Source organism: Seriola aureovittata, chromosome 9 (assembly GCF_021018895.1).
Source record: "Seriola aureovittata isolate HTS-2021-v1 ecotype China chromosome 9, ASM2101889v1, whole genome shotgun sequence".
NCBI lineage: Eukaryota > Metazoa > Chordata > Actinopteri > Carangiformes > Carangidae > Seriola > Seriola aureovittata.
In genome coordinates, this window is record NC_079372.1 from 13,228,202 (window position 1) to 13,804,917 (window position 576,716).

General features: G+C 41.3%; 24 protein-coding genes across 73 annotated transcripts in view; 10 read left to right on the forward strand and 14 right to left on the reverse strand.

Moving 5' to 3' along the window:
- The first annotated feature begins 211 nt into the window (after window positions 1-211).
- LOC130174982 (oviduct-specific glycoprotein-like) lies at window positions 212-16,562 on the forward strand. The gene is made up of 14 exons (XM_056385240.1): window positions 212-236; window positions 449-475; window positions 622-820; window positions 1,510-1,675; window positions 1,801-1,933; window positions 8,583-8,609; window positions 8,734-8,938; window positions 9,741-9,906; window positions 10,016-10,140; window positions 10,231-10,354; window positions 10,440-10,622; window positions 10,745-10,861; window positions 10,976-11,108; window positions 14,034-16,562. The coding sequence occupies exons 1-14, from the start codon at window positions 212-214 to the stop codon at window positions 15,047-15,049; spliced, it is 2,646 nt and encodes an 881-aa protein (XP_056241215.1). The 3' UTR covers window positions 15,050-16,562.
- pm20d1.2 (peptidase M20 domain containing 1, tandem duplicate 2) lies at window positions 3,301-30,364 on the reverse strand. Of its 4 annotated transcripts, none has more exons than XR_008828591.1 (14): window positions 30,040-30,364; window positions 29,820-29,906; window positions 27,588-27,823; window positions 27,395-27,481; window positions 27,160-27,293; window positions 26,850-26,969; window positions 26,660-26,735; window positions 26,511-26,572; window positions 26,355-26,433; window positions 26,181-26,252; window positions 25,924-26,089; window positions 25,739-25,838; window positions 18,146-18,282; window positions 3,301-3,638 (listed from the first exon to the last, which is right to left on the reverse strand). XR_008828591.1 is itself a non-coding variant. In XM_056384203.1 (13 exons), exons 1-13 carry the CDS (start codon window positions 30,257-30,259, stop codon window positions 18,213-18,215), a joined length of 1,509 nt encoding a protein of 502 aa, XP_056240178.1. In that variant the 5' UTR covers window positions 30,260-30,364; the 3' UTR covers window positions 17,966-18,212. The 4 variants fall into 4 exon arrangements, 2 of the variants coding, with proteins under 2 accessions (XP_056240178.1, XP_056240177.1); XR_008828592.1 differs by lacking the exon at window positions 3,301-3,638 and adding an exon at window positions 9,644-11,052; XM_056384203.1 differs by lacking the exon at window positions 3,301-3,638 and having other exon boundaries at window positions 17,966-18,282.
- LOC130174416 (acidic mammalian chitinase-like) lies at window positions 18,295-24,436 on the forward strand. Its single transcript, XM_056384211.1, has 5 exons — window positions 18,295-22,086; window positions 23,020-23,202; window positions 23,328-23,444; window positions 23,565-23,697; window positions 23,894-24,436. The coding sequence occupies exons 1-5, from the start codon at window positions 21,985-21,987 to the stop codon at window positions 24,151-24,153; spliced, it is 795 nt and encodes a 264-aa protein (XP_056240186.1). The 5' UTR covers window positions 18,295-21,984; the 3' UTR covers window positions 24,154-24,436.
- Window positions 30,365-30,587: 223 nt separating the features above from the next.
- Window positions 30,588-44,936, reverse strand: lemd1 (LEM domain containing 1). 6 transcript variants are annotated; one of them, XM_056384207.1, is made up of 14 exons: window positions 44,774-44,936; window positions 43,928-43,987; window positions 38,739-38,770; window positions 38,355-38,496; window positions 34,669-34,780; window positions 34,383-34,529; window positions 33,955-34,016; window positions 33,615-33,662; window positions 33,342-33,497; window positions 33,046-33,132; window positions 32,840-32,932; window positions 32,612-32,701; window positions 32,231-32,304; window positions 30,588-31,340 (listed from the first exon to the last, which is right to left on the reverse strand). In XM_056384207.1, exons 4-14 carry the CDS (start codon window positions 38,415-38,417, stop codon window positions 31,028-31,030), a joined length of 1,245 nt encoding a protein of 414 aa, XP_056240182.1. In that variant the 5' UTR covers window positions 38,418-38,496; window positions 38,739-38,770; window positions 43,928-43,987; window positions 44,774-44,936; the 3' UTR covers window positions 30,588-31,027. The 6 variants fall into 6 exon arrangements, with proteins under 6 accessions (XP_056240182.1, XP_056240180.1, XP_056240179.1 ...); XM_056384205.1 differs by lacking the exons at window positions 38,355-38,496; window positions 38,739-38,770; window positions 43,928-43,987; window positions 44,774-44,936 and adding an exon at window positions 37,217-37,549 and having other exon boundaries at window positions 33,615-33,638; XM_056384204.1 differs by lacking the exons at window positions 38,355-38,496; window positions 38,739-38,770; window positions 43,928-43,987; window positions 44,774-44,936 and adding an exon at window positions 37,217-37,549.
- Window positions 44,937-51,223: 6,287 nt separating this feature from the next.
- Window positions 51,224-55,715, forward strand: mfsd4ab (major facilitator superfamily domain containing 4Ab). Its single transcript, XM_056384707.1, has 10 exons — window positions 51,224-52,412; window positions 52,551-52,749; window positions 53,009-53,245; window positions 53,354-53,516; window positions 53,659-53,774; window positions 53,909-54,082; window positions 54,563-54,710; window positions 54,801-54,871; window positions 55,011-55,131; window positions 55,234-55,715. The coding sequence occupies exons 1-10, from the start codon at window positions 52,183-52,185 to the stop codon at window positions 55,326-55,328; spliced, it is 1,554 nt and encodes a 517-aa protein (XP_056240682.1). The 5' UTR covers window positions 51,224-52,182; the 3' UTR covers window positions 55,329-55,715.
- A 95-nt stretch (window positions 55,716-55,810) lies between these two features.
- On the reverse strand, window positions 55,811-59,145 carry LOC130174655 (acidic mammalian chitinase-like). Its single transcript, XM_056384708.1, has 11 exons — window positions 59,071-59,145; window positions 58,862-58,891; window positions 58,543-58,744; window positions 58,351-58,407; window positions 58,098-58,263; window positions 57,725-57,849; window positions 57,445-57,568; window positions 57,100-57,285; window positions 56,806-56,925; window positions 56,407-56,548; window positions 55,811-56,304 (listed from the first exon to the last, which is right to left on the reverse strand). The coding sequence occupies exons 1-11, from the start codon at window positions 59,093-59,095 to the stop codon at window positions 56,012-56,014; spliced, it is 1,470 nt and encodes a 489-aa protein (XP_056240683.1). The 5' UTR covers window positions 59,096-59,145; the 3' UTR covers window positions 55,811-56,011.
- Window positions 59,146-61,669: 2,524 nt separating this feature from the next.
- Window positions 61,670-63,864, forward strand: LOC130174656 (CMRF35-like molecule 3). 2 transcript variants are annotated; one of them, XM_056384710.1, is made up of 4 exons: window positions 61,670-61,703; window positions 61,826-62,191; window positions 62,604-62,661; window positions 62,776-63,864. In XM_056384710.1, exons 1-4 carry the CDS (start codon window positions 61,682-61,684, stop codon window positions 62,918-62,920), a joined length of 591 nt encoding a protein of 196 aa, XP_056240685.1. In that variant the 5' UTR covers window positions 61,670-61,681; the 3' UTR covers window positions 62,921-63,864. The 2 variants fall into 2 exon arrangements, with proteins under 2 accessions (XP_056240685.1, XP_056240684.1); XM_056384709.1 differs by having other exon boundaries at window positions 61,674-62,191.
- Window positions 63,865-65,402: 1,538 nt separating this feature from the next.
- LOC130174657 (cell division control protein 42 homolog) lies at window positions 65,403-70,809 on the forward strand. Of its 2 annotated transcripts, none has more exons than XM_056384712.1 (6): window positions 65,403-65,522; window positions 66,056-66,196; window positions 66,312-66,384; window positions 66,468-66,577; window positions 68,141-68,338; window positions 69,208-70,809. In XM_056384712.1, the coding sequence occupies exons 2-6, from the start codon at window positions 66,092-66,094 to the stop codon at window positions 69,295-69,297; spliced, it is 576 nt and encodes a 191-aa protein (XP_056240687.1). In that variant the 5' UTR covers window positions 65,403-65,522; window positions 66,056-66,091; the 3' UTR covers window positions 69,298-70,809. The 2 variants fall into 2 exon arrangements, with proteins under 2 accessions (XP_056240687.1, XP_056240688.1); XM_056384713.1 differs by lacking the exon at window positions 69,208-70,809 and adding an exon at window positions 68,516-69,105.
- A 111-nt stretch (window positions 70,810-70,920) lies between these two features.
- Window positions 70,921-74,895, reverse strand: LOC130174771 (F-box only protein 6-like). The gene is made up of 6 exons (XM_056384972.1): window positions 74,441-74,895; window positions 73,257-73,506; window positions 73,027-73,141; window positions 72,832-72,927; window positions 71,893-72,028; window positions 70,921-71,788 (listed from the first exon to the last, which is right to left on the reverse strand). Exons 1-6 carry the CDS (start codon window positions 74,546-74,548, stop codon window positions 71,642-71,644), a joined length of 852 nt encoding a protein of 283 aa, XP_056240947.1. The 5' UTR covers window positions 74,549-74,895; the 3' UTR covers window positions 70,921-71,641.
- Window positions 74,896-77,852: 2,957 nt separating this feature from the next.
- On the reverse strand, window positions 77,853-85,854 carry dnajc11a (DnaJ (Hsp40) homolog, subfamily C, member 11a). Its single transcript, XM_056386128.1, has 16 exons — window positions 85,717-85,854; window positions 84,305-84,434; window positions 84,106-84,179; window positions 82,934-83,035; window positions 82,676-82,804; window positions 82,429-82,551; window positions 82,203-82,276; window positions 81,914-82,103; window positions 81,718-81,803; window positions 81,439-81,555; window positions 80,764-80,919; window positions 80,574-80,643; window positions 80,252-80,309; window positions 79,007-79,149; window positions 78,641-78,770; window positions 77,853-78,304 (listed from the first exon to the last, which is right to left on the reverse strand). The coding sequence occupies exons 1-16, from the start codon at window positions 85,786-85,788 to the stop codon at window positions 78,279-78,281; spliced, it is 1,680 nt and encodes a 559-aa protein (XP_056242103.1). The 5' UTR covers window positions 85,789-85,854; the 3' UTR covers window positions 77,853-78,278.
- A 2,089-nt stretch (window positions 85,855-87,943) lies between these two features.
- On the forward strand, window positions 87,944-372,533 carry camta1a (calmodulin binding transcription activator 1a). 10 transcript variants are annotated; one of them, XM_056383860.1, is made up of 24 exons: window positions 87,951-88,051; window positions 91,949-92,050; window positions 103,250-103,353; window positions 214,006-214,073; window positions 250,454-250,589; window positions 310,706-310,777; window positions 334,998-335,151; window positions 339,888-340,028; window positions 340,678-342,992; window positions 345,284-345,410; window positions 346,114-346,248; window positions 359,538-359,725; window positions 359,921-360,117; window positions 360,226-360,304; window positions 360,470-360,818; window positions 360,962-361,437; window positions 362,224-362,402; window positions 362,736-362,979; window positions 363,881-363,952; window positions 364,132-364,152; window positions 364,285-364,484; window positions 364,585-364,659; window positions 365,039-365,069; window positions 367,336-372,533. In XM_056383860.1, exons 1-24 carry the CDS (start codon window positions 88,027-88,029, stop codon window positions 367,366-367,368), a joined length of 5,523 nt encoding a protein of 1,840 aa, XP_056239835.1. In that variant the 5' UTR covers window positions 87,951-88,026; the 3' UTR covers window positions 367,369-372,533. The 10 variants fall into 10 exon arrangements, with proteins under 10 accessions (XP_056239839.1, XP_056239835.1, XP_056239836.1 ...); XM_056383864.1 differs by lacking the exon at window positions 91,949-92,050 and having other exon boundaries at window positions 87,944-88,051; XM_056383861.1 differs by lacking the exon at window positions 365,039-365,069.
- A 138-nt stretch (window positions 372,534-372,671) lies between these two features.
- On the reverse strand, window positions 372,672-374,176 carry LOC130174227 (urotensin-2-like). The gene is made up of 4 exons (XM_056383870.1): window positions 373,846-374,176; window positions 373,431-373,556; window positions 373,219-373,262; window positions 372,672-373,119 (listed from the first exon to the last, which is right to left on the reverse strand). Exons 1-4 carry the CDS (start codon window positions 373,949-373,951, stop codon window positions 373,006-373,008), a joined length of 390 nt encoding a protein of 129 aa, XP_056239845.1. The 5' UTR covers window positions 373,952-374,176; the 3' UTR covers window positions 372,672-373,005.
- Window positions 374,177-377,658: 3,482 nt separating this feature from the next.
- ccdc187 (coiled-coil domain containing 187) lies at window positions 377,659-394,573 on the forward strand. 3 transcript variants are annotated; one of them, XM_056385066.1, is made up of 13 exons: window positions 377,659-378,012; window positions 378,386-378,512; window positions 384,434-384,496; window positions 384,945-385,083; window positions 385,343-385,433; window positions 389,590-389,668; window positions 390,302-391,651; window positions 392,152-392,273; window positions 392,391-392,462; window positions 392,555-392,689; window positions 392,773-392,882; window positions 392,968-393,062; window positions 393,146-394,573. In XM_056385066.1, the coding sequence occupies exons 2-13, from the start codon at window positions 378,464-378,466 to the stop codon at window positions 393,292-393,294; spliced, it is 2,454 nt and encodes an 817-aa protein (XP_056241041.1). In that variant the 5' UTR covers window positions 377,659-378,012; window positions 378,386-378,463; the 3' UTR covers window positions 393,295-394,573. The 3 variants fall into 3 exon arrangements, with proteins under 3 accessions (XP_056241041.1, XP_056241042.1, XP_056241043.1); XM_056385067.1 differs by having other exon boundaries at window positions 392,788-392,882; XM_056385068.1 differs by lacking the exon at window positions 390,302-391,651.
- A 60-nt stretch (window positions 394,574-394,633) lies between these two features.
- Window positions 394,634-399,130, reverse strand: LOC130174844 (tumor necrosis factor receptor superfamily member 9-like). Its single transcript, XM_056385069.1, has 7 exons — window positions 398,759-399,130; window positions 397,791-397,910; window positions 397,525-397,662; window positions 397,373-397,442; window positions 397,161-397,264; window positions 396,899-397,060; window positions 394,634-396,763 (listed from the first exon to the last, which is right to left on the reverse strand). Exons 1-7 carry the CDS (start codon window positions 398,901-398,903, stop codon window positions 396,648-396,650), a joined length of 855 nt encoding a protein of 284 aa, XP_056241044.1. The 5' UTR covers window positions 398,904-399,130; the 3' UTR covers window positions 394,634-396,647.
- Window positions 399,131-419,863: 20,733 nt separating this feature from the next.
- LOC130174920 (segment polarity protein dishevelled homolog DVL-1-like) lies at window positions 419,864-442,843 on the reverse strand. Of its 2 annotated transcripts, none has more exons than XM_056385162.1 (15): window positions 442,414-442,843; window positions 437,167-437,236; window positions 434,650-434,771; window positions 431,928-432,046; window positions 427,913-428,051; window positions 427,437-427,530; window positions 427,217-427,286; window positions 426,951-427,090; window positions 426,335-426,411; window positions 425,743-425,810; window positions 425,508-425,636; window positions 425,288-425,422; window positions 424,429-424,596; window positions 424,104-424,319; window positions 419,864-421,985 (listed from the first exon to the last, which is right to left on the reverse strand). In XM_056385162.1, the coding sequence occupies exons 1-15, from the start codon at window positions 442,581-442,583 to the stop codon at window positions 421,465-421,467; spliced, it is 2,238 nt and encodes a 745-aa protein (XP_056241137.1). In that variant the 5' UTR covers window positions 442,584-442,843; the 3' UTR covers window positions 419,864-421,464. The 2 variants fall into 2 exon arrangements, with proteins under 2 accessions (XP_056241137.1, XP_056241138.1); XM_056385163.1 differs by having other exon boundaries at window positions 425,559-425,636; window positions 442,414-442,842.
- A 1,130-nt stretch (window positions 442,844-443,973) lies between these two features.
- Window positions 443,974-454,085, reverse strand: LOC130175159 (matrix remodeling-associated protein 8-like). The gene is made up of 10 exons (XM_056385464.1): window positions 453,931-454,085; window positions 449,662-449,688; window positions 449,237-449,545; window positions 449,018-449,119; window positions 448,459-448,920; window positions 445,784-445,942; window positions 445,566-445,596; window positions 445,399-445,478; window positions 445,261-445,314; window positions 443,974-445,128 (listed from the first exon to the last, which is right to left on the reverse strand). The coding sequence occupies exons 1-10, from the start codon at window positions 453,956-453,958 to the stop codon at window positions 445,103-445,105; spliced, it is 1,278 nt and encodes a 425-aa protein (XP_056241439.1). The 5' UTR covers window positions 453,959-454,085; the 3' UTR covers window positions 443,974-445,102.
- A 724-nt stretch (window positions 454,086-454,809) lies between these two features.
- aurkaip1 (aurora kinase A interacting protein 1) lies at window positions 454,810-457,634 on the reverse strand. Its single transcript, XM_056385465.1, has 4 exons — window positions 457,519-457,634; window positions 455,981-456,086; window positions 455,377-455,840; window positions 454,810-455,144 (listed from the first exon to the last, which is right to left on the reverse strand). The coding sequence occupies exons 2-4, from the start codon at window positions 456,030-456,032 to the stop codon at window positions 455,028-455,030; spliced, it is 633 nt and encodes a 210-aa protein (XP_056241440.1). The 5' UTR covers window positions 456,033-456,086; window positions 457,519-457,634; the 3' UTR covers window positions 454,810-455,027.
- A 1,242-nt stretch (window positions 457,635-458,876) lies between these two features.
- Window positions 458,877-502,361, reverse strand: LOC130174376 (rap1 GTPase-activating protein 1-like). Of its 25 annotated transcripts, XM_056384126.1 has the most exons (26): window positions 502,180-502,346; window positions 492,325-492,360; window positions 481,732-481,825; window positions 476,755-476,790; window positions 475,529-475,576; window positions 474,974-475,012; window positions 474,637-474,828; window positions 473,363-473,466; window positions 472,819-472,897; window positions 472,657-472,710; window positions 472,197-472,280; window positions 471,007-471,107; window positions 470,708-470,837; window positions 469,482-469,637; window positions 469,325-469,396; window positions 469,128-469,214; window positions 468,856-468,996; window positions 465,488-465,619; window positions 463,900-463,977; window positions 462,757-462,866; window positions 462,448-462,567; window positions 462,112-462,247; window positions 461,894-462,005; window positions 461,248-461,327; window positions 460,907-460,954; window positions 460,558-460,649 (listed from the first exon to the last, which is right to left on the reverse strand). In XM_056384126.1, exons 1-25 carry the CDS (start codon window positions 502,221-502,223, stop codon window positions 460,946-460,948), a joined length of 2,274 nt encoding a protein of 757 aa, XP_056240101.1. In that variant the 5' UTR covers window positions 502,224-502,346; the 3' UTR covers window positions 460,558-460,649; window positions 460,907-460,945. The 25 variants fall into 25 exon arrangements, with proteins under 25 accessions (XP_056240092.1, XP_056240090.1, XP_056240091.1 ...); XM_056384117.1 differs by lacking the exon at window positions 460,907-460,954 and having other exon boundaries at window positions 458,877-460,649; window positions 462,112-462,229; window positions 462,448-462,564; window positions 502,180-502,360; XM_056384115.1 differs by lacking the exon at window positions 460,907-460,954 and having other exon boundaries at window positions 458,877-460,649; window positions 462,448-462,564; window positions 502,180-502,355.
- A 12,228-nt stretch (window positions 502,362-514,589) lies between these two features.
- nt5dc2 (5'-nucleotidase domain containing 2) lies at window positions 514,590-524,308 on the reverse strand. The gene is made up of 14 exons (XM_056384141.1): window positions 523,844-524,308; window positions 521,538-521,722; window positions 521,371-521,445; window positions 521,202-521,257; window positions 520,871-520,964; window positions 519,871-519,999; window positions 519,149-519,209; window positions 518,960-519,062; window positions 518,764-518,865; window positions 518,534-518,615; window positions 518,237-518,323; window positions 516,998-517,138; window positions 516,364-516,428; window positions 514,590-515,211 (listed from the first exon to the last, which is right to left on the reverse strand). Exons 1-14 carry the CDS (start codon window positions 524,220-524,222, stop codon window positions 514,950-514,952), a joined length of 1,821 nt encoding a protein of 606 aa, XP_056240116.1. The 5' UTR covers window positions 524,223-524,308; the 3' UTR covers window positions 514,590-514,949.
- Window positions 524,309-526,910: 2,602 nt separating this feature from the next.
- zgc:162200 (uncharacterized protein LOC558638 homolog) lies at window positions 526,911-566,774 on the reverse strand. Of its 3 annotated transcripts, none has more exons than XM_056384926.1 (11): window positions 566,550-566,774; window positions 563,653-563,706; window positions 542,895-543,227; window positions 540,376-540,588; window positions 540,001-540,153; window positions 537,392-537,901; window positions 535,238-536,119; window positions 534,338-534,517; window positions 532,811-532,962; window positions 530,728-531,088; window positions 526,911-529,585 (listed from the first exon to the last, which is right to left on the reverse strand). In XM_056384926.1, the coding sequence occupies exons 3-11, from the start codon at window positions 543,144-543,146 to the stop codon at window positions 529,580-529,582; spliced, it is 2,709 nt and encodes a 902-aa protein (XP_056240901.1). In that variant the 5' UTR covers window positions 543,147-543,227; window positions 563,653-563,706; window positions 566,550-566,774; the 3' UTR covers window positions 526,911-529,579. The 3 variants fall into 3 exon arrangements, with proteins under 3 accessions (XP_056240901.1, XP_056240902.1, XP_056240900.1); XM_056384927.1 differs by having other exon boundaries at window positions 566,546-566,774; XM_056384925.1 differs by lacking the exons at window positions 563,653-563,706; window positions 566,550-566,774 and adding an exon at window positions 544,946-545,102.
- On the forward strand, window positions 545,295-548,705 carry apex2 (APEX nuclease (apurinic/apyrimidinic endonuclease) 2). The gene is made up of 6 exons (XM_056384929.1): window positions 545,295-545,549; window positions 545,675-545,758; window positions 545,978-546,158; window positions 546,387-546,530; window positions 546,878-546,947; window positions 547,393-548,705. Exons 1-6 carry the CDS (start codon window positions 545,435-545,437, stop codon window positions 548,548-548,550), a joined length of 1,752 nt encoding a protein of 583 aa, XP_056240904.1. The 5' UTR covers window positions 545,295-545,434; the 3' UTR covers window positions 548,551-548,705.
- Window positions 551,095-563,599, forward strand: LOC130174746 (sodium-coupled neutral amino acid transporter 3-like). 2 transcript variants are annotated; one of them, XM_056384934.1, is made up of 16 exons: window positions 551,095-551,243; window positions 554,858-554,976; window positions 555,064-555,148; window positions 555,269-555,384; window positions 556,650-556,723; window positions 556,819-556,911; window positions 557,047-557,128; window positions 557,240-557,322; window positions 557,522-557,580; window positions 557,679-557,819; window positions 557,997-558,076; window positions 558,174-558,274; window positions 558,457-558,581; window positions 561,685-561,829; window positions 561,961-562,064; window positions 562,189-563,599. In XM_056384934.1, exons 2-16 carry the CDS (start codon window positions 554,936-554,938, stop codon window positions 562,291-562,293), a joined length of 1,434 nt encoding a protein of 477 aa, XP_056240909.1. In that variant the 5' UTR covers window positions 551,095-551,243; window positions 554,858-554,935; the 3' UTR covers window positions 562,294-563,599. The 2 variants fall into 2 exon arrangements, with proteins under 2 accessions (XP_056240909.1, XP_056240906.1); XM_056384931.1 differs by lacking the exon at window positions 551,095-551,243 and adding an exon at window positions 552,819-552,974.
- wasb (WASP actin nucleation promoting factor b) lies at window positions 563,727-569,549 on the forward strand. Its single transcript, XM_056384930.1, has 11 exons — window positions 563,727-564,004; window positions 564,832-564,972; window positions 565,181-565,267; window positions 565,441-565,537; window positions 567,261-567,290; window positions 567,402-567,437; window positions 567,526-567,715; window positions 567,835-568,010; window positions 568,126-568,697; window positions 568,850-568,961; window positions 569,074-569,549. Exons 1-11 carry the CDS (start codon window positions 563,903-563,905, stop codon window positions 569,130-569,132), a joined length of 1,602 nt encoding a protein of 533 aa, XP_056240905.1. The 5' UTR covers window positions 563,727-563,902; the 3' UTR covers window positions 569,133-569,549.
- The window catches only part of LOC130174742 (semaphorin-3F-like), an 11,208-nt gene continuing 3,805 nt past the window's right edge, over window positions 569,314-576,716 (reverse strand). The window contains exons 3-18 of the mRNA XM_056384928.1: window positions 574,772-574,932; window positions 574,609-574,671; window positions 574,361-574,480; window positions 574,066-574,159; window positions 573,827-573,946; window positions 573,561-573,706; window positions 573,340-573,454; window positions 573,168-573,237; window positions 572,876-573,020; window positions 572,546-572,768; window positions 572,373-572,461; window positions 572,241-572,282; window positions 571,982-572,139; window positions 571,821-571,888; window positions 571,602-571,729; window positions 569,314-571,118 (exon numbers count right to left, since the gene is read on the reverse strand). Of these exons, the coding sequence (XP_056240903.1) occupies window positions 570,741-571,118; window positions 571,602-571,729; window positions 571,821-571,888; window positions 571,982-572,139; window positions 572,241-572,282; window positions 572,373-572,461; window positions 572,546-572,768; window positions 572,876-573,020; window positions 573,168-573,237; window positions 573,340-573,454; window positions 573,561-573,706; window positions 573,827-573,946; window positions 574,066-574,159; window positions 574,361-574,480; window positions 574,609-574,671; window positions 574,772-574,932 (2,120 nt within the window). The 3' untranslated portion in view covers window positions 569,314-570,740. The remainder of the gene's footprint in view (window positions 571,119-571,601; window positions 571,730-571,820; window positions 571,889-571,981; window positions 572,140-572,240; window positions 572,283-572,372; window positions 572,462-572,545; window positions 572,769-572,875; window positions 573,021-573,167; window positions 573,238-573,339; window positions 573,455-573,560; window positions 573,707-573,826; window positions 573,947-574,065; window positions 574,160-574,360; window positions 574,481-574,608; window positions 574,672-574,771; window positions 574,933-576,716) is intronic.

The window sequence follows — 576,716 nt, forward strand, 5'->3', positions numbered from 1 at the left end:
GTATACCTTTTACTCTGAATTTATTCACTGATTCATTCTTTTATCACAGATGTCATTAGCTGTTCCTATGTATACTCTTATACCTGCTCCAACGTACACTCTTTTAACTTGACGTGCATTTTTAAAGCTCATTGTGGGAAAATTGTCATGTTGCAAACTAAAAAGTAATGTTTTGATTTCTTCTATTTCTTTTTAGTTACATAATGACAACATGTGCAAGATAATTCTGACCACAGGTAAGTAACACTGATTAAACAAATGCTTCCTTAAAGGCTCAGTTCACCCAAATCAGTTTTGATTTGTGGATTATAGAAAAATTATTGTAGAGACTCTTTTTTGCTGATGTGTAACATGTAGATTGAAATTCCATTCACTTTTTTTTTGTGCGTGAATTGACCTGTTGATATTTGTTTTCAACCTCATGCTTACCAACTCTCTCACTTTGAAGGTCTCTGTTTGATCATCGCCAGCTTGGGTAAGTTCATAACATGCATTCATTAATCCTATTCAACAGTCTTACGAACAATCAATAATGTCCTTAAGTCGACAATTGTTGGTTGATAAAACTTCTGGCTTCAAAAGCTAATTAAATCCATTTAAAACAATTGTTCTATGTCGCAGCTTCTTCCTCCAGGCTGGTGTGTTACTATGACAGCTTGGCTTACTACAGAGCGGAGGGCGGGAAGTTCCAGATTTCAGACCTGAACCATTGTACCCATCTGATCTTCGCCTTTTCTGACATTAACAGTGTGAACAGACTGGTCCCCAGCAAAGCAGCTGACGTACAAAGCTATTACTCCTTTAATGCACTCAAAACCAGGTCAGACCCATGGCCTCCCGATATTTTGGAAATTATGTTCAATTTTGTGTTTTGTTAAAAGTCATTACTAAACTTTGATGCTCCCACAGAAATATCCCCTGCTCAAAACCCTGTTGGCAGTTGGTGACACGCAAAGCCAAGTGACTTATAAGAGCATTTAGGCATATTTATATAAGCAAACAGCACTTAAACATGTTGGTCATTTCTGCGATGCTTTGTCCTTTAATGCCGTATTTTTGTGCATCGCACAACATGTATGATATATGGTTTGACACAAATTAGTTTATTTCATAATTACATCAGATACAAAATGTGTGATGTAAATTCGAAGACATGGCTTTGTGTTTGTATTAAAGGATTTAACTGGCAGTATTTAATAATATGTAAAATCTCAGTGCTTGTTTCATGGTATTTAACTTCACTTCTTCTTTTATTTTTTCTTATATTGGAGTCAACCCAAAACAGACTTAAGGTCGAATACAATTTAAATAAATAGATTTTGTTTCAAACCATTCTGTGTTTGTATCTATTGTAACTACAATTTAACACACATTTTTACTTTCTATTTAACTCATACTTGTTTCTAATACTTTAAAAAAAAATTGATGGTAGCCTACTAAAGATGTCAGTAACTACAAATTATGCTTCTATAGATGATGACAACACTGTTTTGTACTAATCTTTACCAGATTCAGTACGATGGTGTCAACACAAACAAGAAGAGCAATGTTCATCCAGTCTGCTATCACACTACTGAGAACATATGGTTTTGATGGGCTCAGCCTGGACTGGAGGTTTCCCGCAGCAGCAGGAAGCCAATCAGACAACAAGCAGAAATTTACACTGTTGTGCCAGGTCTGATCCTTTCTTCTGGGACTCATTATCTCTTTAATGCAGTGAACTTTTCAAATGGCTGGTAGTACGCAAATTTGGTTAAACAGATATTTTGTTAACATGACTTCAATTGTTTTCATCCTCAGGTCAGTTACCTTAACACAACCAAGTTTGGAGGAGCCTTCGTCTGGTCTCTGGACCTGGATGACTTCAGTGGAAATTTCTGTAAACAGGGCAAATATCCCCTCATCAGCCACCTGCATGATCTCCTTGTTCCAGGTGACAAAATGCCACAAGTGTCTGTTGAATGCTGTGGTGAGGTGGTGGTTTTTCCATTCGATTTAATGCCATCACTGTTAATGTTAACACCTTTTATTGTCTCTACTAATTTAAGTTGATCATAGTGAAATTGTGAGCTCTTTCTCTTTGGAAATCTAAGTAGTCATGCTCAGTGATTTTAACAGACGATATGATTAAGCAGGGTTAAACAGCAACTAACCCAATATTTGATTTTCATTCTTTTTCAGATTTTCCAACCCTTCCAACATTTCACAATTACTGCAGTGGAAGGGCAGATGGGGTTTACTTCAACCCTTATAACCGACTTACTTTTTTCCACTGTGTCCATGGGATAACGTACATCAAAAACTGCGCCCCAAATCTCATCTTCAACCCAAATTGCTCTTGCTGTATCTACCCCTAAAGAGTTGCACATTAATCATATTCCTCTACATAAGTGGTAATTCTTACTAATTCAAGTGGGGCACTGTCAAAAGGTGTTATACGTATAATTTCTTATGACTCTTCACTGTTATGTTTAAAAAAAATACTTAACAGTGGGTTTGCTTGATCTTTCTAGGTCTCACTCATCTACATGTCAATTATGAAAACACCATTTACACGTGTCAGCATCAACATTTTCAGATGAATCATTCAACACTACCCATAAGCTCACCATTGTTGAAGAGATATGCTCCCATACATATTTGTCACTAGACAATATGATTTAATCTATATAATATGGAGTATTTGTACTGTGTATGTACAAGTGTTGTCCTATTGCAGTCTTTTAATTGTAGGAATATATACATCAGTTGTGAGTGAAGGTTCTTGTTCTCTTTTCTGCCTTAATTTAATCCGACATATCTGTTGTGTGAATTGAACCTTATTTTTTTTGGATGTGTGCTTCTTGGTTTATATCCAGCCATCACATGATTGGATTTGTCTTTCAATAAAAGTTGTTTAGCTGGTGTTTATAGAAGACACGAAATACTGTGCAAACACGCCACCTACCTGGCACTCAAAGAAAAAACATTCAAATGAAGTTATGAAGTAGAAAGGGAAGGCAAAGGTCAGCCTCTTTCAGCTACCCAAGAACATTTTGAAAATTTTTCCTATGGGTACAATCTTACTGTGGGTTTTATCTGCACCCAGCACAACCTGAAGTTACCCCAGAATAACCACTCACACACACAGACACACACACACACCACAGTCTTTTTAACCAACCAACCTTTGACATCAATAGTAAAAACATTTTAAAAGAAGTTCTGCAGTGATCAAAGACATTCAAAACAAAGCCAAAGCAACAACAAGATTAAAAAGATGTAACCTGAGGTAGTTGTTGTAGGTCAGACACAAAAAAAGAAGTTGTGTATGTAATTTATTGGTAAGCTACAACAAATAGTGATGCTTTATTTTAAAGGAGCTAACACTTGCTTCATAGCATATAAGTAGGTCAGAGATGTATTTAGTCCCAAGACCATTTAGTGCTTTATAGACGAGCCATAGCATTTAAAAAGCTATCAATTGATGCAAAGGAAACCAGTGCAGTGATTTAAGGACCGACTGATGTGATGTGCTCTACTTTCTTGGTGTTAGTGAGGACTCTGGCAGCAGCATTCTGGATGAGCTGCAGCTGTCTGGTTGAGGACACCGCAGCTAAAGTTGTTTGTCAAACATTTCTTGACATCACCGTCACCTTCTGCAATGAGAGATAAATTACTGTGCAATGTAAAAAGCATGTTGGTTGGAAAGAGACTCTTTACTCGTGACACGGAGTGGAACAACCTGTGCACTGTGCTCAATAAGGGTTTACGTAACATTCGTTTTGCTCACTAATGTAGGTTGGGCACATTGGGAGATATTTTAACAAAAAACTAAATAGCTCCATAATTTTTTTTTATATGAACAATGACTAAAATGACTCCCTATAATGTGAAAATGCTGCTAATATTGAAATGCTTTGAGAATTAACACTCTGATCAGCAGGACTACCAGAAAATATTGTTTCCCACTGTTTCCAACTCACTATTTCAGGGAACATCTTACCACAACGTTCAGTATCAACATATTTGCGATTTGCAATAGAAGTAAATGAACATTTCCTCATTATGTTACTTAAAAATATGATTTGTTCCCAACTACATTTCCTTCATCTTTGCTGTTGCAAATTAGTTCTATATAAAGGTACTTTACATGAGACACCACTGTTTTTTTTCAAATTTGTCATTACTGTTCAGTAGTTTGTCAATACAGTAATAACCACAAGGTGGTAGTTAGGTGTTTCTCACTCAAACGGGTGTGTATGCTATTTGTGTGGTTGTTTAAAACAATGTTTTAGGACATGACTTATGTCATGATACTTTCTGCTATGTAAATAATTGCATCCTTTGTCATAAAAGCTTACCTTTTGTGTGGGTGTGTTCTTCTTGTTTTTTTTTTTTACACTATGTAATTAGATGTACCTTAAATGATGATGCTGCTTTAAAAATTCTAGCCTTGTTCCGCCCACTTATTGTTTCTTTGTCTTTAACAATTGTTGTCATTTGGAAGACCTTATATCACATCATGACTTGTTTAACATAGTTGTTGATTTCAGCTAGTTCGTTAACTACTGGCAATGAAAACTAGCTTTTTGACTGATTATGTGAGAGAGAAAACAGTGCCTATAATGACAATGTGTCTGGTTTGAGTTCACCTAAGGGCCTTTGTTGCATGTCATTTATCCTCTATTCCCTAAGTTTCTGGTATCTCTTTACTGTCACTACCAACTAAAGCCAAAAACTGCAGACAAATTATTAAAGGTTGTCTTTTGTACAAGTATTTCCATTTTTCTGGTTCCCCAGTATAGATTTCCAGTTTTATGCTACTTGCCACTGACAGCTTAGAATGATAATATTATGATAAATACAAAGTTGAGCCACTGTGTTGTCTTCCACTGTCTTCTTATTTTTCATAAGCTCAAAAGGATTCTGACATGAGGTGACAGTGTACTTTTGTCTCTGTTTCTATAAGTGCCTTAATTGCTTTGGACATTGTAACCCTGAATTAATTATCTCCACCCTGTTTAACTACTACCACACCCTGTAAGAGCTATCTACCCAATTTAACAGCCAGAGACCCATCAGTCATTCTTCATTCGTCACAGCGGAGAGACAGTATATGCTTCTTTCACCTTTATCTTTGTAAGTAACCATTTTGCTCACATTTTATTGAATAACATTTACACAGATTTAGTTGTTTCTATGTATACCACTATACCTACTAAAATGCTTTAAGTCATTCGCTAAACTAGACATATGTCATGGGTGGTGGGGTGTCAAAGCAGCAGGCACTGTATAGTAGGCTAATGTTAAGATAACTTTGTGCTTTACCTGTTATGAGCATGTTGTGATTACTATCAGGCATAAAGCAGTGTTGTTTCACAAAACAGGAAGTTAATTGATCAAACTTGATTGATTATAGGCATATAGTAACCAGTCTGTTCAGATCAGACCTGGTGCTGTATTGTCAGGTCTTCTGTGATTAAACACATACAATACAACAATAGATACAATAAAAAAGAGAAACCTGATATCCAAGCAAGAGCTTCATTGAGAATGCAGAGCTGCAACCATGACTGTAAATAATTTACAACGCAGCAGTTGTATCATTTGTCTGGAAATGACATTTTTCACTCAATTTGGATCACTTTTCTTTTATTCTTTTAATTACACCAACGTGTTTTAAAGTTTTCTTTGTGCATTGTAATACAACAGCTTGCTTTGTTCTTCAAAATTTCCAGATGCTCTTTGGTCACTGATTGAATCATAACCTATAACCCTGATAAAGGTAAGGGAGAACATCATGTGTTTAAAAAAAAGCATATCTTTGGTTTTGACTATGTGTTGGTACAGTTGCATTTTCCTGCCAGTATTCTCACTCTTCTTTCAAACTGCCATTGCTAAAGGAGATAATTAAACAATTCTGCATAATTGCTATCATCACCATCCTGCTATGCAACATTTTTTTCAAACCACTAATTATCTGCCCTATCTTTTAGTGGTATGAGGAGCATGTTAGCTGTGGCTTACATCTTAAGTGCAAAACCGCACCAACTATGTACAATGCACATCAAAATAATTGTTCACATACTGTTCAAAGTAAACCTGGGTGTGTAGAGGCACAGGTGAAAATAAAAGGAATCCTGAATGCTATATCAAACTTCATGCTATCTTGTGTAGTCTTGTTGAAATTACATGTTGCGTCACATTTGATTTGTGCTACAGGCATTACAATTTACATGATAGGGCAGTGGCTGGTGTTCTTAAAATGCTAAAATAATTTGACACAATTCATTTTTAATCAGTAAATGTAAAATGTAAGTTTTACTAACCACATCACTAGCAAACGTCCATTTCTAAACAATGCTTTCTGTCTCTGATTTATCCAGCTGTTAATATAGTCATTAATCTCTGCATACAGGTTGTATTAAGAAATCTGTAACCTATATCAGGGTGAATTAAAAGCGTTTTGTTGGCTCACTGTCACAGGGGTTGCAACAGCTGAACTCATACTGGGTATAGAGCTTACATGACATTATACATTACAGACCATCTTGAAATGGAATCACACCAGCGGCGTCGCCCATCAACCTGTTGACATGCCAACTCATGAGTCATTAGTATTCATGTAATAATGCAGTCATTACTACATTATTAAATGAGTAGTCAGCACTCATGGGTCAGACCACACCCATTTTCGAAAACGAACTTAATTTTGATCTCAATAACACACCTGTAAAGTTAAACACCTGCCAAAGTCCTAAACCAAACTTTGTGTGGCAACAAATAATCATTTCTCAGAAATCTCTCAGAACACTCGATATAAATACCCAGTATTTTGGAGAGAAATGTTTTTGACTGAACTTTGACTGCTGGTAGAACTTCTAAGTTTTCAGTTTTGCCGTCTCAGATCAACAAATGTGTGTTTTTGACATTATAAAAGAAACCAAATACAGAATTCTCCTAAACCTCATGGAATCTAACTACACAGTCTCCTTGTACAGACATCGGTCCAATGTGTTAATGTCAATGAAGACCTTCATTACATTGAAGAAAGGGCTTGCCCATTAAAAATAAAATTTTAAAAAAAGCTACTGAAATGCCTTTGAAGCTGTAAATATAATGGGTATTGATTGTATTAAAAATGTCCAGTTTCCTGCGTTGAAATGCTTTTTGGGTGCCCAAAGTAAAGATTTGTGTGAAAATGATGTTCATATTTCAAGTTACAATGATTTTGAATTTCTTCTATTTCTTTTTATCCATATAGCATCAACATGTGCAAGCCAATTCTAACTGCAGGTAAGGCACACTGATCCAGTAAATGGTTTCTTAAATAATCAGTTCACCCAAATCAGAAACACATTTTCACATTTATATTGACAAGAAAAAGTAAGTTAATGCGCTGGAATTACTTTTATATGTAAGATTTGTCTTCAAATATGGTCACAAAGTTACAATTATCAAGACAATCTATAACTAACACAGAACTAATAACACACAAATCATTGTATTGTTCTCATGCATCTTGAATACATTATTCAAATATTCAGTGTAGGTTGGAAAACCTGTGAAACCCTAATGCTAATGACACAAGCTAACTGGAGCCAGGAGTTAGAAAACGTTGAGTCCATACAATGAAAGCTTGGAGGTGTGGGTTAGAGCTACTTTAATCTCAGAAGACTAATAAACCAGACTTGTTGATTTTCATAAAGCTGGGAAGGGTTACAATGTTATAGGGTTGTCAAAAAAATCAATACTCAGATACTAATCGATTATAATCATTTGCAACATTATCGATACCGACAGTGCCGTCTTCACCTCCTCCAGTTGACACACAACTTCATACAGCCCCTCCACTCACTTGCAGCTGAACACATGAATGCTAGTTGATGTTCACAACACTGAGCTGGTGTCACCAGCATAAAACTAAATTAACATGGCAAGTGCTGCTGCTGAAGGGCCTTTGTGACCTGTTTTAGCTGAAATTGAAAAAAGCAAAAGTGCCGTTTGGAATTATTTTGCGTTATTATTTTATCTGGCCGGCAGAACACATAAATGTTAGCCGTTTAACTATTATCAATTAGCCGATAGCCACATTAGCTGTTTTTTTAAGTTATCATAAAGCTAACGGCTAGCAGCTGTGGCTAATAATAAAATGACTGAGTCTACCATACACAAATCATGGAGCATGGCTGCACGGAGCATGGAGCATGGAGTTGATGGCAGGAGAAGCGAAGCAGTTTGCCAAACAGCACCTTAGCAAAATACTATGCTACCAGGAAACTCTTTGGTGGACTGATGAAACTGAGATTGAATTGTTTACAAAAAAGATGAGTGGAAAGTTGTTTGTGTTGCTTACAACTTTGAAAGATTAAATTAAAAAAATCAACAGGAATCTGTTTTTCTGTGTCTCCATTACACTGGATAATTCACAAATTCACATAACATGTACAGTGAGGTTTGTGGATTATCAGTAATATTGTAGATTGTTTGTTGCTGATTTTTAACACGTACAATTAAATTACATTCACCCCTAAGAATAAATTTTTGGTCATTTGGATGAACTTTGTTTTTAATCTCATGTTCTGTCATTCTCACTGAAGGTCTCTGTTTGATCATCGCCAGCTTGGGTAAGTTTATAGCACATACATTTATTCTAATCGACAGTCTAACTAGAAAACAAGAGATTTGATAAACCTTCTGTCTTCAAAAACAAATTAAATCCTTTTTAAAACAATTTTTTCCTTGTCTCAGCCCATTCCTCCAGGCTGGTGTGTTACTATGACAGCTTGGCTGAAGATAGAGCGGAGGACGGGAAGTTCAGGATTTCAAACATTAATCCGAACCAGTGTACCCATCTGATTTTCGCCTTTTCTGACATTAGCAGTGTGAATGATCTGGTCCCCAGCAGAGACACTGACGTACAGCTCTATCAGTCCTTTAATGGACTCAAAACCAGGTCAGACCTGTAGCCTCTCAATATTATTATGTTCAATTTTGTGTTGTTTTTTTTTTATTTTATTTTTTTTTTAAATAATCATCACTAAACTTTGATGCTCCAACAGAAATCCGCTGCTCAAAACCCTGTTGGCAGTTGGTGGCATAACATTTAACAGACAAAAGTAAGTTAACATGCACAAGAGCATTTGATCATTTTTTATAAGCAATGCAACATGTTGGTATTTTCTTGAATTCTTCATGCTGTATTTGTGCATTGCACAACATGTATGACACATGGTTTCACAAAATTGAGAAGGTAGCACAAGGTGAGGTGCTGTAATATTTTGATTATATTAATAAATTTAGTAAATTATTACATAATGACATACAAACGAAATGTGTGATGTAAATTTGAAGCAACTGCCTAATAATGCAAATAACACTTCAATATAGTCCAGAATGTAGACAATTTTGACTTACAATGATATTCACTACCAACCCTAAATTAGTTTTGTGCAAAATAATCAAATATTAGAGTGTGTGCACATAAAAGTGGTCAAAAAACTATAATTATATGTTAATTATTTTACTTATGTTACAAAAAGAATGAGAATTAAAAAATGTATTGTTTATGTGTTACTCCATTCCTTGTTTGAATGTAATCTGAATAATAATTTAACACACATTTTCACTTTTTATTTTACACCTACTTGCTTCTAATACTTGTTAAAAATTTGATGGTAGCCTACTAAAGATGTCAGTAACTACAAATTATACTTCTATAGATGATGACAACACTGTTTTGTACTAATCTTTACCAGATTCAGTACGATGGTGTCAACACAAACAACAAGAGCAATGTTCATCCAGTCTGCTATCACACTACTGAGAACATATGGTTTTGATGGGCTCAACCTGGACTGGAGGTTTCCCGCAGCAGCAGGAAGCCAATCAGACAACAAGCAGAAATTTACACTGTTGTGCCAGGTCAGATCCTTTCTTCTGGGACTCTCATAAATATTCTATACATTACATATATATATATTTTAAGATTTTAAACTTGATTGAGACTGAACCGTGCTTTCTTCTTGTGCAGGAGCTCAACGCTGCCTTTGTGGCTGAAGGAACCCAAAATAACCGTGACAGATTAATCCTCACTGCTAGTGTCTCTGCTGAGAAGGCAGTCATCGATGCCAGTTATGAAGTCGCACAGATTGCCGGGTAAACTATTTTAAAGTCATTCTTGACACTATATTTGTGATTAGCTGTTGAAGTTCTTTGGTCAACGTGATCTTCTCTGCATTTTATCAGGAACCTGGATTTCATTAATGTGCTGACATTTGACTTTCGCGGCCCCTGGGAAAATGTAACAGGACATCACAGCCCCTTGTTCCGGGGATCCCAAGATACTGGAGACAAAATCAACTCTAATACTGTAAATACCAGGATTCATACTTAAACTGTCTGACCCCATATCTATTTATAGTTGTCATCCTAATTGTTTTTCCCTCACATTTTAGGAGGATGGCATGCAGTACTGGAGGGACCAGGGAGCACCAGCACAATTGCTAAACTTGGGACTGGCAACGTATGGACGAGCTTTTACCCTGTCTTCTCCATCCACTGATGTTGGAGCACCAGCCAACGGCACTGGTGAAGAAGGTTGCTACACTGGTGAAGATGGATTCTGGGCCTATTATGAGGTATTATTATATTATTATGCTGTGTACATATATTTTAATTAATAATGTATACTAACGGCTTTCACTGCGTAGTGTGACAAATTTCATTAGATCTAAATATATTGTTTCCCCGTTCCTTTCAGACTTGTCTTTATATTGAAGGGGCTCTAATCCAGCTGATTACTGATCAGAAAGTTCCATACGCCCTCACAGAAAATCAGTGGGTTGGATTTGATAACAAAGAAAGCTTTGAAACAAAGGTAATCATCTGTTTAATTCCATAATAACTTTGCAAATGAATGATAGTTGATGGACAGTTGATGGAATGATGGTTAAATGATTTCAGCTGGTGTGTTTTTTCTTCATCCTCTCAGGTCAGCTACCTGAAAACAAACAACTTTGGAGGAGCTTTTGTCTGGTCTCTGGACCTGGATGACTTTACTGGAAAATTCTGTAATGATAGCAAATATCCTCTCATCAGCCATGTGCATGATCTCCTTGTTCCAGGTGACAAAAATGCAATAAGTGTCTGCTGTATCCTGTGATGAGGTGGTGGTTTATTGTTTGATTTAATGCCATCAGCATTAATCTTATCATCTTTTATTGATTTTACTACTTTTAGTTACGCATAGCGCAATTGTGTTCTCTCTCTGTTTGAAAGTCCAATTGCTCATGCTCATTGATATTAAAGTATGACGTGATGATCAAGTAGGGTTAAATAGCAATTAACACAATATTTGATTTTCATTCTTTCAGATTTTCCAGACCTTAGCACAACCACAACTCCCACTACTACAACGACAACTTCTACTACTACAACCACAACTCCCACTACAACTCCAACCACCACAACTCCCACTACCATAACCACAACTCCCACTACAACTCCCACCACAACTCCCACCATCACAACTCCCACTACTTCAACCACAACTCCCACTACAACTCCCACCATCACAACTCCCACTACTTCAACCACAACTCCCACTACAACTCCCACCACCACAACTCCCACTACCATAACCACAACTCCCACTACCATAACCACAACTCCCACTACAACTCCCACCACAACTCCCACTACAACTCCCACCACCACAACTCCCACTACCATAACCACAACTCCCACTACAACTCCCACCACCACAACTCCCACTACCATAACCACAACTCCCACTACAACTCCCACCACCACAACTGCCACTACCATAACCACAACTCCCACTACAACTCCCACCACCACAACTGCCACTACCATAACCACAACTCCGACTACTTCAACCACAACTCCCACTACAACTCACATTACCATAACCACAACTCCCACTACCATAACCACAACTCCCACTACAACTCCCACCTCAACTCCCACCATCACAACTCCCACTACTTCAACCACAACTCCCACTACTACAACTCCCACTACCATAACCACAACTCCCACCACAACTCCCACCATCACAACTCCCACTACCATAACCACAACTCCCACTACAACTCCCACCACAACTCCCACCATCATAACTCCCACTACTTCAACCACAACTCCCACTACTATAACTCCCACTACCATAACCACAACTCCCACTACAACTCCCACCACAACTCCCACCATCACAACTCCCACTACCATGACCACAACTCCCACTACAACTCCCACCACAACTCCCACCATCACAACTCCCACTACTTCAACCACAACTCCCACTACAACTCCCACCACCACAACCCCCACTACCATAACCACAACTCCCACCACCACAACTCCCACTACCATAACCACAACTCCCACTACTACAACTCCCACTACCATAACCACAACTCCCACTACAACTCCCACCACAACTCCCACCATCACAACTCCCACTACCATAACCACAACTTCCACTACCATAACCACAACTCCCACTACTTCAACAACAACTCCCACTACAACTCCCACTACTTCAACCACAACTCCCACTACAACTCCCACTACTTCAACCACAACTCCCACTACAACTCCCACCACCACAACTCCCACTACCATAACCACAACTCCCACTACCATAACCACAACTCCCACTACAACTCCCACCACAACTCCACTACAACTCCCACTACCACAACTCCCACTACCATAACCACAACTCCACTACAACTCCCACCACCACAACTCCCACTACCATAACCACAACTCCCACTACAACTCCCACTACCACAACTACAACTCCCACCACTACAACCACAACTCCCACTACAACTCCCACCACACAACTCCCACTACTATAACTCCCACTACCACAACTACAACTCCCACTACTTCAACCACAACTCCCACTACAACTCACATTACCATAACCACAACTCCCACTACCATAACCACAACTCCCACTACAACTCCCACCTCAACTCCCACCATCACAACTCCCACTACTTCAACCACAACTCCCACTACTACAACTCCCACTACCATAACCACAACTCCCACCACACAACTCCCACCATCATAACTCCCACTACCACAACCACAACTCCCACTACAACTCCCACCACACAACTCCCACTATTACAACTACAACTCCCACTACTTCAACCACAACTCCCACTACTATAACTCCCACTACCATAACCACAACTCCCACCACAACTCCCACTACAACTCCACCACAACTCCCACCATCACAACTCCCACTACCATGACCACAACTCCCACTACAACTCCACCACAACTCCCACCATCACAACTCCCACTACTTCAACCACAACTCCCACTACAACTCCACCACCACAACCCCCACTACCATAACCACAACTCCACCACCACAACTCCCACTACCATAACCACAACTCCCACTACTACAACTCCCACTACCATAACCACAACTCCCACTACAACTCCCACCACAACTCCCACCATCACAACTCCCACTACCATAACCACAACTTCCACTACCATAACCACAACTCCCACTACTTCAACAACAACTCCCACTACAACTCCCACTACTTCAACCACAACTCCCACTACAACTCCCACTACTTCAACCACAACTCCCACTACAACTCCCACCACCACAACTCCCACTACCATAACCACAACTCCCACTACTACAACCACAACTCCCACCATCACAACTCCCACTACCACAACTCCCACTACCCCAACTCCCACTACCCCAACTCCCCCTACCACAACTACAACTCCCACTACAACTCCCACAACCACTACTCCCACTACCACAACTCCCACTACCCCAACTCCCCCTACAACTCCCACCACCACAACTCCCACTACCATAACCACAACTCCCACTACTACAACCACTACTTCAACCACAACTCCCACTACAACTCCCACCACCACAACTCCCACTACCATAACCACAACTCCCACTACTACAACTACAACTCCCACTACCACAACTCCCACCACCACAACTCCCACCACCACAACCACAACTCCCACTACAACTCCCACCACCACTACTCCCACTACTACAACTCCCACAATCACAACTCCCACCACCACAACGCCCACTACTACAATCACAACTCCCACTATTACAACTACAACTCCCACCACCACAACTCCCACAACCACAACTCCCACCACTACAACCACAACTCCCACTATTACAACCACAACTCCCACAACCACAACGCCCACTACTACAATCACAACTCCCACTATTACAACTACAACTCCCACCACCACAACTCCCACTACCACAACGCCCACTACTACAATCACAACTCCCACTATTACAACCACAACTCCCACCACTACAACCACAACTCCCACTATTACAACTACAACTCCCACCACCACAACTCCCACAACCACAACTCCCACCACTACAACTACAACTCCCACTACCACAACCACAACTCCCACTACAACTCCCACCACCACTACTCCCACCACCACTACTCCCACTACTACAACTCCCACAATCACAACTCCCACCACCACAACGCCCACTACTACAACTACATCTTCCACAACCACAACTCCCACCACAACTCCCACTACCATAACCACAACTCCCACTAGTACAACTACAACTCCCACTACCACAACTCCCACTACTACAACCACGACTCCCACTACTACAACCGCAACTCCCACTACCACGACCACAACTCTCACTACCACAACTCCCACTACCACAACTACAACTCCCACTACCACGACCACAACTCCCACTACCACAACCATGACCACAACTCCCACTACTACGACTACAACTCCCACTACCACAACCACAACTCCCACTACCACAACCACTACTCCCACTTCAACAGGAAATTCTAGAGGTCTCTGTGGAGGTAAAAACAGTGGGCTTATCAGCAACCCTAAAGACCCACAATCTTTTTTCAACTGTGGTGATAAAGCAGTGCACCTTCAATACTGCCAAGCAAGGTTGATCTTCAAGGAATCTTGCCAATGCTGTGACTACCCCTAAAGAGTGGCAAGATATGTGTTAATACTCTTATCAACAAAATGGGGTTACTGTCAACAGATGTTATATGTATCATTTGTTATGATTCTTCACTGATGTTTTGTGTGAAAAATTACTTTACTCTTTTTAGGCCTCAATAAGGTACATGTAGGTTTGAAAACACCATTTACATGCTTGCATTAACACTTTCAGGTGAATCCGTCAAGATTTACAGATTGATTTCCATAAGCCAATGAAATGTCCTCCCATTCATGTCTGTAAATATACCACATTATTTATTTTATTTATTAATATCTAATATATCTAAACCAGTTGATCATGTATGTTCTTTTTATCCTTTCTTCCATTATTTAGTCTACCATGCCTTACTTAATTATATGGTTGTTGCATAAATATTTTACTGTTGGTGTATCTTACCCTATTGTATGGATGTGTTTTTTTGTTGGTTTATATTTAGCCCTCACATGATTGCCATGCACCTGTTACATATAGCATATATTTATACATTTAAAGCTTTACTTTGATAAATTCTAATAAATATTACTGAATTGATAAATCAATAATAATAAAATGATAAATTACAAAAATTTTACAAGTTTTCCATGTTTTGTTGGAAGATTGGTTATTATGTTGTTGTTGGTTGTTCTTTGTCTATCAGGTGCTTATGGGATAAAAGACACAACATAGTGTTTTAGCGCATTACAAATAAAAGTGAACTGAATATGCTATGAAAACAAGCTACCTAACTGGTTATCATCAATCTATCCCCAGATCAACATCTATCTATCTATCTATAACAAGTGATTTTTATCAGAGTTGTTTCACAACACACAAATTTAACTGATCAAACTTGTAAACTTCTAACATGCAGCTATTCTGTTTAGTTCAGATCAGACCAGGTACTATATGATCAGATCAATGCAATTAAAACACAAAATAAAAATATTAATTTGATATCCAAGCAAGAGCTTTACTGACAATGCAGAGCTGTAACCAAGACTGAAGTTAATTTACGACGCAGTAGTTGGATTATTTGTCTGGAAATGTTTTCCAAAGTAGATCTTCTTTTGTATCTTCAAATTTGTACCTACAGTATATCTATACATCTATACATTGGGGGGCTTTTTTCCGCTTGAGGGCCCCAAGCATTTGCCTGGTTTGCCTGTCGTGACGATATGCCTCTGGCTAAAACAGATAATTAAACAATCCTGAGTAACAACTGTTATGAGTTATAAGGATCCTGCTGGGCAAGATTTTTTTACAACACAAATCATCTTCCCAAACTTGTTGTATGAGGGAAAATGTTGTAAATGTTTCAGTTAAATCAGCTGTGCACATTATGTTCTCGTTCTTTTGTCTGACATGCCTCTTTTTTTTCTATGCTTATTCAATGGGTATGTTCTGGTGTATATTTAGCATGATTGGTCTAGATGATGCAGCTAATGACATGGCTGATGCATATTGCACTTATTTACATACACTATTTGTCTAGCTTTAATAAATACTGACTCCTTATAAACATCTTCAAATACTGCAATTCTGAGAGAATTCACACCATGATCAGAAAGACTACAAGAAAACGTCTTCAGCCATTTACAGCTAACTATTTTGCTGGACCAATAGACAATACTATTTCATATATAACAGCTACTGTAAATACCCTCTCTGTGTGTTAAAAAGTATGCAACTGTAGTCTCTTCAGAGCACAATGTGTTAAACATCTAAAAAAAATACTTTTGCAGAGGGAAAACTTTCTTAACTGTATCTAATAATGAGACCGCATTGTCCTGAGTAATAGGATTTGTATGGTCATCTTTTTTTCATAATAATTATTTATTATGATATTAATATTTTGTTATCATTGGGATAACTGTTCTCCTCTTCGTTGTTGGTTATTTAATTATGCAATGCAATGTTTATTTCTGCCACATTGTGTATAAGGAGCACCAGGTGTAAACTTTTTTACAAATTCCAGCCTGTCAGGTCAAAGCCAGCCAGCATTTTATTTATGCTTAATTAGATAAAGGCTTTTAATATAACTTTTTTGCTTGCTCTAGCTAAGAGTGCCCAAAGAACCTTTTATTTTCGGCGAACATCTTCAAGAACACCTAAAGGTTGCCTGGACTTACTGTATGTGAAAGCCATTGAGCATTCTGCTTCATTTGGATTTGCATTTTGATGCAGGACTCCAGAGATATCCATGCCAATAAATAATCCATAACATAACATAATGTTTATATAATGCTGCTATATTCGTATTATCAAGGTTTCTGCACCTTCCTTCCTTCCTGATGTTTTGATTAGTCTAAATGTACTGTTTGTTCCAGAATGTTCTAATGTAGCTCTAGTAAGACAACAGGTTAGAGAAAACCTTTACACGTGTATGTCTTATAAAGGAAAACATCTACAGCATACATTTTCACACACACAAGGTATAAACCAGGTTTGGCAAGTGTGTGTTGGCAAACAGCAGGACTTTTTAACTGCATCATCAAATTAGTTGTCTGTCCATGTTGATTATGACAAGCTGCAAGAAAATAATCTGAGATGATGGACCGATTGTTGAGTATGTTTTGATTTATTTAAACAATCATTACATTAGAAGCAGCACAGCATAGGTTTTAAGGAGGGATTTGACGCAGGTATGTCGGTACATTCCGCACCATGCTGTACTTACAGCAACAAGGAGGACCTTCATCACGTGTCTCAATAATAATAATTTGTTTGTTTGTTTTTAACTCTTTCTACTTCCTTACTTACTTTCTACAAACAGAATATTTAGTTTCACTCAAAAACTGTCAAATAACAACTAATACTTCCCACACCCTTGTTTTTTAAAATCTTGTACCTACAACTTTGTTTATTTTTTTACTTTTCATGATTTGTCAAAATAGTCTGATAAGAGCTTATGTTACCATACTTGATACCGTGTGAATTTTAATATAAAGCACATTGAGTTTCCTTTTAAAATTCCCCTCCAGATACATTTTAACCTATGTAAAATTAATATGTTGTTAAACACAATTTTCCTACATAAAAAAAACTAAAAAAACTAAAGTGAGTTTGTAAAAATAAAAACAACTGAAAAAAGCTGCTTACTTCCTCATTGAGAAATTCTGGATCAAGCCTTGTGCCTCAGCCACCACTGCTGCTTGCTCGGAGAGACTCAGCCACATGTTTGACCCTCAGTCAGACCCAGACTTAGATGAAGAGTCTGTTGTGACCAAAACTGGCATCTAGCAGACATATCAGAATGGTAAGCGTAGTTAGCATCTTTTACTTTACTAAGTAGTTTGTTGGCTTGTAACTGGCAGTGGCTGACACACTGTTAGGGGTTGTGCTGATGCAAACTCTCGCTCTCTGTACTAGTACAAGGTTTCAGGTTTATTTTGCCTGGTTCCTTAGGTTTGTGACATATAAAACCCAGGATGTCAGAATCCCTTTTTTAGACTGCCATTGGTTCACTGTAGCTCCAAGGATGACAATACTAATTCATGCCACTGATTGCATATTTCACTCATGATATGTCTTGTATTATATAAGTAACACCTTATGGACATTTTAACAAGGTTAAAAAGTTGATTTTCATCAGAGGGGGGCTTCAAAACATTTTACATCATTACAATTGCCTTGTCACCCATAGATAAGTTTCTGTACTCATCGTTATATCTAGTATAAAGTAATGAACTGTTGTGGTATCTAATAACATGTCTCACATTCTAATAGTTTAGCCATCCATGATTGGCAGTTAGCCATTTAACTCCACAGATCAAATCTGGTAGTAACATATATCTTTACTAGTAGGAGTGTCTTTATTTAGTCGGATTAGCAACATACCACAAAAATTTGTTAAGCCACAATGACATATCAGGATAAGAGAGTATTATGGTGTTAATCAATTAGCCTGAATTAGTTAATTAGTTTGATTTCTTTCTAAAGCCATTGCCAATAGTATAGGCAATAGTAAACTCAAAGAAAAAAAAAGGAAGTGCACATGTGTCAAACGTACATGTGTGACCTTTAAAAAAAACAATTACAGCATGACATAAATTCCATAATAGAATGAACTGGCTTAGGTGTGACTGACATTATCCAGGTATGCATGGCAATTATGCTGTTAAATTAACAGCACAATCTATAATACAAATGTCAATAAAGATGTAACCCTTCAACAAGGAAATAAAACACAAGACTGAACCTCATGGTGATTCAGCAGGTTTAAAAATAGTTAATATAACATTTTATCAAGGTTTGTTATACAAGTGTTTAAAAAGGTTTAAATAGATTTGTATTTGAAATTGCAATTGATTCTGAAAAACAAAATTGATGACTCTGTATATATTATGTGAGCCTATTCTATTATGTTATCATCTAACTTTTAAAAAATTAAGACAACATAGACAACATTGTATTAACTGTCCCTCTAAATATGCTCCACCTCCTTTAGCTGTCTACTATAAAGGTTCATCACCACACATCCTCAGCCACAGTAAAGAGAGACTGTAGTAGCCTCCATCTCCAACATACTTGTAAGTATTACCCTTCTTTAATATTATTAAATTATTTTTAAAAAATTTGAGAAAATCTTGCAGTAATTTTATCAAACTAAACAAACAGACACATTTTGAGGGTTGCTTGAACTAACAGGGAAGTGCCTGCATTTTCTATTTTCATGTTATACCTCATGTCATTTTCATTGTCAGACATGCTGCAATGAAGGGGCCAACCATAATAGGTTGATTAAAGGCGATGCAGTAACCAATATGTTAAATCAGATCAATTCTGGCAACACCTGAGACATGTAACATCCTATGGGATTAAAATAGTATAAAATATCACAATCTTCTAATCTCTTTCAAGAAAGAGTTTAATTTAATTCAAATCTCAGTGGATACATTTGTATTTTCAGCTGCTGAGTTTGTCCTTTACAGTCCTTACAATTTTGATTTATTATGGAAGTCCTTTTATTACATAATTTCTTGTTTTGTTAAATATTGTTGTAGTAATTTTTGACTGGATGTTGTAATAAAACATTCTAATCTATATCTTCTGCCCTTTGCTAATTCTACAGATGAACACACAGCGTACATATTTAGTAAATACACAGTCCTTCAAGGATGAGGATTAATAATGGGTATTTTAGTCCATTCTTATCTATTAGTATTCTTTGGTAGCATATCAAACTAGCAAATAAATTTTCAATCCTCGCTTCAGTGAATTGACTTCACATTTGACATGTCATGACATTCACAGTATCTGGGAGTCTCATCAAATGATGTTTATGCCATTAGCACATACAGTCAATGCATTCAGTAGGTTGTTTCAGAGTCATTGGGTTCTATAAATGTGGAACAATACAACAATGTGTTGATACTAAAAAAACTTTACTTCTGAATAAGTATTTTTAAAAGCAAGTACTCCAGTACTTTTACTCAAGTAAATATTTGACTGAACAATTTTCACTTGTACTGGAGTAATATTTCAGCAGGCATATCTAAACTTTGACTCAAGTAAGTTATGAGTTATGTGCTTTGTCCACCTCTGTTAATTAAATACAGCAACAAACTACTACAGTGAAATTATTTGTGTCTGAGTAATTATTATTATGGTTTGCGTATACTTTTTTTATTAATAATATAATTAAATTAGTTTTTCTTTTCTTTTTTCCAATTGTGTTTTCACACAGTATAAACATGAGGGCACCAATTCTAATTGCAGGTAAAGGACTTTTTAAACCGATCAAATTGTTTACAAAGGCTGTTTTAACCAAATACTGACTGAGTCTCTCTCTTTGAAGGTCTCTGTTTAAGCGTCATCAGCTTGTGTGAGTTTGTATTTTGCTATAACAAAAAATCTTAAATGTAATGCCTAAATAATTAATGTTGTTAAACAATGAGATTCATCTCAAAGTAACTCACTGATGTCTTAAATATTTCAGCTTCTTCCTCCAAACTGGTGTGTTACTACACCAGCTGGTCCAAATATAGAGCAGCGGAAGGGAAGTTCACGCTCTCAGATATTGATCCAAACCTGTGTACCCATCTGATCTTTGCTTTTTCTGGCATTAATAATGCCAATCAGCTGGTCCCTTCTGACAGAGGTGACACACAAAGCTACAAAACCTTTAATGGACTGAAATCTAGGTCAGTGCTTAATTCATTAAATATGCTGAAAACTGTCTTTTATTTTGGAGTATTAAATAACGCCTGCTTAACTTCTATTCTCACATAGGAATCCAGATCTCAAAACCCTTTTGGCAGTTGGTGGCTGGAACTTTGGCACACAAAAGTGCGATACGTAAATACAACATACCTAAGAATATCTAATTGAATACATGGCATGTCTACTTCAGCACCATTTCTGTTTTAATGTCCAGATTCAGCACCATGGTATCAACAGCAGCCAACAGAAGAAAGTTCATCCAGTCATCTATCGCACTACTGAGGACATACAGCTTTGATGGGATAAACTTGGACTGGGAATTCCCTGGTACACGAGGAAGCCGTCAGCAGGACAAACAGAGATTCACGCTGTTGTGCAAGGTCAGAAATATAATTTCTTTGAGACAGTCATCATAAATATACTATATATGATGGATATGGTTTTGAATACTCATTTATGTAATTTGACATTTAATCAAGGCAGACTGACCCATGCTTGTATGTTGTACAGGAACTCCTATCTGCCTACAAGGCTGAGGGAAAAGCAAGTGGCCGTCCCAGATTAATGGTCACCGCTGCTGTTTCTGCTGGCAAAGGAACCATCGATGCCAGTTATGAAATCGCAGAGATTGCCAAGTAAATTCTCCGCTATTTTTATATTTCCAGTGACTAGCTGTCATGTGTTGCTGCACTTGATTACAATTGTGTTTGTTTGTTTGTTTGTTTGTTTGTTTGTTTGTTTGTTTTTTGTTTAGGTACCTGGATTTCATTAATGTGATGACATTTGACCTTCATGGCACCTGGGACAGGGTCACAGGACATCACAGCCCTTTAAACCAGAGATCCCAAGACACTGGAGGTCGTATTTACTTAAATACTGTGAGTAGCGGATTTCATACCATCATTTGTCAATTGATTATTATTGGGCTAAAACTGATGCAGGGTTAAGAGGTTATTTTAATACAACAAATTTAATTTAATATGAATTTGTTTCAATGTATTAATTTTCAGATTGAATTGGTCATGTTCATTTATGACCAAATGGTATTCAATACCATTAAAGTATCATATCCCAGTATGAATGTGACTTGAATGTGAAAGAAACATAACTACATGCCAATAGCAGCATTGATATAAAGTAATGATAGTTTCCAGCACAAATAGTAGTATAAATGACCAGTTTTAAATGGAACTCTGCCAGTAGGAGGCGGTACCTTTCAGTGACACACAAGTGGCATTCATTTATTAGTAGCATATACTTTTTAAAGGAGCTATTTTTATATTTTGCTACTGCTGCATAGCCAACATTAGCATTAAAAACTGTTTCCTTACCAGCCTAGAGGACACTTTGTAAGTTGAACATCAAAAAATCTTTCCTTTATTCATCAAGAGCTGTCTCAAGTTGTTGAAAGCAACCCTCTTGTTTTGCTTTTATTTCTATCACTCCTTTTCTTATGCTGAAGTTAGCATGCTAACCAGCTCGCACCCGCCTGCTTGGCCCATCTTGTAACTTTCCAATACCGAGTAACTATAGCATCCAGTCTTACCTGAAGAACTAGCAGAAAGAGTAATCTAACCTCTTGTATTATAAATACAATTATGCCAGAAGCTCTTGGCAAAACCGGTAATGTTAACGTTGGCCATGTAGAGTCGAAAACTGTAGAAAACTTGCAAATAGCTCTTTTAAATTACATAATCTATTTATAAATGGTATATGCCAACAGAGCCACAAAGTAATAACTATAATCAACAGTGACATATGCCAAACACTACAGTTCCAAAAGCCACTTTTTTATTCTTTCCACATTTCAGGCCTTTGCAATGCAGTACTGGCGAGACCAGGGGGTTCCTGCTGAAAAGCTGATTTTGGGATTTGCTGCATATGGGCGAACCTTTACCCTGTCGTTTCAATCCAGTGAGATTGGAGCACCAATCAGTGGTGCTGGTAATGCGGGTCGTTACACCAAGGAGGCAGGCTTCTGGTCCTATTATGAGGTGAAACTAAAATCTCTAATCAATCTAAATAATAGGCTTAATCATACATACAGATTTTATGGTGTGGTGGGTCATGTTTCTTATTATGCTAATATGTTGGATTAAAATTTGACTCTTCTTTTCAGGTTTGTCTTAATCTTGAGGGAAAAACTGTCCAGTGGATTGCAGACCAGAAAGTTCCATATGGTACCACAGGAAATCAGTGGGTCGGATTTGACAATAAAGACAGCATTAATGCTAAGGTAGCCATTCGTTTCATTAAAACTATTGTTCAATAATTCTTTAGAAAATTATTAATTGTAGAAACATCCAGTTAAACCATTTCTGTGTTATCATGACTATGAACTATCGAATTCTCACAGGTCAGCTACCTAAAAGAAAACAACTTCGGAGGCGTCTTTGTCTGGTCTCTGGACCTGGATGATTTTAATGGGCAGTTTTGTAAACAGGGCAAATACCCCCTAATCAGCCATCTGCATACTCTTCTGGTGTCAGGTAAACCGAAACGTTGTTAAAAAAAAAAAAAAAAAACTATCTATCCTATCCTGCAGAATGGTAGAGGTATAAAAATGAAATTTTGTGCAAAATTTCAGCAGTTAAGCTCAGTCATAGTCAGACCATGTAATGATCAGATAACACTACCTTACAATATGTGACTCATTTTTTCCACACCTTCCACAAACCTCTCTAGATATAGGAGTTCCCACCACTGATGAGACTCCACCTGCAGTCACCAAAGATGAGCCTACCACTACTACTACCACCGCCACCGCCGCATCCTGTGCTGAGCAATCTGATCCAAATTTCTGCATAGGAAAGACCAGCGGGCTCTATCCCAATCCTAGTAACTTAAATTCTTTTTACAATTGTTTCAATGACATTACATATGTCCAAAACTGTCCCTCTGGTTTAGTCTTCCGAGATAGCTGCAAATGCTGTGGACACCCTTAAGTGGGAGTCTATAATTAATACTCCAGGAGTGGTAATATAATTAATTAAAAATAAAATAATAAAATAATAATTAATAATAATATATACTATCGAAAAGGATGCATTACATAAAGCTTTATGTGTTCTCATCCTATACTTCACTATTCAGAATAAGATTTTAAAAATGCTTTGCTTCATTTTAATGTCAGGTTCTTGTTATGCGGTGTTATGTAATAAAGTCTAGCTGAATGCCTCCTATTAGATAGTAGAAGTGTAAGAATAAGCTTTTTTTCTAACATAAAATACAGGGAAATTGTGATGTCATGATTGTGTACTATTTTCAGAATTAAATAAAATATATAACATAACCCTTAGATCATCACTTATGTTATTTGGTGTAATTGTTGTTTTTGTTGTATGTTTGTGTCAAGCTTGTGTGCAAATTCAAATCCCCTGTACAAATCAGGATTAATTTTAATGTGTCAGTCAGTGATACTACAGCATTCTTCAAGAGATAAACTACTGTACTTGATTCAACAAGAAGTAATAAAATACTTTTTAAATATCACAATTCAGAATTTCTTCAGTAAGCAGCATATTTTTGTATCGTCTATCATCAGCAGCCAAAAATATTTAATTATTTCTTAGAAGTTGATCATTTTAAGTAATACAGTATTATTCAGCACAACTGTATTTATTCAGTCACTTCATCAAATTATAACATAATAATTTGGTAGCAATCTTCATCACAAACACAAAAGGAGATTCATATACTTGACCTGTGAATATTTCATTGCAACAAGATCAAGACTATGTATCTGATCACACAAGATTGAAATTAGTAAGTTACTGTAACTGTTTTACGGTAACCCTAAAATTACAGGCCACTGAAAAAGTTTATCTTCTGGCTCTAAAATGTAGAATCTCTCTCTGTAGAATCATTTGCTTTTGAAAAAAAAAAAAGAGGAGTAAGTCAGGCCATGGTCCTGTTGAGTGCTTTTGAAATTAATCAGACTAACATTAACATAGGTTTGCATTTGTTTGACTTGTTATCAATATTGTCAATTCCTTAGAGTTCATGGACAGAGCTGTGAGGCTCAGGGAGGTTCTGAATGTCACAGTTTTGAATCAGGCTGAAGTAAAATAGTACAAGCTCCTCGTAGTTCTTTTTGGAAATCCTTTCATTGATGCCATGGAATCTAAGAAAGAAAAAAAAAAAGTTTTTCCCGCTAATAGCATTCATTCACAGTATCTAAGAAGAGGAAAATGTGTTTCCTTTATTCGATTGCCTGTCACTGTTCTTGCAGGATAATGGCTTTTTATTACCAAAGCTGAGGGATAAACTGGGCAAGCTGTTAAAACTCTTCTTATTGTATTTGTTCCAGAGGAGCTCAACGTCTGTACTGTACAAGTAGGTCAGATATTTACATCACAAGTTTGTGATGCAAACATGTGACCAACAGCAGAAAGCACTCTTTTGTTCAGGAAGTTGTTTTACAGTTTGTCAATCATTACACTGCACAAGCATTTCATTGTAATGACTGCAGCAGGTTTTGTTGAGACTTCTCCTAAGAGTAATTATAATCAGGGTTAGACACATTCTTACCTCTTAGCATCACCTGGTTTAAACCAGACAGGGGCAAAGCGATAGATATCACTGGTCAGGTCTTTGAAGTGTCGACTGTCTGTGTTCCCAATACAGATACCTGCACATTATATCAAAACACTTATGGAATATTTAAATACCTTAACAACCTAATTTTTATGCAACTAAATCTGTCTGGACTCTACCTGGAGCAACTGTAACTGTTGGAAACATGTCCAACACAGTTTTCTTAATGATCTGGAAGCCAAAGGACTGTTCATCAGCTGAGCTGACAGGCAGAGGGTCAAACCCATCAACAAGCTCGATCTTCACTCGCTGGTCACCCACTGTGGAACGGACGAGGTCCAGTACCTATATGAGATAGCACACATTTTATTCAACTCAGAAAATTCATGGTGACATCAGGAATTCTCAAAAAGGAGAATTACTTTTCTGACTCTACCTCTTGTAATGACTGCGCTGAGTGGATTCGTAGATTTACATAAGCTTCAGCTAGGGAAGGGATGACATTCACCTACAAGGTGGGAAAGAATTTAGGATTTTTTGAAGGCAAACTGAATTGCTTTCAATCTAATTTCCTGTGAATAACCTTCAATTTTATGATTATTAACTGTACCTTAACTCCTGCATTAAACATGGTAACTGCTGTGGTTGTCCTTACAAAAGCATTAGTGTCTGGTTTTCTTTCCAGTACCCTGAAATACAAAACTTTCTAATTAGACACGACACAGTCAGAAGATAACATGCTGAATAAATTTTAGGATGTAATTACCTGCCAAGGAGTGGGGAGAACAGCCACAAATTCGACATTATGAACTTCATTGGAAGCCTGAACTGAAGTCAAAGATCGAGTTAAACAGGGAGAGATCTAAAATACTACAAGTTGTGATGAGTAGTGGACAAGAAGCTGGTTGTCCTTACCTTATGGGCCAGGTGTTCAAAGGTTCCACGCTCAGGCCCATGACCAAATAACCTTGGCATGGGGTTCTCCTCTAGTCTGAGGAATCAAAATGACAGTCAGAGTCTGATGGTATATATAAAATTTGTAGTCAAACATATGGTACAGCATGAACACAGAGACTAACCACAATACATTGTATGTTCCTCTCACCTTTTGACTGCGGCAGCCAAGATCCCAATGCTGGTCTCTCTGGGAGGCATTGAGGAGTGACCAGGGGCCATAGACACACTCAGCTTTACAGTGGCCGAGCCCTTTTCCGTTATCCCAATTCTGTAAACAATGAGCACACACGTAAAACACAGAATGTCAATCAGTCACCTGCGCAATTTAAAGGACACATGCAATTTTATAATATGCTTGTGAGTTTTGTTGTGATGTCAGGCTTGGACTTTTTACCAAGCCAAAGCTGTACCGTAAATATCGTGCTGAGTTGTTACGTTAGAGTATGGCAGGAACTCACAGAGCAGCAGGTACTTCAAGACCACTGATGACATCATCCAGTACAGCAAGGCCCTCGTCTAGGACAAACGACAGCTGCACACCATGCTGCTTCAGCATTGGCACTATGTTCACTGCCCCCTTGTAACCACCGACCTTTAAAAAGAAATACAGAAGGATTCAGATGTTCAAATATAGTATTTTAATTCTTGTTTAAGTTCAAAATTTCAAGAAAGTTGTATGAATAGTTGAACTACTTCTTCGTCATGACCAAGACCAATGTAAAATCCTCTGCGTGGAGCATAGCCTTTTATTAGCAAGTATTCCAGCGCCTGAAGTATTCCCTGGGAGAAATAAGGCATATTAGTTTAGCCTTGCTAGCATGTGAAAGGTAAATAAGTATGTAATTCAATTCCATGAGATCACGCAAAATACCACTTGTTCCCTCACCATTACAGAGCCCTTGTCATCGATGGTCCCTCTACCATATATGAAGCCATCTATCTCCTTGGCAGAAAATGGCGGTGCCTCCCAGCCATCCGACTCTGAAGCAGGTACCACATCTATGTGGGCCAGCAGCAGGTATGGCGCCAAGTCAGGCTGTGATCCTTGTACCCAAAATAGGTGGCTGTAGTTGGCCACCAACTGATGATGAACCAATTTTGAAGAGAAAACTGTTGGGAAAGCTGGTACAGGAAGAAGAGCGCAAGCTTAAAGGTGGAACTCTAGTTGTATAAAACCTGCTGTGGCTCTAGTGGAGCACCGGAGTCTGTGAAAATAATCCTGAAGATGCCATCAGCATTATCCTCAAAACAAAGGCTATGTTAGAAACTGGTGTCATAAAGGTTGAAACACGACACTTTTGACATGTCTGACTTGTTATACTATATAGAGAGCTGGAAGATAAATCAATCAGCAACTACTTTGATAATTAATCTACTGTCTGAGTCCCTTTTCAAGCAAAAATGCCAAAAATTTGCAGTTTCCAGCTTCTTAAGTGTGAGGATTTGCTGATTAACTTTGACAATAGTCTCGATATCTTAGGGTTTGGGAGTGCTGGTAACAAAAAACAAGGGAAGAGAGTATAATTGTGATGGGCATTTTTCACTTATTGTCTGACATTTTGGAGACAAAAAGGATTGATTAATTAATTAATCGATTGACAAAAGTGCCACAAGATTGGCAGATTAATCAATAATAAAAATGACTGTTAGTACAAACCCTATTTCATATTTTAGCATTGGAATAGAGAGTAATTAATATATCATATGGCTGGGATAAATCAATACCATAACTTGAAATATTTAAAGTAAACGTAATCTAAAGTCTGTATTAAAATTTCACATGAAAGACTGTAAGCTGTCTAAAGGAGAAGTGGGCAACTGGCCAGGTGTCGCAAAACCCCTATGTTTACGCCATATTGTTTAGGTCTGCATAATTTGATAAGTTTGATTGTTTAGGAATTACACTTTATTTAATAATTGAATAACTGAATCCACCCATTTATAGTCACACATAATATAGGCCTAATGAAATATGTAGCATATGCATTTGAAAAGTGATCTTGGAATCTAGGCCTTTGTTATTAGAGGTTTAGCTGCATTATTGCCTGAAGCTCTTTGTGGCTAATGTAAAATCGTAATTGCACAATGTTTTGAGGGGCAGAGGCACAGACATTGCTCCTGATACTTTGGACTGGCAGTGTTAGTGTCCTCTTCATATGATGTCTATTTATGTTTATGTTATGTTTATTTTAACTGCAAGGTAAAAGAAACTAATAGTTTTTACAGGTATCCAGTTCTGTAATTTGGAACAGGTTCTAATTTGGATCCCCTAATCTAAAATTAATATATTCAAATGGCTTTTTTTAATCGGACCAACAGTCTACAACCAAAAGATGTTAGGATTAATATCAATGAAACCAAATAATATATATGAGTTACCATAGCCTCTCTGTCAGCTCGAACCAGTCTGGTTATTCTCCTCTGAGCTTTCTCATCAACAGCAAAACTGCGGTTCACTGGATTTTTTTATGCACGGTTCTGAGTAAATTCTAGAGACTGTTTTATATGAAAATCCCTGGTGATCAGCAGTTTCAGAAAACACTCAAAGCAACCAGTCTGGCACCAACACTCTAATGTTTGACATGAACATTAACTAAAGCTCCAGACCTGTACCTGCATGACTTTATGTACTGCACTGCTGCCACATGATTAGCTGATTGAATAATTGCATGGATATGCTACAGGTGTTAAAAAAATTTAGATAGAAATACAGAATAGGGGAAAAAAACATTTCTGGAACAATCTATCCACTCCACTTCACAACCCTAGGGTGCCCAACAACAAGTGTTTGCCCGAAGGCCCCATAGGAGGTTAATACGGCCATGTTACCATTTGTCTCAGCACAAAAACCCTGCTGACACCACGTGTCTATGTGTCAGCTGCGTGGCTAGCTAACGTTAGCTGAAATGTAGCTTAGTAGCTGTCTTCATACATGTTCGGCATTCAATATTAACGTTAGCTTAACTATTAAACATTAGCTATTGGGTAAAGTTAGCTGGAACTGCTCTGCTAAATCACCGCAACTTTGTGGGTGTGTGAAGCCACTGTTAACTACCAAACACAACCGTGACTGTACAATACAAATAAGTCTCTCATAATATTTTAGTGCCAGCTTTACCTTTACGGAGGAGCCTGTTGAATTCAAGCAGCGCAGTGTTGTTGCTCTCCGTCCCGGAGAAAGACACAGTGGGGATCCGAATAGCCTCTGGATGTATGGATTCAGAGACACACTGTCCGTTAATGGTGGCTTCTCCACATTTCTTTAACGTGCTTTCCACCCAATGTTACGAGAACATTTAACTAGGTAAGGTACTCGTCTAAAACACGACTCAAATTACCTTTAAAATTTGCTATTAGTTCCTCTCTCTGATGATGGTCTATGACGAGCGAGATGTTCTTCGTCTTTTCCCAATTTGCGAGTTGAAGACCGGCATTTACATCCAGTGAGAAAGTCCTGATAGATGCTACAGTAAATAACAATAATATTGTAATGAGGAAGCTGCTAATCATAATCTTTAAAAACTTGAATATTTTGAACTTTTGCCCCGACTCGGTCATTGTTTATTTGTTGTGACAGCGGAACTCGTTCACTGTGACTGAGTGCAGACTGAATTAGTTTGAGGATGTTGAACGAGAGCCACCTGCTGGTCAGAAAGCGAATTTACTGTTACTACAAAATAATGGTATCAAAGTTTAATTACCCTCTCACCTGGTTCAGTCATTCATTCAGAGCTACCATTATGTTAGAAAGTAACCTGCAGTGGTAATGTTCCTCATGTAGTAAACGTACATTTTACTATGTGAAAAATACCTTCTTTTTTTTTTTTTTTTTTTAATATCTGAATGTATTCTTTCTCACTTTAGGATCATCAGTTGCAAAAGAAAGTATGAAGCAAAACATCCTTTAATGAAATATGATTCAACATTTTTTTTAAAAATTAAGGCACATCAAAAATACCAATTCCTTGAAAAGGCACCATCAGGTTACACAAATGGGATTAGCAAATTACACAATTCTCATTTTTACATTTGACAAAATATGCAGCTCTCTAAAGTTTTAAGAGCACCTCAATGCTTACACAATTGTTTTAACTATAGGGACAAGATTGGTAAAACATCCATAGGCAAAACATAAATATAAAACTTGACTTTGAGGTTTGCTCCCACACAGACACACAAACACACAAACACAGTAAATAACAAATCATATTTAAATTAACACATGCTCCCTGAAGACATCCTAGGACAAAGTCATTATGGTTGCATCAACAAAAATAAAGTAACTTGACATCTCATCATCAATGTAGACAGTTAAAAAACACACAGTTATTCCTGTCCAGAAGGTGCTGGTGTATCCTGTACCTCCGTCTGAAGCAAAAGGCCCTCCTCACTGTCTGACATCTGGTTTAGACTGTCCAGTAAGGCCACAAACGGACTGAATGAGGTGTCCCAAAGACAAACATAAATGAGGTACAGGACGCACACCACAATGAGGAAGACCAAAACCTGTATGAGGATGGGCACAAGGCGGCGCTCCACCTCTCGTCTCTCCAGGGTCGTGGGACTGACTGCTGTGTCTGGGTATGCGTACTGCACAGGTCTCCCTGCTGCCCCCTTGATGGGTCTCCGACGAGTGGCGCTGAAGAAGAAGGATATATTAGTGATGGTGAGATGAAGCACTGAACCCTTCCGATGCAACCACTTTGCTAGTGGTTGGAGTGCGACATCTACTGGCCAGAATGTAAAATAAGCAAATAGAAACATTTGTATATTACAAATTAGGCATCACTATAAAGGGAAACCATGACTGTATTTTTTAGTCTAAGCATACCTTTATAGTAATTACTATAAAAGCAATCAAATACATTTTCTATGCATCAAATATATAAATATGAGTCAGGTTAGGCTCACTTTCTGTGTTTTAACTTGAAGTGTGAAAATCGAGTAGTCAATGTTAAAACGAAAGAACATGTATAATGGTAAATGCACTGATCATTTTCAAGAAATAAAAACTGCTCAACTGTGTTGGGATTGAGATGATTTCATTATTTTTTTACGATCTCTCCTGCCTTTGAGAACTATCTTTCACAGGGCACAGATGAGGCTGGGTTATACAAAAACCCCAGCATGTAAAGGCTAAATTCATTTCCGTCTTTCCTACTATTTCAGTGAATCCTCAAGCCATCCAATATTTCTTTATACAGTCATTGGGGAGAAATGAGATCAAAGCAGTCACATGGTACAGATGAGAAGTGAGGCTTCACACATCATCAGTTACATCATAACGTTTAAAATGGCACACACATCGACATGCGCTTCACCAGAATAACTCAGCTACACTTGACTCACACTTCAAAGCCTCAAACTCTCATCACCAGCATATACTTGTTGATAATGCAATCACAAAACTTCTACCATGTTGTTGTCCATGTGTCACCCATCACCAATTAGAATTCCTGTACTTCAGTGAAATCTGTTTCTCATTCAACAACAACTCACAAACCTGTGAAGAGGAGTAAGAGCACTTACTAGATCCCTGTGGGTGTGGTCTCAGCATTTGAAAATATGTCCTTGAAAGTATCTTTCACAGGCTCCTGAGGAAGCTAAAAAAGAAACCAGAAATTACTCCCAGAAACAACCAGGCAGAAAAATATCCTAGACAGCAGTGTCCCACAGAGAGGCCCAGCCACTCTGGTAAAAAATGAAAGAAAAGGGTGATCTGACACATTCTGACAAAATATTTAAATTGAGCAACTGTTGGGGTAATTGTGTCTAATTTTCTAGTTTAACACTGACATATGCAAGGAGTTACACCAAACATAGTGTGTTGTTGTAGGAAATGCGCATGCTCCCAGCAAGTCGTATGGAATAAAAACAGAAAAACAAAAGTCAGCAAGAAGATGCATGTGCCTTCATTCCCCATTCATGAGGGGAAGCCCCGGGGGTGTAGTACACGGACTGGTTCGTCATGGTGCACTTGTCCACAACTGGCACGTCCAGCTAAGGAAAGGAGACGTAACAGATTATGACACACTCGATTTCTGTAGAATATCCTCCCGCCTCCAGTGAACCGCTCCAACACTTCAACCACCAAAGTTTGACCTCAAAGTGTGACTGAACAGTGTGAGAACTACTGACCCTGTTTGAGCGTGACCAATGTTCCTGCACATTGCTCCATTTCAACTCTCTCTCAGTGTTTGTTCGAGTAGAGAGTGACCTCTGACTCTCCATCTGTTGTTTAGAGTGAGAATGTACATTACTAAGTGATTACTCACACTCAGAAATACAATTAAATAAAAGGGTGATTTTTAAAGAAGTGGAATGAGGCTTTAAATACAACTTTCCTCCTCAACCATTTCAGTGATGCTGAAGGTCTGAGAGGAAGATGATGAGCAACTACTGGCCATTACTAACTGTGATCCAGACGGAACCTGCAAGGATTAACATTATTATCATATTGACAGAAACACAAACCATGTATCGGTCATCACCCAGTCTCTACACCAGTGAGATACCAACGGCCATCACTCTGAGACAAAACATATCCCATTAGTGGCTTGAGAAGGACACACAATAAAGCCTAAGCAAGGAATGCAGAGAATTTAAAACCCACAAGAGATGTAAAGTGAGACCAGCCTACCCCTGATCCTAATCCTGAGCGTTGATCTACAGAGGATGCTCTACTAATTCCTGCGGGAATCTGTGACCAGCGAGACCCACTCGGCTCTGATGATTTTAACGCATTCCCTGAATTCCACTTGACACTAGGTTCCCCTTTTCTAGTAGGCCTCGCATGCTAGAAAAGGCCAACCCAATCCAACACAGAAATAAGACACATTAGTTTCCCCCCCCCCCCCCCGAGACTCAGTCTGACAGAAATTTGAGCAAACACACAAGTATCTGTGGTATTTACCAGTCTTGATGAGGGTAAAAAGCACTGTGGGTAAGCAAAAGCATCATTCTGGGGAAGAAAAACAAAACAAAACAAAAAAAAACACTAACACTCAAAATGCCCGTGCTTAACATTTAAAACCCTATTTTACAGTTGTAATCTGTAACCACTAAGTGGCACTGTAGGGAAGACTGATTTCAATTTGGCAAGTGAAGGCAAAATGCAATACGAAGCTCTATTAACCATCAAAAGTATAAAGATAGTGTAAGCTCCCAGATTTCAGGCATTTCAAGAGGTTCATGTAGACAGAAACTCTAAATCATATACCCAAGATATCAAGAACGTCCTACAGTTTTCTCACCTGGCTGCTCTCTTGCTGGCCCTGATCCGACTGTTCAACTGTTTGTTTTTCTTTTTCAGCACCTATAAAAGTCAGACAATAATACACACTCATATATATATATATATATATATATATATATATATATATATATATATATATATATATATATATATATATATATATATATATATATATATATATATATATATATATCTGATACTTTTTACTGTATTTACATTCAAGTGTGCACAAAGCCCCAGTAGTCATATTCAACACACCCGCCTCCGTAGTTCTCTTTTTGTTAGTTTGGGCTGTTTTCTTTTTTCTTACTACTTTGACATTTCTTTCAGCCCTATACTTTTTATGTGGATGAATGACAATAAAGTTGACTTGTCAAAGTATATGATTATGTGACAAAAAATATATATTATTATTTCAGGTCATACCTGACTCTGCATCCTCCTCTTCTCCATTTTCCTCCTCCTCTTCACTGTCAGAGTACAAGATACCTTTCTCTGCTCCATTAAGTTGGTAATGTCCATCAGACTGAAGCAGTTTGCTGAGCTTCCTCTCATACAAGGCCCTGGTGGATGCTAGCAATAGGCAAACAATATTACGGTAATTTGTTTTGTTTTTTTTAAGACACAGGGCAAACTGGACGTGAACATGATGACAGGAATCCTATTTCTATGATGAAATATAACTTGAAGACAGTATTAAGTGCAACCTCACCAACTATGGGTCCGGCTTTAACCCCGTGCACAAGCAATGCGGCCTTGAGGTCATCATCAGTCAAACCACTCGGGTCGGGCATCTCTGCATCCTCTGGTTTCTCCCGCTCGTCCTCAAAAGCAAAATTTGCAGAATTTACTGAATGTTGTTCACGACATGACAAAAGCTGCAGCTTGAATGCCAGTACTTTCACAGTGTGAGATATAGAGCATAAAAAACAGCTGGAGGCTTTCAGCTCACAAATGTTTATGTGTAAATCTTCTGCTTTCACATCTACCTATTGTGATTCCAAATCAACAACCACAGAAAAATAGGAAATGAAAGACAGACCTATAGTGAAGCCCAATCAACATATAAGAGGGATTGTTGTTGATTGTTTTAGCAACAGATAATGGTTTATCACATATTAGTATTTGCATGAAACGGATCTGGAATAAGGCAATCCACATAAAACACAGTTTCCTTATCAGTGTCATAAAACAGTGTTTCACAGTCGGCTGCTTTTAATGCTACATCAATCCCTGGCTTCATGTTACATAACCGTGGTTCCAATTAGTTCCACAAAGTGGGGTACATAGATTTTTAACGTGGGAAAAAGAGAACAGATCAGTACTCAGTATTGGCATGTAGCCTGATATGAAGTATCAGTATCAGAGGAGAAAAGGTTGGTTTTGTGTATCCCTAGTTATATGCAAAAAAAGATGTATATAACACATCTGAGAAAATATAGGAATAGCCATTTACAAAGCATGTCAACATTATACTATATTTTGTTCATCAGACCCTATTGTATACATTTCCTACAACACAAACTTACAGAGTGGCATCTTCCAGCTAAATCAGTATTGATGCCGTCTGTTAAGAGTACTAATGTGATTATTCTTGAACTGTAAGGTACTATAGATATGTTTTTCACAGCTCTCACCATAAGAAAAACATGAGTTATCCTTTGTGGGAAACAATCTAGTATCAGTACAGCTGCAACTAACAATTATCTTTAATTGATTCATCTGCCAATTATTTCAGGATTTACTTGATCATTTTGATCTTGAAATGTCACTAACAAAGTGGAAGAATGACCATCAAAGCTTCCTGGAGCACAGTCTTCAATTTGCTTGTCTTGCCGGACCAATAGTTGAAGAATGAAAGATATTCAATTTACAGTTATATAAAACTGAAAACACAGCAAATCATTATATTTGAGAGATTGGAAACATAATATTTCACTTGAAAAATTACTTAAAGTATAAATTGTCCATCAATTTAGTTGCATTTTCTGTCAAGTCCCTTAATCTAATCATTGACTAATCATTTCAGCTCTAAATAGCAGCATTGGGTCTAGAGAGCAAATCTTGCAGCAATTTCTAAACTTTAAACTCTACCCCGACTTAAGAACACAGTTGTGTTTATGCTCTCTGCCAGTCTTTCCACCCCATGACACGGCACAGAAACAACTTGCTGAAAAGTGCAGCAAGTTGTTTCAAGTTGCAGTGCTCTTCCTTGCACACATAAATGAGTGTGACAGGTGCGGCAAGCATATGCACACGTTTGTAATGGCAGCCCACTGACTACAGAAACGTCTCATGTAAATCTATACCAACTATACAGCAGGTGGCTAAATGGTCAAGGACCTCCAGTGTGCTACAGCAAGCTGAGAAGACTGTTTGGTAGCAGTGACCCAGATCTCCCCCTCCTCCTTTCCTCAGCTGCTTACCAGCAGTATTGGTTTAAAATCACTTCTAACTAATCATTATACTGCCGTAATAGCCCTTAAATATTAAATTATAATGGTGAAGTCCTTGGAGACCACTTGATTGATATATATTTTACCAGGAAACATATTTACAACTGCAGTGGGGGGAAGTAACTAATTACATTAACTCAAGCACTGTACTCTGGGGTACTTGTTCTTTTCTTGAGTATTCGGCTATAATTGAATGCTACTTTATACTCTTTACACCACTACATTTATTTAACAGCTTTAAATACTTTTTGAGAAACAATTAGTTGTTTAACATTAAAGCAGCAGCTTGAACTTTATTGGTTTGTGGGCTTAAGCAAAAAAGGTGTAACTATGTGGAGCCCCATGTCACATTCCAGATGTGTGGGTTGTTATCAGTTCCACATAAGCATTTCCTCTCTTAACTTTTCACATGGATTCATTTATTTTTTTATTTGTTTTTTTTATAAATTCAACTATAATTTCAAATGATCCAATATTTCACAACTGAAAAGCAGATTTGTGTACCTTTAACTCAAATAGGATTTTGAATGCAGGACTTTTACCTGTTATGGAGTATTTACACATTCTTGTTCTGGTACCTTTATTTGGGTAAAAGTACTTCTACCACTGTGCAAAGACGAAAACTGATTTGATCATTTGTGCCCTTTCTCAGTAGAGTAAGTTGGAAAACACTTTTTTGTCACTACTGGTCTTTCAAATTAGACTGACAGCACAATATTATACTCAAGTTATGCATAACGTTTTTATCTCTCTCAAAAAAAAAAGAACAAAAGAAAAGAAAAACGGTGCAACAACACAACTCACAGCTACATCTTGTACTCGATCCTCCTCGTCGCTAGAGAAATCCGCTGCGTTTTTCTGATCGATGTGTTTTAAATGCAACTGCACATAAACCTCCTTTTTGCTCTTGCCAGGTGGCAGCTCGACATTGTGGGCAACTAAATCTGATTTCAGTCTAGATTTAGAGAGATGAGCGGGGTCCTCCACAAACACGGGCATGTCACAAGGACGACGCGGGATATAACAACTAGTTAAAACTTCAGCGCCTGGCTGTCCCTTGTAATTGTGGAAAGACGTGTTTAAAGTCGGACGTACCCGGCGGAGCTGCTCGGAGAAGCCCTCTGCCTGTGGCCTGAGAATAACACGGACTCGATTGAGAACAGCTGCAACCGATGACTTGATTGACAGTAAGTAAGTCGCATTGAATGGCACTAAGCAAACAAGCACTGCAAGCTAACTAGCTACTAACAAGTTTGGCTAGCTTTGAGCTTCATTACAGATAATGATCAGACTTCATTTAAACATTTATGAAATGATGACTGTAGGATACAAAACTTAGAAGGCATTATATATTATCATATTTTGGATTATAATTAGCTTGCAAGCTAGTAAGCGGAATGTGTCCTTTGAAATGTTAATCTTTAACCGCAGTTATTCAGCTCTTCAACATGTATGGAAGTCCGGAGCTGTTAATGTTAAAAAAGAAATGATCTTAATCAATTTAGAACTACTTAAATTGAAGAAGGTAATAATATAATCTAATATTAACCCATGTTTTGACTTGTCATAGCAGGAAAACACGGTATCATCATGTTTTGAAAAGTTTGAAAGTTTTGATTTCAGTTTTCTCAGAGGAAGGGTTTGAGAGGTTTTACATAATCTTTAATTTACAAAGGTCTTAAATATATTTTTCTAGCTGATTATTAAATATTTTTGGATCTAATTTATATTTTTAACTCTAAATGAATGGTAATGTTTCTGCTGAATGTGTAAATAAGCAACTATTTGCAAAAAAGTTCACCATATCAACTTAAACTGTGACAATATGTCAATTCTGTGTTTACAGCTTATTTCTGCTGCCCCCAAGTGGCCAAAAAACATCAGCTTTTGCAGTTTTAAGAGCCAGTTCCTCCAGCCAAGCCATTGCCAGTTGACTGTATACCTTTGACCTCCAGGTTTGACCCGGGCTTTGTTCGCTGATGGAGTTGCAGCGTCTCTGGTGCATTCTGCTGCTCCATTTTTACTGGATGCAACCACCTAGTACAGCACGTAGAAGAAGTGGTAAGTAGTTCCTCTTGTAGCACCTGTTAACAGATTATTAAAAAAAAAAAAAAAATTTCAGGTCATTGCTTGTAAGGCAAGGAGTGCCACATGTGCCATTAAGGACTTTTCTCCAACAAGACTTACATAAGGTATTTGCTCCAACAAACACATTGATTGTCTGGTTAAGTTGCTTTGAAAATCAACAACTCCAACTCATTAAACCTTCTAGGAATAGGCCTCAGTATTATCAGTATCAGTATTAAACAAGTTTGAATAAAATTACCTGGATCATGGTTACATACACCAGGGGTCTACCTGAAAAAGAAAAAAAAGGTTATTGGACCCCAGGTGGCTGTACAAAGTAAAACTCATCACCCGGTACCCCCCTAACATCTGGTAGGTTCTGGAGTGACGAGAAACAGTTCCCTGTTTTAGGGTAAAACAGTTTGTACCATGAATAATAAAAGTTAAAGCGGGGGAGCTTTTAAAGCAAATGGTCCCTTCCCAAGGTCCAGAGGTGAAATAGAACAAAAAGAAACAGGATAAGATGGTCAAACAGGATTGCATTACATGAGTACCACTTAATGCCAATCAAAACATCAACGGATGAAGCAAAATGGAACCCCTGAACAATAGATAGGTTGTTTGTCTTTGCTGCAAAGCAATGAAAATGTATTTAATTAGATGACAACTTTGTTATTTTGCTGCTCTGCAAATGCAAATATGAAATGAAAAGACAGCAGGTGTTTACATCGCAGTGCATTGATATTTGAGAGTTGAATAGACTTGATCACCTGCTGTGCTGTTTACTGTTGTGAACTTTGTGAACTGTACCATTTTTAGATTAGATCAACACATTGTGATGTGAGAAAAACAACATTTGTTTGCAGTGGGGATATCCAGCGGGTTGAGGGGATTGGAATTGCCTAATTGGCATTCATCAGTTGTGTACATGTACACTGTTTTATTATTAGTTAAAAAAAATACTTGCATACTTGGACTCTGAATCTTTTTTTGTCACATTTTACCACTGAACAGTGGAGGGCCACCTTTCCCTATTGATTCACAGTGTTGTACTTGTCGCCCAGCAGGTTTAGCCAATGATTCAGAGAAAGCAGGTCAGGAAACTGTATGATAAACTCACACGGTCAGTGCATCACTGTTCCAATGAATGAAATATTTTGTGATGCCCTTTGTTGGCCTTAAGTGTTGTTTTACTGTTGTGGTTTGAAACATCAAGCATGCAGCAAAGCATAAAATACACACAGTAGATTTATAGTTAAGATTGTGGCTTTAAACGTTGATACACAGATTGTATCTGAAATGCATACACAAAGTTTTATGATTAACATAAAACGTCTCAAATCAAAAGCACTCAAGTCATCTGAGACCTGACTTGCTTATATTTGCTTTGCTCTGAGAAATACAATTTTATTCAGTAAGCCTGATATAGATACTTTCAAGTTCAAAGTCATGAGATATTCAACAGAGAGGTACTGCGGTTAGAAGACTGAATGCTCTTGGAATCCCTTTGAAAAATCTACTCAACGGGGAGGGTGGATGAAGCATGAGAGGCCACATTCAAAAGGCTTTATACAAGTGCTATGAGAGCTCAGTAAGCTAAGGGATCTTTATTGCATGGTATCCTCTGACCTCGATCAAAAATCAGCAATAATAATATTAAAATGCAAAGTACCATTAAACAGGCAGCTCTATCACTAATTTAAGCCAAAATGAGGGATTAATAACTGTAAATTTTTCATTCGACAAATGTTATAATTGTGACTGCGGTTAAGTACTGCTGCAGGTCAGCGCATAATCATTGCTTGAATTTGGATCCCAGTACACTTTAAGTTAATGAGAACCATGAATACTGGACATCCAATAGCTCTTATTTTCAGGCAAATTAACAAAGTAAACAAGATGAATGAAAATACGTCTATTTAAATAGACAGGTCAAAAACTGGATCACCACAACATTGCAACTAAGTAATGGAGAGGAAAGTGTTCTTGGATCGAAAAGATGTAGACAAAGACACTTTGCTTACAGGAATTTTTTTTATATTTCCCTTGATATAAAACATCTTTTTTTCAAGTATGAATATATTTCTATATATATTCCAGCTGTGGCATAACGTGCTCTTCATGTTCCTAGTCTTCACATGCTGCTATCCTGTTATCACTGTTAAGTAATAATTTTCTCTAATAGAACTTCTCTTATAACCACTGAAATGTTAGCAGCCTTTTATAGGCAACAAGATAAACAGGATTTCGCAGTTGGTCCATATCATAATTCTGGTGATTAGCTATATTTTTCCTATAGGAAGTAACTACTCTATCACTGGAGTGATTAATGTTACTTCATTAATTTTATTGATAGGGAAACCATAAGGCCATTACCGGTATATATTTTTTTTTAAATGCAAGAACACAAAGAACATTACCACTGTATCAGCATCAGTGACGTAGGTCTAATTCTTTCAGGATCAGTAACAATTTGTAACCGCTGTTTGTGGTAGATTCAGGATTTTTAGAGCTTTATCTTTTTCAAGCTCTGTTAGATAGTAATGATGTGATACAACTTAAACTTTAACTTACATTGGTAAAACTAGACAGGTTGTCCTTACCTGAGGAAATGGTGTGAAAAATCTTTAATGCCCTGACAAGCTTTAAAAAAAAAAAATCCTGAACTTCCAATTAAAAATAACAGGTGGCATAGAATATTTTACAGTGATTAAGTGAAACACTCTGAATGCATGAGTTGTGACTTCCACATCAAACTTCCCAGATGAAATGAGAGCTCCAAGCTGTTCGTGGAAGTTGTAGAACGGCTGACAGCAGCAGGAAAAGAACTGTTTCATTTCCTTGACCATCTGCAAAGCCACAACTTTTATGAAAACCAAGCAGTCCCCCCCCCCCCCCCCCCAAAAAAAAAGCTCGAACTCAAAATATCTATATTTGTTCCACAGCTCCAAAAGTCTGATGCTAGGAAAGATGCATGGTGTATGACAGAAAAGAATAGTAAAGACATCTTAAAAATAAAAGTATGTCAAAAGGTCAAACACAGTTCCTCAGTTGACCCTCCACTGTGTATCCAATGGCTTTAAACCCTACATGACATGTTAGAAAGAACTCACATAGGAATAGAAAGCCATAAGACACAGCTGTGGTTTGATTTGGAAGACAATAACACAAAAAACGCAGCCTGAGAATACGGTTAGAGCTGAAAGCTTGAAAACAAAAGAGGAAAAAATAGGGGCAGGTTTCAGACAGCATTCAGGATTTAAAACTCACATCCGCATGAATAATTAACCAAAGAAACTGGAAGTATTCATCTGAGGCCCGGGGGAGTAGAATGAAACTGTCTTGTGAGTCTTTAGACAGTAGAAACTGTATTTCTCACAGCACAATCTCAAATAAATTGACCCCCTATCCAATGCTTGAATCTACCAGCAATATCCTATAAGCTATTCAATTCCTTAGGGGTTTTGTAGAATAATCTTTGATTAAAAATGCAGTTTTAAATCAATGTCTACAGGGAGAAGGTACAATGTTAATCAAAAGGATTTTATTTCTGAATTCAAAACAGATTACGTAAACTCTTTCTATATTCTGTAGCAACCCCCTGCTTGACTTCCTCAAGCACAAAGGAGATCATTACCTCAGCATTTTAATTCAACCACTGAGCACAGAAAGCTTAGCAGTGTTTATTAATAACCAAAATATTTTTGCAGCTATAAAGTTAACATTTTCCTGCAGTAGCCGTCGTGCCTCTTAAATCAAAGCCATCGTGCTGATGAGCCGTGCATCATTAATGCATAGAAACACTATTAGTATGCTTGATTGATTTCATTATAAGTTTTTTCATACTCCCATTGATTACATTATAAGTTTATTCATACTCCCATGACTCTTTAACCTTTAAAGGAGTCAAATAAAAAGTGTAACTTTAATTTATTCAGAATCCTTTCCATACATTGAACTCAAACACCAGACTGTTTACCACAATTTTTAAGCTCCAGACTGTTGGAAGTCCTTTGGAGCCTTTTCAACCCCTCAGTGAGTAGAGACTCAGCACTCCAGCTATGCAGGCCAAATCTGCTCACCCAGATGTCTGCTCAGAAAACAGTAGCCTTTATAACAACATGAAAAAATCTTGTGGACAGAGAGGAAACAGGCTACTATAGAGGACAGAGGAGGCATTTGTTGACATTGTATCAAGTGCAACGCAGAGGTATTTGAGGCACAGAGGGGCCAGGTATTTGTCAGTCAGTGTTTCTTGTGCTTTTGCTGTCTCCAACTCAAACAACAAAAGCCCCATTGAGGCAGCCTCCCTTTTTTTTCTTCTCTGAACCAGCACACAAAGCTTCCTGTACTACGCTGCAACTGTCCAGTACTGAGAAAACCACTTCTAGTCATCTTTTTTATGCACCTGTTTCAAGTAATTCCGGCAGTGCAAGGAAGTAGAACACTTTGTTAGATGGTTTCACATCTTTTCTCATAGCTGTGTTACATTTCACTGAGATTTTTTTTTTTCATTCAGTCGCATAGGTCCAACATGTCCTAACTTCTATCATAAGACATCCTAACTTTACTCTAAAGAGGCAGAAACACAGTGAACCCCAGCATGACTTTAAGGTTGTCAGCCCAACAAAAAATCTAACCATTAACACACTTAGATAAATATCTGGTTGGCCTGATATAAGATGGATATTCGCATGACCTCTGACAGAGAACATTATCCACTGATAGAGGAAAAGTGTTTCAGCCTTCTCCAGGTTCGAAAAAAGACCACTGCCACTGAGCTCCAGGGAGCCTGTGCTCATGCATGTCTCAGCATAAATTAGTAAAGCCCCTGTGTCAGACTCTGTCCAGACAAGAAGGTGAATCTCAGCCACAGGGAGGATTAGCTTTAATCCCTAAACATCGCGCATGGCCCCTCTCTGCTGGGAGCCAATTCAGGCAATCGTCAGTGGCCAGATGTTTTTAATGACTTTAGATTATGGCCATGTTTAATATATTTGAATATATTCATCTGTTCCTTTTTGACAGGAGAATATGAGCATTGTGGACATTTTATCTAAGAAATTGTAGATACAAAAGCTGAATCAATATTGCAAATGACTATCCCGCAATTTGACATTTAAGGACCGGTTTTGGGGGTTAGCACCTGATTTTTTTTTTTTTTTTTTTTTTTTTTTTTTTTAATCCTATGCAGTACTCCCCTTTTCATCCATTAAAAACACACCTATAAGCACCTTCCACCAGGCAGACTAGACAACCAAAACACATTGAGGCACTGCATACAACACATGAAAGCTTCAGAGCATCATTGAAGTTGCTTCTTATCCTCACTGTCAGTCTTGATGAAAACAAACAGCTATTTTGACCAGCACACTTTACACTTCTGAAAGTAACGGTGACATGCATTTAGGGCCAGATGCGTTCTTATGCTATAAATCTGACTCTTACCTCCTTCTCCCTCTCCTGCGTCCCTCCCTGGAACGAGTATGGCATCCCGTCAGCCTAATACTGTATGGAGAGACAATGGGTAGTGGGGGGGAGGAGTTACTATGTGAGCAGGAGCTAGAGTGGGGAGACAGAAGGGAGTAAAAGCAGAATGAAAACTGGGAGAGAGAGAGAGAGAGCGTGAGAGGGAGAAAAGGGGCTCAGAAGGGAGATCACTTGCTCACAATACTCTCAAACCATGAATCTGACGAAACGTTACATGAATGGCAATTCTAGAGCACCCCTACCAACCCCCCCCACCCCCACCCTCCCCCCTATCTTCCCCCTCGCTCGCTCTCTCTCTCTCTCTCTCCTTCTCCACTCTCCCCTCCTCAGATGCGATGTCAGAGAAAACAGCAACCAGAAATCCCTCTTCACGTGGGAAATGTAAGGAAAAACAAGAGACTGTGAAAGAATGGCTCCTGATTTTAAACAAGCCCCTTTCTTTGGCTTTCTTTGAATGAGTTCTTAAGATTCCAAGTTGGCAGAGTGCCCATGGGTCCTGGATGGAAAAGGATAAAAGAGGGGCTGAGGTAGGGGGGCTGTCTATTGTGTTTGTTCCCTTCCTTTCAGCCCTGGCACTCCAGTTGATCTTTGCAGCCAGTTGCTGAATATTCCAGTCACTTATCCCTCAGCAGTGTACTGTGAAGCTCACATTTCTATCATTTTCCTCTGGATTCATGCAGACGCACACGTTTTCTCCCAAATGATGACACACACTTTGCTTTGGTCACCCTGCACACACAGTATTGACAGTTTGGGTGTAAGTTTTAAACAGAAACCCAGCACCAAACAAAATAAAACAAATACCAGTTGAGCGGTGGCTTGAAGTCAGCACTGATCTGAGGATCGTGGTGTCTTTAGAGTCTCTTAGTCTTTGTTTAGGCCTCTTTTCTCCCTTCTTTGTCTTCCTAACAGTCCATCACTAGCACAGGGAGAATGCAGTTTTGCCTGGTGAATCTGGGATGAAGACAGCAGGTGTTGTTGCCCCTCTGTGAGTCACATTCACTTACAGCTTTCTCCCCCTCTACTAATACACCCTCCTCCCCCTTTTTGTGTGTGTGTGTATGTGGGGGGGGGGCTTTCGATAGGGAGAATGAGGTACTGTATAATGAAGCACAAGCAACACACCCAGAGAAAAGATACAGTTTGCTGAAGGTTTAAATGAGTGACATCACATCGGCCTGGTCAGAATGGTTAATGAGCTGTGTGACACCAGGCAAAGGCGATCGTGTAAAGGATTAATGCAACTGCATCTCTTGTCAGTCACCGCTGCGCTTCTCTCCACTGCTTGTGCTGCATCAGTGCCGCAAGAGAAGCCCTGTTTTCACTCAGTCTTACCCCCCCCTCCTCCTCCTCCTCGTCCTCCTCCTCCCTCCCCTCACACCCTTCCCAACCCTCTCTCTCTCTCTCTCTCTCTCTCTCTCTCTCTCTCTCTCTCTCTCTCTCTCTCTCTCTCTCTCTCTCTCTCTCTGTCTTCCTCTTGCTTTCCCTCAAATAGACACACTGGCTCGGTTCATTACTATTCACCAGGTTTCACTAAGACACGCATCATTGCTCTGCTCTCTACAACTGTGTCGGGAGAGGCGGGGGAGAGGAGGACAGGGAGAATGAGAAGAAGGGAAAAGCAAGAGACATCTTATGATAGAAAAAGAATAAATCACCATTGTGTTTTCTGTGTCCGAATGTGTGTACGTACATATATAACCTGACAGCTGCATGCATGAGTTGTTCTTTTTCTGGCTCTGACAGAAAAATCTTCAGGGGAACAAAGCTGGTTCAGTCCTCAATACAGATATGTGTTATCTTTTGTGGGGTTTCAAATTCATCACTTGCCTTTCATTAAATCCACTGAGGTCGTACACTCTATCACAGCATTCAAATTATTATCTCTGCTGATGTACTGACAAAGCATTTCATCCATGAAAATGGGCACAATGCTTGATTTATATTCCTGTGTTGGCCCGCTGTAAGCCTTCTATACTCTAGAACACTCTGTCACATCCATTTCAGGAAAACCATACTTCACTATGAAACTAATCCTTTGTTATGCTACTTTTAATTTTACTCTTTATTCAGATGTTTTCAATAGATTACAATGACTCCTAGAATCACAGCAAAATCACAAGCAAGGAGAAGCCATGCTGCCGTGGTAACCTCCACATACAATCACACACATTAGATTCTTTAGATGAGGTAGATGATAAGAAGATGATATCAATTGCAAAAGGCTGTGGCTGTGTTTTTCACCCTAAAACATATGAAATGTGCAGTAATATAAGAAGAACATCAGTGAAAATACATTTCGAGCACCTCGGATAAAACCTTAAAAAAGAGGGTGTAGATATGCTCTACATTTACAGCCGTTTACAGACAATTTCTTTGGGTTCAAGGGTGTTTTAGCAGATTCCACTCTGCAGAGTTTGTTGCACCTGAACTCCACTTTCTCTTTCTGGAGGTGTCAAGGAAAAAAAATGATTCATCTCTGTGAGGATTTGAGAATAGAGAGGATGTGTATCCTCTTTTCTTTCCTGATAACATCAATGAAGAAACTAAACTGAAAACTGACAAAGACATTTAAGATGTTCCTATTGTATTTTCACAAAAAGTGATCTAAGGGTGGTTTATGATAGAGGTCAGTCAGCAACTAGAGCTGCAACAATTAGTCGATTAACATAAGTAATTGGCAGCTCTTTTGATGGCAATTGATTAATCATTTGAATTGTTTTTATTGAGCTGAAGTGACAAAAATTGTCATTGTCAAAATTCTATGATATTATGCTAAATATCTTTATTTTACTGTTGTTCAGACAATGAAAGCAATATGAGTAAATTAACTTTTGGGAATTGTGATGAGCAAAACTGAAAATCATGTCAGTTGTAGCCGTTCTGTAACACCTGTGAGCTGGTCTTGAGTGGCATTTGATGAGTAATATAGTCCAGGATTTTACAACATTTTAGAGCAGAGCCCACCCTACACACTAAAATCCAACTGAGAGGAATTAATGTCAGCTTCACAGCATCAAAAGAACAAATTAGACCAGTTTTTAAACCAAAAACCTGAACGTGATGTCTGAGTAAAGTTTGGTGTGAAATGCTGAGCCTTTAGAAAATATGTTCTATGTGTTATTATCAGTTATTTGTGTCAGTTTCTGTATATTTTCTTGAAGTTTAATATGATGCTAGACAGTCATATAGACAAGAGATTATGCAAGACAAAATGTAGAAACAGCAACAACTGGCCGCTAATATACAATTCATAGTAAGTCTGATCAGTCCATCACTGAGCATTGGAGTATAGTTAGCCAGTTTAACAAGGATCAAACGATGCAGCATTGCTCCATTCATCTGGAGTACAAAGTGGGGACTGGCTGACAGAAGCCATTATCTTCAGAGGGCTCCAGATGTGATCGGCTGCTGCGCTTTTAAGAATCCTAGGTGGGAATTCCTGACTGAAGTCTTTGGATAAGCATCAACGCTTCACTGAACTTAAACTTGTATTCACATAATATTAAAGGCTGGACTGTTGGAGAAAAAGGCTTTGTCCCCAGTCCAATACACTACAAAACTCATTATATTCTGAAAGACTTAATGTGGAAACATTACAATGAAAGAACAGCATTCCCATAATAACTCTGGGGATGATTAAAAGTTCTCTCCTGCAAGATCAGCCATTTTTTTCTGCTTTCCCTGGCATGTAGAAGTTATTCAGAAGAAAATATTTTTAATCAACATAATTAAAGAGCGTTGAGATTGAATGTGTTTGCCAGGTTGCAAAATAATGATACTGGATGTACAGTATCTGCTAAATGTTAATTGACAAGGTGAATGCAATTCATTCATATCCCTTACAATTTCTGCTCTTGAAAGACGATACGTGCTTGTTACTAAAACATGATTTAACTTTTTTATGGTTATGTGTTAGTTGAATATTGAATAAGTCAACAGTGACTTTAACTCCTTCCACAATCCACTGACTACCTCCATATGACTTGTGTGCAGTACAGAAGCATAGTGATTCCTTCAGTGGAAAAAAGAAATGGCAAAACAAATTAGTAGGCTGACATACCTTCTAGACAGGTACGTGCTATCCTGTGAAATAATGTAACTTTAGTGTATCTCAAAAAAAGAGGTCGAGATGTTAGGTAGTGCTAAAATGAGATCACTTTCATCTCTGTTTTAGCATCTTTGGACTGCTTTCTTCTTATCTCTAAAGTAGAAAGAGTTTGCCTAGAGAAAGCTCCCTATAATCAGTTTCAAAGAAATGATTTCACATGAAAGTGACTCTTCAAATTTCTCTGAATAATTGTACCCATTTTTGATCTACTCATGCACTTAGTTTAATAAGTGCTTTATATCTTAACTACTTCACCAACAGCTAGTTTGAAAGCACAGAGCTCTGTAGAATTAGCACTGTTTCACCCTGCAGACTTGTCTGTTTGCATACCACATATCCCTGCTCTATTTTGAGCCTGAGGAGATGTGTTGGGGGGGGGGGGGGGCACTGCAGGGCATTTCCATCCAGGGCTACGGGGACTGACTGGAGAAATGTGGATAGGTGCGGATAGGCTACATTTATTATTGCTTCAAGCTGTGTATTGTCTACTTTAGCCAATCTCCTCACTTGTACTGAATGTACTGAATCGTGTATAACTGCCTGAGTTGACAGGTAATAATTCACAAACATATTGTGCCTTCATCCTTCTCAAAGACATTCAAATGTTTGTCTCACATATGATTAAATATACACACAAGACTTAAGAAGAAATGTATCTCTGCATGTAATTCAAGGCTTTTACTCCACTTTTATCATACCTGGCAACATGTGCTTTGCTCTGCGAGCTAGCTGGACCCTAAAGAAACGCAATATATAGATAAAGCAAACAGCAGGGGTGGGGAAAGAGCAGTGAGGAAAAATAGAGCAATCAGATTATGATTCCTGTCACATTGTCCTGGCACTGTCTCAGGCTTCTGATTGAGAGTTGGCTAAATGTCAGCCTATGGAGATGAGATGGAGAGGAGCAAGGCAACACAGCTTTTGTCCACTTTAAACCCTGTTACTGATGTCTTGTCTCTTTATGTGGCTGCCATCAGCAAACCATGTGTCAGACTGCAAAAGAGATACTGTGCTCCGAGCGTGTTTCTGTGTGTGTGTGTGTGTGTGTGTGTGTGTGTGTGTGGTGTGTGTGTGTGTGTGTGTGTGTGTGTGTGTGTGTGTGTGTGTGTGTGTGGAGAGAGAGAGAAAGCAACAAGAAGTAACATATTCAATAACAGTGATAGTTGTGTATTATAATTACTTTGTTCCTTTCATTGTTTTGTGTAAAACGCTGATTAATTATGTTTATATAAAAATATATATAGCGGCAAACCTTATTGATTTTGCTTTGAATTGTGAATGACGCAATACTTTAACACCATCTAGTGGAGAAAATAGCTCACAACTTGTAGTCCCCCTCTACACTGCAATGTATTTCGTTACTTTGTTACTTCTCTTGGATGTTCAACCTGGATTCACTTTGTAGAACGATGTAGAGTTTGACATTAGGTGGATATTTTGTGCATAATTCTGTGACATTGATACACAACTAGTTTGGAGGCCAATTGTGGTACAATATACAATTTACACAAGTTTGATATGCAGTGGTGGAAAGAAATGACAGATATCTACTCAAGTACTGTACTTAGATACACATTTCTAGTTGTACTTTACTTGAGGATTTTGATTTTATACTGCTTTATGCTTCTACTTCACTACATTTGAGGCAAATATTCCATTTTTTTACTCTGCTACATTTATTTGACAACTTTAGTTACTAGCTATCTTTTAGATTGATATTATAAATACTAAATGTAATCAACAAATGAATAGATGGAGCTCCCCAGTAGTACCTGCTGCAACATTACAATGATTTTTACACATAATGGTTCAATACTTATACTCAAACAAAATATGATGTTATTTGAAATATGATGATTCTGCACTTTCACTTTTGGTATGTTATGTATATTTAAATGTTAATATCCGACAAACTTTGATATAAGTATTTCAAATGCAGGACTTTACATGTAACAGAGTATTTCTCACTTTGATATTGCTGTTCCTCTTCCAGCACGGGTGATATAGAAACTTGCAGCTTCCAGCAAAGATACACTGAGAATTGACTTTTCCTGTGTCCAGCACTTAAACTTTCAAAATGAACAATATTTGCTTATTCATAGATGATGGATTTTTCATTGAGAAAGACGGCATAGGTGTAATTTTGTGAATTCCCAATTCCTCTTCCTAATCTAACCTGTGTAAAGAAGTTCATTCAAAAACAGATGTCCTACTTCAGTAACCAGAAGTTGCTGTTGATTTTTAACATCCTCTTACACACCTCTAAGATTGCGTTAGTTGACAATTACCTGAAGAAGTCATCTTGTGTTGCTATATCTCCACAAGAGGAAGTGGATGTTAATGAATGCCTTTTGTATAAACACACATTTCTCAGGGTTTAGTACCTGACCAGCATCTCCACCTTGTAGGTGATGTTGGCAAATCAGTTACACAGCTTTTCTCTGTAGGCTGTGTGAGTCATGCATGCATGCATGCTGAAATCAGTGCAGGTATTGAATCATGGCAAAGGATCATTGCAATATTTTTATAGATCTGGATTACATTTCTGTATTGTGGGGGAAAAGAAATATCAAGTAAAGTAAGATTTGTCCACTGCAACAGCAAGAGCCAAGCAAACCTTCTTTCGTTAAAGATAATTCATTGACTACTGAGAGCATAAAATCACACATGTAGTAACATATAATGCATGTTCACAAAATTTGTAATAATAAGCCTGTGTCAGGATTTGCCGGAAGCCCATATTTGGCCACAACCAGTAAAGCTTTGCTTCTCCTCTGCAATCATTAAGGGGATTAGGTATTAAGACCTTTCTTTTATTCATACCATTGAGATCCTGGTAATACAGCATACTACTCATCATTATTCATTATAGAATACACATTTCTAAACCCAATTAACAGTTACATGTAAGCCTCCCACATATCTAAATAATTCAGTGGCTTTGAGATGCACAGCTTCTGCTGGTTTATTGGCAGGTTGACATCCATTCTGAAATGGGGTCAAGCTAATCATTGAAGTGTCATATCACACATATAACAATGCTAACATGCTGATATTAAGCAGGTATAATGTTGTGTCAATGTCAACCTCATGGTGAAATCCATCCTCTGGGAACCATGAATGTATGAACAAAATCCATCTGGTAAAAGTGGATGTATTTCACAGGATAACTGAAAACTTGGACCTGTTGGTCATTATTAAATGAAGAGTTAGAGAATAACCAAAATCATCCATCTTCTGGGACCGTGAATTTTTGAACATAATATCATGGCATCAAATAGTTGTTGAGATATTTCAGTCTGGACCAAAGTGGTAGAATGACAGAGACCAATACTGCCATCAATAGAGCCACTTTGCTAGAGTGGCTAAAAAGAAAGAATAAACAAGTTCAAACATTGTGGACACATACTGGATACTGGACTTATTCAATAATGAGTTACTGTACAAAATCCTATGCAAGGAATGACAACATTAGATTTCTTGCTGGCAAGAAAAAATAAAGTAATATTCACAGAGCTGGGCGAATGTATGAGAATAAAGAGGGATTGATGGTTCTACAACATTGTTTCAGTTGTAGTCACGGCTTTGTATTTATATTTTCATTTACATTTTTATAGCACATTATGTAATTTGTAGCATACAAGCTTTTTTTTGTAATAAGTGCCATAGGGTTCTCCAGGTATGAAAGAAAAGACAATCTGTCTTGTTACACCCTATGCGTCATCTCTTCCTGAATGATACATTTTCCATTCATAGGGTTGGAAGTGCCATGACATATAAATAAACACCTTCTGGTAGCATTTCAACACAAACTCTTTTTTTTTTTCATTGACAATCATTGACGCAATTCAAATAGGCATATTATTGTTGGAAGGTCCTCCACTTCACCCATTAACTCAAGAGGACATCCTTTTCAGTTAAGCAACACAAAGAGGAGGGAGCTAAAAGCTTTAAAAAGAGATTGCGGAGCTCATTATACTGCAACAAGCATCCACAAAACTTCAAGTGCTGCTGTGACATTTTTAGATTGTTAAAGTAAAAAAAAAAAAAAATTATTGGCAGTCTGTGTCACTGAGCTACATCTATATTTATTGTGGCCAAGATGTTTATGGATGAGCGGATTGTAACTCTGTTCAAAAGGAATGCTCATCACACATTGACCTACTGGAGTGTTTTCTTCAGCTTTGGACTCTGCATCGCTTTCCTTGGACCTACAATTTTGGACTTGCAATGTCAAACTAACTCAACACTCAGTCAGATTACCTGGGTATTCTTTGCCCAGCAGTTCTGCTTGTTGATTGGCAGCTCTGTTGGTGGTGTTTTCAAGCGGACGTAAGTATCATGAACTCACAACTGGAATATTATCTCCCAGACTTTCCTGTGCAGTTGTTTGGTGTGCATACTATAATAAAACTCTCAAAATGATTGTCTGTCATTATTACTGGTATTTGTTTCTTTTCTCTCTTAAAGGTTGTTCAGTGCTCTTGCTGCTTTATTTGTCTCTGCTCTCGTCATCTCTGTAATATTTGCCATCATCCCTCTGTGCAATAATGTTCTCCTGCTGGCCATCGCCATGGCTGTGTCCGGTTTGGCGATGGGTGTCATTGACACCATTGCTAACATCCAACTGGTGACCATCTATCAGAAGGACTCTGCTGTTTTTTTACAGGTAAAAAAGCCTGCAGTACCAACACCATATCTATAGAGATACTGACATGACAGCTTTTGCATTCAATTAATAATTAATAGCAGGTTCAAGCAAAATAAAATCTATAGTTTTTGTCTTCCCACAAATATGCGAAGACAAATTAACTATTATTTTGTGCACATGATCTTTAGGAGTATATTGTCAAGTTAGGATATACTGCATTTTTGAAAAGCAACAGTAAGTCATGTCTCTGGTCTTTGTCTTTGTCTACATTTTGCAGGCTCTTCATTTCTTCATTGGGTTTGGAGCCCTGGTGAGCCCACTGATTGCAGATCCCTTCCTCTCAGAGACGGGCTGTGGGAATCACACGGGGAATGGGACTGAGATGATGCATCATTTCAGGAACATGCTGAGAAACAGTCCAATTGCAGAGCACAACATAACTCATAGCGAGGGAGGAGGAGGGGAAGAGGAGTCCATTGTGCACTATGCTTTCTGGATCATGGCACTTATTAATGTACGACACTGAACAAACAGATTTAGAACCATGTTTTTAAGTCTAAATCTGTTTTTTAGTTGAAATGACAAAAGTGTAAAAACAGAATATTTCTTTGTGCATCCTCAGCTGCCTGTACCCATTGCAGTCCTGTTCCTGATGTATCGGGAACAGCTGATCCCATGCTGCCCCAGCGGCACTCCTCGTCTTCTGGACAAAGATGAATTAGCAATGGAGAACCAGCAGGGGGCTGAGGACCCAGACGTGGAACCGAAGGAACATGAAGCTGGAGGTAAAGAAGTGATTTTTATACTATATTTCAAAATGAATAATGCATACTTTCTTTAAATTTCAGTCAGTTAAGATGAAAAAAAAACAATAAATGCCATGCTATGTGCACAATCTGTTATTTGTGACTTTTCGCTCTGTTACAGGTCACGGGGATATCTTCAGCTGCTGTCAGAATGATAACCTGCGCGGCCTGCCAGTATCCTTCTTTATGATTCATATCCTCGGCGGGATGGTGCTCTTCATGACCGATGGTATTGTGGTGAGTGAGGAGTACAGATAAATAATATGATGTGCACTTTGCAAATTATGTTCCGCATAAAATTTTATGAATGTGTACAAAATCTGCTTCACAGACAGTAGATCACATTAAAGGACACGCTTTTTCTTTTTCAGGGTGCATATGCCGGCTTTGTGTACACCTATGCTGTGACACCACCAATGTCACTGCCTCATAAGACAGCAGGTTACCTGGCCAGTATCTTCTGGGCAGCGATCACCGCTGGACGTCTGGTGTCCATACCGCTCTCATATCGTTTCCAGCCTGTGAGACTGCTCATGTTCAACCTGGTAAAGCCTATAAACTTTATTTATACACACTTTTCTTAACAAAGTTACTAAGTGCTTTACAAGAAAAAAGTAAAACCAAATAAAAATTCTAAATACCTGAGCAAAATAAAAGGAGTAGAACAGTATAAATAAAAAAATCTCAAATCAACATTATGCGAAAAGATCTGACAGTAAGTGAAAAGAGGCAAAAAAATATGTAAAAACAGTAATTAGAAATAAAACAATATAAATAAAACACGTATCAGACATTACCAAAGGATAAGACAAAGAAATGCATTTTAAGAAGAGATTTAAGGGCGGTTAAAGAGTTGCAGTGTCTGATTTGAGTCAGAAGAGAGTTCCAGAGCGTGGGGGATCTAAAAGCGAACATCCAGTCACCCGGTCTCATTATAGATGAGACATACACGATGAAACTTCAAGGCCAAAAAATTGATATCAGCACTAAATTAATCATACTGTCTTCTCTTTATTTTTTTACAGGCAGGTGCTATTGTTACCGTGTTGATGCTGCTTATTTTCTACACCAGCAGCATCTTTTTGTACGTTGGTACCTGTTTATGTGGGCTGTTCCTCAGCAGCATCTTCCCCTGTATGCTTGCTTACACTGAAGACATCCTTGATTACCAGGGTATAATGAAGTGTTTATAGTACAATAATAATAATAGACAAATAGAAGTGAAGCAAGGAGAGGAAATAAACCATCCATTTCCTTTTGCAGGATGTGCAACCTCAGTCCTGGTGACAAGTGCGGGGATGGGAGAGATGGTAATGCAGGTTCTGGTTGGCTCAGTAAGTCTGATGAGTAACTTCATTATTATCGAAATAGGGTGTGTGTCAAAGAAGTGAAATAGGCTCATAATTGCAGAAACAAGACCAGTGGAGATTTAGATTCATGTTCAGTAGTTTAATGTTGCCGTCTCATCCCTAGATTATCCAGACTGAAGGCAGCTACAGCTTCCTGCTGTGCGGAATGATAATCGCCTGCATTGGATTTATCCTCTTCATTGGTCTCCTGCTGTTCCATCGAATGCACAGAAATTACCTCACGGGTACAGTATCAACCAGAACCTTCAAACACTGCTGCTGAAGGTTTGTTTTCATTCATTTAACACTAATCATCCCCAACTCCACCTCCCCATGCAACCCAACAGGAACATCGAAAAAGTCTGCCATGGTGGAGGAACCAGTGGCAGAGCAGAATGGATCTGCCAAAACAGAACAGAAAGAGGAGAAAGAGAGCAGCTGAGGGGACCACCAGCTGTGTTTTATCCTTTACTTGTTACTGTGTGAGACGATTTGTCATCAAAGACTTGTGATTTACCAAAAGCCTACCAAAATGAGCGCTGTGAAATGACTTGGTAGATGCAATGTAGATAGTGTGCTACTCTTAGAGGTTAGGGTTCAAACTCTTAGATTGTTTTTCTATTTTGTGAATCGCAGACAGTGTTCATCAAATTGTGTTCTGTTTTATATTACATTAGGGTTTGAAATTTACAATACAAGGATAATGATTATATCAGCAGTTTGCCACAGAAACTACACCTTTTGTTTTCATATTGTTTATATGTATTTTGGCGTATGTAAAGGGAAATATACATACTGTATAATATGTCTATTAAAACGGTTATACTGAGACAGTCAACATAGTGTAGTTTTTTTTCATTCATGAACAAAATCCTGACACCTCATTTTGTAACTGATAACAAAGAAAAGACTGGATACATACGACACAATTCAAATGTTTATTTGTCTTTGCTTTTAAAAGGAACTATTCAAAGCGACAGCATCGGGGTTTACATTGTTTAACACCCAACATGTGAAGGGATGTTCTTTGTACTCAAAGTAGTTAGGCTCTGAGAACTAAGAACAAATGTAAAACAGACTCAACCCGCCTTTGAGCAGTTAACCAGTCAATCTATAACTTCAGCTTTAGGACCAGTTGCAACAAGAACAAGAGCTGTCAAAGACCAGACCAGCAGCACAGTTCTCAAAGTAGGTTTTTCCCCCGCTGCAGTTGTAGAACTGGTTCTTGTTTGTTGGGTCAGCATACATGCCGTTGGCCTTTCCAGCACAGAACCCACTGTCCATGCCGCTGGTGCCGGAGCCCCCACCGGAAGAGCTGCCGCCACTGGAGCCCCCGCCGGAGCTTCCTCCAGAGCTGTCTCCAGGAGTCGTGCTCACTCCGGCAATTGGAGGAAGTCGTGTGGCAGGAGGGGCGCAAGCTGAAAAACACCACAAATTAATTCTTTAATGAAAGGATTTTTTGGTAAAAACCGAATGGATTTCACCTTGATTGTCAACAATAAGGGTATTAAAGGTCTTACATGCTTGTTCCAGATTAAGGCCCTTTTTGAGAACATTAATCAGTGGGTATTTTCCCTGGTTACAGAAAGTGCCCAAGTAGTCATCCATATCAATTGTCCACACCATGGCACCTCCGAAGTCACTCTTCTTCAGCCAGTCAACCTACAGACAGCCAGGAGGGGGTGTTGTAGACAGCTTTTTAATCGACATAACCTTATCACAAGGCCATGACACAGTGTTTGCTGATAACTGCAGCAAGGCTCCACATACAGAGAAGGGGGCATCATTTTATAATAATTAATATAGGTTTTGACAGGTTATGGGGATTGGGAAGCATTTTTAGCCCATAGGTAATTCATCACATCCAAACAGATTGGCCTGAGAAATGATAAAACAAGTATTCTGTGTGTGTCTGCTACCTTGATCTGAAAGCTCTTGATGTTGTCATAGCCCACCCACTGGTTCCCCTTGTAGGCATATGGCACATCCTGGGCCTGGTTCCAAACCTGAGTTGCTCCATCTTTCAAAAAGCCACAGATCTGCAATTTCACAAAGCAATGTGTCAGTACGACAGAATCGGAACTCATTCACGTCTTCATCTGGAGTCTGTGATAATATGATAAACCAACCCAGAAGGATATGAGTAACAATTAGCCACCATTAACATTCAAGCTTTTTCTTTTTTTTTTTTTTACAGTAGCAAGAAAGCATACCTCAAAGTAAGCCAGTTCTCCAGCCTCTTGTGTGTACTTTCCTGGAGTTCCAGCACCAGAAACAAGTGCTCCAACACCATGGTTAGCAGGGTTCCTTAGAGTGAATGTGTTACCATATGTGGGGAAACCAACAATCAGCTTCTCAGCTGGGGCTCCCTGGCTCTTCCAGTAGTTCATGGAATAGTCCTGGAACGAAGGAATTGTTAATATACATAGCTTTGGAACTATAGATTATGTAGTTGCAGATAAAAGTTGCAGATGTGGATTTACTGACAGGTATATTCTTTCCACACATCCAATTTTGGCAAATTAATACAATTTCCATGAGGATGTTCAAGTACTCACCACATTGAAATAGATGAAGCCACCATGGTCCTCAGGGCCTCTAAACAGGGGGCTACATTCACCAGTAATAGGGTCCCAAGAGCCATGGAAATCATAGGACATGACATTGATCATATCCAGGGCCCTGGATGTGGAAAACAAACATGGCGAGAGGTTACCACACCAACTTTAACAAACTTTAAATAAATAATTTTAGAGTATAGAGTTGTATTTAACAGGGACCCATTATGCTGCTGTGTCTAAGATTGGAAACACCACAAATATTGCTTAAAATGCTTACTGTCCAAGCTTGGGAATCTGATAAGCAGAATCAATGGTGTCCTTTCCAGCCGACACAGCAGCAGACATCAGAAGACGAGCCCTGTTGCTCTGCTTGGCCTCATTCTCAAAGGCAGCTCTCATCTCCTGTTGAATGCCAACACATATAAAATATTTAGTGTTAACTGAACTCCAGGACTCATAATCCATGATTTGTAACATGGTCAGATTGTGAATTGTTTTGCTTTTGTGTATCTTTTATTCATCAAGGCTCTGTGGAAACATTTAGCCTGGCCGAAAAAAATTGAGACAAGCTTCAACAGTTTTATTAGTTAAGAGAGAAAAAATAGTGAATAAGTGGAATCTAAACAGAAAACAAGACGTGGCAAACAAACCTCCAGGAAAACAGCGTAGTACTGCTTATCCTCAGGGGGGCTTCCTCTGTTGGCTGGATACTCCCAGTCAATGTCAAGCCCATCAAACTCATACTTCCTCAGGAATGAAATTACTGACTTGATGAAGGTCTGACGGTTGGCAGGACTTGACACCATTTGTGAGAAACTATAGTGCAGGAAGAGAAATGTATTAAAGCGGATGATCCTCATTGTTTAGAGTGCCAAGTGTGCAGATTTCTGCAGATTATCTCACCCTGCAGAGCCAAAGTTCCACCCTCCAACAGACAGAAGAGTCTTCAGGTTACCATTCCTGCCAAGGAATCAGAAGTTTTTACTCTTTAGTGGCAACTAAAAACACTTGTGCTTTATTGTTCTAACTTTATTGTTGTTTATGGGAATTATTTCCTTTTATACAAGAGAAAACATATTTTTTTTATTGACTCACATGTTCTTGAGGCCATTGAACTGACTGTAGAGTTCCACATCATTCCACTCATAGGTGGCCAGTTGGCCATTCTTAATGGTGGCGAAGGCATACAGAAGATGGGTACACAGGCATGGGTCGATGTCATTGGGCATATAAATGGTTGGAGGTGGTCTGTACTGTGCCCAGTTTGTGAAGTAGCATGACAGTATGAAGGATGAGCCTTTGATACATAAGAAATTCATTATTTATGGACCAAACACACCATGCAATGCAATTTTCCAACCATAAAAAGAAGAATAAATATATGCTCTATATATCATATTCATAAATCACTTACCAAGCTGTGCGTGCAGCAGCAGGGCCAGAGCTGTAAAGTTAAGAAAATACACAGTTATCTTGGGCCAAAGAAATAAGTGGTGAAAAAAATGCTAAAATTGCAACCTAAAAATTCATGTGATGTAATGTTCATCCAAATCAGAGAAATAGCAATTTTTAGGAAGCCATCTACGAAATATAAAAGAGAGAAGCATTTCAGCACAGACTTACCCGTCACAAACACTACTTTGCCCATGACTACCTTGTACAAGGAGGTCAACTAACTGGGGCACTCATTTTTATACACACCCAGTATGTTCAAACATAACAAAAATGGGACATATGCCAAAATAGGTGTTTATTTGCAAATGATTGTTTCAGAGAAGATTATAAAATATGCTCACTTAAGGAGTAATATGTGATTACTTATCATGCTTTCAGGCATATTCTGCACACGCACACTTTCTCCTTGTGTGAAGGTCTCATTTATCCAGAGCAAATACAGTTTAGAGTACTGCAGCAAATAGACCTGACACATGTTTAAATAAAATCCCCACAAATTGCCCAAAACAACAATGTCAAATGTGTCACAAATATTTGTTTGGGGAAGTAGATACAGTGTAGTTCCCCAGTTATGCCTTATTGGTCAAATTGTAATGAAAATCCTAATCCAAGAGCTGATAAGAAAGAACAAATTTTAAATGTTGAAATTTTGTATATATCTTTACCATGGAGACGCAGCAAAACAAGAGGAAATACAGATTTTCTTTTGTGATTTGACTAAAGAGAATGAATCAGATCAATCAGATCTTATCAAATGTGCGTTTCATGTCATGCAGTAAATTTTTCTGTTGAGTGGTGACATTAAATGTTCGCAGTCGACTGACATAAACACTGGACAAAATTGCCTTTGGAAAACTATTAAGACTGTAGACGTGATGGAAAATATGTTTGACATCACTAAACGACATCATGTGTCGGGATTTACATTAAAATCAAAACCATTCACAGTGTGAATGGAGAACTTATCTAATCATTTTTGCTTCCATTATCATACAGCCTTGTTTGTCTTCAACAGTTTGTGTAATATTTGAAGAAAGATATGCTGCTGTCAGCGGAAAAAACGATTCGGCCTTGCCAAAGCCTAGCAGTAGAAGTAATGTCATTTACTTTTATGAAACAACTATTTCTGCTTTTCATGGTGTGTCTCAACAATTAAATAAAATGTATGGGCATATGTCAAGGGTACTGGGAGTGGGATGTTTCATTGACCGCCTGATTTTCTTAGTTAAATGTGAATTAATGATGATCCAATTTAAATTCTTACCAAGGTCACTTAATCATCACAGGACAGTTCATTTAGTAGCTTACTTGAGAATTCCTTCTCCGAGGTGTAAATCAAAGGCTAATCCCTCACATATCATATGAAAGAATACTAACACTGTGATCTCATTCATCAGTAACTTAAATACTCGCAAACATAATAGGAGTTTCATATTAAAAAAGAGACGAACATGTGCACATTTTGCACAACTACTTTTGCAGAACTACCCTATGTATAGGTTTTTGAAAAAAGTCATAGTTTTCGAAAACAGACTTTGGTGGCTGGGTGTGGCAACATCTGTGCTATTTCATTTCATGTTTCACTAGCACAGTTCTGTTTTTTACCTCTCTGGACTGACCCCTTGACTCAGGCCACATTAACGTCATTCAAGTTCCATCTTGAGCTCAGAAAATCTATTCTTTATACTATTGTGATAATTCATTAAAAGTGGAAAATCATCCTGAAAAGTTTATAGATTTCAATAAAAAGTAATGTTTTTAAATATGTTGCATGAAGTTGAAAGACATGTCAGTCTAAATGCAAACTGATACAATCTCACACCATGGCTGTCTGACACAATCAAGACATATTTCTCAGCTGTGATATGTCTCACTTTGTTGTTTGTTATCTACACGATTCTCCTGTTTACTGTTGCTACACTTACATCTGCATCTGTAGGACTAGTTTTAGGCCAGGTAATTTGGTTTTATAGGTCAGATAAAAAACATTTATTAAAATCAAATTAACATTTCCTCTCATAGATACTATAATAAAGAAATTTGTTAGCAGAAATAAATATCTATAAAGATCAAGATGACGTAAAACAACTACAATACAATATGAACTGTGACATATTTACACCTATATAAAGACCACTCAAGTATATTAGACTGAACTGCACCTCAGAAAGACAACAGCTGTGAATGGGATAACTATGTGAAATATTGAAGCATAATGTTTAATAATAATACTGGCATCAAATGTGCTTTGTTGCAAAATGGCAAAGATTCAAATCACAGGAAGGAAGCCCTGAGAAAATACTGAGGGTTTACTACATACAGATGCAAAGGATGTAAAGCAATGGGCAAAAGATCATATTGTTTGTCCCACAGCAAATTGTACCTGCAAAATGGATTTTCTAAATGTTTTACAAAGTCTGATTAGGCTATGCTACACTGTAGTAGATATTCTGGAAAGGAAAAAAAAATCCTTCTGACAGTTTGGACTTTAGCGCCACCTGCTGTTGATCTAAATAAACTGACTTTATAATTCTCACTGCAGTAGTTTACACAGAGGGACAAGATGCACTGGGGAAACATTAACATAGGATGTAAACACAATAGTTCCCATACAAAAATAAGCTTATGCAAATAAACACTGACAGCATACTGATTTTCCTCGCAATTCTATCTATTACCTGATTGCACAACCTTACCACATAGAGGAAGAGGAACATGAAGTGTCTAATTGTGTCATTTTTCTACTTCACATTACTTTCCCATCATGAAGACCACGGGGATGTTTGTTGGCTTCTTTGATGGTAATTTTTTGAAAACACTTCTATAGGTTTGTAATGGTGATTTAACATGGAAAGAATTGGTGGTTTTGATTGACGAACATGTTGCGAAATGTTTGGTTGTTTTTTTTCTTTGCATTTTGCAGTCACAGTTCTGTGTCTTATCTGGCTAACAAAGCATACAGTGGACTCGGTTCAGCTGTCAGCCCCAGAGAAGATAACTGCACCATACGGAGGATCTGTGACAGTCTCTTGTCAGTATGAGCATCAGTTCAGAGAAAACACAAAGTACTGGTGCAAAGGGCCGGTGTATGACCTGTGTACCATAGTGGTGAAAACACCCAAGAACCGACCCGGTAACAGAAGCTCCATTGCTGATGATAAGGAGGCAGGAGTCTTCACTGTAACTATGACTTCACTCAGAGACAGTGATGAAGGTTCCTACTGGTGTGTCGTCGCCACATCTGGAAGGAACATCTACAGTCGTGTCAGGCTCTCAGTCTCCCACACAGGTATGCTTCAGCTGGGTTACCTCAAACACTTCATCAGATGAAATACAATTCTTGCTTTGTTAGTACTGATTTAATAACTCAGAAAGACAAAAGCTCATATAAGTGACTCCATACTTGACTAATTTAACTTAAAAACATTTTGTTTGGTTTAAAATTATGTTTTTACATTAAGTTTTTCAAAAATGAGTGTAGTGTTTAATTGCATAGTTGAAATGTACCAAAATGTATTTCATGTTCTCATGTAAGCAGAGCAACATGATATTGAATGAAAAAAGTTCATATTGGCCCCACATAATGGGAAATATTAGTAGTAGGGCTATATAGTTGTTGTTTGATATACATATGATTTCTCTGAGACAGGTTTGATCAGTCAGTGTTTAATATTTCATACCCAGTGTTTTTTCTTCTGCAGTGGTTACAACTACCGTCACTACACCAACCAGTTCCTCATTGGAACATGATGAAATGCGGTGAGTGTGACACACTGATAAAACACTGAGTAAAGTAAATGTACAATAATGTGCCATGTACATGAAAAGTAACTGGTTCTTATCCCAGGTCATCTCTTTTTTTCTTTTAACTAGATGGTGGGCGACTCTACGTTGGATCCTCTTTATTTTAATGTTGTGTTGTCTGGCATCAATACATATCGCTGTGTGGAGGATAAAAGGTACCAGGAAAATATGTGTGCAACAATTTCAATATCAAAACTCAAACATTTATGACTGAAAGTTAGGCAACACCATGAGTGTAAATCATGGGTGAATTATAAATGCGTTAATACTAAGGTTACAAAACCGTTCCTCCAGAAGACTTTCTATCAGTGTGTGAATTAAACCAAAAAACAAACCAAGTGAAAAACTGGCTTTCAGACACTTTTTCCCCTTTTATTTAACTGATTAAAACCTCATTAATTTCAGTGTCCAGGGCCTAAGATAACTTTGGGCTCAACTTCTGAATATCCAAAATTAGTACCTCTGGAGAACTGAGGCTCTTGGCCTTTATTTAATTTATCTGCAGATCTTATATGAATGGTCATGAAGGTGGTGTTCATTTGCATTTAACCACCAGTTTCTAGGGGTTCTTCTAAATCTGTCAGTGTTGTACTCCAAAGATCTGAAAATAGAAGGCAGAATAAAAATCACTTCATGCATAAATGAAGGCCTGTTTTTTGTGAAATGTTGCTATGACATTGAATAGTTGTGATGTACTCCCCTATTTTTCAGTAATTTAAGGAAGGATCACAGAGGCATAGTTTCCTCACATTAATAGACACACACACACACGCACATACACACACACACACACACAGACTGACTTAGAAAATCACATCTACATCTGAGATGGAGTTTTTCTATCCAAGATAATTTATGTAAACTGTTGATTTTCAGTTACAATCATAGGTAAATTATGTTTTAATTCCCCTGAAAATGTTATATATTATATTCTCAAAGAGAGGCGGTGATGATTTATGATCCTTGCCAAGCAGATTGCATTACCCTGCTGCAAGAAGTTGGATAATTGTGTCTGCTGGTCAGAGAACAGCATACAGACTAGTATTAACAGTTTATTATCCACACTTGTATAATATAATGCAATAACCCTGCATTTAATCTTATTTCTGTGACGCATGTGATGTTCAGTTTATGCATATCAGAGAGGTAGTGAAGTATTTAGTCTGTGGTGATGCTGTATTGGTTTGCATTATAGATTGTTTTTGATATTTCATCATCCTCGTATATGTAATTGGGAGTGGGCATACTTTAGAAACAACCTTGACTTGTCATAGTAGGAGAAGAACAGGTGTTACTTGTAACATCAACGATGGCTCAGTTCTGTTCAAGTGTCCCAGTAAGCCACAAGAACAATGGCAGGACCCTGAAACTGAAGCAAGTAAATGGAATTCAGCTATCATTATCGATTTTATAATTTACACCTATGCTTTTCCCTCTGTGACATTTCAAAACATCTTCTGTGAAAAAGGCCAAAAGCATTGTAGCTAAAGTCCAAACATATTATAGAATTATGTCAACAACCAGATAACAAAACTGGTGTAAAGAAATTGTAATGTATTCATTTCGGCACTAAGACATATGGGGAACAAGGGAGTAACAATTGGCTATTTTAGAGCAAAGGATAAATAAATCATACTCTTATTTTTAAAGGTACCCTGTATTTTGTAAATACAATGAATACTACTGGAGAAACAAAACTGAAATTTGTGGAAAACTGTGTTAACAACCTTGTTCTTAAGGGAGAGCAGTCGACACTTGATATTACAGCCCAAATACCTTGTTCTTACTGTGTAATGTCAAATAACTGTTTAAGTTTATTAAGAAACATTATTGCGTGTAGAGAGGAGAAAATACAATATAATAGAGGGGTAGCTACTCAAATTTTACAGGTGACAGTTACACTTCAGGGATTTATTAATGCCTCTTGTACTTTATTGTATGCGTTAATATTCAAAGGACATACTGCATGTAATCATAAGGACAAGTCAAGAAATGGATCTACATTTATGAAAATTTGCTCCTAACAGGATTGTTAGTCCAGAACTGCAGCTGGTCATAACATTGGCGTAGAAAACAAATATATTCTTCCTCAAATGAACAACTATGGAAGGTTTTTATTGTCAATCAAGGAGACAAAACGAATAAAGTAATGTAACGTAATGTTTTATGTTCTTCTAATGTACTTACATATATCCTAAGTATAACTAGGAACCAGTAAATATTTTATAAGTATGTAATTTGTACAATGAAGGTTTTTTTTGTCAGGTCACTCAGACCTATTCAGCTAAATTAAAAGTGAAATTTCTCATATCCTTTTCTATCTAATCTAAATCTATAAACCATATTAATAATATACAGAATAGCTTGATATACTGTGTGGCAGAGCAGATTCAGGAGAAGATGCAGGATATGAGGGACTGAGAAGGTGATGTCACCACTTCTGCAACCTCAACTTGTATCAAGAAAGCCAACATAACCAGAGGATTTTAGCTTTCAATGTAAAAGCATAAGGAGGAAAGAAGTGAAGACTCGTATGGATAAGAGCTATAAAAACACTACATACAGGGTACAAATACCCTGAATTAATAATTTTAGATTGAACCTTGACTTCATTATATCTACATTGGTGCTTATCTTGTATAATATATAACGTCAGATTTTGCTTTTGATGTTTTACTTTGAAGGTAATATCCGGTGTTATTCTGTCTAGCTTGACAGTGGTAGTGGAAGTACTGAACCAAGTTGCTGCTCTCTGGTGCCAACGCCCGGCGAAATAGACAGCTAACGTTAAAGAGCAGAAATACGGAGGGACACTGGTACGTACTTCAAACATTTTTCCGACATCTATGTGTGTGGTTACTTACCAAATACCAGTTATGACATTTGTTTCAGGCTTCATCTTGTTAGTTGGAACTCGTTCGTTTACAAGCCAGCGTCCGGCTGCTAACTGGCTAACTAGCTAGCATTGTCTAGTGATTGCTAGCACTGTGTTAGCTTAGCTTGCTAGCCAATACACAAACAAATGTTCATCTTCATTACGGTTACGCGGTTGTTAAAGTGGATAGTGTCACACTGTGTTATAGTCCTATTGTTCTATCCTATCACTAAAGTTAGTAAGGTAATTAAAATTGACCAAGCGTCAGCTAGTGAGTAACGTTGTCATTAGCCAACGTTAGCGTCCAGACAGTGTTGGTGGTGGGGTGTGACACTTAACTAGTTAATGATAGGAAACAGCTTCTCCCCTCAGATTAATCCAAGCTGTCATTAACCCTTAATTAACCTGAAATTGTTTCAGGGCTAACGTTTGTATGGTTTGAAAATATTAATGATTTATTACCCCTCCCTGCAGCTAACGTTTCTTCCAGCTGAATCAGAAAGCACAGAGATGCAGACTATCAAATGTGTGGTGGTGGGTGATGGAGCAGTAGGAAAAACCTGCCTATTGATTTCATACACCACCAACAAATTCCCCTCTGAGTATGTACCAACAGTAAGTAAGTTTGGTGTATTTTCACAATTGGATGCATGGTGACAGCCAACAAAACAGTCAACATGGTCAACACAGTAAGAAATATTCCTGAATGCCATTCATTCTTTTGTCACAGGTGTTTGACAACTATGCAGTAACTGTAATGATCGGGGGTGAACCCTACACCCTTGGCTTATTTGATACAGCAGGTATGTTTATTTATTTCTGTTCAGTGTTCAGAGTTATTAGTCTGTCACGAGGTAAATTAATTTGTTGTGTGGTCTCTCTATAGGTCAGGAGGATTATGACAGGTTACGACCACTAAGCTACCCACAGACAGATGTCTTCTTAGTCTGTTTCTCAGTTGTTTCACCTTCCTCGTTTGAGAATGTTAAAGAAAAGGTGAGTACAAAATGTGTATTTAATGACAGTGGTGTTACTTACCTACAAATCTAAGAACTTAACTGATCCCCAGAGGGGCAGTTAGTTTGATTCCCCATGACAAATAACATGAGACACAGTCAGTCAGGCCACAGCAGACAACACATGAAAGACATGATGCTATAATAGTGGTAACACAGATAACACTAAATTATACATTCTTCTAAGAACACATTAGTGTAGCTCAGGAGCCCACCTAGACACTTAATTAAACATACAATATTCAGGCTTCACTATCTAGCTGCAAGTCATGTATATACATTCCTAACTGGCCAGGCAACAGACTATTTACAGGTGTTTGAGCAGCATCGGTAGAATACCAGGCATAGTCAAAATTCAGTATTTTTTGGATCTAAATTCTTTTAGTGTTTGGGGCTAAAATTTTAAACATTTTACCAGCTGATGTGTGATCTTCCCTATCCATTACAGTTTTTAAAAATGGGTGTGAAAACTTTTTGTTCAATGAACAGGAAAGAGGAGAGACGGATGACTGTATTTAGAATGTATTTTAGTAAATTTGTACAACTTGTAGTACAGTATATTCTGCATGTCACAACTTGCAACATTAGGCAGGGGCACAGCTGTCCTTCCTGTCATGATTTGGGGCAGGTCAGGACCACAAAGGAAATAAATTATTTAAACTTTGGTTGTTTTTTTTTAATTCTGTGTCGTGCTTCAATCTAATGCATAACTGTTGTCAGTGTTAAATGCTGTTTACAGATTGTCTTTTTTTTTTTTGTCTTGTGTTTCTACAAGGCCATGTTTTTGCATGGGTTTGAATATGTGCAGAAAACTGAATGACAAAGTGTTGTTTGATGTACGCTCTAACTGCAGCTCTTATTGTGCTGTTTGTTATTTCTTCTCGTTGCTGTGTCCATCATAAAAACTAGAAAGCATTTTTTATCCACATACCAAGGAAAACAATTAAACCTTGTGATACTGTTTTAAATATGAAGAACAGAACATGAGTATTAGGTTTTGGAATAAGATTCAGTCATGCAATGCATGCTTTCAGAAGGCAGAAGGCAAATCTCTGTCAAACCTGTGTATCCTGTTTAGTTTCTGACGTAGTCATAGGAAGTTCTGTTCATGGTGGATACAGTCAATTTGTAAAAGTTTATTTATTTGTTGTTGTTTAAGACCAAATGACATAGAAAAAGGGAAATAAATAAATGAAACTAAATAATGATTTATACCTGACATGAACAGACATACAGCTACTGACATGTTCACATATATACAGTATGTACAAATTGTATTATAATATTGTGTTCCATTACCGAACAAGTTTAGTACCATGTCAACAAAGGTTTTAGTTAAGTAAAATGTTCTCCTTCTTTATTTTCTCTATCAAAAACCCATAACCCCATCTCTGCTCTTTCATCTTATCTACTAATATCCCCTCCCCTCAATCTACAACAATGTAATTTTTCGGACTTCATAGCGTTATCATGCATAGTTGCATACATGTAGCATCATTTGTCCTTTGTTGATGAGTGTTTTGTCCATTTTTTTTTTCTCCAGTGGGTTCCTGAAATAACTCACCACTGTCCCAAGACCCCGTTCCTGTTGGTAGGCACTCAGATCGACCTGCGTGATGACCCCTCCACAGTGGAGAAGTTAGCCAAGAATAAACAGAAGCCAATCACCCCGGAGACAGCAGAAAAGCTGGCTCGTGACCTTAAGGCAGTCAAATATGTTGAGTGCTCAGCCCTAACACAGGTAAGGTCTCCCATTAAACAACCCGTAAAGCTGGTGTGACAAGCATGTGTTTAAATGTGTTTCCTAACAAGGGTGGAAATGCTTTGCCTTGTCTCTTGCTAACAGCATTTAGCTACAAACTCCATCTAACTCTGTGTTGTGTGCCTGTCTTTCTTTCCTCTTTTCCTCTTTCTGTAGCGGGGACTGAAGAACGTATTTGATGAGGCTATCCTAGCCGCTTTAGAGCCCCCTGAAACTCAGAGAAAGAGAAAATGCTGTTTGTTCTGATGTCTTCGTGCATCTTGCTTTGCCTCTTGATCGTCTGCTGCTTACTCATTGTAAAGATTTGTCTGTCACTAAAATAATCACAACGCTCTTTTAAACTTAAAAACTTTGTGCCCATTAACTTTATTCCTTCTGTTCATGTGTGCTTTCTTTTCAAGTTGGCCTAATCACAATTGTCCATGCTGCCTAATATGACAAAAGTGCCAATCTTTCTCCTCCCTGTTGTCAGCACCGTGTGTGCAAGGTTGTGTAACTGGACATGACTGAGTTTTGTTTTGTTTTTGTTTTTTTATTGATATTCTGTTATAAATTCAATATTGAGCTCTTCAGCATCAGTTGTACCCTACATAGCATTTATGCTACATTCTGTCTTAGACAGTAATCATTTTTTTCTACTGCAGCATCTAAATTTTCCATGGGCTTTTGTCTTTACTCAGACAACTTGATCATAAGGAGAGTCTTGTATAATGTTATTTGAATAAAGGAAAATTTTGATCGCCCTGCTCCCTTTCTACTCAGCGTTCTTTTGCAATTAGTTCCCTGAAGATGTTAATTTGTGTTTGGAACATAGCTCTGTTTTGAATATTAATATTTTGTTTCCACAGAAAGGATTAAAGAATGTGTTTGATGAGGCAATACTGGCTGCCCTGGAGCCTCCTGAACCTAAGAAAAGACGTAAATGTGTTCTGCTCTAAGTTTCATCGCAGCCTTCTCCACACCAGTTCCCAAATCTAGGTTAACAGTACAGTAAGAGGTTTCCTGCACAAGCACATTCCAACATGAGTTGAGATATCATGAAATATTTGCCTTCTGACTGACTTAACCTAAATACATAGCCAATGTGCTGAACATGATTTTAAGATTGAGTAACATTTGATGCTGTTTGTGATGATTTGATACCATTGAAATGGTCTTATATGATGTCAACACTGAATACTTAAAAGTGTATCAGCAAACTGTGGGCAACATCATTAGATAATATTTCAGTTTGACCACATGCTGTTAAGTTTATTTTTCAGAAGAGCTACTCTGAAAGAACTGACTATGGAATGGTATTTTAGTGGATCTAACTGTTGTATCGAGTGCCCTGTAAAACGCAAACAAGCTTATAATGATTGGTTAGTGAGATGCTGAAATTCTGTATTAGAGCAACCCATATCTGTTTCTTTCTTTTCAAGTAATTTCCTTAAAGTTAATCATTTATACTGTATGTTCAACCCTGGCACACAAGACTGCCTTTGGTCGACACTGCGTTTTTCTTCCATCACTGATGAAGTATATAGCAATACAGATCCAGCTTAAGTCATAGAACTCAGATGTTTTGTTTTCCAGGCATTTTTAAGAATTGACACAACTTTCAAAGGGTTAGTAGGAGCCCCTATGTTTCACTCTGTCAGTGTCAACATAGTCTCCTAGAAGATCTAAGAACTATCTGACGTAATATGACATTTCTAGGCTATGCTCCATTGTAGTTCTAGTTTGCTTAAAGAACACTTGATAAATTGACACCTGACAAAGCAGAGATCCACAGAGCCTGACGAGCAAGTAGGAAATACATGGAGCTTGAGTTTTAAATACAGTGTGAACATTCCATTGGAAGTCATCTATCACAAACAGTAACTGTCATTTTAAGTAACGACATGCACAGACTTTGAGCACAACGATTTCTCTGTCATTTCCTTTTTGTAAGATATGAGTTAACAAGAAGGTGATGTATGCCCTTAACACTTAAAAGTTGCAATACCAGAACTTTGTCTGAGCTTTTCAGTTTATAACCCCAGGCTAATTTCTTATTTTGTAAACTGAACATGCTGCTACTCTGCAGCATCATTAAGTCAAATAGCACCACATTGTGACAGTTCTTATAAAATGCTATACATAGTTTGAGATCCTGTGAAGATTGTGAAGATGACTGAACTACAACTATTTGCATTTGTCTTTTACTCTATCCATGCCTAGATGGTGGGCTTGAATTTGATTTGTAAATATAGTGAGAATATACTTATTGACTGAATAAAATGTGTGCATTATTGATACTGAGTTTTAAGAAAGCTTACATGACACAGATTAAATTAACCAGGAAAATTAATTTCTTGGACCACGATTATTCAATTTGGCATCAAAGTTGTACTGTATCTTGCTTGTGATAAAGCATCACAATAAACCAGTATTACCAGTATTATGAATAAACCTAACTTCAAATACTACATGTTGTCTGTTGTGATGATTACATAAGTAAAGTCTATGAACTTGAATACATTTTCCACAGATGACTGACGGACTAGATATATAAAAGAATGTATTATAAATACAACAGGTCCTGCAACAGAAAAAAGTATTTTTTAATTACAAATCCACAGCATCAGAATTTACACATTACAGAGCAGTGCAAAGAATATTTCCACTATGGCTGGTGGGTCAAAGTGTTGCAGTGTTACAGTAGCAATACAGACAGAATCACTTGAGATCTGAAAGGTCAGTTTTTTGACTTTTTTCTTTTGCAAAGCCATGTAGCATTTAATCTGTCAAACACCCACTTTTGTAATCATATAATTTCATTTAAGTTATTATCACAACACCTTTCATTTACAACAACTGAGAAGTACACATGAACATCAGAGCCAGACAGACCATTCAAAGAGTCTGTTCCTCAAAGCTACTTTGATACCGTACATGGCTTCTTGTCCCTAAATGATTTTGTTCAGTGTTAAAAATTGTTTTAATTAGGAATGTAGAATATGGAAAATGAGATGGTGACATGGCTTTCCAAACTGATAAACTGTACTGCGTTCTCAGGGATTATAATGGCTCTTTGGTAGAGAATAGAAACAACTACCTTCACCGTAAAGATACCAATATGATGCTCTTTTTTTTTTTAACAGTTATCAGCAAGATAAACTGAAAGGTAATAATAATATATAATTAATATGCATACATTGTATGTAAGAAAAATTAACGCACAATGAGAGATGATTATAGAAGGCAAATATGACAATATGTGCAATTTCAGGCAAAAGCAGGCAGCAGGTATTAGAGGAGCTATGTGTCCGCTGCTGGACAGATCTCAACGCAGCTGTCAGTAACACGAATTCCAAACCATCCTGCCCAGAACTGTGTGTCCTTGCCTCCATGGGTAAAGCGAATGTATCTCACTCCAGGTCCATAGTTCTGGAAAACGTGGGTCATCTGAAAAACAAATATCAGTAAGTCTATATTTGTCCCTGCATTTTGTACCTCCTCTGCGCCTCATTGTATTAATTAACTTTTAACGCTTTATGCTTTGTACCCACCTGATTCCATTTCTGATCGTTCCACTGCTCAAAGAGGACAGTCTTGGGAGCAAATGTCTGGATAGGCCTCTTTCTTTGATTCAGCAACTCTACACAGATGTCATACTCACTGCCACAGTCCCATCGCGGCGCATACCTAATGCAACACAGAATCACAAGCATGTGCACACAGATCAGGGGTCAGCGATTAGGTTCAACTATGGGTCAGTTTCTTTTCAGCAGTGTTCGTTGGGGCACACATTCCTATGGGTTTTCAATATGTTTTGTTTGTTTAGTCATTTAAGCGCAACAGTCACAGCAGCTTATGTTGATCTTCATTTGGCAAAAAAATGTCTTGTAAACATGGACATAAGTTCTCTGTTGCACTATGAGACAAGTGAGTACGTTTATTTTGAGAGTAAAATCACAGTGTCTCAATACTCACTATGAAAAAAAGAAAGATGAGGTGTAAGTGATGAGTCCTTCAGTTATAATAAGTTATAATACCTATCCGTGTTATTTATCTTGTGAGTTTATTAGACTTCATTTCAGCACCACGAGCTGTAAAAATAGCACACCTCTGTTCATGCGGGGCAGTATTAGATGTAATGAGGTCATATTTATTGGGATTTACACAAGCCTCGTGTTTACGTTATATATTATCTAGCAGGTTTCAATGCAAACTCTAAAAGGGAATACTTCAAGATATTTTTATAGGATTTTATTTAGCTGTACACAATGTTAAATGTGGAACTTGTTTAATGTTGTATACGTCATTTTGATAATCTTTTTGAAACCATTTTGGAAACTAAGCTCTCCAGTGTTTTGTCATAGGAATATTAGGAAGCTCTATACTGTTACTAACATGATGTTAACACTGTAAAATCTTGTGACTGTGACTGATTCAATTTGCCATGGATTTAGCAGTCACATAGAGTATTTAATGTGTATTGTTCTCACCAATCAGATATTTTGATGTCTGGCTGGAAGTGATCCATAAATGATGGGTTGTAACCTTCCTTCTCCAAATCAATCAGCTGGGCCTTCCTGCACATTCTGCAGAGAGGGGACAGTGTTTTACCTACTACACAGTGTAAATGTACCATATAAAATTAATGCCATATGATTTCTGTATCTTTCCTGGTGAATACTCACACATAAGAGGTCACAAAGTTTTTCTGGACTGTCTCATCTGGATGTGGCACCATGAGTCCCTCTATTTTCCACTTATCACCACCGTTCTCCAATATCTGCCAACCCTTCATTTTGTCTATAAAAACAAAGATGAGGATTGCAAGAGAAATTATTTTCTGGAGGTAATTGTTTATTCAGCAGGCAAACAATGGCACCACGAAATGTTAAGTATAGTTGTTGTGGCTTCTTACGTTCTCCTCTTGGATTCTTGAGAAGATTTCTTCTCTTCTTGCACAAGAAGTAAAACAACCTCCAGTCTTTGGGTATTCTGGAAGCATCACGGAGGCGATATCCTTCTCTTCTACATCTCTCTCTCCACAAAGATTCACTGTCGGCCACTTCTTTCCACTGTTGGCATACCAACCGACATGAACGAATCACCTGATCAGGAGGAAGATTCAGGAAGATCTCCTCCAGGATCTCAAGAGGAACAGGGAACAGCTGATAGAGAACAAAAAGGGACACGGATTAGGTGAAGCTTTGAGTAATCAGTTCAGTTTTCTATTGCTGACTCTGGACCAATGCAATCAGACCTTCTTTTTTTTTTAAAGGGTCTTGTCTAAATGACAGTGACAGTGCCCCTTATCCATTTACCCCTTGCCGCCTGTTATTGTCTGTTATCCACTGCCAGATAATGTTTTCCCTCTTGCTTTTATTCTGATTACCTTAATATTTAATATTTATTTAACCTCTTCTCTCTCTAATTAACATAAAACATGGACTTCAACAGCAATTTCATACTTGTACATTATTATGTATTTACATAACTTTTTAGAAATAAATTGAAATGATTACTGTTTTAGCATTTTACATCTCTGACCTTTGCTGTGAGTCATTTTTGTGCGTAAAAGTCCCTCTCAACCTGAAATCCCCTCTCCCAATTTATCTAACAGTCAGGTCGAAGGGGGTGGTGCTTTAAATCTTTATCTTTATTAAATCCTTTTTACTAAACTTATTATCCTTTTTTAATTTGTTTGTATTATACACGGCGTTTTGGTATATTTTAAGACACTAATAATTTGAGTATTATTCAAAGGTAACATTTAGATAATTTTTTAATATTGGTTTTAATGTCAGCCTAATCAGTCATTTGTCAGCATGGTCATCTTGAGGTTTGCTGGGTGAGTTAGTTTAACTGTGACCATTTCACCGATCAAGACCAGTGTTAATATTCTTGCGGGTATTCGGGACAGACTGTCAACCCTCACACATTAGACTGGAACCCTTATAAACTCAATATAAACCCGCCCTCCCAATGCACATGTCCAAAATGAAAGAATTGAGATTTCACCATCACGTTAACTTGTACCAGCTGCAGTCACTTGACGGTCTCACAGCAGGTACTTTGTACTGGCTAGTCATGTAAAACACTTACATCTTCATTTGAAGACGAGGTTGGCGGTTGTGTGGCTGCAGACGTTATCCAACTTGAGGCTGAATCGTGGCTTTGAGTTGTACCCATAGCTTTTGCTTTTCTCTTCATGCCTGGGACAAACCCAGGCCAGTAACGTCTTTACAAGCAGTACAGCCAAATATACACTAAGCTAAGAAACCCCCCTCGACCTCTTAGCAAATGTGTGTAATGCCGTAAACAGCTGCAGTATCTCGAAATATGGCTTCAGTTATAAATATCCGACAACACAACACGGAAGTGCAGTCCGAGGTATATACACTGAGGTAAAACCCGCTACAACACATTAATGTCTCCTATAACTCTAAACTTTACCAATGACAACGTATTCATCTAATCTCAAAAAGTAATAAGTCACTTTCGATAACATGTCTACACACAGGTTATAGTTTGCGGAAATTCCCCATCTTGTCATTTGGTAAAAGTCGCGCTAGTTATTAACTCCAGGACACCCTGGAGGTAAAAGCGCGGGCGGAGCTAGACGCTGAAATAACTCAGCAAATGTGCTGGGCAGCTATGATTCCAGACAAGGCAAGTTTAATTGTACAGTGCAATTCGAAAGCAAGACAAAAGAAAATAAGACATGAAATTAATTGAGACAAGATTTAAAAGAAACTTTATGCAAAAAGACCGGTGGTAGAATACTGTACCTGAATACAAATTTGAGGTAGTCTACTCGATTAGCCCAGTTCCATTTATGATACTTTTGGCTTTTACTCCATTATCTTTTACAGAATACTTTTTATTCCGTTACTGCTTTAGTTACTTTTCAAATTAAGATTTTTTCATAGAGATCTTACAAAATGTGGTTCTTTCTTGTAGTTTATACTAACCAGGCCTACAATTAGAGCTGTAGTAGATTTGCACAAAATTAATGTAAACAATTTTGATAATTCATAAAGGTATTTTTTACAGGCTAATGAGTTAAACAATAATTAATAATAATAATAATCCGCTAAGCAGATCAAACCATAATGAAAATAATCACAGCCATATGTGAAATAGTTATAAATCAGCTCTATTTCAGCCAACTATAACATTTAGATGTTGCTGTAAAGAAGATGTGCATCCATGCATTATAAATAATAATCAAATGATATAATACACTTGTATGCAATAGTTTGGGCACCCCTGGAGTCCGCTGTTGACTCCGCCTACCCGGTGTACGCCGGGTAGAATTGGCAGCAGCTGTCTTAAAATCCATTCTTAAAGGAAACTCGCGGTATGTATCATCCCCATGCTCGGTGGTAGTACAAGTACATCATTTACCCCGTTTGTATCAAAAGAACATGCTATATAACCTTATTCCCGCTGGTTCTCTTAAAGATTTAAGAAAGGTTTCTTCTAAATGTCTTATTTTCTGTGTGATAGACATCACACACAGGCATTAATAGAATAGCTTAGTTAAAGACGTGTCATTCAAGGTTTAACACCAGATTTTCCCTGTAATGGAAATGAACATGATTCAGTTGCTGGTCATTCTTGTTAAATTTCACATCCACAAATCTAAATGGACTGGCTCCAAACACTGCTTTCATTGATTTATTGTTGAACTCCTCAGTATGGCACCTTAAATTTAAGTTGTGATCAAGAACAAGAAAGCTAAGAGGACTTTAAATATTTGAAACGAAGACAACGTCATTTGAACATTAAATGAACAACAATGCATTGACTTCACTTAACTTTATGGATGCCTCGCTTGTTAGAGTTTTCTCATATCTTTTTAGTTTGTGTGACTACGAATGTAGCTCTTTGTTGTAAATAAAGGACTGTGCAATAAAAGATCTCGACAGAAATACCAGCACAAGTTACTTTCAGTTTCGGGCCTCACTCCGCGCTCGTTTAATGGGGGGCCAAATGTGTTATGGGAAATTAATAAATAAATTACCGTGAATAATTAAAAATAAATAAAGAAATCTAAATGATTCCAAAAAAAGAATAAATAAATAGTGTGCAATAAATGAATAAATAATAATATATTTTTATGCATTTCATTTATGTTTTATATTTAAGCTTTTCATTTATTTATTTACACATTACTTTTTATCCATATGAATATATTTCATTAATTATTTATTTCTATATTTTTTCCTTCCTTTATGATAACAAGGGATATTGTCACACACCTACATTACATAATGTAAAACAATAAAATATAAAATAATAATAAAATTTCAGATTTATGTCTTTTTTTACCAATTTATGTCTTTATTTTTAATCACGCACGGTTATTAATTTATTATTTATCAAATTTTTTATTATTTATACTGCCACACTTTAACACTCCAGGCAGGCAGTGCCAAGGTAACCAATAAATTGGCAACAAAGCAACAAGCAGCTATTTTCAAGATTTAAATGCATTTACTCAGTGACATTTCATATTTTTAAGTTCGAGTGGACGACATGAACAGTGGATTAGCATCGAAATCTTTTGCAAATGGTGCCTTATCAGAAAGCAATACCAAAAAAATGTCATGTATTCTCACCATCACTGTGGCAATTAGTGTCTCTGGTCTTCACTGTTCTGTGTTCCTGATCAGTATGGTCTTCAAACACAAGACATTTTAATCATACTGATCACCTTTGTCTGTTTGGTTACAACATAATATCATTTCAATTGTCCTGGAAAACTTTAACTCTTTAAACACACACCTGACCTGACAAAAGTTGAAATTGATTAACTTGTAAATAATGCGTCTCTACAAATCAGCTGACTAATTAAGATCAAAAAGCCAGGACGCTTCTTCAGGATAATAAACTGATAAAAATAGATTAACCTGATTCAGGAATCCTCAGTGCCTTCAAAGGAAGAACATGAAGAACATTGTCAGGCTGTTGTTTTTGTCGGCATTCTTTGCATGATTCACTTGTTAGGATCCTTGAGAAAGCAGGGTTGAATTTTTCCACAAAAATAAAACAATATTTGCTCTCATGGTGCTTTCAGTTAATCCACTCCTTTCTACTGATGACACACTGACAAACAATTGAAAGATGGGAAGATCCATGAACATCTCCCCCTGATCAAAAAAAGGATCGTAGGGAGGAGACCTACAGGCGTCACTGTAGTTAATCAGCATGTAAAATAAATTTAAAATGACTGTGAAATGCTCTTTCTAAACTCTTATCGAGTCACAACACTTTTTACATGCAGTTTCTCCATGCTGACCTCAGTTTGAAGCTTAACTGATTCACCTTTGTTTGTAACTGGTGGATATTCCTTCTTATTACCTCCTTTGTACAACAGCCGCTCTTTGTCCACCACATTCATAATATTATTCAAATTCACACATTTCAGTTGTCCCCTTTTCCTAAGGTTAATTACTTGAATTTAACCAAGACAATCATAAATATATAAAGTACCAAATCTTAAGCAACATGAGAGAGACTGATTTTTAATAATATGGCAAATAAACAGAGGTGCATTCATGTCTTCAATCACATAGGCACTGCAGTTTGTGTACAATACAGTACATATAACTCAATCATAAATTACAAGTCATACCAAAAATACGTGGCCACCAATGAGGCTAGGAGACCTGGGAAGTAGGATGGTAGCCACTGATTTTGGTGTCACATTAGAATTTCAAGCAGGCCACAACCCTGTCTGTGGATACTGAATTATGAACAGCCCAGTCTGTGATGCTCTTACTCCGCTCTGCATATTTAAATGAATATAAAGACAAAAGGTAAATGCACAATTTCTGAGAAACACAGACTGAGATCCATGATGTATCTAAAAGAAGTTTATCCATCTTCTGTCCAACAGCTGAGAGATGAGTCTTTTTGGTCGGCGGAGGAGCTCCTATGTGTCGGCGTCGATCCTGTGAGCTGTAAAGCGGGAAACAACAACAAAGCAGTCAGAAAAAGATGCTGCTGGCAGGCACATTAAGGTGGCAGGTAATATAGCTCAGTGGGGTTTTTTTGGGAGACATTCTCAAATTGGAGATAAAATATTCTAGGATATGTTATATACATCTACAAAGACTCAGGACTGAAGTAAAGTCCCCAGGGGCCAGTAAGACAGTTCAAGACAATACAGGATCTACAAAATCCTTAACCTGCACTGAAGAAGCTAAACAACAGAGTAATAGGAACAAAAAGACAACACAACACGTCCCCCATATGAGGGGGTCACTGTGCTGTATAGTAGACCAAGGGACTTACATTGCTTTGGTATCCTGAGTGGTTCCGTGTCTCCTGACAGGACTTGATGCATGACTCCTCGGAACTGATACAGCACCTTCAGGCTCTTCTCCTCCCCCACACAGGGGTCGTAGAAGCCAGGGAGTCCAGACTGGAAAAACAACATCAGGTCACGCACCAGCAGCAGACTGAATCATCGCACAGCAAGTTGAGGACATCAGTTTGTAACACTTACACAAATTTATCAAGTATGTGTACCAGCAAAATACCATGTACTGTATCAATGGTTACAGGAACATTACAGCTAAAAGAAAAACTACTTTATAGTATAGGTTTAGGATAAATTCTGTGGGTCTGGAAACCTTGCCCCTGGATTAATGTACTTACCTTTGTGGCCTCAGTGAGGATGAGTTTTGAGTCTTTCACCAGACACTGCAGAGGCACGGTCACATCAATGACCTTTGCCCTCTCGTGTTTTCTACTGTTGTCCGTAACGAACTTGCCATACCAGGCGTTGAGGATGATGAGACCTGATTCAGGAAGCAGCATGGAGGATAGAGTTAATCAGCTGGAAATGCAATGTATTAACATGTTATTTTACTGTGATTCAAAATGCTAATTAGCCACCAAATGACAGACAAAACAGATATTATAAGTCCAACACCACTCCCCACTTTCAACTCAGAACAATTATATCTTGCGTGCCTGCAATTGTAGCCACGCGGTTTATTACATAACCAGTGTAATTTTGAGACTTCTTTGTTAAAATCATTTTTGCAAGTACCTAGCAAAAAGACAGCACAATTAATTTTAATTGCAAGCTGCACAAACAGTACCATAACCATTTCATGGTGTGTAGTCCACTGAATAAAGAAGAGCAGCTGTGTGTCTGCCATTACACACACACACAAACACACGCACAGCGCTATTAACTGTTATTTTATATGTGCAAAGTCTAGGGGACCTCTGATGATACTAAAATCAAAGCAGCCTCTACAGTGACAGGTGTCATAAACCAATTATCACTTGCCAAACTCCCCTAGGTGAAAATTATGCTCTCAGCTGGGAGCTTTTTGTTAGTGTACTTATCAAAGGCAAACTAAAAAACTCCGGTAGAAATGGAAGCTGGAGGGTCATCAAAAAAAAAAAAAAAAAAATCCACTGAACTCTGTTACTCCATAAGATATTTTAACCCTGATTAAAAAGCTACCCTTATGTCCAAAAAACCACCCCAGACACCTTGAGTGTCCACAAAGTCTCCTATACTAGTCTTGCCTTTGCTGGATATACAGTCCCTTTAAATTTCAGCAAACTACAGAGGAAAATGATTTAAATTGTGTATTCTGCTGTAGTCTCCTTTTTTTGATGTGTGAGCTGGGAATTCATAGGCAGCAGAAAATTAAACACCAGTGACGGGGGAGCTAGTTTTGTTTCATACAGCGAAAACAGACACTGTATCTCAGAAATTACACTTTGAAGTGCGCGACGTTCAATCAGGCTTGGCTTTCAACATATTTCACCTAGAATGTATGAAAAACAGTTCAGAATCTGAGAGAATCAAACAGTTTCACAACCTACTTAAAAAACATTATTCCCAGGATAAGCTCATCCCTTAACTATTATTGATCTTACCCATTCTAGACTCCTCAGCTTCAATAATCCTGCGCACAGACTCCTGCATGAGCAAGACCTTCAGTCATGAAAAAGGAAAGGCACACAGAGGAAGGGAAGGAGACAGACACAAACAATGAGATCTCACATCATATGGATTATACTAATGAATTTCAATAAGACTTTGCATTTTATCTAAGCCCATCTCAGTCCCTTTGTCTGAATGTTGGGGGACTTGTAATATTTCTTGACAGTCACCCACAACACCTGCATCTCTTATCTAACACTGAACCGCAACATAGGATGGCCACCACAGCTACATGTAAGCCTGGAAAATACTCACAGCAGCCTCTGCCTCCTGTTTCTTCTTGGCGATATTAGAGGCCGAGCTCTCCCGCTGCTTCTCCAGGTCTCTGTTGAGTTAGAACATAAACGGAGGAATAAAATTAGCTCATAAAATCCAGCCATAACAAAACATACTTCCCATAACATTTCTTGCATGAATCAACCAACTTAAAGTGAATGTTTCTTACTGTTCCTTCTGGGCCCGCACATAGGGCCGAATAACAAGCTGCTGGATGGCGAGGTAGAAAACCAATGGTCCAACTGTGGCGTAAAATACAGCACTTGGCAGGAGTTGGTCAGTCAGGTGAATCGGGAAGAAATATGTCTGGCTGGCTCTGTTTAGTCTGCAGATTGAGAATTGGTTTCATGATTTAAATCTAACTGGCCACTGGCTGGTTGCTAAAATTGGTTACTCCGTGTAATCTTTGGGGGAATTTTTGTCGGAAAACGGCACAACAGGCGAGATCACATTCAAAAATAATAAAAGTTTAGTATTCTCTCAGCTACATACTCGCTGTCTGGCTAAAACTGAAAATGCCACAAGGTGAAAATATCTGCCATACTCTAGGGATGGAGAGGACAGTGAACTGTGTGCTGAACTGTCTGTGAAAAAGAAGAAATTTACGTGCTTTTAAACATCATATCCCAGTACCACCCAGCATCTCAATGGATTCAGTCCTGTGTGGACACCCTCAAAGATGCACCCCTCAACACTGAAACAATTGGGGGAAGGTTAATTTGACTGGCTGATGATGCTGTGTCTTGCCTCCCATGGGTTGTCGTAGCAGCTGCGATGTGCAGAAAAAAAAAACCCCTCTGGAACCTGCACCAAACGGAAAACTGGAGCAAAGAGCCACACTTACTTGATCTTGAGGGAGACACCTTGGGGCACTCCCACGCTGACCGTGGCCCCCAGGACGCTGTGTCGACTGATCTTCCTCTCAGCACCGTACTCTACCACAGTCCCAAAGAAACCTGATCTGTAACACGAAGACAGTCACTCGCTCTTTCCCTGCAGTCAAAGTTTACTTGGATTTGAGCTGTCACTTCTTTCATGAAAACACCTAACTATGCATTGACTGACAGGGGTCCTAAAAGGATTATATTCTACAGAAAACACATATCGCAATTTGACAACGTACTTTACTGAGCCCTTAATCTTTGTCTGATCTTCATCCTGGAACTTGTACTGGTAGCTCATCATCATAAAAGTATGAGGAATGCCAAGCTGCAGAGACAAAAAAAAAGTAAATGATCGGACAAAACCTGGAGAAGCAACTGTTTATTTAATAGTGTCTTGGCTAACATTAAAGTTAAATATAACTGTTGGCTGCTAACCTGCATTGCGAAGGTGAAATGGCTGCTCTTGGTGTCCCTGACTATGCTGGTGTTCATAGAGGACTGGATCCCCCATCGCCACTGCAGATAACCCATAGTGTTCTTGTCTAGGTGACGAGCCAGCACTGTGGTAACCCCAGGACGCACACCTCGGGATGAAAACTGGAGCCCACACTGAGCGGTCACAAAGCTGAGGCAGAAAAGGAAAAAAAAAAGCTTAATTGTTCATGTTGTAATAAAAGAAAAAAAAAAAAACCATACAACAACTTTCTCTTGCATTTCAACCTACAATCGAGGTGTCAAGTTTCGGAATATCTTCATTCCAAAGAGAGGTCCATGGGTGTCTCCAGCACCTACTTCTACCTGTGTACGCAGAGATAACAAATCATGTTTCACATACTGTACCACAGAGGCAGGAAGGCATTTTTGTGACAAACACAGAAAGAGAAAGATGAAGAAAGTGTGCCAGTCTCAGTATGCATTACAAAATGAGTGTGCGCGAGAATGCAGCGTACCTCCCCCCACCCCTTCGCTGAGGTGACTCTTCTCAAGGCCAAGTTAATGGTGCCACCTCCATTTCCATTGTGGGTTGACAAGGAGCCAGACAAAATGGCCGTGTCTTTTGTAGTAAGTGGAGCCTGCAGTAGAACACATAAAACATCTTTCCTTACAGCTATCACAGTCCTGACATCTCTTAATCCAAAACACACCAAAGTACACATCACTTAGAGATGTAAGACTTCACTTTAAGAAACTCATCACCTCTATGGATTGTGATATATGCATCTTGTTGATTTCCACATGTGGGACTCCCCCTCCGACCATGTCCTCATAGTCCTCCTCATATCGGTCAAAGAGGTCCGTGGCATCAATGCCCACACTAATCGTTCCCTGCGAATATTATGTTCAGGAATGATTACTATGGTAATTCACAAAGTACATAATACACACAAGCTACTTAATGACTTTTCATATTGCGCTCACATCAATATGAGGCTTGTTATCTTCCAGTGAACATACCTTTGGGTTGGTCCTCTGCTGAAGCCTTCTCTCCTCTCGTTCTGTCTGAAGACGCTCGTACTCTTCTCGAATCTCTGCCGGGGTTCTTTTCCTTTCCACCACCTGGAGTAAGAAGATATGATTAGGATGCAAAGCGAATGGTGGGCCGGGTGCTTCAGAGGTTGCAGATACAAAAAAAAAAAAAAAAAAAAGTTACAGTAGAAGAACTTTCACCAGTATTTCACAATCCCATATGTTTGAGTGTGAATATTTATAAAGTGTCATATTTTGTACTGCTCGCATCAGTGATTTTAGATGAAGCAAAACAAGAACTATTTCTAAGGTTTGACGAAGTGATGTCATATAGGACAGGATAGTCTTGGGGTAAAAATGCAGGCATTTTTAAAAACATAGTGAACATCAAATGCAAACTTAATATCACATTTGAATGCTGCTAACTTGCCATCAACGTGGTCAAAACATACATTTATCTGAAAACTGGAATTTTAGATTTCTGTCTAAAGCACACTAAACTACCTAAGATGTATTTAATTTAAAAATGTACTGATTTATTAAAGTTGTTGAGACCTTGCCTAACTAAACCTGGCATAAATGTATTCCAAAGAGAAGGATGTTAAGGGAGCCTCGATTCCACTGAAAAGCAGCCAACCATGGATGCAAATGCAAACGCACTATCCTGACCACCCTGATACAGACAGAACACTAAAAGCATGATTAATTAACCAGCATGAGGTTAATTAAACTTTTTGTACTGGAGAAGAGGTTTGCAAAAAGTTTTAATTTTGATGGAATGCACTGAAGCTCACACTGGTCTGAAACTTTCTGTGTGTGTGTATTCTCAAAGTTAGGAACTGCAAATGCAAAATCAAATGTTTCAGATGTTTGTTTTTATTAAATGGCACTTGGCCATGTTTGCACTTCACTTACAATACACATGTGACACTTAATTCCACATGCTGTTTTTAAAATTGTGGTTTTTGAAATTCAGAACTTCACTGAGCGTGACCCATGAGGCTTCAGCTCTTCTGCCTGTAGTGCGTATCAGGGGTGTCAATGTATATTTTGGCCTTAATAAATAGTGAACAGTCAATCAACAGAATGGCTATTGATTCTAACAGCATGTGGTAGCTTGATTATTAATTATTAGACACTACACTCGGTAATGGACTTACCTCCCATCCTTCAACATCGAGTCCTCTTTTGCCATAGATATCATAGATAGCCCGTGACTGTGGATCACTGAGCACTATAGAGAGATAGACAACCACCAACAATATTAACAAACAATATCGTTTACATGGATCATAACATCAGCTTCATGTGTCGCTGCAAAGGAAGTCAACTGCATGATGTGAACGAAGCTTTTCTTACCTTCATAAGCTTCATGTACGAGGTTAAACAGCTGTTCTGCTTGTCGCTTTAGCTCAGGGTCCCGGTGCTTGTCTGGGTGATACAGCATGCATAATCGCCTGTATGCCGCCTTCAGCTCCTCCTGTGTTGCCTGAAGCACAGTATTGAAAAAAAATGTCCTTCAAAAACAACATACAAAACACACAGCATGAAGCTGCTACAGTTGAACTCACTTACTTCCAACTTAATTTACATTACATTTATTTGAACTTCATATAGTCTACCAGCTCTGTTATAATGCCATGCAGGGTTTACATGACATGTGACAAAACAGAATACAAACTTGCTGCTGCTGCTGCTTACATTTAGGTTATAAGTAGATTGTTGTGAGATAGACTACAATGCAAAACCTACTGAGTATGGGCTCTCTTGCATGTAATCAATTCTATTGTTAACTCAATAAGTTTCATTTTAAAATCACTGATATTAATAAGACCATGACTGACTTTTTGTTTTACTGCATACAGCTGTGTGCAAAAATGTGGACACCCCTGTTCAAATTACATATTTTCTTTATTTCTTGAAGTGAAAAGAAGTAAGTATTAACCTTTCTTCAAATATTGATGCATTGTTACTTTTTTATTTCATGAACTTAACCTAACAAGTACTGATTTAGTACAGTACCCAGACATTTGAATATGTCACAATTCATGAAAACTTCATGAAAAATTCACAATCTTAAATGTCAGTTTTTCTGCAGGGGTTGTACTTACTTCTTGACACTTCAAAAATCAACAACATGTGGAGTTTTCTGAAACCTTTGCATGCAAATGTAACATTCAGTAGGACATTTTCTAGTAAATTACTGAATGAAAATGTCTCATTAGTTATAACATTAAAACTAAAATTTAATCACTCTGCAACACGGCATGGCCTTGTGTAATAACATATAATTTGCACTACAACATAATGTCCTTCACAAATCAAATTATCATGAACGAAAGGGTCCGATCCCCAGACCTTAGAACATATGTTTATAGTGTAATCTGTGTTGCATGATGAAACCTTGAAGTACAGTTGTAGCATTAGCCACTGTGTTTAGCCCTGTCCCCAGTCCAAGAGATCATCCAGAAACTGAAAATAACTTTCTTAACAACGGCTCCTAGATTACACGGGCTTCGCTGTCTTGCTTCGCCAAGTGACAACTTCTGTGGGTAAAGTCGTAACTCAACAACCTGTAGCGTGTCTTGTAAAGTATCCAGCCTAAGAGTCACAGCATAGAAATCAATGTCGAGGGTCACAAGCTAGCCACCTAGCTAACGTTAAATCAGATTATACAAGTAGCTGTAAAACAAGAGCCAAAGAAAGTTTACATGATGACAGCGAAATGCACCCGCACAAACATCTATTCAGATCGCAGCGGCATACTGTACCTCTCTTCTGACATTTAGCAAGGAATAATAATCATCATTGCCGATCTCATCATCGTCCAAGGCAGACGCCATGTTTACACCCGGTCATCTCTTCTTCGTGTCATTTTCATCGCTCAAGCGCTTCTCTGCGCCCTCTGTCGCCCCCTTGTGTCGAGGATGAACGACAAGACCCCCAACTGTATTCAGTTCGCTGTACGTGTGCTTTTCATTTTTAAGTTTTAAAATCACAGCTATTCGTTAGTTATTGGCGATGTTGAGGAATAGTGCAGAGATACTATGTAATATGTAATATGTTTCCAAAATAAAAAGTAGAGCGGCATCTTCACAATGCAGCCATGCAATAGTTTTTTAATTACTTAAATGCTTATTGAATGTTATTTATTTATTGATTTATTTATTGTAATATATGACAGCGTATGATATAAAATATAATGTATCTATATTACTTAATTTTCATTTTTATGAAAGACAAACATATCTGGATATAATATACATTTTAGATACAAAAATGAATATTGCTTACATGCTTAATTCCAAAAGGATATTGTCTGCATCCTACCCAACTAGGAGCAGAGAGGTGAGAAAATCATTTCACTACATTAGGTCTTTCATTAGTTCATCATTACTTTGCATAACACCAAGCCTTTGACTATACAAGGCGGACAGGCAACAAAGGAGCTGTCCTTTCAGCACCACCACCTCAAACTATACACTGCATTTCAGCACTGATGGCCACCAGCCTGTTAATACAGGGTGAAGGCTGTCCTTAAGTGCTGTAGTTCACACAAGTGCCAAAAGCAAAGTCTGTGAAGCACAGTGATCTGTAATTAGATTGCCTGTAGTCATTTAATGTAGCCATACTATTGTCAAGCTTATGTAACTGCACCATAATGATAGTTTGAGCTTGAACCTTGATAGCATAATGGTACAGAATTAAAGTGACTGTATTCATATAATTGGTCCACAAGTCTGCGCACCACATTGACCCTGCACTACCTGACAGAACTGTTTAGATGGACTCCACCACCAGCCCTTGTTGTCACATAAGGGGAGCGAGCCACATCTCCTGGAAACCCCTGCAGCCTTCAGTATCATAGTGCCACTATCCGAAATCAGTTAGACATGTTTACAAGGGAACAAACTAGCCTACAGACTTTCAAATGTAAACTGACATTTGGACACTTGATTGACAGACTGTGCAGACTTTTACTACTGTTTGATATGCCTCAAATGTTTTGTTGTTTGTTTTTAATAAGTCATTTGTACCCAGAGGTCTCTGGAAACCAGTATTGATAACGAATTGATTAAATATAGTAAAATTAATTGTAAAATTAAAACAATACATGCAAAAATGAATGCTTATTAATCTTATGCTTGATGATTATGTTAAAATGAAATTTCTATTCTGTTATCATTTCTATGAAATACTGCAATTATAAGTTTAGCTGATTTATCGCTGAAGACATGTTTAAAAAAAAAAGTAATGAAAGCCATAATGAAAGCCATAACAGTTAGTAATTTAGCATATTAACTCAGTGGTTGAAGATTAGTTTTGTGGATGGATTACTGATCAGGTCTAATCAGTAAAGGCCTGAGGGGTCTGAGAGGTCAGGGGGCCCCTGAGCCAGAGCCTCTACATGAAGTATATTTCCTGTTTGAAAGTCTAAGAGCTCAGTTAAAAGGCACAAAAGGAACACAAGGAAACAGAAAATAGTTACAAATGACATGGTCGGATAGGTTGTAGTTGTTTTGAGTCTCTTTCAGTTTAGGGGTCTTATATTGGATGGGTAGGGTGCTATTTACCTTTTCACCTGTGTGTATCTAGGGCATTTTTCATAATCTGTCCATGTTCTGGTGTCCCTCATGGGAATGCCTGTGTTAAAGGACTTCAATGGGACAGCTCAAAGACAAACATTTAATATTCATAGTGTCATTAGTTCTAATTAAGGATAAAAACCACAGCCTCACCTGGTGAGCATTAAGTTATTTATTTTTAATATAACAACACGTCACCATATTTTAACAAAAGCGTCATGCCAGACCTGCAGCGCCTCTGAGCTGTTTTAAATTCACAGTAAGAAAAAAAAACAAAAAACAAAAAAACACTGCTGATGGTGCCAAGGTGAGGGGAGATGTGTTTTCATCCCGGAGCCTCTCTGTCAGTCACCGCCTCACAGCCAATGGTAAGTTCGCCTCGGTCGGACCGACTCGCCGCTTGCTCCTCCGGTCCCTCCTCGTGCTGTCCTCGCCGTGCACGCGCGTGGTACCCACGGTCGTGAGGAGGAGGAGGATGTTGCGCGTGAAGGGGAAATGGCTGCCGAAAACAAGCCGGAAGGTAAGAGAAATATAATGGGATTAATTTACTAGTATGACCGCTGTGTGATTTTTCTAGAACAGTTGTAACTCTGTGCGGAGATGACACACGCGGGAGGACAAGTGGAGAAATTTTCGGGTGGAAAACGGCTCCGCTATTTTCCTCCGAATAGACAGCTAAAACGTGGAGACATCACCTAGCCAGCTAATATTAGCTTGCATTCTAGCCAGCTACTATTCCCATCGTAGCCCACATTTAAAGCACGCCACGGGGACAAATAGTCAGCGTGGTAAAAGTACCGCGTTTACCATGTATTTTGCTTAGTATCGTTGTCAAATCACGAGCAATTCAAGTTGTTAACAACAAGGCTAAGTTAATGACAACATGTCATTGGCATCGACTAACTTCTTCCCTTATTACCCAGCTTTAAAAAGCGGCTCGGTTGTGTTAGTTTATCTGTCAATACGGCTCTCTCCTGCGACCGCTATTTGCGGCTTGTTTTGAAGGCATTGTGATAACCATTTAGACATGTCTGTTTTAAAATGTATAACTGTAGTTTTTTTGTTTTTCCGTCTTGGAGAGGGTCGTTCAGTTCCCCCTTGAAGCGCGAGAATTTTCTTTGGCATACAGCGAATAGTGTTTACGAGACAGAAGTGATGTATTTTTTAAATGGGGAGGGGGGATGGGGGGTATCATATTTTCCAAATGCCAATTAGTACTACTTGGCCTATATTTGGTGTGAGACACGGGCATCAAAACGTTGTAATGCCCGCTCCGCTTGCAAAGCCCTATCGCACTTGAAATGAAATGCCATCACACAAGAGGAAACAGGGAGGATGGAGAGTAGGATTTCCAGCAGTCTGCCCATTACACTACTTTACTCAGAGGACAAAATGATGACTTTTTTCTTTCCCTCAGCTTATTTGTTACGGCTCACTAACTCGAAATGAAATGCATTAGACTTACTTATTTCTTTTTTTAGTGGGATATTTTACTGCAGAGCATATGCATAAGAGATCTGTTCTCATTCAGACAGGCCCATGGAATTTTTGGGTGAGTAATTAAACAACGTCTATATGAAAGTGAAGATAAGATAAAGCACATCAGTTCTGAAGAGACTAATTTTTCTACCCTGATGGCAGCTTCCTACTATTAAGAGTATTTGAACCAGGCTGGATTGAGTTACGTATTCACCATCTGGTTTTCATATTTGACCATGATGACATTTTCAGATGATAAAATCATTAAGCAACTTAAAAATTAATTTTATAGAATTTCATGCAACATGCTTGAGCTTGTTAACCATATGTGCATGTTTAATAACATTTTGCTGTTTCTTTTTATGTGAATTATTTTAGTTATGTCATATTTTTTAAATGTTTAACTTTAACTTTGTGATTAGCTGAAATGAGTATGATGATTGGACATTAATACAGCATGTCCTTGCTTTTTATTCCTCTGAAATTGTGGCATTTTTAAAAATATTTATCGATTTATATATACCCTTAGGGTGAAGCAAAAGAGTCATCCTAGACTTTAAAATTGGCTTCATAATTTGAGAAAGAGAGAAAAAAAGATTTATACATAAATTGTCAGGGCCAGTTTCTTCTGAGCTGTTCATAATGTTTTGTTGCAGGCTTCAAAATTCAACAGACCTCTGTCAGAGTTTGGTGTCAGTAACCTCAAACACATTCTTTTTGATGTAGGATTACTTTAATGTTTCAAATGAGTGTAAACAAATTACCTCTGTCCATATGAGAGGAAACGATAAAACCCTGGGATTTCTGTTGTTTGGATGTCAGTGTGCCAACCACTAAACACAGTCCCACCAGGGGGTGGTATTGAGCTACAGAAGCACACTTAGTATATGAGGGATCAGTCTGTAGCTATGACAAAAAATGAAGACATCTGGTTTTATGATAGTAATGACTTCACTGTGGTGTAAAGTCCTAATGTATTCATCTACATAGCTGAACTTAACAAATAGGCTCCAGTTGTTAATCTCGATTCCTCTCCAACACAGGGAGCTCTCACTGAAAACCCTGACTTGAAAGTCCCATTGCTGAGCAGGTTAAGTTATTTTCAGTGTTCCCGTGAGGCCGGTCAGTGGAAAAAGGAAGGAGGAGGAGGAGGAGGGGGAGCAGAGAGAGAGAGGGAGAGAGAGGGAGGGAGAGTGAGCTTCATACCTTTCATGTAAATGCAATGTCGTCTCATGCAAACCTGACCCTTATAGCTTCTACATAGGACTCTCATGCTGGACTTCACTCCTGCATCCAGTTTTTCTTACTTTGGCTGTTCATTAATGTAGAACATGCTTTTTCAATGTGTACGTCACTATTACAGTTTTTACATGACATGCTCCTGGATGTGGGGTGGCTACTCAGTGAGCTCAACGGTGTTTCTTAACCTTTTGTCCTTGTGGTATGCGGGCAGTGCTGATCTCTTAGCTGTTTGGCAGGTCCTATGATGGCCCATAACAACTGAGGGTTACATCTTGTGTTAAACCCAGGGGCCATGACCTAGTCGCACTCAATGGTGTAATGTTTACATCCTGGGGTATTTCTCTCCAGCCTAACTGATTGTCAGTGCCCTTGGGGGTATTTTTTTTCTTCACACTCATAAAAAGCACTGCGGGTCCGTTACTTTAAGTACAAGGCCTGGAGGGCACTGAAAAGACAGGCTTGATATGTCTTAGACTGAGACTGCTCTGGATAAAACCATAGCCAATCGTCTTGATTCTACCAGAGCAGAGACTCATACAAATATCGCTGTGCAATACCCAAATGTGAGGAATGAAACAAGCACTTTTGTAAACATGAGCTGCAGTGCTAACACTATTGTGTTGTTGGGACTCAAAAGAAAACAAAACACAGTTAAAATTAAATCCTGATGCATTTACCTTTTGAAGTCGAATCTTGATACTGTCACTTTTTTTTGTAGACCTAGCAGAACTGTGTAGCATATTTACATTCATTTAAAATCGCAGAAACGCAAGGCCGGTAATAAAGGGACAGTTTACTGAGACATAAAACTCACACAGGTGTGTTGCATAAATCTAAGTGTAGTGTAGTTCAAACATTGATGACAGCAGAAACAATCAACAAAGGTTGCTTTTTAAAAATGTAGTGAATTAAGCCCACAGTCTCAGCCGCGCGGGAAGTAATATTTCTCTTTTATTTTCAAGCGGGTGCAGTTTAAAAAGCTTCATGATGTTATCATTTCACTCAAAGTTCAGGGTGAGGCGGCAAAACATCAAGTAAGCACGCAGTCAGCCATTAACTTGCAAAAGTGCTTGTGCAGCATTGGTATAAATGTTTCTCTGCTGTTTTGTAAGGAAGGATGAATTTAACCTCCTTGTGATGTCGGACGATTTGCTCTCCCAGTTTTGTTTTGAATCAGGCACCGCATTTTTTTCCCCAGCCTTTTAATTGAATCAGTGAGGTGTGGATGGATGGGACCCAGGTCCGGTCTGTGGTTCCTGAGACGTATCATTCCTAATGCCTGCCTGTAATAGACCTTTACTGACTGTTTTGCACGGCCTCCACTCATTGATTGTATTGATCCAGTTTACCAGTGATGCAATAGGGAGTATTATTGACCCGTATCAAACTGGGCCAGAGCTACAGTGACCCTTATTATTGGTCGTGTTTCTTGAAGGTCTAAGAAAATTCAAACAACACAATACTTAATTGTTTTAAATAGACAATAAACAAATTCATTGTGATTTATCATCATTATTATTATTATCATTGTTATTATTATTAGCATCATATTTACCCAACAGTGTTTTAAATGTATTTCAATATACTGTCTAGCTTCTGTTGATACTGCTTGCATGGGGAGTTTGCTTAGTTATCACAGGCTGGGAGAATGCTTCTTTTCCTCGATTTTCTCTACTTTTCTCTTTGCCTCCTGAAGGACTGAAGAAAGTTCGTAATCCGGATCGAATGTACAGATCAGCAGTGTGTTATGCTGGCCATGGTCCACCTAAGAGTATCAGTGATGACACAGAGATGAACAGTAAGAGTCAGTTATTAATACTGCATTGCTGCTCCAAGAGGCCACTAGCTGGCCAATCTATTATTCATTCATCGATTCATTTATTTACTTCTTGATTTCATCCGTACCCATGACCCCCCCCCCCCCCCCCCCCTCCCCCCTCTTTTATTCTCCTCCAACACAACACCTCCTCCGGCTGCTCTGTTGATTGAAGTGTCTGCTTTACGGGATCACGCTGTCAATAGCTGAAGTGTTGTCGTTAACTAAGAGTGATTGTTTCAGGTTAAGGCCAGGAGATCAGGACCTGAGCAGACCCTCAGAGAGAAAGCTTACGCTTTGAGCCATCAATTATGGCCCTGTACTTGCCTTTCCCTGCTTCCCTTCAACCTGCATTTAATGGGTGATAAAAAGAAATCAAAAGTTGACAATATGACTTTAAAATGTTGCAAAATCAAATTGTGTATGACCAAAATATTTATAGAGTGCTGAAAAAAGTTGTATCTTATGATCCTACGATTTCTTTCCCTTCAAATGGATTAATCTTTGCCTTTGCCTCCCTCTCATTACATTTGTGCTCTATGAGAACTGTAGACTAGGGGCAAAGAACAAAAACAACACAACATCATAGCTGAGGTTTTTATGACTTGTAAAAAGCAGCTTCTGTGGGAATTGCTTCAGTCATGACCAAAACAAATCAGTCAGAAATGTAGGCCAAAGTCTTGAGTTTATTTGTGGGAGAGTTTCCCTTCATTCCTCTTTAGAAAATGTGTCTGAATTTTAGCCCGTCTTTACCCATTGAAAAAACTGTCCTCTGTAAAGCAGATTGTTTCTCAGCAGAAAAGAGCCTGCTCATTGTTAATGAATACACCAGTCTCTTCACTGCTGGAAGACTCTGTTGATCTAGACTAGAGACTGGGTAATTAAGTGTGCTCATGTATTGTCATTTCTAAATAGAGAGTCTGAAATCACCCCCAACCTCTTGTTAGACTCCTCACTCGATAGCTGTCACTGGGAGAGCTCTGCTGCACCCAATCTTTTTTTGGGTATTTTTAACAGAGAATGCTTTGAGAGATTTAATGGCAGGGGATTGCTTGTGCAGATCTATGAAACAGGGATGCAGACTGTAACAGGGACATTGTTGATAGACTTTTGCGTTACCCCCTCATGTGTGACAGCTGTGACTGACAATACGTTTTGCCAGTCTTGCTATTTTCCCCCATGTTATTGCGTGGTATTACAGTATCCTGTACCCATGTCAGACACCCTGTTTAATGCATTCAGCCTGGAGGTTTTTCTGCCTCACCAGGACACGCTAGCAGAATGGAGCAGCTCAAACAGGCAGGTAAACCATTGATCTGAGTAATCGTCTGAGTAATTGTGGGAGTAGTTATGATACAGAAAGAAGGGCTTTGTTTGTGTGCATGTGTAAGCAAGAGGGAGAAAAAGTGTAAGAGAACAAGAGCCAGAGAGAGGCAGTGAGAGAGAGAGACCTCACCTCTGCTCTCCTTGAGATGGGATTTTTATGGATGGGTGAGCTTGGTGAGGGCTGAGAACACATAAAGAGTCATTTTCAGTTTGTTGCAGGCAGTTAACCGTGTGTGCATGTTTGTTGAACTTCCAGTAATAGGCCTAGGCTTTTTTTTCAGCTGTTTGACTTTTTGACAGTCTTCCCTTATTATGCTGTATTACACTATACTATTAGAACCACACAGAGCCATAATGTGTCCAGCGTATAGCCACTGACGGAATGTAAACAATGTAATTGTAAACAATGAAAGCTGCCACACTGCACATGTTGCATCTTGTTTGGTCGTAGCACAATTGAATAAGCAATGATGTCCAGTGAGATTTAGTATAATTCAGATCTCTCACTTGCATTCAGGCTCTTTCTATATCTTTCCCACTGGGAGGAAAAAGAAAACACCTTTAGCAGCTGCAGCTGTTGTGTGTGTCTTGCAGGTCAAACACTCATCGTAGATGCTATCGCAACAATATATGTAATGTTGTCTTTGTTGTAGTTTTGTTGTAACATAGCAATGCAATGGTGAAGACTTTTGTTTTGTTTGTTTTTTTTGCTTGTGGTTCGTAATTTCACTGTATGTGAGAGTGTTATCGAACAGGCTATAGGCCAAATGATAAAGATAATTGGTTTCCCAGTCCTACACTAACACATGGCTATAGAACGTCTACATACTCTTCTCCATGTCCTCATCAAGAGCCATCAGGCTGTGGGGAGAGCGGGCCCTGGACTATAGGCCAATCACTGTTTTAACTGCCAGGGAAATTTGACACTGCTGAAATTGTCCTGTGATCTCCCACAAGTAGTAGGCTACAGACTACATTTTAATCAAGTGCTCTGTGGCCAAGCACCGCCGGTCATACTAACAAAAAATAAACGTCATCGATATTCATGACCTGTTCATATTAAATTGTATTTTTCAAGTTTTGTGAAATTTCAAGTCTCTTGAAATGAGGGATTTTGGACTATCATGTAAAACAGAAAAGTGACACGACCTTCACAGAGCAAAGGGGGAAATTTTTTTTACCCACATGTATAAACATATATTGAATGAGTTACATATTTGTGGTTAATATTTTTAATGATTATTGTTTGCTTTAAAAATGTTAAATGAGCCTGGAAGCCATGACATTTGGCCACAAATGATTAGTGACGTTGGCAGGAATTTTCGGTGTTAGCTGAATTAAGGGAAAGTGGCTACAGGAGCATTATTGCATTGCAGTAAATGCCATTGCAGCAGCCTCCTTGCAGGTTAAACCCCCTCTTTACCTTTCCTCCCTCCTTCTTTCACACCTCACAACCAGATTCATTGCTTTTAATTGACAGCATGTCATCAGTTGACCACTGCACCTTGCCTGTTTTAACCACATTATTTTTTTTGTCTAGATTCTTTTCACCTGCCAACATCTTGTAACCATGTTGACCCGTTGTCTGAGCTTTAGGTCCAGTCTGTCATTGGACTGGGTTTGACATCTTGCCTCCTATAGATCTGGTCATTATACCTACTGCATGACACATCCCACACACTCCACATGCCAATCGTAAATTGTTTAAATTTAGATACTTGTCATATTTCACATCATACCTACACCTTACACCTACACCCACTATATTTTGTACATATATCACTGAGGATGCTGTAGAAACTGCATGCAGCTAGGCTGTGTAATATTTTTCTGTGCATGCTATGAATTAATGGCATTTTTGTTGTATATTTTCTTCCTCCCTGTCTACTGTAATAGGCCTATGCTTTTGAGTTTTTCGGTACCATGCATGTTTTGTGTACACGCAGAAAGATGATGGCTTTCCTTTTTTATATTTCTTTCAAATCTTCTGCTAGTGATGCAAGTACAATGATTCAAATAATAACTGATGCTATACTGTTTCTGTCCCTCTCACTGTGACTGTGCAAAGTGTGTGAGTGTTATTCTTTCCATATAATACAGGGATTAAGTGATCAGAATATCTGTAGCTTCTTCAAAAGTAAGCTCTTGGAACAAACATCATTCTGTGTTTCAGGGGATGTGACAGATGACAGTGCATCACCAGGTGAAACAATGCAGCTTTTCTTTAAGAAGACTCAGTGTTGGCAAATACACTGTGTTCCCTTCAGTTAGAATATAGACACTATATTAGGAAAAATGCAACACAGGCAATTCTTGCAAGATGCTAATGTGATGGACTTGTGGCCATCATTAGGCTAAACCTTTGATGTCAGACTGTGCATCAGAGCAAGAGCTTCTTTGCAAAGGTTGAGGGTTTTTTTGTTGTATACATACAGTATCATACTGATAACTTGTTAACTTGTTGCTTGGCTACAGTTTATATGCAGCAGATGAAGGAGTGTGTTTTTTTTGTTTCTGGTAGCATGACATTTCTCACCCCAGTTGATGAAATATGTCTGAGCTAAGCTCTTTTGGCTAACCGTGCTAATTTTGGAGCAAAACTCTTAGGGGCATTTTCGGTCCAGCCCAGTGGATGGCTGTCATCCAACCTAATGATAACAGACATTGCCATAGGCCTAATTCAGTTCACAGCACTTCTTACTGGACAGAGATGAGAGCCAAATGTTTATCCACAGGACTGTTTGTTCTTTTGTGACTCACCTCCCACGTGTTTCAGGTACAGCTACAAAAGAACAGATACTGTTACACTGCTCCTCACCTCCTTAAGCCATATTAGCCACTGAACTGTTGTGGAAAATGTTTGCATTCAAACTGTTACTTTGGATATGCACCGCCAGCAGTGGTTTGTTGAATGATCTATAGCCAAAACATTAGCTTGCAATTTCTCCACAATGTGGGTGCAGATTAAAAAGAAAAACTGTCACTCCCAGAGCGCTCTGAGACAGAGACGGAAGAGAGAGGGTTTTGCGTTCAGGGCTCAAATATTGATTAAAGATTTGTTTTTGTCAGCCTTTCCAGTCTCATGACCCTCGCTCTCGTCTCTAGGGTGGGGCTGGAGCAAGCTAGCATGACAGATACCCTTAAATTCGGCCCAAGTGTTTGCTTAGCAGCCAGGATCAGTGATAATCCAAACATCAGCACACAGAAATATATATCTTTATACCCATTCGACAGAGGGTGATGTGAATTATGAAGGGGCATGCACAGGCTGCCACTGTTCAGAACACAATGGCAACATGAAAGCTGCAGACCTGTAGCCTCTGCGCTGAAAAGAGCCCGTCTCCCTGTTTAGCCTTTTGTATGTGAGCTTGCTCATCAAGACCTAGAATGTAATTGGCTCCAGTGTGCCAGCTCAGCTCAGCTCATCCTCTCATGTAACAAGCTCTGGTATCAGCCTGTCTTGCACTTTAGTGTTTTACAACCAAATAGTAGTTTTCTGTGTATCCCTTTCTTGGCTAATGTACAAGCAGTCATTAAGCCTGCTGTTTAGACTCCAAAATAAATATTAAACCTTACAGGGGAGTACACGGGAAATGCAAAGACATACAGTTTCTTTAAGGCTTTGATCAGCTTCTAGTTAAGAAAAAACAGCTACATTTACATTTTTGAAGCCAAATTTTGTGTATAATTTTTAATTTATACGCTGATAAACTCATACAATTTGATTATGAAGAGCTTGTCTATATTCTATAAACCCATTCCAAATCAGGCATCCAAGTTACTCCCCTTTGGGCTGTTTTCAGCTGATGCACAGACTACAGTATATGTGGATTTCCATGCCACAGTGGACAAATCTTTAATTAGTAAGCAATACTTTGTTGGAATGCTCACAATTCCTCCTTCACATGTTTGGAAATGCCCAGTGGAAGGAAGCAAAGACATACGGCAGCTAAAATATAATTAGTGTGGATAAATAGCATCTAAAAGGCCAAAACAGGTTAAAGTTATGGGAGTATAATGCTGTAGAAAAGAGACCTTTGCACTCAACAGTTACAATGAGTTTGCTTTTGTGTCCTCTGAGAGCTTTGTAAGAAACGTTCTTATGTAAACAAGGCCTCTCTCAAGTTAGACAAGGGCTCCTGTATTAGAGAAGGCCAACACTGAAAATTTGAAAAAGAAGTGCCATGTCTAAAACACATGGTTTATTTAACAGCACAAGCACAGTGCACTATTTGAAACACAACAGTAGTTTGTCTGTTCTTCAAAGAAATACAGTCATTCGTATCTGAGTTAGATCAATCCTTGAAAACAGTGGCCCTCTGTATTATCTGATATCAATGTACTGTAGGCCCCTTACAAGGCCTCTACTGTGTGGACCATGTGTGTGTTTAACAGGCTGAACAGCTTTTCTCAACATAGTTTAGTGTTAATTTAGCAGCAAAAATTAACATCAACACTGCCTGTCTTCGATAAATCATCATTATGTCACAGCAAAAATAAATTAAGTAAGTGCTTTGTCCACTGCACTGGTGATGCTGCAAACACCAGGACAGCATTTCAGAATAGCTGGCTTTATTTGGATGTTGCAAAATCACATAGCGTAGGTATACTGTTAAAATGCAGATATCTTAGTAAATAGTTTGTAGCTTAAATCAGGCGATATACAGTATACTCTAATATTAAATATTTGGTCACAAAAACCTTGCAGTCATTGACTGTCTGGAATCCATGATCCATAGACATCAAAAAAACACTTGGCATGTTCCCTGGTGATGGTCTGCTAGGCCTGTACTGCAGCCATAATTATTCCTTGCTTGTTTTGGAGGCCTTTGCCTTCAGTCTGGTCTTCAGCAAGTGAAACAGATGCTTAGTTGGATTGAAGTCAGGCCACTGACTTGGCCAGTCAAGAAAATTTAATAGTTTGGCCATAAAAACTGCATGGTTGCCTTGTTGTTGTTGTTGTTGTTGTTGTTGTTGTTGTTGTTGTTGTTGTTGTGTGTTTTGAATCATTGTCTAGCAATATTGCCTTATAAATGGGGGACTATGAATACGAAAGACGATGCATTGTACGTGGTTAACCCAAATATCAACAATGGAAAATTGAAATTCAGCACTTTAAGCCCACTTTAAGACTTGAGGCAAAGGCTATGAGAGGTGAAAGGGACTGGTCCGTGTTGGTGTTCTGAAAAGAAGTTAACTATTGTAGTTCAGCCTGTTGATTTGGCCGTTGTATCACAGCCCACTGTTGGAGCAGTCTCAGTGGATGTGGCATACACTGCTTGGAGTCTACTCTTGGCGTCCCAATTGCTGCAATTTACATCAAAAGCCATACTCCTCCCTCGGAGTAATAACTCAGTTAAATCTGAACAGACAGAAATGATAAACATATGTTTAGATTTAGTGTCTTACACTTCTTGAGGATATCAGTGTCCTTCCTGACTAAACTTCCATAAATTCGCTTCAATATCTAGGGGAAAAGATGCTCCCAATAAGTCCAGAACTTGCCTGAGAATGTAATGCTTTTAAGTTTTAGACAGGAACTGCTAATAGCCAACTTGGCAAACTTTTAATAATGTTAATTTGCCAAAATGTAAACAAATATAGGCTATCCCCTCAATATAGGTGGGAATTCTGATGATGGTTATCAGACTTTGACAACCTCTGTGTTAGAGCAACTCAGAGCTTTGAATGCATGAGGCTCGTGACTTTGATTGACTTTCTAACAATTGTCCATGGGCTAATAAACGGGGAAGACATGCCTCATAAAAGTTTTATTATGCATAAGATAAGCATACAAATACACGATGTGAGCCGACCGTAGATGTGAGTCGCGCATGCGTCCATGACATTTTACCACAGCCAATTAGCGTGTGAAGACAGACACTGCTGAGAGATGAAGATGAGCGAATTAAAATTTTGTGTGCGCAACTCATCGAGGCTTGACTCAGATCGTGTATAGACAGGCTACAACAGAAAAGTTTGTGGTTTTTTTTTAAGTCAAGTTTTTCAAGTTGAAAAGTCACGAGAACCGATACTTCGGTACCAAGTCGATGCCAAGATTCTGAAAATGTGATGGTAGCCTACTTGTTTTCCCACAGTACGGTAACTACCGCTGGTAACGTAGATGTCATACTAGAGATGTGATTGTTCTAGGAATGACAAGAGCAGTATAATAACCCTACAGGCGTCCTAGTCTGACATCAAACTCGGAGAGAAGAAGTAGGCAGGCACAGTAAACAATAACAGCCACAGGTGGAATGACAGCAGCTAGTGCAGGTGCAGCAACATGTCGGCGGTGACTTGTGGAAAAAAGACACACCATGACTGGCGCATGGAGATTTTAGATTTTGACGCGGGCTATCAGGGATAAGTTATAGATAACGAAAAGCAACTAAGCAAGCGGTGCCACAGGAGGAAACTCCTCAAACTTATCTAAGCAGCTCTAAGACGGACGTGGATCTGTACACAGAGTCCACGGTGAGTGACTTTCAGTTGTTAATTTTATATGAACAACATGTCGTCAAAATGTTCATGTCCTGAAATGTTTCCGGTATTGTTTGCGACAGCTGGCATCTGTTGTTACACAGCAGCACACAACGATCACAATGGCTAACGTTAGCTTGTTAAGGCTAACGTAGAAACAGCTTCTAGTTAGCTGGGTGCTCACAACATTAGCAGGCTGCAGTCATTACCGTTCAGTCTGTTAAAATACTACGCTGACTTTTTTAAATGAATATTTTCACGCCATGGGTCTGTCACCCTATTACTCAGTTAAAACTGCTGCTTGCACACTGACTATATGGAGGTGTGCATGTATGTGTGTTGGCACACTGTTTGCAGCAGCCTCTTGTTTTCAGTATTTTGCTGAGGTATCCAAATTGTTATCGAGAATCGTGGAATTTCAATCGTGACATCCAATTTACAACACAACATTACCCAGAATGTGTCCAGTGGAAATTAATCTTCTATGCCACAATTGTCTGCTGTAAAAATAATAAATATATATTGGACTCTCATAAGAGTGTCCTTATAACAGAGTTGAGTCTTTGCACATCATCATTCAGTATGGTTACATGCACATTAGTAATCTGATCATCCCCCAGTAATCTGATTTCAGAAGTGTACATGTAAGGTTAAAGGATTAAGAGAAGCTCAGTTACCATGTTGTTAGTCCCGCAGGGTTTACATAGGTTGCTCTGTTACTTGGGGGGTTGTTAGCTGTCAAATACAAGACTGACATTTCAAAGTAAAATACAGTTATGTGGCAGCTGTGTCACCTTTCATGTGCACAGCATACTTAACAGAGATGCGTTTTGCATAATTCAGGGCTCCGTGGCAGAGAGTTGTAGAGCCAACAATACTTTGCATTAAAACATGTTGTGTAATGACCATTGTAGTTAAAATGTTGTGAGATGATTAAAACCAAGTGAGAGACTACCATTTCACTGCAATCGTCAAGATCCTCTATGCTGCATCTCCTCATCCTAAGTATTTTAGCCTGCTGGCAAATTGAGCAGACATATTCTCCTGCAGTACATTTCTATCCTGACTCTCTTGGTGAGAAAATCCTCAACATACTTGAGACATATTCCAAACCAGCTCTGTCTGGTGTTGATGGTGTCATAGGAAGCTGTGCCAGAGGGCAGCGTTGAATCCTGAATAATCTGTGTAGAGACAGACTTGCCATATGTATCTGCTTCTACTGCTGTCTGTCAGTTGCAAAGAGCGAATCTTCAGAGCACATGTTGTAGGATGGGAGATGTCCAAAACTTTGTACTGACCCACGCTCTATCTGAGTGGGGATCGAGTGTGATTTTCTGTTTGTGAGTGGGCTTCAATTTGAAAGGCCTTTGCTCTTCTTGAACCTTTTAGTGAATGATAACAAATATGTGACTTGGCATTAAAGCAGTCTTTTGCTTAATTTAAGTTTTCTGTTGCATAGTAAGAAAGTCTGTTGTAAAAACAGCTTCCTCTTTTCTTTGGTACTTCTGATCATTCAGTTGCAGCGTGTTTTCCAGTTCTGACAGTGAAACCGCTCTGGTGGTACCAAGGAGCAGATGCTGTATGTGATTCTTAATTGGGCATAGCGAATGATTACAGATACCTGTGCAGCTGATATAAAACTACATGCAGGATTATAGTTACAGATGGAAATGGCAAATACTACAGATCTTCTCTTGCGGTCCTTTGGGAGCAATGATGTTCCACCTTACGCGTTACACTCAGAGGCTCCGAGCCAGCTCCATCTCTGTGGACCAACTGTGTTCACTGAGGTTTCTGGGCAGTAACACTCTGTTCATTCTCTGTGATGTACAGCAGGCTACATACACTCTTATCATATCCTCATAATCAAGTGCACTACCAGATTATTTGTATTGGCTTTAAAGTGGTATTTTGCTTTGGTTGAACTTTTTCTCTCTTTTTTTTTTTTACACTCAACCAGTGACATTAGTTACTCCAGGGAACCATAGTCAGCACTCATATTCAGGCTTTTCTATGTCTCTCTCTTTACTTGCCCCATTTCTCCCTAGTATCCCAACCTGCAGTTATATAAATGTGAAAGGATGTTGCTCAGTCTATGGTATTTGGTTTTTAGCTGTAACTTATTTTCAAGCTAAATTACATTCCACATATATGCAGTATTTTGCATTACCTTCTGTGAATTTATGTACATTAAATCCAAACCCATTAAAACTGAATAATAGATTCATTTGCACACGCTGGAACATTACCTGGATTAACTAACTCTACATCCAAGATTTGCAGTTGTAGCTTGATTTACAGCTCGTAAATGCATTAGAAGTGTGGTATATACAAAAGATTAGAAGCTCAAAGTCTGTGTGAATGGTGGGGGGAGGAATAACCTAAACTTAACTTGCAGCTACAGAGAAAAGAGAAGCTCATAACGTTTGGGTGCTGTTACTAGGTGATATTTTCTCAATTGCACAGTCTGATGTATGTGTATTCACCCTTTGTAATAAACCATACATCTTTCCCACACTGACTTTTTATATGTTGATGCACCTGGGATTGTTTTTTGACTGCAGCACTTCCTTCCTAAAAAAGGTTCCTCTGTCATTTCACATTGATTGACAATCACAGATTTCCTGCATTGAAAATAATTGTTAATGATAAGATTTTCATTTTGTATGTAAATTACTAAAATTATTTCCACATAAGCCCATATCCCATGCTCTGAAAAAAATACCCCACAATTATAATAGCGTTAGTGATATTATGAATGCAACACGTTTTCGTCTCCCTAAACAAATATAGTTTGTTTACACTTAAGCCATCTGCATATTTGAGCAGGAAGAAAGCAATGGAATGAAATGAACATTTGAATGCATCTGTGCATGAGGCTGTCTTCATACCGTACTGTTTTATAATACTTGTGAACTGATTGTGAAATGTAAATTATGGACTGAACGACATGCATTATGATGTAAGCATTGGGCCTGGTAATTGTAATTATTTCCCTTAATAATATACCACATTCTGGCGTGCAGCACACAGATTCCCATACTAAATCCCCATACACTATAAAATCACTCAAGGGTGTTTATTGTGTCTAAATAATGAATAGACACAGCCTTTACAAGTTGACAGTGAAAAATTTCTGGCGAACTCCCTTGATAGAATGCATTTCACAGTAAAATAATTTAGCCGGGCACAAAATAAAATGTATGCAATACTCTGCTTTTAGATTAATTTCCTAATTCAGTTGGAGATAGTTATTTTACAGTCAGCGTTTTGCTGCAGAGGGACTGATGGACTGATAAAGAGGGAGACGAGCAAGTCAATAAGGTATGAAGCCTGTGCTAAATAATCTGTTTTGTCTTGCTATTGTTATAGATGAACATGGACATTTGAAAATATACCTGCCCAAGAAGCTGCTTGAATGTCTACCAAAATGCACCTCGCTGCCAAAGGAGAGACACCGGTGGAACACTAATGAGGTAAGGCCAATGCTCCTTATCGTACCACTTTCTCCTCAGTCCATCTCTTTACAAAGGTGCCCATCCAGACGACACGCTTCTTCTCCGGGGCCCCTTTCAAACAGATTTGTAAGTCAAGTGAACTGTCTTCAAAAAGCTACCTCACACCTTTCCACGAGGTTCCCCAACCCTCCAAAATATACCCCCTTTCTCTCAACTGCTCCCATAGTTATATTTAAATATGTCACATGATAACAGTGAACCTGTTACCACGTGAACCTGTTACCATGTGTACCTGTTACCATGTGACATATTGAATGTATTTAAATATATTACTTTCAGTTGATTCTCTGGTTCAGATTACAGCTACTGGACAATTCGTCATGCTTGTTTTAACTGTATGAAAGGTTTTAGAGGATTCATAATTTTTTATATTTACACTTCACATTATATTTTATTTTTATTATATATGACATTTACAGTGCAAGTCAAGAAAGTACATCACCTTTGCAATAATTTAAGTGAAATTATTTTAAAATTGATTGTCTTAAAGGGCCCAAAGCTTCCTCTGTCATACAAAATTAACTGCCATCCGTGCTCTGCATGGATAGTCTCACCTTCAATTGTGACACAGTATGATCTGAGGTCAAGTACAAGGATAAACCACAAAACAGACAAACCATTCTCTCCCTCTATCCTCGTGCTTGAACTGAGACAGTTGTAGTTTATGTTTACTATGGATTTGCCAGTACTCACTCTGCAAGGCAACCCTGTCTGGCACAAATCAAAGGTTAATGTCAATTGCACGTTGAGTCTTATTCAACAAGACTTCACTCCTGCTGTATTTAGCAAGCGTCACAAGGGCCTCTTGATGTAAACGTAAACAGTGTTTAACATTGGTGCTGTGAAAGCTCTAGGTGTCTTGCATTTCATATTTGCATCACATTAGGGAAGATGATGCACCGCTTTACATTTTCTCTCTTGAAATTCAAACCCAAACATTATTTGCTTTGGTGAGAAGTTGTGACAGATTCCCTTTGTGGTAGTTTTTCTTTACCTGAAGGAGAGATATTTAAATGTTTTTTCAGCACTTAATTTATTTACTTAAAGGGAAATTTGTCTTGTTTGATGTTTGTGGTGTTTATGAAGGAATGTACCTTTTTGGAGTCTCCTGACAAAGTGAATTGCTGTATTTGTTACTGCTGTGTAAATCTTGATCTACCACAAGGATGTAGTAGACACACATCTGTTCACCTGCTGTTTTGTCAGATTTCCTACACGCAAAACAAGAAAGGCACTTTTTCTCTTTATATAGTCTGAAGTCCAAAACAGATAAAATGAATATGTTTCACCAAAGCTGCCTTTTTTAAACAATCTTCATGATACAGTATAAACTTAGTGATTGATTTTCCTTTGGATTATTTAATTGCATTGACCATCATATGCACAAACATTATATTGTATTTCCCTAACAGCAACTTGTGTTACTTCATTTGCCTCAGAACTCATTTGCCAACCTGCCCCTTTTCTCAGGGGACAGGTTGATAAATGTATCTCTTTCATTTCCACTACTGAGAGATGAAAAAAAAACCTGCTTCTTCTTTTCAGAGAATAACCGTAAGTAATTAGACCTAAATACACCCCATGACAAATCTTAAAACCAAATATGCAAAAATCAACCATCCATGTTTTTGATTAACAAATTGTGACCATATAAATATAGTCATCTGCAGTGATGAAAGTTAATTGACTGAAAAACAACCAGATGATAAGGCACCAGACAGGCTCGTTTCTAAGGAACAGGATATTCAAAAACACAATCTGTCATTGACATACAGTTAAATATTATTTTACACCCACTTTGTGTAGTCGATATATTTTAGAAGATAGCTGAAGGGATTAATTTATCTGTGGTAAAGACGTGGATCTGGAGAAGCAGACAAAATTACAGTGGTGACTGATGCAGCAGGAAATACCCATAGTTTCTTTAACTGTACATCACTTGCAGTCTCCATTCATGTTTCAATCTGTCACATCTTTTCACACTAGCCCTGCCCTAGTTATGAAAAAAATGTATAGCGCTTGTGTGTTTCTAATTGGCTGATGTTGTAACTTGTTTGCCCTGTTTGACCTGCATTGTGCTGCTAGCAGTCTAAATTAATTAACACAGCTATGAAATTGATCTCAAAATGTAAGTCTAAGCATTTGCTGGGGATAAATGCTGTCGGCTACAGTTGTTAGCATGTCTTTGTCATTTCTCACCAAATTAAATCATAGCAGACATATTTCACCATGTTGTGTTACTGGGCTGCAGAGTCTTCTGTGGATGTTTGGTGTGCTGATAGGATATTGGAAAAAATGAGCAAAAAAAAAAAAAGATGGTTTCAGTGGTGTTGTGGTATGAATGCCAATAGTGTTTTCCTGGGTTTAAGAGAGCAAGGCAACCTTTCCTAAAATCAAGGACGTTTCTTTTTTGTGCAGACCATGCAAATCAGAGTGTTTGTGCCTCATTGGTGGCAGGCAGGCAGGGAGGGAGGGATCAGAGAGGCTCTTGTCGGCGCAATAGTGTGATTCTTAGTGAAAGTGACACCTCATCAATTCTATGGATATTTCTGGCATTAGCTCAGCATGCTCAATGCACTAATTTCCTACCTTTTAGATTTAAGGAATCTCAGTAGTCTGGTAGGTTAGAGCTGCTAATGTTCATTTGAACAAAAGGGAAATTGATTGTGTGACATATACCATAGTTGTTTTTCTTCCATAGCAACATGTAGCTCATACAGTTTTGCTACTTTATGTTTAAAAACTATTATTGTCTCTAGCAGACATGTTAGAGTTCCACAAGTTCATTTAACTGTGTGAAATACTCAGAGCTGCAATGATTAATCGATTAATCTATTAGTTCATTAACCGAAAATCAATCAGCAAACAATTTATTTTATTTTGAACTCTTGGGCAGACAAAACAAAACATTTGACGATGTCACCTATGAAATTGCAGAGGGCATTTTTCCACTATTTTTCGAATGTTTTATAGACCAAACCATTAATTGAGAAGTGATTTGCAGATTAATTGATAATAGAAACCGTCAGTCCTAGAAATGATTTTATACTGTATTATGTAATGCTGCAGAATACAATATCTGTTTGTTTGCCTGGCAACTGGTTATTTTATGATTGAGTTACTGTATTATTGACTATTATTGACATATCTACTGCTATTTGCAGAATAGCTAACATCAGAGGGCTTTTACCTAGTAGCTGCTACATGTAAGTATTAAGTCGTTCTATGATAATGTTAATTTATGGGTGTGGGACTTTGGCTTGCTAATGAACCTTAAACACTAACTGATTGATCATGTGAACCCAGGTGACGCCTCCTCAGCTAAAATGTGCACCGTTATGGATAGGACACTTACAAAACAGCTTGCAAATCTTTATTTGGCCTTATAATAAATCAGTTGACATTCACAGCTATCTCTTGTCTCTGCTGCTGGGTTATTATGTATTTATCCATTATTTGTGCACATTCATATATGCAGTGGATCTCCAAGAAGGCATTCTCTGTATTCCTGACCTGACTGCAAAGCTATTTGAAAGCTGCACATACTGTATGAAGGAATATTCATAAAGTGTCTATTGTTCCTCTCTTCCTTCTACCCACTTTTTTTGCAGTTGTACATTACGTGCTCAAATCTGGGATAATTCTGTTTCAGTTTCATTCAGAAGAAGTACACACTTCATTTTACTTTTGGTGATTGAGGACACAACTTGCTGCTTGGAAACTTTAATCTGGAAGGAGAGCGAGTGGGGGCCGTGATGTTGCCGGTGAGGTGAAGTGAAGCTAATGCAGAACTATTCATTTCTATCTCATTCTCATGATTCCTCTGTGTAGTTTCATGAGAAGGAGGTGTGCAGGAATACATTTCAAGCATTTACTGGAAAATTAGATAAACCAATCGAATCAAAATTCAAGGGAGAGGATGGGAGTTTAGAAGGTTGAATGGTGCTCTCATCATTGAATCATGAGCAGCGTGCAAGGTTACGGATATGCTATCAGCCTTCAAATTATCAATGGGAGAGAAGCACCTGGCAGTGCTTCAGAATTTACTTAGCAAGTGTAGTGGAGAAAAAACAAGGTATTATTGAAAGAAATACAAAGGGAGGTTATGATTGGAGTAACATTTTTATGTAGAAATAATAGTGACATTTCTGTGATTTCTCATCTGTTGAAATGAGACAAGGTGATACACCACTCCACTTAATTCTGGGTTTGCACGCGAAAATAGAAATACTTCCAGAAGTCTATATGTGTGTAACTGCTCTCTCAGCCATTGATGTCCCTGTGTCTCTCAGGTGAGACGCATCCTCGCAGAATTCCTCTCAGGTCTGTGGCCGGCTGCAATTGTCTGCTTGGTGCTCTGGCACGATGACCTCTATTTTGCTAGACATTTCGGTTGAGATTAGAATCTTTTTAAAGAAGGACATCTTACACAGGAGGGGCTTTAGGCTTATATCCCTTTTAAGATCAAACAGAGTCAGGCTGATGTTGGCATGAGGGTTGCAGGACTTAAGATGTGCTGGAGAATTGCGATTTTACCAATGCTGTTTTCAGGATGGACTTCTCGGTCTTTGGTTCACTTTACAGCTCTGATTCGGGCTGTGTATTATTATTAGATTCAAAGCAAGGGTATCACCCGTTGAGAAACTACCAGTCAAAGAAAGGGGCTGATTTTATTTTGGCTAGACTTTTCTGCTATTCAGCTTGAGTTTGCCCCTTAACTATGTACTTCTGTAGCAGCTCTTGTGGGCATGGAGTTTGAATGACAGCTTTTATGACTTGCCATGGGAGTCTTGAGGACAAGAGCGAGCAATATTTTCTCTGCTGCAACATGCTGGATTAGACCCCTCAGTGTTAGCCTCCTTGTAGACATAAACCTTGCTGACTTTTAACAAGTGCCCCAAACGTGTTACATTATAAAGCATTGACAAACAGAAAATTTGCCAATTTTGGTGAAGTGACTATATTCCTAGTCACTCAGTCTTAAAAAGCAGAGGCAAAGGAGTACAGCATGAAGCTGTGGTTGAGGGAGGACGCTGGGCCTAAGCTGGTGTGACACCCACAGCCTTTAATGAAAGGCACAACGCTCTGAGTACTGTGAGCTCCCACTCAGCTTAGAGGGGACTGCTTCTGAACTGGTGCTGAACCAAAACAGACAAGAGAGCATCAGCTCAGGCCTCCACCGGCCTGCTACACATTTAATGCCCCTGTCGTCAGGAATAATCCTCTCTGCCTCACGCCACCGCCAGCAGCAGCACAGCATGGTGCCTACATGCAATATGCCACCGCTCAGGACAGAGCAGGAGCACCAACAGAAACACTTAGTGGACTCACTGGGCGGGGGGGGGGGGAGAAGAAGTGATCAAAAACCACAACAAATGAAATTAAAGGTGAGATCGGATAAACCTGAGAGACTGTCAGTAACACTATAAGATAAGTGCTGTAATGACAAGCGCAATTGGATGCAGTGCAGTTTAATCATTCACTCCTTAGCTCTCACTAAAACATAATCTGTGTTAACCTGCTCCATGCCACTGTGATATCTTGAATCCTGCTGCTATGATTTTACACAACAATACACTCCCTTGAATACAATTACAGAGAGGAAATGAATATTTTTTTTATTCATTCATTCAACAGTAATGCCTCTTTCAGTGTTTTTTAAAACTAAAATGTTTTAATTTAAGACATGAAAGGATAATGAATGGCTTTGCATGTCACATGTGAAGCAGATGTCTTTTACAATGAAGTTTATAATTTCATTCTTAACTGTTAATAAACCCTACCTGATTTCTGTCCACAGTGGTATCTCTATGCCACAACCCTCCAGTGTTATGCTTTTCTCAGTCTAGCAGTATTCTCTAGAACTACATAAAAGTTAGTGTATTTGTTGTGTGTGGGCAGTGTATCAGGTTTGGGATCAGAACAAACCTTCACTTTTGCACTATTTACTGTGATATGTGTAGGCTGGTCACCTGAAGTTGTTGCAATTTTATGCATGTTTTTTGTTGAAACCTATTACACCAATAACATTATCAGCAGCAAATGATAAAAACAAACTATGTGACTTATCATTTTTTAAATATACGCCATGTTCTTTTTTTTACCGCGTCTCCTCCAACTATAACTATAAGAAACTGGTTAGCAGAGGTGGTGTGTGCTACCCCATGTCTAATCACACCCACTGATGATACAAGTCCAGCTGGTCAATATAAACTTTAAACCAAGCAGTGAGGTGCTGTTCTTTTTACTGCAAAGCAAACATATGGTGTCGAGCTGAATTAGACGACTCACATCGTTATCTATGTAGTTGCTAGATGAGGTTAAAAAGATGGCCCTTGCTTCATTTCCCTGAAGCTTAATACGCCTTGCATTATATTACATAAAAACACAATCATTTCTTCTAGCATTAGCATTATTTCAGGCTAGGCGAGGTGCCTCCACTGAAAAAAAAATGCAAAGGAAACCCTGTGCAACCTGCTTCATTTGGTGTGTATGTTATTAAGTAGACAGACCTCAAGTTGCATTGAGTATGCCTGTATTTATTCATAGCACTGTATTCAACTCCAGCTTGGCCTTTTACAAACAAAACAAATTGGAGTTTGCATGGAGCACTCTGCAGGCCTAAGACTTTGGTCTAAAATTCCTGGTGCTAAAGCTGAAGCATCCCCTTTGGAATATCCTGACCTCATTAAAACACTGGCTGGATAAAAGCATTCTCCTATGGATTAGTATGACTCGTATTAGAGAGATCTGACTACCCTGGTCAAATTACCAGGTACTATTCATTTGACTCTTTATTGCCAGTCCTGATACATTTCCGTCATTACACTGCCAAACCTGGACGGTCAGTGTTGTTTTCATGGGCATCAGTGCTCAGAGATTTCACCTAATCGACCACAAGGTCATGCTTGATTAAATGTTTATCTTCATTTGAGCTTCTTGCCATGCATGGTTTTTCTCTGTGGAAAGTAATTAAAATGACTCCCACCAACTGCAAATGTTTACAGAAATGTTCATTAGCTTCTCTGGGGCAATCATTGGAAATTAAAGGTCATGTTTGTCGATCTATCTGTTTATTTGTTTGTTTATCTGTTTGTTTGTTTTTCATATTTATTTTCTGGGTTAGATTCATGCAGTGTTTCTTCGTTAACAGGTACTGAGAACCTGTCACTGAATAGAGTATGTGCAGTGCATCCTATGGGGATCTTTTTAACCAGGGTTCAGGTTTTATTTATATCAGCTCTTCATTGAACCACTCAGGTTGAGATTTAGATGGCAAAATGCCTGCACAATTTATTCTGGCTGCTCAGAGAGTGCAGTTATTCAGCCACAGTGTTGCAGAATGACAACTTTTCACCATTTCTTTTCAAAGTGTTTTTAATAGGAACACCCGGGCTAATCTATGCCTATGTTGAGTCTGTGTGGAATGATCATATACTTTCATCTACTGTCGTTTCCACTCAATTCCAGTTTACTAAATATATTTCATGGTGCTTTTTTTCATCACATTTGGCTCATGAAAGCAGAAAACAGAAAGATAAGGGATTGGTGGAGTTTCTTTGGATGGCTGACTTCATAGTAACTTCCTGTGAGTTTGATAGCTTTACTGATTGCTAGCGTTGTGGCTTACTGTGAAGTGTCAATTGCAAGGCTACGGTGTAGCGAGGCAGTTGTAATAGGAACCCACCAGTCAGGTCATTCAGGGAGTCCTGCATGCTATAGGGACCCTTTGCTTTTCCTCTGGATGCGCACATCAAGGCAGGGGTCCTCAGTATCATCTGAAGGCAGGGGTATCCACTCAAAATTGCATGACCTCTATTGTAGCAGATACAGGTCACTCCACCTCCTGTGGGAAGCCTCTAAATTGAACCCAGCTTGTGTCTTTGATTTCTTTCCAGCTCTCTCTTCCTCTGGTTTCCCTCCTTTACTCTTATCTTCTGTCTCCCTTTTCCCTCATGTGTTCACTGAGCTGCAAAGCTATTCAGGTGTAGACGGAAAGATTTCTAACTTTCCCTCTGAATTGCTGGGTCAGGATTTTTCTGTGCGGAACCATTTTGTAATGGAGTTTAACTTTATTTACTAGATAAAGGAAAATGAGTTCTGCATTTGATGTGCGTGTCTATGCTTCAATAAACTGTTATATTGTTCCTTATACAGTAGATGTTCATATGAGTGAATACCTCTGTTCTTCCAGCCATGAATGGGATTGAATGGCAGGAGTATTATCATATTTACTTCCATGATCCTGTCTGTAATCTAAGTAGCCTCTTGGAACTTTTAAGTGCGTATTTGCAAACTGATATGTTTTCTTTGTATATAACATAATATGTTTTTCCACTAGTGGTGCTGGAGCTAAAAACATGTCTCGTCACCTTGTGGAGAGGTCAACCATAAAAATAACATTTTGAGGGGACGGTGTTCTTTGACTTATAGTAACTTGTTTAGGTTGAGATTCATTGGTGTGCCTATATAAACTTTATTGACCTAGGAAAGTATTCTTTCTTTTCTTTAGACTTTAGAAGAGCTTTTCATTTAGAGGAACTTTGTTATAATAAATAACTTAAATTTATAATAAGATATCCAGAAAAAATATGTATGAAAAGAATATAATTTGTCTGATTTATTTATTTTTTAATCTCCAGCAGCAATTAACTGATATGAAATTAACAACAAGCAGCCTCTAACCATTTAAATACAGAAGAAATTATAGCAAATTGGCCAAAATCGAAACAAAGAGGAAACCAAACTGGAGCTTGGAGGAAAATCTGCTGCTCACAGAGGAGGCACATCAGAGAAAACATATAATAAAAGGGAAATTTAGCACCACAAGAGTGCCAAGTGACAAGAGTAGACAAAAAAGATGCATGGAAAGAGATTGCAAACAAAATTAATGCCAGCTCTACTCTTGTCGTTTGTACCCTGTGGAATACAAAAAAAAGTGGTTTAACATCCTGTCAGAAGTGTGTCAGGAGATTGCAGCTTACAAGAAGACTGCTTGTGCAACTGGTAAGCTATAAAATTACTCTATTCTGAATTATGCATATTACTTCAGATAACGTATTGTTCATGACCAGTGCTATATTGTTCAGCGAGTGTGCTTAATGCTTTGGGACCGCCGCCTGTACAATCAAATTTTTCAGGCTGACATCATATCTTAGAAAACGATGCAAGGGAAGAACAGGATGCAGTTTGATGTTCTGCTGTGTACTGCAGGTGAAGTAATCTATGTAGGGAATAAAGTTTTCTACCCCGACTATAAAAAAGCTGCAATGTGAACAATAGAACAAGTAACAGACTGTAGGTACAACAGATGGCACACTGTTGTGGCAATGGTTGTGTGTTTGCGATAGAAACATAGTGACTGTGCTGTACTTAGAGACCTACGTTCCCACATTCTTTTTAAAATAATAGATGACGTTAACTCCTCTCCATACTTCTTTCTATTGGTAATTTCTTTCCCCTCTGTACTTTGGAGCTTTGTACCTCCTTATCAGTCAGACATCTCTTCACACACTGTGCTGTCAGCGCAGGAAAAAGCTGCTTTGCTCCAAAAGAGAGTCACACGGTGACGACTAAGGTGGCACCTACAATTCTAGCATTTGTTTGTAAAGGTGTTTGAAAACACTGGCATAACACATTTGCAGAGATGTGTTAAAAGACCCCGCATTACGCACGCCCATATTGTATTTCATTGTTCATAATTGGATCTTCTGTATGTTCTACGAGTACATACTGTAAGGACCAGTAGAAATGATAAATCCAGTCAGTCTGCTCTATTAAGATTAAGTCACAGTCAAGATTAATGTTCTGTGTTTGACATTGGCTTTCTTAGCTCATTGTTTGGGATCCTATAGTCCGAAATGTTGTACGTGTAAAGAATAATAATGATTCCAAAATCATCTATTATTTTTCCTTCAAATACATTTTTCGTTCCTTGCAACAAACTGTGCTTTAATATGATCAAAATGTCTCTGAGAAATTATGTTTATATATAATCAAACTGCAACAGCAAATACATTTTGTTGGAAATAGTAACTGCTGGCAGGATTTTGTTCAGAGGCAAATTTCCTTTTTTTTAAATTTTTTTTGAATGAATAGAACCGCACATTTATTAACAGAAGCAGATTTGCAGGGAGATGGATGGTGGGCGTACAAAGTGTATGACTGTCACACCAGAGACCGGAGTTCACATCAATAGTCCCGTCTGTGGTGAGGCAAAAAAAAAAAAGGACTTTGGTTAAGGTTAGTAAAAGATTGTGGTTTTCAAGGATCAGATCAGGATCAGAGAGTTTCCACAAATCGCGATTAGCTCCAGAGAGAAGCCATTGTGTAGAGCAGTGACAGAACAAGCAGAATCAGTAGTTTAATAGTTATCTGTACCAAACTCATAACAAGTTTTGTATGGTGTAAGATCTGAATCAACACCTCTGACAGTCTTTAGCTTTCATTGTAGAGTTACAGGAGGTTGTACTGTATTTATACTGTAATTAAGGCTATAGCATTTGATTGCATTACACTGTATCACATGATGTCCATGGTAGTTTGTCCATGCCCTGTAGCTACTGACTTTACTGCACATACATTTTAAGCACACCACATCCTTTCTTTGTAGTTCTGATGGAGTAGATCTCTCTGAGCAAACACGATCTCGGCTGAACTCCTTGTGGAAATCTACAATAAAATTGTGCCTTTGCTGAGCCGAGCTTGGGCTGAGTTCATATTTGGGAGGCTTGCCCTTTCAGTTGTATTTTTGTTGTCCATTTTTAGATGTTCTAAGTTGTTTCGTAACGCTTCATGTAGCTTAGTATTTGTTCGGCTCTACTGCTTGTCCCATTTTGTATTTCACCAAGGTTAAACAACAGTGCTGGCCGGCAGAAGAACACCATGTATCTTTTTATTTTTGTTGAGAGAATGAAAGCAGGGAGAGAGGCTACTTCAACTATTCCTTAGAGGAAAGAGGAGCTGTTTTTAGAGTATCAAAAGAGCACATCATTCCACGCTACAAAATATAACATGTTAGGATGGAGTTTCGGTCGGAAGATACTTCATCTGGCACCGGATGGAGGAGGTTGCCCTGACACAGAGTGGATGATTCACAGACGTTCTCCAGGAAATCCCTTTGACTGTTCTTTGGACTCAGTAGGAGGCCTGGCGTTTGGGTAATCAGTGAAAGGCCACATGGGTTCTTCTGATTCATGGCATCCTTCCTGCTTACCCTACTCACTTTCTTTGGTCCATCTCTCTCTATCTCCGTCTCTCTCTTGCTGTCTCTCTTGTTGTGTGTTGGTCTTTGATCTCTAAAGGTCCTTGAGAATGAAGAGCCAGCAACAACAGCAGGCTGGGATTCTCTGTGGGCCTGTTTGGATCCCAGCCCATCATGCCCTTTTCTATCTGATGGACGGCTCCAGGCATTGCAGTGCCTCTATAGCCCTGCTGTATTAGGCCTTCATCTGATTAAACCCTTTCTCATTGTCAAAGGCGGGGAACTAGAACTAGGGCTATCATTGACCTTGTTTGTAAGCAGCAGGGACGGTCTTAAAATGCGAGCATTTTCTTGCATGTATCCATTCTTTAATGTCTTTAATGATCACTTCTTTGCAAAACAAAGAGGCTGTTAAGCGGATGGTTGCAGTTCTTCCCAATTTGGGGGAAACCTGTGTTTAATGGAGCCACACTAGATCCATCTCATATTTTTATTTTTAGCTCTCCCTCTGCATGTGTTAAGCATTTATAAAGAATTGCAGACGAGGAACCTGAGCATTTGGCAGGTTGACACAATTGTGGATGCACAGCTGACTGGGCTGTCATTTTTTCTTGTTTAAAACCTGGCTTTCCCAGAAGCATGGGTGACTAACTAACAAGGTGTTAGCGTCAAATCACACATTCTTATCATTCCAGTCTTAAATCTTCAAATAAGAACCTGAGTCAAGTCTTGTTGCTAAAAATTTCCCTGCAGATCCAATATATCCTAATTTTAATTAATATCCCGAAGGAACCAAAATGCTGATTATAATAAAGTCAAATAGAAAATCGACAACTTTTCAAAATTCAAAATTTTAAAACTGTGTTCTTCTGGTATCTGCACCTTCAGGGCTACAAATTAAAAATGATTTATATGGTTGAATAAATCTTAATTTGTATTGTATTACTCGGGCATAGGTCGCCCTGACCTTTTGGTTTACATATATGTATTCCACTTAATCACAGTACCGAAGGTTGTTCCCCTTAAGTTCATTGTTTGTTTTTTTTTGCCGATTCAGGCAGCTCGTAGGATCGTGGTCCAGCAGGATTCAGACGTCCTTTTGGTTGGGTGTCCTTGAGGCTTTTGTTCATCTGGGCAGCATGTGAAGTCCCTTTTCTCTTTGAGATGTTTACACATCAGTAAAACTGGCTGAATTTGAAAAATAAAGCTGACAAGGACATAATGATCCATCCCACAGGTCCCAGATCCAGGACTGAGCAAGTTCTTAAAAACCCTTTTAGCAATGATAAGTTGCAGAGTAAGGAAACTCTCAGTAGGTTTGTCTTCTAACGCTTGTTTAAAGTGATAGGTCATTTATTCTGTTAGTTTTCAACAATCCTTCTATTCTTTGAAGTCATACGTAGAACAGGAACGACAAAATCCACCTTGTGCTCTTGCTCTGTTTTGCTCTGGTCTCTTGCTTTTCTGCAGCAGTCTCTCAAATCCTGCCTAGAAATGATTTCCAGAATAAGCGCACATCCAATAAAGACTGAGGACAGAATAGTTTTGCAGTGAAGAATGAATTATTCTAAACGTTGAAGAAAGTGGACACTGAATTGATGAGTAACACCAGAGTGAGGTGTATATTATCTCATGTGAGTGATCTGTGCAGCTTATGGAGTTGCTGCAGGGGAGTTGATTTTGAGTTACTCAGTAGCAGGTGCTACAAAGTGGAGCAACGGTACGAATTGTAGTATATGATTTAAAGTAAAGTGGGAAAGAATAGTAACAGCCTTGAAGAGATGGCATAAACCTTTCAATTGATATGAAAGAGTTTTAATTAAAAAAATTTTTTACATTGACACGATTTTTACGCGAAATATTTCCAGTGCAGTACTTCAAGATATGCGGCTTGTTTAATCCCTTATATTTCAGAGCTTGTAAAGCACTGAACCTGAAAAGTATTTGAATGAATGTACATTACAGATAGCCAATGTGTCTGACACAGCACTCTAGCTTGCATGTGCTTAGTTGTAGCTTTTTGTACCTTCTCTGACCAGTGAGAATTTGAGCTCCGTTTTCATCTTTTTTTTATCTTTAGTCTTTTATACTGTAAGTTTGTCTTTGGCATAATTGAATTTCCTGCCTCCATTTTTAGAGACAGTTTATAGATCAGAGTAGCTGTAGCTTTATAATAGTTGTAGCTATGGTAACGTGGGATTGTTGTTTGACCCCTACGCACTGATTGGTGTTGATTTTTGTTGAAAGACAGCAGCGTTTGCTCTCCAGCTTGAGCCTAAAAGGTTGAAGTGTCAACACAGTGTATTTTGAGAGTCCATAATAACCTGTCCTCCTCCCCTCCCCCTTCCTTCCACTCCCCCCAGCCTGTCCTTTAGCAGAACCTTGAAGCACCATTGAAATTCTGCACTGCCTTTTGAAATCTCTGTTGATGAGGCAACATGGACCCACAGTGGCTCTGCTGTTCTCCCACTGCAGGATATTTTTCAAAGTCATGTTTATATACTATAAGTAGAAAGGAGTGAAAATGCTTTGATGGTATCTAACAATGAAAATGCTTAGAAATCTCCTCTGGACTGGAGGCATAAATGCTTCAGCTCAGCTGTGATTCTCCCATGACATGTTGACTTTCTCAATAAGACAAGCTGGCAAATTGTTTTTCCTGCATTACACGTAGTGACTCTTGGGTTATATTATGTGAAACCAATGATGCGTGACATCCTGAGACAAAACATCCCAATCGCAAATTTATAATGGTAAAGTAGGCTGAGATATATTTGTGGACTGATATGAATGTTTATAAGTAATTATTTTGCAGTACGATTCAGGTTCAGTGCCAATAGTTAGCTCCACTGCAGAAAAGTGCAGAGAAGTTGCAGGGAGGAGAAGTTGGGGTGGATGGATCGGTCGGTGCACAGCACACCATCATTGCCTTATAATATTTGTACTTGCCAACTTGTTTTACTGAAGGCATACATTTGTTCATATAGATCATTGGGGTTTACAGTCACACTTTCATCACTTCAATATTTTTCCTACTTCCTTTCCCCCTATTCAAATTGGAAGACAGTTTCCTCTGCTGGTTGACTGAGAAGTGATTGATGATTATGTTTGTTTCCTTGTGACGAATTTTTTTCTCATGCTTTATACGTGTCGTCTTACCAAAATCTGATCTTGTCTTAAGCCTGTACTTTGCTGCTTTACTGCTATCTTTGAGAGATGATTATGCTTTACAATACAGTCAGCCGCGCACACATCTTCATTAAATGCTGGTTGATAAACCATTAATCCATTCAAGCACTATTTTATTTCCACTTATTCTTGTCCACCCACACAGAACAGCAAATAAAGAGAGAAAACTCCCTCCTGAGTATTTTCTTGACCGAAAACAATATCATTATACGGCTTTGATGTCTGATGATAAAGGTTTTTTTTGGTTTGTGTGGACACAACTCTGTTCCTCTCTGTGTCCAGTCACTCCTGTGACCTTTAAGAAGACCATCTACTGTATTGAGTTTCCAAGTATTGTGTATAGTAGGCGATGTGAGTTGATCATCAGAGGAAGAGATATGTTCCAGTAAGACTTTCCACCATGTGTGTATAGTGTGTATGTGTGTTAAGCCGTGCCTCTATTGCCATTCATGTAGTGTTGGGGTTAGGTCAATATTATATTAGCACTGCCATCGCATTTTCCACAGCCCCATGAATAATGTAAAAGTTAGATATCCCTTCATATAAATACAGCCCATTATCGCTCTGTAGCCTTGGTAGACGTAAGACAGTTCATAGTTTTTTCCCACAGATTTGATTAACCTTATTGTGTGGTATCGCCAAATGGTGGCCTAAAGTTGTTGCTAGCGACACAGGAGATAGACCCCTTTCAGTGGAGAAAGAGACCTTATTGTGACCTTGTTGAAGACAATCAATGGCCTTTATCTCTCCCAATGCATAATAAATCCTACAAAAGGGTTGGTCCGCACATCCGTGTAATGTATTGACCTGCACCACCAACATTTATCAACTAGACTTGCTGGCTAAATAATTTAGCTTTTAAGCTTAGACCGTACTTAGTCAGTGGCACCCAGACCAAGTTTGGCCCGCCAAGTTAGATTGATGTGCTCGGCAGAAAGCAAAGAATGAAAGGGAATAGAACTTTATTAACCCTATCAAGCAGAGAAACCGGAGTTCAACTTTTCATATCTCCTTGCTACACAGAAACACACAAACAGCGCATACACACAGGAACAATTTTGTTGGAAAGGTCAAATTGCAAGGTCAGCTGCTGTGCAAGTTCGTGGTTCAACTCTGCCCCACAGACGTTACAGCTAATGTAACACAGGTACAGTTGCTCTATGGAAAACTACAACCAGCTTGTACCTAGAATCAAACCTTTCATCTCCTGGCTTTTGATTGGTCTTTCTTATCTCAGAACCAAACTCCCTCTTCTTAGACAGACACAATATATCCCTCTCTGCTTGAAGATAAGGAAACCCTCTCAGACAGCAGTTTGTCCTATATTAGACTGATTTTCTAAACTGTACATTTATGTTTGTCGTGCTCACTTCTTTTCCCTTGTATTGCCACAGGGTTTCCAGTCATAGCCTCTTGAATCAACACAAGTGCTTAAACCACTGTTGTTGGCAGAGGAAAATTGCTTTCATTTACAAGAGCAAACTATAGATTTTTGCTAAGACTGTTACTGGCAGGTGTAACACCTGAAAGCTTGCTTTAGTTCTTAATCCAGAGTAACCGAATAATAAAAAAAAACAACATTATATTCTTTTTTTGTGTCTGACAGTTTTTAGAAATGCTGAATTTGTTTTGATCGTATGAGCAATAGTTAAAGTCAGCCCTGCAGTCATTCATTTGCCAAACCTCTCCCAGATGATTTTGTGAAATATCATTAAACATGCCTTCAACAAAAGAAAAAGGAGCATCAAATTCTTGAACAGTAATAAATCAACTCTTTGAAATCTGAGTTGTAAATTAAAGGACAACAGCAAATTTAAATTCATATTTTCTTTTTCTCCCTGAATTATTTTTTTTTTCCACTTTTTCCGCCACACTTCACTTTGCTGTTTTTCCCAGGCTCAACTCCCTCCTCTCGGATATTTGCACTCTGTATTAATAAGAAATTGATGTTGCCGATGACTTTTAGTAAAGCAACACCAGATTACCATGCTCAGCATGAATACTAAACAACAGGGAGGGACGTGCTCAGGCTCCGGCAGAACCTCGATCCAAAATCTCCCTTTAACCAAATCATATTTCCCAAGATGAAAGAGGGAATTGTTCTGATAGGCTGATCAAAGCAGTGTATCGCTGTACTATAAAGGAACACCTGGAAACCTAATGGAGAATTCTGTTGGAGCAGTGAGGGCACTGGGCAATACATTATGTATTTGTACATGATGTTTATGTAAACATCTGCTTGGGGTGTTGTAACTTATTTATTGGATTTATCTTGCTCTCCCCCTGGTGTGGCTGATGATATGCTGATCTTAATGGCCAAATCCAGGGACGTCAAGACTGGTTTCCTGGTGTCCTTGGCTCTTTGAACCAATGTTTGTTAGAATAAAGATGCTGCATTTGAATGGGTGTGGTTGAATAAGCCGCATTGCTAATGGTCTATGGCGGTCAAATGGCCTTAGATTACCTCCTGATTACAAATCTCCTTTTGAATTAATTGTTTAGCGGATTATTGAAGACAATTTGCATTTGTTTGTTTAGTATTTACTTAATCTTTTTTCTCTTTTTCCTTTTAGGCTTTCTAGATAGATAAGTATTTTAAAAGGTAATGTCAAAAGTGACCCTGCCAACATCACGCAGTCAATACTCAATGTTTTACACTGTGAGATAATTCCAAGACTAACTATGTAGTCAGTCCAACTTGGTTGCCACATATTGGAGGACATAAAAGTCCTTGAAAATTATATATTTTTTGACACGAAGTACAGTATCATTTTTGTAGTACATTGAAAGTACATTGAAGTGGATTATGGTCCAGTGCATTTACGGATCACAAATAGCAGGATAATCTAATCTACCGTCTGAATGTTGTGATGCATTTTAATCATGTCCAGCATGCTGCAATTGATGCCACACACACCAGTCACTTAAATCAAGTTCAGCTCCATAATAAATGTGTGGACATTTCACACCACAAGGCCCCCACAGATATATCTGAAATATTCTGAATCTAAACTGAAGGGAGGCCCAAACAAAATTTGCATAAATGTAATACTTTCTGCACTACTTTTTCAATGTTTCTCAAGATTGCATCACTATGTATAAGCTAATAATCACAAGTTTGCTGATGGAAGCTTAAGATATCAGGCTGTGGCAAAAGCTAATGTCTGTATTAGATTGAAAAAGAAAACAGTGACATTTTAATACAGATTGTTTTGGTGGTGTGCAATAAGGCATCAAAGAAGGGATGTATATTGTCACTGCATAATGAATTGAGCTCCTTCTAGTGTACCCCCAAACCTGTTAGCACAACATGCTATCTACTGCCAGTGTGCTGACATGATGGCTTTTCCAGTGAGTGAGCAGGGTTGCCAATAGTGTCTGAGCTGGAATGGGCTCATGGTGTAGAAAGGAGGGGAGAGCGAGGCTCTATAGTGCTCTATAAATACCCCTGTCACACTTATATCAAATCAGCCCTGCACACTAAAGGGGCTGGGGTTGAGTGTTCAGGGTGTTTTTCACACACGTCTTCAGGGGTCCAGGGGGTCTGGAAAGGTCAGTGTTATACTCAATAGCACATTCATATGAGTAGGTTTGTGCATTGATGTTTATCGTGATGGGTGTTGCAGAATTAAAGTGTCATTAGAATTAATTATCCAGGGAGTTATGTGATAAGGCTGTGAAATTGCTGCATCCAACTGCTGTTACATTTATCTTACTCCACATGGCTGTGTGGATGCTAGATGAATGACTGATTTAGACATTAACCAAACAAGCATTATTAGCATATATTGCATTCAAAACACTGCCACTGAAATCCTCTCAGTCTGTTCCTCTATCTTGGAGATAAATAGCTTGATGCTGTTTGACGTCCACAAATTATTTGAATTCAGAGCCTATGCAACATGCTTAGAATTTTTTTTACTTTAATGTTTTAAGTCACGTCCCTTCCTATCTACAAGGCCTCTAAATTGAATTACAGAATTTGTTTTTGCTCCATGCCCTCTAGAGCAACACATACAAGCACTTTCTGTATCGACAGGGCATTGTTTGTCCATGCCTTGAAAAACAACATCATGTTCTGGATAAAAATGACTTTGTCATCATGGTTACAGTAATAACTATTTGGTTAACGTTAGGAAACCAAATGAAAAGAAACCAACACTGACTGTAAGGTAGAAAATCGTAAACAAGCAACGATCCCACGTGTTAAAAGACTTTTTTTTTGTTCCATTCATTCACCTCCTCCCTCTGCGGCCTTTGTGGCTCTATAATAACACCACACTACTTCCTCCTTTGCTCCTATGGACAAGAATCATGATTCTTATTGCCATGAGAGGGCTTTGTCACTTGAACGAAAACATATTGTTTTTGGGGATTTGCTGAAACGAGATTTTGTTGTTTTTGTTTGGAGGGCAGTCTCCATGCTATAGTTAACTATATCCTCAAGCCTGCCCTTAATGAGTGTTGTTATTGTTAGCATTGTTACATTCTGATTTGTTTCCTAGTTGTTCTCCAAAAATGTCTCTCTTGAGGCCTCAGTGTTGGGGAACCCCTGATTTAAAAGGCAAACACGGCTGCCTGATGCCACCGCTGAAGCTGCCGGTGCCGATGATGATGAAGTTTCCAGGGAACGGATGATAATCCTGACACTGCATCCTCCTAAGTCAGTGAGCCATGCAGTATAGATATGGATGTGTCGCTGGCAGATTGGAAGGTAGATTTCCCATCTACACCTCCTGTGGTGGCTGGTGCCTCGGGGGAGCAGCTATGTAAATAATGAATGCCTGTGGGTGTGAAACATGCTCAGATAACCTTCAAGACAGGCGCGGATCAGTGCCTTCACATTAGCTGATAGGATTAAGGTTAAAATCTACAGAAACCTCTCCATAAGAAAACACAAATCTAGCCACAGCGAATAGCAGGTTACATGGGTACGTAGTGTTCAGCTGATAAGGACAGGTAGAGGTAATCATTGGGGACTGGTAATAGTTTAGCAATCTGATGATGGAAATGACAGTGTTACATATCTCTGCCTGTCTCTCCCTGACTACTTCTGGAATAATTTCACTGAGCTAAGTTTAACTTGTTAAACAAAATGTAAAAGTCATGAGTTAGCATTACTGGTGGCTGATAAGTCACATGATACTTCTCAAAGCAGTGATCTGTCTATATAGACGACTGCAAGACTTTTCATGAAACACCAACCCATAGGCGTCTCAAGGATGTACAGCCTGTGTCTCGCTGTCAGTTTCTGGTCTCAGTATTCAAATATGGCAAACACAATCTTCGTGAGATCCTCTTGTTTCTGAGCCCTGTTGAGAAGACAAAATCACTGAGCATATGTTGGCATCCATAAGAGAGGAAAATAGGTAGGGAACAAAACTAGTTCTCTCTGTTGTCCCATCTGTCTGCAGAGGACTTTGTGCACCCAACAGCGGCCCGCTAGTTTCTCTTTCTGACAAGTCAGCTCTTGCTGTGCAACAGAAGACGTCCCACAATTCTCTCATCTCCGTCACGATGCCCTACTCACAATCACTTCGGGTATATTGACATCACATAGTTGGAGGCTTGAGGGAACAGTGCTAATAGTAGACTGGATGAATACATCTGAGAGAATGAAATCCGCAACGAATGACCCTCCAATTGCAATAAGGCTGTCTTGTTTGGCTCTGATGAACACTTAGAAGTTGTTAGCTGGAAATGATGAATCTGGAAATTAGTGTCCTTGCTTCTTATTATTTGGCTGTGTGAGAGAATTACACCTGAAGTAATAACTCATTAAACTGGAGTAATTAGCATAAACAGCTGTAACACAATGACCCCTATTCATCAAAGATATGGGGACCTGCGTGTTTTATAACGTGTATTTATCTGTCTGTCTGTAGTGTCTGTCGGTCTGTTTATTTCACCACCAGAGGTACTATACTTTTAACAACAAAAAACATTGCATTGAATGTAGAATCGGCATTGCCTGAAGGTCAGGGACTGATGATGTCCATCTGTCTTTGATTCTTAACCCCCCACCCTCCACCCCCCAGTGAAATGTTTATGGTCTGAGTTGGAATGAGGAAACAGAGGGTGAGAGAGAGGGACTGCAAGAGAGATGAGGGGTTTGGGCATCATTGTTAAGCTGAGCTCCAGGCTGGTCCTGAAGGACGGTTAAACCTAAAGTCCAAACCAAGCTTAGAGAGAGGGGTGGAAGTTAATCCCTCATCCTCAGGCAGGTGTATCACAAAGGCTAAACATATACATAGGAAGAAAAACCACGGGAGAAAGTTTGGATAATTGAAGTCGGCTAAGAAATGAGCATGTGCACCCTTAGGGTGAGTCAGCTCTGCTTTGTGGTATTACTTCTTAATGTTATCAAGGTAAAAGAGATGGGGGTTTCATTGCCCAACCTTTTTAACATTGTTTATTGCTACCCAGCTTGGGAATTTTAGAGAACATTGAGGTGGGAGTCCATATAGCACTAGTGGGTGAACTAGCTTAGCACCATGTTTTATGTTTTTGTAAAGCTGCTTGAGTCAGAGATGAGGAATAGCTGTGCCTCATGCCACTGGCACTACATGTGGCCTATCAATCACAATAAAGTTTCAGTTTAATGTTTGTCAAATGAGAAGTTTATCGATCAACATTACTAGCTTCCATGTCTATTGATAAAAAGGCATAGTAGCAGTGCCGGTCTCCGCTGACCCAGGGAGAGGGAGGATGGGCGATCATTTTCTGTTCCACAAGCCTTAATCATTCATGACACCGCCCGTTGTCTTTACAAGGTGTCTTTGTCTTTGACTGTCCTGATTCCCCTCAGCAGCAAAACAGCCAAAGTCAAATTGAATCCAGAAAGGAGGATTTTAAACGGAAAGATAAGGGGGCAGATATGCCTTAATCATCATTTGCTCTTGATTAGAAAATCAATGGCCTTTGATGCCAGAGTGCATGTCTGCCTTTGGAGTTAAGAGTGTGACAATGACAATGTGGACTGGAAAATTGGCCTTTTAAACAGCTACTATCTCTTTGTTGTTTGGAGCCCCATTCTTTAATGCAGTGAAAAGTCTCCTCTATCACATAATGTCTGCCTGTCAAAGAAATTACTTTTTCTCTCGCTCCTGTGTGAAACTTTGTTAAAGAAATCCTTCGAAGCTTAGAAAGCACAGGGAATTTCTTAGTTTGTGGAGCTGACTTTCACAGTATTTCCTTGATTTATGTAACAGATGAGAAATAAAGTTGTCACTCAATTTTCTGTGGCAGTTTTGAGATATGCCAATGAAGAAAATCTTTGATGCCTTCCCAGGTTTACCTGTCAAAAAGGTTTAAAGGCAGTGTGTCCCAAGTTATAGTACAGCTAGACTGGTGCAGTCAAAAAATCTTTGCACCCATGAACTGTATAACAGTTTTTTTTTTTTGCTCTGTGTGGATATAAAGAAGAAATATACAGTACCTTAAGAGTTAACTTACTATTGCTGTATTTTTCAAAATGCCTTCTGGCATTTCAAGTAGCAAGGTTTTGCTTACTTACCTTTATAGCTTCCTTGAAAATGAATATTTGTACCCCCAAAACAGCTGGTACAGAAGTAGAGGAAATATGCTCCACCATGATTAGAATAGTATTTATACTGTACCTCAGTCTACAGTGTATCATATGTACATTTCATGCATCCTACAACTATAACAGAAGATGAGGACGCCTTGCTTTCTCTCCTCTTCGTAAAATGCTGTGGGGGATGATTTTGAAGCTGGGCTTACCAGGCATCTTTCCCTCACGCTCCTGTCCTCTCCAGTCTTTGCCTTTGTGCCATGCTGTTGTACTTGCTGTGTTTTTACCAGCTCTGCATATCGATCCTGCTTTATCAACACCGGCTCCCCTTGCAATAAGCCTGCAGGAATATGGATGAGGCCTGGTTGGCAGGGGATACAGTGCTGATTAATTTTCTCTGCGTGAGGATATGATGAAAATTCACATTTATATGTCTTATATGAACACTGATCTCTGTGTGGAGAACATCTGTAATGGTAAATGAGTTGCATTTACTAGCGGTTTGTCCTGGAATGTCACGTACACTGTGCACTAGTGTACATAATATATTGATAGCAATTCAAATAGAGGTCTGACAGCTTCTAATCAGTGTAAAGATATTAGCTCTTGCTATCTGTAAATGGAAATGTCAGAATTCAGCCCCTGATCCGTTCCTTTCTGAACTAAAATGTTCGCACATCCTCCTGAGTTCGACTCGACTTGACAAATGAACTATGTTCTTATTTCATATGTAATTTCAATACACTTTGTGTACATAATGTATGGGTGCCGTTTCCATTTCATAGACTTCAGACTTAAAAATAAAATAAAAATAATTATCATACAAAAATAAGCAATATAATGGAATTAAATCAGAGCAGATATTCTTGTCCTATTATTTCATGTTTGATTTGAGCTCCACAGGATTTTACATGATTGTGAAGTATATTTGTTCAAATTTGGAAAAACTGTAGTCAAAGCGCGTGTTTAAGTTCTGGTGAACATTTTTCTATTAGTGCAATCCTGAGTCTGATATTCTGATATTGCTGTAATTTTCTTACATGAAGCTTTGTTTCAATAAAGAGGCTTTTTTTGTCACCCAGACAGTTGAGCTTTTTTTCTTGCATGCACTCATTTCCTATCAAAGTAACAGCCTTTAACATTAATTGTAATGAATCTTGATATGTTTGTAGTTTTTTAAAACTTGCGTGTGAAAACATGGGAAGGCAGGTGTCTGTAGTGAGTTAACAGCTACCATGTCAAAATTTAAAGGTATTTGAAGGCACATTGATAAAAGCAAATGCTCACTACTGCAGAGCTCTAGATCAGAGAACCACATGTCAGCTCAATTAACAATGTTTGCATGTGCAATCATGTCTTTGTGTGACTCCAAATGGTTGTGTGGGGCAGCTTGGGATCTTGGGGGAGTAGAGTGGACCTCCAGATGTATAATTCCGACCCTCCTTGGGAAATGTAATGACTGGAGGCAGTGACAGCGACCACAGCGCAAGGGGAACTGACTATTGAATGAATGATAAACAAAAGGAGAAAACTTACAAGGATTTGTCCTTGTGGTCATTTATAGTGTGGGTTGGTGTTTTGGTAACTCTCAACCGGCATAAAAATAGAGCTGAAAAGATTATTCGATTAATCAATTGGTCAATCAGCTGAAAATTTATCAGCAACTATTTTTATGATTAGTAACTAACTTCCCAAAAGTAAGAGGGAATTGTTTGTCTCATGTGTTGGTAAAGTTAATATCTTTAGACTGTAGGTCAGATAAAGACACAATTTAAAGACGTGACCTTGGACTTTGAGGAATTGTGATGTGTATTTTTCACTATTTTCTGACATTGTATATACCAAACTAGATAAAAAAATAGCCAGCTCAATCGATCATGAAAATAATGATTAGTTAGAGCTAAAGATAAAATGAACAAATTACGATGCCCACCTTAACTAGAATAAAAGTTTTAGCGTTTTGCCTAATTGCAAACCACAAATCAATCCACCTCTGAATAAAAGAAATCTCAAACCAAACACTAAAACATCTTCATCCTGACTACGTTTTTAAAGAGAAGTCAGAGAACACAAAGCTGATATTTGTCTGAGCTGTGCAGGTAAATGCTTTAGCAGTTTTGCCCTTGACTTGCTTCAGTTGGTTCTACACTGAATAAAAGCATAATTTAAGGGAATTACGTAGTCATAACAACCATCTCAGGTACAGTGTATTGTGTCAGCCGCAGATGCTGAAAGTGAAGTAGTGGCTTATTCTCGCTGGGGAATAACCACATCAATCAAACACTAGTGAGATGTCTTTCATTTTTACATTAAATGGCCCTGTTTCCTGTTGTGCCTTCCAGATCAGATTAGTAATTGAACACTACAGAAGAGTGGACTGCCTCCCTGTAAGCCACTCAAGTGCCTACACTGATAAAAGTCACCTCAACACCTGCTCTCGCTGTAATGTGAACCATAAAGAAACATGCTTGTGCAGTGTTCACAAGACCTGTAATGTGCTGTATATCACACAACACATTATTGGCCACTTTGCTTTCCCCTGTTCTGAATGTAGTTATTTTTATAAAAAGGCATACACATTATATTGTTCTGTCTATTTGATAAAAAAAGGACAGCAACTGCGTTTGCTGAAGCATGTAATTAATTACCTGTTATTGGTTGTTCGGCTTGATTGCAATTTCACAATGCTTTCAGGATAAGACCGCATTTCAGCCATAAAGTATGTAGATATAGGACACATCCTTACACAATAGCATACTTTATTTTTGTGGTTAGATATAAAATGTGATCTTCACCCACTTAGTTCTTGCTTTCCTAGAGAATACCTTGTGGCGCTCGACTCGATTCCATGCAACACACTGTGCTCACAGCGTGGCAGTGTGTTCCACTGTGGCAACCCCGCTGTGTGAAGGTAATGATTGCAGGTGTGTATGGAAACCACTTGTTGGCATGACAAGACGCAAGTTGCAAACAAACAAACAAACATATTTTTTTTTATTCTGAATGATAAGTCTGTCACATCCCTGGAGTTTGATTCCTCAGTAACCACCTGCACTGATGTGTTGTCTCAGTGGCACACTTTTTATTCTGATGTTATATTCAGATATTACTTGATAACTATATGTAAATAATATTTATATATACATTTATATATCTGTAATAACTTTAAACTTTTTTAAGTATGTTTGTGGTGTCTGACTTTGTGGCATATTTGCATCATATGAAATCTTTTTCCTCGTATGGATAAACAGAAGAAATACACAACTATATATACTCTTTATACACAATATATATACATTGAGATTCGTGTACCAGAAAGTCGGATGTAGACAGATGTTTTTCAAGTGGTCTTTGTTAAAATGAGAATTCCTGCAATAAACTAAGGCCAAACCACCATATTGGATTCCACTGTTGAAATTAAACAGCAGTTGCATTATGCACTCTTTGTGTTTTTCAGCCCTCCTTGGCTCGAGTGGTTAATATGAGTACTTCTGTGACCAGAGATAAGGCTGTTATGGCCATGACAAGGCCTTGTCTTGCTCTGCCATGATGCTTCTATTGCTCCTAGCGCCTGTTTGCTCACAGGGCCAAAGACAATATGCTGTAAATTGCGCTACGGCCTCTTCAGGTGATGTGCTGCCTCCGAACGTGATGTGATTGGGTATCGATTCACACCACAGCGCTAAAATTGCCTGCCTCATGGCCCCAGACACCAATAGTGACAGCTTCAGTACAGGACAGGAGGAGTGCCATGGCATGGCTCTGTGTCTGGGAGAGGATACCTTCTCTCTCCTGATCTTCACCCTCTCTTCCACCTTAGCGAGGAAAGGATTAGAGATTAAAAGGACAGAGCCCCCACTACTGTGTTACATGAACATATCTCAGCTACATATACAGCAGTCTAACATACCTCAGAAGCTATGCTACCCATTTTGTTGGCATTTTGCAATCCCTATACAAAAAAAACATGTAAACATCCTCTTTCCATTAAAATGCCAGTGATATTTGCACATGGACAGTTTTTTAATCTGTTCAAGTTTGAACATTTTGCGACACTGAACAAAGATGGGCTGGCTTTCTGCTGGCTTCAGTCAAAAGTAGTGGTGACACAGCACTGTCAGTCTGCATTCAGTGTGATTAAAACATGCCCGGATCCTGTTGGAAGATGAATAATGCAAGAGAAATTGCTTGGGTAATGAATAAATGGCAAATAATCCCACCACAATTAACACTCCTACATACAGTATGCAAACCAGTCAGTGTTCAGTAGAGGTAAATCCAAAGTAACCTTGCACTGATACATAAGTATCCTTTCAGAAGAATTGAACATGTCCTTGTGCTATGCTATGCTGTTTTAATCAGAGGCACCGTATTTTTAGATTTATTAGGAAACAACAAACCTTGGTGGTAGTGGAGAAAAAAATTATTGAATTTTGTAATATTGAGGAATTAAATAGCAAATTGGTTGTAAACCTCGAAAACCCTAGAAATATCCTGGTGCCAAATATTTTTCTTTGAATGCTGATTTTGGTAGATGTAATTACTGTAGCTCACACAACAGTTATCCAACATTTTACTCCCAAAACCCCAAGGTATTTACAGGAGGTAAATGAGAGGCTGGCAGTGTACTTGGCATTAGCATCTTATGCTAATAACTCGGATATCTGTCTTACCAAACTGGTGGAATGGTAACAAACTTGGATTATCATTAGCATTCCTATCATGCATACCAACTCTCCTTAGTTGACAACTACCAATAATAGACCAGTGAGAGAAATGTATGTGTGTGGTATACTGCACAGAGCATAGACACTTATATTTCCTGTCTGGTTTCAGAAATTGTGTGGAGTGTGTGGCCTGTGATTTTCACAGTAATAGCCTACATTTATTATAATGAATCCTGATATCTCCTACGAACCATTAAAATATGAACATACCTAAAGCTAAAACCCTGTTAAAAGCTATAAAGGACACAACAGAGTGTTAACCAGCTGCAAGCTGTTTGGATAGGCTCACTTATGATAATATCTACATCGAACACAATCATTAACCTCCTGGATTGAGGGAATTGCTTCTTTCCAAATGAGACTTAACCTCAGCAGAGGCAGAAAAAAAAATATTACCACAGATTAATAGACATTTAATGTTTTATGTCAGACCTGGCTCAAACACGCTAAATCTAAACCAAAATTGACCTTTTGTCCAACTCATTTTCAATTTAAAAAAAAAAAAAAAGAAAGAAAGTAAAATAGACTCAACACCAATGAAAAAAGATGTAATTTTTAATTGTTAAAGATATTCAAATCTTAACAAATATTTCATTTTAATTGATTTTCTTCTGTTTGTCCATTTCAAACTGTGCAGTGCAAAATGTTGAAGCTCTCCTCCTGCATCCCTCTCCTTTGGCTCAGTGGGTGTTGCTGTCCAAAGCTGAGGCAGTTTTCTTTACACACAGCAGAACAAAGCGTGATTTAGGGAAGAGGCAGGGCAGCTGTACTTGATATATGTGTGTTTTGCTTCATAGGTGAGAAGAATGATGAATGGATGAGGTCCACAGCCACCATAATGGTACCCTTGTGTACCATGGCAGAGGGAAAAGAGGAAGGGTGTACTTGAGAGAATAAAAGTCAGCCTCTTCAATCAGGGCTACCTAAAAGAATTCTTGACAATATATCCTTGTTGTGCTTTCGTGATAAGCCTTATGCTGGGGGGATGGGGGTGTTGGGAGTATGAGAACTGAGGGGTGGAGGGTGTCGGGGGGGCCATCAAATGAGGCGTAAGTAGGGAATTTTTCTATTGAAGAACTAAAGAAATAAAAATCTGTTTACCTGACCACAAATGCCTTAAATAAAGTAGCCTGCCATGGGTGAAAGTCACACAGGAGTTTGGTTTGTGTTCCACAACAAGATACTGTTAATGGAGGAACCTTTGAAACACAGCAGCATGCGCACTTGCAAGTGTTATTTTCTTCCTCTTTCACATGTTACCACTAGTGACATGCGGGGGAACATTTATGCTGTGGGTATATCTTAAAGTCCTCTGATGTATTTTTTAAGGAAACATTACCCTGTGGTTTTGCATTTGACAGGGTGTGCATGTGAATGTGTACCAGTACCTTTGTGTGTGTATGTTTTCGAGCCTCTTTGTCTGTCTTTGTGTTTGCAGTTGTCCTGTCAGGTCATTTGTTGCTAGAGCTATTAATTCCCCCCAGTCCTCTGCTCCCGTTGTGCACTCATTTGCTGATATACTCTGTCTGTCATTAGTCTGTATGCCTACTCTGCATGTTGGAGAGAAATATTGACATTGTCAAAGCACCGCTCATTGCTTCTGAACATAAGCCGTGCTTTTACATATCAGGTGTCACACGTAAAGGGTAAATTCATCAACGCATTCGCACCTCGCTTGATGTGGCAATTGTGCTCCCCTTGGACATAGATTGGGAAAAGAGGCACTTAGTGAGAGAACAGAGTGAGCACCAAGATGCTGGAGCTGACCCAGCCATTTTGATGCATATGTTGCACAGAAATATTGACCAGCTCTTTAGTCTGTGACTCCCTCAGGACTGGGTAATTGTCTGTCTGTGTTTCTATTGTTTAAACTAACTGGATTTTGGCAGTCTTCCTCCTCAAATCAGCCATGGAAACCTCGGCAGAACAATGATGGAAGACAGTGGTATCCATACTGATCAGATGAGGCAGCTTCACAAATCAATATCTTTTCATTTAACAGTGTATATTCTGATCTACATTACATTGCTCCTGAAACAAATTTGGATTCGATATTTTTTATAAGAATTCAAGCAGAAAAAAATACAGCGTGCATTTTATACTTTTGGATTGGAAGAAAGAATCAATATTTGTAATGTGGTTGTACTCATTGTGATGTATTTTGTGTTAATATCTCAAAGAATTACCTTTTAAAGGTACATTTAGACATTTTGGGAAATATTGTTATTAGATTACATACTTTGAGTTGGATGAGAAAATCTATTCTACTCTGTATATCCATCTAAACACCTAATATGAAGTCACAGTCAGGAGATAGTTAGTTTAGCTTAGCATAAAGACTGGAAACAGGGGGAAACAGGTAACCTGGCTCTGACTGAATGTTACAACAGCTACCTACCAGCACAAATGAACAATTAATGTATCCTTTGTTCAATGTATACAAAACTGAAATGTAAAAAAAGCACTTTGAGGATTTACATGGGGCTATGCTTGGGACTACTTCTGAGGACGCTAAGCTCAGGACATTGTGTGAGAACGTTATGCAGGGCAGCCTTCAACATTAAGCTGCTGTCTGCTTCAAACTGTCATTTGTCTATATAGAGAGGGAACTTTTCTCTGTATATGTTCATTTTTATTACGCTGCTGATGATGTTGCAATTGATGTGCAAAGGATGAAATTAATGTTGCCTATTGACAGCACTATTCCACAAATGATGATAAATGTCCGGGCCGCGCTGAATAAAGATCACCAAGCAAGGGAAACAACGCAACAAAACACAAAATGAGGCATCGATGTGTTTATGATCTCAACGGAAATTACATTATAAATATGCACTATGATATCAGTTGTTAGATGCTTTGCAAAGCAGAGAACAGTTTGTTGATATGTAATCAACATTTTACAGAACAAAGGAAACAGGAAATGCTGTTTTGCAGCGACTAAATTTAGATGTTATAATGATTTGTTTATTCTCGAGTGGGTGGGTATGTGCAGAGTATAGAAAAAATTATCACATGACAAACTCCTCCAAGACTAGACAATAAAAAGTAAACAAAATGAATCAGGTACACTATGACAATGAAATGAAAATATTTGAAACTTCTCAGGTTAACAATAGTCTAGATTATTTTCACATGAATAGGTATTTCTAACTAAAATGGTTGTAGAAATACCTTTTGCACAGCAATCAATCCCACCACAACAATCTAATTATAGTATGAATTTAACTGGAACAGCAAGTCAGGCACAAGAGACCTCAATGCAAATTCACAGTTTTATTTACCAAACTTAAATGTCCAAGGGAAACAAACCACTTTAACTTGTGTATGACTCCATTTAACAGGAGAAGAAAAAAGGAAATATTAATGCAGCTCTTTTTAGCCTCCAATAAAACTGAGGTCCAAAGCAGAAATTGAGCCTTATCTGTGCACACTGAGGATACCGAGCTCACCGACACAAACAGTCAAAAGAGGAGAGATTCTTTTTCTTGTCTCGCCTCGCAGAGAACACAAAAAGGGAGCGAAGAACATACATAGCATCATGCTTCAGTGAAGGGTGACACTAAAATTTGTTACAGATAGTGTTTTCAATAGACAACATATTTTCTCTCTCTTTTGCTAGAGGGATACCATGTCAGGGCACAGGTACAGTAACAAGACAAGAGTGAAACTAATGCATCCTAAGACAGTAATTCACAACTAATGATACATAGATGTGCGACAGTTGGGAGGTGTCCTGTGAGGAGACACGTGACTGGGCCTTCACATATGTTGTGGCCTATTTCCAGCACTGTGGTGTTTTTTTTGTTTTTTTTTCTTAGACTAAAAACACATGTTGGATATCACAACTCTGCGCTCTCATCCACAATGTTACTATGCAAAATACCACATGCAATTTGCTGTACTGAACCTGGTCCTAATGTACATGCATGCTCTGGCCCTGGATGGAGGTTCATGTTTTTTTTTTCATCCTATATTGGTATTAAAACCTGTTCTGTAAGCAGACATTTTCAATTTGTAGATGCAAAATATTGCAATGCTGATCTTTTGATGACTTGCATCTAATTTGGAATTAGCATATCCCAGTGAAGTGTACTGTAATTTGTCTTTGATGATTGGTTCGTCTGTAATAGATGGGGGATTGCCTGAGCTCCCCACTGCCCTGTCTCTCTCTCCCTCTCCTTCCCTCTGCTGGAGAGGCACACAGAATCTTTGAAATGTGCTTTGACCATCAGAGCAGTGAGAAAGCACTAATATTTTACTGACCTGAAATGAAAGGGATTAGGTGCAAAAACCTTCTGCAAAAGGCTATCTCGATTTACAGGTGATGTTTTGTTTGTTTTCTTTTTTTCATCCTTTAAAAAGAGGAGACTTGGATATAATCAAAAGACATATTCCAAAGCGTAAAGCTTTGGGCTTTGAAGCTTTTCAAATGTTTTGTTGGAAGAGGCGAGACGCTGGAGCAGCATGTCTGTATTCAGAGCATCTATGAATCCCTGTCATCAGCCTCCTTCCATCTCCCTTCCCCTCACTTTTGCAAAATCTGGCTTTTACCACAGATACAAATGCTAGATAATGAATGAGTAGAAGAAAGTGACTAGAGAAATAGGACTGTTTCAATTTCACAGCCAAGAGCTGCATAGATTGCTTTTGTTTTATTGTGGGTATAGGTGGCACTAGAACTTTGCAATTATTTGCACAATTAGTTGTAATTATGGTATACGCATTTATCTTGTGTGTCCAAGAAGTGTGCATTCCACAGGGGAGAATAGAAAGAATTAATATAGATTGTTTTCTCCAGAAAGTGCTGCCTGTTTGGTTGACGGCAATTAGCAGCTAATACCTGTGAGATCTCTTGTCTGCTCAAACCCGTGCTGTTTTCTGTTCCACAATGATCAGACAATTAATGATGGGTGGAAAACACTGGCAGGACTATGGTTTACGCTAGGCACTGTCACAGTGGTAGGCTATACCGTACAGCAGTTGTTGTTGTTTTCTGGTTGAGTGTTCCCCTGCCTTTGTGACACATAGATTATGATGAGGTTACATTTGCTCTGCATGCTTTATCTTAGGTAGTGGAACTAATCACACACAGATGCAGAAGCTTCCGAAGTGTCTCCCCAACCCTTGGGCTTTTTTCTGTATTTCACTGCACTACAGAAGAATCTCAAAATGAATTTATTTGAGAGTTTGTGCATGAGCTCCTTGAAGTGCGAGACACTAATAAAACTCAGGATTGTTTTGAAAGGTACTTTCCTTCTTGTTCCAGTGCTAATATGTTGCCTTAGGGTCTCATGTGTACTGACTATTGTCTTACATCTAATACTGTTTGGATTTCATGCTCCGGCAGGGTCTGGCAACATGTTTCTTCTTTGTAAAACCATTTATGTTGTGTCCTTCTCGCTGATAAATGTGACATCTGGCTCCTTAGACCCTCCTCAGTGGATCTTTAGGTTTAGGTTTTAACAGCTGAAAAGTAAAGTTTCTTGGTCTTCAATTAAAAAATGAGTCATCAGCCCATTTTACTCAAGAAGTGATAGTGTTTTAGTGGGTGTTTTATTGGGCTCCATTGTAAAATTTCTGTGTTCTGTGTTATTACATCTTTTACATGCTGGTATTTAACTAGGCATGGACAATATATTCCTTTCAAAATGCCAGGACCTAGATCGTCTTTGTATCCTCTAGTGAAACACATAGGCTGCAAGTGGAGATGCAGTGTCAGTGACCTTGTGGTCACTGGAAGCACACAGATCATATGAACATTGTTGTGAGAGTAAAACAGTAGAAAAACTTTTAGAGACTAAAGAGTTTTGTTCAAGCTCGATATGGTGGAAAACTCTGGGGCAGCATATTTGAATAATATTTGAGAGAATACTTTTTATTTGGTGTATTTCTTATCCACTTCACACAAACAATATCAAATAAATAAATATGAAGCATTTTATGCATAACAAAAATGTGCAGACTTAAATAGATGAATACTTTCTGCTTTGACTGCATAGCCATTTTTTGTAGTTTTTCTTTATTTGGAAAAGAGTAATGCCTTTGTTGTCTTTGGTGTGCTGGAGCCTCACAGACTGTTTTCTATGCTACTATAGGATTCTTTTTTGTATTGTCTTTTTAGTTTTTGGTTTTGTTTTTTTGGGGGGGGGGTTGAACAAAAGAAAATCAAACACTCTCTTTGTCGTACTAGTATCTACACTGTGCGTAAGCATGGGAGTAGGGGGCGGGCTTGAAACATAAAGCATGAGTGATGTGTTAGCTTTGCATTGGTGTCTTGCTTAGTCTACCTAATTTTGCTGAGAGGTTTTGAAATGAGCAAACACTTAATTTATGGTCTGGACGCTGTTATGGGATGATAAAAAGATGCCTTCTATTGTTTTAAAGGGCTGGAATAAGCGTGTCTCTGATTCACTGAACCCTGGAATAGCCCACTACCACCACTTAAGGAAACTGAGCTTCTCTGGTTTGTGCACTGCTGTGAATCAGTGCTTACTACAGCATTGTGTCACATTAATATTTGAGTGCTACATATTGTCAAGTAGATGTAGGATTTAAACAGCACTTACAGTGAAGTGTACTTACATCAATTCCTTGTTTATTTCTTCCAGAGACATCCATGCAGACGCCATTATGGTTTCCGTGTTTATATTGAACTTGACCTCTGACCCCTGACCTCCTGCATAAGCTTGGTAATCATTTCATTTTTTATTTGGTGCATTATAATTGATTTTATCCTTTTGCCATGTATCATAATCATTGCCATTATCTATCACAACTGTAATTGTTTCTGTTTTTAACATTGTAACTGTTGCATTCTGTTTATTTATTTGTGTCTTTTTTTATTTTTATTTCACACTCATCTCTCTCTGTGCTGTTACTTCCCCTGTCCTTGAGCCATTAGCTTAACACAAACAAATTGTCATTGTTTGCTGACATCTTTAATTTCTTTGTTATATTCTCTCATTTCTTTTCATTATCTTTATATGATAAACCATCCAAATATGTTTTCATTGATTTATTTTTTTTTCTATCTATTACCAAGGATTGCAACTCCCTGTTTCATACAATGTGTGCTGCAGTAAGTCTCTGTCGCCATCTCTCTCTAACTTTCTCTTTTTCTCGTGTGTGTGGGTGGAGGTAATGTTTGAAAGTGACAACACAAGGAAACTAAAGACAGAAGCAGAAAAAAAATGGCACAGCATTGTATTGCAGTATCACATCCCTTGTGTGCATTATGCTATTATTTCCTGAAATATCAACCGAACACCCACCCGGCAGACAGTATGAACAGAAATGCATCATCCTTTTTTTGCCGGATTTATTCCAAAAAAACAAGTCCTGGTAGACGGTAGGCATTCAGCAGCAGCAATAGGCCAGTGAGCCCCTGGAGTGGCAGGGCCAGGGCTAGACGTTAGGAGAGCTGGCAGCAGGAGGGAGAAGGGAGTCACAAGGTTGCAACCCAGAGCAGTAGACTTGCTTGTCTCAGCAGAGTAAACATCACCCCTCGTCTGCACACAGTAATGACTAACAGAGGAGGACGTGCACAGAAACACTATCAGGACTACTGCCTTGTCCTGCCAGATCCCACACATGCCATTCCTATCATCTCCCCGCCTTTGCATTCCTAAAACCAAGCGGAGAGCGACCACCCCGTGCAATGCTGTGGGCAAAGGTATTATTAAAGGTGCTGCAAGTCTTCTCACCTCTGCCCTTGTTTGTTTAAGGTAACATGGTTAAGCTGTGAGGGTCACCTGCCTTATCCAAAGACAAGATGGATAAGGGGAGTGCTTTGCTGCTGTACTCACTGGGGTTTATTTTTGATGAGATAAAACTGCATATACCACACACTGACCATTGTGCAAACTGACTTATCAGACTCCAATCAGCAGCAGTGGAAATGCAGCACAACAACAGGAAATTATGAGTGATTGGGAGCATCTTGAGATCTGACCCCCAGTTGTTTGACTGATTTTCTTTTAATTGGTTGTCGTCTTCCACTTGACACCATCAAAAGCTTCACGCTGGAGGTGAGGCAGATGAAATAGTTCTATAATACCATGAGTACGATAAGACACAGCACCGTAGAAACATTTTAAAACGCGATTGCAATCACAAAATAGTCACCAGATTATTGTCCTAATGTTAATGAAGAAATGTGAAGATACAGATGTAATTGCCTCATGTGTTTGCTACCAATGTTTTTGATGCTCTTTTGTTTACATTTGCCGTGTGTTTACACCTTTTAGTCGTAAATGTTTGGCATTTGTGAAACAAAACAGAATGACAAAGAGCAGTTAAAATGTCATAAATCAATTTATGGGCTTGAGTGTATGGTTATATCTTTATTTATCTTCACCAGTGCTCATAATACATTCATCACCTCTTTTAGTGGTGTGGTGCAAGTGTACTCTATCAGAACCATCTGTTGTGCCAATATTTATTTCAGCTTCAGTTGTATTGTGCCAAAAGGCAAATTCCTTTTAGAATGCACACAAACATAAGGTACAATTGTGTGACAAATGTGTGTCTCAGTCCCCAAACGCTGCATAACAAATTTGGCTTTGCTAAAGTAAAAATTCAAAAAGGTCTGTTAATTTAACTTTTTTTTCCCACATTATGCTAATTAGTAAAAGAATCCATCACAGTGGACTTTAATGGTCCAAGAGGCTTTTTTGTAGAGCAAATAATAATGATGATAATAATAATGATAACAAAAAACCTGAGCAAAAATTGGGTTAGAACCCAAATAAAGCATAATAAAATACATAAAACACAACATCAAAATGCTAAAACCACCCTGTTAAAGAATTTGTTCCTGTTTCATTATTAAAACAGCAGATGAGCTGCCCAGTCATAGATACATGCAACAAACTAATAACAAGAGGCAAATCCTCCTTAGGATTTAAGTTCACTGCTGTGATCTGCTTCAAATTCATATGACAACAATTCAGTTGTTAGTAAAGCATGAACTAAAGGCTGAAAGCTCCACCCTCAGTAACATCCATCTAAGGTGCCTCCAATTAAGAACTGTCTTTGCAGCCCTGCACATAGTGGAATGTACAAACACGGACAAATTTCACTTGAGTTGAGTTTTATTTAACCAGCAGATTTTCACTGCAGAAACATTTGTTATATTCTGCTTAACAAAAGCATCTTGTGCCTTTTTTTATATTGAGGGCAGAGTTGTGCTTGGAGTGGAGCATTTGTTTAGTGGAGACATTTAAGGGGGCCTTAAAATGTGTCTAAGAGAATTATTGTAATCGAAAAACAAGAGGGGCAGAAGTCCATTTGCCTGTTGTTTGCAGCTCAAGGGCATATCAAAGTAAAATCTTCTATGAGAATGAAGGTGTGTGTTAAGCTTGCCACCCATGAGCCCTGGATTCATCATCCAGGCATATGAAAGGAAGCTACTGGAAAAGGTTGAGGACATAGTTGTAATACAAAGAGAGACATGGCCCTGAAATTTGCATGGTAAGGAGAAGCTGATGCTCCCTGAGACTGGGTGAAGACAAGTGTTTGCTATGCCTGGTGATGTGCGAGACAGAGCGAGCAGAAGATTATTGTTAGCATACTGAGAAAAGATCATGAATTCCAATGATTCCCCAAAGCGCAGGCAGGAGATTTCCTGAGACTATGCCTTTACCCCCTCTATCCATGTGTGTCACTACAGAGTGCTGTCAGCACAGATGATTTTAGGTCGAGGGGAGTTGATGGTGTCCCCCTGTGCACTGATTCAACATCTGATAATAAGGAAGAAATGCTATTTCAGTTAAAACCACAAGCTATATTTGAGGAAGAAAATAGCAGACAGCCAAGCCTGGCACTCTGTGCAACAAGCTAAAGATAAAAAAAAAAACAAAAAAAAAACAGATGACGGTGAAAAATTCATCCTTTAGAGCCTGTTTAATATGTGTTAAGGCGTAGCTTGTGAGACCTCTCAGCTCCAGTAATTTCAGCACATCAAAGACATGCCTCCTCCCCAAGCTGGTGTAGTCTTAAGAAGGGCTCATCATATCCAATCACACATTCACCCAAGGATCTTGTGAAGAATACCTCCAACCCTGTAATTTTGTTCATTAAAACCAGACTAACATGGCTTGGTCAACACCACAACGAAGCGCTTGTGCTGTGATGGCGACTGCAGCTGGTAGTCCTTGTTCCTTGTTGACCTGTTTTGTTAACTCCACTGCTGTATTTCACTGCCTGATTAGATGTCACTCAATTAAAAGCACATTTCTGCGGGGAGAGCGGCCTCCCTAGTTGCCATGGATGCCGTGCGAAAGGTAGCAGAGCTGCGTAATGTGTGTCCCAGAGCACCATAATGAAATATCCACACTGTTACAGCAGAAATACACAGACAACCCAAACTTTCACACCCAATCAATGAGAGCTGTGTGGCTGACTTTTTTTTTTTTTTTAACATTGAAAAATTAAAAAGGATGTGCCTTGTAAGTCACAGAGGACTCACCCATTTTATAGTCAGCTATGAGAAGCACTAGGATTAATAGACCTCTCCTAATATGCCTCGCATTGGTGGTCCCTGAACACCCTGATCAGGTAAGGCCCAGCGAAGCAAAGATCATTTATAAGTGGTTCATTATTTTACCTTCAGATTCCTCTGTCTGGCATTGATTTAATAAACACTGATGTATCTCCTTGTAGAAGAGAAGTGCCATTTTTCATTTCCCAGATTTGCTATCTTTGTTATCACAGTTATCTGTCGAGCTCTGGCATTTCAGTGGTAATACGCTCCCAATCTCGGCTGCGTACGGGAAGCAGCGCGGGAAAAGAGTGCAATTCTTCCATGGCAGATATTCCTTTTAATGTTTACTGAAAGATTCTTTAAAAGAAAATATTGTCTTTTATCTCTGTGACTCGGTGCCTGCGCGTCCAGACATGACTTTGTAAATGAACAGTTTGTTTAATAAAGTTCTGCCGAAGTGCTCTGATTATCCATGAAAGGATTCAACAACGTGTGACATCAACAGTGAGGTACAATAATTAATGATCTATCAGTGTTTTCTGATGATTAATGTATTTGTTTTTGCTGTTTGATGGACCCGTAAACTGTGTGAAATAGACAATGAGCTTTGCCATCTTGTATTCCCTGTGGGGAACAGAGGCAACAGCACTGAGGCTCACACTAAAAAGCACTGAGAAGTGATGAAAAGAAAAGGAAAAAACTGTCTCTTTATTATTAAGGTTAACTGCCAGTAAAGGCTCATGCTCCTGCCCTATCGTTTTTGTAACTGAGAAGCTTGTTGAGCGTGTATTTTTCTGCTCTGAGGATTCTCCTGTGAAGTGTTAAAAGCAGTTTGTGGTCAGATTAGGTGTGTATGGCTGGCACATCAAATCAAGATGAAAATGAAATGGAATGATCAATTTGCCCTGCATTAATCCCTCTTCTCCAGCTGCATCCTATCGATTTTCTTGTTCAGCTTCCCTGATAACAAGAATCATTTAAAGGTCACATTTTGATGTCTGTCAAAAAGAAAACATTCTTAATGCATTGTGAGTGGCCTTTGAGGCTTACGTTTGTCAGAAAGCACAGACTGTATCTTGGCACCTCAGACAGATTATATAGAAAACAGGGCTAAATGGCCGAAGATGCAGTGGCTAGAAGTTTGCAAGGCAGACACCGCTGTTACTGAACTATTAAAATTCTTTAGAAAGATAATTTTTAGAAATAACCCCCCTCTCTTGCAACGATATGAGTTTCCCTTTAAGGTAATAATTATGATGTATACCAAAATTATTTCCATCCAAGCATACATTTTTAATTTATCAGAGGACTGCAGACTTTGCAAAAACTCACTGGTGATGCATTTGCTTAAAATAGCTTGGTGCATGCTATCCTGATGGACATACAAAAATATTGCTAATGAGATTGCCAGGCCTATGTTGAGCTGCGCCTTCGCTCACAAGATGCCGATATTCAGCAGTACTCGTATCTCAGGCGCCGAGGATAGATAGATGTTTTTAAGCCTTTTTTTTCTTTCTACTCTGAATGTCAGTGTTAGGCCACAGCGCTAGATGCTACACATATGCTACTGTATGGATACAATAGCTGTGCAGAGATCAGCAGCTCCCCTGGTTTTCACAAACATCCAGCGCTGACCTTTACTTGCTCCAGCTCCAGGATATAGAGCCGTGCATCATGGGCCACTGCCTTAGGCACTTAGGATTCTGGGAGAGAGATGTCTTCAGGGAGACTCTGATCAAACGAAAAGCATGCACTGTTATCAAAGCATCTGCACTTCTGTTTGTACAGTTTTGTATAAAAGCCAACAATTATAGTCTATGTTATTTCACATTATCTTTCTTAAGTATCTTTGTCAGTGGCCAATAAAAGTTAAACATATTGGATCAGAAAAAGAAATATTTTTATGATATGCTTAGAATGTTTTGAACGCTACATTATGTCTATTCAGTCTTTTAAATGAGCAAAACCTATGTCTGCCATTTTTTAAGAGTGGCTTGTGGCCTGTGCGTGACCAACAAATTGAGCAGTTTTTAATAACTAGACACTATCACAAACTGTAGGAGAGGTTTGGGTAGAATGAGAACATAATACATATTAGGAGGTTGTAGAGGAATATATTATACTCAGCAGGTGGAATTGGTGCAAGCTTCAGTAATGGCCAATCAAATCAGGTTCTCGCACCCTCCATTAAAATCAGCAGACAGTTTAATGGGCAGGGAGGAGCGTCCAGGCTAGCTCCTCTGGGGAGAAACAGCCCTCCTCTGGAGGTGCACACTCTCGAGAGCGAAACGCAAATATGAATATGACAGAACCCTTAAACATGCTTTCAAGGGCAGACTCTCACTTTTTATATCCATTTACATGTAAATACCTGCTGTTGCAAATGACTTAATGTTACTTTAGAAGATAGTGATGTGTACAAATAGTTGAATAAAATACTGTATTTATTGAACTGTTTTTTGAAGAAGCAAAGCACACTTGAATTGATTTCACTGTTTAAGAAAAGGAAACATGAAAAAGATGTGTAGAGAAGCACAGGAGGTTGTGTATTTATTTTTTTAAATTCTGGTTTTGGTTCAGAAGATTTAACATTGATTATCAGTTATTGACTTGATTTATTGATTAATTAGTACTGTCCAAAGTCAAAAGATATCCAGATTGCAAAGGTGCAAAGGTCCAGCAGCAATTTCTCACAATGGAGAAGCTGTAACCGGATCATTTTTTTCTAGCATTTTGCTGGAAAAGATTACTTAAATGATCAATTGATTATTGAAATAGCTGACTATTATTTTTTCCCAGGTAATTAATCCATTAATTGACAGATTGCTCTACCTCTAAATTAACTGAGTAAAGCACAGTGCTTGACCTGTACATCACTTCCCTTATCACATTAAAAGTTATATTTTGATGAGTTTTAAATCTATACTAAATGAAAATGGTAAAAAAATCAAAGTGAGAGATCACAGCATACATGAAAGGTTTTACATGATACTAGGGCGGTCTATACGTGCGCACCTGCACCATGGAAATCCCTGTCTGCACTTACGCTTGTGATAAGACCTGGTAAAAAAACAAAAACAAACAGGCACAGTTTCATGCCAAAACAGCTCTGATGTGATGAGGAAGAGAAAAGATGCTCCTTCTCTGCGAGAAAGAAAATCATTTATTTTCTCACAGTTTAAGGAAAAACCAGCAGTATAATGGAGGTTTATGAATACTTGATAAGTGCCCCTCGTTTAGTTGTGTGTGTTTTTGCTCTGCTACCTGTCTGAGCCCATACGTTTTTTTTTTTTTTGTAGTGGGGCCCCATATAGAGGGTGAAGAGCGCTGACTGAGTTTAGGAGAAGAGGAGCAGCGAGCCCTTCCACTCACTGTGCCTGGGTCAATATAAAACCTCATTACTGGGGTGTCATAGAAAATTTGTGCACTTTCTGCTCCATCTAGCAGCAATTTTGCTGGATAAGCACTGCTCTCGTTTGGCCCGTTTTAAGCATTTTCACTAAAGAAAGGCTTGCAAACAGGAAGCCATTGCTTCCCCACAGGGGCCCTGGCAGCCCAAATCCCCCCAGCGCTGCCTCTGCTCTTATATTCGTGCCGTTGTGTTTGTGTGTATGTGTACATGCCTATGTGCATGCATACTGTAGACCATCATCTTATCACTCTTTATCATCTGTAGTTGATAGTACAAGCTACATCTGCCACAGCTTACACAGCTTATAAAGTAAAAAGTGTGTGCACCACATTCCAATCTTGAGTCGTTTCTTTTGTCTTTATATGTGGAAAGTTTTCAGACATACATATCCCTAGTTTGACAAAAGTCGTCTTCTAGTAAGCCACCTTTAAGCTTGTTATTAAGATATAAATCATATGCTAACTCAACAGGTTCATTTTTCCCCATCATTTTTTTCTGTCCTTTTCCAGTTGAAATATACGTTTTATCTCCTGCCTGATGTCAAAACAACATCTCAGACAACATGTTCTGTCCATTGGGTGGCTGATGCGGACACCGGCAAACTATTCACATGTAGTTAGAATGTCCTTTTTTTTCTCATCTGTGCAAAATTGAATTTTATGAAAGCAAACTGAATGACATGTTTATAAAAATGGATGTCTGCCTTCTGGACGAGCTGCTCAGCCAGTGCCACGTTGGCCCCATCGCTTCATGGTGGAGCCTTGTAATTTCAGAGAGAAGGGACAGGAAAAGAATCAAAGGGAAATGAAAAAGGATAGAAATGCCGTTTGGCCATCCTGTAAAGTGTTTTTTTTTTTCTTTTTTTTTTTTGTGCAGCGGCAGAGACAGTGGCTGAACAGAATGTACACAACAGAGATCCTGAATAAAACATGATCAGATAAAAGCCAAACATGCAGAAAATACCGGAAAGGTCAGAAAGAACCCTGGCCATAATTATGGATGGAGAATTTGCCAGGAATGCACTAATTAAACCACAGACAAATCTCCAGTCTCGACCTCCCCCTTGTCCCTGCAACTCCGCCATAAGCCGGCATATTAATCATTGGGGAGAGAAGCGAAGACTTGGCGGGCCAGTGCTGCTGTGCTAACAGAGTGCACTGTAAAACACACACACATGCACGCACACACATCAGGCACATTATGACTAAGAACGAATGAGAGGCAGGGCAGGAGGGAGATCCAGATTGGATCAAGGTGTAAAAAGTTGGATTGAGCTGAAGGCTGAGTAGCTTCCTGCTGGAATTAGGACTGGTACCAATCAGCGTCTCTAATTGAAGTGGAGTGGGGGGGCCTTTTTGAACACTTGGCATTCTTGGCTCAGAGTAAAGGAAACAAGACATCAGAGGTGCGCTGTGTTTTTGTGAGTATCTTAAGCAGCACCACACAGGTTAAAGTTAGGGCTGGCTCATACTGTTTCCCACCTGCAGAGTGCCCTGTTAGTGCGTGTGTGTGTACATCTGTCTGTGTGCAGGACTGACTATATCATGCTGTTCACCTCCAGTGGCGTGTCTGTAGGTGTCTTTCTTGTTAGCACCGGATGGCTGGTGATGATCTGAGTGATCCCCTCTCGACTTTGAGTTTACAGACGTGTACCACATCCTGCCTGTGGGGAGCAAAAGAAGAACAGCAACATTTCATTTACCTACTAGATTACTACATTGCACAAGCTGCATTTACAGTTGTTATATGACTTGACTTAACACCATGTTATTTTATTACTTGTGTGGCAAAGCTGCATCTGTACAGGCACATGATATGTTTGCTTCTGTCTCTGGCTCTACTGCTCCTTGCAGTCTGGTATCAGGGAGAACGTTTTACAGTTCCCCAGGATCCAGATGGCTAACTGTACACGACCTCCAGCACTGAATGATAAATGGCAAAAAAAAAGCGCATTTCATCCATTGCCAAGCTTACCTCTCGGCTGCACACTGAAATTCCTGCTGAAAGTGTGGTGAAAAGCACAGTTGGATGTATGGATGCAGGCTGCACTGGAGAGGCCTTGATATAGAATTATCCTGTTAAACAGCTATTCTGCTTACAGAAGCTACCTGTGCTTTTGGTGTTCACAGGCGGGGGTACAGGACTCAAAGCCTACCAGCTGATTGGACAAAATGCTGTCAACGAAGATTAGCAGCTTCTGTAATCTTCTCTTTGTGGGCTGATGGGAAGCTTCAGCTGCATTTTCGTCTTCTTGGTGTGGTGTATGTAAGGGCCTCCATTCTTGCTTTAAGTCATAAGAGAGAAACAGGTTTTCCCTCAACACATCAGCGCCATAGGTATTGTTCAAGGAATTCACAGTGTTAATTGTATGTTATACCGCACCCTAGGGGGCGCCCTATAAAAGCAAGCCATCCAGCGAATTAGCTTGTACATATTACAACACACGCTGAATGCAGTATCTGAGGCCGGGGCTGTGTTTTGTTGTTGTGTTCTGTTGTGTTGGGCTCTCCATTGGCCTGTTCTGGGAGTGGAGCCGTGGGGTTCACTGAGCCACATAACCACCCCCGTCAGAGGAGGCCTACTGGCTGGCTGGAGCAGCCATAGAGAGTATGTGGCCTTCACAGTTAATCATAACGCCGACTCACTCTTGCCTGATTGTATTGGCGGCTCCAGGGATCTGCCATAATTGGATCCTTGTAAGTGGGATGGAGGAGCTAAACAACCAGATTGCTGTTTGTTTATACCTTTTCATATATTAGTAACGTGCCAAGACTTCTCAAGCAGTCTGGGACTTGTCTCACTGCTTGCTGCTCTAATTAGCAATTCATTCTTAACATATGCCTCAATTGTGGCCCTATCCAGCTATTTGTGATTAACTCCACTTTAATTAGAGTTGCTCATGCAGACTTTGGTTGTGCATTGACGTGTAGTGGGCACTTGAAAACCACCAGTGCACTGTGTGGGTTCTTGTGACAAAGAGGTGCCTTTTTGATAGATAGGCAACTTTCTTAGTTTGGATTGGAGATTTCAAATATTCAAAACAATCCCAAGGAAATAGATGGATGAAGAAATAAGGTGAAGACATTACAGAAATGAAAAATAAACCAACCAATTAACAATAGATAAATGAATTAAAGGTGAAATACATACATTTCTTCACATTGCTGGCAGCAGCAGGCTGTCTCAGTCAATGTGATGAAGCTGTTGCTGACGGCTGTGGACACCTGCTGTTTATGTGAATCAACCAATGCAAAGCATGGCAAATGTGGCAGCTAGCGAAGTGTGATACAACCGAGCTTATGCTTGATTTTGATGCATAAAAATACAAACATGGTGTGAAATCGTCGCTTCCAGTCCACCGGCTCAGTCTCGAGTTGAATGATTTATTAATTAAAACATTACAGATACCTGTTTTAACTGGCTTCAAATATCAAAGCACTTAATATGAATCTGTGATACATTGTGTTATGCGCTGTGAGTCCTAAACAGTCAGAAAGACACACACTGAGTTTCATCTAACAATTTCTCACCTCTGTAATACTTGTCACTGCCCAGTGCGTTGACAACCTAACTTAATCAACTATGATCGCATATTTCTTTTATCAGTTCCTTTGCAGTAATTAACCAACACATTTGTCAGGCAGCCCCCATGTCACCTTGGGGACCATGTGTGTGATGAGAGTACATGTACATTTTCATGATAAGGAATTTTAATGTCTCAAATAGCAAACCGTCTAGCTGCCCTATTGATATACAAGCTGAAACTTTGCAAAATGAATCAAAAGGTTTCCATATTAAGGCACTTCAATACCAAAAGCCAGTAATTAAAAGGCGACAGCTTTGCAGATTAACTGCAGAATGGAGTTTGTGGGGAAACTCATGCCGAGAAGGGGGCATTTAGTCACATGGCCTCGAGTTCCCCCACAGATAAAGCTCATTTTCTCTAGCAGTGGGGTAGAAAGAGAGGAGAACACAGCCCATTTGGTTTTGGCCTCACATGGGGCCCACAGGGGTAGCCAGCATTTTATTTAAGGTCACCAGGAATAAATGGGATTCAGGCTGTGTCTGGCAGGTTGCAGTGGACAGGGCCCAGGCTGGGGCCTTCCACCCCTGCTGCCCCCAGGCTCCCTCTCCATCTCTTTTCGCAGGAGAGCGCCAGTCTTTTCCTGCCTTCCATTTCACTGTCTGGAGCCCCGGCTAAATACCTCACAACTCTCCTACTTCCAATACCGGCACTGTGTCAAAGGGTAATAGCATGTTAAAATCCCCCTCAGGTTGTTCAAAAGGGCGAGTGCAGAAAAAAGGATCCCAATAGAAAAGCTCTTAATTCCATTTAGCTCAATAATGAGAAACAAAGGAAGGGAGAGACATGGGAAGGGCCTGCATTGTTGGGTCTGCAGTGTGTAATACATGAAACATAGGCACCCCATGGTAAACCACATCAGATGATCCTCTGTGGGGCGACACACTCTGTCATAAAACCCACAATACGCTTTCAGGGGAATGAGTGGCCATCACAGTTTAAGGGCTTTTCTCTCAGGTGGAGGCAACAAAAAGCTACAGAGATGGATCTGGCTGCCAGTCAAGCTTTGTATCAGTGACTGTGCTTTTGAGGAAATATGAGAGGCTGGACTGCTGTCCCATCACAGCGTGATTCAGAGTGAGAGGGATTGGAGCTCACGCTGAAGCCAAGCTGCTCTGCAGAGCTGTGAATATGTGAGTGGGCCTTGTGTTGTGGTGAGGATAGTGGAGAGGGGGGGGGGAGCACCGCTTGCCCAACCATCAGACTGAGACATACTGTACAGGTGCTAAACAGGGACTAACTGAGTCTCTCATATCTGTCGAGCGCTCTGCCTAATCATTTCTCACCATTTCTAACTTGTTATCTCCTAATGTCTTATAAAAGTCTTGAATGTGTGAAAAAGAAAAAGCTTGGTGTGCATTGCAGTAGCATACGCACTACTGGTGTAATTGATATACTGTGCTGTCTCAGTGTAGCAGATCCAGTGCAAGTGTTTGAGTGCAGCAAAGATGTTCAAACTATGAAACTCAGAGATAAACATTGATATAAAATCCTTATAAATAGTTTTTTATGTTTTTATTAGATATTATATTTCACTGCCTTCTTGAACATTGAATACAAACTGCTCTTGATGCACAGGCGTAATACCTAAGACACAGAGTGTTGCCACTGACACAGTAATATTCCTTTCATTATAATGTTGATAAAAACCTCCACACTGGAGGTTTTCAATTTCAATGCTCAACAGAACAGTAAAAGTTTTACGCCTTGCTGATGTGGAAAATGATGTATCGATAAAAACAAAAGGCGTAATGGAAACAGACTTAGCAAATAAATCATAATGTACATGAACTTTCATTATGTACATTACTTATTTGCTGGGAATTTAGTTGTAATTTGGGCAAAAACCTGACTATTGCCATTAACATCCTTGTCTTTGCAATTAGTGTTATCGAAATACATCATGATACAACAATCTTATAGTTTCAGTGCAATAGTTATAATAGTCTTTCTTTCTTTCTTTCTTTCTTTCTTTCTTTCTTTCTTTCTTTCTTTCATTCATATATATATATATATATATATATATGTGTATACTATTCTTCTAACCTGATTAAATTTGGATTGGTGATTGGATTTAGTGTTATATAAGCAGCATGAGATAAAAACTATCCCAGTCTTTTTTTCCCCCCTAATACAAAGATATACTTATTCATCACACACGTTCACTCTATCAAACACTGGAAATTTGGATATCATATTACTATAATTAGAATTTAATGAAACATGTACTATATATAGTGGAATCAAAAATAATGAAAACATGGCATTACATCACTTCACTTCAGTCCATAAGTAGTGGGACAGTTACATGTTTTTGTTGTTTTTTCCGTGAGGGTTCTTAATCATCCAGATTATAGAACACCTAGAATAACCAAGTCAGAAAAACTGGATCATTGGGATCATTTTCCTGTGATATTGTCATATAATTTGGAAGTTAAAAGAAAGCCACTGTCATTGTTTCATTTCAAATCCAGTGTTTTATTTTACAGAGCCAAAACAATGTTTATGGACTGGACTGTACTATAAACACATTTGTACAACTTAATAATGGCCAGAACATGATCCATAGTATTGAAAATGTTTGTCCTTTCAGAAAGTCCCCTATAAAGGAACTGCTCTGTTGTTGCCCATTGCTGTGGCTGATCTTAGTACATGAGCGCCTTTTGAAAATTAAAATAATTGTTTTGCTGTACCATCCCAGTCGGGTCTATGAACAGTCAGTGTGGTGAAGCAATTACTGACACTCTCAGTGCTCCTTTATAGGTAATACTTAACTGGCTTTGTACTTCAGAGGTGACAGATATTAGAGTATTACAGTATTGTACATTCCTTGAAGGTGTTGACACAGTCAAGTTCAGTACAGTATGAAGGAATTATTGCCACTATAGGTTGTGTATAAGTGCTGCAAATGATGGTTATTTTTATGATCAGTCAATCTGGTGATTCTATCTTTGATTTAAAGATACCCAACAGTTTCCCAGCTAACGTCTTCAGATGTCCAAAACCCCAAAGATGTTCAGTTTACAATTACAGAAAACACGGACAGGTAGCAAAGTTTCTAATTTTAGAAGCTCCAGAGAATATTTGGTATTTTTCCACTATATTTGTTTGAAAAATGACTGACATGATTAACTGATCATCAAAATAGTTGCAAATGTTTTTCGACTCATCAACCTGTTGTTTTGGCTTTAATGTGAAAACCCTGTGTTGCAGTATATTAGTCCGACCAAGCCCCCACCACAATGCAAACAAATCTACCTCAGTTTTTTTTTTCCCCCAAACATATGCATGGAAATTAGGTAGGAATGTGATTATGCAGATTGAGAGAGGAGCCATGGGTACCAAATGTCAGATGTCAGGTATGCATTTTCAGACCCTTGTGGGATGGAGATGATTATCATGGTAATTATTCAGCATTTGAACAATCCGTTTTCTATGCGGAACACTGGGAAGCACATCTGCCCAGGGACCTGATGTTGGTGTTTGTCTGCCACCACAAACATGAGTGTGTTAGTCAGAGATATAGGAGGAGACAGGGAAGCGAGGCGGGGTAAAGTGATGAAGAGAGTGCGATGTCTGCAATTCAACTGAGATAAACTTGGTCGAGGGAGAAAGAGTTGCTGTACCTTGTGCCCAATTCCCCTCTCCTTTCTCTTAGCTCCTATCCTTGGCTCCTCTTAGCATTAAAGAGATTGGGCTGGAAATGGAGCAGGTATCAGTCATCTTTATCTCCCAGCAGGGGGAGGGTTGGCTCAGGCCCGGGCTTTCCTCTCCTTATGGTTTATTCCCCTCTTTTTGTTTTCCTACCACGTTCTGTGCATCCTTTTATGCACTCTGTATATTCTGAGGCCAGCCTTGTGGTTTAATATGCATGATAAATTTTATTCTTGTGTTCATACCCATTATCCGTTGGACTGAACACCCCCTTCCCAGACTCTGCTCCGCTGACAGGGAAATGCAGCGCTATGGATGGCCAGAAGGAGGGTGAGATGGCCTCCCCCATCCCGCTAGTCATTAACACTGTGACTGGAGAGTAACCCCAACACCTACACACACACCTCATGCTCAGCATAATCCTTTGTCGTCACTCTTTGATGTCCCTTTCAGTCCTGATGTACTCTGCTGAGCACACAGACGTGGCTCAGTTCCCTTATGACTGCCTACTCACACAACACTCTTCACACAACACTCCACACTCATACTCTACATAGACACCCATTAACTGCCAAGGGCATTGGTTGTCTCTGTTGTTAAAAGATTTTAACTCTTTTGTGAAGTGATTAATCACACAGCAGTTAATCTCATGAAGTTTTCTGCTCAAGAAGCTCATAAAGTGACGTGCTTAATGGTTACTTAGTGTACATCTGCTCAGTATTTTCTGATGATAGTTTTATAGATAAAAAAAAAATCACATTCCAAACACGTTCATCCTCATATAAATACCAGTTGTTCTTCAAAGTCTTCCTCGTTGGGCCACTTGACTTGTTCCGATGCTTAGGGGAGAGCTTTGGCCTGAAAACTCAGTGTTCCACATCTGTGGCACTGGGTCCTTGACCTGCAGGTCTCCAATAGAAGGCAGACACACAGGAAGGAGAAGATGAAGAGGACAACAGGAACAGACAGCTTAAAAGGGGGTTGACTGAGTGAACCGAGACAGGTTGAACACCTCTTGGCTCCAGATGCATTTTGTGCCGAGGTCTGGCTGAAAGATTGAAAAACTTCCACCATGAATTGTTAACTAGGGTCGACCCAGGGCAAGTCAAGCATGTAAACAGTCAAACTGGCCTTCTAACAAGCTTGACTCTTAATTTACATTCTTCCCCATTCCCTCCGGCCTCCATTATACATGAAACCCCTTATGAAAAAGTCATAAATGCGAGAATCTATCCAGGAAAAAGGCTCATGGATTAATTACAGACAATCTTATATCTGCTGTATTTATGAATGCTACTGTTCTATACCACCAAGGTCTCTGCTTTTTATGCTATATCTACTATTTTAGACTGTTGGCCTACAACATTATGTATTATATTGTACTATACTATATTTGCAGCCATTGGTCACAACAAATTGTTGCATCTTAGTCAGCAATATACTGAGAGAAAATCCTTTCCTCCTCAATACAAACAAAATATTTCTGGCCTGTTTTTGCAATACCTTACGTGCACCGTCTGGACATACAGTATTTTATTTAACATTGCAGTGTCAATAAGAGATGTAAAAATGTCTCAAAGCAATATGAACCACTGTGCATTGTTTCTGCATTTAATAAACCTTGAAAGTGGACAGGTTCATTTCTCATCTTTTTCAACTGTACCTGTAGCAACACGCCCACTCCATCACATATTTAATGCATTTTTTGGCCAGAAGTGTGGTACATCAGTTCAGTCAGAGGTCCTCCCTGTTTTTCAGTGATGGTGGTGTAGATTTCATCAGAGTGACTGTTTTCTTGGGTGTGGTTTTGGATTAGATTGGATTGGACTGGATTTGCTAGATGTTAAAAGAGACAGAAGCAATGTATTGTTTTTACTATTGAGACATTTTCTGATGAGAATTAAAAGTAAAAGACAAGAAGCCCCGTGAAGCCTATAGTTTTTGGTAATTTCGGCGATGCTGACTGTGTATCAGGAGTGAAAGACAGTTTTTAATGCATTAACTTTGAGGGGCTTTGCATTGAGTTATTTTTGTGACAGCCACATTTCATTTCTGCTTCTTCCCCGTGCTTTATCTAATTTCTTTTGTTGTGGCGTAAACATGGAAATTTTGTGCAAATTCAATTACTGGAGCCTTTGGAGATTCTGCAAACAAAGACGTATCGGTTGTGTATCTCCCTCTGCCTCACCCTTAAAAGTGGATAGGCCACTGGAGTTTCTAATTTATTCAAGCAAAACGCTGCTACCTCTGTTAATCATGCAGAGTGGGCTGAAAGGCCCAGATCAGTGCAGACTGGTGCAGCCTGAAACACACAGGCCTTATTTATTGAGGTTTGTGTTTTTGTATTCTGAGGTTGTGTAATGCATTCAAATGAGGGTGCAACAAGCCAAAGTCACAGCAAGCTGCTGAGGGAGTACGTCAAGCGTTGTGGCGATGTTTTTATTCCTGTCTCCTTGCCTCTTCACTGCTCACCCTGCCATCAATAGATCTCATTCAGCTGAGGATTTTCTTTCAGTCTGTGTTGCATTGTGGCAACAACTGCCTCTTGACGGAGGAGAAAGGATGGCTTGTCAAGGTCAGAGCTGTGCGCTAATTAGCGTTCACCACTGAACTGCTGGGTTGACTCCTGTGCCCTTCACCCCTGAGGCTTCATGGCATTACATTTGTGTGTGTTGTGTTTTCTATAATGTTTGCCCCTGCCCTTTCTCTTCCGCTGCAGAAGCCAGCCATCTGAGACTGCCTATACAATACATACCTCCTGTATCATGCCCCAGACTTGACTCAGATGGGGCAGTCATAGGTGACAAGCAGAAAGAGGGAAAAGAGAAGGAGATAGAGGGGGAGGGAGGTGGCACTGAGCATTAGCATCCCACTGGGCTTTGTGTGCTTGTTATAGCATGTGATCACACAGACAGGAGAGGGCAAAAAAGAGAGAAGGTGAAAGAGGGAACGAGAGAACGTTGCCATGATGGCCATAGGAGGCAGCGAGGATCCAATAGATACCAACACAAACAAGAGGGTTCACTGAATAATGATGGCAACAGAGAATGCAATGGCAAAAGTTCAGCCGTATCTTAAGGGGTAATTTTAGGCCCTTCGCTTGGGAACAGCAATTTCCTCCAGCTCTGTCTCTGAGCGATATTACTGTGGAATCATTAGACTAATTCATCATCCTTGACTTCTTCGTGTTTTCTGCTGCACTAGTGGGAAAAAATGGTTGTTCTAATTGCGACTCATGGAATTCAGATGTAAGCTCTGAGTCCTGCTCATTGCTTCTCCACCAGTCTGCTCCGAACACTTGCAGAATTAGTCGTGATCAGTTGTTACTGGATAATACAAGGCCTTTGACATCTGCTAGACTGTCAAATTATGTGTGAGTGTTTGTGTTGCTCACAATGTTGAAGTATTTCTCTCTATATCACTGCTTCATTACGAGCTATTGAGTACTTACTGTATATAGCCTGTACAGCACATTACAATAAGTGCAGTTGCCCAAGAGATATTGATCCAATTTGGCATGAACATCATGCTTGGCAGCAAAATTTTTGCTGTATCATATTTTTTTGTTTTTAAAAATCCCTCCCACACAGACTTGCATTGTTGTTATTAGATGTGGCTGATATGTATTCCATCTCTCTAACGCTTTGCTAGAAGCAGTGAAGGAGATATGTTAACAAGTCCGCTCTCTAAGCAGCATCCATATGGATGCCTCTGCCCTGCTCCAGTCACTGTAGTGGTAACTCACAGGCCGATGAAACACATGCATGACGCTCGCCTCCATTAATTTTTGTTTATTATGTATTTATGCTCTAAGCCTGAGATTTGCTGTGATCAAATGCATCTGTTTCGGTATGGATCAGTGGATAACTTTGGCACAACACCACCTCCATCACGTCCTGTTTTCCATCTATACCTCTCCTCCGTTTCTACTGTGCCAACTCTCCCTTTTTTGCCCTCACTTTCCTCTCTCTTATCTTTTCCCTTTTCTCTTCCTACAAAGCTTTTTTTCCCCTTTTTAGCCTCTAGTGCATTTCAACCTGCATACTGTATGAATCACCAGTCTTTCTCTGAAAATAAGATCAGTTCACTTAATGGTCAAAGGGCATTTTCAGCTTCATTAGCCAAATCCAGGGACTTAAATAAGCAGGTCTAGTGAGGGACACAGCACAGTCTTCTCTCTAACTATTTTAAATTACTTATTATACCTGTGTGAAGAGCCTTTATTTGTATCTAGAAATACCCTCTCCTTTTGAAGTCGAAACAGCTCACTGTCTATGTGTGTTGTACAAACAGAAAAGCTCAATTATTGACATGCCCATTATAATCATTATAATATTTTTTTTTTGTAGGAGTAAATTAACACATAAACAAACAAACAAATAAAAATCATATTTAATATATTTGACTTTGAAACCAATTAGATTGAGGAAACACATTGTTTTATTAAATGATAGTCATGCACTGTTATCTTCAATTTTTAAAAAACAAATATTAGAATGTTTTCTATTCTTTAGCCATGGTTTCACATTTGTATCTTTCTAACATGCGTCCTGGCACCAGAAAATATAAATAAAAAAATTCTCAGTATTTACTGTATTTCAAAATACAGCAACAGCTGTTAACTAACTACTGCATCGGTGAAAAAACAAATATGTCCTGAGTGGTGTCTGTCTGCCGAATGCATTTGAGATTTAGTCTAGCATGAAAATCCCATCAGCGTCTTGGCCCGGTGTATGAGAGACATTTTTTACTCATTATGTCCTAATGCCATCTCTTTAATACTCTCGGTGCATTCTACTAAAAGAAAGGTATGCCCTCTCAGCGTTTCCTCCATGACGTGCTAGCTCACAGTGGACAACTGCAGGTGCTTTTAGTGAGACTCACTAATGAGGAAGTTGTAGACATGCAATCCAGGCTGAATAACCAATGAGTGCTAAAATGACAAGCAGTGTCACAGCAATGGAAACATGTAGCTGTACTATTTTAAAGACATCATTATTATGTGAATCCAGGTGGTGGGTCCATACTCTTACTGTAGTAGTAGGTTTAACAGTATGTACTGTATGTTCTGTGTAAAAGTAGATTATGCAGAAAATATACAATCATATATTTACTTTGAGACTTTCAATGGCAGAACAAAGCCTTTTTTAGTTACTTAAAAAAACACAGAATATGAGATTATCCTTTTACTGCTATTTATTATCAATAGGCAATTTATTTCTCATTATGAACAGAGTGCTAATTTGGAATATTGTGTATTGTTTCTGTAAATTGGAATAAATCCTCCGAAACATTCAATAAAGATAAATCATCTCTGTTTGGATGTGGTCTAAGAAGAGAAGATAAAGTTTGTGCCTGTTTAGGGAAGCAGCAACTTAACCAGCCTCTTTTAGTACAGTCAGCGATTGTAGGGCTGCTTGAGCTCCACATTGCATTTTTAATCTCTTTGTTAGGTTAGGATGGAGTGCGGATCACTTCTGCCCAGCTCATTATTTCAAACACTTGCTTGAAGGTCTTTTTTTAGGTTCAGATAATGTGCTTTCTGTAAAGCAGACTCTAGTAATCTCATGACATTGTTAGCAAGGAATTAACAATTTGTTTGTCACAGAGAGGGTAAATAGTGAAACCTTTTAGTAAACATTGGAACTTTTTTTGTTTTTTTTACTTCGTTTTTATTATGGCAAGCTTTTAAATGCAGTTTAGCTACATGAAAATTATTAAGTTTTAATTACAAAGACTTGTACAGCCACTATCATAGGCTTCTCTCTGGAGGCTCCACTACATGGCAAGCATTTGTTTTATTCTGCTAGCGTATGACATCATTAATTGACTTAGGATACTGAATAGAATGGCTGAAAAATTGAACCCCAGTAGAAGACATTTGTTTTGAATGGATGATGACTGCCTGGCCTGCTGTTTAAACAGCCTTGCAGGCTTCGGGCAGGTGGAAAAAGAAAGCTCTTATCCGTCTTCATCGTAATATCAAGGTCATGGATGGATAGCTGAGCTAATCTCCTTCTTCTCATATCTCTTACGGAGCGAAAGAGCTGGCAGGCCTGCCATGTATTAAGCCCTCTCCAGCCAAAGACAGAATACGATGTCTGTTCCACACAGGGAAATATGATAAACTACACTGAAACAAAATTCAAGAATGCGGAGGTCCCAGTATTCATAAGTGATGTACTGTACACATCCCCACCCAGACACCAGCTGCTAAATCAAATAGGAGATAATCTATGCATATTCAAATTGTGTGCCAAACTATATAATCTTCGGCATCTGCTTCATTATGCATGGTAGACACCATTTTGAGCACATATTTCTATACAAACACCGTACCCCTGTAAGTGCATATGACTATTAAATATTGTACCAGTCATATTCAGGGGAATGATCAAAGCACAAAGCTTGTGTGTGTGTGAGTGTGTGAGTGTGTGTGTGTGTGCGCGCGCACGTGCATGTGTGTGTGTGCGCGTGCGTGCGTGTGTGCGTGCGTGTGTGTGAGAGAGAGTTTGATAATGATAGACTCATGTTGACAGATGAGATGGGGCTCTGAAGTACTGTATCTGAAAGAGAGTTGGCTCCTCGTCTCCCACAAATAGATTTGCCCTGCACAAGGTTTTATCCCCATTGTTCATTAGACTTCTGAAGGAATAATTAACAAGGCTTTAAAACACAGCTTTTATGGATCACCTGCTGTCCCCCCAATATCATTTTTGTGATTGCGCAGCAGAATACAGCGAGAAGCATTGATGCTAACGTCTGGCACCCAAATGCCTTGCAGGATCAGTAACTCTCCAATTAAAGCAGTATCTCTCAGTCTTTGTGCCTGGCACCAGAGCACTGAGATCACCACAGGACTTGTCCGTATACAAACACCAAACTTTTTTATATTAGGACCGCGGCCTCAAGATAAGAATAAACTGCCTAAATGCACTAATGCAACGTGCAGATACATTGTGTTTTATGAAGCTGAACTGTTTTGTGTAGGGGGAAGCCAAGAGCATGGTAGAATAATGGCTGACAAAGATATTGTTCTTTAAAAGGTAAGAAAAGGGAAACAAGAATATTCCTTCATTTTAGAGTTACAGATTACGTTAAGAACATTACCTCTTATCACAGACTGGGGCTCTAGAGAGCAGTAGCACCTCTCTTTACCTGAATCATGGCGCCTTCTCAGAATGCACAAATATATTTGTCATGTCTGGGTCCGCCAAATCACGAGGTAAATATTATCATCCAACAAGCAAACAAACAGTCTTTTGTGTGGTAGATAAAGGTGAAGCGTGTGGTGAGGTTAATGGGACTGGGCTATTAGCATTGTCACTCAGTCTGCCAGGTCTGACAGTGCAGCTCAGTCTGAGGGCCTCTCCTCCCCTCGTCCACCTGCTTATCACCCAGATAAATTAACTCCGGCAGACAGGAGAGGCAGGTGGAGCGGTGGGGTGGGGGTTCAGATCCTCACCTATCACAAGACAGGAACACCAGGCACAGATCATTGCTCTGTTGACTCTAGTTAATAGCGTGGGGCCACAGTGTGGTGTCAGATTTTTTTGGGGGGGGTCCATGAGATTGACGTGCAGGACTGGAGAGTAAACACTTGATAATTAAACACAACCGCATGTTTGTCAGAGGTGATGACAGTGCCCGCAGACCCTCCCTCTCTTCCTCTCACTCAATTCCCCCAACTTTGTATGAAACAACAATTCATCCTGCAAGAGTTCATCCAAACTTAATGAAAGACTATGTCACTGCTTTTCACAACTACCTATCTGAATGTTTTCTAACATGACGCCGCTATCATCAGGACATCCAGTTGTTCGAAAAATTGTTCATTTAATCTCTTTTTTCTGCTTCCACCATGCTTGAAATTTAGTGAGGTTTTAGCATTTCTGCTGGTTGCTGCACCTGGCCAAGAAATAGTCAGGCACATAACCTCCTGTTACACCACATCTTGTCCTTTTAACACTTTTTCTACACGGTTTTTGTGTGGATTAAACAACCCAGATATAAGATGTTAAGTAGTGAGGTTTAGGTGCTGGTGGGCAGATTTTGTTTCCTTTGCTCAGAGTCAGGTTAGCTGTTTCCAGTCTTTATGCTAAGCTAAGCTTTATCGGCTGCTGGTGGTAGCTTAGTATTTTCCATAAAGAACAACAAAAGTGTATTTCCCAAAATGTTGAACCTTCTTTGAGATGTTGGAACAAACAGCCAGCGTGTTGGTTTTTCTGGTGAGGACAGTCTCAAGAGGGAAGGATGAAGACATATTTTCTTAATTGTTAGTCTTTGTGAGAAACATGGATTGTTGATTCAAGACTTGGGGAGAAGAGACTGTGTCAATTGGAAAGCGTTCAGTTGGCTTTATTGGGCCCTGTTTGCCTTGTGGGTGCTCACTGTTTAATTGAACACTCATTAGAGAGTACACTGTAATACCCCCACAGTTTATTGTGACATTCCCTCAAATGTAACATAATTAGGTTTAGGCAAAATGGTGGGCTGAATGGATCCAGATCTGCTCTATAACTGCATACAGGTTGTGCTCTCACTGGCTGGTCATAAAAGAAATCATTTTGGGAAAAGTGTGTGACACTGGCTGGCACCCAGAGCATATGACTGGAACAGGAAGATTACAGGCGCGGCTAAAAGGGAACAGTAATTGAATTCCAGAGATCCTGACGCACATTACACCAAACCAAGAGACAAGAGAAAGCTTTTTTGCTCGATGAGGGAAACTGGAGGGTAGAGAGAGGTGAGTCCTCTCACTACACAGCCCCTCCCCCTGTTAGTGCCACTCAGCAATGCTGGAGCCATTGCTGTGTTAACAGTTTCTGTTCTCACGGGACGGGAGAGTCCTAACTGTCGCCCACCTCCAGTTGGCTGAGAGCGGTAAAACCACTCCACTGTGTCTACTTTATATTGGTGGTTAGATGACACAGTGCTGCCAAGGATTGTCTTTTCTGCTGCTGAACATTTAATAGAATCAAACTATCCATGAAAGACAAGCCAAAAACCTTCATCAAAGTCCTTACAAATCTGTGAGAAGGAAAATCCATCACAGTGTCCAAGGTTAGCAATTTGTCGTACATGAGTAACAGCTGGAGGGTACTATAATAATCAACATATAGAGTCAACATAGCTGTTAGGTTTAACATGGTGACAGAGGACACAATGAAACTGACCATTTCAGAGCAAATGTAAAATGTGAGACATGATGCTGTATTTAAAGGGAACACCTATTTAGTCTTGCCAATACTGCACTGCCATGCATTTCCATTTAAAATACAGGCAAACACTTTTTGTTAGTTTGTTGTTTTTGTTTTCTCCATTTTTATTCAAATGACTCCCACGCTTCTTGAAAAATTTTCAACCTCACAGACCAAGCGAGGAAGTTTGAGGTGCAGGATGAGTAGAAAATTAAATGTGAATAAATAGAGGAGATAAAATACATCACATATTTTCACCACTGTGAAGCATTTGAAATTTGTGAAAGCGCAGTATCAGCCGCATTACTGCAACTGAAAACCCCAAGACTTTTATTGTCTTAATGATTCAAGTCATACCAGAACACACCCACTAAGCTATGATATTTAAACAGCTCAAAATAAATTGCAGAGCAGTTATACATTCGCCAGCTTATCAGATAGTTATGCATCACGTCAGCATTTGTGCTTCTATTTTGTTTACGCCAAAGTAACACCATGGAGATTTAGTTGAAATAGAATATCAGTATGCATAAAAAAGAGTTCAGTAGACATCAAACGTGCTTGAAGTCACAGTCATGACAAATGCTCCAAATGTAGATATTAAAAGAAAAAGAAATTTTTCAAGCACCTAGCTTCAGCTAAATCTGAATGATAGAAGGCATAAACCATTCTCCAGTTCCAAGTTCTTGTGTAATAAGCGCAGCAAAATGAAAGAAAAGTCGAGAGGAGGAATTTAAAATAGATATAACAATAGTGGGGGGGGGGGATCTGTCAGTGGAGGCTCTTGCTGGATCTCACTGGTGCCGTGGGTCTCGTTTAGCCCTCGACTGATGTTGCTGCAGCCCTTTTAATTGGCCGAGGCCAAAGAAACCACGTTAAAAAACAAACCATGTTGGCTCGGCCTTTGATAGGCTAAGACAAAAAACTTCAGATCAATACAGAGAAATGGAAGTAGATAAACAGGCAGAAAAGTGATCATTTGGTGGGTAAACGGTGCTATCAAAGCCCTGACCCACTAATTTACGGGCTCACAACAGCCTCAGCCCCCTTGCATCTTGCAGCATAAGTAACAGATGACTATGTGGTGCCGAGGAAAAAAGTTCCTCTGCCCTCTTTCTAAAGTTTTCTGAGTGTTGAAGCACACAGTGTGGATTTTGAGGTGGGTGAGTGCGGTGGAGGTTGTGGGGTGCTTGAACTCTCTATGGTGCAGGCAGTAACAGTCTTTACATTCAAGAGGGAGAAGATCAAAGAGCGTAAGTTTAAAGGGAGGAGGGGCGGTTTTAGAGTCTCTCCTCTGTTTGGGAGGCATCCAGGTATCTGCGGTGTGTATTGATGTGGAGCACCGTCGCGAGACACACTTTCCCATCCTTATTTCCTCTTGTCCTGTTGAAGCTAAACGGGCTGTGCTTCAAAAACACTGCTTTATCAAAGACACCACTTAAATTGTCTCTGCATTTTTTTCTGTGCAGCTCCTCTGTTCTTCTGATAAATATTATGCGTCTTCTTGGCTGAAGCGCTGTAGAGGAGCGTTCAGAGAGTGACTGGTTAGAAGTAATCCCAGAGTGAGGTCGAAAAAGGAAAGATGCTGGTTAGCATTTCTTCAGAGATGTGGCGCAGAATCGTGAACCAAAGTCAGATGCTATTTCAGCATGCATTGTGTGCTTTTCCCACAGTGTTTCTTTGTCTGACCCACAGCGTCTAATAAGACACTAGAGGAGGCTCTTTCAAGCTGCTCTACAAATGACTTTGCTCTGCAGTTCCACCTGTGTCCTCCTCTGGCCCGCAGAAGTAATCAAATCAAAAACTGGGTTGTCATTCAGATGAAGAGAATGCGTGAACTAGAGAGAGGCCTGTGTCTGTGAAAAAGAAATCATCTTTCTTTAGAGCCTACTGTAAAAATCACCAATGACAATTTGCACATAGTGTGTGTTTCAATAAACTCGGACCCTGTTTATTAGTCTAGTTAAAGTGCTACACGCTCCCTGCAATATGAGGCCTGACATTGACACAAATCTTCTTTTATTAGATATCCCTCTCCATATTTATTGTCTTGTCACTATAATTATTGCACCTGTCCTGCAAAAATCCAGACTGTATGCCAATGCATGGCTCTGCATGAGCCCCTATTAAAAACCTGTAGTCACAGGGATTAGTGTCTGTATTCTATACAGATTGGCACAGTGTCAAAAGAAAAGAAACCAAACTAGAGCAGGGGTAAATAGGGTCTGGCAGAGATTATAACAGTGGATATAATAAGGCTGGTTTCCACTCTAATTGTGACACCAAGCCAAAGCTTTGCAATTACGGTGCAACGAGCAGCACTCTAAGTCCACACACCAGTGGGGGGATCAGAAATCCTCAACAACTTTAAGCTATAGTATCAGATTATGTCACTATTAATTAGGCGCTGTATGAGAGCAACCCTGTACTGTGTCCTCTCCTCCCCACATGTAGCCAAGCAGGCAAGTAAACTTAGATCAATAATTACACAAGGACTGTCCTAGCTCCTCCACAGTTCTGTCACCAAATTTCACACTAATTGGCCACACCAGCTGAGAAGCCCAGAAACAGACTTTCATTGAGTCAGGGTATGTCTCTGCATACTCTGGAGGGACACTTGCATTACCTAAAGTGCCTACCTTTGAAACTAAAGGCACCCATGTATTGATACAGATGCGAGTTGAGCGCAAACTGTAGCTCGGCTGTGTATTAGGCATGCAAGCATAGTAAGCATTGATCTGTTCCTGCATACATACAGTACACAGCCTAGCATAATTATGTGATATATTCCCAACTAGCCAACAATATATTTTCTCAGTGAACCTCAGCAGTTGAGCAGTATGTGTGTATGTGCATATGTGTGTTCTGCCACAGTTGTAATGTCTATGTTTATTTCTATGTCCTCATTTGCCTCTTGATGCTGGCTGCTGTTATCCTGTGTATTGATTGAAGAGAGCAAGAGACCCAGGAGTCCTCTGGTTTGATCTGTGTAACATCTTTTCTTTAATTCTCCTCTGTGAGTTTAATACTGAACACACGGGTCCCTCTTGACAAAAGCCTGATCGAGTGGAATGTTGAACTATTGAAACAAAAGAGGTGAGAAACAACAACACCTGGAAAAAAAAAAAGGACCAGTGAGACAGAGACTGAAAGACTTATGTCTCTCAACTGTCAGGGATCGACTTGAGATTGCCCTGCGAGCTGTGACTGACCCCTTGAATGTAATGTTTATAGTGCAGTTGCTTATGGTTGGGTGGCGTGCGTATTAAGCATGGCATTGTGCTGCCATAGGTGTTTCATTGATGTATCGCTGTCAGAGAAAGTGCAAGATTCTTATCATAACAGCCTTTCTTTGATTCACTGAGTGACATATAGTGGCCTGTTTAGAGATGGCTGGCGGGTACCAAGGCTCGGGGAGACGCAGACAGTCAGACAGCCAGCCGTCACATGAAAGTTTGCTTTCTATAGCTGACAGGTCCGATTTTGGCGAGTTTTTCAAGCAGGTCTCATGCAGGTAAACGAAGAGATCAAAAGCAGGGGCTTGAGCTAGCATCGGCCTCGTCTGTGATGTAAGGCCTCCTGTCCTTAGATCTTAGGCATTTCTTCTGCCTCCTTCCCTGTGCCATATCGTTGATGGAATTTTAATGATAAGCTCACTAAGTCTGAATTGTTATCTTGAATGCACTATCACTGTACCACAAACATCTCCTACCCATATCACACACTCCTCACCGTGGATCCCTGAGAGCTGAATCACTGCATCCCTCCTGAAAAGTTTCCATTTGGGCAGCTATCTCTTTTGACAGTTGCATACTCTGCAAACACTGTATTTCTGTTTCGCAGGCCGGTTTTTGATTAGTGCCAGCGCTGACGACTTTAATAGCGGAGGAGGAAAAAAAAAATCAACTCTGGTGCGAAGTGTTTTTTTTTTTTTTAAGGTTCGGTGAAGTGCTGTAAAAAACACCATCTTTTCCCTCAGGGGGACACACCCACTCAGCACGGGTGAGAGAGAGAGAGAGAGAGAGAGAGAGAGAGAGCTTGTGTGATGGTCAGAGAAGCAGACATCTCTGGTGCTGAAATTGAATCTGGTCCCAAGTTTGTAGTGGAAAAACCAAAGTGACAGAATAGTAGATAATAGGTTTGCTGTAACGTCACGCCTGAGTGTGTGTCCACACTTGGGCATTTCTGGAACAGTCCAGCTCTGACATCCTTATGACAGGCCTCTTCCCATTTCTTTTCCTGTTACACAGCTGTGCAGCCACAGCCCATTTTATGACAACAGTTTTAGCATGCTCCATGGATTGCTCTGTTGCCTATTACTTTGAGTGCTGAGCTATCAAAAAATGTCTGATTTGTTATTGATAAAGTAATGTTAAAATGGCCATAAAAATGAAACAGAGCCCATTTGTATGTTTGCCCAGTAGAATACAATTCCTGCCTTCTTTTTATTCCCTTGCTGCGTTGCTTTATTGTTGTAAAGCCCATGTAATCCTCTGCACTTAAAAAGATAAGTGAACTGTGAAAACAAAGAATTATTTAGGAACTATTATATTGTAATTCCATGCTGTTGGCCACATCGTTTCAGTGTGCGGCACTGGCCCAAAACAAAGAGTAAAGAAGAAAAGTTTTCCGTTTTTATTTTCTCTTTGAGCCCAAAATCCTGGTCTTGTCATCACTTCATCTGTCTCCTCAGCGTCTCCCCCTCTGTCTCTCAATCACTCTCCCTTCCTCTTTTTTTCCTCTGACGGTGACCTTGAAGGTATTCTTCCCGTGTTTGTTCAGACACACAGAACTCTATTGTTTCGTTTTCTCTCCCTTCCCTCTGTTTTCATTAGCGGGCTCAGTCAGCCTGCCTAGGGACAGCCCTGTGCTGTGCTCACGTTACAGGCCTATTGACTTCGGAAGAGAGAGAAAATACTGTGGACATGATTCACCATGCATGAACCTCATGATACCAGTTTTATCTGTACCTTCTTTTCAATGGAGAGGGGAGCAGATAAACCACACGCCATTTTTATCACCCTCACTTCAGGCATGTCAGTAATCAGATACACAGACAAGGCTAATTAATATTGGGAGATACTGCCACGTAGTCACACAATGGCATTGTTAAAAAAAAAAATGACATGGAGTTGACACAAAGTGCACACGTTTCAGACCTTACTGAAGATGTTTGTCTGCTCATTGCTATTGTTTTTTTTCCTTTTATTACTTTTGTTCTATATACTGTATTTAGCTTTAGTCATTTCCTGCTACCTTGCGATGGGGTAATTATTTCCAATGTGATAATCAATACAGCTTTTCAGCTCTGAAAAATTGCCACAATTCAAAAGGTGATAAAATAATGGAAATTATTGTTTCTGCTAATTAATTTTTGTTTCATTCATTATGTATGCTTTATTCTCATAACCGATGACAAAGTGTATGAATGGAAACGGAGGTGGATGCACTTTAAATTCGGTTGTTGCAACCAGGAGTTTTTGCATATTCTTATGAGCTCTGAAGGTATTGGCAGGAAATAATAGCCCTCAGAGGTGGATGGGTGTTTTATCACACTTGTACCCCAGTAATTAACTAGGACTGCCCTGGAATTCACTGTCTGTTCTGCTATCTCTCGCCTTCTCTCGTCATTCCTCTTTTCTAATATGGAAGGGTGGGGTGGGGGTTGTCTCTCTCCATATCTGCAGCTGTACAATCTAAGCTTTGAACTCTGCCACTGTGGCGTTATGGTAATCAAAAATGGAATACATTTTGAAGAGCTGTTTAAAGCATCGGCACACTGTGCTCCATATATACGCAGTGTTTTGACCTTATGTTTCTGGAAGGAGTTGGGGATAATTTTTGTGGTGTTCTTAGCAGCCCACATATCAGTGATGATGCACCTGATAGGTTGGCAGCCATGCAGCAATCAGTTAAATGACAGACAGACAGGCTCAGAGCACAGCTGCACATTGCAGTCTAAGCCAATTGTGTGACAATCAGAGGCTTCTATTTTAGGTTTCCCTCCCCCTACAGAGAACAGATTTCAGTGAATCAGTTGGCCCTCAGGCATCATAATTATGCAAAAGGCTCAGCAGAGAAAAGTTGTTTGTTCCACTATTGTTTTGGCTTTCTTTCTTATCGCTTAATCATCTGAGGAAAGTGGTTGTGGTAATATATAGAGAGGTGCGAGCTTCTGTTGACTATAAACATTAGGCTTGAAAGCAATCTGAAAGTTAGATTAGAAATACATCTATGTATGTGCTGAATTTGGAGGCATGCAAATTACTCAGATTTTGCAATTCAAATCATTTTTTTGACTAAATAAAGCCTCTATTTTGAAATGTGTGAACCTAGAATTTTGAAACACCTCATAGCTTGTGATGGAGAAATTACTGGAATTTTGCTCTGTGTATGTAAACTTTAGTAATGTGCCAAGGTCGCTTCATAATTGCAGAATTCAGCAACATGCTCAGACTAAAAAACGTTTTGTGAGGCATAACATACAAGTGGAGTTCTGTCGCTCACCTGTAGCTCATGCTCAGGCATCAGTTTGAAGGGCAGCTTGGCTTAAGGTCTGCCCACTTGAAAGAGACCCGTGAGAGGAAAGGGCACAGGCTGCTGCTCCTTTGACCAGCTCTTCCCTGCGGTGAACAGAGCTGAAACAATTACAGGCCACTGTGAGGTCTTTCACATAGCGATGTCTGAAAATGTTAGACACACATAAACACACAGGCTCACACCATGAAGCCAAAGTTATTAAAACTAATTAACTTGAATTAACATTTAAAAAACTTCTCGGTGCCCTTTAGAGATTTAGGTTGACTGCTGTAAGTAACACAAATCCATCCAGACCTCTAGGACGTGTGTGTTAAGCCTCTGGTCAGTCTATCAATGCAAAGTGAGAAAAGCTGTTTCACTCCCTGGGCTGCACTCCCCCTCCAGCTGCACGGAGCACTACAAGTCCTCTTCGCACCCATGAAGGTGGAAGACTTATGTGTTAATCCTGAAGCCCCCGCCTAAGCCCCTGTAATAAAGCACGCTCTCAATCAGGACCTGTCTCCTCCCTCCAGGCAAGGCAGCTTAGGCCTCTGCAGTCACTAGCTGGTGAGCCGCAGGAAAGCTAATGAGCCACTCGTCTAGACGTCCAGCACCTGCATTCATGGCTGCTCTACTGGGAGCTCTCTGGGGTGTAGGCAGACTGCAGGTGGAGATGATGGAGGTCCACAAAAGGCCAGCAGTGAGCCCCACCAGGGGGATCATCTGGTGACCAGCAGTGTGCTGGTATGAATACATAGTAGTCACACATGCTACTGCCACGGCCCCCCCCAGCCCCCCCCCCCGGCGGACAACTTGAACCCATGACTAACCTGAAGCTGAGCAATCACTCAAAGGAGAGGCTTGTGGACGTCAGTGTAAATTAATTAATGATGTCTAATTCCATGCAAAGGTCTAGTTGGTCAGCTTACAGCCTCTATACTAAGTGTATATGGACAGCTCGCTGCTCCGTGTGCACCGCTGTAAGGCTTTTTTCTAAATGTTAAAGAGCACAATGCAGATGTACTGTGTAGAGATTGTGCATCTGTTGTGCCTGTGGAGAATTTGAGGATGTGTCTACATTCTCTGGCTTTTTCTTCCCTTCCATCTGGAGAAGGGAATATTTAGTGGGAGATTCAGGCTTTTTAGTGTATTAATGATAGCTGTTACAAGGCATTGAAAAAATATGGGAAATTAAAATCACAATTTATTACCTTTATATTTATTTTATGTGAAAATATGTTGTCTTCCGATTCCTTAGCTTTCTGAACTTTTTGGGGGGTTTGCAGCAGTGGTGGTAAAACTAAGCAAACTATTCTAAATAGTTCAGATGAACTGCAGACCCAGCGCTTCGTTACAACTAGCCAAATTTCAGCCATGGATAACAGGACCTCATTTATGTCGGCCATAATTGTCCAGGCTCCAATTATATTCTCAACACAGGAGCAAATCCATTCTGATTGAGGGACCAACTAGAAGAGCAGTGAGCTGGTGTCCTGGATGTTTTCAGAATCCTGTTCAGGAGAGTAGAGCACTTGTGTAAGTGTTTGTTATTCAGGTTTAATTATGTCCACGGGGCCTGGGAGTGTAGGCCAATCTACACAGCGCCTCTTTAGCCCGAGCCACAGTGGACTGGCTTGATGTCTTCCTCTTCCTTCCTCTACACTGAATGAGCAATTAAAGGTCATATCAATTAGAGCATGTTGTGGTCTCCAGACTCATTTTGAAACAGCTTGCTCCTGTAGTGCTGTCAAGGAATAAGTATACAAATGTAAAGCTTGGCCTTCCTCGCTTAAATGTTATTTTTTAAATATATTTTGAGTAAATCTCTGTTCCAACATTTAGAGTTATAGTAGCAATGAGTCGCTTGGCTTGGGCCTCACTTGTCATAAAGTTTATGTGCTGCACAGTATACAACAGTGTATGTATAACCCATTATTTAATCAATTAATCAAACCAATAGTAAAGCAGTAAATGATAGAGATAATCAATTATTAGCATAAAAATTTCAATTTATGACTACAATTATGACCCCTTGGCTAGTAAGTAATTTGTTGTATATTTTGTGTGTGTGTGTGTGTGTGTGTGTGTTTGTGTGTGTGTGTGTGTGTGTGTGTGTGTTTGTGTGTGTGTGTGTGTGTGTGTGTGTGTGTGTGTGTGTGTGTGTGTGTGTGTACTTCTTTTTGTTACCTCATTGGGACCTTTTCCTGTATAAACACTGACCTTGTCGGGACCAGTTGTCCTCCTGGGGACCAGAGCCCGATCCTAATGAGGCAACACGTCATTTCTGATTTATTCCTGGTTAAGATTAGGGTTAGGGTTTGGGTGAGGCTGTTCACAATGAATGGAAGTCAGTGCAGTGTCCTAACAAGGATAGCTGTGCAAACTTCTGTGTGTATGCTAATTTGTGAGGCACATTTTTCATAGGTCTATAACACCGTTAAGTCTTCTACTTTTAGTGCCAAGGAATCCATGTTTAATTCAGGACTACAATACAGTGAACATGAAACTATGTTTGCACTGTGCTTTGCAGTCATCCAGTGGTCAGATATATTACACCCTTGGTACCAGAGGCAGAACAAAAAAAAATCTATTTGGTCTAAATATGGAAGGTCTATATTTTCATCTCCCTCGTATTGATGTGCAAACAATCATTCACACGATGCCAAATGAGATACAAAGAATTGTTTTCATTGATGATCCATGAATCTTAATGAAGAAGCATGCACAAAGAGACATATTGCTAAAGGTGATACGTGCCGTTGCCGTAGTGACCCCCCCCCTTTTCTTTTTTTTTTTTTGTATGCTGAGATTATATGTGTTTGTTTGTAAGCGGAACTACTGACGGAGGTTCCTCGCCAGTATAGCTGTGTGTGTGTTTTTGGGGTGGGTGGGTGGGATTCCTGAAGTATGATTAGATGAATTTTAATTCATTCATTTATTCATGAAATTCAATGGGTCTCCTGTCTTCTAAGAGACAGCACACCAAATGCCCTTGCTAGTTTCATCATCACTCTTTGTATTATTTGTAAAGAAGAAATAAATTGTTTCCATCTCATACAAATAAGAAAAGGAGGAACCAAAGAAAGCAATATTACAGCGGAGCGCAAACATGATCATGGTGAGACAAGTGGTTTTGCATCAGTAGCCCACATTAATGGTGTGACACAGTTTTTAGTTTGTTTTTGTTGATAGCAGGCTGTTTGTGTTGATGACAGGTGGTGTTCCGTCTGCAGGCCCATTTCACACAGAATGTAAGAATCTCAGCTGCTGTAATGTGAATGTAACAGTAGATTGCAAGCAACTATAGAGGGTCTCATGTAGGGATAAGCGGTATACTGGTGGGAGTATGATATGAATAAATCAAATGGTGCCATACCATATATAGGAGCAGTTTTTTTTTTTTTTTTTTGAATGTCCATGAGGAAAGTCGTTTGGGGCACCTAGCTCAGCGGTGGCTTTCCTGGTGATTATTATAATAAGGATAGACCTGAATGAGTGGTATTAGCCAGAGACCACAACCTTCCACCAGCCATCACCCAAAGGCCATTAGACTCAGATCTCCGTCTCTCTATGAGGGCACATACTGACGCATATTCTATCATAGCTTCACATTTAGCAGACCCATAAATAATCTGTCATTACTGTAAATGAAAGTCATGGGAATGTGGAAAAAGTTTTTTTTTTTACTTCATTCTGTTGCATTTCATTTTAATTTGCAGTGAGTTTTCACTTGGTAGCCTAAGAAACCCGCTGCACCGCTCCACTGATTTATACTCTGCATGTGACAAAGAGTGTGGTCATGGGAAGTGCATGCATACATCAATATGTTGTCAGCAGTCTCGTACAGTAAATTGCGTGGCTTGATAGAGCCTGCTGTAGTGTGCTACTGACAGTGTCCTTGGCCAGGTAAAACCAAGGTCAACATGGAAGTTACTTTATTATGAGAATTTTTACATAAACAGCATGAAGGCTGAATTATAGCCTTGGAGGGACTTCAGAATCCCATCACCTATTGTTCTCTCCAGGTCCAATTTTGCCAAAAGTGACATGTTGCAACAGTTGACAAGAGAACTGTCACTAACTCACTCACTCACTCATCCCCACTTGCAACAGCCAAAAACTAAAAACAAAAACTAACAGATGTACTTCAAAGAATGAAGCTTCTTTAGTTCTCTTTAGTCAAAATGTTTGTAATCCCTTAGGAAATAGGCAATTTAAGTGTATTCTTCATTTTGTGTAATCATATGCAAGCATGGCTCATCAAAGATACAGAAAGCTAACAAATGTGTGCTTGTCTTTCTTTTTTCATGTCTTTGGATCCTCCTGTGCTGTCACCGTCATCAACAGGTAAACACAATCTTTTTTTGTCTAGTTTTGTATCTTGTGTTCTACACAGATGATAAAATACACAGGGCAGCCGGAATGGTCAGATTATTTTCCTGTCAAACTCCCCTTTGCCTCCCTTGACCAATCATATTTGATGTTTGCCACTGAGTGCCTGAGTGCGAGTGGGGTCCCCTGCTGTCTAAACAAGCCCCCACCCCCCTGGCTGTGCAGTCCTTTCCTGAGCGCTGTAGTGGAGAGAAAAGGGCAGGAGAGCAGCGCTCAGGCGAAACAATAGCACCGTGAGGAGATGTCAGGCCCTGGGAGCTGTGAGGTGGATGATGATATGAGCCCACTGCTGTTGTTGTTTCTCACTCTGCTTAATGCTAACACATGCCCCCCCCCGCCCACTCGTGGCTGGGCGTCGACCCACTGTGTGGTCAGGACCCTGGTGGTAGTGGTTGGAAGGGGTGGGTGGGATGTAATGAGCCCAGCCTGGACTGCTGGGCCATGATCTGTTGGAGCAAGCTTTGTGTGCGTGTGTGCGTGTGTGTGTGTGCGTGTGTGTGTGTGCGTGTGTGTGTGTGTGTGTGTGTGTGTGTGTGTGTGTGTGTGTGTGTGTATGTGTGTGTGTGTGTGTGCGTGTGCGTGCGTGCGTGTGTGTGTGTTAGTATGCTAACGCGGAGGCATGGTGGCATACATGGTGGAGTGCCCTCCCTCTATGTTCCCTGTTGGTGGATATCAAAGGCCTGTTGTAGTGTGACTCCACCCGTCTGGAGCTGCCTGCTGCTCGCCTCTGACACTGTCCATAAAATTCAAGGCTTGATTTCACTGCCACAGCCTCACTCAAAAATATTGCCAGTAACATTTTGCCTATAGTTTAATTTAAACAGTTCAGCCTGTCCTATTTTTAAACATGTCATGTCAAATTCAAGTAAACAATTTAGCAAAGCAATGCAGAAAATTGTGATTATCAGTGTTTAAATTGCAAATATTTTTTCTCTCAGTTTGCTTTTTTTTCACTTGAACATTGAGGCAGGAAACAATTGGTGTAAAAGGAAATTCACCTTAAATAAATGACCCATAAGTTTATTTGAACTATAAAATCTCGACTACAGAAATATGATTTTTTTTTTTTATCCATTCATTCTCTATGTCTGCCAATTTCTATCACATTGTATAATGGGTGAGTGAATGCAAATTAGGCTTTCGGTAATCATATTTTTAAGTTTTGCTGAGATGAGTAACAGTTGTGATATAATGTAGAGGTGGGTCTTCATCCTGTCTTCCCAGTGAATAGTCAGGGCACTTTTTTCCCCCTCTGTTTCATTCTTTTTTAAGTGAGCCTGGAGGACAGCCTGCTGGCAGGCAGGGATGCAGAGAGGTTTTCTCTAGCAGTACATGAGTGAGGGAGACAGATGGAGCATGCCAGACAGTGATTTGTGGATTTATCCAGATTTATGATGGGAGGAAGTGAGGCTGGATGTGAACGGGGGAGACAGTCGGGGAGGAAGGGGGAGGCGATGGGAGGCAGGAGGGCCAGCTTTCAGTGCAGGCTTCTGGAAGGCTGGAAGGCTCTGGATGGGGGGGTCCCAGCACAGTGGTGTTGGTGTTTGAATCGACTGTGTTTTATTTTAGCACACTGCTCTGTGTATTACTGTTTTGTCGTTGACTGAGGGGAGCGTCCTTGCCTTCACATTGAACTCCATTACATTCCTCCCAGGACTCAGAGCTGTCTTTCAGATTGCTTGATTGGCATCTGCTGAGGCTTCTCTAACACAAAGGCATCTTGTTTTATTTCCAACTAATTTGGCTTCCCTGGTCTCTCCACTAATATTAACAATACAAGATTGTTAAGGCTTCCTCCTCTTGTCATGTCATTTAAAGAGTTGAAAATCATGAATAACATCAAAACAATTGCCAGAATGTGATAAAAATCACTGTTTATCAAGATAACAGTGCAATAAAAAAAAAGGAAGATGAGTGTAGTCACAAAGAAGAAGACTGCTCTATGAATTGATCAAGAGATAAAAGATGACGATAACTTATCATAGCAGATGTTTGCTTTCATAGGAAATATCCCTTTGATAATCTACTTTTTATTCCACATACTGTTGATGTTTACAAAGCTTCAAGGTTGTTAACTCCACCTCAGGGGAGAGGAAAACATAACAGCCATTCTGGGATACAGGATGAAAGAAAATGAAGATGTTCATCCTTTTTCACAACATTGAAAAGGTTGAACACATTCTTTGTAAAGGCACTCTATTATGCCATGCTGTCACAGCATTTCACAGGTAAATATAGTAGTCCATTTCAGGGGGAGAGTCTGAAATCCAATTTGAGGAATATCAAGGGGGACAAACAACTGAGATCATGTTCCTTGCCCCCAAAAGTTTACCCCATTTCTCAGAGTAGCGGCTGCAGTTTTGAGGCAAAAAGGCAACTTGGAAGACACATAACAGTGGCGTGTATGTACAGGATTTTTATCCGTGTTCACAAACAATTTCTGCTCTCATGAGTGGACCAGTGGGTTTCTGACAAATGATACCTTTCATCCTTCATCCATTGGTTGAGAATACATGGGGTTTGTTGGATCGGTAAGAATACATCAATTTTCAAACAGCTAAAAAACATTGGGCAAGGCTTTCTCTCTAAGCCTGCCATTATTCCACTTGCTTGCGTCCCTCGCTATCTAGGGTAACCCTTCTCAGTCTGGTATCTCTGCTTATAGCCAATCACAGGGCGGCTTCTGTTTGAGTAAACCAAGATATAATGGAGCGTCTCCCTGTAGAGGAGTTACGTACCAGTGGTTTTCATTCATTTCATTTGTAAACGTCAGGGGGGAATGGCCCTCTCAAAAGGCCTTGAATGAAAAAATGGTTGAGAGAGAGAGAGTGAGGAAAAGAAAAATACCATGCAGCAAACAGTGAAAAGGGTCACAGTCAAAAAAGATATGAGGAAGGTATAATAAAGGAGAGTGAAAGAAACAGTGGGAAAAGAGGAGCAAAGATTTTTTTGAGAATAGGTAAGTAAGAAAAGTTTGTTTCGCTTTTGTTGGTTTTGGGTAAAAGAGCTTTGAACTACACTGTAGAATCATGAGGAGTTTCATTTTTTGCCAGAGACACACAATGTGGCTATTTAGGGTCTGATCTCAGTTCAGTGGACGGCCAGCACAGCCCATAGGGTGGGTTGAGGGGCAGTTTTACCAACTAATTTTATAGGCCATGCCTCACAAGTAAAGCCCACGGCAGCTGCACTTAAGGGTGCAGTAGCTGGTTGAAGGTCAAAGTCAAGGACATGATTTGGGAACTTAGTTCATGTGACCGAGACCATCCCCTGTAGGCAGTTTGAGCTGTCATGGATCATATAGACAGAAAGGAGCTGACACTCTGCATTTTCTTAAGAAAGGATGGAGCAGAGTGGATTTTGGGATGGGTCATGATACAGGCCAGTGGGACCTGGCAGTACCTGGCAGGGATGCTTTACTTTGTCAACATCTTGATTAATACTGTACACAGAATCTCATCCTACAGTCCCTGTATGGACCAAACCATCAGGGAGGACACGTGCAATGCACCAATGAAAGAGAGAGAGAAAACAAATCACCTCATTCTTTATTATTACATGTGCAAGCCCCAGAGTATAGCAGCTAAATAAATTAAACAGCAAATAAATAAATGACTCTCATCAGTGCCTGACGAGGGGGGAAAAAATATGAAGGTGCAAATGTGAAGAGTAGAGAGTCACTCATTTAGTGTACATCAAAAGATTTGCGCAGTGTAGCTCCCCTCTTCTTTTTTTTTTTTTTTCTCACTTGACTCACTCTTTTGATTCCATTCGGGCAATGCAATTATGACAATCGCAGTCTGGAGGATTGGCAAACAAGAGACCAACGAAAAACTGTGAATGGAAAAACAATGAAGCTTGATGAGAGAAAGGGAATCTTAATTACAAATCTCCATGAAGATAGGTAGATTGTAAGAGCCTTAGGTAGGAATATCAAAAAAAGGTGCAAAAACAAGGTCTGTTTGAAACTTCCACTGCCATCCATTCTTGTTACGCGAGCAAAAAGTTTTTATAGGACCTACTTGTATCGTTACAGTTGTATCTCTGTGAGAAAACGCCTCGTGCTCAGGGGCGGCACGCTGCTGCTTGATGAGCAGTGATGCCAGTGAGAGTAGCTTTTTCTCAAACCCCCCCACCCCCACCCCACCCCCAGTCACAGCACCTCCCTGTGGCCTCTTCCTGCACCAACAGCCTGGCAGTCTGAATGTGGTGGAGATGGTTCCCTGGGTAAGGATTATTCTATCAAATCTGTACTTCACTCCATACTTCACGTAGTACTTAACACTGTTACTCTTAATTTCCCTCCATCATAGACGGAGAGCCTCCCTCTCTCTCTCTCCTCTCTCTCTCTCTCTCTCTCTCTCTCTCTCTTTCTATTCCACCACCATGTCTTTGTTCTCCCACTCCTCTGCCCTCACAGGCAGATTGGCTTTCTTCATCTCGCCTCCTTCACAACACCGGCCATTTTCAATTCTCCCCGTTCTCCTTCAAAAGAGCTCCCCTCTTTCTTTTTCCTACAGCCCCCCACCACCACCTCCACCCCCACCACCCCACGCCTGTCTCTCTGGGGAGTTTGGAAGGGAGAAGGGGGCAGTCATAAAAGATAAAGATGAAAGCGAACAGAGAGAAACAAACAGGCAAACAAATAAGACCCCTAAGTAAAGTAGCTTTTTCCATCTCAGTTGCGGCGTAGAAGACGCTGACAGGGAAACTCTGCTGACATGGGTGGGAATCAAAGGAAGTTACGGGAGGAGGGGGTGGTGGTTGTGTGTATGAGTGTGTGTGCTTAGTGGACCCATTAGAGGGCTAACCACCTAGATGCAGTGTGGATGAATCACTACCATGACACCTGGGTAAAAAAAAAGTGTTAATATCTGTATTGTGCACCCACCATAAGTACTGTTTCAAAAGACTAATATGTCTTGGGTGAATGCTTAGATGTGTGGTTCTGTGATGTATTTCCGTATGTGTTTTATTGTCTGTGTCTGCCTTCCTCCTAGGCCATTAATGTATGATGGTGTCTAGTAGTGTGTGCATGTTGCTTCAGTCAGAGTGACTCTGTAGGATCTAATGAGGCTAGGCTCCCAGCCATCTCAGCAGCCCAGCCTTACTTACCGGAGAGGGCTGGATGAACACAGGGCCAGGGCAGGGAGGTAATTAGGCAGGGAGTGGTGGTCAATGACGGGCCGCCACGCACCCCGGGCCTCCAGCCTCCAGCTGCTTTGTGCGCTGTGAGGCCCGCACAAAAGGGCTGATGAGGAGGCAGGCTGACCTTCAGGCCTGGCACACGCTTCCAAGGGTGTCTACAAAAAACCTGCTGAGCCACTGGAGGTTCAGCTCCTCCTGTACACTTCCCATACACACCTCTGCAGCACTGGCTAATGGGCAGGCTTCTCCTAAACTTTCAGAATCTCCCAACCCCAAAGCTGCTTGGGGAGAATTTGTGGACTGAGGAGTGAATACAAATCAGGCATCACCATTTGGCCTCAACCGCTGGTGAAGTTTTCCTGAGCAATTCTCGTTCTGCTTTCTTGTTCCTGTTTTTTAAACTTTCATGTGCCCAATCTATTCCCTGCTTTTACTCCACAACAGGCTATGTTACCAAATGGCTATGTCAACTTTTGTACCCTGACTGTGTGTAAAGTCCAATACTATGCAGACAGAGAGTAATCACCACATGGGGAGGCAAAAGATTTATAGCTCTGCTGTTTGTATTGTTGTTGCTTAAAAGTAAATTCTCATGCACAATCATAGAATGAATCATTTGATCTTTAGCATCAAATAAGTCGTTGTTGGCTGTGGCTTTGACATCAGAAAATTTATTCCCTCTTAGGCCATAAAGCTGGCCATGGGCGGACAAGTGTCTCTCTTAGATGGGCCACATAAAGGCACAAGACCCAATAAAAGGAATGTCACAGGAAGTGCACTGAATGTCATTAATAATAAATCACAATTGTCTGAAACTGACCTGGCAGCAAGGATGGACCTAGTGGAAAACCTCGGTGTGGAGGGAGAGCACCTCTATTTATGTCAATCACAGCCTCGAATCTGGCCTTTTATTAGTACGAGAAGCAATTAACCTTTCAGAAAACAGTGTCACTCAAGCACAGACAAAAGAGCATTTTGGAGATGTTCAACAAGTCCTGAGACAAATGACTTTGATAAGGTTGGTGTTAATGGTCAACCCGCAAAAATGGGTATAAAGTTCAGTTCCCTTTCACGTCACTCTTTAAATATCCTTCCTTCACAGTGGACACAGCTCACAGTCCTGTCTTGATATTCTCCATTTATTCACATGGTTTGAAGTCTTATTTTGTTGAATAGTTATGACTGCATGTTTGCAGTGCAAAATAACAGAATGATGTAGATGATAGCTAATAATTACGGTTGGATGGGATGTGTTCAGTGAAGCATGTACTTGGCTCAGCACCACTGAAGCAGCAAATAGTGTCTTAGCTCAGCAGGTATTCAACTTTCACCTCCATTTTTAAGAAGGCAGTGTGATCCTGAGAGCCTGAAACTGAAACAATAAACATAGTCTTCGAGGAGAGATAGGGAGAATAACATTTCAAGTACATGTACACATGTGCAAACATAAACCAGGACACACAGGGACATCTAGAGCGCAGAGGCACACACATGCAGTATACAGACTCAGTGCATGGTGTAATTTGCTAACGAAACTCTACATCTTTGTCACTAAACAGCTGGACCCAGATGAAGCTGGGCTATTACAGCTCATGTAAATAGATTTAAAACTAGGCTGGGTAGAGCAGCAGGAGGGACGGCTCAGAGAAACAGGCAGTCGGCTTGATTCCATCCAAGTGAATGTAATTCATGTTTGCCGGCGAGGTCAGTATGGAGGAATGTTTTTGGTTCTATGTGTCTTAATTGGAAGGCTTCCGGACCCCGGGGTTAGCACACCTGCTCCTCTATCTGTGGCTGCAGTGGGAGTCTCCTTTCCAAAAATCCAAAATGAGCTTAGAGGGTATGAAAGTGTGTGTGTGTGTGTGTGTGTGTGGGAGAGAGAGAGAGAGAGAGAGCGCGAGAGAGAGAGAGAGAGAGAGAGAGAGAGGCAAAAGTGAGAAATTGAAGTCTGATGTGTTTGTGTGTGTATGAGCACTCACACATTCTAAACAATGCTGTACAAGTATTTTGGTGTGGTGATGGTTGTGTTTGGCTGCAGATCAAAAGACAGGAAGAGGTCCCACACGCTGTCTGAACCGCACAACTTGAACATTTCATGAGCAAAAACAAAACATTTTTCTCAGGTCTACAAACCAAAGGATTAGCTTCTCATTAAACAACAGACGTCACTTGATTAATAAGCAGCAGCAAATCAACCTGATTTAAATGACTGAAAATTATATTATGTGCCTGTATTTGTAGGGTAATATAAATTGTAGTAAGTTTCACTGAAGTGATAATTTGACATAAGTAGATGAGTCTAAAATAGATGTAAGAAAAATACCCTGGTTATCTTTTTGTTGCTTAGAATAAGTTCTGTTTCCTTCATCTGAATTTATATGTTGTAATAAAACTATATGTCCAAACTATTAAGTGAAAATAATTAGATGATAACTGCAGTTATTTCTAGCATCTGCAGAAATCCAAATGATGGTGTTTAGAAGCATTGCATTACTGCTTGTAGCAACAGAACCAATAAAAAAGATAAAAATAGACCACTAAACAGTAAAATAGATAAATGACAACAACAAATAAAGGTAGTAAAAACACTTCCAAAACATGAATACGGGAAAATAAATGATTAAAATAAAATAAATAATAGCCATAAAACACCTAAAGAAAGAGGTTCCCACTGCTTTCACATCCTCACACTGTTCCAATGGCATGGAGCATAAAAATTTCAAGCTGCCACACGTAAAGTTTTTCTACTTTCCTACTCTTTGGAACAACTAAAAGACTCGTGCCAGAGGACCTAAGGGACCGTCATGGTTCCTATACACATGACGCCATATATACAGTGTGTGTATATACATACATACATATATTTATTTATTTATTTCTTCATTTTTATGGCTTGTATATATGGCTTGAAGATATACTTTGGCAGCAACTTGGAGTTCACATTGAAATATAGCAAAGAGAAGCTTAAGTTCCTGAATATGTGGGTGGGCTCAATGACAGTATGATGTCTCTTTCAAAAAGACACAGATACTGTGAAATCACTTGTGTTAGTCATCAGCTTCCCTTTGCCTGTTAAAAGGTTTTACCCGCGATCGATAGAAGATTCTTTTGAGCCAGCTCTGAATTAAAGATAGTTGGATCTACTAATAAAAAATACAAAAAAAAGAATTCAGTGACTTTTTCTTCTTTTTCATCAAACTCTAACATGATTAAGTCAATTTTTAATAAACACCAGCATATCCTATCATCTGATCCTTAGTTGACGTTTTTATTCAAAGATTCTCCTCTCATAGTACACAGGAAAAACAGAAACACTGGAGACTATTTGAACAGATCTATCTTTTATTATACACCAGAATGGGTATTTATTCTGAATGCTTCAACTGCTGCATCAACTATTGCTGCTTACTAATTAAGTGAGCTCATATATGTAAGGCAGAGTATTTTTTCTTCAGCTTTGTATAGTTTTCAGGGGATTTTCTCATCTCATGAGAGTGGCTTTTTATACACCTGTCCCTCAAGACTTTTAGAGTGCAGGACATCTTTTAAATGTTAGTCTTATGCAGATGGGTTCAAAAGTAATTACCAAATCTCGCTTTCCTACTCTGACCCTGGCTTTGGAAATACTGGATGCATTTATTGTTTTTGCCTATGTTGGCTGCCGTGCTGTAGCGCAGGACCAGCGTGCTCTGATGCGTTAGCTGTTCCCTGCAGGTTTATGGATGTTTTGGCCCTGCAGTCACCACTCCCTGAAAGAGGCTCTACTCTGAGAGATTAAGACTGCCAAACCTTCACCTCTCCCTCTCCTTTTAGAGTAATTACGCAATTCTGCCTCTCTGAGCGAAGAGGGGGGAAAAGGCACTCAGATTCATTGAATGCTAATTCAAGCAGGAAATTCAAAAGGGATCTACATATTTTCACATTATGGGTACAAGGACAGGGTGAAGTAAAATAATATCCAGATATTGTTAAGCAAGATATTGTTGAGCTCTCACAAAGACTTCTCCCCCAACAGGACAACTGCTGCAAACAGACTAGGTCTTTGAGGTCAGAGGGAGACATCGTGTCACGAGGCCCAGTTTTATTCCATCCTATTTATAATGGATGAGATAGAGGGGGAAAAGCGTTGTACAGCCTGGCTGAGCCCTGGCAAATATTTTGGCATCTGGATGCTTAATATTTCATGAGATAAGATGATGGAGGCTAGGTAGATGATGGACACCACGCAGAGTGCCACTGGTATTTGTGTCTGCTTGTTATATATAGCCTGATTTACTCCTTGTTCTATGCCATGGGCTTGTCATAAGACAGTCCTCTACTCCTTTTTGAGATGCATAGAGGGGCAGAGAAAGCTAGTGGGCTGACTGAGGCAATTAGGTCTATTATTAGTACGACAGTGGAAGGATTGATGCACACAATAGTCGGTGTGTAAGCAGAAAGCCTGGCTACGTGAAGGAAATTCTAATGGTGAGAATTTCCTAGATTATATGGGCCTTCATTAACATTTTCACACATGGCTGCCTAACAAATGAGAAAAGAGCCCTGGCATACCAGCAGATTTATCACGTGCACACAACAGACCAGCTAGCTCCTTCTTCCCTTCTTTCGGTACAGAACACACTCTGTACCGCTCTCACAGCAACATTAGCCATGGGCACTTTGGGTGTCTTTGGCTTTTGAATAATGGGGCAGCAGGACTATGATGCTGTTCCATGCTACATAATATATAAAGGTGCACATTTTATACCTTGCCATAACTTCTTTGGTATGTTCCCTAGATAAACCAAGTCTGGTTAATGACGGAGGCCTGTGCCGACAGTGCATCTGTCAGATTTTCCCAAATGAAGAGTGCAGGCTCTCCAAGACAGTATTCTGGACCTGCTCTCTATTCCCTGCCTTAATTTGGCATGAATTGTCCCTGTTAAGAACTGATGCACAGGCAGGCCTCTTGCCTGCAGGGCAGGCCCACTTGAATTAACTGTGTTGCACACTTTACATTCTCTGCTCCCTGACATCTTGAGAAATGTTCCCTGGGATCTTTTTTTCCCACAGAGAAGTTCATTAGAATGACAAATAGCATCCTGCCATAAAGTGGAAAACATCACAACGGCACAACAGAAACTGCGATCTGAGGGAAGTGACACGCGGGGAGGGAAATGAATTAGACTCTATTTGATTCTATGTGATATCAGTAGCCACGGTTTCACCATCCTGTCGGTTCAAAGATTCTGCTGACTCACTCCTGTTTTTTCTGAGTCGTTCTGCTATCTCCATGGGTTGGAGCTGGAGAGCTTAGCGTTCCTTCAAGTTGGCAAGCCCATGGGGGTTTTTCCTTTAGCTCAGAACTAACATATTTGATTTAACTGATCGGCTGGATGATATTGAGAGGTTCTATTTGAAGAGTTGAGCCCAGCTCTCACAGAGTGGTCTAATCTTCCCAGTCTTGCAGTAGATGCCATGTCAGCAGCAGCTCAGGTTGGTGGTAGAGTAGAGAGGTCAAAGTTGTTCTCTCCACTCAGCTTGGTTCGAGGATCGTTGCATAAATGACCTGTTGCCACAAAAAAGCCAGCAGCTCTTCTCCTCTTCATCCTCTTCATGGTTGCCCTGGCTGTCTGCCAGCCAAGCCCTCCGTATCAATAATGAGCGTTTTAAAGAACAGCTTAGGCAAGTGCAAGCCTACCTAATGTCCTTAAGACAAAAGGAGATATTGCCATGGACAGGGGGGCTAGAAATCAATTTCCCATTTGCCGCTTTAATTTCAGTGAGATGGGCGAAGAGATTAGGGCCGAAGGCACCTGTAAGCCCCCTCACTGATGAGCTTTACCTGGGCCTGCTGCACTGGCTGGCCTGACCCCCTGGCTAATTAAAGTTCTCAAATTGATCCACAAATAACGTGATACAGATCTGCCCTTTACCACCCTCAGCAACACGTCTCATTGTGGAAACCGCCCCATAATGGCCTCATAAAACAACAGTTGTGGTTGTTTCCTGACATCTATGCTGCCATCCATTAGATTGCCTTATTTTTGATTATGGTGATGGTCACTTCAGTGGTTAATCCCATGACACAGGCGAACCGTGGTACCTGTGTCATGCAGTATTTGTTGATCTGTGCTTGTGTGCACACACCTGTGATTTTGACTGTTGACTGTTTATCGTATTCTTTTGGACTGCCTGGACTGACTTAGTGCTGGGTGTGACTGACAGAGACAGTTCTGTTTATACTGTGCTACTGAGGACCTGATGCTATGCTGCAGGACCTGCTCAACAATAGCTTTTTTATTTTTCCGTAACACTGAATATAAGGAAATAAGCAACCATCAAAGTTTTAAAAAGCCTTAGTTATAAATTGTTTAACACAAAAATTAAAGTAAAGCTAATATGCTTTGTCAGGATTGTGGAGGTACGGTTTGATCAGGATTGACTCACAGTGGTGTTTCCATAGCAACATAAGCAAATCGTCATATTCTCTGTCGAAATGTGACAAGAGCACATATGGACTACAAACACATCTTATGTGTAATAACCAGTTTTGCTCTGTAATACTTTGCAGGTAATCATTAGTTAATCTGGGACCGTTGCATGTAGTATTAGTCTGATTCATAGGCTTTCAGGGTCTTTATGGGACCTGTTAAAGGGAAGGTTGAAGACACGGTATGATCACATACCACAGATATCAGTATAGTAGTATATAGGATAGTATAGTATATAGCAGTCCAGACACCCTGACCCCACAACCCATCTCACAGGCATCCAAACATGTTTGTATGTCTGTGTCCTGGCCAAACACCCACTGCATCCTGTCCGTCTCTCCACAGGGTAAGGCCCCTCTAAGGCAGCTGTGCTGAGGTAGCATTACGCTTCATGTCACACTACTAGACTCTGAAAGTCCTCCACACGTTGGTGGGTTTACGGTGCTGTAGCCTGTGTCTACTCGTGCATGTCAGAGAGATCTCATGAATGTAGTACAGCTCTGCCCTTGACTTGTTTTATACATACTTACAGGTATCAAGCACAATTTAGAGTTAGAAAGCAGTATGTTTCTGTTTTTTTTTTTTTTTGTACCCAGTAAATGTGCGCAGAAATAACACTAAAGTTATCATGAACTGAACTTGGTCTAGTTTCCCAGCCAGTGAAATTACATAATGGCCCGTCTTAGTAGTCATGTGCTGTGCTTAGAAGAGTTATTTTTAGCAACCTGCATGTTGCCCTTCCCTCTTGTACAATGGTTGTCGGCTCCATTGTGGTGAATTTTTAACAAGGGCCTTTTCCTAAGCCCCTCGGAGGAGTTAATTAAAGTGATAGAGGCTAGAGCTGATGAGCCATATCACCCTGACCTTGAGGCTCTGCTTTCTACACCTCCCCACAATTATACCTGCATAATCAGAACACACATGCACACACACACGCACTCATGTATGTACACTCACATACACATCATCGAGACAGGCCGAAGGACCCCCAACCAGAGTCACAGCCACATTCCCTCCAGTCCCCAAGCAAGCCAGTGAATCACCATGGAGCAGCAACAACAGTATTACCATGCACATTATCGCAAGGGGTGCCTCTGAGCTTGCGACAGTTGTGGCTGGAAGCTTTATGTTTTCGGGTTGTCAGTCCATCTGTCCGTCTGTGCCATTGTTGTGAATGCTATATATCAGGAACACCTTGAGGGAACTTGTTCAAATTAGGTAAATCAAAAGTGCACTTGGACTCAAGGATGATGTAATCAGATTTTGATGCTCAAAGGTTAAAGGTCAAGGTCACTGTGACCTCACAAAACACGTGTTTGGCCATAACTCACTAAACGATACCCTAATTATGACAAAATACACATAATACCTTTTATTAAATTAATAAATAAATGAATAAGTCTTTATATATCATATATGTCTGGACAGACATGGATTTAAACTGCAGCTTGACTGTTTGGTGGAGGCACACAAACATGAGGTGGTAATTCTAGTTATTTTCCAGCATGATAATCACAGCAGTGTTATGTGTTTGTGTAAGGGATTTTTCTGTTCTGTTTGTGTATGTGATTCTCTCTGTGTCTTGCTTTTCTTCTCTCTCTCTCTCTCTGTCTCTCTCTCTCTCTCTCTCTCTCTCTCCCTCACCTTTCCCCTCCTTTTCTCTGCCTCCCTCTGTGTCTCCGTGTCTCGCTGTCTCCAGTCTGACGGTATGGCCCCTGTGCAAAACAGGAGACGACTTGGTATTTGGTGATGTGGTGCATGCAAATGATCTCTCTGTCAAGACTGCTTATTCTAATATGACAGCGTAGTGAGTTATCTGGTCCGCTCTATATTGGCAACCAGATCTGCAGCTGCCAGCTAGAGGGTAGAGGAGCTCAAATGTTTGTGTGTGTGTGTGTCATCAAGCTAGACAGTCCGAGACAGAGAATAGATGAAGACATGCAAGAGAGAGAAGCCAGCTAAGACAGCCATCATAGAAGCAAGAGATTGAAAGATGGCTATGAGTGAAAGCAAGAGTTTCTTTCCAGCCCTGTCCCCTCCCCTGAACCCACACACACACACACACACACACACACACGCACACATTTTACTCCTCCAGTGTTAGTGCTGTTTAGTAGAGCTGTCTCTTTCAAGAAAGCCATCGAGACATGAATAAAGAGAAAATGAGGAAAAAAATGTTTTGGCGAGAATGGGATGTCACAGCAGATAAGCATCACGAGCTGCTCCATATTTATTATGTGCAACAATTCGACTAACCAGAGAATTTAGATTAATAACATTGGGCCCCGGGAAGTAATTTCCTTTTTGCGAAAGTGATTTACATGGCGCATCGCTAAGAGAACAGCTCTCGCAGGCCTTTTTGTTGTGTCAGCTAAAAATAATGACATTTAAAGTACCGACCAAGGTTAATAGGCTTCCTCTATGGTTATGAACTTTTTGTGCTGCCCCTCCCTTTGTTCTCCCTACGAATCGACCCACTGCTTTTATAGTTTCAACATTCACACTCACAGTAAACCCCCTACCTCCTCATTTCCATCGCCTCCCTCGAACACCTTTCCACCCCAAACCCACCCCCTATACAGAGGGGGATGTTCCTGTCAATTGTGAGGGAGTTACTTTTACCATACGTTTGCAGCTTAGCTTTGCAATGGAAATTGGGAGGATTTTTGGACCGTTACCTGAGATATTGGTGTAATCACTGTGCCATGGTCCAGTTGAGCAAGTAATTACACATTCTCTGGGAATGAAACCTCCAAACTAAATGTTTCTGTAGTCAGCTGCCAGCACAGTTTATTTACACAACACTCTGCATGGTAAAACACAACTTTGCTGGAGGTGCGGTGGAGTTATTTGTCGTGGGAATGAGAGAGCTTGCCTGTACCTTACCAAGGCTTACCATCTCTCTGGCCACTTCTGAGTCAGCAGCCTCAAAGAACTGTATGGAGCGCACTGCACAGGTGGCATTATACTGTGTACTGTGGCAGCTACTCCTACATCACTTTAAGCTGTGTTTGTGGTTGGAATGGGTTAGTGGGCGGTTAGGTGGTTAGGTGCTGGGGGGCTGCTAAACCTCTCTATCTCCGGCGGTAAAGCTGCTGCTTGGGTGAGACCTGCCCACCCCCACCCTCTCCCATATTTTGGATAGATCTATTTTTGATGTCGGGTTCCTCCCCATGTCGGGCAGGTGCTTTTAATGAGGTGCGCCCAGCATCCCAGGCAGTCTGCAGGAGGGTAGAGTTATTGATAAATCATTAACGTTGGTGGAGGAGGTGTGGAGGAGTTGTAGCTTGCTCTCCTCCGGAGAGCTGTCTTACTGCTGAATATTTCATCGGCACACAGATGTGCTGCTGTCTGTGTAACTGCTCATGGCTCCTCAGCTCTCTGCCATTATGTAGCTGTGGATAGTAATCCCCACACCTCATCCGCTAGACAAATCAAAAACAGGTCTGATAGAGGAATTGCTGCACCTCGTCCCAGCAGCCGCCTCTGCTATGCTCAGAACCCCTCCCACACTTTGCTAAAGTGTATGTAAAGAAAAGCAACTGCCTACAACACATGCCCCTCGGAAGGCAGAAACAGCAAACAAATCTGTGTCATAACAGAAAGAGGCGTATTGTGAGTTTTACCCGACCATAGCGATGCAGCACTTCTAATGCCACAATTCCATTAGACTTATCTCCAGCGGGGGAGACAGAGAAACGACTGCTGAGTCAGACCAGAAGGGGCCATGGATTACTTATTCCCCATGTCATCTGTACAGAAGCATGTAGTTCATGTGCTGTCCTTATCCCCCACTTCCCTCTCACCAGTGCTTACTCTCCTGTGATGCCGTCCTCAGTGCACCCATTTGTCTCGACTGTGTAACACTGCCACCTCCTGTCTGGGAGCCCTGGGGTGCCAGCAGGAATGACCAAAGTGCGGGCAGCTTACAAGGAGTGTGGGAGGAAGAAAAATGAAAGAGGGAGGAGTAAGATTGATAGAAGAAGAGAGAGAGAGAGAGAGAAAAGAGGTAAAGAGGGGAGGAGAGAGGAGAACAGTGGAAACAGGGAGGAATATGGGGGAAAGAGAGAGAGAGAGTAAAAGAGATCTCAGAGCTCACCCATTGCTGATCAAAGAGCCGTCTCTCTAATCCTCCAGATTCAGCAGTCAGCCTGTCTCTGAGCATTTCCAGTTGCCGACAAAAAGGAAAGGAAAAACACTTGGGGCTAAACTGCCCTGAAGTGGTGCTATTTTTACTTTTTCAGAAAGGCAAAAAGTGGGACCCCCTGCTGGGGGTGTGCATAAGGACCGGGCAAAATTAGAAGAACAAAGCACAGGAGAGTAAGAGGAGTGGAGAGGTGCTCTTAAAGAGTCATCCATATAGGAAAAACAAAACTGCCTCTGTACACAGTCAGAAATGTAATCTAAACAGCAACCAGTAAGATGTTTATTCCAGTGCAGCCAAAGTTTGGTCTGGATTTATACGGTAATGGATGATATACCTGGGAGATTACACAACTCTGAAAAATTTTCACTATAAGAGATGCCATATGCCACATTTTACGATCTATAACCCAAACCATGCTGTTCATTCCGTTTAAATTGATTTGTGATTTTGGCTCAGTTTACCTGTGGCTCAAGGCTCAGTTCAAGGTCCAGTATTTTCCCCCATGTTAGTGTTTCTACTTGGTAATACTTTCTGTAAATAATGATAATACTCAGTTATATGTACTATACTATAAAACCTGGAGTGTCCTCCCAAGGCATTTTTTACTGTTGAGTTCTGCTACAATGTAGATGTTAATTGTTGGACCAGCAAAACACTTACCTTCAGCCTCAGCGGCTACATTACATCCCTGTAGTCAAAAATCAAGTCAGTATTAGTTGCTAGGTTTAGTAAACTAACACTTATGTAGAACAAAGTTAAAAAATGAAAAATGTTTTGTTATCCATCAGCTCTTGAATAATTATTCTAACTATCGTACCATAAATGTTAAATAAAATGAATAGAACTTTAATATTTATGAATGGACTCACTAGCCTGTTTTGAATAGACTACAAGTGAAACATGAGCTCAGTTGCCAGTTTATTTGGTACACTTAGCTAAAACTAATGCAGCCTCATACAACAGCCCTGCAACGCAGACTATCTTCACGAAGGTTATAAAGTTCAGTTGTTGTTGAAGCTGTTTTAGAAAGGAGTTGATTCAACCTCATGATCAGTTTGGAAGATGTAGTTTGTGGTGCCTACCCTTATTAATAAAAAAATAAGAGTGTGAAAATAATAGTAAAACCTGTTAGTGTAACAAAATATAATTAAACAAACTGCACCCTACAAAATGACCATACAGTTCTATCAACCTCTCTAATACAGTAAAAACCTTCATGAAGGAAGGATTCATTGCAGGACTGTTGTATTAGACTGCATTAATTTTAGGTGTGCCTAATAAACGTGCAATTGAGTGTACTTTGCTGTAGTTATAAGTCTGTATAAATCATAAATCCAGCGGAAATCAATTTTATATGATCGCTTTAACCCCAACCATGCTGCTCTTCTATGAACCATGTCTGTATTACAACAGCTTCCCAAAGACTATGAATGAGAAACCTCAAGGCCGCTGGAACAACAACTGTTAGGCCCATATGCATGACGCAGAATAGCATGGGAAATACTTAATGGGTAAAAAAACATAAAATTACAAAGGAAGAATGTGTTCTCAGATGGAGATGGAGGTGGAAGGAAATAATGAATGAACTGAGGAAAGGTGCGAGGAAAAGAGCGAGGAATGGGCTGAACGGAAGGCTGTAAATCAAAGGAGGGAGTCAGAATGGAGGGAGAGAGGTGAGGTCAGTCAGATGGAGAAAGAGAGGGAGGAGAGCTGGCCAGCAGCAGTGGAGGAGGAGGAGGAGGAGGAGGAGGATAAAAATGTGTGGTGAGGTAATGGCAGTGATGAATAGCCTGTGGCTGATCAGTAGAAGCCAGGTTGGTGTTTGAAGATTAGATTTTAATACAGCGCTTTGACTTCACTCTGCTTGCAAAATAATCACAGGGAAAAAAAGCAAATTAGGAATTATTTCATACAACACAAACTGATTATGCCAGTGTGCCCTTGACGAGAGTGTCCGCACAATCTGCCATGTTTAGGTTGTTCGGGCCTATGTTATAGTGGGAGGTAAGTCAATAATTCAAAATAATCCAAAAGCGAGTTAGCTTGATATTGGAACCATGACAGTGTTTCTGAATATTTTCTCACAGCAAATGTGGCCTTGACTTGTTTGCCAGATTGCCAGCATGTATGACATCAAAGGCATGTCTGTCCCAGCATGTTGTCCAGATTTATTGAACACTGTTTCTGGATTTGCGAGTAAACAGGGACACGCAACTATTGTGATGCATTACATCCCAACCACTTTCAAAGCAATGAAAACATTTTAGTGTGGAAAACAGATTGACAGCCCATTGCCTGAGATGTGCTCGGTGTAGTTTGTGTTTACTGGCTTTGGTTTGTCTCTTGTCTTGTGGTTTGATTTGCTGACAAGCACGCAGGAGCCATTAAACGACCAGCCACCAGGGCTTTAAGAGGCTGCTGCATGTGTAGACAGGAAGCTGGGCTCTGATTGTATGAATGAGATCTTCATCAATGGATTTGAGTTTGTGCCCACTTTAGAACTGGATTGCGATTGTCTGCCATGTTACCTCTGTCTGACCATATCTGCTGACATGCCTGAGATGTAAATGTGCTGAACTATAGTCTGAGAGGTTTGATAACTGAAGATATGTGACGTGACTGTTAGGCACCTTCGTGTGTGTGTGTGTGTGTGTGTGTGTGTGTGTGTGTGTGTGTGAGAGAGAACAACACTGGCCATAAGCAGAGAAGATTCAGTTCGTCTTGCCAACCATCCTGGTGGCCAGTGGGGGGACTAAAATAGTACTCTGTCTGTTGCCAAGGTTACAACATTGACAACATGACGTGGCCATTCATTCTCAATACTGTATCTCCCTGGCCTTCTGTGAGAAAGTGGCTGCTAATCTTAGCCCTCAATCTACCCGCCTGTCAATGTGAAGAGGGAAGCAGCCGAGGTATGGGATGAAGGGAGTTGGGTCAGCACCATCCCCTCACATTGCATCCCGTTCCACTCATCAACGCCCCACACACACACACACACACACACACACACACACACACACACACACACACACACACACACACACACACACACACACACACTCATATCCCCCCACTCCCCCCACACCATCCGCCACCACCTCACAGCTTCTCTCTAGGCGGCGCGTGTTCCCTCAGCTTGCAGATAAAAGCCATTGGTACCCGGCCCCTGCCAGTGTGTGATGTGGTGAAAATCAGAGCGGTTTCTATGCAGACCCGTGTGTCACTTTTTCGTCTTTGTAGGTGCGCGTTGGCTTGAGGAGGAGAGAAGGGCTGAATGGCAACCGGATGGTAGTCACAATAAAACTGTAATTGAAAGATATGTTATCATGACTATTTCAAGCTGTGGAAAGTTGTATCAAAGAGACATTCCTGCTAAAAAAAAAAAGAGAAGAAAGGGAATCTCTTTTAATTAAAAAACAGTGCTCAAAGGGGCGACCAAAAGTTGAAACTGGAGGCATGTTTGGCATGAATAAGTTGCCCCTCTCTTTTGTGTGGTGACACTGACAAATAGAGCTCCGCGTGTGAAAAGGAGACTTATCTTTGATGGGTAATGAATTCAAAGTCATGGAGATGAACGTGCTCTTTGAGGTTCAGAGGGCTTTAGCTGAAGTCATATTATCTCACTCCGACAAATGGAAGCAGCGCTGTCACATGGTGCCATCCCCACGACTTGATTTGTCTAAAGAAGGAGAGTGTGATGTCTCTCTAGACACAGCTGTACTGCTGTTGGTTCTGAGGTATTGTTATTTTGATAACAGTACATTTGTACATGCTGGTCATCCCAGCTCCTTTTCACTATGGTCAAGTTGTGTAGTAGCCTGTGTAGCACACATAGCAGCCCTGGATAGACAGAGAATTGATTTTTGTGGTACACACATCGCTAAAGCAAAGCTACAGTACAGTGGGTGTGTTGCTCTGATGTTGTTCCAAGTCAACAGTTGCCCTAGCTGAGGACACCTGCAGGCTACTAGTGGCCAAACACATGGATATTTAACCAGTTCTTTGTGCTGAACCTTTGTGTTTTTATGACAGACACAGTTTTCAAGATGTGCACAAACCCATTTCTGCTCAATTGCTCCCAGCGGCGGCTCCAAATAGATTTAGCAATGATACTGTGAGAGGGGAGATAGGGAGCAGGAGTGAGAGAGGGGAGAGAGACCTAGAGAACAATGAGAAGGCAGGAAGGGAGACTGAAAAAGAAGAGAAAAAAATAGTCTGAAAATGAGCCAGAATGGGATTTTTGCAGTTCAGTTAAGAAAGGCTTTGAATGTATTTGAATCACAGACTTGATCTGCCACCAGCCTATTTTTATTAGCTGCTTGACAGTGCAGCATAGTGTTGGGATTACAACCAGTGCCTGTGTTATTCAGGGTTCCTCACAGCTAAATTTGTATTTGAGCATTCCTAGCACGCCTCTGCCTCCTCCTAGCACACACTTTAATGCCTTTCCAGTTTCCTTCTTTGTTTTCAAACTACATAATTTTAGTGTCGCGGGTCACATATTAAGAAACAAACATGGCAGCAATTAGAAATGCTTATCTTGTTCCCTTTCTTCTCCTCATTTTAAGTGATTCCTCATCCTAATATCTTGAGAAAATGGAGCAGATATTCAAATGAGTTCTTTTATTATGGGCAATATTAAAGCTAGGCTTTGACGTTGTTCAAACTCTTAATTGAAAAGAAATGTATCATATCCTCTTGAGTGGTGTACATCATATCCCTCCTCCATCCCCTGTGCGCTAGTTTATGTTATCTGTGGCTAATTTATGCCACACTTAATTTGGCCTTGATTGTAAATGTCCGGGGTGAGATGAGAGTCTTGTCGCTATTGTGCCTGTGCCTGAGTCGTACATGGTCTCGCAGGATTAGATGATTTTGAATTTTAACTGTGGTTCTCAAATGAGCATCTCTCTGTACCCTTGTACCCATCTGCCTATTCTCCCTCTGAGTAGAATCGGAGACAAGGAGTTTAGTGTTTACACCCAGAGTAAAACTTAAATATTTTACAAGAAGGCAGAGATGTCTCCCCTCTGCCATTGTTGTTGACAGAAGTTGCTTTGAGCAATTTTCTTTTAAGCATCCTTCATTACTGGCAAACATGGTGAACACATGCGGTGGATTTGTCATAATTAAACCAGGGCTTGGCTTGGACTTGGAGAAAGATGCAATAAAGACAACAGTTTATTTAGGATAAACTCCCCAGCTCCTAGGAGCTTCACAGCGGGAACCTCCACACTCTAAATCTAGTTGCACGAACATATGAGGGGATAATGTGGCTCTATTAAATTTGTTGACTCCAAAGATCCTCTCTGAAGCTGCAGCGTATTGCATTTGTTGGCTCTTCCATCCCTGCTAGCCTTCTCCACGGCTTCTAGGATTGAATCAGACAGGGCCCAGATCCTCAGCATTGCATGGGATGAACACTATTGAATTGCTTGGCTTGTAGATCCACAATTCTAACTTCTTTAGACTATATTGAATTTACCATCCTGGGCAATCAATAATACTAAGTTTTGCAGGCAGTATTGAACTCTATCCTCACACATCTACCCGGTGGTTGGTTTCTCCCCAATTGCTTTGGAATCTGCAGGCTGTCACGCACAAAAGAACTGATTCTGAGTTGGTTTTTTAAAACAAGGTTCATAAAGCCATGGGAATTGTGCAGACTGAGTCACATAGTAAAACATAAGGAGTGTTCACCTGCCTCTCATAGTCAGAAAAAATGTGAGTAGAATCATGGTCAGGGTGAGGATAGGTAGAGTCATGTTCTTTAATGTCTGTCCAGATACAGAGAAACATGGACAAATGATCTTTTGTGTCTATGTTTTACACCATGGATGTTTTACATGTTGGATTAGTCATTTAGTTAAATGGTTTCCAGTGCCTAATGAGACACTGTCCGCAAGATTACTCAGTCCTCTGAAAGCCTGTCCATGATAGCAGTAGGCTTAGAGGGCAACAGCATAGCTGTGCATTGCTGTGGCATTCAGTGCATTGCGATTCACCATTGGCCCCCTGGGTAATGAAAAGGCCTAATAAATGAATCCATCAGAGTGTCTGTGTGTTGCTCTCTGTGTGTATCTGGGATGCAGTCAGGCCCAGACGTGCCCAGTCTCCGGGCACACAGAGGAAAGGGATGCCATTGCTGGCAGGCCTGATGAATGGGTGGCACGCCTTGCCATGACAAAGACGAATGTGACAGCCCCCATCCCGCAAAAGGGGGGCGGTGCTCAACTACTGAGGGGAGATCATGTGATGCTGACCACCTCCTCTTCCTAGTTACTTCTCCTACTGGCTGAGCCCAAGGTGGTTGAAGAACCAGAGGGGGGAAAGGAGGAGAAAGAAGAATATCAGATCATTGTATAGAGTGACTGCCTCCTTCGCTCTGCCCTCACATTCTTCCCATCTAACAGCACATACAACAATACTACAGGCATGTAATCAACAGAGGGGTGGACAAACTATACAGTGGATTTATTTTCTGTAAAGTAAATGAGGGGAAATGACAAACACTTCCTTAAACTGAGTTCAGTATTTAATAAAGGCACTTGACAAAATAACAGGCTTAAACAAACACAAAGGAATTTATCAATAGATCTTCCTCAACCAGAATTGATGCAGTAATCTGGGCGAGATTGTAAATAGTGGCAGGCCTGAAGCTCTATTTGGTTTTCAACATTATTAGAGGTGGGAGGAAATTAAAGACTGCAGATCAATAGCGATATTTGTTTTATATTACTCAGGTGTCCTTTGATTGTCTGCATGAGTGAGCGACTGGAGCCTGATTTTTGTGACTGTCTCTATCAGATAACTACATACTATGGTCTATTAGGCGGATCACTTACACTTAAGATGAAGATGCTCTTGTACTTGTCTAAGTGCCTATCAGAAATAACTCCTGTTACGAGGCAGCTTATTATCATCAGAGCTGAATGGGGAGAAAGGCCTTTGTTTTAAGAAATCACTACATTTTATTATTAATGATTAAAATGCTGCACTCCTGATGTTCTACAGAGATATAACTGTGCATTTTGCGCTATTACCCAAACACATCAGTCCCGCCTGGAATTATGTTGCAGTGCAACCGAAGAAAACCTGTTTGACCTCACTTGCAAACTCCTCAATAGACAGAGTCATCTTCTCTGTGGAAAGGAAGGGAGGTGGGGGTCGGTTAACTATCCCCTCTAAGATGGGCCCACGGTGAGAGGGAGAGAGGCACGGAGGGGTAAGTCAATGGGAAACTGAGATGATTAAGAGGCTTTCACTGTTAACAGAAAAGCGAGGATTGGTTTCTATTGCACCCTCTTCTTTTCATGGCCTGGTCTAGTGGACAGGCTGGTGCTATAGTCTGAACAGAGCCAAGACTTGCCTATTAATAGACTATTGAGTGCTATTGATCCTTGGCTCGTGTGACACATAAGATACAATGAGCCATAGATCCCAGTAAAGAGCCATGTCTTTCTTTTCACTTTACCACAATTGCATATGATTATAGGAGTCTGAAGATCAGCGCGAGAGGCCTATCTCTCTGTAACGATGACCAGAAATGCGATGGTGCCCTGGGTAAAAGCCGAATGCAATTTGGGAACTTTTGTCATAAACACAAAAGCTCTTGAACAAAATGGCCACAATGGAGGCTTGGCTTTGCCTACACTGAATACTACCCCCTCCATAATTTGATGGATAGGTTTTTGTGTAAACTACCCAAACATGGATATGTTTCAGAAAGTGAGCTCTTCTCTTTGCGGCCAAGGTGAGAACAACTCCCAAAAGCTACTATACAATTACGGATAAATTAGAGGGACAATGACGAGAGGGAATGGTGGTTATATCAATAACCCCTCTAACGGTCAATTCCAGAATGCTGTCTGCTGTGTGCTAGATTTAGTGTAATGGAAAAGGTGCCTGTTTAGAAGAGGCTTACTTGTCGCCAAACGAGAGAACAAACCTCAAATAGCCAAATTAAAAACTGAATAATAGATGAGCGATGCCAGGATGAGAGAGAGGAGAGGAGACAGCTGTAATTTCTACTCTTGGAGAAAAAAAAAGAAAAAGAAGTCTTGGCTTGTAATTGTTGAGAATTTATAAGGGCACAGGAGAGAAATAGAGACAAGAGGAGATAAACATCAAACTGTGAGAATCACCTTTACAGAAAGACACTTAATACTGATGGTTATAACAGGTGAAAGTCTACAAAATCTTCAAAACATTGTAAATGCTGTTGTTATTAAGGTTGACTGCCAGCCTGTGTGTGAAAGAGTGCCTCACTTCTGTCGGTGTTATCCTTCTTTTTTTTTTCTTTTTTTTTGCAGAAAACAGCAACAGCAGTCTTGAAATGATAAGAAGTTTTGAATTACGTTAGAAAGAGAGAGAGGGAGTTTATTTTGGCTGTGAATTGCATTAGAATGTTATTGAATGCTTAACAAGAGGTGCACATTGTGTGCAGTCTGTGGGGCATTATTCTTAATCTGCATATGAGAGGAATGTCTGAGGAGCCTCTGTCTGTGAGACATGTTCAATACCACCACCTCCCTCCCCAGAAGACCATGCCTGAGTGAAGCTGCGACCTCTGTCATGTGTTCAAAGATACTGCCATTACCTGTGGAGAGGGCTGAAACTGTGCGATCGTTTGAGGTTGGCAAGAGTGGCTGGATCTGCCACAAAATGTATCAACTGTTAGTAATGCAAACATTGTTTTCTAATGAATACAAAAATTGATTCATCTGGGTCCGCACAAAGGAATAACTAGTTTACTGACAATGAACTATAGCATTATGGGTAATGAAGGGGAAATTGGTTCACACAGCTGAATATTAGAAGCCCCGGTTATTGTCATCTGGAGGAGTCAGCTTCTGCAGACTTGCTTATAACAGGAGTCTGACTCATTCTGTGTTTTTAGCTTGCTGGGTTTCCACTCTGCTTTTTTTTTTTTCTTTTTTTTTTTTTTTTCTTCCTTTTCTTTTTTCTCTGTGCACCTGTGAGAAAGATAGGACTTCCCTGCTTGGTGGCTGGTGATGCAATCTGATATGAGTGGGGGCTATGTGATCACAGAATAGCCTCTCTGGTGAAGAGGTGAAACTATTACTGCACCATTGAGTGCAGGTCATTTGCCACAGCCACCTGGCCCTGTGATCGCTGCTTGGAAAGGGCTGTAGTAGCTGGAATGGTCTCGGCCCTCTGTTATGCTGTGTGCCTTTGCAAAGAAGTCCATCTTAGCAGGCAACTTGGATTCATATTTGCAATGTAGATTCACATTTTTTATAAATATATTCAAGTCTGGACAAAGAGCATCTTTTTTTGTTATTATTTTTGGGTATTTTCTATGTTAGTTTTATGCATATCTTCAGATTGCAGAGGTGAGGTGAGTTAATCAGGTGCCCAATTGCTTTTCAGTTCAGCTTGTCGACATGGCACTGTGAAGGATCGTGACTTTTCTTCAGGGAGGTTCTACATAGTGTTCTTCTTCTCAGCGTACACTAGCCTCTATAGATATGGCGTAACGCTACATAATGCATCACTACATGTCACAGGTTATACATTGTAGACCACAGAGGAAAAAGAGATAGTGTACAAGAGATAATTCAGAGTTTTCAAGATTGTTTTCAGTCCCATGTAAAATTAATTTCATTCATTTGTATGGTACATAGATTCAAGTGGATGTTTTTATACACTTACCCTCGATAGCATGTTAACATCATGTCATGCCAAATGGGGCGCCATCACATCAAAGTTTCAGCGCTGTTTGGAGAGCCTGGGAGGAAAGGTTTGTAATGGAGAGACATTGAGGAGGGATCTCGACAGCATGTCGGTGAAGAAGACCTGCTGGCTTGCCAGCTCACACACACAGATGGACGGTGTGTCAAAGGAATCTCACACACACTGATCAGAGGCTCCCCTCCCGTCCCGCAGTGGGAGGAAATGGGACTGAACGAGAGGAGGAAGAGCGGGAGAAGGAGTTAATCACCACACTAATGCTGCACTTCATCATTGTTTCCTGAGCCTGCATGCTTACGCTCGCTGCCAGTACTTGACTGTCTACACAGCGCCCCCTGCTCCTAGTTTTTGCTACAGCACCGGTGAGGAGTACCCACAATGAGTTTATCACTCAGTGAGTGACTGGAACTCAAGTAGGATAGCATGTTTATGGAAGAGACGCGCAAAGCACCATATGAAAGCTGTTGAACCTTGAAGGTGATTCAAGTGGCCGCCAAAAGGGAGAGGATTTGGACTGACCTTGGCTCTGGTGCATCACATATGTATGTGGAGCAAAGTGCTTCTTGTGCTTTTTCATGCATGCCTATTTGACACTGGTCAGGACTATTTATTTTTTGCAAAGGCCCACATGTGGTGTGTTGACCCTGTGCTATGTTTGCGCACAGCTTGTCTGACGTGTGTATGTGCTAGTATATTTTGTCTTAACACGTGTGTGCGTAAGTGCGTGTAGGCCGGCGGTGAAGGTGAGCGAGTTTAAGCAGACTCCTCCCTCGGGCTTTTGTTCCACAGACAGTTACAACCAGGATCTTAGGAAGTGCTGCGCTGTGCTGCCGTGCATGGCAAACCACCAGCTTGGCCTCAAAAATATGAGTCCATGTGCGACGTGCATAACTCACAGACCTGGCAGCCCCCCCACCCCCCACCCCATCCCCCCTCCGCCAGACTATAACAGCTACCACAGCCTCTTAAACCCATTTCGGTCTCCTGGATTAAATACTGTGAGATGCCACTGATGCCCAAGCTTGTACACAAAACGCTGTCTCTGTCTCTGACTAATGCACCTGCTCACACATAGTATACCCCTGTTGAGATCTTTGTATAATACATGCAGAGTTAATGCCAGCTTTATGGCTTTTATGTTGCATTTGAATAGCTGAAATGGGTACCTTCACAATTTTTGAAAAATAGCTATCAGAGAAAATTAACTGACATGGAGTAGTACCACAGGGTTGCTGACACACTCATAACCTCTATTGCTTCTAGGTTCCGATGATGTCTCACATAGGCTGTTGAAAACGTTTTCCTTATTGGTTTCTTGTTTTCACATCAGGTTACCTGATAATTCGGGGCATTAGGTCTGTGCTAAAGGGTAACAGTTTGTTTTTGAAATTACACCTCAAGTGTCCTACAAGCTACAAAGGAACAAAGAGTGTTTTTTAAGATGGGACCAGTCTCAGGTGTTAGCACGGCTGCAGCTTGGTATGGTGAGGTGGTGTGGTGTGTGTGTGTGTGTGTGTGTGTGTGTGTGTGTGTGTGTGTGTGTGTGTGTGTGTGTGTGTGTGTGTGTGACTGTGACTGTGAGTGATAGAGTGACAGCCACATGACAGGGCTGAGCTGTGATCACAGCTCTGTTGAGGAGACACCGATGGCAGTGCTTGGCTGGATGCCTGTCAGTTTGTCTATCTGTCTGCCTTTCTGGTCATACTGTAGGTACACATACACCAAGACACACTGAAACGTACCTGGCTCAGTGCTTAATGGGTGCCTGTCTGTCATACACATATGCCCGCACGCACACCGTCAACAAACTGGTGGTGCGCCACGGTGCAGTGATTTCAGCTTTGGTTCCACATCACCTCCTGCTAATGGTGGTAATTAATTGATGAATGAGGTCAAATCGGAGATATCCAGGCACGTCTCAATTCGGATACAACCCCATCTCATCCCTGTGCTCACCTCCCTGCCACCCCCCAAGTTGTTTTCTTAATGCGCAGTGCACCACATTCCCTCTGTGCTCATCTGCATAAGACCTTGGGATGAATGTTAACGATGTTTAATTAGACAAGACGTGGGATGGATGAGTGGGTGGAGGCAGTGAGGCCAGTGTGGTGCTGCCCCCCACTGGGGGGAGAGAACACATAAAGCACACACATAGAAACCTGCAAGCACACACACACACACACACACACACACACACACACACACACACACACACACACACACGCGCATGATGAACAATAAATGACCATTAAAAGGCCAAAAGCTACAGCTATACATGACCTTACATGTGACTGCTACATTCTGACTTAGTGCTTTCAGCGCCCCATCCCATATTTCACCAACATCAAAGGCACAGGCCCCTCACTGTTAATGCAATAAAAAGGAAACGTTTTTTAAATGATATATATTTGTCGGATATTACGCCGTGATTACCAACTTCCCTAGTAAATCTAATTAACCAAACATTTACTGTATTTCTCTCAAGCTTTCCGTCTGAAATCAACTACTTTCTCATGGAATTAATTGAGAGCATTATTATGATTTAAATTCATAGGATTAAATTCATCCTCCTGGCTCAAGCCCTTGGCTATATTCAGAGTTTCTAGAGTTGTACTACTACTTGAATACTGGTTTACTGGATTGAACACAATGATCCCATTCAACATTAACACTTCTCATCAATAGTCTTTGGACTAATTCAAGTCCGGCTTATTAAAATTTCTGGTCCACAACTGTTTGACTGAACATTGTGACTGGGATCAATGCTAGGTGAGTACACTGCGATCTGTGCCCTAGTCCAGCATGCTGGCTTCTCATGCTTATCTAAGACATTGAGACAACTTTGTCGTCCCAGCTCGCTCAGTATAAACATTTCCACTACACTGATCAGTGAAAGAACATCAGGCAGCAGCTTACTGTAGGGTAATCCAGTAAATGATCGGCGTGTCGTTTCGACAGTGCAGCCATTGCAGAGATAAGGGGATGCAGATGTTTCTCACTAGCAGTTCCCAGATGAGGTGTCATTATCCAGGCTTGGTCTCAGACCTGCTGTTTTCAGCCCATCTCCTCAACTGGGTGACTGACTGTGGATTGGATGCAAAGACACACTCAAACGTGCACTTTGTGTGTCTATTGCTTGGTGCTGTCTCCTCCAGGCTTGGGCTTATCTTGTGGTCACGGCCAGACAGAGACACCTGCGAATGCTGTGGATTAGCAGCCTGCCTGGGGTAAGGCATTTAATGCAGTGCCCCAAGGACCCTGGACTGAAGGCAGGCTGAGTTGTGAGGCTGAGGCAAGCTCAACAGAGGCATCTCAGGGCCTAGATTGAGATCAATGACTTCTCAAAGCTGCCATATAAAACATTCAATGAAAGAGTCATTTGAGAGATGCGGATAAACATGCTTTGATTACAATAGAGAAAAGGGGAGTGCGTTTGTTCTCTTAAAAGTCTTGCTGAAACAACAACGAAGCGGCTTGTTCTCCTTTGTGTTGGAGATGCCATGTTGAATCTCCACTCTTAATTAATTTGGCGAGCACAGAGAGGGAGCGTTTGTCACCCTTGCTCTCGCCTGTTAGTGCTATTTGTCTCTGGGTGACCTTTGATTTCACACTGCATTGGTTTTCTCCCATTATGGACAAGAGGCGGTTTTTGCTGACAACAGAGGAAACCTTATCTTTTAAATAAGTAATTCCTCAACTGCTCAGTGTGTTCACCAGCAGCAAAATATTGGGATTGCTGAAAAGGCAGGCACAGAGGCACACAGGGGAAAACATCTCCTCTCTCTATATATGCTACAGCACCTTCACCTAACTCTCATTAAGAATTCCACAACACAGTGCTTGAACAAGTCTCCACACAAAATAGTATATTCTACAATACTGCTTTATTTGTAGACATGATAAAGTTGTAATTTTTTTTTGTTTAGTTCTGTTTTCCCTTGGTAAATAGGTAGATAAGTTCTAGGCTTTAAACCTGGATTTACATTACATGCAGCATTGTTTGACTGAGTCAGTTCTTTGGAGGCCCTGTGGTTAGGAGACCTCTATGTGAGTGTATACGGACAGCTCTCGGTTTGGTATCTGCTCTCTGTGTGACTTAGGAGGCACAGAGGGGGCAGGTTTATCGTTGTATTGTAGAGGGGTTTAGGCAGTGACACAATAGCATCAGCCAGGCCTCCCTGGCACCAGCTGGGGCCCAGAGCTTTCGGATTTTGGTAAGGGAGCATTGATTGGGGTGATGGCTGGAGTGACTGAGAGGTGGGATGAATGAGGGAATTGCAAAGGGATGGATGTGTTGGCACCTGGCTCTGTGGGTTCGGGCTGGGTGCTGGAGCAGTCTCCAGTAACACTGATGCATGGCCATGAATTATATTATGCCTTGGCAGCTGCTTACTCCCAGATTCATCTCAGCAGTCATTGGGTTATTTATTTATTTGTTTCCACAATTTGTCAAAAGAGTTCCCATGTAAAAGAAAAAAACAACCTAACAAGATTAAAAAATGAGGTCGATTTAGAGTATTTTACCGAATGGGTATTTGTGCAGGTAAAAGCATTATGACAGCTTGCAAAGGTGTAGCACCTAAATTCTGATGGAGTGCTTTGTTTCTGCCCAAATGTCATGGGGTGAAAAAAAAGATTGTGTGGCAATGTACAAGACGCTTTTCTCTGAACATCTCTTGAACACCTGCCTGGAAACCTGCCGGGATAACGCCTCATTCAATGGCTGCCTGTGAGCTGTAGCAGCTCAGCCTCTGGGAGATAGAAGTGATGCCTTGGGCCTTTTGTTCAACTCTGACATGGCTGTTCGGACACCTTTGTTCTGGGAGGAGAGGCCCATTCACAGCGTGCCCGGGGAACAAATTGAATCTGGTTGACAATTAATAGCCGTGCGGCATGTTTAATTAAGAGCATGTAGCCAGCGAGCGACGTGTGGGAGATAAACAGAGGAAAGCTGCACAGAGCCAGACTGGGCTCACAAAGGAGCAGGCCATTGGAGCGTCTGGTTGATCGATTCCCTACCGTCTGCAAAGAGCAGCCTTCACAAAGAGCAGCCTGCGCCTCCCCTCTCAACGGGCCAAACTTTTAGAGGGGAGAGATGTGAGACTGATAATGCACACAAGGCAGATGGGAGTATGCAGATAGAGGCAGAAAAGTTGAGGAAAAGTTAGCTCAGTGGGAAAATAAAAGTGCAAGTGAAACCTAGCTGCACAGGATGCACTTGGGTATTTGGGAGCTTCAGTTTGGTGAAAATGACCTTGAACATGGTGATTGCTGGTGTTAAGTGGTCATCGACTGTAGCTCAGGCGGATGGTTAGTGTTACATAGATGTCTGGTGTTGGGGTCTGCTGTTGGGAGACAAAACATGCATGCCGGCAAGCTGGTTTGACTTCGGGCGTCTGTGACCTTCACAGTCCCGCATTCCCGTTATTGTAACATGAACACAAAGCGGCAGAGAGCCAAGAGAGAGAGAGAGAAAGAATAGGAAAGAGAGAGGGAGAGAGAGAGGGAGAGAAAATAGGAGAGAGGGAGAGGGAGAGAGAGAGTGGGAGAACACTTGACAGCTTGTCTGATAGGCCAAACAATACCAGCCATGGCCAGGCGATGCTCTGGACAGATAGCTACACACACACAGACACAGACACACACACACACGTACACACATGTACACATACATGCACTCACACCCACTTCAATTAAAGAGAGCCCTCCTCCAGAACTAACAATCACATCAGTCAGCGAGATGGCAGGAGCTGAGAGGAGATAAAATGAGAGCAGTTCATGTGAGGATTTGACTGATACTGTATGTGTGCCTGCATGTACAGCCAGTGTTTGCGTGTGTGTGTGTGTGTGTGTGTGCGTGTAAGTGTGTTCTGCCTGGACATGTGTGTGCTGACAGGCGTACAGAGAGATGACAGGAACAGTTGCAGCAATGTAACTTGTTCATTTAAGAATTAAAAGGCTGTGTGTGTGTGTGTGTGTGTGTGTGTGTGTGTGTGTGTGTGTGTGTGTGTGTGTGTGTGTGTGTGTGTGTGTGTGTGTGTGTGTGTATGTGCGTGTGTGTGTGTATGTGTGTGTCTTACAGACTGTGTACAGAAAGTAGGAATAGAGGATAAAGGCATGATTCTGACAGACAAAGGGTGATCCTTTCATGCTGACGAGTAGTTGGGGAAAAAAGAGTTTCTGCCGGCTAATTGGCCTGAGCGGGAGATCTGGCCATCCCTTTGGTGAAATTTCAGTCTTGTCTTCGTGTCTTTTCTCTCTTTCTCTAGAGCCGAGCGTGTCGCTCTCTGTGGATGAACAAGACAGTGCCGACTCAATATTTCATCCTGTTTCTCTTCATGACATATACTGTAGTCGATTAAAGACATAACATTTTGCCCTTTAACACATAATCTGCCTCTTCTTCAGTCTGTTTCTTTGCCTCTTTCTCTCTCCCCCTCCACCCCCTTCCCCCTCCTCCTCCTCCTCCTCCTTCTCCTTGCCACTTCTCCTCCTGTCTTTAATATGGCGAGGAGGCTTTAGTTTGTGTGTCACAATTTGTTCTCCTGTCAGAACATTCTGCATTTTCGCATCTAAGAGCTCTTTCACTACAGTCGCTGCTCGGGAACAGGCTGAACCAAACACCATAAACTTTACATAACCCCCAAATACAGTATTCTACACCACAGCGTGCTTCTCATACGAACACGCACGCACATATGTTTTCCGCATGCTCACAAATGCATGCACATGACTCCATGGACAAAGATAGCTGCAGTTTTGAAGGAAGACCTGTAGGTGGTTCAGGGGTGTGTCTCGGATTGAAAGTTAGAAATTGGCTTCATGCAAGGGTGCCCCAGTCATTTGACTGCTCTGAATAGTGGAATTCAGAGGATAATGCCGGCATTAATTGATTCTGGAGCCTGAAATAAATAGGCTTTCAGGCTCACATGAGACAGAACTCTGCTCATTTGTGCCTTTCAAGGAAGACAGGGGAGTCTCTCCTCCTCTCCCCTCCCCGCTACGGGTAGGTCCTGCAGGAGCCTTAAAATGAAAGCTGACATCAGTTGATTGATATGAAGTGAATGGTGACCTTCTAGATTCCACTGTCACTTCATTTATGCATGATACCATCGCTCCTTGACTTTTGGGAAAATTTGGGTGATATTTGAGGATATAATGCTTAGATTCTTACGATGTCTCCACAGAGAGAAATCACACCTCAATTATATTTAGATGACATTTAATGCCCTCTCAGTGGATTTTTCACTGCAATATCCTTCTCACACAAAGCATAAGAATGCAACAAATGTAACATTTATGTCTGCAGTCTATATCAAATTGTGAAATTACATTAGGACTCAAACAGACCAGGCGGCTGTTGGATGTACAATCTGACACGGTGCTTTCAATATCTGCTGTCTACCAAAACAAGAGCATCTGTCAAATATAAGACATACTGTAAAGAATGAGAGAGAGAGAGAGGGAGAGAGAACCACCTCCTCTCGTAAGTTTGACTGCTCCTGTAGGGTTTTTTATTCTCCCTCTTTTGGTGGACAGAAGTTGGGTTTGAGGGGGAGAAAAGTTCAACAGCAGAGTGGGGTAACAGCCTGGAGTCTCTGCAGTGGGGCTGGGGTAAGGTCAGCATCATGGAGGCTCTGCCACTCTCCGTTCTCCTTGGTTGGGCTGTCAGCAGGGGGGAACAGACGTCCTGCTGCACAGATGATGAAGAGGGCGTGCAGCGCAGACGCCAGAGGTCAGACAGCCACGGGGCGCCAGGAAGTGAACCTGGCCACTTCCCGCCGCGCCCTGTAGCACACCACAATGCATTCGCATTCGCGTGCACACACTTTTTTTTTTTTTTTGCCGTTTACTAATGTAGTGCTATATATTTCTGCCAAGCCTCCAACACATCTTAAAGTCTTGCCAGAAGTTAGAGCCCGAGGGAAAGGAGGGTTGAGAAGGAGGGAGAGATAAAAGAAAAGAGAGGTGTAATAGAATCATTACACAAGACACATCTCTCAAGGGTACAGCAGTAGGAGGTCTCATATGGGCTTTACATCGGCAGACACACAAACATCTATAGCAACAACCACAGGGTCACAATGCTGCCTAATTATGGCATACAAAGATAAATGTATTTCATCGCGGTCAACTTTATGTCAAATTCTCATTCAGTGTCCCTAACGCACACTACATGCTGTAGATCCATTCCCACATAAACCCTACTTGAGAGTCCTCCAGGTTTATCTTGTGCTCAATTATACTATAATCTCTCTGCTTTTCTCCCTCTCTCATCTCAACTGTCTTTGCTGCAGCTTCCCCGCCGTCTCTCCTGTCCTGCTTTAACACAGGCACAAGTGTACCGCTATACAATAATGCATTAAAAACACAGGAAGTGTGTGCCCAGGTGTGTTTGCACAAATGCCCTCTACAAGCATGTGGGCCTCCTTAGTTGTTGCAGTGTGGGAGGCGGTGGCTGACCATTGTAGTCCTTCAAGGCCAAATAATTACATCCTCTCATCGAACGTCCGAGTCACGGCAAAACAAAGCCAAAACAATCCCGCCTCATGCCAGCTCCCTCTCGGTTCTGGTCTCTCTCCCCCTCTCTCTTTCTCTGTCCAGTTTTCCCATCAGCATATGGCTGCAGCTTCTTATTCTGAGGCAGAGGAGGTGGGGAGGGAGACACAGCATTCAACCCTCTTATACACGCTGTGTCGGGGCATATAAAGGGAATTTATGTACGATTTTGTATGTACCAATATTTGGTGTAAGATACTGAAATGGTATGAAAGAGCTTTTTTTTCCACAGAAAAAAACATAATATCACAAGAAATGTACAGTTTGTAACCATAATTAACTTCTCACTTCAGCCTGTCACTTTGGTGTCCTCCTTAGACCCATTAGTGCGGCTCTAGCTGTCCTAGCAAAGCAGTGGGAATCAAAACGGGAAAGGAAGAGGGAATCTAATATCTGAGTGATTATGATGATGATATTAGTTACATGTCTTTTGTGAAATTATATTGCAATTTAGGAACATTAATTAAAACATATTTCCTCTCTGTCTCTTGTCAAAGTCACCCACTGTCCCTTGAAAAAAACGAGACTTCACATTTAGCTAGTGGTTAACTCAGTTACTATAGCTAATCCTAATTAAGTGTTTTTTCCCCTCTGCTGTAATGCTGCACTCTTTATCTAATTGGAGCTCGTAGTATTGTGCCTGCTTCAGTATTTATTGCTTTTGCAATTGACTATTTCTTAATGCTGACAAACGTTTGTAGTAGGAACAGACGTACTTGACAAGCTCGCTGCTTGACTGGTCGCTGAACACTTGTCCTGTCTTGAAGACATAGAGATGGGTGACAAATGAAATGAAATGAAAAGAAGCCAACAGGAAGTGTCTTACATACCATGTTGAGCCACCAGAACCGCTTCAGTGGGCCTTGGTGAAGATTCGACAAGTCTCTGTAACTCTACTGGAGGGATGAAATGCCATTCTTCTGAAAAGATGTTGCCTAATTTGGTGTTTCAGTGATCGTGGTGAGAGAGAAAGACAGAGAGAGTGAGAGCGCTGGTTGAAATTTCCCATTGGTGTTGGGTTGGGTTGAGATCTGGTGACTGTGAAGGCTGCAACATATGTTTCACATAATTTTCACACTCTTCAAACCATTCAGTGACCTCTGCACAGAAACATCTGCATTTGTTATGTTTCTAATTTATTCTGCTTTTACCTTTGATTTGTCACCCCCCTGTGGAAGCCTAGGTGTCTTTGTGTGTGTGTGTGTGTGTGTGTGTGTGTGTGTGTGTGTGTGTGTGTGTGTGTGTGTGTGTGTGTGTGTGTGTGTGTGTATATGTGTGCACAAGAGCTCTGTTTTATGTACATCAATAATTTTTCATATCGTTACAATAATAAATTCCAGTTAGGCTAATGTAGTGGTGGATATGGACGACTGTAAAAACTTCACCCCACTGGAGCAAGACCCCTCCTCCTCTTCCACCACTGTTCTTATTTATTGCTAAGTCTTCTGCTTATATGGAAGTATGTAGTGTATAGAAGTGATATAGTAAACAAAAATGGGAGTGCTGGCTGAGCAGCTGCTGTGCTAACATTGATTGTGGGAGCAGGGAGGCGTGCAGCGTTGAGGAGCGAGAGGAGGCTTCCCAGGAGAATGCCTCCTTTTTCAGAACAGTCTTATGACCAGCATGCCAAGCAGAAATGTGAAGAGAAGCATTGACCAACTACTGGAAAACATCTAAGCTATCCAGGATCGATGCCAAATTGATCCCAGAACTATGTATAATGTAGGGCAGTGGACGGCTTGTTTTGCTCTTCCCACTTCCTGTATTGCAAGAGAGAGCGGGACCGCAGGAGCCGAGAAGATACATAGCGAGCTGGATGGAGAGAAACAGAATAAAATTGCCTGAGGTGTGTTTTAAAGCCTTTGTGGAAAAGGTGTACATGCGTGCTGAGCAACTACGCTGGGTGTGATGTGTGAGCATGCATTTTGTGAGCTCGCTCATCGTTCCCTCACAGAATTTTGTTCCGCCATGATAATGCACTTTTTTTTTCTTTTCTTTCTTTTTTTTTTAATCGATCTGTACATCAGTTGCCAAAACACAGTGGGGTTTGTGGTTGTGAGTAAGCTAGAGCAGAAACAGCTCTGTTGCGCCTTCACAACAGAGCAACAGAGTGGACACAGTGTGGCTTCCACACCTCCTTTTTTAGCATGGGCATCCCTGGGAAGCCCCATGCAGGTCCTAATGAGCTGTATGCTTGAGAGGGCATTTTTTAACCCACAACAGGAACTCATAGAGCAGTCTTCCTCCTCTTCAGTAGATGCCAAGTGCAGCTGTCAATAGCTCCATACGCCTTTGTTACTTTTACTTTCTCAACTCTCTCACTCTCCTCCTGTGTCACTGTTTGTGTCTCACCCCTCTCTCCCTCCTCTGACCATTCATCTTGATAGCATATCCACTGCATCCTATTATGAGCTGTGCTGAAACAGTCTTAAAGGCTAGTTGGAGGTTGCAGCTTGCTAAAATAGATTCACTCTATCTCACTACTTTCCCCAGCTTAAAAGAGTAATACGGCCATATGAGATTACATAGATACTGTGTGTGATACATTATTGCGAGTGCATTAAGAATTCATGAAGTATAAACAAAAAACCCAAAATGATTCAGCGAAGGTGCTTTTGCTTGCAGAATCGAACCGAAGCGCACTTTTTTAATCACCATACCTTCACGCTTCTCCTGTTTTAAATGCATTTATCATTGTCATGGGGGGAAAAACTAAACTTTGTTCCTTCTCTCTCCTTTTTGATTATCCTCTCCCCTTTCACTAACTCTCCCACCCTCCTCCTCCATCCCTTTCTTCAGTGCCCATCTCTATCTCCTCTGTGTCTAGTTGCATTTGAATTTTTTTCTTCTTCTTTTTTTGGTATGCTCTCGTGATAACCTGGAGCATCAGCAAACAACACCAACCCCCACCCCCCACCCCCACCCCACAAAACCCGCATCAGTCCATTTGTGCCTGGCCCTGGGCAGGTTGGTTTCCTGGGCTGCCCTGGAGGAAATATCAGATGACCTGGCACTCCACAGCAAAACCCAGGTCATCAGGGAGGGCTCCTCTCACCGTATCCCTCTCCTGGCCCCCTCTCATCCACTTCCTGCTTTCAAGTGCAGGGCAAGGTCAAAGCTTTAAGGATGCGCTCCCCAGACTTCACCACGAGGCAGGCTAGAGGCGCTGTGCTCTGCTCTCTAACTAGACTTTGCTCCATCTATTCTTTCACATGTTCCTGCCCTCTCATATTCATTTCATTAGCTCAAGCTTTTACTGCAATCAATACTGTTGCTAAAGTTAGTTTTTCTAATACAGCCATTTATTAAGTGCCTTTTCATTAGTGTCACTAGAGCACCAGTATAACTGGAATAATGCTGTAATGGACAAACATATGCTGTAATTGTTGAATACTTTTTTTGGGTGATGAAGACTGGTTTTAAATGGCTCACAAAGAATGAGTCATTACTCTGTTTTTACATAATGTATCCAGTAAATTGTGGGTTTTAAAAAAACTCAGTTAAATTCTTAGACGATGTAACTTTTGGTATGAGGGTAGGGGCGGAAAAGATGGAAATATGCTTCAGAATTCTCTATCGTTCCCACCTCTCGCTTGCTGTCAGTTCAAATGCGCTGTGGATGCAGGAGGAGAGGAGAGACATTATGGATGGTGTTTAGAGACAGGTGTCTGGTGCGTCCTGAGATAATGCCAAAAGACTCCTATCTCTCCTTCTAATGGAACAGCAACAGTTGTTTCAAGTGATCAGGTCTGTCATCCAAATGTTGCATCGTTGGTCCTCTCAACACCTCTCTTTTCTCCCATAAATCAAAGTAGCTAGTGAGAGAGATAGAGAGAGAGAGAGAGAGAGGAGAAGCGGGAACAGCAAAACAATCTAGCCTCAGGTCATCCCGGGACAGAGACTCTCCCACGGAATATCTCTATCAAACACTGGTCTCATGACTTTTACAGTGCAATTACAAATTATTTAGACCCATTCACTTCTCTCACATTTTGTTATGTTGCAGCCGTATGCTAGAATATTTTAAATTCATTTTCCCCTCATCAACACTTGTTACCTCGTAATGACAAACCTGAAACAGAAAGAATTTTAGAAATTTTTAGCAAATTTACTTAAAAGGAAAAACAGAATGTCACACTGACATACATATTCAGACCCTTTGCTATGACACTTGAAATTTAGCTCAGGTGCCTTCAATTTCTCTTGATCATCTTTGAGTTCCTTGTACACCTTGACAATGCATATCAGAACAAAAGCCATGAAGTTGAAGGAACTGCCTGCTGAGCTCAGAGACAGGATTGTGCCGAGGCATCAAATCCGGGGAAGACTGAAAAAAAGAAAAACTGCTCCATTGAAGGTTCCCAAGAGCACAGTGGGCCTGAACACAGTGGGGGGGTGGGGGGTGGGGGGTAAGCCTTTGTAAGAGAGGTCACCAAGAACCTGATGGTCCGCTAATAGTTTGCAAATAAGCACCTAAAAGAGTCTCGGAGAGTCTCAATCCTTAAGTGTCAGAAACCAGAGAGGAAACCAGGCACTGCTCATCACCTGCACAGTACCATCCCATCGGTGGAGCATGGTGGTGGCAGCATCGTGCTAAGAGGGTTTTTTTCAGCAGCAGGGACAGGGAGACTGGTCAGAGCGCTCAAGACCTTAGACTGGGCCGAAGGTCCACCGTCCAAAAGGTCAATGACCCTCAGCACCCAGCCAAACCACACATAAGCGTGCTCAGGGACAACTCTGTGAATGTTCTTGAGCGGTCCAGCCAGAGCTTTGACTTGAACTCAATCGAACATCTATGGAGAGACCTGAAAATAGCTGTCCACCCACGGATCCCATCCATCATGACAGAGCTTGAGAGGCTCTGCAGAGAAGACATCCATGAAGACCCGAAGCTGTAAGGTGCCACGCCTAAATACTGAGTAAAGGGTCTGAATACTTATGTCAGTGTGATATTTTAGTTTCCTTTTTGATAAATTAGCAAAGAAATTCTCTTTTTGCTTTGTCATTATGGGGTATTGAGTGGAGATGGATGAGGGAAAAAAAATGAATTTATGATTTCAGCAAAAGGCTGCAACATAAAATGTGAAAGAAGTGAAGGATGAATACTGAATACTTTCTGAATGCACTGTCTGCAATAAGAAGAGGTGAGGGTCTAATGGAATCTATTTGATCTGGCCAGCACACAGTTGCTCCTGAAACTGTCATTACAACTAATTTTGAGACAATCAAAATGTGGAATGAGTCAAATAGTGTTTATTTTCTTAGTTTACTGCTGATGCTCCCACATCCCCCGTCCCTTGTGCAAAGAAGTGAAATGGGATGAATATGTTAGTGTCATCTCCAATTTCAAATAGGTAGACATTTCAAAAGCTGATTCTCTCTGGAGAAAATGTTGTACCTCCAGAGTGAAAATATCATTTGAAAGGCGAGACAGTAAAAGCCAGTCATCTCAAAATGAAAATTTTCTTATGGTGGCTTTCCTTTTCACCTCAGCAGTTATGGGAAAGGGAAAAAAAAATAAATGAGAGTGAGTGAGAGTCAGATAGGACGAAGGTGTGTGGAGGCAATGAGAGGAGAGAACTAGAGGGGAGACACACTGATGAGTAAAGGAAAGACACGTCCTGAAGAGCATGTTAATACCGTGCCAGGCCCAGACAGGTAACCAGTAATCAGGCCCTCTGATTGTAATAGTAGACAGGAACACACACAAACACTCTGGGCTCTCCATCTCCATCAGCCCTGAAACTGCTAGACTGCTCTGTCATGTTCTGGGGCGGCCCCCTCTGCTAACAGTGTGTTGCAGCTTTTACAGAGACAAAAGAAACAAATGAGATGGCTGGGTTACAACAAACAGCTCCGGGTTGTTCTTTCCCCTGGAAAATGAAAGGCCCCCCCCTTTTTTTTTTCTCGCAACCACCGTGTCAATTAGAGGAGGTAGTGCTCATACTCACTCTCTGGTTCATTGCTAGCTTGTGCTGATTGTTATTTATTTAGATCAGGCTTGGAAGGGAGTTTGCCTCGATATAAAGTTTGCAGAATGTAGCCTGTACTGATACAGTACATCTTCACAGCACCTGGAGATAAAACCCCAGAAAGGATCATGTCAGTGGGGAGGCCAAAGCATAAAGGAGGGAAATACAAACAGGCTTGCACGAGCAAGGATTCTGACCTAAAAGAGAGAGTGAGGTACGAGCTGTGTGTACAGAAAGCCTCCTCTGAATATTTCCCCAGTGACGGAGAGCAGGCCAGAGGCAGCGAGGTCAGCAGATAGAGTCCAAAGCCCATTGACAGCTGCTGGTTTGACTTTGATACACCATCAGTGTTCAGCACGCCGCTTGTCCGCCTTCCCCCCTCCACCACCTCTCCTGCACTAACCCGCAAGCGTGTTTGCTCAACCTGAACGCACGCTAGCCTCTCATTATGCCGCCCATGCAGACTTTGTCTCTTTGCAGCTGTTTAATGGCTGCACGTCTGTTTTTGTTTGTTTCCTCACCATAAGATTATTGCACCTTTATGGTTGGTCGGGGGGTTGGAATAATCCCTGGCATCTGTTCAGAGTGGGAGGGGTGCGCAAAGAGCCAGAGGTAGAGGCGTGCTTCCTTTTTTTTTTCTTTTTTTTCTTTTTTTTTTTTTTTTTTCCTTCTTTTTTTAATACGAGACCATGCGGCCCCCTATTTTATCCTCTGCCACGGAGGCTGGGGCTGTGGCTCGATTTTAAAGACAGGAGTGATGGAAGGGGCTGTGTGCTAACAGGCACAGAGGTCACTGAAGGAGCTTCCGTCGCCGTTTATCCCTCCCAAAATGAGCACAGAATAGCAGGGATTAATCTAATCATTGCTGGGTTCATCTAATTTACTTACAAATGTATGCAGAAAAGTAACTTTATTGTGACCCCTGCAGTAGCATTATTATTTTTTGGCTTGTCAACATTGTAATTGCTGTTGGCACAACTAACGTTACACTTTTTCCATATGTTTTCAATTCTGAAGAACACGATTTTTTTGTTGTGCATTCCATCAAAAAGGTTGTGGACTGTCTACTTTTGTAATTTCTCCGCTTCATTTTGTTTTTCTGTCGTGTAGCAGAAGTTATAAAGGAGCAGAATAACCCTGAGCTGCTCCTGACAGCCGCATCCCCTTCCTATCTTTTTTCTTAATTCAAGACTCCATCTTGTCATGGCTTCACTGCCTCCGGTCGTTATGGCAGGAGAACAGGAAGTTAATCAACGCAGCATTATCTCCCAGCCTGCACCTGGAGGCAAGAGTGCCAGTCATGCTACTACCCCCCTCTGGTGGGACCCCTGCCAGCCCGGGAACCCCTCACACCGCAGCACCCTGCAGCATCCCTATGGGCTATCGCCAGTGCGCTGTGTCTCTGTGCCAGGTCACACTTGTGACACAGCCTTGATGAGCCAATGGAAGCCTTCTTGCAGTGGTGCATACTTTATAGCGTGTGTGTGTGTGTGTGTGTGTGTGTATATGTGTGTGTGCAAAGAGAAAAGAAGGAAGTGAGGAGACTAAATAAATAAATAAATGAATGGCTCAGTTTTTGTGATCTCTCTGTGCCGCCACATACGTGTCATATTTTTCCAATCCCTGCTGTAGAGAAAGCTGGTGTTTTTGGAGACATCATTGCCCCATGTAGACTTTAAGTTACAACATAAAGCCCCAGAGGTGACTTTTTCTTTCAAACTCAAGCCTCAGACCTAACACAGACAATATTTGAACAACATATTCATACTTAAAGGTTTGTTGACACTCCAACACGAAGAGAGATGCACATCCTTAGTAACTGAAAAGACGATATCTTTGTGGAGGATGGCAGCAGGTCTGTCCTTGTGTCTACCTCCCTCTAACAGTCTGAGAAGCTGACAAATGTTCTTGCTGAAGAGTGAATTGCCGGCTGTCGCTGGTAATCATTAGGTTGTCTACCAGCATTCAAAGTGCTTTTATTTCTGCCCATTAGTTTGGTGAGAAAATGGCCGGGTATGGTCTGGCGTGTTCCCCCTTACACTCAGACTGATGCAGTAGGCAGGGCGAGCATGGGAAACATGAAAGTGTTTGAAGTATCTCTATTTATGCCAGTGGCAGTTTTGGCTTTTTTTTTTTTTTTTTTATTACTTCAGTGTCTGTAGCATCTCTTTGTACACAACTGACTCAAAAGGATCTACAGCTTTTCTGAAGTAGCAGTACACACGCATGTCAATATTGTGAGACAGGCGTGTAATTATTATTCAAAGGTTAAAGAGTGGATTGATCCATAGAGGAGTGTCAAGGGCAGATCAAAGGGATTTGGGGGAGTATCGGACCAAAAATGTTAAAAGCTGCTCACTCTCAAACACAGAGACGTCAGTCTGTGAGAGCACCTTGATGTCCTCAGAGGAGAACTTGATCAAAGCTTTCGTAACAAAGATGGTCTCGGAAGATGATCTGACCTCAGCTGCATTCCGCTTCTGTCTTTCACTTTACTTTTACCAGTCTTCATTTACCTGCCTGAGCTCCCCGGCACTGCCCCTGTTTCCGTCTTTCCTGTGTTTGTGCTGCTGGTTAGACTGTCTGAATATCAATGAAGCAGTCTCACCGATGTATTACAAACACAAGAGAAGAGTGATTAAAGATGACATATCTAAGCCTCACTCCCTTCCTCTCTCCTCTCTTCTCTTTTTCACAGGAGATCGCAGCTTACTTGATAACATTTGAAAAGCATGAAGAATGGCTAACGACATCCCCTAAAACAAGGTAAGACAATTACACTCCTGCCCTCTTTTAAAACATAAGTTAAAATTCATAGCCCTTAAAGGATGACATTCAGGGAGCCAAAAATTTCCATTTTTAGTTTTACATATTTTTTTTCTCTTCAAGACCGTTTCCCTTATGCACAGCCTGCAAACTCCTTCAAGTTTAGTGTAGGATGTTTAATATTACAGGCTGCTGATGGCTGTTCAGAAAAGTTTACCGTTTGCAGATAAACGATAGAATATTAATATTAACTAATAATTGCCTTTTAGCAAGCCAATTAACATAACATGCAGTGGTGCAGCATCTGCTTTGAATGGTATGTTAATATGTTCCTATCTGTCTGCACATTCGCCACTCAGCTAATAACACTGCTGAAGCTGGGAGTGTTTGTCTGGGTCAGACGTAACACCCACATGGAGCAAAATGCCAAGAGCTACTGTGATATTTGAAATAGAATAGGGATGCCAGCGTTGCAGTTAATTTATTTTGTTAATGTATGCAGACACATATAGGGCCAATTTGCAAATGAAGAACACGCTCTCTTTGGAGTTTCAGCAGTCTTTAACACATGAATTTAATGTCAAAACAAATGTGTTTTGTGGCTGCATTTTGCTGTGATGTAATATATAATCTATGAGGGATATTAATTAAAAATACATTGGCTTTGTTGTAGTGTTCTTCTGCATTTGACAGTGGTGGACAGGTCTTTGTTTGAGTAGCTTTGGCTAATCTCTTCATATCGACACACCTCGGCCTCTGTTGTGTTGTCTTGACTTTTGCTGTTGCACTGTCACACCACACACTCTCTCCTCTGCCACAGCAAGCGCAGCCTGTTCACATATTATCTCCTTTACTAAAATTTACATGTTCTGTTCATCCGTTTGGAATCAGCTCAATATGTTAAACCTTTTTTTCCCCCCTCTCTCTCTTTTTCTCTCTCTCTCTCTCTCTCTCTCTCTCTCTCTCTCCGTGAGCTGGACTTGCTATGCTGGCATTAATAGCAGTCCTCATGCATGTGTAAATGGACCTTGGGCTCACTGACATAGAACCCATTCCTCACGTCCCTCTCCCCCACCCCTCCTCTCTTCCACTGCCTCGGAGGGACATTGATAATAGTTCTGCATAAAGACACTGCCAATTAGAATACATTCTCTGGTGTAATTATGGAGCATGGGCCAAAAGAGCACTGAGATCACCTGTTTTTTTTTTTTTATCAAGAATGTCCCCTCCTCCCCAAGCCGCTACTCACCAACTCGCCAAAAATGAAACCAGTTTCAGGCTTATTTTAATAATCAGATCTGGCTTGTGTAGTTGGTTTCACTCACCTTCACTATCTTGCTGTTATCTTCTTGTAGTACGGTAAATGACATAAGCAACAAAGAGTTAAAAACTGTGACGGGTGCTGAAGCATTACAAATTTCGCAGGCATCCTCCGGACAGCCTAAAAATGACACTTGTGTGAGAGGCTTTTGATCCAGTCACTTTCTAAATAAATGGTCCTCAAGATGCTCATGGCCACAGTCTGTCACCACTGGCTGTCTGTTATGCAGTGGTCTCAGCTGCCAGTGTGTTCAGGGATTTCAAGTCCATGTCATGTCTCAGTGCAGGTGCTGATATCTCAGCAAACGTGTCACCAGGGAGCAGCCCCTAGTGTACACCTGCAGATGACCTGACAACACAACAACACATTGGGTGTTTTAGAGGAGCCATCATTTCAGGACAAGAAGTGTGTGTTCACCGCATGTGTGTGTGTGTGCGTTTCTGGACAGGAGAGGCAGGGAGAGAGGTTGTGAAGTGTTTGTGTTTTACCAGATGTCAGTGAAAGGGTAGAGTGTAGTGATGGATGTTTGGGCAAGCAAAGGTAGGGAGGGGGAGGGTTGGATGGGGTGTGAAAGCGTGCAGCATATATGTGTGATTGATGGGGGCTGATTGATGGCTGGCCTCTATATGAAAAGCTTTCTGCTCAAGGTCACGGGTGAAAGGTCAAACCTCGGACACCTGTAGTTAAATGCTGCGTTATCATTTGTCAACACACATCTTCTGGTTGAATGTGGCTGGGTGTGTGCGCGTCTGATTGTGGGTGCGCTGTCTGCGTGTGGGTTGACCCCTGTGGGGAATAGGGTAAGTAGGCTAATTCTTCCCCCTGCCAGTGCCTGTAGACAGGGTCAGCAGGGCATGATGGGAGGCAGAGATAAGCAGCAGGGTCATACGTGGAGAGGCACCGCGCTGCATGGCTGCACTGCATGCGTGTAACAACTCTGACACATGCAGGTCGTAAACGTGGGAGTGGGCCGCAGCCAGAGCTCAAGGAGCTGACGCCAGCTGTTTGACCAAGGTGACACGCAATGCAGGACATGCCCTGAATAGAGATGGCATCCTGTCAACACAAGGAAGATGAGATGAAGTGGACCAATTACATGCATGCACAGATGTATTTTCCTAGGCTAATGCTCGTGCACGTCAGCCAGGCCCATACAGTAACTGTACAGCCAGTGCTGTCTTTTGTTTGGGTCTGTTTCTGTTTGTTTATCATTTTAAAATCTGAAGCGTGCCAGGGGAGAGTGGTGGAATGCTGAGTGATTGATGTGCCTAGCTCTAGTAATACACATTCCCTTTCAGATAGGAAGTGCAACAGTGCTTAAAATCAATACCAGTGTTCTCCCACTGACTGCTTGAACAGCACTACAGCTAATTCAGGCCGCACCTGTCAGAGCTGGGGAAATCTTTCCCTACTCGGGCTTTACACTTTAATTTACACCCACAGCCTCTCTGGCTTCCATTTCCATTAAAGGGAGAGCCTGGCATTATGGCTTTAATGAAGGCCGTGGCCAGGCTGTGATTTAAGATGGCCGTTACCCCGCACCTTCACTCCGCAGGAGGGAACACACTTAAAGGGACAATTAAGATTTTCCTCTCCTGCATCGTTTGAGATAGCCGCACTCATTCTTTCCTCTTGCCTTTTTAAAGATGTGTCCATGTTGCTTCAGCTGATGGGATCTGAATGCGCCTGTGGGAGGAGGGTGAAAACAGAAGGATGGCGCAGAAACATTGCGGTTCCAAATCTAGACAATAACATTTGATTTGACCTCATCATGGGCGTTACATTGTGCTCCTGTTGAGAGCAGGCATTCGTTGTCCATCATAAATGACACAAATGCCTCCTTGAGGGGCTCTTTCAGAGGCGTTTGTAAACTGACAGATGGAGAAACTATTGACTGGAGGGTGTCACAGACTGGTCAGCCCAAAGAGCTAATGGACACCTGTGTGTCGTATAGAGATAGCTCATTATCCTGAGAATCCCCTAAATGGCACACGGTTTCATGAGTGGAGAAGTTGCACATTAGTGTTTCTTTTCTCCACTATTTGTTTTATAGGACTGGTTAACAGCAGCCCATCTCAAAACACAACAGAGAGAGTGCTTCTACGCCTGTCATCCAGATCGCTCTCTGTGTGTATGTGTTTATTTTTGTTATCTCCTGTCTTGCATAAAATACAAACATACAGTAGACTTCTTACAGCTGTTGGGGAAAAAAAAAAAAAAAAGTGGTGGGCTGTGTCAGCCATTTGCTTCTACACAGGATTGGAACACACAGATTTGCACATGTGCTTCTTACATGACCACAGAACACGCACACACACACACACACACACACACACGCACGCAGAAACACACTAACATTGTATACTGAAACTATCAAACAATAAGCACCAGTCCTTGGAGGGCCCCACAATGACACTGAACCTAGCTGCTCCCACGTCCCAGCGCAATAGCCCTCTCTCCTCCCACATCCACATCCATAGAAACAGCACTCCAGCAGCAGCACTCCAAAATGAAACCGAGTCCCTTTAGACAGCTTCCAAAGACAATGCTTTTATTAAAACCTACAGCAGCGGCACCACCCCAGAGGCGCGGGCACACCAACAACAGAGTAGAGCAGAACTGAGAGGCAGCCTGAAATCTACTAATGACTGTTTGTTTGCTATTGTGTATGGTGTTTGCTATTGTGTACAGAGCCTGCGAATTTGTGCAGATCTGTGTGTGGGTGTGTGACAGAGGGAGAGCGAAATACAAGGCATTGTGTTTATGCATGTGTATACGTACTCTTGCATATGCGCACGGTACGTCTGCGAGCTGGAGAGCATGACTGCGCATTTAAAAACTGCATTGTGGATGAACATATGCGGGCATTTATTAATGTATTCAGATGGTATGTATGTGCGTAATTACTAGTGAAACCGTGTGGATGTGTTTTGAATTAAAAATAGAGTACTTGTGTATACCGCTTGTGTGTTTGTGTGTGTGTGTGTGTGTGTATGTGTGTGTCTGTGTGTGTGTGTCATTTTTATAAGAGAGAGGTTGTATCTGGGTGAGTCTGCCACTGTGAATAAGACCTCCCTAGGCCTATGTGTAAACTCTGTTTCTGTCACCTAGTCTGGCACATTGTGTGAGGAAATGCTGGGCTGTGTATGTGTGTGTGTGTGTGTGTGTGTGTGGTGTGTGTGTGTGTGTGTAAGTGCGGGTGGGGGCTGATGTGTAGGATGTGCCTGAGAAGGGCGTCTGATAGTGTTTCGTCCTAATGCTTTGTGGCACTCGTTGGCTGGCAGAGGTTCAGAGGAGAGTGGAAAAGGACAGAAGCAGCAGGAGAGGAAGAGAGACATAGAGAAAGAGAGAGAGAGTGTAAAAGGCACAAAGAAAAAGAGCCACATAAAGATATAAAGGCATGAAATATAAAAAAGGTATTAGATAAGATCACATTGAGACAAAGACAGTAGGACATATGGCACTGGATCAAACCAGAATTATAAAAAAAAAGCCAAAATGTCAAGTAAATGTGAAGAGACTTTTGTTGAGGTGAACTTGTGTGATTGCCTTCATCTTTTTCCTTTGCCCGTCGTTCTTTGCTTCTGTTGTTGTTATCCAAACGCATCATGGATAAAAGTTTAGTTTGTTGCATAATGACAGTTCTCCCCTGGCTGCCCCATTCTGCTGGGCCCTTGAGGACACCGTGCCACGCTGCCTCCACCCCAGACAAAAGCACTGACAAGGACAGCCATGCCCACCTGGGGCCTTGCGGGCTGGGTGAAATAAAGCCCACCGGGGAAAGCAGAGAGGACAGGAGTGAGGTGAACCCAGAGAGCTTGAGGTAAGAGTGAATGAAAGAGCGAAAATGAAAAATGGCCATCGAAGGAAGAGTGAATATGATGGAGCGAGAGCAGTTTAGAAAATGGAAACATGTCGATAAGAGAAGCGAACGGACGAGATGGAGATGGGAGGAATAGTGATGGATGGGGTGAGGAGGAGAAGAAGTGAGGGGGGAGAGGATTTACACAAACAGACGAAGGAGCTGGAGAAAGATGGAATAGAGGGGGATTGAGCTGACATAGGGCAAGGGAGAGAAAAAATAGAAAAATAGAGTGGGTAAACAGCAGATAGAGATGGAAGGAGGTGAGCAATGGATTCAACTGACAGATAGAGAAAAGTCCTGTGGTTTTGGGGCATGGGAGGGAGAATGCAAACGGTCAATAGATTACAGCTAGTGCTGGGCCGAGTGCCTGGGCCTCAGACTCCTAGCCAACTTAATAGTGTCTCTTGTTTGTCTGTCCTCTAAAGTAATGCCCAAGCAGAGCCCAGGGAAGCAGCCTGAGCCTGAGGCTAGTGGAAATGGACAGAGGACTAAATGTATGTTAGTTCTCATCCCAGCTGCTGTATATTACCCTGGCCAGCTTGCCCACCGGAGACTATTCAATAGAACATAGAACATCATCTCGCTTTATCGCCTTTATTCCCTCTACACTCACCAGGACTGCTGCTGAAGGCCAGGAAGGGCAGGATCAGTTCGAGGAATTAATCCTTTTTACTATGTGTCCCTTTTTGTATGGTAATGGTCATTGACGTGTAGGGCATGTTTTTACCGTTGTGGCTGTGTACCTTTTAAAAAGAGCACTTAAGTAAAACATACTTCACTCTGTGATGCTAAGGTTATCCAAACTGAGGAGTATTACGCAGCACTGACAGACGAAGCAGCATGATAAACAAGCAGGCCGAGCCTCTCTCGGTATGCCAATATGGAGGAGGGGGTGGAGGGGAGAAAGGAGTGCAGCCAGTGGCTGGCCACAGGAGAGAGGGGATAAATAAATAGAGGAGGAAGTTGATGTCAAGCAGGTGTTCAAGGAGAAAGTGTCAGCCAAGCGGGCCGAGATGGGGAGAAGTGCTGCCTCTGCAGCCTGATAATAAAGACTTAATTCAATTAGCGCTTCTGCACCAGTGAGCAGCGTGCAGGCTGGCTGTCATGGAGTGGGCCATAGACACAGCAGAGCACACCCTCAGCCACCTAGACACATAGACGACCAGCCCTACACCGACCCAGCACTTCACTATGCTCTCTCTCTTAAACACACACACACACACACACACACACACACACACACACACACACACACACACACACACACCTAACGTATTATTCACACCTGAGTCACTGAGCAGTCCAGACACTAAACCCTGCCTACACATCTCTCCTACACACACACCGACACTCTCAACACACAGACACACTGCCTCATTCCTCACCCTCATCCCTCCCCACAAACTCTCTTCAGCTCCTCTCCCTTCGCCTCCTTGATTTTCTATTTTCAACCCCCCTCTGCTCTCCACCCCCTCTTGTACCTTCCTCTTCCACCTCGTCACTCCGCGCTGTTGGTGCTGAGTGGCCGTATGTTGGCCAGCACGGTGAGGATTGTGACTGCGTGTCCCTATTTTCAGCCCGTCACGCTCCGCTGCCCAGTTGGGTGCTGTCCTGTAGGCATATGGTGTAGCGGATCCCGGATCCTGGGCCTTTAGAAAGCTCTAGGGGGTATCTCAGTCAAAAACAGCTTCCCGTCCCACGCACCTCCCCATGCCGTACCCTAGAATCTGGTCCACCACTCTGTGCTTTGGGTGTGTTCCGAGAACGTATGTTCCTGACTGGTCACTTCACAATCCCATGGGTGATACATCAGCACCAGGGAGCGAAACAGGTCTTAAAAGATCCCACACATACAGGAAGGTAGAGGATGGGGGAAGGAAGACAGGAAGTGGCAGCGGAACAAGAGGAGGAGGAGGAGGAGGAAGAGAAAGGACAGGACACACGGCTTTAGTGATACCGTTTGCTGTTATGTAAAGAGAAGGAGAAAATAGGTCCTGGATGGCTGCCAGAGAGCTGGGTGAATCACCAGCAAAGAACAGGCACGACATGGGCGTGCACATACACACACACACTGGCACACATTCTGTCCCATTTCTTGGCCCCAGCTGAGCTTCACAGTACAGGAAGTACAGTGGATGATAAGTTGCCACGTGGCACCATTCAATGTGTAAAAACAGCAAATGTCAGGACTGACCTCTTGTACCTCTTCATCATTTAGTGATCAAGAAGGAATAACAGCCTGACTTGCTTCTATACCAAGGCCTCACACACTAATACAGAGAGTATTCAGGAATCATAGCCCCCGTTATTTACTTGACCTTTGCCCCTCCCACATCTGGCTGGTCCCTCCCTTTTATTTCTGTCTTGCCTGTTTGATTTTATTTTTGCTACCAAGCCACTCAGAAAACCGCTCCCTAAAGAGCACTGGCTCACTCTGCATGCAAACACTTTTGGTATTTCTTACCTGTCTCAGTCTGGAACATAGTTATCCTGTTTATTCTGATGAGACAGCTTCATTACAGTAGATTTGTATTAGATAGATACCCCATCCCTCCTCACCCCTGCCCACAGGCAAAAACCCTTACTACTTTAACTGCTTCATTAAAGATGGGAGAGGATAGAGTGGGTGGAATGTGGAGGATAGCCATGTATTAATTTTGCATCAGTGAATTAATCAATTCAAATATAAGTCAATTGATAAATTATTCAAATCTTTTTTGTCGTGTGCATTTGAGAGGAGTACGCAGAAGGAAAGGTGAGAACCATTTCAGATTGGATAATTAATATTCATTACTTTTTTAAAATGAAGTATGGAAAATAGCTATCAATTCAACATCAAGTTTTTTCTTAACCACTGGTATAATTAAAACATTTCCCACGATGTTACAATTCCCTACAATGAAAAGTAAAGGGTTTGATTTCTCCTGTCCTCCTTGTCTCCTTCAACTCGCAGTAATAGCTATTACAATCCAAATCTTGCAGCCTTTTTTTTTTTTTATATCACTGCTTGACTGACAGAACTTTGAGGGAGATAAATATGAGAAGATGATGAATCTTCCTTATCCACTTCATAAGCAAAGATAATTAACAAGCAAGTGCAAAATGTGTGCCCTCCACCTGCAGCCCATTTCTGCTTCGCTGAGAAGTCTTGTATTTGTTTACTGTATTTTCAATTTTTCATCATTTGTCAGTGCAGCCCTTCATCTTTATTTTTTTCCTGTTTGCTAGAGGGTGGTGCTCAGGAGAGTTATGGAGACAGGTCAGCCAAGATTTAAAGTAGTCCTGCTCCTGACCCAAAGGACAGCACTGCTGGATACATTAACATGATAGCGATATGATTATGTCGGAATGGACATGAAGGGTTTCAATTATTTACAGGTGATGTGGCCGTTGAATTGGCAATGAAGTGGCTCGTAAATTACTCCCTCTGTCTAATCAAGCCTCCAGCAGAATAATGGAGCAAGTGCTGCCAAGGAGGAGTCTCTCTCTCTCTCTCTCTCTCTCTCTCCCTCCCTCTTTCTCTCCCTTTCTTTCTTTCTCTCTTCAGTGTTTTTGGGTGGGGAATGGGGGGTTGGTTACTTTCACAGGGGGATGATGACACTCTCCAAATGACATTGGTTGAAAGGCAAGAAATGTGCCAGTGAGCGCAGGTTTAAAACCTCTCCACTTCATCACTGCTCAGTGCTTTACTGCGCTTTATGTCACCAGACAATGATACAGTGACAGCCAAGCATCAAAATGTGCAGCACCAGCACCTAATGTGCGCCTTGGTTTTGTGCCTGAAAGAGAGAGAGAATGAGAGACAGACATATAGACACTCTGAGAGAGAAAGAGAGAGAGAGAAAGAGACAGAAACCCAGACAGGAAAGAGGGCTGCTGTAAAGGTTGGCATGGCTCTGCTCCAACGCAGCCTTCCTAACAGTAGCAACACTGTTCAGACAAAACACAGCCAGCCACCAGTCGCTGGCTCCTCTCTAGCATCTTCTTCTGAGGCCTGTGGTGTGGGATTCTGCTCATTTGACTGATGCCCTCTTTGATTAAAAGAAATCAAATGCCAAAGAGTTTAATAGCCTGTTTTAATGTGTCTCCCGTGAGTGTGTTTGATTTCTTGCATATCCTGCTGCTATGCAGACCTGGCACGATTGATGCAACCTACAAGCTCTAACCACCAAGGAGAGGAGCCCACCAGTAGACACCGGGCCACCTGCTCTCTTTCTGTCTTTACTGGAAACCACCATATTGACCTGAGTTTTGTCTGAGGTTTTTCTTTTTTTTTGTACGCCAACCCATGTCCACAGAGGGTCTCAACTGTGTTGGGTAATAGTATATTAAACCTATTTTAAGGAAATAAAGAAAGGGATTCGCCTTCCCCACACACCACCATCACAATCCATAATCACCTAAGGCGGTTTACAGTAGAAAGAGGAGAGGGAGAGAAAAGAGAGCTAGAAATGACAGGAAGATGGAGAGGCAAAGGGGAAGTGAGATAAAAGTGAAATGTAATGGAGAGAGAGTACCACCTACCGTTCTGGTGTCTTCTGGCAGAGAGAATCGTTTTTAGGGGAAGACAGGGTGGTCTGTTCTCAGCCAGAGCCTGAGCTCTCTTTCTCTCTTTCTCCCCGAAGAAGTGAATCTGGGGTGACTGCACCCACAATTAGGGCATGAGAGGATTAGTGGCGAGTGGGAAGGTGGTTGGGGGCTGTTTTTTGTTTGTGTGCTTACTATTCCCCGCTATGCATTGTGGCAGTGGATCTGTGATTTTTTTTTTCAATCCCCATGTTCTCAAAAATAGAAACATCACAAACAACATAACAAGCTAATGTGCAAGAGGAGAAGAAGGCAAAATAAGGAGTCCAATGTGTACTGTGCTCCTCTGTGCGTTTGTGCATTGCCACTCTCCCAACTTTCCCTGTTACCATGTAACACGTCCTGGGAGCCTGTTTACTCTCTGTTCCTTTCATAATGCCTTTACAGACGCCAAATCCCCAGCAACTGCAAAAATGTCTGAACATCCGTCATCTTTGCATCTATTTCAATTGCATTTCATTTTCTTACTGGCAAACACAGAGCTCACAGGGGGAGACTAAGCATTAGGGTTATTATGAGTTTAAAGCACTTAAAAGCTTTTGGCCGTCCTGACACTAGGCGATGCAAGGGTCCAGAGGAGGAGGGAGGCATCACGCTCCAGTTTTTAGAGAGAAGCAAGTCCCAGATGTGTGTGCTTGAGTGTTTATAAGTGTGTGTGTGTGTGTGTGTGTGTGTGTGTGTGTGTGTGTGTGTGTGTGTGTGTGTGTGTGTGTGTGTGAGTGTGTGAGTGTGTGAGTGTGTGAGAGAGGGTTTTTTGTTCTGTATGCACATGTATAAAAGGAAACCACTTCCAGTGATCACATCTGTCTGGGTCAAATTGTTCATATTATAACCCATTTTTAAAATGTATTTCTCATGCAGATTATCATCTAATTCACATTTGTATATTTATTACGTTATAAAAGTAATGAAACGGACAGCTTTGCTGTGTACTGATTTAAAGACAAAAATAAACTGCACCATGGCCCTCTTCTGCTCCAAGCTTAGTCTGAATGGTCAGGGTGAAAACATTACAGTCCACGCACGTAACGTACCTGCTGCTGTGAGAGAGGGGGGACAGTAATTACGCACCGTAAAAGTCCCAAAATGCGAGCAGAGCAGGAATGGGAGGGTAAAATAACTCACTGAGCCACAGTGGTGAAGATATCACATGGAGTGCAAGTGCACAGGGACGGGCGTTACCGGTTGTTACACACTGTGGCAGTCCAAAGACCTTGCACAAATAAGTTAGAAGAGAGTCTAAGCATATGGCAGCTTGCAGTAATAAGCTACAACAGTTTAACATTGTAAGCAAGCAAATTATTTAAACAGCATTTGTATAGAATAGAAGCAATCCATATATATATATATATATATATAATATATATATATATATATATATACACGTAAATGCACACACACACATACGTACATACATATAATACATGTATGTACGTATATATAACGTATATGTATTATATTCATGTTATTGTGCGGGAGGGTCCAACAGTATTACTATATGCATTCAGGGATATTGGCCTGTCTCCAGGAGCCTTGCGTCATGCCTGTAGCACTCCTCAGTGTGGCTTGTGGCAGACTGTATTAGCTCAGTGCTCCGCAACAGTCAAATTCTGTATCATGGCATCTTAGGCTGACTCTTTAGAGCTCTCTCCCTGAGGTCACACATGGAATTTAAGAGCTTTTCTGAGGCAAAGAGGTGTGACTCGCCCTGAGACTCCCCTCTCACTCTTTCTCTGCATCTGTGTCTCTCTTCCCTCTATCTCTGACTTATTTCTCCACACTTTATTTCCCCCTGCTTTGCTGCTCCACTCAAGAGTCATGGGGCGCACACTCAGCGGTAAACCAATTTCATTTAGTATGTTTTCACATTTTTATCCAATCATGGCATGCTCAGAGGTTTCAAAAGCCACATGACGCTTTTATTGGGGCCTAATTAAGGATCTCTGATTTAATCCATGTAATTTAATAGAGATCAGTCATGGCTGTGAGGCTCTGGCTTTGTGCATAGGGAAGTACTGTTGACGCATTGCAACCCCTGCCTTCTGCTGCAGCAGGTCAGGGTTAAAGTGCTTTGCGTTGGGGCTAGTATGAATGTATGGTGTCCATACTCCACCTGTTGGGCAATAAGGGTACAGAGGCTGAATAAAAGGTTTCAGGAAATGTAGACTTACACCCTGTGGCTTCTCTCACATACACAAGTGTTTTTTTAACTGACAGCCTGAGCTACGGTACAGAATACAGACACTCAGGTGGTTTCACTGCCACCAGCAGATTAGTCTGTACCCGAAGCCATCCGCTCTGTAATTGCCTCTTGGCTTGCTCATTGTTCTCATCCATTTGTCCCTCTGCATACAAAAAGTGGCTGAAGTACTTTCAATTGTTATTTTTGTTTTTCAGAGGTGTGTCTACATCATAGAGTGATTGGTGCAGGCTGCCTCATTACAATTGTTCACACTTAGCAGTCAACCCTTGAGACTGTCTGATAAGTTTTAGCAAAGTCTCGGATTGTGATCATTTCAGTTTCTCATGCAGGAGGATTGAAATGCAATTTTGAGCAGCGTTTTTTAAGCCTTCCAGTGAATGACTTGAATGAGAGAAGGGAGAGAACTGCCTGCCACTGTTCTGTCCTATTCAGTAGCCCCTCACAACCCTCTAGCCAGCCAGTGTTGTGACGCAGTGTTGAGTGGAGAGAAAGCAGAAGAGCTGAGAACAGCCCGGGTTGGCTGGGGTGAGGGATCGCGTGCTGGGAGGTGTCTAGACAGTCAGGGATAACAGGCCAGACAGAGAAACGGAAGGAGACTGGCAGAGGAGTCTGGGCCAGAGGGAGGCCATGTCGAGGGCATGGCCGGATGGGCGCCTTATCTAAAATCATGTCTAGTCGCTGTGGACTTGAGCTTCTGGACACTAACGGCATTGACAGTTGACAGGGAGAGCGGCCACTTCCTGGCCCAACACAACACTCGCTCACTCCTGCCTCAGTCAGTGACATCCCTTTCTGTTTCTACCCTGACTGTCTGTCTCTTCCCTACATGTTGTGACACATGTAAAATGCAGCCCAACCACTGAAACAGTCAACCAGCAAATTTTAATTCTTGCATGTATCTGCAAGAGCTCACATTGTTTCATAAAGCCAATGTCTGGCAGTCATCCTAAATATGCACTCTCTTAGAGACTTCCTGTCTGCCATGCTAAGCTACATGGCTTTCTTCTGTAAAATCACAAATTCATGGGATCTCTTGACTTTTATATGAGGTAAGAGGTTTTTTTTTTCTTTTTTTTTTTTTAGCTGATCTGTGGCAGATGAGGGAAAAATGTGATGACTAATGTCTCCTATGTGTAGGACTTGGGCTCATCTCTCTACCGCTCATTATGCCAGAACCCTACGACAGTTTGGAGGGCGTCGGAGGCATCGCCACGTTGCCCATATGCTTTCCGCGGCTCCTATCTGTCAGAATGTCAGGACGTGGCGGGGGTGCGCTTTTCTGCACCAACAGAGGAGTGGAGCGCAGCACTACAGGAGGGCCTCATTACCGACACACCCCGCAAAAGAGACTCGGGGACGGGCACGCAGGCATACTGAGCGTTGTGTTTAGAACCAGAGGGTGAGCCATTTAAAAGGCACTCAACCCAACCAACCACCCCTCCCTCTTTGTAGCTCCATTATCGCAGCAGAAAATGTGACAGCGGATTTTTCCAAGTAAATGCTTTAACAAATTAACAAAGTAATTAAGGCAAACAAATTGATTCTCTCAACATTTTTAATTGAACTTTTGCCTTTGTGTCTCCATCTGGCCAATCCCCTCTCACCCACAACCCAACAAGACACCTCTTTATCTGGATTGCCAGATAAAGAGGTGATAAAGAACTTATGTTGTGGCTCACACAGAATCTGTGGTTTTCAAATGTTTGTATGATAGAGCGATATGAAGTTGTGTTTGCACAAGTCTAAGCACCTGAAACGTTTTCTGTTTAGGCTGCGCATGAAGCATCTGGCTTCTACAGAGCACAGTGATCCCACTTGAGTGTGGTAAATCACAATAGAAAGTGGTAAGGCCCCCCACAAATCTCAGCCCTCCGTCACCATTGATCCATTAAATTTGTATCGGGAGCCACTTTCAGATGGTCATGGGAAAAAAAATCAAACTTTTGCCCTTGACAATCTGTAATCTATACTTCCTGAATTAGAGTGCATTAGTGATCTGGTCGCTTCTCACTCAGGTGGTTCAAATGCTCACTGGAGGGATGCTCCATTAGAAATCAGGGGAAACTTTAAAAGCGATTTTCTTTATGACTTTTCAAGGGAGACAATTGTTCAGAAAGTTATCTCAGCTGGGGGAAAGTCTTCTCAGACTAATGATTATCAAAGCAGCTCATCTAAATCTCTACTTTATTTTCAAGCTGTTTGGCTGTGCCTTTCTGTAAAATTGCTCTGGCCTTTGAATGGGTTCATTTTCAATACGTATTCATGTAGAAAATGTCTATTTGAGATGGATAAAATGAGGTATTCCACATAGACAAGATAGTTGGATGGTCACAAATACCTCAGTATTAATATATTTTGTGACCAGCAGAAAGATTCTATTATAATAACAACATCATTATGGGCCATGCGTATATCTGTGTCACTTAATCATTGAGGGTAAAATGGTATAAATCTTGATATTTTGTACTATTTAGAAATAGAAATAGGAAGGCTGATACAAACTAGCTGCTCATCTTTATAATCACTTTGTGCCACAGTAGTGTGACTTATCACAGCGTTAAATGATACAGTTGGTAGAAACTTTTCAACTATTGCCAGAGTGCGTACTGTAATTCAGTAAGCATTCTGCTGTTCCAGAGATGACCACAGGTTCAGGATGGATCAGGTCTGGATCGAGAGGGTGGGGCTCATTGCGGTGCCACACAATGCTATCCCATGTGCCCTAATTAAATCGCCCAATCCCATGTAGCGTGGAAGCTAGCGGTTCGGCAGATGTAGCGCCATGTTAAACTTTATGTTGCTTGAAAATGGATTCCGCTCCAAGTGCATTTGAGGCAGAGATGGTTTGACTGTAAAATGATGTGTTTTATGGCACCGTTATCAGGGCGATATTCCTTAAAGATGCAGCGCTGCACACTGTGGCATTCTCCGTCTGCAGGAGGGAGCAAATTGATATGAACAGATCAACAGAGCTATGCCCTTCTGGATGTCCTTGGCACCATACTTGGCCCTGAAATTGATTTCTCTCCATATCTCCTATGCCAAAAAACTCTCATTCAGAGATTTTATACTCCCACTGCTGACACATTTTGTTCAGGTTTGGAGAGGATGTACTGTTGGAATGTCATTCATTTCCTCCCACATTTTTTCTCCACACTTTTAAAGTAACCTAATAGTATTGTAGCGTATTGGATGGTGGTATTTGTCAGTTTTGTGTACGTGCATGTACAGGTATATGCATGTGTGAGAGCTCTCTGCCTATGAATTGCCACGAGCGGATAGATTGCTTTTGATTTAATGGCTATTGTGCTTGACTTTGTGTGTGTTCCACTGTAGTGGTGTGTCCTTCCTTTGCCTCTGATGTAGCGGGTAAACTCTCTCAATCCAACATTATTTCACACATACTCGTACGTACACACACGAACAGAGACACACACACACAAACACACATATCGTGCCTTGGCTATGCTCCATTAGGTGGGCTGTGTCTTAAACAGGAGTCTGACGTCATCACTTGGCTAGGGAATATAGGATGGGATTGTGTGTATGTATTTGTGTGTGTCTCTGTTTGTGTGTCTCTGGTCTCTGTTTTATTCTCAATGTCCTTATTGTCTCTCCCAGGGGACCCCCCCTCCACACACCCTCTTCTCTGTATTTGTGGCCTGCTGAATTCTATTGATCAGCCTGTGAAAGCTTGAATGTCTGAAGAGGAGGACACAGAGAGAGAGAGAGTATGAGAAGAGGAGGGTGGAGAGTGGTATTTGTGTGCCCATATGTGTTTTTCAATTTGTGTGCGTCTGTGTTTGTGGGTGTGATTGGTGATCAAATAAAAACAGAAATAAGAATATGGCTCCACGTCCCCTCGAGATACGAACTTTAGATCTTGCATTTATTAGTCTCATTGCTGAGTCACTAATATTGTTGCTATGGACACTTGAGCTAGTGCGAGCTGCCTCTGTTTGTTGCTCTTTTTATAGAAGCTGTGAATGAAGATTTACAGACCTGTTTCGTAAACTTTCCAGTCAACTATTAGGATGTAACAAAGGCGCGTGGTGCACGAGCACAAGGAACTGCAGGTGAGATTGCAGGCGAAAGGTCAACGATGTACGTTGTTGTTACAGATGGCAAACTAGAGTTGAATTTCATAATTTGTGTGTGTGGCTTTTAAAGGTTGAAAAACTGGTAGAAGTGGAAATTTTGAGTATTTGGCATGTCCGTGCTCAGGGAGATGTGAATGGAGGTTGCCTCCCACAGAGACAAACTGGTACTGTTCAGACCCTCCCTCAGGGCCGCACCACCGTCAACTAAGATTCTAGTACAATACAATGTTGGTGCTATCAACATGGTTGGATCGGTTGTTGTTCCTGTGGGAGGTTGGAATTCCTCCCACAGATCTGATGGTCTTTCTGCTAAAATCTGGCTAAACTCCTAAACCTTGAGGATATTTTTTCTTTTATATGAAAGGTAGAACAAAAATACAGAAACTGAAAATTCCATTGTGTGTCTGGGTGCATTGTAAGGACTCGATAAGACTTGAAGGAAAATGTCTATGGAGAATGCAATTTTTGCCAGTATTCTATTCTATTCTATTCTATTCTATTCTATTCAATAGTATTCTATTCTATAGTTTTCTATTCTATTCTATAGTATTCTATTCTATTCTATATACTGGCTACACACTGTCTCTGTAGACATGGAGTGCTTTTGTTGGCATTGTTTCAGACCACTCACCTCATAGAGGGCAAGGTTAACGCTAATCACTGCTTACATAATGAATTTGCATGATCATATGGGCCTTCCATCTTAATGACGCTGGTGGAAAATGCCATCTCATACTTTGCTTCAGAATATCCCATCAATGCACAAATGGCATCCTCTGTAGTGATTAAGAAAGCCTTGACACATGGCTAATGTTGTTATCACACTGTTCAAACCACTGGACGACCATTTGCGTCTTGTTGATGGGGACATTGACATCCTGGAAGGCACTGTTCCCATCAAGAAAGAGATGCATTATGGGATAAAGGCAATTGCTGAAGACGAATACATTATCAGGATAGAGTTTGCCTGACACATGAAGGGTTCCTGGAACTGGAATCATGACAGAAAGTTTACACCAAGTCAGCGCAGAGTCAGCTCATCAGCCATTCATATTGCTGTTTTGATCATGTCCTTTACTTATAACATGCAGGCAGTGACAGTAGCCTGACTTAGCCATGATGTTTGTTATGTGTGACACAAACCGCTGCTCAGGCTTTTCTAAATTCAAAATAGGCCACACATTCTTTTCTGTCTCCTTTCTACTTTAAGCTACAACAAATGGTGAATGAGGCACAAAACAAAGAGTCCTTTGAAGAACAAAGTGAACCTGCCACATACAACGACTGGCTGGAGACGAATCCCATCGCAGAGATCGCACACTTTCAAGACAGGGGAGGGAAAAAGCATCCCTAACAACAAAATGATATAAATTACCACTGTTATGGTCTATACGGTTCAATTTAATGTGCTTGTAATGATAAATTATTTTGGTTATGAATCTAAAGTGGACCTGAGTGCAGTCAGAGCAGCAGGACTGTTAGAACAATTGCAGCTGTCTCCCAGGGCTGTGGCCATTAGTCAATAAATTAGAAAGTAATTAGTTTCTGCTTCTGTGGCTCTATTTGAAGCGCTTCACACAGGTGTAATGAAAATTTATTGGAGCTGTTGATCCGGAGGAGAAAAGAAAAGTAGAGGATTTGTAGTGTGTGATTGTAATGCAGGATTTCCATCTGCCTCCCTCCTTTTTTCTTTTTTTTTGCTTGCAGCGACAGGTAAAGTTGCCATTATGACCAGTGTAGTGAAATTTGGCTTCGATGTTCCAAGCTTTGTCAACAGGCCAATTAGCCCGCAGCTATAAATATTTTGTGTGTGGATACTTAATTAGAAGACTTCCCTTTTAGAGTATTTTGAATTCATGACTTCTAATGTTTTAACTTGACAAAATGACAAAACTTTGGTGAGAAGAGCTAAATGAACATGGCCAAAATCGATCAGTCATCATTGCATCTTATCACCATCACAACACTGTTTTTTTCCACTGTTTTTTGACCCACAGTCTGTGTCTTCTCGCCCCTAAATTAAGAGAGGAGAGGAGAACATCCGTCTTGAGCCATCAGGTTTACCTAATTGAACAGCTTCACATTTGTCTCTCATGCCATTGTGTGCGGATCAAGGCAGTCACACGAAACTCTTTGTTGGCAGACAACATCAAGGCTATTTGTTTTGTCTGGTGGAATGTAAGGTCAACAGGAGAGGGAGAACAGAAATTGGAAAATGCTTGCACAACTGTGATGTCAATGAACAGCATGAAAGACAGACAGAGGGAGGGAGTGACCATGGCTGCATATGGGTAAAAAAAAAAAAAAGAAGAGAAAAAAAAATTAGAGGTGAAAGAGAGATGAGGCGGAGAGAGGAGGCAGTGAGGAGATGAAGAAACAAGCACAGGCATGAAGTTTTGAAGGCAGCAACAGAGAGGGAGAGGGACAGAGGGAGAACAGAAAGGGACGGGGAGTGGAAAAGAGACAGGATGGACGGATGGATGAGGACAATGAGGCAGATCGGTCCCAGCCCAGGCTACGGCCAATTAGAATAAAATTAGCTGGACCTTGGCAAGGGCTAGGGCGCACAGTAGGGCATGAAGAGAGGGGAAGAGAGGTGGGGGAGGAGCAAAGGGGGAGAATATCCCGGTGATTAAAACCAAATGATTAGTGGTGTGCAAGGCAGAAGGCTAGAGAGCTTGGGTCACCTGAGCCTGGAGGGAGAGAGAAGGTCTAATAGTAATGAGACCAACCTTCTCTCTCCTCGTCGTCGCCCTCCTCCTCTCACCCTCTCGCCACCCCTTTCCTTTTCTCTTGTTCACACTCAGTTTTTCTCCTCTAACCATTTTTCTCTATCTCCCACTGCTCTTTATTTACACATTCTCCCCTTTTCTGTCTATCAGTGTGCCTTTCCCTGTCTGCGACTCATGCCTTCCTTTAGTAAACCCTGTTTCTATCTATTACTGTCTCTTGCCTTTGGCTAAAGCGCGCTCTAATGCTATTGTTGTGGGAGACACTTTAGCTTTTAGTGATAAGCAAAGATTTATGAGTAGTTTGTTTATCTTTTTTAATCATAATCTCAAGTGTAGATCTGCAGATGCATGGTAATAGATGGATTGAGCTGCAACAAAAACTCAACACAATACTGGCATCTGTTGCAGATTCCCCGTGTGCTGCGGCTTGAGTTTTCTTAATGGAGCTGAGGTTTGGTCAGAGCACTCATTCTTGTATCAAGCAACAATCATCTGTGATATAGAGGAGTATTTTAGCCATGTTATGACTAGGGTTGTCACCAGAACCGATACTTCGGTACCAAGTCAATGCCACGTGGCAAAAAAACGGACGCTACCTGTTTTTTCGTGGTATCGAAGATACCGAAAAGTACCGACACCTGACGAGATTGATAGTCACCCTCTTAGGAAGTAACATAAGATTGACATCCTATTGAGGGGGGCAGTTGAATGAGTGCTCGTCACGCCTGCTCGTGCATCAGGTCTCATTGCGCACAAGCAGGATGTCATTAACTGTATGAGCAACTTATCTCATGGTGCAAAAGTGTCTTACCTCAAAAGTGACAGTAATCTACCAAAAACACGTGTAAAAGAACATTAACACCAATGACAGCATCACTGGCAACATTTGAGTGACTCAGAACACATTTAAGCGCAGTTTCTCCGGCACATGCTCTGCCTCTGCCAAAGGGAGGATGAGGAACGTCCACGACCAGGCTGCAGTCTAGCCGCAATAACAAATGGAAGATGGCGACAAGTTCAGGCACACAATTTGGTCCAGCTCGTCGAAAGAAAAAGCCAGAAGAGTCGCGTAAGGAAATATTTTGCTTTCGAGGCGGATGACGAGGGGTTGATTATAGACCCGCAAAAGCCTGTTTGTAAACGGTGCCTTCACACTTTCCAAACCACAGTTGAAATGCTGGGGAATAAAAAGTTTACTGCTTATATTTTAGCACAGTATTGTTTGCTTTAATACTGGAAGGCTACATGCCACTGTTCTTTTTTGCTATGTCAATAGTTGTTTCATTTTATTATCTATTATTTCTAATTTTTTTTGTCTCAGGGCACTATAGCTGAAAAGCTGTGCAATAAAAAGTTGATATAAGTTTATATTTTAGCACAGTATTGTTTATTTTAAATTTTTGAAGGCTATATGCCAATTTTCTTGGTTTTTTGTTTTTTTATTTGTATTTTTCAATAAAGGAGTGAAAGAGAAAGTACATGGAATTTATTGGGTTTTTTTTGTTTGTTTGTTTTTTTTAAAATGTGGTATCGAAATAGGTATCAAGAATCGTGGCATTTCACTGGTATTGGTATCGACTACTAAATATCTAGTATCGTAACATCCCTAGTAATGACACCTAGGATGGTAAAGAATATTCTGTTTTCCACTGGCGTCTCACAGAGTAGAGGAGGTCAGATGTGTATTGGGTTTTGAGTTACCTCACTTGAATAGGGTTTCTATAACACACAGATGTAGTCTCGTAGGCATCCTCTGTGCTGTGTGCATTTGTAATTTTATTGGTGTATGTGAGTACATGCTTCTACATGTGCGAGAATGTAAGTGTGCGTATCTATCTATCAATAATGAGGTCTGCCCAAGGCATGTTTAATGGCCAGAAGCATGCTAATGGTCAGAAGCAGTACCACTGATGCATTTAGTCTTTAGGCTTTAAAGCACCGTCTAGAAGGGTGGTGGGTCGTGTGTGGTTGTCTGTTTTCCCTGCTCTCTGCTGCTTGCTACGCCCTCTCAAGCTCCTTATTCACTACCACCCTCTACTTTCACCCACCAGGTCCAACGATGGGCCATCTATTGAACCCACCGAACAACATTTTACAGTAAAACTGAACTTTAATTATTCTACAAAATCTGACTTTTTGTTTTCCTTTAATTTATTCATCGCTCCTGTTTAGGCGTTCCCCATCTTGTCTTCTGTTTTTTAACTTATTTATTTGTTCTTGTTTTCCAGTTATTTGATGTGCCTTTTTATGTCTTGCCAGTCTGGCGCTTTGGTTTTCTCTGTCTCATCTCAGCTACAGTGGCTCCAGAAAGTATTCAGACCCCATCTTTTTTGCACCCTTTATATCATTTTACATAGATAAAATTATCCATTGCAAAAGTTTTGCCCATAAATGTACAATCAATAATCCATAATGTCAAAGTGAAATAGAATTCTTTCAATCAAAAACTTAAATCTCTCATTTACAAAAGTCTCTAGAACCTTTGCTGTGACACTACAGTTCTAGTCAGGTATATCCTGTTTGCTTTAATTATGCCTCGGATGTATCTAGAACTTGTTTATCTGTGGCAAATTGCATTGATCGGACACATACATACCTTATGTATAAAAGTATATATAGACTTAACATACACATGCCTGTGTATATAAGGCCCCATAGATCGGAAGGCATAGATCATTGTATGGGTATAAGACCTTTTTTTTTTTAGTATATTTTTTGGGCTTTTTTATGCCTTTATTTGATAGTACAATAGAGCGACAGGAAATGGGGAGGCAACTGCAGCAGGGGCGCCTGCTTAGACCACTACGCCACATGACGACCCATAAAGCTTTGAGTGTTCCCAGAAGCACAGTGGCCTCAAAAAGGAGTTTAGAGTTGGTCATCTGGCCAAACTGTGGAACTGGGAAAGAAGAGCCTTGGTCAGGGAGGTGACCAAGAACCCAGCAGTCATTCTAACAGAGCTTCAGTCCTCTGCAGAGATGGGAAAATTTGCTGGAAGGAAGGCCATATCAACAGCACTGCATCAATTATGCCTTGATGGTAGAGAGGCTAGATGGAAGCCACTTTGAGTAAAAGACATACGACAGCCCGCTTGGAGTATTTAAAGGACTCTGAGAGCTGGTCTGGTCTGATGAGAGAAATTTCCTGCACTATCACCTGGCTAATACCATACCTATGGCGAAGCATAGTGGTGGCAGCATCATGCTATGGGGGGGCTTCCCAAGGACAGGGCGACTGGTCAGAATTGAGAGATGGATGATGAAGGCCAAGTACTGAAACGTCTTTGGAGAAAACCTGCTCCAGAGTGCATGAGACTGAGACCGGGGACACAGCATGACAATGACCTGAAGCACTCAGCCATGACAATGTTGGAGTGGTTTCAGGACAAAGTGTCTGACTGTCCTTGAGTGCTCCAGCCAAAGCCCAGACTTAACTCCGTAGAACATCTTTGAGACCTGAAGATGGCAGTTCACAGACACGTCCCATCCAGTCTGACAGAGTTTGAGAAGATCTGCCTGAAAGAGCTTGATGAACTGCCCAAATCCAGGTGTGCAGAGACTCACCCAAGAAGAACTGAAGCTGTAATTGCTGCCAAAAGGGCTTCTACAAAGTACTGAATTAAGGGTCTGAATACTTTTGTAAAAGAGAGATTTTTAATAAGTTTGCAGAAATGTCTGAAAACATGTTTTCACTTTGTGATTGTGGGTTATTGAGTGTAGACAGATGGGCAAAAGTGGTAATATTATCATTTAAAATTAAATCTACAAAGCAACAAAGTGTGAAAAAAGTGTAGGGGTCTGAATACTTTCTGAAGCCACATCTTTTTCAACCTTGTACAGTTCAGAAAAGTTTTGCAAGAGAGGACGCCCCACCCACCTCGAGGAGCAATAGAGCAGTTAATCACCTTTTCCTCGTGACGTCCGCCATGAGAGATATCATTGTGTCTTTTTCCAGGGAGGCAGCTAGGGTAACACCAATATGCTGTGAATCAACAGGCAATCATGCAGAACATGCAGAGAGCTGTGATGGCCTGAGAGGAGAGAAATCCAGTTCCTAGATGCTACTCCAAGCTTCAGTTTGCTTTAATTACAAACCTTTGCAAGCTTTCCTAAATTAGATTTGCTTTGTTATGGGAACATTATTTTCTGGCAGGTCAGTATTTTTCTTGCACTTTTTGCAAGAGCAAAGGACCTGATGTTTATCTTTATCTTAACTGTCATCTGTCTTTCTAATTCTCCTTTACCCCTTCAAATCCCATTCTTTTATACTCTTTCCAGCCACCTCTCTACCATACTCTCTGTCTCTGCCTCAGTGTCAGTTTATTTTGCCACTCTTCAGTAGCAGAGTAAAATTTGCTGTGCAGAGAGGTAGAGTACAGTAGGCCTGCCAGCCCTGGAGGACTGTGGGAGATCAGAAGACATGTCAGAAGTCTGGTGGGTCTTTTCTACACAAACCCCATTCAGTTATGTGGTTGAAGCCCACAGAGGAAGAGCAAACACACCCCTAGGTCCAGGCCACAGGTCTGCATCCATGTGAGACGGGGATGGCCCTCACTTCAGTCAGAGAGACAGGCTCAAATAAAGAGATCTATCCACAGGGTGGATTGGTTGGCGAGAGAATGTAATTCTGTGTGTGTTCCACTCTGCAATGGCAAGAAACACAGGCAGCTCTATGCACAGAGGGAGAGAGAGAGAGAGAGAGAGAGAGAGAGAAGTGACAAATAGACAGTGTACTATATGTGACCATTGTTTGAGTTGCCAAATTGCTCTGTTGTTGGCCAGCGATTATCTGTGCTACAGAACACCATGATGAGTTTTCAGTTTGGAGAACATCAACGAGCAGGAAAAAGGGAGCAAACAAAGGCCTTCCCTTTTGGCTACCTGTGATGACTTAGCCAAGCCAGGAGACTTATAGTGTAGTCTGACACTTAAGGCCTGGGGGCCTGTATCACTTTGTTTCTCCTTTTCTTGTTTCAGAGTAAAACTGCAGAGCCCCCTATGTATTGTACTGTATTACAGTGCCCCAGAATGGCCTCCGGTCGGAGGTGAGTGGTGGCAGTTTCAGCTGGCCGTTGGGACAGTGGACAGGAGGCCTGGTCAAGTGGACGACAGCGAGGGTCACAGGGTCCCCTGGGGAGGAGATATCCCAAGGGGGTGGGCAGATGGGGTCTGGAATGAGAGTGTTCTCAGACAGGTGGATGGCTGTCACCCTCATTTCGCCACCGCCAGCAAGCAGGTGGCCTCTCCCTCCTCCTCTTCCACTCAAGGGTCACCTTCACATGGCACTGCTTCCCCCTGGGTCCCATCCCATCATATATACACTGTATATACACACTAGTGCTCACACACACACACACACACACACACATACACAGACACACACGCACACACCATTGGTTCTCATACTGCGCTACTCTCAGTCAACCCCGGCACCTGGGGACTGGGCGCGTAAACAGTCGCTCTCAAGGTTGAAACCAGGTGTTTCATTTCCATTAAGGCCCTCATCACATTCACTGCCTCCTCCCTCTGACTTTGGTCATAACACAGACGGAATAGTCATTAAATTTCAGATTACCTTTTCTTTGCCTTTGTAGATGTTGAGATGCACAGGGCCTATTTTAGATGTCTGTCTATGAAATAATTATCTCCCAACTCTCTGCCCCCGACATCTTCAAAAGAGGATGTTCCATTGATGATTTTTGCCCTACATCATAGCTTTGCTCTTGCTGCGACTCTAAAACCCAATATAGCGTAATTAAACTAACAAAGTGACATCAATAAAGACAGAAGTGCTCTGTAATTACAGTCTGTGCTAGGACATCATAAGCAGGCAGTGTCATCACCCTAACGAAGGAAATAAATCAATGGCAGACAGACAAAGCCCTGCTTTACGATCCCCTTCTCCTCTGACACACAAAGCCAACCATAAACACGAGTAAGGCGAGAGTTTAATGGCAATCTTAAAGTTGCAGAGGCCACTAGCTTGTCTTTACAGCTCCTGCCCAGCAATACAATGGGTGCCTTGACACTTTCACCACTCCCTTCCTCTCCTTCATTAGTTGTGCTTCTCTCTGTTTCTCCCTTCACTCTGCCTTTTCCCCTCTCCTTCCCTCCTATATGGTGTCTGGTCTCCTCACCCTCTGGAGACACATGAGTGGCAGGCCTCCCCCCTTAATAACTGTGTATTCCAATTCTGACACGGTTGCAAAAAAACAGATACACATAGACACACACACACACACACACACACAAACAAGCACACACAAAAAAATAATATGTTGCAGGATTCAAGATTGGCATTCCCACGTTGCCTCTTCCTGCAGAGTGCCATGTGGACAGCAAGGCTAAATGTCAGGGAAAGATATTTAATTCCATGTTCACACAGACATGCATACAGCCGCGCTCAAAAACCCAACACAGACAAGACACCCGACACTGATAGTGTGTGGAGTGTGAGGCTAAATGTCAAGGGATGATGTAAATTCGCATGATTGCTTCCAGAAGTAGTTCATCACGATGCCAACGCTGGCCAGATCAGTGTCTCATTGTCCTCCAAGAATTTTGCAGAGCGGGACAGTAGGGCCACAGCAAACCATGCAGAGCAGACCGTATGTGTGTGTGTGTGTGTGTGTGTGTGTGTTGTGTGTGTGTGTGTGTGTGTGTGTGTGTGTGTGTGTATGTGTGTATAGGTGTTTGTAGGTGTGTGTAGGTGTGGGCGTGGAGGCAACCCACTGTCTCTCTCAACCCTGTGTTTTATCAGGGCTGACCCAGTTTCCTGAGAATTACATAGTGTAAACTCACACACTGACAGAGATTCAGTAATGCCCATAGATATTTCTCTGCCTGTCTATGGTTTTTCTATAGTGTCTGTGATGTACATCATGGCCTCTAGCTGAGATTAGCTTATATCCAAACCTGTAACATGCAAGAATGAGGGAGTATATAAACCAGACTCAGAGACTTGGATCAGAAATAGGGATGTGTGCCATGTCATAGTTTTGTATAACACACATTCAGTGCGGTCTCAGGGCGACAGTAGTGGATCTCCCTCAGCCCCCTTCCCCACTACACATCATTTGTTCGAAGAAATCCCTGCTGAATATGACATTTGAAAGAAATACGAGCGACTGATGAGTTGTAAAGTTGTTTATACTACTAACTGTACGTACCACATTGATGAATAAAACATGGATTTCATTCTCAAGCGCATCTCTCGTTGCCAGGCCCTATATTCGGCACAGAGCCAGAAGCAAACTCTTTGCCATGCTGTGGCTGTTGCCTTGACCCCCTCTCCCCCTCCTACTTGCTGAGGTGACTGATGAGCAGACTTACTGGTGTGTCAAATATGGGGGAAATAGTCAATCAGCTAGGACCGTGTGACAGGGCCTGCGTGCTGCCGTAGTTTGGAAAAGCTGCTGCAGGAAGTGTGTAAAAGTAATGCTCAGTGCCAGACTGAGGATAAACATTTTATGGTTTTGGAATAGGAGGGTTACACCTCTTCCGTTTCTGGAAGGTATGGCTAGATGCTCGATGCATCTGTGTTTAGTCCACCCCAAGCTGTGTCGGGTTTATTACGCTATGCCCACTATGGTACCGCCAGTGCTTGTGTGTGTCTCTGTCTGTATAATAATATATGTGTGCATGTGCGTGTGTGTGTGTCTGAGCATGTTTTAAAGAAATAAAAGGAGGAAAGGAAGAAAAGACAGAGAGAACGCTTGTGTGTGGATCATTTATGGAGGAGAGTGTTGATGTGATTTAGTGTGTGGAAGCTCCATGGGCCACTGAACTTGGAAAATGAGAAGGCAGGGGTGGCCATGATTAGAGGTGTGCCTTGCTGACTACTTTATGAGTGTATTCAGAGGTGTGTGTACATGTGCATGTAGATGGCGCTTGGAGTCTGTAGATGGACGGCGGTAGATAAACACAGCGGCACACACGCAGTCCATCATCCTTATCATCTGGGTAAAGCCTATCAGTGTTGGTGTGCATAACCAGGAAGAAGCAAGAGTTGACTTATTCTCTGCTTTGTTCAGTCACGCTGCGTGTGTTTGCGTGTGTGTGGGTCTGTGTGTGTGTGTGAGAAAGAGAGAGGTCCTGGCCTCAGCTGATGTATCAGAGACAGAGGAGTGATCCAGACATGTGCCAGGGGCCAAGTTCAAAGATCATCATATACAAATATACCCAGAGAAATAGAGTGTAAGAGGGCATTGGACCTGTGAGACCACTTGACTAACACCCTCACCCATAACATCATATCCTACCTGCAACCTCTAATTCTCATCTATCCTTTCAGTCATTTTCCCTATCTCCCATCCGTTCTTTTTTTGGTTGCAGATTATTCACACTCACAGACCTGGCAACCTGAACGCATTTTGCGTAGCAGGTACGCATTTTGACATAGTACTCTGAGCTGACGTCACATTGTTCACACATGCCCGCAAACAGCTGACTAGTCATCAGTGTAAAGATGTCCTTCCATTAGAGTTTTTCTCAGGAATATATGATTGTATTGTTTTATTCATAACTGATTCATATGTTGGATAATGTGATGAAATGTTGGTGAGTAAGGAAATGACTGTGTGCAAAGCGAAGTGTTATTTTTTTATTGATAGAAAGTGATATTTACTTTAACATTAGCAGTAGACAGGAACAGGAATCAAAATGCCAGGGTTCATAAAGTAAAGAAAAACAGTTTTATATCAAGTAAACCCTACAGTCTTTAAGTCATTTTAGTTTTGTATTTATATTCACTTTGTTTTGACTTACAAACATTAGAAAAATTTTTATGCCAGACCCTCTACTTGCATATCTGTATTGTCGGTGACAAATGTTGTCATGTCCAGAAAACCAACCACTGAGATTCGTGTTCAGCACTGCTCAGCTGAATCTACCATATTCATGCAGTTCCATAAGGATTATCCATGTATTAGGCCATGCCTGAATGGGCGTTCCTACATCCATTGCCATAATAATCTGCTTATAATACAAAGTTTTATGGTCAGTGGTCAGCATCTTAACTTTAGAGTAGAAAAATCATTCTACTTTTAATCATCAACAAGCAAACAGAGCGAGCCATTATGTTTCTCTTTTGTCTATTTTTCTCTCTACTTTGTTTAACCAGGATACAGTAGACTCACTGAGCCTTGCTCCACTCTGACACTGTTGCACACATTCACAGCTGGAAGGTTCCCAATACCACCACAGCCTGATCTTTTGGCCAGCTGAGCAGCTTTAATCTGTTTTGTAGAAAGTTGGATTGTACTGATTGTCCCACACACTGCTCTGCTGCAGCGGTGCAACTGCTGGTCAAAGCTGAGTTTGATGATCAATAAATTAACTGATTACAGAGAATTGCCTGCATTTATGAAAATATCTCCAGCGAGTATTACTTTTAATTGCCAACAACGAAACCAGTGTAAACAGCATGTATTATTATTTGATTAAAATGTTTCTGAAAAGAAGTTCCATCATACTGGCTTAACATTCTCACTGACAAACACCACACCACCGCTCAGCCTTACCTACTACGGCTCTAGGATTGTAACTGCTGGCTACTTTACTTTTTTCCAGTAAATAGATTCTTATTATCTTTATGTGGTTTCAGTCTTGTGGACAATGCTTTCCAATTAGTCAACAGTAATCCCTAGTCAAGTTTCTAAAAGAAACAAACAAAACTAGGCAATTCAATTCAAAATTTTGTTTGACCACTGAATTTTCTGAGCAACGTGACTCTTTATTGACTCATCTGCACCTGTCATTTTCCCTTTTATCTCATATCAGGGCTATAAATGACACTTTGGGCTCCCCTCTGTTGATGCTCTGTGTACTCAACATTCTGGCATGGGTTGTGTTTATGGAGGCGAATCACAGTGTGTCAGTGTTTGTCTAAAATCCTCACAACACACACAGGGATCAGAGAAGAAAGTCAGTGCTATACCGTGAACTTCATTCTGGAATCCAATCCGAGCATTACTGCGGAGGTGGCTTGGTCTCCACTATGTTTAGTGTTACCTCAAGACCGTATAAGCTCTGTAATGCAAGCAATGCCTGAAATTCGATTTGATCTGCATGGCCACGATCACTTGACCATGGCTGATGTCCGTCCTTCTCGCCCTCACTCTCTATCTGTGCCTGAGCTGCGGCTGAGCCCTGGGCTCCAATTAATCCCATGATGCCTGGCTGTGGTTGGTATGGTGACCAGACAGGGCACAGAGAGAGCTGTGATTCCCAGGTGAAAGGTGGGATAGACTTTCTGATTCGCTCCAGCACACAGATAGAGTTACAGCTCAATTTCAACCTCTCGCCCTCACTGGTCTATCCTCATGACTAAAATAGGACCAAGGGATAGGAGAAGGGAGAGGAAGAATAGCTTCTTCTTTTATTTCTCTCTATTTTCCTGTCTGTCTCTCCCTTTTCTCTCTCCTTTTTTCATCACTCCCTCTTTTCAACCCCACCCGCCCCCCTCTATCACTGTGCTGTCGTTTTTTGTGACAGAAGGGACTCTGAGAAGTGCTTTATAGCTTGCTCAGCTTGTAAAGCAGCACTTCTAACTCTGTAGTTCTGTCTCACTTTAAAAAGTGGAGGTTTTTTTGACCTCTCTGGCTCTTTATCCTTCTCTCTTTTCAGTTGTTTCTACTGCTGGTGCTTTGTTCTTTTACCTTTTTTGTGGACAAGGCAGGATTTGTGAATTAATCATAAGTGGTTCAATATCTGGCCTTAGCTGTGCTCCGTCACTGGGGGATCAATAGGGGAAGGTCAGTGGCACCGGAATTTCACTGAACTGCTCTGGAGGAGAGACAAGGAGGACCATGTCCAGGTGATCCATAAGCCCAGTCTGGCATGAGGCATGATGGGGAGGAGAGCCTGTCCTTGTCCGATCCTGTCTCTGTCCTTGTCTCTGGAGAGACAGGCATCTACCTTCACTTTAGATGGACTTCAAGGTCTTCTTGTGATTCCCTTGTGGAGTGTGGCGTGTTTACGAAACATGCAGTATGTGTTTTATACTGATAAACACTAATAATAATAATGAAGTGCAAATTCATATAAACCTTTTCCACTACAGACAGGCTTATTGTTTCAAGGTTTTACAGTTAATCCAGGATTTGATCCTCTGTCTTTTACTATTCTTCCTGTGAACTGTCCTTTCTTTTTATTTCCTTGCTGCTTTTTACACTTTTATCTTAAAAACTGTCAATGACACAAGTCCATGTTACTTGTTGAATGTAGCATTAATTGCATACCAGTAAAGAGAAATAAATATCTTCCACCCATTTCTGAATTGGGCTCTTGAAAATACATGACCACATCATTACCTTGGTGGCTGAATTCTCCTGCTTCTTGTTTTAATAGAAAGCAAGCTTGTAGTTACTAATAATGAAAACCTGACCTTTTCTTGCCGCAGTCTTACTTCGACTTAGATTTAATTGCATTAGTATTTTCTTACCATGGGAGAATGTAAGTTGCTAAAACAGCAATTCTATCCCATGACATACAATAAAGCTGTGTGCAATTCCCTGCTGCCCTGCATGCATTATTAAAAGTACAAAAGCATCCTCTTTACAAAGTGTCATAATAAGGCAGTGCTGCAGGACTTAAGTCTACACATGCACACAGCATGTAGTTGTCAGCAGGACCCAGGCTATAGAGAAGCTTCGTTCTGATAGCACCTTTATTTACAGCGTTCTGAGACACACCGTGAATGATTTGGGAAGATTAGCGGCAAGGATGTGAGGTATGAATCATCGTCTCTGTAGTTGCTATTTCCAAGTAAACATATGCACACTGACTAAAGGCTGAAAATAGCATTCAACACAAATATGACGTGGAAGCCTTTTGAGCGAATGGTTGAAAGTCATCAACATTTCAACCCAGTTAAACATATTATATGTGCTCTAACACAAACATACAGCAATGGAATGTATTTCAAATGAATAAGAAATGTCTTGACAGCCAAAACCTTACAAGCACTGAAATTCAAACTCCGTGTCACCTAAGCTGTACATCAAAGCTGCACATTAGCCCTTACCGCTACGTGTGTGTATGTGTTGACACAGGGAATGGAGCAGTATAACCAGTGTATGACATGGCTATTTGTAAATAATGTCCCAACCTCATCCACTGGCAGAGGCTGAGAGTTTTAAGTCTGAGTAGTGATGGCAGCCTCCCTGAAATGTGCATGAAACCGGCTTAGTGCTATCAGTGCAGCATCACCGCCAGTCACCAGCCTCCCTCTCATTCTGCCGGGCTGCTGTGGACCAGATAAGAGCAACACCACCCTCCTCCCCTACTGCTTCCATCCGCCTTATGTTGTCCCCCAACAATCCACCCACCCTCCCACACCAATTCACCCTTATCCTCTTTACAAGGTCTTATAGGGACAGAGACACTGATGTGTAGCTACAACCGTAATTTATATTCTTTGTAAATTGTCTGTGATTTTTTCATTGAGATAAGTGCGGGGGGAACATCTGTTTTGTGCTGGAAGGCAGTGGGCCAGGGCCTGAGTTCTGTGGCAATCACCAGCAGTATAGATAGAGAGAAAGAGGGGAGGCACACGATCTATCTCCCTTTCCTGAATTACAACTCCAGGGGCCCGGCTACCCTCTCATCATTACTGTTGTATTTAGTTGAACACATCGGGTAAACAAACATTGTGCTCCATCTGTACAGCCTTGGAGATCAGTACATGATATCATGTTTGGCAAACTTAACTTCATGATTCACTTCAGTCTAATTCTTGTCAGCTGCTTTGACTGTTTTCTCTCTTAATTATCTTTACTACTGTTTTGGCATTTCAGCTGTCATAGACGGTTCATATGAGAGAAATAAATTATTAACATAGTAGGGAGAAGGAGAGATGATGCAATATGATTTAAAAGATGTTGCGTAACTTGTTCCAGCTGACTGACCCACAACAATGCCCCTTACTCCCATAATTATCATATATAATTAAGCATTCTTGGTTGAAGGCTGTGGCCACTCAGGACTAGAGCAGAGAGAACTGTGGGCATCACAGTGACCAAGCGCCGAGGCCTCATTGGCAGTCAAAGAGGAGCGCGACCTGCGGCGTCTCAACATACGAACACTAGCGGGGGAGTTGGAGGGGTTCAGAGCAGTGCAGACGATGAATCTCAATACTGAGGCCGTGGCAGATTTACATTTAAAGTAGTTTTAGCGAACGCCCCACTTCCTGATGCATTCTTTGGCAGGGTTGAAGGGAGCGGCTTATCTGCGAGTCATCAATTGCACGTGATGCGTTCAGATACGGAGCTCCCAACGCGGAGCCAGCACCTTTCTGCTCACACATCCAGCTCAGAGACGGTGTGCCATCTAATAAAGCTGCTGTTGCTTGAAGTATAATTACATTACACATAGAAACACCTCTGCTCAGTGTCGACAGCTCCAGATGTGTGTGTGTGTGTGTGTTGGTGCGCACATTGTTTTAACACATGTGACCTATGTTTTACCTGTGATTGACAGAACCAGTAATGACCAGCATCAGTCTGTTATTGATGTTCTGTCATGTGCTTGCTATTAATGTTATCCCTAGATGGAGCAACAGGGTTACTAGAAACTTGGTGTGTGCATGTACGTGAGTGCCCAGGGGCATATTTGTGCCTCATATTTATACTTAATAGGGTCAGTGTATGTGACACACAAAATTTAGGTGTGTGTGTGTGTGTGTGTGTGTGTGTGTGTGTGTGTGTGTGTGTGTGTGTGTATGTGTGTGTTGTATGTGTGTGTTGTATGTGTGTGTGTGTGTGTGTGTGTGTGTTTGTGTGTTTGTGTGTGTGTGTGTGTGTGTGTGTGTGTGTGTGTGTGTGGGGATGTGTTTGGATGAGTAGTAGGTGTGAGTGTGGTTGTTGACACAGTGGGGTAAAGGCTGTGATGGCTGAAGGCTCTGATGGGTAATTGAGAACAGCAGGTGTTGCCTCCCTCCTGTGCCACTTCAGGCCCCAACCAGCTCACCCTCCGATCTTCAAAGCCTCTCCTCTCCTCTCCTCTTCTCTCCTCTCCTCTCCTCTCCTCCTCACTGCATTGCCAGTTGCCAGTTGAGCTTGCTGGGAAGAAAAACAGCATGTATGGTATTAATCAAACCCAGGGCATCATGGGGGGGGGGGGGGGGGGGGACTACAGCCCAGCTATTACTGCTACATTGGTTCACTAAGACTGAAATATTTCATTATCTGTAACCCTTTTGATAAGAATACATCCAGCAACACAGAATTCTTACCATTATGAGCTGGCATGCCAATTAAACTGTTGTATGCTTGTCTTACACTTGAGTACACTTGATACAGTTGAGTAGTTTTGAGTGTGGTAATACACTAACAGCTTATTTCATGTATTATAAGTAATATATTGAGTGTTTGTTTTTTTTGTTTTACTAATAGTTTCCACAGACTTGTATGTACTTACACAATAATACTGTTTGTGTTTCTCATAAATACATTGTTTAGTCAGATCAGAACATTTCAGCGTTCCATCAGTGTGTTTTCTCAGAACATTTTCGGGTTTTAAGATGATACATCGGAACTGTGGATTCTCCCCGCTGATCCCTGCTGGAAGAGGAGATTCTCTAACACTCACTCAGATTTGTTTCTCTCTGTCTGCCCATTTTAGCTCTTTCCTCCTTTCTCTGTTGGCGCCTTTAGGCCTGTAGACAGTGAAGCTGAGCGTGTGAGCGGTGGTGCGCCTGTCTGTGGGCCAGGGCTGCCCTGCTTTGGCTTTGTTACCCATTCTAAACACGTCACCATCCTCATAAACCCTCCACCCTCCCCTGACTTTTTCAAATGAACAAATCTGATTGAGCGAATGCCATTACCTGGGTAAATGAATGATTCCTAAAGGACTGGACAAGGCCTAACACCACCCTGAGGGTAAAGCTTATTATCGCTGCAAACTCCAAAGAGGAGAAAGGCGGCTCTGGAGCATGTGTGCACTTTGTCAGAAGCCTGTATTTCCATATTAATCTGCCACATTTAGGCATCTGAGACAGAGGGCCTCCTGTCACGCTTCTTTGATAACAGAGCAGTTAGCTTTTCCCCTCATATATAAATATGTATAATTCTGATAAGATTAATTGAAACGCCTAAGTATACAGTGGTAGGAGATGAGTGGGAGGAAGAGAGAGAGCGAGACAGCAGGAGGGAGAGGAGACACATTATGTTACCTAAGCATGCATTTTAGATTGGTCTCTGCCTCAGACCTACTCCAGAGTGGGTGCCTAGGCTCTCTCCTCTGGGTCCAAAGTGCCTTGAATTGAAAATAGCATCTACCTAACAGTCTCTCAAAAATAGCTGAGTGAATAAGTTTTTGCGCCAAGCCGATAAATACGGCGTGGAGCCTCTGACACCGAAGGCTCACCCCAATTTCCAGTGCTCTGGAGGAGATCAGATAGCCCTGTGTCATTTGATTTTCTGCCTTATCTCATCCGTGCCCATCTTTTTGTCTCACGCAGGGCTACATTTTAAGAAGCACACACTCCTTCTGAAGGACAAAACCCAGAATGATATCGAAACAAATAATAGGATCACACTGTTGGAGAGGGCCATTCCAGTGTTTGATTGATACCAAGTGCTGATGTTGGCATGTCAAATGAGTGTCCTTCAAATGACATTTGGGATGCAAATCTGCAGAAGTACATGTTGAGATTGCAGCAATCTGCAAAGTTCTTAGTCCATGAGTGCCATTTATGATCACGCCTCCACGATGGGTGACATTACGGATGTTGTAAACGAGAACACAATTTATACTCTGTGTATATCGCATGCAGCCATTGAGCAGCTCCACTTCTCAAACTGACCAATAAAAATGTCTGTTTAATAGTTGTTTTCTGCAAAGTATGCTGAGTGCGAAACAAGAGAGGGCAGCGAGAGAGGAGAAGACAGCAGGAAAGAGGGAGGTGTGGGAGAGCGGAGAAGGGATCCTGAGACAGATGAAACAAGAGGGAGGGAGGGAGAGAGAGAAAGAGAGACAGAGAGAGAGACAGAGAGAGAGCAGAAGAGGAGCTGGAGCGAGGGAGGAGACAAAGACGTTCCCTGGTGCACAGCTTGAGTTGACTGACGGCAAGAAGAGGGGGCTGTAGAGAGAGGAAGGGAGGAGGAAAGGGAAGAAGGGAGCTCGGCGAGGATTGAGCGCGTCAGTGTGTGAGTGGCGTCTCTCATTAGAAGGTGCTGTCAGGGGCCACGGAGGGGGGACTGCAGGGACCCCACCTCCCCCTCCTCCTCCCTCCCCCCACTGGCCCCTGAGATCCGGCCGGGAAAATGATTGATGAGTGATACCAAGATAAACACGCGCCCTGGCCCCCAAAGGCAGCCCTGCAAAATGATGCATGCAGCGTTATAAATAAACCTTGTGGAAAAAAAAAAAATTTAACAATAAACAACAAAACAATGCAAAACAACCGTTGGGTTTTCTTATTTTGGATATTGCTAGAGAAGACACAAATCAACCCAACTTTTGTACTTTGCTTTGATGAGAGTTTTTTTTCTGTTCTTTTCTGTTTGTAGTTTTATATGTTTGTGTCATTGTGTTTGCTGTGTGCCTATGCGTGTGAGCAGTGAGCACAAGGCTAACGAGGTTCACCAGCTGACTGGATGGTTAAGCCGCCCTCAACAGTTACACTGCCTCCTCAACAGCTTGGGCAGGTGGCTTTCCCACTCATTCACTGTGAGGCACCAAACACCGAGGCAAACCTGTTCTCATTTGGGAGAGCTCCAAATCATAGCAGATGTGTGTAATGTGTGCGTGTGTGTGTGTGGCAAGAGTGCATGGGAAACTGATGCATAGTGTGGCATGTGTATAATGATACATAGCCCCTCCACAATACACGCAAATACAAATATACACACACACACACACACACTATGTTTAACTGCTAACTAATTGTTGAATAAGTCATAAATGTTTCATTCTGCACTTTCTGTTAATGTTTAACACTGAGCACCAAATGCCTCTGTTACAAATCGAAGTGGAAAGGCAGATTATCATCAAATAGTTACATTATATCATTATGAGCCTACAGGCTGTGGTCTGGTGGAGGGAGAATGAATTATGAATAGAGTGTGAGGGAGGATCTCCCCCCCCCCCCCCCCCCCCCCCCAGGGACTTCCAACACCACTACTCATTTAAGTTGGATGAATGAGAGACAAGGAAGGAAGAGGCCCCCCCCCCCCCCCCCCCCCCCCCCACCTCACACACACACACACACACCACCACCTCCACGCTGCTTTCCTTTCACACTGGCCTTTATGTAATTTACTCTGTGAGAAGAAGTGTCACTTTAGCTGCTTGCAGCACACACACTTCTCATTGGGAGAAATGTATGTTGAAGGGTGCTTTGTTCATTGTCAAACTGTGCATACCAATGCTGAAAAACACCATAAAGAAGTCTTGTCATCTAAGTCACTGGTGCATTTTCTTCCAGCGCAGACTTGTGTCGGGCCTCTTTGTACATCTCTAAAATGAGTCCCCGAGCTGTGCTGCAGCTTTGCCTGAGAATTCTTCTCATCTCATCTCATCTTTCTGTCTTTTTGCTCTCCCCCCTCTCTGTCCTGTCTCCGCGGATCCAGGCCGCAGAATGGGTCGATGATACTGTACAATAGGAAGAAGGTGAAGTACAGGAAGGATGGCTACTGCTGGAAGAAGAGGAAAGACGGGAAGACCACACGGGAGGATCACATGAAGTTGAAAGTGCAGGGAGTTGAGGTGAGTGGGCTGACGAGAGTTTGGATTTGAATGGAGCAAATGGGGAAGGAGGCGGGGTGGAGTGGGGTGGGGTGGGGGTCGGGAATGGGGCGGGCGAGAGCCAACCTTCACCCTGACACAGACAAACACAGGTCTACAGTGAGTTCTCCCTTGGCTGTAATGGAGACAGTCACATGCTGCAGTCGGCCCGTGTCTCCAAGGAGCTTCACCAAGAAACAATGCGGCACAACAATAGTTTTCCCTGGGAAGCCAGTGGAGTGGAACCGATTGTTTGTACCTTATTAAGGCTCTGGATGTTGCCTTTGCTCCAGAGAGCCTACATTAATCTTGCTGGCTCAAAGCAGTACTGTGGAGCTAGCGTTCCCTCACCTCACTTCAAGTCGTTCCCTATACCAGCCGCTGCCATAAAAGCCCAGTAGTATCTGTTCTTGGCTCACCCAAGCTCAATCTTGTTCAACCTGTGGTGTTGGCACCCTGACTGATGTATCAGCAGTCCCATATATGAGACTAGGCAAGTCTCAGTCCCACACTCCTTCACTTCCTATGTTTTCAATTGTGTTAAAGTTTGGCTTCTGGTCTCTTTCACATGTTTAGCCACAAGCACTGATGCCAGAAGCACGGGAGCTGAGATAGAGTAGAGGCAGAGACGTGAGGGCGGGAGATTGTGGTCTTCCATTTGTGTGTGTGTGTGTGCGCACATACAGACTCATAAACACACAAACAGACATTTGCTCCATTCACACACATATACACATAACCACACACCTCAGGGAGTGGTGCTGTGAGTCTGTGTCACACAGTGTGACAAAGACAAAGCTCAGGCATTCTCCCAACAGGGGCTCTGCTCTCTGTTTGTACTCCTCCAGATATTTGTCACTCCAAGAAAATGGCCTCTTCCTTCGCAGAGCCAGCTCGGTGTCATCTCTGGCCCTGCAGTGGTCTGATAACTTGTTGGGAGTACGCACAGCCAACCTTTTGGACCGTTCCATATTTTCCTAGTTTCTGACAGTCCTGGCTTTACAGAGGATTTAGTCAGCTAACTTATTTTAGTATGAACATGTGAATACACAATATGCTCAGTAGTGTTTAGTGTGCAGGCTCTGACTTTGTCAATCCTCACAGAATACGCTTATACCTGTACAGACAGAGTTCCAGAAGTGATTTTGCCCTCTTTGGTTTCTTACAAAAAAGGCAGGACTGGCATTTCTTGCTAAAACCTTTTGTCGCTGGCATACACGTTGAGTCCATTAGAGCCAAGTGGCAACTGCCCAAGTATCTTTTTTGTTTGACAACAGGATAGGGTCATAGTTGCCAATTTCTCTCGGCAACTATGACCTTGTGTTTTGGGGTGAGTTTACCTTTACTGATGGGTCTTTTTTGGCTGTCACACCAAGCCGTGTTGTTTTCCATGTGTTTGACTTCAGCTCTACTCAGGTTCCGCTCTTGTGGCACATACCCCTCCAAGAAAAGGCCCAGGACAGTTGAGTGTGACATAGCAGGAGTATTACATTAGTTGGCCATTGTACAGTAAACATGGCTTGTACTGTTATTACAAAAGCTGTTCCCCTAAGTTCCCCCAGTCCAGTCCTAAAGGATGCAAAAAATATAACTAAAAATATATCTAATGCAGAACATTTACTCGAAAGTGAAAAGTCTATTTTGTTTCTGCTGTCTGCTATATGCCCCCCCCCTTTACTGTATGCCACTGTCCTATTTTCCAGCATCAGTGCTGGTCAATGCTGCAGAAAAGCAAGTCATTTTTCTTTAAAGTCACTTCCTCAATTGGCGCATCACAGCTATTGTATCTTTGAGTACTTCTCCTGTCCAGTGATAGCACGTTCTTCTGTGGTCATGTAGCTGTCACAGTGGACGAGGAGAAACATACTGCTACAGTCTAAAAATATCCAGACCTCTGTGACCAACAGTCCCAGCTTTATAAAAATTATATTAAACAAAGGCATTTCCTGGCGAGCCATAGCTGAAGAGATTCGCCCTTCAGGTGACAAATCATGTGAAATAAAACACAGAAGACTGTTGCATGCAGGGCAGAACTCCAGTTTCACTTTATATGCTACATATTGCACTGTATTATACTGCTTGATCCTGTTGACTTGCTATACCATGGCACATCTGATGTGACGTGCACCATATGATGCACTGCTGCACCGTTTGAATGTTAGACCGAACACAAGCTGGAAATAGAAAGGTCGTTGATTTGTTGATTTTCTTTAATATACAGCCCCTGACTCTTTGAAGAATGAGATTTTCCTTACCTTCCAGTCCACACTTGACATGAACATTGAGTAATGCGCTGGTGATTATTACAGTATTGCATGTCCATCACTAGCAATGCACAGTCAGAGGGCCAGATACAGCACAGCTGTCGAATCGTTAAACCTGTGGTGTGCAGTGAACAGTATGCAACAACATAACATAAAGGGTGTACTAAAGCAAAATCATTATGAGTCACACACACACTCACACACACACACTCACACACATATACACACACTGATGGCTGTTCACTGAGCTGCCAGCAGTAACTTGGAAGTGATGAAGTGTAACTCTTCATCCTGTGATTTTGTCTGTGATCTCCTATATGTTGTAACCAGTCTAATTTACCACAGCTAACTGCTGTGTGAGCTAGTGCCAGGTGTGAAGGTGAGTTTAGTGGAGAGAGATAACACATGCAGCAACTGATGCAGGACTACAAAGCCACATGGGAGCTCATACAACTGGGACCATAACTGCTATTTTACATACTGTACATAAAAATACTGTGCACATACCGTCTGTGCTGAGGTCCGCTGCGGAGACTGTGTTGTGTGTTTCTCTGTGCTTGTGTACACACCCGCATCGCGCAGCCTTGGAAGACCTGAGCCATGTCCTTTAAACGCCCAACTCCTCAAGACTGACACGGAGAAGTGATCCATCACTGCTGTAACCAGCCTGTGATAGGTTCCCATCATGCACAGTCATGCCTGCTGTAAGCACATACAAATGGCTTGACCTTTGACTTGACCTTTGAAAGTATGAGGCCACAGAAGAGGAAAAGAGCAATCGTTTCTGCTTACTACTCTGTTTAGAAAGAGGAAAGGTGGATCTTCCTTTCCTTTCCTTTTGAATGCATAATTCATATCATACCTTCACAAGGCAGAACAGAGAGTTGTCATAACTTGAGCATAAACTTGCTTGTTTTACAGAAGATTCTGAACATCACTCAAGCTGTGCTTTAGCTGCTCTGATTCCCCAGCCATCCAGTGCTTAATAGAGGTTCTCTGGTTATTACATGGGCCACGTTTGGTGCACAGAGAGGACAAGTGTTGTGGGTGGTTCAGGCTCGTGATGTTCAGTGGCTCCAGCGAGGGAGAGGCTGCGAGTCCGGGAGCAAGAGGCCTTCTGGGGCCTGCGAGAGGCAGCCTTGCGTGGCAGGAGTAGATGTCAGCGTGTGCTGCTGCTGTCCTGTCTGCTCTGCAGTGCTGGCTCAGCAACCCATGTAAACCAAAGCTCTACTCTCTTTCTCCCTCCCTCTCTCTGTCTCTACCTTTTACTCTCTATGTATCTTTCTCTCATCCTCCCTCTCTGTCTGTCATTTCTCTCTCTTTTAATTCTTTCACTAGATTTTTCATTGTCCTATTCTACTCCCACCTCTCTTTATCCTTTCTGCCCTTTCTTTCCCCACCCCCCCTTTCCTCCACTACCCTCCAAGTCCACAGTCCAGACGGACAGAACCTTGAGTTGGGCGGTAATGCTCCCTGTTCCCTAAAATTGGAGCGCAGGGCATGTTGCGGCATTAGCGCTTAACAGGCCGTGAAATAGCAGCCTGCCTTCCTGACGTCTCCCCCATCACTCCAGGTGAGTTGGCCAGACGGCTGGATAAATGAGCAAGCAGCACCCCCAGCAACCAGCATGCATTTGGGGCACTTGAGGAGAGATGTCCATCAGTGATTATCTCACCACACCCTGCTCTTACCAAGCTCAAGTTGTTCACCAGTTCCTAGCCATGGCCAAACTTCCGTGGGGATCTTTGTAACCACTCTAATGAGGATGTCCGGTGGCTTGTCTATTAATCAGAATCCTCAGTTAGACCAGGTTTTGATTGACTCTATTCTCCCACAGAGTGATGTCATCCTAATTTAAGCTGTAGGTCTCATAGTGTGCATAGCTCTAGCATCCCCTGGCTTCTTGCTGTGAAATAGCAGAGACCTCGAACACATCTCCTTTGACAAACTTCAACTGATCTCCTTTCTGCTTCTTGTCAAGCTTTTACCCCAATGCTACCACCTCCTCTTATGTGATTAGCTGTTGATGTGGGCTCAACCTCCCCCCCCCCATCTCCTCCACCCCTTCTATCCTATCTCCCCATTATTCCTAAGCTTTAATAAACTCCCTCAAACGCAGATCGATTTTCTCTTAAGTGAAGGTGGCAGTGCTTCTGACTTATTTCATTACCACAGGCTAATTATACCGATTGAAATGAGCTTCTCTTCTTAAGGTGTGCTGTGCTGCTCTGTGCCCCCACGCTCCCCCGACTTTAATGCCAATACAGTTCTCTACCAATTCCCTAACTCCCATGCCTGCCTCAGCTCCACCCCACCATCCCATCACCCAACCTTCTCACCCTCCACCACCTAAATAATCAGCTGGTGCGTCCTTAGCCCCCGTAACTTGTCATTTCATGTTGGATCCACCCTAATGTGTGATTTCAACTGTGCAACTGTGCAATGAAGGAAGGTAATGGAGCATGCTGGTGGCTCAATCGCCTCTGTTCATTGATAATAATGAAGACAAATGTCAAAACATTAGTTGCTAATGTTGTAATGGAGTGGATGCTAGTGGATGCGCGCTGGATGCTACACTGCATTGGCTTTCAATATCACATGACCTTCAACATTTAACTCCTCTCCTCTTTAGTAGTCTAGCCTTTACTTTTGCAGCAAATCAAACATTTAATTTTTTTGTCCATCCAAGCAAATGTATATCTGATTTCACACGACTCTCTTGAAGCACAGTTTTATACTGGTACCTTTTTGTCTGCTAGTTAAAATCGGGAGGAAAAAAAAAACATTTCACAATTTCATGGCCGCCTGGGTGAGTAGCATTGGTAAGTTATAATCAAACTAGCTGCATAGCTGTGAAATAGAGTTTCTTTTTGGCTGTATGTGTTTTCAGTAGCAGTGGTATAGCTGATTTATAGATGCAGTGGCTGATATCACCAGATTGCGAGGCCAGATGTGAGAGGGCACTAAACAAACCCCTGTTTCTGAGAGGAGGTGACACCATGCATGCTTTCCCTCCTGTCCCTGCTCCAAGTCAACTGTGAAATTAAGATCAGATTACTGATACACGCAATGCCCAAAGCAAAAAAGTTTGTATTTTCCATTTTTATTCAAACTTATAGGCTGTCTGTTAGACAACAGTCAGTTGCTTGCTCTGTAAAGACAGTAAATCGATTACTGTTTCCATTGTCTTCTCTCTTCTCCTGGAGCCTGCTTTGTTATTCAATATTTTTTTTCTTTGCCTTGGAGCTCACACAGCTAGCTCTTCCCTTTTGAATTACCTGATTGTGAAGGAGTAAATACCAATCTGTGTGTGATATTTTAAAGAATGGTTACCATGGTTATAACTCCTGACCTTCTGCTCTCAATAGTGATTGAGTGGTAGCATAGACACAGGAAGAACTGCATAGGGTTTAGTTACTACAATTCTAATTCATTCAGGAGAGTCAGGTAATTATATAAGATAAGGTAAACATGAACTATATAAAAAGCTTCATGGTATAATAATAATAATAATAAAGTCACACTAGATACAAATGAAATTACTGCTCACGCCTTTAATATAAATGCGAGCATTTAGCTTTTGATGTTGCCATGCACGGTAGGTAAGTGCTTGAACCGGATATCCATTTTAGTTATTTTATGGGTTTTTCTTTTTCTTTTTTTTTTTAAATCCAGCACAGTAGATTAAAGCAGTGATCCTCTCCCCAACATAATGGCTTAATGGGGGTTGTTATCTTGTTATTAGCGACCAAACCAAAGCCTTCCCACATGAACGCCTTACCCCCAGCATTGGGAGCATCCACTTTACCCATGGTTTTCCTTTAAGCCCACAGTAATTAGTTTTCCTCTTTTACGTCTCACAATTGCCAAATCACTCAGCAGCAGTTAAGCGCTCAGTCTGCCTTTCATGCTGACCCCGCTATCACCATTTCAATCCAGCAGCTTGATTTGAGGGGCTAATTTTGGAACAGTTGCATAGGGAGCAAATGTATACGCGGCCTGTTAGAAAGCTGTGCATTATCGACAGCTTCCGTAATTTAATTTACCACTTGTTGCCACATGTTGCACAGTTGTCATGCTGAGGCGTCTCCACAGGGGTTTCCTTCTTTATTGCGAAGGGGAAGGTGGAAATGACCCCAAGAAAACGGACTGAGAAACATTTGTTGCATTTTGACTTCCATTTATAGACTGGGCTTTATCTGGGCTTCCCACTGCAGCTCCCAACTTCCCTCCTAGGCCCACTAAAAAAAGGGAGAATTGTCCAGTAGCCACACACACCTTCTTCATTTCTCTTGTGGTAAAAACCAATTCAAAAGAATAATGGCACACAGTAAAATGAGGCAGTGGAAATGACTTGAATCCATATGACTTTTGCTTTGGGGACACTTGGCACAAAAATCTTTTGAGACAGAAACAGGGATGCTTCCTAGTTCTTCGCATGTCTCCCATTATCCTTATTAATACTGTTGGTGCGCCAAATCGACTAAATTTGCCAGTTTTTGATATCTGTAATCCCCTTGGGAGTAGTAGATATGCAGATATGCAAAGTAGGGGCAAAAGGTTTGCAGGAAGGGTGAGGAAAACAGAGCGCTGCAGGCAGTGAGCAGACTTTGCATGACTCTGTGGTTTGCTCTTAGTGTGTGAATTCTCCTTTTGTTTAGTCTCGTGAGTGAAACACAGCTCCCTGGGCAACGCAGGGCCTGGGTTTTATGTTAATGAGCAACTTTCGCCAAGGCTTCTGCCTTCCACCATCTCTCATATCCAGGCCAGAATACTCTTCAGAGATTCATACTGCTCAGAAAACACCACTACCAAGTGATATCTAGTGAAAGGCTCACTCTGGTCCTGACCTCAAACCATTGCCGGATTCAGCTGATTCACTTGAATTTCAAGGTAGGAGTTCAAAGGAAAGCAAGAAGTTTCAGCATCACTCTTACTCTCACCTCTCTTATGTCAGGGGGCAAGTCCTTTGCAAAATCTCTGTTTAATAATGTACATCCAGTTTTGGCTGGTTCACACATTTCTAGGGCATTTCTGTCTACAGGCCAGGACCGAAGAGGTCGGCTGAGGTCTGAGTATTGAGTAGAATCAAAGACTGGGTTTCTATTCCTGAAATCCAGTAAAAATGCATTATCTAGATTGCTTGGAATGCCTTGGATATCACTTCAGGATATGCCTTTTTCTGAATCTGTGAGTTTCCCTTTCTCATCATTGCTCTTAGTCTTACTCTCTTTCCTCTCTCTTTCTTTCTCTAGCTCTCTTTCTTACCTCCATCTGCTTCTTCCTTTTGAAAAAGCTGCTTACCCAAATCGTCGCCATTATTATGAGGCCATTCCTGTAGCAAAGGCAGACCCCCATGTCAAGAGCTTCAGTTTTCATCGGATGCTGTAAGGCCTTGGCAGAAGCATCTCTTCTTTCCCCTGCTGGCTCTGGAACACTTGGTTCTTTTAATATCCTTCAGATATGGAGCGCATCACCGGTGTTTAGGATACTACCGTACACGGAGTGACAAGGGGTTTTTGAGAAGGAATCATCCAGCGACATTATCTCCTCTTTATTCAAAAAGCCAGTACAGCTGTCCCCACAATTCCACTGGAGCCTTTTCTGCCTCATCTGCAAAAACATTTGTGTATTGACGTTCGCAGCGAGATGAATTTGTTATACACAAGCGTCTCACTCATCGGCTACCTTTATCTTTCTTTTTTTTTTTTTTTTTTTTGCTTGGCTATTTATTCTGCTGGCTACTGCACATGGCCTATGTATTATTAACCAGAAACACAGAGGTTTAGATGCAATTTGCTGCTGTGTTACATTTAATAACTGCAAAATCAAAATGTACCAATGCTCCAACATTCACTCTTCAAAGGAGGTATAATGAGTGGAGCAGCAAAGTTCAAAGAGAATGGTTAAGTGTTTGTATAGAATTATACAGCATGTGCAACTGTGCTTTCCTCAGAGTGATATTGAAAGGTTTGATATTTTACATGAAAGGTTGCTAAAGAGGAGTTTAACACAGGAAAGAGGTTTAACCCATCTGCTTTGGGCAACAGAGGAAATACTGATGCAGATAAGAGTCTCTTCATTAATGGTCTTGTCTTGTTTTGTCAGTCGCAACTTTGTGTCTTCCTGTCTTCTATTTCTCTTCTTCCTATCATCTCTTCTTATGTTTGTATTGCTTTCTACATCTCTCTTATTTCATTCCTGGCTGATACATCAGTGTTACCCTTGTTCTTTTCACAGTAATCTGAATAGATGTTCTCTTCTGTGTCCTGTGCTCTTCATGCATCTGTTCTTCCTTTTTTCTTCAATTTCTGTTGATTTTCAATGTTGTTTCTGGTTGAGTCCTTTTTGTTTTTTTGTTTTTTTTAGTTGTTTTGATATGTTTTTCTTTTTTCTTTTTTTTTTTTCGTTTCTAGTGCCGGAATGAAAGGCAGCAACAGACTTCTGTGGATTTCTAGTACACATTTAAATGTGGAGAAAGAATGAGTAATTTGTTTAAGCCCAAGGGGGTGCCTAGCTTGTTCTGCATTGTGTGTCGACACTGGTCCCCTGTTAATGTCATTGTCACCAAATAATGATGCATGCATGTAGACAGATGTACTGACACACACATACTCTCACACACAAATTGCATCTATGCACATTCATTTAGTGTCACTGAACTAAGTATGCATGTATTCCACATACGTGAGTGAATTGACACACTGAATGTACACATAAGCAGATGTAGTAAAACCTCATTTCATAAATTGAGCCTGTTATTGCTAGAAAATGATGTTTAAAGATACCACAAAAAATCTCCTATGTGATAGATGAAAACGGAACAGATAAAAATTAATCAAAAGGACTGTAGACTGTGGAAAATAAAAGACTGATGAAAAGGAGAGGAGGGAGCAAGAGAGGCTTAGAAGGTGGATGGATGGTGTGGGAGGAAGGAGGGTGGGGAGGGAGGGTGAGGCGAGTGTTGAGCGGAGAGGAGAGAGAAAGCCGGAATGAACGATATATAGCCGCTGGCAAACAGAAAACAATTGTTACACTGCCTCCCATAACCCACTTCAACCTTAAACAGCAGATTTTTTTCACTCAATTAATTTCTACACATTGGAGCAGGGGCCTTGGCTGAAGCTGAGCTTTTATGTGCTCCTGCTGCTGCAAGGCCTATACACATCTCTGTCTCTCTCTCCCTCTCCGCTCTCTCTCTCTCTATCTCTCTCTGTCTCTAGCTTTCTTTTTTTTCTCCAGAAACTGAACATTCTGCATTGGAATGGACTGGAACATTTTGAGAGATGAAACATGAATAAACAGGGAAATATTACATATTGTAAAAATAGCACAGACACACAAGCAATTGATGAAAAGCGCCATTTGATTCTCTCGTAGGAAAAGAAATACATTTTCACCTAATCAGTATTATCAAAGGCAACCATGTAGACCTACTTTGAAATGTGATTTAAAACCCCAATTATTCATTCAGTTGAATGTATCCATGTATATAGTTCTGCTGTGAGTTTGCATTACATGTAAAGCTAATAGAAAGGCGGAACATCAAGAGAAGTCAACTTTGAATGTCGATTCAAATGATAAAATCCCTTAAGAAGATTTACAGAGAGATGCTTAATGGGAAAAAACAAGATTTCCATAGAAAGATTATAAACAAAATTAATAATGATAATACAGATAATCACACACGGGAACACATAGGGCCATGGTGGCCTTATGTGGACAGCAGGTTGACTTGCCTGAGGGCAGAGAGAGGGAGAGCAGGCAGAGACAGATGGACAGATAGATAGGGGAGGGCATGACTGAGCTGTGTCTGTGTGTGGTGAGTGAGGGCCAGTCGGAACAACATGAATCATGGCTCCAGTTGAGAGAGGAGGAGATCAGATCAATAACAGCCCAGAGGAGGGAGAGGAGCGAGAGAGAGAGAAAGAGGATGAAGGGAGGACACAGGAGGTGTTCATCACTGGACCACCCTGACTCCCAGCAGACTTTTTTCTTTTTTCTTTTTTTTTTTTCTTTCTCAGGCCGTACAGTTAATGTATTGAGCGAAGAGCTGGTTAATTTTCTTGGTGAAGACATAGGTAGACACAGACAGTGTGCTAATGTGTAAGTATGACTTATTGATTATTCAGATGAGACCATGCACAGGCTGTTCATGGTCATCCTTTGGATACAAGTGTAAGGATATTGTGGTGCTAATGTCACTACAGAAAAGTATTAACCTGCAACTTAAACATTTCAAAATATTGCGAGTGTGCCGTTTTATCAGTTGAAAGAAAATCACTAAACCATTGATTCATCTTGCTTTACTCTTGAAGCCACAGAGCTTGTTTGATTGTGCATGTGTGTGTATGTATAATAAGTGTGTGTTTTTGTCTGAGTGCAGCAGGAGTGCAAAGGCTGTAGTGGTCATTTCTCATTAGGTGACCAGTGTGTCCTTAGGGAGAAAGGCCTGTTTTTTTCAGTGTGTGAGTGTGTGAGTGTGTGTGTGTGTGTGTGTGTGTGTGTGTGTGTGTGTGAGTGTGCGCGCCAGGAGGCAGTTACAGAGGTAGCGGCCAGTGTTGGAGTGGCTGTCTGGATGTTTAAGCATGCTACGCACACTAGTGTAAGATGGCCATGCTCTCCCCTCCACCATTGTACTGTGGAACAGGCAAGCAATTTTTCTCATCCCTCCTTTTTTTTTTTATATATATAATTTGGTCGATAAAGGTGAAGGACGTTTCATCGCTATTTCTCCCTCCTGACTCCCTCCTCCCCGTGTGCTCTGCACTGTCTCAGAGTGAAATCCCGAGATAAAGCTCGGCGGCGCTCCATGTTTAATGGAGCTTAATCCCACAGATTTGAGATACGGAGCTGTGAGGTAATTCCCTCATGCCCATCTTCACTAACACAGAATAGTCATGTGACCGCCTAATTCTGCCCCTTCTCCAGACACGGACAGATAGGTGGACAGACGGACAACAAAAAGAACATAACTCTGCCAAGGACAAGACAAATATATTTTTATAGTATAGTTAGTATAATAGTTTTATAGTATAGTTAGTATAATAGTTTTTTTTTTTGTTTGTTTTTTTTTTTAACAGCTGATCAGGAAAACGCTTGTGCTTTATCCCGGGATTATTATATTATTATGGAATACTCACCATCTCATCTGCTGTAAAAACCAGTTATGTTTCTGCCATACTTTCCCTTCAGCTGTGCCTCAGTAAAATGTGGTCATCTTTACTTTGGCTGGTCAGTCAACCTCCCTCTTGATGGGGGGGATTTATAAATTAATCTGCAACACAGAGACGAATATGAGCCAAAGTGATGAGTTTGGGGAGTCATAACTGAAAGCTTAGTGTCCACAGACAGGACTCCAGCCACAGCATCACGTCAGGATGCTTGGAGAGAGTTAAGAGGGGTTGGCTGGCTAGAGACTATTTGCAGAAGCTATGTGCTTGGAAGTATTATACCCACCAACAATCCTCCTTAAGTGATGAGCTGACACTAAGCAATTTACTATTCACCCTGCCAGTGAAAATATTTTCAATCCAAGTGCATAAAGCTCCCATGGCAGGTAATATGCCAAGCCCTCTTCTTCTATCTGACACTTTTTGTTTCAGTATAGCTACTGTGGTTCAATTTACCCCCAGACATGCTTGTCAGGCCCGCTTGACATGAGCTTCCTTGTCAATGTGTAAAACAGTCTACATGGATGATTGCAGAGCAGCACTGGTTTTTAGTAGTAGTGAGTGGGGTTTGAGAGAAAGGAAATGCGCATGTTGCTAAATAAACCTTGTTTTTTTTTTTTATACACACAAAAAAAGGATCTTGAAAGCAAAAACAAGGAAACAAGCAGCTCCACTTATTTAATCAGTATTAGCATGAAGACTCCGGGGACTAGCTGCAACTCCCCACAGATTTCCACGTTCATTGTGCTTCACCTTTTCTCCTTTTTCCCACTGTTTTCTTCCCCTCTGTCCCCACCACCCGCTACAGTGTTCTCCTTCCGTCTCGTGTCTCCTCTCCTCCTTCTTTTTGTTGCCTCTTGGGTATAAGACACCTAATTGTCACGGGAGTAGAGACAAACTGCGGAGCGAAAAACACAGAAACACTGTATATTTATTGTCCAAACTAAAAACAGCAGGCTTGAGCATTCAGAGAAGCCACATGCACACAGGCATCAGGATGTCAGTATAGCGGGGCAGGAGCTGAATGTTCAGAGTTGTGCTTGTGGTTGTTTATGTGTGTGTAAGTGTATGTTTTTGGCAGGTGAGGGGGCACATCGTCCTTTCTAGCTGCACCCTCTCTGGCACTGTCACTTCAAGGTCTCAATCGCTTGCCATTCTGGGCCCCAACCACTGCCAACGCAGCCGATCCACCTCTGCCAAGGTCCTCCTCATCCCTCTGCTACTGCTCTTCTCTCTCCTCCTTTGCATAATTACCCAGGTAATTGTGGAGTAATTGACTGCATCACCTGCTCCTAGGAAGCTCTGGCATTGTTTAATAAACAGCTGGAATATACGCCACATGTTGTTGGAGAGCAAGAGGAAGAACATATTGGGGCAGAGAGGGAGGGAGAGAAGGTAGGAGGAGGACTGAAAAGAGTCGGGTGGTGTAGTCTCAAAGGGAGGCGGCAAGAATGTACACATTCACAATGTACACGCACATCATTTCCCAAACACAGACACACAGATATAACATTCTCCAGGCAAGTCCTGAACTTGTTATGCAAGGTGAACATATTATTGCCTATGGAAAGATTAGTGAGAGAGTGGGTAATGAGAATGGTAGATGGATAGATTTAGAGACACAAGGAAAAGCAACAGAAAGTGAGCGAGAGAAAGTTTGAGGCATGAGAGAACGAGATGGATAGATGGAAGGGGGAGCGAGAAAGGAGAGAGTGGTGAAGCGAGCCTCTCAGGGCTAATGACATTAAGGAGGTCTGATGAATCGACACCCGCTGAGTGTTATTGACGTCCCCTGAGCCTGCCCAGGCAGAGCCAGCCTCCCAGCTCGGGTATTGGCTAGCCCTGCTCCTCAATTAGACTGCCTGATTAGATTCCCTCGGTTGTGCCCTCTCGTGGGGTGAGCAGGGTGGCATGATGGATGTGATGGGCAGGATTATCAGAGGGGGGTGTCACCCATGCCCCGCCTGAGGGGCACCAGACGATGGGTTTGACCAGTCGTCGCAGGGGCGTGTAGGCGGAAGGCAGGGGGCGAGGCGCGAGTCTCTTATTGAGGCTGTCAATCATTGCCGCTTACAAGATAGAGGCTGTGTCTCTGCACAGAGAAGCACAGGAGTAATTACTATTCCATCTCACTTGGCATCTAGATATATGAGGCTGTTCACAACCACTGACCTCACGTGGCAACCCTTCGCCATCTTTGAAATTGTTTGAAAATGCTCAATTTGCATATCCTGTCCTTCATTCACTAATCCTCTGAAGAGGGACTCAAAGTGTAACTGTGCTTAGATACTGCAGATCTCTGGTTTTCATTTGGCGAGCCATTCATTTACTAAAATAAATGTGAAAAATGCAAATGAAAAATGTTCAGTTTTGCTTTCATCTGTGTCCCTACATTAGTCCATAATGTTGAAGAGTTTGGCTAGGATATGTCCTTAACCCTATTCTCTCCATTTCCTGGTAGTGACAGTTTCATACAACCATTCATCAACATCTTGGCTCTTGTGGTGCAAAAAATGGGGCAAGTCAGGTAAGTGTCCCAATTCAGCAGTTTTGAAAGGCAGTAACTAATGATATCTCAGGAACGAGGGCTGCTGCTGTTTCCTGAGAACTTTCCTCTCTGTCCCATTGTGTGTTTGTGTGGCTGGATAGCTAGCTAATGGCCTGTCTCTGATGAATAAGGGGCTCTGACACCCTGCAAACACACTCTCCCAAGGTCAGAGCAGACCACAGATTACCATATCCGGGGGCTTTAACAATCTAACACAGCCTCAAGTCAGTCGGATGACAATTGAGTCGAGCACACAAGAAGATAAGGGAGTTGGAGGGTTGGGGTGGGGGGGGGTTTGGCTCCAAAGGAAGAAATTGCTTTTAAAGTGGAGAAAACCTGCAGTGATCTCTGCCGCTGATGTCCCCAACAGTGGCTGTGATGCCAAGTGTCCATTTGTGCATCCCTCTCAGTTAAGGCGCTCTTGCAGTTGTTCACTCGACAATGTTATCCCTTTTCTTTATTGAAAGCTGGTATTCAACCCTGCAGTCTGTGCTAAAGAATCCTTCCCAGAAAAGTGCTTGGTGAATGTGCTCTGCTGAAGCACTTCCATATTTCTTCTCAATAGCACCAAGTTGTTTTCAAATACAGTGTGGTTTAATGTGTCCATTATGCAGTGAAACATATTGTATAATGCATTACATTGATTTATAACCGCCTGTGGTCAGTGTGTCAGCCTTGTTGTCAGGTGGGTGCCGTCACGAAGACGTAGATAACACAGTCAGATAGAACAGATAGAGGACACGTTGTAGGCGCAAAGTTGTAGCAGTTGTAGAACATGCAGATTAACACAAGCAAATACATGCACAAACATGGACCCTTATATCTAAACCTAAAATACAGGCATTCATGTGCACAGCGCACGCACATGCATGCATGCATGCTCACGGAAGCAAATTGTAACACATAAGGGCATACACACATCCACCCACACACTTGCCATATGTGTCTGCAGGGAGCTGGCTAAAATGTCAAGCTATGTGCATGGCTGCCTCCTGTCGACGCCTCTCTCCTTATTTCACAGCAGCACCTGGTGGTGACAAAGAGCACAGAGGAGAGAGACTCCCCAGGAGAGGGAGAGGAAAGGAGAGGAGTGGAGTGGAGTGGAGTGGAGGGGAGGGGAGGAGAGGAGAGAGGAGAGGAGAGGAGAAGAGAAGAGAAGAGAGGAGAGGAGTCTACCCAGTCCCTAGACAACAGACCCTTCCTGTCCCATCATGTTCTCCTTGCCTGTCAATCCAACTCAGGGCTGCTTAATTTCACTTTGAATTGACGATATTCAAGCCCCTGCCAAAGTTTGAGGGATTTTAGACATAGTACCAAAGCCAAGGAGTATAATGAATGAAAAGCCCCTTCCCAAATTGATTTCAAACTAAATCAAACCCTGGTATTCAATTATCTGCCAAAGCTGCCACTGAGGAACTTTAAAGTTGTATAGGCAGAGAAAGAGTGAAAGAGAAGGGGTGGAGGGGGGAGAAAGTGAGGAAAGGGAAAGAGGACGGTCAGAGCAGAATGCAAATGACTTCATCCCTGCGTGGTGTCAGAACAGGTGGCCCAGTGGTAGCGCTGGGCCTGATGAATGAGCTGTTGAAGTGGAGCCCATTGCTACCTCTAGCTAGTGGCAGCTCCAATTCTGCCTAGTTAAGCATTTGGCCTCCTCTGCCAGGAAAGCTTAATTGAAGAAATCATCACAGGGACCGGGACAGATCTGGTGTTACTGGGACCAAATTGTCTGCCTGCCTAACCAGACTGTAACATCATAATAGTGTGATACTATCCATCCACTAATCAGAAGAAAAGTGTTTCATTTCAGGATAACATACCGGGACCAAATTCCTTTTAATTATGCTGCACCCAGTGTGAATTGTTTCAGTTCAGTCATAAGTTAATGCTGGTGGATTTTTTTTTCTCCCCCCTGTTGCCAGTCTTACCCATTAAAAGTGTAAACCCAACAGTGTGTTTGCTACAGTCAGAAGCTGCTATTTATGATCTGTTCATGTACTGTAGATTACTCGCTGCCGCTATTGTTTATAAAATCCATTAAAAGCAGCTCACAGAGACATACTGCTGCTTTGACTAATGCAATGCATCATGTTGAACAGCACGTGTATTGTTGGTTTTCCTAACATGCCTTTATCACTCAGGTAATTACTGTTTTAGTATCATTTAATACACTATTACACCTGCATCAGGAAGACAAAATGTCCTGTTCCTTTGTGACATTTGTTTTTAGTTTTTTTTTTTCTTCTTCTTCTTCTTCCTGTGCAATATTTAATTCAGTCTAGCACAGCCCACTGGACATTATTCACACCAGACAAGCAGAGCATAAGGCAGGGAGCAGAAGGAAGGCACCCTGATTGGTTTATTTTAGCAGAGACCAGTGACTTTTTTATTGTATCAGAGAGCGAGGGTAATTATTGGTAAATCACAAAAAAAACCTGTGCTGTCAGCGATATCAAGCAGAAACCAGTCAAGTCATTGACACTGCAATTGCGTTCCAAAAAACAAGTAGCCTTTGGCCCCCTGCCGCACCTGCGCAGAGTATCGAATGTTTGGCCTAACTAATGAACGACTGAATGCAATTATAACGCACTATCTCTGAAATTAGGCCTGCCATGGTGTTAATTACATAATTACTGAAGATGTCAGCTCTATGCGGGAGGGTGGAGTGTCAGTGGAGAGAGTGGAGCACACAGGGAGGGAAGTTGCTTTGCTTTCAGGGATGAACTATAGATGCTTCTTTGATTCATGATGCCGGCTTTGTGGAAAATATCGCCTTTGCCAAGTTAATTTTGAAAAGGCCAGCATATTTGGGCAGAGACAATCAGCCTGACCTTTCTGAGAACAACCCCAGTTTTCACTCTTTCACCTCTTTTTTCCTGTTCTCTCTTTTTTCTTTTCCTTTTTTTCTTTGTTTCCTTCCCTCCTTTCTTTTTTTTTCCTTTCTTCCCATCTCTCTGTTTGTCGGGGCTGACATGCACGTCCTTGACAGCAGCGTCTGCTAATAGAGACCGCCATTGTTTATCAACACATCCCACTGATGAAGCAGCCTTCCCGTTTCTGTTGGAATATTTGTACAAATTTATTGGAGGCTGCCTCTATTAGACACAGGCCTTTACTAGGAAACAAGTATGCTCCTAGTGTAGACAGACAATTGTATTCTCTTGCTTGTGTACTTCACTAATCAAGGCGACGCAGATGACTTTGCCGTTGTTCTGTGTGCGCAGTTATATCATGCAGATGATTGGAATATCAATTCAATCCACACTTGCAGCCTCATGGCTAATTTGCAATGGCTGTATATCAAATGTGTCACGAGAATGGGGAGCCATATTTCCCCTTACAGAGAATATGGAACAGAATTTGTCATTTGCCATTGAATGCCCAGCTCTCCCTGGTTCCATTTGGTATGGAAACTGAGGCAGTGTGTGTGTGTGTGTGTGTGTTTGTGAGTGTGTATCGTCTTGTTTTTCTATATTCATGGAGTCCAAAAACCAGGAGCCCACTATATTCGTGAGGTCTAACAGCTTTGTGGGGACCAAAATGCTGGACCCCACAGCTTTAAATGGCTGAAGGCTAAGATTTGTTGAATGTGTTTTAAAACGTTTGTTGCTCTGATCTTGGGCTTCAGACAGACAGGGTATGATGGGGCCAGAGCGTCCCAAACAAGATGCAGATGAGGAGCCATGCTGAATAATCATGTTCCATCAATGCTATTCCAGACAGGGAGGGGTCTCCATCACAGCTGTTTCAGCTCAGACACAACCCCACTGTCCCTCCATCCCCCCCGTCTCTCCCTGTCCACCTGTCCCATGTCAGAACTGCCAGCAGAACAAACTCTGACGAGACCGTTCTAGGAACTGAAAATAGTTTACCCACTCCCCGTTCTCTGTTATACCTCCACCCGCTGCCTCCTGCCTCGGTAGTCTGCTGTTTTCACAGGAAATTAGCCAGACGTCCCCTGAGGTGGATCTCGTGCATAGCAAGATATCTGCCTGTCAAGGTGTTCTATGGCTTCTGCATTCATTTGCTGCTTGGTGTCTCTCTCACTCTCTTTCCCTCCCATTCTTCTGCCTCTTCTTCTGACCCCTGCAACTGCACTGTCATCTAAGCCTTTTCCTGTCTGGCTCATCCATCAGAAGGCCATTGTGAGTGACACTTTAGTCAAGATGTGGCCACTTAACTTCAAACTCAAGAGTGACTTCAGAGCCCCCGTCTCAACCACAGTGGGTCAGCTGTGTTTTTCTTTTGTTTTATTCAAAATTAATATTTTCTCACACCATTGATGTCTGGAAGTGTATCATAGAGGTGATTTTAACCATTTGACACCAGCTCAATCAGTTGTTTCTCCCTCCAGTTGTTCCTGCCACTCTGAACAGTCTGTTGGTGTTTTCTTCTGTGGCTTCGTGGAAGATTACAATCTTTGGGTGCTGCCTTTAATCCCCACCTGTATTTTTGAGTGTTACGCTCTAACCCCTGCCACACAGGTCCTGACATTGCTCTCTAGAGAAATAATTGCTCTGCAGTAAGTTGGTGTAGCCTCGTTCCTGGGTGCTCCGGGTACCAGCACTTAACAGCTTTTTGACCTGAAGCACTGTATTTATCACACTTTGTTTTATGACCCCATAAAGAAGCCCCTTGATGAATTTGATAAGCTTATGAAAACATTTCCATCCAGACGGGCCGTAACGGTGACATAGGGACCGACCAGTACAGTAACTATCTCCATCGCCTTCGTTATGCCTGAGGCCAGCCTGTAAACCAGTCGCTGTACCTCACTCCGTTCTTGTTTTGCAAATCTTTTGTGTGTGTGCTCCCAGTCGAAGAACAGCATGATAAACAACTGTGCAGCTGAAGAGATGTTGAGAAAACAAGAAAATGCCATTTGAACTTGATGAAAATGAAAAAAAACAAAGGGATGTAATTTTGCTTCCGTAGACCCCTCTATTCTCCCACTCTTTCTTGGACTGTGTTGTGTTCATAGCGGTGCGCCCATGTTCTGAGTGGTTACAGGTGACCTCTCCTATCATCACTTCAGGCTTTTAAGGACAGTTGGGTTCAAGTAGTGGAGTGAGTCATTGAAATGGGTCAGATAGTGGCCCATTTTTGCCCCTCCACATGAGAACAGAAGGTGCACGTCAGTCACAGCGGGGGAGCGCAGGGAGAAGCAGCACCTCTCGGGATCTGTCCCCGGGAAAGAATCGCTGAAACAGGGAATTCAGTGGCCCAAGACTTCTGCAACACAAAGGACTGTCCTCCTGCTCTGGCACACAGGGGACACAGTCAGCAAAGTGCCTCTTACAGCCAAGACCAGAGCATTGGATTCATTGTGTGTCTTTTGTGCTCTTAGAAGCTTTGCCCCGCTTTTTGCTTTTTTTTTTTTTTTCATTTAAATTTGTTTCAACTCATGCAGAGACTTGAGAGGTGCCAATGAAGGATGGCGCCCATTTGTGGATGTCTGACACAGCATCTTACAATTGCCCAGTAAAGGCTCATGATTGGCTTATGAGAAAAAAAAAAAAAGAAAAAAAAAATCAGTCGTCTCATTTTGGTGCAATGGACAAAGAACTCTTAAGGCGAAAATGACCAAGTCAGGCCTGTTGATATCAAGGCTTTTAAGATGTAATGATCTCCAGTTTATAATAATATCTGCCTGTTTGTTGTCCAACTTGATAATGGAAAAGTGTTTTCTGTGGAGGATAATACGGTACCCCAACAGGCTGGATGTTACAGCAGCTGTATGATATTATGTTGTTATTATGTAGCGGTGGAGAGGTAGATCACATTTCCGGAATAAATAAACCCTCTCTGCAGCACCACACCTCCTCTGTTAGGCTACAATCACTAATTCACTGAGCGGGTGTGTTGACCAGCCAGCCTTGCTCTTCAATGCATTTACCCTACATTGTCAGGTAAAGGGTAGAAAAGAGACATCCACAGACACAGCAGAACCACCCTAACACACACACACACACACACACACACATGCTAATGCATGTACAGCACATGTTGCAATGACCGACACACACTATTTATGCGACAGGACACTTTTGAAAGCTGACAGCCAGAAGACGGGGCGGCATAGGAAGCTCCCGTGAGCTTACACCTCTTTTTACTGTTGGTTGGCCCATGAAATATTAACAGTGACTGCCTCCCCTCTGAATAAGCCAATAGAGTAGTAAAGGGTGAGGTCTGACTGACACAGTGTTTAATGTATGCCCCTTAGGGCCTCAGCTTGGTCTGAAAAATAGGGTCTTTTCTCTTGCTCTTACCTTCAGTTATTTTATTTTGTCTTTCTATTTTGACTTTTCCCTGCATTCTTTCTTTCCTGTCTGTCTGGCTTTACATTTTTTTTCTTTGCCCTAATGTCTTTCTCTTTTCTTCCATTATCTGCTACAAGGAGACAGAAAGACAGAAAGCAAGAGAGAGTTTAGGAGAGAGAGCGAGAAAGAAAAGAGCGAGATGGTGAGTGGTGGGATTCAGTGGGCTTAATGTTATCAGATGGCCAGTGTGCGTCGGCTTCTCCGCCTCAGCCTGTTGTCTGTCCTCTAGCTGTGTTTTTCACCATGTGCTGAGAGGAAATGGTTGTTCTGTGGCGATCTCTGTTTTATGAGGCATGCAGGTGCTTTCTCATCTGTTCGTTGTTTTTCGCCCGGCGCCATCCCGGCCTTTCCCTCCCACAGCAGAACAGCAGACCAACCTTTAAAAGGTGACTTTAACAAAAACAGCAGAATGCATGCATAAATTAAACAGATGCTTAGATATCTCCTTCTTTTTAATGGTGGTTTTGGGGCAGTTGTATAGTTTATCACAGCTTTTGTTTCACGTCACACGGCCTTCAAAAGGCACGACATTGGGCAAAATGAAATGCAGAAATGTTGTGGTACTTCAGTCCTTTCTACAGTGTATCGCACCATGTTTGGGAAGTGTAACAGTGACAGTAAAACAGCTGAGGTGCTTCCCCCTTTTTCATCCAACCCACGTGAATTAGCACACCAGTTATTTCTTAATCCACAGACATCTGGCTCTATGATTGAGCGCCTTTCCAGAGCATCTTGCAGTACATTCACTTGGCACCACAGAGAACAAAAAAAAAGCCCATTCCAATTTAATTAAACTGAAAGAATATCATTAGAGTTCTTAATGATGATGAATGTCTAAATAATAATAACATTTATGAAGTATTAGGGTATTAGAGTTCCAGTTGGATGTGAAATTATTCTTTCAGGTTAGGTACAGGACATTGTTATAACAAATAGCAGCCCTCATTACTCATATCATTGGCTCCTGGGTTAGAGATTCAGACAGATCGGGAATCCATTTTATCTCCAAGTTTACTCTCTGCTCGATTCTTTCTTCTTTGTAAACTATAGAACATTCAGCCATCCACTCAGCCCTGAAAGCCGCTGACAACAAACTCTTTCTGGTTTTCTTCCTGTTGACTTATTTCCTTACTTTCACTCCCCCTGTGTTAAAACAAATGGCAACTACAGGAAGCAAAAGAAAAAAAAAAAAAGACCTGAAAAGTTGACATTTAGCTTAAATGGAGGTGGAATGGGCCGCAGGGATGCAGCTGTAACGATGCAGGGGAGACCAGGGCTTCTTCTCTCTTCCCTTCCCGCTAAAGCAAGATTTATGACCTCACGAATACCATCATATTTTAGCAGCTGATGTACACTGTGGGTGGTTTATCTGGGATTGAGGGCTTTGCTGTTGAGCCCATCACTGTGGGGCTACTATGACTTACAGTGGCAACATGCAACAAGAGGTGGGAAAAAATGACACTGTATTTGATATCTACCACATGACACCCAAATATGAGCCTGAGCCTTTGTGTGCGAATTTCATGTTTTTTTGGGTTTTTTTTTTTTTCCCTTTTCAAATCACATCTCTTAACAGAAGAAGAGGAGAAAGTATGGGCTTGTGGTGAAGGAAGAGCCTCTCCGACAAAGGTCTCTCCAAATAAAAATTCCTCCTCACGCATTATCCATGTTTCTGGGGGAGCACGGGGAGTCATAGAGCACTGAATGAGAGATCTTATATTCAACTATGCCCCCTGCTTTGCGTGTCATTGCCGTACCCTCTTGCTCTTCCCTCACCACTTTCCTCTGGCAGTGTAATTGACAGGCTTCAGCAGTTAAGACCTCCAACAGCTCTTTCTTCATTTGGAGACACTTTGTCGGTTTTAATCAGGGCTTTAATTGGCAGGCTGGCAGTGGGTGAGTGGCACCAGAGGCTGGGGCATAGAGGGGACACTGACTTTCCCAAGATACCATTAGTGCTTTTTCTTTGTCTTCTTCTCACCTTCTCTCTTGCTTTCTCTCTTTTTAAAAAAAAAAATTCTGTCCTTCCTAGTTTCTTTTCTTTTTTTTCCCTTTCTTTCTTTTTCTCCCCATTGTTCTAGGTCATATTTACTCACAGGTCGGCAAATATAGTCAGAAATCAATATATTTATCCTTGTACTCTGTGTTTTCATCTTAAATGTTTGTATTATCTGCTAACTCACAGAAGCACTCAAACACGCTGTTACACATAGATAAAAAGAGTGTGCTGATGGCATTACTGAAATAACAAACATAGAATAATCCCAACCATAACACATTTCATTTCCTTTATCCTCAGCTATAAGTGGGTGTGTATGTGAACAGTGACTGGGGGTCCTGTGGGCTCTTTTGTATTATGTTTTAAACTGGGCTGCTGCTATGTGCGGATGATTTTTGAGTCCTTCATGGCAGCTAGTAGGTAAGGCCAGTATGTGCCGTGCTCCTGCCAGTGTTGCTGAATCTAGGACACCGGGACTCTTGTCTGTGATTCTCCCTCCCGCTGAGGTGTTAGTAATGCCAGGGGACAAGCTAGAGTGGATTGAAAAAGAGTGAAAAATAGGTGGTGGGAGGCAGAGGGAGATAGAGAGACGTACAGATAGGCTGAAGAAAGAGAATATGTCCCAGAATTCTTTGTCAGAATCTTTTGTTGACAGCTGGAGCCCTGCTTTTGAACCTGGCAAAGCAAAGCCTTGAATTGTCTGTCATTTTGATGACATGACAGTTATTGTCAGTATTGCCTCTGCTAAAGCATTCCTCTGTGCTAGCTCAGTTGTATCTTGCTATGTATAGACTTTGTGTATTTGTGCGTCTGTGTGAAGTACAAGCACTCGCTGGAAAAAAAAAAAAAAGAAAAAAAAAAACTCCCTATAATCAACAAGCATCCTGTGTATTTGCCAGGCCAATTAAGAGTCATTCATTTGCTAATGAAGGCCCTGTCGAGGTCTAAACTGCTCCTAGGGGCATGCAGACATGCAGTCAGCACACACACAGCCCTCAGCAAAGCTCAGCGCCACCAACATAGTCATCAGCCTGTGCCCGCTGCTGTGTGCGCGCCTCGCATTGCCCACTCAGCACATCTCACCAGCAGCCCCTAAACACTAAAAAGTATAATTGAATTCATTATTTCCTGTTTTATGACTTGTTCCGCTGTGGTTTTAATTTGTCCTGTAAAAGATGAGGCAGGCAGGCAGTTCTTCTGCCTTGAATTCCCTCCAGTTCCCCTCTCCCAGGCTCCCTTGTTCTGTTACCGAGCCCGGGATTTTATGAGGCGGGGGTCTCCTGTGTCGTGGGAGCCGTCTCTACCACTAATCAACTCCTCAAGGTTGCTACCTCTGTGCCATGCAGGAGGAGGTAGGGATGTGCTGCCAAATCGTGCGCCTAGCTACCTCTTTAATGGGCTAACTGCTTGACCTTCACGATGACTCCATCCTAACTCCACTCTGAAGAGATGGCCCATCTGTGTATTGATTTAGTCATGAGAATATAATCTGAAAACATTTCTGTCAATATTTCCTCCCTGCCTTCAGCTTCCTGGGGAGAGATGGTGTTCAGCACAAGTGTGAGGTTATCAACAGCATCTTCCTGTTCATTGGAGATGCACTGTATTTTCTTGTGATAAGAAGCGCCGATTTTAGACTTTCTTAGACACAGACTTGGCAGAACAGTTGTGCAGTCAGTGCCTCTAGGCTCTTCACTTTGGCCCCAAAGACTGAAGATGACTGCTCTGCTGCCAGCAACAGCTGCCTCACCTGTTCCCTTGACTCCACAGACTTCCTCCATTTCCCCCCTTACTTTTCTCCCTCCAACCATCCTTTGATACCTTCTTTTCTTCTGTCCATTCATCAATACTGTCATCATTTATTTGCAGTATCTCGAGGTGTCTGCTGGGTAGGTTGAAGAAGGCTTTTGTCGGAGTACAGACCTCCTGAACTCTGACCACAACCGATTGAAAGCTTTGCTGGCAGGAATGAGCACATTATCAAGGGACAGAAAAACAGGTCTGTGTTGACATTTTTCTGCAGCCTTGATCGGTCAGTGACTGTCAGCTACGAGGACTTTATATGACCTTGAGTATGAATGAGATCTTACCTTATTTGTCTGTCATTGTCATATTTTTCATCAACATAGTCAGTAGGATTTCTTTGCTTTTAAGTAATTAATCATCTTTTTTTTTTCCTGGATGTGGCCACAGTTTGTTGCTATGATGGGGTGTGGACACCGGTACCAAACTATCTGTGGGGCAAATATGGTTTGTGTTTTACCATTGGTGAGATGTAACGGTTTAATTTCATGGTGTCAACATAGTATTGGAATCAGATCATAAAGTATTATGGCACTTAAACAGAGAGGAACAGTGCTGTAAATCGGCAGAGTGCACTTCTGGCTCCGATGTATTGAGTCAGATGTATTGTGAATTTTTAGTACATATGTGTTTAGTGGTTGGGTTGAGCATCAGCGATGATGGTAATGATAACAACAGGCAATGTACCATGTACTCATCTGTTTGTTTTAAGAACTCAATTTGGCAGAGGTGCCTGGTGAGACGTTTTGAAATGCATGACAAACACCGCATAAGCGAAAAGAACAAGAAAAGCTCCTGTAGCTTATGCAGTTTGGAAATGTAGGCCACCTGGTTGGTATAGGGATAAATGTACGTCTTCCTTTTGTTCCTGCTGTGTGTGGGTCGAGCTCTGATGATGTCATGTGCAGTTGTTTCTATAGCGGGATCCACCGTGGGCGGCTGGGCCTGGCACAGAGGTACAGGGGGATTTGGTAAGTGCCATGATTTCACAGAGATCCAGCGAAGCCCTGAATACAGACTGAGATAAGTGATTTGTCAGAATGCAAAGTGATGAAAAAAATCTAGAGACAGAAAGAAAGATTTTTAGGGAAGAAAAGAAAGAATGATGTGGCTAAACCAGCAAAAACCTCACTTCACCTCATCACACTATTGAGTGGAACACCATGGCAGTGTTTACATTTTTGAAATAAGAGCTGCACGCGCTGGCGCTGCGTCATACTTCTGAATTATGGGGTCACTGTGAGTGTATGATGTGTAAGCGCTGTCAGCACCTGTGTTCAGGTCGTTAGTGCCGTTGGACAAAGTGTATTAAGAGACAGTAAAATAAAAAAAAAAAAAGACAGGCTGTACGCAATGTGCATTTGAGTAGCTCGGGGAGGAGGGAGGTGTTTTGAACACATGCCTGGCACGTACGACTCAGCCGAGCAAAGGAGTTTTGTATCCTCCTCACCAGGGGAAATAAAGAGGAGGTGAGACAAAAAAACTTTTCCATTGCTCCAGGCTACTGTTACCTGGCAGCCGCTAAGGAATTTAAAATATTATTCTGCCATTGCATATATTCTAGATCTCTGTGAGAGACACACACACACACACACACACACAACACACACACACACACACACACACACACACACACTCCTCACAGAAACGCTCTCTCTCACACAGAGGCACACAGTATGTCAAGCCTTCAGGAATACACTGGGGGGGGGGGGGGGGGCACAGAGACTCCCACCAGGCCTCCAGGCAGCAAGAGGTGCTGGCTTTTGTTTTGGACGTTGTTTCTGGATGTCGAAAAAATGATGATGTTAGTTTCTCACTGTCACCTACGCTGCTTCTTTGACTCCGAGCCATTTGCATAGGCAGCGTTATTCCACCAGGAAATATGGGGCAGCTTTAAGAAAACTCCACTTTGGAGAGGCGGGCGTAGGAAAGGCGAGTGGAGGAGAGTAAGTGATAGTGATGGACGGTGTGATATAAATAGAAGTGGTGATGGCAGGATAATGCATGGCTCTTTCTGCCGGGCCGAGGTTCAGGCCTGTCAGTGAGACGAGGAAGAAGGGAGGAGGAGAGGGAGAAAGAAAGAGAGAGGATGGGGGAGAACAGGGGAAAAGAGGTCCGGGTGTCTTTTCCAGGTCACTGTGGGCTCCTAGAGGTGCAGGAAGAACCCTTGATTAATTATGATCATTATTATCATCATCTTGGCCAGGGGCATTAATCACAGCCATGTCAGAGCGAGGACCGGACAGGGGGCAGGGGGAGAGTGGGAGGGGGGGAGCAGGCCTCATTGTGGACGTTGGATTGTCGGCATGTTAGACACACTCCTATCCTCGATACCCCTCACATGCGGCAGTGCTCAGCATCCATATGTCCACTGTCAGCGCAGCATCTATCAAGGGGTAGGCATGTTGTCAATCCGGCCGGCTCCCACCGCTCTGAAACAAACTGACTGAACGTCCTGTGATCATTGATGGCTCTTTACTTGAACTACATGCCAATAAAGCCAGCCAAGTATGAATTGACTGCAGCTAACTTGACAGCCAGTCGGCTATCCAGCTGAAAACATTGTTTGTCAGAACATCCGTCGTTAAACTGTAATGAGTGGTTATGACAAGTTGTGTTAGCGTCAGCACACAGTTCAACTCAAATGAGTGTGAGGTTCAAGTACTGTCCTCACAAATCATGTTGGAATACTCACACAAGCTTAGGGAAAGGACACGACACTAAAGATACCTCTGTACTGTATTGGTCATTTTTATGTAAAGGCCATAAACAGGTTTATGTGTTGTGGGAATCCTTGAGCGCCTCACAAAAATAGCAGATCACGAAGATCCTCAGACTAAGGGTCTGTGCTCTCTTCCAAGTTTTAGAAAGATAAAGATGATGGCAGCACAGAGCTCCCCTCAGTGTGCAAAAGGACTACAGTTTTTAAGACACATTTAAAAAATATATATTTTTAAGAAATTACTCCTGTCCACGTTAAAATCCAGCATCTTTTGTATGTTCTGAAATGTACAGAGCTACAGTATATAAAAGTTACCTTATAAAGAAAAACAGTTTACTTCCTTGTTGCCATTTACTCTTCTTTTGCTTTTTACATCCTTCCTTTTTCTTTTCTTTTTTTTTTCAACAGACTTTTTTTCTTGCTGTCTATTTTTCACCTTCACCTTCTCCCCTACCCTCTCTGCATGTTACACCTAATGATGGACAGCTCCATGCAGCCATGACAACCATGAGGTAGGATGTGTTCGTCGCCAGCCAGCCGGCAACACTGGGCACTCCACTCTGTCAAGACGTCTCTCTGACTTTTATGAATACATGTACACAGCTCAGAGCGGCGGTGGATTTGTCTTTATAAGTCTGGGTGACACGTCCGTAGCGGCCCCACTTCATTTATTCCACTTGCGTAGATTAAGGCTGGCATTACAAGTAAGGTCACACCATGCATCAATGTTACCTCGACAACACAGCGCTGCTGAGCGTGCTCAGGCGTTGCCATTACTGCGCCCCAGCTTCTCCGCAGGAAATTTCCATCAATTTCTTGTTTTTGCATCTTCCTCTTTCCTTGATTTTCCTGATCCTCAGCCGCTCTCATTCCTCCCCGTCGCGGTGTGTTGCTGTGAGGCCAGGACAGGTGTAAACATTGCTCCAGGAATGGCTCTGAGCCTCACACTGTGTCAGAACAGGTGCGCTTCTGGACAGGAGGTGTGAGGCAGGTGTTAGATGAAGCCTCGGCTCACGAGTGTAGCTGTCAAAATGTCTGTGTTCCCCCTTCTGTGATGACATGTTAATCCCTAACACTTGGTCTCCACTGGGAGCCTCTACACCAGTCAGTCTGATAATAAACAGGAAGTCAAGGAACATCCTTTACTGACACCTGAAAACTAATTACATTTTTAGCTACTCCATCATAATGTGCACCCACAACCCCCTCTCTGAGACATTTAATTTCTTGTCATATTTTCTGCCTCAGTCAAAACCCTTAATATTACAATACCTGCATGATAATAGTGTGTGTAAAGTAGGTTATCTCAAGGTAAAAAAAAAATGCATCCCTGCTTAGGTTTCTCATGAGAGGAAAAGTTTGACTTTGTAAATGCAGCTTGGTTGTGGTGGTTGGTGGGCGGAGGTCCTCTTAACCTTAACCTGGCCTCTTTTAGCACAGGGACTCAGGGACAGCATCAGGGACGGTCATTTGTCCTTGCAGGTCCGGGTCCTTGTGTGGCAAAGAAGAGCTCTTAGCTGTGTTGGTATTTATATCAGCGCTCCTTGTCTGTCCAGGACTTTACACGGGCTCCCTCGGCCTCTTAAGTAGGGAATATCTCCTTGAAAAATAAACTTGACAAAGGAGATTGTGACAGTCGTCAGGGCTACTCTTTGCCTGTCTTCAGTGCTGTCTTGACTGTGGGTAAAATATAAAAGTCTGTGGGAAAAAAGAAAAAGTAGTTTGGACTGGAATGGCAGTTTGATGTGTATTTTTGGCTGTTTACTATATCTGGTGTTGATTTGTGGTTAGATTTTCCTGGCATACTGTATGTGTGTCAGCTGCCAGTGTCTCAGTCTTCTGCCTGTTGTCTTGTATGAGTCTCCATCACAAGCCCGAGGTTGTATTTTTTTTCACAGGCTGTTGGGGAGGGTTTATTCGTCTTTTACTACATCACTGAAACAGACTCGTAACTCATGAATGAACTCCATTCCACTCCAACGCCCTGGCTTGCTGTGCTTCAAGCTCCATCCTTAGCATCTTATATCCGTCAATCAGGCTAATCTGCTCCCTCTCACGTAGCCGCAAAAGGCTTCGGCTTTTCTCGTTGACATCAAAGAATGGCAGGCCTGCCTTCTAACCATACGCCTCAGCACCTAGCTGTCCAAACAACATCTGCTCAATCTAACACCGGCCCCAAATAAGGGTCAGAAACAATCATGCTGTTTGTTTCAAGAACAAGAATTCACAAGCAGGTACAGCTGAGGTAGCTGAAGAGGTAAAAAAAAAAAAAAAGGTAGATATGATTTCTGTCATTTATTTATTTATTTTTTTTATTGTTGGCGGTGTTTTTTTATAAACAGTAACTAATATGTTGGTATCATTGTTCAAGAGACTAGATCTTATACACAGCATTTCCATTTTAGCGTAGTTTAAAATATTTTTTTCATTATTACGCTTGGCTTGGTTTTGAATGTTCACAGAGAGTGATTGCTTCATATTTTACAGGCTCTATTGATTGTGTTGTCACCAAGCATTTTCTTTTGGTAGTCACTCAGGTGATAAGATTCCTCCATCGTCATCCTTTTGTGTCGCGGTGGTTGCGAGTCTATAGGAAGTAAGGGCCATCACTGTCACCCCAGCGTATCTAAAAATGACACATGGATGACTGCATCATGTAAAGGTGACATTTGAAGTGACACAAGCATGTTACATTACCAATGCAATGTTTGCAGTGCGGAGGTGACCTCCCCTGCTCTCGTCCCAGCTCTTATCCTGCCTGCCTCACCTTTGCCAAACGCCAGAGCTGTTTGTCATGGATGATTTGGTAATAAAATGAGAAAGGTGTTGAGTCAGCGACAGAAGTCTCCGTTCCACCTGGCCCTCTGTCATCCCTTTCCCCTTTCACACACACGCGCAAGCACACGCACACACATCCAAGCATGCGCTCGCATAAGTGAACTAGCACAAACTCTTTCTGAAAATCTGATGCACACATGCGTAAGCCTACAGCCTGGTACATAAGTCTTGATCTCATTCTCACACATTGCCCACAAACGTACAGGCAACACAGAAGGTGCAAAGGTGTACAGACACAACACGCACATATACTGTATATGCTATCGGTATATGTGTATGCTATCTCAGCCTCTCCTCCTTCTTCCTAACCTACCTGATACCAGATGTTTCATCCTCCCTCGCGAAAGGTTGGCCACAGAGACACTTGGCTGTGCTGATTACAGCTAACATAAATTTGCTGTTTAACACTTTTCTCCAGTTACGGTGTGTTACATGCTATGCAATGTACTGGTGTCTCTGCCGAATGCGGCTAGATGAACATATTGATATCAAAAGTCACAGCACGGTTATTATGCTCTCTGCATTTATCGTAACTCACTTGATTTGGCTGGGTCAAATGACTCAGGAAGCCAAATAATTGGTCTAATGAAGTGCAAGAAGGAGTCTGTCAGAGTCCTTTTACTGTACCAGACACATATTAGTTCACCCTACTGTAGCTACCACTGCTGACTGGCTGAGAAGAGAGTATGGTAATGGAGAACATGAGCTTGATGGGCTCTCGGGAGCTTCAGCTGACACGACAGGGCTGCTTAACGGTGTTCTGCCAACTTAAATATTTATAGCAGTGAAATTTCATTGCGCATGAACGGTTTGACTGATACAGTTACTATGCATGAACTTTGTATGGAGCGCAGACATCATGTGCCGCTTCCTGGATGACTGGCTTTCGTAGATCTAAAACTTAGATAAAAGGCACTTCTGAGAGGTATGATATGACTCTTAATCTTGTGTTCTTCAAAAGCAGGTTCTTTGTTTCATAGGGCGGTTTCATGTAAAGTTGTGACCTAACAGTGTTTTGGGTTTTCAGGTGTGCGGCAGAATATTAATTGCCTTATGATAATTTGCGGCACCAATGTGGTGGTTTAGGATCATACATTATGCAGACTTTATGATATAAAGTGCTGTAGTAGGACACTCTGTGGACCTGACCACCTTCTGTTCCTCACACATCCCTCATGGACACACACACACACACACACACACATACACACACACACACACACACACACACACACACACTATTCACATAACCCACATCACACTTACTCTTACCATCCGGGTTTCTCATCTAAGCAGTGCTGATTTTATCCAAGAGTACAGAGCAAGTAAACAAGAGTTACCAAGCAGCAGCTCCTCAGATGAATATTGTATACACCTAGTCTGGCTAAGTGTTGTTGTTTATGTCAGGGACAGTGTTTATGGTGCTTGGTGGGCCTCTTAGCACAGTTAAGTTTCTACAGCATCCCACTATGGCCATCAATTTCAGTACAAGATCGTCTAGGTTTGTGTTTTTTCTCCCCTCTCTCCTCCCGCTTCTCTTCTTCTCCTCCCTTCCTCCGTGCTCGGCTGGTGTTGCCTGCCTGCTCCCTCGTCTCCGCTTGCCCATCTCACCTTCTTTCCTTCCAGATGGCGCATTTCACAACCTGCTAGGCACGATCAATCAAGCCCAGATGCAGACTGGGCTATTAAGGTCAGTAATGATCGGCCTTTGAGCGTTATGGGCCCAGCTCCTGTTGTAAAGCCATGCATCAAACTCTGTTCCAGCGCTCAGCTCGCCTGCCCTTAACAAGCCAGCTTAAAATATCGGCCGGAGGATACAAAATGAAAAGGGTACAACCTTATCTCTCCAAAGACAGGCCGCTGTAGCCCCAAGGTGTAATAAAACTACAGAACTTGGCCGTCGCCTGGAGTCATCTCTTTTATAAGCAATATCTTTCAAAGATCAGCTAAGCGGTGGGCTATGGGTGCCGGGTAGAGAGATGTAATGCATCACACCATATTCCCCTGCACAGGAAAAACCTCTGCTCACTATTCAAGGCTTTTCAGGAGAGCTAGGTTCTTCCATCCTTGCCTCATACTCCACATGGGATTTAAATTTAATAGTGTGAGAAGCCCAGGGTTTGAGGGAGGATTTGACAGGGTCCTCAACCTTGCCCCCTCAGCCTGCTCCGACCAGATACAAATGCATGAAGAGCAGCTGAACCAAATCACACACCGGGGACGGAGACACCTAGAGATCCTGGAGGACATCTGCTCCTTCAGTATGGGGCTGGGCCATCAGGCCATCGTCTATCAGTTGCTTTAAATCCCCCTTATTGAGTTACCTCCTCATCAAGCTTGTATTTACACCTGAAAAAAGCCACGTTCGGAGTGTTTCAGTCCAAGTAATGATTTGATTTGGATCTGCGGAGTGCCAAGAGGCAGCAAAAAACAACTGAGACTGCAGCCAGGGGAGATGGGGGGTCATGGGAAATGTGTGCTCACTGGATGATGGATGCTCACAGGAGGGAACACCTGTTATTTATTTGGTCATCCCGTCCCTATTCCATACCTCCCATCCAACCAACAACTTTTACTAATATAGTTTCTTTGCAAACTGACTTCATGTGCTCAGAGGATGTAATAAATCTTATCTGGGTTATTGTGTTCAGGCTACAGCTATTGTCCATAATTTTACTATGCCATATTGAACTGGCGCATACCGATGGTAAGTCACTGATGCAATCAAGTAGACATTTAGAGCTAATTCTAAGATGAAGCTTAATTAATGCACGAAAGAAGGCAAACAGGACGTTCATTTATAAAGATGTGGCTTTAACCTGGTGTTCTTCATTAGTTGTTTAATATAAAAGCAGACCCAGGCTCCTCCCTGTGCCTAGATGCCCTGACTGTACAGTAGCTGTGGTTTACTTATTCCATCCATCTGTCTGTACAGGTAATTAGGTTTTTGAGCTTGGTTTAGAATGGAATTTCATTTCCATTTCAAATTTGCATAACCCATTTTCACAGGAACTGGAACAAAAACAAAGACTGGCTCAGACTCTTTGACTGTGCCAATGAAAATCTGCTTTTTGTTCAGAGCAAAGGACGGACCTTATAAAGAGCCATAATATTCTGGACTAAAGCAACTGTCACCCCAAGCCTGGCGCTGTGTGTTGTGATTACTCTTTGTATGTGAGAGCGCTGCATGTGTTGCCAGCATCTGTGGAACATGATGTCTTCCTGTGGATGGGGGTGTCCGGGTGTTCTGTGGTTGGCTGATGATGCCACACGGCCCTGTACCTGGTTGGCCAGTGGCCTTGATGTCACCCCAACCACGGCACACGCACCAACAGGCAGGGAGTCCAGGTCAGCCCAGCCAGTCCGTCTGGAACCTTTGCACAGGCCCATAAAACACAGAAGCATAGAGCAGAAAATTGAAAGCATCACGGAGGTGCCATGGCTCTGCTGGGGAGGAAGATAAAAGTCTTTGGCCAGGGTTGGAAGCATCTTAGGTGGAGATGCATGCTGGGGGCTGTAGGATTTAATAACCTAAGACCAGGGGTTGTGGGGCTGCAAGCACACAGTAGCAGAGCACAGTAATAGTTTACAGTTGTATGACAGTAAACTGCAAACCCCTATGATTAATAATATAGCTGTAAGGCATAACATGGTAGTTGTGTCTTCTGTATCTGTTTTACTATTCTATGTATTATAGATAGACTTGGCAAATGGTGTCTTGTCATTCACCGTCTTAGATATGAAACTAGTTGTCATGTTATGGCCTGTCATGAGCCTGTCTCCCAGGATCAAATAATGCTTGCCCACAGAGACACGGGGTGTTTGTAGTACTCTGTGTGTGACATTTGGATGAAGTCATCACAGCTCCTGTTTGATCACCGCAGCCCCTTTGTGGACGTCACTGTGACTAAAGCTGTCATGGAGGCAGAGGCAACATGATTTATCCTCAGAGCCACTCCTTCCTGCCACCTTTGGCATTCTGTTATAACATCACTAGGCAATAAGCTGATGGATTTTCTCCAATTTGGTCCAAGCCTAAGCCCTATTCCTCTTCCTTCCATCCTTCCCCGCAAATTATTCTCTTCCATGCTGTGCTGTCCAGCACTCTCTGCCACATACCTCTGTCTTACCAATGCCTGTTATTCTTCCATTTTTAACTGCTTGTACTCGTAAAGCTGCTGTGGGTTTTATCAGCGGAATAAAAGCTGAATGTTAGCCTTAGTGCACTGGGCCATACCTTCAACTCACAGCCTGACAAATGAGTTGTGACCTTGAGTAATATTTGCCCATTATTCAGAAGGCACCCGAGCAGATATTAAAAATAGCCCTCATTTCACAAGACACGGTGGAAGAGGTGCTGGAGGTAGGCTGTTATCGAAGGTGCGTGTAGGTGTATACAGTATGCATATAAATATATGTTTTGTTTTTTTGTTTTTTCTTGGAAATAAGCTGTATTTTGTAAATTTTTGATGAGTCCGGAAAAAACACAAGGGATTAATTGTATCCTCGTTTTATATTATTTACGTACAGCTTGGTGTTGCTGTATATCAGCCATGTGTCCAGTAACATACCTATCAGACATCTTTCCCCAGTAACCATGTTAACACAGCTGTACATCTACCACTACAGCCACATTCAGTGTCAGTACCTGATATGAAGAAGGATGTTGCTCCAAGTTGATGAGTGAAGTGAAGTGCTCCGCTGTATAACAAATATGAAATCGTGTCAGGAATCAGTCTTTATTTTGGCACCTGATTTTCATTTAATTTTAGTCTAATGCTGTGTCTCAATTTGTGCACTCCCATACTCACACTTGCTGTTTTGGGTGCATAAGCGTGTTCATATTGACGAGTATGACAACATGCAGTTGAGTGTAAAACGATGGACGCTTTTCACCATCAACTGTCGCCATCTTGGCTACGTAGCGGAAGGAGATGGACCAAAACATATTTTCAAACTTGTGAAAAATGGCTACCGTGGAAGGGGGGCATGTCGTCAGCACCGATGGTGGCGTAATTACAAAGTCGCATGGCATATGGGGGACGCACAGGAAAATATAGCGTACAATTTAAGTCAAGTGAGCAGAACAGCTGGCAGGCGAGCGATGATCACAGTCACGTGTTGCGATCGTCATTTCTTGTGAGCGAAATGAGTGTTTGATCTGGGATAACACTACGTTGTCGAAATTCATACACTATGCCAGTGAGTATACTGTGTACACAGTGGTCTACATGTAAGTGTACTGACTGAAGTTTAAGATTTGAGACACAGCATTTAACTTAATACAAGAACAAAGTGTCAGTTTTAGTTGATGAAAAGCTTGTCAAGTTTTAGTAAGTGAACATTGTATAACATTCACTCAAAATTTAAGAAATTGAAGGGTTAGTTCACTTCTTTACTTTTGCACTTCCATAAAGTTGGGGTAAAAACTTTTAAGTCTAAAGCCTAAGCTGAGATAAGCTGATGACACCATCAGGGTCTTTTTCTCAGACTTTATAAAACTCCCTCCAGTGCCACAGAAGACATACACTGTACAGCTGATTTCAGAGGCTGTGTTCTTCACCTTATGCTAGTCTTCTTTTTTATGTGTAAAATCAGTGCCAACAATTTCTGTCAAATTGTGCAACACTATCATCTAGAGTATCTCCAATAACCCTTTAATTCACACCCATAATCTATAGAAGAAAATCACCCAAGTGGTGTTAGTTTTGTGATGAAATTTCCACAGCAGCCAAAATGTGACAGCGCATTTAATAATACAATGATATCCAGGAACACTGAATCATTCATTCGAGGGTACATGCAATGTCAAACCAACTGAAACACATCTATCATTAAAGCAAGTATAATTGATATTTTATAATAACAGCATATCAAATGACAGTGTGACAATGTGAAAGGTGTTGCTCGTAGTGATGAACCGACATCGTGATATCACACGAATCCGCAGCTCTGCTCGACTTTAACTAAACTTTATAGCAGCAGCAAACAGCAGCCACAGTTAATGAGCAGCTGGTGAACATAGTGGAGCATTTAGCAGCTGAATATTCATCCAGATATTTGGTGGAGACCATAAACAGAGCTAAAAGAGAGAGTACTGAACTGATGGGTGCCCAGAAACACTCCTCCAAATGAATGATAATGTCGCTCGGTAATTGCTGGATATGTAAATATGCAACTGTTAGTTCACCATAGCAACTTAAAAGGTGATGATATGTCACTGGTGTGTTCAGAACTTTTGTTAAAGCATTGTGATACCACCTGGCATTAGTGTGTTTTATTACAGTGTGATGGACAGATTTATGTCATTACATTACATAAGCCGAGGTTAAGCTACGGGCGCTGCTGGCTCTGTTTGCCTGTTTATACAACTGACTATCCATTTATCAATCTTTCAATGTCTTGTTTAGTTTAGGTTTATTGACAAAAATGAACTGCAATTTAATTGCAACGCAATTAACAACTACGTTTCTGTGATAGTTCTCACTGACAAAATGAACACTGGCGGAAGTTTCTGGCGGTCGATCCAGCTCAGACTTAAGTCTGGATCCAACCCTGGGCTTAGTCTGAGAACCTCTGACAATACTACAGGGTCCAAACCCCTTATGCTTCCCCCTTTTCCTTTCCTTTCATCCTCCCACTCTGTCCCCTCTGCCCTTCAACCCGCAGAGGGCCGTTTAGCTTCCCAGGGGCCAGAGCATAACCGCATGGCCACTCTGCTGAAAGGCATGATGGGTAATGAGTGGAAATGGCAGTGATCCGGCTCACGGCTCTCGCTGCTCCTGCTCCCCCAGATCACAAATGCCAGTGGATGAAGATGGATCCATCCCTGGTTTGACCCTAGTAAGGGCTCTTGCTGTCACACTCTGTCCGGCCCTCTCTTTATCTCTCACTCCCTTCTCTCTTATTCTCACCCCAAAACTCCACCACCTTGCTCTCTCTTCCACTTTTGCCCTGTAACCTTACTTATCTCATTCCCATCACGTATCCTATCTTGTCTTCCCTCACTTTTACTTTACAGTTCCACATACCGCTGTCAGTCCTCTCACTCAGTCTCCTCCCTCTCATTTTCATCCCTATTATATTTTTTGGTCACTCCCTCCTTCATTGCCTGAGACTTATTACCTGCTGTACCTTCCCTGTCCTCTTTGTGGTTTCACTCCCTCTATCTCCTGTTTTCTTTTACTGAGGCAGCCACAGTTTCCTCTCACTCTCCCCTTCCCTCACCCATGCTTTCTCTTTTTCTCCCTCTGTTACTTTTCTGTTACTTTTATTCTACAGCCCTCCTCACCCTTCCTACTCCCTGACCTGCTCTCTCTCTCTCCCCCTCCCTCCTACCCCCCACCCCCCCCTCTCTCTCTGAGCTGGGTGTGCAGGCAGCTCCTGAGTGGCAAGGTGACATTGTGTGTCATATCAGCATTCCACGGCAGTCCCCTTTCTCTCCAGAGAGTAATTATTTCTTTCAGAGTGAAAGGTTCAATTTGCTATAAAAGAACAAGAGCCTCAGGTATAGAGGGAGTGAGGGTAGCAGCGTGAGGAGGGGAGGGAAGGAGGACGGAAGTGATAGGGTGGCAGAGAGAGAGGGAGAAAAGTGGGGGAGAAAGGGAACACAGGCTGGGAGTGGAAAAGAATGAGAGGCTGGGACATGGAGGCGATGAGAGAGGGGAAGGAAAAAAAATTGTGAGTGAGGGAGGACAAGCCATAACGCTCCCTCTGTGTGCTGGACACACTGTTCTCAGAGGAGAGAGTCTGTGTGTGTGTGTGTGTGTGTGTGTGTGTGTGTGTGTGTGTGTGGTGGGGGATGTTAGCAAGGTGCTATGAGGTGCTTGGTGACATCATAGCCCCCTTGTCTCCCTCTCTGGCCCAAGATTACATCACCTAGCTGGGACTGAGCATGGCTCACACCACAGCCTAGCTGAGACACAGAGGCCACAGTACAAATAGTGTCCAAAAACAGAAACTGAGCAGTGGTTATGACTGTAGATATTTAGGACTTGATGCTGCCTCCTGGACTTGTACATTTTTATTTTAGTGTGCTGGTATTTTCAGCCTACGTCTGTGTTGAGCAGTTCCATTTTCAAAATGTAAATTTGTGCCAGAGTGCCCTAAAGGAAGTATTTTGGGGGTGCGGGCACTGAGGTATTTGTAGGTAAGCTGTCTCATTTCCATTCCATGTATATTCCTTTTCCACTTCTCCACACCCCCCATGTGCTCTCTGCCTCTCCCTCTATCTCGCCCTGCCGGTGAATCCCGCTTCCCAGAGTCACCTGCTGTAAATTGTTCCAGTCTCTCCGGTGCAGGAGTGTTTTTTCACCCCAGTGTCTTCCTGTTGGAGTGTCTCTCACCACTGGGATTAAGGAGCCTCTCCAGACAGGCTGAGGCGCTTATTTAAAGCAGCAGGCTTGTCACAGGGACTATTTTAAGTGGGAGCTTGAAAGCAATTGCTGCCGCGTTCCAGCACGATGTTGGCTATGAGTTATTATGCACTGCTTCAGTGGCGAGGAGCAGTGGAACCAAAAAGGCTTACCCTGTTGCTTTCTGACTGGAGCCCATAGATGAATAGAAGAATGACGGAATGGACTGTGGTTAAAGAAGACTTTAACACAAATGTTGCCATTTGTTAGTCTTTGTAATATAGCCTTTCAGCAGATTCTGTTATAATTTAATGACTATTCCTTTCAGCCAGTATCTGTCAACCCGCTTGCCTTGGGGACAGTCAGAGGACTTCAAAATCGGTTCACTGAACATTTAATTTCATGAATTCTTACAAAGAATTGTACTGATTGGTCATAAGTACTGTGCCTCAGGTCAGTAACTTCTACATCATATCTAAAAAAAAAAAAAAAAATGTCTGTAATATGTTTCTTACAGTTCATATTGAATATTGTCTCTTGGCCACTAAATGAAATCCTCTGAGGTGTGCACCAAGCTTTGCCTGCTGAATATGTGGAGTCACTCCCATCAACAGAAGCAGCAGAGAATCTTTCTGGGCGAAAGAGCTGCTGGATGCAGCTGGGTCTTGCTCTGTTGACTGAAGCGATTTTAATGTTTTATTGATTTTTTGATTTATTTTTTTTCTTCTCCAGCCTCCATATACACACTCTCACTCTATCTTCGTCATGAGGAACAGCCAAACAGGCAAAAAAAAAAAAAAAACGTAGAGCAGGCTTCGGTCTCGGTCCCTGGGTATCCACATCCAGTTTCGCCAAAACAAGGGTGCAGGACAAGAGTGTTAATGATGATAGCTGGAGGTGTTTGATTTTGACTCCCCTCCAGTTTTACTGAATGATCAATGGTTTTCCCCTGCGTTACAACAGGTTTCTAAAGCACACCCACCCTGAACGCTTAGTAGCTTTTCATCGCACATTCTGCATGAAGTGGAAAAGTAGTAGAATGAGCAAGAGCAACAAAAAACAGCACAAACAAACAAAACAATAAACAGAAGAGATGGAATGACAGAAAAGGGAGATAAAAACTCATTTGCATACGCCCTCCGAGAGGTGCCTGTTAAAGCGAGAGGGAGGGAAGAAGGGAGAGAAGAGGGTAAGGCGTAGAGGGCAAGAACAGAAAGAGTGTTTATGAGGGAGCTAAAGCAGCATCTGACGCCACTGAATCCAGGCTGTTGTTCTTCTCTCAAAGGCATTAGAGCAAACCACACCACTCCATCTCTCATACACGCATGCAACAACATCTCCAAGGTTGTATAAATCACACCACTCTTGCTACTGAACCAGCATATCCTGCCCACCACGAACAATTACCACCCTACCCCTTGCTTAGATAACAAAGCATCCTATCTTAATAAGCATCCACCATGGGGAGCTAATGGTCTCGCCGCTCCTTTTAATTTTATTCATACCTAACTATGAGATATTAATAATGAATGCAGAGTAAACAACAGTTTAAGATGCCGGCCACGCCATTGTGGACTAATTGGCTCATTAAATGTAACATTAGGTGGGAGAGGGGCCCTTGATTGGGAGCTGTAGGCCCCAGTCAATGCTAACACTCAGAGATCATTGATCTTTACCCAGCCTGCACTGCTTTGATTAAAGAGCAATAAAGATGGTGCTCGTTCCCTTCGGCTCCATAACACTGCCACAATTCCCTGAAAGTGCCTCAGACGCTGCCCAAATGCAGACTGATATTTTGTCTTTCATGACGCTCCTGCCAGGCGTGCCAGGCTAAAGCTGGCTGTGTAGGACCACACAGACACAGCTGTGGCCACGGCCCCCAGAGCAGCAGAGGTGCTAAATGGTCTGAGGAAGAGACTTGATGAGAAAGGGACCAACCGCGTCCGTCAGATCCTAAGCACCCAGTATTTTACCTCACTGCCCAGGTCTTGACGTGACGTGTGTGCGCGATTGTGTTTGTGAGTGTTTCAGCCAGGCTCATCCTTCATGTCGCTGCAGGGATCTTCTGGCCGGTGCTTTGGTTCCCCTTTAAAAATTGAAGAAGCCCAAAATAAATGGGCGAGAGGATCCCAGAATCCAGCCCTACGCTGCCCACTCTGCCAGGCAAGGGGACTGTTGCTGTAGAGTGCTGCTGAATTTGAATGTGGCAAATAGCCAGTGTTCCTTTGTGTGCTAGCTAATGCATGCGCAGATGTTTATATAGTATGTGCTACAGCACAAGCATTCATTGAGCTGGTAGTATGTACTGGTAGAGGTCACATATTGTAGTAAACAAAGCAGACATTCCCTCTATGTGCATGACTCTTAGACCTTTCCAGGATGACCTGGTGGTAATGGGGATTAGGGGACTGAAGTGCTCCTAGCAGCCCAGTGGCATCTGGCCTGAGCAGGCTAGCAGCCCAGTTGACTGCCTCTACTGGCCAGCTATAGAGGCTAGTTTTATAGCAGTGCTCTGGTCTGGGCATTGACTCCGGGTCTAATAAACATCCAATATGTTCTCCCACCCTCACACAACAAACAGAGATGATACTCTGTAAAAACACAGCAAGCCCTCAGATTGGCCTACAATAAAACATTTTTACACACTATGTGAACCTGTAAATGGCACAGGCACACACAGCCTGACCAGTTGTACAGGGACTCCAGGTGTTACTGGTAAGATAGACTGCTGTGGAAAAAAAAAACACCTCTCAGAAAGGTTAGTGAAGAAACACATTTAAGTAAGCATTACAGTGTTCCTACTTGCTAATATAAATTCAAAGCTTGGAATATAGGTGATGCAAAGGGGCAACAGACTTGTGTGCAGAGTAGAATAAAGAAAACAGCGATGAAAAGGCCATCCTCACATATGTTGTCTGGTATGAATTGTTTTTTCTCTCCCACAACACAAGGTCAATATGCTATTACATTTAACATAATGATTCATATAGGCCTTTCGCCTTGTTGGTGGTGGTGAAAAATGCTCTCGCGTCTTCAACTGCTGAAAGGTAACGATATCTGGTTAAGGAAGAGGCCTTGTTGTCTGCCTCCTGTTATTGTCAGTGCTGTTCAAAATGTGATTTACTGATCGTGGCGGTTCACATTGGGAAGGCCGTGACTTTACATGCATCATGTAGATGTTTCTTTCAACTTGACTACACTGTGGGTATCTTTTTTTTTCTTTTTTTTTTTTTTATGTAGGAAGTGGATTTTCCCTCAGGGATTAGATTGACATTATTTCCCCGTTGCCTCGGATGTTCATTTTGATAAATAAGCTAAAAGCCCGGCACTTGAAAATAAACATCTTCCCTTCTTCAAATGGCTAATCTCTTTGACTTGCAGCTGCCACGTCCATGTTCACACCCAACAGCCATTACAATGAGCTGAGTATGTGGAGCAGCATAGCAAGAAATCAAACCATGATTACAAGTGCCTCAAGCCTGGTTGAAGGCACGGGCTGATATCTTCCGTGCACAGCCCTCCTCCTTCCCATCTCTCTTCTACACCCTCATCTGCCTCTCTTCCCGCTTCGAGCATGCCTGTGCTGCACCCTTCCTTTGCCCTCCACTGCCCCACCTTCCTGATCTCATCTGGAGACGGAGCAGGTGCTATGGAGAGATAGAGGAAGGCTGAGAAAGGCATCTCCACCCAGGCTAATGACGCCTGCTCCTTTCTCAGCTCACTATGCTGAAACAGTTTCTCTGCAGCAGCCGGGCTGAAGCCAGATGAGAGCGGGAAACATCACAGAAGCCGAGGCAGACTGGAGATGGTCTCCTGCAGATGAGGAAGAGATTGTTTCGAGTGTGTGCACTCACATAATAATATGCTCGCCCTCACATCCACGTATACACATACTGATCTGGAGGTGCGTATGTGTATGTGCGCTTTCTAAAAACACTCCTATATCCCAAGTCATCAACTTTCAGGGATGCCAACACAGGCTCCTGTCTTGTCACACACATCTTACCTCCGCAGGGGTGCTAAATATATATAAGGTACAATTATATCACACCACGTACAGTATCACTCACACTGAGGAAATGCTGTTTTTATTGTTCTCATTCTCTCCCTCACTCACCACACTAATGGACATACAACATACACACTGTACCGCACTGTAATGCGGAACGGCAGCATTTTCCATTGACCTCTGTGTCGCCAGGCTGTGATATTCAGCCAAGGTCAGCAGTCATCAGCAGGAGGCCTGAGGAGGAAGAGGCAGTTGAAAAGTTCAAACAGCATGCACGTAAACACACAGATGCACAGTACACGCTCGCGTGCTTCCATGCACTTCGGCAGAGAGCGTAATGGGCTGCGCTCTGAATCAGGGACAGCACAGGTCACAGCGAGTGACTGTCAAAGAGCACACTGTGTGACTCACGCTTAATAAGTGAACAGCACACACATTAATAATAAGACCAAATCTAATATGAAATCTAATATGATTTGCAGTTACACTGCAGAGTTCTAGTTCTGTATTGAAATATATACACTGAAACTATGAATGTGAAATATTTGAATTACTATGCTTGCAGTGTGCATCAGTTTTACAAGCCTAAGTTAAACTAACTTTGCATACTTCTCCAATATTGTGAACACACATACACACACACACACACACACACACACACACATACAGATACACACATCCCACATCGAATGAGAGACGAAAGGGGATGGCAGGATTAACGGATCAGTTCCCAATTTCCCCCAGCCGCCCAGCAGTAATCAGATCATCTTGCACCTGACGTGAGGCCTGAATTCCATTAGGCTTTATTAGCAGTAATTATCCCCTGCTTCCACCCCATGCTGTTCTCTCACTCCCTATCCTTTATTTTTCCTGCAGATCCTGACATTGCCCTCTCCTTCCTCCATCCACTTCACCCATATTTTTTTTAGCCTTCCCTCCTCCACTCGCATCGTCACTGTTAGTGTCATCCCACCCCCAAATTGTCTGGACGATTCATTCATAGCTTCTATTTCCTGTGTTTCAGTCTCTTTTTGACCATTGCCCACATGTAAACCCACATATTCCTGCTGAAGGTCACTCATGCCAACACACACAAGCATCCATGCACACACATACACACACTTTGCTTTTACTCTTAGTGGACCTAACGATAAAAAGGCCACTTCAGTTGCTCTCCAATAGAGCTGAGGGATGCATCAGACAATCTCCCATCTGTTTTTCTTTTTCTTTTTCGTTTCTTTTTGCAGCGGGCCCAGAGATGAGATGGACAATTGTGGACTCGTTCAGATAGTGTTTCTCACTCAAGCAGGAAGGAGCATGAGGACTACAGAAAAGGAAAAATCCTCCTGGGAGCAGCTTTTTACTCCCAGTTTGTGTTCATTTGTCCCCCCGCTCCCCTCGGCTGCCTTTGGGAGCGAGTCAGCGCTTGTTTTATTGGCTGTTACTGTGTGTCAGGGAGCAAATCGGTTTTTACTCACAGGTGTGAGTGGAGGACAAGTGTGAGTGTTCCATTACTTTTTGTATCAGGTTAGAATTATCTGGGTACGAATGGGTTTGTCTCTCTCTCTCTCTCTCCCCCTCTCCCCCCTGTATTGGTGCAGCAGTTGGTATGTGTGAATAGAGTGTGTGCGTATTTGTTAAAAAGCGAGAACTGTATTTTTATATTTACTTGTTTGTACATGGGAATATAAGTATATGTGTATATATGAGGTGTAGCAAAGTAGATGATGGTACTGATTCCCTCTGTGCTGTTTATTATCACATTTTGTGTAATTATATAATTACTGCTAATCACCCACCTGAGGTGGCAGTGCTCTGCGGCAACACACTATTACAGAACAAACACAGCGACCTCAGCACATCTCACACTCATTAACACACTCCTCCCTCCCTCATTCTCTTTCCCTCTCTCTCTCTTGCTCCCTTTCTCTATGCTCATTATCTCTTGTCTTTATTTACATGCATGAAAACACACATGCACGCACATGCCTGTGCGCACTCTCTAATGTAATGAGGATCCCAATCAACCATAATGAGATGAATAGCATTTCAGCAGCAGATAGGGGAAATTTATAGAGAGAAAATCTTCCCAGCAGGTATGTTTCTGATGTGAAACGGAAACAAGAAGAAAGCATCTCCAAATCACATCTGATGTTCCATCCTTTTCGACAGGCAGTTGAGAGAACGGGGTAATCGTATAGCGTTGCCATATACTGCACATTAGTTAACTGAATGTGCCAGTCTCCAAATGAGAGAGAATGAGGGGGGTGTATGGTGAGCGCTATTCAGAGGCAAAAGACAAATCTCACATTTCAGACTCCATTTCAAAGTACATGAAATTCAATATACCACTCCAATCTAGTGCACGCTGTCATTGCTTATGCCAGTAATAGCAATCAGAGATATTGTATTCACTCCCCTCAGCCTCCCGGTGTCAATTTATGTTTATGTTTGCCAGTAAATATATTAAATGTCATTTAAGCCTTTTCAGGAAGTTGATTGTTTTGCTTTTGTTTTGTGCCGTCTGGTTGTCGCTGTTTGTCATCCTGCAGATCTTTGCACAGGCTTTTATTAATCTTCGTGCTGTACGGCAACTCTCAGTAGCGTTCCCCACCGCCCCACTGTGTCATCTGTGTAAATATTCCTAGTAAATTAAATTTTACCCTCAAGAATGGGCACAAATGGAAAAGACACATAGACAAATGTAGGTATTGTATTTACACCGGTCTGTTGGAAATTGAGTGACTTTTGAGTTTTGCATTAGTGTGGACTCAGTCTGGACTGTAATAGCCACCCCCCTCTCTTGTTTTTGAGCTTTGTAAAAAAAAAAAAAGAGAAAAGAATCCATCCACACACACACACACACACACTGACAGACATACAAAAAGAAACAAACAAACTGTGTGCTGCAGTAGCTAGGCGCCCACTGAGAGGCATTATGCTGCTGACAGTGCAACAGGATGGCACAGAGAGTCCCCCCAAACATCTCGCCCACATAATGAGACAGGGCAGGAGCACTAGGGCCTCTTGAGGAAGAGGGAGGGGGGAGTTAGGCGGTGGGTGGAGGCTTTGCAACATGTCAGTCCTCATGTAGCCCACAGAGGATGTGCGGGACCCCTCCGTCACCGAGTGTATGTGAAGGATGGCAGCTGCAGACCGAGGCTGACACGCACAGCTCAACTGGCTCATATCTGGCAGGCTGAATGAATTTATCAGAAGGCAGAGACAGACAACACAGCCCAACCATGTTCATCAGATGGAAACGGAACTTTAATTAAGTCTGTGTGTGCCTATAGTGTCTGTGTATGTGTGTGTGTGTGTGTGTGTGTGTGTGTGTGTGTGTGGGTCTGTGTGTGTGTGTGTGTTGATAAGAGAGCATCTCTCCGCTCTCGCCGACAGATAACAACCTGTGTTAGACTTAAAGAAGACTTGAGACAGAGACTACTTTGCACAGATCCTTTTTTTCCATCTCCTCAAAGAGTCCCCTTTACAAACTCTGTAGCACTGCAATTCTACCCACTCAAAAAATGCAGTCGCAGCACTTTGCAGGCCTCACCAATCCTATTACTGTACAGCACAACTAGTGCTAGAGGCCTGTTTGTAGGTACAGTATAGACAGATGTATGGCCATCCTCATTCTCATCAAGTATCACTTAGGGATACACCTTGTTTTCAAGGAGCTAATGGGCTGTAGCAATTGCTCTCACTCTGTGACATCTTTAGAGTAACTCCTTGCTCTAGGAGGAGACTGTCTCCATTATTGTCATCATCAGCTAGAGGAGGAATCATCTAAAACCCTGGCTGCAGTGTTAATCTTGGGCTGTGAAATCAGCAGCTGGGTAAATGTTAGTCCAAGTCTCTTGACTAAAGACCAGACTCTCTGTCGCTCTCCCTCTCTTTCTTTTTCTATCTTTTTTTCAGTGTCTGTGTTGCTGACCTCTATATCTCGCTCCAGTGTCTGTGTCTGTGCTCCCTTTGGAAAAGCAAGGGGGTGGTGTGCACACAGAGATGAGGGGGGACTCCAGCCCAATCTCATTTAGGCAGAGAGAGGGCAGAGTGCCACCAGGAACCTCCACTCAGTTACACCTGAGGGGCCCCTGCTATGGAAGGAGGATATGCAGCTTTGCATGCAAATCGCTGCCGGGAGCCATCCGCCTGCCACTTTACACAGGGGCACAGAAACACTGGCGCCTGATTAACATGAAGGGTATCGAATCTGCTCGGCAAACACGTGTTAAAGACTGTGATTTTCGTTCTGAGCGCTTGTATCCATCACATGTGCTCTGGCGACTGGGAACATAGAGATGACATTCCATGACATTTCATGCGATCCATGTGTCATAAAGCTGACATAAAGGTTGACATACAGCTTACTTGACGATGGATTGGTTGTCATAAACATTGATGGCACTACATAACAAATGATGCAAAATTTTCATGGCACTGTTGTGACATTGAACAATGTCGTCTCTGCAATCGAATCCGGAGCTCATTTTCCAAGCGCTGACCTAAATCTTAGTAATGTCACTTCGACCAACATGTTATGATTGAATGACTACGTGATTGTACGCTATTTGTCATAAGAAGTCATTATACGGCGTAAATATCATAATCAAACTGTTATTTGTGGAGCCGTTATCCGTGCGTTGAGGTCTGAGGAAATCAACATCTCTCTGTGTCTTCAGCATCGAGTTCGGCTGCGTAACTGCACATTGTATTGTACTTTGAAAAGTCAATGACACAATTCTCTCTTTGCCTTTCAAGAGTAAATGTACTCTGTAGCGTAGATTGTATGTTGCAACAGCTCGTTTGCAATTTCTTTTAATGATTTTTTTTTTTTTGACGCATGGGCATCAGTAAGCACAACTCTCCATTCAGTTTTGTGCAAAAACATCCATTCATAACAGCCTCTGTAATAGCTATGTGTATATAAGCTACGAAGATAACATTGGACATCTTAGAATAAGAAAATGAAGCAGTTTCTGTATGCCCTTCTGTTTCCTCAGGTGTGTGTTTGTGCATGTACGTGTGTATGTGTACCTCCAGTGCGGGCCAGAAGCTCAGTGCGAGCCAAGGAGATTGGTAGATTGGTCCAATCCTCATCCGTATGCACGGCCAGGCCTCCTCCAGAAGTCTTTTGTTTTTAATGATAACTGGTTCCATGCATTGTTTACTAAGATGACAGGTCTATTTTCTCCTGATTTATAGCACTGTGGCATTCAAGGAGATACTGTACTTATTACTTTAAATGCAGTATGCAAAAACAAGTCAAAGAGACAGGCAGAAGGAGGGAGTAGGGAGGGGTGTGGACATAAATTAAGGGTCATTGTTCTCCTTCTGCTCCAGACCGAGCAGCTGTTTGTTGAGGTCTAGACAGAGAGCTGAGAGCTGATCACCTTAGGAGGTCACCGCTGCTCTCTGCCCTGACTCACTTGGCTGCCAGGATTCTAGAGTGGAAGTGTTAGCATTGTCAGAGTACCCTGTCAACTACATCTTTATATTTTGTTTTGTGTATTTGGGCAAGTGGCCGGGCTCCCTCTCTGGATCCTTATACACACAGTCAGGGGGAAACTCCCTCTGGTGGTCGAACACCGGCGTCACATACCTAACTGTGGTGATAAAACACCACTCCAACTAACCCTAACCATTCCCTTCCCCACTTCTACTTTGCAGAAACGGTGAAAAGACTGCACTAGATTTATTTTTTTAAGAGCAAGCTGAGTGTGAAGGAGGTACGGGAAGGCGATGGTGAGGAGAGAGGTACAGAGGAAGTAGAGGAATAGAAAAGGAGGTGGGGGTGTCATTGTTTTGACGGATTTAGTTACAGTAGCAGGGAGATCAATTATTCGGCTGAGGCATGCATGGTCGCAGGATTAATGGTGCGTGCAGCAGATAAATCAACCATTGGTCTCGAACTTCTGCGGGAGAGGGGAAACATTACAAGACAAACATAGAAACGTGTTTGACGCTGGCATTTTGTATCCATCCTTTACCATTAGTAACCTTGAGATTTCAGGAGAGAATGGGAACGCGGAGCACATCCAGCCACAAATAACCATCCAGATTTGGGGATATAATGTCAAAAAATGGGCACATTATATCATCTTGAATGCCGATTTGGCTCCGAAGGACAGAAGTGTCTCTCTGTCCTCAGTCTGTGGAAAGATATGAAAAAGGAGGGCTGTAGTTGCTGTAGAGAGATTGAAACGATGCTATATATTACAACCTCTGGAGACCTGTCGGCACTCCAACTTACTAGCCCCCCACCACCATCCCTGTGTCTGTCTCTCCCTCTGACTCACTCTCTCTTATTCTCACTTTGACTTTGCTCTGGGTCTTTTTACCCTTTCTGCTATACTGTTACATTTCTCATCACACACCCCCTTTGTGTATTCATACAGTGTATCTATCCATGTTCTTGTCTGTCTGGCTGTACCTGTATTTGTATATGTGTGTGTGCATCTCTCTGCCTGATTGAATTTGTTACATTCAGCCCCCCCCCCCCCCCCCCCCCTCCGTACTTGTCTGTTTTGGCTGTCAGGTTGTACCTGTCTGGTACCTCAGGTACGTTTTAGCCCATGTATCTGTGTGCGCCTATAATTCCCTTCCTCTATTTGTCTGCCTTCTTTATCTGTCCGTCTCCTTTATCTGTCTGCTCCCTAGCTGCTGCCCCAGCCGAAAACAGCCCTCATGGCCTTCCTTCTCCTACAGTTGAAATCTCATACCCTGGTCAGGCTCCCATCTTCAAACACCAAGCTTTGCCCAGCCAGAATGTCAAATCATTTCAGCCTCAGTCCCATTTTTCCTTCTCCTTGTCTTTGTTTCTACGGGCTTCTCATCCTCGCCCTGTCTTTCTCTTGCTATTTCTTATTTCTGTGTGCATCTCTTCCTCCTGCACACATGTTCACTCTATTTAATGCATTTTCTCCGTCTCTCTCTCTCTCTCCTCTCAGTGGTTATCTTCATTTGTAGCAGTAGTGCACCGCTGTGTCCAGAAGTGTTTCTGTGAAGCCAAAGCTGAGCTTCGCCTACCAGATTAGAGAAGTTGCAATTAATTAAGAGGGGAGTGAGTACGGAGGATTTTGGCCATATCAAAGGAGCAACAGGACACAGAGAGACATTTTGCATATGAGCGATCGTGGAGGAGGGAATAAGGGAGGAAGGAAAAAGGAGGAAGGCAGTGAGGCAGCTATGGTGGAAGTGGGAGGATCAAAGCAGAGGATGGTGGCAGAGTGCTGTCCCCTGCTGTGCAGCTCAGATAAAGACAGGTTAGCGCCACAGGTCTCCTCAGTGAGAGGGAGCCAGGCACGAGGCCAGGGGAGATGCATGAACAAGCCAGCTTACAAACATCTCATAATAACTCAGGCAGAAGAAGCCCTCTGAATTAAAGTGTCACTTTTCATTTGCTTTCCTTTCCCTCTTTTTGGCTCACTGGCTGATTTTTCCCTCTCTCTCTTTCTTTCGTACTCCCTCTCTCTTGTCTGCCTACCCCACCCCCATAACCAACCACCCCCATCCCCCTGCCCCACCCCCCACACCCCCCTCCACCCTTCCTTCCCTTCATCACAATCTGAACATAACATGGACTCCTTCAGTTGCCTTCCCCACTGTCTTCATCACAGGGCTGCCCGGGGGCTCTCAGGCTCCTCCATCTGCCTGCTGTGTGTCTGCGGCTCTCCCTGTCTTTCTTTGCTTGTCTCTCTGTCTGTTTGTGGCAATCCCCGTCTCTCCAAATCTGTCTTTTGTGTGTTTGGCTGCGTGTCTGTCTGCAGGGCTCTCTGTCTCCCCACACACAGACAGTCAGAAGTATAAGGATTAGCAAAGTTAAAGTTTTTTGGCTATATGCTCATTTACAGTGGCATACAGACGATATTAATATTCCACAAAGGAAATGCTGTCTTGGGTCAACACTTGTTCGAAACCGTGGCGGCAGCAAAAGAGGAATAAAGTTAGCTTGGCAACGTTTTGTCAACAGTGCAGTGCTTCACCAAGTCTGTCTGGTTATGTATCTAGCTGTCAGCTCCAGAACACACTTTTGTTTTCAGTGTAATGCTCATGCCCTATATGCCCTGATTGGCCCACCCCTAAGGGTATGTGTTAACAGCTCCATGGCCAGGAGTATTATTATTATTATTTTAAATTCAGCTGGTTCATTTGCTGTTGAAGTCACAGCTCTGCAAAGGAGATATGACAGCATATACAGTCAGATTGCTGCTGTTTCCATAGTACCTCCATGATCGATGTCATTACTGTCATTCTTCTCGATCCTGCTAATCCCGCCGTTGAGCCTGGCAGTCCAAATTGGGTGTGCTGGGTGCTGCCGGGGCAAAGAAGGGTTGAGGGGAGTGGGGATAGAAAAGTAAAGTACACAGAAGCTAATGGAGGTTGTTGCCATGCTCTGAAGTGGAGGACCATTTTTGCAGCGTTGGGAGTGGATAGGGCAGCTATCACTCTTTAATTGGGCACTGTGGGCCATAATGAAGAGATCTCAGAGTATGGAGAAACAGAATGAGGGAGAATGAGGGGAGAGCGATACCGAGCGATATGGAAGGCCAGAGAGTGGGGTGAACCTAGTGCGCTTTAATGCAATGCGTATTGGCAGGTGTCGCTCTGCCTAATTTCACGCCTCTGTGAGCGAATGTGTACCCAGACGATCGCCACTTCCAAGTCTCCTCTTTCTCTCCCTCTCCCTGCCTCTATTTCACTCCCTCTGCTTTAATGTGTAGTCAGTCGCAGTGATGTGTTGGTCTTGCGTGAGTTTGGCCCCGCGCAGAACGTGGACTTTGGTTCCCCTGAAACCCGGAAGGGCATGTCTATAAGCTCCATGACAGGCTAAATGTGCAGAATAAGCACTAAACAGGCACGGTGACAGTTAAGGAAGCACAGGGGCCCACCTCTTCCATCTGCCTCGTCCAGGCCATGTGATGAGGAATGATTTGATGCGTGTTCCTTTGCTTCTGTCAGTAATCCGGCCTGTTGGACTTTTGGCTAGTGGGTAGAGACGTTGACAGGGTGGGGGGATGGGTCAACCAGTGGAGGATGTGTGTGTGTGTGTGTGTGTTTGTACGTCACTGTTACAGTTTGACATTGGGGCATCCCATGGCACCGGAGACGGGAAATAGTTCTGATCCTCAATGCCCTGCCCGGCTTCTCATATGACCCTCTGTTGCTCCACAAACCTCCTCCCCTGTCCTCACCCTCTTGCCCTTCCTCACCCCTCTTTTCTCTTCTTACTCATCCTTTACCCTCCTCTCCCCTCATCACTGTTCTCCCCTCCTCAACCCTCCACACCCTTTTCTCGCCCCTCCTTCCTGTAGTCTGTGTTTGTGTTGGGAAGATTAAGCTGCTCTGACAAAGCTGTGTTTACAAATATGCAGGCAGAGAAACAGGCCAAGCGACGCTGAATAGGAATAGAATACAAATTGCTTTTTTATCTCTCTTAGGGCCAGGGCGAGAGAAAATGTGTTTGCGATTGTTGCTCCTCCGCCTGTGAAGGATAAAGCCTCAGTACTGGGTTTGGGCTCCCTGTTAGCATTCATTCTATCCTCTCCTCCCTCTGTCTCTCTCTCTGTGTCTCTCTGTCCTCCCACTCCCTTTCTTCCCCCCATGCTCTTTCTCCTCTTTGTCTGCTCCACACTCTCTGTCTCTTCCTCCCCGGCAGGAATTTTTTTTTCTTGCTGTTTCCTTGGTAATCGTATCTCCTCTCCTCTCTTCTTTCCTCCCTAACTCTCACATGTCTCCCTGATGTGTGCTCCTCTCGGCTCTATATGTGCACTACTCCCTCTCCCATCACCTCGTTCCCTCAATAATTTTCTCCATTCCTCTCCTCCTTCATGTTTCCATACAAGCTGAATATCTCCCTCTGTCGCTCACTCCCTCTCTCTCCATCCATCTATCCCTTTTTCTCTCCTCCGCTCAGTGGGACTTGTCATGATTTACAGTCTCTCTCAGCTCTTCCTTGCTCACACCGGAGATATTGGAAATTTGGAGTGCCTATAGATCACGGCAGGGGGAGAAGGCGTGAGCCTCCGCTAATCAGCCTTAACAGAACTGTGCAGCATTACAAATCTGAGCTCTCTCTTACAATTAGGCAGCATGTCTGCCTGGCATAACCCATGGCAGGGAGGCTGAGCCTGTGATGTCATTTTCAGAAGGTCTCCGCTGTGTGTGTGTGTGTGTGTGTGTGTGTGTGTGTGTATGTGTGTGTGTGTGTGTGTGTGTGTGTGTGTGTGTGTGTGTGTGTGTGTTTTAGGGGGAAAACAGAGAGTTGGATGGTTTGCTCTCATTAATGCAGAGGACATGCTCCCCTTCTCCACACAGTGGCACTTTTATCCTTACCTCAGCTAACACAAGGGAAGGTTAATGGGCGGTCATACAGACTCAAACAATGCCATCTATGTTTATTAAGCAGCAGCAGTCTCACCATGTGATACTTTTATTAATTAATTATTTAATTTCAAATACAGGACATGCCTTGAGGGCCGCATAGGCACGCAGCTTTTGAGGACAATGTCAGGAAAAAAAAAAAGAAATCCAAAGGCAGATCAATGTTTTTTTTTTTGCTTTGTTTTGTTTTGTTTTTTTCTTTTACTGCTTGCCTACCACACGCATAACTACATCTCTGCCAGTAACTCTCCTCCTTGTGTCCCCGTCTGTGAATACATCTCCATGTTCTGTGTCGATATCCCCTTTGGCCACTCTCCAGCACATACATTCAGGTTTGACTAAGCGTGATGGAGGGACCAGGTACAGGAAAGTCTTCTTAGACTCAGCTGTTTCCCGCCCACTCAAAGTGACGGCTAAAACCTGACCTCTGACTCCGTGCCTTTAAACTGTGGCCCAATCTGATTGCTGTATCCATTACTCCATTTTTAATGGAATGAAGTGCCTGTCATAGTTGATAGCTCCAGGCTCGTAATGCAAACAGATGCTCATTACTCTTTTTGCTGCAAGACATATTTTGCATGTCTGCTCTAGACAGGCAATCTAGAGGTCAGCTCAAAGGTTAGCTGATAAGGAAGTGGTGTCTTGAGATAATGGCCGCTTTCCATTTGCCATTTTACCTCTTACACATACACTTAACATCCATTTGTAACCTGTCATCCGTCACATTAGTATAATTCGCTGATCTCCTCACATTGACGTTTAACCACAGCTATTTTGCTTTATCAAGATGCAGCGAGTTCAAACACGGATTTGCAAGTCAGCCTATTAGCATTTCAAAAACAAAGACTTGACTTGAGCTAATTTAATCTGTAGTACATCTCCAAAGTAAGGCCACTTTCTCATGTGTAGAGCAAAGTGAGTCGAGGAGAGGAGAAAGATAAAGAAAAATGAAAGCCAGAGCAGAGAGAGTGGAGAGAAAACGTTTGCTACCATTTCTGTTTAGGCCTCTACTCATAGTGTGGGTACTTGAGAAGCTGACAGAAGCGCTGCAAGGTTTACCGAGCTTTCCTTTGTTGACAGGCATCAATGTGTTGACTGCTGTTGTAGGCTGAGGTCAAGGCAAGACCTCCACTGGCTCTTTGTGAAGTATAAAAAAACAGCCTGATATATTCACTGGTCCAGGCGTCTCACCTCTCTTTTGTGTTAAGGTTTTCAATATTCTTGTTAGGCTTACTTTCAGTGAAATGGCCTTTATGCAGCGCTGTATTCAGAAAATATGAAGCTATAGTTACAGCACTGATAAAAGGTTTGTTTATTTAATTTATTTATGTGTATGTATGTTTCCTCATTTGCTACAGGACCATGGTAAATTAAATATGATTGGATGCATGAATATCTGATAAGCACCTTGATTGATTTGATATCAAGGAATCAAGCCAAGCCATATCATAATGATGTTCTTTGGATGATGATGATGATGATTAATTTTACATGTGGTCTGGCTGTAACCTCATCCTGCTTAGAATTTATTTGCAGCTTGTGTCACTGTATGCCTGTGCACTTATGGTTGTGTGCATTATGCATGTTTGTGTGCTTGTGTTTGTCCTGCACAAACACAGTCCACACACACGCACACACACACACACACACACACACACACACACGCAGGTAAAGCCGTATTTCTATTTCTGTAGGTGTATGTGCATTATTGTTATCTGCAGGTGTGACTTGGCATACATTAAAAGCGTGCAGCTAGTGTTTGTGCCAAGGTGTGTTTGGTTTGTGTGTTAGTGTGTGTGTGTGTGTGTGTGTGTGTGTGTGTGTGTGTGTGTGTGTGTGTTGGTGTATGGTGGCATGCCGAAGGCCCCGTGCCACCCTTCCATCCCATTAGCTGAGCCCAGCCCCTGCCTGTGTCTGCTTTAACCTTGGCCAGGGGGCTGGAGGAGAGGGAGAGTAATTCTAACCTTAAAAACCTGCTGATTAAAGCTAGTTTGGTGGAATTCGATTCCACTTAATGCCTTTGGCCGTGAGCCCAGCTGGCTAGCATTAGCATCAACAGACACCGTGTCTTCAGTCAGGGAGACAGACGTGCATGGGCATGTGCATGAGCTTCCTCTGGCAGATACAAAAGTGCGGCTGTAAACCCCACATCCCCTTGTCTATCTTTCTGTCTCTCTCTTCTTCCTCTCCGCCCGCTGTCTCTCATCCCACGCTCATTTGTCCCTCTGCCTGATGTATGCCTCCTTTACCCAACTTCATCACCACAGTTTTCCTCCCTAAAATGTCTTTCCTCTCTTTTGTCTCAGATTTGCTCTTGTCTTCCTTAACTTCAGGAATGAGGCCAGAGAGATTGAGGGCTTACGGTGTGGCAAGTGGTCAGGGGGTTCTCTCTAACTGCCTCAGCCCTGTTATTGTTTTCCTCTTGAACTTGATGTATAGCTGTGTTTACGCGTCCAGCGTGGCTAATTAATTCTCCTCTTCAGGGCCTGTTTATCAACTCTTTGTGTTTATTTTACAATGAGTATGCTATTTTTAGAGTCGATCATTTCCATAACACATACAATTTTCCAGAGCATCATTTGTTTTGCTTTGTTGAGGAATTTAGGTTTGTTTTTCTGTTTCTTTTTTCCTTCAACTCGGGTGCAGCCTGCCAATTCATTTTGTAGCCCGCTCAGTTTTGACTGATTTAGAGGCTGCAGCTGGTCCAACGGAGAGGACCGCGGAGATAAATCTAAGCCTCTTTTGATTTATTATGTATAATGTCTCATCAACCGTTGCTTAAGTCTTCAGATGCACTGAAGAATTATACTGCTACAACTTTACAAGTAGTGGCTTATTTAAAGGCGTATAAAGAAGGAGAGGAATCTTAATAGAAAAAGAAGTAGCTGGGATAAAAGCCACAGTCATTGTGCCAGTAACATACAAGAGATGTGCGTTTCTGTCTGAACCCAAAATGCAAAAGAGAAACTGTATATTATGGGCATTCTGGGCATGGTGCCACCCCACCAGACACTACAGATAATTTGATTCCCGCTGAACGATTGGGAGAGAGCAGAGCAGAGCGGCTGACTGTAAAGACAGCAGGTGAAATGCAGAGCATTATGGTATCAGTTGAAAATGAGCTCATCCTCCAAACTGGAAGTGGCACTTTTCAGCTGTAAGTCATCTAATCACGTCTATATAGAGCCAGAAATCGTTGGTTGATCAATAGTCATCATGGATGCTGTCAATGGCCAGGGTAGTTTGAATCTTGCATGGTCCATGAATCTCTATTGAGTATGGATTTTCACGTTGCTTCCGAGGATGGGGTTTGATAGTCCTGCCTGATTGGCTGCTGCGTGAGCTCTATTTATGCTGCTGTGCCCCAGGCTGAATCACCTGCCCCAGGCATCCATGTGAATAGACATACACAAAGATGTACACAAACAGAAGTACACACACACAAAATGATACATTCCCTCTAATGAAGCAGTGAGCCAGAAGTGACTTTACCAGGTGGATGTCCATGTCAACAACTGTATAATAGTGTGAAGCAAGTCACTCAATACAGTGAGACCTGAACAATTTTAATATGGGATCCAGCTGTAGATTATTCACATCCAGAGTCATGATGTGTGTGAACAAATGTTAGCTAAGCAAGCATTAGAGGACACGCGAGTCAGAGGGAAAAGTATCCTTGAAAGAGTTTGCACCACTTGATTGATGGAGACTGGGAGTTGGAAAGGGAGAATCAGGAAGTAGGCGTTTTTAACAAAATGCCAAGCATGTTGTTCATGCATGCGCATATTTCCATGTTTGACCGAGTGAGTGAGTGTGTGTGTGTCTGTGTGTGTGTGTGTGTGTGTGTGTGTGTGTGTGTGTCCGTGTGTGTGTGTGTCCGTGTGTGTGTGTGTACGCTCTTCCCAGTCGGACTGACAATCCAACAGACAGATAAATATGTGGCAGCCTCTGACAGTGAGACGTTTGCATCACTGCAGGAAAACAGCAAATTGACAACATAAATAAGGTGCCACGCTCTGATTAGGACTGTCTTCACACATCATTATGGTGTAATGAGAGAGTTTCCCCTCTCTCTCAGTCTCACTATCACTGTGTGTCTGCTTGCCGGTGTTGTCTTCACAGACTTTGCATTTTACTAACCCATCTTCTTGCTGTGCCTGACACCTGTCAGCCATGATGGATGAATGTAAGTGAGGTGTCGCCAGGGCAACAGGCAGGCCAGGGGCAGCGGTGGCCTCCAGAGGCAGGACAGGTAACCGTTGGTGGCCCTGCCTTTATATCTGAAGGCTTTATTTAGGTCGAACTGTTTATCACCGGGATGTCTGGCCTGCTTGACCTGTGCAAACTGCGATCCTGCTCCACTCAGGACCACTTTACGGGGGGGGGGGGGGGGGGGTTTAGGCCAGGCAATAACACCCTCTCATTGGGCCAAGCCAATGTTCCATCGCCTTGGCCAGTTGCTTGAGTGACAACACCAAATGAATTTGCTGCATCAGTGTCTGACTTTGGAGGACACACGTCGCTGTAACTCTTTATTCCTGCTGTCCGCAGTGACAGCACATGAATACATTATGGACACCCTGCTTGTGAATACTTCTATTAACTGTTGTGTATCATTCTTCTATTGTGTCTCAATTGCACCCCCAACACGACAGTGCGCCAACACTACATTAACACATGTTAATGTGTGTGTGTGTGTGTGTGTGTGTGTGTGTGGTGTGTGTGTGTGTGTGTGTGTGTGTGTGTGTGTGTGTGTGCATGCACACGCACACCTGTGTGTTTCACTGTGTGTCAGCATGCGAGAGCTCTTCAAAATTACACATTGGAAAACTGCACTTTTTATGAGAGGATATGTGTGTATGTGTGTATAATTATGGTTTAATTGCTTTCCCTGTGATGTGCTGTCATCTGTCACAGCCCAAAGACAGCAAATAATGGTTCTGCTGCCATCACTTTGTCACCCAGACGCTCAGCATGCAGAGAGCAGCAGAAACACCAGTAACTGATATGCGTCTTGAATTACTGATAAGCGCTCGAGTATGATGAGCTTTGTGTATGTGGGCGTGCTTTCGCTCTCAAAAGTATCTCGGCCTGCCTTTCTACCGTGGTCTGCTGTGATTGTCTGTGTAAGTGTGCATAGCGATGCGTTCAGCAGCACGCGTCTGTGCGTGTGTGAATGAGAGTGTAGTTTTGTGTTTATTCTCTAATTCCGCATGTGTGTGTAGGTGTGTGTACGTGTGTGTATGTGTGCGCGAGTGGGTTGGTGGGAGTGCTATGTGATGTGTTTGATGCCTACTGTATATCGGCACTGACAGGTGCAACAGTTGTGTTATGCTTTAAGCTGCTTGTTTGTCTGGCACGCTGCTTTGTGTGGTTGAGAAATGGAGTAAACAGAGGGAGAGGAAAGCAGCCTGGGGGCTAATTTATTCACTCCCCAGTCGCCCTAGTCACAGAGGCCTTTTGCACCGGCCCACCTGTCAATCCTGAGAAGCGTGCCACAGCCTCATCCAAGTGCATACAGCCACGCCACAGCCCACTCTCAGTAGGCCAACTGCTTTAGGCTATGGCAGTATTAAACATGATATATCAATAAACCCTCCGTAATCAGAATTAACAAGACAGCAAGTTTTTTTTTGTTTTTTTTAGAGCACAAGCAGCTTTTAAAAGTCTCCCATTTACTGTGTGTGCAGTGAAAACAAATGCGGAGCTACAGTCTTTTCAGCGTTGGTTTTGACATGTAAAGTCAAATGTTGAACAGACAGAATGCTAGCATTTCTGTCTGTAAGCACCTTCCACACAAGCATTGCGACACATGACCGTAATGAAATGCATAAACAGTTTAATGCCTTATAGACAAATGTAATGTATTGCGTCATAGCTGCCTAATCCCTGAAAAGAGCACAAAAAATTGTGTATGACATAAAGACTCACAAAACTACGCAGTAGAAATGTGTGAGCTGGTAGCAGCTGTAGATGACTGTAGTAATGTGATGTTCAATGCACTGTGGGAGTGGGAGGAAGTGTCTGTCCGTTGCCAGCGTGGAGTAATGGATAACAGAGCTATGGGAGTGGGAGGAGGCGTACATCCTATTTCAGACAGCTGTAATGGATGAGAGTACAGCAGAAAATAAGAGGAGGAAGTCTGCATGCCTTCACTATCTCAAACTCTCACACGCAGAGTTTGGTAGTATTGAAATCAGTTCACAATAGATGAGATTGGAACAATGGAACACCTGGAGAGGCGGTCGAGGCTGATGTGACTTTTGTTGCTTCTGAATTGGTCGTAGGATGTCTGCCTGTGTGCGAATGTGTCGGGACGCGCACAGCCACATTCTGGTGTTTGTGCACCTGTGTGATGTGTTTGTTTGTTTGTTTGTTTGTTTGTTTTAGCTACTGTATGTAATGTGACTCTCACCATGTGCCCAGTCGTGCAGCTTTGCAGTGGCACTCTGGTATAATTAATCAGGTGGTTTGTGTCTATACAGACTGACTTCTTCTGCAGGCTCTGCTTTTCTTAACTGGGCTTTACTTAAACTAAATGAGCACATACAGTAGCACACTTCAAGGCACCCCCCCTCCTCCCTCCTCCTCCCCTTCCCCAGCACCCACCCATTCACATCTACAGCACCAAAAGGAACTCAGCTTTACTTACTGAACACACGGCTCCTGAATACTGATGCTGTGGCAGCATACGTGTGTGGAAGTCTGCACGTGAACTCACAGTGTATGTTTCACACCAGCTGTGTTTTCTCCAGATTTCTAAACAAACAGTTATACCAAAGTGGAAGTGGAGTGAAGCTCAACCCTTCTGACCTGCTGGTTTGATTTATTCCTGTAAAAGCCAAGCTTCCTGACTTAAGAGCAATTTTTTTCCAATATTTCCGAGCTGGTGAGGGTGGTTGACGGGGGGCGGGGGGGGGGTAGAGTGCTGTAGACTCTTGTTGTTGCTGTAAACAAGCAAAAGCGGGCTAGCCATCCCTCTGGGTCACCTGGGAGCCAGGGCCGTGAGTCTTCCAGAGAAGGATTGAGGAGGAGGGAGTGCAAGGGCGGGGGAAGGGATAAGTGCTGCCTTGCTCACGGTCCCCGCTGCACCGTTCTTCGCTGCGTTTTTTTTCTGCTGCCGACAGGTGAAAAATGTCTCCTGGCCCTTCTGCCAGATACCAGGAGGCGTTATCAGCCCTGCCTGGCTCTCTCCACGGTAACAAGCCCCCAGGCACAGTATTATCTGTTTACGATAAGGATATTAATAACATTGTGCTTTAGTTATGTGAGGGGGTGCCCTGTGTGATGTTGGGTGGGGGGGTTTGGGGAGAAAAGAGCACCTGAGTCGTTCTGTCCGGGGCTCTCTCCTAACAGGACAGGATGAAAGTGGGAGAGAGGGAGGGAGAGGAAGGAAAGGAAGGAGTCATATGGTGATGCTGGGACAGTGCTGAGGTGTTCACTGGTTAACCCCATCCACTTTCCCTCCAGGTCACTGTCTTTGTTTCAGGAAACAATAGCTTGACCATCTGCCAGCAGGTTCATGTGGGAGTTATCGTAAGGAGGGAATAGGTCAGGGGTTCAAAGGTCAAAGCTGTCATGGTCAGTAGAGAGGTCAGCCTATTGTCTGCATTTTTTACTGTAGTGTAATGCCCCCTCTTTCTGTCCTTCTTTCTCTCTTCCTCTGCTATCTCCCTTCCTTCCAGTGTCTGTATGGCTGCTACGTCCACTCCTCCATCATCCCCACCTTCCACCGTAGGTGCTACTGGCTGCTCCAGGTAAGAACTCCTCTTTACCTCCTCTACAGTTCACCACACTTTAGTTTCACTCTCAGACTCTCCCAGCCTATCCAGAAGAACTTGAATGAGTTGCATGATATCAGTTTCCATTTAACCGTAGCATTTTCCTTTGACAGCCGGCAGGCAGACATCAACCTATCCCCCCCTCCACCACCTCTCTTTCTTTCTACCCTTTTCTCTCCCCAGCCTCCATTTCCCTTATCTTTCCCAGTCATTCACTTTTCTGATGGCATTGCCCATACACGCCGTCCAGCAAGAGGGACGGTATCTCAGTCTGCTAAAAGCTTTGCCATCTCCCCTGTCTAACAGCTGCAGTGATGGGCAGTAAAAGCATGATGGAAGAGGTTCCCTGTACAGTATAGTGCGCTTACAGTGGGTCATCAAGTCCGCAGGCTGAGAGTGGTTGTAAATAGTAGTCCTTTGATCACCTCCCCAATACATCTCATCATTCTCGTTTAGCATGGCAGCCATTATTGTTGGAAGGTGCCTGATACGTACAACCATTCACACACACAATATTAAGGGAGCATAAAGCACACAGAGAACAGGGGTGTGTGGAGATGCTGCTATTTTTGTCTATCTCTCTGGCTGTCTATCTATCATACACTTTATTCTAGTATAAAACATATGAAGAAAAACCATCTTTGGGATAAATACATTTTGGCTACCGTGCCGCTACTTCCATTTCTCTATGTTTTATTTTCTGAAAAGAAGATTTGTCGATTCATAAAATCTCTACTGTACTGAATAGACCCACAAGACAAATCCATTTGTAGTCTAACCAACCCCACTTTGCAATGTCTGTTAGCACAAGAGCGGAGCAGACCGGTAGGGAAAAGACAAAAGAGAAAAACTGGCCTCAACAATGCTTAAATACTAATCAAAATAATTAGAGTGTTCCCACAGCAAACAAAAGCTTTCAAACAACAATTGTTTATTTCTCTCTCGCTCTCTGTTGGCACTGTGTTTGTCACAGGCAGTAATAACAACACCAACCGACAAAAAGCGTGTGTCTCCTCCTGTCTCTGCTGAGTTCAATCAGCTAAGCCACTCAGGTTATTTTCACTTAAATATGTTTTCCAAATGATTACAGGTACATTATATCATTAAAATTCCTAACTAATGGAGGCAAGAAAAATGATGAAATAATGGTATATAGAATATATCAATCTGAAATAACGCAAGATACAGTGCTTGTTTTGTTTAGTAAAGGTGAATATTATCCCTAATCTGCTCCCCTTTGCAAACTGTTAGAGAAATCTTGTGTTGATTTTCTGGAGTCATTGTATGGTTCCATTAGCACATCCTTTAAAAGACAGGTTCACATTCGCAATGTTCCCTGAAATGCTGACTTGAATGTGCTGGGGGGGTGGGGGTCTCATGGTTATCAACCATCTTGAGCTAATTAAACTAGCCTAACTTTTAGCGCAGGCGTGATCAGTCAATCATGGTTCGACTAAAATAGTCAGGTGACTTGTGCAGTTGGAAGGTTGTAATGTGCAGTTTCATTCCCTGGTATCACCATACAAGATTGTGGACGTTTGTATCGTGCTTTCTGTCTCAGTTTCAGAATCGTTACACCCCTACTTACTGTAATACATTACTCACCTTCACATGTGTACATTCAAATAGTTGTTGGTAGCTGTGATCATCCCGTCTGTCCATACTCACCAGGAAAACATCCCCTCCAGATCCACTTAGGCTACATCCACACTAATATCGCCGTCCAGACGACGTTTTAGCTCCGCATCAGAAATGATCTCCATCCATTCTATCACACCTGAAAACGCACACATGCATGACCTTTCACGTACACTGGGTATAGGTGGGCCTGTCTCAACAGGAAGCAGATTGTCTACTCTTCAGTTGATTGGTTGCAAAAAATACTACGAACGAGGAACAGCAAAGACAGTTGTGGCGTTAAAATGCAGAATTTAGCAAAGACAACAAGGTGAGAAATGCTTGTAATTCATTATCCATGTTGTTATCTCCACTGGTAGTCGAGGCTGATGAGGGTGACCGGGGGTGTCTACGTCATCGTTTCCAAAAGTCTCAGTTTCTGCCTGTCCAGACTACAACACAAGCCCGAGTTTTCAAACCAAAACAGGTCCAGCTGTGTTTCCAAAAGTCCCTGTTTTAGGCGCTAGATAAAACTCTGGAGTAGTGTGGACAGCAGGCGTAGACGTAGCAAAAGAGATGCGTTTTAAAACTAAAATGTAAGGCTAAACGTCCACACCACACTAGTTTTCAGAAGAAACTAATATGAGTCAGATGAAGTGGGTATCAAGTAAAGTTACAGTCTTTTTGTTTCCACAGTGTTTTCCTGCTGAGCTGCAGTGTAGGGATGACTAATTCAGATAGCTGAATCCTCATATTAGCCTCAGCTGAACTTCAACATGCATTTTAGCTCAGAACAAGGGCGGTGGATTTTGTTTCCAATCACTTCCATGGAATTGCAAGAATCTTCTCAGTCACTGACAACTATTTCAACATACATATGGGCCTGTGGGTATTGTTTTAAGACAGACTTAAAAAAGGTGAACTTATCCTTGAAGTCAAATTCAGGCCAAAAGGAGCACGACTGGTGGATGAAACAGAGCCACAGTTCTCAGGAGAGTCAGGCCACACACACACAATAACATAAAGACACATGCAGACATTCAGAAACATATGTACACACTGGACAGAGAGTGAATAGCAAAGAGATCTGGGGTCACACTGGGTCACTGCCTTTTTAAAACGACAGTACAGCGTTCATTTTCATCCCTCCTCTCTCTCTGTCAGTTTTAGGATACATGCACATAAACACTCATCAAACTTTGAGGAGTTCACTGACTCAACTTTACTTTCCTGTTACTGCAGACCATCAGCTAAGAACAACCAGTTAGTGAATCCTTGGCCCTCACCTCTCCTTCTCTCTAACTGCTCAGCACATCCCCTTGCATGACTCACAGGTCCTGGTGTGCAGCTAATACATCCACTCATTCAAAAAAAAAAAAAGTACCTTCTGCTGCCCAACAAAAAAAAAACATTTATTTACAACCAAGTATTTTCTCTGGCAGTGAGCATTCCTGAGACCCCAGATTTACATCTCTTTTCAGGCAGTTTATTGCAGACCATCTGTGCTGACAGGAGACCACAATCACGATGACATCAGAGGTAAAAGATTACACTGCTTCTGTCCGTATCTCTCCAGATGCAGATAAACCTTCACTACTTCTGTCCCTTCGAACCATTTTCGGTCAGCTGACAGTCAGCCCTGCTATGAGAACAGTCTCTCTCCCGTCCTCTCTCTCTCTCTTCCCACCTTTCTCCAGTCTCTGAATCCTCTGTCCCTGACTCCCTGTGTACCATTTGCTGTGTCCATATGAGATTTGCAGGCAGTAGTCTGTCAACAGCAGAGCAGCAAGGAGACTGGAGCTCCCAGAGCGGCAACAGGGAAAGGTCACCAGTGAGTGAAAAATGTAAATATTCAGCCATCCAGCGGCCACAGTCACGGAGAGACAGGGATGAAAATAACTCCTATTACACAGCACAGACAGGGAGGGAACATAGAGGACAGAGAGGGTAGAGGGGTAGAGACAGACTGTGAATGAGAGAGCGAGAGAGAGAGAGAGAGAATGAGATGGACACAACTTTTAAAAAGTTAGGCTAAAAAAAACACTCTGAAGGGAGAGCTGGAAAGAAGATAGATTTAAAGATTTGAAGCCAAAAAAAAAAAAACATACAGCAGAATAGGGAGAAAGGGGACAGTGTGTATCTGTGTGTATTTTTGGATATGTGTGTGACACTGCAAGAAAGCAAGAAGTGAGAAAGACAGACTGAGTGGGGTTGGTGAAAGGTGTTTTAGGGAGGGTGCGGAGGAGGGGGTGGGGGTGTTAGCCTGTGGGTGTGTGCCTCTTTATCCACTCTTTATCCACTCTTTATTGAGTCAAAGCCTGGGTAATGAGACAGGGGACAGGAATGAAGACCTGCAAGGGGGGTCTTCTCTCACTCCATTCATTTTCCTTTGTTCTTTTCACCTCTCACTCTCAATCTGCTCATCCCCGCCACACTACCTCCACCTCTCTATGGCATTAGACCACTTTAAAATGTCTGGCCCATCCCCGCAAATGGCTGAGACTGAAGAAAAGTACCACCGCAGTTATCTGGGGTTGCAAACAATGAATCCAAATTGCTGCTGAGACAGAGAGCTGCCCAGAGCAGGCTGTGTGGTTTGTCACTCAAAAAAAGGTCCCATTTCAGTGGATCCGTTAAAAAAAAAAAAAAAAAAAGAAGGGGGCTGTGTGTCCTACTGTGGTGTATTCTCAATGCTGTTGACAAAAAACATACATCCGCTCTTTAAATGACGTCAATAGTTTTTAGAGTTTGGAAAACCGGATTCTTGAAGGCATACCTGTATGAGTTAAGCACTACGCACAATCTTTCCAGCCAAGAGCTGTCACGACACACACATACACACACACACACACACACACACACACACACACACACACACACAGTCAAGACAGACACACACTCATTGACACAAAGGATCTCGCCTGTCCTGGTGGCACTGATTGATTCTATCGCTTCATGTCCCCTTCTCTTGTTTAGTGCTAATCGAATGTAATTCCCCGCTTGCGCCTCTCCATCAAATCAGACAGTGGAGTTTGCGCTGGCCGGCGGGGGCACGGAGGTGGGGATAATTATGATATTAATACGGAGGGGGTCTGAGGGGAAACTTCATTTGTCCTGCTGCCTGCCACGAACACAGAGAGGGGTCAATAGCTTCTCCCGCTTTTCCTACTTTAAAAGAGGAGGAGAGAGGGATGAGATAATGAAATGACTGGTAAGGCAGGAGGGAATGCTGACGACCTTGTTTCTTCACAGCTATCACTTTCTCCCTCTTACCTTCCTCAGCTTGGGCCACTGTGCTCCAGTCTCTGTCTCACATGAATACATTATTAATATCACCATTCACTGCAGTTACATTTTTCTTATAACATTAGTCCTTCAGAGTATAATGACTTTGGAACCACTTGAATTAGTGTTATATAGGAAAATGAGTTGTAACTGTTGTCCCTGTGATCATTCCAGCACTATTAGACAGTATTTCAGCAATTTTGTGGAATATAATGGAATTTATGGAATAATTCAAATGTTACTTAATTGGACAGGCACAGTGATAACTCTGTGATTAAAGAGAACTCTGTTCATGCTGCTGAAACCTACTCTTCTCTCACCTTTCTAACTGTTCACCACATCAGAGCCTTTTTTTTGGTGGTGGTAGGGGGGCTGTATTGATTTATCAAACACCACTCAGTACCTTTGAACTCCCGTGCTATTCACCTCTCATAACAAGCTCACCAATCTCCAAAGATCAATACACCTGACCAATGCTGTCAGCAGCTCATGTGTAGGGCCCAACACATGTACTCATCATGACTCACTCCTCAGAACCAGCTCCTCTCCCTCTCTCTCTCTCTCTCTCTCTCTCTCTCTCTCTCTAGCTAATTGAATGGGAAAAGTTGAGTAGCTCTTTTTGCTGTGGTGATCCGTCATAGGTCGGTGTGCAAGCAGGATACAGTAGCTGCAGACCCAGAGCGGACATGCCTGCAGGCTAAAGGCAGACAGATGGATTCTTTATATCTACCAGAGTCTTCTATTCATTCGGATCAGTTTAGTTGCCTCTGTGTTGCGCGCTGGGAGACAGGTACCGGAGTCAGAGTGGCTCAGGTGATGTGTGATGACGGAGCAGAGCTGTCAGGTCCAGATTCACATCAGATACGTCCAGACTATGTAAGGCTACATAATGAATATTTCACTGAGATAAATCATGGATGAGTCTGGGCACCGTTCTGTTGATTTCAGTGAGAGGGTAGAGAGGCAGGAAAACCTGGCGAGGTTTTGACTGGCTGTCTACAACCTCAGGGCAAACGGAGGCAGTAGAAATATAATTGCCTTTAGCTATGCAGGCTGTTGTTTGTATCAAATGGAAATGCACCTCTACGGAGTATGAGATCAGATTTGTAGCATATGAATTTGACTCCCAACACCTGACATTACTGTTCAACTGAAAACCTCAACACTGGACTGGCAGGAGAATGGGTGGCGGTGTATGCATGGCGAGTGTGTCTGTGTGTCTCTTAGTGTGTGCACATGGTTGTCTTTGTGTGCGAGTGTGTGTATGTGCGTCTCGGCTGTGTCGTTCTGTTTCTGCGCTATGGTGGGAGACCACGGTGCTCTCGGCGGCATGCTGCTGCTGGCAGGCCCCCGCTCTCTGCCATGAGGAGAACAGCTGCTTCACGAGCATGTCGGGGTGTGAGCCATGTCCCCGTGGCTCCCCTCATCTCCTTCACTTCTCCTCCTCCTTGCATGCAGTCACACAGACACAGTGCATCTGACATTAACCCTCTCCAGCCTCTCTACTCCTGAACATTGAAACATGTTTCCCTCCCTGCTATCACTTTTCTTCTACACCTCTGCTATCCTCTGTTTCCTCTCAGAGAGAGAATGTGTTAGGTTTGGGTTGGTCTCTGCCCAAAACAGTGACACTGGGGTATCTGACCTCTAAACAAATTGAAAGTTACTCCGGTGCTTAATTAATGGCCCCTGCTGGAGCGCTCTTTCCCCATACAATGAAAGAGAGAGAAGTCAAGCTAAACCCCTGAGACGCACAGAGCCTCCTCTCCTTCTGGCAGACTGATCTGTTCCTCAGTGCCTGCGACCTTTTCTCTAGGCCCGTCGCCTAGCCCACCAGCACGGCCAATTATCACAAATCCCCCGCCGCATTTGTCTTGCCATTTTCACTCTGCGGCCAAAGAGCCGTGCGTGGCCATAGACTCATGCAGCCTCCTAACCAGTCTGAGCCCAAATGGAGAAACAGAGGCCCACAACAGGTATGTGGTGCTTAAATAATTCAGTTATCCTGAAAGGTTAAGGCTCTGCCAGTACGACAAATTGACATTCATCTTGCTCCAGAGTCGTGCACCCCACTTTCAGAAAGAGCAGCCATCGACATGTTTACATTTTTGAGACTCCCAAGATTGTTATTGACACCAATATTTTACATGTTATTCTGCTATCCCTGCTATCTTTCCTCTGGTCAGCTTACAAGAGCAGAGAGAACCGGCTCACTAACCAGAGCAGGAAACAAATGTCTGAGTCCTTCGCTGGTAATGTGAGTGTTGTTGTGTGATTTAAGTGGCTCTGAGTGTGTAAGCTTGTTGAAGAGTGTTGCGACAAACCATGATCCTGATTTGATTTTACCCTCTGTGTTGTGCTTGATGAGCTTTTTCTTCAGCAGTCTTTTGCTGCGTCTCCCATATTAGATAATAAGAGAATCCCTGTGCACAGTGTCACCAGCCAGACTTATTTGTGTTTACTTGCCTGTGTGTCTTAGAAAGCAGAGGATATCAATGGCTCAAGACTATGTGCTGTGCTGTGCTGTGCCAATCTCTATGTTTCCAGTCATGTCGAGGCACGGTTCTGCCTGTGTCACTATGCAGGCTCAGGCGTGATGGCAGAAGACTGCACGCATCTCCCAGCTTCCCAGAGAACACTGGTCACAGCTAATGACCAGAACTGTCCGATTTGTCCTGCCCTGATTACTCCTCTGAGCCCCAATTAGCCGTGGATGAGGGCTGACATCCCGACACGATCACTTGGACGTGTCATAGAGGGAAAGATGAGACAGGGAAGGAAAGGATAGAGGTAAGGGGGGAAGACAGGGAGAGTGTGTGTTCTCCACAGAGGAGAGGAGCAAAGGGGAGTGGGGTATGAAAGCCCTAGTGATATAAGGCCAGAGTCATTCACTCTGCATTCATTTAGATATCGATCTCCATTCCCCTTTAACCATCTACCACTCATCAACATACAACACAACAGCTCTGATTGCAATTTCTATAATTGGCAATTTTCATTGTGAAAATCTGTCTATCTGAGGGTTAGCTGCATCTGGTCTGAGACGGGCTGATTTCTCTGTGGGTTAGGGATGAAGAGACTAAGGACTGTTGGTGGAAAAGATATAAGATAAAGATAAAGTATTGGGCCAGTGTGGTCGAAAACAGTTTAGTAATTGAAGTGAATAGTGAGGTTCTGGGAGCCTCAAAGGTATTTCATTATGGATAAAAACAATGCCATTTGTTTCCTTAATTGTCAATAACGCTCTCTGTTATGAACATTGTTTTCGTCTGTATCTTCCCTTATGTCCTCTTTTTCTTTTCCTTTCACTCCTGCCTACTGTTCTGGTCTCACCCCCCACCCCACATCCAACTGTTCTGTCTTTATTTTTCTCTGCCAATGTGTCTCCCCAGGATTGCTGAGCTTTCTCCCCTCTGCAAGTTTTGAGAGAAAATCTTTCTCCTTTTTTGGGGGGGCTTGCTCTCATTCTCTCTCAGTAGGGGGCAGTGGAAAAGTAACTACAAGGGCACATAAAGCCTTCAGAGTCAAACCAGACTTCTTTTAGTCTTTTTTGATCTGGATTGATGTCATATTGAACACACACTCACACACACACACACACACACACACACACACCCCTCTGTAGGATGGCTCTGCTCCTATCTCTGCTCTGTCTGTGCCCCCCACCACCACCACCCCTCAAAACTCACCCACGCAAACCTGACAAGACACAGAGATTGAGTGGAGGAGGGCAGAGGCGGAGGAGAGAGAAAGCAAAATGTGGACGGGTAGGAGAGGAGGAATGGCAGGAGTCGAGGAAACAAGAGGTGGGTGGGGTGGAGGTGCTTTAAGAATGGAGGATTAGAGTTAGAAGATTAGAGGTAGAAGATGATATCATTTGGTAGAGATGAGCGGGAGCAAACGAGCAGTGCAAATCACCCGACATTAACGAGCTGCCTCGTAAATTACTGGAGCCGAGTGTATGCTTGAAGCTGGATCTGGATGGGGCTACGTAGTGCAAGGGAGGCATAACGCTTGTCTTCATGTTATTTACTGCCCTGTCCCAAATTATATAGTTTGTCTCCCTTTGCCCCAGAGCCCAAAATTGGCCTCCTGTGGCAGCATCTGAGGACGTTTCCTTATAAATAGTTGTAAGTTTTATTTATTAATTCCCCCATGTGGCATCTCAACCCTCATACAGTCTGCAAATGATAGACTCCCCTCCTCTCTTACCCAAACAGGGGAGCTACCAAAAAAAAAAAAAAAAATTGACCTCCCAGTGACCCTTTCAGATAACTCTAGATTTGACAGGCTGTTCCTCATCTCCCTGTAGCGTTTACAGTGTTTACCTCCAATACAGAAACTGCAGGAATAGTGAGTCATTAAATTATATTAAAATGTTCATTTTCAATTAAATGTGATTTAGCTTTTTTTTTTTTTTTTTGGTGTACTAAAATTCCTTAAACCATTTAGACAAATTCAGCAGGGATTGCAGCAGTTCAGCTGAAATGAACCTGCGTATAAACCTGAATGTTTCAGACTGTTCTCCAGGGGAGGCAGCCCAGGAGAGAGGGGCAGACAGACAGAGTCAGGGATATGGATGGTAGAAAGTTGGACTCTCGCTTCTTGTGCTCTCAGGGCGTTGGGGAGCGGGTGGGGGTGGGGGGGGGGTGAGGTAGAAGGGGAAATATACATTTCTATTTTAGCCAGGAGCCCAGCAGCAAGAGAATGACTTTCATTGGCGGGATTCTAAATATTACATGACTTCCTGATGGCAGTGTGCTGTCTGAGGTGCTGTCTGGGCTGGTATTAACCTGTCCAGATAAATCAGCCGTTTACTCAACTCTGTTGCTCTATCCAAAGCACCATTTCCTCCCTTCTTACCTCATTTTCCCTCTGTTTCCCTTTTTTCTGCCCCCCCCCCCCCCCCCCCCCCCCCCCCCCGACCACCTCCCCCTCCTTAGCTTCACCTGTTTTCTATGCACCATTTCTGCCTTTGGACCGTTTTCTATGGTGCAATCCACTTTGTGTGTGTACAGTGCGAATATGTGGATTTACTCTGTGGTCCTCTGCCAAGGCCCCTAACGTCATATGCAGGCTGGCAGGTGACAAATAGTTTTTTAATTGCTTGCACCAGGAAAATCATTAGTCTCTTCCCTTTCCTTGGTGGGACCAGGCAGGACGTGTGCGCAATAATAATAGCCTCAGTCCCGTTTCCCGCTTCCCGCCTGCTATTTTTAGAGCGGGTATTTTTAGGGCCCTCCTCTGTGTATGTGTGTGTGCATATGTATATGTTTGTGTGTGAATGTGCATGTGCTTGTGTAAAGGTGGACTAAATGGTCCAGTGGTGCTTTTCCTCGCTTGTGAAGGAGGGGAAAGTGTGTTTGTCAACCCTGTTCCTGCCTCATGAGAGTTTTTCTCATTGCTGTTGCTATTCCCGAGCCCCTGGGAGTGTGCAGTTTGTCTCAGTGTGTGTGTGTGTGTGTGTGTGTGTGTGTGTGTGTGTGTGTGTGTGTGTGTGTATGTGTGCGTTTGTGTGTGTGTGTGTGTATGTACCTCTGTGTCTGGCAGGCTCTGGCTTAGGCCATTGTGCTGTAGTGCATTACTGTAGCAATCCACCGACACAGCGGCCAGCCAGATGAAGCCGTCCAGTTTATGGAGCAACCTGCAAACTCCAGCTGCTTTTGGTTGGGATTGTGCTTAGAGGTGAGATATAGTATTGATTTTCTCTCCTTGGTGCCCTTGCCATCCCTGCGTAGATATGCACCAGCGCGCAGCATCCATTCACTGAGAAAGGGGGGCAGGGAGGGGGGCAGCAGAGGATAATGTTTATGTGACGATACTGACCCCATTCGTTCACATGGAAAAGGCGTGGAATGTGAGGTGGCTAGACAGCAGAGGGGAATTGAGTTTGCGAGGCTCAGATTGCAAGATGAACCCTGAATTTGATTTCTGTGCTGTACAATCATTTGTTTTTATATATCTGGGTGTCTAAGTGTGTTTGTGTGACTGCGTTCTTGTATGGGCCTATTACATGTGTAGGATTGTGTGGATTTACAAGTCTGCAATGGTGAATGTCTGCATTCACATGCGTGTGTGTGTGTGTGTGTGTGTGTGTGTGTGTGTTAGCAATTTGAATCAGTTTAGTTGATGTTTGTCTTGTTTTTTTCGTTTTTTTCTTTTCTTTCTTTTCTTTCGTTTTTCTTTTTTTTGCCCTTGGTTTGAATCCCAGTGGGGAGCCATGTTCAGTACAGTTCCAAAGCTGTTCAGATCCAGCTCTCCCTCACACTCTCCTTCTCTCTAACAACATGGCTAAATCAAATACATGGTCAGTCATTATTTGCAACATTTTTGTGGAACCCCCCAGCCGCACTGCAGCAGTTCAAGCGATGTGAGACCCTCATTAAGCTAAATATTTCATACATAAATGATATAACTTAAAAGTCTTATTAAGTATTGTGTAAAAATATTAGTGTGACCTTTCTGTGAATTTTAAGTCTGGTGCTTATAAAATGTTTAAGCAATGAAAACTGAATTGAACCCTCTAGACTGTCAGTGTTAACGATACCTTTAGGTGCATAGTACATCAAACATCACAGTACCACACAGGACCTTGTCCTTGTCTGCCACATACATTTACACACACACACACACACACACACACACACACACACACACACACACATACACACACAGCTGTACTAACCATTAAACCATTAAAGTTTCCATTTTCCCTGCCCAACACCCCCTCAACTAACACAGGATTTTTTTTCACATCTCACTAAATGTATGATGTGTAATGACCAGGCCCAGAGCTGACTGAAGACATACATGTGTGTCCTGTAGGTTCCAATACTAAATGCCAAAAAGTATAGTGTAATGGTCCCTAACTTCTAACTGTCAACAACTGACGGTTACCAATGTGGAAATTTAGGACCTTTGACCCCTACAAAGACTGGAAAATTATTTCTCAGTGTTTCAAATTTATTATGAAAATACTAAAAATGTCTTTTTCATATCCCACTGTATTGCTTAGTTTTAAAGCCCGGCATTAACAAATTAATATTTTGCAGCTTCTACCAATAATTAATCAAAGTGAATCGTAGTCGAGCCCATGAAGAGATTATAAAATCTATCTCGTATCACAATTTATGAGGTTGGCTAGCTAAACAGCTGAAAGCCACTATATGTGTGTGTGCGTGTGTCTGTGTGTGTGTGTGTGTGTGTGTGTGTGTGTGTGTGTGTGTGTGTGTGTGTGTGTGTATGTGCGTGCGTGTGTGTGCGTGCGTGTGTGTCTGTGTATTTATAATCAGGCTGTGTTATCCAAGCCAAGCAGTCCTACCCTGGCAGTGCTGAGACTGGGGAGACCCCATCTCTTTCCATCTCTCCAGCTTTGTTTGACTAAGTAGTGCCATGGTGTTGGTGTTGGAGAGGGCTGGAGTGGCAACAGCAGCAGCAGAGCAGCGTATGCGTGGGTTGCCTGAGCCAGTGGGGCTTGGCACAGAGAGGCAGCATATGTTCATGGCCAGCTTCCTTCCTCCTCTCCCATCTTTCTCCCTCTCTCATCTCTTCTCTCTCTCTCTCTCTCTCTCTCTCTCTCCAGCTCACTCCTGATAACCCTCATCTTTTCTTCCCCCACATTTTATTTCCAGTTCTTTTGGATTGGAGCGTCTTTGTATCACCTGTGGGAGACAGCACAGTGCAGAGATCAAAGGGGCGTTGGGGATCCTGGCGCCCCCCAAGGACAGCCAACCATGTCTCACTACTGTCACATCCCCACGTCTACTAACAGAAACACACACACGCACACTCCTCTTTGTCATTTTGTCATCTGGCATACGATCAGAGAATATTCTGTGCAGCAGGTAATATGCTGTGGCTGTGAGGGGGGCTCTCTGCTTCATTTTTGATGCCATTCCAAGGGTTGGTCATCAGCACCTTGGCCTGTCTCTGCCCTACATAAACACTGGCTGTTATCCAAGCATGTCAGAATCAACCATTTCTGAATACTATTAACTAAATGGTAGATGTGGACCTACATCCTGCTGCCATGCAAAGGGTTAACTGTGTCCCAGATAGCCCCAACCAGCTGTTTCAGCCTTTCACACCTTCTCTCCTGCTGCCTGCTCTCCTCCCTGCCTCCTGGACCAGTAAATGAACACTCATTTGCAAGTTAGATAAATCCTTTGAATGTATTATTGATGCAAACAAATTAGCCTGTAGGCCCCAGACAATACCTAATGGAGCCTTGGCTTATGGGTGAGGTAGTTTCCAGCGAGGGCACTGTCGGTGTTCCAGGATTGATGTCTGCTCTTCTGCCCCGTAATTATTTCTCCTACAAATTATTCAGCTGTTCTGATGCAGTTTGGGGTTTAAAGCAGTGCTACTTATTGCTGCCTATATGATTCCAGGCCTCTGCCCAGCCACATTCATTAGTTTATTAAAGAAAAAAGAAAGACATGGGCAATTAGATAACTGGGATAAAGCCACCGAAATGAGGGGATGTGTTATTATTCAAGTTTATGCATGCTGCTCATAATTCACTGGGGTTTATGTTGCTGTTGCTTTTTCAAGGATATTCTCTTATCTTGTTGTACACAGACACATGCACACATTTTAACAGCCTTGTATAAGCCTGTTCACATATTTACAGAGACTCAAACTGAGTCCCTTTCACAAATATGCATAGAGACACTGGCAGAATGTGTGTGTGTGGCCGACACATGCAAAGGTGTGGACACATGTGGAGACACACAAACGCATACATAGACACACGCGCAGGACAAGGAAGTGTGTGTAATCTATGCTAGCTAGCAATAGCATGGCAGAAGCAGAGGTTGTAAAACCATGAGAAGAAAAAGTGAGAGAGGAGATGAGAGAAAGACAGGGCTACCATACTGTCCTCAGTGATTAGCACCCAGTATTGATCAGAAGAGGGAGGGGAAGTCAGGCTGAGAGGGGGAGGGAGGGAACAGGCCCCAGGGCTCGGGCCCCAACTCTCTGGTGGCCTCTGCTCTGTTCTCCTCCTGCAAGTTGGCTGTGGCTGTCAGGAGATACATCAAAGGGTCTTATCCTTCCATCCATCCAATATGCACACACGCAAATACACATATTAATGCATACACACGCATTCCTCTGGCCCTTTGAAAAATGTTCTATTTGATTACATCATTTTCCCTTTTGTTCCACTGTTAGACATTGCAAATCAAAGCTGATATGTTATCGCACATGTGTTAAAGAGAGCCAGAGCTTTCTGTTCTCCCATGAATTCCCATATTGATGGTTTGCACAGTGCTACTGGCTCGTAGCCATGTCCATGTGTCACTTTCTTTAACATGTTTTCACCTGAAAACTTCAGATGCAGTGCCTTCCCTTGTCTCCTGACACTGACCTATCCAGCTAATTCTCAAAGGAAAACATGTACATTTTTAATCTTTGCCAGCAAATAGCCTGAATGTAGCTGCTGTTTTTTTTTCTTTTTCTTTTTCTTTTTTTTTTGATGGCATCACTCGGCGTGCCCAGCCTCTCAGACACATCACTGAACACAGATAGTGTCAGTAGTCAAGAGCTGCAAGTCTCAAGCCATGGCAGCAATCAGGCAAAAGGACCGAACACAGACACACACACACACACACACACACACACACACACACACACACACACACACACACACAAGGAGCATCATTCAGCTGGTCATGATGTTGTGTCCATACTCTCTCCCCCCTATTCAATGTGCGTAGAGGAAGTACTCATTACTCCGCGTTCTCTCAGGCCCAGACCTTTGTTAATGCACCCCCCCCCCCCCCCCCCCCCCCCCCCTTCTGCTCCCTCTGCCTCCTTTTCAGCTGACTCTGGGCTTTGGCAATCTTATTTGCCTTTCGATCCAGATCAATCTCCATCTTATCTACAGCTCCTGAATCATAAACATTTCATAGGTTTCAGCCTTGACACTGACAGACATGGGGTGGTGAGGGTTTGGTGTAACGTGCCTGTGGAGGCTAGTTGAAACTAAACTTCACAGGGTCCAAAGAAAGACAGCGTTGCGAATATCGCGCCTGTCGAACTCCGCCGCACACACTACAAACCCCATCATGCACAGCTGTCGCACTGTCTCAGCACGAGACGCACATAGACACACACACACACAGTGGTGCATGTTTTTTTTTTGTGTGTGCGTGCGTCTGTGTTCATGTGCAGTCACATGCGCACATATTTGAAGGATGTGTCTGGTTTTGTCTGTGTGTATGCCGGCGTGTGATGTATTATTCATAAGAAGAAGCATTCATCTCAGTGAGACACCTTCAACAATTTGGGAGACGCGGTGTGCTTAACGGCTTAATGTAGTTGCTGCAATTTGGCTCACCTCTGGCTGATTAACACCGGCACTCCCGTCCTCACTGTGCATTGCCTCACGAAGGATTAGGTGTTATAAGAAACATTGCTTCCAAGGGAGTTGATGAATATTTCCCCCAAATTTACCTGACATGTTCCGATTTGAACATCTTTCAAAATACCGCCTCTTATTCAATTTCTGTCTCACTATTTAGTCACTATCAGAGGGAGCTCAAAAGAGGTGAACACTTAACACTTTTCAGGGCAAAGCAAGAATGACCTTGGATGACTGTGTATAAAAACTGCTCCACCGTCTCTGTGTGTCTAAATGGACGATACACACTTTCCTTTTTCTCATTTTCCGTCTCTACTTCTCTCTCTTTGTCCCCACCTCCATTTTTGCAAAACAGCAGGTCAAACTTTTACTTTGTGTATGTGCGAGTGCTGCCAACAGTAGTGCAGTCAGTAAAGTGCCACCTCAGCACCTGTGCTTTAATGATTAATACCATATTGATGGTCTCAATTAATTTCCTATTACACCACCAGAAGGCTGCGGTCGCTCTGTCTCTGTCACGGCCCCGCACTTGTTTTGGGAAGCCTCTTTGTGGCAGCTGCTGGATGGAGATAGTATGCTTCTCACTACCTCACGCACACAATTTTACAGAGAGAAGTACCAAACATGCACACACAACACCCACACACACACACACACACACACACACACACACACACTAGTATCTTATGGAAAACACACACTCACACTATTACACGCCGTTTTGCTCCTCACATTTCACACACTTGCACACAGATAAACAAATAAAATGTAACTTTCTGTCGAATCGTTTTTTAAAGGGGACTTGCTGTGTTTTGGTTATAATGTTCAGCAATGATCAAAAAACTCTTCAGAGCCCCAGAGATTCAGCTATGCCTCTTTGTACTGTGGTCTGCAGTGATTTTACAAACCACTACTCTCACCTGATTGTGTGACTTTGGTACAGCACAACCCCCTTTGATTTGCATTTGAACCCGTTGTGATATGCAGCACTGCGTTTTAGGCCATTTTTCCAAAGCCTATGCTTTGCTTCTTGCATAATCCCCTGCCCTGCAGCGCTGCTACATATTTGTAACAGTGTGTAAGATACTGATTTATTCCCATGATGATCTCTCTCTGAGCTGTGATTTGACAACACATTCCCATGACCTTAACTGTCTGCAGACCTGCTCAATTCGCAGTCAACACTGCCCCTGCAGCGAGGCTGGGGAAATGCTTTTGTTTGTCGATCAGATTGGCAGACTTCTGATGGCGCCTTTTCTCTTTCTCTCTTCATTACCTTTTCATATCCCATTCACGACTTCTTATCTCTGACCACTCCGTACTTCACCCCATAAACCCCTCTATCTCTCTCTAATATGCACTGTTTATCTGAACCTCATTCTTTCATTCTGTCTCACACACAACCGCACACTCACACACTGTCTTTATTTTTCATTTTTCATGTGGACCCAATACACACCACTGGTTGCTAGGAAACCATTTGAGCATTTTTTCCCAGGGGCAGACGTTTGATTACCCATTTGTATGGTGTGTATGCGTGTGTGTGTGTGTGTGTGTGTGTGTGTGTGTGTTGTGTGTGTGTGTGTGTGTGTGTGTGTGTGTGTGTGTGTGTGTGTGTGTGCATGAGTGTGTGTTTATGAGTGTGTGTAGAGGGCTAGTGTGTGTGCGTCTCCAGAGAGAGGTCTTGCCAAGCTGAGCTCTGGGGCTGCTCCAGTATCCAGCCCAGTAATAATAATGAGCCCCTCACCATGTTTGACTGAGCATACAGCCTCAGCAGTCCTGTGGCCATTGCTGTCGTCATTGTGTGTAAGTCTCTTGATGTGTGTCTGGTGAGGGACATATCTACATATATGTGCATTTGTGCTCTTAGAGATCGTGCTTGACTGGGTCCGTTTTCTGTTACAACATCAACAGTTGCTGTTGTTGCCGATGCTGACAACCAGTGTTATCTATTATTGTTCAGTGGGCCGTTGCAGAGGCAGATAGTGGCCAGGTTGGACTGTCTTGCTGCTGGACACACATCAGTCCTCCCTGTGACTCCCTGTTTAGAAATGCACCAGCACATCTCTCTCCCCTGGCTGCTCCTATGAAGTCCTGATTCGCTCACAGACATGGGCAGAGGCACATAAATAGCCCGCCTTGTCGACTGGCACGGGGAGAAAGACGACGCACACAAACAAATCAGACTCAACACTGATATGAAAGGGATCGAGAGCAGAAGAGAGGGAGCAGAGAGACAGAGTGAGAGAGAGATGGCATTAGCTGTGTTTTCCTCCTCCAAATGAATTGCACTATGTCCTAAGAGAAAGAGATGAAAATGAGAGAGCAAGCAAGTGGAAAAGACTCAGAGAAAGCCAGAGGTTGAGAGGTATTGTGAGGCGGAAACAAAAGAAAAGAACCATGAAGAGAGAGCACACGGTTAAATCCTCCGTGCATCTGAGAGGGCTCAGTAACTTCCTTTCCCTTCCTTTATTCCAGTGTGACTCAGTGTCACCTGGATGGCCACTGAATATTAGGATCAGTGCCATGGGTTCAGCCAAGGCCATTATGGCAGCCGGATGGGCTCCTGATGGCCCTTTCTCTGCTTGCCCCTGGGCAGCGTGGCCTCTCACTTGGGACCACCACAACTAATGGAGAGGGTAGTGTGCTCTGTAAGGGCTTTAGGAAGAATAAGTGGGCTGTAAACTGTGAGTTGAGTTGTGGCAGCTAAAGGGGCTTCAATGCCTCACTGCCCAGCTTACCGCCTGACTTACTGCCTGCCTGCTTGGCATCCAGAATGCTCCTCCATATTCAGGCTCTGAATACTGGCCTTTTGCACTTTTATTGTAATGCATGCAGACGCTTGGCACAGCAACAAACACACTCCACCTTTTACTGTGGTGCACTGCACAAATAAAATATTTCAAAGCAGGGAGGAGCCACACACAAAAATAGAGAAGCACTCTCTTGCATACTCACTCACAAACATGTAGAAATGTGGAATGCACTCACATATCTGCACAATTACACACACAAGTGCACAGACATGTGCGCACACATACGCACACACACAAGTGCACAGACATGTACGCACACACACGCGCACGCACACACGCACACACACACACACACACTTGCATTCCCCCACCCAGAGTGAAGCAGTTCTGCCCCTCTAAGCTGAGTTATTTAAAGCCCCGCTCTCAACTCCATCGGAGTGATTATGTGCTACTGAATTAAACATCACAGGCCTCAGCCTCTGGCTTCCTCTGAAACACGCTCAAACATGCTGGCCTCTTCCTGTTCCTCAAAAGTTCCAAGTTCTGCCTTTCATATCTCCCAGCCAGTACACTAGGTAGTGGAGGTAAAGAGGTGCAGTAGGAATCTTCCCTGAATCAGGATCTCCTGCTATGCCTCCCGTGCCTCTCACAGACTTTGGACAGAGGCAGTTGAGGCACTTCACATTAAGGAACCTGCTGTAAACTGACTCTTACCCCTGGATTGGTACCCACCCCAGGAATTGTTTTAGCTTGGCACTCAGGCAGTTTTGCAGTTGGTTGAGAGCCACGTGCAGCAGAGGGTGAACTGTAGCAGTTAAGTTGAGCGTTGACTCCAGACACCCCAATTAGGATGTCTGTATTCTAAACTGGGAACATTTAAACAAAGAGTTTGTCATAGAAGACCTGGAGAGAGAGTGGGGGGAAGCGGGTTCAGATAGGGGATTACTCTGCTACCTAGACGGGAGCTTCAGGCTGTTTGCTGCCTTTTTGGGAAGGTTTGACGTAGAGTTTTGTTTACCTCGTGTGTGTGTGTGTTCGTGTACTGTGTGTGTGTGTGTGTGTGTGTGTGTGTGTGTGTGTGTGTGTGTGTGTGTGTGTGTGTGTGTTTGTCTGTGCCTCTGTGTGTCTGCACGAGGCAAGGCACCAGCCAGCCACCCCCACAGTCTAAAACACACCCGTTGGCAGTGAGCGATAAAGGTTCCAAACAAAAGGAAGAAGTCTTGTGCCTTGTGGAGGTGAACTTACAGCACCACAGAGGCAGCTGACCTTGAAATGAGCAGTGGTGTTTGGGGACAGGCGGGGGAGGGCGGTGTTTAAGAGTGCAACCTCAGTGCCAGAGGCCAGGAGGCTGCCTAATGACTGGCACCCCATGCCATCCATCACCATGCCACTGCCAGGGCAACTGCCCCCGCATAGCCGAGAGAGCGGGGCCTCGTACCCATTCAGCGGACCACAGCACACGACACCAAACACACATTTACACACACACATACAGATGTTCTGTATCCACATGAAACTGCACAGACGTCTGAAGAGATGCACACCACAAATTCTAATATGCATCACACGCACAAATAGCATGAATATGCAGTTACAATAGCAGATGCACTCAGACTGAGACTCACAGCTCATTGCACTCATTCTGCATGCATACTGATGTACGTACGCCAACCAACATACAGAAATCTGCCTCTAGACACTCATTCACACTCTATTTATAATTTAATGTAGGCAGACACAAATATACAAAGGCACAGATAGATCCACAAACACAAATATACCAACACATGCACCTCCCCTCTGTATTTATGCCTTGATGCTGAATGTTTGTGACAAAACAATTGACTGCTCCTGCTTTCATGATATTTTGTATTGAAATGGATATCCCTGTAGCGTGCTAGTTCAATTCTCCCATGAAGAGCTGTCTCATTCCTTTCCTCCTTTGCTTATTTTCCACTATTCTTTCCTCAGAGTAAAAGTGGAAAAGGAGGGAGCTTTTCCCATACCTGAGCCCCTGTCTGCTCTGCTCCTTCCTTCACTATGACAGACTTTGAAGCCCCCATTCCTCGGTGGGGGTTATTTTATCAGAGAGAAACAAGGTTTCCCCGTGCACTCCTCGCCTCATCCACGTTCCATGAAGCATCCCCTCTCAATTAAGATCCTTTCATGTTAATGGTGTTCTTATCGCTCTTGTGCACGGGTTGTGAAAGCGAGGCCTACTATGTTAGAGTATAACCATGGAGCAGAGCTGGCTGCCTGACAATATAAGAGCTGTTACTCTCATTCTTCTTACTGTCTCTGCCTCTCTGTCTTTCCACATATCTCTATCTGAAAACTCTCTCTCTAGCCTCTTTTAAACAGGGATCCCACTAAATTGCCATGAAGAAGACCCCTCGTTATGCTTGTGTACAAACAGTCGGCATATTGTTGCCCCAGTGTGTGATTTTAGATGTTGGCGTTCAGGAATCAGAAACGTGACGTCGGCGTCTGTGCCACCATAACGGCTCTCCCTTTTACACAGACGTCAACCTCCGCTGTCGACTTAATGTGCCCCCCCCCTACACACACACACACACACACACACACACACACACACACACAACCCATTCCAGGTTCATACCTTTTATACAGAACGGCGAGGCGGCCATTCCTGCTTTGGACCGGCTGTATAAAAGGGGCTTTTGTCATAGAAGCAGCTACATGGAGGTGTTGCAAGAGAATGGCAGAGGTCACCGAGATTTAACAAGACAGCAGACACATTACTTGACCACTCATACCACAGATTCCACCAATATATGTGCTTTGTACTCGAGTCTCAGTTAGTTATATCTCAGCTGCAGCTGAACATACACATCCACTGCCTCACATTCTGCACAGAATAGAAGGTCATTGTATCTGTCTCCACCGACATCTAAATCCTTGTGTGTCTTCAGCTCCATTAGCGACTCTCTCTCTTTCTCTCCATCCTTGTCTTTTGGAGTAGAACAGGGTGTATGACTTCAGGACGAGGTAGGCAGTCACTGAGAGATCGTAGGAGCACTGGCTGCCTCTAAGTGCGTGGGTGCCAGAGAAACCTGTTGCCTGGCTACAACAGCACCTTTATCCTCCGGTTGCGATGGCGATGTCTTGGATATCGCATATGCATGTGTGTGCAAATGTGTGTGTGAGTTTTGGCACGCCAACTTTTTCATGCGTGTCTCTTGCACTATGTATTAGACTGCGATCGTCTGTGTGTGTGTGTGTGTGTGTGTGTGTGTGTGTGTGTGTGTGTGTGTGTGTGTGTGTGTGTGTGTGTGTGTGTGCATGACTGTGCGTTCTTTTTTATAGTCTTTGTGTACGGATGTATTTGTGCATGTGTGCTTGTGAGAGAGTGGTGAAAGGAGGGGCAGGAAGGAGCTCCACCACCCACTCAGCAGGCCTTCCGCCCCCATGGCTGACTCCCCAAGACTCTGCTAGTAATTAGCTCAACATCTATCCATCTGTTCTACGGAGGCGCAGTAAACATTAACACAACACAGCAACATCAAAACGCTGGCTGGAGACATGCTACATTTTACACATAAGCGATACGTTCACGCCTTACATGTGAAATTGTTGACACACATGCTTACAGATATTGCTAACATGCTGACACATATGTATTTGTAGGCTCAAGCTCGCATACACATATATTATCATACAAACGCATGTACACAGATGCAAACAGCTTCTCATCCTCATCTACACGCTCAACACAGGCTCCTGCAGCCGTATCCCAGTCTTCCCCCCCTCCACTGTGGAAGTGAGGCCTGGAAAGCTGCCCTGAGACCCGCGTGGGGAACGATTGAAAAAACAACCAAAAGACTACATTACACAATTAATCAATAAGTTAATGAGACCTCATTTTCTCCGGAAAATAGTATCCAGGCAAAAAGTTCCCCCTCAGCCTTTTTCACCTGCTCCTGGAGAACCAACTCCTGATATTACACTGTGGAAAAAGAAAGCAGCCAGCAGGAAATTAAATTAAATTACCATCCTGATAGATTTATGTGACGCTTTACATTTTCATTGTGTTGTTTCCCTCTCAAAGTGGAGGTGGGCTCGAGTTGGGAGAGAACTGTGAAACATGCTGTAAAGTGAGACGAGGAAGAAGCGAAGCAGGAACTGGAGAGAGAGAGGAGAGCGAAAGTTCCAGGCACCTCTGGGTCCCTCCTTGGTTTACAACAGATAGCAGATTCCTAATAGTAAAGCACAGAGACAAAGATTAGGTGTGTTTGGATGGGCTGCCACATGCTCTCTTCCCTTGGTGTTTAGTCCATATGTGTGTGCATGTTTGTGTAGCTACAGTATGTGTGAAAAGGGAGGAAACAGCTGGGCGTGTGGGTGTTGGAGGGAGGAGACTGTTTGTAACCACGTGTGTGATTTTGTTCAGATACCCCTTGTGCGTCTTTTGAGTATGTGTTATATACAGTATGTGTCTGTTATAGAATGCTAATGTGTTTCTCCATGCTCAGTCTGTTTGTGTGTGTGTGTGTGTGTGTGTGTGTGTGTGTGTGTGTTCATGCTCGAGCTGTGTGTCTGTGCATGTTCCCGCTTGCACCCGTACATCCGCATACATTCATGTGCGCTCGTAATTGAATGAAGCCTTCTACATTCGCCGCTCTCGTTCCTAGTAAAGATTGAGGGGCATCTCTTAGCTATTGACACAGCTGGTGGTGCCATCTGGGTGCATCGCACACCGCCCCGTGCCATCTCCATCCAAACAGTGCAGCAGTCGTCACCTAGTGTCCATACCAATGACAGGGGACAAGGAGAAGAGTGAGATAACGCAGTGCAATGTCCAGCTCCAGCGTGTCCTGCTGAGACTGCTTTTACATACGCCTTGTTCCTGCTCCTCTACTGGAGCTGTGACTGGCCAGACACGTCATAGATGCTGGTGGTTGTTGGGATGCTTTTTGGTTTTTTTTCAGAGAAGTAATTGTTTATGTGGATGTGTTTGCCCCCAACCACACCCCTGCCTGATGAAAGGGGAGAAGGGGGGGGCTGTTGGTGTTCTCCCAGATTAATGGTACACACTGAGAGGGAGCACAGACCTACAGTAGCAGCGCTGTGATTTATTTGCCACTTAGTACTGATGAAGCTTCAAACTGCAGTCACGCACACATGTTGTCACGGCATTTTTCTCTATCAAGGTCTTTGTTGGTTTGTCGATTCTTGCGTCTTGTTTAGCTGCAAGTCCGTGCACGTGCGTGAGTGTGGTTTTGCGTGCACGCTCGTACTTTATTCATACATCTGTTTACAATCTTTCTTCCATATACTGTATACCTATATTTGGCTGCCTCCAGGTCTGTTGTAATCAGTGCAGCTTTTACTTGTATCCTATGTGTCACTATGGGGATGTTGTACTGTGCTAGGTTTGTGTGGGATCGGATGTTTATGATAAATTGGAAGCGATAAGGACTGAAACAGGAACATTCCTTGTGTGATTTTTTGCCATGCCCCGTAATCAAAGCTTTTCATGATTACAGAAGCGAATTGATGTTATTCATGCCGACACCAACATTCCTTTAAACGCTACCTATTATCCATAAGCTGTCAATTTAGGGAATTTGCAGAGGTAACCCAGTAACAATTTGCAGGCAGCAAATTGTTGAGATTTGACTTGGTAAATACAGGCAGAGTTAATTGAGGGCATCAGCTCACCATGTGGGAGGACTTGACAAAATGCCATAAGTGTGTTACATGAGCACACATTGTAATTATCACACATATGCACATACAAATACACACACACTAGTATACGCATCCAAGCACACACGCACGCACACACATTTGGAGATACAGATAGTCACGTAATGAGTGAGATTATTGCAGATTTCTGATCCTAGATTTGTTCTGCTCCCTGGTTGTGTTTTGAGTTGTGCATTTCCTCCTCTGTTCCTGGGCTCTGTTGTCTGTGTGAGGGGTTACCACGCACTGCTTATACTCCAGCAACATTTTACTTCTCTCCAACCAGCTGGCATGTTCCACATAAAAGCCCTCACAGCTGAGCCACACTATCTAAGTGTCACCACCACTCAACTATTTTATATTCAAGAAACTGCGCTCCCTATCTAACCGAGTCTACCTAGTGTGACATCTCGTCTAACACCCACCCACCCACCCACCCTTCCTCTCTGTTTTCCCCCCACAGAACCCTGATATTGTGCTCGTCCACTATTTGAATGTTCCAGCCATTGAGGACTGTGGGAAACCATGTGGTCCGATCCTGTGCTCCATCAATACAGACAAGAAGGAGTGGGCCAAGTGGACCAAGGAGGAGCTGATCGGCCAGCTCAAGCCCATGTGTGAGTATTTCAAAAATCCCATTCAGAAGTATCCATTCATCAGTTGTTATCATCCCAGTTCCAACGTTTATTCATAGCCTTAGATATAAACAGTTGCTGTCTCCTTTTTAGAGGCTTTGATAGTTTTTACAAGTCTGATGCATAAAAAGACTAAACATAGTGGCTGTTGTTTTCGTCTGAGGATTTAATGTCCAGTCCTATTTGCTGATAGTTAGTACACTAAGTGCCCTCAGCACCTCAGTCGAATAGCATCTTCGCCCAGTGTTTCCACACTGTTATATGACTCTGTGCTCCTCCTGGAGCCATCTGCGAATTACGGGTCAAAGTTCAGCTCTTCCCCTAGACCTCTGGCACCATTCTGGTCAGGCTGAGAGTGCACCTCCTCTCTGGCCCGTGAAGGAAGTCAAGGCAGAGAAGGGCGGCAGGCTGGTTATTGATTCATGTTAGTGCGTGGGAGCAAGAATGTTTGACTCACCAGAAATCCCCCATCCACCCTCTCTCTGGCTCTCCTTGTCTCTCTCCCCCCTCAATGGATTGATCCCTGTTGTTATCAGCTTTACTAATGCTCTGTGAGATGCACTATGTGTTTTTTTATGAGTCTCTAGACCTGCCCAAAGGATGAGGCAATGTTTTGGAAAAAGTCAGGGTTTGTCTGATGATGATAATAGCCAAACGGGGCTTGTGGGGCATTGAAAATCTTTCAGAGAGCTGTTAAGATACCTTTATAACCAGACTGTGATTCGGGTGTGTCTGGCAGGGGCCAGCAGGGCTGTGACTGATATTCCGATGGCCAATTATTGGTGATGTGGCCAGGTAAAGAGGAACGTGTCAGCAGCTTTACAAGCACACACGCATGCTGGCTGCATACTGACAAGGCAGTCCAGACCATCATCACTGAGATCTTGGCCATTTTGTTATCCTCCTCACTGCTGTGCTCGCTATCAGTTTTAGGAAATATTTTAACATAAAGTCTTACCTCAGGACAGCAGATGAGCAACAACGGCCTACTGTATTCATTACGTCTGTGGCTTAATGTAAAAACCAAGCACAATTTGCAGTAATGCGTGAAGTCATTAACTTTGGGAGTTGTTGGGACAAAGAGGGAGAGAGTGTGAGATGCCTTCTAGCTGCCAGGCTACATGAGGGGGCTACATAAAGAGCAAAAAAAAAAATCCCTCTCGTGCTTTCTGTCTTTGCTTTCTATCTTTCTTCTCCTCTCTATCCCTGTCTCTTTTTCTTGGAACAGCCAGCATGTCAACACAAGCTCAGTGATGGAACAACATTGCCATCTAGTGGTCCTGTGAGATAACGACCCCCCCCATCCCAATGTAGGGAGCACATACTTGTGATAAAGTCATGCTGTATTATCCATGCATTATTTAATGTTAAATTATACATTAGCTCTCACCATACAACATGCATGTATTAGCAGATATGTTTTTGCACTGCACAGGAATATTATATGTGAGCAGTGCTATGGTTCATTTTCTGTAAATAGCAGAACTTCCATGATTCCTCAGAGGAAAATAGCAGAACAGATTTTCCTTTTCCCTTTATCTAGAATCAGACTTCATAGTTTGACTCTGACTTGAGTGCAGAGTGCAAGATTGCATCAGTGCACAGTTTGACACAGGGTCATATATGGTACGTGTGTGGCTGTACGTTAGTGCACTGTTGTTATATAATGATGATGGATCCTATTTCACGAGCTGATTTTTGTCAGCTAAGGAACCTCGGATTCATGTCAAATAGTTATTTTTCCACAACAATGTCAACTTTTGCGGTATAATTGCCCTATTCCATCTTGCTCTTCCCTTTTGTTATTCTCTTCACGATATTTCAGCACACAAGCCATTTGACACCTCTAATGATACAAAAAAAACAACAAAGGAAAAATGTGGATTTCATGGATCAGTTGAGCTTATTCTGTCTCCCCACGACAAAAACACATGCGTGCACTCGTGCTCTCAGTCACAAAAACTTTCACATGCACGGATGCTCACACGAAGCAGTTCAAATATAAGCCCTGTGAAACATGGCCTTGTCTGACCTTGTCCTCCTTACCACCCTACAGTGTTTGATGAGAAAGAGAAGAAGCAAAGGGGTGAGAAGGGGGGTAAGAGAGTGGCATCACTACTCAGTCACGCTACAGTTCCATAGACAAGGCAGCCAGCTTGATTCACTCTTTTGGTCTAATGCTATAAACACGCAGCACTCTCCCCAGCTATGCCCCCAGCCTGCTGACAGATAGTGCATGAGCGGCTTTAACAAACACTCAGACAGACAGAAGGCCTGTCTCCAGGCCAGACAGACAGAGCCACAGAAGAAAAGACCAAGGCAAGACAGACAGGGCTGGCCATCATGTAAACTGTTGTATTCCACTGTCCCATATAGTGCCCAGCGGTGCAGAGGCAACCAGATGGGATATGCGTGTGTCCCACAGATCAACTGTATTTGTCATTAGGGCTATGTGATGCTGCTCATGACAGGATGCAGTCATCAGGATGATGATGTGACTGGGTTGCTGTTTGGTGCCTCTGCTGCTGCTGCCATTGGGATTAAGCCTAGTGGCACTGCTCCTGTCATGTCTGCTTTGGAACATAACCCTCAATGAGAAAAGCAGACAGGCAGACACGGTGGTAACTGTACGTCAACAACCCAGAGTCTCCGGGGGTGATGTCCATCTGGATGAAGAGGGCTGTGGCAATTCTGGCATGAGGGATCAGGGTGGAGGGGAGACAAGATTGTTTGGACAAATAGGGATGGCTCTACATGGTGGATGTAAGCTGTCACATTAGGCTCTCACTCTTGCACTCAAACAAATATATAGCCTAATATTTCAGATTTATATATACAGTTTTAACATAAACAAACTAATAAATTTAATATGATGCATATTTGTCAGTCAAACATAAATGAAGCGTGTAAGAATGAGATTTATGTAATAGTAATAATAAATCCAATGTGTTTAAAATGCTTAGGTTTATGCAATATAAATCTGGTATCTCTCTCTCTCTCTCTATATATATATATATATATATATATATATATATATATATATATATATATATATATGCAATTAAAATACATAATCTTAAATATAAGGCAAATATCTTTTGAGTGTGCTTGGTCACCCTCCCTGAGTCAGATCAGTAGAACGGATGCTCTTCTGTCCCGCAGCTTCCCTACTGGTTCAGTCACGGAAGGAGATTCATAACGGCAGTTTTCGTGTTCCAATGGCCTTATCATCTTCGTGTTAATAATACTAGCATCATCTCATTTGTACTGTTTGCATTACACACTGTCAGGAGGTGAATGGAGACTCAAGCCGCACTCTCTGATGAGGTCTCCAGACAGACACAATCATTTGTGCGGTAATTATAATGACATTAGATGAAACTTTCCTGTCACATTTGGTGTCCAATCTTTTTTTTTTTTCACTGAAGATTAATGGGTGAATAAATCTGACTTCATAATTTATCAAAATGAATTCTGTTTATGTTTCTATAACCTCCCACAGTGAGTTGTCTGTGGAGCATATGATCTGAGCTTGATCACAGCAGCTCTGCTGACATCTGCTGGTGACCAGCCTGTAATCTGCCAAAGCATCTTAAAGCTTTCAAGTCAGATCCTTATCACAGTCATCCAATCATGTTCCCTGGCTTTTTTCACTTTGCTTTAACTAGCGCTCTCTTTAATCTGCATTACCCTCACCCTCTTACGCTGTTTCCATTTCCTTTTATCTCATATGCAAACAGACATGCAAGAAAGAAATTCTTACTGTTTTTCATACATGCTGTAAAAGCTCACTCACATATCTCTCTCTCTCTCTCTCTCTCTCTTGAATATTTAACTAAAGGAGGTACTGAAGTGTAGGGAACTTGAATTAAAGCTGGCTTGATTTTGTTTGATAGTCTAAATATGCTTCACTTCTGAAATATTACCTTTTTTCCCGGTTGAGAGCCTGAGCACTGCAGCACTCAGTGGTGTCTCCTACCACCTTACAGCCACTAAAACCACTATCTGTCTCATCAGAAGGGGTGGCGGGTTGGCAAGTGGAGCGAAGAAAAGTATTAGGAGGTGCTAGCGAGGTGTGACTCAGGCAGGGAGTGGAGCTTTACAGGAGAGAGCCTCTCTTTTTCCTTTGGTGCAGCAGCGGATCCGGCAGCAGCTAGGTGACGTTCCTCCCCAGAGGCTTTCCCTGTCAGAACAGAGTCATAGGTCGGGGGTAAGGGTGGAGGGTGGAAGGATTGAGCTCGTTGTCACCTTCATCAGCACTCACAGAGGGGAGGCCATGGAGTAGCAACAGACACTGACACATGGGAGGTAAAGAGGCACAATAGAGAATCAGCAGTGCACTACAGAAGGTTTGACTTTCCAGAGAGGTGAGACTACTGTTCAATTCTGGACTAAGAAAACAGGACACATACTGGAGTTTAGAGTTATTCAGAGGGCGGAGAACGTGGTAATGAAGAATAGTCAGAGCATGTATAAAACCAAAGGTAATGCCACTCAAATTCTACTCAGCAGGTTGTTTGTTTCCATTCAGGTCAAACCAGGAAAATGAATTTTTCTATTGTACCATTTTACCTTGGCCATTTTAGAGAGGTGTCCAGCGAGCAGCACGAGGCAAACTGGCAGGTAGACAGAGAGGACAGTGGGTGGGGCGGGGGGTTGGCGTGGCTGGTGGTCTGTTGGGCTGGCTGACATCTCTGTCTCCTCCTCTCTCCCGGCAGTTCATGGCATCAAGTGGACTTGCAGCAATGGGAACAGCAGCTCTGGCTTCTCAGTGGAGCAGCTAGTGCAACAGATTCTGGACAGCCACCAAACTAAGCCACCTCCCCGGACTCACAACTGCCTCTGCACGGGCACCCTGGGTAAGGGCTAGCGGGTGGGATGGAGTTTGTTCTCAAGAGAGAATTTGAAAATTCAGTGAGATAAGCAAAAAGGCTCAATAAAGATACTGTTTGTTATATGGTAGATCAGACAAGGTGATAGAGGTCTTTTAATGGTAGGTGATTCACACTGAAATTGAGTTTCAGGGTTATTGCCTTTTTTGTTATTTCTTGTTTAGTGATAACCATATCAGGGCCATATCTGAAATAGCCCAGCTGTTCTCGAATGTCATGCTAGTCAATCAGTTATTTTAATCTGTGTAATTTCACCAGGCTGTAACTCAGGAAAACAATGTAGAGCAGTGGTTCACTGATTTATGAAAAGAAATGACTCTGGATAACCCAGTTTGCATTTTCATTTCTAAAGAGTTAAAGTAACAAGCCATGCAAAACTTCTCATACGCTTCACTCATTGTATACTAAAAAAGAAAGGCTAGTTTTATTTAAGTCTTCTCTCACAAGCTGATAAATACAAAAACAAACAGATCATCCATCTTTGTCTCTACTCCTTAAACAGTAGTATTATCCAGTTCTTGCAAATCAATATATTTGTCTTTTCTTTTTCCCCTTTCTTTACCCTCCTCACCTATCCAAATCCCCAACGTGGTTTGCTCTGTTTGTCCTCGTATAGGTGCAGGGAGCAGTGTGCACCACAAATGCAACAGCGCCAAACACCGCATCATCTCCCCTAAAGTGGACCCTCGCTCAGGGGGTTACAGCAGTGCCCACTCTGAGGTACAAAACAACGATGTGTCGGAGGGGAAGACTGAGCACAGTGCCCACGGTGGAGGCAAAAGCTCTGGGGGAGGCGGAGGGGGCAGTGCCAGGGAGAAACGCAATGGCAAAGTCCACAAGCCTGTCCTGCTGCACCAGAACAGCACAGAGGTGTCATCCACCAACCAGGTTGAGGTCCCTGACACCACGCAGAACTCCCCTGTCTCCATCAGCAGCGGCCTCAACAGCGATCCAGACATGGCTGACAGCCCCGTGGTGACAGGGATGAGCCACGTGGCCTCTGTCATGTCTGGCCTGTCCCAGAGTGTCTTTATGTCTGAGGTCACTGGAGATCCTGTCTACAGCATGTCTCCTACAGGGGGTCCAAACACTCACCTGATGGGTGCAGATGCCACCTCACAGGGCCTGGTGCTGTCTGTGACCTCTGATCGTCACAAATTTGCCTTCCCCAGTGGAGGAGTAGGGGAACCTGGGACTACCGCAGCAGGAGATAGTCTTGCCATGTTGTCTACAGCTGGAGTGTCTGAGGAACTGGTGCTCTCCAGCAGTCTGGACTCTGGAAGCATCAAGATCCCAGAGACCAATATGAACTTTGACCCCGACTGCTTCCTGAACAACCCCAAACAGGGCCAGACCTATGGAGGCAGTGCACTGAAGACAGAGGGCAACTCTTCCTCAACCTCATCTTCCTCCGGTGGCAGCAGTAGCACCAACGGCAGTCTGCAGCGCTCCCCCACCATGGCAGACAACGGCTACACCTTCAGCTCAGCTTTGGTAAAGAACATCAAGACAGAAGACACATCCTTTGAGCAGCAGCTGGCAAAGGAGAGTGGCTACCAGGTGGGGGCAGTAGTAAACTGTGGCAGTGGGGTGTCTGCGTCATCTGGTGCTGGCTCAGGCCAGGGCAGCCTTACTCTGACCGCTGCAGGCTCCCTGCTTCCCTCTGGTGGGGGTCTAAGTCCCAGCACCACACTGGAGCAGATGGATTTCAGTGCTATTGATGCCAAGCAGGACTACACTTCCAATGCAACCACAGCAAGCTATGGTCAAGCCATGTCCAGTCCTCACATGCAACACCAGAATCGTTCACCCAGCTTCTTCCTCCAGGACACCTCTCAGACCAGTCAGGCTCAGCAGGGGAGGCCCAGCATGGGCCAGAAAACACATTTGATGGAGCACAACTCCCACGACTCTGGAGCTTATATGGGGCTACAGGTGGTGAAGACAGACTCCCCTGGCAGTAATGGCCACCTCCACCACCACCACCAGGCTCACCAGACCCAGCACAGGGCCAACTGTAATGGAGGCTCACCCACAGAGGGTCCTGGCCAAGCTGGCTCTCTCCAGCTGCTCCAGTACCAGGGGACCTTTCCTGGGCTTGGCACTGAGCATGAGGAGGTGGTGGGTCTAGAGCAACCAGGAAGCGTGAACTCAGCTCAGGCTGGCGCCACTGAGAATGGATCTGAGAATCTCCTCAAGCCAGGAGACCACATTCAGGGCTGTGGGGCAGGGAATGGAGAGGGAGGGGGCGCAGAGCACTACCTGCAACAGGCTTCGGATGGTGGCGGAGGAGGGACTGGAGGTGGAGGAGAAGGGGTAGCAATTCATAACGGAAACAGCAACAGTGATGGCAGCAACCGCTCCCAGCAGCAACAGCAGCTGCAGCCTCTCCTCCAAGGCACAAGCATGGTCCAGGGACTCTATAACGCTGTCAGCACCCACCAAGGCCTCGGTGGAGGAGCCAGTAACGGAGGAGCCGGGGGGGCGGGCATGGAGATCAGTCTGGATCACTTTGACATCTCTTTTGGAAACCAGTTCTCTGACCTCATTAATGACTTCATCTCAGTGGATGGCAGTGGAACCACCATGTCAGCCGGAGGAGCCCTATATGCTCACCAGCTCGTCACATCCCACAGCTCCGATAGTCAGAACACAGCTGGTGGGGCCCCCCAGCAAGGCCAGGAAGATGGAGGGGCCAGGGGCTCAGGCTACAACAGCTCAGAGCTCTGCCTTCAACCCTGCTGTAGCCCCCAGTCTCTGAGTGGAGGGGCCGGAGCAGGGGGAAACACAGGAGAGGCAGGCTCCTTGTCCTACATGAATGTAGCAGAGGTGGTTTCTGCAGCTGTGGCCCAAGGGGCTCTGGGGATGCTTCAGGCCACAGGCCGACTCTTCATGGTCACTGACTACTCTCCTGAGTGGTCCTACCCTGAGGTGAGTGACGGGGGAATTTCTTTTTTCACAACCAGTGTTTTGGGGGCTTCTTTTTAGCCCTTCATTCCTTTTCATTATATCAATTATGTGCCAGCCTGTTTGCTAAGATGTTGGATCACAAGGACTCCACTCAAAAGAGTCAATTCTTCATTTTGAACTAGAGCAGCCCAATAGGTTTTAAATAATGTAAATACCTATTATATTCTCAAAATTTTTCAGTAAGTTTAATGAACAGCTCATATACAATCACCATTTTCACTTCCAACAAAGTGGTTTAGATAATGTGCAGTTGGAGCTGTGACAGCCAGACTTAAGTTCATTTGATGTGTTTTTTTACCAGTGTCTGGACAAATATAAAACCCTTTGGATGCACGGTTACATTTTAAACTGATGTGCTTGTTCTGCAAATGTGTCAGTAAAAATTCTCTATGAACTGAAAATGATTATTTAAGGATTTTGTCTTCAGTCAGGAAGTTGTACTCCTAATACAACAATATTGTTTTATGTTTATTTGCGTATTTATTAACAGACACAGAGAATAGTGACGAGACAGAACTGAAGTTTTAGCTTAAATATACACACACAAGTCGAAAAACTATTTCCATGCTTCATTCATGCAGAAGCAAAAAAGCAATGGACCTGAGAGGGTTAATCAATATTTTCTTATCCTTTGGTTATCAAACACTCACCCCTATAGCCTTATACCAAGGCTTGAGATGGTTTGTACTTTGCTTATGAACAACTGCAGCTGTGGTCAGCTTGAATCCATGTCACTTGTCCTAGGGAATAATATCCAACGGGGATGTCATGACAAAATTTTTAAATCCTATTTTTGTCCCTTTACACGTGTCCTCGTACTAATTGTCTTGGTGCTATAATCCAGATGAAAGAAGCTCTGACTCAAGAAAAATGTTATGAACTCATTCTGGTTGCCTTCAATTATTTCTGTGTGCTCACAGCAATAAGCTGTACAAGCAGAAGCAAGTGCTTTGCTGTTTTTTTTGCCACAGGTTTTGCCTGTCAGACTGTGAACAGACTACCCTACCCTCTGACTGGTGCAGCTTGTTAGAGCTGCAGACACTACCAAGGGGCTGAAAAACATACTGTGGCCTCCTCTTCATGTTGTTTGGGTTGAAAAAAATTGTTTTTACTTAAGTTATAGTCAGTATTCTCCTAAAACGCACTGAATATTAACCAGATACAGCAGTAAATAGCACTGCTCTTTTCAGTTAAGATGCCTATAGAACATTGAACATTGACATAAAGTTTAAGTCCTCTATATCAACGTACATTCAAGCAATGTTATACTGCACCTGCACTCTTGTATTTGAATTCCAATAGCAGGTTTTCACACAAGCAAAAAAGCCTGATTGATAGGGAACGATAGATGTGGTTTACAGCCACCTTTCAAGCCTAAGTGGGGTGAGAGTTTGATACTCTGAAGATAGATTTTGGCTACACTGTCACTTTAAATTCATGTATCCCCAAAACCAAAAGCAGTGAAAAATGAGCACACTGAATGAGTGAAAACAATGATTGTGCAAAATGACTGTTGATGATTAAAAAAATAGTTATAAATTAAAAGAGAGTTTAAAAAATGGAAAGAGAATGGATATGTGAAATGTTCCCTAAAGAGACAAAAAAAAATTTTTGCATCATAGTCTTGATGAGAGGCTCTTGCCATTATTGTAGAGTCAGTGCGAATTTGACAAGTATACCACCAGTCATGTGGAGATTGTAGTGGCAGTTTATAAGCATAATGGCGTGTTGCTGTGACTTTCAGTAAATATATATAGCATCAGCTAAATGTTTGAAATATAAATGTATCATAAAACAATTGTGAGCTGTGCTAGCAGAGAAGAATGGATATAACATTGTAGATGAAGATGAGTTCCAACAATTTCACTGAAATATTTTACAAAATAATAAGTAGACCTCTTAATATATTAAGCACCAGATTTCCCTTTTCACTTCTCTCTTGCATAATGCACAGTTTTATGATTATGTTGTCAGTAGTAATACCCTCCTTCAGCCTCTGGAGGGAAGCATAATAGTTTAATGTCAGAGTTGGTTGGCTGTTTTAGTAAAATCGGTGTAGTAAAATAACAGCGGTTGTCCACATGATGGCAGCAGAGATCAGACTAGAGCAGGTGTTTTCTTTTCCTTGGTGCCGTTCTTACCTTTGCACTGTAGATGGCGTGGTGAAAACAATTGCTGTTAATCAGGGACACTTAAACCTGACTTGGCAGGAGTGTTATGAGTTTGTTTTACCCACTTGTCCTGTTTTGCAGGGTGGAGTAAAGGTGCTGATCACTGGGCCCTGGCAGGAGGCCAGCTCAAACTACAGCTGCCTGTTTGACCAGATCTCAGTCCCAGCCTCTCTCATCCAGCCTGGGGTGCTGCGCTGCTACTGCCCAGGTAAAACATAAAACAGGACAAAGATCACATGCATGAAACATGACAAGGATGTTGATGAGGAGGAGTGTCTACCATGTTCAAATTTACTACTGGTGTTTCAGTTTTTTTTTTTTTTTTTTTTTTTTAACTATGTCAGCCTCTGTAGTAAAATCTTATATTTTTTTATACAGTTAATACTTTTTTTTTCTATTTTTGGGTGCATGGGTATGTAGCTGAGCTTTATGTTTATTAATGAAATGTTAATCTATTATCGATAATATTAGCTTTAATGTATTTGTTTGAATTAATAGTCTGTGGGCTGATAATATGCAGTTGACCTGGTCAATTTGTGTGTGTATTATGGTTTTCTACACTTACATTTTAAAGGAAAGTGTTGCTGCTTTTACAAGTGAATCTCAGTGATATTTAGATATAATATTAAGCTACTGTATGTCAAAACAGTCAAAAATGAATTTTTACTGAAATTAATTTGAAATAAAGCAGGTTAAACCTGAAGACCATGTGAGTCACTGTATTTATTATAATATTTCAATTATAATGTCATTATGTAAATGAAGCCCTAAATCATATTTCTGTTTACACAAAGAGTAGTTGTGCACAGAAAATGGAGCCAGTCACTACCGATAAATTAATCTGCACACATCATAGTGACATTGTGTGTACTGTCTATGCACTGAAGTCTCATTATCTTCCCTCTCTCCAGCTCATGACACAGGTCTGGTGACGCTGCAGGTGGCTGTCAGTAACCAGATCATCTCGAACTCTGTGGTGTTTGAGTACAAGGCCCGCGCTCTTCCTTCACTGCCATCATCTCAGCACGACTGGCTCTCGCTGGATGGTACGTCTCTCTCACTTTTACATTAGCTTGACTCTTTCTATCTGATATCTGAGTTTTTTTTTCTCTCTTCAAATCTCCTGTTGCCTTATTCATTTTGTTGCAGTGAGACACGGCAGGCAATATTGTTATTTCATGCACTCTTCAATTTTGAGATTTTAGGCTATTTTGCTTCCATAACATGTCTTCTTTCAGACTAGTGGAAAGAAAACATCCAAAATACAAATGTAGGTGTTTATTTTCCTGCGGTTTGTGTCTGTTTGCATCTGTAGATTTCTCCTAAATTCACTAAAAGTTAGCATTGTAACACAATATGCAGTTCTGCGATAGTTGCCTGCATCATGTCATCACAGGTTTCATAGTAAAGCTTTCCATTTATATTCCTATCTTAATTCTGAAGGATTTTTTTTTTTTTTTATGGCTGTTGACAGTATTTTCTAAATTAATGAGTTAAAAAAGGATATATACCCAAATCTTTGACTCTAATATGTTAATGACATTATTGAGAATTTTGCACCTGGCTTCACCCAGTGTTCAGTTTTTCTGTCCTGGAAATGTATGCAAATTAAGGTATAATTAATTTGATAATGCCTAATTTGCATATATAAACCTGTAATTTCAGAAAACTTGCAGTGCAAAAAACAATTGTCTTAATATAAATAATCAAGTAAGTAATCACCTGTTGTGTCTTGCCTTAATTTTGATGAATGACCTGCTAAATCATCATATATAAAAAATCCTCTCTCTTGCTTGGCTTTAACCAAATTTCTCACAACTCACACATTCATATGCATCAGCTCTCCTCGGAGCCAAAAAGTCTGCAAGACATTATAAAATGCTTTGAAAAGTGCCAAAGGACAAATTGTTGTCTTCCATTTTACACACTTGCAGTATGTGTCCACATATGTAGTAACAACATGTTATATATATTTTGTGCACTTTGGCAACTTAACTCACGCATTGTATGTTTATGGGTAATGTTAAATGCTGCAGAAATTTGGTTTGAATTAATGTTATACCACCTTGACAGGAGTACAGTGGTAGAACAATAACAAAGATATGTGCAATGAGTTGTATATATGAACTTGCCTGGGTCTTGAGTCTGCTGCTTCTGTTCAGTAAGGATGGAGTGAAGTGAAGACCTTATAGAAGCTGTAACCTTACTATTATAGATTTTGGAAAGTAGCTTTTCTTAGTAGTGGGGCTGCTTTTCAACCCTAATAGCCCTTAAAAAATATATTATCTGACCTTAGACTATAACAAATGTGACTTGGAATAAGGGTGTTATACTCTACAGCCCAGTAATATTGTGATATATAGATTTCAACCATACTGCCCAGCCCCACTTGGTATTGCTCAAGAGAAACTGATTTGAGAGTTATTTCTGTTGTCTTAAGATGTGTTGAGTGGGACATTTTCACTTTCATCATCGTCATATTCAAAGTTTTTATTTTTTAGATCAGTTCAGGGAAAGAAAGGCTTGTTGTCTCATCTCAATTATGTTACAATCAGACAATAAGATAGCTATTTGTGTATACAGCAGTGCAAATGCAATGGCAGGTTTGGACATTGGTGTTCATGACTATTTGCAAATAATATCAAAATTGCTGTGTGTGACCCCCCCTTTGAATAAGAAAGCTTTTGTGGATCAGCATTTTAGATAATCTAAATGCTGCAGGGCTGGAAAATCTCCATTCTGTTTAAATTCATCTTAAGTCTTCGAGCCAGGAGACCTACTGTAGACATGTTCAGCAGAATGTAATGAGAATGTAAATCATTGTATGTTTATGTGTGCGTGTGTTTGTGCTGCTGGGGAAGCGTTGCTGCAGTGCTTGAGCATTGACAGGATAAAGTAGGGCACGGTGAAGCACAGGCTCACAGGACAGCTGCATTGCAGACGGCCCTTGAGGGAGTGGGAGTGAGTAATCGAGAGCTGGCGGCTCCCATGCACAGCAGTACCAGTGGATCCCTCCGCCATTCATACCCTACTGCCTCACTGGCCCATTCACAGAACCAGTTAAGGAGGAGCTGACTGTCTCAGGAAGAACACAGCCCACCCTATTACCTTACTTATATTAACCCCTTGCCTGCTATCTCGCACTTTGTTTCATGGTAATCTGCAATCTTTTATTTGAGGATGGTAAAGACAAGTAGCGATCCACAAAAATCATTGGTTGCACTGGAATTTTCACTTTTAAAGTTCTGGTGGATTTCATTTTAATTTAGCTCTGATGCATCCTGCTACTGATGAATCATTTGTTCCAAAACTTATTAGAGAAGGAGATCCACAGTCTGACACATAACATGGGAAAGTGTAATTGCAGTATCTGAAAATAGCAAAAAGTAAGTAGATCACATAATTCTGAGATTGTTTGCTCGTTTAAAGGAATATGACATATGTGTGTGTTTGCTTTATACAAATTATGTAATATTGTATCAAGCTGATGGGACCCCAGGTGAGTTTCTGTGTGTATGTGTTTGTGTGTGAGAGAGAGAGAGAGAGTGGAGAGGGTTAGCCAAACCAAAAGGGAAGGATTGTTTCCTTTGAAATATTTAGAAGTGCCAATCACATACACGTTACTACAAAACAATAGTGTCCCTCCAGGATTTAGCAAATAGCCTCCTTGTGGCAAAATCGTGTGTGTCCAGTCGTGTGCAGCTTCAGGACCACCGCACTGTGGACAGCGACTCTGGCGACTCTTTTTAAGTGCACCTTAAAATCCATGAAGGTTTATATACTAGAATGTTTTTCCGGGAAAAGTAAATGTTTAAATTTGATTGCCCACAGAGAAATTAAATTCCCACTGTGGTATCTAGACCTTATAACTTCAGAAGTAGGGCAGAATGTAATCACTGGGATATTTGTACTCATCGATAATGTGCACAGTCTTGAAGCACAACTGAACAAGCAAAGAGCGCTGCACATCTATTCTAGTAATGATTGTTAACCTTCTAGTTGCTCACTTCCAAAATACGAGTGTGAAAAGACTCCTGTTACACTCCTGACTGTACAAACTCACGCCACTTAACCCCTTCGGTCAGTCACTTGATTAACTGTAGGCTGCTGACACTACGTGTCATACGTGCAATAGGCTATTTTGTCTGAGTCCGCAGCGGTGTGCTATAGCCTACAGCTTTGTGAGTTTGTTCTCCAATGGAAGACTCACTGTGCTATGATGTGCTAATGGCACAGCTGCCTGCCTGCCTTGATTTGTCATAATGCAGAGTGGGGGAAGGGGCGCTTTTCTCTGCAGCACTGCAGGTACGGAGCCATGGGCAGGACAGAAAAGCTGTCGGAGCTGCAGAGCACTCACCGTCCGCCCCAATAAGTCCCTGAGCTCAAATCCCACGGTCCGAGCCGGGAGAGGTTCGCTGGGAACTGCCAAATTACAGCCCCGCATAGCCGCATACTGACTGTTAGTGTTCAGGGGAGCGTGTTGACAGTACTGACTGAGCCCAACTACACCGGCGTGACAAACGGCAGACCGTGTACACACAATGCAGGAGCGGAGGAGTGGGCGTGTTTGGGTAAACATGGTAAACTACCGCAAACAGAGCAAGATTTAGTTTCAGACGGCAGCCAGGCTGAGAGAAGGCGAATCCAGTCGTAGTATTTTGAATGGTTGTACCGACTTTCTCCAGTCTGGGAGAGACGCCGTGCAGGCGCACAGTGAACCGAATCAGCAGCCACACGCGTCGAGCAGAGTAGATCCATTTGAATAATAATACTAATTATTATCATTATTATCATAGGCCAAATAACCAACAATAACAACAATAATTTAAGGAGCGAGCTTTCAGGAGCAGGACCACGGCTCGCGGAGGAGGCAGCAAACGGGAATTAGGGCGTCTGTTTACCGGCGGCACGTGCGCACAACGTCTCCTAGCAGCGGTATTTGTCATTTTACTGCAGGCTGGTATAGCAGCGACTACTAGAAACACTAGGAAAGTGTGTATGTGTGTGAGGTGAAACAAGTGAAGAGGAGGAGGGGGCTATTAGAGGAAGAAGAGTAGTGAGCGGTCTTCCTCTCTCTCTCTCTCTCTCTTTCTCTCTCCCTCTCCTCACGTCGCTCTCTTCCCTCACTTTGTTCTATTGTTGACGAGTGCTCTGTTGAGACTGAGATTCAGTCTACACCAAGGATATATATTTTTTTATTACTATTTTTTCTCCGTATAAGACCATGCAGTAGCCTGACCGTCAGACTGAGGGGGCTAAACTGCAAATTGAGTGAAATGCAGCTTTGGTTGGACTCCTTTGGGTCAGGATGCCAGTGAATGACACCTGCATTTCCTAAAAGACAAAAGAGGCAGTATTTCTTGGCTTTGAGGTGGACTCTACCAATGGAAAATAAAATAGAAGGTTAGAAGTGTTAAGTTCAACCTATGGCTATAGTGCTGTGCTGTGCTGTGTTTGTGTTGTGTTTGAGCTGTTTTTTTTTGTTTTTTTTTTACATATATATATATATATATATATATATATATATATATATATATATATATATATATATATTCTGCGCCTTTCTCGTGTAAGCTTGTGCCACAAGAAGTTAAAGTTCCACGTTTTTTGGAATAGCCCGCATGCTAAGTGATTCTTGTGATTTCATGTGGTCACACTGTCTCAGTGCTGTAGCGGAGTTTGATATAGTCTGTTTTGGCCACATGCTTCTTCGAGTGTTTCATGTGATTCTGCCTCATTGCAGAACACTGGAGAGTTGACGTTGATAGTAGCCAACTCCTGACTCACGACTAGTGCTTGGGCAAATTAGAGACTCATTAAGACGCCTTCAGTGACTAAATATTTGATGTCCTGGCATTTTGAACAGTAAAGGAAGTTAACTCACAGCTCTCCTCTGCCTGTTTTCCAAGTCTAGGTACTTTTTGTCAAAACATTACAAGGACTCATGACTGTTTCCTGGTAGTTTTTGTGTGTCTTGTCTGTTGAACTATGTGGTCACTGTGATCCACTCAGGCAAGTGTCTTCACGCTGCAAGTGCTGTTTCACGTGTTGTTCAAAGTACGGTAGTTGCTCTTGTCTAGCGCATTAGAGGCTTGTCGCAGCCCTGAGTGCTGCTCAGGTTGTCGGGGCCAGTGTGTCGGTGGTGAAATCTGCTTGTGCTGTTGTCTCATGGTTCAGAATTGCATTCGGGGCTGACTATAACAACAGCATGGACCAATTAAACAATTAAGACACAATTAAACAATTAACTACACGTTGCTACAGCAGTCCATCGAGTGTTGCCGCCGACAACAACTTCCAGCAGCACGGATCTATGAACAGCGACTTCACTTTAGCCCTGTTTAGTCTTCAAACGATGCTTTGGTTTAGAGCTTTCCAGAATATTTTAAAGCGAGACAGCTGCAGATATGCATTTATCTACCTGTTGCTCGTCTGTGAAGTTTAGAGTTTTTCTATATTCAAGGCGTAGAATGAGAAGCATCGCCCATATAGTAGCCTCTGAACAGCGCTGTATAAGATACTGTACAATTAGACCAAAGTTGCAAAGTCTTGTAGATGATGTTTTGCAAATGTTGGCTGAATCACGACACAACTTTGTTGTACAAAGGTGTTCCGCACATGCATTCATCGCAGTAATACCAAGTGACGCTGTTTACTGGCCACTTTAATGCAAAATGGTGTATCATAGTATATTTGGCAGCAGCAGGAACAGTTTGTGTCTTGGCTGAACTTCACAAAATCATGTATTAGTTGTCATAGTTGAAGTCGTGTTAGCAGTAGAGTAGCGTCTGTAGTAGTTGCGTGCTTGCTGCAGGAGCAGCATGGGTAGCAATGTTAATACTGATCATTTCACTTTGGTAATACTTGTGCTCCAGCAGCCCTAAATAAAACACCCCACTGAACACTCTATACGTGATTGTATATACTGATATACTGTATGTAAGTGTATTTGGGGATACATGTAGGGGCATGGGGCTGTGAAAACACATTTTCCACCTGGGACAATAAAGACTGTTTATTTCTCTATCTGTCTACCTTACTATCTGTGGAAATGTTCCTAACATGAGAAGTTATAATATGGTATATCAGATGTATTGTACTAATAATATCAAAAATAACAGGTATAATCTCTTGTTATAATATTTTAGGCAACAATGTTACTGCTGTGGCTTTACCCATGATATTGATAAAAGGAGCAATGTCAATAGTAGTAGTTGTTGCAACAGCAGCACTGATGTGGGAATGCTTACACCTGGAGGTGATGGATCACCCCAGACTAGAAGGTTTAAAGCGACGGGGACATTTACAGAGAAACAGTCATTTAGAGGGAGCACAACATTTCTGGCTGTTTATTTGCCTCAGTTCAAGTTTCCCTCATAATTTCACTCAATCAAGACCCCTAACTGTTAATGACTATTACACTTAATTTGATTTGTTAATTTTCTTTTTTTCTCACATGGTGACAATTTATTTATCCAACCTTATAATAATCCACTTTAAAATCAATTAAGTCCAAGATATAGTAGATATAGAGAATAACACCATGTCTATCTAATGTAATCCCACATAATAGTCGTGCAATGGATACTACCTTTGTGAAGCTTATTGTGTGTAGTTTGAGGTGGGACTGTCAAAGAGGTATTTAGTAGAGCCTTTGGTCAGTTTTGAGGCTGTAGTCTGTGGTATGGACTAGGTCACATTGTGTCATGCATCAATCAGAATATGTCAGTGCTGTGATTTGAAATTTGCATTTAGCTGCCCACTTCTGTCCTAATAAGACCCAATCTGCTATAAAGCATAAGGGGATAATATGTTTTTCCCTATTTTCTGCTAATTGTGCTGCATATTAATAACTAAAATCCAGGGAAAGAGCTTATATTTTGCTGTTAGCTTTGCTTTGCATTTGTGGGTCAGTCAGCTAACGTGCTTATCAAAGTCAGCTTCAGTCCCTGAGCACGCTGTGCAGTTGTATCCCTCTGAGTTGTCATCAGATAAAGAATTAAAATAGAGGGGGGTAATATGCACAGTCTCACACAAAGCATAACATATATCACATTCAAGATCAGATGGCTGTAAATCTCAGGTCTATGTCTCTGCTCACTCTCCTGTGTGTCCACAGTTGGAAATTACAATTGTTGCTACAGTATTCTGTAGACAGCATTCCAGTATATGACAAAAGACTGAAATGTGATTCTAAGTATAAAGTATTAAAAACGACTGAGAGGAGAAAAAAAAAAGGAGAACAGGCTGAGAATCCTGTGAATGCATTCAGTCTAACTGTGTTGTCTTACTATTAATGGAAAGCTTTGGAGACGTCCTGTCCCTTGGGCCATGGTGTTTTATATCAGATTGATTCATCTTTGAAATTATTTCTCTACTCATCTCTCATTTGCACTCCTGGCTGCAGCTCCTGTGTCAAGCAGTATATAGTTGTTTATGCAAATAGGAAGCTAATGATATGTACTTGTTACTGTATCAATTGAACACCTATAAAAAAAAAAAAAAATCAAACTACCCCATTTTCCAAGACAAAAAGCCAATACTGCCTCACTCTATTAACGTGATAGCAGATGACAGTAAATCCCCAGTGCGAGCACTCTTGGCATTTTACCTACAATGTGACGATGTGTATCTATTCAGCGTTCAGACTGTTCTCATATTGACCTATATATCTGGGCAAATGCCAGTAGGTTAAGAGCTGCTTCACCTTTGTGGCAGAACAGAAGAGTATCTTTCAAGCACTGTGACCTTTGTTTGCAGTTATTAAACTTCAGTATATGGCTGGGAATAAATTATTTCTTTGTGGAAACTGTTGGGATTCAGAACATAATGTTTCCTAATATTATAGTTTTACCCAACTGTTTCTGTTGTAGATTGTTAGAGAAATACAAGAGGAATTTAGCAGTGATGCAAGCATGTGGCTGGTTTAACTTTTGTTTTTAGTCTGACATCAAATCTGATTGCCGTATGCATGAAGGATTTCCTCTGTTGTATACAGGATACAAATTGTTGTACGCAAGGCCAGTAAAGAACATTTGCCCATTGACAAAATAATTTTGGATTGAGGACCAGGACATAGAAAACATGGTAAATCATCTGACAGAGAGGAATCGGCAAAAATGTTTTACAGCTAAAATGACAAAAAGCAAAACTAAATCTGTCTGGATCTGTAGTGGTCATTTTATTTGCCTTTCTTGTCCTTTTTTTGTGTGTGGCGTTTGCACGTTCTCCCCATGTCTGAGGAGTTTCCTCCAGGTGATTCAGTTTCCTCTGACAGTCCAGAGACTCACAGGTTAAGTGCACTGGAAACTCTAATTAGCTCCTACGTGTGACTGTGAATGCATTTGTCAGTTTGTGTGTGTTAGCCTTGTGATGGATTGACGACCTGTCCAGGGTGTACCCTGCCTCTAGCCCCACCCCCTGCAACCCTGAACAGGATAAGCAGTAGAGCAGATGGATGGATGGGATCCTCAAATAGATTTGATGCCATAATAACAGAGTCTACAGAAGATGTCTTTATCTTGTACAATATTATTGTTTGAACAGTCAGAACAGTCTTCTGTTATCACTCTGCATACAAGAAAAAAGGAAGGAAAAACAATAGTAGACAGAACAAATCCAAAACCAGTCATTACACTATGTCAAGTAAAGTCAGCCTAATCAACAGACACCCATGTGTTCCAGCTGTGAGGGCTGCTGCCAGATGGCCTGGCCCCTTCCTCTGCATGGTCACAAATACCAACCCCTGTCAGTCAGCTCACACAGAGACCCAGAGGGAGGCTGGCCTCCGGTCTTTCTACTGGGTTACATGTGAGAAGTTGACTGGCTGCAGAGAGATAATGAGGTCTAGCACTAAATTGATTGGCATGAACACAACCAGAGGTTCAGAAGTGAGGATTAAAGATGTCCTCCCACACTCTAAGGAGAGTTCGCTCTATGAATACGTTTGTAAGCCACTCTAGGATAAAAGATGAGTTTGCCTTTTTCAATAAAGAATACAGTCTGTGATGACCAAGGACAGAGGAACTATTTCTTGAGCTAAAATCAGAAAAACAGACACTCGATGATTCTAACACAACTGTGTATTTCAGTCTATATTGTTTGTCTAAGACCCTGACTGCTGCTGTGTGTTGATATTACAGTATATTCAACAAGCTTCTTGTACTTGAACTCAGTATTTTACTAGTCCAAGGATGAAAATACAAGGTGTTTGTGTGCACAAGCGCCCACACGTTTCCAAGATAATGGGGCTCCAATAATAGTTCTCCTCTTGCCCTCATCCTTGACATTTCCGAGCAGGGACAGAAAAGCTGCTTTTTGCTGCCCGCTAACCTGACCCAACCACTGAATTCTCCAACCTGTCTCTATAACAACTTCTGCCTTGGCATGTCCTCTCTCTCCTGACCCCCTCCTCCCTATTTCTCCCCCTCTCCATCACCTTCGTCCTGTCCTCTCATCTCATCTCACTTCATCCTTGTCCTGTCCTTACCTGTAATCTCTCCTGCTGTCTTCTTCCTCCCTTCAGCCTGTTCTCACTCCCACTGTGCTCCACTGCGTGTCAATAAACAGCCCTGTCCTTCCCTCCCTTATCCGTCTGTATGTCAACCTGTCTCATGAGGAGCTGCTGCCATGTCCCGGATATGAGATAGATCACATGGGGCAGGGCTGTGACGCCGTGTGGGTTGAAACCCAATGCACATCTTGCCAGGTCCTGTGCTCTCTGATTCTCTAGAGGATATCCATGTCCTTTGACAGAAACTAATATGAAGCAATAGCAGTGCCACAGTGACACAGAAGAGTCATCACACGCTAAGACACACTACTGACTCTGCAGAGATCAGGCACTAGTTTTATCATGCAGGAAGTATGTTACAGTACTTCTGCTAAGGCTCTCGTGCAAAAGTGCCTTTACCAAACTAGACTTGTGACTTTCCCTATGGAGCCCAGCCTCTTTATCTATATTACAGGACCAGGTCATAGGCCAGTGTCTGGCTGGTCCCACAGAGACAACACTAGACATTTACTGTAATGAGCGTTGTTCCCAAGGCCAGCGACAAAATTACTCATTTGGGTTATCAGTCATAAAAGTTCAAGACCTTTGGCACAGAGTGTAACACGTTGTTTCTTCACATTCTTGATGCATAGTGTTCACTTTTCTGCTAAGGCAACAGTCACTCTATTAAAACACCCTTAAATGTGTTTTTTTTCCCCATCCTCTCTATTCTTTCGTCCCACAGGTTAGAGGTGGTGCTCTCACTTCTATGGGGAGACAAGTAATTTAGCAACATAATCAGTGTAATTTCAAAAGGCACACTCCAATTGTTATGTAACAGAGTGTAAAGAAGAAAAAAAATATCCTTCACTCTTAACTGTTAGCTGTTCTCATTAGAATAACCCCCAGTAGATACCACTCTGCACTCCACAGAAGAACCCACACCAGAGATGAGAATTGATAGAGCATGAAAGTCGGTGTAGGTTTTTATACAGGAGAGGGAAGAGATCTCTCTCCTTTTGTATTTTTCATATTCAATTTGGATGGGGAGAGTTAGCAAGGGTCCAAGTCCTGCAGGTGAATACAGCAACAAAAGCACGGGGAAGATGCCTAATAAATCTCCACAAGAGAGGGAACTGGGCTCACCCGCAGAAACTTAACCTGGCTTTGGAAGGCGTACTTGTGTGTTGACAGCTGTAATTTTACACTTCAGATGACTAATCACCTTTCGTTTTAAGTATTCAAAATAAAATGAGTGCTGCTCATTTTTGCACCTAGTTGCTTGTTTAAAATAGCTTGTCACAGTCTACCCTAAATGTGTGAGAGTGACCACGTCTGCTGCCACACACCGTCACATGGGAGTAAACCGGAGAGTGGGAGGGCGTTAACAACGTCACCGTGTTGTTACAGTTCTGTTTGGCTGCTCACCTTCCCTGTCTCCTCCCTCTCTCCTCCCACTCGTCTCTACCCCCATCCTCCCTCTGCAGTGGACGTGCATCGCATTTGGAGCAGCAGGCAGCAGGTGGAGATGACATCATCTGCACTGCAGCACACTGCAGCACTGGGTCTGAACAAAGACATGTCAGCCTACCGCTAACTATCCCCTCTCTCTCTCTTCATATCTCTTGTCTACGTCTTTCCCCACCTGTAAGCCAGAGGGAGAGGAAGAGCATAGCCTTGTACCGAGGCAGGTTGTAGTGCTGTGACCTATCTCAGCCCTCTGACTCCCCTCTTGACACAAGCACTCAGTCTGGTACAAGCTCTCAACTCTTCACCTCACCTGTCTCAAGAAGATTCCCACATAAGAAGAGCCTTGGCAAACATTCCCACCTGCTTGATATGAGAGTGATCTGCTGATCTGACAGCACGCTCACGTACACAGTCGATAGCGCACACGGGGATCGAAGGCAAAGACCTCAACTGATAGGTCTCAATTATCCACAGCGCAGCATGTTGTCGCTGAAAGCAGTAATGTAGCAGCCAGCCACATTATGTTTTTCTGTCCAATGATAGCAGTTATTTGACCTCTTTTACATTGGCTTATAAGAGGTTTGACTGTGACATTAGCTCTCCACAGAGCCCTGAGCCGTGACTGCCAAGATACCGTAAAGCGCAAATGTCACCAGGTCGTGCTGTGAAGGCTCCCCACTTAGAGTCATTAGGTCCCTACCTACGGCATCAACACTGAGAAAAGAGAATAGGCAAAGTACACAAAAGCACAGCAAAGAAGATTTATGGACTCTATTTTTTCATTGTTTGCCTTTCCTTCACCATTTTTTTTGCTGGTGTACTGAGTCCTTCTCCTCCCCTTCATCAATAAGCCAATAGCACGCAGGCAGACCATACACACACAGCCATGTTCCTGTCGCCTAGTTACCGTTCGGCAGCAGGTTGCCACAGAAACGGCCTCATAGTGGCTAAATGGGGAATGCTAATGCAGTCTTCTATACTCCCTGCTGCAGTGGGCTCTCTGTGCCCATCCCATTCCACTGTCTGTACACAGCATACTTTGAGTGTGTGTGTGTGTGTGTGTGTGTGTGTGTGTGTGTGCGCACTCATACTCTCAAGTGTTTGTTGTTTTTTAGTGTGTAGGTGAGTGTTTGTGGGGGGGTTGGGGGGGATTTTTCTCAATGCCTCAATGAGTCTTGCGTCTCATAATCTTACATGAACATATTACCGCAAGTTTAAATTGCAGTGTTTATAAGTGTTTGGACTTTTTAATATTAATTACTCAAACACATTTTGTGCAGGAAGCAAAACCTGCCTGGCAATTTTACAGTCTGCTTAATTTTCCAGTTACAACCAGTTTATTTTTTGTGCTTGTTTCAATTAAAATATGTTCAGTGCCTAGAAGTCATTTGCTCTGCCCTTTGCTCACTCAGGTCTTGCATTATGCAGCATGTTCTATATCTCTGACATAGAAAATAGATTTTCTTGTTGCGAGGCTGAAAATTTGAGCAGAGACAACCCATAAAACTTCTTTGACACCGGGTACGACGCAGTAGTTGCCTCCTAAGCAGCATGTAAACACTCCCAAGTCTCATACACCTCCATCCATCTTGATGTATGGATAGGCTGGGATTTCAAAGACTGTGGATAGGTTTAAGTTGTGATTGATTCAGTACTGTCAGTTTATGGTCCTCCTACCATACAGGCTCATAGAACGGGGGTGGGCTGGGACTTCTAGGGCCATAATAGGCTGTACTTAATCAGCTGGAGAGTGCCTTCAGCTGCACACTCCCCCAGAGCGTGTCTGAAGCCCTGTATGGAAGGGTGGACATATTTAACATGCCCCCACTCATTGGCCAATCATTCAACCTGTATTATAGTCTGCTGTGGCTGTGTTTGAGTGGTGGAGGAGAGATGGTGGCAGGAGTTTAGTGATGGGAGCCATTAGCAGATGATTGATGGGCTTTAAAGGTTATTTTAGTAAAGCCGATTGTTTTGATGAAGTTAATGATTGATGTTATTTCACTCACATTCTGGGGAGATTAATAATGATTATCAGGGTTTTGTGTGTTGTAGCTGAAGGTAGGAAATTAACTTGCCATCAGCTTTGCAGTATCTCAGAAATTAGTTTAATACAAGTGTTGATTGCATGCCTCATGATGTTAAGCCCCTAAGTCACTGCGACAGTCTCAATGCTGCTCTGAGCAACATATTTAGTGCAGCTTGTGGTGCATATTGTGTGATAATTTGTCTTGTCAGGACACAGGGTTGTTTGTGCTGGTAACAGCAAAGACAAACATCTTTCTTTTTTTTTTTTTCTTTTTTTGTACACTGGATGCTACTTATGTGCTGACGTGTTCTTCTTCTTCTTCTGTGTCCCACTGTTTTGCCCAGATAACCAGTTCAGAATGTCTATCCTGGAGCGCTTGGAGCAGATGGAGAGGAGGATGGCAGAGATGGCCAGCCACCAGCAGACGAGCAGTGCAGGGAGTGGCGGAGCTGGGGGAGGAACAGGGGGAACAGGGGGAGGGGGTGGAGGCGGAGGAGGTGGAGGGGGAGGCAACAACAACAGCCAGTCACAGGTAAAAAGCCACATCACGCTACTAACATGTTGTGCATTAAGATATATGAACATGTGACAGCACACAGCAAGCACATTGTGTTGTTATTGATTGACTGAGAAATGAATCAGTTTGGTTGTTCTTGTTGTTCTTGTTGTTCTTGTTAAAGAGGAATTTGGAACAACCAATAACGACTTGCTCTTTTGTTTATGTGAGTGTGTATCTGGCCAGATGCAAGCGAGCAGCTCCTTCGAGAGCCGCGTGGTGGTGGTCTGCGAGAAGATGATGAGCAGAGCTTGCTGGGCCAAGTCCAAACATTTAATCCACTCCAAGACCTTCAGAGGCATGACACTCCTTCACCTGGCTGCCGGCCAGGGCTACGCTACCCTCATCCAAACACTCATCAAGTGGCGGTGAGAACAAAATACTCAAGATACTGTATAGTGATGCTTTGGTTTGTAATTGTTGTACGCCACACTAAGTGGCCGTGAGTTGCTGATCGTTTTCTCTCTTCTATTCAGCACCAAGCATGCTGATAGTATTGATTTGGAGTTAGAAGTGGACCCGCTGAATGTGGATCACTTCTCCTGCACACCTCTGGTAAGAGTGAAGTGAACATCTTTAGAGCAGTAATGAAGAAAATCCTAGTTTGTGTGATCTGTTGTGAGACCTGTAGCTGGTGTAGATCGAACAATCTACTGTATTAACCTCACCCCCCCCCCACAATTCCATTTCTCTACCTTTTCTTATCTGTTTTCCATCCAGATGTGGGCGTGTGCTCTGGGTCACCTGGAGGCAGCAGTGGTCCTGTACAAATGGGACAGACGTGCCCTAGTTATCCCTGATTCTCTAGGCCGCTTACCCCTGTCAATTGCTCGCTCTCGTGGCCACACCAAACTGGCTGAATGTCTGGAGCAGCTACAGAGGGAAGAGCAGCAGCCACCAGCCCCTCTACCACCCACGACTCGCATGTCTTTCTCCCCGGGTCCCGATGCCCCCACCACTGACAGCTGGATGGTCAGCTGGGCAAATGACAGTGTAGTCGCACCCAATGGCAAGAAAGGAGGTCCTGCCACCACTACAACCACATCCACCACCACCAGCCTCAATCCAGGTCAGTGGAGTTTTCTTTTTGAATGTCTCTTACATTTGGAAGAAAAGTCAATGATTAGAAGATCCCTTTTCTTCTGTTAGTGTATGACAAAGTCTTTGTTTATGTATTATGCAGCTAATTGTCACATGCTCTGATTTTTGCAGACTTGAGAAGGCCCAGATCGGAGCCCTCCAACTATTACAGCAGCGAGGGCCAAAGAGACCTCCCACTAGCTAAAAAACATAAACCCAACCCAGAACTCTTTCAGACTCGGCCTGACAAGGCCATGTCTGTTCCTCTGAGCCTGGAGCAGCAACAGCTCCACAAGCTGTCCTCTAGCCCCAAGAGCCTGTCCTCAGAAGGCCTCAGCTCAGAGAAAGGCCTGTCTACAGGAGGCAGCACGGGGACAGCCAGATGGACCTCGAGAGAGACTTTCTCCAGCAGCGGCTTGGGAAGGAAGGCGCTGGGGGTCAGTGGAGGCACCAGCCTGGGGAAGGAGAAACTGGTCAACCGGTTGCGTCAGCGGGAACAGCTAGGCATGCTCGTGATGGCAGACAGAGAAATGGCTGATGCAGAACTGCTAACCTATCGGGACGATCTGGAGAACCAGGACTGTCTCACACAGATGGATGACCTGCAGGTGATTAAAAACAAAACAGTCAGCAGCTTAATGTACAGAACCAAGCACCAGCGCTACCAAAGAATTCATTTTGGGCCAATTTAATTGCTGTTGATGTAAATGGTATACCACATAGTACAGCAGCAGAAAGGACGACTACATAATAAACACATAGCAGAAAAGTTGCAGTGTTAACTGATCTCCTTTTTCAAACATTGTTTTTGTAAAAGTTGGTGAAAAAAATAAAAACCAAACCTCCATACAAATACAAATAATACACTTTGCACATAAAGCATGTGTACTATCAGAGTGACGATGTGATATGGATATTTCTGTGGGGCCACTTTTTTGAAATGGCGTGCCTGTCAGTACAGTCACCAGTGAATACAGCATGGCGAGATGACATTTAAATTGGACATAACAGTACCACACTACCTCTTTTATGTCCGCCCTCTGCATCGGGTGGGCGATACACACCAGGCTAATCGGGCACTCTGTTAATGACCATCACTGCATAATAAACTCTCTCTATCGATCCACTTCCATAGCCAAGGGATTCTTCCAGCCATCCATCTCAGTCTAACTGATCGTCCAAACGATGAAGTGCTGGATTAGAAATTTTAGCCTACAACAATATCACTCTCATCATTATTACCCTTTCCATTGACATTAGAGCCAACATTTTTGTCATAGAGTGAAGCAATTAACCCTGCATGTCCAGACCATGCACAATCACCAAGCTAGATTGTTTCTTAACATACTTTATATGTGGTGGTAAACTCATCTTCGTTTGTTTCAACAAAACAGGTAAACATGATGACGCTGGCAGAGCACATCATTGAAGCAACGCCAGAGAGAATCAAGAGGGAGAACTTCACCGCTGCAGACTCTGTGCCCTTAGACACGTCAGGGGTCAGCAACACCATGAACTGGCTGGCCAACTACTTGGGAGATGTGGAACAGCTCCCGAGCATCCTACACTTACGGTAAGGAGTGCCATCGTGCAGGGAACAGCAGATATGCATATTGCATAGCCAGTAAGTGGGTGTGTGTAGAGTATGTGTGTGTCCTTTTCTTTCTTTACTTTACACTGTGGTATTGTCCAAAAAGGTTGCTACGTTGTTGGAGTAAAATGGGTGAAGAGCACATTTATGCGTAGTGCATGCATTGCCAAATTAGAGGTCTAGGTCAGAGTCAAGTGTAAGTGTGAAGTAAACAGGTGTAGTGTAAGCTTGCATAATCACCACCTGCAGCATTTCTACAATAATAATAAAGAAGTCTGAAAAGAAATGAACATGTCTGTCATCCTCTTTCCTCAGATCTCTTTATAACGAACCCCTGACCCCATCATCCAACCCCAGCCTCAGTCCTGGCGGGTCTCCGCTGAGAGAGGGACCCCTGGAGAGGTCCACACTCCCATCCCCAGCTGACTGGAGCGAGTTCATCAATGCCTCCAACAGCAAGGTGGAGCGAGACCTGGCCCAGCTGACTCTGTCAGATCCAGAGCAGAGAGAGCTGTATGAGGCTGCCCGCCTCGTCCAAACTGCCTTCCGCAAGTACAAGGTACAGGCCTGGCGCTCGGGTGCCATATGCTGTGTGTACTGCAGCCTGCAGTGGCAGGGCTGTGCTGTTAGGACTGGAGTAATTGGATGGTTTTGTTTTGGGCTTTTGGGGGAGATGTTGAAGGGTTCACTTTTATTTGGTTCCAAGCTATGGAGCTCTGATTTTTGCCGTTGTGACGTGTTTCATTAACATGTTTCATCTGGAGATGTGGAGATGGAGTTTCTAATCATAATATTATTCACATTTTTCTGTCTCTATTTCTGTCTCATTCTCTGTTTCTCTGCTCATAAACACATGACAACATAAACAAAGAAATATACAAATATGTCCCTGTGGTTTCAGCATGGGAAGGTGGCTTGAGCAGAGCATGGCCTTGCTTAGAGGAACGATGCATTGTCCCCTTTACCCCTGCTCCAATTAGACACAATTAAGTTTATGTTCTCCTCTCTTTGTCTCTCTCTCTCTCTGTCTCTCTCTCTCTCTCTCTCTCTTTCTCAGTTAGGTGTTTGGAGCCTGCTACTGCCTGTTTTTAACTAGCTCTCCACACACCAGTCCCCACCCCCAGCCCCCCCTTGCCCGATCCCATTCCTCAACTTGCTACCCACCCCCCAGCTACCAAAGTGTTCATATGACAAACTTTTCGCTGTTGTTTACAGTCATCTGTTGTGCCAGCTGATACTGAGGTGGACCTTTGGCTCTCTGTCGCTCCACAGCTTTCCTCCTGCTCCCCACTGCTCACATGGGGGCCAGTCCACCAGGGTTTGGATTCATTCCAGGGTGGCAATCATTTGCCCACCAGCAGGAGATCCTCAGGGAGACTTGACAGATCAACTAATTTCCTTTGTGGCGAAATGCAGGTTCTACTGTGACCTCTGACCTATCCCACTCTACTCTCCAACAGGGACGGCCGCTCCGAGAACAACAGGAAGTAGCTGCTGCTGTTATTCAACGATGTTACAAGAAATACAAACAGGTAACCACAAAGTGTTGAAGTGTTCCTGATATGCAGTTAATTCATTAATTAGTCTATATTGCGGTCTTTTAGGAGGCAGATCTATGAATGAATCTCAATACTCAATATACCAATGAAGCTTTTCAGCATTTTAAGTTTTAGTGCATCATTCACAACCTTTCCCTTTTTCTGTTTGCAAGCTAACATGGATAGCCTTGAAGGTAAAACACTCAGCTGAATTCACTGCCAAACTTCAGATTGTGCTCTTCTACTACTACAGCGCGATCTTGTAGCCCCATTGGAGTATTCACACACGACACAGCGTGACATATTGTTTTGTTCTTTGTCAACAGTATGCACTTTATAAGAAGATGACGCAGGCCGCCATCCTTATCCAGAGTAAATTTCGCAGCTACCATGAGCAGAAGAAGTTCCAGCAGAGCAGGAGGGCCGCTGTGCTCATTCAGCAATACTACCGCAGCTACAAGGAGTTTGGCAGGCTGAAGCCCCACCATCGCGGGGCAGCTGCAGCCCTGGTGCAGCACAAACTGAGGTAGATACTCAGCTACGTGTTAAGGACAAATATTTGAATATACTACTACTACTACAAATAAGATAAACACAGTATGACACTGTTATCTGCTGTTTTACAGAGGTAGTCTGCTCACAAAGAGGCAGGATCAGGCTGCCAGGAAGATCATGAGGTTCCTACGTCGCTGTCGCCACAGGTAGACCCCGACACTGACTAACACACATACTAACATACACATATTTACACACACACACACACAGACTTTTACATAAGTGAAACAACAAGTCAATGGTTGGTCGATGGCTTAGAAGAATAATATCCCATTGAGCTAATCGGTAAAGACATAGTAGAAACTACCACTGATTTCATGATTTTGTCCATCTCTCTTTACTCGGTGTAATGTGTTTGATTTACCTTTGTTGGAAAAATTGGGTGGTTAGAAATGTCTCCAACACCTAAGCTCCACCTCCCTTCCCCTCACTGTATTTGGCCCCCCCACCTGTCCTCGCCCCCTCCTTCACAGTGCCTACTGTGTGCTAATAGCTGTCTGGTATTGTTTTGCTGTTTATGCCAAGCCCCTTGATGGACCATAGACTGTTCAAGCGGGTGAGTGCAGCCTCAGCAACTCAGTTCGTGCCTCTCTCTCACTCTCTCACTCTCTCTCTCTCCTTCTTTCCCTGTTTATTCTCTATGCCTCTCTCTCCCCCTCTTATCTCCCAGTCTGTCTCTCGCTCTCACTCTTTAATAATACAATTATCTCCTCCTGAGGTCTCGGCCTTCGCATTCTCTCCTTCCTTCCCTCACTCTGATTTTCTCTTTTGCTCTCTCTCGCTTTCTCTCTCTCTCTCTCTCTCTCTCTCTCTCTCTCTCTCTCTCTCTCCCACCTTTCCACCCACCCTGCCTCCTTCTCCATCACTGTTGCTTGATGCCTGCTTGCATGAAGGCTGCCAACTGGAGCCACAGGTGGACTGAGAAGCTCAGATTTAGAGCAGAACCTATCTCAAACTAACAAAATGCTTATGAATGACAATATCACTGCAACACTTAACAGGCACTTCTCTGACTCTCTTTATCTCTGTCTTTCTCTCCTTGGAAATTACTTTTTGTTTATTTATTGTTTTGTTTTTTTGTTTGTTTTTTTTGTTAATTTTGGTTTTGTGTGGTTATGCAGATAGCCAGTGTGAGAGAACGGGAAGCTTTTTCTCGATCATGTTTTATTCTGCTGCATGTCAAGTGGTGACAACTATGGGCCTTGCTCTTCTACCTTCAGGCATGCTATGGGCCTGCTGTTTCTCAAGTAGTTGTCTGTCTGTCTGATTGGCTGTGTGTCCTGTTTCTAGCCACTCAACAGACTGAGAGGGGAACTTATTCCGTCCGATTTCCACTTTCTAAAACTGTGTCAAACTGTTGAATGGAATCCGCCCATTGGTTCATCAAAACAAAACAAATTAAAAAATACAGTACAAAAAGAAACAGCTGAATGGGAAAAAGCTATGAACACCATATATAGCATGTATACAAGTTTGAGCATTTGGTTAAATCTTGAACCTCCTTGCTGTTGACATTCATGTTACATGTTTTTACTATGTTCCGTATCTGTTGTATACTGTCCTAAATGAGGGAACCGTGTTTTTAGAGCAGGTGACATTGTTGATGTCGTTGCTCTTATGGCGGCCTCGTCTGTTACACTGTGATAATAGGTTAGGAAGCTGTGATAGCATATAGGTCACAATGAAAAAACAAACAATAGGTTCCTTCACCCACTGGGACTCTAGCACACAGCTTTAATGGATTCCAACCTCCAGGGAGTACACCAGCTCAGCATAAGAGGACGCAGCACACACATACACACACACACGCACGCACACACGCACACACGCACACACACACACACACACACACACACACACACACACACACAGACACGCACATGATGTGTGTGCGCACACACTGCATCTAAGCATGCATCTACCCCTGGTCGGCCTCTCTTCACTACATAAATGTTGCAGTATTTACCTTCTGCCAGGGTAGGTCTAAATCTATAACATGTTGGTGGTTGATGTGTTAAAATCCATTTTTAGGATAAAGATTGTTGTGTACTTAAAAGGCTGACCGCTTTTTGCTCACACACTTGAGACGCATGTCTCCTCTATGAACCCACACCAGCTTCTGGTGGTGTTCTTTTGTGAACTGCCAGAAGAAGACATGAAATACAGAGAATCAGTCGCTTTATATTTCCACAAATTGAGAATTACTTCTCAGTCTTGACCTCTTTGACTTCTAAGTTCTTTCAGTTTTTTAATGTGGAACGGACCTCTACTTTGATCATAAACATTTAGTCCAATGATTGTCTATCACTAACTAGATTTAAAAATGTACCAGGACAGTTCTACATTGTTTTCTAATCTTCATTTGTCGTAACCAGAGGTCGTCACATTAGTGTCACATGGCTGCGTTTTCAGGGCCAATTTTCACTTTGAAATGAGTAATATCAATTTAGAATAACTGTAAGTATAATAACTATAATCTAATTACCATATTGTTTTGGAACATTTAAAATTAAATGCATTTCATGACAAGGATTTCTTGTACTTATTTTGTGAAATGTAATAAATTTATACAGTAATGATTCTGTAATTGTGCCATAATTATGCCATTTTGTTCATTCCAAAGTGCAAGTGCAGCTCAATCCTGACCAACGTTTCCTTTCACAGACCAGCCGTAGTTCCTGATGATCTGGGCTGACTTGATATTGTTGTGATAGTTCTGGCTGAACAGTGTGATGCTGTTCAGCCTGTGTGTGTCTTGATAAGCTTGACGCTCAAGTCATGGTTGCTGTATTCATGGACGCCTGTCTCTGTCTGTGTTCCAGGGTGAAAGAATTGAAAAGGGCCAGGGAACATGAGACCCCTCAGAAGAGCCCCCTCGCGATGTGACATCACTCTCTTGACTCCTCTTTTCTTTTTTGTTTGTACCCGAGACATTTTACAAGAGAAATGGAAAAAAAACATCAATGCAAGCACTGCAATTATTACTACTTCTGCAGTGTTACTGGTTCAACTACTATTACATGTACAACAGCATTTTTTCACATATCTATTCTTTCCACTGACTTGATTTTGTTCGGGGAGTGGCAATTCTACGGGATTATAAACTCTAAGGGTCGGGGTGGGGGGGTGCAGAACATTTGCTTCATGGCATTTTTTGCACTTTTTCATGGATTGCTTTGTCTTTTTTGGATATGAAAAGGTTTTTGGACGATCAAGGAAGCGAACGCAGGACATGTCCGAGGAGGTCTGTCACATGTGAGGACCTGAAGAGACGTACATTAAGGCTGCTGCAGAAGATCTCAGAGGATAGGGAGACCATGCAGAAACACTCTGGGCTCTAATTGTATTTCATAATTTTTTAAGTGACCAATCAATTCATTTGAAGAAGGATTTTTCTTTTTTAACCAAATATATTGCTAACCCACACACCCACTTCTATCCACTGCTGTAGATTATATAATATTCAATTTAGCTTAAAAGCTCCTCTGTCCCACTGTGCTCTACCCCACCAATCTGCCCACACGGGTGGAGCTACAAATGAATGTAGTCGGGGGGTTTAAATATGCGGATGCAGATGGGGGATGAAATATTTCTGTTTTGCCATTTCTTAAAAAAAAAAAAAAACCTATGCTTTACCGTATATATTGCCACTTTATTACTTGAATTTGTTCCATACTGTCCAATGTATTTGTTCCATCAAGTCTAATGTATTGATGATCTGTATCTTCAGACTCTATGTTGTTGAACCCTGCCAAGAAAAAATGCATGACTTCTTGGCAAGAAAAGTCTTTGCTTGTGTGCTTATGGTCTAGTCTTTCAGCCTATCCTATGATTTTCTTTTTGTTTCCACTCTAGTGGTGCACATACCCATCCTCTCCTCCATAAGTTCTACCATCTCAGTAATGAAGCTATCCCTGTATTGTCCTGTTTCTTTTGCTTTTGTTTCAGTTTGCCTTGATTGCTCCTCTGAATCCTAAAACAAGGGAAAATGAACTTGCCTATTTTGTGTTGTAATGGTTCTGGTCATGCAGGTTATTACTGTTTTTTTTAAATGAACTTCAGAGCCTGTGAAGGCTTTTGAGGGGAAGATCACATACATTGCCTTGACGTCTTAGAGATTCTTTGAGGGGTCCCTAAGCTTGTCCCAAAATAGGGGTTTGACAAATCCATATTTTTGACAATTGAGCGATTTCTGTATATAAAGAAGGCTGAAAGTACGTAGGAAAAAACATTTACCCAAAGGGGATTGTATTTTAGAAATATATTATTTTATTCATTAAAAATGGGTCAAAAACAGGTACGAGACAAAAACAGAATATTTGTATAGTTTTGTTTGAATGCCTAAGAAGAATGGTTGTATTGTTTGTATATAGTGTAAATACCTGGGATAAAAATGAGCTATGTGCATGAAAAGTATGAACAGAGTCAAAAGGGAAAAAAAACAACAAAAGCAGTAGTGGCTATGCTCTGTAAAATTAAAACTATTTCACTATTAGAGTATTTTATTTTATTTTGATCGTTCTTGAGAAGAACATTTTGCTAAAGCATGATATTATTGCAATATGAAAAAGTAAAAAAAAAATACTGTATTTAGAGTTAGGAGAAGTCTGCAAAATTATCTTAAAACAAGTACAGTTATGTTTTTTCTCTTTTGTTTTTTTTTTGGGCTACCAAGAATCTTTTGCCAATGGTGCCAAGGTTTGTGAATGCTATATAGCTTAAGAAGAGAATTAAGTTAATTTTTGCAGAACAGATAATCATACAGTGAAATACACACTAGCACTAAAGACCATAAGATCACAACTGGCAGAGGATCATCAGATCAATAAGGTACACAGTTTGCAGAGGGAGTCATATTTAAGCAGAAAGCATATAAGTCTCTCATGTCTCCACCATTCCCACAGGTAACTGCAGCATTTTACCATCACTGAATACACCATAGCAAAGTTTGACTTTTATTTTTGTTGTCATTGCAAATGGAATGTGACGTGTTACTGAGGTATCTTGTCTGATCTTAAAGATTGTAAATGGCAGCCTTGCCCATGGTGTCCCGATAAAGTAATCCATTTTATGTGCTCTGTCATGGAAACAGATTGAATTCACCTCTTTCGATGTTGCACCACAAGCACTGATTTATCAATCCCTGTTTTACACTGGTGATCAGATTTTCCTAATACAATATGTGTGAATGAAAAAATCCTCCTTGATCAAGGCTGCCAGGGTCAAAATATACCTTGTATTCCAAAAGAACAAAGATGTGTCATTGAAAAAAAAAAAACACGTGTAGCATATTGTGCACAACTGGATTTCTTGGTCAAGCAGCTGAAAACACATTTGCAAAATGAACAGTCAAAGGTGCTAAAACGATTCTATCCAGAAGGACAGCACTGAAAGTTGTCATTCACCTGGATGCAGGGTCAGTGAGCCAAAACGACTGTAATGCACTGGTGCCATTTATAATTGCGAGGCAGAGGATGTGTCTTGTATATAGCAGTAATGACTGGGCTGTAGGAACAATCCGAGAGAGAACCCACTCGAGCTGCTGGTCTAGAGTTGCCTGCCAGTTGCTGTCCAATTCTTATATTATATTCCTACCAGAACTAGAAGAGAGTGTTTTCTGTATCCAAGTAATGACATGTGATTATTCAGCCAAGTGCCACTGAAAAACTTGATTTTTGTTTATTGAAGTGTTGTCATGTTTGTTAAATAATTATTAGGCTTAATAGGTATTTTCTCAATTTTTTTTTCCTTGACTGACTGGTTGTTTTGTTGTTTTTTTTTCCACTCATCTGATATGTAAACATTATTTCCTGAGTGTTTATGTAGAAAGTGCCTATTCATATCCTGATAACGCCAAGTTAATGTCAGAATGCATATAATGTACCTGAGGCTGAGAAAGTTTGAGAGAACATGGTCACCCACATTCAGTGCTGTATCTTCTACATGAACACACACGATCACCATCACCTTACACTCACCAAAGCTACAATATGATATTCCCTGTTCACACCAGTATCAGTACAGCACTCCAGCTTGTCAACATGCTACTTTTTTTTTGTTGTTTTTTTTTTCTTTGTTTTTTGTTTTCTGTTTTGTACTGGGACAGCTTGTTAAAATCTCACATTTAGAAATGCCACTACTGGGGTTTGTTGCCTTGCATTCATCCTCAAGTCTGTGGTTAGAATGCATAGCCAATGCAATGTTGTGGCAAAAAGGAGAAGGATTTATTATGCTTGCATGGGTAAAATAGTTAACAGGGTGACACAACTGCACCTAAAGCATGCTTATTTTCCTAGAATCGATAGTCAGATAGACTTGTTAAAAGAATTACTGTTCTGTAAAACGATGAACGTTGGTTTGACGTGTCACAGAACTCAGAAAGACAGAGGGCATGTGACCAGACGGCAGACCTACAAATTGAGCCGATGATCAATACTCAGTAGCTGCTGACGTTTTCATGGCAAAGCATGAGGACAGGATTCTTTTTTAGAGCAAGCTCTAACTTTTTAGACCTTTTCTTTAGTTTTTGATTCATTTAGATTTGATCAGTGTGCTCCCAACTTCAAATAGGAACAAATGGATAAGGTTGGAGACCATTGTGACAGTATATATATAGCAAGTATTAGCTAAGTGACACACGATACACACAAACACACGCACAAGACACCGCACAGCACACATGCAGATATATCAAGGTGTCGGTTTCACTTGTACACTGAGCGGTGAAGGCAGCGTTGCTCTTCTCCGGGCCGAGGGACTGGTTCACCTCCCTTCTGTAATTTTTACTCAGGGTGCCAAAATGGGGAGGAGGAAACAGAGCAGGACACGTGATTCACAGCAGAAGACGCTGAAATTGAAAAATCTTTCAGCAGTGCTTTCTGGTAAAGAATCTAGGCCAGACAGGTTCACCACTACGATACTGAAGTCCTTGAAATGAGTGAATATGAAATATAATCCATTTCCTCTCAGTATCGTTGAACATCACCGACACCAGTGGAGCCCTGGAATAAAGTCCTGTTATATATAGCTCATTAAGATAAATGATTTGACGTTCTTTCATAGAAGCCTGTCAAATCATAGTATAATTCTGGCCAGTTCTTTAGGCCTTTAATTTATCTAAGTGACAAAGTGTAGAGGGTATTTAAGATTAAGAGTGTAATTATATGAAAAGTTCACCTGCAAATCTTGTTTTACTGCCATTTATGAATGGGATGACAGGTTAGCTGATAGAGCTCTCTGCATTAGTATACAGTATTATCAAGATGTTCTGTGAACTGACCTGGGAATCTGCCTTTCCTCCTCTTCTTTTTCCCAAGCACCCAAACCGGAGAAAGGTAGGCACATCAGGACAACAGAACAGAAACAGTTTTACAACATATTCCACTTGTGGACACAGAGCAATAAAGAACTATTTTGTGGAGACCTATAGACCTAGTGAAGTTTAAAATGATTGGACACATGTAGTCGACTTACTCTTATGCAAATGCCAGTATTGCAAGACAAGCATTCAGTAGTTTATGGACAGCAATTATATGGCACCCTTTACTGAACTGCACGTTTTCATCAATTCCAAACCAAGAAGAAAAAAAAAGGCCCTGCTTTGATAGAAAGTTACGGGTCCTCGACACTTTGCATGTGAACTAGTGTTAGATCTATTTTCCTCTCCTCTATAGCTGTCTTTCTCTCTGTCTTTCCCTGTTATGTGACCCAATTTTTCTCCGCTCCCGACCCCTGCCCTTCAAAGTTTCATCTCCTCTTGGTTCTCCTAATGTGTTTTGCTTTCCTCCTTTTTCTCCCCTTCTCTTGTTTGTAAGTTTTATTTTTGTAATTGTGCATGTACAAGCGTCACTGACTCGATGGATATGTAAAAAAAAAAAGAAAAAAAAAAGAGATTTCAGCTGCTGAAGCCATGCAAAACGTTTTGAATTGCCCTTAAAATATGGAAGATGTTTTCTGAATGCTTTATATTCTTTCTGCTGTAAAATAATAAAAAAAGGAAAAAATGAAGAAAACTCGAGAACCATGTTTGCAACGTCTTTTTGTTTCCTCTTTTACTTTGAAGAAAGGGTTGGTGGTTCCTCCAGCTGCCAGTATGTTTCTCACCATCAAGAAAAGACAATTAGCAGATACAGTTTTTATAATATAGGTTTTATTTCTGTTCAGCATACAGTGCTGTATAACCTTTGACTTTCACATTTAAAAGACATTTGGTCATACATCAGTCAACTGAGGACTTTTAAGAAATGTGTGTACACCAATAAACATAAAAGCAATCTTAATAAATCATCTTAAAGTCTCCAAGCAACATGTCTCAATCATACCTGCTTATGTATATTTGAGTACATGCACTAGACATGCTTATGCCCACATAAAGTATATGCAAGCATGGTGTAGATTTTGTCTGCATGTACATATGTGAGTGCAAGATAAGGGTTTTTTGTTTTAGTGCAAGCCCTGTCTCTTGTGTGTAGCATTAATGCCTGTTGTCAGTTTTATACACAGTACTTCCAGAAACACTCAGAATTCCCTGCTCTCTTCCTGAACTGCTTCCGGACTCCGAACACACGGCTGAATGGATTTAGGAGACTTTGTTTCTCCAGTAGGGCCTGAAAGAGAAGATAAAGTAGGAGCGATAAACATTTTAGTTGCATTATGCAGCTTACTTTTCTTGGTTGTATTAGGGATAGCATTCGTAGAAAACCCACCTCTCTTCTCATCCCCCGAGGAAGCAGGCCTGTTGTTCTGACACCTGAGAGAAAATACAACATGAGCCTATTCGCCACATTTCTGTGCATGTGCAGTGGTAGAATAAAGGTTATAGAAGTAAAGAGTGGATGATCAATACCTCCAACTCCAACTGGATAAAAGTTTAATATATGAAGAGTTCATGCAAACGTGAAGTGTGCATGTTTCTTACCATCTCTGTTGATCTCCCCAGATATCAGAGTGGAATATCTGAGACCAGCACCGTCCTGAGGAGGGAAGGCTTGCTCAGAGAGAGACAGATCATCCAGAGTGTTGACTCCTCTGTCCTCCACTGACACTGAGGACAACCCAACAAACCATACACAGTTGGTAACAAACCATTGACAGGTATAGAGTCACACAGGGTACATTTTCTAATCTGCAGACATGATTAAGTTATTTATGCTGACCAGTAAACACAGAGAGTACAGATCCACTTTTGTCATGACACTGAGACTCTAAAGTAATGACTTCAATGCTTATCTATCATTAAGCCTCACAAATTAAGTTTTATTACTAAAAATGTTGATCAAGGTACATAGATTTAGTACATAACAGGTACAATGGAGTTGTTTCTTTCCACTTACCAGGTCCTGGATAGGGCATCTCAGCAGATTCTGTGATGGGGTGGGCCAGTAGTGGGCCAGAGGCCACGAGCAGGAAGGCCCACGACAGGAGATGGTTACACTTCATCACTGCAGGACGCTGCTGTTGGAAGTGGCTCTGATTCTTACGGAGGTCCTCAGGTGGAGAGACTTGTACATGCTCTGTCGGTCCAAACTGGGTTATATACTTCCAGCTGTAGCCTATCCCCCCCTCCTGTATGCCACATAGCAGTCAGACACACGCACACACACACACACACACACACATACGCGCAGTTTCGCTGGTGACAACAGCCATCAGCAGTGTCCACAGCCTCATCCCATCTAACTGTCTTAAATCAACAGGAAGTCACAGGTGAGTTATAGGCTCAATAAAAAGACAAGTGCCGTGGCCCATGCTTCAAGGGCGCAGTCATGTTTTACCATCTTCGGCTTGATTGACTGTTTTTACTGACTTTGTAAATGGGATCAACGCAGGTGTTTCAGATGTCACTCTCAACAACAGCCCATAGGGGAGCAGGTGGAGAGACTGTGCAGCCAAATGACTGATGTTTTAATGCCACCAGTTCATTAAACTCTTGGGCCATTTGAATGCTCTTGGCTCAAAGCCCACAGAAAAACTCCACAATTGGACCTGCATATAAAGCAGTAAGAATTCCTAATTACTCGCACAGAGTGGAAATACCAAAAAATTTTCAATGCCTCGTAGTCTATAAGCCATCTGACATTTGAAGCAGCAGAGAATTCTCAATGGGTCACTGGATTAGGTTGATTCATGCACATTATTTAGACGCCCTGTTCTGGTAAGATGCTACGTTTGTGCGTTCACTTCTTTGTAGTCATGCAATAAAACTCCACTTTATGAGTGTGTCCAGCATCAGTGGACGGAGTCACAAGGTCTCTCCTATTGGTTGGGAGATTGGGGGAACAGGTGGAGACAGCTATTTACAAAGTCACATTGTGCGCCTCTGTATGTAATTTGTATATTTATTAGAAGCCTGACGTCAATGTTCGGTCTCTTGTATGATAATGAGGGTCGACGAAGCGACAGTGACATTTAATTTTATGGTGAGAAGGCCAGACACTCCATTAAGTGATGCTGTATATCATGAAAAGCTATTAAGATTTATATTCTGTATTAGTCAAGGCCCCACTGCCAATCCCAGGTTATTCCAGTCTCTAAAATAAATGTTGTCTCTTCCGTACTTGATGTTTATCCTGCTGTATATGGGCTCTGCTTTACAATTCATGAAGAATCTGGAGTTTCTTCAAGGCAACAAACGTGGACACATACTGCAATTTCTTGAGATTCACGCAGCATAATGTGAGTAAGTGTGTGGTTGTTCGAGAACAGCTGCAGTGGTTCAAAAAATACCTGAAATGCAGCACCTATCATGGTGTAACATATAGAGTGATGGTTGTCGACATCACAATCATTAACATGAACAGAATTTAGCAGTTGAACTCAATTCTAAAAACCAAATCAGTGTCCTGAAGTAATAAATAAACTAATGCATCTTTACCTGAAGTTTAAGAAGCAACATCTTAGTGGAAAAATATGACATTATAAATAAAGCCTATTTGAAATGTTAAATGTAGAAAAGTTGTAACATACACTTAAATAGCAAAAGCTGTTGTCAAAAATGGAGTGTAGGGTGCTGCTGCATGAACATGTAAGCATTTTATTGTCGTATGTATGTGAGGAAAGTGTTGCTTGGTGGGATTAGATCTCACCATGTGGATGGTTTAAAACATAGAAATGCATTGTAATCTGTGAGTTAATATTTGCTTTGCTAAAAAACACAAAATGTCTATATAAGAAAATGCAGTTGTTTGACAAATGGACTAAAGTGAAAAAAAAAAAAATTTTAAATGTACTTGAGCAAGTGCAGGAATAATGTCTTACAAAATAAGTACTTAAAGGATAGGTCATATGCCTGTGCATACACTGAAACAGTTTTTGGTTGCTGTCTTGTCAGTACTGGCTGAGAAGAGATTCCTACCTATATGCAAATGAAATGTAATTGACGGGGGACAAAATCCACATCTGTGTTAAATATACACTGGAGTTCAGTTGAAGCTAGAATAAGGCTTCAGCTGTTTGAATTAGACAAATCAAGTTACAACCGTTTAGTAGAAAATTCCCTCTTCGTGTTTCTATCAGAAGTCTGCAGGGAAAAACTAAAAGGGAACTTTGCACTAAAAAAGACTGTAAGTTTGGAAGATACTCAATTCATTTGACTAACTTCCGCTGAGCTTTAAAGGTCACTTTCAAACACAAAGGCACAATTCTGTCTCCCATCACTTGCATCAGAATTACATACAGCTACATGCGTATTGTTTTAATCTAGACTTATACAGAATGTGTACAATAGCAATGCGCTTCGCCACTGGAGTAACCCCATGCACACCAGACATTATGCAGATGGTACAGTATCTTATTGACCTTGATTCCACCTTAACACGGCCTGGCTGGAGTTTATCAGTGAAAATACCTGACTTATAAATAGTTTAAACCTCATGACAGTCATTCACCCCGAAGCCACACGTCACACCGAAACACTCACTATCATTTTCAGCTATGTGACCTGGCAGGTTTGTGACTCACTGACAACACTCTGACATAAATACATCCAGCAGAGGGCAACATTGCAGTGCAGTCTGACATCTTTTACACCCTGTCTGCAAATTAGCTTACAATGTAAATTCTTCAGTGTGGCTCACAGGGGAGAAAAAAAAAAATCCCCGGAAACAGACAACTTTGTTCCCCCCTCATCTTATCAGTCTTCAAAGGATCTAAGATTGACAGAGTGCAAATTGCATCTGCCACAAAACCTGCAGCCTTCAAAACCAAAAGGCAGCCTATTCTCATCATCACTGACATTTCGAAGACGAGTATTAAAAGCAGCATATTATCCTGCTCAGAAATGAGACTTTTGATATTATTTTGACATATGAGCAAGAAAGTTTCCCGCCCATCTGAATTAATGAGTAAATTCCAGCTCCATCTTTGTGATTTAGCCTCACACTGCAGCGAATATTGGTAATGATAATGTTATTTTTCACACGTCATCCTGTTTAGATCTTTGTCTTAAACTATCCGTCAACATTTTTTTTTTTTTATCCCATTATCAGATTGTGCTTAAAGACTTTAAAAGAGTTGCCAGTATGGCCACTTTACAGCGCCATGCAGTTTTCACTATTTTCCATCTTTATTTAGTTACTTCTTAAGATTAATAAAATACAGACTTTAACACTATTAGTCTGGAAACTTCAGTTATCATCTTTGAGTGACTGGAAGTTTTGGCTGGTTAGGTGCTGCCTTCACTGACCGTTGGACAAATTGCAACTCAGTAAGTGCACACGTAAGTGGGTGCGTAGGCCTGTATAATATCATAGTCGTGTTATAATGTGAGATAGCTGTTGCCAGCTGAAGGTGAAAGGCTAAGCTTACTGTTGTGTTGTTATCTGCTAATATGCATCTCTTTGAGCAGCTTAACCCATACTCTAATACTTTTGCGCTGAGTCGGTTGATCTTTTACCCTGATTACCATCCTCACCAGTCTCTCAACGCTGATCCTGTACTCTGTGTGTAACAAATTTCAAAACGGTTTAAGAGAAGGGATTTTTGCCTCTTCATATGCACAATAAAACAGCTGGTAAAAACGCGAATCTGGGTTTTTATTGGTGGACATCGTGACTCGTGGTTAAACTTTAGCAGAGATCTATCTGAGCTTCAAGGGGCACCTGAAGGCAGCAGCCGTTAACCGCCCCCACTGCTGCCGAACAGGAGCTGTGAAAGAAGCAGCCGCGGCGACAGACTGTGGGCTAAGTTTGTCCGCCCTGGCTTCCCATCACGAGTCGACGGGGCTTTGTTTCATTGATGAACAACAACTGTCGGTTTCGCTTAAAAAATTCACACCAAAAGTACAGGCGTTAGAAACGGTCAAGCACGCTGTCTTGTCGTGACATTTTTTTGGATAATTTGTAGAGACACGGCAAAAAGAGGAAGGGAAGGGAGGGAGTGGGAAAGTGCGGACGACTCTAAAGTTGACACTCTGCTGTCATTTTTGGTACTTGTTGAATAGGCTGTTGTCGTGTGTACATAACACAACACTTGAGCGTGTGTGGGCAGCCTGCTGGGAACAGGTAGGTTATAAAACAAGGACTCTTTTGGATACAATTTGATTGAATGTTTGTGTGGTGATTATTTTACTTGACAAACAGAAGTGGCCTCCTCCAAAACATACACATTTTACATTAGACTGTAGCCTCTAGTCGATGTTAACAGCCGCACTGCTCATGCTAGCTGTGTTATTGCTGTCAACAAAGGCTGCCACTGGTTTCAGTTGGTAGAGACTTTAGTGCATGAATGTCATTTATGTTAACTAGTAATGCTAGTAAAGACACCGATGTTGACTAAATGTCTCTTCATGTGGCTCGCAGGTGTGTGTGTGTGTGTGTGTGTGGGGGGGGGGGGGGTTGTTTCTTATTGCCTCAAGGATCCACTTCTTTTTGCTAGATCACAAGTTCCAGAAATCCCTCTCTGGTGTCAGGGTCTTCTGTATCACCATGAGTCAGTGACAGCACAGGGACAGTGATGGCAGAGCTGGAGATCGACCAGTCCAACCTTCCACGTGTCCAAGAAGGTAAGAAGAACACACTCCCAAACTGGACCAGCTCTTGCTTGTAGAAAGTTTAAACCATGCATCCCCACAGAGTGTGTAAAAAGTATGTGCAGTATGTGCCACGCTTTCATGGTCTGGCCTGGGGGAAAAGTTGTTTTTGTTCACTCCCTCCACAGGGATGGTCAGAGGTCAGGGTCAGCTACTGAACTGCAGACATGGAGCCAGTGGGGATTCAGCGTTTTATCCATGGACCTTGCGTGTCTGTGCTTGAGTTCCATGGGATCTGTACTTGGCGTCTAGCTCAGATAAGAAGTAGCTTGCTACAGTACATGTTTTGACTATATGCAATGACACACATTCAGTCATACAGCTGCACAGAGATGGCTCTCATCATACACAGGGTCTGGTTTGCTGGGTACAGATAAGAGGAGGGAATGAGGTAGCTGTTTGTGATCTGTGATTTCTGGGGGAAGAAAGTGCTATCACTCCAGATGAAGACTTGGACGGCAACATAAGTGAAGTTTAGTTTTTTTCTGACTTCTTGCAATACAAAGAACTGCTTGTCATATTCAAGTCAAATTGCTAATTGAAATTCAGTTTTAAAGGTCTCTGAACTATAGACTACGATTATAAATTAGCTGTCCAATATATGCAGACATTTAAATACGGAGAAAGAGTTAGCTTTAGAGTGGAGATTCACTTCGCAAAATCCTGCTGCTGAGAAAAACCCAACAGTTTTTCCAGGAAAAGGAAAAATTCACATAAACAGCTACAATATTGTCTCATTGTTATAAAAACACAGCTCTAAATGAGTTGCATGTGAAACTCTGAAAATATTCACAGGTAGGGAATGTCTAAGCTGAGGCCCGGGTGTAGACCGTTGACTCGAGTTGGCATGTCCATACTAATGACTAGGATAGAAATAGGTCTGCATGTCTTTTATCAGGGGAGATAATTCAGCACTCCACTCTTGTTTCCACACACAAAGGGCCCACTGTGCAGCTTTGCATTTTCATGCTTTATCGAGCAGTGGCCCAGTGCACAAACAAAGACAGTGACAGCAGCTATAAACTGCTCATTGAGACAATCGCCGTATGTAAATTAGATGTCTGGTCAGTGTCACCTTTTTTTCCACTCATCCTCTGCTTTCACCAGACGGATTTGTGAAACCATGCTGTTGTCCTTCTCTGTGCCACTCTGCTTCTTTACTTATTGTCCCATTGTGGGTGTTTATGCTCCAATTTCCCCAAGAGCTGTAGTTCCCCGTGTTTCACTTCTCCTTCACTTTCCTCCCCATCCGAGAGTCTCAGCCAAGTCAGCTTTCTTTGTTTTCACTGCCCCCCTTATCAGTTCCTGTTTTGTCCCTCCTCTGGTTGCTCCTGATATAGCCTGATGTGCAGAGGGAATGCAGCTCCCAGAGGAATTCCCCCGCCCCCCAATTCCTAATCTCACTCTCACCAACTGACCCAGAGTCCCGTTACCCCCCCTCACCTGTTTTTGTTCTCCATGACAATCTAGTCCAGTTCATGAGCTGGCTGGTTTCTAACACAGCACAGAGAGCTGTAGGATGGACAGACACTTCATGGTGGAATTTTGTGCAAAAAGCAGCAAGCAGGAGAACAGAAGAGACCAGGGAGGAGGAGAGAGTTAGAGAGGGAGAGAGAGAGAGACGGAGAGCGCGTGGGCGGTCGGTGGGGGATTTTGGCCTAAAATAGAACCCTTGTCATTTTCTCCTTTTGCCAGTTTCTTTGTTTGGGAGGCACTTGCCACTGGAGCAAGATGAAAGAGAAATATCTCTGTCAGTGTTTGATCGGCTGCGCCCTCACGCTGCATCATTTTTATTTTAGTTGATTTGCTGTCAGGTCTCTAACGTTAGTGGGAGTTTTTCAGCTGTTAATAGTTACATCAGCAGAAAGGAAAAAAAAATAGTCATGTCATGTCATTTTTCTGTTTCTTTTTATGAGGAATATTTGTGAGGTAGGGAAAGCATTTAAAATAGGAAATAAGTCACTTTGTTTTGGCTGTTTAGGCTCTCAGGTCATACAGGTCGTGGTTTCCTGCTTTGTAATATCCCCTTCTCCCAGTCTCACTGCAGAGCCAGTCTGCACACACTGCTGTAAAACATACTGTACTATAAAGTAGGTGGCTACTAATATTTTTAAATCTTTTCTACTCGTTTTTGTTGCTGTGTACTCTTTCTTAGACAGTCGTACCTCTCAGTGAAGCTTAGCCACTGGTGTTCAAATGCCACAGCCAATTTCTGTTTTCTGCTGGATCTTTGATTCACTATCCTCTTAGGAAACAGACACAGGCTCTTTTCCTTATTAAGAAGCTTACTATACACTGGGCCTGGACTCGCACTGAACATATGTTTTTACTGTTGGCCCTGAATGCCTCCCACCCTGTCTCTGAAAAACCTGTTCAGCAGTCAAAATAACACGGTCTCCTTGTCCCTCCCCTAGAAATGTAACGTGACCATAGTTTAAAGGCGTTTGGAAAAACAAGTTAACCCACAATGCAGACACACCCACTCACAAACATACACACATACACATTCATGTGGAAAAGACTGTCATTTTCCTCAATCTTTCCCTCCTTCCTTCCTTCGTTAGTTCTTGTTTCTGAAATGGATTTAAGAGTAAACTCGTGTTTTGGGCTGTCAATTTGTCCTGTCGGATTAAAACCAGGCGTTTGACTTAATCCCTCCTCACTGACAGACTGGAGGCATAAGGGCAGGTTGGCGATCCATTTAGCGGATAGTCTCTTAAGCTCCACGACAGGTGTAAGTGGTAATGCATGTCTGTCTTGGTATGGGTTAACTCTCAGTGCAGACTTGTTGGGTCATTTATGGTGTAAACAGACCCCTTTGATAGCCCAGTGCCGTCAGGGTGATTTCCATGAACTTTGACTGTTGAGCCCAATAGACTGAAACATAATCACAGACGTGTTCTCAGCTAGAAGGTTTTTTCCTTTTGGAGGATTTAGAGTAATGTCTTTTAGAGAAAGAGTTTAAATTTTATCACAATCATGTCATGTTTTTCTCACTTCCTTGTTTACAGACTGGGACAAAGAGGAGACATCCTCACTTTGACTGCTTATATCAACCCAGATCCAGTTCTGTAAATGTTGAAATTTAACATTGCGTTGTTAGAGCAGGTTCTAGTGATTTCAGGTAAGGTTCAGCAATAATGAAAGAGAGGAGGACTTTGTACATTTAGACCATGAATGTGAAAATAGTGAAAAGATAGGGATCAAGGAATGCCAAGTCAGTATGTGACTTTGGAGAACTTATCAAGAGAGCAGTCACAGAGAAGCATTCCTAATGTGTTCTCACTTAGCCACACAGATGGTCACAACTTCACAGTAGACTTTAAGCTCAATATATCACTCTTAGAATGAATCCCGAGGCCTCCCATTTGTTCTCGTCGTCCATGACACCATCCAGTGCATCTCCAGCTAGTAAGTCAATTTCCAGGATCTTTGCTTGTCTCCTGTTCTTCCATTTCTTTTTTTTTTTTAATTTGTAATTTGTAAATTTGTAATTTAAATTTTAAAATTTAGCAGACAAAGTGAGAATGAATGCCCCAACCTTTTCATCTTCCCTTACATTGACAGCCAGGTTTACGTGCACGGTATTCTAGATACTAGATCATATTTGCTACTCAGAAGTCCTATTTGGAATTCACCGGTTTTATGCAGCTGTAATAACTTGCTGTCAAATAAAATGGCTTCTTTATTGGGTACACCTGCACCATCTACTGCAATAATATCCTACCTTTACAAAGCTCATAATGTTCCGTTGACATTGTCGTAAATGTGTAAATTTAATTATATGTAAATTGTATGTCTGTTATTGGGGACATAGTTAAAGGTGGTGTTGTACTGGACTGCAATATATTGAGAGGTGTTTCTGACTTTTTTGTCCTCTTTATTTACACACATGAGGGGAGCTGACTTTTAGAAAAACCTCTGAATATAATGCAGCCCAGTACAACACACCACTAACTATGACCTCAGTGCTTCAACTGAATTAACACCTCTACGATGGTGTCAAAAAACTGAATGTTATAGTCATCGTAATGACGGCGATTTTATGGCAGAACAGTTGTATTGGATTGTATTAGATTGTACAATTGTACTTAAAAAAGTGGCTACTAACTGTATAATTGCATGTTGATATAATACCACTTATAATATAGAAATAGCTTCTGTCTAACATTTATTTTTTTGGCATTTAAAAGAGCTTATGGTGTTGCAGCAGTATAAAGTGTATCTGGGTTTATAGCTGGGTTAAGAGCTTAAACAGGCAATTATGAATAACATATGGTATTTATTTATGCCAGCTCATAAACTGGATACTTGAGCATCCTCAGCATTAAGTGCATGGCTGTAAATGTGGCTGTTGTGTCCACAGACGCCGTAGAGCCTGCTCTGATAGGCTCAGTGGAGGGATTAGCAGCAGGACAGGTGTTTTTAATTGGCCCTGCCTCTGGCTCAGGCTGGAGGCTTTTCTTTCTGCAAGGAGCTGAATCTCTTCTTAAACGCAGTCTGCTTTCCTTCTCCTGGCATTTGAAAGCAACACTGTAAGAAAAGGTCAGCCATTCTGCATTCCCGTAAGAAAATCAGTGAGATAGCGAAGCGGTCTTGTCTGTTCACAGTGAGCTGTGGGTCTGCAGAGATCAAGGAAGTGGAGAAAACAGCTGGGCCCATGATGCTGCTGTCTGTCGGTGTTTATTTTCTCTTGAGTAACTTTTGAGTTTCTTTGACAGACTTTAAACACACATGGGCTGCAGCATAGAGGCTGTAGTGGCTCATTAAAAACCACTGAAAACATGCATGGTATGTTTATAGATGAGAGTAACAGTCTGCAAATGCTGAAGCTATTTAACCCACTGTATAGAAACTGCATATTCATCACCTTATGATTGCGGTTTTAAACTGCATTAAAGTCACAACAGGGCAGTTAACTATCTCTCTTGTTGATTATGTCTTTGTTTGACTTCACACGTTTTAATTACATAATTGTTCCTTGTGTTTCCATTCAAGTCTCTGCCTTTGTCAGCTTTCTGACAAAAAAAAGGACAAGGCTCAGAGAGTGTTAATGACATGAAACCGATATGTTTTATTACTATGTCTAGCAGCAGGTGGCCAGACTGTGGGATCATGGGATAGAGAAAAAAGAATGACTCGATACAGAAAACCAGACAGAGCTGGTGTGTGGAGAGCTCTTTGTCAAAGCCTTTGGATTTACAGCAGCCTTACTGATTTCTCTCTACATACATTTGCACCATCTGCACTGGCTTCCCAGTACAAATGGTTGCAGGTGGTAGCTCCTAAAGTTTGCATCTTCATTTGGTATTCATAGTGAGTTAGCAAAAGAAAAAAATGTGCTTGTACTTCATCCTTTCAAGATCCTTTCAACAACACTTTTAGAGATCTATTTATCTTTTGTACTCATGCATGTATAAATTGTGCTTCCATATACAATTACATACACACATTCAAATAAAATTATTGCTTTTGTTAGAATGTGGTGGATCTCGTGCAGCTTCTGAACTCAGCAACTTTGGGAGGACAGTAATAATTGTGGCCACTTGTGTTTTGTTCTGGAACACTGGTACCCTGTTGTGATCGGGATTTTATGAGAGTCTTTTTTGAGAGCTTTTTATAAATTAACAGTGAATTCATGCCAGAGTGGTGGATGGTTGCTTTTTTTCTAAAGTTTGAAAGCAAACTCCTCTGCTTTTGTCTGTGTTGTATAAACAGCCATCATTGACTGGCTCTGTGTAGAGCCATAAAGTGAAATTTAAGATTTGTGTCTTTTTTTTCTCCATTCACTTTATTAAACATTTCTATCCCCTACATTCCCCCTCCATTCATCTTTTGAACACTTGGTAACCTTTGGTCTGATACTGAAGGGCTCCTGTCCTCTGATGTTTCAGTGTGCCAGTGTTTTGCTGTGCTGGAGGATGGAGCTTTGGCACATAACCTGCAGGAGCAGGAGAGTAAGTACAATGTCAGGCAACCATTTGACAGCTACACACAACAAACATATAGTAATTTATATAAGCTGGAGCTGCTCTCCAGTCAGTCTCATGGAGTCACCGCCACTCACCAAAGCAGCCTAGGAAACCTAAGATAGTGACATTGAACATGTTTTTGTTTAGCTATTGGCTGTAACAGTCGTAGTTGTGGTATGTCTCAACAAACAAAGAAACATATAATTTGGCGTCTGTTTTTAGGATTCCTCAGAAGTGCACTGGTCTGGCATGTCACAAAGCTCATTTTAAATAAGCACAGCAGTTATGAATACTCCAAAAAAAATCAACAGATTTAGACTGGAAGTAATATCGTAATTATTAATCAGTATAATCTAGATCACACATGGTGCTTTATTGCCACACATTTGATATTGGCATACCCTCTGCTTTTCTCTCTGCCTTGCCCTCACAGTCGAGCAATACTATACCACCAACATCCAGAAGAACCAGCTGGTGCAGAATGACATCCGTGTAGCCAAAAGGCTGCAGGATGAGGAGGACGAGCAGCGGGCCCAGCAGAGCGCCATCTTCAGGCAGACTTCCAGACAACTGTAGGTGACCCCTGCACCCCAAACACACTGTAACACAGCTCATAATGCTGCAGTATTCAAACATCACTGCATGGGCTCACTAATTCCAACAAACACCCACTGATGATACATATTTCGTGGGTTTTACTACATGTGTGTGTCATCTGCATTTATATTATACATACAAGTTTACTAAATGTGGATTTGCTGTGCAGATTTATCTTCTATTCTTAGAAGAAGTAATTTAGAATTCAGCTCTAAATTTCCTTTTCTTCCCTAGAGAGGAGCAAGACTTTGAGTACGCCCGTGTCATTCAGGATGAGATCCAGCGGTGTGCTGAGGAGGCCCAGAGGAGGGAGCAGGATGATGAGGTGAGTACGAATATGTGCAGTATGAGGATAACGATGCCCTTACATCTTACTCTATCTGCATCTAGTTGACAGTCTTCTAATCAATGCATTAAAGATCTAGAAATTGGTTTTAAAATAGAATTTCAATGTCAATTATGATCACATGGTTCATTTAAACTATTTTTTACACTATTTTGACATAGTGGGAGGACTGGTACAGTGATGTACCATGTCATATTAATGCAGTTTTCAACTTGATGTCACCTGAATCCGCACTTAATCATAAATTATGCACCTACCACCCACCTCATTGTGAGAAATCTTTTCGAATTGGAAATCTGCACCCATCAGTATCTACATGAAGCCATTGTCTCTCAGTCGGCAGGCTTCTACATACAGGTTACTGTTTTTTACTTAAAATGAGCAGACCTCATACTTGGCACACTGAAAGTAGGCTTACTATAACATGAACAAAAAAATTAATCTTCAATGCAAGAAGATATTTTTATAAAATGATTCAGTTTTTATCAGTTATCTTTGCCAACAAGACATTTGCCCACCGACTACAAGTCAATCTGTGCATGAATACTTCACACCAATATGCATTGTGTCCTCTTTCACAGTGCACAACAATAAAACAGTTGCTGCTTTTGTATGGATGAAAAGGGGCTGGTGACTCAGCTAACATCCACAACAGCTCTGCTTACTTTCTACCACTGGCACATAGGGTAGCAACATTTAACATTCAAAACATTATCCATCCCAGGCATCTTGCACATTTCAAGAGTGTGAGCGGAAACTCCTAATGAGCCGTCATGCAATCCATCACATGATATGATCAGTGGAGATAGATCAGTCCAATGCCCAATAAAGAGAGACAAGAGATCAAGTCTTTATTTCAGATCTTTTTGTGGTTTTATGCTACAGGTGGCTACAGCAATATAGGGAACAAAATATACACGTGCCCCCTCGGATGACTGATATATGGAAACAAGGTTGAAAATCAGTGTTCTTTTACCAGTCACTCATGTTGTCATTTCTAAATTTAAAACTCAAATGTGTTAAGCTTGGCTTAAAACGGAATTCTGTCTCAAGTAATAAGAAATCTCAGACGCGACAGCAAAGTTTGTAAAGTGAAACATTTTGAGGGATTTGCTCCTGAAAGAGGAACAAATCCTTTCCCGTGGGTGTCAAGTTGCTGTCAGTAACCGGATCAAAGTGAGACACTGTGCGAACAAGTTCAATTTTATTAGTTTTAATTCAGGAGAAGGCTGTAATAAAAGAGAAACGGCGAGAAAGCCATTCAGAGTGATACTAAACACCAAAAATAGTAAAAGTATTCACTTCTTGTGGGCATGACAGCTGACTGTTAAAAGATGATCATTTCCTTCTTCACAGACGAAGAGGCTGTGCTCTGCTTGAATTAACTGCAGTTACAAGGGATTCCATTGGTAACAAATTAGGTCAAAATGTCAAACCAATACCAAGTTTGAGACACAGCAGACTGTTAATTCCTATAATGGAGTATGTAATGGATTCCCTGGCTCAGTAGCTCATGTTGAAGCCTGTACGAAGTGTGTCACATGGTGCAGAAAATAGCTGCTTGTGAAGGTAGAAGAATGATTTTTTTGAATCTCAAACTATAACACTGTGTGCAGCCAAAACCTGGGCATCAACCTAAAATAGCACCAGAATTACCCTCAAAGTTAGCAAAAGCACATTCATCAAAGCGGCTCATAGACTTATATGGCACTCGGGACATACTTGTATATCATTTAATTATGTGCCTGTTACCAGCAGGTGAGGGAGTATCGTATGGTTCACTTTGCTCTCTCTTAAGACTGACTGAGTCCGTAATGAATAGCGGCAAAGTGCTGATCTGAGCCTCGGATGTGCCCACTGTGCCGTAAGAGGACTGTATGAGCAAAGTCAGCTGTTAAACGGAGACGCAACCTGTCAGCTAACCATCTGGATGATGGCTCAAGCAATTTCTGTGGTGGTTGATTCAGACATGGATCATCAACCTCCTCTTACAAAGTGCACTCATGGCTGCACAATTAGTCTCACTGGATTTGCACAGTCGACTTGTGTAAAACCTTAACTGTGCAGGTTCAGGAAGAGACATGTTAGGTAAAACATTGTGCAGTGTTTATTCAAGAGGGGTGATTAGTGACATTGCAAGTTTGATATGAGGATAATTCTTTTAAATTAAGTATTTTTAGAGCTGAGAAGTAATTCTATATATTGTCTCCGTATCTCATTTTCATGACAAAATTCTCAGATCTCAGTAATGTTGCTGGTACTACTTGTGACCAAATTATAAAAATATAGATTACATGCGTTCCAATGTTCACACATTCAAAGTTTGTTGTTATATCACTTTGCATTTTTACAGCACACATGCATTTTCTTCACATCAGTTGTTTGACAAAAAAAAAAATCATCTGTCTGCCCACCAATAAAAATGAAGAGTTGAGCTGTATAACTCCCCAGCTGGTGCTGAGCGTCACAAGGCTGCTCCAGCATAATATTTTCCTTTACCCTGCAGTTTCCTTTTTAGAGGACGCTGCCTTGGACAGGCTCATAAAAGCTCCTTGTATGGAGGATGTGAGGTCACAGAGGCTGTGGCGTTCATTCATCATTATTAAAGGGGTTTGGTGTGAACTCATGAGGTGTAATGCACTCAGTTAAACAGTAAAGCCTCATTTACCTGCAGGTTAAAAGTCATGCCAGGTAATGCAGCATATGGGTTGTGAATACATCTGTTCCTGTGTGGGTGTAACCATTTCTTTTTATGAGTGTTGATGTTTGGCTCAAATTATGAACTATTAACAATCCCATTAGCCTACCTTCCTTAATGACTGGCTGATCAGAGGTGTTTATTCAATATTTCCCTCCCTGTAGATTGTCTCTTTAATTAAGGAACAGAAGGCGCCAGGCTGTGCACTTTTAAATGCCAGATCCCCGTGGCACTCCACGCCTAACCTGCCATGGCAAGCTGCTAATTATCTGCTGATGCTGGCAAAGGGGCTGACACAAACGCCCTGATTGCAAAGCAAAAGGAGATGCGTTAGCTCTTAGTTATGATTTATGTTGCAAATGCAACCTACAGAGAGATATTTTATAGAATTCACTGGGAGAATTTGCTGATTTGTAGGGAACATTATTAGTTTTGCCCTTTCCTAGAAAAGCAGCAGAGAGACGTGGTGGGGGGGCTCTGCTTCAGAGAGCAGACAAGTATAGCAGCGCTGGTAAGAGCAGGCATTCCCCAGTGACAAGGTGTTACTTATAAAACGACACAGTCCTGGTGACCTGCTTCTGTTGGCATTTTTCTGCTCCAGAGTTCAGGCTGAAGAGATGAAAAGTTTGCTTGTCTCATGTAGTCTTGTAGTTTCCATTGAGTCAGCCACAGCACTGCCTGAAATAGTTGCTTATTTTGGCATCCAGAGCTGGCTTTGTGTTAGATGGCCACTAATAAGATCTCGGATCACCTCAAAGAGGCCCTAATTTACCCAACATGGCTCAGCATTTGGTGTAGACATGCCAGATGTAGCTCACACTGTAGATGTATGGGGATGTAAACTAAGTCTTCAAACAGGGTCTGAGAGTTTGGTCCATGTTACATTTGTGTTGTCACTTGAACTTTAATAATGTATAGATCAAATCAGAGACCTGAGTAGGTTTAAAGCAAAAAACAGAATCTATAGAATAACAAGTCTAGTGTTTTCTTAATTGTGGAATGCAGTTAATAGAAAAGTGAAACCATCCTCATGGTGGATCAAATTTCAGTAATTAATCAAAAGTTTCGTAAAGACGGCATTTCTTGTTTCATTTTGAGTGACAGGCTCAGGGTAAATTGTCACCATGCTTTCTTTACACAATATGTTATGCTGCCACCTGCTGGTTGAAAACAGTATACACGATGTCTAACCTGACTGTTCTAGTTCACAGTGCTTTAAATATGGTGTAATGATACAGTTTGAGGAGTTGGAACAGAGTTTTCAAATGTAGTTGGAAATTTTTCTCATAACTTGACAGACTTGTATCTTTTGTTTATTTACTTACTTGACAGAACAGTTCCATCTCTCTGTAATCTCAATTTAGCATAAATTCCTGTTTGGTTACTCATTATGGTTTGTAATACAAACAAGCAGTCAGTACTGCCATGTCTCCACAGGAAATAGCTAAACGAATGCAGGAAGAGGAAGAGCAGAGCATCAGGAGGAGGAGCAGAGGGCAGGAGGGCCACAGTGAAGGTACAGTTGAAGTTTTCCCATTCTGTTCTGTTTTATTACCTGTATACTTATGTGGCAACATTAGTCAGAAATCCCAACATAATGCAAAATCCTTTTCAAGGAAAATGGTGATGTTTAAATTTTTTTAATCAATATGTTGTGGTATGGGTATTTGCAGAGATTTGCAGAATTATTTTTTACACTTAAAGCAGGACAAGACCCAGGTCCAGCTTAGCTTCTCTCTAACCACGCTTTGCTCCATTGCTACAGCTTACTATTGTTGTATGTAAGTCATCCACAGACATTACGGCATGAACAAATCATGCTCTACATACAGTAGCCATTGCACTGTATTATCATCTCCATGATGTATTGCGTTCTGAATCGATTGCATGCATATAACATGTTGTCTTTTCTATTGTCTATTATGCATGCCAGTGTGCCTGTATTCCTATCTATACGTTTATTAGAATGCCTCAGTTGTGTCTAAAACATTTATATAAATTGTGTAAGAAACACTCTTACTTAAGTGACATGCATCTATTTTTAATGCCAAGTGTAACCTCGCCAATAACTGCACTTTTCTAACAGTACCTGCTAACAGCCTTACCCACCCTCCCTGCTTTTGTGTTTGCATGTTTGGCATTACTAAAGGCAGCCACAGCGATCCTGCACTGCCTTCCCCACACCAGCACACACACCAAGGAGTGGAGCAGTACTCGCCTACCACCACCAGGTGGCAATATTCTACCTCTCACAACCATTCACACTCAACTAGGTCTTGGGCTGTCTCCCCCAGGGGACTAGCAGCTCAGAAAAACAAAACTTCATGGTCAAATCAAGGACACACGGATTCCATTAGGCAAATCAGGAGTGAGTTGAGAGAGCCTTTGAGTGAGGATTCAGAGGAGTCAGACACAGATTTCTCTGAACAACTCTCTGTCTGGTCCAAGAGACTGAATGAAAGACTCAACACAGAACCTACTCAACGGCGGGCCTCTTTACATCACTCGCAAGAGAGAAACTACAGAAGTCTTTGCTCTCGCAGCAGCTTCACAGATGAGCTCAGAAGCTGGGAGGAGGAGAGAGGAGAGTGGGACGAGGACTGTTATGACAATGGTGAACAGGAGAAGAGGAGGCCTAGGAATCAGGATCAGGGAAGGAACCACAGAGAGGAGTATGAGGGTTTGCACAGGAGCAGAGATCAGGATAGAGACTCTAGATTGGTCGAGGTGAGAGAAAGGCGATGTCAGCGCAGTGAATCTGCCAGGCTACATGACAGGAGTAGCAACAGAGACTTGGCAAGGACCTGGAGCTATAAGGACAACCCTGACAAACGTGTCCACTTTCAGGACGATAGCAGAAGCTTTAACAGGCAGCAGGATGAAAGCAGCCAAGTGTGGGAGATGCTAGGCCAGGTCCTCAGAGAGAGGGGTGTGCCTGTGAGGTTTGGTGGCAATGGGGCGCCACTACAAATAAGGCCTCAAAGCAGAGACAGCCAGGTGCTTCATGGGAGTGAGGTCTCCTGCTGCGACTCCCAACCACATCAGAGAGCTTTCCAGAGAGCTGCCACCAGCAGGCACAGTTTCCATGGAGATATCAGGGAGAGGAGGAGATCGTCATACCGAGAGAACAGTGGGAGAGATCACAGAGAAGACCGAGACAGGCACCATGATAATATGGAGCATGCCGGAGAGGTATTTGAGATTAGTAGTAGAGACTCATATCTTGCTAACAGAGAAAGGCGAGGCAGTAGAAGGTGGAGAGAACCCAGATACACTAATGATGACGAGAGGGAGAGGAATGCATATGACTACAGGGTCAAGAGGACAACAAGCGAACGTAGACATGGGCACAACACCCTTGAACAAAGGTTAAGCTCAGAGGAGGAGCAGGAGGTGGAGAGGAGGGTCGGGTGGCCCCCTCGAAGAACCCTACAGCGTAGCCAAAGCCTCAGCAGCAGCGGGGCTTCAACCAGGGATAGGTCAAGGCCCATGGCAGCAGGTAACAACCAGAACTGCAGCCAACTCTGATCTGTAGAGGGAAAGCTTCCAAAACTGTGCTTCCTATCTGTGTATATCTGCTCCTCTCATTTTCCCTCAATCACCATCTAATCTGGACAAAAGTGGGTTTTACTGGTGATTTGGGGATGATTTCCTTTTTCAAATCTATAATTTCAGTAGTCCTAAAATAATCTTCAGTGTGTGCTTTCGTTCTTGTCTTCATTGTCAATCTTTCAATCTTGATGTCGTGAGAGAATGAATACTCTGGAGACTCTTTCAGCGCCTAGGAACATGCCTTTACATGCTGCATCATCTTATCAGTGTGATTCAGATTTCAGTCTTTGTCTGCTTCTCTTTCAGCTGTTTCACAACATGATTCATCACTGATCATCTGATATGTTTTCTATGATTTTACTACCAGTTTGCTCTTTTTCATCATATTCGCTCCAATACCATTTGATTTGCCAGTTAATTTCTGATAACATTAAACCTCACCCTTAGGAGTGGCACTACAACCAGAACAGGGTGAAGCAAGCCTGGACCTTGGGGAGTTGCATCAGGTCCTACGAGATGAAGAACTAGCTCGCAAGCTGCAGGATGAAGAGGAAAAGCTGGTCAGGAGGGTAAGTGATCTAACAGTTTATCATGACACACTGTGATTTATGAGCCAAAGAGGAAGGATAGAAGATTCGTCTCTCTTTCATTCTCTTTTTCTGACATTCACTGTCTTGTTCTCACAGAGCTCCCAACCCTCTCCATGTAGTTCTTACCCAGAGGGAGACTTCAGAGTGGCGCAGGTGGCGCAGGATGAGGTAGGATGATGAACTGACATGTTGTCAGTACCCATGTATTTCTTGTTTCACATTCACCTGTACAATGACACTGTGCTGTGTTTTTGTGCTAGGAAATTGCACGTTTTATTCAGAAGCAGGAAATTAAATCAAAGCGAAGATCTCGTGAGCTGGAGGGGCCGGCGTCGTGGCGCGAGCACAGAGCAATGATCAGTCACCATGACAGACGAGCTGCAAGAGAGAGACAGGTACATATGCTCCAAACAATTGCCTTGCTATAATCTTTGTTAGCACAGCTGCATTTTAAAAATAAGCTGATGAAATGAGTTAGTCTCCTTTGCCTCAGGTGCAGCGAGAGAGACTTGACTCAGAGGGCCTTCCTTCCCCCACTGAGGACTGCTCCCCAGAGAACCAGCCACCCAGTCCCACCTATACTTTACCGTAATTGTCTCTACCTGAACATATATATATTTAACTGATGATATAGAATATACTATACTCTGACGTATAACTGCTGCATTTGCAGACAAACCCAGCAGATCAGAAACATTGCAGAGGAGCTGGACCCGACCTTCCAGGCCCGGAGGCAAGACACAGACAGCCTTCGAGTGGGACAAACAGGTAATGTAAACACGACCAGTTACACTCAAAATGAAACTGGTAAAACAATGGCTGGATATTTACATCCTTTTCCTCCATAATAGGTCCAGCCTGTCAGTCGCTTCCCCTGCCGCATTCTGGTTTACATGACTTCCTTGAGGAGCCTACTTTCATCCCACCCACAAAGCGGCAAACAGAAAAATCTGGACGCACTAAACCAAAAGAGAAGAAGGAAAATTGCAAGCAACAATAATGTCCAGCACAGTGTCCTGTTGGAGTGCAACTTTATATCTTGTAACACTAAATATCAGTTCAGTTACAGAGTTCTCATTACTTATTACTTTAAGTTCTGCCCCCATAAGCACTTTAAACCAGTGGAACAAAGAGAAAGAGCTGAGAGAAGTGACATTTTAGAATATTAAGTGAATAATGAAAACACTTTGAACTCATGCATTTTATAATTTTCAAAGGGAAAACTGAGGTTTATTGAGGTATTGCTTGTGTTGAGTGTTTAATTTAAACAGTATACATTTTTTTATTGTTAAGATGAGTTTTATTTGTTTTTATTTAGCTAATCATTATTTTGTCAGTATCCAAAAAGTCATGTTTGTTTTAGACCTGCAGGTATTTCTGTAGAATTTTGTGGGGTTTTTTCCTTTTATATTGTACTGAAGATTTATCTCTACAGCTGATTTACTGAAAGGAAATAACCATGGTCAAATGATTGGTTACTTCCTTAGTATCATTTTAGAATTGCCTAAATGCAGTGTGATGTCTTGGGGGATTTTTTGGTAGGCACCGTGAGCTGTACACTATTTAGGACATGGTAATAACTCATCCATAGCTCCTGACAAAACCAACAATTGACTACCAAGAAGAGAAAACAAGAAGTTACTGCAATAACCTTTGAACCTGAGAGCTGTTGTTATCAGCAAAGCTATGTTAAGACATCCACAGTTGGTTTGTTGGCCAACTTTGTTTCAAAGCAGTTTGGCCAGACTGTAGTCCTGTTTACAGTAGCACAGTGACAATCAAATTAACGTATTTAATTCTTATTTAAATGGATATCACATTTGCTAGAAAAATACATTACAGCTGTCATAATTTTATGTCAAAGTGCTTTGTAATATCCAAATGTAAATATATCCAACTCATGAGCATGGATAATTTTGGAGCTTTCAACTGAATTTCAAAGATTCAAAAACTTTACAAGTGCATCTTTAACCTTTGATTATTTGGTACAACGTCCAACTCATGTTTTTGTATATTTTTGTCTGTGGGTTTTTATCAGTCCAGAGCCAATTAACATTATTGGTGGCACAGGAAACCTGCTCTAACAACAAGGATATGATTTTACACACATATAACCATTCTGTAGTCTGTTTTTTGTTTGTTTGTTTTTGTATGTTCATATTATTCCCACGTTTAAAACATGCTTTGTTTTCTACATATGAAATATGCCACTGCTTAGGTGGACCAATATGAATGCAAATGTTATGTATAAAAGTGCAACAAATAAAAAAATATTTTTATTGGTTGCTTAAAAATGTCATAAAAGTACATTGTGAAAGAATTCATGTCGTACAGTGTAATCAAAAGTTCAACTTCATCATTTATTATAAAAACAAGTCATTTAAAAAGTATGAGATGGAGATAAGTTCACATATAACGCTAACCAGAAATACACGAGTCAGTTAACAGGTGAAATAAAGTGCTACAGCTGAACATTTTACTGTATAACTGTTCAACTGTTCTGTGGTAACTCTTCTCAAGGCAGCACCTGCAAACTTTGTGGTCTCTCGCCAGAAATTATTCTGCGCGAGTTGTGACTAATAATGTAGTCACTGATACATTACTATAGGTGTGGGCTAACATTTTCACTCTAAGCCCACATAGTATATTTCTAAAATTTTCCATTTCAGAAGAAACATACGCCTGCTACAGTTCAGAAAAGAAATAATACGTTAAGAAATAGAAAACAAAAAAACATTCCACTTTGACTCATCTCACTGCCCACTCCACTGTGCTAAGCAAAAGTAAAAGGCAGTACTGGGGGGGGGGGTTCCCACATGACCCTTGAGCCACATTTTTATATTTTGCGTGCCTTGTATTTTTGCCAAATGTGTGTCATAGTTGTCCTGAGGATTTCCCACATGACTCACTTCGAGGAATCTCAAAAATCAAGGTGCAGCGTGTGACTAATCACATCTGCACTCTAATATCTGTGGAGATTACACATGGGATACCCAGGCCTTGTTGCAAAACTCTTGTTCAAGAGGCATGTCCCAACTTGCTAAATAGGCGTTGCTGAACTATAACCAAATTTTTGCCTCATTGAAAAAAAAAAAGACCTAAGTACTGTAGATATGCATTTTCAGTACTGTATTGTAGACTCCATGGTGCTTTATCTTAACGTATTAGGATTACTGTAGGATTACTTCACTGAAAGGGAAACCCCCTTCACTGGACTTTTTGACTATTTAAATTAAGCAATAGCAGGAAAGTCCATATAGTTCCTTCTAATGTAGAGTGGAAGAGGCTATATACCACACTGCCTTCAATGTAACAGTTTTCATTACAATAGTGCACAAAAATATTCTTATTATCTTCACAATGTATCAGACAAAGTAGTTGCCATCCGCACAAAAAATTAAATAATACAGACAAAAAGTAAGAAACTTTCCTTTGATAAATCATGTTTCACCAGATAAAATTATTGATTGACACAGTTCTTGCTTTGGCTGCTGCAACATAACAGGGTTATCAATGTACAAAGTCAGCAGTAAACAGTAGTTAACTAAGTAGAGCAATGGAACCTGAGTAGAACAAAACATCTATTTTGGGTGGAATGTGTGGGCTCAGCATTAGCTGTCAATAAAAACCTGTCTGTAGTCAAATGTTTTACACTGAGCTGAACACCCACCTGCACTGTACAGTACATTCATACAGAGTAACACAGCAGCTTCACTGCTCAGACGTACAGATAACTGTGCAGCGAAATTCACTCACATTTATTCAAACCCTACAGTTGCCTGGGTGTCCAACAAGTCCAACTACTCTGTTTGAATGTAGTTTAGAAGTAGTTAACCAACCTTCATTTGGTTTCAAAAGACTTTGTTGTTTAATGTAAGATGTTTTGTCAAACTCAGTCTGGGTGATTTAAAACCTTCCATTGCTATTTTAGGACTACTTGATCTTTCAAGCTTAAGTGAAAGGGGGAAAAACAGCCTCACTGTCTGCTATAATTTACATGATGATTAGACTGTTGACAGTCCACCTTGTTTTTTCCCTCTCAGAATTCCCCTTGCTCCAATGTGTAAATGTACTGTATCACAGAGACTGTAACCTGGAGCAAAACCTTACCTCTAACCTGACCTATTAAGGTTTTTCACAGTAGCGTAGGTTATCTGGATAAAGGAAAAAAAGGGTGGGTAAAAAAAACAACTGGGTGTACATGGTGTTGTCTTTGTTTCATTTAGAACTAAGCTAATTGGCAGTACAAAGACAACATTCAAACTTGTGGCTCAGCATCACAGAGAGGGGTCACATCTTATTATTGACCTGAGTTCAACTTCAATTCAATTTCTTGCCTGATCCCTGGTCCATTCATACAATGAGCGGGTCTGAGGAGTCTTTGGAGTTCAGTGACTCTGAGCTGCTGCCTTGCTCTTGCTGGGCCTCGTGAAAACTGCACTCTATGGCTCTTAAAGTCATAGGTTCATCTAAAGAAATGACAAACAGGACAAAATCAAATATTTCTACTGTGGCTGTAATTGGCTTGATAAACATCTTGTATCATTAGTATCATTCAGGTACTGAATAATCTCTTCATAATCTATCATGATGTACAACAATACCTGTAGGGGTTCTGATTATCGGAGTTTTTTTGATCGCCTTTTCTGTCTTCTTTCTTTTCTGGAGAATTTTCACAGCTCCAGTGACGATGACGATGATGCTGAAGCTAATGAGAGCTATGCTTGTGAGCACAGATATGACCAGCCATGCCGGTTCTGCGGTACCTGATAGAAACAGCAAGAAATGATACCTGGCTTTAAAAATGTATATATAAAGATAAAAATGAAAGCACAACTTCATTACAAGAACAGAATTGTGCCTTACCAGGTGGATTGGGGTTGTGTGTTGCATCAATTGACACGTTACCACACACAATGTCATGGGATGCATCTCCCGATTTCTCGATATACTGACCCAGATTGGGACACCTTACGAAAAAAAATAAAAACAATGAATTCCAAAGATTTTTCTGAGTTTTCATCACATCTGTCAGTGAGTACAATGACTACAACAAAAGAGAGCAGGGTATAACTTACTTTTTCCAGGGTTTACACATCTGGTGAATTTGGTTATTGAAGGTTCCAACTGGACATGGTCTGCAAGAACCTGCACAGACAAGCCATTCAGATGACTTGCTTATCTTTGTAACCTGTATAGTGTGTATGTGTCTCTTTGTAGTTTTACTTACGATCCGTTGTAGGTTCTTCGCCTATGCCACACGTCTTAACACAGAAGGAGCACTGGCTATTACCACAGGTGAGTCCGTCTATACAGCCACACTGTGTGTCATTTGTGGCTGTGCATGCTTTCACAAGGACCTGAGCACCTAAATATACAAAGAGATGGAAAGAGAGGTCCAAAATCTATCAATTTTTACAGATTTCTATAGTGAATTCTCAAGATTGTACACTACTGAGGAAATGTTTTTGTAATCACTAAGACACGCTAACCTACCTACACACTGTGTACATCTAGTACACTTCTGGTCTTTAGCATTCACTGTAAATGTCTCAGGTTCACAAGGGGTGCAAAGATCCTCTGGGCGCCGACCACATTGTATGACAAGGCGATTTCCTGCAAACACACACATAAGAAACATTAACTGCAATACTTTAAACTCTGTCACATAAACTGGCATTTGTTCCAATGTGATTAGCTCCTTCAATGATACAGCAGGTCTTCATACCCATCTAATGTGAGTTTCCCCCTCAAAATTTAAAAAGCTATAAAGCAGTACAGGAATGCGTTGAGAAACAGTTATTAATACAATACTGTTTTGAATTTTAATCACACATACAAGTATCTATCACAGCTCCAGATTATTTGAATTATCAGTTGCATCATCCACGCCTTTTCTATCTGTTGTGGTATTAGTTGAAAAACCACTGAAACTAAATTTGGTTACATGCAACCACCACGGAGGAACTCCTCAAAGAATATGGAATATGATGTCTTTACATCCACAGATAAAAACAAACACACACACACACACACACACACAACCTCTTGGCTTTTTGCTTTTATTAGATACTACATGGAATAGTTAGAACTACTAAAGTTTTTAGGTAAAAGGATAATGTTAATATATTTATATAACAGCTGTTTTTTTAAGAAAGTGAGCAGAGGGGACCTTTTCTCCTTTCCTTCTGGGATATATACGGTAAGTGTATAGTGTTTTGTTAAAAAAACAAAGTGTTGTTGATATCTTTAAACCATTTAACCCACTATAACAGCAGTGTATATATACATATATATATACACATATATATGCATATATATATATATATATATATATATATATATATATGTATACACACACACACACACACACACAAACACACACACACACACACACACACACATATATATATATATATATGAAATTGAGTAATGTTCTTTTCAATTTCTCCTTTATTACTTACCTGGGTGACAGGCTTCACAGCAAACTTCATCCTTTTCATCTTCTTTTGCGATCCATTTCATGCAGCCTCTGTCAGTCTGTCCGAGACTGCACAAACAGCCCTGCATGAGCAGAGAGAGTCCCATTGCCCATAGGATCACAGCCATACTGTTGTCAGCTTTCCAGCTTTGTCAAAAGGTGAAGGAAGACGTGAGGTAATCCAGTCCAAGAAATATCCCGATATTTACTTCTTTTGTTTTTGTCTCTAAATCTGTAGATTTAGACTTAAATGCATTAAAGTCCTTAACTGTCTTCTTTACCTGAATTCTGTCTTGCTGTAATGTCCTGGTGTAAACCTCTCTGTGCTGTGGCCCGTGCAGTCAAACACATAACTCACCCCACAGCCAACTGAGCCTGCTAGTCATCGTCATGGGTTTTTTTATCCTCTTGAGGGGGCGTGTCTTAAATTACTCTTCAGCGTGAGCAATGACATACAAAATGAAAGAAAGAGATAAAGGGTACATGAATGACTTTCTTCACTGAGAAGTATTTTAATTCATTGTCTGTCTTCATTGTAATCCCTACAAATTGCAAACTGTTAGGTGCCTGTAACATGAGTTTTCATTTTAGTCATTTTATACAGATGGAGCTTATTTCCTTCAGTGAAAATCAATATATGATACCAAGTTATAGTTTTAAAAAAACATCAGTCGATCAGTTTGCAATTATTTGTTCTTTTCCTCTTCCTCTTCATAAAGAACCAGCTTTGGATGACTGCTTTTATTGCTTAGTTATGAAGTCAGTTGCACTCTGTTTATTTAAATAATGACTAACTAGAAAGATAACAATTCTCCGGGAGTTCACATTGTTGCTTTTTCTAAGAAGTGCAGCCTGACAGACTTTCCACAATAAGGTGCTTATTTAAAGCTTTAAATAACAAAATGGTATTGTTGCTGTTGCTGATATGCCAGACTTCCAACTTGTCCAAATGTAGGAATTAAAAACATTGCCTGGTTTTATTTTTGAATTGACTGTTACCCACAAAGCGACCATTCTAGTCACAACTCTGAGGTATGGCTGGGCAAACTACTGTCACAAATGGGTGTAAATTAAGTTGTTACACGTATTATTGCTGTACTGTAACTTTCCTATGTACTGGTACTACAGTTACACATTTGACTACTTTTGGAAAGGCAAAATTTATAGTAGCCTAGTTACCAACAAAGAGACAATAACTTTTATGTTTATTTTGAACCTGATGTGTAAAATTCACTGTACTTTAATCTGAAGTGTTTTGCTGAAGTTTGATCTGCATGGTTTTGGTAAACAAAGTATGAGCTGATGTCATTGTGGGGAGGGACTTTCCTGCTTGTTTGAAAATCCTACTATCATTATATCAGGTTATGCATTAAATAAGACCTATGAAAACCCACAAAACAAATATGGTATTGTTACTGAGTCCATTAAATCCCTAAAGTCTCAACTGGGACTGATGCTGATGAGTCATGTTGGAGATGACATTATTATTAAGTTATTAATGCAAAATGTCACAAGCTTATTTAAAGGGCATGGGGAAATAAAAAAAAACTCCCCCTTTGCTCCCTTTGACCAGTTGCTGTTATTATGTCTGATGATAAACACTGCTTATTCCCAGTGTTGGAAACCACTAGATCACCAGGGACAGGGACACTGGAAACTGAAACCAAAAGTGCAGTTGAAAGAATGACAACCAGTCATGCAATGCTAAACTGAAAGTGGAGCTTTTAAAAGATTAATTATCAATTGGGTCCCTTCACTTCAATTATTTATAGTGTGTCAATTCCCAAAACAAGTTTATGGCATTTATTTCCTTTGAAAAAGGAAGTGGTGTTTCCTGACAGTAAATGATTTGCCTGTTGGAAAACGGGGGAAATTGGCTGAGTAATGATGAGATGGTAGGTGACTATACAGTCCAACACGTAAATGTCATTTGGTGATGGTGTATATTATCGTGTGACTCAGGTCACACTTAAAAAATAGGAACTTAAAAAGACACATCAAAACCACAAGATCAGACTGCTGTGTCATGTTTCTTCTGTATCATGATCCATATATGTATATGTGAGTGACATTTGGCAGATTTTGCCTTTGACATTTTAAGGCATCGTTCTGAGCCTACCACAGTTCGCCTACTGTAAGAACAGATACATGTTACATGAGACTGTGATGTCAAAAGTCAGCACCTCATCTGCCTACACATGCTTGGCCAAGAAACACCTCCCACACTTACCCTTCAACCCAAGGGCGTATCTGAAGTCTCACGTCATGTCAGTATATCACAGTGGTACATAACATCACCAGAAAAATGTCATCTGATGTTGTTTTACCATGTTAGCTAACATTAACTAGCAAACTAACCCTGGCTTCTGTTGTCTATTGACTAGCTGTCAGGTTGCTAAAAGGAGTAAACATGAAATGTAAGAACGTATGAGATGAATTTCTGTGGAAAAATCCCATGAAAATGTCACCATGAATACTATGACTTTTTATGCCTTATCCTAATGCAATTTTGTGCCTTAAATGTTATGCCTTTTTAATTGTTCTTATACTATGAGGTTTTTGTGCCTTACAATGATGTTTTATGCTTTATTACACTATAAATGTTTTATGCCTTACTATACCATGACTTTTTAATCCTAACTATACTAATACTTTTTTATCCCTTATTATACTATGACATTTTTATGACGTTTTATAACTTACTATACTGTGACTTTTTATGCCTTGCTGGACTATGACGTTTTTGTGACTTTTTATGCCTTACTATACTATGTTGTTTTTTTTTGCCTTTTTATGACTTACAACACTAAGACGTTTTTATGTTGTTTTTATACCTTTTTTTGCCTTCCAATATTATGACTTTTTTATGAGTTTTTATGCTTATTATACTGTGTCGTTTTTGACTTTTTATGCCTTATAATACTGTGACATTTTTTGAAATTCTAAGAACTTAATATACGATGACATTTTATGACTTTGGATGCCTTACTATACTATTATGTTTTTATGCCTTATTATACTATGACTTCTTTTGGCATTTTTATGCCTGAAGATACCATGGCGTTTTTTTCATATTTGTATTCATTACCATAGTATGACATTTTATGCATTAATATACTCTGACGTTTTTTGACTTTTTTATGCTTTAACATACCATGACGTTTGTTTTTATGTTTTTACCCCTTTATATACATAACGTTTTTGGCATTGGTATCCCTTACTATAGTATGACATTTTATGCCTTGATATACCATGAAGTCTCTTGGCGGTATTCTGCCAGAGTATACTTTGACGTTTTTTTTTAGCATTTTTATGCCTTACTTTACTATGTCATTAGATGCCTGACCATACTGTGACATTTTTATGACCTTTTATGCCTTTTTATGCTATGATGTATTTTTTATGTTTTATGCCATACTATGAAGTTTTTTGTTTTTTTTATGCCTAATTATATTATTTCATCTCATGCCTATTATGATGTTTTTATGACATTTTAGGCCTGTATATAGTATTGTGTTTTTTGGCATTTTTAAGCCTTACTGTACAATGACATTATTATGGCATGCAGTACAAGAGTTTCATAATGGGGCATCGTGTGATACAATGGTTGAAACCGCCTCCTTTCTTTCAGAAGATTGTGGGTTCAATTCCCAGTAAGGTGCTTTACTGTCATATACCTAATTTTTATAATTTTCACACCACACTATACTATGAAGTTTTTTTTAGCATTTTTATGCCTTACTTTACTTTGTCATTTGATGGCTGACCATACTGTGACATTTTTATGACCTTTTATGCCTTAATATATTATGGGTTTTTTTTACGTTTTATGCCATACTATACTATGACGTTTTTGGGCATTTTTCCGTCATACTATACTTTGACGCATTTTTATGCCTAATTGTAATATTTCTTCTAATGCCTTGCCATACTATGATGTTTGTATGACCTTTTATGCCTTAATATATTATGGTGTTTTTTCTACGTTTTATGCCATACTATACTTTGAACTTTTTTGGCATTTATATGCCTTACTATATTATTTCATCTTATTCCTTGCCATAGTATGATGTTTTTATGACCTTTTATGCTTTAATATACTATGATGTATTTTTGACTTTTTGACGTTTTATGCCATATTATACTATGACGTTTTTTGGCATTTTTATACCATACTATAGTTAGATGTTTTTTTGGCATTTTTATGCCTTACTATAATATCTCATTTGATGGCTGACCATACTGTGACATTTTTACGACCTTTTTATGCCTTAATATACTATGATGTATTTTCGATGTTTTATGCCATATTATACTATGACGTTTTTGGGCATTTTTTAGTGTCATACTATACTTCGACGTCTTTTGGCATTTTTATGCCTAATTGTATTATTTGATCTTATTCCTTGCCATAGTATGATGTTTTTATGACCTTTTATGCTTTAATATACTATGATGGATTTTTGACGTTTTATGCCATACTATACTATGACGTTTTTGGGCATTTTTCCGCCATACTATAGTTAGATGTTTTTTTGGCATTTTTATGCCTTACTATATTATTTCATCTTGTTCCTTGCCATAGTATGATGTTTTTATGACCTTTTATGCTTTAATATACTATGATGTATTTTTGACGTTTTATGCCATTCTATACCATGAGGTTTTTTGGCATTTTTATACCATACTAAAGTTAAATGTCTTTTTGCATTTTTATGCCTAATTATATTATTTCATCTTATTCCTTGCCATAGTATGATGTTTTTATGACCTTTTATACTTTAATATTCTATAAATGATTTTTGACTTTTTATGCCATACTATACTATGACGTTTTTGGGCATTTTTATACCATACTATATTTAGATGTTATTTGGCATTTTTATGCCTTACAACACTATCTGATTTGATGCCTGACCATACTGTGACGTTTTTATGACCTTTTATGCCTTAATATTCTATAAATGATTTTTGACGTTTTATGCCATACTATACTATGACGTTTTTGGGCATTTTTCCGTCATGCTATATTTCAACATCTTTTGGCATTTTTATGCCTTACTATATTATTTCATCTTATTCCTTGCCATAGTATGATGTTTATATGACCTTTTATGCTTTAATATACTATGATGTATTTTTGACGTTTTATGCCATACTATACTATGACGTTTTTTGGCATTTTTATACCATTCTAAAGTTAGATGTTTTTTGGCATTTTTATGCCTTACTCTACTATCTCATTTGATGCCTGACCATACTGTGACATTTTTATGACCTTTTATGCCTTAATATACTATGATGTATTTCTGACATTTTATGCCATACTATACTATGACGTTTTTGGGCATTTTTCCATCATGCTATATTTCAACATCTTTTGGCATTTTTATGGCTTACTATATTATTTAATCTTATTCCTTGCCATCGTATGATGTTTTTATGACCTTTTATGCTTTAATATATTATGATGTATTTTTGATGTTTTATGCCATACTATACTATGACGTTTTTTCACATTTTTATCCCATACTATAGTTAGATGTTTTTTTGGCATTTTTATGCCTTACTATATTATTTCATCTTATTCCTTGCATTAGTATGATGTTTTTATGACCTTTTATGCTTTAATATACTATGATGTATTTTTGACGTTTTATGCCATACTATACTATGACGTTTTTGGGCATTTTTCTGTCATACTATACTTCGACATCTTTTGGCATTTTTATGCCTTACTATATTATTTCATTTTATTCCTTGCCATAGTATGATGTTTTTAGGACCTTTTATGCTTTAATATACTATGATGGATTTTTGATGTTTTATGCGATACTATACTATGACGTTCTTTGGCCTTTTTATACCATACTATAGTTAGATGTTTTTTTGGCATTTTTATGCCTTACCATACTATCTTATTTGATGGCTGACCACACTGTGACATTTTTATGACCTTTTATGCCTTAATATATTATTATGTATTTCTGACGTTTTATGCCATACTATACTATGACGTTTTTGGGCATTTTTCCGTCATGCTAAATTTCAACATCTTTTGGCATTTTTATGCCTTACTATATTATTTAATCTTATTCCTTGCCATAGTATGATGTTTTTATGACCTTTTATGCTTTAATATATTATGATGTATTTTTGATGTTTTATGCCATACTATACTATGACGTTTTTTCACATTTTTATCCGATACTATAGTTAGATGTTTTTTTGGCATTTTTATGCCTTACTATATTATTTCATCTTATTCCTTGCATTAGTATGATGTTTTTATGACCTTTTATGCTTTAATATACTATGATGTATTTTTGACGTTTTATGCCATACTATACTATGACGTTTTTGGGCATTTTTCTGTCATACTATACTTCGACATCTTTTTGCATTTTTATGCCTTACTATATTATTTCATTTTATTCCTTGCCATAGTATGATGTTTTTAGGACCTTTTATGCTTTAATATACTATGATGGATTTTTGACGTTTTATGCGATACTATACTATGACGTTCTTTGGCATTTTTATACCATACTATAGTTAGATGTTATTTGGCATTTTTATGCCTTACAACACTATCTCATTTGATGCCTGACCATACTGTGACGTTTTTATGACCTTTTATGCCTTAATATTCTATAAATGATTTTTGACGTTTTATGCCATACTATACTATGACGTTTTTGGGCATTTTTCCGTCATGCTATATTTCAACATCTTATGGCATTTTTATGCCTTACTATATTATTTAATCTTATTCCTTGCCATAGTATGATGTTTTTATGACCTTTTATGCTTTAATATATTATGATGTATTTTTGATGTTTTATGACATACTATACTATGACGTTTTTTGGCATTTTTATCCCATACTATAGTTAGATGTTTTTTTGGCATTTTTATGCCTTATTATACTATGTCATTAGATGTTTGAACATACTGTGACATTTTTATGACCTTTTATGCCTTAATATACTATGATGTATTTTTGATGTTTTACGCCATACTATACTATAACGTTTTTTGGCATTTTTATCCTATACTATAGTTAGATGTTTTTTTGGCATTTTTATGCCTTATTATACTATGTCATTAGATGCTTGAACATACTGTGACATTTTTTTGACCTTTTATGCTTTAATATTCTATAAATGATTTTTGATGTTTTATGCCATACTATACTATGGCGTCTTTGGGCGTTTTTTAGTGTCATACTATACTTCGACGTCTTTTGGCATTTTTATGCCTAATTGTATTATTTGATCTTATTCCTTGCCATAGTATGATGTTTTTATGACCTTTTATGCTTTAATATATTATGATGTATTTTTGATGTTTTATGCCATACTATACTATGACGTTTTTTCACATTTTTATCCCATACTATAGTTAGATGTTTTTTTGGCATTTTTATGCCTTACTATATTATTTCATCTTATTCCTTGCATTAGTATGATGTTTTTATGACCTTTTATGCTTTAATATACTATGATGTATTTTTGACGTTTTATGCCATACTATACTATGACGTTTTTGGGCATTTTTCTGTCATACTATACTTCGACATCTTTTGGCATTTTTATGCCTTACTATATTATTTCATCTTGTTCCTTGCCATAGTATGATGTTTTTATGACCTTTTATGCTTTAATATACTATGATGTATTTTTGACGTTTTATGCCATTCTATACCATGAGGTTTTTTGGCATTTTTATACCATACTAAAGTTAAATGTCTTTTTGCATTTTTATGCCTACTTGAATTATTTCTTCTAATGCCTTGCATTAGTATGATGTTTTTATGACCTTTTATGCTTTAATATTCTATAAATGATTTTTGACTTTTTATGCCATACTATACTATGACGTTTTTGGGCATTTTTATACCATACTATATTTAGATGTTATTTGGCATTTTTATGCCTTACAACACTATCTGATTTGATGCCTGACCATACTGTGACGTTTTTATGACCTTTTATGCCTTAATATTCTATAAATGATTTTTGACGTTTTATGCCATACTATACTATGACGTTTTTGGGCATTTTTCCGTCATGCTATATTTCAACATCTTTTGGCATTTTTATGCCTTACTATATTATTTCATCTTATTCCTTGCCATAGTATGATGTTTATATGACCTTTTATGCTTTAATATACTATGATGTTTTATGCCATATTATACTATGACGTTTTTTGGCATTTTTATCCTATACTATAGTTAGATGTTTTTTTGGCATTTTTATACCATTCTAAAGTTAGATGTTTTTTTGGCATTTTTATGCCTTACTCTACTATCTCATTTGATGCCTGACCATAGTATGATGTTTTTATGACCTTTTATGCCTTAATATACTATGATGTATTTTTGACATTTTATGCCATACTATACTATGACGTTTTTGGGCATTTTTCCATCATGCTATATTTCAACATCTTTTGGCATTTTTATGGCTTACTATATTATTTAATCTTATTCCTTGCCATAGTATGATGTTTTTATGACCTTTTATGCTTTAATATATTATGATGTATTTTTGATGTTTTATGCCATACTATACTATGACGTTTTTTCACATTTTTATCCCATACTATAGTTAGATGTTTTTTTGGCATTTTTATGCCTTACTATATTATTTCATCTTATTCCTTGCATTAGTATGATGTTTTTATGACCTTTTATGCTTTAATATACTATGATGTATTTTTGACGTTTTATGCCATACTATACTATGACGTTTTTGGGCATTTTTATACCATACTATAGTTAGATGTTTTTTTGGCATTTGTATGCCTTACCATACTATCTTATTTGATGGCTGACCACACTGTGACATTTTTATGACCTTTTATGCCTTAATATATTATTATGTATTTCTGACGTTTTATGCCATACTATACTATGACGTTTTTGGGCATTTTTCCGTCATGCTAAATTTCAACATCTTTTGGCATTTTTATGCCTTACTATATTATTTAATCTTATTCCTTGCCATAGTATGATGTTTTTATGACCTTTTATGCTTTAATATATTATGATGTATTTTTGATGTTTTATGCCATACTATACTATGACGTTTTTTCACATTTTTATCCGATACTATAGTTAGATGTTTTTTTGGCATTTTTATGCCTTACTATATTATTTCATCTTATTCCTTGCATTAGTATGATGTTTTTATGACCTTTTATGCTTTAATATACTATGATGTATTTTTGACGTTTTATGCCATACTATACTATGACGTTTTTGGGCATTTTTCTGTCATACTATACTTCGACATCTTTTTGCATTTTTATGCCTTACTATATTATTTCATTTTATTCCTTGCCATAGTATGATGTTTTTAGGACCTTTTATGCTTTAATATACTATGATGGATTTTTGACGTTTTATGCGATACTATACTATGACGTTCTTTGGCATTTTTATACCATACTATAGTTAGATGTTATTTGGCATTTTTATGCCTTACAACACTATCTCATTTGATGCCTGACCATACTGTGACGTTTTTATGACCTTTTATGCCTTAATATTCTATAAATGATTTTTGACGTTTTATCCTGACGTTTTTGGGCATTTTTCCGTCATGCTATATTTCAACATCTTATGGCATTTTTATGCCTTACTATATTATTTAATCTTATTCCTTGCCATAGTATGATGTTTTTATGACCTTTTATGCTTTAATATATTATGATGTATTTTTGATGTTTTATGACATACTATACTATGACGTTTTTTGGCATTTTTATACCATACTATAGTTAGATGTTTTTTTGGCATTTTTATGCCATATTATACTATGTCATTAGATGCCTGAACATACTGTGACATTTTTATGACCTTTTATGCCTTAATATACTATGATGTATTTTTGATGTTTTACGCCATACTATACTATGACGTTTTTTGGCATTTTTATCCTATACTATAGTTAGATGTTTTTTTGGCATTTTTATACCTTATTATACTATGTCATTAGATGCTTGAACATACTGTGACATTTTTTTGACCTTTTATGCTTTAATATTCTATAAATCATTTTTGATGTTTTATGCCATACTATACTATGGCGTCTTTGGGCGTTTTTTAGTGTCATACTATACTTCGACGTCTTTTGGCATTTTTATGCCTAATTGTATTATTTGATCTTATTCCTTGCCATAGTATGATGTTTTTATGACCTTTTATGCTTTAATATACTATGATGTATTTTCGATGTTTTATGCCATATTATACTGTGACGTTTTTGGGCATTTTTTAGAGTCATACTATACTTCGACGTCTTTTGGCATTTTTATGCCTAATTGTATTATTTGATCTCATTCCTTGCCATAGTATGATGTTTTTATGACCTTTTATGCTTTAATATACTATGATGGATTTTTGACGTTTTATGCCATACTATACTATGACGTTTTTGGGCATTTTTCCGCCATACTATAGTTAGATGTTTTTTTGGCATTTTTATGCCTTACTATATTATTTCATCTTGTTCCTTGCCATAGTATGATGTTTTTATGACCTTTTATACTTTAATATACTATGATGTATTTTTGACGTTTTATGCCATTCTATACTATGAGGTTTTTTGGCATTTTTATACCATACTAAAGTTAAATGTTTTTTTGCATTTTTATGCCTACTTGAATGATTTCTTCTAATGCCTTGCATTAGTATGATGTTTTTATGACCTTTTATGCTTTAATATTCTATAAATGATTTTTGACTTTTTATGCCATACTATACTATGACGTTTTTGGGCATTTTTATATACATACTATAGTTAGATGTTATTTGGCATTTTTATGTCTTACAACACTATCTGATTTGATGCCTGACCATACTGTGACGTTTTTATGACCTTTTATGCCTTAATATTCTATAAATGATTTTTGACGTTTTATGCCATACTATACTATGACGTTTTTGGGCATTTTTCCGTCATGCTATATTTCAACATCTTGTGGCATTTTTATGCCTTACTATATTATTTAATCTTATTCCTTGCCATAGTATGATGTTTTTATGACCTTTTATGCTTTAATATACTATGATGTATTTTCGATGTTTTATGACATACTATACTATGACGTTTTTTGGCATTTTTATCCCATACTATAGTTAGATGTTTTTTTGGCATTTTTATACCTCATTATACTATGTCATTAGATGCTTGAACATACTGTGACATTTTTTTGACCTTTTATGCTTTAATATTCTATAAATGATTTTTCACGTTTTATGGCATACTATACTATGACGTTTTTTGGCATTTTTATACCATTCTATAGTTAGATGTTATTTGGCATTTTAATGCCTTAATACACTATCTGATTTGATGCCTGACCATACTGTGACGTTTTTATGACCTTTTATGCCTTAATATACTATGATGTATTTTTGATGTTTTACGCCATACTATACTATGACGTTTTTGGGCATTTTTCCGTCATACTAAACTTCGACGTCTTTTGGCATTTTTATACCTAATTGTATTATTTCATCTTGTTCCTTGCCATAGTATGATGTTTTTATGACCTTTTATGCTTTAATATACTATGATGTATTTTTGACGTTTTATGCCATATTATACTATGACGTTTTTGGGCATTTTTTAGTCTCATACTATACTTCGACGTCTTTTGGCATTTTTATGCCTAATTGTATTATTTGATCTCATTCCTTGCCATAGTATGATGTTTTTATGACCTTTTATGCTTTAATATACTATGATGGATTTTTGACGTTTTATGCCATACTATACTATGACGTTTTTGGGCATTTTTCCGCCATACTATAGTTAGATGTTTTTTTGGCATTTTTATGCCTTACTATATTATTTCATCTTGTTCCTTGCCATAGTATGATGTTTTTATGACCTTTTATGCTTTAATATACTATGATGTATTTTTGACGTTTTATGCCATTCTATACTATGAGGTTTTTTGGCATTTTTATACCATACTAAAGTTAAATGTTTTTTTGCATTTTTATGCCTACTTGAATGATTTCTTCTAATGCCTTGCATTAGTATGATGTTTTTATGACCTTTTATGCTTTAATATTCTATAAATGATTTTTGACTTTTTATGCCATACTATACTATGACGTTTTTGGGCATTTTTATATACATACTATAGTTAGATGTTATTTGGCATTTTTATGCCTTACAACACTATCTGATTTGATGCCTGACCATACTGTGACGTTTTTATGACCTTTAATGCCTTAATATTCTATAAATGATTTTTGATGTTTTATGCCATACTATACTATGACGTTTTTGGGCATTTTTCCGTCATGCTATATTTCAACATCTTGTGGCATTTTTATGCCTTAATATATTATTTAATCTTATTCCTTGCCATAGTATGATGTTTTTATGACCTTTTATGCTTTAATATACTATGATGTATTTTCGATGTTTTATGCCATACTATACTATGACGTTTTTTGGCATTTTTATCCCATACTATAGTTAGATGTTTTTTTGGCATTTTTATACCTTATTATACTATTTCATTAGATGCTTGAACATACTGTGACATTTTTTTGACCTTTTATGCTTTAATATTCTATAAATGATTTTTGACGTTTTATGCCATACTATACTATGACGTCTTTGGGCGTTTTTCCATCATGCTATATTTCAACATCTTTTGGCATTTTTATGCCTTAATATATTATTTCATCTTATTCCTTGCCATAGTATGATGTTTTTATGACCTTTTATGCTTTAATATACTATGATGTATTTTCGATGTTTTATGACATACTATACTATGACGTTTTTTGGCATTTTTATCCCATACTATAGTTAGATGTTTTTTCGGCATTTTCATGCCTTATTATACTGTGTCATTAGATGCTTGAAAATACTGTGACATTTTTTTCACCTTTTATGCTTTAATATTCTATAAATGATTTTTGACATTTTATGCCATACTATACTATGACGTTTTTGGGCATTTTTCCGTCATGTTATATTTCAACATCTTTTGGCATTTTTATGCCTTAATATATTATTTAATCTTATTCTTTGCCATAGTATGATGTTTTTAGGACCTTTTATGCTTTAATATACTATGATGTATTTTTGACGTTTTATGCCATACTATACTATGACGTTTTTTGGCATTTTTATCCATACTATAGTTAGATGTTTTTTTGGCATTTTTATACCTTATTATACTATGTCATTAGATGCTTGAACATACTGTGACATTTTTTTGACCTTTTATGCTTTAATATTCTATAAATGATTTTTGACGTTTTATGCCATACTATACTATGACGTCTTTGGGCGTTTTTCCATCATGCTATATTTAAACATCTTTTGGCATTTTTATGCCTTAATATATTATTTCATCTTATTCCTTGCCATAGTATGATGTTTTTATGACCTTTTATGCTTTAATATACTATGATGTATTTTCGATGTTTTATGCCATATTATACTATGACGTTTTTGGGCATTTTTTAGTGTCATACTATACTTCGACGTCTTTTGGCATTTTTATGCCTAATTGTATTATTTGATCTTATTCCTTGCCATAGTATGATGTTTTTATGACCTTTTATGCTTTAATATACTATGATGTATTTTCGATGTTTTATGCCATATTATACTGTGACGTTTTTGGGCATTTTTTAGAGTCATACTATACTTCGACGTCTTTTGGCATTTTTATGCCTAATTGTATTATTTGATCTCATTCCTTGCCATAGTATGATGTTTTTATGACCTTTTATGCTTTAATATACTATGATGGATTTTTGACGTTTTATGCCATACTATACTATGACGTTTTTGGGCATTTTTCCGCCATACTATAGTTAGATGTTTTTTTGGCATTTTTATGCCTTACTATATTATTTCATCTTGTTCCTTGCCATAGTATGATGTTTTTATGACCTTTTATACTTTAATATACTATGATGTATTTTTGACGTTTTATGCCATTCTATACTATGAGGTTTTTTGGCATTTTTATACCATACTAAAGTTAAATGTTTTTTTGCATTTTTATGCCTACTTGAATGATTTCTTCTAATGCCTTGCATTAGTATGATGTTTTTATGACCTTTTATGCTTTAATATTCTATAAATGATTTTTGACTTTTTATGCCATACTATACTATGACGTTTTTGGGCATTTTTATATACATACTATAGTTAGATGTTATTTGGCATTTTTATGTCTTACAACACTATCTGATTTGATGCCTGACCATACTGTGACGTTTTTATGACCTTTCATGCCTTAATATTCTATAAATGATTTTTGACGTTTTATGCCATACTATACTATGACGTTTTTGGGCATTTTTCCGTCATGCTATATTTCAACATCTTGTGGCATTTTTATGCCTTACTATATTATTTAATCTTATTCCTTGCCATAGTATGATGTTTTTATGACCTTTTATGCTTTAATATACTATGATGTATTTTCGATGTTTTATGACATACTATACTATGACGTTTTTTGGCATTTTTATCCCATACTATAGTTAGATGTTTTTTTGGCATTTTTATACCTCATTATACTATGTCATTAGATGCTTGAACATACTGTGACATTTTTTTGACCTTTTATGCTTTAATATTCTATAAATGATTTTTCACGTTTTATGGCATACTATACTATGACGTTTTTTGGCATTTTTATACCATTCTATAGTTAGATGTTATTTGGCATTTTAATGCCTTAATACACTATCTGATTTGATGCCTGACCATACTGTGATGTTTTTATGACCTTTTATGCTTTAATATACTATGATGTATTTTCGATGTTTTATGACATACTATACTATGACGTTTTTGGGCATTTTTCCGTCATACTAAACTTCGACGTCTTTTGGCATTTTTATACCTAATTGTATTATTTCATCTTGTTCCTTGCCATAGTATGATGTTTTTATGACCTTTTATGCTTTAATATACTATGATGTATTTTTGACGTTTTATGCCATATTATACTATGACGTTTTTGGGCATTTTTTAGTGTCATACTATACTTCGACGTCTTTTGGCATTTTTATGCCTAATTGTATTATTTGATCTCATTCCTTGCCATAGTATGATGTTTTTATGACCTTTTATGCTTTAATATACTATGATGGATTTTTGACGTTTTATGCCATACTATACTATGACGTTTTTGGGCATTTTTCCGCCATACTATAGTTAGATGTTTTTTTGGCATTTTTATGCCTTACTATATTATTTCATCTTGTTCCTTGCCATAGTATGATGTTTTTATGACCTTTTATGCTTTAATATACTATGATGTATTTTTGACGTTTTATGCCATTCTATACTATGAGGTTTTTTGGCATTTTTATACCATACTAAAGTTAAATGTTTTTTTGCATTTTTATGCCTACTTGAATGATTTCTTCTAATGCCTTGCATTAGTATGATGTTTTTATGACCTTTTATGCTTTAATATTCTATAAATGATTTTTGACTTTTTATGCCATACTATACTATGACGTTTTTGGGCATTTTTATATACATACTATAGTTAGATGTTATTTGGCATTTTTATGCCTTACAACACTATCTGATTTGATGCCTGACCATACTGTGACGTTTTTATGACCTTTAATGCCTTAATATTCTATAAATGATTTTTGATGTTTTATGCCATACTATACTATGACGTTTTTGGGCATTTTTCCGTCATGCTATATTTCAACATCTTGTGGCATTTTTATGCCTTAATATATTATTTAATCTTATTCCTTGCCATAGTATGATGTTTTTATGACCTTTTATGCTTTAATATACTATGATGTATTTTCGATGTTTTATGCCATACTATACTATGACGTTTTTTGGCATTTTTATCCCATACTATAGTTAGATGTTTTTTTGGCATTTTTATACCTTATTATACTATGTCATTAGATGCTTGAACATACTGTGACATTTTTTTGACCTTTTATGCTTTAATATTCTATAAATGATTTTTGACGTTTTATGCCATACTATACTATGACGTCTTTGGGCGTTTTTCCATCATGCTATATTTCAACATCTTTTGGCATTTTTATGCCTTAATATATTATTTCATCTTATTCCTTGCCATAGTATGATGTTTTTATGACCTTTTATGCTTTAATATACTATGATGTATTTTCGATGTTTTATGACATACTATACTATGACGTTTTTTGGCATTTTTATCCCATACTATAGTTAGATGTTTTTTCGGCATTTTCATGCCTTATTATACTGTGTCATTAGATGCTTGAAAATACTGTGACATTTTTTTCACCTTTTATGCTTTAATATTCTATAAATGATTTTTGACATTTTATGCCATACTATACTATGACGTTTTTGGGCATTTTTCCGTCATGTTATATTTCAACATCTTTTGGCATTTTTATGCCTTAATATATTATTTAATCTTATTCTTTGCCATAGTATGATGTTTTTAGGACCTTTTATGCTTTAATATACTATGATGTATTTTTGACGTTTTATGCCATACTATACTATGACGTTTTTTGGCATTTTTATCCCATACTATAGTTAGATGTTTTTTTGGCATTTTTATACCTTATTATACTATGTCATTAGATGCTTGAACATACTGTGACATTTTTTTGACCTTTTATGCTTTAATATTCTATAAATGATTTTTGACGTTTTATGCCATACTATACTATGACGTCTTTGGGCGTTTTTCCATCATGCTATATTTCAACATCTTTTGGCATTTTTATGCCTTAATATATTATTTCATCTTATTCCTTGCCATAGTATGATGTTTTTATGACCTTTTATGCTTTAATATACTATGATGTATTTTCGATGTTTTATGCCATATTATACTATGACGTTTTTGGGCATTTTTTAGTGTCATACTATACTTCGACGTCTTTTGGCATTTTTATGCCTAATTGTATTATTTGATCTTATTCCTTGCCATAGTATGATGTTTTGATGACCTTTTATGCTTTAATATACTATGATGGATTTTTGACGTTTTATGCCATACTATACTATGACGTTTTTGGGCGTTTTTCCATCATGCTATATTTCAACATCTTTTGGCATTTTTATGCCTTAATATATTATTTCATCTTATTCCTTGCCATAGTATGATGTTTTTATGACCTTTTATGCTTTAATATACTATGATGTATTTTCGATGTTTTATGCCATATTATACTATGACGTTTTTGGGCATTTTTTAGTGTCATACTATACTTCGACGTCTTTTGGCATTTTTATGCCTAATTGTATTATTTGATCTTATTCCTTGCCATAGTATGATGTTTTTATGACCTTTTATGCTTTAATATACTATGATGGATTTTTGACGTTTTATGCCATACTATACTATGACGTTTTTGGGCATTTTTCCGCCATACTATAGTTAGATGTTTTTTTTGGCATTTTTATGCCTTACTATATTATTTCATCTTGTTCCTTGCCATAGTATGATGTTTTTATGACCTTTTATGCTTTAATATACTATGATGTATTTTTGACGTTTTATGCCATTCTATACCATGAGGTTTTTTGGCATTTTTATACCATACTAAAGTTAAATGTTTTTTTGCATTTTTATGCCTACTTGAATTATTTCTTCTAATGCCTTGCATTAGTATGATGTTTTTATGACCTTTTATGCTTTAATATTCTATAAATGATTTTTGACTTTTTATGCCATACTATACTATGATGTTTTTGGGCATTTTTATACCATACTATATTTAGATGTTATTTGGCATTTTTATGCCTTACAACACTATCTGATTTGATGCCTGACCATACTGTGACGTTTTATGACCTTTTATGCCTTAATATTCTATAAATGATTTTTGACGTTTTATGCCATACTATACTATGACGTTTTTGGGCATTTTTCCGTCATGCTATATTTCAACATCTTGTGGCATTTTTATGCCTTACTATATTATTTCATCTTATTCCTTGCCATAGTATGATGTTTTTATGACCTTTTATGCTTTAATATACTATGATGTATTTTTGACGTTTTATGTCATTCTATACTATGAGGTTTTTTGGCATTTTTATACCATACTATAGTTAAATGTTTTTTTGCATTTTTATGCCTACTTGTATTATTTCTTCTAATGCCTTGCATTAGTATGATGTTTGTATGACCTTTTATGCCTTAATATATTATGGTGTTTTTTTTTTACATATTATGACATACTATACTTTCACGTTTTTTTAGCATTTTCATGCCTTACTTTACCATGTCATTAGATGCCTGACCATACTGTGACATTTTTATGACCTTTTATGCCTTAATATTCTATAAATGATTTTTGACGTTTTATGACATACTATACTATGACGTTTTTGGAATTTTTATACCATACTATAATTAGAATTTTTTTGGCATTTTTATGCCTTACTATACTATTTGTTTTAATGCCTGACCATAATATGACCTTTTTTTGCATTACTATACTGTGACGTTTTTATGCCTTTTCATGCCATACTATACTATCATGTTTTTATGCCTTACTATACTATGACTTTTCTATGACTTTTTATGTCACAATATACTATTACGTTCTCTTCCGTTTTTTCATGCATTACTACACTATGATGATTTTATTAATTTTGATGCCTCACCATACAATGACGTTACTATGACATTTTTTTGTCGCAATATCACTCAAGAGGGATTGACTTGTACTGAGAATCAGCACGGCTGTGATTCGGTCATAGTACGACGCCGCAGGCCGAGTACCGAAGACAATCATAGCCATGCTGATATTCCGTACAACATCACGGCCTCGAGTGTGATATTGCTTTTATAGAAAAAGTTCTACAAGCTCCATATTAGTTAAATAAGCAACAAAGGTTATGATTTATTTGTTCATTTTATCATTTATTTGGCTAAGCAAACACAACTGATGCAAAGTAATACAACATTTTCCTTACCGGCACAGTGCACACCAGCATGCTGCTTTGGAATGCTCACAAGTATCCAGGCCTCTTCCCTTCATCCTCTTCTGACGACCAGACATTATTTCAAATCAAATGTTATTTGTAGATATAAAGTTTGTTACAATCTAACGCTAATTAACGGTTAATGGACAACCTGTGTCGCTGAATGATATATGTAGTTAAAAGTGCCAGTGCTATTACAATATGTATCAGCACTAATGGAATGTCCCTCCTCCAATCAATGTACTTGGATATATAATCTGATGTTATTATTACTTATTATGCCTTACTATACTATGTCATTTATATGCCTTTTTTATGCCTTACTATATCGTGACATTTTATGACTTTTTATACCTTATTATACCATGTCGTTTTTTATGACTTTTTAGGCCTTACTATACTTTTTCGTTTTCATGACTTCTTATGCCTCACTATGCTTTTTTGCCTTGCTATACTGTGACATTATTAGGACTTTTCCTGCTTTACTATACTATGACCTTTTTTATGCCTTACCATACTATGACGTTTTTATAAAATTTTATGCCTTACTATACCATGACGTTTTTATGCCTTACTATACTATGACTTTTTTTTTCTTTACTATACTGACATTTTCATGCCTTACTATACTATGATGTTTTTATGACTTATTATGTCAATCTTTTCCATTTATTTTTTATATATTTTATATTTTTCTATCCATTTATATATAATGAACATATACTGACAGGCTTTGGGATGGATATATAATTATGGAACATGTATTTATAATATGAACCTTTAATAGAAGCAAACATACTAAAATACATATTTCTATTAGCTTATATTTGTCAATATATGATATTCTTCCAATTTCTAACAGGTTTCATATATGAATTTTACATATATAGGTTATGTTGTATATACATATATGATTTTACTTCATATGTAAATATATTTCATATACGGAAATTTAACACGTGTACATATATTATATTCGCTTACAGGCTTTTATGAATGTAAATTCACAACTTATATGTTAATAAACCATTCCTTTGACAGCATTAAAAACTCATTCTCTTTGTTTGGAGGGTTGCCGGGTTTATTGCATCATTACCAATGTTGAGATCAAACTTACGCCCTTGCTTCAACCTCCCCAAAAAATTCAGAAGCATTGTAAACCCCAATAGTTCAATTAACATACTGACTTGGGAAGTACTTTTGAGTTGCTCGGTAAGTAGTGTAGTGATCTCATTCATTCTGCTGGTAAATGAGTGTGTGTTTATTTGCATGTAGGCTGACATCAGCCTCAGTCATACTCAAACTGCAACTATGTCAGTTGTGACAGAAGTTGGTGTCAATCTGGCAGAACATGTTTTCGCTTTGCCTCATGCTCTGTGTTGTGAATGTCAGGTGCAGGTGATCAGCTCCGGGGGCAGCTTCTTTCCTATGGTACTTTTTAATCTGCCTCCGCAGACGAGGGCGTCACTCTGAAGCTTTGACATCACTTCCTTCCTGACAAACGTCTCACAATACGTCCTCTTATGTGGGGGAGTGGGACGTCACTTTCAGGGACTCTCAAACAATAGTCGTTAAACCTCTGTGGTTGGTGGGTCAAGCAGACAGGGGGTCTGTATGGGGTTGAGTATGCAGTTGATTCTGTAGAGAGTTAACATCAGCCCACAGGGAAAGTACACACTGCACTGCTGATGCTCGGAAGTTCCACTCAGGGGTGTTAACTGTTAAGTGTCAAAGCCAATGATGTGCAAGAGCAGTTGACACATTTGGTGTTGGTTGGTGATGGTTATATTGAACCTTTTAAGTTGATCTGTAATTTTTATAGTCTTCTAGACTTCAAGATCATGACCACCTACTCAATGACTGCTCATCAGTCTTGAGAAATGACCACCTACTTGAATGCTTCAAACATTTCAAATGATTATGCCTCATTAAATTAGGCAATTACTGACTGCAGACATTTCAAAAATACATTTTACATATAAAACTTGAGTTATTTAGAAACTGGATGTCTCCATCTAGTGGCCCTGCTAAAAAAAAATATTTTAGGGTGAGACATGTCAATTGATAAAACATAACAGGGGATTATCATGGAAAATGCGACAACATTTTGAACATATATATTTTTATTCATATATATAATAAATTTCTATGTACAATTTATTCTTCTTTTGAAAAGAAACAAAATTAAAGAGAAAGCTTTGATTGCAAACAGTGTTTCATACTAAAGGGAGGGAGAGACATAATGACAAAAGTGCTCATAAATCTAGTGTGTGTGTGTTTGTGTGTGTGTGTGTGTGTGTGTGCGTGTTATTTCCCTCTTGTAACTATATTCTAGGTAGATACAACAGGGGTTTGCCATTGTTTCGTAAGGATATCAGAATGTGAAGGCCAGGATTCCCCTTGAAGTCACTTTGAAGTTGTAAAATGAGAAGTTTCTGATGAAAATCACAGACAGAGATTTACATCACAGACAGTTTCTAAATATCCACCACACATCGTGAGGCTTTGGCTTTTATCGCACTGACTTTTATCTAAGCTCACACTTGCGAAGAAGGCGATGACCATGACGCTTTCAGCAAAGTGGTTTATCTAATGTCAACCCTGTGAGTTTGCGTCCACTGCTGTGGTGGGTATGCACTGTTTGCAATCCTGTTTGTAAGTTGATCTGATTACGTTAAAAGTGTTTAAACCAAAGTGTTATGAGTGTCAGGGTCTAATCACTGACAGGAGTAATGATACATTCGACAAAGCACAGCGAGGACAGTTGAAACTGGCCACTGATTCACAAAGGGTGATGTCTGATTGTCTGTCAGTCAGCCGTAGTAGACAAAGTATGACACCATTAATGCAACATGATCACATAAATAACATCACAAAAATCATCCAGTGTACGGATTCTTCCTTTAGACCACTGGCAAGAGGTATCCCCTCCCCCAAATAATGGTAATACTTTAAACGAAATGTATTAATAAAATTTCTTTTCTTTAAAGCAGTTGAGACAGTCATGCAATATGCAGCCTAGTTTAACTACTGGCTGGCTACAGGGCCTCCCTTATGAAGTTGAAGAAATTCACGGTTTGTGAACTGATCATGGTCAATTTTAAGTAGTTGGCAGGTAAGCTGGTGGCTGTGCCACAGCGTAAAAGAAATGGGGCCAGAGGTTTGGTGTAATGAGCTAATTTTTTTCAGTATGCACACATATGAGTCAGGAGATCCAGTCCAAGTTCTAGGCCCAGAAAAAAAGTTCCTAAGTGCGGGCTGTAGGTGTCGGTCTGGGTCTGGGGGATTGAGATCCAGGCCCAGCCAGCTTAAAGGTCTTGCAGAACAGAAATAATCCTACATAGAGTACACACTCCCAAGAGAATGTCTGCGCAGCAGCTTTAAAGAATCACCACACTGAATACCACTCACGTTTCACAAACTGTACACGTCACGTCAATACAAAAGAGGGTTTTCAGCCACAGAGGACCCGTGTTTGTAAGTGTGAGAGGACTCCCTCCTATTGTGCTCTTGCTGCCTGTAGTCCATTGCGTGAACATCAGAGGGATAGACAGATAGCAGGGGGTGGGTAGAGGGCCAGTCAGTGTCTACATTCTGAACTTAGAGACAGTTAGAGGCAAAAGATTGAAAATTGAAAGAGAGAAGGGGGTATGTGGGTTCAGGGAGAATTATTTTGTGCTCCATGAGTTTTAAAGGCACTGTCCTGTCACATGATGTCAACAAAGAACTCACAGGGATTGCCCATAGCATGCTGGAAGGACTGGCGACTGGCGGTGAGCTCGGGAGGAACGGCTGCTAACTCTCTCCCAGGAGGGGCTCCAGGGGGCGTGCTGCTGCTGACTGAGGTCTTGGGGGCCAGACGTGCCAGACAATAAGGAGGAGGCAAGCCTGGGGGGCCGTAGGAGGAGGCATGGCTTCGCTCGCTCTGGGCACAGGAGCCTGGCCCTGGCTGGGTGAACGGGGCGTGGCTGTAGGTGAAGGAGGGGTGGCTGTTCTGTGAGAGCGAGTGGCTCCTGTGTGACTGACTGTGACTGAGACTTGATCGGGCGTGACTGTGACTGGAGACGGCGTGGCTGTGATGGCTCATTTGGCTAGCGGACCGATCACCGCGCCTCCCTCCACGGATGCCGGGCTCTGATTCGCTGCATGTTGACCTTTGACCCTTCTCCTGTGGGGAGGAGCGTCTACCTTTGCCTGCACTGGGGTTAGATCCACTGCTTCGGCTTCCTGTTGAGAGGAGAAAAAAAACAACAACATTTTAGCTTAGTCTTCAACAGAACACTTAAGTAAAATACACAGTCAGCAGCTCCAACTCATCAGCTACAGCTGATTTAGAATCAGCTGGTTTTGCTACTGATTCACAAGGAGGCAGAAAGTCACACATTAAACAAAATATATTGTAAAAGCTTAATGAAGCCTTCATGAACTGCTACAGACATCATCCATCAGACAGCATGTTATTAGGTGAAAAATTTGATCAATTTATGTTATGTTATTAAATACATTGCTGCACTTTGTTTAAGGTGTGACTTGTTATTTCTTAAGCAGTCTAGCAAGAAAACATGATTATCTCAAAAGGTTTCTTCCCCAACTTCCACCTGCAGCAACTAATTCCAGGGGCTTCATCTGATGCTCATACAAATACTGAAACATTCACAGATTAGAAATATAAACACGATACACCTGCATCAGAAAGACACTGCTACACAACACTTTGTGGATGATACAGAACAGTAGAACTGATTTCTTAAAGGGACTTATTACAGTCACATTGTCATTGTTTTAAATGTATGTTAGTGTCACGTCCTAGTGCTGGTGCACAATGGCAGCGTCATACTGATAGAGGTGTACCACACTGTTGCAAAATCAAACATTCCACACCTCCCCCTTCCTCAATGAGCCCAACAGTACTGGGTAAGTTGGTGCATGATCGCCCCCTGTCAGTGGGAATGAAAGCCTTGGAGTAGAGTGATCATCCTGCATCATGCACCTCCCAGCACAGTACAAACACATGCCCAGAGGTGCAGATAGGGAGAATGGACTGTCAGGAGAGTCACACACAGGATACAAACGGACGAAGGAAGACGCATGGGACGGGCGGAGGAAAAATAAATTTAAAAAAAACCTTAAAGCTACAGTATGATAGGTGGAGAATGTTTAGCACAGGAGAAAGAGAGAGAGGGATAGGATAAGAGTCGAGAGGATCAATGGTGAGACAGAGCAGCAGAGGAGGAGAGGGGGTTAGCAGGCTTACCGGTTCCCCCAGTGTCCTGGGACTACCTCCTCCTTCAGTCTACCGTTGCCCAGCAGAAACAGAGGGAACAACAGAATTACACACACCTCCCGGCCCAGCCTTTCCCACACTATCTAACGTACCCCTCTACATCTGGCCCATAAGCTCATGACTTTATTACAGCCATTGGTCACTGTTCTTTGTCACCCAACTAAAAAAATGTTTGAAGTTGTGGAGAAACTGCCCCTCAAAAATGCACACATGCATACATTCAAACGAGCAGGCAGCCACATCATTACCCACAAAAACTTGTTTGGAAGTGCCAAAAGGAACAAAACTACAACTTTAATTCATAAGACAAAACATCTCATGACTGTTCTTTGTCATCTCTGTCCTTCCAAAGGTTGTAGATAAAAACAACTGAAAGAATGACAACCAGCTGACAGTGAGACATGATGATGTCTGGATGAATCACTCAATACCATGAAAATCAGACTGATACATGGTAACATGAAACTTACCATTATCTGTCTGGACTGGCTGGTTTCAAATGTACACTACTGCCACACTATCAACAGCCACCCACTGAAAACCCCTCTTGTTCTCCACTCTCCCTCAATGCACATTTAAAAAACCATGCAGCAGCCACACAAAGCACTATCATGTTTTGATTCAACAATGGAAACAAAAGATCATTCGAGAACTGATGGAGAGGGATGGATTCGGCGTTGATCATTTCAAGCTGGCGGTTTGTAATCACATGGTTGATCAGATTTTTTTTTTTCTTTTTTTGAGTACACACCCAGTACTGCAGAGCTGTCCGCTGCGTGACTCAAGATGCTCATGATTGACCTTGACAATACAGGACGTGTTTTAGAATACACATATATAAGTAATAAAAAAATGCAATCCAATGTCAACTTCCTGCCCAGAGAGCCAGAAGAGCTAACATTAGCATTGGTCAGACATTTGTTAACACTGACGTCATATGTCAGGAGTAATAAGATTAGGGATAATGCCATGTTGCATGTTGAGTCAAATTATCACATTAATTAATGAAAGGCTGATGGAAAACTCAAAGGCCCGTCCTGCCCCTCCTTCTCATTGCTCACCCTCGCTGTGCTGGCTGCCTGCGCTCCCGCTGTGGAAACTGTGGCATGGGTCTGAGTATCCTGGCGGGAAGCTGGGGGGTGCGGAGGGAAAGGGAGGGTAGGGGAATGGCTGCCCGCCCAGGGGCCAGGGGTTGCTGGTGGGAGGGAGCGGTGCCAAAGTGTCCTGCTCAGAGCCTCCACCGCTGGATCCCTCATTTAAATTGAGTGATGCCATGTCTTATTGGAGAGAAAACAAAACCAGAGAGGGAAAGGTTTAGCACAATCCATCTATTCACAGGCACATAGAGATGCATTATTGACACACTGAGAGTGAAAGAGGCTGTACTTTGGCAGAGGTCCCCAAAGGTATAGTAGCACTGTTCGGAGAAGGTGATCTTGTTGACGGTGTGTCTCAGGTAGCCATGTTTCAGCAGACTGCTCGCATACTTCCTCGCATCCCGCCGGTCCTTGAATCCTTCTACTCTGGAGTAAAGCCAGTCCACCACGTCAGCACCTGACACAGCAACAAACACACACACACACACACACACACACACACACACACACACACACACACACACACACACACACACACACACACACACACAGACATGTAGGCTCCTGCTCTAATGTGTTGAACAGATGCTAAAAATACTCGTGATATGCACAACCACAGTGACCACAGTGGCTACAAGTCAGACAAGCAGCACAATGTTGCAAGAACTTTGAGTAAAGTTAGGGGAGTTAATGTCAAAACTATGCAGGATACTTTTCAGTCCTCAGACTTAAGATTTTGTGGTTTAAAAAAAACAACTGAAACTTGCTTGAAAGAGTTGAGATTGATTGGAAAGAAAAATAAAGATTTAGGCTGATACCTCTTATTGTACCTAGGAATAATAAAGAGCTGGTATGTGATTACAGATTTAATTATTTCCATAATTTCTGTTTTAACATTTAACATTTGTATTTTAACTTTGTGCTTTTTAGGAATTGCCAATAGACCTATGAATTCCTTTATTTCTATTGAATATCCTTCTCTTTTTTTTGGGTGTTAATTTTAAAGAGTAACTGGGGCATTGCTGTTCGTACACAGCACCAATGTTCGGTGCAGCATGCAAACAACTAACAGTAAACTAGTTTTAAAAAAAACTTTGTTTACAAGAAACAAGGTTTTGTGCATGGCCACACAGCTCAGCTTTTCTCACCAATTACAGCATTGGCAATGGTGATCTTCAACCACATCCTGTCTCGGATCTCTAGGCCAGAGTCAGGCAACTGCATCACCTTGACGATGGTGGCCATGTCTGTTTTACTTGCAGACAGAGGCAAGTCATCAAATTCTGGGAGATGGGAGAAGGGTTTTGAGAAAACACTGACAAGCAGAACTTTTGAACTCTTTAAATGTTGTAAGGTTATCATAGTTACTAGAGAAAGGATGTTTCACAGTGTTTGACTCCAGCGGTTGGTTAGTTTTACCGTAGTGTGGATAAGGTCCTGTCAGGGCAGTGGTGTGCGAAATCCAGGCTGCAGGGTCAATCGGTCTCACGGGTTCCGCTAAAAAATGACACAGTTTAACCGTCTTCCACTTGTAATAAAAATAAGTTTGATCTGCTAGATATGTATCCATGTGATCACAAAGTAGCACTCGTGTTTGTCTTACCACGAGGGATAGTGAAGTAGCTTCGTGGAGACGGATCCCAACATTTGGCAACAGTAAGACTAATAGGACTGGAGAGGAATATAGAAAATAAGTTAGGTTTAGCTAATGCAACATACAGGAAATCACTATCTACTGCACATTATCTACCTAACCACAGCACTACACAGCTGTCACGTGTGAAATTGCTGACTGACGTTTATCAGTTCTTCTATTTCATGCATGAGTGGAAATCCGTCAGTGGAAATCACTTACCAAAGGTCAACACTAGTTGACACGACAAGATAATCTGCATATTCATACATAGAGTGTTAGTACAGTACCATACTGTTAAAGCTTGCAGTAAACTGGTATAACCAGCAGGAGAGCACGACAGGAAAGCTGAACACAGAGTCACTAGGCTCGTTTTACAAAAAGTCACAAAGAATTTGGCAACTATGGATAAACTGTGGGGACATGCTTTTATTTCAAAGTCATGACTTCATCTGAATACCCACAAACAACTTGTCTGATTCAAGACTGATGACGAGATGATCTCGTTCTGATCTGCAGCTGAGAGTTGAATAAACATGGATGCTAAGTTTAAAGCTCTTACCCAGTTTTGGAGACAATCTCTCTGAGAATCCTCACAGCGTCGTCATTGCTCATGTTCTCAAAGTTTACGTCATTCACCTGGTTGACAGATAACAAATTATATAATTAACTCAATATATCAAATTACATGGCTTAATCACACATTGTGTTTTCATAACTAAATAATTACTTTGAAGTTCTGCAGAGGACGCAGGTGTGTTTCAACCACTTGTACTGTGCACACATTAATCTCTGCAGTGCTCAGATGCCTGCAGACCATAAGCTACTTTCTATGGGATACCCACTGATGATAAAAGCTATACCGTGAATGCTGGTCAACAAATTGTAATTAGCCATCGTGTGTTTTATAGTTGGTGGAGCCATAGAGTGCTGCTGTGCAGAGATAAAAAAGAGAAGCAACAACAGGAAGGAAAAGGAGAGGCAGGCTTACAACTTTTACAAAACAGCCTAGTAACAGAACTGGTTTTTAATAGGCCACAAAACCTCAGATTGAAACCCAGCGTTCTCTCTGTGTGTAATGTTCAGTTTTCACACTGTAAAGCAGCAGCAGCAGCGGAGGTGTTGTCGTCGACATGCATGATGATAATTTGTAAAAGTGGAAACATCTGCTCGTGTACCTGGAGGAGCATGTCTCCAGGTTCTATTCTGCCGTCAGCAGCCACAGCTCCTCCCTTCATGATGGAGCCGATGTAGATGCCGCCATCTCCCCGGTCATTACTCTGACCAACAATACTGATGCCCAAGAAGTTGTACTTCTCTGTCAGGGGGAAAGCAGGGAATGACTCAGAGCACAGTATCATGTCTGACAAACATTATAATAGTCATGCATATATATCTTTATATTTTGATATAAACATTATAGTGATGAAGGTGTCAGGTATACCCATGTTGAGTGTGACGGTGATGATGTTGAGGCTCATAGTGGAGTCTGTGATACTGCTGAAGGATGAAGACTGGAAAAGCAGGAGGAGGATACGATAAGTGAAGCATAGTGTAGTCAAAGTGACAGAAAGTCTATATCAATCAGCTGTCTCATCTGTTTCTCACACTCAACGTCAATTTCAATATCAGCAGGGACAGTGATGTGTCTCGAAGGTGCTCACCCGGTCTATCTTGGCCACTTTGTGCCTCCGCCGCCGGCGCTTGTGTCTGCGCATCAGCTGTGAAGACGAGCTCTGTTCCGTGGAGCTACTGAGCCTGAAACACAGACGGAGACAAGAGAAGAAAGAGGAGACAAAGAGAGGATGGAATGGACAGGGTGTGTAAAAAAAAAAAGGTCATTTATAATTAGTACATGACCTGGTACAAGGTAAAATGACCTGATATGTTAAGCACAATTTTTTTTACAGAGCAAATGTCTGTGTAGATGTACAGGAGGTAGACAAAATAAAAGTCAAAATTCAATTGTTATTTTGTTTGCAGAAGTTTGCAGTGCAAATTGCATTTACAACATCATTTTTCAGTGTCTACAATTAGCTTTATTTTTTTTATCTGCAGAGATTTTGTTATAGTGTCAGAAACAATCAAAAGCTGCTGATTTAAGAGTCTGCATGACGATGTGTAGTAGTTAGTATGTTACCTGCTGGCATCCTCGTCTTCTTCACTGTCCACAAATGAGCTGGACTCCAGCTCGCTGCTCATTACTGAGGCGCTGTCATAACCCATGGCTGAATCCCTTGCAGTGCGCTCTGATTTAGAGTGACCGTTGATGCGAGGGACTGGAGAGAGAGAGAGCAGAGCAGCGGTGAGTCAGACGCGAGGTCACGTTGCTTATTGCAGGGTCATATCGGAAAGAGAGAGAGCAACAAGGAGGGGAGGACGTCTATGGGAGATTTTGTCATCAATGAAAATATGAACTGAAAGCAGAAGTGGGATGACAATCAGACTTTAGAGAAGATTAGGAGTGGGTGGAATGAAATAAATCATCAACAATTTCTGGTTGTGTGGTCAGTGCTTTAAAAAGGTCAAAATAGTCATGGAAAAATGTATTCACCTATTTTAGATTTATTTTCATTACACTAGCTTACTGTAAACAGTTCACTTCCTAGCAAAAAGATAAGACAAAGCTGTGTCCCCAGCAGCAAAATTCCCAGCATTGTCTATCTCCATACGTACATCTCCAGTGAGGTGGTGCTGTCTCAGGGTAACAGCGGATTGGCTGGAAAGGTCTCATAAGGCAAAGAGGGCGTGGCAGCCAGCGTATTCGCCGAGAACGAGCAAAACATTCCAGCAATGTGGTCGTTCCCATCTCTAGCTCCGCCCAGACAGTGCTCTTATGAAAGCTGAGCTACAGCGCATAAGCACTCAATCAGCAGAGGGACATGACATCCACTGAGAGGATTCACTCAAACATATTTCCTCCCACGCTCAGATGACTGCCACCACCAGACGAAACAAAAAAACACAAGTGTGCAGGTTCACCAAGTCAGACTGAAATCTGCGGCTTTGTTGCTCTGCTCCGTCTGTGCTAGTGGTTCCCTCAAACCCAGCCTGAGCCCCAGACGGTCTCTGCCCACCGGCTGGCTGCTGACAGGCTTCACAGCTTATCTACAATAGAGGCAGCGACAAAAATAGGAAATAAGTATAAAGATAGTCTATGAAGAACGGCAAGTACGAAAACAAGAAGTGAGTGCAAAGTCACTTTCTCTGACTGGGCAACTTTATATACAATGTATTCATGACCTTTTCAAGGGTGACATTTTAAAGGAAATAAATAAACAGACAATGCACTCATCAGATGAAACTATTCAAATTGATCATTTCTCAACATTACATAAACAACATCACCCTACAAAGGCTCACAACAGATAAACAGAACTGTCTCCTCACTGCAAAACAAGAGCCCTGCTATTTTCAACAGTCACCTTTGAATGACAGAAAAAATGACCTGCAGGAAACGAACCACAAAATGATATCACCTGTATCATATAACATATTCAAATGTCAGAATCCATCAACGCACATAAGACAACAAATCCCTCTCACCACGGTCGACAGTGCGCTCTCATCCGATGCACAGAGAAACTGAGCAGAGAGTCAGGAGAAAGTATTGCCTGCTCCCTCCCTCCCATGGCACGCAACTATAGAATGACTGGTAATCTGCCTCTGACCAATCAGATGATGACATTCTCCAAAACAGAGAGAGATAATATGGGATTTGAGATGATGCGCTGTCCTGTCCTATCCTCTCCCATCTTTGCCTCAGGTGAAAACACCATCAGGTTATTAAAAAGCCAAATACTTTCAGCAGCAGCAGCAGCAGCAGCAGTGGCAGCAGCATCGCATCACAGAAATTGATTTTAAGATACTTTTCATAACCAAGGACAGTTTAAGTTCACCAGCTGTGTGTTTTGTGTTAATACTTTAACACAAGCATAAGTGCTCTGGTTTAGCTCTGTCTTCTCTGACCTCAACCTTGAAATCCCGGCAGCACTGAGCAGCATAATACTTAATGCAGTGGCATGTTTTTTTTTTTTTTTTTTTTTTCGGGGTATTATATGTTCTCTGCTACAGTGTAATAACTCAACACTAGAGTCTTGTCTTACAACAGGTTAAGATGCGCAGCACCTTGCGGCCTCGAAACAGATCATATCCCATAACTCCATGCTGCCTTCAAGGTCTTACACCTGTTCACCCTTCTAAAATTTTCAACTGCTCCATTATTCATCCATTCATTCTCAAACGCTGCAGCGCAGACAGAAAATAACAAGGGATGTGTTTACCAGGGGTTGAGCACTTCAACTGATCACTGTGAAACAGCCAGCATTCACTCAGAGACAGAATCACTTGAAGCGTGTGTATAAGGTGACAGGGGAATTCCTGCTGCTGCCTATGCTGCAGGCAGTGAGGTAAAGAGGCGGGGCCACCGGCTCCTGCTTCATATGTCTCTACATCCAGTGCCATGTGATCGTGACAGCACACACCAGGCCAAATTGAATAACATTTCATTGGGTCTTGCTAGATTTATGAGCCACAAAACTGTTGGTAGACCACAAGGGACACACCCAGTTTCACCCAATGGTTTCATTTAATTAGAGCTAACAAACTAACAGGCGAGGAGATGCGAGGTAAGGAAGTGTGTGTGTGTGTGTGTGTGTGTGTGTGTGTGTGTGTGTGTGTGTATGAGAGAGAGAGAGAGGAAGAGGGATACGTGAGGCGATCCTTAAGAAATTTGTTATTTTGTGTCATCTGTGTAACAGCATCTTATTTGTGTTGAGGTCAGTGAAGACAGTGGATGATGGCAGACAGATGCAAAGTTCATTAGACTTGAGGTATTTCCGTATCACCCACAGAACAGCAGATGTGAAGTTAGCAGCAGTGGATCTGAATGTGGCGAACGCCAAAAGCATGTTTCGAGCCAAGTAAAAATAAAAAGCACTGTCCCAAGAGTGTGATCATGAGGAAATCAATGGACGTGATTATGCAGTTAGTCTGCTGGAATAAAGTTAATCTGTTTTCCAGCATGCGAGATAGTTACAGTTACTCTTCCTACAACCCCAACCTGATGCTGCACTCTGTGATACTAATTGCACCACATAAATTAATGAGTATTTGGTTAATGAGCCTGGAGCGCAGGACACAAAGAGCCAGGCTTTGCTGTGAAGAGAGGATGAGGGTAGGAGAAGACAGAGAGAGAGAAAGACAACTGGCTTTGCTGTGAGTACAAACATCAGCAGACTGCGAGCATCATAGGCTGCTTCTTTATTACTTCCTGCCATAAAACCAACTCATTTCGCCAAAATCTCTGTGTGGCGAGGACAGGAATAGAACGAGGCGGATATCTCAAAATATTGCAGGTCTGATTATCCCGATAACAAAACACACCTTTTCCTGCAGCACCAGTATATCCTGTTCTCTGCTGTGGACAGTGCAGGCATGCAACGTTGCCTGTCAGGCTTTCATATTAATAAACAGAGCCTGTGAAGCAGTTCTTCTGAGGGATCAGGGAGAAGGCAGTCCTCTTCCGACCAAAGTGATTTTAATAGAAACTGCTTCAGTCAAATGCCAGAACAACAAAGCAGATGTGTTTGCGCTTGATAACAGTTCTCAGGGGCTTTTAAAACCAAGATCCTAACAATTTCTTTTCCAGGTAGACTGCGAATGGCAGGATTTATATCTCAACAATAGCTGAAACAAAATCTCCTCTGATATTTCACAAAACACTCGTGTCCTCTGACAGGGTATAATCCATGCACAAGATTGGAGTGTGGCTACCAAGTGGAAAACAGCCTCTGACCATAAACCTGAGCCACAGACAGGAAAGAGAAGAACAATTATTGGGCAAGACAGTGGATTCCATAAACTCTGACACACAGTGAACTTATTCATTTCTTGCTTTCTTTCCTGTTCTGAGAATTAGGATATCTGTGTGTTTCTTGGTCTGACACAGCTAAAGCTCACCATGTGATCCCTGCGGGCCTTTTTTCATACGTGTCTATTATCTGTCCACTTCTTTTTTTTTTTTTAAATGTGTTTTGAGGGGGTGAGTGACGTGTGCTGAGTCGGAAAGTTAGATGCACTGAAATGTAATAACTTGAAAATGACAAGATAATTGCATTTTAAGGATCCATCTGTTCCTGGCTGATAATACTCACGCTCGGTCTCTCGAGCTCTCCTCCGTGCGCGCTCTCTCTCTCTCTCTCTGCGGTGGCTCAGGAGAGACTCTGTTCCCGTCTCGGTGTCCAGGCCATCTCGACTGCTCACCGCGTTGGCGCTGCAACACACGCGTCGGAAAACTTAAGTCAGATTCATAATGATGTACAAAACACACACACACACACACACACACTCACTGTCTCTCTCACAGAAAGTCTTTCATATTAATTCTCTAGCCAGCCTGTGACCAACACTCTTGAGCGTAATCCCTAGCTACAGAATACTTCTGTCTGCTATAATATCAGTTCGCCTGCCATTCAGCCTTAGGGGAAAATGGAACTCATATTATAACTGTGTTTCAAATTCAATCCCTCTGGCCAAAATAGGAGTTTCATTGTTCTGCGGTATGTGATGTGTTTTTCACTAAGTGTCATTAATGACCAGATACCCTGAGAGGGAGCTGTTCTGGACAATACTTGCATTAATGAGACCTATTGAAAGCCCAGATGGTGCCTGGAGGATGATTGGGAGAGAGACAGACAGGGGAGGATGACAGATCGCATAAAAAAAAGCGAGAAGAGGCAGATCAGGTGTGGGCTGAGCAATAAGCCGGCCTGTGTGCTTGGGGTCTGGGAGGAGTCTGGGGGTTCTGGAGGGGCAGATTGCTATTCTGTCAGAGGGGCTGGAGACGCTGTGGCCTCGGGCAACAAGGTTAAGGGACTTACACAGCCACCAGGCACCAAGGAAACCTGAAGCTGGTGAGAAATCTACTCGCCCCTGTCAGTCTGTCACACACACTTAGGCATGTGTGCAACATGTATTTCACACCTGCATAAATAATCACACTTGCGTTCATGCGTTCATGCACACTCCCGCTCAAATCTCAAATGGCAGTGCTCATATATAAACAGTTTCATATTCAACATGCATAAACAGAGCAAAAGAGGAATAAAACACAAACATCATCCTGCATTTAAAAAAAAACATGTTCTCGCACACCTCAGTGGCAATGTGTGGATGATCAATGCAAATTAAAAACACAACGGCAGACAGGAAGCTGTGTCTGCTGTGTTCACTCAGCGGGATAAAATGGTCAATGAGGCATGCTTACACGCTTCTGTTGCGGGGTACTAATGGGTGCACCTGGGCCAGGCTTCACCAGCACAGGTCAGTGCATGTATGCAAATATCACTTAGGATGCATATTTCGGATGCACTTCTAATGGTAGTGATTGGGACGCAATGAGATGATTGATGTGGTGGTGACTGCGTCTCTGTCATGCTGTCAATGGCTGCTGACCAGCCGGGCGGCAGGTCTGCTGATCTGGGGGGAGATTATCCAAGGCGCTAGGCTGCAGCTGTGAACAAATGCCACCCCCTTTCAACCCCCACACTACCCAAACCCCCCGCCCACCACTACCTCCCCTCGCTGCTGCCAATCGCCAACCCCTCCCTCTTGGGAAATGGAGATGGGTGCTTTTAATGTCCGTTAATCCGGATTACCAGGCAGAAGCACATCAGTTGCGTCCATTCTCAGCCCAAAACACCTATTCTGTGTGCTCATCAAATAGAGCCATTCATGCTGACAAACACAAGAAATGCATGAATAACGCACAAAGAGAAAATGAAGTGGTAATAATATTCCAGCTATTTACAGAGAGCGGTAGAAGGTGGAAGACTGGATTCATTTCAGAAAGAGAGGAGGTTCGCTATAGGGAATTCACCACGCTGTTTCTCTGAGAGAAAGGCCTGCCAGTCTGACTCGAAGAGGGAAACAGAAAGGGAGAGTGAGGGAGGGGACAGGGGGAGGGGGGAGGGGATGACGTGGGGGTAAAGGGTGCTGGCACACTTTCATTTCCCTCCACAAGGTGGCAGTAATCCTGGTGAAAGCTGGCTGGGAACAATAAAATCATCAGGACAGCTGACAGCCAAACAGCAGGGAGCAGCCCATAGAGGGCAAAAGCGAGCTGAGATGTCAAACACTGGATAAAGAGATACACTGAGACATGACAGATTGCTTGTTCTCAATATAGAGCCTCAGCCATATTGCTGTAGCGCTGCAATGGCAACAACCCTCGCCCCCATTGCCCCCCAGCCCTTCCAGCTATATTTAGCGTGGGACTTCTCAGCAAGTGCAGTGATATTCTCTAATCTGCCAGTTTGAAGCTCTGGGCTCAGGTAACCGTAATCACGCTGTGGAGAAAAAAAATCTCCATTTCTGAGCTTTTAGGCAGCAATGTCTTTTTGAACCACATATGCCTTTATTAAGCAAGTATGGATGAATGCTCTGAGTGACTGAACACAATTGGCCTCACTGAGTGCCAGGATTTGCCCGAGGATGTTTATGCTGTGAAGGCTATTTCAAGAATCAGCAGCACTGGCGGCATACGCATCATGTTTACATAGATGAGCGGACTAACGCCAAACTCCACGGTTAAGTGGACGGCAGGGAACATACACACAAGTGGGAAAACCACTCACACTCTCGAGCTTTAGGACATGCCATATTTACACACGGGCGTATAGACCACCTACACCTCCCATACGAGCCTGATGATGAACCTCCCCGATGAGCAATCCACATTCTGGTTAGCACATATGGCATACTGTGAAATAAAAAGGTCACCCAGTGCAAAGGATTGTGTGCTTGAATACATATGCCGACATGCATGCATGTGTGTGTAATTGTGCATATATGACAAGCGGTAATCAGCCTACTTACTGGAAGGAGGGGGGGCGCGAGTCTCCGATGCCCCCTGTTCTCTCAAGAGGAGGGGGCAGCTCTGGATGGCTCTCTGTACACTGTGATCCTCCATCAGAGTGGGCGCTCTCTGCCAGGACCAACTGCGAGAGAGAAGTTGAAGAAAAGGAAATTCATTATGGACCAGACATATTCAGCTCTGAGAGAAACACAAACAATAATAAATATTTAGTTGAATGATATAGGTCCCATGGTGTGGCAGGGGAAGATCAAAAACAACCTCAACAGACTCTGCGACACTCAAAGATAAACACACACAGCGATGTTGGCACCACAGAGACAGACACGTCTTGTGTACAAGTATGCATGAGGAAAGACTATGAAATGAGAGGCTGAAAAGAGGCATGGAGATGACTGGTGGCGCCGAATAAACAACTTGAGAAACACAGCGACATAGAAACTTAAAAGACCACACTGCTTTTACTCAGTTGAGTGTCAGTACAAAGGATGATGTACAATGACCCGTAGATACAGCTACTCCCCTTTCATCTTAGCCAGAATAATGAAAGTTAAAGCAGGCAGCCGTGGAACTAGTAACAACTGTATGGGATATGATTATTCTAATGCAAGCTTTAGATTCACAGGTGTCACTGTGGTGTCACTTGGTTGTTAAATGAACCCTGCTGGCTACTTTCTCAAAGACTGAAAGCATCTCTGCAGTTTCCATCACCATCTGTGTCTGGTTTTCTGTCTCAAACACTAACTAAAAATGAGTCAATTTCGCTCCCTTGGTTCTCCTGATTTATGGAAAACTGCTTTATATAAATAATTTTGCTTCTTTCTGTGTTTAATGGTACTATTGAAGAAAAATAGCCCCATACTTTAAGGATGCACCAATCCCACTTTCTCTCTCTGACACTGATTCCTGATCTGATACCACTGCCCTCTATTTCTTATTATTTAAATTCTCTATAACACTATGTGTGGAGCTCACTGGACTAATTTATGGAAGGTAACATGTGACCAGTTATCGCTGTAGAGCTGTGGACTGCCTGCTGCAACCAAAAAAAAAACCTTGGGCCAAGGATGCCACATGGTTTGTTAATTAATGTAAGTTTTCTATAAGGTTTCAGCACATGAAAAATTAGGCAACTTTTGTATTAACATTTTTATATTTGTTTAGAAATGGGAAAAAATATCAGCGCATATCCAAATCACAATATCAAAAGTTAGTTTGTGTTACTAAATATGCTGCTATTCCATGCTTAGACTTGTAAAGTAATAACTCACACTTGCAATGACTTTCAAGTCGTCAGATGTCTGATCAAGCAATGTACAAATTTGTCATTGCAGATGGATTCACTATCAATTAGTACCAGAGTGGGTATTGCTAATGGAAATACTTTTCTAGAAAGTATTCTTCAAGAACCTCATATTATGTGAAGCAGCCGAACACAGCAGCCATACACACGGAATCATATAATAGTACATTTATGCTAACTACATCACATTATGCCTGTATAAGATTATCAAACATTATTTAATACTGGGTACATCATGTGCAAAATTAAAATTTATCAATATCTTTGTAAATTACCTGTAATGAAAAGGTGGCGCCATGAAAAAAAAATCTCTTTGTTAAAAGGGTTTAAAACAACTTGTGAATCACTGATGTAGTGTATAGAACAAAGCAAATGTGAATGAAACATAAAGACGCATACTGCACATCTGGGCTAACTGGTTGCTGGGCAGCAGCGCAGCATAGTGACAGGCTTTAAGCCCTGTTATTAGATGGTATCGACAACGCTTAAGTGATAATGAACAAGACGGTCCCTCACAGCTCTATAGCCACCGCTGTTTGGCTGATTCTGACCTGTGACCTCCCTGTGGAGGAAGCCAAGCAAAGTAATGACTTTCCTCACAGAAATCAATTAAGCATGATATTCATTTGCTAGATTGTTGACAAAAAGCCACCAAAGTAGATTAAATGAGCAGCCTGTCAAACTAATCATCAATATTTACAGTAAAGCCAGAGTTTCCGTCTGCTATGATAGAGCAATGATTAAGATGTAAATGCTCCTCTAACATGACAGATTGATTTAATTTGACATACTTTATTGTCCCAGTAGGGAAACTTGGTCTCAGAGCACTGTTTATCTTCCATAATACGAAGCACTATAAATCTCCACAAGTCAATACAGTAACCTCCCTCAGATAGTTTACAACTAGCTGGTATTATTACAACAAGAGGTGGCTAAACTCAACCACCTCTGGTTGTATTTTGTAACAGTGGCTGAGTTTAATATCAAATGGAAGCGCTCACGCCTATACAATGCAGCTGAACAGTGGGCTCAAGGTGAAGAGTGTTTAAAAAGCTCTGTGGAGGCGTTACACATTTACATGATCCATGAGTGCTCCACATAATCTTTGGTTAGAGCTCGAAGCTGCACACAGCCAGGCAAGCAGCCAGGAGAGAAAGAGAGAGAGAGAGAGAGAGAGAGAGAGGGGCATCACGGGTGCACCATCCATCTCACTTACCCAGGACACCACTCTCCCGTTGAAGCAAGGCAGCTTGGCGTTGTCATCAGAAATCTCTTCTTTGACAACCCTGGGGAACAGGCAGACAGATAGAGTCAGGCTCACTGACCGGGAGAAGGACACAGAATCAGCTCAACAACACAACACAGGACAGCCTTGAGACACTTCCACTTCCCTGCATAGGTGACACATACTGAGAGACATTCGTGCTTTCTAAGTCACATTTTCCACATGGCTTTCAACCAGCTTTGCACCCTCGCTAGTACGGGTAGGCTCAATGAGCAGCAGCGATGTTTCTATCAGTGATTTATGGACATCTTGGCTGTCTGTCCAGTTACACTAAGCACAATAATGTTATAGGGGCTGGCTACTCAACCTGGCAAAGATAGGGGCATTAGATTGTAATGAATGGCTCCAATAGTTAACCTGCACAGGTGTTTCACAATGATCCACTGCACACAGACAGACAGACAGACAGACAGACAGACAGACAGACAGACAGACAGATAGACAGACAAACAGACAGAGAGACAGAGAGACAGACAGACAGACAGACAGACAGACAGACAGACAGATAGATAGATAGATAGATAGATAGATAGATAGATAGATAGATAGACGTGTCTGTGTGAGTGTTGTGTGTGGGTAGTAAAAGCCTCATAGCTGCGACAACAGGGCGTCAAGGCACAGGAGCGTGTATTAATAGAGTGATCTAGTGTGTGAGCCTCCCTCGGTGTGTTCATCTTTGGCTGTAAATTCCCTACAAAAATACTTCCCAGTTACCCTTTGACCTGCTGGGACACAGTTCAGCGGCAGGCAGTCACCACACCTGCTAGGGCTCGTGTCACATAGATCAAGCCTGAAGCTAGCTGAGGGGCAGGAGATGAGCTGGGTAACACCTTACACACCGACGCATTCATGGGGCTAAAACGTCTTGATGTATCTGTCGCTTTCTCATTATACCTCCCTGTATGTCTTTATTGTATGTTGTTTGTTTGTTTTTTCGCAAAGGATTTTCTCAGAAACAGTATGAGCGAGCGTTTCGGAAACTCTTTGGAGCTCTCATATTAGCGTCTTGGCTTTGAACACAGTGCATGAAAAGGGAGAGGCACGATTTGAGAGCAGCAGGAAAGCCTAAGAAGATTTTATGCAGGGGTGTCTCTGACAGCGACTTTACAGCTTTCTTTTTCCACCTCTTGTTTGCCAGAAGTTCCCTGCTACTGAAATGATTAGCCAAGCTAGTTGTGCTGCTGCTGTGGGAGCTGTGTTGCAGGGAGTGGTGGACGGAGATAACGTAGCCTTGTGGCTGGAACCGACGACCACAGAGTCTGCTGCTGTGGCCTGTTCCACCTCAGGGAGGAAAAGGGAGGGAGGCGAGGGCTGACTCTGCTGGCTGCGTGTTAGGTAGGAAATGTTTGCATCCTCTCTCTCAAGCTGACCAGCTGTAAGGTGACTTGTGAGGATGTGGGAGTGGCCTGTATGAGTGAACTCTCAGCAATGCTTCTTCTTCCTAATGTTTGACAGGAATAAGGCTGGCTCTTCCTCTCACACAGCTCGACAGTGTGACTGTATTTTACAAAATAAATCTCTTAAACATATCTCTGTCTGAACCAAGAAACAAATCCAATGATAACAGATGACGTCTTTAACATGCGGTGAAATACCCTTGGCCTGCTTTCTTTTCAGCTTCTATCTGATATCAGGAAAGTGTTAGTGTTCATACCACTCCTGAACTCTTACCAAACGCACACACACACACACACACACACACACACACACACACACACACACACACACACACACACACACACACACACATTCACACAAACAAATCATAAGCCCTGTCTAAAGGAGCATGTGTCTGGTGTGGGCTGCTGTCACAGATCTGACTTCTTAGAGCTGACAGCTTAAATAGGTCTTAACAGATTTCACAGGATAATGACACAAGATTTACCCTGGTGATCGCTGAATATTCCACTGCTGGGGATATTTGTGTAGCTGGGGAAGATTAGACGTGTTTGTTTATGCTGTGAGAGACACAGGAGGGCAGGGTAGTTACAGCCCAAAACCAGAAACCAGGGGCAGGAGAAGCCAGCTAACACCGGGCCAGCACTCCAAGGACTTTGGTGGGCTGATGCTAATGATACTATAAACAGGGAAGCAAAATATTTGTATTCGATTAAGATGGTGAAAAGATAGACTTCAATAAGACAAAGACTGTGACTCAGGAAACAGCTTGATTCAACTTTGTGTCTAGAAAAAACTTTAAAATAGCACACCTGCTGTTGATGGTATATTTAATACTGTAACCCTGTGGTTTCCACAGCACCATAACAACAAAGTTCAGATGTTTTATTGTTTTCCATCCATAACGTCACTACAAGACACATATTATATCGTCACTATCACACTAAGAGCATCTTTGTTAATGCCATGACACCCGAGTGTGGTATAACCTTCAAATCTGTCACAGTCCTCAAATGGCAAAAACAAGTGAGGTGAAGCATGAGTGCATTTGTGCAAAAAGCTGCAGATTTTTGTCCTCTAACTACAGGGGCTCGGCATCACTTCCTCAGCAGACGAAAGATCCCCCTACCAGCCCCCTATTTTCTGAGGCACAAACAAGACTGTTTCTTTCAGACCTTCAGCTTGGCTGCTTCCTCAGCTCCAGAGTGCCTCTGTGACTTGCATTATAGTGAGGTCTCAAACCCACTCACCACCAGTGGCAATGACAAAATGCCATATCATCACCTTGAAGTCTCGGGAAAAAAAAAAAGAAAAGCCAAGTGGGTTTCCTTCAAAACAACCCAGCCTCAATTAGCTTCCTGTCTTATGAATATTGATGAATGAATGAATATGACTAGAAAAAAAAAAAAAAAGAAGAAGTGAGGTATGAAATGTGCACAAAGAAACAGTCATCGTTTAATTTGCTGTGCTCTGTTGTGTGAACGGAAATGCCACAGCCCACGGTTACAATGATTCCAAAGGGAACTGAAACGGCATGTTCACTGCAGTGAGCTGAGGCATTTTGGGGGCACACCGTTTATCAAATTTGTGTGGCCATTGCTTAAAGAGCTGATATGGCCAGCACAAATGTAGTTCAGCAATCCCATAAGAAAATGGCTGGTTTTTCCTGCACAGCAGGGGGTCTACTACAGAGGACCTTGCACTGACTGCTCATTTACATTTCAAACACTGTCTATAACTGCAAGGGATTTGATGTTTTCCCTCTCTGCTTAGCAGTCTTATTCCTCCCTTGCTAATTCTCCAGCAGCCATACTGTCTGTGTGTATGCAGTACAGCCAGCATGGCTACCACAAAGCACTGCTATCCTCTGTGCCTTTGACTGGGTTTGCTTCCATACCGTGCCAGTACCATACGGCACTCACAGAGCCCAGATATTCAACCTTAACTCAAAGGCAGAAACTCTCATGAAGACGCTTTTATAAACTGCCTATAACAGCCCCGTGTGAGCAGTCGTTTGACAATGTCCAATTCACAAGTGAATTTAACATGCTTTGTTGATGCACATGCAGGAGCCAGTCGGCCTACTGTAGCGGCATGTTCAGCAACATGGAGCCACGTCTCCATGTGGTGAGAGCAAACATGCTTTGTTTGTTTCCATAATCTGCTTGTCGATCACCTGAGGCCCAGCAAGCAGCCCGGCCTGCAGTGCAAGAGAGAGGCAGGAAGCCGAGGCTGGGGACAAAGCGGCGCAACCAAGCCTAGCCTGCCACCAGGAAGAGCCAGCTTCCCTCACAAGGTCAGGCTGCAGTGGAAATGTATGACGTTCGGCTCTATAGACACTGCCTGCCTCTGCATTTCCTCCAATCATGTTTGCGATTACAGTGCTAGATACTAATGCGCGTGGGCCCATGTATGACTGTTCAGATTGGAATGAGAAACGGGCACTGACACAAATATGTCATTCTCAGCAGAGGCCTGACACAAGTAGATCTCACTGACCAAGAGAGCTGAAGAGCTCTGTAGAACCTGGTGTTACTCCTGAAAACCAGGATGGGATTACAAAGGGAGGAACAGAGAGAAAGAGGAAAGAGGGAGAGAAAGAGGGAGGAAATATTTCTATTATTCATTTTGTCCAGCATCCAGTGGATAGCGGAGGAAGCTCCTATGACTTTCTGGGGAAGAATTCAGCATAGGAAATAATATTTTAGTTTTAGTGCAAAAAAACCTTCTTTTACACGACATGTTGTGCATCATTAGACTCTCCTGTTCTGCTTCAATAACTGAAGCTACAACTTTATCAGTAGTGAAACTATGCCTGTAGGTTTAATCACTCATTTCATTTGTCTCCCTCCTGACCACAATTAATTACAATATGTACATTACATGTCTTACATGACTGAATAGCTAGTGGACTGTGAGATCCGATGAGGTGTCAAACGACTGTCCTTTCAACACGTTTTATTTAAGCTACATTTACTACTACATCATTCTTTTTTAAAAACCTTCATTATCAGTGCCACTGTAATAACACAGCATATAATTAATTAACTGATAGAAAACCTAGAAAACCAAGGTTATGAGGATGTAGTAACTGTTTGACAGATCTTCTCCTCTGGGACCATTACTGTAGATGCAAACACTGATTATATGATTGCTCATCTAATAGTCACAATCACTGGCTTTGTGGTTGCTGTATTCCCTTGGGATTTTTATGTGTCTCTAAAGAAAGACAACTTTCCAGGCTGTTATAAGCAGATACAAATCAAATCATTTTTTTGACATAGTCATTTCTTATGGTCCACACTGAAAAATCACACGTTATAATAACCAGGCAAAGGGAAACCAAAACAAAAAAAGATGAAACCTGAGAACACGAACATGTGGACTCTTTGTCAACATTACTCTGACATTTATATTCCACCTGGTTAGTATACTGACATTGTTATGGGTTAATACACCGTCTCTGAGGAGCAGGGGTCTGGCTCTGTGTAATGCATGCAGGGCTGCGTCATTAGGGCTCTGGACAGATCTGGTATCACTTCAAACACTCATGTGTCTCCTCCACTGCGCACAGGATAGCCTGTAATAATGAGCAGGTGCCAGGAGCATGGACACAGACATGGCACTACACTTCACACACATGTAACTAGGTTGCAGCCAGCATCGTTTGATGTTGCCTATTACGGCCTGTAATAAGCTGTCTAAACACACACTGCAATAATAAATAGCCAGTGAACCAGACGAACAGGCTAATAATAATCGCCGACGGTGGCCACTTACCCAAAATCCTGGTCCATCGATTTGAAGAAGAATTTGTAGCTATTGACCGGTCGATTGTTGAGGACATTTTTAAAATCCGCTAAGGTGACTTTCTCTGGAGAAACGGACAGTTTTACCAGATAAGGAGTCTCCTCCTCGTCTATATGATATATTATTTTAGTCTCCGCCATGAGAGTAAGGGGAGGACAATCATTGACACAGGAAAGGAACAAGGGTTGGCAGCGCAATGAACGGGCCTGCTATGTTACCAGTTACCCGTAGAATAACATAACAGCATTCCCTAATACATAAACCTGTATAACCCGCGGTGGAAAATAAAGCTCCGTGTCTTTGACAAACACAGCGAAAATCCAGACATAATCGCGTTATGAGTGCCTGTGTTCCTGCTCCAGTGTGAGTCGGTACGGTGGCTCTCTCGGCACTAAAACAGGAAGGGACAGTCCACATCCTTGCGATATGGAGTTGGGAATATTGCTATTGCTATTTTTCACAGGCTAATTGGTTAGACAGTGCTGTCATCTAGTGGTGTGTCTGGGCTGTGCGCAGGTCTCTATGCCCATCTTATAAAACACTCACACCGTAGGCTACACTGTACAGTACAGACATAACATAGAACAAAGAGGAAGTACTCTGGCTGTATCGGAGCTTGCCTCTGCTTTCCTCTTGTAATAATCAGCTTTTGTTAACTGATAGCAATCACCACGGCGGAATATTATTGTGTCAGGGAGCACTTCACCTCAATATTAATTCAGTTCAATCCAATTAATTATATACAATTAAAACATTATTCCAAAGATTTTTTTTTTTTAAATGTTTGAGATGTATTTTTGGTACCTTGACAAATTCCTTATTAGTTGTGATAACCCAAATGAAAACATAAATTCCATGAAATCCCATAACATGAAATGATATCATGAATTAAATAATGAAAGAAAATAATATTTAACAACAAAAAATTCAATAAAATGAAAATGAGAAGTAAAACCAGAAAAAAGCAGAAGCTGCACTAACTCATGATTGGACTGATGATTATATAGACTAATGGGTTTTTTGCAGTTAAAGGGCATATTAAATATTAGATATGTCTCTAATTACAAGTGAGGGTGATAATAATTAGAGCTTAGTCAGTAAGAGAATAATCAATCATAGGATTGTAAATGCTTCATTATTAGTGGATGTGACCGATCAGCCCAGCCAGGAGTGATTATCAATAAATCATTAGGTAATCTTGCTGCATAGTTACAGTGTCTACTGCATTAACAAAAACACACTATGATCATCGGAACACAATGTTAACCATTTTCAATCAAGAGTTTACTGTTCCTCTGCCTCTCTCATTGTTCTGTTGTTTCAATACAATTGTTATACTTACCTCAAGTCTTTCTCCATATATATATATATATATATATATACATATATATATATATATATATATATATATATATATATATATATATATATGATTATTTGTACATTTTAAGTTCATATCTTAGTTTCTTGTTGGGGGGGGGGGTGGGCGCCCTCTAACAACTAGAACAAACAGTGATTCATAAGTCTCTGACAGCTGTTGTGAATATTTAATAGAAGAACTATTTTATTAGAAGAGACCAACATTACAGTGTGTGCAAGAGAGCAAGACAGAGAGCGAGAGACAGAGAGAGAAAGAAAGGGGCTAGGGCTGCAGTTTGTGATTTAGCATTACTGAGACACCTCCTCCTGCAGTACGCCTCACAGAGCTGAGAAGATTTTTAACAACATGTGTCATTAACCAGCAGTTTTAGTCATGAAAGTTCAGTGTTTTATAAACCAGGATACATTGTGCATGCTTGATGCAAACAAGTACTGCACAGCCCATTAAAAACCAAATAAATGGTTAAAAGTTGGTTTTTTTTCCTGAGTTTTGTTAGACTGAGCCTTTAGTCCATGGTTGCAAAATTTCATTATTTTTCAGCCGATAAGTTGAAATCACTAAACACTTGTATTCTAAGAGACTATAGATCTATTGGGAGGGAATTACAGTATTTCTAAAATACATAAAATAGATGAAATTTAGTCACTTTGTCACCACAGTAGAGCTTTGTAAAAAAATATAAAAATTAAAAGTACCACGATGTGTGTAGAATTTCTTGCCATCTATAGCTAAAAATGTGTTCTACTTGTTTCCAAACACTGTCTACATACAGTAAATTAACTTTGAAACATGGTGAAATACCTTTTACAAATTGAAGTACAGCAGAATTTGTGCAAAAAAAAATAGTTATCAAATTTTAACAATTAAGAAAAGCTGTGAGCTTGCAGTTCTGTAAGCATGCACAGTACATGTAAAACATACTTTAGTAAACAGCATGCACTTTAATTAAAATTAAAAAAAAAAAGCATAATAAAAAAGTCTAATATTCAACACAAACCAACCAATGAATGCAAAGGAGTAAGGATCAAATAAATGCTTAACCTTATTGTTACAAACAGCTGGTTAAAATGCAAGTTATATTAAAAAAAAAAAAAAATACACATAAAAAATGATGATGCCTTTTAGTGAAAAAAAGCTTAGTGTGCTAGAATTACAGCAGAGGGAGCATTCCTCTTGTCCTCTCCTGGGTTTCCTCCTGTTTTTCTCCTTTTCTCCATGGTCCCTTACTCTTCCGGTGTTTGCCCTGGACCTGCCAGCAGCATCTCAGAAATATCGCACTTACTTCCACAGCTTCCCATCAAAGTCTGAAGGACGAGGTGGGAGAGGGACATCGTATCAATAAAACATACTGTTTTCTTATCTCAAGCTACACTGCGACTGTAACTGACTGACTGTTGGAAGCGTGTTTACTATTTAACTGAAGAACGTCGGCTCACCCTTATTGCAGTCTTTGGTCATATCTCTCTCTTTCAGTAGGTTGTTTTTGTACTCTGTGGATTGTAACAGACACAAGGGTTATGAGAAAGGAAAATACATTTTATTTTATTCAGGTAGGTCATGTGTGTTTACTGCACCTGAATTCAGAGATTCTTGGTTACAGGTCCTCAGCTCTGTGCACTCTAATGACATTTCTCCTCCACTGTAGACACTTCCTCTGCACGAAATGAACACGGTTTTGGTTAAAATTGGATTTAATTTATGGAAAAAATCATATTCAATTTACAATATAGTAATGTCTTACCGTTCATATCTCCGCACCTCATACTCCAGCCCTTAAAAAAAAATTGAACACACAATCTCAAACACATGCCCATGAAATGTGACCCTTACAGTAGCAACCATAATGAATATGCCGTTTTATAATTATAAAGTGCAAGCAAGTTGTCATATACAAGCCAATGACTAGGTGATTTATGGGATGCACACACACACACACAAACAAACACACATACACAATACCTCTCTTTTTGCGTCGTCGTGTCAGCACAATGACAGCGACAACGATGAACGCCAGCAGTAAGAAAGTTGCCAGGAAGTAGCCCAAATGCTGCACAAAATAACCTCGATGCTCGGGGAGGATGACGTTCACCACTCGTGGACTCTCCACCTCCTCAGTCCCTAAAGGCAGAAAATTTAAACAATCAAACAACACCTACCAACACAAAATATTCCACATCGTAAATAACAAGCGATCTCAAGAAACACTCAAATACAGTAACAATGGGATGTACTGTGGAGAGGTCATATTTTAACATGGATATATTGGTTTGCTACGGTGGATTAATATAATGGCAATAAACATGGATCAAACTGAAATGCATTTCCACATAACTAAACATTTTCATTCCCCACGAGGCTTCCTCTTTTTCATTTGAGTCCTGAAGCCAGAGACAGAAGGAGGGAGGGCAGGAGTTAAATGTCAAAATGCTGTTTGGCAATAATGACTTCCAGACCTGATGTCATGCAGCTGTTATTTTTTTTCTCTCTCTTCACAGAAAAACACAGGCTGACCAGAGAAGAGGAGGAGAAGTGTGAGGAACGAGACAAATTCTGTAATGTGGTTTGTCTGAGTGTCTGTATTAGTTTTCCATTTAGGACTTTTGCCGTCATCTCGCAAACACAGAAGTCTAGTTTCTGCATGCATGGAAAATAAATCTGTGACACTTTCAGCAGAGCTCATCAGCAAACTCAAAAAAAAAGTCTGACAGGCCAGTCAGAGTAAATATCTGAGTTCACTGCAGGCAGCACCCAGACCCAGACTGTTTGTGTACATTTTCTAGATACTCGACAATACTTATTCAAAAAATGACAAATACAGAAAATACATACTGAGCTAGGAGATGCAAAACCATATCAGCTTCAAACTGCTCTATATGTCCACTATAATCACAGTGAACTGTACCACGGCTACTTTTGCAGAATAACCACTCGATGCATGTTTACAGAGCTGTTGCTGTTATAGTCTTTCAGCGTCTCCCTGAATTCAAAGGCAGCCTAATCACAGAAGCCAGACCATAGGAAAACTCCCAATCTTTTCCTCTTGAATATTTACTCTCTGGTCTCTGATTAAGCAGTTAAGCTGGACACTACTACAATCAAACACTATTGAGGGAGAACATGCAATGGAGCATCTCTGACTATGCTTTCAAATCCAGCCAATCATGAAGAAATAAATAAATAAGTAAGTAAGTAAATAAATAAATCAACCTAACCCCCTTCCTAAATGAGAGCTTGGTTGGTAATTATTGCCTGTCATTGTTTAATGTACCTAATATGCATGAAACTGCAAAGACAGGTCCAAGGTGATTGTCTCTAGAGCTCAACCGGAGCTGCAGCCATGTTGTCCGGGCAGTAGCCCATTTCCATTTTCTTGACAGATCTGACAAGTGTGCACATGTAAACTGTTATTTCACATAAGCCGCACAGAGGTTAAACTGTCTTTTTTTTCCCTGCGGGATATGCATCATTTGCAAGTCAATGAACTTCGGGAATGCATCTTCGTTCTCAAAGATAAAGATTTCTGTTGAACTGCTGACAGCTCACAAAATGCCTCCTTGACGGTGACAAAGAAACAATGTCGTATTCGTTCTTGCTGTAAATAATTATGGCAATCGGGTGGAAAGCTCTTGTGTCATTTGTAATTTCAGATGATCGCTGGCGCCTGTGTGAGCACAAACGACTTGGTCTTAATCTAACAGATAAGATCAGCGGTGTGTAAAGGAGAAGTGAATTCCTACCTGCCATCGATCCATATGTGCATTTCTTTACAACACACTTTAAACGGTTATTAAATGGGCTGTCATTTCTTTAAAGGGGGAGGAGGATCTATAGTCTAACACATACCTTCTTCCCTCCCCCTTACTTTGCTCTTTCATGCCACAGCTGCTCCAGATGTTGAACAGATGTATCAGACTTCCTTTGACTGCTGGTAAACAGGCCTCAACCAGAGGCTGATACACATCAGCAGTAGAAACAGAGCAGAAACTGAGAGCAAAGAAGGATAAACAAAACCTGAGATACAGTCTAACCAGTCTAGACAAGTGGTTGGGTCTTTTTGAAAATGGGGTCAAATGGAGGAAATAACAAGATATATCCACTGCCTGAATTAGTGGCTGCTGGAGCCCACTCCTCTGCTCAGTGTAGTTAAAATGTCTCCAGCTGTAAATGAAAAAAAAAAAAAAAAAGTCGGCCAGGAAAATGAGACCACTTCCGCTGCAGCCAATTTAAAGCTGTTTACTGTAGACAGCATCTCAAGTCGGAGCTGCACATAGATGAATCCAAAAAACCCTGCTTCTCAATTTGCAATGTGAATTTACAGTCAACGTCAACAGTCTCTTTCTTTCTTTCTTTCTTTCTTGGTTAGCTCCCACATTCCTTCTACCTCCTCCCTAACTCTTCAGCTCAAACACAAAAACAAAGAGGACTGAGAAAGAACTGGCAAGAAGAGGAACTGATTTAACTGACCAACTATGCCTATAAATATAACAAAAAAGAAAAAACCCAGGAGCAGTGTTCTCACTTCATGCACAATCCTGCCAGGAAACCATATGGGGAAAAACATTTACCCTTACTAGCGTCTGGAAAAACAAAGTTCTGGTGGTTTCTGTTGTTGTTTTTAATTCTGTGTGGCTTACTTGGTTCTGGCTCATCATTCTGGAAAACTCTGGGTGCTGTTGTGGGCGCAGATGGAAGTGGAGGTCCCACAGTGAGCCTGAAGATGCGTCTCTCATGCAGACCGCAGTAGTGGTGGTGCAAGTGGCAGGAGTACAGGCCCTTGTTGACGGGCTTCAAGTCAGAGACAGACAGTGAGAAGTCCCCTAAAGTAAAAGCGTCCTCGGCCACGCTCATCTTGCTCTGGGCAAAGAGAGGTCCATAATCCCGGCGCTCTCCAGAGGCATAGAGGTCCACTAGCCGGTCGGCCCTATCAGGACGCACTCCAGGGGCCTGGAAGTCCCAGTGAGCCACCTGCTGCTGGTCCTCCTGGAGACCCTCTCTCCACAGGGGGCGCCGGTTTACGCAGGGCAATACCACTGAGCTGCCCAGTAAGACCACGAATACAGTTTTCTCACCGTCCCAGTAACGTTTCTCTTTCCGAGCTGGAAACATAAGAGTGTGAAATACATTGCTGTCAATGGTATGTGATACATCACAACTAATAGAATAACTTTGGTTAGTACAATTAGGAGGCCTCACCTGACTTAGTGACATTGAGCTGGATTTGAATAGATTGATGAATCTGGCAGTAATGATGGTGGAGATTACATGTGTAAACTCCTTTGTCAGTCATGACCACATCTGAAAAGGAAAAACATCCAAACCAATGTGATGAAATGAATGAATGATGAAATGATGAAATTATAAATCCAAGGGTGAAATGTGGCCGGTGATTCTGGAGAATAATAAAAGTCTCACTGTTGATGATGAGGGAGAAGTTGCCATCATTGAAAGCGGAGTCTGGGATGGAAATGCGTCCTTTGTTGTATCCATTGTAGACCCTCTCGCGGGCTCCAGGGGACATATCCAGGATTCGCTCTACAGAATACTCGGGGCTGCTGCGGACCAAGTCCCAGTGCACCACTCTCTGACGGTCCTTCAGTCTGTCCTGGGTCCACACCATGCGGGGGCTATGGCAGGGCAGAACGGCCTTAGACCCTGCAGGGAGGGTGATGTTCTTCACCTCCACTACCACACCAAGACTGGTGCTGCTGCCCTGGCCCCATGCTGACACGAATAAATAACCACATGTGCTCAAAAGATCAATGTAGAAATGACATGACAAAAGCATAAGTTACAGTACATTCAGTCATTGTTAAGGCAGAGAAATAAAAATGTATTACCTCCTGGCATGAAGAGCACAGCAACAACTGAAACAGAAAAAAACAATGATAAGCCAGCAAAAATGGCTGAAGTGTCTGGAAAGTTTCAATATGACCTGGACTGACCCAACCAGTGAAAGATTGGACTAGAGGTGGGTTCAGTGAGAGGACTGTTTACAGAAACAGAAAACTGAAGAAACAAGGACATGGTCCACACAGGACATCAAAAGCAGAAAAAACATACACAGTATCAAAAATATTCTCTGGAAATATATTTTGTTTGCTGATTTCTCACTCTAGAGATAGGAAATTTTCCTGCACAGCATTTGCTATTTCTAATGCATTTTTCCCACAGTGCTATTTCAAAGTCTGTTTACTGAAAGGCCAGCAGAGACGCACACAGCCAAAGCATACAGAGACTCTATTCATCCTGGCTGCTGCTGGCTTGTTGCAAGGCCATGATCCTGAGGGGATGAAGAACCGGGCTGCTATTCAGCTCACTTCAGTCACACTACCTGGTGTCAAAAGTCCAGGAACATGACCAGACACCTGTATTTTTACTGCACTGGTAATGGGAACAGTGAGCTACAGAGGCCAGAGGTGCAGATCCTTCAGTGCGGTGTTATTTTTTAATGTACTGAATGTGTGGATGTATTGAGAACAGTAAAAATCTTATAGCTGTAATATCTTATTGATTTGAAAATGCCATGATTAATAAACACTTTTCAAATCCCAAGTTACAAAATGTGTCACACAAGGCATCCACAAATGATAAGATCAGTAAAGATAAAAGATAAAAACCAAATCCAATGTAATCCAGCAATGTAAGCTAAAGGAAATAAAATTATAAAAAAAAAAAAAAAAAAAATCAAGTAAAATATTTAAACAACAAAACTAAACAGAAATCGAGATGTGCTCTCTGGTAAAAGTATGTTTATGTTTCAAGAAGGGTCTTAAAAGATGTTGCTGTCTCAGCTGTCCTCAGGCAGGTCATTCCAGAGCATCGTGGCTCTGACTGTAAATACTCTGCACCCTCAAGTTCTAAACCAGGCCTCTGAGACAGCTAAGAGACCTGTGCCTGAGGATCTCAAACTATCAACAGGCTCATATGGTTCTATGTAAGAGGTCTAAGCATACAAAGATATGAGGCCTTGAAAAGCATTAAAAGTAATTAATGAGATCTTAGAATCAATTCTAAAACATCCTAGGAGCCAGTGTTAGTAAAACACTATATCCTAAATGTAGCAAAGCACATTTACCCAAATACAAATCTGAGAATTTCTATTTTACGCCATTTTTACTTAGTTCACATGCAGCAGAATATATCACTTCTTTCTTTTCTGGTTATATTTGATGGCTATTAAGATTTTTCTTACAAAACACATGATGGGTTTATAAAGTATGATGTATTGTTATACACGAATCTAACTGACAGCTCTGTATATAAAGTAGTAAAATTAGCTCCACCTTGGCCAACAAAAACAGTAAAAAAAAAACACTACAGTGCCTATTTTATCACTGACACTGATGGTTTAACATCCAAGAGCAAGCTGCACAAAATGTGTTTGATGCAGGTTGTAAGACCTTCCATCCAGCTGTTTTCCTCATTATGACTGCACATGGTTGATTCACTTTTGATTCACTTGGTGTGAACACAGGCAGGAGACACATGCAGAGAGGTTTCATTTCACCACGTTTAAATAACAATTCACTGGAGAGCTGCTACTGTGTTTTTATGCAGTGATTTGTACCCAGCAGCAAATGCAATGATTTCTTAAGTATGCACCGGTATATAATAACACTACAAGCTGAGAGAAATGATTTCAGCACACACACTGGCATCAGACAGGAGGCCTCATGCTGGAAAACTTTAGTGGGTTTTCTATTGAAGGGTATAAACTTTCCTGCAGAAGGTAAAACAAAGTGTCCCAGCCCCTGTAATTTTCTCTCATCTCCCCTCCAGACACACACAGGCTGCTGGTGACTCACACTAAAGACTTAACAATGTGCTATCGAATTACCAGCGATAATAACAGACATTTAGCAAATGACCTGCAAAATCACCGTTGTCATTTGTAACCCCAGGAGTCACACGGAGAATCACTTAACAGAGTGCCATCCCCAAGGTAAAACAAAAGAAGGGTTTATATGAACGATTCAAACATAAAGCATGAGTTTACTCAGCTTAATTTCAGTGATTCATGGGTGTTGTGGGTGTGTGAAGTTTACTCACAGCTCCGTCACAGGATGAGAATAAATCAAATAAATCTGTCCAATTGCAAACTCAGCTAAACATACAAAGATACATTCAGAGGTCTGGAGAGTCTGTTGGCCGTCCTGTACGTACACTGTGGTGTTAGTAAATGGCAGCTGAGATTTTCAGGTATTTTTAGTTATTCATGTGTACACATAAAGTCATCATAAGTATATATTATACCATTATACAGTGGTAGAAAGTAACTAAGTAATTTACACAATTTGTGCGCTTGTACTTACATGAATATTTCCATTTTATCCTACTTTATACATCTACCCCCACTTATGTGACAGTTAGTTATTATTTACTTTTCAGATTAAGATACATACAAAAAACATTATACCCTCAAAAAATAAAATACATTGTTGAAGATTAAACCAGTGACCAATTACAAAAGTGCATTGTCTGCTTGGGACCCCTTGTCAGCTATGAGTTGTTAGCACTTCCACCAAAGACTGGTTTCCTCTTTAAACATCTCAGATTGTTTCTTTTAAATAACTCTTCCAGGCACAATGAGGTGAAGTGACCTAATATCTCACAAAAAAGCAAAGATTAGAGACAAGTCAAAAAAATTAAAACAAACTGAATTTTGTTTTTCTGCTTTCCTTCCCATTATTTATCTCCTGACCAAACAGATTTATCTCACCCACTGGAGGGCCCAGTCCCTGGGCTGGGAATTTGAATTCAGAACATTTACGGATGATAGACCTTTTTTTTCTCTTTTTTTTCTCATGCTTTATGTTTGTTTGATGATGGCTTGATGTGGCAGCTGTAAAGACAACTCCATAACAAGATACTGGGAGCAGTGTGTGTGGGAACCAGCTTCTATGAAAATCTATTTCTGCTGAACACAGTGGGCTCAACAAGTCCAGAAATTGTCCAAAACACAAACATGTTACTTTACTGTGACCTTGTTATGTTTTGCCTCCAATGAGTAGATACACGTCTATGATCTTATTTTTCTTCAAAACAGCAGTTTTCCTCTTCTCCATGCCACGTTGTTGTTGCCCGTTAATTAAGACAGAGCCCATCATAAACATGGTTGGAGTGGTAATCCCCCTCCTCCACGTCGTCCGGACTCAAAGCAGCCCACTCGTGGTGAAACACTCATTACTGACACATATAATGACTGGCTGCTGGATTGTGCTGACTCCTCTACTCAGACCGCAGTTAACTAGAAACACATTGGGCTGAAGCCATAAAAAAAATCCCACATACACACTGTACCAGTCCATGTCAACAGGCCGGGGCAAGTCAAAGCCACGAAGCGTTCGCTGTCTGCACTGATTCGTTTCACTTGTAAGTCCATGTAGGCCTATCTTATATCTTATCCATGCGCCGAATATTTCAGAGTGAAAGTTGTCGGGAAAAAAAAAAACAAAAAACACTGCAATCTTGAGCCACAGTACTTACACAGGAAATAAAGTTTAAAATTAGGATAGATAGATAGATAGATAGATAGATAGATAGATAGATAGATAGATAGATAGATAGATAGATAGATAGATAGATAGAACAGTAAAAGTAAAAAGTGTACCGATACAATATAAACAATGACAATAATAATAATAATACTAATAATAATAATGATAAAATAAGTATGTGGACGGTTGGATCAACAGTTAATAGATACCATACAAAGAAATAAACAAATAGAAAATGATTTTCGATTAGCTGATCATGCGGACTGTTACTGTGTCAATAATACATGAACAAATAAAAGCATAAATATTACAGAAACAAAAAAGGAACAGGACTCCTGGTTTTAACAATTAACAATGGTACTGCAACTAAAACCTACAAAAGAAAAAAAGAACAATATTGTTGGGTCAACATTCAAGCTTACATTGCATTGTAGCCTAATACTGAATTCAAGTGAAGAGAAAATATTTGCAGCAGAGCAGAACAGAGACCTGGACAGTCTTCGGCTTTTGTTCCCGACGGGTAACTCTAACCTGGATCCAATTATGGCACAAAGAAAGTTTCCTCAAGTTATTTTTCTCTGTTAAAAGCAAGATAAATGGAAAACTTACTCTGGAGGAGAATCATATCGAGGTGCATTTTCACAGTGCTGACAGCCGAGGTGGAAGCCTGTCACAGGCGGTGTGCGCATCAATTGATAAAAGACAAAATGCCTGAAGTTCACCGAGCGGCAGCTCAGCTGTATTTTGTTGTAATGCTGCCGTGCAGAGGCTTCACACGCTCCGCCTCCGCCAGACGATGAAATCCAACACCTTCGCTGCTGCTCTCTTCACGACAAACATGTAGTGATAAAACAATAACAAACGCACATATAGACACATACGCAAACTGCCCCGAGCAATCAATCGTTTAAATATCGTTTAAACCGGTCACCATCAAAACTCAAAACATAGGACTTAACTTTCCATCGATCACACATTAGGGGTCTTACAGTAGGATTCAAGATGCGAGACAACTGCGAAACAAGATAGCCAGAAGACATCACACTGTACACTTGTTTACATTATTTATTCTGCGTAATACACAAGGTAAAACAGGTTTATATATAACAGTCGAGAAACTTTAAGCTTTAAATTGCAAACCATAAGGATTCTGGAAAGTCCTTCCTCCTTTCCCCCCGTTTTGATTTTAGAAAGTCTGGTTTCTTGATTAAAGTCCTCAGAGGAAATTATTTTACTCTGTGGCCTATTAAGAGATTTTATTGTGCCAGCTTAATTTATTTAAAATGCTGACTTACATTTCAATGCTCTTATTGTTCTAGTTGTGCTATAAAAATGACCCCTGACAGTGATAATTTCAGGGTGAACTCACCTTTTTTCAGACTTTGCACAATACTGCCATCCACAGTGAGAACAGGATAAAGGCCAGGTGTTCTATTGTACTACTATCAGGCTAAAAGAATACCAACAGAAAACTACAGCACACCATGCTTTGGGTTTGACAGAGAAAAATCTTTATTAGATTATGTACACGTTGTTAAAAATAATAGCCATTACCATCCTCTTACAGAATATGTCCTCATCAGTGACACATGCTTCAGTTACACAGAGAGTAGGCTGACTGTTTTAACTGCAGTGTGTGAAGTGTGTTGTGCAGAGCCATCCAGTGGGTGGGATGCGACACAATCTCGAACCACTGTCAGTGTTTCTCACTGCCTTCTGTTTCCATGTTGTTTAATGAAGATCTTAGGTGTACTCCATCCCTCTGGAGCCTTCTTCAGTCCAGCTTTTGTCCAAATCCTCTTCAGATCATCTTCAAATTTTCTCTGTACAGGATAAAGATGTAATTAGATCAAATTCTAGACAAAATGAACATCTTTTGTAGTTTAGTCTCGACTTTATTTCTGGTAATATATACATATATATATATATATATATCAACTACACTGAGCAAAACAATTCAAGTTAAATACTAGCACCATTAGTGTAAATTGTAATGATATTAAGTATGACCAGATCCTTATTTGACAAAAGAATCCTTTTAGAGAAAGCTCTCACCTGCTTCTTCTTCCCCCTGCCCTCCAGCACTCTCTTTCTCAAAAATTTTATCCGTTTTTGCAGCTTCTTATATTTATGCCGGTTCATCTTCCGCCGTCTGATCTTCAGAACATTCTTACATCTAAGGGGCGTTGCTGAGCCCTTCTCATCCTCCAAAACAGGGTCAGAAATGGGTGGCAGCACCTTCTCTTCCAGAAGTTCTACGTCCTCCTGCGGCTGAGCGGACTCCAGCAGCGCAGGAAGGGAGTAGCGCAGGGAGAGCCAGCTCTCCAGAGGACTTACTGACAGTTTACGTGGCACAAGAGCCTCGTCCAGTTCGGGCTCGAGCTGCATCCATCGAGGAGGAGATCTGTTGTCTGCTGCTGTTGAGTAGTTTCTCTGTTTCTGTCTCAGTGAAAAGCAGTAAGCAGGAACAATCGGCTGCACACATCCATTCAGAATGTCCCCATGGGGTTGAAGTGCAGCTGGGTATTAAGAAAAAAACAAATCACGTAATTTTGAGTTATATTACTTACTTAGGTAGTTCAAGTTCAGAAAGAAAGACAGACAGACAGACAGACAGACAGACAGACAGACAGCCAGACGGTTATTTGTTCATACTTACAAGTTGCTCTACGTAATAGACTGAGACGAGGTACAACCTTTGAGGTAAACATCGTCAATGATCATCCAAATAAAATCATCAGGATTGGGCTGAGTGGTCACTTGTTCTGTGGGTATGAGCAAAGTACTGTGTGTTAGTCTTATGAGTCTCTTGAATTATTTTCATTATCAATTAATCTGACAATTATTCTCTCAATTACTCGATTAATGGTTTTAGTCTATATAATGTCAGAAAATGATACAAAATGCATTAACAGGCATTAAGGGCTGCAACAACAGACCATTTTCATTATCAACTGCCCATCACAATTTCCTCAAGCACAAGTTGACAACATTAAATGTGCTTTTTTTGTGCAATCAAAACCCCAAAGTTTTCAGTTTACTATTATGTTAGACCATGAACAAACAAGACAACAAAATCTCACATTTGAGGAACCTGGAAAGTTGAAACCTGTTGGTTAATAAAGTTGGTCTTTATACTACAAGTGTTTAAACCTCTACAAAAATGTTTTTGCTCGACAAAACTGTTAAATGATTCAATGATTATCAACATAGTTGGCAATTTACATTATTTCAAACAAACAATTGACTATATGACTAATCGTTGCAGCTTCCTCAGTCTAGCAAACCGTCATTTGCTGAGGAAGACTGTGAGATGTGATTGAAAGCTAGGTAGAAAGTTAGTTAGACAATAAGTCAAGATTCTTTTGTCCAACTACTGTTTCCAAAGTGTAGAAACTTTACAGTTTGTGTTTTGAGTGACCAAGCAATCCAAAACCCAAAGCTGTTTAATTCATTATTCAAAACCGCGACAGAGAAAAACAGGTAATCCCTTCATTAGAGAAGATGAAACTACACTATGGTTGGAATTTTAAACTGATACATTACTTAAACGATTAATCAATTATCAAATTTGTTTTTAGGACTGACTTAATTGACTACTCGTTGCTGCTCTAAATTAGTAGATTAATAGATTAGTAAATTAACAGAAAATGTAAATGGTTAACCCTCTAAATCGGCTGGATTCTAACTTCTAAATTCTGAGGATATCGATTTCTCGATTTTACAATTTTGAAAAATGTAATATCTTCGGGGTTTAGACTGTTGGTCGAACAAAAGAAGAAAGCTGAAGCGTCGCCTCGAGCTCTGAGAAACTGCCAAAGGACTTTTTTCATTGTAAAAATACGTTAATGATCTTGACTGTCAATTGCAGTCAACATGTCCATCTTCGGGATTAAGTTAGCTGATATCTATGGCAACTGACGTCCTTAGCAACAGTGAAGCCATGAAATGCACAGACGTTACCGAGAGAATGTAAATGGATCAATATTAACATGAACAATCAAGTAATAATTAGATGTCATACAGCATTGTAGTGCTTCGGTTGTTGCTAATGTTAGCTAGTAATTTAGCTTCGCTTTGAACGTGAAAGTCAAGAGATTATCACTAAAAAATCAAAAATAAGAATGTTTCTGCTACCTACTCTCTGACAACACGAACACAATAAATATACTCATTTTAAGAACAATATTATATTACCTGTTATTACTGTGACCGGGGTTTTCGTCTTCAATGTGACTTCAGAAGCCCAACTCCGGCAGGTGCAACCGGAAATTCAGTACGCTTCCTGTTTCTCAGAGAGAAGAAAGGTTCCGCAGGAGCAGATACATAAAACTCGGAAAAGATTTTATAAACCAATAAGGCTTTTAAATAACAACAATAATAATGATGGCAATTACTGAGGTTCTGTGCTCAGCAACATATAGTTCATAAATTGAAAGCTTAAATGACTCCACTGGAGGGCACTAACAATCTAAGGTAAGAGTTAAGTGGCAATGGTAGGTGTGAAATGAACCATGAAATCCATGAAATACACCTTCTGTTTGCCTGAATACTGCTCAGCAGTGAAATATAAATCTAGGATCAACTGTATAGAACATAACACAAATACATGAATACACAAACAAGACTTTTTTTATGTTGCAGCCTTATGCTAAAATTAAAAGAAATATATATTTAAAAATATTTTCCCCTCATCAATGTACACTCAATACCCCTAATGACAAAGTGAAGACAGATTTTTAGAAATTTTTGCATATTCACTAAAAAGGAAAAACTGAAATGTCACAATGATATAAGCATTCAGACCATAGATTCAGACCCTTTATATGACAGTTGAAATTTAGGTCAAGTTCCTCCCATTTTTCTTAATCATCTTTGAGATGTTTTTACACCTTGAATGGTCTGCACCTGTGGTAAACTGATTGGACACAATTTGGAAAGGCACACACCTGTCTATATCTCAAAGCTGACAATGGATTTCAGAACATATCTTGGAGTTTCCCAATGATCCACACACAGGATCTCAGGCGCTCAGCCAGAGTGACCAGGGGGTTCTTGGTCACCTCTGTTACCCCTCTTTGCCCTCCCCAGGTGTTCCAAGCTTCTCCCATTTAAGAATTATGGAGGCCAATGTGCTCTTGGGAACATTTAATGCGGCAGAAACTTTTTGTAGTATTCCCAAGATCAATGCCTCTACACAATCCAGTCCTTTAGCTCTTTAGACAGTTCCTTCCACCTCATGCCTTGGTTTTTACTCTGAATATGTTTTTCTTCCATGTGGCACAGTTCTATAACCAGGGAAGCCTCCACTTTTAGATTGCTCTAGTTTTACATACTTGTGGGCAGCCACATCAAATCATTTATTCATGGGGCTTTCTCTCTTAGCTTTCATTAAGACGGTGGGAAATGGAACATCTACAGTATGTAAGCATGTCACAGCAGGGATTTTCACTATGTGGGATTCAGCATATTGTGTTAGTGTGCAAAAAACAGGAAATACTGACAAAAATAGATTAAAGGGTGATGTTCGGCAAGAGATGATGAGACCAAAAGAATTTAAAGTTGTCAGAGCATTTATTTACAATAAAAACAACAACAACAAAACATTCATTCCATTGTAAATCCTGCTGGCAGTTAAACATTTGCTTCATAATCTATACTTACATCATCAGTTTGTGATGATAAGGCAACTGAAATGATCAGCAGGATGTACTGTGAGATCTTCCCTTTTACAGAACAGTCTGAATAGCTTTTAAAATAATTTTTATTCTACAAAACTCTCTCAAAATAATATTTAAATTTAAGTGTATGAGAAAAAAACAACAACAATAAATTTTTATCTTGGCAGTTATTTTGAGGTGTTGGTCAATCCCATCTTAAACAAATGGCCTATACATTATACACTATGTACTCCAACTTAATATCTATTTACAAAATCAGTAGTTGTATTTTGCAGTTATTTCCTCACTAGCAAATAAATATTCACTGTTTTATTATAGTTGCATTGCAAATGTACTGCACTGAAAGAGATCTGACCCCTGAAAAACACAGAGCTTTACAGATGACAACATTATAATTTACTCCAAAGCAACACATACAGAGTAAGTATATGACAGGTTACTGGATGGAGTCACTATAGAGGTACGGTATAACATATGCCATAAATGCCACTTCAATAGGAACCAAACCAATAAATAAAAACATATATCAGAGGGAAAAAAAGCAACTCCGAACATAATGTAGAGACTGGTCTCCACAGCAGCAAACACGACAGACAAAGCAGTTAAATCAGTCATTGGATGGATATATCCATATATTAGCAGACTGTACAGATAGTGTTGGTGCATTGCACCACCATTTTTTTCGAAAGAAACTAGTGTTCTTAAAAGGAATTCTGAATATATTAGTTTTAATCTCTATCTAATACTGCCGTCCCATTATTGGCTGCAGAACATGTGAGTTAAAGAAGTGAGGTAAAATAATTTGGAGGGACAAAGACATTGCATGTTTACGTTTTAAGGCCATTTCATTTCATTTATGAAACATTGCTATCTTTCCTGTGACTTGTGGTGTTCAGTTTGAAATCTAATCTTACGGAGATTAGAGTGGTAGAGGAAAAGGTACAACTGTTTTGCTGCAGCTATACAGTCCTTGTGTTTGGATTTTACCCAGGAAATAATCACATTTAAGAGCATCCAACAGAATAAATCTATATCACATTGGATATTTTGTTAGAAAATACTCATCTCTGATGCTGAATATTTGGTATTACGTATACATTAGAGATCTTTATTGAGCCAAAACCTTTGTTGATTTGGTAAATCCATCCAGACAATGATCTTCTTCTGTGTTGCAGCAAATGTCCTTCTCACAGTCTCAACACAGAGATCAGTGGCACTATATTTACCCTGTATAGCCAGCACACTTAGGCTTTAACAATACAAACTAAACCCAAGTCTTACAAATAAAATGATTACATTTGTAGATAAAAATGTGTGCTTTTGACACAAAGATAGGTAAAAAAAAAAACAACCAAACAAACAAAAAACAACATACAACCAGGCAACAGATGTGTGAACAGGCAAAGAAAAGAGTGGAAGGAAACAACACTGTGCAAAAGCTGGCCCCTCCTTGTGCGTCATCCTTTCCAGTGTCCTCCAGGTTTCTGGACTTCTGCATTCTGCCCCTCACTGAGCAGCAGGCTGGCCAGGCTCCACCTGCATCTTCTCTTCTTTCTCATCTTCCTCAGCTTTCTCCCTCGCATCACTGGTCATGGCGAACGCCTGCACTTGTCTCACTTCCCAGAAGGATTGTGACTTATGGGAATGCTTTGGGAATAAGAGAGACATCTGGTATCAGAATGCAGTCTATTCATATATTCATGTTGCCAAAACATCATACATATTCCTCAGCAATCACGACAAATCTTTTGATTCAAACAAATTACACAGAAAACACCTAAATATACAGTGTATGTGCACAAGCAGCATTTGGTTTGGTGTCAGTTAACTGTCTCTGGTCCATTTGTCCATTGTTTAAATCCATGGCATTAGAGACCATGACAAGGTATTGAGGGAAGTCTAACCTGAAGATGGAGATCCAGGATACAACCAGGTGTGAGGAGCTAACAGTTCTGCACACAGAAACGCACAAAGAGCAATAAAAAACAGACAGAGCAGAACCAAACATCAGCAACAGCACACAAAAAGCATTACAACAGCACAGTGCAGTAAAGCAGAGATAGTACTGTTACGCAGCGTCAGTGCAGCACATCATTAGAGTGTGTACTTGGTCAGTTTTTTCAATGCCAGGGTTAATTGAGTATTAAGGGTAAAAAAAAAAAAACATGTACGGCAACCAAGGAGATTTGGAGGCATCTGATAATTAAGAAGTCCGGATTTCTGTGTTACTTTGGGTTCGACTCACCGATGAGGACTGATGATCGTGAGGTCGTTCCAGTTTGATACGGATGTCTGTCCCCTTTCCTCGTTCGGGTTTACCAGGCCCTGAAGGATAGGTCACAACTGTGTGATTCTGTATACATCCATCAAAATAAGAAACATGCTGCACAACTCTTCTCCAGTAACTTACATCACGCTTTGTTCAGCTCACCAAACATCTTCAGCAATGTTCTGAATTTTTTTGTATCCATTATGAGTAAATATAGTATTTTGTGAAAAAAATTTTAAAAAGGTGAAGTTTTGTATATTTGGTATCCAATGTAATATGTAAGTCATACATAGGAAACGACTTGCATGTAAGGACGCCTGAAATAGCCTCACGCATCACCCTGGCAAAGCTGAGATAACCTAAAACATCTGGTGAGCACGGTGTATTGGAGAGGAGTTGTGTGACACTGTTTCAGTCTGATGGACTTGGACTGAAGCTCAGACTAGTCTGCACCTCGCTGTGTGTGTGTGTATTCTCAAAGAAAGAAATTGAAGCCAGTCATACAGTATGTTGCCAGTACATTTTCTCATTTCAATCATAAACCTGGAATCAGCTACGATATGAATCGTTGAATAATGTTGGTAGAACAACAGTACTGCTAAAAGGTCTCCACCTCTCTCACCTGGGGAGCTCCCACGACTGGCGGTACTGGTGCTGCTGATGCTGTCCTCCAGCCAGGTGCTGTAGGTGAAGGAGTCTCGCTTGTGTGGCGTCCCGGCTGATGACAGACTCTCCTAGGGAGCGCACAGAAGACAGACACAGCGAAACACACATGTCTATTAGACTGGAAGACAAACAGATGACTTAAATACATATACACACACTGAATATCCAACTCACCATGCCTGTGTCATAGTCCTCTGTGGCCTCTGTCTCGTTCTCCTCCACCACACTGGCGAAGCTGCTAGCGTTGGAGGAGGAGCGGGAGAGGTCGTGACCCTCAGGGATGGATGGGGCCCTGCCACCGAGATAAGAACTAAACCCTGGGTTAACCACTCTCCAGCACAGCCAAACTTGATTTTATCTTATGCATAAAACACAGTCATTCAACATGCTGCTGCAGCCGAGGATAACTCAGCGTTTACATAAACACAGGTAAGGCGACACAAACGTGATCAATATATCCACTGATGTATTGATATACAGATATGGTTGTAACCCGTCTATCATACACACCTGTTCTTGGTGGTTGTGAGCACTTCAGGGGAGCTCTGATTGGAAGAGTTGTCAGATTTGGGGTCTTGAGAGACGTGACCACTGTCAGGGGTCTTCTGGGTATTTGGGGAGTTCTCTCTACTGCAACAAAAGACACGAGAAAGCAAATAGACTATAACATGGAGAAAAGCAGTAAATGTGCATGCGTTGATATTTCTAACAAGTCAATTATGAACATTAGCTCCAAGGCTTTAAGATACAGAAAATACACATGGTGTACGGATACACACAAAATAAATACAGCAGGAATGTGCACGAGTCCTCTCTCACCTCTTCTCCTGGACTTCTTGAATGTTTTCAATACCGATGGCACTGCTTCGCCTGGAGCTGAACGGACCAGATTTTTTCCTGGTTGGGCTTTTCCCCGGGATTATCAACGACTGCCAGGGAGAGAAGACAGTCAGCGTCAGAGTTAAAAATACTTCTAATACCTTAAATGTCTTTGAGTAATATTAAATTAATCTCATAAGCATATCAATCTATTTATTTATTTAGACTTAACCATTCATCTTTATTGTGGGGCCTATTCATTTGGAAACATGATTTTCAAAAACATGTTGCACTGAATTATCAGTCTGAGAAGTAACACTGCTCCCTTCGAGTTGTTACTATAATGAAAAAAAAAAAAGTTAAAATATGCACTTAGCAGCTTAATGTCAAGCCCTGGTGCCAGTCTTCCAGCCAGAGTAGAGCACACTAAGGCGGGAGATGAAAGATGGATTTAAAGGCTCCAGGGCCCACCACTAAATATGCTTTCTCAGCAACTGCTTTGTTCATTCAATCTCCCTTTTAAAGCTCTCAAAATAAGAACTTGAAAAAGCCTTTTATTCGATGTGGCTTCAAAGAGCAAGAGGAGGATTCTTTTTTTTCATAATATCTCTGTAAGGGGTTCATTAAATTATTAATCATAATTTTTAAACAAATAGAGAATTAACTATACTTACAAACACAAATACAATTACAAAATAAGCAGCAAAGACTATAGAAGGTGAACACATACTGCAATAACAAGATAGGAAAACAAAAGTACAGGAAAATCTAATATATTATACAGAAGGGAGCCAAGGGAGGCACCTTCAGATAGGACTATGTGCTCCATTCATATCACAGAGCTGCTGAGCGCTTGTGAATTTGAATTTTTTCTTTATGGTAGTGTATGTACAATCCAAAAGACTGGAATTGTCAAATCAGTTAATGAGAAAATGTGTAGAAGAATATGTATATCTGCTTTTGTTTTTATCACAATACATCCTAACTGTAACACACAATCCATACTATGTTGAACACACACTAGGGTGCTGAAATGTATCAAGAAAAGTGTTTGGCCATGATGCAGTGGGCCCATGCAGACAAAACAAAAGGAGCAAAAAAGAGAAGTGAGTCGTTAGAGAGAAGTTATAATTAGACATGAACCTCTTCTACTGTTCCTATCCCTATGGCACTGCCTCGACGTCCATATTTACTGGGACTTTTGCCTGGGACAAGCAATGACTGAACCACACAGGAAGAGGAGAGAGAGTGAGGGAGAGAGAGAGAGAGAGAGAGAGAGAGAGAGAGTAAGAAAGAAAGAAAGAAAGAAACACAGAGAGTGATGATGACAGACAACAAAAGGAAGAGGGTAAAGGGAGGGGAAGAGAAAACATGAGATATATACAAATATATATGAGATTCCATGCAGTAAGTCATGTTCAAACAAAATACAAAACACATGTTAACTGGAGAATACAAGGAGGGACATTTTTTGGCTCCATGGGTGCAACACAGGCAGCTGAATGGGAGAGAGAAATGATGAGCCAGTTACACTATGGGGGCCATATGCCTGTGAGAGAGAGGATGAAGAAGAGATAAAAACAACAGAGGAGGACACACAGCATGTTATACATTAGGTTTCACATCAAGACAGGGTCATGGGCAAAAAGCAAGCTTCAGTCACATTCATTAACAAAGCATTTTGGTTAATAATAATGGTTAGTTAGTTTTGCAGGTAATCTTGAATGTGATCTAGAAATACAATATTAATGTATTGAGATATCTGTTTGTTTGCACATACAAGACTAAAGATCCTGTTCAGTGCCCAACACAGAGGAAAATGAAAATTCATAATGATTTCCATACAAATCAGAGACTGTCCATAAAAAATACCACACCCACAGCCCCCAAATATACAGTACATGTCAGACAAGCAACCATGTGCACAGTCACTGTTAAGTGAAGACCTTGTAACTACAAATTTAGGTAAGTTTCTTGTTTCACTTTCAGCTGAACGATGATTATCTCTTCGATGAGTTGGAAAAATTTGGTGCTTTTGTTTTTTCAAAACAAATTATATAAATCTGAGAATGCAAAAAAATTTAATTTGATGATACAAGGTTTTCACCTGATGACAGAAATATTCATTTGTTCATAATTACAATTGTGTGATCACCAAAACTGCCCACAAGCTTTGATGGCATGCATGCACGCGTGCGCGTGCGCGCACACACACACACACACACACACACACACACACACACACACACACACACACTCACACACACTCACACACACACACTCACACACACACACACACACACACACACACACACACACACACACACAAACACACAGGACTCGACCCACATTCATTAGGATTCTAGAGAGCACTTATAAACAGTGCAGATGCACAGGGGATTTAAATAATGAGAACTCAAGAAAAAAAATAAATATTAGAAGCAGCTTTAACCCAGGGAAGAAATTCACCTCATGTTCTATAATTATTCACTTCTATGTGTCGCTCCATCTTGTGGTGGCAGACAATGTGCAACCGTTGCAATGTGAGAGCCAAGTTTAAGACCCAGGCATTAATGCTCCACTGGACCGAGTGTGCAACCTTCTCCATGAGAAGTTAGTGCAGCAGGCAATTGAGGGAACAGGGGGCATGAACGCAATAGAATTGCCGGGGAGAGGTAGAAGAAGCGAGACTCGCTTCACTCAAGACCAGGAGGAGTGGGACTGTACTTACTATCCCTGGGAATTTGGGGCTCTCTGCGGGGTTGTGGTTAAAGCTGCCGCTCAGGCTAGTGGAGACTGTGTGCGGCTTCTTGAAAGTAAGACCCATGGCATCCATAGACTGGCTCCTGCTGCGGATCACCCGCTACAGAGAGAGACGAGGAGGAGGAGATACATTCAGATGGCGCTGACCTCTGTGACCCCTCAGCATTGCTGTTTGGCTTCATAGGCTGAGAGGAGCCTCGGGGCTGTCCCTGAACACTGACCACTACAGGCAGAGAGCACTGGCCTGATGCTAATCCTGACAGACAAGGAAGCGACAGAGAACACTGCTAAGCTTTAGCGCCCGGAGGGGGGTTCAGATGAGTCATTATGTTTAGATAGGTGGTAAGAGAAGAGAGGGGAAGTAGAGGGGCCAAGTGGCTTGCAGATGTCTCACCACACTGAGTTTAAACACAGCCAGGAGACGTTTAAGGCCCAGTGCACCTCTTTGCAGGCATGGAACAGAGTGGAGACGCAGAGGCATCTGATGTTGAAAGAAAACTATCCATTCTCCTTGATATCGTGACAGCCAAGGATGACCGATTTATATAAATAAGTTACTAATGACTGAACATTGGAGCATGCAGAGAACACAGCAGCAAAAACAGCTAGAAAGCATTTGGAAGAAAAGCTGGGAAGCCAAGAGTGGTGTGTTCCAGCAGGAAAGAGCAGCAGAGCTTCTCCTCATTCAGATTAATAGAGATTGATGAAGCCCTTTCAGCCCACAGCTTGCATATAGACAAGAACAAACCTGAAAGACTACTAGAGAGAAGAAAATTCCACATAGGAAACATCTGACAGCTGGAACAAAACGTGGCTACTACGACTACTGTAGATGCCAATCTTTTACAGGCTCATTTATAATACTTATAATACTTTAGTCTTATAATGACACTTAAAGGAATAGTTTGACATTTTTGAGAGAAACACTTACTTGCTTTCTTGCAAGAGTTAGATGAGAAGATCCACCCATTCATCCATTCCTGCCACGTATCCAGTGTCGGTCGCAGTGGTAACAGGTTAAGCAAGATATTCAAGACTTCCCCAGCAACATTTTCCAGTTCCTCCCCGGGGATCCTGAGGCATTCCAGGATCAGATGAGATATAAAGTCTCTCCAGTGTGTTCTGCGTCTACCCCGGGGTCTCCTACCAGTTGGACGTGCCCAGAAAACCTCCAATAGATTTTATCCAGGAAGCATCCTGATCATATGCCCGAACCATCTCAACTGGCTCTTTTCGAAGCAAAGGAGCAGCAGCCCAACTCCTAGCTCCCTCAGGAACTCGAATAAACGAACATTAAGCCACCACCCTGTGGGCCCACCATTCTAGATAGGAATTGGGGTTGGGTGCGATGCAATACAAGTGGCAGGCAAGGGAAGGGACCTAGGCGTGCCGTGCATGGCATCATAGACTGGTCCTAGGGATGTGGAGTGTCACCTCTCTGGCGGGGAAGGAGACTGAATTGGTGCAGGAGGTGGTGAATTGGTCCCAACTGCTGTAGATATAGCTGCACTCACCTCCACACACAGCATTGGCTCTAGATCAAACTCCAGGAGACGGGCTGGGCAATGACCTAGAACCAGAACACCGTAGACTTAAGATCGATGATCGACTTTGTGGTTGTATCATCAGATCTATGCCTGTATGTCTTGGACACTCATGTGAAGGGAGGAGCAGACCTGTCAACTGATCACCACCTGTTGCTGAGTTGGATCAAATGGCAGAGGAGGCTGCCCGGCCTGGTAGACCTGGTAAACCCAAACGTGTAATGATGGTGTCCTGTCTGGGACCCATGTCAGTGAGGCCTTAAATTCTCACCTCCACCACCTCTCACTTCTTATGCATCTCAGAGTAGTTTGGGGACATTGAATCTGAGTAGGCAATGTTAAGTGCTTCCATTGTAGAGAGGGCTGTTTGAAGTTGAGGGCATGATTGACCTGAGGGTCTCCTGAAGCCAATTAGGGTAATCAGGGTATCTCACTGCTCAGCTTCCCTGGGAAAGCTTTTGCTAGGTGCTCAAAAGGACGCTCCAACCAATTGTCAAACCTCAGATCCAGGAGGTACAATGCAGATTCTGACCTGGGCCTGGAACAGTGGACCAACTCTTTAGGGGGTCATGGGAGTTTGCTCATCTAGTCTACATGTGTTTTGTGTACCTGGAGAAGGCTTAAGACCATGTCCCTCAGGGGGTCTAGCATGGGATACTGTGGGAGTATTTGATACTGAGCCGTTACTATGAGCCATCCTGTCCCTATATGACCCGAGTCAGAGTTGTGTTTATGTTCTTGGCAGGAAGTCAACTGTATTTCCAGTTGGTGCTCGCCTCCACCGGGGTTGTCCCTTGTCACTGATCTTTGCAGATGAGCAGCATACACTGGGATGGTTTGCTGCATAAAGCATATGGGATGAGAGTCAGCACCTCCAAGTCTGAGGCCGTGGTTCTCTGCTGAGTTTTCTGTCTCAAGTGAAGAAGTTTCTATCTTGGGGTCTTGTTCATGAGTGACGGTAAAATGGAGTTTGAGATTGACAGGCAGATTGATGCAGCATCAGCAGTAATGCATTGCACCGGACCGTTGTGGTGAAGAGGGCGCTGAGCCAGAAGAAAAAGCTTTCGATTTACCAGTCAATCTACATTCCAACCCTAATCGACCGAAAGAATGAGATCGTGAAGTTGGTGAAATGAGATTAGTTCACAGGGTGGCTGGGCTCACCCTTACAGATAGGTAGAAAGGAGTCAGTTGAGGTGGTTCGGGCATCTGATTAAGATGCCTCTTGGTGCCTTCCATTGGAGATTTTCCGGGCATGTCCAACTGGTAGGAGACCCTGGGGTAGACCCTGACCATGTTTGAGTGATTAAATATCTCATCTGGCTAGTGAACACCATGGGATGCCCAGGAAGAGCGGGAAAATGTTGTCATGGAGAGGGATGTCTGGACTTCCTTGTTTAACATGCTGCCACCGAGATGCGGCACCAGATAAATGGCAGGGAATGAATGGATGCTTGCTATCGCTTAACAGACCCACATTCTGGATATCACATCAATCTTCTCATGTAACTCTTGGCATGAAAGCAAATAAGCGTATTTCCCAAATGTCCCAAATGTTCCCAAAAGTCCTTTAATAGTGATAAGTCTGAGCTTGAACTGAAGTTTCAGTCCATGTGAAAACAGTGTTCCTGTCTTAGTGCTGATTTAAGTATAGAATTTAAATCTTTACAAAGGACTTTGTTTATGCAAACTCATTTTAGCTTCTCAAACTTTTTTCCATTGAAGCAGCAATTTGCAGGAAGTAAAGCTGTCAGATTGAAGCCCCATCCTCTGTTGCTGCCTCTCCAGTTACCTTGAAGGACTCAAAGAAGCCCCCTCCTCCTCCACTCCCGTTTTCCAGTTTGTCGTCCTCTCCTCCAACTCCCATCATGGCCTGGCTGTTCATATGGAGCTCTTCATACAGGGTCTCTAACAAAGCCGACCGCGTTCGCTCCTTACACACACACATACATACACAAAAAGGGACATGAAACAAATGGAAGCAAATTATACTTTATATGGCTCTGGCCAATGACAAAATGACAGAATTTAAAAAAAAAAAAAAAAAGCTCTTGGACAACTTACCTCTAGTTTGGCAAATTTCTCAGCTTTGTAGCATGCATACTCTGCATTGATGAGCTTAGTAAAAAGGAAGTCGTGGAATTCAGGGCCCTGGGAAGAAAGGAGTGGAGAGACAAGACATCAGGTTGGAAACTAAAAGACTACAGAGAGGGGGGGAGTGCATTGGCTAGAGAATGCTGTAATTCAGGTCTTTCTCTTACTTTTTTAAAGACAGCTGGGTTTGGGAGGGCTGGGCCAAAGAAAGGTACATCATCCCGTGCTGTCACTGATACCTAATGATAAGAGAGTGAGATTAAGTATTATTAACATTTATCACTGGAAGCAGAGTAAAGGAGAGGAAGAAGAAAAATAGGTCACCTTGTAGAGAGCTTTGTCAGAGCACGGGTTGACCACTTGGACCACAACGTAGGCGTGGAGAAAATTAGAGGCAATCATGTCTGGTACAAAGGGAGTGTTTTCCTCTTGGAATACAATGGCCACAATATCATTCCCTATGTGCCTCTTTCGCTGTAACTGCAACACAATAACCACATAGCAATTTAAAAAATTAATTTACAGACAAATGAATGTGAGTATGCTTCCTTCAAGACAGTAATGGTACAATGAAAGAATGTTCATGTGTGAATGTTATTTGGTCATCTGCAGGTTTCAGATAGCTATATTTAGGATTTTTTCAGAACATATTTAATGCTGCCTGGAGCAGAATTTAAAAGACAATATGAAAATTCCTTCTATTGTAGTTCCAACTAATTTTTTTACAAAGCCCCGTCTAATTAAAAGAATACTTCACACTTCTTTAATGCCAATGATGGCACAGTGCTTGCAAAACAGACATATTTCCAACAGCTCATAAATGATATAAAATTACTGAGGGGCAGTATAGGAAAAATAGCATTTATATAGTATACACGTTGCTTTTCATATTGTGTACAGAGTACAGAAATGATAAAATTATAAATAATTAAAAGGAAGTGCGTACTCTTCATTAATCCCTCTCTCTGTCTCACAGCTGAAAGCAATGCGAGTTTACGAAATACCACCAGGGTGTGCTGTTTCCCCTAATGACAGCTTGAACAAGCACTGATAGGCTCAAAGGAGCCAGTGTTTAACACCCACCACGGGAAACTGAACATATAGACATTGCCTCATCTGTGTTTGTGCAAACCAGGGTAGCAAATGGTGTGCAAGCGTGTGCTAATTAATCAGTGCTTGCATGTATATGTGAGACAGAGGAGGAGGAGGAGTACTTGGCTGCCTGAGCAATGCAGTGCTGCATCTCCGCTTTAAATCACTGTGAGGGAGGACTGCTGTTCACACACAGTATGCAGGCGTAAGTCATAAATTTAATGTGATTTATATTTACTATAGTGTTTTTTTATTTTGCAAATACAGTGTGGTCCAAATGTCTGAGACCACTTTCCCATCACTTGAACGGAAAAGTGGTCTCAGACTTTTGGACCCCACTGTGTGGCACAACAGGGAGGTACATGCAAAATATGGTACTATAATACCCGGAGGGAACCTGTCTGACCGCTTGCTGTGAATCATAAAAGGTGTGTTAGTCTGGTATTGTATTACAGTACCTGCTGGGTATCCCCCTCTGTGTAAGGCAGCTTTGTGGACACATGGAACATGACCTCTTTGCTGCGGTAGTTGCAGTAGACAGATTCTGTGCCAGTCTGCCCATGAGTCACGTCTAACCCTCCACGGAAACTGCAAGCACACAGACCCATGTCTAATAGGATGTTCTCCACCATTACTGCAGTGGCATGACCATGATTCCTATAGCTAGCCTGATATCATGTAACCTGCAATTGGTTTCATGTTATAAAATGTGTGGTAGAGTATATTCACTGCCTTGCAAACACAGTCAGGTCCTTACCCTTTAAAGTTGTGCAGCTCAATTTTCTCTCCTAAAAACTCCAGGAATTCAACAAAGGCAGGACTCTCTTCGCTGTTGCCAAACAGTTCTTCCTCTGAAGTCTGTAACCAGTAAAAAGCCCTCATGAACATCAAGGCTTAGAGGACCACATGATGTCAGCAGCTACAAGCTAAAAATACTCAAGATGGTTTGTACAGTAGAGGCCAATAATAATGCTAATAATAATTGCATTTATTCCTGCATTACAAATAAAGAAGCATTAAGAACAATGGCTGAGAAGCTGAATGAAAACTACATACTAAACTGCCAGTGGTGCAATGAGTATTTTACATAAGGTGTTTTTTACAGCAACAGATCATTGGGGTCAATAACTGGAAGCCATTAAGTAAAGTGTATCTGATGTGTGTTTGGCAGTCTTGTCCAAACACTCTGCATTCGCATTTGAGATGAAAAAGGTGGCTTCAATCAATTAAAGCAGTAGGTATAACAGGAGGTGTAGAGACAGGCTAAAGAAAGGCTTGTGCAATAATGATCATCTGTGATGGAGATCTGATTGTGTACTGTCAGACAGTCGAGTAGTGATGTGAACACAAAAGCCTGCCTCAGCACGAACACATAGAAACAATGTCTGAGAAGAAGCGTCTGTTGCCTATTGAGTGTTTCAGTTTTATTCCCGTATGCGCTATGCCTACTTAACCATCACGTCTTTCTCTGCTTAGCACCACCTCCTGAATAGAAAATGTCCTGAAGGGCAGCAGAGGGTCCTCACTGCCTTCCTGAGATGGCCCCTTGGCTCATTCACAATGTATTTAACAGTGTTTTTAAACTTCTGCGGGCTTTCAGGGATTGACAGTGCAGGTCTCTACACACAAAGGTCTCCATTCAAAGGTACAAGTGCCCTCAGCAAAGCATTCAATAGGTCGTCTGCCCGCCGCATAGTAAACAAGAGGGCTGTGATTGCCTCAGTAAATGACAGGGAGTGTTGAAGGCAGCCACAGTGACTGGGCCAGACCGAAAGCCATAATTAAGACTGAGGATGACTGTGCATAATCAGTTTCCTTGAGAATATCAGAAATTACAGTGTATATGTCTAGTACATGCTAATTGTTATTGGACTGGATATAATGAATGTAAAGGATGAATGCACAAGAAACTTTCCTGTTAACTTAAACCCAGGCTTTAAAGCTCACCTGTCCAAACTTTTGATAGATGACCCCAAACTTGAAATTGTTGCTTATCACATGTTCATCAAAGGTGACAATAAGTCTTGAAGCCTGTAAATAAATATAGATAAAACAAGAAATCTTAAAAGATCTGTTCACAGTTTTTCTAGTCCGGTGCCCATATGCACATTGAAAATGATTTGACTTGTAGTAACTCCTACTGTTCAAACTAGCTGTTAAGAGATCTCTTGCTGACATGATTCCATCGAAAGTGATGGGGGACAAAATCCACAATCCTCATTCTATGCAAAAATGTATTCAAAGGTTTATCTGAAGCTAATATGAGGCTTCAACTGTCTGACTTTAAGACATAAAATTAAAAGGGGTATCTTCCAAAATCTTCCGCAAACAGTGTTTCATATGGGCATGTGAGACTGGAAAGGACATGTAAAGCAGCTACAATAATACAAAACAAACCAGATCTTACTTTTGGATAAAGGACAGGGAAAAAACGGTCCACGTTGACCTCTTCACAGACAAGCTTGAATAAAAAAAAATGTAAAAAAAAAAAGAGGGAAAAAATGTCAGAATGTGCTCAGACACTGTCACACCGGACAAATCTCTGCAAAATGAAAACAACTCGTCTCACCTTGGCCATTTGGACCACGTTGGGGAACTCTGTCAGGCAGGAAATGGGGATCACATCATGGTAGGTTTTCAGTTTGGTCCTGGTGAAGTCATAAAACAATCAGTGTGGTCTGAAAGCCATATAATGTGCGGCAACATTTCTCAGAACCTCATCAGATGGGGAAGAGATGATCCGGTGTGGACCATCATCAAACTTCCCCACCCTCTCCACCCACTCGCTGGCCTAAATAGTCCATCTGTTACTCTGCTGTGGAAATGACAGTGCTGTTGACACTCTCTCTCTCGCTTTACGACTCTTGCGATAACACCCGTGCTGGGAGGATGTGTTTATCCAGTCAATACCCGGGATTTCAGGAACAACAACAACAACAAAAAAAGAATATTCTGTATCCATTTCCTGTTGATCATGAAAGAGGTGACATTTTGTCTAAGCCTGCACATTCATTACTTCTGCTGCTGATGTGCACTATTCAGACTTAAAGATTCGATTTTCTCTGTAAATTAAGCAGCATTGTGCTGTACTATGTATGCATAATGAGCGTTACCTGAGCATTAGCCGGAGATGTTCCTGGTCACCAATCACGTCGTACTTGAGGGAGAACACCAGATGTCCAAGAGCACTGTCCACTGAATAGTAATTAAAGTGTTCCTGAGGGCACAGTGCAGGGACACGGCCATTAGTATCTGCCCTTAACAGACACACACAGACACAGACACACACACACACAGACACAGACACAGACACAGACACACACACACACACACACACACACACACACACACACACACACACACACACACACACACACACACACACACACACACACACACACACACACACACACACACACACACAGACACACTCACACACTCACGTGCAGGACACATGTGTATGCACTGCGGTCATTTCCCATATCTTTCCAATCTGAGTGCCTTTTCTTCTGTTGCTGCGCTTCTGCTACAGGCAGATCAAATTTGTTCGTGTTATATGCGTGTGTAAGAACAGGTGGCAAAGCCTAATGCATCTTCATTAGCAACAGTGTATGAGGTGCCAAACAGTGAGGCTGGTTACTGTTAGTGGTTTTCTCCACTGGGATTTGCTTATTGCAGATTCATTTCATTACTATAATGAGCAAGAAGTGAAATTGATTGTGGAATATTCTATGAGAGTAATGAAGCTCATTTAAGGAGGAAGGAAGCTGTTATAATGAGGATATTCATGACTATGACTTCTGTAATATGAGCTGTATCAGAACACACCTTTTCTTTAAGTAGATCCGGCTTTACTACCAAATAAACATGGTTATTTGATCTGCTTATCTATACTTAATTGCATGATTGTAACCATAAAAAAACACATGGAAAAAACTATGAATGAACTGATGGTAAAAATAAAAAACAAAAACAATTCAAAAGCAGGTACAAGATGAAAATGTACAAGCCGAGCTAAGATGGATATGGAGAACAACGCATACAACGACTGCATCCAATTTTCTGCTATTTCATCATAGCAATCTAACAATGCAAATGTAACTTAGAAGAGACATCAAAATGTTTCACCGTGCTTCATTTAGTCGTATTTTTAGATTTTGCCCAGAGTTAAAGCGTTAAATTGAAACTGAATTATGTGTTACGAAATTAATGTGTATTGTATTTTTGGGTGCACCCCCATAATCCACTCTTGTTTTTGTTTTTAGTTTTTTTTTATAAAAGGTTGTTTTTGAGTTTGCATACATTGTCACAAATATTGTTTTTTTCAGTTTATTGCTTTTTCAAGATGAAAAAAAAAAAAATCTAGTGATCTCTTTCTGTGACTAACCTTGCTCAGGAAGTGTTTCCGGTAGAGTGTGGCTGTTGTGTTACATTCCAGCTTGGTGCGGGTGTTTGGGGACAGGGGCTGCAGCTGCTCTGCGTCCACGGTGTCACTCAGCTCATGGTTGGTCCCCTCAATCCAGTATCCCCCAAACTGAGGCAGGAGGATGAGAGGAAAGGGGCTTTTTCTGCCCAGCACCTGTCCCAAAATGCAAAATAGCAACGTAGCTGATACACAGAACGATGGAAAGTCACATCAGGACAGGAATGAAACTGAATTGGTGTCTGAGCAACGCACAAACACTAAAGATGAAAAATGCTATTGCAGCAAATCATCACACTACCTCATGGACACTTGGGTATGGAATGTAGTCCTCCTCAGTCTGAAAAAATATATAGAGAGAGAGAGAAAAAAAAAAAAAAGCTTTGTCTGTTTGTTCCTCATCAAAGAAGAAAATAGCCACACAGTCCAACTCTATAATCCCAAAGGACGCTGTTTCAGAGTAGTTGCATAACTGTTATGCAATGAAACTCAGTTCAGAAACTATAGGAATTAGTTATCAATGCATGTTTGATCAAAAAACATTATTATTCATGTACATATCCATATTAATCACTATTGGGCACATTGATCATTTTAAATCATGCATTAACATCATCGTCATCCTGTTAAATTCTTTGTACTAAGATTTCAGCATTTCAGGCTGCAGATCATAACATCAGTATCATCGTATGATACTGAATAACTCTTGAGAGCATTTCACTGCATTATGAATAATATTGTGCTACTCTGTGCTGAAGTAATCAGCCTGTCTGGCTGAGCAAGATATGGTGGAGCAGTCGTGACACAATGACCGCATAATGTGAATAACGCTCTGTCTCTACATGGAGAACCGCACCTTGAGTGGGGGAGGAAAGGTGCATCTCTGCTCATCCATCCTGTTGCCCTGTGAGAGGACAGGATGAGATAAGAAAACCAGAAAGAGAGAGAGACAGAAGGGTCGTGCTCAGTCATCAACACAGGAGCTGGTATTGCAATCAACATAAATACCTAAATTCAAGCACTTGTCAATGATTAGAAATACAAAAAAAAAGAAAAGAAAAAGAATAGGAAAAAGAATGATATAAACAGTGTGATGATCATGTTCTAAATGAACAACTAAAACAAATAGACTAGGAGAAAATTATCAACCTCATTACATAACGACACAGTTTTCCCAGGAGATGTGTGGCAGGCAACAAAGCATAGTCAGAGACAGACAGATGGAAAGGTACATAGAGACATAGAGATTCACTGGGAGCACAGATACCAAAAGACAATTAAAAGATGCTAAAGAGCAGGCGTTTGGGAGTGACTGAAATGTCTGTTAGCACACAGAAGACGTGCGGTAATAAGACCCTGGGGATTAAAAAGATGCAGAGCTAAGTAACACTCCTACTATCAAACACCCATTGGACCTGAGGTGTGTGTGTGTGTGTGTGTGTGTGTGTGTGTGTGTGTGTGTGTGTGTGTGTGTGTGTGTATATGTGTGAAAGAGTGAGTGAGCGGGAAAGATGCAGACAAAGAGATGCAGTGACACTAAATAAGGGATAGGTGATGGCGCCTGGCGTCAAAGAAGACGATACATCACACCACGCGTCTGACTGTGGAAGCAGCACAGTCCTGCATCACATCCCATACCTCTTTTTTTAAATAGTCACTTATGCCGACATAAGCAGCCAGACGTGAAAGACACTGGAGATACTGAAAGCTTTGAGATCATGATGACAAGTTTTGATAAGCTCTATCGTCAAACTCTTAATGTGTGGGATCACATGGTTTAAACAAACATCCTTCCAAAGCCTTCAGAAGCCAGGACACAGTTTTTTTTTTTTTTGAAGTGAGATAATAAGCTTATAGTGCTGTCAGACAGTGTTACAACCAGAGTGTTAACAGAGACGGGGAGACACACATATAACGCTCTGACGACTCAATATCCATCTCATGTGCAGAAAGATAAGTATTGTAGCCAAGGAGAGGGCCAAAGTGCTGCAGCGTTAGGAGACACACTGACTGGTTAGTTGCTTGGTGAGTATATAGCTTAGAGACCTGAGACAAAATACAAAGATCAATGCATCATCTTACCTGCATCTTTTCAATCATTTCAAAAAAATCTGTGGTCTGGAGAGAGGAGAGTGAGATAAAATGTTTTGAGTTCACTTGTTGGGTGTGGAGGTTAATGTATTTCTACAGCAGTGAGGCTGATAACTACAGTACAACAATTATTGTTCGAAGCCCCATCACACTCCATCCATTGACAGGAGAACACATTTAACCCATGTGTTTTCTTGTCACTGCTCTGTATTCTCACGGGGACCACACAGCTGTATGCATTTAAAAAAAAGATAATAATTGCAAGATCACAGTATATTAGTTTTCTTTTCTCTTCTGACCTTATTAAATACAATATACTGTATGGGAACTCTTCACTTTGCCATTAATTGGACTTTTGATGAGCATAAAGCATTGTTATTACACCAAATAAAGACATATTTGTTTTTAAATGTTATATGGATTATGCATGAACACACACACATATTTATATATATATATATATTTACAGTATATATATATAAGTTTGTTTAGTTTGCCAGAAACTCATTCACATGCAAAGAAATGTACAATATGTTCTCCTACATAGTAACAAACTCTCTGTAAGACTCCTTATAAACAAAATTATAAAACTCCAAAAACAGGAACCCAAATAGACTTTGAAGAGTTAGTGCTGTGTAGAAAGTTCTGCCAGCATGTGAAAATCTATTGTATTTAAAATTGTGTGATAACTACTGTTATCTCTGAGATCCCAAACAGAATTAATGGAACATTTTCTGTAGTGGGCTTCTGAAACATCAAATACTCAAATTTTGGTCCATCGGCAATTTGCTGATTTGAAAATGAGTAAAAATTAATATCAAACTGTTAAACATGGCTCTTGTTCTTCAGGACCCCAAACAGAAAGTTATGGTTACCTGCTTGAGACAATTCTGTCAAATGTTTTCATTCAGGACAAGTGTTGTCCCATTATTCAGAGCTGTACAGTAAAGCTTGTTAAGTTGGTAAAGCATGTATTTTCCGTCAGCTGTTCCCATGAATTGAAACACTGCTAAAGTTTAGATTCATATTTATCTGAATCAGCAATTTACCTGACTGCTGCATGCCATCTCTTGCCTCTCCCTTCTGGTTTCTCACACTATTACAGAGTTAAGTGTGACCGACCTGCTTTTCCACGATAAACACCTACCTACAATTCTTTAGAGCCCCACCAAAACTGCTGGGGTATTGTCCTTTAAATGTTCACATGCAAAACTTGCATGCATCCGTTCACCATGACGAGTCTAACTACCGGAGAAAATCCTCAACTGCAACAGTCCACGGGTGCGTCGGTCTGGAGTAATCAAGTGAAGGCTGAAAGGTTCAGCCAGTAAAGCCTGACATAGTCAAACAGTTTGTGTACAGAGCAATTGTGTCTTAGCTTTCAGTGTGAGTATGAGTAAAGTCCTCCACCATGTGCAAACAAAAGTCTGCCACAAACCCTGAAAGTAAATAACCGCAGCTTCAACAACATTAACCAGAGATTAGAATAAGAGGAGCTTTAGAGTTGAGCCTCATGTTATCTTTGGGCTTAAACAACAACTACCATTAGCCATAAAACTGTATGTCCATGCGTATGGACATATACATGACAAGATCAGGTCCTATCTGTTTCTTTACTCTAACAGAAACATCTGATATTAGAACTAGAAATGTCCTTCCACAAACATACAGACATATTTCCTAAATAAACAACCAATATGACCCGTCAGGTTGTGCAACAACTTTCGACTCTCACTTCGGAGAGACAGTTGTCTAAGCCTCTGCTAAAAATGCTGCCAAATTCCCTCTTTAGTTCGCCGTCTAGCAATGCTTTCCATCCAGCATTGCTAAAGTAAAGCTACTTACATGGTTGGGTTTTTTCCAGTGTGTCTTTGTCACTCTTGGAGCATAGAAGAAGTTGTCATGATTTTTAGCCATTTTTAACTGCCCATAAACTGGAGTCCTGCACTGCAGCATCACACGATGTGTCCACTTGACTTGACTTCAACAGACTCGGATCAAACTCTCTCTCTGGCTGCTGTGCCTTTGTCCAATGGTAGACAGTTGACTGTGTCCCACTGTGACACCCGAGGTAAAGCTGCCTCCCTGCTAACTGCAACCATGACTGGCACAGTGTTGGATCGGACACGGTTGGAGAAAAGATCCATACAAGATTATCAGCAAGTGTATGTCTCAGGTTGCACGTAAAGGCAGCTATTATTGCTTGAAGTTTGGAGCCGTAATCCTCTGAATGAAGTATTGTGGGAGGAACTACAAACCACATATGTCCACATCTCTCTTTATCACTAATCCTATCTTGACTTTAGGCTGATGGCCAGAGGTGGAGTCCAGCTCCTGTACTCTAATAGTCAAGTCCTTCAACAACTTCCTGCTCACAGGCGAGCTGCATGTGCAGTCCTAAATATAGAGTGACTACAAATGATGTTCAAAAATTAGGGGATCACCAACTGTGAACAAAAATGACGTGTACAATAAGGAGATGCAAACTGCAGTGGAAACAAAAAGACAAGCAGCGACCTATGGGGGAAAAACAAGTCGTCTAATTTCAGCAGAAAAAAACATTTTGCAGAAATGACCAGAGTGGAGGAGGTTGGGGAATCCGCAGGGGGTCCGGCTGGCACACATGTGCAGGTGTTAAAGCTGAGACCCTTCATTATGCGAGTTAATAGGATCGTCATTATCACAAGAGGCAAATTAAATGTGCAAGATCCCCTCTCTCCTCCAGACTTGTCACCTGCAACTCTGTGCATCCTCACAGAGCTCATTAAAAATTTGACCAGCAGAATAAAGAGATGTTTCAGATGGATCCAGGGGTTTTTCCTTTGTTCATTTTCTTTCATGCACCGTAGGTCCGTGGGTCTTAGTTCTGCATTTTGGTTCCAGCTAGTTTGTTTAGGATTTCGCTTGTATACCGAGTCTGTATGACTTTCCCCTTAGGTTGTAATTCACCTGCTGGCGTTTATGGTTTGAATGAGTACCATGCATGTCTGCATTAGGAACCCCTCCCTACTATAGTGAGGAAACACTGTCCATGAGCACTGGACCATACTATATCAAAGGTTTATGTGTGTGTATACCGCAGTTGTTGATTTAGGTGTGTTATGCAGGATCCTCTGAAAATGATGTGTTTGTGTTACTTCTCTCAGAAATATGCAGCATTGTTAATACGACAGTACTGTAGTGTTGTTTGAATTAGGCAGTGACCATAAGACCTGGTGGGGTTAATTGCAGATTGACCTGGTTTTCACAGGGCTCTGATTAAAGTGATACGTTCCTCTGAGTCTTGCCCCACTAATCCCTTATTATACTACAGTACATCACATTATCATGATGTCCCTCAATATCCTCATCAGATATGTTTCCCCTTTCTAGATTCCAAATTGAAGGGGTTGAATAAAATGGGGTGAAAGAGGTAGGTTTAATATTATACATGACTGTATTTAAACTGCTGCTGACACCCTTTAAAGTGCAGGAAAGTCAAGTGTTTTCATCTGTCTGACTATAAAATCCACATTTAATACATTTTTCCTGCTGTTACTCCTCTAGGATGTGCAGAAAAACAGGGTAAAATGCTATGATCCATGAATTCAGCGGTGCCTTTACTGGCTATATTTGGCTTCCATGTCATGGAAATCTGCAGGCGCACACAAGTGTCACAAATCCTCTCCTCATGTCTGACTAGCTGCAATTAGTAAGTCTGAGGCACCTACAGATGGTGTGTGCTGCAGGGATCAGGAGTGACAGTTAAACAACCCATTCTCCAAATTCTCCTTTAATCCCTTTCTCTTCCAACTCCCTCTGCTCTACTCAGATCAAGTCAGATTGCGGGGAAGTTTAAGCCCCCGTCCAAAGTGTGAGAGACCTTATGAAACCAATCTGGCATGAGTGAGATTGTATCCACTTTTTAATCACCACAGAGCGCAGCTTTGTTCAGTCTCTAAGTTCTCAAAATATCCCTGGCAGGTTTTTCAGGCCACTCGCTCATTTATAATGATAAGACATGCCAAAGGTAGGCATGAAGATTCTGACAGCAAGATGGACTTGATAGAGGCTGCGGCAGCCCAAATGGATTGAAATGATTTCCTCCTCAATCAAATTCATTTTCTAGCCTTTATATTTTGCGTCTAAAATCACAGCTTGCACTTTCCTCTTATGTTTTCCACTGCAGAGGAAGAATAACAGAGCTGCTTCATAAATACTGAAAATCTCAGAAAAATCATTAAAACTGTTTTAGTGAAGTGGAGACTAATTGAGTGAGACCCTCTTGCAGTGAAGTCTGAGGAAGAAAATGTATTGCAAGCTAAAAAATACACTTTGGAAGCAGAAATCAGCAAATTTGAGCTTGTCTTTATAAAAAACCTGAAAAAAGATTTAAGGTTGATTATTTTTTACTGACACTGAAGTAAAGCTGGCTCCTTCTTTAGGATGATGACATAAAAACAGCTGGATAACAATCGAACCGCACTGATACAACATTACCGATTCTCCAATTTGGTGACACATCCCGGATGATCATAGGGGCGAAGAAGTTTGTCTTTTCGGTTTAAGAACGACACTTGCTCAGACATGCTGTGTTTTGTTTGCTTTGATGGAGTCAGACTTGTTAGGCTGCGGTTGAGAAATTGTCAGGATAAAAGCTAAAAATAGATTTCTATTAATTGAATCAGGCAAACATAATTATCCAAGACACGGAGCTCTGTGCACTCTAATTACACAAGTCAAACAAAAGAAGACAAGAATAAGAATCAAAGTAACACTGTATGGAGAAAGTTCGGATCTAATACAGTCATGAGAGATTAAATACAGACAGAGCACCGTGCGAGTGCATTCGGACAGAAGCAGGTGTAGAGACAAGATGAGCAGAGACCCCTGACAAAGAGCACAGAAACAAAGGTCACACAGAGGTCCACACGATAAGGTCAGGGGTTAAAGTGTAAACTCAACTCCACCCCCTCGTTCTCCTCCTACCTTGTGGAATGGTGAGGTGGTGTATGGGAGTGTAGGCTGGAACAGCTGGGGCTCTAGTGTTGTAGAAATCCGGGGGTCACTCCCATCATGTTTCCTACAATCAGACAGATGCAAGAGAAGATTCAGTCAGAAAAGGTCACTCAGTCTGAGACGGAGCAAGAGGACAATAAAAGCTAATGCCTCAGGAAATATTCTTGGTCTCATTTGTATGGACCGGTGGTCTGAGGCACTGCAATGGCCTTAAGCCGAGAAAGTGAGGGTCTCTTTTTATTCTTTTTTTTTTTTTCATTAACTAAATAATCTTCAGTGCTACTGATCTGTTCTTTTTATATGTCTCTAGAAAGTGAAACGTTTTAGTTTTAGTGAAATCTTTAAAACACTTTGAAACGCAGACAAGAGATGCAATTTGTTGAGTCAGGAACTGTAGTTATGGTTTATTTTTTATTATATATCTATTAATATATTTTTTATTTTAGACTGTTTTGTCTAATATGCAGTTGCCGTATTGATAGAGGCTTAAACCTACTGCCCAGATGCTTTTCCCCACTTCAAAGTTCATTCATGTCAAGTCCAAAATCTTCCCTCTCATAACTGAGTAGGCACATGCAAGTTATATCTGACTGGAAAAATAATTCCCAGAAGATGTCAAAGCATATTCCACTGTGGAGGTTCTTCAATTCTTTTACAGCATCAACTGCTAATCACAAACACCTCGGGGATCTAGGGGCACGATTTTAGTTTCACAATTATTCAAACAGAGCACCTCTTGTCTCGAACCCAAGAGAGTAACACGCTGCAAATGAAAAACTGCGCCACACTACTGTCACGCATCCTTTGCTCTAAACTCAATATCTCTAGCAGGATGGCTTTATCCCCACAGGATCCCTGATCGAAGCTGAATATGCTACCCTATTGACTCTGACAACTGGCTGGTTTGCACAGCAGGCTTTCAATTTGTTTGATTAATTCAATCTCTTTCAAATACACAAAGTGATCGATCAGTATGAAAGTGGACCTGAGATGGTCATGAAGCTTTACGACAATGCACAGTGAAATATGTATATTGCTGTTTGTGTTGGTCGAAGAAGACTACAGAAGCCACAGTGAAATATGATTCGTATCTCTGTGCTCTAAAGAGTGCTGTGTATTCGGGGTATTCTCATGTATAGAGAAATATTATTCAGTGCATTTAATTACTCAATGAGACTTTGAAGTCAAAAACGAATCATTTTCTAAGGTAAGTAGTGAAGTGAGTCTGCTTACACTGACACAGCATTTATTTATATGAGTGAATGTATGGAGGTCTGTTGGTCTGGTGCTGAGGATAAGACGGAAATCTGTTTTCAGGTTCGCTGACTTACTCAGTGAGTCAAATATAAAAAGAGAAGCATGAATCATTAACCAATGATATTACACATCAAATGGATCTTCAATCAAGGAAAAGTCCTGCATTATCCAAATGTAACCGGGAACAATAGTGACTACGAGCCTTTCTCTCAGTTGGTTCAATAAACATGAACAAGGCAAAGTGAGGAGCCTCAGCAGCAGCTCTCCCGTGGGAGAGCAGGACACATAAGGCATCAGCTGCCCTGAACTCTTAATTAGAGCTGATGCACAATAGATGGATGCAGGGCACACACAAGACACACACACTGACTTATTTATGAGAAGGGAAATGCTTTCTTTTCTAACAGTTGGTTTAAAGATAGATGTTGCATTATATTACAAAAGACTCTTAATGTGTTGTGCCCAGGGTGATACAGTACTAAACATAGTAAATAATAATTTGCATAAACTGGTGACAAGACACAAACCTATATCCCTCTCTGGCAAAGAATAAGCAGCAGTCAAACACATCAAAGGAGGAAATGTCCTGTCCTGTCCATTACAAACTCCTCATGTGGTGCACTACTTACACCTGCCTCCTCTGTGTAGCTTTACCATGTAAGCCGTCCTCCAGATCAGTTTGCAGCACTAAGCCACGGCTTCATCCCAACACCACAACAAATTACATAACACACCCCAGCTGGTTAGCGACGCATCACAGAAATCAGCCGTGTGAAGAGGTCACAGCGTGTCATGTGGATGACCTGACGTCCTGCGTGGAGCGGAGCGGCAAACTTACTCACACTGAGGCAGCCGTGCGCTGGGTGCTCCCTGGGAAGTCCGGACAGTGACCAGCAATCAGGCAGATGACTCACAGTCTACACTTCTCTTCTACTTAAGCGTCTCACTTCCTCCCCCCCCCCTCCTTCTCCCTCTCTCGTTCACGGTTATCTCCTCTTTCGCTCCCTCTTTCTCTCTCCGTCCACTCTTCTCTCTCTCTCTCTCTCTCTGCAAGTCCAGTCAGCTCACTTGCTGCTTCCCATCAGTCGCTCACCTGCTGGCTTCACTCTCAGCTCTTCGGACCGTCGCACACTCTCAGTGAGCATCCTCTCAGCCGCTGATTCTCCTCCCTCACTCTCTCTCCTCCCACTCACTCTCTCTCTCACACATATGCGCTCTTTAATTGTCACTTCCTCCATCTGCATCCCCTATGTCTCTTGTTCTCAACCTCACACACACATGATCCGGTAGGCTACTTGTCCGGAACCCCCGAACTCTAAACCACACACCGACCGCCAGCACACCATGCTTATCGCCGTGAAAGCAGGAGACCCTCCCCCACCCTTTATTTAGGGGACAACTTAAGTCTGCCGCTCAGAGAGAGAAGGGAAAGCGGGGATGAATAGGGTAACGGGGGTTGCCTTCGATCCAGCCTCACGAGCCAGCTAGGGCTGTTGTTGTGGCAACCACATCAGCCACACATGTAAAAAAAACAAACAAACAAAAGAAAACCACTTACATGCACATTCATGTTCATTATGATATGACTTGAACAAGGTTATTACACTCCCAAAGATGAACAGACATCACAACCTCCTTATTAATGCTCATTGTGCAGGGTGAGAAAGCATGTGTGGAAAGGTTTTTAATTACTGTAATGAGTCTCATTCAATCCCCAGTGAACATGTGCGTTCCACTAAGCTACCATCTACAGTTCCCAGCAGACCTGTGACTACTGTCACTAGTAGCGCCTTTTCCTGTTAAATCCCTGCTAAATAATACTCTAATGCAGTGATGGCGTCGCCTCATCTTTGCTTTCCTTTGACAGCTTCTCAGAGAACACCTTAGGAGTAAAGTAAATGCGTGTGTCTGTCTGTGTGTGTGTGTGTGTGTGTGTGTGTATACTGTATGTGTCAGACATGAAAAGATAACAAGGGATTACAGCACAGTCCTCATACTGTGCACCATCAAGAGCTGTGTAGTGTGATAAACAAACCCAAATGATCCTCTCACTGTCCAAAGCTTACTAGTAAAAAAAAACTGTATTATGTCACTGAACAAAACTTTAACAATGACCAGATTAGCAGTGATTTGATGAGACGTCCTCCTGTGATGAGACAATAGTCTCTAACCCTGAGCTGCAGATGGTATATATGGGGTTCAATTTTGTTTGGAAGAGCTGAGGACCAGGAAGTGAGGGGTTAAAAAAAAATGAACATGTCTGTCAGGGCTTTGTCAATAGTGCTTATAGATGAAAACAGATTATCGGATAAGAGCAGGCAGATTTCGCTTAAGTGTCCTGCTTAAAATCTGATTAGCACCGAGTGGCGTTTTAACATGGCCCATTGCAGCTGGTTCCTATCAAATCAAAGCCACATGCATTTAGAACAACAGTCTGGGACCTCACTGAGGACTCTTGTATGCTGATGAAATAACACAACAACAACAGAGCAAGAATAAATCCTGAGCCACGAAGAGCTTTATTTTTATCTCGTGTGGAGGAGGATAGTTGGTTTTAAATTGATAGTGTCCTCCCTGCTCCAGTGTCTCCTGCAGAATCCCACAGTAAATCCCTTTCCGACCAGCCCCGCTGCCAGGGATTCCCATCCCATTAGCCCGGTGAAATGGCCTGTGGCCCCCTCCCCTCCTGCCCTCACACCATGTCCTCTGAGAATTGCTGCTGTCCTGAAATTTCCCCATCTTCCACCCTCTCTCACTTTCAGCTTCTTAGCAGCTATTTCTCACCCAAGACAAGTTAAATAATAACATTACACCCTTCGAGACACAAGCGGGAATAATGGCCAAAGTTACCTGGATCCTGTAATTCCCGAAGGATTAGAGCAAAAAGAGTCAGCAACTGTGTGTCCATTGCTCATCAAGTTTCAGTAATACATTTGAATTTATACAAATAAAAGTGAGAGTTCCTTCAGATCCAAAATAAGCCCATGCAGCAAGCAGCAAACAACGTAATCTGCATCACGTTTGTGAGCGGGAGGCTGAGTGTGTGACCAGCCAGTGACCACAAAGGCCAGTTCAAGGTTCAGGTCTCCAATCGCAGACACATTATACACCCGCAGCATGTCAGAGGTCTCCGGCAGGCAAGATGGCTGCTGCACTGAAATATGAATGAATGGTTATTTATGCATAACCACTGAGTGTCTCCCACAGGTTGAGATTTAATTAGCGGTGGTGGACCTCATGGAGGAGGAAGGGGGGGTGGGGGGGACAGGGGGGGGCGGGGAACTGCAGCCGCAGGAGTTGACTGCAAAACAACGCTGAATTTATGAGCTCTCTCGTGACTGCACATGAAGTCACCGTTCCAGCAGACTTTACCGTCCTCGTTTTAAACTGCATTTTCCCACGGACACAAGGAGCAAATAATCATTATAAGAACATATTAGTCTTTTTTAAATAGAGACGAATCTTACTTATGAAGTTTTTTCACAGACTGTGTACTCTCTTTGTTTTACAGTGAAAATGTTTCTGTCATTTTGATTTATCACTGAAGTAAATAAAATAATTAAAGCAACAGAAAGATTTTAGAGTGTTGGACGTAGTGGGTCTGAAGGTTCTCCTGCTGTTTTGAGATTTGTTAAAACCCGCCCCCAGTCACTCTTAAACAAATTGGCTGTGTTTAATCAAGCCCACAGTTTGTTTGCAAGGCAAAGTAGGAGTGCCAACTGCTTCCCAACTTTTGAAGAAACTTTACATCCCCACCATGATTTCTCTGCAGTACACCTGAATCCCACTGTGACCGTGATTGAAACTGGTTTGATAATCATGCAGCATTTTTTTTAAATGCCTTGTTTTGAACTGGGTAATGGGGCAACATGAGGGGGGGCCTTAAAGCAGATATGACAGATGAGCATGTTTATGATGATGTTAACTACCATCTCTTTTTCTCGCGGTAGATTCTCCCCTGCTGGTGGGTCAAGTACACAGAGACAGAGTCATACTGGCCTTTGAATCTTGATTTAAATTAAACTAATGTTTACCATATTCACTTATGCTGATGGTGGCAATAGATGAAAGGTAAAGGGATGGACAAGGCTAATGATTCATCCTGAGGGGAACATAATGTATTATATTTGTCTGAACTAAATTTCAGGGCAGTTCAACCAACAATTTTTTCTCCCATTTCACCATAAAACAAAAATGCCAACCTGCTGGTGGTAAAATTTCTGGGCACCCCAGAGTATCTGTACCAAACTAGGGCACCAAGCACTAGGATCACCAAAGTCAGTACATTTTTCTATACAAAATTTCAGCGCAATCCACTCAATAGTTGAGATATTTCAGTCTGGACCAAAGTGACCAACATTGCCATCCCCAGAGCCAGGCCACTGGTGTGACTTATAAAAGGTTAAATTCCGTATCGGAATAAATTAAAATGGATATTTCTCATGGTGTCTGAGTAATATAACCTCACCTCTATGTCAGCATCCACCTACTTACCGCCTAACCGCAGGTTTGACCTCAATTCATTTATAAGCGCTGTCGACAGCCCCAAACATAATTTATTTATACTGTTGACTGTTGATAAAATGTGTGAAATTTAGCTTCAGCGGTCGGACACCAGCACCTTCATCGATGCTGCACCGTGATCTTGTTCCCTCTGTGTCTTCATATATTACAATGATAACAGTGAAGTGCTGACACATTAGGAGCCGGTCTCCTTGTTACGATTTTTCCAAATTCATCATGAAGTAGTAGCACCTGCTGCCTTGCCTGTCATCAGTTCTCCAACAGCCTGAGATACAAGGAACACATGTGCTGTGAATTATCACATAAATAGACCCTGGAATTGCCCTGTTCTCTGCCCCATCCCTCACAACCCCCTCACGCTGACCTGAAGCACAAACGGGAGGATGATTGTCCCTGCTGTGAAACCATCTCTCTGAGTGGCGCTTGCATCAGTTACTTTTTTTGTGTGTATATGGCTGCACTTTGAACCTCAAAGGCAATCTTTCCAGATGAAAAGATGTGATTTCCTTTCAAAAATCTTTTATTTTTTCAGCTAGATAAATGTATGTAGTATTTAACATAACATTTATACAATATTTTGAGTCGGTCTCCATTTGGCTGGCAGGGGGAAGCAACAAAAAACAACTTCATGACTTTCCCCAGTCTGTTTTGGAAAACGCTGCACCGTCAGGGCCTTTTGTCCTACAACCATAAAAGTTAGTGCTGCCACAATCAAGGCAAACGCAAATACTGGACAAAATTCAAAAAGCAGATAAGTGCGAGAGGCTGTTTGTTCCCAAGGGAACTGTACCTCTAAAAGTCCTTTTATTCAAACAGGCAGATATGGAAATCCTATTTAGCTTTTCTTATCAAGACACTAGAAAACACTGGCTGCTTTCACATGAAGATATGAGCATGTTTTTATGTCATCGGGCCGTATTCAAGGCAAGAATTGACAAAAGGGCTGTACAATCAAATGCTACATGCTAGGAATTATAAATAATAAAATGCCTGTGGGATCTGACGCGTGAGCAGATTCCTTTATGGGTTCTCTGGAGCTCACACCTCCCTTCACAGCTGGCCATATTCAGTATGCATTAAAAGGCCGGGTACAGCAGGTCTTTTTGAATAAAGCATGGCCACTCCACCAATAGTTCCTGATTCCCGGCTTGCTTATCTCTCACAATATCACTGTCCAGATTTCCTTGGAAACAAGCCCCCTGGGGAAATCACAGCAATGCAGATGTGCCATTTCAACAACAGAAAGTCACCATGGGATCATTCTGAGCTCTTTTGTGTTTGATATTAGAGACACTGGTGTATACGGTTTGATGAAGTGCACGTCCCTCCTATCAATCAAGATGAGAACAACCAACAGAGCAGTTCAAAAGATTTTGACCAGGCAAGAATTTCCTCTCCCATGAGAGAGAAAAAGCAACATGCGAGCACGGTACATAAAATCCTGGACTCAACCCTTTCCCTCACACTGGCTTACCACACCATCCTCTGCATGACAAGCAACAATAAACAGGCTCCACAACGGATACACACATCCCCAGATATATACTCAGGGATATACCCATTCACAAACACACACGGAAAAAAGACTTCGGCTTCCTCTTCGATACCTGAAGCCCTGTCTGTCTTCCAAACCAGAAGATCCTGCAGCTGCAACAGAAGGAAAAGGAGTGAACCTTGAAAAAATAGAAAATAATAAAAAAAAAAAAACTGGCAGAACAACTTTGCCACAGAAAAGCTCCAAGAATCAGATAAAGTAAATAAAAGAGAAATGTCCAGTCAACGTTTCCCAGGCACTCGTCTCAACGGTCTGCTGTCATCTGAGCTTTATGTTTTTTAAGGCATCTTGTGCCGGTGCGGGATGGTGGATGACATGTTAGGATTTGGATTATTGAGACGGGTAGAGCCAGGGGCGAGCTTGTCACTTTGGCGCTATATTTAGTCAGACAGCAGGAGACTCAGAGAGAGCCAGTATAGCCTGATTGGGCTTGACAGTTTGCTATCCCACTATGTCCGCTTTTCCAGACAACTCAGCTTGACGTACACAGATGAGCGTGCACAAGCAAACTGACACCCGGGCCGGCTTCGTGTTTACGAAGCAGGGTGAGCGCATGTGCGGACGAGACAGACTGAGGATGATGCAGAGTGACATCTCATGGGAAATGAGTGAACACAAACAGAGGAGTGTTTACAGTGACACCTCTTAAGTGTTTATGGGCAGAGGCAGGACACAAAGGATGAAATAGGCCTAGAATTTAGACAGCTTTATAAAAATAGAATGAGGAGTCACATCACACAATTTGGAATAAATAGCAAGGTCATTCATCAGAATAAAAATAACCTATTTTTGGACTGCCATTATCTACTGAGAAAAAACTATAGATATTTGATCTCTAAAAACCAAAAGAAAGAAAAAGGTACACTGTCAAAACTGCCACATGAGGAAAAGTCACTGAGATTTTGAATTTGCCAGTTAATCCAACCTCATTATTATTATTATTATTATTATTATTATTATTATTATTATTATTATTATCATTTAATTATTAAATTATACACATGCACCTGCACCATGCATGTTCTCACCTTTTGCCACTAGAGGGCAGAGGTCATGAACACAACCATCCTCTTAATAAAAACACATATTTTTTTCAAGATACAAAATTAGTGTGATAGTTTAGAGAAAAGGTTCCTTGCTCTTTTCAAGTTTTTATAACATCTAGCCTGAATTTTTCCTTGGTGGAAAAAAACAAAAAGTGGTTCAAAACTGCAGACCTGTCCTGCATGAAGGTCAGGTGGATAACGCTGTGGGATCAGTGGCCAAGTTGTTTCAAAGAATGGGCAGGAAGTTATACAACGGACAGCCTGCCACAATAATCCATCGTGCTGCGGGGACAAAGAGGCAGAGTGCACTTTGTGTCTGGATATATGTTTCCATGTGTGTAGTAGAGAGAGAGAGAGAGAAAGAGAGAGAGGCTCTTATACAACATCTCAGTATAGCCATTATCCACACAAACCCTCCTCTCCTATTTCCACCCATCAGGGGAGCTTAGCAAGACAGGATTACAACCAATTACAGGCCTTCCCCGCAGAGAGCCGAGACGTGGCTTGAGGATCATCTGTTTATTGTGTATGACCCACAATGACCGGATGGAAGATGATCATTTAACATTTAATCAACAACAAGAGTTGAGAGATCAAAACCGAAACATCAAACGCATGAAGCAGATTGGGTGTCATCGCTCACGGGGCACATATACATTGTTTTGACAACTTATTACCTCTAAATGATAAAACAAAGCATCAATGCAAAAGTGGGATAATGAAATGATATAGATAATCCTTAGTATACTGCTGATACACAAAGTTCGTTAATCATTTCTTGAATATTGGCATGGGACAGTTTGGGAGGAGTGCACGCATTAGGCAGGTGCATTTCATTCTTATTCGGTTTCCTTGCAGGGTCATGCAATTATCATCAAAACTATCTTAAGGCAGGTTAAGAGGAAACTCACCAGAATTTTTTTGGCCTTCCAATACGGAAAGGGGAGCAAGGCATTTTTGTAGGGTTGCTCTGTTAAAGTTTTGCTGTCGGGAGATTTTAGCCCACTGCTCTGATTTCCAGTCACATCCTGTCCAACACACAGTACCTGAAGGAAGATTTTGACTTTGGCTCTCCAAGTTTGTAGATTTTTTTTTTTTTTTTTTTTTAATCTAACTTCTGTCCTTAGGCTAAATATAGCAAAGAATTGTCTCTAAAAACAGCTGTTTGTGAAATATCTGATGCCACTTGCGCTGTAGAAATTGATCTGTCCTGCTGAGCATGAACACAGATGATTATGTGATATAATTCAAGTTCAATTAACAGTGGAAAGGATCCTCCAAATTCATCAAGCTGTGGAATTCCTCCTTGTTTGAACATGGCTGAGAAGACCAAATGAGACTCTGCTGAACACCGAATCACACTTCACTATTCTCTTCTTTCTCTTCCTGTCACGTCACCTCATCCACTCACTTCCTTTATCCTTCTTCCTCCTCTTTACACCCACAAGTCTTTTCTCTCCTGTGCTGTTTTATATCCTCTTATAGATTCTCCTCTTCACCTTTACTTCCCGCCAGTATCTCTTGTCTTCTCCTTTACCGTGAGGTGCGGTTTGTTGCAGTAGTAGCCCGACAGTCAATCTGCAGTCTCCGCAAACAAGCCCCAGTCATTGCTGTGTAACGCAGGCCTGGCTGGTAAAAGAGATCCCCCTGTATCTGTATTCCAGAGGGAAGGAGCCGATGATACTGCAGCGAAGCACAGTTTAACCTGCTGCAGTCAGACAGAGAGGGGGGGTTGAGGGCCAGACTCTCGTGCCACCACACCTATAGCTCTCAGAAACAGAGCGGTCTATCTGCAGTGGCAGGAGGTGTGCATGCTCGGCTCCCTGCCTGTCTGCACGTGCCACACACAGCAGTACGTCAACCTTGCCAGCACTGCAGAAATGGCAGGATGGAGTGGGTATCTCTTTCCCCACTGCTGCCCATCTGCTCTACCTTTTACTGGCACATTCATCTTAGTTACCTTTTACTCAGTGGACTGATTCGCACATTTAACACCTACAAGGCCAGTCTGAGGCAATGACATTGAACGCCACTCCAGAGAGAACTGTTATCCAAAGTGTTTACTTAAATGGAAAAACCCGTGAATTTTTGGCAATTTACAACTTAGAGGACAATTTAGTCTCTAAGTGCTTTTGTGTCATAATTTAGATTTTCACAGAACACAGACACAGAATAACTCACCATAAGCTTCTGGCCTTGGAGAATGTCTTGTCCACTCTGGAAAAAAACACAGTGATAAACAGCTATTATAAACAGTACTAACTACCTATGAGTTAAAACTCAATGTCATGACATTCAAATTGTCTTTGTTTGGAGTTAATGTGTCAAAAAAAAATAATATTCTCTAAAAAGTTTACCATTTCAAAGTCTATGAGAACAACAAGGTGAGGAATACAACATTAAAAGTCAGCCAAATGCTAACAACTCCACAAAAAAAACACAATAAGTCATATTAGCAAGAAAGACATGACAAATTCTAACCCATCAGCACCAGGTGGCATATGACTGATTCCCACATTTAGTTACAGTTTCCACGTTCTTATCTGCATGCATCTAAGCTTACCCAGACTAATTTAGGTGTGGACAGTGCAGAGGGATAATGGACCGTCCTCTCTACTTATAAAAAGTCCACTGAACTGAGAGAGGTTGGTTATATGCAGTGGGCTGGGTTACCCTGAAATAACTCCTGCCATCTGTTGAAGTAGCATTTCCAAGGATGAAAGGATGATTACTGGCCTTGTGTTTCCTGAGACAAAATGAATCTTATCCTTGTTTGAATCTGCGCTATGATTAATCAGCAGCAGTCGAGAATAAACTATCATCTGTCCTTAAGTCACTCTGGATAAACAGATCTGAGCAGTAATCAGTGGAAACAATAGCCAGATGATGCAGTGTTGGGAGTGCCACAGATAAGAATGCAGGATGCTGTTTCTGCCAACAGATGGCACTGTGTGTACAGAAGAAATACAAGCCTCGTGTCTGGAAGGTGAAAGTCACGACGAACTACCAGACCAAACATCAACCAGAAAGCCATTCATCATGATATTTAGTCCAGACAGGGTGATAACAACCCAACACACAAATAAGGACCCTGCTAATGAGAAAACATCACAAACATAAACACATACCACCCCCTTCTCTTGAGATGCAGCATTTTTACCTCACAATTCTGGGGACAAAAGTTATTTGACACTGATAACTGCTGTCCAGTGAGTGACTCATGGCTGCAGGCCTGCCCCTTGTGATAGCTGGTGGTGGTGACACACGAGAATGGGAATGTTTAGTATGTGTCTCAGGGCTCCTGCAGCTGCCTCTGGTGCTGTTTGTTGACCTCTCAGAAATTCTCAGGTTGACACACCACCAAACAGCAGAAAGGAGATACATAATACAAACAATCCCAGAGCTATTAAGTTGATTTTACATTGTTTTGTTTTTTTTTTCCTTTGGTGTTGATTTTGTCTCCTATGACTGTATTCATCCTTCAAGCCCCATTTGGGCCTCAGACTGCTGTCCGCCCTGTGTCCGTCTGTAGCACTGACAGAGCTCAGACCTCTCACTCATCTTTTCCAGGACATGATTAGCTTGCATGATGCAGCAACAACCGAAGGATCAATCAACCAATTCTGGAAAGAGGTGTCACTCTTGCTGCATTAGAAATATGGGTAAAAACCAAAACCAAGATTAAAAGTCTACAGGCATGTACCAGGGTGATCACATGCTCACAATGATAATGTTAGATGAGCTATTTGTAAGTTTTACTATTGCTACATAGCAAACGTTAGCATTAACAGCTGTTTACATACCAGTCTAGAAGAAACGTTGCAAGTTCAGCATCAAACTTTATTCCTTTACTCAGCAAAGCAACGCCAATGTTAGTACTCTTGTCTCTGTCACGTCTTTTTTTCGACTGAAGTAGCTCACTAACAAGCTAGCTCTGGCCCATCTTGTCACTTTCCGATAGCGACTCACTGTAGCCTCCATTCTGCCCTGAAGATGTAACACTGCTCAAAGGACATATTATAACTTCTTGTAGTATAAAGACAACAGCGGCTGAAACTCTTGTCATGTGATCACCACCACCCGCTCCGAGCATAAAAATCTCGTTCGGCAGCAGAGAAAACTTACAAATAGTCCCTTTAACATCCAAGTATAACATCTATCATGTTCACAGTGTGCTAACCACAAACTACAACTCAGAGTGTCATTAACGGAGCAGGTGTGTAGGCATAAACAAAAGTATTGGACAATATTGAAATTTTGAGTTGATGGTGGCAGTAAATAGAAAGTCGGAAGATCACTGAAGTTATTATAATTCATCCTGAGGGGAACATGAATGTCTGAACCCAGTTGCATGGCAATTCATCCAGTAGTTGTTTCACTAAAGGTTAAAACCTCCAACTCGCCTAGAAGAAAAGTCAGGGGATCACCAGATTGTATCTACACAATTTCATGGCAATCCATCAGACGGATATTTCAGTTTGGACCAAAATGATGGACAAGCAGATATCGCCAGACCTGGAGTCATGGCCAAAAGAATCACGAGTCAGACTACAGAAGGAGCTTCTGTTTTCATTCATATGAAAAAAATGCCTCTAAATGTCATTGATTACAGAGAATGCCCAAAGAGGTAACATTAGGACCAAAAGTAAAAACGTTAGTACTTCTTCTTTTGCTGTGAGAAAATCTCAAAAGATAAATGAAAGCCTTAAGCTTCCTCCTTCTGAGAAAACGGTGTTGGTGAGAGGAAGCAGGCTGTGGGGGATTTGTTTGTTCACTATACAGTGGAGTCACAATCCAACAGACTTTGTGTTGTTGTAATAGGTCGTCGCCTGATTCCCCTCAGTGCACAAGATCACTCATTTATTGTTAACCCCAAGACTCCATGTGACATTACAATGACAGTGAAGTAGATTTGGTGGTGCAGCTCTATCTCAAATCTTCCACCAGTGTTGAGTGTTTCACTGAGGATGACTTGTGTCATGTGTGTGCAGTTAAGTGGAATGCATACTGGTCCTTAGGAGAGAGCCAAAATACTTAAGGGCTGTCAGCTCTGCTCTTGCGAAGCTGAGTGTGAGGAGGCCAAAGCTGTTTTCATATGTACTACATCACTAAGAATAACATTTTCTAAACCTCATCCTGTGTTGCTCACCCATTCTCAGGTTTCATGGAATTCCCATAAAATGAAATCAACGAGGGAGTGGCGAGATTATTGGATAAAAGCTCCAAACTAAAATAGCAAAACGAATACAGGATAGTTGCAATAAAGCAAAACAGAATATGATACCCCAGAGCTGAGACCTCCTATCAACACTACTGGGACAGATAAGGGGTCAATTTGTTAAGATTATGAAATGAACATTATATTCTCTTTTTTTGTGCTAAGCTGATAAAACGTGTGTCTACACACTCGTACAAATATTGTACTTGGCTGACATCTTGCTGCAGGCTAAAGAAGGGGTATGTTAGCTGTGTGATGACCGTTGTTTTCAGATAAGGGACAAGAGCATGGAGGAAGAAGCTGGAAGCCACAAGTAAACCTGCTCGCCTTCAGTCGTATCAGTCACTGTTTATTCCACAATTTTTCTAAACATTTTGTGAAGTGTCAAGTGGGATCAGGAAAGATGTGTCATACAATCAACAATCATTCAAATGCTTTACCACTTCTCCCATCAACAGGAAATCTAACTCAACCCTGGGAGTCATAAAGACATTTCATTATGAAAGTAAAGCAAACCTGGACTGAGCTGGACAGCGCACAGATAAAGAAGAAGCGGAAGAGCTGACAACAGCAAGTTGCGAAAAACTCTCAACCTTATCATCGGGACAAAGAATACTCTGTCCCTCTCTGGGAGAACAACGGGTGGAGCGGACAAAAGTAGGCTATAACAAATTTTCCTGTGCTAATGAATTTGTTGGTTATGACTCATGTTTGCACAGTGAAAACAGTGTGTGGCCTAGTTTTTATTAAAAAAAAAAAAAAAAGAAAAAAAAGACAAGACAAGATAAACAAATGCATTTAGAAACGTAACATGGCGGAGAGGATTTACAGCTCAGTAGGTGGTAGCCAAATACTGGCAAATTGTTTTTCATGCTTCCTCTACACTCTCAGTTAGGTATCAAGAAGAAGCTCGTTGCCATGGACACAATCATCAGCGAGGGATAAGGAGGCTGAAGGCGGGTCTCAGAAACCCTGGGCCATCACCGTGTCAGCAGTCTTGCCACTTGACAATTAGTTATTTCAACTTAATCTGACTTTAAGTGCGCCCCGTAATTTCCTCCTCCCCTGCTAAACTTTGAAAAATTTTCCTCACTTCAGAAATGAGCTGAGGCCTGTGGTGCACATGAAGTCAGCAACACTGCTCGTGGCAAGTAGGTCACCAGACAGGGCAGAGGAAATCCAGCTTAAAGCAAACAAGTTTGTTGTTTAGCCACCAATCTGCAGCAGTGCTAATTCTATATCTGAAATATAAGAAGCACTCTAAATTTAGGATAATTCCAATGGAGAACAACACAGCCCTTACCAATTGATCTTAAAATGTCTATGACCATACCTGGAAGATCACTTAGACCAGCCATTCACCACAGACTCTCACTATGTCACTTTTTAAAAGTGCTGTGTGTTATATTTACATTCTGTAGGATCCCTCACCAGTAGAAAAACACTAAAGAATGTAAACACACTGGAAAATATCCATCTGACATTAATATCAATTAGTAAAAAGAGGCATCATACAAAAGTATAAGGTCACTGCTGTGTAGCATTACAGAAGTTTTAAATGAGAGTCATTTGTATCAACTAATGCTGTGAAAATAATGGTAAGAACATGATCCAAGAACCCAGCTTGCACAGAAATTATTTCTCTTCCCTACAGCTACAATAAATTCTGGTGGAGTGGCAGTCAGTGTTACACCCATTTCACCCAGCACGAGTTGAGAACATGCTGACTTAAGTTCTTTGTTGCTGTTCAGTTTGAGCTTAATACTCTCCAACCAAAACAGAGGTGAAAATGTCACACAGCCTACCTGTGGTCAACCCAGTGTAGAAGACACTTTTGATTCAAAATTTGGATGTACTAGTAAAGCTAGGAAAATAACCATTAGAAGATTATCATAGCATTAAAATCCACTTGGGTTAAACTAGATTCAAGAGTTTCTAGCAGCGGTGGATAAAAAGTTAAATGATCATCAAAGTAATTACAATTCATCCTGTGGGAGACATCAATGTGTGTACAAAATTCACTGGCAATCCTTCCAGTTGTCATCAATATACTTCACTAAAGGCAAAGAAAAAAAGGAAAAGTCAGGGGTCACCAGTCGGTAGGATGAATCCTCTGGGGAAACCAAAGACCAAAGAGGTGGAACGACTGACCAAACAGACACTGGTTCAGCAAAAACAAGAAAGGTGGATGCCTGGATGGATACATTACACGTGCCATTCACTTTATTCAGAATAAGGTCTTTCTCACATTAACACCTACATTAACACATATTCTTTGCTGTTAGCCATTCTGAATGTACTGTCAAAAACAGAGAGACACACAAGGCCTTGAGCAATACTGAACAATTTCTTTAAAAATAACACTCGGGGTAGTAATAAGAAACATTGTCAAACAACTGAACGTGACCAGATCTAGACTGTATCATGTATCTGAGCCCAGTGGGGGCTGAATGAGCCCATTGACAGAGAAAAGAGCATGAAGTAGCTGAATGTCCTCATTTAGCTACAGTACAGTAGAATACAGTGTGTATGAAAAGACACACACATCCTTGTTTTACTATATTCGTGTGGATCCGTCACTGACATAATGCTTTCCCTTGCCCCTTACCCTAACCTTCACAACTGAATGGCTTACCCTAACCTAAACCTAATTCTAACCCCAAGCCTGAAACCAAGCCTTAACCCTCAAACAACCACTTAAACTTTTTGGGGTCCGGTAGTTCGGTCCCCACAATGCTGTTAGACCCCCACAAGTAAAGACCCCACAAGTATAGTGGAATTTTTCAGACCCCGCAAATATAGTAAGACAAGCGTGCGCAATGTCTATAACATAAACAAACAAACATGACATGTTATTTTTTGTTGTCAGTGTCACAATCAGTGTTCTTTCACTTTGTGATGGCACTTAACTCAATGTGGTTTCATTAAGCCAGTTAAATACAAATGTGATGTCATTTTCTTATTTAAATGTGTGGACTCACAGAAGAATGATGTTATTCGGACGGTGTAATTAGTGCAGGTTTCAGTACCTTTATTGCTCCTAACGTGGGAGTTTGGAGGTGTTGGAGTATCTCTCCTTGTTTTCTGTTGTTAGTTTTATTTAGGAATGTGTCATAATGTGCTCTATTTTGCTATGCCATCATATCTGTAATGAATTACTGTGTTAATTTGTGTAAATGTTAAATCACAGGAATTGTTGACAGAGTCAGGTTGATGACTCACTGTGACCTGAATGTTTGAATGCAAATCATCTGGTTCACATCAAGATATAAATATTTTTGGCCAATTGTTTCCTAAGAATGAAGCAACTACGGATGAACTGGCAAGATGAAGAACAGGTGATACTACAGGTATTCATTTCCATTTGAAAAGAAAAAAATTCAAACCTAAATAAATGTCCTCCGTAAGGACTCTGCTCACTGCTATCTGGTGATACTGTGACTTTACAGGGGCTTATATTACCAGTGTCTAGATAAATTACTTTATTGTGACCTAGTGAACCATCTTTTTCTCTCTTTTTGGTTATTTTCTACACCATTTGTTGTGGTGTTACTGTGTCATGAAGCATGAAGTTGCAGTTAAACCATGTGACATGACTGCAGCAACACAGCTGTTCGGAGCAGGCCAAGCTGGACCTATGGAGCACAGGGGGACTTAAAAGCAAGACTGTGATAAAACACCCCTTATGTTTTTATTCTTTTATCAGGGCAAAGTTAAGTTAACGATTGGCAGCTCGGTGAGCATTAGATAATTAACTGCAGCTTACCCAATGCCTTCCCTCCCCAGCCTTCTTCGTAGATGGCTTGCTATTGTGAATATGAATGTCAATGTCAAAGTAAATATGCAAGGTGAACTGACTGAGTAGGCATTGAAGAGCCCTCTGGTTGCCCTACATCTCCTGTTTGTTTTGCCACTGCCCTCGGAAAGGTACTTGAATAGCCTCCTGTTCTCAAGTAGCCCTGCCTTGCACTCTAATCATCTTTTGTCATGCAAACATTTGCTTTTGTCAAACAAAAAGACCCTTTCTGTGTTGTCTTCCTGTTGTCCATCGAACAGCATTCAATACAATAAGCCTTAGACACAAGATCCTCCAAAATCAAAAAGAGACAAAAAACTTCAAACAACTAGGAGTGAGATAAGACAAAGTATTTCATTAGCGTAAAGACGTCATTTTCTACAAACGATGAAACATTTCTTATGCCATTTGGCTGGAGCCACAAGCTAAACAACACAACCTCAGACACAGTCAACTGGGGATTCTTGATTCGTGAGATAAATATGAGCCATAATCTGTTCATATATACAGACAATGTTATTATGGACATTTACCATTAACTGTTTAACAATGGGAAACACTGGGCTGGAGTCTTGTTTAAATGATGTGATTAAATCAGCTGACCAGAGAATGCCATATACCTGCATTCTTCCAGTCTTTCTATGGGACACTACAACATACAGAATCATTGTTCACGTTGCCTGAAGGTCTTGTCACTGGGAGATTGAGTTTGTCTATAACACACAGGTTGTAACTGTGTTTGTTCCATGATTTTATGGTTTATGGGGAGGTAGTCACTGTGAGCTACACAGTAGACAAACAGGAATACGTATAGTAGCTACAGTATCTCTCATGTGACAACAGGCGTGTTTTCTTAAAAGCAGCAGGAATACTTCACATACTTGTCACTAAAAGGATATGAAAGCTCAGTGTTGCCACATCATGTTCACATTTGTCTAAGTAACATCTCTGCTGGTAAATTACAGTATCCAACATAGCCAGTTAAAAGTACTGCAATAGGAAAAAGAACCATAACCAACCCAAAGTGAAACAAAAACCCACAAACACATAACAATTCAAACTGAGTGGCAGCCCCATTCATAGTTGATGCCAAAATTATGAAGCATGCTGTGTCAAAGAAAGAGCGATCTGCAGAGAACAGAGGGTCTGCGTTTCCTTCAGTGAATGCCAATGTGATGCAGGGGGCAGAGTGTATTACAGATCACCCGCTGATGTGAGCAATCAAGCTGACCTATCGAAATGCCAAGTACAATGGCATTTAAGGCCGCTGCTAAACACAAAACAGAAAAGTTGTTTGCTTCATATAGAAAGTGGATCTGCTTCCCTAAGAGTTTTAAACTGTCAACTCCTCAACTGCTCCACTATGAGATAAACAATGGAGGATGAATCCAGACACGGTGGCCCAATAGAACTGCTCGTGAAAACCTCCCTTAAAACCCAAGTAAATGTACATTAATTATTCTTTTTTTATTGGAAACTATATTCTTCACATATGTAATATGTATGTAATATTCAGTTGAGCTACTGTGTAGAACTAACAGATCAGAAGTGTACTAAAGGGGCTAGGGGGCTTTCAGTGGAGTATGCAAGTCTGTAACAAAACCTAATACTTCAAACACTGATTAATCCAATGCAATACTATGATTTAATATTTTAGCTTGAGTTATATATGGCTTATTTTACAATTGAGTGTGTTAAATTTCTATTTATCATGCCACCAGAACCAAACAAAGCAACTGCTAGCTTATTCAGTAACACAGATGAAGCTAAAGCCCAATGCAACATGCTTGAAGACGAGGTGGCTTCACTCAAGACAGAAACTCAGCTAGCACTGGCAACAGCTAAATCAGAGGTGAATTAGAGGGCTTGAAGTCATTGGACACTCAAGTCGACTCTCTGGAAGGCTGCTAAAGACAATGCTAAATTGCAAATGAAGTGAAGCAGTTAAACATTTATTATTAGTACCAAGTAATATACTTTTTTTTCAAGAAACTTCCCATTAAATTATTAGGAAACTGTGGACCCATGAAATAAAACGTTATCAAAGTTCTCTCACTTGTGAATTCACTTCCTACCCATAATTCATGCGCATTTGTGTTCCGGCGCCACTTGGCCAGCGGCCCACATACATACATCAATTACTACACTAAAACTGCTGCACAGCCCAACCCAGCCGTAACTAGTGTCTGCACTAGTTGTTAGCTAATGGTGATATTTCCAGACTTTCTTGAGGCTACCTTCCAACACATATCCTTGAGCAAAGGCAGTCAGGCATGCAGTTGCATCGGGGCACCTGTTCACCTTTTGACCATTAAAAAAAGACTCTGCTGACTGCGTGTCTACTGTTAAGTTTCTGGAAAGTCTGAAGTGGGCCATACAAATACAGATACATACCGCAGTGAACTATGCAGCACGTATCTTTTTCTATTCCAAATAAACAGTAAATGAATGTTATACCAGAGGCAAGCATAGAAAGAAGTTAATGCATAGAGAATTCACATGAAACAAACTATGCAGTGACATCTTTGTGTGTGTGTGTGTTTTGGGTGCTGAATGTGTGACAGCATATATTTATAGTATATGTACAGTTTGCTACAATCACAACCATCAAACATCACTTCTGTCACAGCCTCACTGATACTTTCCCGTAACATGAACCTTGTGTAACTTTTCTCTCCGTTAATTTTGTCACCTTATCTTGTTTATGCTTCTACGTCTGAGACCTCACCATGACTGTACAGAATGCAGCTGCTAGTGATGCATCATCAAGCAGCAACAGCAGCATTATCGGGTCCAATTTATAATAGAAAGCCACAAAAATATCAACTAAGACATTTAAGACAAAAGCTGTTATGATAAATATGATGGCAAACATGCAGGCAGAAACACAGACAGAGAATCTGCACAGTCATCAAACAGGGAGACAGAGGCAGACAGCCAAACAAACACTCACAACCATACAAATGTGAGCTGTGGAGAGGTTTAGTTTCTCAGCAGATTATTATAGGAAATTCATTCTTACCCTCCATAGGCTCCAAAAGTGAAACTCCTCTTTCTCTGCGGCATACCGGCTAATGGATAGCAGTGAGTCAGTCAACTCAGTGCTGAATGGAGCCAGCACTTGTGTCACTTACGCTGACTGAGCATGTGTGTGTGTGTGTGCGTGTGTGTGTGTGTGTGTGGGTGTGAACGTGTGTGTTTGTACGCTTTGCCTGATGTATGAGTTCCACTCCCCCAGCCTTGGCTAACATGCCCTGCCTCTTCCTCAGTCGCACGCCTCCTTCACAAATAGGGGGAGAAACGGCAAGAGGATGAGAGAGGATGCGGGAGGAAAGTGGGGGGAGGGGGCTGGAGGGAGGGCTGCTGCTGACCATGCCAGTCTCCCGGGGAACCAGGAGTGCGGTGGCCGCCTGTCTCACGTATACAGGCTGGATCATCACTGTCATGCACCAAGTTTACAGAAAACACACCGGCAGGTGTTTTTTTTTTTTTTTCTTTTTAAATTTACCATAATCCCTAAAAGCACACAGCACTGACACAAGTCACACAAGTACATTCTTGGTTACTTGATCATTTTAAAAAATGGCTATTGGCAAAATACACTTGGCATTGTTAGAGTTTGCTTTGAACAAGACTTGTAACACTAGTTCTCTCTCTCTCTCTCTCTCTCTCTCTCTGCCGCTGGAAGACAGCTGGTCAAACAAGCTGCAGTCGTCAGACAAACAGTTCATCATTCTTCACAAAAGTCCTAATCACAGAGCCTTGCCCTGGGTTAGCATACTGTAGGTGGTGACCTCTGAACAAGTTTCTAATCTGTTCATTCATCTCCCTCCTAATTCTTTCTTTTGTAAGCCCATCACCTCTGGTATGCACACAAACACAAGGTTAATGTAGCACAACAGTTTTCCCTGCAATACTATTAGCTGCATTGATTAAACAGAGTAAATGTCTGGACATACAGACTCTCCTGTAGCAGGTTGTCGAGTGCAATAAACTGGCAGCAGTGACAACAATGCATTAATGCTGCTGCTTGATTATTGAATAAAGGAGGATCGCGGTCTGGAGTGTCAGCCGGCTAACTGATAGACATTCACTTCCAAAGCATCCGCGCTATGTTGGATGACACAGACTCCTGTTTTCATTGGTCAGTGTTAGGCAGGACGGAGTGAGCTGCGGTAGACGGGAGTGGCAAAGTTTTTAGTTGATAACAGTTAATTTTACCCAAAAATTATGAGTCGATAAAATTCTCACCAGGCTAGGACCATGATCTCCCCGAGGGCCAATGATGTGTTCATCACATTAACTGCAGAGCACTCATAGTAACTGAGCAGACAGGCACTTAATTAATCAATGGGCGAAACCAAACAAGCACAATCATCCTGATAGACAATTACATCATCTCTCCACAATTACATCACCCCTTTTCCTCTGGGACGGCAATTTTCTAAAAACATTTCACCACAGCATCAGTCCTTGGCTGACTTTGTTGGTAATGGACCAGACTTTGTCTAATGTGGTAATTTATCTGACTGGACAGATCTTTGGCTCATATAGTCTTCATTGATTATAGTCATTATTGATTATTATGATTAATTGACATTTCTGACAGATTTTGTTTAACCTTGCTAGTGGCATGTGTCTGTCCGTCGGTCAGTCCATCACTTTTCAAAAATTAAAAAAAACTATTGGATGTATTGCTGTGAAGTTTTGAAGCCGACTGACTTTGGTGCCACCTCTAGTGCCACCACGCGGTTGACTAAAATCGTATTTTATCTAATTTCTCAGTACCGTCACTGTGAGCATGATGTTAGCATTTAGCTCAAAGCACCGCTGGGCCGGTCAGACACCCACTAGCATGGCTGTAGGCTCTTGTTTACTGATTGTGCTCTAGTGTTTTATTTATCATCTGTGTTCCTGGCCAGATATTGAAAAAGGCACCGTAAAAATAGAATAAAACAACATATCCCATAGAATTCACAAATATAACAAAATAAATATGAATAAATAGCACAGTGGACATCCACCAGCGAACAATGCCACAGTATAACACATGATAGTTCATTAGAATCCATAAGCTGCTGTTTGTGAACATGTTCTCTGCACAAAATCTGTAGATATCTGACCCATCGCAAAAAGAAATCCTCAACCGAATCAGCAGTTCAGTTACTTTCACTTAGCTGAAATCAGGAATCACTTGTTTTATCTAAACAAACAGCCAACATTTCAGCTCCTTGGCACCACCACTGTCCAGCTTTGTTTAAGTGCCACTATTGATTCAGAGCATCAGTCTTGGTGCTATACCTTCAGTCCTGTCTGCTCTCCTGACAATTCAATTAACTAAAGCAGCTGTGGCGTGTGCGAGGCATTTGAATGGGTGCAGTCCAGACAACAAGCCTTTAATCATATCACCTCGGGAACAAGGCCCCAGTCCTCTGAGCAGCTCTGGCTCCTCTTTTGTCTTAAAGGAAGTGGATGGGCAGGAAAACTCTTAAGAGGACAAAAGAAGCGGAGATCCCTCCCCGATATCCACGTCGTCAGACCCGCAGAAACCACTGATACAGCAACGCCAACAAAACATAAATCCAGACGAAAAACACAGTTGTGTTTACATATAAGCTTTCACAGAAAAGCTCTTCTGTCTCCCCAAGATAAATGTATATAGTTCACGCTTCCTGGCGTACGTATGGCAGTTAGAATAAACAACATCAAAATCATGGTCTTAAAATTCTAAACATTGTTATCCCATAAACAAACACTGATGTATGTTATTATGTCTCCTCACACTTGGTTCTGTGAATGGGCACGGCCCCATAAACTCAATAGTTTATCTCCAGTCTCAGCTGTGGACAGGGATGTGGAGGCAGAGTTGGTGTGTGGTTTATGAGGGGCGAGGAGTGGACGGAGCAAAGATCATTCATTCCTCCTTAGCTCTGCTTTCATGGGGGCAGGAAATTTGCTCTTGAGGAATAAATCAGCATTGTGCCCGCCTGATGAAACATGTGTGGAGGCCTTTTGTTAAGGAGGTGCATCGCAATTTATCATTTCAGTCCTTTTAAATAGAAATTGAATTTTCTCTATGTAGGGGTTTGATGCGTTTGAAGCTGGACAAACATCATCAATCAACTTTGCTACAAAGCAACAGGAGGTTAAGCGCAAAGTTGGCTCAACATAAGCTTTACGCAAATAGATAACAATGAAACAATACAGCTTTATTCTCATTAATATTTAGTTATTCTCCTAGTATAGCTCTGGTTTCACAAGCCACTTAGGAAAAAAACCTTCCCTGCTGTAATGATTTCTTACACCAAATAATATGAATACAGTTTTATTTATTAGGCCCTTTTCGAGCAAGGTGCAAAAGAGAAATAATCCTCAGTTTATAACAGCTAAAAGTGGCAGAAGCAACTGAGAACAGCAGGATGTTGTATGGCCCCAAAATATATTTATAAATAACCCACTTATAGGCCCTGAAAGAGCATTTTCTATGAGTGATCCTATGAGATCCTGTGAATAGTCCTATTTAAACTCCCAGTTTCTGAAGTTATAACAAACCTATGAAATCATTAGTAATTATTTTGTGTGATGATCAAAAATCCACTACATATTCTAAAGGCATCTTTAGTATCAATTCCTTAATTCATCTATGAGGGATTCTTATAAAGTATTTATGTTTGGGGTGAAGGGGCAAAGCTGTGGACGTTTTGGTGTGGAGAGCAGCTCCACTCTAAAAAGGTAGAAGTTGGGTCGGTTAACAGCCCCTTAAAGAACGAGGTTAATCATGTGATAATATTTATACTGTATCGTGATGAACACAGTGCCTATGGCCGCTGTATACATTGTAAATATTTTCCAGATACTTGACTGAACAAGGAGTACACATAGACAGGGCTATTTGGAGAGGGTGAGTTTGCGGAGGAAGGGGTGCCACACAAATATTTGAAGGGGGCGAATATTCAAAGGGCAATTGTGCTTTGAAGCACAAGGAAATAAGCTGAGCCTTATCTCTATGAGCATTTCGTTTTCATTACACTTTACCAGCTTCAGCGGCTGACTGAGCGCAAGAGGGCACGACTGAAGCTACAGCACATGTAATTATTTAAGGCCATTTGTTAGTTTTGGACGGTTCCTGTCGAGCCACACTGAACAGAGCGAGGCCTATTACTTCACTTTACTTTGTATACTTTGTTGTATTTGCTTTGTAACACAGCATTCACTTTTGCAGTCACTTTTTATTCAGCTAATACAGAACTTACATTGGTTTCACATCCTCTCCTGGATTTTCAGACACACATGGAGAGTGGGACGGCTGGAAATAACACTGTTGAAAAGAAGTTACAGTAAGGGTTGTTGACTATCTGAGTGGGAGGAGTGGAGCGAGCCAACTGAACCGTCCTCCTCCCAGTGAGGTCACGTGCCCCTCAGGCCCCTGGGAGCCGCTACAAACAGTCTCACACACACCACACACGCACACACACCATACACCACACACACACTGTGGCCTTTCATAGCCTCTCATTAGAGGGCCAGGATATTATGGTGGACACGGCAGAAGAAAAGAGGTGTTGTTGCTACGTGCTCCAATCGAATGAGCCTTTCCCACTTTATATTCCGCTCTGTTGAGGTTTGAATGCAATTATCAGTTCCCTATATTGTGCCCATTCTTCTCATCTGATTAGCGAGAGACCGGCTACCATCAGTAGGTGACAAGAAAGTCATTATTCATGTTTTTGTTTTCATCAATCTACCTCATTTTTTTGAATGACAAATGGCATCGGCTTAAATTTTTTAAAGAGTTACCAATAACTTAATAAAGGAAGTTATTAATAACAAAGTGTTGGTCTCGAGATCAGTTAATCATGGCAGTCCATCTTCTTCAGACAATCATGACCCGATGCAGGATGAAGGTAACAGCTACAGGGATGTGTTGCTCATTGATCTTTGTAGCAGCAAAATATCTATTTCAGTTATAATGGATCCTCAGTGCCATGCTATCGCTCCACTGTGTCCCAGGCAGCTCCATGATGGATGGTTCTCCGCGACTAAGAAGGACTTTGTCTTCATGCCAGGTGATCAATAGATGACTCGCCACAGCAGAGACAGACTCAGGCTGACAGCACTCAACTTTAAATCCCTCTGGCAGGTGGAGAAATGCCAAAAAGTTAAAGGGCAACTTTTAATCCCTTTGCTTTCAACTCACAGTGGGAATAGTAAATTTGATAGCTTTCATTTCCACTAACCAGTGCGGCAGTATTGACAAATTCAATATTAGCTGTTTGTGGATTCAAGAAACGTTTGCACAGAAAAAGGTCAATAAGAAAGTTGGTTAACAAATTGGAGATTTTTATGCTGCGAGAAAGTTAAGTCCACATGAGTGTGCATTTATTACTGCAATGTAGGTAGTGCTCAGGAGAAGGAAGAGTAACAGTGCCCTCTCCTGGACACTGTGATGAAAAAATGACAGTCATCAGCTAAACAATTTACACCAGAGCAAATCTTAATGTCTTGTAATTTGTGACTTTCTTCTTAGGGAGATTACACAGGTGTCAACTGTGTAATCAACTTTTACTTTAACAGCTGAAATTGTTCATCATGTTAGTATTTTAAAACTTATAATCTAGTTTTACTTAAAAAAAAAAAAATACAAATAATTTCTTATCTTATATATCTGACTTCTGGACATCAGAAGTAGGATTTTCATTGTTTATTTTAGCTGGTACTTTACATCATTTGTTTTGTCCTAAAGGCTGTAGGGGGATTTGAAATTTGTAACAAATGTTATGCTACTACACTTGGCAGACAGAGTGCCTTAATGTCATTGAACATGCTCATTTAAATTATTGAACAGCTTTATGTTCTCTTCATGCATGGTTTCACTGCGTTTGTTTTTGTTTTCTTTTTTCTTTTAGGCCGGACCCATTTGAGAGGTTTTAGGAAACCAGGAGAAGACTGTGAACTGAGGGTGAGCTTTAATTTCACTAAAAAAAGAGTTTGTGCTCACAAGATGGTCCGAATTAAACCCAAATCACCTAAACCCTGACACTGTGATAATGTCTGCTGTAAGGTCTATTTTTATTATCAACTAGATATAGACCTGATGGAGTGAGGAGTGTGTGTGGTGGGGGGGGGGGGGGGGGGGGGGGGGGGGGTAGAGCCTCTGCATGGGAACAGCAGGTGTCTCCACAAATAGAGACAAAGTTCTGCATGTGTCACCCAGAAAAAGTACACTGTGGTGTGACAGAGGGCAGGAGTGTTGATGAGTCAGGAAATGTGTGCTCAGTGCCCTGCAATAGACGAATCTGTGAGTCATGCCATACCAAATCTGGATCTGCAGTTTATTGCAAATTTCCTTCCACGTTGGTCATAATGGCAGCTTAACAGCCATTTTACTACAGGAAAAAAAAACAAAAAAAAACATCTTTAATGGAGCCCCACACACCAGATTGTGTGGGGTCCCCTCCCCTGTATCTATTCCCTGTCTATCTGTCATACAGCTCAGTGGTGCAGAGAAGAAATGATCTGAAATCATTACAGAGAGGAACAGCACATAGTGTTTGTAATTTATGTCGACTTCATGCTTAACCTTTTCCTGTAGGTTCATGAATATTCATACTATCTGAGGAAGGTGGGCCATTTGTTATGGATGATGAGTGCATGCTAAACTGCGGTAAGTTGTATTAATCTATACCTTAACATGCTTTAAGTGCTACATGTGATCACGGAAAGTCACTCTTCCACGAATCCCTGACTAATATTTCTACATATTTTAGAGACGCTTTCTGGCATTTCATAGTTTGGTGATGAAAAGCTGAAATCTGATACATTCAATTCCAGCAAAACGATAAAGAACAAGTGTAAAGCAATCCAATCTCAACAGCCGTGAATAGTAGCCTGCAGCTGACCGGATCAGTCATGTTTCCATTTGTATTTCCGAGTACTACTGCAAATTTTGTTCATACAAACCCAGTACTGCTGCATAGTAAGCCTACTTTTACAGTACTCTACTACATTCCCTGTATTTATAATGTGGCTATTAAATATTATAGTGTACCAATCATTTAATCTAAATGCTTCTCTAGCTTCACACACCATAAAATAGTCATACATCTAATTGAAGCTATTTAATGAAGAGATTACTGTGCTGTTTGGCAGGGTCTGTCTACTGAAGAGCTATGGCACATAATAAACAGGACTGATATTTTTCCAATCACCTCAGTCAAGCAAGATGAACAGGACAGATGCTTCGTACGAGATTTTTTGTTTTTCTCCAGAGAGGTAAAATAAAAGTCTAAAAACCAGAGCCTTGAATCCAAAGTACTTCAGATATGACAAGACACTTTGCTGAATGTTAATAACATCAAAGCGTGCGGATGTGAGGTATAGCACGGAGTGAACCACTTCAAATGCAGCTCAGTGATTATGCCTATACACCGGGGTAGGTATTGAAACTACTAAATGGGAAACACAGTACAAAGGAAATGTGATGAAAATCAAGAATAAATATAAACGCCTCACAGATACAGAGGCAGAGAGTGGGTGACTCATTCAAAGCCCATCAAAGAGACAGTACACTTTCACTTTAATAAGCTGTTTGCAGTGGTCCAGCTGACATCTTCCCCTGAGCAGAGAACGCACATAAATGCAGTCTGCAGATGAATAATTCAACAGGCAGGAAAATGATGCATCCAATTTCTAAAAAAAGGCCCTAAGTATCAACATGAAGCTTTAAATATTGTTTGTTTAGTTGTGTCTACGAAAGCACTGGGATAGCTCTGTAATTAAGATATCGCATAAGAAAGTACAACACTTTCTATGTCGGCGAAGAAGGGGGGCAAATGAAAAACAAGATAATAAGCAGAATCCAGCTGCTAATAAAAAATATCGCTGTATTCAAATCACATAAACCGTTCTCTCTCCATGTTCCAATCAGTCACACAGGCCTCCTCGGCCTCACAGTGACACAATACGCCTTCATTTACTACAGCTTCTCATCCTTTGCCCGCTGACTATGTTAATTACAGCACAGGCTTGTATTTCAGAGATCACAGACAGGGCTGTAATTTACAAAAGGGTTCCAGGTCAAAATTATTGGATCCCCTGATTTTAGTAAAGATAAACAAAGTTTATTTGCATTTATTTCTGAAGAAATGAATGAATGAAGAATAATTTTGACCAGGACTGTAGAGCATAAGAGGGCAGGAACTCAGCAGGGACCGAAGAGTGCATCACAGACTTGCATGTTTGACACAGTGCCAAAGGTGCATTCCTACATGTATGATGATGAAAGAGCAAAGTGTGTCAGGAGCAGCCAGTGGCCTCACATAAACCAGCATATAAATAATCCATGTGAAATCTGGCAAAGCGTGTGTAGAAACGGACTGGGTGAGGCTCTCCACGCCTTTGTGAGGCTGTTGAAGTGACTAAAACAAAAGACAACAAAGAGTCCCAGATGAAGGAATGAAGCTGGAAGAACCGAACAGAACAATAAGGAAAAATGTAATAAAAGCCAAAGACCACAGATTATAATAAACACAAGTGATTTAAAACGTGACTGTGAATCAGAAATACAATTATCCTGGAAACATAGGGACAGTCAGAAGGACCCTGCGAGATCGTGAGTTGAAGTAGGTCATTACGCACCAGCACATGGAAAGACTGCAAAGTAATCAATTAAACTTTAAGGTCACTTTCAAAACAAAGACCCAACTAGTGAAGTGACATTGAAAAGAGAAATGGTTGTGTCCGTTATTTTTGGTTACAGGCCTGCTGCAGCATTTCAGCACAGTAGAGCCTGTTCACAATAAAAGCAGGTAAACAGCAGTAGTCAAGTTAAGGAAAGATAAATACATGTGTGTCTCACTGAAATGCAAAACACAAGTAACACAGTTGCAGAAATTTGCCTGAGATGAAACAAAGGTGATTGATATATAAGATTTTATATAAGATTTTACACTTACACTTAAATTCTGCTTCTCATTGCTCCAATGTGATATCATAATTATGCAAATAAAGACCAATAATGAAAGTTTTACGTAATGTTAAATTTGAAACCTCCAAATATAAATTTCATGACTGTACATCCGGTTTTGAGATCTGCATAATCACTGCCACTCAAATGAATCAGTTATCCTTACGAGTATGACATGTTATTCATTTGATACAACCCTAAAGAAAAAATAGCTACAAAACCAATTTGTGATACTGATGATTTAACCTTATTCATACAGACTAATTGCTCTCATCATGTGGTGATTACACCAACTGCCCCACTCCAGGACACTGGCAAGGGCCAATTAGCTGTTGTCTTGAGGCCGCTCTCCACTGCTCATCCTCCCTGACTGTGTTATGGCCCACACTTATATTTCCAAACCAAGTAAGCCCAGCCCGTCTGCTTTTTCTTTGTTGGCTGGCCAAATGGAATACAATCTTCATGAATAAACAACGATGTTGTGGCTTTATAATGCTTTTGTAGAATAACAAGAATGGTAATACGGACAAACAAACAATGTAAGTCTGTGTTTTCTCCGCAGGGTTTCTCTCTCTGTTCTTTTAGTTTTTCAAGCCAGATGAAGGAATAATGTATCAGCTGCAACAGGGAAATCTTCCTGCACTGAGCAGAGTTCTTAACATTGCTCAGCTGTAAAAGTAAAGTCGCATTACATTTAATAATAGAAGAGGCTGCTGTGTGTGTGTGAGTGTGTGTGTGTGTGTGTGGGGGGGGTGCCACAGCACACAAACCTCTGAGTGCACAGCCCCCCCCATAGCCAGCATAGTGACAGACACAGAGGCACTCAACTGGAAGCAAAGAAATGAAGGAAGAGAGGCTTGCATGGGAAGGAATGGAGAGACTTAGAGGTGAGAAAATGAAGGAGTGAGGATAGAAAGGGGGAGGGTAGAAAGATAAAAGGGAGCGGATGCAGAAAAGAAACTGCAAATGGAAGGAGTGGTGTGGCTAGAGAAATCCAGGATGGAGGCACTGAAGGATGAAAGTTTTGCAAGGACTGGGTGTTAAGCTCGCTGGTGAGGGAGAGACTGATTTTAGAAACTAAAATCTGTCCAATCATTTGATTTAGGGATTGTCCTGTAGAAGATCCTCTATCAACTGAAGCAAGTCTATATCACAATATATAATATAAACAGGCTTTATTAAATGTATGCATTCCAGCCTTTTTGTCTTTCGGTAAATTGAGGCTTTAGGCTTTCTTTCCAAATACAGAAACACATTTTTAGAGGTCAGCAGATATGAAAAAAGTTGGTCCTGCCGGCTCTTGCTACTCAGGTGCAGGCTTATTCACTGAAGGCACAGAGCCATGAAATAGACTGAAACACCAGTCAGCCCTGCAGAAACACAGATGAATCACTAAAGAATACGTGAGGCATTCAATAAACAAACACTGCAGCATTTTCAAACAGGCAAAACACATCTCATAGCACTTGTGTTTTTGATGTGTTTAAATTCAAAACTATGTTAAATGAGCATCAGCCATGAGAAATCAATATGGCCTGATGCTGGCACTGGCAGTGGGTATCACAGAGTTTAACACAAGGGGAAATGATCTAATACTAAAATCGAAAACTAAGGAATATCCTGTGACACTAAAAAAAGACTGATACCCTTTCTCAGTCTGACCTCAGAATGAGATATCTCACTAATAGAAAAAAAATGAACTGTTTAGGTTAGATTCTCTAACATAGTGAGGGGGAGAGTTGAATAAACAAACACAGTGAAGATTGTGTTTCATCCTAAAAAACACTCCCAAAGAGTATTCAACCCTGGATACAATATGCAGCCAGCAAGCAGTATACCAAAAGAGGTGATGACGGGCAGAAAGATGCAGTCTATTACTCATGCTTGAGGGTCAAACAACACAACCTCAGGGCTTTTGCTAAGGAAACAGGACGTCCTGCGAGTCCCCAGAGGAAAATTGTCTCATGTTCACCAGGAATGGATCAATAGTGTGCATGACTTAAATTGACAGAAAATGTCACTCTGTCATCAAAGGTCACACAGCTCTACAAACCTTGTTGGGAGCAGTTAATCACTGAATGTCAAATAGTGGCAAAAAAAAAAAAAAAATCATAATCATCATAAACTGAAGGCACAGCTGCAGGAGCTGCAGACAGCAGCGACTGTCATAAAAAGTGACATTATGAAATAAGACTTGAATGTCATGAAAGTGTAATGAAACAGTTTGAAATAAAAGTATGACACTTAAAAAAAAAAAGATTCTGGAAATTTTTTTATTTCAGAATCCTTTTTATTCTGTCCTACTATGAAATAAAGATGACTCCAATAAAACTCCCTGATGATGAAATTGCATTTAATAATACAGGCCCAATGATCTGAGTTTTAATCATTTATTTAATCATTTAATACGTATGTACTTTATATTTTTTGTATACATATACAAACATTTATATTTATATGTATAAATATATAAAATAATGTGTTGGCTAATCTCACTTGAGGGCTCTTTATCTAGAAGTAATTTATATATATATATATATAGGGCCACATGTGACACACCTGCAGAAACACATTATGGAAAACACAAGGTTTTTTTTCTTCAATAAAATGCAAATTTGAAAAAAAATAATGATAAACATATTTTATCTTCAGAAATGAACCACGTCACTTGCTGGACAACTACAGACAAATCCCAACCTCACAGCTGACCTGTAAAGACCATGATTGAAATGGCGACTCGTGCAGTCAAACTTTTGGATGTCATAGTGCAGTGTGGGAGTAAAGATGCACAAAGGGACGACAACAAAGACTTCTGCCACGCAACAACCAACACATTATTCAAGTGACTTCATGCGTCGAGAGCCATGTGTTTATTAACAATTAGCCTCATCAAAAATACAGCGTTTCAAACAACACAAGCGCCTATGTAGCGAAACTGGACGCACTGCAATGCTAAGTAGTAGCTACACAAACGATCCCTGCGCGGGACAGCTCATTAAAAACTTAATCAAGACCACGATACTGTCTCAGCTCCAGCGGTTTGAATTGAGCAGCAACTACCGTGCACCACAGTCACGTAATAACAACCATTCTACATGAACAGATCAGTGGCCAAACCCCCGGGTTGTAGCATGCAGAGAGTACAGTACCTTGGCTGTCGTCTTCAGTCGGGCGGCTGGGAGTGAATGAGTTTGTGATGCTGAGTACAGTGGTGATGAATGGATGCTGCGCTGCCTAGCAACCAAACCCCCAATGAAATAAATGCAAGGAAATCTGACTAAGAAAATATGCACAACTCATAAGATGTATTTAATTAACAATTAAAGGTTAGTCTCAGGCTCGGGTTGTACTGATTCTATTCATGATTCAGTGATGTTGAAGTAACTTGCTTCCATGTAACTTCCTCACGTTTACATAAAAGTGTGATGTGTACAGTATAATTGGGTTAGTAAAAGATCAACACAAAATTATATCAGATTTTAATTCTTTATTTGTTGTATTTGTGCGACTGTAGCTCAATATTGATCAGCAGTTCCATAACACTTTGACTGAGGGAGAAATCAGAGTGTCTGTCAGTCTTGTACCACATGTTTAACTGAATTGCATGCTATCCAGACAGCAGATAATTCTACAGCACCCTCTAGTGAATTCACTGGGTAATTGGGTCACTACGTGGAACAGGATTGCTTAGCTCTGTAGAAGGAGATGTTGAGCACCCTCTTGGCAACAAAGAAATCCTGCTTTATGAGACAAATCCTCAATCTATCTCAAGTGTTCACCAGGCCTAAAATATGAAATCCTATCAGTCACTGAGGAGAGCACAGCTCTCATCGTATGTGAGACATCTCCTCCAGAAAAGGCGTCTTCATGCAGCCTGTGCAAAGCTGATCCATCCACAGAGGAGCCTCGTGCTGCAGAGGGGTGCGGCGGGGGTAGAAAGTGTACGAGAGGTCATAGTTCAAAAGACAGCTCAGGGAGGCCATGTAGACGTCTGAGAAACGACACAGACGCCTGGAGAAGTAGGTGGGGTTGTGGCATGTTCTGAAGATGCTGCCGAACTGAGGGTTGAACAAGTTCTTTGTCATTACCCTGAGACAGAAAGATTTAGGGTGAAAGTTAATATGATTTTAAGTATGACTGCAGTCATATACCTAGTGATGGAGATCTTTTAGGTAAGTAACAGCAGCAACAACACAAAGTTAACAAGTTAATGTCTTGGATTCAAGAGTAAATATTGCCAGCAGAATGGCCTCTGACTGCATTATTATATATTCTTAAACTATCATTACTGATGCATGAACATGTAAACAGAATTTGAATGTTGCAGCTGGTCGAGGTGAAGTTAATTCTAACTGTTTTATATACAGTTTAATTTAATCAAACAGCATAAATACTTTATGCTCATTATAGGCCTGTAGGATAAACTCTTAGCCCACAGTGTAACAAGTAACTATAGCTGTCAAATAAATATGGAGGAGTCAAAGTACGAAGTAACAAAGTAAAGCTCAAGTAAAATACGAGCACCTAAGAACTTTACTTAAGCCGAGTGCTTAATGAATGTTCCACAGTATATACATGATAACAGCAGGGTCACTGGGTTCACTGGGAGGTGTTGAAGATTGAGTGAGAGATTAACATAATAGATCAGTTTGTTATCAACTGCGGCTGACTTGAGGGTCAACGTAAACTGCCCATGACTGGATGGGGTGGAGTATAAAAAGACTGACGTCAAGTTGGACACATTCTATTTCCCGTTGCGTCAGAGAGGTCACAGCAATGGCTGATCTTGCAGAAAGAAATCTAACATATAAAAATATGACCCACAAGGGCATTACTTATTTTACAATAACAAACTCCTGAACAAAACTGTTTTTACAGCTCTCTTGGTGGTAATTAAAATTATAGTTACGGTGCCCTTAAGTAAGATCAAATAAATTGCAGATAGAGGATCTGAAGTTCTTTGAATAAAAATGTAGAACACATCATGCATGTCAATGAAGCCGTAAGTCAATCAGGGCAACAATCTGTCATCACAGAGGTGCTTCTGACAGCAACGCCCGACTCAGAAAACTGCATCCGTCTTACTCCCATGAGATTTTAATGTCATGTGACATGGTGACGCTCTGCCACGCAGGCCAAAATCGGACAAATTATCTAACCAGCATGCATTGTTTTAAGTTCAGCACACATCATGATAAGTCAGGGGTGCGCATTAAGTGGAAGGCACCTCATGGCACTCACCTGAGTTCTTCTCTTTCTTTCTGCCATTCCTGAAAAACTTGTTTAGAGTCCACGTCCCGATGTGTCTAAGATAATGAAGAAAACAACACTATGAACACTTCAACAGCTACTGCACTACACTCAGATGTAAATGGAAAACCTAGTATTTATTCATACATATACAAAGAATAATCTGATCCTCACTTTAAAAGGTGGGAACACACGGTTTGTAGTCTTTCGTGTAAACAACAGTGAAAAGTTGTATTTGCTGCATTTTTGTACTTTGTTCAATCACACGACCCAGTTACAGGCCAACAGAGGCTTGTAAACATGAGTTACATGGACTCAGAAGCAGTTTAGTAAATGGATCATTTTTGACATCCTGTTGTGTCAACATGTCATCATACCAGTAAAGAGCCAGATTACAAATAGCTGGAACCAAACATCAGTGCAGATTGTGGTTTGCCGTCAGTTCATGTAGCAACCTTAGGTTTAGCAAACATGAGTAACTGCAGGTCAACAACAGTCTCCTTTTACCCTGAACACATTTGGATAGGTGTTGGTTAAGACAATTATTTTTTGGCTGTGTCATCATTGTTATTATTTTTTTTGCCCATGATAAAATATCCGAACAATCCTGGGCTTAACTCCTCACCTGTAGACGCTCCATCAGGCCGGTCAGAGCCTGCAGCCAGGTGAGGTTCTGCGCATACCGGTCTGTGCTCACCACTTTGGTTTCCTGCTCCAGCTCAGGTACTATGGCTGCCGTACGCCAGCCGTGTCGCAACATCAGGTCCTGCAATAAAGTGTGAAACGTGTTTACATGTTCTTATGTAACCAGGTTACAGTCAACTTTCTCCTGTCAGCCGATTTCTAAAAAGAAATCCTTGCTAGATTTTCATGCATACGGTTTAACCGAGTTTCTAACTGGCTTTTTACAAGTTTGCATGTGCATAACAAAAGATTCCAGACAAACCAAGTAGCACAGCATCTTCTGTCACTACTAAGGTTAAAATAAGTAAGCCGCGCTTTCAGATAAGGTCGAGGGCCGGGGAGAAACCTTATACAGTGCGTGAAGTGTACAGACTTTACATACAGTACCTTTATTTAAGAGAGAAACAGCAGGAAACTACCGGGGTGGGTTTTAGCCATAGCAACATATTTGGTTCCTATGGTGGGATGCATTACCAGTCAGCCCTCTTAGACTGCATATTTATTTAATGTGTCTGAGGAGAAACATCAAATCTACTGAGCAGGAACACATTTCATCACCAGGCAGTTTACATTTCACCCACTCTGGATGTCTTCATGAGTGAAACAGTTAGTTCGAGAATAGACTGTGTTGCTGCTGGTTTATAAATCACTTAACAACCTTGAGCCAAAATAAATTCAACTCAGAAGGAAAAACTGTTTTTTTTTCAGTTACTGTGCTCCACACATTTTTTAATCTAATTTAAAAACTCAGCTATTACATTTAACTACTGCACTGTATGTGGATTATATCTTTGGTCTACTATCATATTTGTCTATTTGCATTTATGGTTAATTAAGATTTATATGTATTTACATCTCATTTAACTCTGTTTTGACTGATTTTATTATGTTTTCTTTGTTGTTAAATGTTGCTCTAATGCATTTCTTTGCTTTATGTAAAGAACTCTGTCTGTGCTGTACAAATAAAGGTCCCTTGCCTTGCTTTCCTTGCTGATTAGACACAAAAATGTACTTCAAGAACATACATGCTTTTAAGTCGTTAATCCATGTCTTTTGTTTTACATTTCTGAAACAGGCAGTCTGTACTGCCATCTGGTGACTGAAATGTTCACCCTGCAGCCCCCTCTGGCCACACCCAAATACCACAACGGAAATTTTCAGAACTGTGTTTGACACTTACAGCCAAGTCACTATAAAGATGGTCTCCGAAGTAAAGAACTTTTGATCCTCGCCAGCCAGTCAGTCTAAGAAAGTCAAACAGGTTTCCCTGCAACACAAAAGAAAACCACACACCACCGGCTCTCCTCTTCAGTTCATCAAGACACAGAATACAATAAGTAAAAACATGGAACACTTATAACATGTAAAAACACAGCTATCAACTAAGGAGAGAAAAAAGGATTAGGATTAAAGAACCAGGAAGAGGCTCGAACATAAGGAAACTTGGTTTTCAGAGGAGTCAGACAGTAACACAGACCTGTTTGTAGATCTTCCCTTTGTCCAAACTTTTTATCTTTTCCCAGCGAAGGTCTCCATTACCATCCAGGAGTCTGAAAGGTCTGTAAGAGTAACAATGTCAGAGATTGTTCTCCAAACCAAGAAACTGAAGTGGTGGTGATGTGATTGTTGAGCTCTGCTAAGTTTTGACTTTTGGACTTTTTCCAACTTATTTCTTCATCATTTTCCTTCTCCAAAACATTTACTCACTTGATACAGTCCGTGAAGAAGTGAGGTTTGTCTGCCTGTACAATGACAACGTCAAAGAAGTCTCTCCAGTTTTTTCCCACCATGTGAATCATCCCTTTATCTCTGTGGACAGAGAAAAAAAACACAGTGGTGTAACAGACTGCAGCAGAGCTGTTTTCTCTCATTATGTGTCAGAGTGACCTCAGATCAGACTTACACAAAGCTAAAGGGGCTGTTGGTGATGAGGAAGAGTTTCTTTCCTTGACTGGCCAGTCGGTGTAAAACAGCATCTGTTTCCTCTCCTCTCAGAATGAACTTATCTATGAAGAAATGGAAGGAAGTCTAAACGATAATGTCATTGAACGTGCGACAATATTCAGACACTAATAAGAAATAGATTTCTTACTCAGATCTTGCATGACCCATTTGTACATGTAGCCTTTGAGGTGAACCATGCCAATTGCTTCCTGGGGATTAAATAAGTGTTAGACAGAGGTAAAAGTTTTTCATAGCAGATCTGTGTTATTCAACACTTTCACGGTACTTTGCCCAATCTAGCATCAAGAGTATTTTTTGCTGAGAGTTTGCTCCCAACTAAAGTTGCTCAGAAATAATTATGTGAAAATGCTCAAGAACCTGGCGTCAAGATTTCATATATTATGATGAACTAGTTACATGTAACAATTGTATGTAATTAAATTACAAAATAAGTGTAATTGTAATCTGTTACAGTTAGAGAAAAAAAAATGTGATTAAATTACAGTTGCTAATCAAAATGTAGGTGATTACAAAGGCAGTTACATCCGAATATATTCTTTTCAGTAAAAAGTTTCTATTATATTTCAAAAGTAAGTTCCCAGCACTGCACGCTGTAGAGCCCCGTAACTGGAAACCTCGGCACCAAGAGGAGAGGCAGTTATTGTTCTTTGTTCTACCCATGACAGCCCTTTGCAAGCTTTTAACTGAGCTCAGCAGATTCGCGAGACTCCAGCTGAAGAATCACAGTATGTGAAAACTGTGTAATAAACTAGGTCTGTGTGTTTCTCAGTGTGAGCTACAGGGTGAGGACAGAACTAAAAACATGGGCGTGTAACATTAAACAGTGTGAGAGACAGGGGGCACACTCACTGAGACGTCCTTGAAGAGGTGAACCGGATCATATTCAATGTCATTGGTGATGAAAAAATCATTCGCCACAGCCAAGAGAGTCATCTCGGGGATGGAGAAGATGTCCATGAACTGCTTCACCTTTGGTCCCTGTGATAGAAAATATATTTTAATGCTTGATAAATATTCCTGCTCGTCTCAGAGGGGAGGCAGTAAAGGTTGGTAAAAGGAACATTTATTGTGCCTCTCTGCTCTTTTGAATGACTTCTTAATCACATTCAAAACCATTTTCACTACAACTTCTACCCACTAAGCCAAGTCCCCAGATCAGATTAGAGCCACACCAAAATAATTTTTAATGGGACTGCTTCAAGGAGGATTAGAAGAAGGAGAGGCATACTTCCCGCTGCATGAAAACACTTAAAAAGACCTGACAAACCAAAAACCATTATGTTCAAAACATCTGACCCCAAAATGCTCCTAATTAGGAAACAGGCCAGATTCCCCTTTGTGACTGTCAGACTCAATAGAGAGTTCTTCTTTTCCTAATTGTTTGGGTACAACTTGTAAAAAGCCATAACTTAAAAACAAACAAGTTTGTTGGACACAGAGTTAACATGGTCAGTTTTTTAGGGAGTGGAACACTGCCTTTGAGCTGATTCATGACGACAACGGAACAAATGAGATTACAAACTTCACCATTGGGATTTATATAATAATAAAGCCACGCAAAGCCTGACATTTGAAATCTCTGTGGACGGTTACAGATTTAATCCTGAACTACATCCTCGTTTGAGAGCGGTCAGATGAGATTATAACAGATGTGCTGGGCCCTCAATGTTAAGAAGGTCTTTCTCATCTGTGCCAAACCAAAAACAAACATTCAAAAAATATATGAGAGCAGAGTGCAATAACTGTGATAAATGTCAGGCAGCACTCTCCGCCTTACAAACACTCACAGTCACTGATATTTTACATATCTGATATAGTTTCTGCAAAAAGTAAAACCCATCCACCTCACCTTTCCATAGAAGCCACTGTCCTGCTGCAGGGGGACATGGTAAGTCCCCCCAAAGAGCTGGAGGACCTCCTCGTCTGGCACCGGGCTCAGGCCCCTGGGAACATCCAACATGAATAAATGCACTACAGCTTAGAAGCACACATAACACTATCAGACAGTGCAACTAGTGATTTTGCTCGCAGCAGCAGCAGCAGCAGGGATTTAGAAGTTGAATAAAATGAATGTAGCACATATGGATCCAAACCAACAATTAAAGGTTATGGTCATGATTGTTTGGTGGGGAGCATTTCGGTGTAGCCGACTAGTTTTCAGCACAGCATCAACCTCTTACCGATACACTGTTCCTGGCTGAATGTAATGGAAGGCATCTATCTTCATCAGCAGACCCTTTTGGAAGATTTAAAAAAAAAAAAGGGGTTTCAGTTGTGACTCTCTCTCTTCGGGAAAATGTAAACACTTCTCTTCCTGCAATGGGGCGTTTGTGATTTAAAAGAATTTACCTTTTGGATGTCATAGTGAAGACCCCGAGCAGCAAAGTTGGGGATGTAATCATATTTGGAGATGTCCTCAGGGTACTGACAAGCAGGAGGACAAAGTATGTGAGTTCATCTGAATCTAAAAGCAGCTGTGATTCCAACAGGCTTGCTGGAACTAGTGCACAACACACCTTGAAGTGTTCAATCAGGAAGCTTCTGGCTGTGTTGTATATCATTGTGTTGAGTGCGTTGGAGTACAGAGCCAGCGTGTAGTCGTAGTCAAAGCCGTAGATGTCCACTTCAGCCAGGTTGACCTCGTTGTTGGCGTAGATGGTGGAGGAGTTGAGGAGGTTACACGCACCTGGTGGGATCAGGTCTGAGCCAGGCAGAGCAGATGGGGACACCCTCATTAAAATGAACCCAATACAAGTCAAATATAGATCACATCAGACAGATACCAGTGAGTAAGCGAAATGAGGGAACAAAACTTTTATTTGAGGTAACTAAGGATTAGGCCATTCACATTGTCTGACTCATATTTTAATGTAAAAGAAAATCTGTGTTATGATGAAACTTGCTGATTACGCACTTCTGCAGAGGAAAGAAGTCATTCTACGGCTGTTCTCAATCTAGAGAGGCTGGCAGGCTCACCGGAGGTTGCATAATGTGCGCTCCTACGATGGCAACTGACTCTGCATTGAACTGAGTTGATCCAAAAAGAACATTTTGTCCAGACCTAAAATCAACAGTATTTAATAAACTGTATAGCTGAATGGGAAGCAGAACATTCATTGCCTCTTGTAGGAGAGGTTGTTGTCATTGTTTATTTTGTCAGTTTTATAAGCCGCTATTGCGATAACAGCCACGCAGCAAACACATGGACACAGATTAAACAAACAGTTCACAATCTGTGTCTGGAGTCTCTAATACCTTGGCTGGAATATGAGCGCATGACAGTGTCACTGTCTATAGGAAAAAGTGGGCCATGGCCTTCTGTCCTGGGACTGTTCAATGAGGGCTGCAGCTGGACAGCAGACATGCATGTACCAACCCTGTGATTAGTTCCCTGCAGCCTCTGCTGCTGGAAATGCCTCTGTTTTCCATGCTGAGTTGCATTTCAAAAGCGTAGACCTATGAAATTACTTGTCTAACTGAAAGTGCAAGAACAGCTTTAATTAAAGCCCATTAGGTGGAGAATTCACGCTTCGCACTTTGGCAGTTTATTCGGAGAAAAACTTTCATATGAATACTAAAGGGGGAAAAAAGTGCAGAATGAAAAGTGAAAACCAATACACAATATAACCAGTGGTGAAATGCAACCAAGTACGATATTTTAGAGGAAAATATTGTGCTTTTTACTCCACTACATTACTACAGATATATTTAATACTAACTTTACAGACTAAGATGTTACATTAAAACACATGATAAGTTTACAAATGTTCATGCATTGTTACACATTAAACATCTAAGTGTTTAGAAAGTAGCTAAATGAGCTCCTCAACCACTTACAACATTAAAATGCTGTTTATTATTACTGATGAATGATAATGCATCAGTAATAATAAAATTCACACATCATAATGGCAATGAAGGGTCCACTTTGCTGCATAGTAAGAACTTCTATTTTTGATATTTTTAAGTATTGAGACCACTTTCTGTGGTCTCAGACTTTTGGACCCCACTGTATTTTAATTATTTGCTTTGTTTATTTTTATTTAAGTTGTACAAGTATTTATGCTTATCTTGATGATCGTGATAAGAACCTGATTATTTCTTCCACAACTGTAAAAACACTAAAAGCAGAGCTGGGCCATATGAACAGAACAACAATAACAACAACAAAACAACAATAACAACTCGGAGAACAGCTTTGCAATGTCATCTGTTCAGTAAGCAACTTGACACCATTTAACTTAATGCTGTTATGAAGTTTCATCACACTTTATGTTTCAAATAAAAGTCCTGTATTTTCGACGTTTCATTTTGCAGGAAACTGTCATTGGGCTAAGTAGCCAACTAGCTGCTATGTCAAAACAGCTAACTCCTCAACTTTCTGTCAAATGTGGATGACATGACTTGCAATGATACTAAACTGGTGAACTGCTGAACCTGACTTCTTTCAGAACAAGATAAATTAACTGCTGGCAACAACTGCGACGTATCCTACAAGGTGTTTGTCGAAAGCTAACGTGAGTTTGGGCTGTTTGAAGTCGAAAACAGAGGAAGACTTCATCCTGTCTTGTTGCTGACTTGTCGTATTAAAACTGCTCACACTTCTTGAAACCTACAGCATTCATGTGCCATCTCTCTATCGACTGTGCTCTTCACAAACAGAATGAGCACATTCATCCCCAGATGAACAAAATGTTTCTCTCTAAAGGCTGAACACCGCTGGTGCTGCGAACAGGGAGCCATGGTGACGTGGATGGCCTCACATGCTGCTGCTGAATGGGGGAGGACTTGGGAACAAGAGGAGGGGGCAACCTCTGCTTACCGTGAACCAGCCGTTTCGTGTCATTGTAACGAGCCCACAGGTAGGACTTCTGGTCCACCGGAGCTGCGGTGCAAGTGTATGAGCGCCTTCTTACACCGGTAACACCAGGAGCGCGCACTGGCTCCTTGGATCTCTTCTTCTCCCCAGTCGTACATCTGTGAGGAGATTCGCTGAGTGGCTGCACGTCGTCACCCGGCCTGTCTGAGTCCGAGCCGCAACTTTGCTCTTTTGTTTTTTCGGTGCCCTGCTGTTTTCCTCCAGGCACCCTGCTTGAGGTAGAAAGTCTGTTAACTTTAGTGGCTCTAGCAACAGGAGGAGTCCTATTTCCTCCGGTCCACAGAGTGCGGCTCAAAGCTGTGCCCACTGTCTTCAAAGACATTTCTACTGCATAAAGTAAACACGTTCAAAAACTGCTGCAGCGGCAGACCGTCTCTGGTGACCGCATGAAAACATGCCCTTGTCTTCAATGTAGCCACGCCCATCGTAACCACGCCCCATGGTTTAAAGGGGAGGGTCGGTAGTTCCTGTAAACAATTATAATAGTCATATCTGTGATCATAACGGATACCTATTTACATGGGACGACTGTTTTCGTCTTTGTTTTCAATAACACACTGTAAAAAATACTCCATTACAAGTATAAGTCCTGCATTGAAGTTACAAAGTACGAAGTAACAAAGTAAAAGTATTTAAGAAAGTTTAGCAAAATGTATTCAAAAGTAAAAATACTCAGTGCAGAAAGATTCCCTGTGTGTGTTATATTGTGAATACCATACTGTGAGTGTTTATAGCATTTTACTTTAGCAGTGGCTCGTGATGGAACTACTCTACTTCATCTACTCCTTGATAGATTAATCTCTACCAATGCATAAAATTTTATGAACATGTTTTCCTGGAAAAAAGTAACTAGTAACTAAAGATGCAAGTTGAATTTAATGGAGTGAAAACAACAATAGCTGTCTCTGAAATGTAATGGAGTATAAGTAATAAAAAAAGGAGATTCTCAAGTAAAGTAGTAGTACATTTAGTCAAATGTACTTTCCACCACTGTGAGAAACAGGACATTAAATCACACACATTTTTTTATTAATTGTACTGGTTACTTATTATACTAAGTGCCCATGTTAATAGTGAACTTCAACAACAGGAGTTCTAGTGTGACGGGCATAAATTCCCACAATCTTATGAAGGTGGTCTTTGAGATACTCAAGACGTTTGTTTTTATAAAAAATATAAAAAATAAACCAACCAGATCAGATTTTAAAAACCCTCACACATCAACCATCATTCATCTAACTCTATGAAACACACAAGAAAAACAAAGCTTTAGTGGGTAGTAGTAGTACCTGGTAGCCTGTACTAGAAATTCAAAAAGAAGATATGCTAAAGTCATTTTGTCAACATGAGAAATCTTGGGATCCTCAGCAAATTCCTGAATGTGATATATCCTTTAGTTGCTTCTCATTGACTTCCAACACTCTCAGTTGACATTTTGAATTGCCATAAGTACTAAAACTAGTTTCAGTGGATAAAACAAAATGTTCCCATCTAAACCAAGAACAATGAAATGTCTCTATTTGGAAATTTTGGAAATTGTCATTCTTCATGAAACCTTTATTAAATATGTGTATGAACTGACAAAGTTAAAAAGCAATGTGTAAGAACACATACTTCATGGCCAGAGGTTTCTAAATAGACTGCTGTTTTATTTATCTTAACTTCTGGCTGGAGCTCTGGAGTTTATCAAACCTGCTCTATCTTCTGGTTGCAGACACAGGCCCAAGTAAATACTAACCATTGAAGGTCTGCTGAAAAATACATTATTCCATGCTCAAGGAATTGCTCTGCAACAGACAAAGAAGCTTGATAGTCTGATGTCTCTAAATACTTTGGAGAAACTTAGAAGTCATTTTGGGCTTCAATATTTGCTGTAAATATTTCAGACAAGAGGTTATACTTTGAGTGATACTTTATTAACTTTGCATTGTGTCGCACTTGGTTAATTCTTTGCTTTGTTTACCTGCAATTTAAGTCAGATTACTTTTTGTTTTTAAATTTCAAATGTGTAAAAGATGGCTCTTGTATCCATGTACAGGGTGCTGTTTTTATTATTTTGTGGGCCTGTATCTTTAGATTAGAATAGATTATCTGCAGTGGATTGAAAAAAACAAAAAAAAAGATTTGCGCAAGTTTAATCATGTCCTCACCCCATGCCAACAGATGATCTGGTTGTGTCACAGTTTAGCTATCCAGGATGGAAATTCTGTTATTAGTCATCAAACTGCGCAGCTGAGTCACAATTGTATGACTCTGAACAACAGAAGCCCATTTACAATGTGCAGTAGGGATCTTTATTTTGATTTTTCTTCTTGTAGACTGGTAGCCACCGCTTATTAACCAACCATTAACTGTTAACAGACAAGATTAAAAGGTACTATTTTAAATTCATGAGGTTATTATAAAAAGCAGAGGAGCTGAAGCGCTTCTTGACCGATGCGGAGAAATTCGCTTGATGTGAACAGCCAGGCCACTGTTCCCACAACAGAGTTGGACTGGCATGAAACTTCAAGATAAAATAAAAAGGTCTACCTCAGTCCTCAGCACAGATTGTCCACTGGTTTTTATTCAGAAACACCAACATGTCCACATGCTGTGGGGTTAGTTTGGTGCGCAGTCTGTTTTCCCAGGATACTTTAACTGATAGCATTAATTCTTCAGCAAATTTCTTATTATTGTGTAAAAGTCAAGCAGTTAATTATAAACAATGCTGCTGTATACTGAAATTAATTATGCAGTATGCTGCTTAATTCAGTTTTTGAAGGTAGCAATTGCAATACTGGTCGCAGTTTATTTGATCATTTTCCTCCCTACTAGAGAAGATAATCCATTAAGATTTTAGAATGGGCACTTACCATCACACACCACAGAGCGCAAATGTATTCATCAGCAACTTTACATAAAACAGTAGCAGTCTGCTGTACAATCCCATATAATGACCTGAAAGCATCTCAGAAATCTATGTTACATGACTAATGCTGCGTGTTAACTCAAAAGACCACAGTCTCACTCAGTGTTGGCTTGTTTTTATTCTTCATGACAAAAGTGGTTCACAGGTCAATGAAAGGTCAACTTGCATACACATAAAAAGTTGAGGACCACCAAATGTGTTATGCGGAGTGTGTGCATGTCGTCTTCTAGAACAATTTACACAGTATGCAGACCACATAAATACAGTTAAAATATTATACAACAATGGTAATTAAATTATACACACATCTGCACAGAGAATTAAATAGACCAAAAAAATCAATTTACAACCTTCAAAGCAATATGACATTATGTTAAAGTATTTTCACTTTTATTTGTTAATGAGCAGACAACCATAAACAGTCCAGCTCCCCCTTGAAGACCCAAATATTATCATTTTTAAACATTATTGTAATAGTGTACATACTTTTTGATGTTATGCTCTTTCTGTATTCATAATATTTATACAGTAACTTGTCTCAGTTCTCTAGAATAAATAAAGATGGTGACCGTTAATACAGCAGTAAGCTCATGTCAAATTATTCATTAGTTAATACTAATGACTTCATACAAGGCAGGCTAGCTAAAAAGTGAAAATATTTTACCAAAATGAGATATCCCTTTATTCAGTGCTAACACTGCTCAGCGAGTTTCCTCAGAAGCAGATAAAACAGACCTTCAAAAAAAGAAAAGAAATCACAACTACAGTGTTGAAGTAGCCTCTATTTAGAAAATGTGATGTGGTCTAAAACAACAGACAAGATCAAAACCAAGGCACTAAAAATAATAATTAAAAAAGAAATCAATCAGCAGGATGTGGCCCCTTTTACTAAACCACAGGACAGTTGAGCTTTAAAAAAAAAAAAGTGATGCCAACATTTTCTTCAGTTCTGATTTTTCAAACATCCGTTTCCAAATGTGTTCTAAAGATTATGATTGATCACATCAGATCAATTCAATTTGAATTTAAACTGCACTCAGTCAGACAGGTGTTGTTACAGTGCCAATGTTGACATATGCAATGATGTCCTCAAATCAAAGCCTGGCATCAAACTACTCTATAAGCGACCAATGTTCTGGCTATCATCGAACATGTGCGTACATCCACATTAAAAAAGTGTATTTTTCTTTCTTTCTTTTGTTTCTCTTCTTGTTTTGAAACATTTTAATTTCTTACATTTATTTATTTATTTATTGTTGTAAGTTATAGTGGGTTGCTAGATGTAAAGCACTGTGTAATGCTTTTAACCATTATGGGACATTATTGTTATTTCATTTCATAAGCAGCAACCCTAACAGCAGCTTGCCAGCACTATTAGCATTCCTAACTGAAAACAATGGATGCTTTAGCCACAGGAGAAGAAACTAGCTTGCTGTCGGTAAAACACTACTTCATTGCAACATGCTTACTTTGGTAGCACACATGAGTATGGTGACATTAAATGATGATATACAAAACATGAGGATCGCTGCTAAGCTGGAGTGAGAAAAGCAGAAGCAGAATGGGAACACTTATTATAACTTTGTAATCGACAGAAATGAGCATGGCCCAACAGGTTAGTATTAGTTCTAAGGAAAACCAAGCCAGTTGAATTCTTGAGTTATATAAGACAGTGTCTTTTAAAACCCACAGCTAAACACGCAGATGAGTACATTATTAGCCAATGGGATGCTTGCACTTGTGCCACTATGCACCCCCAGATGAATTCCCAAAGCTAATTATTGTGAGAGATGCTAAATGGCTGTTGTAAAATTACTGCAGCCAGCCACTGTTGACTGGAAGCGAAGGTAAGTTTCAAAACCCACCCTGATTCTAAAGAACAGCAGGAAGAATACAGGCACTGTTCTGACTTGGTCTGCATAGTTTGCAAAGTAAGATGCACATTAAAGATCTCCCAAATCATGTCTCTAAATACTCGGTGTTTGACCTGAGGTGGTGAACTTATGGCTGATCTATTTCCATCAATGAAATGGCGTGTTTACTGACCTCTAGTTAAAGGGTGTGGCTGAAGCCATAGAGCCAGACATGTCACTGGATAAAAAAGGGCATGTAACTGCACCACCAGTAATAGGGAGAAACCTCAAGACTATAGCAAACGTTTTACTTTTAGGATAGCAATTATTTTAGTAAGGCTGCATTGTTCTATAAAATCACTACCTGGGACATCTATCACAGATGATCTAATAGCTTACAGACACTAAAAGACGCAGGACAGGCCTGACTAGGATGCCAGACTAAAGGCAAGAGTGTAAAGATATACAGCCTTAAAACAGATCATAGCCTTGAATCAAAGGACAGTAATACTGTACAGGAAAAGTCTCATTCTGGAATAAATACTGTCAGTGGTTCCCCACAACACAAAGCCCTGAACAAGACCAGATGAAGCTCAAACCACTTTGGACAAGACACAGTTAATGACTTCACAGAGCAATGAGCAGCACATTTGTCTCTTCATCCTTCTCCAGGCTGCATGCAGGTTTCTCCGCTCCAAGCAGAGAAGACCAAGAGGGTGGGATGAGAGAATTTTTTTTTTATTTTTTTTTTTAACTTTTTTTATCCATGGTTCTGGTGGGTAGAGTGGGGAATGTAGCATCGTATCTGGGATGGACAGGATGTCTTGAGTCAGGAAAGGAGGAGGGAGCCAGGGAGTCAACATGAAGACAGGTCCTTATGGAGAAGAAGGGGTTTGGAGTAATGGAAGGAGTGTTTCAGCGCTACAGAGACAAGGTGAGACAGAGACAAAAGAAAACATTTAGTTCCAACAAAAAAATGAACTTAAAAAGGTGAGGGTAATTTATAAAGATCAACAGATCAATACAACAAATAAAGGATCAGCAAATTAGGGGCATTTGATTAAAGAAAAATGTATAATTAAGAAAAGTAAAGAAACTTTTTTAGCCCCAATAAGAATTAGTACTAAAATTAATTTGTGCAAAAACACAAGTGATTGTTCCAAATATTAATGATAGCATATTAGATATCTAATATAATAAGTATATATCTTATTTAGATTTCTTAACATAATCTATAGATATAGATGAAGCAGTTTAGTATAGAGCATAAATCCTCTGGCTACATTATCTCATCGCCTGCGAGATGATTTCGAGTGTGAGCTCCGGGCCCTGCCAGATGTGGCCTGAGCTTTATTACCAGAACTCTTACTAACATTTGTGTGTGATTCTTCAGTGGTTCTATTTGTGGAGGTGGATGATCTACGTCTCGACTCTCTACACACTCCAGTCATCCTGGTCTTACCAGGTGGATTGTGAACAGTGGAAGATGTGGATGTCAGGGGCACTGAAGATTTAGCACTCAAGTGAGAAGAGACAGAGTCTGACTGAAATGTGTTACGGCATGCAGCTGCTGCTTGTACAGAATTAGACCTGTGAGCCAATGGTTGTTTTCTTCGCACAGAAGTATCCAAGTTTGGTTTTAGATCAGGCTTTTGTTTAATTTCACTCAATGCTTCAGATGTGTTAGGATACACACGCAAAGCTTTGGAAGAGGTTAGTTTATCTGTGGATGAAGAAAACAAAGAAGATTTTAGCCTGGTGGACGAGGCAGATACAACATGAGTTGTGATGAAGGTGTCCTGACGTGCAGGGACTGAAGCCCTCCGGCCTGATGCACCTTTTCTTGAATCACCAATTTGTGCTTTAACCATTACTTCACTTTTCACAGAACTGGTGGAACCTTTACGTGTCAGGGAGTCGCTAGGACTCAACTCTGCATTAAAAACATCATTGACACTAAGACTTCTAATGAAAGTGGCGTCTCGCGGGAGACCCTTGCCTTTACGAGACCGGCTGCTTGTCTGGATATGGCTGTCAGCACAAAGAGATAGAGGGGTTCTTACAGGGCTTGTGTGGAGGCTTCGCGTTAGAGCTCGCAGGTGGTGTGTGGCCATGGCGGGAACGCTGCTGCCAAGAACGGGGCTAGCTCGTGGACTGCTCCTCAGTGGAGGCCGTGCCGGACTGCTTCGGGGACTCCGAGGGGCCCTGCCTGACTTGGTGGCCAGTTCTTTGGCCCGGGAGCGACGAGGGCTGCTGTTCAAGCTGTGTGGAGACAGAGGGGCCTCAAGGTCCTCCAAACGCTGAGTAAGAGCCAGTTTCTGCTGGATTGCCATACGCAGCAGAGAATTCAGTGTCTTCTTCTCATCCTCGGCTGCTGCCAGCTGCCTCTGCATCTCATCCAGCTGAGTGACATACTGGTCACACCTGAGAGATGCACACACAATCAAAAGGTGCAACATGCACAAGCAGGCAAGACCAAATTAAAATCACAAAACCAGAGACACAACACACATGTTAAACATGACTCGTAGGCCTAGGCCACACACACAAGGGTATTGATTAAATCAGTGATTTTCCTCTTTCGTTCTTAAAAAAAATTCACATGAAAACACGCTGTCAACAGCTGTCAACAGCATGCCAAACCAACAGGCAGCAAATGACCCTAACCGTAAAGCCAGGTTGATCAATCAGAAGCCTGAAAAAAAAAGTTATTACTGGTTCAACAATGACATGACAAACCAAAAACTCAGTTTTCCTCAGTCTACATGTCAGAGTTTCTGAACAACTTCACCGTGGAAAGAGTTTTGCAAAAGGTCCATTTTCAGTGACCTAACCTGCGGTTTCTGTGTGGACAAAGGACAAAACACACAGAAAAAGCTATGTTCTGAAAAATAGCTGTGCACATGTGGACTAGGCCATACATTTTTTAACACCAGCTGTGACAAAACACTAGCATTGCGACGAAAGATTATTTTTTATCATTTTTTAATCTAGTAGGTTTTTAAATTAATGCATTACCAGTTAAATCTACTGAAATAATTACCAAATATCATCACAAGTTACCAATGGATAAATTGAGTAACACTGGTTATGTTTTTTGGATCACACAGAACAATCACTAAATACTCAACGTTTGAGAAGCTATTGCCAAAAAAAAGAAAGGAAAAAGAAAGAGAAAAAAACCCCACAATCATTAAATTACATAGAGATATGAGCAATTAATATTGATTGACTACTAATATCAATTTTGAGAGCAAGAACAAAAAAGGGCGCATGCGAATTTGACCTTCGGTCTGGATCTGGACTGTGGTCCGCTTGTTAGTGCCCTCATATACAGTAGAAATGCAGTCACCCCAGTTATCCACATGATGGCACCACTAAACTTAATTATAAGCAAGGGGGATCTTTTTAAGCTATAATCTTTAGCCTGTTGCAACAGACAGTCCTTGACCACTGTCTGTTCTCCAATCCTTCTTAAGGATAATCAAATGCCAGCTCATAACTGTCTGGAGAGGGCCTAGACAGGCTAATGCATGCCTAAGAAGATTCTCTAGCATTTAATAACAAACAAAAATGCAAATACTTCTGCTGACAACTGCAGACAATTAGCTCAATCACTCATTACAAAAACAGTCCTCTAAACATTTACCATGCCAACTGATGCTCAGAAGAAGTTAGTGATTAGTCAGTGAGGTTTAACCCTTGATAACACCTTTCCACTCCATCTAATGCCCCACCCATCTCCCATCAACATTAGGCTTCTCCTTCCTTAAGGTGACCTGGCTTGACGGGACAAATCTGTCCTTGCCTCCTCCCCCGTCGGCACAGGGCAGAGCATGTGGTTCGTAATCTTCACGTGAACCAGTGGATTGTCCAAAGGCGTAATAAGCATGTTAAGCTTATTACATGAGTGGTAGCAAAGGCTGTACCACAACAAGAGCACCATTACTAAGCATGAATAATGTTAGCAGAGATGCAAGGACCAGACAATAAGAGCTAATTAACTTGTTTTAATTTAAAGCAAGTTAAAAGCAATAAAAAAATCGTCTTTGTTACGGGACGAAATGAATGCAAGTCGTTCTTTCCTTTAAAACATCACTGAATAGAGCACTGTTTTGTCACAAATTTAAAAAAAAAAAATCTTACCGACTGGCAAACATGACTCGGAGCGAAGAGAAGGTGGCGGCATCCTCCTTCAGGGCTTTGAGCTCGTTCCGCAGTTTCATCATTGTCTCTGACACCATGCTCTTCTCCGTCTCATACTTGGTCTTCAAATTGGACAGGGCCAACTCTGCAGTCTGCATTGACAAAAAATACATTTACACCATTGTATTCTAATATTCTACCATCACCAGTCTTTTAAAGTGGGGTGATTTGCGTAATTTGTACAGAACAGACAAAATATCTTTGCAATAAACATATTTCAAACCGACAGCACCATCATACACAGGATTTCTAGAGAGAATAGTAATAGTACTAGTGTACCTTAGTAATTAAACAAGCTACAGTATAACTGCCATCATTAGTGTCTCTGTTATCCCATTTTATGTGACTGCAACATGTCCTCCGTTTAAGAGAGATCTGTATCAGAGTTTGGAAGGTCAATGAAAAAACATTGCTTAGATAATGATAACAGTACGTGGCTGAAGGCCTCAGCCCGGTTTGTTCCCTTTCGTGTGATCACCCTTTACGCGTGTCTGTGACTTGAATGCACATGTTAATGCCATAATTACATCACATGCACAGACTTGAGAAGGTAAACTACTGTATGTGAGGATGGCCCTGCCAAGCAGATTACCTTGAGTGTTAATGTGTGTGTGTAAAAGGGAGAGTGAGAGCTCAGGGAAAGACAGAAGCAGGTCATGCAGTGCTTGAGGCACACGAAAGAGGAGGGGGAAGAGGAGTTCAACCTCACACTGTACTCAAGGTGCAGAACCATGGGAGCACAATGGATTGTCTAGACAGGACACTGATGATACAGATCAACAGTACTGCTTATGTGCAGATTATCCATGGATAATACTGAAAAGACTTGCTCTTTTACCTTATCCGGACAATCACCCTAATATCAAAAATACTGAATTCAACCAATTTTTTTCAAACATTTGTTAAAAATGGAGGCAGCAGAAGGAAAACCTAAATTTCACAACAGACAATCCCTGTGTACTAAGGTAGCTTTTCTCTGGATTTTTTGTATGTACAAAGAAACGATTGAAGACTCTCAGAATAAACCAAAATGGAAAAAGGAAAGCTCGTTTTAATGGCAAGCTATAAATAAAATGCACATTGATCTTGGACATTAGAGGAGTGTATTGTAGGGAAAATCCTTGAAAGGTCAGGTTGATACCAGTGCCATTATCGATTCTGCTTATTGCTCCAATTCATTATCAATTTCCTTCATGATTACTGGTCAATTTTCTGTGTGGGAAAAGAGCAGACCCACACAGATTTTTGGCATCAACGCAACTGTTTTATTATCTGTGAGTCCGAACAGTGTAGAAGCAGTGGACATGTAACTCTTCCCCTCCGCCGTGACCCCTTTTTCTTGAAAGTTTCCAGCAGCGTAGATGCATCAGTTTGACCTCACTGTTTTGAAATGCGTAACTTTCAGAAAAACGTGCTGGCATCGATACTGGCAACATTTTAACCAAGCCAGTGCTTACTGTGACCTACCTGTTTGTTAGCCTTGAGGACCGTCCTGAGGGTAGCAATCTGTTCCCTCTTGGTGCTTAGAAGGGACTTCAGCTTTAGTACTTCCTCCATGAGGCTCTCAGCATCCCGCTCTGACTCTACGCTGCAACTGAGCCCTGAGTAAGGCATTGCACCCCTCTGACGACACAGGTCCACTGCCACCTGAAAGAATATAAAGGAAATTATTCATAAAAGTGAGATAAGTGAGTAAAAGGTAAAATTAGGTAATAAGGAAATTATTCATAAAAGTGAGATAAGTGAGTAAAAGGTAAAATTAGGTAAAACAAATTATTTGTTCTATAAAGAGTAAATAGTTTTGCTGTGTTTTTTTTCAACACAGCATGTCCAAAAATCAAATTGTTAACAATGGCATAAACCAAACAAATTATTTAAAATGGTCTAAACTAGTCTGTTTTTTTAACATTAGTATTATTCTACCTGTGAAATTTATCTTCAGAAATGAAGAAACAAACTATGTGTTTTAAAATATGAGTTTGACAACATGAAAACACAACTTTCCAGTGTTCTAGACACTTGTGTTTTCTGAAAGTATTCCGTCTGTCGTAGAAGCCACAACTAAACTTTGACCCCTGATAATCCAATCGATTCAAACCCACACGCACGTGTCAACAAGGCCCACACCAGGCAATGGATTTGTACAGACATGGGAGCTACTCAGCTACTTTTAACAGTCTGAGCTGAGCATTAAGTTCAGCGAGAAATTTGTGCAGTAGGAAATGCCTTCACCCAGAACAAAAGCTAGGCTTTCAGTGATCAGGCTACAAAGAGGGAGTTAAAGAATGTGCACTGGTTATAACTTTCAGTTCACAAACAATCAAGTAGTAGTAGAATAGCCCTCAGTGATATGCAGTACTTTCTTACCCGGAGGTGTTTGATCTGGCAGCGGATGACTGCTACCAAGTTGCGGACATTGGAAGGGTCCCTGAAATCCAGGGTGGGGGAGCCAGGGCAATTAGGAGAGTCTGCGCTGGCTCCTGCACTGTCCACCTCCCCCATAAACTGCAATGCAGCAGCTTTGGAGATGAACATATCATTGGCTCGTGGCTTCTTCTGGGAGTTGTGCTGGGCATAGACATGGTGTGATCTTCTTGCACTACTTCCTGCACCACTTGCCCTGGCGCTATCACGGTAATAGTCCAGGGTAACCCGTTTGGGTGTCAGGTTGTTGCACACACAGATGTGGTGATAGAGGTTGGACAGCTCCTCAGAGAAGGCCAGCAGCTCTTCCTGGGCAACACTCAAGTGGCCCTCTGAATCAATTGCCACTTTCCGTGTGGCTCCGATCTCCTTCTCCAGCTCACTGATGCGCTCCTGGTCCTGTTTACTGGACTTGATGCACTGACGGATCTTGTCAGCCAGCTCCTGGGCCTCTGCCCTCCAGCGATCCTTCTCCTGCTTGTATCGCTGCTCCAGAGTGTTATAACGAGTTCCTGCCTGAGACAGTTCATCTCGAAGCTTTAGAAGCTCTTCGCTGGCTGAACGCATGCGCGCCTCCAGTACCTCCTTGCTCTTGGTGTCTACCTCATAGTCAAAGACGCCATTGTCACCGTCTCCAATCTCTGTCTCATCATCTCCCCTGTCGTCTGCATCCTGGTTGTGCTGGTGGCTGCTCTGCACAGCCTCCAGCTGTTGGGTGAGAGAGCCAACCTTGTCCTCTTGCTGACTGAGTGCCTGTTTGGACATTACCAGCTGCATCTGCAGTTCCTCCACTTTGCTAGTCAGGCTGGACTTCTCTCGTTCTGCCTGGGTAGACACACACATACACAAAAGATGAAACTCTTGAGAGGTATGAACAGATATGTCTTAAATATGATGAAATTTGATCAACAATTTTAGTTGTAAACCAGGGCAATAGTTCTATATTGATTCTTGATTATTTTACATAAAACAAAAGGACGGTTTTCTATAACAACCCCCCCCCAACCTCCTTTATTCTTAATGCATTTTTTATGCATATTTAAGAGGCTGACCCCATTCTGCTCGACACTCTCAACATCTGGTGGGTAGGGTTACCCAACCCCCAATTTAAGTGCATCATAAATAATATATTTCCTTCAGACAGACAGGCATGACAGTTCAAGACATCCTCAGTTTTCTTGACTACCTATAATTTGTGAAGCATAACTGTATCGAGTGGGAGGTGACCAAATTGCTTGGTTAAGCAGATTATGTAAAGTGGTGCCAGGTGGGTTTTATTAATATAGACAAGCCAACACACTAACATACAGCGGATGTGGTCTAGAGCAGGAAGCAGCAGAAATCCCTTTCAACAGTTTTGTCACACAGACTAACTTGTATGAGAATCTCACTACTCAGCTTAACAAAAGGTTGTATCTAATTAGTCTGGTTAGAACAGATGCTTTCATCTAAAACTAATTTCAATATACACTGTGTTCTTTGTTAATGAGTAAATAGTGTTAGCAGTAGTGTACAGGCTACATGTAGTACATTACCATTAGGAAGAAACCATTTTGTGCTCATTCATCACTGTCTAAAGCTCCAAGTGCATTTAAAAAATAAATAAATGATAACTACCACATTATTTTAAAAGTCTTCTTAGTACTAAAATGCTAACTGGCACCAAAAGAAGTTCATGTACATTATTTCATTATTATTTTATATTGAAAGAAATAAGCATGCTGACATTTGAATTTTTTACTTAAACGTGACCCACACCTGATTGTTGTATTACTGAATTTAGTGAAAGTTAATACACCCTAGGGGGTGAACCCATTCCAAAATCTTTTATCTTGCAAATTCTAAACTGTCACCTTTGCACACAAGGTATCCCATAACAAAACAAACAGGCAGCTTGCTATGAATTTTTCTGAGCAATTCAAGCTAAAAGGGGAATAAAACCATTTAAGTTTTGTTCAGCTCATTCTCTTAATCACATGTAAGCCTGGTGACATCATTTTGTGGCAATGATTTTTTTCCATTTCTTTTTGGTGCACTTCCACAATTTAAGCATACTAATAAAATCAAAAGAGTGGCACATATTGTCCTGTTGCCTACCTGCAGGAGTTGCTGTTTCAGTTTCTGACTGTCTGAAAAGTGTAGCTCACTCAGTAGGTCCGACACCAGCCCAGAAGCTGGAGCACGCAGGAATACGTCACTGTTGTGTGGAGTAGAGCAGCGATGGATGAGGCCATTAGTTTTGGAGCCCCCCAAGTGAGGAGGGTGAGCAGAACCGGGAGCAGACCCAGGACCATTATTATAGCCACTGTCCTGGTCCTCTCCCTCACCTACGCCCTCTCCCCTCTGGCCCTCCTCCTGGCTGTCATCCAGCTGCTCCAAGTGGAGCTCCAGGTTCCCCACAGCATCAAAGGGGTTAAGGGTCAGAGCAGAGAGCTCTCGCCGCAGACTGTTCTTCTGCTCCCTCTCCTCCTTCAGGGCTTCCAGGGCCTCATCCAGCTGCATCTCTGCTATCTCTCTCAGCCTTGCTGCCTCCTCCATCTGAGCTCGAAGCTCATCCTGCTCCTCGTTCTTCTGGGTCAGCTCCAGCTTTATCGATTCAAACTCAACCTGAAATGTGATAAGGAGCATGACTGCATGAAAGTCTATATGTAAGAGTTTCTTTGTGTTTTCATGTAACAGATATATTTACAAATTCTAGCCCCAACATGCAAATAAAGCAATGCATTCAGTATAATAATGTCACAGACACACACCTAGATGGCTTCAGTAGACAAATGGCAATTCCAAGAAAGAAATTATAACTGGTGGCGATAATTTCATGATCACCACCGATAAAAATTTCCCTTGTTAATGTTATGTAGAGTTTCTTCCACTGATGTAGAGTTTAAATCCTATACTGTATGTTTTCCTTAAACACTACTTTCATTTCATAAAGGAAGTTCAGTAGATAATTTGGCCTGAATCTTTACATAAACTATCATAGATAACAATAAATGTTTTCTCTTTTGAAGTAAGATCAACATGTAACATTAAAGCTGCTGGTATATGACTGATCGTTTGGGGGTTTCATTTAAAACAACAAATAATTATTTTTGACAGAGACTGTAGAGGTAAGACTAGGTTCTATCTAAAAGTCAACAGGTCATGAACACATAAACAAACCTCTGCTACATTTAGAAGTAGTCATGGACAATTTGATTTGGCAGAGCTGCAATATACACGGAAAGCCTATCTGCATTTAGAAGCACTTGTCTCACACCCTCAAGAATCCTAAACAATGACAGTTTCACATAACAACCCACATGAATTCTGAGCATCCTTTATTATGGCGAGCACAACATTTTTATGGAGCATTTCGAGCACATAGCATAAGATTTTTTTTTTTTTTTTATAACTCCCTGACATCTTTTGATTTCAGAAGAAATTGATGTTGCCTGCACAGCATCCTGTGGTACGTGGTAAATGGGGAACTACATGGACCTACATGAAAGAACTGTAATGCGGAGAGGTTTTAAGACACACAAACACCTACATAACATTAAATGTCAGCGGCATTTAGGTCCGTAATACAAGATTTATATGTGTAACTTAAAATGTGAGGCACCCCAAAAAAATATTCTGCTCTGATGGTGTGGCATTCTTAATAGCTTTCAGTTGTACCAGTTGTGTCATTAAGCATTTTAACTATGTTAAGTGCGATGCGGCACAGGCAAGCTAACATTACATGCATGTGACATATGTTAAGTAGCTCACAACATTGTGGTATGTTCATGGCCTCAACATAACTAAGCACTGCCTGTAGAATCTCACCCATTAACAGGCATTTGAAGCTTTTCTGGTCTTGAACATGGCCCTGTCAGTTGCTGACTGCTTCACGATTTCTGACTGACAGTTCCCTCACAGCTAAAAGTACAAAAACATAATAATACATTTCTGGGCCAATACATAATTTCTCAGCACATTCCAAGTCATCCAGAACATAAGAAATACTCCAACATTTAGTGACCTGCAATCACTTGTGAATCATGAAATTACTAGATGGGACCTGTTCACCATAATGCTACTTGCAACTATAATTATTTATTTTCTGCGGCCAGCAAAATGTTTCATTGGACATGGTATCTGGCTCTCAAGGGAGGCAGCCATTCTGGGAATTCACTGACAAATGAAAAAAGCAGGTAATCAGGAGAAGAATGATTGTCCTCTGCTATGGAAGCTACTTCGATTTCTGAAAATAACAATATTAATCACCCAGCAACTGGCAGTCTCTTCAACACTTGCCAATTTGTCACTTGGTTGTGAACTTTTGTTAATAAACAGGGAGAGGGAGATATGAAGTTTGTAGCATGCTGAGCAGCTTCACTCTCATTCAGGAAATGTAACTGAAAGAGGTAGTGCACTACAACACTGACATATGGTTTAATCTTACAGCCACCTATATGCCCTTAACTAATACAAAAAGTAAACAGTATAATTTGAAAAACAAATTATACTGTGGAACTAAATAAGAACACAATGGAATGGCTCGGTGTTCACATAAAATTATTTTCCACCTAATTACACATTTTTATAAATATTTAGGTTAAATTTTATTTCTTCTGGATGGCTACCATTTTTATTCTTTAACCCCTCATTCATTTACAATTACAGCCAGTAGGTAGAACTTCAATGTAATGTGTAATGTTGTGGCTTGAGCAATAACTGACCTGGTTCTCCTTCAGTACTGACACCTGTTTTTGCAGAGATATGTTTTCCTCTTCAAGCTCGCCATTGTCCTGCAACTGGCGTAGCTCACGTACTTTATATTCCTTCATCTCATCCCTCAGATGGCCCTTCTCGGCCTCAAGACACTCACACTCCTGTGGGAAAACACTCATTGTCAAATCAGTGCAAAGCACAAATCTTTAACTGCGGACCTAGCGAAACTCATGTCATACACATTTAATTATACATTGGGAATGAAACTGCACAGCCAATATATCCTTCAGTGATTAAGGGGTTCGCGCTTATGTATCATGAAGACATGGGCATGATAGTTTACAGTAAAACACCATTATACAGGTGTACTGAGTACACCATACCTTCTTCAGCTGGTTGGAGACCACACCCAGTCTATCAATCTCTGCGTGAGCATTGCTCAGAGCTAGGCGTGATTGCTTGAGCTCTGCTTGCACTTCTTCTATGCGGGTTGCCATGGCAGCCTCCTTAGTGGCAGTCTCCTGCAGCAGGCTCTCCTCCCGGCACTCTCCATCAGCAGCTGCACGTTTCTGGCTGCTCACAGAATCTGCAAATGCCTTTACACAAACAAAACGGGTCAAGGAATGGGCAAAACTTGCAGTAGCTGCCAGGCTACAGGATGTTACACATTGGAACAACATCTGCACTGCTTCAAGACAAACAAATCATGCTGTGCTACTCATATCAAGACCGGGAATGTCATTAACAAAGGAAAGGAAATAGGACTTCCCTGGCAACCATCAGCTGAAACTTGACCACAACGAGGGAATACCCATTATGGTTCGGTAACAAGAAACCTTAGACCTTAACAACAGACAACACATTTCACAGTGTATTTTTATGTAGCCCATTGGATTATATGAGCTCAATACATTACACTTAACACTGTAGTTACATGCATTTCTTCACAGCTTGCCATAATCAGTAACCTTGACACATTATGCATCAGTGAGTACTGATGAAAAAAAATCAAGTAAAATCAAGAGTGAAATCAAATGCTACTAAACACGCTCAACTGAACATCATGGTGCAGTTATATAATGATGCTAATTTTCAACTTGAGTCCACGCAGCTTTGTTAAAACCCTGCCAAAGCCTAGGTAGGTAAACAGCCAAGAAATTAGCTTTATGCAGATTATATAAAATAGCTGAAATTCTGTACCACTATGTCCCTTCAGAACTAAAGAGCTTTGCTCGATATGTGATTATAAAACATTGGGGTGGACCAATTTTAGTGTTGTTCTGGCACAGATTTATAGTTACATGTCCACTGGCCTGTAAGCAGGATTTAAACATGATTTCCCCTTTAATTTAAACAGGTAGATAGAAGAATTACAAAATCTACCCACATGATAGGATTGAATTTTAGAGGATTACCTTCTTACATAAACCAGTTTTAGAAAGCCTGTTCTAGCAATACAAATACCTCCAATGCCACTCTGGTGTACTTGTGACAATGTATACATCAGGAAACAATATAAACTACTCACACAGTCATTTGGCACTATGTCAGCATAAGGATGGCACAAGAATTTAATTTGTGTATATTAAATCCTTGTGCCACCAACTCTCCACAAAATGTAGTTTTAAAAAATAAACCTTAACTGCAAGTACAAACTGTACTACTTCTGGTTGACAGCTTTACTGCACAATGGTCTATTAGTAAACAAATGAGAAGCAATTTTGAAAAATTACCAGGAAGCACATAGTTTGTTTAAAACTTTGAAGGCAATGAGGGGCATATGTCACAATTCATAATACATATGTGAAAGGCATGGATTACATGATAATCTGTGCTTTGACATATTGGTCTAATCTTTTTATCTTGACTATCCGGTGCTAACCTAATTCAATCCTTAACGCTATGCAGTTAAGTATCAAAATCACTTAAGGTGAACAGAGAAAATGCAGCATGTTGAAAGCACTGGATATCCTGTGGAGGTTGTCTTAATCACTGAACAGTCTTCTCTCACCGACGCCATCGGTATCAGATGGTATACAAGAACAAAACCGACAAAACCGCATGCATGCATCAGTAACAGAACTCATATTGTAGTAGCAGAAAGACAGCTACCGAAAGTGACCAATGAAGGGATGAGTAATCAAATTCATGTCATAGCTGAGAAGAGAAAACAATGGTATCTTTATAGGCCTACCAGGTACACTGCAAGGCAGCTCCTCAGTTGTTAATGAAAAATGAGCAGCATGAGCAGAGAGATTTGTGTCTTTATAAAACATCACCCACTATTTGGACAATGGTAAAGCAGATGAAACTATTAAAAGACAGGATAGTACTCTTCCATTGTATATGGTTTACAGTGTTTCACAATAATGCAACAGTATATTACATTTGCTTGCATGTTTCTAAAATATAAAAAGACAGCAATCAATATTGTTTTCATTCCTCCTGAAGTATTCTTTGAACAAAGAGAGAACAAAGTGACATCCAAGAACGTTCTGTGAAAATACAATATACATGCTGGGCCAGCTAACACTGATCAGACCTGTCAACATGAGAAATGCAGCTTTTTGGAACATCTTAGGTCTCAACTAGTCTTAATCAGACAGTCACCGTGAATTTGAATAAAAGAAATGCTTGTTTCAGTTAGAAAGAGTACATCATTACAGCAAAATTAGTTTGATGTAAAAATAATCATGAGTATTTATGAAGGCAATAAATCAAATTAATACCGTGTAAAAGAAATATGTTGTGAAAAACAAAGGTCACATATCAGTAGGGTGTTATTGGAAAATACCACTTGCAAAATGGCAGAATAAGATCTTCACAAGCGTAGAAGAAAAATCTATACTGCATTTGTTGTCTAAATGTGTAAATGTAACTAGAAGGCCTTGGGTGTTCCTACCTCTTTCAGTTGCTGTAGCTCCACTTTGAGGGCTTCATGCTCCTCTTCCAGCTGCCTGTGTTTCATCTTGAGAGCAGAACTTTCCTCCAGCACCACCAGGCCATAACGGGCTGCCTGGAGCTTCTCCTCTGTGGCCTCCTGGAGCTCCAGAGACAGCCGTACCACCTCAGCCTTCAAGTCTCCGCTCCCCATCTCTGCCTCCCCCTCTCCTTCCACTGCTGCACCTGCTGGGTCTGCATCTGCCTCCAGCATCCTTGCCTGGCCTCCTACTTGTCTGCCAATGTTCTACTGGGACACTTGCCTCCTTCACTCCTCCTCTCTCATTACTACACACTGCAAAAACAAAACACAAAGATGCAGTTACTGGTTATACAAACTGCTTAGAACAATGGCCAGCAAAGAGGTTTTGTATAATTCATATTGTGACACCAGCTAAGCAAACTGCATGGGGAAGGATTAAATTTGGGATTGGGTGAATGAGAAAACACTTCTACTTATGCTCAGAAGGCCAAAAGGGCCACTACGCAAATCCAAGCCATAAATTCCCTAACTGATACAGCTTGCAAATGTAGTATTACCCGTGAATACCAGTTAGCCATCTCAACTCTGGATATTTTGCCAGACCATTACCATTTTATTTGCTATAACCAATGGTGGAAAGTGACTAAGTACATTTACTCAAGTACTGTCCTTCAGTACAGTTCTAAGGTACTTGTACTTCACTTGAGTATTTCCATTTTCTGCTACTTTATACTTCTACTACAGTACATTTAAGAGGAAGATATAGCACTTTTTACTCCACTACTTTTACTTGATAAACTTAGTTAGTAATTGCTTTGCAGATGCAGAATAATGATACAATGATAGAATCAGCAGATAAGTTATTATAAATTGAGATAAGATAAAACTTCACAGGCTACCCAGCAGTTTATGAAGTTGTTAATAAAATTAGCTCATCATTAACCAGTTGTAACATTTAAGTGATGAACACATGAATGCATCAATATTTATATTCAAATAATATCCATTATTCTGAAATGGGCCACTCTGTGTAATGAGTCACTACTAATACTAATATTTTGATGATAATACAGATCCTTTTATTTGTAACAGTATTTCTGCACTAAGATATTGCTACTTTTACTGAGGTAAAATGGCTGTGTACTTCTTCCTCCACTAGTTATAAATAATTTGGGCTTATATCTAGCCATTGCTTCTATTCACCTTTAAATATACTCTTATTAGCCAAAGACATTTAAAGATCGTTGATGATGATTCCTAACCTCGCCACAGTTAGCAGGCTTTCACTATTAAACTGGAATCCACATATCACTGGCCAACGTTATTGCTTTTCAACATCAGCGCCGTTACTAATGTTGGCTACACAGATGAGACAGTATGTTGGCGTCACATCTCCAAGTGTCCTCCACAAAGTATCCGTCGACACAATATGGATTAATGTTACATTGACCACCCGTTTTGACTGGGTGGGGCGGAGTTCCCCCCATTTCCTCATGTCCCCTTCTCTGCCCGAAGATGGAAAGACCAGGCGCCGGCTGACCTAGTGCCAAAAGATGTGTCCCGTATGCATCCCTTTCTCTTAGCCCACGTACCGCTCCTTCATAGTACTAAATAACAGTAAATTACAGGATTTCCTGAACATTGTGGCAGCCTACATTGTGAACCTGTTTCCAAAGTAAGCTGCTTCCGAGAGGGTGAAAAATATTCTGACAGGGATAACGTGTCCAAATCTAAGACGACACCGGGTCTGGAAACAGGACACGGCCCCGGACAGCTAACATGAGTAGCTTTAGCCTGATGCACACAGCATATGACACCACAATGCTACTAGCAACTTCGGGTTGAAGAATCTAGTGAGCTGGCAAGCTAGCTTTGTAACAAGCCAAATCAAATTTACACAGGCTTAGCGGTATAGACGACATCCATTACCCGACTCATGGTGTCGTACTATCGTAACGCCAGTCGGGTCCTATCAGACAAGCTAATTAGCTAACGCTAGACAGCCACCATTCACAAAACCATGTACTTACCCTCTGGTTTTATTTCAAAGATGGGGCTTGCCGGTTGCTCGCAAACGTTAATGTTGCACGTCCTCCGGGAGCTGTCAGTAGCAACGGTTGCTAATCACGCTAGTAGCCAGGGGTACCAGCCCGGTAGTGTGTGAACAGCTCTTCCCTTCCTCCCACCCGGTTCTCTCGTTTCACGGGAGGTCGAGTGTCAAAAGCGCGCCGAAAACCTGAAAGCACTTTTACTCCCTCTAGCTAGGCAATAGCGCAATGCAATTACACTAAGAAATATGCTTGCATTCTGCACTTACGTGGGTACGGTGTATTCTGGGTATCCTGACATATAAATGTAACAATAATGCAAAAAATCGAATAATAATAATTTATCAACAAACACTAAATGTGAATGGAATAACGAAAGATTAGGGAAAATACACTTCCGCTCGTTGTTTTCTTTACTTCCGTTTTACTTCCGAATGTGCACATTCAGTCAAACAACTGCTGTTTGTCACAATGAAGATCGTGACCTGGAACATAAATGGCATAAGGACTTTCAGAGGCGGCATTAAAAAGGCTCTTGATTCACTGGGCGCAGATATTATCTGTGTTCAGGAGACAAAAGTGACAAGTAAGTTGTTAGCTTAGGAGTTTTGGGAAAAAGAGGGGGAGCTGACATGCAACGTGCCAGTCAGGTACGTCTGCTAGTCTGTTATGAAAGTAATAAAAGGTTTAATCCCAACTTGTCCCCCACAGGAGACCTGCTTGATGAAAGAACTGCAATTGTTGACGGCTACAACTCCTATTTCAGCTACAGCCGAGGACGCAGCGGCTATTCAGGTTCAGTACTTAGTCATAACAGTTCATTTTGTGTCCTTGAGTCATGACAGTGTGGTTCCTTCTTTCATTGTGTTTTATCAACTGCATTCAATGTGCCCAGACGAGAGGAAACACTCTTCTAATTAATAAAAGATTGATTGATGTTTTTGAATGGACACTTAGTGATTAGTTGAACATAAGATCCCTGTAACCACTGCACTACACCTGCTCTGTGCACAGGTGTTGCCACTTACTGTAAGGACAGTGCTACTCCTTTTGCTGCTGAGGAGGGTCTCACAGGTTTGCTGACCAACCACGAAGGGGCAGTTGGATGCTACGGTGACCACACTGAGTTTTCAAGCGAGGAGCTGCAGCTTTTGGACAATGAAGGACGAGCCGTCATCACACAGCACAGGATCATGTGAGAAAAGTATATTCTACTTTGAGGTTTCTGTGAGGAGTTTGTATTTGTATTAAAATAATTTGAATTGGGTATTCTATATCTCAGCGCTCACATTAAAGAAAACTGAGCAACTACATGCACAATGCAATCTTTCTTGCAGTCTATTATAGATTGAGTTCAGTCAAGCTGAAATTGTAGATATCTATACCGTCTGTTCTGTTTTTGACCCTCTTTTTTCCCACACAGGTGTCAAAACAAAGTGCAAACTGTTACGGTAATCAATGTGTACTGTCCACGGGCTGACCCTGAAAAGCCAGAGCGAAAACAGTTCAAACTGCAGTTCTACAAGCTGCTTCAGTATCGGGCCGAAGCTATACTGAAAGATGGCAGGTGAGTGCTTAGAAAGAAAAGATGAGACACAGGTGTATCCTGCTTTTATCACAGACATGTTGCCTATGAAACTTTTCTGATTTTCAAATGTCAGCCTTTTACCGCTTTATGACTGTTTGAGCTTAGAAAATGACATTTTCTATTGCAGTCTATTCTCGAAAAAATCTCAGCTATATTCAATTTGACATGTATTTCATATCAGGTTTATAAATTTAGTCAAACTTAAAACTATTTGCAATGCAGTTATCATGAAATTGTTATGTTAACTTAACTCTATTATTCTCTCCACAATTGAAAGGGAAAAAAAATGGGCAATCGAAGTTAATTTTTTCTGTTCTATTTTTCAGCTTTGTGATCGTTTTAGGAGATGTAAATACATCCCACCGGCCAATAGACCACTGTGACCCCAGTGATATTGTAAGTAAAATGTTAGAATGCTGTTACATGAATGAAAGTTATAGCCAGAAGCCAGTTATCTTAGCTTAGCATAAAGACAAAATATGACCACCAGCACATGTAAAGCTCACTAATGAACACATAAAATCTTGTTGCTTAATCCATACAAAAACAGATGTGAAAAAACACATTTCAGTGTACACGTGCCAGCTGGTTACCCCTTGCTTATGGGAAAATAAGCTATAATACTGGCTGTAGCCTCAATTTTTAACAAACACACATGAGAGTAAAAACAGTCTCAGCAAGAAGCAAATAAGTGTTTCCCAAAATATTAAACCTTTTCTTTTATATGATGGAATAATATAACATTACATTAAAATGCCAGTGTTTTGTTTCTGCCAAATTTGCACACTGTATTGCGCACATATTCATACAAGCTACCTACTTTGTTTTTCTCATTACTTAGGATGATTTTGGTGAAAACCCTGGGAGGAAATGGCTGAATGGTTTTTTGCACAGTGACAAACCAGAAGAGGACAAGAATGAGGAGGAACCTGATGAAGAATCTGAGATATCTGAAACAGATCCCACCCACGGTGGAAAATTTGTAGATACCTTTCGCTATTTCCACCCAACCCGAACAAATGCATTCACATGCTGGTCCACTCTCACTGGAGCACGGCAGACCAACTATGGCACACGCATTGACTATATATTCGCTGACTGCCAGCTAGCCAAGGATCAGTTTTTGGGAGCAGACATCATGCCAGAGGTGGAGGGGTCGGACCACTGCCCTGTATGGGGGCAACTGAGCTGCCCTCTCCTGCCCAGCTCCAAGCCTCCTCCCATTTGCACTCGCTACCTCCCAGAGTTCGCCGGCAAGCAGCAGAAACTCTCCCGCTTCCTTGTTAAGGTGGACCAAAAATCAGTTCAGTCGGAGCGGAGGGATGTGTTACTTGGATCTCAAGAAGAGGAGGAAAGGAGGGAGAATTTAAACCCAATCAGAGCTGGAAATGTCTCTGGTAAAAAACGGGTATTAACATCAGATTCTGTTGTCCCAAAGGGGAAAAAGACAAAGACAGTAAACACTTCCTCAAAGCCACAAGGCAGCCTCCTCTCCTTTTTCAAACCTAAACTCACAAATGCTGTTCCCCCTACTGAAGAGCCTGTTAGGCAGTGTGAAAAAGTACTCAGCCTGAATGAAATGACCCCAACACAAAACTCCCAGAAAGCATCTACAACTAGAGAAAATGTGTCTTCAGTCGCAGACGGACTACCTGAAGATACAGAGCCAATCTTTGAGGGTTCCACACAGATGTGTACCAGCAGCACCACAGAGACATGTGACAAACAGGTGAAGACAAAACATTCAACCCCTCAGCCCAGTGTGGGACACTCAAACAGTAATAAAGGGGCATCACTTGTGTTTTGGAAGTCAGTGCTTCATGGACCACCTCCACCACCCTCCTGTAAGGTCCACGGGGAACCCTGTGTCCTTCGTACTGTAAAAAAAGAGGGGCCGAACATGGGCAAACAGTTCTTTGTGTGCGCTCGTCCTCAGGGCCATTCCTCCAACCCCGAGGCTCGATGTAATTTCTTTGCATGGGTTGAGAAGGGGAAGTGACATGTTCACTGCACGGACCACAACTTGTTTTTCCTGAGTCGTTAGTCTCTCTTGCTCAAGCAAGTACTGTAAGGCTCATCATTTCACAGATTTGAATTTGTTGACTGTGTGTTTTTCTTAGCTTAATAATAAAAGACAAGAAAAGTTTTCTATTATTTTTTTTGGTTTTATTTGTTCTTAGAGCTGAAACAATTTTGTTAATTAATGGTGAAGCTTCTCAAATGTGAGGATTTGAAACCTTTGACTGTTTTACATTATTGTAAATTGAATACCATCTTAGAGTTTTGGGTTGTTGGTTGCTCAAAACAAGGAATTTACAGATGTTTCCTTGACAATTGAAATTGGCAGAGCACCAAAAATCAGAAAATACTGACATAAACTGGATAATTTACTAACTTATAAAGCAGAGGGAGCTCTACGATTAGTTGATAGGAAATATTACGAAATGGATACGAGCCAGCCGCGTACTGGCTTTCAAGCTACGTAAATCCCAATCCAACAGAATAGTGCACATGATAAAATGTCCAAGTAATGATCAGATGTTAACCCAACCAAAGGATATCGCAGAGGCAGAAGAAAGAAAAAGAAGAAATTAAAGAAAATATTCTTAAACTTAAAAATAACAAATATCCAGGGGTAGATGGCTTCCCTGGACAATATTATAAAATATTTGTTCATTAGTTAACTCCAGTTTTATGCAGAGTCTTATAACTGCCCTAGCAGAAAGTGATCCTGCTGGGTCATGGTCAGAAGCAGCAATAAGTGTTATTCATAAAGAAAAAAGACCCAACCCATAATAATAATGCTTTTAAAACATGGAATGAAGGTGGGCTGAAAACAATCAATCAATTGTCTGATGGAAATACGTTTAAATCTTTCTCGCAGCTCCGGGCTGGGTTTGCCCTGCCGCAGAGCTACCTATTTAGATATCTACAAATCAGATATACAGATTGTATCACATAAAATGCAGACTGGAACATCATTGAGAGAGAACCAACCAATATAGAGGCTCATTTTATATTTATGTTTGACACCCACATCAACAAAAACACAAATATCTCTTATGTACAAAAAGTTATTGCTGGACAAATCTGAGAGCACACTGCATATTAAAGGACAATGGGAACTGGAGCTGAAAACAATAGTGGACGATGATGCCTGGGAAAACATGCGCTTAAAATGTCACAAAGGGATTGGAAGCCAGCTATGGAAAGAATTTGACTGGAAAGTCAAAATGAGATTCTTCAGGACCCCGCTGATAGTTTCTGCCTTTAAAAAAGATTATACCAACAAATGCTGGCGAAACTGTGGTATGGTCGGGGACCGTACCCATGTATTCTGGGACTGCCTGAAAATAGAGGCATTTTGGAAAAACATCAAAGAAGAATTTGAGAAAATTTTGGAGAAGGACATCCCCATGGACCCACTATTGTTTTTACTGGAAATATCGCCTGAAGATCTATTTAATACACATCAGTGCCACATACTGCATGCTCTGTTGACGGTTGCAAGAAAAATAATTACTGTTAATTGGATGAAGCCCAACTCTCCCACAATCCACCAGTGGCTAGAAAAGGTCAAACATGTCTATATGATGGAACACATGACTCCCCAGCTACAGTTACCTAATTTTAGAAGAAGATGGGCACCAGTTATTGACTCACTATTGATTCACTTTATGTAGGTGTATCTGTATATGTGTGTGTAGATATATTTGTATGGATGTATGCCTGTATGTATGCACGTGAATGTGGGTATATGGATGTGTATGTGTTTTTATGCGTATCGGAATAGAGGTATTTGTGTGAACGTCCTACTCCTTCAAGGTGCTATTCCAACTAATGTATAGGTGCATATATGTAAGGTGAAGCCCAATCTCAAGGTGGTTCTGGTCTGTTATGTTAATTGCCTACTATTTGAAAAAGGCAACAAAGTTAAAACAAAAAAAAATTGAAAAAATTGAAATTGGCATTTTCCAGTATTTTCTGACATTTTACAGATTAAAAGATTAATCAGTTAATCATGAGACTGAGAATAATTGTCAGTTGCAGTCCTACTTGTTCTCATTGCATGATACTGTATTAAGAGGGTTAGGGTCCTACGTCATACGGCCTCTGATTTTCCAAGATGTCATTTAATGATCACTTCTGGATGCTGTTATTGGTCGTTGTTTACTGATGAGTGATTTTTTTTGTTGTTGTCACCTTAGTGTTGTTGTCCACTAGATGGTGACACAAAACTGAAGCTCAGAAAAGAAATGAAAAGGAACTTTCCACAGCGACACATTTTACTGACACTACCAGCTGCGCAGCCACAGAATAACCACTGTTATGTAGGCCAGTAGTGAGCAGAGTATATTTCATCAGTATGTAGTTTTATTTGTCAGCTTTGTTTACATTACATTAAAATAAAATAAATTAAAAAAAAGCTAGGGTCAATGCTGGGAATATCCAGAAAAATGCAATTAGATGACATTACTTCATAAGCACCACGTGGCCTGATCAGTCTGAAGGAAGGGGCTTGGCTTGTGACGTGGCAGGAAATTTCTTAGCGCGCGCAATTACTACCTCCCTCCTTCCCCCCATTCTTCTCTCTCCCACAGCTGCAAAAACCTCCAGGGCTCTGTGAAAGGCAGATTTTGGACGTGAACCATCCAACAACTTTTGAAGACATCCATCTGTCTGCCCACAGAGGTGAGTACCAGAAGAAGGTCTGTATAGAGCAGGCCCGCTCCAATATTTGACCCACATCACAATTTCCCATTCATACATGTGGAAAGATACAGCCGAAAGTTATTGTCACCATCTCCACTGATTATGTGCTGGATATTCACAGTTGAAATAACGATGACACTCTTTTCCTGTCAGCTGGTTTTTTCTACTTTAACCTTTCAGCTGAGAATATATCTATGTTCCCATTCCCAGTCTGTGCCTTTAGTGACATGCTGGCAGTATCCACAGCAAAGAGGGGGGATTGTAATGACTGAAATGAGAGATCATCTTGGCTGAAAATGCTGGCATACTGTTTGTTACTAAAATAACAAAGTGTTTGACACGTGACACTAAATGTCTCCTGATGAGTTATATTTCACAAATATATGTTATGTTGTATCTTCGTTACTTAGTTCTGTTCTTTTTTTCAAATCACATGATGAACTTACAAGTTTAAGTTTTAAGGTGACTGAGGTCATCATTGTATTTTTGTAATTCAAATTCCTCCAATCTGCACAAAACTTTCATTGTGAGATTTTTCTGACAAACTTCTCCAAATAGCCTGACCCTGACAGAATTACTAAAATGTGGAAGTGATGTCGTTTTAATTCTAAGGCAATGAAACAAACCCTTATATAAGAGGTGTTAAAAAAATCTGCCGTCCACTACATGATATCTTTATAGCACAGAAAGACACAATTTCCAGTAAACGTTTTGTCTCATGAGGAGATAAAGAACATATGGGTGTTTCTAGGGTGGGCGAGCAAATCCCTCTATCTCAGTTAACTTGCACTTTATCATCCAACTGAAACGTCCTCTGTGAGAAGTGGATGACATTTCAGGCCTGATGACACATCAGCAGGTTGCATACACATTTTTGTTGCTGGATTCAGGAAGCATGCTATGCCGCATAGCATCTCCCTGTATGATGTTTAAATATGGAGATGTCTTCTAGATGAAATGTTCTAAAACTCCAAACAATATTTAAAGGATCTGTTTTATGTTGCATGACATTTTACTGTTACGTGTCAGCTCAGCCTTTTCTGTTTGTTTTGGATCAGGCACATGATAACTTGTAAGCATGCACAATGTTTCGAGTCTTAAACACAATCACATGTTGGCAATCTTAAAAAAGCACTTATCTCCTAAGCTAATTACCATCACTGTGACTTCCAGCAGGATGCGAACTGTCAGTGAGTATCCGCCCACGCAGTAACAAAGCCCACCTCATATGACACTCACTTTTTCGCCCCTCCTCTCAACTCGCATACTCCATAATGACATGGTAATTAGTCTCCAGTATGATCACCAGAATCCCTGTTGATTTGATGGGTTCCAGGGATTACCTGCAGCCTTGAGCTGCAGACTGTCTGAAAACTACCGGCAATTCATTTCCATAGTTTATGCTCTTGTGTGTCTTCACACCTTTTCAGTGCAGACACCTGGTGAGTGGATCCCTACAGTGTCTTTGTAACTGTGATACTACCTGTAACTGGTTGAACAAAGGGTTAAGTATGGGTGTTCCCATTTCCCGCTTACTCCCTCCCAGCCTCTAATCTCTCTCACTCTCTCCTCTCTTCACTACCAAGGAGCTTTGGAGAGACTCCTAAGAGCAGAGCTATATATAAACATTGGCATTAGAAAACTGAGTGAATTTGCACAAGGACTTATTATTTCAATATCCAGAAAAGACAACTAGGCGTGACCACCAGGGTAAGTTGCACAAAATTGTGTGTGTGTCTTTCCTTGAGTTTTAGAGGTTGAGGAACAGAAGGGAAGGGCTAACTGTCAATAGTGAGCTGGTCTTGCGTCAGACAAGAGCCATGTGGTGTGCATAGTAAGGCTACACTAATATCTATTGTGTTGTACTTAACATGTGTTGTTCATTGGCAGGATTATTATATAGATTATCTAATGTATTGTTTAAAGAGATTTTCTAATTACGATACATTGAACACATTGTAAACAGCACCAGGGTAGGTTGTTGGGAAAAATGGGTGTATAAACTGATGGAAAGTTCAGGAGCACTTTTGGTTTTTATTACTTTTTTCCACTCTTTTTTACTGTTTCCACTGTCTAAAAGCTACCCTCGTGGCCAATGAAATATCTAACATGGAGCAAGTTTCTAGTTAACCAGGTTTGTGTAGTTTCTTCAGCTCCCCCTATTAAATTGCAAATGACACCCAATTGGAAAGTCTGCCTTTTACAATGTAAGGGAGGTGATTCATCCATAGAAACTGGCTTTTTATGAAAGTTAGATTACAAAATATTCCTGAAATTTAGTCTATGCTTTGTTGGCTGTGTGTGTGTTGGCCGTGGACCATGGGAAAGTCATCGGGTATGTAGCTAAAGAAAGTTACTCTAACCAAACTTGACCTGAGGCCAGTATGCAGGGAAAGGGCTACTCTGTACTTAGACTAAATAGCACCATTTACACAGGAACCCTTTGTTTGTCTCTGTGGCTCACTGCTATCAAGCACCAGATTGTATGGATTGTTGTACTTCAACAGGCCCGCTCAGTGATGAGCGTAGGAATATACAAAAAGTCTGGTTTTGTGTAAAACCCTTAAGGAATGGCACAACAATGGGGTGTAAGTGTGTCCTTAGGGGTCAGATGTGAAAATCCTGAGGGAAGTCTGACCCACAGAGAGGGGAAGTATCCCATGACCCCATGGCAGCAGCACAGACCTACGCTCATTCCCAGAGCCTGTCCATGCCAGCTTTGTGTGGCCCACGGCAGATTAGAGCAACATAAGTCCTCTGACAACATTTGTTATTTAAAGCCCTTCATGTCACACAAGCTTTAAATGGACTTAGATCCAAAAGCAAAATTGTACATTTGTTTTGCAGGATTTTTATGTTGTGAACTATCACTGTTTGTTTTTTTTTATCCTCATATCTGAGGTATGGGGCAGAACTCCAAAATAAAGCAGTGGCAAAGGATTTTTGCAATGCCAAAAGAAAAAAACATCATAAATGCAAGATTCTTGTTGTATTTGGCAAGTGAGACAAATTACAGTGGTGTGTCTCAAGACTTTATAAATAGGTCTGCCCTTTTGAGGCCACATAGCATTTTCTGTTTGTATTGCACTAGTCATATTCACTGTTTCATGAGTGCTGTGGCTTCCCTCTGTGGAAGTACAAATAACTAGTATGTTTACCTTTAAACAGCTCAGGGTATTTAAACACCTTGCCAGTCTGCCATAGTTACCTTAATCTATATTTATTGTACTGGAGACCACAGCCAATGACATCTCATAAAAGTATTACAACATATTACATTACAACACAGCTCCTTGGAAGAGCCACTCTGAGATCTTGTCCCACTTGAGACAAGTTAAGACACGATTTCTGCAAAAGTGATGAATACAGAAGCAATGTATAACAGCTAATGACACATGCTGAGGTCAGCCTGCTTGCTGTTTTTTTTTTCACAAATAATGGAAAGTTGGCAAGACCTCTGCCTGAGGGGGGCTGGAAAACCAACCCCAGCTGACATCAAACCTTTGCAGTGCATAAATAATGGACACATTTGCAGGGGACTTTGGTAAGCGAGTAATTTACAAACTAAACAGTTGTTGTCTCCTTTCTCCCAGAGGAATTTGAGGAGGATTCTTTCATCGCAGCAAAAGTAGATCTTTAAAGTCTCTCAAGTCACAACCCCAGCAACCAGGATGGAGCTTCAGAAGATGAATGGACATAGCAGGGATGAGGGGTAAGACTCACAAATTACGCATAATGAATGATATGTACATCATATCACAGTAAAGGAGTTGTACATTAATGTTTTCCTCTGTTATAGGTTTGATGGGCTGGATGCCTTGGCTGAACACGAGGAGTTTCTCCCACATAAAACTGGTGGCAAGAAAGAAATCCACTTCACAGATGTGAGTGATTTTCCTCACTTTGTTGTATTGCTGTGGTAAAGTCAGATACAGTAAATACTACTGATGCTGTTCATGTGATCTTTGTTCATGAATCGATTTGTGTTACATCTCTTTCTGCAGTTCGAGGGAAAGACTTCATTCGGCATGTCCATCTTTAACCTCAGTAACGCCATAATGGGCAGTGGAATTCTGGGACTGGCTTTTGCAATGTCCAACACTGGGATCATTCTGTTTTTGTGAGTATGCAAGCCAAACACGCAGTCCCTATGTGCCTGACTGTATTTGTCAATGTGTGTGTGTGTGTTTGCGTATGCATCTACCCAAGTAGATGCATGAACTTGCTCACAGCACTTGTCCTTTGAGTTGTAATATTGTCCCCTCTTTTGCAAAGAGGACACACTATATTCAGTATATTTAGTATTCGGGGAAAGCCAAATGTGCGCACTCCTTGCGGTTGTGAGGATAAAGCAGGGCTGTTTGGCGTGTGTGTTTGAGTTTATGAGTTGTGGACCGACCCAGTGGAGATGTTTGCAAAATGAAGTCATTTCGGCCATTTCTTAAGCTTTTCTCCACTACTTTTTTTATCTCTTATTTTAAGATGGCTTTTGCATAGCTCATTTCTATATTTATGTATGTTTTTTTTCTTTTAGTGTGAATTTAACTTATTAATATATTTTACTCTGTTCTATAATTGTTTTCCGTTGCTTGTGTGCTGCTTCCTCACTCTGTAAAGCTTTGCGCCTCTTGCTTGAAAAGTGCCCTATAAACAGATCAATAATCATTATTTGGGGTTAGAATGTTGATTTAAGGTTAGAATCAGAATTAGGATGAGGTTAAAGTTTGTGTTAGCAGTTACAGTTTGGATACAGTCAATACAGGGTCCTTATAAGGCTAGAAGTACGACCACAGCGGTGTGTGTATCATCTGTCTGACTGTCAGTGTGGTGTTTGTGTAAGGACAGGTATGTGTGGTGGCAGGGGAATGAGCTCTGTGCTGGAATATGTGCGTGTCTCCGTCTGTCTGTACCTGCGTGAGCCGCAGGTGTAAAACTGTACACACAACCGCTACTGTACAAAGCCTGATCTGTCACAATGTACATTAGAGCTCATACACACGCAGCTTCTCTAAATCAGATTTGAGCAGTTAAATATAGACACTAGTGATCAGATCCAAGACTTGCCTGCTTGGATCAGTCCTGTGCTATGTGGCGGAGGGGAGGAGGCGGAGAGTGGCTGGAGAGAGCCAGTTTCTCAAAGCCAGACTCTCTCTTGTGTGGGTGGAAAAAACAACAATGATGACAATCATGAATTGCTTATTCACAGAAATTATTTTCTGAGGTAGTTTCTAAAGAACAATTATATTTCTCTTTCTTTCTTTATTTAGTTTTCGGTCACAGTTTAGACTCTAGTCAGAATGATGTCCAAACTTGTGAGACCCTTTCTGTCAGGTCATTTTCAGACATGACTTACAAGATATCTCTGTTCGTTCTTGTGTCTTTCAGAATCCTGTTGGTGTTCATTGCCATTCTGTCTGCATATTCGATTCACCTCCTGCTGAAAAGTGCTGGAGTTGTAGGTGAGGCATGGCTGGTCTCATTTAGCATAAGTAGCCACAGAGGCAATTCTGCATCCCTAACTTATCGCACGCATGTATAATGTTTGTGTTTTCAGGGATCCGGGCTTATGAGCAGCTTGGGAATCGGGCTTTCGGCAACCCAGGAAAAATGCTGGCTGCCTGTGTTATTACAATACACAACATTGGAGGTATTTTCATGCCATTTTCACCTCTTATTTTTATATTTATATCTGATATCTGTCAGTGAAAGCATGTGTATTTCATCAGATAAGATTAAACATGCGTAAGTAACACAACCTAAAATAGTTTTCACTTCCTTTTAGCGATGTCCAGCTATCTCTTCATCATCAAGTCTGAGCTCCCACTGGTTATTCAGGCTTTCCTCGATGACCAAGAAAGCAAAGGGTGAGCGTTCAAGTGTTATTCTGATTTTATGCATAGTTTGGTAGTTTCTGTTTTTAGTTTTGTGGAGTGCTAATTTTTTTTTTTTTATCTGTTTGTCTGACTGTTTCTTAGAGAGTGGTTCTTGAATGGAAACGTCTTGATCATCATTGTTAGCGCTTTCATCATCCTTCCTCTAGCACTCATGAAACAACTTGGTATGTTTTTCATCCTGTCATCACATTTTCTTTTTATAAAAATTCCCCCTACTCTCTCATGTAGACATCATGTCTTCACTACCTGTTTTTGTTGCGTTCACTGTCCTGTCCTGAAATTAAAGTATCATCACTCCCAGAATCTGTCTTCTGTCTGTGCCCATAAATCATTTTGCAACATCTTGTTATCATTGCAATCCAGGTTACCTGGGCTACACAAGTGGCTTCTCCCTCTCTTGCATGGTGTTCTTCCTCATTTCGGTGAGTCAGCAAAGAACCAGCAAACATACATGCAATATGACCAACTGTTCCTCCATAAAATAATTATCTTTGATTAACCAATAGATGTGACTCCACAGGTTATCTACAAGAAATTCAACACCTTGTGTCCGCTCGAAGACACTACACATCATAACAGTACTCCTCATGCTGACCACCACGCTGCCATTAATGTGACAGAGGACTTCTGTGAGGCCAAGCTATTTACCATCAACTCGCAGGTTAGAGGAAAAACATTTTCACATTACCTGCTTCTAGTTTCCTATTTCTTTGTTAGCACGGCAGATTTACTGCCTCATGTCCTGTACTAGAGCTTGCTGTGTCAACAGCAGTGTTGGTTATAAAATAAACATTTGATCTCATATTACTCACTGACCTTCGGTGTGTTTGGCTTTCAGACTGCATACACCATCCCAATTCTGGCCTTTGCTTTTGTCTGCCACCCAGAGGTGCTACCAATCTACACTGAACTACGAGAGTAAGTCAGGATGCCATCTATATCAAGAAATTCAAATGTGTTTTTTGAATTGGCAGAAATAAAGTTCATGTCATTTTCTGCATGCTTTTACCCACAGTCCCACCAAGAAACGTATGCAGGGTGTTGCCAACATCTCCATCTTGGCCATGTTTGTCATGTACCTGCTGACTGCTCTTTTTGGTTACCTCACTTTTTACGGTACGATACTTTTTACCCCTGAAACTCAAAGGTCGCTTTGTTCTGAGGTTGTGAATGTCAAGATCTCAAATGAATGACCCACTTGTGCCCAGAGCCCATATGCATTTTTCAATGCTGTGAATGAGGGACTGGAACATGTGAAACACTGTATGTTGAGGGCTGTCTGCTTCTGCTGTGGGTAGGTGCTGTGGAGTCGGAGCTGTTACACACATACAGTCGCGTGGGCTCCCGGGATGTCCTGATTCTCTGTGTGCGTCTGGCCGTGCTGGTGGCCGTCACTCTGACCGTCCCTGTGGTTCTTTTCCCGGTAAGATATCCATCATGCTAGTTCGGTGAGAAATTTTAAATCAACCCTTATTTTACAAAGTTCTCAAAAGGAAAGGCCTGACCTAAGTGAATGTCTCTAAAAGATGAACTGTAGTTATCATAATTATGTTTATTAACAATAAATAAATGCAATTTGTAAGCCATTGTGGATGCTGTGTAACAAAATGCTACTAATGTAGCATCAACACCACATAACTGATGCTGCCAAAGGGATCTATGCATGGATAGAGTTGCAATAGAGTCACGGTCTATCAGCACTGAAAATGCCTCAGAATTTGAGAGCAAAACTTTCCCAACCAGCTGTTTCTGTTTCAGTAGTGTGTTGACTGTATGGAGCCTTTTCAGCATTTGCCTTCAGACTTCACAATGTTCTATAGATGCTAAAAGGGAGTTAGCTTTTCAAGAAAACATCAGTTTTTAAAATGAGTGGAAACCATCCACAAACACATATTGCAGTAATAAACCTTTTACAGATTACAGAAATAGTCTGACTTTTTGGGAAATATGCTTTTTCAGCTATTGCAGACAGACAGATACTACTTGTTCTGTATACTATAGATACAGAAGATTGATACTGCTCTCATGTCAGTTACCTTAGTTTAGCATACAGACTGGAACCAGACGGAAACAGTTAGCCTAGCTCTGTCCAAAGGTTAAAAGATCCATCTACCAGCACATCTAAAGTTTACTAATTAACACATTATATTTTGTTTGTCTAATTTGTGCAAAAACCAAAGTTTAAAAACAACAAGTTCTGGTTTTACAAGGGGGTTAAGGGGGCTGGGAGCAGGTGCTGTAGGCTCTGGACAGAGCCAAGCTAGCTGTTTCTAGTTAAAATTAGCTTAAAATAAGCTAAGATAAGTTAAGCTAACCTAAGCTAACTCTGGCTCCAGCTTCATAAGATTAGATAGATTAGATTCAACTTTATTGTCATTGCACAGAGTACACGTACTAAAACAACGAAATGCAGTTAGTATCTAACCAGAAGTGCAAAAGAGCAGTTAAAGTGCAAGTGTGTGCTGTACAGGTATGTAAAGTGAGGGTGTGCATAAGTAAAGTGGAGATGTGCATATGTAGGGTACAATAAATTACACTGTGAATTACAATGAATTACAATGATGGGGTAGCGAATTACAATGATGAGGTAGCGGGAATAAATACAGTGAGTGCTAGACAATGAGTAGAGACGGTTCAGAACAGTTCAGTGCAAGGTTAGGTGGCTGAGGGGGTTGGTGTGGCAGTCACAGTCTCTGGGTTGTGTGTGTGTGGGGGGGACACCGGGGTTGTGAGTTCAGCAGGGTGACCGCTGCAGGGAAGAAGCTTTTCCTGAACCTGCTGGTCCTGGAGCGGAGAACCCTGTAGCGTTTCCCTGAGGGGAGGAGGGAAAACAGTCTGTGGCTGGGGTGAGAGCTGTCCCTCACGATGCTGCGCGCCTTCCGCAGACACCTCTTGCTCTGGACAGCCTCGATAGAGGGGAGGGGAGAACCGGTGATGCGTTGGGCGGTTTTCACCACCCTCTGGAGTGACTTCTGGTCCGCGATAGAGCAGCTACCATACCACACCGAGATGCAGTTGGTGAGGATGCTCTCGATGGTGCAGCGGTAGAAGTTCACCAGGATCTGAGGTGACAGGTGGGCCTTCTTGAGTCTCCTCAGGAAGAAGAGACGCTGGTGAGCCTTCTTGACCAGGGTTGAGGTGTTGAGAGACCAGGAGAGGTCCTCGGAGATGTGGACACCCAGGAACTTGAACTGGTGACACGCTCAACCTCCGTCTCGTTGATGAGCAGGGGGGCGGGTGTGTCACTCCTCTTCCAGAAGTCCACAATGAGTTCTTTGGTCTTCTTGATGTTGAGGGCCAGGTTGTTGTCGGCGCACCACTCTGCCAGATGCTGGACCTCTTCTCTGTACGCTGACTCATCGTTGTTTCTGATGAGGCCAATCACCGTTGTGTCGTCTGCAAACTTGACGATGGAGTTGGAACCATGTACAGGTGTGCAGTCGTAGGTGAAGAGGGAGTAGAGGAGAGGACTCAGCACGCAGCCTTGAGGGACGCCGGTGTTCAGGGTGAGGGTAGAGGAGGTGTGGTTTCCTAGCCTAACAGACTGGGGTCTGTTGGTCAAGAAGTCCAGTATCCAGTTACAGAGGGAAGCGTTGATACCCAGGTCGCTGAGTTTGGTGATCAGCTTGGAGGGGATTATGGTGTTGAATGCTGAACTGAAGTCTATGAACAGCATTCTCACATAAGTGTTGTTATTGTCCAGGTGAGAGAGGGCGGAGTGTAGTGCCATGGAGATGGCATCTTCCGTACTCCTATTCTGGCGGTAGGCGAATTGGAGGGGGTCCAGGGTGGGTGGTAGGAGGGTTTTAAGGTGAGCCAGGACCAGCCGCTCTAAGCACTTCATGATGGTGGGGGTGAGTGCAACAGGGCGGAAGTCGTTGAGGCTCTCAGCCTTGGAGTGTTTGGGCACTGGCACGATGGAGGTGGTTTTGAAGCATGTGGGGACAGCTGCTTGGTCCAGGGACAGGTTGAAGATGTCGGTCAGGACCTCAGCTAGCTGCCCTGCACAAGCCCTGAGCACGCGTCCAGGGATGCCATCAGGTCCGGCAGCCTTACGTGCATTGACCTTGCTCAGTGCAGCGTACACATCGGTGGGGAAACCAACAGATATGACAGGGGTATCCATGTTGTCGCGTTACTCCTCCAGAGGAAGCAAATAAGTGTATTTCCCAAACTGTTGAACTATTCCTTTAATATTGTGTTACTGTGCCGAGAGAAGAAAGCTGCTGCTGAACGTCCCTCTCTTTTAACTCATCGCAGCAAATGTTTTGCCTTTCACCGGTGATGGATAATACCTGCTGAAAATGTCCGCTAGTTGGGCTGGAGTCAAGCTAATGAGTTTATCTTATAAAAACACACCTGATCAACAGTTTCTAAACAGCAGTTTTATAAGACTGTTACCTGCAGTGGTAGATCTACCTTTACCTTTATATAATTTTGTTTATCAAACCTGATGGTTATTGTCTTATTTGTAAAGAAAAACAATATTCTCTCTTTCTTCCTTTACTTCTTCCTTCCCTCTATAGATCCGCAGGGCTTTGCTCCAGATCCTGTTCCCTGACAAGCCTTTCCATTGGGCCCGACACATTGCCATTGCATTTTGTCTCATCTTCGTGGTCAACCTACTTGTTATCTTCGTGCCCTCCATCCGCGACATCTTTGGCATCATCGGTATGTTTACACAAGAAGAAAGTTTTCAGATTTTGTATCGTCAGCTACATCATCTGTAAACTCTGTTATCACTTCCCATGTACAGCCTTAAATAAACTCACTTCGTCTCTATTCTCCACCTTCCTCTGCAGGAGCCACATCTGCCCCAAGCCTCATCTTTATCCTACCGGGAATCTTCTACGTCCGGATTGTTCCTGAAGAACAGGAGCCTTTTCTGTCCAGACCCAAGATTCAGGTACAAGTTGATTCCTTCAGCTATTAAGGATACTTTAAATTCCTCTTAGTCATCCATTGTTTCATTGTATTTTTGAATGTGTTGTTGACACAGATGTTGTTTTTATTTCCTTCCACTCCTGTAGGCCGCATGCTTTGCTGGACTGGGATTCGTCTTCATGATCATGAGTTTGTCATTTATCATCATTGACTGGTCGACCGGAGAGTCCCGAAGCGTCGGTGGGCACTAGTTGCCGTGACTGAACACAGATACCATGAAAAGAATGCCAACCAAAGCTCCCTGTCATTAAATTACCCCTTATCTGCCGAGTTCTCATCCAAAGCAGTAAAGCTTGGCTGCACAAGACGAAGGATATGCGAAGGACCTTCGCCTACAACCAAAAGAAAAAAAAAAAAAGAAAAAAAAAGAAAAGATGAATGCGTTTTGAGAAGTGATGGGGCAGACAAAAGGTCCTGTAACGGAGGAGGAAACACAGATGTGTGAGAACACAAAGCAATGTGTTCTGACTGGATAAAACCTGTGTCACAGGTCGCAGTACGGATGTTTTATTGGAGGCATGTGTAAGAAATGCAAAAGAGAGGAAAGGAGTAACAGCTTTAAGGATGAATGGGAACAACATGAGTCAAATGGAAATCCCATTTTAGAGTATGGATGTGTAGCGTTCCCTGGAACAGCTCAGTCACTGCCAAAATCCTTCCAATCTACTTCCCTACCATCTCAGAGTTTACACAGCAGAAATTTGATAAGGCAGGTTCTTGCCTTTTCCCAGGAGTTTGCTTTCTATCAAACACAAAGAAGACATTTTAGTTCGTTCATTGAACAGTTGCTATTTCATTCCACATTTAAATCCAAATTTCAAATCTCAAAACTCAATGTGAGCTCAATGTGACCAGCCAGGGTTAGTCTTCATTCCACGCTTACCATTCCAATGTATCAAACTACAATTTTCACTGACTTGTTTATGGAGCTTAATTAATGTGTTTAATGTGATATTTTGTTAATATATTCTGACACTTGACTATTATAAAGGTTATCATCTTCAAAGCTGAGTCCGGGATGACCTTTCGTAAGGGATCCAAAAGGAGACAGTGCAGTTTGTGGGGTTTTTGCTGCTATTCATGAAGGTCAGACAGCCAGTTACCGACAATCACGTTCCCAGAAAGAAACAGAGAGGTGGTTTGTCCAGTTTTTAAGTTTCTGTGTCCCTGAAAACATCCATAGCTACAAACCAAAGAATATATTTATTGTGTCACATTAAGATGGGATGTAACCCACTATTTTTTTTTTTTTTTACCATGTTCGGCAAAGGCCAGTTACAAATTGCTCATATGAAAATCCAGTGTTACAAATGCTGCGTCTCTTTTAGCACTCCCAGAAACTGTTCAGTGTGGTGAATAATGACCTATGAATTCAAGTTAAAATGAATGGATACTTTTTTTCCTTTTTTTTTGTCTTTAAATTTGCTGTTCATCCTGTACATTTTTAAATTAACTTGAATGTTGTTACCTGTCAATAAAATATGTCTTTCATTTGTACATATGTATTGAGTTGCTTTTTAGTCTGCATAAGAAGTCATCTCAGTACTCACAGTGCACTGCCTCCCTCTGAAAATGGAAGTAACACATTCATTTGTGCTCTGCATCTGAGAGAAAGAAGAAAAGTGGGGGTTAGAGAAGTGCGGTTGCCCATTTCCTGCTTTGAAATGATGTGTGCACAAAACAGAGAAGAGAAACTTCCTTGACTGTAGAGCTTTGTATTCCGTTAGTGTAAGCGCAGACGCTCTTTCAAATGCTGTAAAACATTCACTTAAGATAAAGGAGGAGATTTATCAGAGGACCATGAGTCGTGGATCTAAATCTAAAATGGAGAGCGCCCGCAGCCCTCTGCTGAGCCTGCAGGAGAATGAGAAGTTGGAGGAGCTGCTGGGCAGAAGGTGTGCTGTAAGTTCTGAGCTGACCAGAGAAGGGGTTGCCCACTGTGGGATGATATTTTATCTGTGTCTGTCCTGACTTGTATCCTTTCTGGTGGAACAGTTTATTGTAAAAGTAAAAGAAAAAGGTATCCAAGATACTTCTGGTTATTCTGGTTGCTACATAACAATTCAAACTGTTTCAGCCCTCATGACCTCTCTTTCGCTATCTCTCTCTCTCGCCGTTGGTGGTTAAACATTATATCCTGAATTTCAATGAACACAGTTGACAGTTGAACCCTCAGTTGATGATTTTTACATTATATATTTAACTTCAGTAACAACAGTAATGTAGATTCACACTTTTCCGATCTGCTTTTCGTTACTTTATTTGCTTGCCTTTTTATTTTTTGTTACATATATTCAGGTAAAGAACTAAGAACTCAAGTCTTATTTTAACACATAAAATTTACTGTGCGTTGATGCAAATACAGTTTGAAAAGACTTGCTGACATTAGGTCATCAAAAAAAGGAGGTAGCTGTATCAGGAAATGGTGGCTGAACCATTTCTTCCTCTCTGTCAGAATTAGACGCTATCATTGGGTCTAGTGTTTCTGTCGAGCAGAAGTTGCTTTATTCCTGACTCTGTATTAGTCACTGAGGTTCACAGCTGTACCAACAACAAAACAATCTAATGTGAACTGCACTTTTTTTTTTAGAGACTTGTACACCTGCAGTGGCAAATTAAAAATATCACCATAAAACACCAGATTTACATGTGAACTGCCATAAAATGATCTCAAGTGTCCTATCAGCACTGAACTGTTTTCCATGCATGTGTTGTCTGTGTGTGTTCAGTCCGTGGCCACTGCAGTAGCACAGTTGCACATGGCTCTGCCTAACAGTCCATCCATATGGAGTCTGCAGCACACTGGAGTGGTGTGCTTCGTCAAAGACAACCCTCAGCGCTCCTACTTCATACGGATGTTTGATTTGAAGGTAATCTCTTGCACAGTGGTGCCCTTGTACCAAGAATTTCACTGCAAGCCGACATAAGAATATTCAGGCCCTCTTCAGACTGATAATCACTTTGTCTATGTTGACCCTCTGAAACGTTACAAACCTGTCAGACTGACTCAAATCCAGACAGGGTCAGATCTGGAGTATTATTGAGACAGTGGAATATTAACTCTTTTTTTTTTCACAGGCAGGGCGGCAGGTTTGGGAGCAGGAGCTCTACAACCAAATTGTTTACTCCTCACCACAGTCGTACTTTCATACCTTTGCTGCAGATGTAAGCACACCCTTGCTCCACCTCTTCCTGCAACTTTGATCATTGTCTATTACTGTTAGGATGTGGTTCCCTTCAAATATCCGTGTTCAAAACATCAACAGGTCACAAATCTTTGAAATATTGGTTGAGAGATGTGTGCGTTTGACTCCGTGTTTGCTCGTTAAACAATGCAGGATTGTCAAGTGGGACTGAACTTTGCCGAGCAACAGGAAGCAGAGGCCTTCCAAAGTGCTGTGGAGGAGAAAATCGACCAAAGAAACAACCGTCACGGTCAGTGAGGTCATAGCCAAAAATGTTTATTTTTAGAATTATAAAGCATGAGATACATTTTTAATGATTCATAGCTTCACCACTACAACGTGTTTTTGTAAATGTTCTTGGGCTTATATGTTGTTTGCAATATATACTGTTAAAAAATTATTTAAATCCACTTTAATGAGGTGATTTTTGCCAAATTCTGATCATTTTAAAAGTGAGAATGCTGGTGCAATGATAAATCCTAAATAACTACATACTTTTTCATTTAACCCCCTGTACCCCAAGCAGTTTCTGGGTGTTTTTTACGACTTTACACATTTTTACCCACTGTGGGCTCATTTTTCACTGCAATACAACAACCTCAATGGAAACAGCACAACCATGGCTAGAAGAAGGGAGAGTTTTAAATGTGCAGCATAGCACATTTATAGTGCCATAAGTCACTAACAATAAATAAAACGAAATATTTTACATTTATTTATGTTTACATATCATTCAAGCAACTATATACAACACTACTACTACAAGCATGCAGAGGAACCATCGTCATGCCAGTCTGCATCAGTTCCTGTCTAATGCAGTCACAGTGCCACACAACACTTTCTGCACTAATATATATGTATATACATATATATTGTATGTATACAAGGTATTTATAATGTAATATATATTAGAAGCAGAATCTGTTGCTCCAGGTGACATTGTATTATAATTTTATAATATAAATAGTTTATTACAATTTATTATATGTGATATTAGTATTATAATACCTTACAGGCTATTATAATATGTATAAATACAACCTTTCCACATTTTTAGAGATACCATACGATAATATGATGAAATATAGACCTACTGACATGTCCTCAAATGGGTCTTTCCCTTCCTCAAATCCCTCTGACTCTCTTGAAAACCTGTGAGAAGCTATTATAATACTTATAAATATAACCCAGACACATGGAGATGCAGCATGCTAAAAGAAAAAGAAACAGGTCTGAAATAGGATGATATAAGACTTACTCACACGGATCAAGACAGGTCGGAAATCATCGCCTGAGTCGCTGGAAATCCGGTTGTTTAATTCGTTCTCGCAGCTCAAACTATCTTCCAGTAACTTACTAACAACCGTCTTCAGTCTATATTTAGTCTTTATCCTTTTTGTGTCATGATAAATGTGTTTTACAACTTTTTATGTGTTGTGTGTGTTTGTCTCCCTATTCATCCACGCTCTGCACTTTGTAAACAAATGCTGGCAACTTCCGTGCGTTAGTGTGACGCGACCACCTGACAACGACGTCATCATGGATGCGATGAGAAGCGTAGATTTATCCGTTTTTTAAATGCTTTAGCTAGAGTTAGAGCAAAACGTTTATTTTGGGGGATTTTTTTAATAAGCCATGTAGACTGGAGCGATTTGGAGGAAAAACTGCAATTTGAAGCTTAAATTCTGCCACATTTTCTGACGGAAGCGTATGTCACACCTGGTTAATTCACGGACCAAGTTGGAAGTTCAAAATCCGACGATTCTCTCAGTCTTTACCGCTTCTGGCTATGATAAATGGTTTATTTAAGGCGATTTTCTCAAGAAAGGTGGTTTTTCGATCCCATGCACGGGCTTGGGGCTCAGGGGTACAATACATGATTGGTTTAAGGGTATTTTAAATATATTTTATTTATATATTAAATATTGGATTATGGTGAAAACTGATCTCTCTCTTCTCTTTGTTATTGACAGACAAGAAACAGCGCCCCCCGCCACCTAGTGGTAAGATAGTAATTAACTTCAACACAGCAACATGCTGTTTTATCTACATGTATAGCAAACTGTATGAGTAAATATAGGTATTTCCTCTTTTCCCGTTTCCTGTCACTCTAGACAGAGGTTCCCTGCCTCGACTCCCGCCTGAAAAAGGTGCGTGACTCTTCAACATGTCTCAGCTATAACTCGACTTTTACCACCACCCGAGGTTAAGTGCCAACTTGTATGTTCTCTGTATCAGGTAGCCCTGGATCTTTTCCTATGGCCACAGTGGACATCCAGAACCCAGATATCCAGTCTTCACGCTACCGCTCGACACCTTCAACCTCTTCCTTAGCTCTCAGCATCAAAGACAAGAAAAAGGACAAGAAGAACAAGAAAAAGGGCCCAAAACTCTCCAAAGCAGACATAGGAGCACCCAGTGGATTTAAGTGAGTGTTTGAGCCGATGAATGTGTTGCCTCTGATCTCTGAGGCAGTGATGTTTGATAAATATCTTGACAGGATGTTGTTTTGCAATATCATATCTCTTTTTGTTTCCTTCATGTCAGGCATGTTAGTCATGTCGGGTGGGATCCCAACAACATTGACCCTGATCTGTGGAAGCTGCTCTCCCAAGCTGGGATCAGTGAAGCTGAGATGAGGGATGAAAAAACCTCTCAGCTCATCTATAATGTCATCGAGCAGTCTGGAGGCATGGAGGCCGTCAAACGGGAGGTGAACAGAGGTGAGACAGCATCATTTTCTACCTACTTATCAATCACACTGCTCAATACAGGCTTATGTAAAGGTCTAAAGCTTGGGCTGAGTTGTGATGAGTATCTTCTTCCACTGCATTACAGCTTCTGGACCTCCACCCCCTCCACCCGGCAGACAGGGGCCCCTGCCTCCTCTGCCAGGCTCCACTCTCTCTGCCCCGACCCCTCCACCTCCACGAAGCCGCTCCGGCCCCCTGCCTCCCATCCCAGGCCAGTCCTCACGAGGTCCCCCATCCGCTCACTCACCTTCAGCACGTGGAGGTGTGCCACCCCCACCCCCTCCAACAAACAGAGGCGGACCACCACCACCACCGCCACCTGCACTCTCCGCGTCCTCACCACCTTCCACAAAGTTCTCTACTGCCTCAGCTCCAATGTCCTCCCACCACGCGCCTCCTCCCCCGCCGCCATCTAGCCAACAGCGTTTTCCGCCTCCTCCAGTCCCATCTGCACCCAACAGAGCGGGCGGAGGAGGGGCACCTCCTCCTCCTCCACCCCCTCCTCCTCCACCTCCTCAGGCTTCTGTTTCTTCAGATTTCCCACCACCTCCTCCCCCCTCTGGTGGCCCAGCACCACCTGCCCCTGTATCCTCGGGAGGAGGAGACGGCAGAGGAGCTCTGCTGGATCAGATCCGACTGGGGAAGAAGCTCAGAAATGTAAAGCAACTTCCTTTTCTCCAAAACATTTCATACATGCTATATATAACTACACGGGTCTTAATTGTCATGCTACAATGTGTCATAATTAAAATTTTGCTTACAGACATTCATGTTTAAATGCTGTCCTCCCATCCTGGTGTGTGTTACAGGTGACAGAGAGCCCTGATCCAGCTCCATCCTCGTCTCCAGGATCAGGTGAGGGCATCGTTGGTGCTCTCATGAGTGTCATGCAGAAGAGGAGTAAAGTCATCCATTCCTCTGGTAAATATTAGACATGAATTACATCTTTACGCAAAGAGAGAAAAATACATGCATGAGTTGAACCAAGAGGAACCAAACAAAGTCCCATATTTTTATATTTGTCCTGTTTCAGATGAAAGTGAAGAAGAGGGTGGAGATGAAGACGACGACGACGACGAATGGGACGACTGATGCAGAGGTTCTTGTTTGTGTAGATTTTGACGTTAGTTCAACTATGATTTTTAGGGCGAAACCTCTGGGTTGCAACATGTTTGGATTTTGCAAACTGGAATATGAGTTGTATATGAGACAAACTGTAGGCGATTAAATAAACAAGTCATTTATCGTAAAGGACTGTGAAGGACACACTTAAGAGAATTCTGAAATGTTTATATATTTGTTCAAACATTTCCAGTGTAGGATTGATCAGCATGACAGCACGTAGCACTGTGTTACTCACAATGAAGGTGAATGGTGGCTCTGACTGGAAAATATATTGTTCCTTGTGCTTCCATTGAAAAGAGCCATTTTTAAAAACAAGTAAATACAGCTTATGACAGAACACCACCAATCAAATACTAAATCTGAGCCAGTTTCATTCCCATTTTTGTAATAACATACTGTACATGAAAATTATGTTCCTGTATCATTTTCTCATACATCTGTGCAAAGATCCCCAAATTCCCTCTAATACCGCCACCGACAAAGTGCATAACTGGAAGAACACTGTATGCTATACATATCTTAAACACTCACATACTGCAGGTCACTAGAGCACGGGACAGTAAGGGAGCCATTATATGACAACATCCAATGGAATTAGCTTAACAGAATACATTACACCTTACAAACATCATAACACACCAAGGTTGAAAACAGAACAGTAAAATGTACAACTTGCAACAAACAACGACAGATACAACAGCATGCAACATCTGCATTTATGTCATCATACTATCTTCATACAATACAAGAGTAATCCAATGACCATATCATGACCATATATATTATATTCACAAACAATATATTACATTTTTGTTTCAAGATACTTAAAAAGACCATACTTGTGGTTTTGCATGTTGTAGCCTCTTAACTACATGTTGCATTGACTTTACATGACATTCAAACATTTTCCAAAACAACAACAAACTTGCCTGAAATATGTGATGCATGTTTTTTTTTTTTTTTTTCCTTTGTCACAGTAACATTACAGTTGGTAATCCAGATGTGTTTTGCAAACTCTTCCTTTGTGGTGCTTTCAAGGACCATCCAGCATCTGGCAATTAATGATCAGTGGCAGAAACTTTTATGTTATGTCATGGGAGCAATTTAAAAGAAAAATAATAAGCAAACATGGACATTGTGAAAAAGTGTGTGTATTTTTTTTTTTTTTTGGTTTCTTGCACTAAAAATGTTGATCCTCCACAGAGATTCTCAAGTCACTGACGCTGGGGTTTCCTACAGTCACCTGAATGTACCAACAAGAAAAAGTTTTAAAACAATCCCTATGATATGCAATCAAATATCAAGTCTGTGAGATGATTTGATTGTCAAACTAACATGAACCGATACCCGAACGAAACGGACAGTATTCATTGAAAAGTGGTCATCAATAATGTAAAACATACAAAATCTGTGTTTAGGCTGACACCTGCAAAACCACCAATATAGTTCTTTAACGACAGCATGACAGCATCACCAGCCTAAAGAATGGAGGTAACACCAAAACATGCGTGTCAAACATAAAAGTCCACCATAAAGTCCAGACAGGCCAGTGTTGGACAGCGTCAGCCCCGTCCTCTAGCCGAGGCCTTGGTCCTGGCTCTCTGTGTGTCTGCGGCTGGTTCGCTTGCGCTGCTGCTGCTGTTTGGGACTAAGCTGTTCCCAGTAGGACTGGCAGTACTGATTAATCAGTCTAATCTCAGGCGGGAAAGGCGTGGAGACAAGGGATGACTGTGGATACGTTGCCGCTTGGCGAGTTTTTGGCTCTTCGTCCTCATCTTGAGCAGTGAGAGCTAAAACGATGTCTCGATCCAGGATGCGCAGTGCCACGCGGGCCACTGTGTGTTTAAAATTGTTCTCGGTGGCGAGGCAGTGGTACAGACCCGCGTCTGATTGGTTGAGAGACTTCAGGAGGATGCCGTGGTTGGTCTTCAGGAGACCTCCCACACGGTTGAGCTGTGGAAAAAAGAATAAAATAAGCAGAAAGTCTAAGTGAGGGAAGTGTGTGTTTGAATTTGTACACAGAATACAAAGAGGCAAGTGGTTGATCCCTTTAAAGCAATTCATTCATCATTAATCACTTTCTTGCAGGGTATTAGATGAGAAGATTGATATCACTCTCATGTCTGACAGTAAACAGGAAGCTATAACCAGCACCTGGTTAGCTTAGCTTAGCATAAAGACAGGAAACAGCCAGTCTGGCTCTGTGCGAAGGCCACAAAATTCATCTGCCGGCATCTGTAAAGTTTCAAGTCTAAAAACAACAGGTTGAAATTATGTGCTATTTCCTGCCGACAAGACTATTTCCTGCCAACAAGACTATGTCCTGCCGACAAGACTTATATTTGTGTCATACCGAGTGGTAGCGATTTTTTCAGCTAACTCTCTGCAAAAAATGCAAATTGCAGGACTTCCCAAACTGTAAATGCTCTTCCTCACCACTTTCCTCTTTCCTTCCCTCTGGAAAAGCCACTTGACGGTGGCCTGAGGAGAGCGAGGCTGACACTCTAAGAAGGTACTGCTGCCCTCCACCCCAAACTGCACTGTTTCTCTTAGACGTTTCTCCACTGCAAAGAGACACAGAAGAAACAGTGACAATCACTTGAAATAAAAAGATATACATGTGTTCTTTAAACACACACAAAAAAATTGCCACACCTTTGGCATTGAAGCCTCTGCACTGCCTCAGTGGGTCACCATGTTTAACGTCCTGTCTTCTGCTCCTCCTGAGACAAAAAATTAAGAATGAAGTTGACTCAACATATCCTCTCTTTATTCTCTAGAAAAAGTGCACTGGGAAGCTGTGAGGCGTCCCTGACCTCTTGGTGGAGGAGGTGAAGGCAGAGCAGCTCTCTCCATCCCAGGCACAGTAGGGGTCCCGGGCCAGACAGCAGTCAGAGCAGGCCCTGCCATACACACCACAGCGGTGCAGCGACACCTGGGTCAGGCCCGCGTCCGATGACACGTACAGCTGTTGCTATGGTGACACAAGCAAAACAAAACCAACTCGGTGAGGCTGTGAAGAAGCTGTTGCGAAGTAGGCACTGAAATGTAAATGTTCCAGAGGAATTTACTTACTCTTTTAGAAGATATCTTCATTGTTTTGACAGGAGCCCTGGTCTGTAAATTAATAAAAAAGAAAAATCAACACGATTTTATCTTGAAATTAGAGAATCTTCAGTCATTTCAGCGTCACACATCTAAACATACCCGAAAAACCTCCACTTCCTCTAGAGTGAGTTCCTCCATGCTGATCGGGTCCTTGGGCAAAACAATAACTTTTTGCACAGTGCCTCGATCTAGAAGGGAAAGAAATTATATTCAAGTCCTACTTTTTCTTGCCAAAATAATCCTCCCCGCCCCCAGTCCTGCAGCTGTCTCACCTGTCCCCAAGAAGAGCACCTCGTAGCGTCCATCCACAGCATCCACCTGATCCACCACCAGGGCAGTGAAGCGGTAGTCCACGCCGGTTCTCACCACCAGGGGGCGGCGGTGGATAGGATAAACGGGATGGAACATGAGGGGATGGGCTCTGATGAAATCCACAGCCTCATCTGAGAAGTTCTTGGAGGAGCGGATGCCAGGGGTGAAGGTTCCTCCTGGACACTGGATGGGAAGACAGAAGAGGAGGAGTTTGTTTATGTACATATGTGTTTAGATTGTTTAAAAAAGGTGTATGCATGAATGGATCATATCGCATGACTGAGACATACTGTTCCAGGCCGTGGGTAGGGGATCTTGCCAGTGTACTCTGTCCACTGGTAATTATGACCATGTTTGTGGGCAAACGGCCCATTGAAAACGTTGCGGATATCAGCCATTGAGTAGACGCAGACTGCTGAGCCCTTGAACACAGAGCTTAAACAGAAACAGTGAAGGTAAGAGACAGCATTTGGAGACACTTCGCACCCAACTCCTAAAATTAAAACTTGAATCGTCTACAAAAATGTGAGTTGATGAGGTTGGGTGAGGTGTAAATTAACCAAGCTTCTAAAAACGACTCACCCCGCTGTGGTGAAGAGAGCATACACCATAGGGTTTCGTTCATCCTGTGTGGGTTGAATAAACACATCCCCTGGAAGAAGAATGATATGCAAATTCAATAACTCTGTGTAAAAGCGGTTGCAATTAAAATGCAAACAGTTTAAGCGCGGTGCTTATTTTATCGTGGCCTCACGTAGTTCATCAAACCGTGTCTCCACTCCATCTTCTCCTATCACTGAGCAGATAAGACGAGCCTTCAGGAACGTCGTCCAGCGGTTCACCAGGGACTTCTGCCCTCCTTCATCATTCTAGACAGGAAGGAAATTAGGTCATGATTCAATATGTACAACACGTTTCACATTACAAGGTACGCTGTATATCTTTCCACTACATGCACAATGCAGTTTGGCTCACCAGACACACTCTTCCCACCCTGGCTAAAACGCTGGGGCTCGCCCCACCGCTTGACTCGAGACTTTTCTCACGGAAAAAGAAGTAAAGTTTGTCGTCGTTCCTTTCTGCACTGTCAGGGATCTGCTGGATCTGAACAAACACAGGCTCTAGTGGGATAAAAACAGATAAGCAGAAAGAGGATTGAGGCAAGTGGTTGTCAAATAAAATGAGAGGAACCATAACCTGTAATCAGCTACATTTACCTCCTCACACCCACACTTACTCACCGTTGAGCCACCTGGAGTCATACTGCTCTGTCCTGATTGCTGTTCTCCCTCCCATGGTCCTAAACAGAGCAGCATCTGTACTCATGAAGTCAATGTGGACCCCCGCATATAGGTTACCATCTGCAGAGGTGAGCCAATGAGAGAACAGAGAGGTAAGACTTTGTGATTCAGTGGTATAAGACATTTAGATTTAAATATATTTCAAGTTTTTTTCTGCCTGTAAATGAAGCATGGCTTACTGATTAGAACTGCAATGTTCTCCTGTGTGGGATCATAGGAACATTTTCCCTTCCCTGAATCCACATACCCAGGGACCAGCCTAAACAGGTAGTCCTGCAGAGGCAGATTAGACAGGGAGAATATGCATAATAATAGACGTCACACGGGAGCATGGGGAAATCATAAACAAATCAGTGTCCCAGTTTGTAGTCCTGAAATATTTAGCAGGGCAAATCTTTCCAGGCCTACAACTCAGGGATTTTTTTTTTTTGCTGTAAATCCCACTCAGGGAACTGCAAACGTCTCTGTGTTCACCTCTGCCCTCCAGCCTCTGTTGATGAATGTGCAGATGGGCTGGTACGCCCCCGTTCCGCAGGTGTAGAGGTGGGTGCGGTTCCACGGTTCTATCAACCTCACAAAGTTGGCACATTCTCCCTGGACAAAGAGAAGTAAGACAAATGGAATTCAAACATCATTGTCGTCATCGTCCCGGCATGAAAGAACAGGTCTGTGATTTTTTTGTTTTGTTTTTGAAAGAGCAGGATATAAACAGATGGTCCCACCTGTCTTCCCTTTCCTGTCATCTGACATTCTCCCTTTCTCTTAGCAGATGCTGGCCAGTGGATCTATTTTTTTTTTCCAAAAAAAATCCAAAAATACTGGATTATTAATGATCATTGCATTTAGAGATGTAATGCAGACTAGGTTTAAGAAAAAGCAACGCACAATGAGTGGCTCCTTGTTGACATTGTGCATGTCCAGAGCCACCAGGTACTCCCGGCTGCCCAGGTAAAGACGGCCCTGATCCTGATCCATCAGGAGGATGCGGTAGTCGCTGGTGTTGAAGGAGAAACTGAAGGGCCGTGCTGCCCGAGTGTCCATCAGCTCTGTATGAAAGAAAAGTTTGCAGCAGCTCTGTTAAGAAAACATCACTTTATTTGGAAAACCAACAGCAGGGGGAGCAAAGTTCACCTCCCAACAACTATTCACTTCATTCCATTTATGCCTTTAACATGTTTCATTACTGACTTGGATGAACTTATGGTCCCTCGATGTTCTCACTTCTTTTCTGGAAAATGTGTGTCACTGATTAAATATAACTCAACTTAGAGCATTTTAGGAAACATATTCCCTTTTAAGATCTCAATATTTTATGTGTCCTGACTGTCTGATTGAGTTTAAGGCACCACATGCCTTGTGGAGACCGAAAAGCCGGTCCCTTAGGGAAACACGGTCAGTGGAACTCGCTGCTAATTCTGAAGATCAGGATTGTGTTCAGCAGAGCATAACCTGTTAAGACACGCTGCAGTGGAAAATGTTTCTCCTTTTTTTTTTTTTTTGTTCTCCTGAAAGCTTTGATTGAACAATTTTCATCTGCTGCGAGACAAATGGACTCTGTACAGCACTCCGCCTCTGAGTGTGATTTTTTTTTTTTTTTTCCATTCTGCCATCCAAAAAATTCATTGCATCATTTTACACACATAAAAAAACAACACTCACACACATCTGTGGTGTGTGCAAGATATTGACAACCATATGTGCACACTGGGACATGGTGGAGGCATGTTAAAGACAGCAGGCTTATATAATGACAAATGTTCACACAGACCCTCAGAAGCCGGCTTACAGGGATTCGAGAGGAAGCGCAATCTTTATTTACATCAAAGGGCCTGCCATCTTCCTTTTGAGGTCAATGTTAACAGGATGCAGTCAAGGTGCCACTAAAATAAGCGATGCAATCGGATCTCCGGGCAACACGGGATGGAGCCTCAGAGGTGGGACAAGGCCCGGTTCTGCTCCTGAGAGGTAAACACAGGATAACAAGCCTCTGGCCGAGCTCCACTGGGCCATAGTGGATTCACTGAAGAGGCTAAATGTAGAAACACCACACCCCTATACATGTCTCCATTCTCCAAAAATAGCAAACAATGTACTGCCATCATCTGGTAAACATTCAGCAAACACTTATCCCCTGACAACATTCTGACACTGATAGGGAAACACTGGGAAGGACATACGATTCAAGTATGGAGCTTCAGCTGGGCCACTATAAGCTCTCATGTTACAACCTGACAACATATTGTCACTAAGGCACTAATGACCCATTGCCGTTTAGTCCCAGCCCTATCTCAAGCATGAACAAACTGGTGACAGCACCGTGAGGGCATGGGGTCCTAAAACATGGGCTCGATTACACTGCACATTTTGCTCTCTAGCAATGCTGACTAATTCTATTAAATGAGACTCAGTCAATCCCTTTGAAGTGCACACAACTGACACAACTTCCCAGCGACAGAGGAAACAATACGAGATCTCTATCCTCTGCAGGCCTCCTGCACCCCAGAGTGTCACTCTGGCCGGTTCATTCGCTCACAGGAGTCACATGTCCTCCAGCCGCCCCAAAACCTCCTCCACAGGCGCCTCAGGGAACAAAGAGACCCGCTGTCACAAACAATGAACAATAAAACCTTGGAGTGGCAGAAAACAGTTGGGGAGTAAATCCAACTTTTCTCCTTTTTGTTTGGCATTAGGGGGAAGGGTGACCGGGGGCCTGTAGGCGCTCACCAACAATCTAATAATTCAACACCTCTCAGCTGTTTTAAACAAGCTCCGGTGTATGAATCTCTCATGAAGAGCTCTGTACAAATGTGAATTCCTGAATTCTACACAG

Coding starts and splice junctions, on each gene's coding strand:
- LOC130174982 (XM_056385240.1), top strand. CDS start 212: ATGTGCAAGATAATTCTGACCACAG. Junction 821..1,509: donor TTTAATGCACTCAAAACCAG/GTCAGACCCATG, acceptor AATCTTTACCAG/ATTCAGTACGATGGTGTCAA. Junction 10,355..10,439: donor ACAAAATCAACTCTAATACT/GTAAATACCAGG, acceptor CTCACATTTTAG/GAGGATGGCATGCAGTACTG.
- LOC130174416 (XM_056384211.1), top strand. CDS start 21,985: ATGACATTTGACCTTCATGGCACCTGGGACAGGGTCACAGGACATCAC. Junction 22,087..23,019: donor GTCGTATTTACTTAAATACT/GTGAGTAGCGGA, acceptor TCCACATTTCAG/GCCTTTGCAATGCAGTACTG. Junction 23,203..23,327: donor GCTTCTGGTCCTATTATGAG/GTGAAACTAAAA, acceptor TCTTCTTTTCAG/GTTTGTCTTAATCTTGAGGG.
- pm20d1.2 (XM_056384202.1), bottom strand. CDS start 30,259: ATGACCGAGTCGGGGCAAAAGTTCAAAATATTCAAGTTTTTAAAGATT. Junction 26,736..26,849: donor TTGGCTGCCGCAGTCAAAAG/GTGAGAGGAACA, acceptor TTGATTCCTCAG/ACTAGAGGAGAACCCCATGC. Junction 26,573..26,659: donor TTGAACACCTGGCCCATAAG/GTAAGGACAACC, acceptor CTTTGACTTCAG/TTCAGGCTTCCAATGAAGTT.
- lemd1 (XM_056384204.1), bottom strand. CDS start 37,411: ATGCCCGTGTTTGTGGAGGACCCCGCTCATCTCTCTAAATCTAGACTG. Junction 34,781..37,216: donor ATCGAGTACAAGATGTAGCT/GTGAGTTGTGTT, acceptor TTTGCTTTTGAG/GACGAGCGGGAGAAACCAGA. Junction 34,530..34,668: donor TAAAGCCGGACCCATAGTTG/GTGAGGTTGCAC, acceptor GCCTATTGCTAG/CATCCACCAGGGCCTTGTAT.
- mfsd4ab (XM_056384707.1), top strand. CDS start 52,183: ATGTTTATGGATGAGCGGATTGTAACTCTGTTCAAAAGGAATGCTCAT. Junction 53,517..53,658: donor GAAGGAACATGAAGCTGGAG/GTAAAGAAGTGA, acceptor GCTCTGTTACAG/GTCACGGGGATATCTTCAGC. Junction 54,711..54,800: donor AGACATCCTTGATTACCAGG/GTATAATGAAGT, acceptor TTCCTTTTGCAG/GATGTGCAACCTCAGTCCTG.
- LOC130174655 (XM_056384708.1), bottom strand. CDS start 59,095: ATGGGCAAAGTAGTGTTTGTGACGG. Junction 58,892..59,070: donor CAAAGTAGTGTTTGTGACGG/GTAAGTCTGTGC, acceptor TTAACTTTACAG/CTCTGGCCCTGCTGCTGCAC. Junction 56,549..56,805: donor TCAAGAGCTTTCAGATCAAG/GTAGCAGACACA, acceptor GGCTGTCTGTAG/GTTGACTGGCTGAAGAAGAG.
- LOC130174656 (XM_056384709.1), top strand. CDS start 61,792: ATGTTTGGTTGTTTTTTTTCTTTGCATTTTGCAGTCACAGTTCTGTGT. Junction 62,192..62,603: donor GCTCTCAGTCTCCCACACAG/GTATGCTTCAGC, acceptor TTTCTTCTGCAG/TGGTTACAACTACCGTCACT. Junction 62,662..62,775: donor TTGGAACATGATGAAATGCG/GTGAGTGTGACA, acceptor TCTTTTAACTAG/ATGGTGGGCGACTCTACGTT.
- LOC130174657 (XM_056384712.1), top strand. CDS start 66,092: ATGCAGACTATCAAATGTGTGGTGGTGGGTGATGGAGCAGTAGGAAAA. Junction 66,197..66,311: donor CCTCTGAGTATGTACCAACA/GTAAGTAAGTTT, acceptor CTTTTGTCACAG/GTGTTTGACAACTATGCAGT. Junction 66,385..66,467: donor TGGCTTATTTGATACAGCAG/GTATGTTTATTT, acceptor GTCTCTCTATAG/GTCAGGAGGATTATGACAGG.
- LOC130174771 (XM_056384972.1), bottom strand. CDS start 74,548: ATGAAGAGAAAAGCAAAAGCTATGGGTACAACTCAAAGCCACGATTCA. Junction 73,507..74,440: donor CCTCGTCTTCAAATGAAGAT/GTAAGTGTTTTA, acceptor GTTCTCTATCAG/CTGTTCCCTGTTCCTCTTGA. Junction 71,789..71,892: donor ACGATCAGAAATGGAATCAG/GTGGGTACAAAG, acceptor TTTGTTTTTCAG/ATGACCCACGTTTTCCAGAA.
- dnajc11a (XM_056386128.1), bottom strand. CDS start 85,788: ATGGCGTCTGCCTTGGACGATGATGAGATCGGCAATGATGATTATTAT. Junction 84,180..84,304: donor CGTACATGAAGCTTATGAAG/GTAAGAAAAGCT, acceptor ATCTCTCTATAG/TGCTCAGTGATCCACAGTCA. Junction 79,150..80,251: donor AGCTGAGGAGTCTAGAATGG/GTAAGATCAATA, acceptor TTCCTGAATCAG/GTCTCATCATCCTCAACGCC.
- camta1a (XM_056383860.1), top strand. CDS start 88,027: ATGGCTGCCGAAAACAAGCCGGAAG. Junction 342,993..345,283: donor CTGAGTGGTCCTACCCTGAG/GTGAGTGACGGG, acceptor CCTGTTTTGCAG/GGTGGAGTAAAGGTGCTGAT. Junction 361,438..362,223: donor CACAGATGGATGACCTGCAG/GTGATTAAAAAC, acceptor TCAACAAAACAG/GTAAACATGATGACGCTGGC.
- LOC130174227 (XM_056383870.1), bottom strand. CDS start 373,951: ATGAAGTGTAACCATCTCCTGTCGTGGGCCTTCCTGCTCGTGGCCTCT. Junction 373,557..373,845: donor GATGCCCTATCCAGGACCTG/GTAAGTGGAAAG, acceptor GGTTGTCCTCAG/TGTCAGTGGAGGACAGAGGA. Junction 373,120..373,218: donor CTCGGGGGATGAGAAGAGAG/GTGGGTTTTCTA, acceptor CTTCTCTTTCAG/GCCCTACTGGAGAAACAAAG.
- ccdc187 (XM_056385066.1), top strand. CDS start 378,464: ATGGCAGAGCTGGAGATCGACCAGTCCAACCTTCCACGTGTCCAAGAA. Junction 385,084..385,342: donor AGGCAGACTTCCAGACAACT/GTAGGTGACCCC, acceptor TTTCTTCCCTAG/AGAGGAGCAAGACTTTGAGT. Junction 392,463..392,554: donor CGCAGGTGGCGCAGGATGAG/GTAGGATGATGA, acceptor TTTTTGTGCTAG/GAAATTGCACGTTTTATTCA.
- LOC130174844 (XM_056385069.1), bottom strand. CDS start 398,903: ATGGCTGTGATCCTATGGGCAATGGGACTCTCTCTGCTCATGCAGGGC. Junction 397,061..397,160: donor ACACAACCCCAATCCACCTG/GTAAGGCACAAT, acceptor TGTTTCTATCAG/GTACCGCAGAACCGGCATGG. Junction 396,764..396,898: donor GATAATCAGAACCCCTACAG/GTATTGTTGTAC, acceptor TCATTTCTTTAG/ATGAACCTATGACTTTAAGA.
- LOC130174920 (XM_056385162.1), bottom strand. CDS start 442,583: ATGGCGGAGACTAAAATAATATATCATATAGACGAGGAGGAGACTCCT. Junction 427,531..427,912: donor GAAGACGAGGATGCCAGCAG/GTAACATACTAA, acceptor TCTGTGTTTCAG/GCTCAGTAGCTCCACGGAAC. Junction 424,320..424,428: donor CTTTGGGGACCTCTGCCAAA/GTACAGCCTCTT, acceptor CTCTCCAATAAG/ACATGGCATCACTCAATTTA.
- LOC130175159 (XM_056385464.1), bottom strand. CDS start 453,958: ATGCACCTCGATATGATTCTCCTCCAGA. Junction 449,689..453,930: donor CGATATGATTCTCCTCCAGA/GTAAGTTTTCCA, acceptor TTTCTGTTTCAG/TTGTTGCTGTGCTCTTCATG. Junction 445,597..445,783: donor ACGACGACGCAAAAAGAGAG/GTATTGTGTATG, acceptor TTTTTTTTTAAG/GGCTGGAGTATGAGGTGCGG.
- aurkaip1 (XM_056385465.1), bottom strand. CDS start 456,032: ATGTTTACCTCAAAGGTTGTACCTCGTCTCAGTCTATTACGTAGAGCA. Junction 455,841..455,980: donor TCTATTACGTAGAGCAACTT/GTAAGTATGAAC, acceptor CTTAATACCCAG/CTGCACTTCAACCCCATGGG. Junction 455,145..455,376: donor GCAGGGGGAAGAAGAAGCAG/GTGAGAGCTTTC, acceptor TATCCTGTACAG/AGAAAATTTGAAGATGATCT.
- LOC130174376 (XM_056384114.1), bottom strand. CDS start 502,223: ATGCCGCAGAGAAAGAGGAGTTTCACTTTTGGAGCCTATGGAGG. Junction 462,568..462,756: donor CAAGAAGTCCAGGAGAAGAG/GTGAGAGAGGAC, acceptor CTTTTGTTGCAG/TAGAGAGAACTCCCCAAATA. Junction 460,650..461,247: donor ACGATCATCAGTCCTCATCG/GTGAGTCGAACC, acceptor TTATTCCCAAAG/CATTCCCATAAGTCACAATC.
- nt5dc2 (XM_056384141.1), bottom strand. CDS start 524,222: ATGTCTTTGAAGACAGTGGGCACAGCTTTGAGCCGCACTCTGTGGACC. Junction 520,965..521,201: donor CAGCCAGGAACAGTGTATCG/GTAAGAGGTTGA, acceptor GGATGTTCCCAG/GGGCCTGAGCCCGGTGCCAG. Junction 518,324..518,533: donor AAGGGAAGATCTACAAACAG/GTCTGTGTTACT, acceptor TTTGTGTTGCAG/GGAAACCTGTTTGACTTTCT.
- zgc:162200 (XM_056384926.1), bottom strand. CDS start 543,146: ATGCTGGAGGCAGATGCAGACCCAGCAGGTGCAGCAGTGGAAGGAGAG. Junction 540,154..540,375: donor TCTCCAACCAGCTGAAGAAG/GTATGGTGTACT, acceptor GTTTTCCCACAG/GAGTGTGAGTGTCTTGAGGC. Junction 532,963..534,337: donor TCCTCAAGGCTAACAAACAG/GTAGGTCACAGT, acceptor TTGTCAATGCAG/ACTGCAGAGTTGGCCCTGTC.
- apex2 (XM_056384929.1), top strand. CDS start 545,435: ATGAAGATCGTGACCTGGAACATAAATGGCATAAGGACTTTCAGAGGC. Junction 546,531..546,877: donor GCTATACTGAAAGATGGCAG/GTGAGTGCTTAG, acceptor TCTATTTTTCAG/CTTTGTGATCGTTTTAGGAG. Junction 546,948..547,392: donor ACTGTGACCCCAGTGATATT/GTAAGTAAAATG, acceptor CTCATTACTTAG/GATGATTTTGGTGAAAACCC.
- LOC130174746 (XM_056384934.1), top strand. CDS start 554,936: ATGGAGCTTCAGAAGATGAATGGACATAGCAGGGATGAGGG. Junction 555,149..555,268: donor AAGAAATCCACTTCACAGAT/GTGAGTGATTTT, acceptor CTCTTTCTGCAG/TTCGAGGGAAAGACTTCATT. Junction 557,820..557,996: donor TATTTACCATCAACTCGCAG/GTTAGAGGAAAA, acceptor TTTGGCTTTCAG/ACTGCATACACCATCCCAAT.
- wasb (XM_056384930.1), top strand. CDS start 563,903: ATGAGTCGTGGATCTAAATCTAAAATGGAGAGCGCCCGCAGCCCTCTG. Junction 567,716..567,834: donor GGAGCACCCAGTGGATTTAA/GTGAGTGTTTGA, acceptor CCTTCATGTCAG/GCATGTTAGTCATGTCGGGT. Junction 568,698..568,849: donor TGGGGAAGAAGCTCAGAAAT/GTAAAGCAACTT, acceptor TGTGTGTTACAG/GTGACAGAGAGCCCTGATCC.